We start from the raw sequence: 576,716 nt of genomic DNA on the forward strand, positions 1-576,716 counted from the left end.
TTATATCAGTTTATTTCTAATGCGTTCTTGAGCACATTTTCATGCCGATTCTGTGACCACAGATTAACAACTAGAAATTAGAAGTTTTGCGCGTGCTCAATCATTTAAATGCCTGCTAAAGAGGACAGAAGCTGGGCCACAATACTTTCACTCAGTTATTTTATAAATTCTGGGCAGTTTATTTGTGACTTGTATTCGAACTACAGTGCTCACCACATAGGTACGTGGAATCTGTTCCGATTCAACTTGAGGTATCAGAGTGTTTTCAAAGTGTATTGATGTTTTCCAAGCGCGGTGTTATAGAGCGTGATAAACGTTTTACGAGAATTCAGCTTTTACTTGTTTATTTGTAGTTGAGGTTTGGTCTTGCGTGTTACAGCAATTCGTGTGGTACATGAATGGGTACTGATTTAGGTGTTGTTTAATTTCCTGCAGTACGATAGAATGATAATTATGGCCGTCAGCCGTGTCTTACGTCCTAATTTAGTAAGTTATAGACAGTTGCTTTTGTGAATGCTAACGGACTCTATGGTTCCCACCAGTGTGTTTTTGTTACCCTCTGTCAGTCCAAGCCGTTCGTTTCAATCCCTTGGCTTGGAATAATAACTCATAAAACCTAAATACATTAATTTCCCTCAAATCCTAAACTTTGACATAGGCTTCATTTGTAGAATCAGTCCATACCTACTCGCTTTGCTAAACAATATCAGTTATAGTGACCTCTCTGATACTACATAACATAATTAGCGCAATCGTCAACTTACAGTGATAGAAAGCCCTTCAAGAATCTATGTTTTGCTCCACTTTCCGACAGTGCAAGTTGGCACAATTAGTCGGAATACCTATCAAGCTAACAATTTTACCCCTTTGCTATAGTTTTTACTCCTGTTTGAATGTGATGTTACATGCTGCTACGTAGTGCATCACTGAATTTAATCCATGCCTCTGCCCTATAGTGTACTGAAGTTCCGTTTTAACTGTTGTCATTAGTCGAAATCAATATTATATACATTGAAGCTAGTGCTTTAGACCAATAAATTCAGCTAATTACAAAGTACCACTTTTTGAGATCAGTGTAACCGCATCACTACTTCCTTTCCTTTTTAAAAGCAGATTGTGTTGAACCCCTTTGCAAAGAACGACTCTAAATATGAAAAAAAGATAGCAGGAAAGTGCGTAAGGCTTTAATGGAAGAACGTCAAATAATATTTCCACTATGGTCATGATAAAACAAACGATTACTATCCTCCGTACTGAATATGTTAGTTCGAGGTGAAGCTAGCGTTATCCTTTGCATTGTTAAATTGATTAGATTTCAGGTTCCATGGAGAACCAGTAAATATAATTAAAATTAACCTGTTATTGTTAGTTAAAATAGCTGTACCAAGAGCTCAAGCCTACTCTAAGAGTTTAATATGAGCTTAGGGATTATGAGAGGGTATATTTAGGTGTAAGTCCAAGTTACATAGTTTTGAATACAGAGTAAAATAGTACAGAATACAAGAGTATTTCCCATTCATGTACGATAGTTTCATCTTATTCCCTTCGACGATAACTGTACAAAAGGACCAATCCTGCTTGCTGACTGTGAAGTGGAAGATCGTTCACATGTGTAAGGAATATAAGTGGTCCCAAACTTTAACCCAGTGACACTCACTTTGGCATATCTCGACAGTCACTAAAATCTCATTCTTTCCCACAATTGTCTGAATTATTCAGCACAAATGTTTATATTCTGTTCAGCATGATTCAACCAGTGTAAAGACATCACTTGCATTAAAGGTGAGGTTTTCTAAAAATGTAACATGAGCTACACGTACAAATGCTTTGAGAAAATGAAAAACTGTTCCATTACGAGGGCTACCCAGAAAATAATGCACTCCTTTTTTTCCTAGACGAGACAATACTACAAATGTGAAACGTTACGTATGTATTATTTGAAGTTTTCTGAGTGAGCGTACCAAGTTTCCGTAACTACCGATAAAGAGCATAGCTGCAGGCCAGTTTCAAATTGGCGTCTGTAGGTGATGTACGTTGTAGGCAACGTGCCGTCATTGAATTTTCACTACAGAGAAAGAAACTGTAATAAATATTCGTAAACTCTTTTGGCAAAGACTGTGGAGCATCTACTCTCGACAAAAGTACAGTCAGCCGCTGGGTACGGAGGGTGAGGTCATCAGAAGATGGTTCGGCGGAGCTCCACGATTTGCAGCCGTCAAGGAGACCATCCACGGCAGTCAGACCTGAAATGTTGCAGTGAGATGATGTTGTCATTCGCGAAGACAGACTCATTACGACTTGGCATTTGGAGCTGCATCTGTCAATCAGCAAATGAAGTGTGGATGCAATTATCTGCACTCTTGGACATGCAAAAGTGTGCACAAGATGTGTCACACGGTGTCTAACGGTGGATCACAAATCTCACTGATTAAACATTTGTCCTGATTTGTTGCAACGTTCTGAAGCTGAGGGAGGTGCGTACTGGATTGTGACAGGTGATGAAACCATTCCCACTCCCTACAGAAGAAAAAATTCAAAGCAGCTGCTTCCACCGATAAGATCATGATCCCCGTGTTCTGGGACTGTGAAGGTGTGATTCTCATTGACGTGATGCCAGTGTAGGGCAGCATTAATTCAGAAACATCTTATGTCAACACATGAACAAGACGATCTTCCGGCGACTTTCGTGCAGGAGACAACCCAGGATATGTTTCCAGCAACACGATAACGCTCGGCCCCAGACTAGTCTGAGGACTGCTGAACACATCGTAAAACAGGGTCGGAGTGTCATCCATCCACCCTACAGCCCTGCCTTACCCCCTTCATCTTACCCTCGTTTGGGCCATTAAAACATGCCACTCGTGGAAGACATTTTGAGGACGATGAGGAGGTGATTCACACAGTGAAGCACTGGCTCCACCACCAGGACGAGGTTTGGTACCGACAGGGCATACACGCCCTTGTTTCGCGCTTGACGAAGCAATGGAACAGGATGGAGATTACTTGGAAATATAGACTAATTAGACAAAACACCATTCTTTCGTGTGTGTGTGTGTAATACTCATTACGTTCAATAAAGAACTGTTGAAGAAAAAAGTGCGGCGCATTACTTTCTGGCAAACCTCGTAATTTACTTCTCAATGTAACATCTCAAGCTACCCTGTTGAATAGCCCGCCTGGCTAGCTGCGCGGTCTAACGCGCTGCTTCCCAAGTGGGAAAATGTGCCGGTCCTCAGCACGAATCCGCCCGGCCGATTTGTGTCGAGGTCCAGTGTGCCGGCCAGCATGTAGATGCCTCAGCGAATGTGGGCTAGTTCCTCTTATGTAGCCTCAGTTACACTATGTCGGCAATTGCTGTTCAAACGCTGTTTCCATGTACGAGTGCACCATGATTACTCTACTACGCATATATTTGGGGTTACATTCGTCTGAGTGTGGCGTTCCCAGGGGGAAGGGGGAGCCCACTGGGGGCCTAACCGCAATGAAACTGGGTTCGGAGGGGCGGAGGAGGGGTGGGTGGACTGCTGTGGCCTGTTGTGCTGTTGTTAACAACTGAGGGCTACGGCGGGACGAAGCCTCTCCGTCATTTCTACCTCCTCAATTTCAATACACAATTCGCCCTGTTGAATTGTTGTGAATTGAATATTTATTTCCCAACGTGTTCTTCTATACTATTCGACTAATACCCGGTCAGAAAATCATCGTATGTACGACAGCACTCTGTTCCCTTCGTAATCCGGAGTGCAGAATGAGTAGAAATATACTGTTGTGTACATAGTTCCGCGCGTACACAACTTTCTCACTAGAGCGCGCCCCGTTAAGCACAACAGCGCAGGCGCAGCGCTCGTCCATCTCCACACTACGAGATGGCGCTGTCTTAGAGACGGACCAAATTCTGCTTCCGCAGATTCGCGTATTAATACACTCCTGGAAATGGAAAAAAGAACACATTGACACCGGTGTGTCAGACCCACCACACTTGCTCCGGATACTGCGAGAGGGCTGTACAAGCAATGATCACACGCACGGCACAGCGGACACACCAGGAACCGCGGTGTTGGCCGTCGAATGGCGCTAGCTGCGCAGCATTTGTGCACCGCCGCCGTCAGTGTCAGCCAGTTTGCCGTGGCATACGGAGCTCCATCGCAGTCTTTAACACTGGCAGCATGCCGCGACAGCGTTGACGTGAACCGTATGTGCAGTTGACGGACTTTGAGCAAGTCTATTAGCCCACTAATGGTATCGCGGCATTTTGAGAATTCTCTCCCTAATGATTGTTTAATCTCATGCAATTCATTCCTTACTGCTCCAGTGGATCCACTGAATTCATTAGAAGTGTGATTAAGCCCTCGCTGCGGCCTTGTAGCAGATAAGGTTGCCGTGTTATGTCCTGTTGGCTGTACGTGCTCGCTCTTCAGGTGCTGTAAAATAAGTATGTTAAACTGGCTCAATTATTTGGCTAATATTTTCAGTGCATCTCTGAAACTGAATCCACCCTCTCGTTATCTGTTCCCATAGATCAATACACGCTGTTCGATCCAAATCAATAGTTGCGTGGACTGTCTCTCAATCTGCAAAATGAGCTTTCTGCACACGTCACTCAATCGATGGAATGTCTCCATATTCAGTCCCCCAGTCTTTCCTTTTTCGACAGCCATCGTCAACTTCAGGTGATGACGAAATTTCGTTAACTCAGTTCCTATTTATTTCATGTTCAATGTGCTATGGTACGAGGAAGTATTTAAAAATTTTACTGTCGTTTTAATCGATGACGGTATTGCAGCTACATGTTTCTACATTTCCGAATCATTTACCGCCAATTTTCTACCCTCCTAAAACACAACAAAAGAAATGCATAAGAATTTTTTTTCTCCTTACGGCATGACGAAGACTTGGCTTAGGTCAACGACTGTGTGATGTAAAAATGGAGGGTACCTTTGTGTCCGATTCGTTTCCACACTCTCATCTGTATTCCAGTACTACGAACTATTTTAAAGGTTTTAACTGCCTTTAAAATCGATAAACCTGCAGAAATTGCTCGTTTTGTCTTTCGCAAATCTTCAGAGTTCATTCTGTACACATATGAAAACATGGACAACATTAGTTTTACGGGATGAGAACAGCCAACAGCCACGCGTTTTTATTGGAGATCAATGTGATTCAAAGTAGGGCTTGCCGTAGAGTCAGATTCAGTTCGACTATTTAATCTGTCTCTAAATGTGTTAACAGGTATTTTAAATTTCTCAGCGCCTTTGTTCCGCGTTGAGTGGCCGGGTGTTGTAAGGTGCCATATCACGGATTACGCGGCCGCTTCCTCCGGAGATTCGAGTCCTCCCTCGGGTGTAGGTGTGTGTGTATTGTTCTTAGCAGATGTTAGTTTAAGTCTAGGGACCGACGACCTCAGCAGTTCGGTCCCTTAGGAATTCTCGCACGTTTGAACATTTTCAGAGCCTTTGTAATCAATCGATCAGTTTTGCCTTTCACAAGTCTTTTGCAGTTCATTTGCTACCCTTCTAAAACATAAAGAAAATGAAGACAATGCCTGTTTATAATCAGTAGTATGAGTCATCTGATCTGTGCTATCAATGTTAGTCGCTTAATTTTGAAACAACTGACAAAGCTAGCTCACACCATGCCTCTTAAATACAGAACTGGGGGGGGGGGGGGGGGGGGGGAGGAGTAAGAAAGATGTTGGAGGTTTCTGCAGTTGAGGACAAGGCCTAACAAAAAATGTTGGAACAAGATTCAATTGGTGTCTGTTTCCTCACACTTGGTGTTTGTGGGAGACTAGCGTTTCACGAATGTGGTTGCGTAAGCCCTGTTTCAGCATACGACATAAGAAATCTCTGCTCACACAGCACAGAGGTTTGGCTGTCAAAGCAGGAATATTCGTTTACTTCCTGTCAGTTGCTGGTGAAGTGAATGTCATGGGACTAGCTGCGAGTTGGTAAAGCAGAGCAGGAAATTCGACAAAGAGAAAATAATTGTCAGTATTCTCCTGCTTATCCAGTCTGTCGTGCAAACATTTTATTTGTCGTATCTGTGATTCCATTTGGTTTGTCATATCCATGAACAGATTTTTTAAAGTTTCAGAATCTGCTGGTCTGCTAATAAAGCACACACTACATATGAATCTACAGCAACACCGAAGCTTCCCTTGGGGAATTACTTGTGCGGGGGAGAGACAGATGGTATAAAAACCAGAGACTCCAAATGCAGAACTCATTCTGATTTATCCATAAATTATGAACATAATCTTTTTTGAGTTCCTGTGGTACGTTGGGGAAAAAAGTAACAGTTTCGGAATTTCTGCATAAAAAATTTGTGAGTCGGAAAGTCGATAAAAAAACACAAATTCCTCTTGTTCTTATTATATGTACTACCTCTCAATTATCTACCATATCTATGAATTCATATTATTTTGCTGATTTAATGTTAAAGAATCTACGGACTAGTACTGATTCCGAGGAGTTTCTTCAGTAAGCACACGCTTGGAGTTGGTAACGAAATTTCCACGTAAATCCCCGTTCACAATTTTTGCAGGGTATAAAAAGCCCAAATTCATCACGCAGAACTAATTCTTGCAGAAGCTTCAGAACAGTAAGTATCTGCTTCGAACTCCTGGAGCAAACGGAAAATAAATCTGTAAAAAGAAGCAGTATTTTTTCTGGACTAAAAAAACAGTTGAGTCAGATATTCAAGAACAATATATATTATTCTTATTCTATGCACAATATCATTCAGATAATCTGTTACATCTATGTTTCTTCTCATTTGATGTCTTCTTGATCAAGACGCGAAGAGAATCTGAGATTCTGATCGAGCGGCAGTGTGAAAGAGCAGCTGGGGGGAAAAGTAATCTGCATGAAGCAGTGGCGGCAGAGAACCTACAGAAAAGTAGCCGGTTGGTGAGCTGGAACTTTCGTACAATAAGCTAATAATAAATGATGGATGATGATCTGTATTAAGACAACTATATGCTTTTGTTATACACTCCTGGAAATGGAAAAAAGAACACATTGACACCGGTGTGTCAGACCCACCATACTTGCTCCGGACACAGCGAGAGGGCTGTACAAGCAATGATCACACGCATGGCACAGCGGACACACCAGGAACCGCGGTGTTGGCCGTCGAATGGCGCTAGCTGCGCAGCATTTGTGCACCGCCGCCGTCAGTGTCAACCAGTTTGCCGTGGCATACGGAGCTCCATCGCAGTCTTTAACACTGGTAGCATGCCGCGACAGCGTGGACGTGAACCGTATGTGCAGTTGACGGACTTTGAGCGAGGGCGTATAGTGGGCATGCGGGAGGCCGGGTGGACGTACCGCCGAATTGCTCAACTCGTGGGGCGTGAGGTCTCCACAGTACATCGATGTTGTCGCCAGTGGTCGGCGGAAGGTGCACGTGCCCGTCGACCTGGGACCGGACCGCAGCGAAGCACGGATGCACGCCAAGACCGTAGGATCCTATGCAGTGCCGTAGGGGACCGCACCGCCACTTCCCAGCAAATTAGGGACACTGTTGCTCCTGGGGTATCGGCGAGGACCATTCGCAACCGTCCCCATGAAGCTGAGCTACGGTTCCGCACACCGTTAGGCCGGCTTCCGCTCACGCCCCAACATCGTGCAGCCCGCCTCCAGTGGTGTCGCGACAGGAGTGAATGGAGGGACGAATGGAGACGTGTCGTCTTCAGCGATGAGAGTCGCTTCTGCCTTGGTGCCAATGATGGTCGCATGCGTGATTGGCACCGTGCAGGTGAGCGCCACAATCAGGACTGCATACGACCGAGACACACAGGCCCAACACCCGGCATCATGGAGTGGGGAGCGATATCCTACACTGGCCGTATATCTCTGGTGATCGTCGAGGGGACACTGAATAGTGCACGGTACATCCAAACCGTCATCAAACCCATCGTTCTACCATTCCTAGACCGGCAAGGGAACTTGCTGTTCCAACAGGACAATGCACGTCTGCATGTATCCCGTGCCACCCAACGTACTCTAGAAGGTGTAAGTCAACTACCCTGGCCAGCAAGATCTCCGGATCTGTCCCCCATTGAGCATGTTTGGGACTGGATGAAGCGTCGACTCACGCGGTCTGCACGTCCAGCACGAACGCTGGTCCAACTGAGTCGCCAGGTGGAAATGGCATGGCAAGCCGTTCCACAGGACTACATCCAGCATCTCTACGATCGTCTCCATGGGAGAATAGCAGCCTGCATTGCTGCGAAATGTGGATATACACTGTACTAGTGCCGACATTGTGCATGCTCTGTTGCCTGTGTCTATGTGCCTGTGGTTCTGTCAGTGTGATCATGTGATGTATCTGACCCCAGGAATGTGTCAATAAAGTTTCCCCTTCCAGGGACAATGAATTCAGGGTGTTCTTATTTCAATTTCCAGGAGTGTAGATAACTGGCTTGGATTTAAAGACTCCAGATATTCCTTCGATGCCTGTTTCTCCATTTTCAGCACAAAAATTTGTCAAATTAATCAGCCAAATAAGATTAATTGTCCTCTGGTCTGGAAATTTCTTCTGCTGAAGAAAGATCAGGAAGGATCATTACAAACAGTGAGCCACTATCGCTCTTTGCTGCGGACATCAGTGAATAATACTCAACCAGTATCATAGAGAGACTTTTGAGAAAATTGGGAGCTTTCCATGCTCGCGATTCTGGCTGGGTATTGAAACAAATTACTCAATTGCGCGTTAACATTAACGAAAATAAGAATTTTTAATCAGCATTACACATAAAATTTCCTTTGGTAACATTGGATAAATATGCAGTAACAAACGTGGAGTCAAACTAAATGCGTGTTTTAAATGGCCAATTGTAGTAGGATGTATTTTCTAAACGAGTATACACAATGTGAGTGTGATTATTAGCTGCATGAAATGAAATTAAACTTGGCCAGCAGATCGACCCCTGTAGAGCACAGACATTTTCTCAAGATGAAGTTGCTTATGTCCATAAATGAGCATGGTTTCAGAAAGCATGAGTAGTGCGGATCACAGCTTGGCCTTTTCTCACATGGTATACCGCCAACTGTGCATGAAGGCAACAGTCCGATTCAAAAATTATAGGTTTCGGAAAGCATAAGACACAGTGCCCCTTTGGAGGTTGTTAACGAAAGTACGAGCATATGGAATAGGTTACCAGATATGCGAGTGGCTCGAAGACTTCGTAGTAATAGAACCCAGTACGGTTTCCTCGATGGCAAGAGTTTGTCAGAGATAAGCTTGTCCTCAGGAATGTCCCAGGGATGTGTGATATTTCCGCTCTTATCCTCTACATATATAAATGATCTGGCGGACAGCAGTTTTCGGTGTATTACTGACAATACTGTGTGGTGTGCCAACGTGAGAGATCGTGGAAGGATAGAAAACGACTTAGGAAAAATTTTTAGTTAGTGTAATGAGCGGCAACTGTATGTAAATGCAGAAAAATACAAGTTAATGCAGGTGAGTAAGAAAAATACTCTCGTAATGTTCGGATACAATATAAGTAGCGTACTGTTTGACACACATCGTTTAAATATCTGGGGGTCACACTGCAAAGCGCTATGAACCGGAACGAGAATGTTAGAACTGTGGTGGGGAAAGTGAATGGGCGACATCGGTTTATTTGGAGAATTTTGGTAAAGTGTGGTTCGTCTATAAAGGATATCGCATATAGGACGCTAGTGTGACCTGATCTTGATTCTGCTCGAGTATTTGGGATCCATGGAAGACATCGAAGCAATGCAGAGGCGGGCTACTAGATTTGTTACTGGTAGGTTCGAAAAGAACGTAAGTTTTAAAGACGTTCTTTGGGAGAGCAAGTGGGAATCCCTGGAGAGATGGAGAAATTCTTTTCCGGGAAAACTGTTGAGAAACTTTAAAGAATTGGCCTTTGAAGCTGACTGCAGAGCGACTGCACTGCCTCCACCACACGTTTTGTGTAAGAACCTCAAGTACGTGAGAAATTAGAGCTCATAAGGAGGCACACACAGTCGCTTTCTCCTCGCTCTATTTGCCACTGGATGAGGAAAGAAAATAACTGATATTTGTTCAGTGTACCCTTCACCACGAACCACACGGTATGCATGTAAATGTAGGAGACGTATCTGTAAAGTTCTATGAAACTCAGATTGTGAACGGATTACAGTAGAAGAAAGACGAAGATGTTAGTGTTGTGACATTGCATATTGCAAAACATAATCGCAACAGATGTGCGAAACTATTAATGTTGTAATATGCTGATAATCACTCAAAAAAATACCATTTCTAGTATGTAAAAAAGGTCGTTGGAGTTAGCACGTTTACTCCTTCTCATTGATATATCGTAATATTAGAATGATGTCAATGTTGTTTTTGCGCTAAAACTGGGTTAGATGCACACCCAGCTAACAGCAGCCAGCTTAAAACATCACCAATATAATGCCTACTATCGTAAACAAGTTCGTGAAATGTACAAAAATTAATAGTAAACTGAAATCACCCTTCGTTATTTATGCTGACACGGAATTAATATTGGAATCAGTTACTGGTTGCAATCGTACTACAGACTCTGATTCGTATTGTGATCTGGTGCATTAGCATAGACCATTCAGTATGGTATACAATATACACAGTATCTCTAATGAGAAATATTCCCAGTGTAAATAGCATAAAGGGAGTGCTTGTATGGAATAGTTTACTTAACAGCTGTATGTAATTGCTTAGACTGTGAATGGCATTTTACTACAAAATACGAGCAGATGATGTTAAGTTTTGCTGATTAGAATTCTGTCATACTTGCGGGAAACCCTTTACGGAAGAGGATCTATGACATCAGGTTCACTGTCAATTCACAGGTGCGTACCAAGGTGCAGCACAGTACGGTTGCTAAGTGAATTTTAGACTTCACCATACTGTGCCCATCATATCCCACAATGTGAGTAACTGCGATACGAATTTCTCGTTCACGAACCTTTGTGAACAGGAGAAACAGATGGCTGTGAATAAATTACATTTAATCCAGTTTGTGTTCCTATTATACCATCAAATATGGAAAAAATAAATCTTTCACAAAGAGCGTTCTATTAATGCGCCATGAGGGCCATGCAGTAAAACTTTCAATTATCTTATCTGTTCTTCCGAAAAGCGTACACCTTACGTTCCACCATAAGAACGCAAGATAATGACAGCCCATTTTCCCGACGATTATGAGTTCAGTCCAATTAACCAAAAGGGTTTTTTCCCATACGAGTATGTTACCGGTGAAATGATTCTTCTGGATGATTGACTGCCTCAGTCGAAAAGTTTAGAACTCTCTTAACAGGCGATACGGTGACAGACTTTTAGTACCAGAGAGTGTGTGGTCTACGGCTCACATTCAACTGGAAGACGCTCTGAGAATACTATGATTTGTATTTAAAAATTGATGTGCTGCTCCATGCGACGTTTTCGAAAATTTTCGCCTTCTCCGCCTTAAGACATTGAAATGGACGCCGCACATTTTATTACTGCATCTGGTCTGAAATGGGGTCCACAGCTGAAAATTACCAGAGGAGTTGCAGCTAATTACCGATATCTAACTACTCCCGTTGTGCAACGTGACGTCAGAGGATGAATTGTTCAGTGTTCTCGATGTCATACGGTTGCCAACAATAGATTGATGTCAGATTACGACGAAAGCATCGACGATTCTTAAATCATATACCTTGCAGCGAATAGCTTGTATATCAGGGCAGTGTCGCAACATCTTGCCGTATCTAATCTTAAATGGTTTTCGTGAGACAGCATCAAAAATTTTGATGTGGAAAAGGTACGAGACGATTCAAATACAGGGTACATACTGGAAGAGGATCTTAAATTCCCCGAAAGTATTCTGCTTTACCTCCACGTCCGGAAAAAAATGGTGCCACCTTCAGGCAACAAGAAACCGTTTTTCACTTTAAATGATAAAAAAATTTTTCATTCGTTATAGAAACTAAAAATTAAGTCTCTCAGTATATTTATCATTCAAACACTGACCTACAGAATTTTCCCTGACAAAGACAACTCAAACTTAACTTACTCATTTAATACCCACAATATGCAAGCCCAACACAACTGACTGCTATACAGTGACAACATGACTTCCAATAATTAACATATAAGAATGGCCCTGGATTTCAAGATATCCTAACAATAACATAAGTCCATAAAATATGAAATTAAAGAACTACGAAACTACCTCCAACTCTGTAAATTGCCTAAACTCATTTCAGTCACAAACCCATTCTGTTGATAAGTCACCTCATAGAAAATCTTCACAACACGAACTGCAGCAATTACAGCAAGCAGCAACTACAGACAGATAAATAAAAAGATTGTAACTCCTAGGAGGCATATGTTTAGGAAAAAAAGATTTTGTTGAAGAGCAAAGAATGTACACTCCTGGAAATTGAAATAAGAACACCGTGAATTCATTGTCCCAGGAAGGGACTGACAGAACCACAGGCACATAGACACAGGCAACAGAGCATGCACAATGTCGGCACTAGTACAGTGTATATCCACATTTCGCAGCAATGCAGGCTGCTATTCTCCCATGGAGACGATCGTAGAGATGCTGGATGTAGTCCTGTGGAACGGCTTGCCATGCCATTTCCACCTGGCGCCTCAGTTGGACCAGCGTTCGTGCTGGACGTGCAGACCGCGTGAGACGACGCTTCATCCAGTCCCAAACATGCTCAATGGGGGACAGATCCGGAGATCTTGCTGGCCAGGGTAGTTGACTTACACCTTCTAGAGCACGTTGGGTGGCACGCGATACATGCGGACGTGCATTGTCCTGTTGGAACAGCAAGTTCCCTTGCCGGTCTAGGAATGGTAGAACGATGGGTTCGACGACGGTTTGGATGTACCGTGCACTATTCAGTGTCCCCTCGACGATCACCAGAGGTGTACGGCCAGTGTAGGATATCGCTCCCCACTCCATGATGCCGGGTGTTGGCCCTGTGTGCCTCGGTCGTATGCAGTCCTGATTGTGGCGCTCACCTGCACGGCGCCAAACACGCATACGACCATCATTGGCACCAAGGCAGAAGCGACTCTCATCGCTGAAGACGACACGTCTCCATTCGTCCCTCCATTCACGCCTGTCGCGACACCACTGGTGGCGGGCTGCACGATGTTGGGGTGTGAGCGGAAGATGGCCTAACAGTGTGCGGGACCGTAGCCCAGCTTCATGGAGACGGTTGCGAATGGTCCTCGCCGATACCCCAGGAGCAATAGTGTCCCTAATTTGCTGGGAAGTGGCGGTGCGGTCCCCTACGGCACTGCGTAGGATCCTACGGTCTTGGCGTGCATCCGTGCGTCGCTGCGGTCCGGTCCCAGGTCGACGGGCACGTGCACCTTCCGCCGACCACTGGCGAAAACATCGATGTACTGTGGAGACCTCACGCCCCACGTGTTGAGCAATTCGGCGGTACGTCCACCTGGCCTCCCGCGTGCCCACTATACGCCCTCGCTCAAAGTCCGTCAACTGCACATACGGTTCACGTCCACGCTGTCGCGGCATGCTACCAGTGTTAAAGACTGCGATGGAGCTCCGTATGCCACGGCAAACTGACTGACACTGACGGCGGCGGTGCACAAATGTTGCGCAGCTAGCGCCATTCGACGGCGAACACCGCGGATCCTGGTGTGTCCGCTGTGCCGTGCGTGTGATCATTGCTTGTACAGCCCTCTCGCAGTGTCCGGAGCAAGTATGGTGGGTCTGACACACCGGTGTCAATGTGTTCTTTTTTCCATTTCCAGGAGTGTATATAGAAAATTTTACCTCATTCATGTGAGATTCATTTCCAAAAATTATATAGATGACAATAATTTCATAACCAAAACATTATCAACAACATCCATCCACATTTTACATTTCCTTGCATCTCACTTTACAATGCATGTTCTACCAACACAGAGTCTCCACTAAGAAAAATCATGTCCATATACTTATGCATCCACTTACTAACTGCTAGTCCGTACAACCACAGAATCTCTTGCCGAGGGTGCAGAACGCTGTCAGCGATATTAACACAGTCTATAGCGCTGCCAAAATACAAACAGACTACTTACAAAACTTCGAACAATGTTTGAAAAATATCGGTTTTAAGGAGATTCATCGAATCCTATCATTTAGGCAAGCTCCCTGGATGATGTCATACATTCAAATTAAGGCATAAAACCACATGAGTGCACGAAACGAGTTAGAGCTGCTCTCCTTCAAACGATTGAACTATGCCGTATTCGCCAAACCTATGTAAAGTAAGCGAAAAATACGAGACATTAGACTTGCAGCATCACAGGAGAGCAGGTATGGGCAACTGTATTAATTGAGAATCCTCATTTTGAAAGGAGTGTTGTATTTAACGCAAACGTTTGTGCCATAGAACTTCGTCGAACAAATGTCGTCTTCAACAAACTATTCGCTGTTGGAACGGTGATTTTAGATATTTCTAAAACGATACGTTTCCATTTTCCTAACGAAGATACATTAAATAAATTTCCGCCAAACTGTGTACAACTCTCCTACACTGATACTGATATCTTCATATACCACATCAAGACCCTCACATTCTATGAGAATACCGGGATTGGTGTGCATACGAGCTTAGATATTTCGGGATTGTCAGCGAATAACAAATACCGTATTCCGCTAATGAATAAAACATGGTTGGCTTCATGAAAGATGAATTTAATGTTGAACCTATCACAGAATTTGTAGGCCAGCGCGCAAATATGTTATCACTCGAGACGGATAATGCGCAGAGCGAAAGCTACTGGGCCTAAAACAAACGTCTGCGAATAGGCTCACCATTGACGATTGCATGCAGTGTGTCCTGTCTTCTGAATTGAAAACAAATGGCTAGTAAGTCATTTACGCGAAGCAGCATGATCTTTCGACTACTAAACTCTATCTGCTTAGGGTAACAAACGATGTATACATTTAGATAAGATAAATACACTGACTGGGCGACTATACCACATAGAAAAGATGATGATGATGATTGCTAATAAGTGACTGCTTTATTCTAACAAATAAAAATACTTCAAAAAGTTATGACAGTAGATAATGTAAAATATCTTACTGGTTTTTATTATAATAATGTCCAAAAATGGTTCAAATGGCTCTGAGTACTATGCGACTTAACTTCTGAGGTCATCAGTTGCCTAGAAATTAGAATTAATTAAACCTAACTAACCTAATGACATCACACACATCCATGGCCTAGGCAGGATTCGAACGTGTGATCGTAGCGGTCGCTCGGCTCCAGACTGTAGCGCCTAGAACCGTACGGCCACTCCGGCCGTCTGTAATAATGTAAATACTTGGAAAAAAATATGATTGTGTGTAACGTAAACATAAATTTAAATGTGTAAGTTATAAAGATGAAGAAATGAGTCACATGGAAAAACTTTTGAAAACCATTTGCTACATAGTAAATTTTGTATGTAGTATTTTGTTTGTGTTTGGGTGATATTTTCCGCACAACGCTAGCGAGTGTCTCTAAGCTGTACGGCATCTTCTCAGGATATTTGAGAAGTGTGGAAATATCTCGTGTGCACTGGGCTTTATCTGTCTCGCAGCAGCAAGAGTACGCAGCACTGACATGAATTTCCTATGAATGTCTGTGAGTGACTAATGAAAAGCTTTTTCTGAACATGAGTGATAGCGAGGGAGAGAGCTAGGGAGGGAGAGAGGGAGGTAGACAAAGGGATAGAGAAATCGTTACTACAGATTGTACTGTTTGACATATTAATTAGAGAGATATGTATGTGTGAGTATGTATATTATGCATACCTTTGACCTCGAGTAATTTCAATATTACTCGTAAATCAGAGTTGTGTATGTGCAGGAGAATAGTGAATAACCTTGGTACTGTAATCACTTAAACACTGAGTAGGAGGTATGTACGTGTTTGTAAAAGACGCAACTTGACACGATTTTATTCCCTTTTTGACATTAGAGGAAATAACGAGACTTTCAATTTGAAGTTACATAATTTTTACAGCATATCTGACGCCATTTCCTAATACTGAACTCTGATTGTTTGGAAAAAGAGGAGATTTAGATGGGGTAATGAAGCACACATTTGATCTATTTCTGAAATCTTCACTTTTAATGCTAGTTGGAAAAAAGAGGAGAGGGCTTATAAAGCACAAAATTGGTCTGTATACAAGTAATACACCAGACAACTTGGCCTCATTTTTACACTACGTTCTGACTGGTTGGAAAGAGTGGGTGAGTGACTACAAAGCACACTGCCGGTCTGTACGGAAATAATGTAACCTGACACCGCTTTTATGCGGGAAATCATGCATATCTTTGGCATATCTTTCCTCAATATACGAGTGGAGGATGTAAATTTTTCCAATAACACAATCGAACTATTTCCGCCAACTGAGATTTTCAATACTATTCAATATAGGTAGTAGTGCACTCTGATTGGTTGGAGATAGGGATAGGTGGACAAGGTATTTAATTATACACTAACGCAACTGCTATATTTCTGCCATTTTGGCTATTTTAATACTTCATTATCATTGGCTGGTAATAAGGAGAGGGATGGGATTTGGAAAGGGGGTAGTTTGCCACTAATAAGGATGATGATATCACTCATACCACTGATGACCCACAGATAAGGTCACTGCTAAGAATGATGACATCATCAGTTCAATGACCCAGGTCACAACACGTCACAGATGTAAACACATTGCGCCACACTTTAAATTGTCGTATTACTCGTAACAATTTCGTTATTTTCTTGAGGGCTAGTAGTAGCTTGCTTAACATTTTCGGTAATTTACTTTACTTTTATCTGGCCAGTTAAAGTAACGTAACACATATAGATAAGAAAAACAAGTATCTCTGACTTAGTAGTAGCTTCACTGAGGAAGTTTTCGGCTATGGAAACATTCCTCTTATTGTTTTATATTTTCTTCCTCCACACAATATTTCCCACTCGTGAATGAGAAAAGCATGCTCATGTTAAGCACAAAGAATAACTTATACAACTTACAGTAGCCATATGCTAAGGGAGCCAAGTGATATGTATCACTATTAAAAAGTATGTATTGTTTATCTCCTGTGTCTTATGTGGTCACTTCGATGTATTGATGAAAGTCCTTCCTTCCTTTATATCCAACACACTATAAAATTATTTTTGATTTATTGCTTGTGAGTTTGGCAATTTATCACGTGGACTACAATTAGGTGTACATGTTTGCTGACCTGACGGTTCGCAACTGTTTTCTATGGTTCAAACATAAATTGTTTCCACAGGCTGTGATTATTCGACCATGGTGGCTATCTTAGTAACACAGAGTTGCTTGTTACCGCTTACATAAAGCAAGCGATCTACTAAAGAAATTAGTTTTGCGCAGAACGTCAGTAGTAACAATGTAATAACTTTGTTATCCCCAGTAATTGTTATTTTCATGATTTTTCACTTGCTAGGGAAATCCATGTATTAGGGTAGTCGTCGGTATATTATCGTTGTGGTTAGAGACATGAAATTGAATGTCTGCCTAAATATTTGCCGTAGAGCCTACGTATGCGAAAAGAATTTTTTAAAAAGTGGAAACTTAGGGAACTGACTGAAAATACGTAGTTATTATGTGTTCCTTAATGTTGACGTAGTGTTTGGGACAATGAAGACTTTTTTTGATCAACATGTGATGGTCTTGCTCTCTCTGCTGTCAGAGCTACTACAAGTTCTACAGGGGAGGATTCTCTGCAGAAATCATCGCATCGTCGGCTATGCAACTTGTAGGAAATGGGAATTGTGCAAATGGAGGTGTACCAGTATTAGAGTGTTGATAAAGGTTTGTTTACAAAGTTCGAGACTTATTCTCACATATTTATCCTACCACAGTGGCTAACTCTACACGAGAGGCACTGTGCAACACGGAGACGTTTACTGTTAAAATGCGGATATAATAGTTTTCGACAAGAATCAAATAACATAGGAATGGTTTCCTTAAACGTGTAGTGTAACGGCTATAATGAGAGATTCAGATAAGATCGAGCACCGTACATAGATTAACAGAGAGTCGTTCTTCTGTCCCTTAAATGGTGTTGCCACAAAGTAGGCGGAAATAGTTTCGTTTGATGAAAATGGGGTTATGAGTGGTATGTAGCAATCTCATCGTATCTGTGGTGCAAATTTGTAATGGGGGAATTTACTGCTTGAGCCGACGAGTCTTTTAAGGATCTTTGAAACTCTTACTCATTAGATTACAACTTTCAGAAACATTTTTGAATGTTAAACGAGACATAAATTAAACTAGCAAGAAAATGGCGAAATATCACGCAACAGAGCACAGACACTGAGTACAAGAACGCCACATATTCATGCAAGTTACGGTGTTATGAAAAATGCATAGTATACCGAGTCAGATGCGAAGAAGTTAGGCCTCAGCTGTTTGTTATGCATTCTCCATACTAAGTGGAAAAGCTGGAATCATGTATCTACCTCAGCTATAGTAAAAAAACTCTGTCACGTTAGGAAGATACTGAAGAGTTTTCGTTCACAGCGATGTTCTCCTAACCATATACATTGTCGAAAAAATTGTGTTAATGTTTACTCATTTGACACATGAATAAATTAAAATCCTGTCTTTACGAGAATACCACTGTTGTTAATCTGAATTTACGCTAGTTGCTCCCAGGAATATATTCTACACATGGCCTTACAAACCTATGTATTCAGATACTAACACGAATACATACTTGAGTGTTTTTGACGCAAAGCCTTTTCGTGAATTCCATCCGTCGTCCTCCTGTAGTTAATCTAATCTGCAGTCGACGTCTCTGTTAGTGCGGTGATGGTCGACTAGGTCGGATAGGTAATCAGTAAATCGGGAGCAGTTACTGAATGGACAACACATTAAGTTGTGAGTATGAAGTTACGGAGAGAGAGATTGTGAAACAAATGTTCATATTTTCAACAGACTGAATTACACTGTGAAGAAGCGTTAGCCCATTTCGGTCTAGCTTTTTATCTGGACTGGTGGACAAAATATTTTTATGCATAAATCTATTTCGTCAATGAGATTATATTTTCCCACATTTAGCTGAATATTTTTCTGTTTCGGGCAGGGAGGAACGTGAATGCTATCTTGGGAAACAACTGACAAGCAGAAACTTTGTGTCGCTCAATGATGTATCCACGACAAGAGAAATTTGGTAGCGCACTGTTCTCGAAAAGCAAAGAACAAAGTTATAGTACCTACAAACGTAGAACTTTTACAGAGTGAGAAACGTGTATTCAGTCACTATTTGAGAGGCTAACGGTGATCAGATATGTGTTGTAACATTACAGAACATATTGGGGCATATTGAAGTATTCGATACTGTAGACTTTTAGGGGATGTCGATACAGATATGCAAAATGTAAAGGGAAACTTTGGTGATGTTTAAATATTGTACTGTGTCAATATTAGGACATTTTGCACAGAAAGAACAAAAATCGAATTAATGTAAATATATATTAGTGTTAGTAACCTATTTTCATTCAATTTTGTAATTATATTTCATTTTGTAAAAGAAAGACTCACTGTTTGCTGTAGCTCTGGTTAATTGTATAAATTATCAGCTTTGAGCTAAATTATTTCGTATAATATGGACAAGATACTTTTAAAAACTTACCAGCTAAGGAGAAAGTCTCTAATTGAACGTTTAATGCACACTTCTGGAGCTTTATATGGAGAAATTCTGTATTATGATCGCAAAAATACAAAAACTTGTGAAAACTGTTTCATAACCTAATTTCGAAAGACGATTTGTATCAAGAAATATTGCTAAAAAGATTTATTTACGTTTTGAAACACGATTTAAATCATTTTACATATAAATAGTTGTTCTAAATCACTCAAGAAATATCCAGAATCAAATGTCAAGATATTTCTGGAAACATCGGTACAAATCTGGTGAAGGTTATCCAGAAGCTGGTAGAAAAATGTTATAAAATCTATTTGGAAATTATGCTTGTAAGAATTTATATGTACTGATCCTTTTACTTACTTTAATCTGTACTAAAATTCTGTAATGTCTAATTTAGTTTTAAGTCATGAATTGCTATCGTATTGTAAATAAAACATTGTCAAAGACTCCCATTGTTTGGAAAGATATTAATACACCTAGGAGTTGTCAGTGGCCAGTTCGGATATGCAGTGCGGTTAGCTCTGAGAGTCAGTTGTTGAGTCTGTGAAGTCTGTCAGTTCTGTTTGTAAATAAACGTCTGTAATGAAGAATTACTTGTTGTCGTCAATATGAACTCAAGACCTTTTGCACGAAGCAGACACCTCCTAATGCAACGTTTGAATTTGGTGTTGAGGAGCTGAAATGTTATAATTTGGTGCAGAAAGTCCTGGGATGTTATAATTTGGTTGAGGGAGCTGGGATGTTATAATTTGGTTGAGGAAGCTGGGATCGCTATAAGTGCAAACAAATTGAAGTGGGACGTTATAATTTGGTGGAGGAAGCAAAGGATTTGACGACCACCCAGTGATTCTTCAAAATAAAATACGTCTCTTCTGGCATCACAAGAAGAAAATACGTCTGTTTTGGGACCACAAGAAGAGGATATACGACGGACCAGTCATTCTTCAGAAGTAAATACGTCGATTCTGGGGTCACAAGAAGAGGAGTGAATCAACCGAGCGAAACCATCCTGGAATTGAAGAAATTTCGCAAAACACGGACACCAACGACCGCCGACGGACACTAAGATAAGTATCTGCTTCCTAAAATAATGGAAAAAGACGCAGATTTCAGTATTGACAGCGGTGTAGCGAGTACACCTATTAGGGAAAGTGCTTCTGACAGTGTAGGAATGTTGGAAATGTTAAAACAAATGTTTTCAGAGTTAAACTCGAAGATGGACGATTCTTGTGCCGAATTACGTCAACAAATTGAACAGACACAACAACAGATGGACAGGTCGATTTCGAAGGCTGTGTGTGATTTAAAATCAGAAATAAATTCAAATACAGAACAGATTGCTCACACTAATCAGGTTCTCGAAGAATGGCGAATTACTTTTGAGTCAAACCAAAAAGAACTTAGTTGTCGTGTGGACATGGTTGAGAGCAAAATTTCTGCCCTTGAAACTGATTTAAGTAACGAAATTTCAAATAACCAGTCAAAACTTTAAAAAGTTGTTGATTTTGTAAATGAGGAAAATTCTCAATTGAGAAATGAGTTTGACCAGACAAAACGATTTTTTTGAAAGCGAAATTGAATCTTTCAAATCTGATTCTGACAAAAAGGTCACAGAAATTTGTAGTAGAGTAGGTAATGTCGAAAAAACTGTAGACAGAAAATTTGTGGAAATACAAGACACTATGTTGCAAAAAGGTTTTAGTAATAGTTGTAATGGGGTATGGGGAAATTTTCCCATTAAAACGTATCCCGGTGACAAGAATATACACCCAAAAGACTTCATGCAATTCTACAAGGAGCAGTTCACGTGCATAATGACAGATAGTGTTAAGATAAAATTTGTAAAGAAATTACTTGATGGTGAGGCGCTTTCGTGGGCCAATCAGAATTGTTCCCCGGAAATGTCCTTTGAAGATTTCGAAAAATGTTTTCTAAACAAATTTTGGTCTGAAACTAAGCAAGCTCGAATCAAAAGTGAATTCTTGAATGGTCCTAGTTACAGAGAATCTGATGGGTCAATGAAAGCCTATTGTGAGAAACAGTTGCAAAAATTAGTGCATCTGGATAAGCCATTTGATGGCTAACTCAAATTGATCCACTAAAACGGAGACTTCCGAAAAGAGTACAATGGGGTTTAGTATATGGTCCAGATGAGTCCATAGAACAATTCTTGAAATATGTGGACAAACTTGATAGAGCCTTTGAACAAAACAACGGATTTAACGACTTTGTAGGTTCATCACACAGAGGGTGGGAACCGAACCGTGGAAATAATAACAATGATAGTGAACGAAGAAACTTTAACAACAACAGGGATAATTATAATAGCAATGACAGAAGAAATTTTGATAGGAATGATCAGCACTTTAATTCAAACAGAGAATGGGAAAATCGAAACAGGTCTTGGGGTAATGACATGAGAGAAGGTAACCCGAGGCAGGGAAACGACAGACATAGGCCTTTAAACGACTAAATGCTCCACTAGGAGTCTGTCAGTTTGGGGCAAGGAATTTTCAAAATCAGGCTAATTTCACCCGGAACAGACAGCACTATAATCAGAGACCTAACCACTATAGACAGTATGCTTATGGTCGATCTGTAGATAGAGGTAATGAAAAAATTAAATTTGACAGGAAATTTTGGAATGTCATCAGAGAAAATACTAGAAACAACTGTAATAGGAAACAGGCTACCTTTGATGAAGTAGGCTTAGAAGATGATATAACTGCAAATTTATATAATCAAGAAGAAGCACCTAATGCTGAAATGAAAGGTAAAGATAACTTTGATAATTTTGGATTGTACAAACTTATGTGTGGTGATGTTTTAGATGTAAGTTGTCATAATGATGTTTGTACTGAAGTTTCTGGAAAGTCTGATATTCATGTGGATGTGGTTGGTGAAGATGGTGTTGTGAGTAATGTTGGTGATACTAGTAGTGTTTGTAGTGTAAGCTCAGGCAATGATGACGATAATGTTGATGTTAAGGCTAATGGTGATTATGTACTAGAAGATTTTGATGGTGAATTGGATGGAATAGTTTATGTTGAAGTTAAGGAGGATGTTATAAGCAATAGTGTTGAGAATAGTTGTGCCAGGAACTCTAACTACATTCCACATGAGAATCAGATTGTGCCAGTTCAGCTTAGTAATACATCAGGAGACAGGGGGGTTGACTGTGCTGATGCATCTGAGATTATTTTGAAATCTGTTTGGGACAAATTTAAAGATTACAGTGATGACAATGATGTTAAGATCAAATTAAGGGAAATTTGTGAACCAGTTTCTGCTTTTAAGCCTAATGAAATCGTCAAACGGGGTACTAGTCAGGATGTGTGTGAGGTAAATAGTAATCCAGACATTCCAGTAAATTCCAGTAGACCTAGAAGTTTGAAGAAAGTATTGCCTAATAAAGAAAACCTAAATATGGAACAGAGGTATGATGAGATAGCTGAAGATCTTTTGTATGAAGAACAGGAAGAAAGGGAAAACACCATTATTGGTAGTCCATACATAAAAATTAAAGCTGCAGGTTGGGAAGGGTATTGTTTGATTGACACAGCGAGTCCAATTAGTGCCATTTCAAGCAAATTAAGAGATATAATTAAGCATGATCCTGACTTTGTTGAATTACCAGTTGTTGGAATAAAAATTAGAGGCATTACCGGCAAACTGAGCAAAATTGTTAATAGACAGGTGTTGTTGTCCTTCAGTATAAATGATGTACAGTTTACTCAAGGATGTCTTGTAATAAGTGACCTAAATAAGCATGTACTGTTGGGTATGGACTGGATATTAAAAGCTAATGCAGCATTTGATTGGGAAAAGTGTTTGTTTACCTTTATTGATCCTAAGACGAGAGTATGTTCCAGTACTGACATGTCGGTTCAAAACTGTGCTGATAAGGGAATTGAAATTAGGGACGTTACATTTTCCAGAGACAGTGGTTATTGTGTAGAGGAAATTACTGAGGATTATAATGATGGAGAATATGGGGATATAGTTCAAGAAAAATTACGGGAATCAGATAATTTGAACCAAGAACAGAAGGTAGAGTTAGAAAGATTATTGTGGAATTACTGTGATGTTTTTGATGATAGACCTGGCAAAGTAAAGAATTATCAATGTAAACTCAGATTAAAACCACATGAGCCATTCTTTATAAAACCTTATAGTGTACCCATTGCAAAGAGAAAAGATGTAGAAAAGGAACTTTAAAAGATGGAAGAGTGGGGCATCATTGAGAGAAGTAAGAGCCAATACAATAATCCTTTGGTAGTGGTTGCAAAACGTGATGGCAGTGTCAGGCTTGTACTAGATTCAAGACACCTAAATAAGTATCTAGAAAGAGAGACCGATCATCCCGAGAATATAGACGAATTACTTCATAAATTTGAAAGAATGAAATACATGACCAGTTTAGATCTCACATCAGGATTTCACCAAGTAGAATTAGAAAATGATTTCAGAAAGTATACTCCTTTTTGTATGGGGGAAGATGTTACCAGTATTGTGTGGTACCATTTGGGCTGAATGTCTCAGTAGCCGAATTCATTAGAGCACTTGACTTTGTTTGGGAAAAGATCTTTTATCAAAATTAACTGTGTATGTAGACGACATTTTGATCACTGGAGAAACTTGGGAAGACCATGTTAATACTTTGAGGGAGGTTTGCAATAGATTAAGGAAAGGGGGAATGTCACTTAAATTATCTAAATGTAAGTTTGGTATGAAAAAATTGAAGTTTATGGGACACAGTATTTCTGAGGAAGGTATTTTGCCAGATCCTGAAAAACTCGAGGCAATTGCAAAATTCCCAATTCCAAAAACCAAGGAACAACTAAAGTCATTTTTCGGGATGTGCAGTTACTACAGAAAGTTCATTAGTACCCAAGCTCTAAATGCTCCAAGTCTTAACAGATTGCTGAAGATAAACGCAATGTGGGTTTGGGATCAGGAATGTGAAGCTGCTTTTGAAGAAATAAAAACACAGTTATGTAATAGTCAAATTTTGTACCGTCCTGATTTAAGTTTACCTTTTTGCGTTATGGCATACAGTAGTGATTATGGCCTAGGTGCTCACCTTTTCCAAGAAGTAAATATAAATGAGAAAATAGAACACAGGTCTATTGCTTTTGCATTTCGAACCTTGAAAAAACATGAGAGGCAATACACTGTTACCGAGAAAGAGCTTTTGGCCATTTACTGGGCATTTTCTAAATTCAGAAATTATTTATTGGGAAACCAGGTAGTTGTCTACACAGACCATAAGGCATTAATTTATATTCAAGAATGTAGGTTGCATCATGGAAGGATTACCAGGTGGGCACTCTTGTTACAACAATTTAATTACTCAATAAAATATCTTAGAGGACCCGATAATGTAGTTGCTGATGCTTTATCTAGACTACCTGTGGGGGGTGACTTTGGAGATGACATTGGGGAATGTGAAAAAGAATTCAAAATTATGTATTTAAGAGGGGTGGACAATGAACAAGAAATCAGAGACATTTGTAATGACATCCGACGGAATCAGAACCACGATGAGAACTGTAAACTGGTCAAAAGTTATTTAGGGAAAAAGGGACATGAAAAAGTGGGAGATTATTACAAAATCTGCAAGGGGATTCTATTCAAGAGAAACAGTGTAGATAGCGATGTATGGAAATTTGTTGGCCTGAACAGTACATCAATGTACTCATCAAGTACATTCATGAAAGTTTTGGTCATTGTGGGATTCAAAAGTGTATCCAGAAAATCCAAGAAAATGTGTACTTTAACAACATAGCCAGGAGGGTTAGAAAAATTTTACGGGTTGTGACAGGTGCCAAAGAGTAAAAGTATCTAACCAAACTTGTCGAGGATTGATGCAAAACATCTTACCAAAAGAACAACACGAGTTAGTCGCTGTCGACTTATATGGACCATTACCGAAGACCAGAGGAGGCTATTGCTACATTTTTGTTATGGTTGATGTTTTTTCAAAATTCATTAAGTTATACCCTCTTCGCAAGGCAAACAGTAAGAGCATTATTTCAAAAATCAGAAGAGACTATTTTGGCAGGGTTGGAAAACCTCAGAAAATCTTATCAGACAATGGGACTCAAATTACTTCTGGAGTATGTAAAGCTTTTGTTGAAGATGAAAATATAAGTCACATTCTTATTTCAGTTTATCATCCGTCAGGAAACCCTTCGGAGAGATACATGAGGGAAATTGGGCGATTCTTTAGAACCTACTGCAATACTGATCATGCTAGTTGGATTGACTATGTTGAGAAATTCGAAGATGTTGTGAACAGCCTACAGCAGTCCTCAACAGGGTTTTCGCCTTATGAAATACAGTATAATAGCAAACCACCACATCCAATTAGTGATTTCATTGATTTTCCAGTCTGCAAACCATTAAGTACTCAAGAGAGAGAGGAAATAGTGAGAAAGACCATGAAATCTCAAGGTGATAAGAGGAAATGTAGACATGACAAAAGATTGAAGCCTACTCAATTTAAAATTGAAGACTTGGTCCTTGTTAAAACACAAGAGAAGTCTAAAGCCATCAGTGGTGAATTAAAAAAGTTTTTTGACATATACATTGGACCTTTCAAGATTCAGGACAATCCTCATCCGAATGCTTACCGTCTAGTCTACCCAAATTCTGGCAGACTGTTTGGCCTACGAAACGTGACCGAACTGAAATTGTATAAAAAATGTAAAAAAGTATTTTAGACAATAGATGTTTATAGACTTTTATATGTAATATTACCAGGATATTTTTATATACTTTGTTTTGTTGTATTTATCTGATTCCTCAGGGGAGCATACATTCTTTGTGTGCTAAGTGTTTGGCGAGCACTAGGTCCCCTAGCTATGCAATTGTCATATTTCATTTTCGTATTCTGACATTGCATCTTACACTTATTCTGTGATCCTGTATAATCAATTTTCTCCACCTGTCAGTCTATCCTCTCTTAGCTTTAAGAAATTATTTAGAGTAAATTTTCTTGAGTAATTAGACTTTAGAGAATTCAAATTTCTGTGTCCTTAAAAACCGGTCCACCGACTATTAAATGCTTTTGCTAATGTTTAACTGGGTTTGACCATTGTATGCTGTATATTCATAGCGGACTGTGCTATTGCAGCCTGTGATAGCCTGCAGTGTATATGGAAACCATACGGACTGTGAAGATGAGACTGAAACACAGTGTGTGGCATTGAGGTATAGCGTCCTTTAAGGAAGATCACCGACCTTCAAGAAAGAAGATCACCGGTCTTCAAGAAAGAAGACACCAAAGATATGTGTAAAACTTTTCTGTTTTGTAATGTAAGGACATCAACTCTTCCGTGTTTCACGTGGAAGTGCTGATGGGGGGGTTGTGTAACATTACAGGACACGTTGGGACATATTGAAGTATTCGATACTGTAGACTTTTAGGGGATGTCGATACAGATATGCAAAATGTAAAGGGAAACTTTGGTGATGTTTAAATATTGTACTGTGTGAATATTAGGACATTTTGCACAGAAAGAACAAAAATCGAATTAATGTAAATATATATTAGTGTTAGTAACCTATTTTCATTCAATTTTGTAATTATATTTCATTTTGTAAAAGAAAGACTCACTGTTTGCTGTAGCTCTGGTTAATTGTATAAATTATCAGCTTTGAGCTAAATTATTTCGTATAATATGGACAAGATACTTTTAAAAACTCACCAGCTAAAGAGAAAGTCTCTAAATGAACGTTTAATGCACACTTCTGGAGCTTTCTATGGAGAAATTCTGTATTATGATCGCAAAAATACAAAAACTTGTGAAAACTGTTTTATAACCTAATTTCGAAAGACGATTTGTATCAAGAAATTTTGCTAAAAAGATTTATATACGTTTTGAAACACGATTTAAATCATTTTACATATAAATAGTTGTTCTAAATCACTCAAGAAATATCCAGAATCAAATGTCAAGGTATTTCTGGAAACATCGGTACAAATCTGGTGAAGGTTATCCAGAAGCTGGTAGAAAAATGTTATAAAATCTATTTGGAAATTATGCTTGTAAGAATTTATATGTACTGATCCTTTTACTTACTTTAATCTGTACTAAAATTCTGTAATGTCTAATTTAGTTTTAAGTCGTGAATTGCTATCGTATTGTAAACAAAACATTGTCAAAGACTCCCATTGTTTGGAAAGATATTAATACACCTAGGAGTTGTCAGTGGCCAGTTCGGATATGCAGTGCGGTTAGCTCTGAGAGTCAGTTGTTGAGCCTGTGAAGTCTGTCAGTTCTGTTTGTAAATAAACGTCTGTAATGAAGAATTACTTGTTGTCGTCAATATGAACTCAAGACCTTTTTCACGAAGCAGACACCTCCTAATGCAACGTTTGAATTTGGTGTTGAGGAGCTGAAATGTTATAATTTGGTGCAGAAAGTCCTGGGATGTTATAATTTGGTTGAGGGAGCTGGGATGTTATAATTTGGTTGAGGAAGCTGGGATCGCTATAAGTGCAAACAAATTGAAGTGGGACGTTATAGTGTTATGGAAATGAATTTGTTTACCAGCTACTATCCATCAGGTGGTAAGATCTAGATCAATTTATAGTACACAGCTACCCATGTTTTCTTTCGAAAACAGTAAATTCTCTAATAGTTGCAGTTCATTTACGAACATGAGACAGCCTCTGTTCCTTTTTAGCACCATGGTGCACAGTAGTGGAGTATAATACTCAGTAAAAGTTGATACTAAAAAAAAATAACTGTCATTCATAAGATGAACAGGCTAATCATGTAATTTATTGAAATACAGTCGACGTTTCTGTGCTTTCCATGAATATTATCGGTCGTATCTAGAATTTCTCATTTTAATACGTTAAACTTATCATAACAATCTGCAACATGTGTCGCCTTGTTATCAGTCATACCTAATTGTCCTTGAGCTACTTGTTATATTCAGAATCGGTAATGTGTATGTGACATTTGACGCACTGGTCAGTATTTCAGTAATGTCAGTAGTACACTTTCTAAGGTACTAACGACTTTATATTACTAATGACATGATATTTACAACTACGAAATGCACTGCGGTAAATATATGGATAATCTACTTACACTGCAGTGGAGCCAGTTTTGGTCATACGCTACTCACTTACATGTAGCACTGGAGTAGCACATGTGTTTTCATGAAACTTCTCAGTTTAAGACAATTCCGTTGGAAGTGTGGAGTGATTATTTTCATATTAATTTCCTTTGTTCATCAACCTCCTTTATTTTTCATGCTAGTATCAAATTTCCACTTTTTCTCAGCTGACGGACGGTAACAACTGACGCATTGTAGTTCATTTAAATCTCGATCAGTTGTTTAACTTGGAGCACCTTCCCTCTGTGTAACATAATAGAATGTTAGATATATATCAGCCCGTCTTCTTTGTAAAAGCGTTACATCGTCTTCCAATTCGAATGAACGCGGAGAGCAGTGGTGGTTTTACTAAAATAATTCTTGCCTGAAGGAGTTTAATTGAAAATCGGAATGCATTAAATCAATACAAAGTTATCGATTCCAAATGGCTCACACATTTTTAGCGAAGTCAAACACTATGGATCGTAAGTATTGGTAGTTGATTAAAGATATTTTAATACTGTATTCTTATAGCCAAACGGCATGTGATAGGCAACAGTATATTCTGTAAGGTCTAATTCAGGCATAGCTAACAGACATTTTCAGTGACAGTGGAGGAGCTTTACTGATGCGTTGCGAATAATTTATTTTTATCTTTGGTACTTGCACCTAGCACATAAAGAGAGTTAGTTATATTTGCTGTGTCGTACGCTAACGATACCGAGCTTGCAGCTATTACTAGAAAAGATCCGCAACAGCTGTCATCGGGCGAACAACCTCATTGAAGAAAGTGGATATCCTTCGTTAGTTCTACTTAGAAGTGAGCCGCGTGGCTGACCCGCGATTTATCGATTCGGCTTCATGGTCTCTCTCTCTCCGCAGCGTGCTTTGATGTGTCTGCAGCGCCGTATGCTGGCTTTGTCGCGCAGGGGGGAAGTAGCACGAAACCGGCAAGTTGAGTTGGAAACGGACACCGGTTAAGATGCGAGAGCTCGCCTTGCGCCGAGTGCAGCCGAGTGTTTACCTTCTCCGCCGCTCTGCGATAGGAAGGCTGTTGAGCAAAAATGGCTCAAATGGCTCTGAGCACTATGGGACTTAACATCTGAGGTCATCAGTACCCTAGAACTTAGAACTACTTAAACCTAACTAACCGAAGGACATAACACACATCCATGCCCGAGGCAGGATTCGAACCTGCGACCGTAGCGGTGGCGCGGTTTCAGACTGTAGCGCCTAAAACTCCGGCCGGCTTGTGACGCTCCTTACAGTTATTTGGTTTATACTCACCCATATCAAGATGTTCTTTCCTGTTTACAAACTTAAAAAAATAGCTTGATGCGTAATACTTACAGCGTAATTTTATGTATTTTGGATACAAGCTTTTTTTAAACTAATCTATGAAACTGGAAGCTCGCTCTGCAAAATCGCATGAAGACTGCTCAAACACACGTATACTTCTGTTTAAAAACAATATTAGATGATTTTTACGCAGCTGACAAGGTATAGGTATTGCATTTGTGTGAGAAAATCTGACTATGAAAACAAATGCCAAGTCGTACCTTAATGCCTGTAACTAATTCCTTATTGATATTTCTGACGTCATACGGTGATAACTGTGTTCTGCTGCGTGTACGACAGTACACGAGACCGTCGCATCGGATACTCTAAGTGGAACATAAAAAAAGTATTCCGCTCGGTGTAGCCTCGAAAGCATTGCACTCAACCCTAATTATGTGCATGATCCAGTCAGTTGTTAGATTAATTAAACGTGGTTAATCATTGGGACCTAGGTAAACAGGAGGGAGCAGTTCTGGAATCATTACGCTGAAACGAACACAAATTTTTCTCCATATCTAAAACATACGTGCATCAGACATTTAAATTTACTTTGGCAAATAAATTTTTTGGACTTAACTGAGAAGAAAAGAGGGCACTGGTAATGATTATCAGGTTTCGCACCTCAAGAACATTAATCCTGGAAATGTTACACACTGAATGCCTTTCGAAGTTCTGAAAAGCATTGTTGTACTGAGGTGAGCCACGGTGAGAAATGCGAGCAGTGAAGGGCAAGGGTGGAGCCTGGCGGCGTGGTACCCAGTCTGCAGATGGTCGTGAATCGTAGTGTGGGCTACTGGCAGGCTGCTCGCCGGCTGTTGTCCAGCTCGCATAAACTATGAAGGCAATTTAAGTCACATCAATATTAGAGACTGCGGTATGCGTCGTGTTACTATTAGACCTTTGAGTAAGTCATCTCTTAGTAGAAGACGACCTCCATTTGTTGGCTGTCACAGGATATAACTTTGTCTATACGCCACTTGTCGCGAAAGAAATATGTTGGCTGTTTAGAAAAATTAACATAGTGAATGTGATTGGTTCTGCTGAGCTCTATTTAAATACTCGGTCTTAGCAGGGAACCATAAGACTATCGTAGTTGGCATTTTTTTCTGTTGCTACCATAAATGAACGCTCTTATGTTGTTTTTACCAGACTAGTCTCCAAATTCCAACTAGGTACCAGAAAACCCTTTTTTGCGCTCACTAATATCTCCTTCACACAAAAGAACCCGTCTAATGGAGGCAGCAATTATGCAGTTGAATCAATACAAAATGAAAACAGTTATATCAAAACTGAGGACCACTGAAACTACTTTCGTACGTAAGGGATAATATTTTCTAATTATGGTTTCTCTGTCGTTCTAGCAACACACAGCAGACGCGGAATGGATGCACCAAGTTGTCAAGTACTTGCTAAACAAGATATTAGACGCAATTTAATTGAATGCCCCTGAATCTGGGTTACACAATTACGGTTTAACCACCACCCCTGTATGTAGCCAGCGAGTGGACGTAGCTCCGGCCGGGCACGCCGATTGCGACTGCTCGCGTCAAGGTGAGAGCGAGCTCTCAAGGTGCTTCGGACTTCCAGACAGTGCGCCGCGGTTGTAAACAGCGCTAGCACATCTTGCTTTTAAACAATAGGAAGCTACACAGTGGCTGCACTAATAACAGAAACAGGCAAAGCACAGCACGAATCCACACTCTGTGCAAATGTTACAAAGACAAAATTAATAAAAGACAGCGCTAGCACGTTTTGCTCTTAAGACAGCAGGAAGCCACAATGGCTTCACTACTAACACCAAACAGGCGAAGAACAGCACCAATCCCCACACTGTGCAAATGCCACAAAGGCGGAACTAATAAAATTTCTGTTGACGCGTTAATTAATTCATAAACACAAGCAGCTAATATTTTCTTATGCTATTTATCGTATGATAGAAAACATGCTATTTCTATTCAGACGTAGAAAATGGACAAAACTTAGAGTGATGACATGTGTACGGTGCAATAGCTCCTAATATCAAATCGAATTTCTCAAGTCAGTCAACAGCAGTGCCATGAGGCATTATTGCCTGGATGGATGGAACGCATTGGTACACTGCCGTACCATGTGTCGGATGGCCTGGGGCGTGGGGCCGCAACTGCAGAATTGTTCTGAAACTAAACTGCGCTCGAAGGAAAGAGAGTCCCAGCATACTCTGCGGTTCGCGCGGATTCCGTTCGCTGTTTTACATCGGGACAAATCGGAGTCTGCTGATTTACTGGTTCAGTGTGGTTGATTGGGTGCGTTTGTGTTGTTGGCAGTGCCTACGGGAGGCCTATTTGCTCATTTATGACATAAATATGGATCCGGCAAGTAACATCAGATATATGACTGCTAATTACACAACAGAGTGTCTTCAAGCCATTTCTTAAGAGCAAAGACAGCGCTAGCACGTTTTGCTCTTAAACAGCAGGAAGCCACAATGGCTTCACTACTAACACCAAACAGGCGAAGAACAGCACCAATCCCCACACTGTGCTAATGACACAAAGGCGGAACTGCAGAATTGTTCTGAAACTAAACTGCGCTCGAAGGAAAGAGAGTCCCAGCATACTCTGCGGTTCGCGCGGATTCCGTTCGCTGTTTTACATCGGGACAAATCGGAGTCTGCTGATGGATCCAGCAAGTAACATCAGAAATATGATTGCTAATTACACAACAGAGTGTCTTCAAGCCATTTCTTAAGAGCAACATGGGAGGAACATTATTTGTGTGTATTGTTTAAGAAGCTGTGGAGGACTGTCATATTACATGACAACATTCGAAATAATTGGATTAAAAACTACAAAGTTACAAGTATTAATTATTGGCAATAGGGAAACTAATAACAAGCGGTCGAAAATCCGTCGTTTTATTATAGTAGCTCTAGATTTCACCATTTCCTTCAGTGCATATACCAGCAGGTGACATTAGTCTAAGGTATCACGTAGTAAACAGTATTGATTTATGTATAACACACAGGAGTCCCACAGGACGTCACGTTAGACTGTTCTTTTCTGTACTATCTATTTCAACTATCGCTGTGCACAATAGGATCAAACGAATTCCAGTTTAATTATTAATTATAGTGTCCATAATCAATTCCGGAAACACTAAAACACCGACGTATGCGGAAAAAGTAAGAAAAAATACACACAACTCAAGAAACAGTTGGTGGTGGAATTAGGATTTGTTTCCGACAAAGATCTGTGTTTGTAACAGTGTAATTACGTCTATAAATGGATCGCTTAGAAATTTATGGAAAAAAGTATAAAGATGACCTGCAGATAGTATAACTGTTCGCATTCTCCGTGGTTTCATTCTACATCTACATCTACATGAATGCTCTGCAAATCACGTTTATGTGCCTGGCAGAGGGTTCATCGAACCACCTTCATAACTCTCTATTATTCCAATCTCGTCTAGCGCGCGGAAGGAATGAACGCCTACATTTTTCCGTACGAGCTCTGAGTCCCCTTATTTTATCTTGGTGATCGTTCCTCCCTATGTAAGTCGGTGTCAACAAAATATTTTCGCATTCGGAAGAGAAAGTTGGCGATTGGAATTTCGTGAGAAGATTCCGTCGCAGCGGAAAACGCCTTTCTTTTAATGATGTCCATCCCAAATCCTGATCTGTGACACTCTCTCCCATATTTCGCGATAGTACAAAACGTGCTGCCTTTCTTTCAACTTTTTCAATGTCCTATCTGGTACGAATCCCACACCGCGCAGCAGTATTCTAAAACAGGACGGACAAGCGTAGTGTAGGCAGTCCCCTTAGTAGGTCTGTTACATTTTCTAAGTGTCTTAGGTTAGCCTTCCCTACAACATTTTCTATGTGTTCCTTCCAACTGAAGTTGTTCATGACTGTAATACCTAGGTTTTTGGTTAAATTTACGGCTTTTAGATTAGGCTGATTTGTCGTGCAACCGATGTTTAACGGGTTCCTTTTAACACCCATGTGGATGACCTCACACTTTCAGTTATTTAAGTTCAACTGCCACTTTTCGCACCATTCCGATATTTCTTCAAAATTGTTTTGCACTTTGTTTTCATCTTCTTATGACTTTTATCAGTTGATAAACGACAGCATCATCTGGAAACAACCGAAGACGGCTGCTCAGATTGTCTCCCAAATCGTTTATATAGATAAGAAGCAGCAAAGGGCCTATAACACTACATTGGGGAACGCCAGAAATCACTTCTGTTTGACTGGATGACTTTCCGTCAGTTACTACGAACTGTGACCTCTCTGATAGGAAATCACCAATCCAGTCACATAACTGGGACAATACTCCATAAGCACGCAATTTCACTACGAGCTGCTCGTGTGGTACACTGTCAAAAGTCAAAAGCCTCCCGGAAATCCAGATATACGGAATTGATCTGAAATCCCTTGTTAATAGCACTCAACACTTCATGTGAATAAAGAGCTAGTTGTGTTTCACAAGAACGATGTTTTCTGAACCCATGTTTACTATGTGTCAATAGACCGTTTTTTTTCGAGGTAATTCATAATGTTCGAACACAATAAATGTTCTAAAATCCTGTTGCATATCGACGTTAACGATATGGGCCTGTAATTTAGTGGATTACTCATAATACCTTTCGTGAATATTAATGTGACATTTGCAACTTTCCAGTCTTTGGGTACAGATCTTCCGTCGAGCGAACGGTTGTATATGTTTGTTACGTATGGAGCTAATACATCAGCATACTCGGAAAGGAGCCTAGTTGGCATACAGTCTGGACCAGGAGACTCACTTTTATTAAGTAATTTAAGCTGCTTCCCAGGATATTTACTTCTGCTTTATTCATGTTGGCAGCTGTTCTCGATTCGAATTTTTTATATTTACTTCGTCTTCTTTTTTGAAGACATTTCGTAAGACTGTGTTTACTAACTCTGCTTTGGCAGCACTGTATTCGATAGTATCTCCATTGCAATCGTGCAGAGAAGGCATTGATTGTTTCTTGCCGCTAACTTATTTAGAATACGACCAGAATCTCTTTGGATCTTCTGCCAGGTTTAGAGACAATTTCGTTGTGGAAACTGTTACAGGCATCTCGCATTGAAGTCCGCACTAAATTTCGAGCTTTTGTAAAATATCGCCAATTTTGGGAATTTTGCGTCTGTTTAAATTTGGCACGTTTGTTTCGTTGTTTCTGAAACAGTGTTCTAACCCGTTTTGTGTAACAAGGAGGATCAGCTCCGTCGTCTATTAATTTATTTGGTATAAATCTCTGAATTGCTGCCGATACTATTTCTTAGAATTTAAGCCACAAATGATATACACTTGTATTATTAGTTTGGAGTGAGTGGAGATTGTCTCTCAAGAAGGCGTCAAGTGAATTTTTAGCTACTTTTTTGAATAGGTATATATTTCGCTTATTTTTCTCGGAGTTGGGGATTCCAATATTCAGTCTCGCTACGACAACCCTGTGTTCACTAATTCCTCAATCGGTTTTGATGCTCGTTATTAACTCAGGATTATTTGTTGCTAAGAGATCAAGTGTGTTTTCACAACCCTTTACTATTCGCGTGGGCTCATGAACTAACTGCTCGAAATAATTTTCGTATCATATTTTATGCCTACCTCCGGATTTAAATATGTATTTTCGCCAACATATCGAGGGTAGATTAAAGTCAGCACCAACTACTATCGTATTAGTCCGGTACGTGTTTGAAATCAAACTCAAGTTTTCTTTGAATCTTTCAGCAGCTGTACCATCTGAATTGGGAGGTCGGTAAAAGGATCCAGTTGTTGTTTTATTCCGGTTGATAACAGTGACCTCTGCCCAAACTAACTCACAGGAAATATCTACTTCAATTTCTCGACAATTTAAACTACTTCTGATAGCAACAAACACGCCACCGCCAACCATGTTTAGCCTATCCTTTCGGAACGCCGTTAGGTTCATCGCGAAAATTTCGGCTGAGCTTATATCCGGCTTTAGCAAGCTTTCAGTGCCTATAACCATTTGAGCATCAGTGCTTTCTATTAGCGCTTGCAGCTCTGGTACTTTCCCAACACAGCTACGAAAATTTACAACTGTTGTACCAATGGTTCCTGTATCTACGTTTTCCTGTGCTCGGCCTGCACCCTTTGTAACTGTTTTCCTGAGACCCTCTAACCTAAAAAACCAACCAGGCCCTTCCACACAGCCCCTTCTACCCGTGTAGCCGCCTCCTGCGTATAGTGAACACCTGACCTATTCAGCGGAGCCCGAAACCCAACCACCCGTTGTCTCAAGTCGAGGAATCTGCAGCCTAGATTGAACTAGAATCTAAACACGTCATAAACCTAATTAAACCATTTTGATAAAATAGTAATAAATTTGCCGAAGCGTATGATATCCATTTAATCACCTACAGGTCGTATATGTAGTTGCTGTTTGAACACAACCGTTGTAGCCCCAGGGGAGTCGCCACTCTTAGCGGGTTCGTGGTTGGCTACCACGGGGCCCTTGTCTTAGCAGAATTTCTTTCCTTCCGTGCTACATGTCTTTCGTCTTGCTATTCTTTCCCCCCGTCTGGGATTTTGCTGGAAATGTGTTCTGCATATTAATTCATCGGTACCACAACAATCTCACAAATGTCTTCCGTTCTTTCTTTTTTTCGCTCCCATTCTCCTTTCTCCCCTTCGGCGTTTGAGGTTCCTGTGCGCTCCTGAAGGCCGGCGTCTGACGCGTAACAGGTGACTGGGTAACGAGTAATTCGCATCCCCAGGTCTTCAGGTAGGGTTCGTACGCATGCCTTTCTACAGGCCAGGTCTACGGAGGTGTGACTCTCTTTAGCTGCTACCTTCCCAAACTTCTGATTGGTCCTTCTCTCAGGTGCCCGGCCTCCTTCTGAAAAGGGCGACAAGTTGGAAGGAGCGAACCATCGGGGACACCGGCAGTCATGGGCGATTTTCTCGCAATGAGACAATCATCTTCACAGCAAACGGCTACGAAACGTAAACGGAATGAGGCTAATGATTCAAACACCCTTCCTGCTGCACCACGGTTCCTCGTAGTTTCACGTACTGAAGGCCGCGAGTCCTTCGCTATGGTAGATCCATTTATTATTCAGAAGGATGCTGATGAAATTGGTGGCCCTTGAAATCCTACTGTCGTTTACGAAATGGCTCTTTGCTTTTGGAGACTAATTCTGATTCTCAAGCACAACAACTGCTAGAAGCTTCGCTCCTCCATGGCTATCCGTGTCGAGGCCCATTGAATCCTGAATTTTTCCCATGGTGTTATTTGCACTAGGCTGCTCGATGGTCTGACCGAGTCAGAAATCCAATTTCCGTCTCTGATCAGGACGTCATTGCAGTCCATAGGGTGATGAAAAAGGTAGATGCCTCCTTAGTGTCCACACGCACTCTCTTTCTCACTTTCGTTGGAGTGGTTCTTCCATCGAAGATCAAAGCAGGTTATGGAGTTATCACAATCAGACCATATATTCCGAAGCTGATGCGCTGCTACCAGTGTCATCGTTACAACCACACACGAGAGTCTGTCAACACCCAGCCTGCTGTAGGGATGCTCACGAGGGCGACTGTCCGCCTCCTTCCTGCTGCATCAACTGCAATGCGACCACGCCGCCTCCTCCCGCAGTTGTCCCATGTATCTCGATGAGCAGGATGTGCAGGATATCCACAGACAAAACGTGTTTTACCTGGTCACTCGCAAGTTGTTGGCGAGTCGGAAACACTGCGTTCTACCATCTGGCACCCACAGTACTGTTCTTGCCACACCTCGCTTCACAAAGGACACATGGCCACTCAGACATGGGCAGACATTTAGCACTGCGATTGTGAAATCACCTAGCGTCTTGGTAGCGTCCCTGTCTCCTCTTCCAGCTGTGCAACACGCCACCAGACTTTCGCCTCTCGGTGCGAAATCACGAGCTACACTACGGCAGGACGGAGAGGACAGAAGGAATACTCCCATGAAGACTTCCTATGTCCCTCCAGCCAAGCAATATCTTCGTCTTCCTTTGCCAACTGGAAATTCTCCAAGAAGCCAAGCAAAGGCAAATGGTCTTCTCCTTCACCAACTGAGAGATCCTCTTCGAGGTGTTGCCACGTGATACCTCGCCAGGCTGATCTCCGTGTCACCAGTGTGCACCATCAACCGTTTTTCTTCACTTCTGTAGACCTCATGGAGCTGGATCTTCCAGCCTGTGTGGCCTGGAGGAGCGAGTCTTCAAAGGCTCGCACTTGGCAGCCTCCAAGGTGACAACCCTTTATTTTCTCCTCGTCATAACTGTCTTGTAAACGATGAAGTTCCACATGGAGCCTGTCTCGGAGAGCAAAGGGGACTGGGCAGGTCTTAAAAAACGAGGAACAGCAGAAGGAAGAAGCTGAACATGTGGAGAATGAGAACAACGTTTCATATTTGCTGAACAATGGGGTGAGGAGGGTATCCGAGGGGAATCGACACCTCCTGTACCGCGTCCTTCACTAATAAACCCAGACAACGAAAAATGTCCACACCCATGGGGATAGTAGCGCTGAGGGATCCGACCACTAAAAACTGAGTGGTGACGGAGCGATCACTGTAAGAGATTTGTGTGGAAAAAACGCCTTGGAGTGATATCGAGTGAATACTGAAACTGCGCAAGGCGCGAGCGTATGGGGATAAAGCTGGCGAGCCCAAGCGTTGGTATGTGGCACCATCCACAACAGAAATGGATGATGTCGTGTCAATTTGGAAGACCACTGGAATATGTGCAACCTCCAAGGTAAGGAGAAAATTGGCAACTGACTGGGGAATGATGGAGAATACTTGGCCAGCAATGGAATGTGAGGCGTCCAGGTCCAGAGGTGATGATTCGTGTTGAGCCTGTGCATCCTCAGGAAGCATGGCATCCACTCCATGTTTCTGCGAAGCCTGACACACCACAGATGCAAGTCATGCATTTTCCTCTCCGGTGAGCGTTGGTGACTCCGGAAATAGTCCCGACAGGATGAAAGCCGTGTGAAAGACTTCATGTCATGAGATGAACCAATGGATCCCTGATACTCCCTCTAGGAGGTAGACAGTTGGATAAAAACTTGGTGGCTGTAGCTGGTGAGACTGTTCAAATGCACGAATGATTGGTAGACAGGTGTCGAGAGAAATGTCCTGTAACTTCAAAATATCAATCCGAAGACCCTTGTCTAGTACGTGAAACAACACCATATTGCGAATCGACGAAGAGGGGTAAGACTGCTTGCAAGCAACGTTGGCGCACCGTAATTTACAATCGCGGGAGAGACCGTGGAGAGTCGTAATCCATTCCCAGTAAGTCTGACCTCGTAATTTTCGCCAAGAAAAGAAAGTCTGACGGGTGGAGGTGACGTGTATTTGTGCGTAAAAGACACCCCCCTAGATATGGGTAAATAAGAGATTGTGAAGGAAAAGGAACTTCTCAGGGTTCAATTGTTGAATTAAACAATACAGCATTGGACCGACTGTTTCGTCGTCGATCCCATGTGCCAGTAAATGTTATTCCAACCGTTTAATTTGGCCAAGGTTCGACGGACCTATCGAAAGCCAGACACGTCGTGGAGCCATGTGCAAAGTGTTCAATTTACCTGCAATGGAATTAACTCTATGACCTACTTCTTGCAACGCTGCCGAGTGAGGGTGAAGTTTTAAACACGTGAGCGCTGCCTGATTCTGAAGTAGAGTTTCCACCAAAGACCGAAGAAGTTCCTCGGAGGAGGCCATTTCGTTCGAAAACAAAGTTTTATCGTCGTCGCCGTTAACTGTAGTGTCCTACGGTCGGCAGGAAAGAACTAACAGTCAGTTTGAACACATTATATTATAATTAAAAGAAAAAACGCCTTCTTGGCATACACTAAGTTAAAACGCAAGAACAACAAGAAAACCCCAAAACTCTTGTGGTGGCAAACCAGATAAGGAAACAAGACAGACAATAGAAGAAAGTACTGACCACGATCTACTTTATGAATTACAAAATATAACGTGCACCTACAACGCTGCGGCGAGTGAATACAATGCTAGGGCCAGCGTAAGAACTGGCCGGAGCTGTTCCTAGCGGTAGGTAAACACTGCTGTTCTGACTGTCCGGGCGTGCTTATAAAGCCAGGTCGGCGGACGGCTACATGAGTCATATGAATTCCCATTGGTAGAACACTGCCATATGTTGTCTGGCGAAGTAGTTCCCTGTTTATTTGGAAATTCTGTTATTGTTTATATCCGATCGCGATGTCTCTCCCTGCTGTCCTGCAAGGAGGCCGGCAACCAACCTTACGTGACGGTTGTGCAGGCCCTTTAAATAACGGACCAGTACGACAATACCCAGACAAAAGTCCGGTGAAGACAAACACCTTCCTGCTAACCACCGCCCCATTTCTCTCACCAGGTATGTTTGCAATGTGATGGAATGTATCTTTCATGCCCAGCTGGTATGATGCCTCGAGTCTCGCAATTTACTAACCACTGCACAGTGTGGAATTCGAGCGTGCCGTTCTGCGGCTGACCATCTTGTCAGTTTCTCCACCAATTTCATGAACGGTTTCCTGCGGAAATCTCAGACACTGGCCACGTTTTTGGACTTGGAGAAAGCCTACAACACTTGCTGATGGGCTGGTACACTCTGTACTCTCTCTCTACACGTGGGGCTTCTGTGCCTCATGCCCCATTTTCTTCAGGAATTTTTAAAAGATCGTGGTTTCAAGGTACGTGTGGGTTCTACCTTGTCAGACACCTTTATCCAGGAAAACGGTATGCCCCAGGGTTCTGTTCTGATTGTCGTCCTCTTTGCTATCGCCATTAACCCTATTATGGCCTGTCTCCAGCCAGCCATCTCCTGCTCTCTTTTCGTTGACGGTTTTGCCATCTATTGTAGTTCTCCACGAACTTGTCTCATTGAGCAGCGTCTTCAGCAATGTTTCGATCGCCTTTACTCATGGAGCGTCGACATTGGCTTCCGTTTTCCACTGACAAAACTGTTCGTTTGAATTTCTGTTGCCTTCCTTTGTTTAAAACACGAGATTGGTTCTGAGCACTTCTGAGGTCATCAGTTCCCTAGAACATAGAACTACTTAAACCTAAGGACATAACACACATCCATGCCCGAGGCAGGATTCGAACCTGTGACCGTAGCGGTCGCGCGTTTCCAGACTGTAGCGCTTAGAACCTCTCGGCCACTTCGGCCGGCAAACTACGAAATTGTGGGGGTTCAAGCTCGATAGGAAACTTCCTTGGTCTTCCCACATGTCTTAGCTTGCAGCCCGTGTACACGATCCCTCAATGTCCTACGAGTGCTCAAGTCGTACTTTCTGGGGAGCAGATTGAACACCGCTCCTCCGTTTGTACCAGTCCCTCGTGCGTTCGAAAGTGCAGTATGGATGTTTCATTTATGCATCTGCACGTCCGTCTCTCTTACGTCGTGTCAATATTTTCCACCATCGTGGCATCTGGTTTGCCACTAGTGCCTTTTGCACTATCCCAGATGAGAGTCTGAATGCAGAAGCTGCCGAACTACCGGTATCATACTGCCATGACTTCTCCTCAGATGATACGCGTGCCATCCGTCTGCCATATGTGGCCCCCCATCATAGACCCTCTTCTTCGACGATTCGTTTCATTGCCAGTATAGGACGTATGCCTCTTCTCTGTTACCTTCTAGAGTTCGTTATCGGCTCTTGCTTTGACAGCTTAATTTCACGCTACATGCAACATTCCCAGTGGGTATACTCTCTTCACCATTTCGTGTGGCGACCCATGTTCACCTACGCCTTCATTCGCTTTCTAAGGACACTGGTCCAACCTCGCTCTATCACTTTCAGTTTCACAATATTCGCACGGAACTTAGCGACAGTACCTTTGTATACACTGATCGCTCTCGGAGTGACCTTTGTGATGGGTATGCCTTCATCATTGTCACTGACGTCTTTCGGTATCGGCTTCCGGAACATTGCCAAGTTTTACTGCAGAGCTTTTCTCCCTATATCAGGCCGCGCATTACATCCAGCAATACAAACTTTTGAATTGTGTCATCCGCACCGACTCTTTCAGTGCCCTTCAAAGCCTCAGTGTGCTGGACACAGTCCATCCCTTAGTGCAATCGGTCCTAAAATACTGTCACTTGCTCACTGTTGATGGAGCCACTGTAATGTTTATGCGAGTTCCTGACAGGAAACGAGGCCGATGAACTGCTGCCAAGGCTGCAGCCCTCGTACCTCAGCCCGCTAGTTCTTGCATTCCCTCCGATGGTCTCTGTGTTGCCATATCTCAGCAGGTGGTGTCAATTTGGCCCTTCATGGGAACAATCTTCGAGTTATCAAGCCTTTCCCAGTGGCAAGAGGGCCGAGAGGAGACCACTTTTAGCTAGGTTGCGTATCGGATATCGCCTTTTGTTAAGTGGTTCTCCTCCATGGCTTTGCAGTCATGCCCCTCAACAATTGACGGTGCGCCATTTCTTGACGGAATGCCCTTTTTTAATTATTTACGTTCTTGTTTGTGTTTGCCGTCCGTTTCTCTATGGCGTATTTTGTAGACTTTTCTCCACGTCCCTGTTTTTAGCTGTCTTCTCTTCCGTCGATTGGGATTAACATGTTGTTCGATTGGGATTAACGTGTTGTCTTTTTTAACTTCTCTTTCTGTCTTCGTGTTCGACAGTTCTGACGTGGGCGCATATGATGCTAGTTCCTTTTGGTCCCTAAAACAACACAAACAAACAACAACCGCGGTAAAATGTAATTTAAGAGTTCAGTGTCTGAGAGCGATTGAAGGGCCAGGGAGAGGAGTAGAAGAAAATGTAACAGTACCATGAACATCTGAATGGAGAAACCATGCTGTCTGCATAGCAACAGGCTGCATAGTTTATGGACAATGACAGTGACAAATTATCCAGTCACTCAAAGTATTTTAAAAACTGCCATTTCGGAATTTTTACTAATTTTGACTTTTCATTTGTGAAACATAGAAAATTTCGAATGTTAAGACTTATTTCTGAGTTAACATTTTTGGAAATCAGCTGGAGTTATAACTGAATGCTATGGGACTTGTTATTTTGCCGCGATTAGAAATCATAAATGTTTTGAGAAACTGAGTGTGTTACCTGGATTAGTGTTCACTCAAGCTTAATGTCTCTTTTTGCCTTTCACTAATTTTGAAACATACTGAATCTGTAGTGAAATTATTTGTGAACTCATTTTATGCACATCATGAGTTACAGCAAAATATTTATAGTTCTTTCACATCTTACCGCTCTTTATGATAAATATTGTAATTTCACTTTTGTTTTAGCCTAGAGTGTTAAGTTGACGATGTGTGATCATCTCTTTTGTAACTTATACATATATCTTACAAATATTGTTAGACTGTAGTTGCAATCCTCCTACGCGACTTCATATGCCACGTAAACATCCTTTTGTCACAAAAGAATAATTTCAGGCCACACATTCAAAACTTAGTTGGTGATTAACTACCGCTCATCAATAGCATCGGATAAAATATCTATGGAATAGCGTTGGAAAATTATTTGCCTAGCCATAGTTAATAACCAAACACAGCAATAAATTCCCAAGCGATAATTATCTTCTAATTAAGCTTTGTAAATTTTAAATTAATTTCGGTAGCCATGGTCCAAACATAATGTGTCGTGAAAATGATTAATCACAACATAATCAATTCACGTTGCTGGTGCTGAGCACCTTAATTGTTTATTTATTATTAATTTGCAAAATGGCACGCTCAAGTGCAGTTATATTGTAACAGGTACATACCATCCATCGTTATATTACTGGAGTAATGGGCCTAATAAATCCATCATAATAATGTTCACATCTGACTGGTGTTAACAGAAATCATAAAATTTCTCGCAGGTGTTGCACAATTCGGTGCCATACAATATTAAATTCCTTTTTAATTCCCGTTAACGAATTTCCATCACGATTCACGAGATTGGACACAACTCAATTGTACTACTTTTCTCCATGTAGATATCTGCCAAACATTGTTTTTTTTTCTGCAGCACCGTCAATTGATTATATGGTGGTACCAGGTTGCATTGAATTAATCATCCAGATGCGTTCGAAGAATAAAAGTATGAAAACGCGCAATATATTCATCAGTTATATAAATGTCTTCCATTCCCACCCCACTAAGCGTTTCGGCATTCTGATACAGACACAGAGTTCACTATACAGAAAACGCCTCTTCATAAATACGGACAAAGAACTCACTAAAAGCTACTTGTTGACACTCAATAGAAAGCAAATATCAGAACGGCAATATCAGTGACTACAGGCGATAACAGAGTGCCGCCAACAGTAACGATTTAACAACGGAAAATCGATGTTTATGCTCATTACTGAATGCGTCGGATTACGTCGACTGTTTTCAGTGAAAGAAACGATTATATTACGGATACGTTAAACTACTACCAACTGAATTTACTCTGTTCCATCGGTTGTAGACAGATTTCGCTTAAAAGAATGAATTAATAGTTCGAGCGACCCGGAAAACTACAACTTAATGGATCGATTGTTTTCATTCTGTTGTTCCTATCACTAGCAGAAAAGGAGAAACAGATTAGCTGTTGCAGATCAAGCTTTTGCAGCCAGAAGACCACCGTATTCGATTTGATAAGAGTTACGTCCTGGCAGCCACAAACGGTTGCTGTTAAAGACTCTTGCAGAGATAAAACTTTCTGGGAGATGTGTTGGACCGAAACTCAAATTCGGGACCTTTGCCTTTCGCTGGAAAGTGCTCTATCAGCTGATCTACTCAAGCACGACCTTCCAAACTTCACAGAAGAGCTTCTGTTTCGTTACGGGGAAGCTGGTGACGCGAGAACGTCTCTACATGGCAGAATCTCCCAATTGTATGGGTTGTAATACAGTAGATTCTGACGAGCACTGCCTCAGCTGTGGAGAGGCGGAATCGGTTTGGCACCTTGTGCGGCAGCTGCTGGCTTATCTCTTGTGAGTTACGCCGGAGCGTATATCTGCACGCACGCTATGTTTCCGTATGAGACGTTTTACCGTAGGACTCGGACCAACTCCGTCATCTTGATACGTGGACATGCGGTCCATTACCTCTATTGTGACGGACACAAGAGTTTACTTAACTTCTGGCTCTATTTGTAAGAAAGACATCGTGCTAATGCCGGGCATACCAGATATCGACAATGCTTCGCAAACTACCTATTGAGTGTTTTTCACATCCCGCCGTGTAGTTGGAATGTTCCAGCCAGTGGTCGATGAGGTCAGAACGAACTGCAAACCATCATACATTGAACTATCTTTACAAGTGGGTGCAGTCGCTGGGAAGCCTAACTACGAAGTGGTAACTTTATTTTCATGTTATTTAGGTTTACTATCTTCGATGGAGTCTTCATTCTGTTTTAGTTTTCCAGGCTTGATTAACTATGACTGTTTCCACATTGCTATCTATATAAATAAAAAATTAAAAAAATTAAATCATATAAAATTAAAAATATATATTTATAACAAAAATACCTTCCGCACCCTCCTATAAATACCATTCCCCCCTTCCTTTCATCGTATTTTTGAGGGTTGGCGTAAGCACGTTACTCCTGTATAGAAAAAAAAACAAAAAACAAAAAAAGGTGATAGAGAGCTTTCCCGCGATAGGCAAAGGTCCTGAGTTCGAGTCTCGGTCCCGCACACAGTTTCAATCTGCCAGGAAATTTCATACCAGCGCACACTCCGCTGCAGAGTGAAAATTTCATTCTTGCAGTGATGTCGTAGAGATTTCTAAACATCCGCGTAATTTTAAACTGAAGGAAACTGGCTGCTTGATTTCGGTGGTTAAGAAAATGTATACTGGTCTTCCACCGCGCGGTGGTAGCGACAGCGGACGACAGAAACATGCAGCGGCCAATTGCACTCGAGTTTTAAGAACGTGCCATGTGTGCGGAAAGATGCGGGATTTTAATTCAGTCGGTAGCGGGACAGGTTGGGCATTGGACCTTCTAAAAAGAATCCTACTTAAAGGTTTCCTCCGCAGGCGGAGACGAAACAATTAATTTCAAGAAGAAATTCATAGTCTTGATCATGTTGATAAATGAACTGATGACTAGGAATCACGATAGAAGAGCAGAAGGTCATGACCTTCTTAACGAATCTATTCAATCAGTGACTGAAGGATGCAACACCGAGCGAGATGGAACAGTGGTTAGACACTGGATTCGCATTCGGGAGAACGACGATTCAATCCCGCGTTCGACCATCCTGATTTAGGTTTTCCGTGATTTCCCTAAATCACTCCAGGCAAATGCCGGGATGGTTTCTCTGAAAGGGCACGGACGACTCTCTTCCCCATCCTTCCCTAATCCGATGAGACCGATGACCACGCTGTATGGTCTCCTTCCCCAAACCAATCAACCATCCAAGGATGCAACAGGGGCTCAAATCATTGTGATTGACATGGTATTTGAATGAGTCACCTCCTGAATACGAGTCTAGTGTCTTAACCGCAGCAGCTCTCTTGTGCCGCCAGGATGAACACTCCGGCAACTATCTACAGCCCTCTTGTTAAAATATCATGTCAGTGACAATGCTATGGACATTCTTTTGTAGGGATTGACGGCTCATGGCATCAAGAAACGAAGAAACAGACATTGCAGACTAGCTTCTACATGGAAGACTTAACAAGGTACGTTCATGAAATAGATCGAAAATATCAACTTTTAATTCACTTTTTAGTTATTAGAAGATCACATGAACAATACGTTCCCAAAATTTCAATGATGAAATCGCATCCGAAGTGACTGAAAAATAATTAACTATGTGACGCGAGCTCCCTGCCACACCACTTCTTGAACCAACACTTTAAAACTAGCAAGGTGAATGAGTCAGTGGACTCCCTTCAAGTAAACTTACACGGAACACATCTAGGAAGCTGCGATTTTTACCTTTTGATTTCATAGATCATCTGTGACTCTATTCTATATTTTATAAACAGTAACAGACCAGCTACTTTGTTTATGAAGAAGAAAGTCTTATTTTACCTTGCGCTACTAACCGAGATTTGTGCACGGTTTCGATTCTTTCATCATTCGATAATAACACGGTCTTGCACTTAATGATGGGAACGTATGAAGGTATTAGAGATAATGGTTCACTTTTTTTGGGTCCTCAGTCTTCTGACTGGTTTGATGCGGTCCTCCACGAAGCCCTGTCCGGTGCCAGCCTCTTCATCTCAGAGTATCACTTGCAACTTGCGTCCTCAATTCTCTGCTAGATGTACTCCAATCTCTGTATTCCTCTAATGTTTTTGCCCTGTACAGCTCTCTCTGGTAACACGGAGGTCATTCCCTGATGTCTTAACGAATGTCCTATTATCCTGCCCCTTCTCTGTATCAGTGTTTTCCACATATTCCTCTCCTCCCCGATTCAGCACCGAATCTCCTCATTCCTTATCAGTCCACCTAATTTTCAACATTTGTCTACAGCATCACATCTCCAATGCTTCGATTCTCTTATATTCCGGTTTTCCCACAGACCATGTTTCACCACCATACAATGCTACACTTCCGATATACATTCTCAGAAATTTCTTCCTTAAACTGAGGCCTATGATTGCCGCTAGTAGAGTCCTCTTGGCCTGGAATGCCCTTTTTCTCATTGCTAGTCTACTTTTGTTATGGTTATTTTGCTGCCTAGGTAGCACAATTCCTTAACTCCGTCTACTTCGTGACGATCAATCCTGATGTTACGTTTCTCGCTGTCCTCATTTCCGCTACTTCTCATTATTTTCGTCTTTCTTCGATTTACTCTCAATCCCTATTCTTCAACGAATTAGATATTCATTCCACTCGGCATACCATATAAATCTTCTTCACTTTCTCACAGGATAGCAATGTCATCAGCGAATCGTATCATTGATACCCTTTAACATTGAATTTTAATTCCGCTCCAAAACGTTTCTTTTATTTCCACCATTGTTCCTTCGATGTACAGGATCAACAGTAGGGGCAAAAGTCTGCATCCCTGTCTCACATCCTTTTTAATCGGAGCACTTCGTCCTTGGTCGCCCGCTCTTAGTACTCCCTCTTGGGTCTTTTACATATTGTATGTTGCTCGTCTCTCCCTACAGCTTACCCACATTTTTCTCAGAATTTCGAACATCTTGCACCATTTTATACTGTCAAACTCTTTTTCCAGGACGACAGATCTTACGAATGTGTTTTTATTTTTATTTAGTCTTGTTTCCATTATCAGTCTCCTAGTGCCGAACTAATCGTCATCTAGCACGTCCTCAATTTTCTTTTCTATTCCTCTGCATATTATTATTTTCAGGAACTTGGATGCATGAGTTGTTCAGCTGATTATGCAACAATTCTCACACTTTTCAAGCTCTTGCAGTCTTCGAAATTGTGTGGATGATACTTTTCCCAAAGTCAGATGATGTGTCGCCAGGCCCATACATTCTACAGATCAACACGAATAGTCGTTTTATTGCCACTAACCCAAAGAATTTAGAACTTCTGATGGAATATTATCTACCCCTTCTACCTTATTTCTCTTTTCAGTTCTGCTTCTAATACTGGATCCCCTACATCTTTTAAATAGGTTCTTGTTTCTTCCTCTATCACATCAGACAAATCTTCCCCTCATAGAGGCTTTCAAAGTTCTCTTTCCTCCTTTTTGCTCTCTCCTCCGAATTTTGCAGTGGAATTCCCGTTGCAATCTTAACGATACCACCCTTGCTTTTAATGCCACAGAAGGTTGTTTTGACTTCCCTGTACGCTGTGTCAGTCCTTCCGACGATCACTTCTTTTTCGGTTTCTTCACATTTTTCATGCAGTTATTTCGTCTTAGCTTCTTTGTACTTTCCTTTATTCCTCGGCGACATGTATTTCTGTATTCCTTAATTTCCCTGAACATTATTGTATCTCCTCCTTTCATTTGTCAGCTGAAGTATTTCTTCTGTTACCCATGGTTTCTTCGCAGTTACCTTCTTTGTACCTATGTTTTTCATTCCAACTTCTGCGATCGACTTTTATTAGAGATGTTCATTCCTCTTCAACTGCACTGTCTATAGAGCTATTCCTTATTGCTGTATCTTTAGCCTTAGACAATTTAAAGCGTATATCTTCTTCATTCCTTAGTACTTCCGCATTCCAATTCTTTGCGTATTGTTTCTCCCTTACTGATCTCTTAAACTTCTGCCTACTTTGTGATGTTCAAATGTGTGTGAAATCTTATGGGACTTAAGTGCCAAGGTCATCAGTCCCTAAGCTTACACACTACTTAACCTAAATTATCCTAGGGGCAAACATACACATCCATGCCCGAAGAAGGACTCGAACCTCCGCCGGGACCAGCCGCACAGTCCATGACTGCAGCACCTCAGACCGCTCGGCTAATCCCGCACGGCTACTTTGTGATCTGAGTCTATATCTGCTCCTAAGTACACCTTAAACCAGTATCTAATTTCACAATCTTTGTCTGACAATGATGTAATCTAACTGAAATTTTCCCGTATCATCCCGCCTTTTCCAAGTATAATTCCTCCTATTGTGATTCTTCTATATAGTATTCCCCATTACTAGCTGAAATTTAGTGCAGAACTGAATTAGTCTTTCTCCTCTCTCATTCCTTGTCGCAAACCCATATTCTTCTACTATTTCCCCTACAACTGCATTCCAGTCCACCGTGACTATTAGATTTTCATCTCCCTGTATTACCCTTTCAGTATCCTCATTACTTTCTTTCTCTATTGACCCCCATCTTGCGACGTAAGCATGTACATCTGAACTATCGTTGTTGGTTTGTTGTCTATTCTAATAAGAACAATCCTACCACTGAACTGTCCACAGTAACACTCTCTCTGCCCTACCTTCCTATTCATAACGAACCCTATTCCCGTTATACCATTTTCTGCTGCTCTTGATATGACTCTATACTCACCTGACCAGTAATCCTTTTCTTCTTTCCATTTCTCTTTACTGTCTCGTACTATATCTACAATGAGCTTTTGAAAGTACCCTTTTAAGATTTTCTAGCTTCAGTACCACATTTAAGCTTCTGAAATTCCGCACCACGACTCGTAGATCGTTTTCCTTTCGTCGATTATTCAATCTTTCTCTCATAGTCATCTCACCCTTGGCAGTTGCCTCTCGGAAATCCGAAGGGAGAACTATTCCGGAATCTTTTTCCAATGGAGAGATCATCATGACACTTTTTCAATTACAGGCCACATGTCCTGTGGATACACGTTACGTGTTTTTAATGAAGTGGTTTCCATTGCCTTCTGCATCCTCAGGCCGTTGATCAATGCCCTTAGGCGCAGTTTCCCACCCCTAGGATCAGAGAGTGCCCCAAAACCGCTGTCCGCTCCTCGGCTCTCGTTGACAAGGCCGTTGTCAGAATGAAGGTTATTTCTTATGCCGGAAGTTTCGGCTGCCAATGCTGAATAGGCTTTGAGATGGGAAATTTCGCTCAAGAGGTCTTGAGAAAAATAGATTTACAACGCCTCCCTGTAAAGGAAAAGTCAGTTGAGGATCTGGTAAAGGAATGACGGTAGAAAACAAGAAACCAGTACAGAAGCCGTCAAGGGAATGAGGACCTTCATTATAAATATGATATCTTCTCAAGGTGTGACATTAGAGAAGACTTTAGGTTGAATTCTTTTTTCTCAGAATCTGAAAAGGCGAGAGTTATGAAATTAAGTACAGATATTTCTATAAACTCAATAAATGTTGTATCAAGAGTAAACTTTTTAATTCTGAATGTAAGCTGAGATATGATGCAGAGTGCTTAGAATTTTGCATGAATTTTGTATTATACTTACGGAGTTGTAATTAAAAAGTTGTTATAATTATGGTATTCGAAATATTCAAAAAACCTCACGAGAGAAACATACTATATTCAAAGAGATTAAACAGAGAAAATTCTGTACAAATCTCTTTCATTATTTTTAGGAAAAACTTTCATATATTAGATTTTGAAAATAAAGACTTTTAAAGTCCGGAAGAAAGGTTAAATATATGTCACCCAAGGAATTTAACACGATATTTCTTAATTTCGTATAAAGCATGGTAAAAATTGCACTGCCGTATCTTTACAATTGTGGATTCGGCGCATCTTTAAAAAGGTGTGTGTTTTCATGAACGTCTCCCGCTTAGGAAAGAGCCGTACTGCTGCAATGTGACTGTAAAATGGAGGTGCCTTGCTCGGGAATGAGACGCGGGCCCCCCGGGCAACAGGAGAGATTAAGGATGAGCAACGAGGGCCCGGGGCGTGGTCCTAAGGGAGAGCTCGCCCACCTGCCACCTACTCTCCTAGCAATGGCTGCTGGCAGGGAAAACAGGTTCGGAGAGAAGTGCAGACGGCAGCTGCACGTGGGACTCTCTCACGGATATACTGTTCGTTGTGATAAACATGGGGGATGAAAGATGCGTAATTTCATTTGGACCTCTCAAAGTTTATTTACAGCCTACAAAAGACCTGAAAATGAAGGAACAAATAAATTAGAAGAAAACTAACTCTGAAAAGAAAACACACAAATTAAAGTTATGAATTCTTCATACTAAGTAAAACTAGGCAGATCCCTAGCATATGTCTCTTACAAATTTTAACGTGTTACACATTACAGTGCACTTTTCCTCAGTGGTAACTCGTTTGCAGGTATATTCAATTTGTCTTTCTGGCTGATCATATACTGTCGCAAAAAAATCCCAACAGCAAGAAATAAGTGTCCAGCGATAAAATCACGAGAATATATTTTTGTAGGCAACATATTTAATTGATTAATATAGCAAGATCATAGGTTAACGTAAGCGCGAGAGAAACCACCATAAATATGAAATTTGGGTGCGATAATAACCGATGGAACCGCTAAAATGTTGAAAGCAAGGATACACACGCCCACGCAGTACTTGATGTCTGTCTGCGTGACGTAGTTCCAGGCTTGTCTATTTGGGCAGTCAGTAAAAGGACGGTTGATGCTGGTTATGGATGGAGTTGGAGTTGTCATAGGATGATGTCCCATACGTGCTAGATTATAGATAAATCTTACGATCGAGAAGACCAACGCAATATTGGACACTCTATTGAGCATACTGGGTTATAAAACCGGTATGTGAGCGAGCATTATCCTGTTGGAAAGCACCCACTGGAATGCTGTTAATGAACAGCAGCACGACAGATCGAATCACCAAAGGAACGTTAGGGACGTTCACATTTTCAGTCAGGGCTCATAGGATAACGACGAGGGTACTACTGCTGCGATACAAAGTAGCACGCCGGACCGAACTCCCAGGCCTGTGGCAAGAGGGTTTCAGCGGTTTCAGCCGCTTACTCAGCCTCCTCCTAGCCAAAACGCGGCCATCACTGATACCGAGGCAGAACCGACTTTCATCAGGAAACACCTCAGACCCCCATTCCACCCTCCAGTGAGCTTTCGCTTGACGACACTGAAGTCGCAAACGTTTGTGCTTTAGGGTCGTGGAACGCACGCTACAGAGCGTCCGGCTCGGAACAGTCCTCTAAATAACATTTATAACAGTCCGTCCTATCAATGTGGTGGCAATTGCTGCTCTTACTGCTGGTGCAAATGCAGTGCGATGCGCCACAGCCATACTCCTTCTTGGTTGTGCCACGTGGTCGTCGGGAGCCTGGTTTCTTGCGAGCGTACGTTCTCGTGGCAACCGCTGCCTACAACTACGTAAAGTGGCTACATCCCTGGCACGTTCTTTTTACGAAATATCGTGGGAGGCCTCTCGTAGCCCGATTACCTCGTTGAACTCAGTGAGCTATTGAAAGTGGCCGGCCGCTGTGGCCGAGTGGTTCTAAGCGCTTCAGCCCGAAACCCCGCTGCTGCTACTGTCGCAGGTTCGAATCCTGCCTCGGGCATGGATGTGTGTGATGTCCTGAGGTTAGTTAGGTTCAAGTAGTTTTAAGTTCTAGGTGACTGATGACCTCAGATGTTAAGTCCCATAGTGCTTAGAGCCATTTGAACCATTTGTTGATAGTGACGTCTTCGTTGTTTTTGACTAACATCAACTCACTACTTCGAATATGAAAGGTAACTGACGCTCACGACTCTTACAGCGAGTATTCAAAGCAAACCTAATTTGCAACCGTAAAGTGACACTACGAGGGCCACTCTAATGTGAGTTTCAGCTGTAGAAACACACCTACGAACTAAGAGAATTCGTTTACCTCTCACAACTCCTTAGTGTTGGGATTTTTTTTCATCAGTCTATTTTCGGAGAAACAATATTGCGTAACTGACAAAGGACTGCTTACTCACTGGTCAGAGATTTAAACAAGTTATTCATTTTAGAAAGGCATTTGAAATTGTTTCCTGAAATAACTATTATATAGTTTACAGTTACAATTATTAGCGCCAGAACATAAACTTTCGACAAAGATTCATGTATGTGCTTCTTAGTAAATACAAAGGCTGACAGAGGGTTTCGTCAATTGATTCTGTGACTTGATAAAAGTGAAAATCCTGTAATAGGTGAGTCGTTGTACGATTTGAACCTTAGCTTTGTCTGTTTTTGGTGTTTTCGTTTCTGAACTTCCTAAGTTCAGAAAGTAGATTGTACCATCCATGAAATTGGGAAATTTGGTTCCCTTGTTACATACCTAAACAAGTACTAGGAGAACATGAGCTCATTTTCACGCCTTGCATAACAACAGAAGACTACACGTTGATTTACTCTCAGTGATTGGTCGGACAGCAATGCTGTCACCCACAATGTTAGTGCTCTACTTGAATCACTGGTGTGGACAGTGGGCGGGAGAAGGTGCGAGGCAGCGGTCGCATGAGCCGCCGTGTGCGAAGTCTCTTCTGCTATGAGGTGTGAATGTCATATCCATCCAGCATCAGTGTTCAGCACAGTTTGACGTTATTCCACAGGCTGAAACAGAGGGCACTAAGATAACTGAAAAAAGACGACTGAAAATAAGTGCGGGATTTCTACGTCTTGAAAAGAGCTCCTCGTCCATATAAGCCTAAGAGATGTCGACCGGCCACCGTGTCATTCTCTTCCCTGCAGTCTCTTGCGGATATGGTATGGTGGAGCACGTAGACAGCACACTGTTATCGCTGCATAGGGAATTTGAAGGGATCAACTTTCTTAGAAGCTCTTTCGCTTTTATTAGGTGCACAAATCTTCTGCTCCTGTGTATTTCGCTGTGTTGTACAATTAACTACTGAATGACAAGTTTGTTAACTTAGGTGTTAGTGATGTTGATGAACTGAAGTAAGTATCTTGAAGTGAATATTAATCATAGATACACTCTAAAGAAATTTGAGATTGTTCACTTTTAAATTACACTACAAGACAAAAAAAAGAAAAGAAAAAGGAAAGAGTTCACAACAAAGGAACTTTCCGAATGAGTCGGAAACCGGTAGATGTGATGTACACGTATAGACAAGCAATGGAACAGAAAAAATGAATGAATTAAGCAAGAGAAAGTGCTTCACAAATTGAGCAAGTCAACAAAGCGTTTTTCCACATCTAGCCCTAGGCAATCAGTTTTTGGCTTTCACTGATTGATATAGTTCATGGATGTCCGCCTGAGGTACATCGTGACAAATTCTGTCCGAAAGGCACGCTACATCGTTATAATCCTGAGCTTGTTGGAGAGCCTTGCCCATAATACTCCAACCGTTCTCCAGTGGGGAAAGGTTTAGAGACCTTGCTGGCCAATGTAGAGTTTGGCAAGCTCGGAGACACACAGTAAAAACTGTCACCGTGAGCGGGCGGCTGTATCTTGCTGAATTGTAAGACCAAGACGGTTTGCCACGAAGGGCAACAAAACGTGGGGTAGGGTATCGTCGACGTACTGCTGTATTGCTCCGGTGCCTCGGATGGCAGCCAGAGTAGTCTTGCTATTTACTGGAATGGCACGCTAGAGCTTTGCTTCCAGTTGTCGGGCCGTGTGGAGGAGACAGTCAGGTTGGTATGCCTCCGCTATCCAGGACGCCTCCAGACAAGTCTTCGCTGGTCGTCGTGGTTCATTTCGAAGGCGGACTCGTTCCTGATGACAATTCTAATCTAACAACGAAATTCCAGGCAGAATGCGCCCGACACCACTGCAAACGGACTTGGTGTACAGAGTTCAATGGTAGTCGGTGTAAGCGGTGCAGTGAGCTCAGTTCTCTTTCAGTGAGAGTGCCGTTAATGGTATTTGTGGTCACTGAAGCGGCAGTTGTACGTCGGATCGATGATAATAATGGATCTCATGTCGTGAGTGCATTTCTGACGGTTGCTCGGTCTTCATGTTCTGTCATCTCTATTGGCAGACCGCGTCTTTTTGGAACCATGTTCGGCCACGATACCCATTCGTGCCAACATTCTGAAATAGTGGCATCGCTCCTATTCAAATGTCGAACGGTTAGCCGGTTGCTCCAACCGGCTTCTTTGAGCCCAACTACGGGTCCTCTTCAGATGCTGACAGGTTCTCACATTGTTCACACTGTTGTCTGCGAAGCAAAGTTACTGTCCGACTGAGTAGACGGAATTCTATTCAAAGACTTTATGCCCTGGTATCGAAATGTCTCCTGTTCACTATCTTTGCCAGCTACGCGGTGAAATTGCGCTGCAGCGGCATGCACTCATCCAACGGCCGACAACGTTTACAATTTTGCATTTTCGTCGAAACCTGTATGTATGCCAATTTTGACCACTTTGTGTAACACCTTCGTTGAGCGTCGCTTTGTTGTCTAAAACTGTAATTACAATTTTAATCAATCTAAGTGATATACAGGCATTCAACTTCGCAGGATTAATAATTAGCTTTGAATTGATAACACGCAATTACATGTGATACAGGGTGAGTCACTAACTACTGCCATGAAGAATAAGTCCTAAAGTATGGCAGGAGTTGAAAAGTTTGTGGGACAAATGTTGCATGGGACAACGGGGGCCATAATATGACTTTAGCTTTTTCTTGCTAGATGGGGTCGCGTCAGAGATGTGAAGGCCAACTTTTTTTTTAATGGGATGCTACAGTTTGATTCTTATTATCTGATAGCGGCTACCGAGACGAATCCAATGATGTGTAACAGTAAGGTCTTTGCACGTCAACGAAGGTGACGAAGGTGGCATGAACGTCCTCTTACAGAAGGTGTTCGAAGTGACGACCATTGGTATCAATGCAGTGCTGCAATGTTCTTATCATGGATTAAGTGATACTCCTTATCACATCGGCACTTATCGAAGCACATGCTCTGACAATTCTCTCTTGCAAATCTTCAGGTGTAGTTGGAACGTCTTTATAAACAATTTATTTTACGAATCCCCACAAGAAAGAATCCAGAGGCGTAAAGTCTGGTGAACGATTCTGCCACGACGCATCCCCTGCAAGTCCAATCCAACGATTAGGGAATTGTGTCTGCAAACTCATTCCTAGCCATCAGCGAAAAATCTGCCGCATACCCATCGTGTTGATACCACACTGTGTTCCTTCTTCCTAAATGTACTTCTTCCAATAACAGACCTAATGTTTTTGCAGGAATGTGGTGTACTTCCTATCATTAAGATTTGCTTCAATGAAACAGGAGCCTATAATTCTGTCCTCCAGAATCTCACACCATACATTCACCGACCACGGTTTTCGGTGTACAACTTGCTGCAGCCAACATGGGTTTTCAGTTGCCCGATTATGCATGTTATGCATATCAACATTTTCATGGTTCATGAATGTAGGTAGCATCGTACGTAAGTAAAATCAAATTAGTAAATGTGTCATCCGTCTGAATCAGAAGTTGAGCCTATTGGCAGAATTCAGTGCAACACATACAATCCGTACCAGTTAATTCTTGGTGGAGACTGATATGATTAGGATGATATTTATGGAGCTGAATAACACGAACAACACTACTTTGGAATGAGATTTTCACTCTGCAGCGGAGTGTGCGCTGATATGAAACTTCCTGGCAGATTAAAACTGTGTGCCCGACCGAGACTCTAACTCGGGACCTCCCGAGTTCGAGTCTCGGTCGGGCACACAGTTTTAATCTGCCAAGAAGTTTCAACACTACTATGACTCATGCCTGATTCCCATTCTGATTTGACGCAAACTAACACAGGGATCTCGAACCACAGTGGCAGGAGTACCAATTTCCGTTTCCTCGTTAGTAACTTTCCTTTGCCGGGTATGTTCCCGATGGGTTAAATATCTAATTGTTCTCAATGTATTATACACGTATTTAAATGTACGACGTGTATGGTGAGTACGTTGAGGAAATCTTTCACTGTGTAAGTCTCTAGCTCTCACTGAATTTAGTTGGCATTCTCCGTGAATGAGAAGCATATCGACTTATTCTTCGAAGAAATACGCCATTCACATTAGCTTGATTTGACGATACTACTCTTACCGTTCCTATTTCTGTTGTATTGCGAAACCGTCAAATGGTGTTTACATGTCAATGGCACGTTAGATGGATACACCGTATTCGGTGAATATTTACTATTTGCGTGATATACGAGAGAGAATTGTGTGTGTGTGTGTGTGTGTGTGTGAAATGTTATAGGACTTAACTGCTAAGGTCATCAGTCCCTAAGCTCACATACTACTTAACCTAAATTATGCTAAGGACAAACACACACATCCATGCCCGAGGGAGGACTCGAACCTCCGCCGGGACCAGCCGCACAGTTAACACTAATATAGAGTGTGTATAATAACAAAAAGATGAAAATAAGAAGACCAACAACCAAGTGCTGCAATGACAGAGATTATAAGACAGAGATGTCGCCTTTCGCCCCTACTGTTCAATCTATACACGAAAGAAACATTGACAAAAATAACAGTGGGGTTAAGATTCAGGGTGAGACAATACCAGCGATAACATTTATTGACGGTATTGAAACCTCGGTGAAAATGAGGAACAACTGTAGGACAATTTAAAGTGATGTATATTCTGAAGGTCACACACTATGGATTGTGAGTAAACAAAAGAAAGGCAAAAGGAATGACGTAAATGTAGCAGAAACGAGATATAAATTCAATATCACAACAAGGCCACAAATAAGGCGAAAAGAAGGAGTTCTTTTGTAAGCGCCAAAAGAAGGTTACTAGAACATCGGTCTTAATTTGACGAAGAAATTTTTGAGAGACTACTTTTGGAGCATAAAATTGCGTGGGGATGAATCTTCGGCTATGGGAAAACCGGCAATGAAGAAAATCGAAGTGTTTGAAATTTGGCGCCGTTGAAGGATAGCAAGTTATCAGCTATGAGGTGGTTATCCGCGGAATCGGCGAAACATGAGCATAGGAGGGAAAACATTAGACACAAAAAGTGATTGTGATGAGACCAATGAATTACTTCCACTGTATTTGAGAGAGCTGTAGAGCGTAAAAATGTAGAGCAAGACAGAAATGGAATAGCCCAAGAAATAATAAAGGACTTTTTGTGCAAACTGAGATGAAACATTTAGCACGGGAGAGGAATTCGTGGCGTGAAGCTCCCTCTTGTACGGCCATGAACGAGTTTTCTTTCAGGCACAATATTACGGAGCGTGTAGTGATAATTTTTCAGATGTAAGGTTCTAACAGGGAAGAGAAGTGGTACGCTGTTGGTCTGTGTTGTAGGAAAAGAGAAGAGTAAATTAAATTCTGGATGTAGCGTTATTATTTGTAGCCGGCCCCAAGGGACCAGCGTAGAAAATATGTCGCCCAAGATAACTGCAGAATGTCACCCATTGGAGCAAATTTTTATTCAGCTTGCGTGGTTGGTCGCGGTATCCACGGTCGCTTCATAATGAACGATCCCGGCCGTCGTGATGGCTAGGTGGCGGCATCGGCGCTGGTAAATTGGGGCGCGCGCCGCCCACGGCGTGTCATGGCGTCCGCTGTTTCCATTATGGCCAGCCGGTAGCCGGCAGCCGGCAGTCCGCTGACCGGACAGAGAGGTGAGCGAGCGGGGGGCAGGTGGGAGGGGACGCCGATAGCCGAGGCCACGCGGGACGGCTGATCGGCGCTAGTCTCATTTCCTGTGGAGCGCGAATTAAAGGGCTGCCAATTAACTGGCCGCCGGACAGCTCTGCCGCTTTGCTGGAGCGCGCGCAACGGAATTGAAACGCAGGAAACATAAGTGCGCGGCCACTCGCATCAAAGATGCAACCGTATGTGTACTAGATGACGGCGGATGCTCAGCTCCATCGTGTTACTACTGGCCGGCTACTGTCAAGTTTTTAATTATATTTTACAAAATATTGCACACGTACGAGGAATTCCCTTTTTCCTGTTACGTAAGAAGGGAGTTTAGTAAATAATGAAACTCATTTTTTTTCTCGGCCAGTTTCGGTTGAAAACATGCCGAGTTTGCTGTGGGACATCACAGAATATTCCCGAGTTAGGCACTACATTTTCAGTAAGTTCTGGTAGATGGCGGCGCTGCACGTAGTCTTCCAAATGGCGTCTGTAACGGAGTTACGATCAAAGCAGAAAGCTGTAGTACAGTTTCTTTTGGCTGGAACTCAGCCCACTGCAGATATTTATACAGACACTTGCAAAATGGATACGAGAACCGGACAGTGAACAAAAGCATGGTGAGTTCCGTCCTGCCGCACACGGCTACGACTCCTGCAATGTTGGAAAGTGTGGACACTCTCGTTCGAGGTGATCGACGGATCACAAACATTCCGCAGCGCAGCTGGACGTCTCTGTTGGTGGAGCTGACGCACCATAGTTCAATTCTTTTATCTTGATGGTTCGCGCATGCCCGCCCAGACGCGGTAGATTGCTGCGTTGCCAGTTGTACGCGCCAAGGGAAGGAGCGCCATAGTATAGTTCGCGAACTTACGTTTAGGGTGTAGCTCGCAGTTTATGAAGTAAAAGCCACCACGGCCGCATTAACCCTTTCGCTGCTACAGAGACGTGCTTCCCGCGTTTCGTCGCATTCTGAAGGACGACGGTTCAATCCCGCGTCCGGCAATCCTTATTTAGGCTTTCCGTGATTTCCCTAAATCACTCTAGGCAAATGCCGGGATGATTCCTCTGAAAGAGCACGGCCGACTTCCTTCCCCGTCCTTCCCTAATCCGATGAGACCGATGACCACGCTGTCTGGTCTCCTTCCCCAAACCAACCAACCAAACCAATCTCCGCATTCCACGATGTGCGAGATTTTGTCATCATTCCACTGTTCGCCTGTGCAGACACATGATGTTTCAACTGCTTTGACACACTTTATCATTCGATTTCACAAAAACTATTTGATCCAAAAATTTTATTTTTACAAGTCTTCTTGACTGATACCTTCCCCCCATAATTGATTTAATTTTGTTTCGATGTTCAACGCAATTATAGTGCTGCATTAGATGTAGTAAAGCAGGGCACGAAATTTTTAAGAGTTTGCAGCGTATACTTTCCGTGTAGTCGATTTTAGTTGCCACTAGAAATTTCAAAAAATTACATTCAAACCAATAAAATTCGTGAAGTAAGACACTTCGACATTGTTTTTAAAGTAAAGAAAATATTAAGCACCGATCAAGAGGTTTTTTTTTTTTACTCATTTTGTTCGATATAGTTCGTTGCGTTTGGTCGGAGCGGACGTCACAAGATATCCTTTCAAATTGTTCGTTGGTTCCTTGACTCAGTTTTTTTATTACAGAGAGCACACAGCCCTCTGACCGAACACGCAGAGCTACCGTGCCGGCATGGTTAGAACTCAGAACCTTTCACTCAACAGCCTCACACTATAACCATTACGCTAACGCAGCTCACCGTTCAATGGGACTCCCGGAGGACTTTAAAATATCACGCAAAATACAAACACTGCAGGTATGACTATGAATTAATCACCTTTCGTCTAAGTACAATGGGAAATAAACAATTAGCGCAATTCTTTGTTGCGAAAACGCTGTTAGTGAGAATGATACAAACACCTTTCCTTGCTATCGCATTAATTAAGAAGCTTATTGCTTGTTTGGTTTAATTGATTAATAGAATATGAAGCAACTGGTATAAAGAATGCTTTTTCCAAACTTTCTATAAAAGAAAGTCTGCTATCAAGACATTGCTTTTGTTCAAATACTTTATTTATGACTGAACGTCTCTAAAACTGGAGACACTCGTCCGTGCTCTGTACTGCAGTCGAGCTCTGGCAACGTCGTTCTCTGTTCATTGGCTGACCGTGTTTTGTGACATCAGATGCGCAGAACGAACCTAAACTCGGCCGCCATCATAAATCAGCTGGGGTCCACCAGATGGTTCCTCACCACCTAACACAAGACCGTAAAGAGAGACGAAGGACCACCTGTGCAGAATTGCCTGAGCGTTGCAAGGCTGATCGTAATAATTATTTGTCGAACATCGTCACAGGCGATAACACATTAATTCATCATTTTGAAATAGAAACAAAACGGAATTCCGCGGAGTAGGAAAAGTTCAAAGCCGCATCCTAAGTCAGGAAAGTCGCGGCAACGGTCTTCTGGGCCTCTGAAGGAATTATTCTGTTTGAAGTTCTCCCTCGATGTGCAGCTATCAAGTCTGAAGTGTTTATGCTACCCTCAGTAAACTGAAGCAACGACTTCAATGAGTTCGTAGCGAGAAAAATGCAAACGAACTTCTCCTTTCCCAAGACAACGCAAAATGTCACACAAGTCTGCGCACCCTAGAGGAGTTCACAAAACTTCATCCACCCTACAGCCGAGATGTCTCCATCTGTTTGGCGCAATGAACGATACACAGAAAACAGGAAATGGATGGAAAAATGGAAATGAGCGTTTGGCGTCATTGGTCGAAAGGCCCCTTGCGGGGTAGGTCCGGCAGCCTTTGTGCAGGTCTTATTACATTCGACGCCACACTGGGCGAGCTGCGTACCGGATTTGGATGAGTTGATGATGAAGACAACACCCAGTGCCTGAGCGGAGAAAACCTCCGACCCAGCCTGGAATGGAACCAGGGCCCGTAGGACGGCAATCCGTCACGCTAACCACTCAGCTGTCGGGGCGGACAGCGAGTGGATGATGGCGAGTTTATTGATGCAACAAGACTTCTTCTCCCACATCAACCAAAAGAGTGGTATCACTAGGGCATGCAGTCTCTCTCAGTAACTGGCGTAAGGCTATCGCATTGAACGATATCTGTGTTGCAACATAGGGTTTTGTACCCAAAAGTGTTGGAAAAATATTGGGTTTTGGAGTCCTAAATAGAATCAATCTGCTTTCAGAGAAAATATTTATTGCGTTACTCATCCAGTGCCCCTCGTACGTAGCGGAATGAAATTTGCTTTTGTTGGGAGGGAACAGGACAACCTGCGTAAAAGAAATACTTCTGTGCTCATTTTACATATGATAAAAGTGGATGCCCGCAGTTCGAACGGAATGCGCAGTTCAGATTTGCAATATTGCGACGCAGAATGTCCTTGAACTCACTAAATTTGACTACCAGTCATGTGACGAAGGCTCTCAGGATTGGATGTCTTCGCTGCTGGTAAATGTTCTGGGACCTATGACCATGGTGAATCAAACTTTTCCGCTGAAGTTTCGAGCAAACTCCGTTCAACAGCAATTGACGTACTCCTGACTCTGCTGAGACCCGGCGACAAATGGGTCTGACGTCCGAGGGCGACATAAATACTGTGAAAAAGCGACGTAGTTTAAAAGTGTTCAGCAGAGATAATACTTATCAGGGACAGAACTTTGCATCGCATTGTTGTTTGTAAAAGATAAAACCTACCTACTAATTATATAGACTTACTGTCCATATATCGTTAACTTTTGCGGCTTCTTCTTTCCAGTTAAAATTACCTCCATGTCTATATATTTCGATGGCTTCTCTATGTAGCCTTTGATAACATTTCGTTATTGTAACTATATTTCTTAATTTCTTATCTTTCTTTTATTGTGACATCTGAGCAGGACTCTTACAACCATCTAGATACATACAGGGTTTAATAGATTAGAGAGCAATGTCCACGTTAAATATAATACATTATACATCGTCAGAAAATAAAGAACAAAATCGTGTTAGGTGAACAGCTGTCCTAAGCAACTGGCGGTGACCAGACGTTGTAGTGTGCAGTTTCTAGAGTTGTATCTGTTCGTGCAGCCTGAAAACATGTCACTGACAGCTTCTTCTTCACCACAACCTCACAGTGAGGATGTACCACAAACATACGATGCGGATGGTGCGTGTAACAGCCGTGGTTGAATGTGAGTAGCGTTATAGTGTTCGTGACCCTTCTGGAGCATAGATTTTTCTCGTGCCAGATGTTAGGAGGTAGCACCGTGTTCATTTCAGCATGATATTTACCTTCTTATTTGTAGGCGCTATTCTGCGCCGAACTGATTGTTCATTTAATAACATTGAAAAGACCAGGAACTGGTAATTCCATGTGTCCCCTCTCTGCGACATAGACGGTTGCATTGGATAGCTTGTCTGCTTATATGATGTTCCGATGTTCCATTACCAGGGTTCTTTCCCACTCGGGAAACTTTACTTCACGATTTCCTGGCCGAGGAGCGTACTCTGCTACAGAAGATTATGATAAAGATTTTGGGAAGTCAACTGATATTTAAATAATTCCACCCACCACCCGCAACAAGAGAGGAGAGTCATTAAGAGTCAAACCGGTTTTTAGACAAACAAAGAATGTTCGTCAGGCCCCCATAACTGTTTGTATGCTGTTTGTATAAAATTCCTTGTACGTTTGGTGAAGTCTGTATTGGAACTACCGAAATAAGATAGAATATACGACTGAAGCTACAGAAAAGTTTTTGTAGAATACGAAAACACAAAAATTAGCTGTAGTAAATCATGCACTTCAATCATGAGTTACTACGAACAGTAGCAGGATAGTTCTTATCAGCGTCGTTGGCAATGAAACGCCAACAACAGTAGTTCAGGTATGTCTGAATTATTAAGCAGAGTGATTCAGGCATTTTAATTTCAGTAATCGCATTGAATATTTGCGTCAGCATCCGTGATACAAAATTAGATGATCGAGTTGTACATTCAACCGAAGATTACATTCACTTGATTTCACAGTAAGTCGATCCAGATGGACTCGAGGTCCCAGTTGAAATCTTTTTAAACCGTGAAAGAACAGTACTAATTTCAATCTTACTGTATGATAACAATTCCACTTCAAACTTATTGTACTTGCAGGGCTTGTCTCCACATTTCGATACTGCAGTATTTGGAATTGCCTTGCTTCATAAAACCGTAGGTACATGGTCACACGGTGGGGTAACGTAATCAATCTAAGTGAAAGGGACGTTACTGAGAGACTGAGTCTAGAGGGAAAATCTAAAACTCATAAAACTGAATGTTTTGAATGGCAACGAAGTCGAAGAGTTTGGAGCATCACCTGAAAGTAGTCCGAGAAAGTCGTTCCGCCATTTACCACTTCGGAGTTGCGTGTGAGTTGCGAGTTGCATCTGATCACCGCGTTACGCCGAAACTCAAGTTGAAGCGTTACAAAGTAATTATAATGCATCGCTGACCGATTCAGGTACCGTTGTTCGACGTGACAACTGAAACTGGCTATTGAAGTCTCTGTTTGGTGCAGAAGCTGATTACGAAATGCACTTTTTTGTGGTAAAGCATGGCTGCATTTATCGGCGTACGTGATATCACAGAACAATGAACGTCAGACTCCTGAAAATCCACACCAGTTCTTCCAGGGCTTCTGCAAGAGGTGAAAAAAGGAGCATGGTGAGCAATTGGAGCAACACGAATTGTTGGACTGTTCCTTAACTTCAGACATATAAGCGTTAAGTGACAATCCATTGCTAATACGTTTCGTTTTTCAGTTTCAAATAGTTTTGTTGATTCATTTTGTCTGAATTCGAAACATATCAGTTGATAATTATAGCAAGGAACCTCGGTGATTGTGGAGATTATGCGTGTAATTATTTCTGTAATTTTCTTGGAGCCGGTGAATCCCTGACGGGAATTCTGCATGTGAACAGCGAAGCCGAAGTCCAGTAAGGTCGGCAAGGACGAGCGCCCGTTTATGAATGAGGGGGTTGAACGATGGTTTGCCACGTACCACTTAGTCGACCGAGCCGAGACACTGTCTGATCCTCGCGTCCTTCCTGCAGCTGGGCGCCTAACGGTCCTTTAAGACACTTCGCGTCGTGTGTGATCCAATCACAGCAGATGAGCGCTGGAATCTACTCGCAGATCTAGCAAGTAGTGGCAGGCGACTGCACATGTTGACAAACAAACTTTGTTTTCACGAAGGAAAATCCTTATCAGAATACAGTGCTGGGTGACGTCAGTCACCTTACGAGACAGTGAGAACCGAGGGAACTGTGTTGGTCAAGAATTCGGTCTGCTCAGTGATCGGGGGCGAGCCCGGTCCACCTGTTCAAAATTTACGATGTAAATTCCCATTTAGCAAATGGAAGGAGCCGAAAATCTAAAAGCAGAACCCAGTGCATTGACTGGTAAGAAAACGCAAGTACAGAGACGGGGGTGTCAGACAGAATTGTTAAGAATTCCTTCCATCTACAGGCTAACACTGCAAACTTTTTGCTAAGTCGGAAATCAGTTCGTTTATTTACTGCAGTACCACTGGTCAGAATATTGCAGACCCGTCTCATTGGTGCAAAGAAAGTTGTGCAGACTCAGAAGCGAGACTTAGTCTGGAGACATGATAATAGTCACTTCTTTCTTAGTAGCTGGCAGTGAACAGTTCTCCTCTTCCTCAATAGACAAGGAGAAGGCTTCTTCCTCGGTAGTAGGTAACTGAAGGCTTCTCTCTAGTGGGAAATGCGGGAAGACTTCTTCCCGGTCAGCATCAATCTACAGCAGATTTTGGCAAACACTATTTTCTGCTCAACGACTTGCAGAATTTGGTGAGATTACGCAAGATTATACGAGATTTAGAGATGATTTGTAGTTATGGTGATATGAGTGAGTAACTGTTGCTAACCTTGCAATTTCATGGGAAAGTCGAAAGATCGATCACGATTCATCCGTAGATGATTATTTCATTCAGTGTTATCATACAATCATTGAGCAGGCACAGCGAGTTTGTACTTTCACAGCTGACTTATTAGATGACAAGCTCACACCTTCAACTTATGGTCTTTACCAGGACATACAAATTTCTTATGCTAAGCAGTGGTACATTATCCGTTGTCGGCGTTTCTCAAATGGCTCTGAGCACTATGGGACTCAACTGCTGTGGTCATAAGTCCCGTAGAACTTAGAACTACTTAAACCTACCTAACCTAAGGACATCACACACATCCATGCCCGAGGCAGGATTCGAACCTGCGACCGTAGCAGTCGCACGGTTCCGGACTGCGCACCTAGAACCGCGAGACCACCGCGGCCGGCTCGGCGTTTCTGAATTGAGAATTCACATGACATGCGTTTAAACAACAGAGCGATTGTGATGAACTAGATTGATGCGTAACCCCATTTCTTTCTGAAATCAGATGGTCTCGTTCTTATTAATTGTATATTTCTATGGGGTTGACCCGTGATTTAAACTGAGCGCTCCCCTTTGTGATTAATTTTATGTGTTGTACTTTTTCATTAAAGTACGTGAGCCCATGGAAGTATACAAATAAAAATAGCCACAAGCATATTTGGCGACGCTTGTATAGGATTCTGACTACCTTGGATCTGTGATTCACAATTATAACAGTTGGAACTGGATGGAAAGTTAAATTTAAACAGCTTGTAAAAATAATTAATGAACTTATTTCTTTCTCAGCATTTCCTGTATTGATTGGTCGTGTTGTGTACTACCTCGAACACAACTAAATGATTGTAATGGCTCTGAGCACTACACTACGGGACTTAATTTCTGAGGTCATCAGTCTCCTAGAACTTAGAACTACTTAAATCTAACTAACCTAAGGACATCACACACATCCACGCCAGAGGCAGGATTCGAACCTGCGATCGTAGCGGTCACGCGGTTCCAGACTGTAGCGCCTAGAACCACTCGGCCACTACGGCCGACCGCACACAACAGTAACGATAAGTGGGCTACAGAGTAGCACAGCAACTGTCTTTATAGGGAAGCTAAACAGGATCAGATATGAATAGCGAATACGTAAATAATGTAAAAGAAAGTTTTCCTTAGCTTGGAGCTTTCTCCAAGCGTTTCGAGAAAAATGTACTAAAGGAAAAACGGCAGTGAAGTCCAGTTATTACAAGAAGCAAACTAAAGAGCTCTCAGTACTAAAGCACGAGCGACTGAAAACTGTCTACGATTGTGACTGAGGCGAGGCCTTGTAGCTGCCGCCAGCCATCCTCCATCGTGCCGGCAGAGGACGCTTGGGGAGCCCCTGAAGGCGTGACTCAGCTGGCCAGCGTCATTGGATCTGCCAGTCCAAACGCGACAGCTATCGGAGGCTGTCGAAACAGGCATTTCCGTAGCCAACTGTGAGACGCCGGCAGGGTTAGTATCTATGTATGATAGCACAGTTTGTATCGTTTACGTGTGATTTAAAGAATACGGATAGTGAGAGAAGTAATATAGGGAATCAATCAGAGATTAATCTGCGGGCTAATTTTAGTGAAAGTCAGAAACAGCTTCAACAAAATTCAGAGATTGTACAAATCAGTACATAGCACTGAAGGAAGCCTAGGATCTGGATCCAATACGAGCGACACCTAAGGTAAGACTGTTCTGAAAATGTCGGGAACAGCAGTTATTGTACGAGGAAGCAGTGCATAGACATTGTGCATATGATCCTTCCACTATTCAGTCATTTTATTACATACCAACGAAAAGAATAACGAACATATTGTAAGTTTAAATAATAAACATGCCAAGCAGGTCAGAAAGGTTCACCGCAATTGAAGGAAAATAAGGAACAGGTCACGGAGACTGATATGAGGTTAGAGGTGCACAATAAAAAACATTAGGAACAATTATTACGTCTCAGTCTCCAGTTCCAAGATAACTTGAAATTGTAGGCGGCACCAGATATGGCCTGCTACTTCAATATAGGTTAGTCGAGTAGAAGTGCAGTGGTGAATTCCTGTGGAGCACCTGGGAGCTAATAAGATATCATTCAGTTACAAGTTATTTACTTCCGAGGGTTTTACAATCGTTCTATTTTCTTCCCAGTGCAGCCTGGGGGCGGGCTTGCTGAGCCCACTTTGCACAGGGGTCCAGTGCAGCACGCCAGCGCTCAGCGAAATACGTGCCGGCGATGGTCCCTGGCGTTGTATGAGGTCAGTGATGCTGCCTTCTCGTAGGAGGGTACAGTGGCCTACGCGTCGCTGCAGCCTAGCGTGGCTGTGAACACTTGTTGGCACTTCAGTCATTGAGTGAAGCCGCTCTTCGGCTCGGCCCCAGAAATCTGCATGCTCCAGTTGTTACTTGTCAAGGTGGCGTGCAGGCAGTAGACCCATAAAGACAGCAGGTGAGGTGGTCCCAGCATACAGCCGGTAGGTCAGTACTTTCACTTCCGAGAGGTAGTGGCACTGTACCCTGCTCCCAAGTTGAACAGCTCGTAGAAGGGCGTATCGGTTCTTCATCCCCAAGAGGCCTGCTCGGTCCTTATCTTTGGGTAGTCACAGGTCTGACCGGCTGGAATGCAGCTTGCAGATTTGCAGTTTCCACCGCAGCCAGACCGCTGCGGACTTGTACGAGTTGACTCCAAAGAGGCGGCGGCTGGTGACACGTCATCGTATTCACCGGCTTATCCTTGAACTTGCACTTCTATCACTATCAGAGATGCGTATGAATTGGCCAGACTCTGAGTGTGAGAGGAACGGAGGCGAGAGTTTTATAGCAGACATAACGTAATTCCACCCATACTGGTGACCGAATGTGGTTCCGTTTTCTGAGCCTGTCAGTGCTCTTGGCAAGCTCAATGTTTAGGGCTTCAGAACATTCCCCTTATTAAAAGTTCTCAGACGCACTCTTAAGTCATCTTTAGTCGAAGTTACTACACGTAGCCCAATTACAGAAGGGCGTGGTTCTTGCCCTGCGCTGTCGTCTCCGTGCTGAACCAGGTGTTCCTGACGTTCCTCCTCGCACACTCGGAGGCTCAGGTCCCACTACTTATTTGTACTTCTGTTCTTTTGAGAGTTCACCTTGGGAGAGCCACTGTTGCGTACTCGACGGGTGTACTCCACCCTTAGCATCGTCCTTGTCGTTCCCAACAAAATTTAATGCCTGCATTTAAATACTGTGCTGTGTCCAACATTCCTCCGTCCTCTATAATATTGGTTAAGAATTTTTGTACTGTAATATTTGTAAGTAACCTGTGGTAAGTTCGTATGGAATCAAACTGCTGAGGTCATCGGTCTCTAGCCTTACACACTACTTTAACCTAACTTAAACTAACTGACGCTAATAACAACACACACAAACACACCCATGCCCGAGGGAGGTCTCGAACCTCTGACGGGGGAAGCCGTGCGAACCGTGACAAGCCGCCCCAGACCGCTCGGCTTTTGCACTGTATTGCCTAGCAATCATCACTTATTAATTTCACCTTTATGGGGTATCCCTGTTTTAAAATGGAAGCGAATATCCTCTTCACTATAACACTAATTAATTCTTTACTCTGATTTCCTAGTGTTAGGGCCGATCGTGCGGTGCAGAACTTCATGCTGGGTGAGTATGCGGACCACGGGCGGGCCAAGGCTCCGCCAGTATCGCCTTTGCTGGTTCCGTTCCGGAAATATCAAGTACAGCGCGACATTTCCCTTATTATTGCGGTGTGACATTTTTCGGTCGCCACAACTCTACTCAGCTGGGCTATTTGTTTGCGGCTCAATGGACGTAAACAGGTACAGGGAATGTTTGCACAAAAAGAGGCAGTCTAACGATCTGTTGTCCCAAGCCCTTAAACGTAAATGATAATGACAGAAGAGGGGGATGCGAATTCTCAATAGATACGAAGCAGTCGCGTAAGAGACAAGTACTGTAAAATTTGCTAGGAAACGACATTGCAATATTATGCATAAATAATTGAAAGATTTACTTGACAATGAAAGATCAAGGACTTACAGAGATCAACAGATGGGACTCTTTGTTCTGTACATCAAAAAGCACTTTGTGCTAAATATGCAGACATGAAGCACGGGAAGATATTGGTGGTACGAACAGTAAAATTTCTGAAGTTGCATGCACTATTCTACTGTCAGTTGCAACTGTTTTGTATCGAATTGAACGAAGGCTATGGTGACTTTATATACACTCCTGGAAATGGAAAAAGCAACACATTGACACCGGTGTGTCAGACCCACCATACTTGCTCCGGACACTGTACAAGCAATGATCACACGCACGGCACAGCGGACACACCAGGAACCGCGGTGTTGGCCGTCGAATGGCGCTAGCTGCGCAGCATTTGTGGACCGCCGCCGTCAGTGTCAGCCAGTTTGCCGTGGCATACGGAGCTCCATCGCAGTCTTTAACACAGGTAGCATGCCGCGACAGCGTGGACGTGAACCGTATGTGCAGTTGACGGACTTTGAGCGAGGGCGTATAGTGGGCATGCGGGAGGCCGGGTGGACGTACCGCCGAATTGCTCAACACGTGGGGCGTGAGGTCTCCACAGTACATCGATGTTGTCGCCAGTGGTCGGCGGAAGGTGCACGTGCCCGTCGACCTGGGACCGGACCGCAGCGACGCACGGATGGACGCCAAGACCGTAGGATCCCACGCAGTGCCGTAGGGGACCACACCGCCACATCCCAGCAAATTAAGGACACTGTTGCTCCTGGGGTATCGGCGAGGACCATTCGCAACCGTCTCCATGAAGCTGGGCTACGGTCCCGTACACCGTTAGGCCGTCTTCCGCTCACGCCCCAACATCGTGCAGCCCGTCTCCAGTGGTGTCGCGACAGGCGTGAATGGAGGGACGAATGGAGACGTGTCGTCTTCAGCGATGAGAGTCGCTTCTGCCTTGGTGCCAATGATGGTCGTATGCGTGTTTGGCGCCGTGCAGGTGAGCGCCACAATCAGGACTGCATACGACCGAGGCACACAGGGCCAACGCCCGGCATCATGGTGTGGGGAGCGATCTCCTTCACTGGCCGTAGACCTCTGGTGATCGTCGAGGGGACACTGAATAGTACACGGTACATCCAAACCGTCATCGAACCCATCCTTCTACCATTCCTAGACCGGCAAGGGAACTTGCTGTTCCAAAAGTACAATGCACGTCCACATGTATCCCGTGCCACCCAATGTGCTCTAGAAGGTGTAAGTCAACTACCCTGGCCAGCAAGATCTCCGGATCTGTCCCCCATTGAGCATGTTTGGGACTGGATGAAGCGTCGTCTCACGCGGTCTGCACGTCCAGCACGAACGCTGGTCCATCTGAGGCGCCAGGTGGAAATGGCATGGCAAGCCGTTCCACAGGACTACATCCAGCATCTCTACGATCGTCTCCATGGGAGAATAGCAGCCTGCATTGCTGCGAAAGGTGGATATACACTGTACTAGTGCCGACATTGTGCATGCTCTGTTGCCTGTGTCTATGTGCCTGTGGTTCGGTCAGTGTGATCAAGTGATGTATCTGACCCCAGGAATGTGTCAATAAAGTTTCCCCTTCCTGGGACAATGAATTCACGGTGTTCTTATTTCAGTTTCCAGGAGTGTATTAACGCAAAGTAAGTTGGTTAAGTCAAGAGGTAAGAGCGTTTTTCCGATTTAACACTCGCTATTGTTGAATTTATGAAGGAAAAAGGAGGACGGGAACGAAAATTAGAATATACAAAGTACACTGCACACATCGCACTGGATTTGATTGCACACTGCTACAGTAAAACTCTACAAGGTGAGATACAACTTCTTTCTGATTTAATGGGGGCCGCATTTGAAAAGAAAATCATTTTATACAAAAGACACATTTGACGAACACAGTCCAATTTCCTAAGCTCACTGCTGCTAAAGAAAACGCCAGGTTTGAAGTCCTCAATGTGGGCTTTCATAAACGTGTTGAGGACACTGTCAGTCTTACATTTGTTTTCTAAGGAATTCCAACCTCGTCAGTTTCACGAATGATGATGAAATGATGGCAACACAAACAGCCAGGCTGAGAAAATCCCCAACCCAGCCGGGAATCGAACTCGGGACCCCGTGATCCAGAGGCACCAACGCTAGCCACTAGACCACGAGCTGCGGACTTTTTAGATTGTGAAACTATATAATTAACGATTATGTGGCAACTTGAGTGCGACAATCTGTAAAACTAACTGCGTCTCTCCACATGCCGACAGTTTCTACGAGATATAAATTACGTCTCCACCGAGCAAAAACTAAATAATAGTGAAAATTTGTTTTCTTTGTGGTCTGTGTAGTTGAGAAATGTGAAATATGAAAAGAAGTTGTTCGCAGTGCGGCCTTACTGCCATCCAATCGCGGCGCATTCGCCGTTTACTCTACTTGCTCGCCCCCCCCCCTCTTAGACAGTGTGGTATGTCGATGGGGCGAAATGTGTATGGAGGGTGAGCACACTCGTACCAGGCCACAGCCCAAGAGCCAAAAACTTGGCCGCCGCTGCGTTAAACCTAGCAATAGGTATCTGATGCGCTGGTAATTCTGGTTCTGAGCCCTATGGCACTTAACATCTGAGGTCATCAGTCCCCTAGAACTTAGAACTACTTAAATCTAACCAACCTAAGGACATCACACACATCCATGCCCGAGCAGGATTCGAACCTGCGACCGTAGCAGTTGCGCTGTTCCAGACTGAAGCGCCTAGAACCGCTCGGCCACCGTGGCCGGCGGTAATTCTGGGTTTCGTACCGTTCTTCGCTTGTAGTAGACGTGAATTAGACACGTAGCGACCAGAATCAGTACAGCACCAGTACTTGAAATTCTTATGTTTTAAACTGGTTACATTGCTTCTTGTGGTACTGTTAGATGTGCTGGAACATCCGTTCTGCAGATATTCACTCCTTCTGTGGCACTACTAGTTGGCTTAGAAGCGAAGGATATCAGAGTTCAAGGCATTGTTTAGAAATGTTAGATTTTGGGCGGGGAGTATCGCTGGCCAAAACAGGAAAGGGTGTGGCAACTCCATCATTCTTGTACCTGTAATTTTAGATGGAACGTAAAATACTATCCCAGCTAGGATTCCATTGTATTTTACAACCATCTTGGCCAAATTCTGCGGCTCTCCGTATTTGCAACGATTCAGAATTATAATTTTTCGAGCATATACCACAGTCGAACTTCGACGAGCGTTTGATAGTGTTCCCAGGTACCCATATAACTATTTCGTTGTCAGCACCTGCTGTAAAAAATGTCATCTTAATTTAGTTGTACTACGAGTTAGTTTACTCTAAGATTAGCAACGACATGCCAACGTGTCATGTGGCAGATGCTGAGGGATCTTACCACTCCCCACAGAGTGAGGTGACGCAGTGGTTAGCACACTGGACTCGTATTCGAGAGGATGACGATTCAAATCCCCGTCCGGCCATCCTCATTTATGTTTGCCGTGATTTTCCTAAATCGCTTCAGTCAAATGCCGGGAAGGTTCATCTGAAAAGGACACGGCCGACTTCCTTCTCCATCTTTCCCTAATTCAATGGAACCGATGACCTCGCTGTCTGGTCCCCTCCACCGAATCAACAAATCAACCAACCCACGGAGGCGCCCGACGGTTGCAGCGACGCGTCCACTGCGGGCGTCGCCGGCGGGAGAACAGGCGGCGGCGGCGGCGGCGGCGGCGGCGGCGGCGGTGACGGCGGCGCGTCGCCATGGGACAAAATGGAAGGCAGCGTCGGTAACACCTGGGGCTGAAACGAGCCAGTAGATGGGTCTCCGGGGCGCTGACCGGACGGCACCGTCGCTGGAAGCAGACTGCGAGCGGCAGATCCCGTGCGACGACAGAGGCGCAGCTGATTGAGATGCCGACGCAGCTCACCAGAGGCCCCCAAAACCAGATACATAGGGCGTCCGAGGCAGCGAAGAATGCGCCCTTCGAGCCAACGCCGTGAAGCTCGGTAGTGGCGATAGTAGACAACGTCGCCTGGAGCAAAAGCAGGTATCTGCCGTGGCACAGGAACCTGATGCGGCGGATGTAGCAAAGACAGCAAGGTTCGATGATGACGACCGTGGAGCAACTCAGCCGGCGAGCGACCATCTCGGGGCTGAGAGCGATATGAGGACAAAAAGAGCATTAACGCGTCCTCCCGTGAATGCGACTATTTCAACTTCAACATCTGTGATTTGAAAGTCCTGACCAATCGTTCAGCGCCACAGGTGGACTGTGGCGAAAACGGCGCGGACGTCAGACGTTGAATACCAATTGCCTTGCAGAATGACTGAAATTCTGCGGACATGAATTGTGGTCCATTGTCGGAAACAATAGTCTGAGGAAGACCTTCAATGCAAAAGATTGCAGACAACGCTTGGATGGTGGCAGACGTGTCGTGGAAGACATCCGGAAAACAAAAGGAAAATTACTGAATAAATCTACCACAACCAACCATCGAGCATTCCAGAATGGACCAGCAAAATCGATGTGTAAGCCTTGCCAAGGGGAAGTGGCTTTTGGCCATGCAAAGAATTTCCGCGGTGGTGCTGATTGTTGTTCGGCACACACCATGCAAGAAGAGAACATATTCGTAATCGCGGCATCGATTCCGAACCAAGTACAGTGCTGACGAGCAAGTTGTTTCGTTCTCACTATACGCCAATGTCCTTGGTGGATAAGCTGTAAGACAGAGGACTGTAACGAACGTGGTACCACGACCCTGGACTGATCACTATCAGAACGCAACAGCAAAACACCACGTCGTACAAAAAGTCTCTCCTTGTGTGCAAAAAATCGGCGAACCAACGGGTCCCCGATCTGTGACTTTGACAAGTGCCATTGCGTAGCAACAAACGCAGAACGGGAACAAGGACAGGGTCGGCAGCTGTGGCTGTAGCTACACGACGAAAATCAATCCGAAACGATTCGACCACGTCATCGGTTTCCGCATCAATGAACATGCAAGCAATTTCGGAGGAATCGAATGCCCTATCCTCAGCAACAGGCAAGCGGGACAACGCATCGGCGTTTCCGTGCTTAGCAGTGGACCGATACAAGATATCGTAGCAGTACTGCGAGAGGAAAATAGACCAGCGAATGAATTTCTGCGCTGTACGTGGAAGTACAGGCTTGGTCGGATGGAAAAGCGATGTCAAAGGTTTGTGGTCTGTGATTATGGTTAAGTGACGACCATACAAGAAATCATGAAACTTTGTAACACCAAATACAAGAGCCAATGCTTCTTTCTCAATCTGTGGATAATTTCTTTGCGCAGACGAGAGCAATTTGGACGCAAAGGCAATAGGGCGATCGTGCGATCCATCTTCATGCGCAAGTACAGCACCGATCCCGAAATCCGATGCATCCACCATCAACAAAAGGGGCTTCTGGGGATCGAATGGCGTAAGGCAAGTATTGGAAAGCAACGCCGATTTCAACTGGCGAAAGGTGCGTTCGCATTCCGTCGTCCAGACGAACGGAACACCCTTAAGGCGTAAGCGATGAAGCGGAGCTGAAATGGAAGAGGCATGTGGCCCATATCTGTTATAGTAATTTGTTTTTCCCAGCACACTCTGTAGGTGCTTCAAATTCTGCGACCAAGGAAAGTCTTGTATGGCACGAAGGTGCGTGGGACTGGGATGTATGCCTTGGGCATTGAGTACATGTCCCAAGTATGGTAAGTCCCGAGCAAAAACCACACATTTGTCCTTTCGCAAGCGAAGACCATTTTGTCGCAAGACCTGAAATAATTTTCGGAGATTGGCCAAATGTTCTTCTTCCGTCTTTCCGGAGATCACAATATCGTCCAGATAATGTGCTGCAGTACGGACCGACGCACAAACAGTTCGCAGACATTGCTGAAACAATGCAGGGGCGGATGCACACCCGAATGGTAGTCGTTTGAATTGATACAACCCAAGATGCGTGTTAACCATCAAAGCCCGCTGGGATTCTTCGTCCACCGGTATTTGCAAGTACGCATCTGCGAGGTCCATCTTTGAAAAATATTTACCCGGGCACAGTTTGTCAAAAAGATCTTCCGGGCGGGGTAAAGGAAAAGTTGCAATCACTAGTTGTGGATTCACTGTTGCCTTGAAGTTCACACAAAGTCTCAATTTGCCGGAAGGTTTTGCCAAAATTACTAAGGGTGATGCCCAGAGAGAAGCCTGCACACGTTCAATCACACCTTGTGATTCCAAATCGTGTAATGTTTTTGCGACCTCATCACGCAATGCGTGGGGAACATTACGCGCTCTGAAATATTTCGGTTGCATGTTTACTTTGAGTTCCAAATGTGCTTTATAGTTCTTAGCGCAACCGAGGCCCAGTGCAAAAATGTCTGCAAATTCTTCACATAGACGAGAAACACTGTCTGAAGGCACAGTCTGGTTCACTGAGAGGACCTGATTTGCTATAGACAAGTTAAACAACTGAAATAAATCGAAACCAAACAAGTTCACGGCAGAAGAAGAACGAAGGACGTAAAATGACACACGTTTTGTTTGTCCTCTGTATGTTGCAAGAAGGCTGCACTGTCCTAACACAGGGATGTGTTGACCTGTATAACTACTTAACGTAACATTTGCGGCACGCAACGGAGGTGTGCCCAGCAGTTAGTAAGTGTCTCGATTGATCAGTGAAACTGCAGCTCCGGTATCAAGCTGGAATGGTATCACTTTGCCGTTAATGTCCAAGTCTACAAAAAGTTTATTGTCCTGCTGACGACAAGAGCGACTGTCTCGTGCAACGTGAACTGACACTGGAACACAATCACTTGCGACTTGACGGGAGTTCCGGCGATGTCGACGCACACTATTTTTGGGACGAACACAGTCACTGTTAGAGAGAGGGGCACTACGCGGAGTGGAATGAACTACATGAAATTCCATGGGCGAAGTGTCGCGAGCCTGATTATCCTTGGTTCGATTCCGATTCCGGCGCGAAGCAAAGGGCCTGTAACGGTTTTGAGCTTCCGATCTGAGCTTCTTCTGGCAAACACTCTGAACATGTCCTTCTTTATTATAACAAAAAAAGCAAATAGCTTGGCGTGACGGGCAATTCTCACGCGAATGTTTAGTAGCACACCGCGGCATGATTTGATCACTGCATTTGCTTGCCTGCGCGGCGACGTGGTTGAGAGCCTGGCGGCAGCGGCGCGGCCGGGCGCGAGGGCTGTTTACTGCTCCGTGCAGCTCGCCCGGCGGGCCGGTTAACCTGACACACTGCTTGCGAAGTTTCAATTGATTCCTGAGCAAAGGCAAGTGTGTCCTGCCGATCCAATACGTCCATCACTTGTTGAAGGGAGAGATTTACTAGTTTCAAAATCTGTTCCCTTATACGAACATCAGAAACGTTCTGTGCAATTGCATCACGTACCATAGTATCTGAATAAGGGAGTCCACATTGACACTCAAAAGCACAATCCATAGTAAGGCCTTGCAAGGTTGCAACCCACTCCCGATTAGTCTGACCTGCCGTACGTTTTGTACGAAAGAAGGTATACCTTTTCGCAACGACATTGATTCTTTGAAATATGCATCCAATGCAGACAAAATTTCTTCGTAGGACAGAGTTGCGACGTCGCGTCGGGGAAATAATTTGACTGTCACACGGTACGTGGTCACTCCTACTGAAGAAAGGAGGAAAGGCTGCCGCTCGTTACCTTGAATTCTGTAGGCGGCGAGATGGAATCAAATTGGCGTGACCACTCCGTCCAGCTTTCCAGTGCAGCATCAGAAGGTTTAAAAGTGGGTGCAACAGCGTGTTGTGGCTGCGTTAGCGGTGAAGCGGCGGCTGCCGCATCGTTTTGCATCGCACGTTGACCCTGGACGAGCTGTCCAAGAGCATCCAGTCTGCTGATTCTGTAAGCGATAAAATTCGGACAGTATATCTGGAGATTGTGGCGAAGCCATTACACAAGTAAATCAGGGCAATATCGATAAGAACACTTTGACTCTCGTCTCCAATGTTGTGGTTGGCAGGAGAGCCAACCATATTGCTAAAGGAGGCCGAAATGCACGCATTTTAGCTCACACAGGCTGGCGTGAGATCTGGAACATGGCAAGGGAATTAGAATTGAGAAAAACGGACGTAGCTGGTGGAATACTTAACTTTAATCCATTAATGGAGAACGTCGATCTTTATGGTACATGATTCACAATATCAATAGTACGGATACTGGCGCCTTGCTAGGTCGTAGCAAATAACGTACCTGAAGTCTATGTTAACTATCGTCTCGGCAAGTGAGACCGTAGAAGTCAGTGAACAATCGTTAGCAAAGTCGGCTGTACAACTGGGGCGAGTGCTAGGAAGTCTCTCTAGACCTGCCGTGTGGCGGCGCTCGGTCTGCAAGCACTGATAGTGGCGACACGCGGGTCCGACGTATACTACCGGACCGCGGCCGATTTAAAGGCTACCACCTAGCAAGTGTGGTGTCTGGCGCCGACACCACAGAAGGTAAGGTAATTACATGAAGAACATATCGTCAAAGATGTACAGTGATTTACGAGCTGAGTTGCTCATACATTAAAATATAAAATGTTATGTTCTTCAAGACGACAAACTTTAAAACATAAGTAACACCGGTGTGGTGCGAGGAGATGGTGTTATCTGGAAAACAGCCGATTCTGCGCATAAAATGGTTACTGGACGCCAGATTTCAATATTCTCAAGTCTCTCGGACAAACCATCGCTGGAGGCACCATACAAGATGATCATCAATCTCACTGACATGGAGCTGTCTCATGAGGCGATTTCGGTTCTGGAGAAGCGACTCAACTTTGCTCCCACCCCTCGGTTCACACCGGTCGCGGACATCGTCAGTGCAGTGAAACAGGTGGCAGCGCGATTACCACCTGAAGCAGCAGAAGTGCGTCGGGAAACCTGCCGGGCTCTGACCAGAGCAAAACCTACGAAGACTAACATTACCAGTAGAGAGATGGCGGCCATTCGGGACCTAAGAGAGTGCTCTGAGATTGTTATCTTACCTGCTGACAAAGGCAATGCCACTGTTGTTCTTTCCCGTAAGGACTACATTGAGAAGATGCATCCCCTGCTAGATGACGACTCCTATAGGAAGATCAACTCTGACACCGCGAAGAAGGTAGAAAACAAGACCAGGGCTCTACGCAAGGACGCAGATCTACCAGAGGGGGACGCCAAGAAATTGTCACCATAAGGACCTGTACCACCAAGACTCTATGGACTCCCTAACGTCCACAAAGAGGGGGTACCTATGCGCCCGATTGTCAGCAACATTAGGGCACCTACTTACTTGCTGGCAAAATATCTGGCTGAATTACTTAGCCCCTATGTAGGGTCATCATATCCATATTTCCGTGGATTTCGTGAAACGTCTCGACAACATCAGACTGAAAGACACTGATATCCTAGTGAGCTTCGACGTGGTTTCACTATTCACCAGGGTGCTTCCACGAGAGTCAGTTGAGATTATTGGGCAGACGTTTGACGAGAAGACCACGAACTCTTTAGGCATGTCTTGACCTCAACGTATTTTCTGTTTAATGGGGAATACTGTGAGCAAACGGATGGAGTTGCAATGGGCAGCCCACTCTCGCCGGTGGTCGCGTATTTGTACATGGAGTACTTCGAGGAGAAAGCCTAGGCGTCATCCAACTGGAAACCTAATTGTCTCTTCCGTTATGTCGATGACACGTACGTCATCTGGCCCCATGGTGGGGACAAGCTTCTTGATTTCCTTACACACCTAAACTCCATACATCCAAACATCAAATTCACTATGGAGACCGAAGCGGAAGGAAGATTACCATTCTTGGACGTCATAGTCAAGAGAAGAGATGATGGTAGCCTGAACCACGGTGTTTACAGGAATAAAACGCACACTGCCCTATACCTGCAGGCAGACAGCTGTCACCACCCTTCTCAGAGGAATGGAGTACTAAAAACACTAGTACACAGGGCGCGCAGCATCTCAGAGGCAGACAATCTGCCGCAGGGATTGAAACACCACAAAACCGTGTTCCGAAGAAACGGGTACTCGAAATGGCAGATTAGACGCGTTCTCCGTCCCACCACGACAGCACAACCTGTGGAGACGGATGAAGTCACGGAAGAAGAGGTAGCCACTGCCTTTATTCCATGCAATGGCGCACTATCGGGGAAAATCGGCCGTATATTAAAGAAACACCAAGTTAAAACCGTCTTTTGCCCGCCCAATAAAACACGGGCATTACTGGGAAGTGTGAAAGATGACTTCGGTGTGAAGAGCGCCGGCATATACCAAATTCCCTGTGAGTGTGGGAAGACTTATATCGGATAAACAGTATGCACCATCGAAAATCGTTGCCGAAGACATCAAAGACGCATTCGACTGAAATATCCAAATAAGTCGGCAGTAGCAGAGCACTGTTTGTCCGAGAAACACTAGATGGATTATGAGCGTACCAAGATACTGGCTCAGATCTCTAAATATTGGGACAGCGTTATAAGGGAGGCTATCGAAATTCACAGCAGGGAAAATCTTATCAACCGAGATTGCGGCTACAATCTCAGCAAGGCTTGGGATCCGGCAATGAATGTAATTAAGAAGACTCTCAGTAAGTACGAACTGGCGACCGGGGCGGACGTAGCAAGCACATCGACGCTACGACAGCCAGCGCGCGAGTGCGGACAGCGAAGAGAGCTGCCCGCGGGGGGAGGGGATTTAAATCGGCCGCCCGCCCACAGGAGCTCAGTTCGTCAGCGCACCTGACTATGGCGACATGTCTGATCGCCTAAATATTGTGCCCGTTGGACACTATGAACCGGCAGTGTACCCGTGGACTGTTCGAGCAAGTTACTGTTTATTTATCACCACACGATTACTCTTTGTTTATCTCCGCGACGTGTTACAAAGGTTTAAACCTCCACCATCAGGTGGATTTACATTTGTTAGTATGACATCTGTCTGTGCGTTGTGTAACGATTTTTTGGAGGACCACATGGCACTGTTTAGTGAGAGAAGGAAAACATTATTTCAGAACATGGTTTTGGCTTTCTTTTGACAAAAAGCTAACCATGTATATAACGATAAAAGTAAAATAAGTAAAATAGAGTACCTCCGGTGGTCACAGGTTCGTAGCATCACATGTATACTGTCATATTTTTTAAACAAATATGGCGACGGGAAACTACTAGGTGCAAGGATCATATAGCAGAAGAGAAACATTATCACAAAGCACAATGAGTATACATCGTAACAACATTATTGCAGAATAAATTTTAAAGGATGTTGCAGAATAAATTTTAAAGAATTTTGGACATCTTTCTTTTGAGGTGCTGAATTCATGTGTTGTAATAAATATTTCAGGTGGTATGTAAATTCGATTTTGTCGAGTTAATATAGCTTTAACTTTATAATCTTTTATACAATAAGGTGACATGTTGCAACCTATAAATTCAGTAATTATGTTGGCTACAGTGATAAAATTGTACGCAAATATAAATTTTTTTTTGGGATACATAATCAAAGATGAAAGGCTGGATGCCGAGTGAGAGGAAGAGAAGAAGAAAGTGAGAGGGGGAGTGAGGATGGGCGAAACGATTGGATGAGAGCAAACTTTGAAAGCAGGGGTTCTTAGGATTGTATCTGTTACCTGTAATAACTACCTAAAGGCTTGGGTAGTACATTGGTTAATGCTTAAAATATACAGATGGATGTACAGTTTGTGCCATTAGCTGATGTACCTGTAGTTTCAAGCTGACATGGGTACAATCTATTGGCGTGACGATGTATTTGTAAATGAGGTTAACCCTTGTACATTTGGGAGATGTCATGGTAAATATTAAGGAGTGTGTGTGTCTATGTGTTATTGTGTGTGTGTGTGTGTGTGTGTGTGTGTGTGTGTGTACATTGCAAATTTAATGATGTAGGCAGTTGCTAAAAACAGAGACGATACTATTGCTATTGTAAATATTGTCATTTTTGTCATTTAAGATCGATTCAGGTTGTTTTGTTTGCTGTTTGTATACTTGGAGTGTTTTGCCTTTAGGTTTGACGTGTATGATGCTTATACGTGTGTTGTTAACATGATGTTATGTTTGATACATGTGGGTGGCTACTGCTGACGTGTGGCACTTTTTGTTTTTTAGTGATGCCATGTGTTCTTTCAATCTAACCTCAAATGATCTGCCTGACTAACCTATGTAGCAGCAGTCACAGTCAAAACATTCAATTTTGTAAGCACCTATGTCTTGAAGTGGGTTTCGTGTGCTGATGTGGGGTTCCTTATGACCAATCTTCTTTTCTGTGGTAAAGGATATGTTTCTGCCGTTTGTTTGATGACATTGGCAATCTAATATGAAATCCTACCTTGAAATGGTATTGTATGGAAGATATTGCTCTCTTTTTTTTGTGATGTGAATGCTTTGTCACTATTGAGTGTTGTAGGGTATCTTCTATGGAGCTGTTATAACCATTTTCAATAGCTGTTTGTTTTATTATTTTAATTTCTTGTTTAGATTTTCCTTCACAGAGTGGTAATTGAATAGCTCTATTGATCATGTACCGGAATGCTGACATTTTGTGGGCTGTGGGGTGAAAGGTGAGCTGTGGATTGTAGTATGTGTTGTCGTAGGCTTCCGATAGATTTGAAACTGATGTTTGTTATTCGTTATTCCAATGGTAAAGTCTAAAATATTTACAACATCATCTGCTTGGTGTTCAACTGTGAATTTCATGCTTTTATAGCAACTGGTTCAACTCATTGATGCATCTTTCGTGCCATTGATTAAAATGATGGTATCATCTAAATATCTGTAGTAGTTGATGATATTTTGGAGGAGGTGGTCATTGGAATTCAGAATGTTGTCTTGTAAATTACTTATAAAAAGTCAGCTAACAATCCAAAAAGGTTTCAGCCCGTTTCCACGCCATCAGTTTGTTTGTAGATTTTAATGTTAGATTTAAATTAGTTCTATGAATGTGTGATTTCTTGAAGGGATTTTTTGTGCTTTTGTAGGTTGGCATTAATTATCTGTAGTGTGGCATTTAGTGGCACAGAGGAATAAATATTTGTTTGTCAAATGAGGCTAGTGTAGCTCTATCAAAAACTTCTATGTTCTTTAAATGTTATGTAAATTCTTCTGTGTTTTTAAGTGTTGTCTCATTATTGAGCGTGTATGCTTCGTTGAGAATTTTGAAAAGCATTTAGGTGAGTTTGAAAATTGGGCTGTTCCTGCAGTTCACTATAGGCCTAGTGGGCGTCCAGTTTTTGTGTATCTTCGGCTAGCTTTTTCTTCCATGTGGCCTTAGATCACAAACAATCTCATAAAACCACAGTTACCTCCAAAACTGAAAGAAAACAGCCGAAGGAACACACAAGTGAGAATAAAATTGGATGTTGGGACTGTGACTGCTCCCACATAGGCCAGATAGGCAGACCATTTTAGATCAGAACACATGGCAGCACTAGAAAACAAAAAGCATTGCATGTCAGGACTAGCCACCCACCTGCATGAAACAAAACACTATGTTAACAACACAAGTATCAGCATCTTACACATCCAACCTAAAAGCAAAAAACCTAGACATTCTTCAAACATGCCAAATGTACAAACACCAAACAAAACAGCTTTAACCCATTTTAAATAACAAAAATGGCAATATTTATAATCTTATCATCTCTGTTTTTAGCAACTGACTACGTTATTAAATTTGAAATGTACACACACACACACACACACACACACACACACACACACACACACACACATACATACATACATACACACACAGCTCAATGCGATACCCCACACGTCTAGAAATGCTACAGAGTGAATCCAGAAACCCTCTTCGCCACCAAACCCGCCAGACATGAACATTATTGAGCATATATGGGATGCCTTGCAATATGCCGTTCAGAAGAGATCCTCACCACCTCGTACTCTTATGGATTTATGGACAGCCCTGCAGGATTCATGGCGTCATTTCCCTCATTTCCCATCAGTGCCACTTCAGACATTAGTGGAGTCCATGCACGTGATGTTGCGGCACTTCTATTTGCTCTTGGAGGCCCTACCCGATATTAGGCAGGTGAACCATTATCTTTGGCCTCTCTGTGTGTTTGTCCAAATCAAATGGAGTAATAAAGAACCGTTGCTTAACACTTACGTCTAGCCACCTTCGTGCGCCTCTACAGCCTGCTAAAATGTCCTCTCATCCTCCCTTGCCATCATGCGAAACCACAGTCGAGTAGCTCCTGACAAAAATCAAAACTACTCCCACCATTCAGTAGTTCGGTTCGAGCCACCGACCCCGTACAAAGCTACTAATGAAACTGAGTTTGCCTTCTGTGTAACCTGTGGATGTAATAGAAACTCATATGTTAGCTGTGGAGTACGTAAACGTCATTGTCGGTGACCTACATACGTCCATGCTTGATTTATTCCCCAAAGGCGATGGTTCTTCCAATAGATAATTGTCCGTGTCACGAGACCATAATCGTGCCACAGTGGTTTCAGGAATATGACAGTGAACTCACTTTCAAGTCTGGACCTGACGTTTGCCTGGTCTGAACCCGATGTAACACATCCGAGACTCTCTGAGGCACCAGCTCCGTGCTCGCAAACCACTGGGTCATACTCTACTGGACTTGCGTGACGATTGGATACATACTTGGTGCTACATAACGGGTGGTTATAGTTAAAAGTGTAGCTGATTGCATAAGTTAAATATTGGATCTCATTATCGTATTGGAGCGAAACTTGGTACATATTCCAATGCGTTAATGCGGAAATAATTTACGCTTGGTAAAATAGTAGTTGTTATTTTGACCAACAGGTGAAAATGCATAATACTAATTCCATATCTGATGGATTAGGAGAGGTACGTGGACATGAAAGGTCAAACAAACGAGAATTAACCGCCTCTTACAATTTCTTTCAGCACGAGAACGATGTTATTAACATTTTCTCGCAGCTGTTCACCAGCTGAATGTGAGTAACGTCTTCCTGTATAGTGGCCTTCGAATGAGGTCAGATGTGTTCCTGACAAATAACGTTCTTTTTCATAGGCCCAGAGCCCAAAGTTTCATGGATTCAGGTCAGGTCATGACGCAGACCATACATCTGGAAAACATTTAGAGATAACACTTTCGTCAAAGGTGGCATTACGCAGATCTTTGACTGGAAGCAGAATATCCAATACAAGGATGTCTCGGTAACGTGCAGACGTCACGGTACACCTGACAGCCTCTATAGATGTAGCCTACTGCTTCAAAGAAGAACGGACCAAGAATAAAGGTGCTTGTGAGTCCACACTGCACAGTCACATACGGTGAGTGAAGTGGCTCTTCGTGCACAATATGCAATTTAACAGTGCCAAAAATTCGGCAGTTCTGCGTATTCATGACACCCTGAAGTATAGGATATACTTCGTCGCTCCAGGGAATATTGCCTTGCCACATGTTATCGACTTTGACTCGTGCAAGGAATCGAAGAGCAAATTCAGATTGTTTTTGAGGATTACGACGTTTCAGTTGCAACGCCTCCTGGTTGTAACAGTGTAAAATAGATCGCAAAACTTCCCGTACTAATGATCATGGGATGGACAATCCTTGTGACACTGGACTAGCAGTAGCACTACCCGGAACACGTGCTGCTTCGTCAGGTACAGCAATATTAATTGTTCAATGACTTCCACCGGGATAGGACGCCTCCCTCTTCCAGGTGCAACATGAAGTTCACACGCGTATTTGAATTTCATTATCCTCTTCTTCAAATCATTTAATGACATCGAGCCTCTCTTGAGAACTTTCAGTCCACGATACTCTCTCAATACAGCATTGCGATTCCTGCCGTTCACATAAAACAGTTTCACTAACAAAGTACGGTCTCTCTTCTTCGTAACCATAAAATTCAGAAAGTTATGGCTTGTCAAATGACAGCGTGTATGTCATACCGTTATAAAAACACTGTACAGTTCTGGATTTGCGCTTGGTCACCGCAACTGAAACTTTATTTCCCAGATACAATCGGTTCTGCATTAGTGCGTCAGTAAATCTACCAAGTTGCGAGGCCATAACGATAATTATGGCCCACAGCGGATCTACGAGAGTAGCAGCACTTTAATTATAACCACCACAGGGTGGTCCATTGATCGTGACCGGGCCAAATATCTCACGAAATAAGCGCTAAACGAAAAAAACTACCAAGAACGAAACTTGTCTAGCCTGAAGGGGGAAACCAGATGGCTCTGCCATAGGGCAAACGGATATCAACAGAGTTTTTTTTTTCATAGGAACCCCCATTTTTATTACATATTCGCATAGTACGTAAGGAAATTTGAATGTTTTAGTTGGACCACTTTTTTCCTTGTGTGATAGATGGCGCTGTAATAGTCACAGGCATATGGCTCACAGCTTTAGACGAACATTTGGTAACATGTTGTAACGTCCCCTTAGAAAAATCATACATGACTGTGCTTAAACTGACACACAATATTTTTAGTGCAACGCAATCTGACTTTCAATAATCCCTACAAAAGAATGGCCCTGACTAACATTAACCTATACGTTTCACAAATCACTTACCTCACAAAAATCTTCGTTACTCGAACTACTGCAATACAGCGAGCGCCACTACTGCCAGCTGAATAAAAGATTCTAACTACTGAAGGCACTAACTACTGATAGGTACAGTTAGAAAATGAAAGATTTTGATAGAGAATAAACAATGTATTTACCTTAATAGTGTTCAAAAGTCATAATATATATAGCAGTTCATGACATTCATTCTTACAAATGTACTGTTTCCGATGGACACACGTCCAGATCACCCGCTCTCAAAAATCCGCCATCTCACTTCCCCATATCCACCACTGCTGGCGGCTCACCTCCAACTGCGCAACGCTACGCGCTGTTAACAGCCAACTGCCCAACACTACAATGGCCAACAACAATGCAAACCAGTCACAGTCTGTACACAACACAGCCAGTGATTTCCATACAGAGCGCTATGTGGCATTGGCGTTTCCACTATAAGAACCTACTTACATAGACCCCATGCTCCCCACAAAAAATTTTACAAATTGTTTTGGGCACTGGCCAATACTTTTTTGTTAAAACATTTTCACAATTACAATAACAAAGAAATCAAATGCACACACTTATTGATACAATGTTGGTCAAAAGCTAAAATTTTCTCACATTCCATAAAGCCAGTCCTGATCGATCATCACAGTAAAATTGCAATGTTTTTCTCAAAGTCTGAGCAGTAAAAGAAAATGCACATGGAAGTAGTGGATTTCCATGCAGTCTTGAAGAAGAAGTGTTGTCCTTCCAATGGAAAGACAATGCTGACTCTTGACATGTAGACAGGTAATGGGCCACAACAGAGCAAACGCACCACAGAGTCAGTAGAAGTTTTGAAGAATATTGGTAGGTAGGTCATCACAGAGCAGACCCACTGTAGTCCTGATAGAGTGTATGGTATTGGTGGGCCACCAGAGGTGCAGACCCATTGTAGTCCTTGTAGAAATTATCGTATTGGTGAGTCATCGAACGTGTAGACCCACTGTAGTCCTTGCAGAGATTATGGTATTGGTGGGCGATCAAAGGTGCAGACCCACTGTAGTCCTTGTAGAGATGGCCAGTAGCCATTTTTTGCGAATGTGCAGGTGCACTACCACCATCAAAGAGTCTTGCGGATAATATAGCAAGTCCGTAAACCAGCACTTCAGCACTCACAAACTTTTTGGTGTGTTCTTAGAACCAGCAATGCTGTTAACCAGTCCCTTGCTGAATTATCAACACATTTGCAAGCACTAACAGTCCTTTTTTCACAAATTGTGCATATACTATGACCAACAGAAATGTGTGCATTGAAATGAATGCTTACAAGTTACTTAATTTGAAGAAATGGTGTCTATACAATTATAAATTTACAACATAAGAATGCAATTACAATGGTACAAAATACATCATTAAAGAACATAGTAGTGCAGATAACATTTGTAGTAGTACAAGCTTTACAAAACAATCGAACTAACATATACATCAGTGTTACAGGAATTATGACCTAAGTAAATACATAAAAGATCAGAATAAATTTTGAAAGATCAATTTCACACATGAGCATTAAAACAAAACAGAATAAATAATGTCTAAACATCTTTACAAAGTAAGTAACATAGTATTAATGCAAATTATATTTGAGGATAATAGTATTCCTTGTGACACGTAGCTTAGTATTAGAAAAGAAAAAATTTCTATGAAACAGTACACTGAGACAGGAAGAACACAAATACACAAGGGTACACAAACACTTAGCAGGATAACACAAAAGGATTGCACAGGGTTTGTTTTACTGCAGTAGTTGTAATATTTGATTTGTAAATAAAATTTTCAGGGGGGTTCTTCCTTAGTTCTTCATTATTCCCAAAAGGTCCTATCTATACCTGTTGTCCCTAAACCCTACTGTTTTGTTCATATTCTCTTTCTAAATACATTGTACAATACTCGTTTTTGCCCAAATATTTTTCATATAACTTCTCAATGCATTCCTTCCCTATTCTTCAAAGTTAGTTTCTTATATAGTCTACCTCCTCTTAAGCTAACTTAAATCTACTGAACACAGATGCATATACTAAGGGACGAGGCAATGCAGCAGCACATAACAAATTAACACAAACAGTAATGACAAAAACTGGAAATTGGCAAAGCAAGCACCAGTATATCTAAATTAGCGAAGCAACCGCAATATTACAACTAATATAAGGCAACGTGGAGCAAAGAATAAAAATAAATCAGTAGTAAATCTGGCTTAACAGAGCAATACAAGGTCAAATTTAGAAACACTATTCCTGGCAAACAGCAGCAGCAAATGCAATAACTTATACCTAATCATGAATCACTTACCTCACAAAAATCTTCGTTACTCGAACTACTGCAATACAGCGAGCGCCACTACTGCCAGCTAAATAAAAGATTCCAACTACTGAAGGCACTAACTACTGATAGGTACAGTTAGCAAATGAAAGATTTTGATAGAGAATAAACAATGTATTTACCTTAATAGTGTTCAAAAGTCATAATACATACAGCAGTTAATGACATCCATTCTTAAATGCACTGTTTCTTATGGACACACGTCCAGATCACCCGCTCTGAAAAATCCGCTATCTCACTTCCGCACATCCACCACTGCTGGCGGCTCACCTCCAACTGCGCAACGCTACCTGCTGTTAACAGCCAACTGCCCAACACTACAATGGACAACAACAATGCAAACCAGCCACAGACTGCACACAGCACAGCCAGTGATTTTCATACAGAGCGCTACGTGGCGTTTGCATTACCAATATAAGAACCTAAACAGTCTACTTACAATGTAGGTTTTTTTCCTAAATTAAAATACAGAACGTAGGTACGTTTGAACATTTAATTTCGGTTGCTCCAGTGTGATACATGTGCCTTTGTGAAATTATCATTTCTGAGAACGCATGCTGTTACAGCGTGATTACCTGTAAATACCACATTAATGCAATAAATGCTCGAAATAATTTCCGTCAACCTTAATGCATTTGGCAATACGTGTAACGACATTCCTCTCAACAGTGAGTAGTCGCCTTTTAATGCATTTGGCAATACGTGTAACGACATTCCTCTCAACAGTGAGTAGTCGCCTTCCGTAATGTTCGCACATGCATTGACAATGCGCTGGCGCATGTTGTCAGGCGCTGTCGGTGGATCACGATAGCAAATATCCCTCACTTTCCCCACAGAAGGAAATCCGGGGACGTCAGATCCGGTGAAATTGCGGGCCATCTACTTGTCATGAAATATGCTATTCAATACCGCTTCAATCGCACTCGAGCTATGTGACGGACGTCCATCGCGTTGGAAGTACATCGCCATTCTGTCACGCAGTAAAACGTCTTGTAGTAACATCGGTAGAACATTACGTAGGAAATAAGCATACATTGCCCCATTTAGATTGCCATCTATAAAATGGGGGCAATTATCCTTCCTCTCATAATGACGCACTATACATTAACCTGCCAAGGTCGCTGATGCTCCACTTGTCGCAGCCATCGTGGATTGTCCGTTGCCCAGTAGTGCATATTATGCAGGTTTACGTTACCGCGGTTGGCGAATGAAGCTTTGTAGGTAAATAGAACGCGTGCAAAAAATCTGTTATCGTCTCGCCACTTCTCTTGTCCCCAGTGGCAGAACTGTACATGATTTTCAAAGCCGTCGTCATGCAATTCCTAGTGCATAGAAATATGGTACGGGTGCAATCGATGTGGATATAGCATTCTCAACACCGAAGTTTTTGAGATTCACGATCCTCGCGCAATTTGTCTGCTACTAATGTGCGGATTAGCTGCGACAGCAGCTAAAACAACTACTTGGGCATCATCAATTGTTGCAGGTCGTGGTTGACGTTTCACATGTGGCTGAACACTTCCTGTTTCCTCAAATAACGTAAATATCCGGCGAACGGTCCAGAAACTTTGATGATGTCGTCCAGTATACCGAGCAGCATACATAGCACACGCCCGTTGGTCATTTTGATCACAATAGCCGTATATCAACACGATATCGACCTTTTCCGCTATTGGTAAACTATCCATTTTAGCACGGGTAATGTATCTCGAAGCTAATACCGTCCGCACTGGCGAAATGTTACGTGATACCACGTACTGGTACGTTTGTGACTATTACAGTGCCATCTATCACAAACCGAAAAATGTGGTCCAACTATAACCTTCTTATTTTTTACGTACTACAAGACTATGTATTAAAAAAGTCGGTTCCTGTTTAAAAAAAAAAACGCAGTTGATCCGTTTGACCTATGGCAGTGGTATCTAGCGGGCCAACAATAGCGCCATCTGGTTTCCCTCTTCAAGCTAGACGAGTTTCGATCTCTGTAGTTTTTTCGTGTGATGCTTCTTTCGTGTGATATTTGGCCCGTTCACTATCAATTTACCACCCTGTATATGGCCAAAGACATCCGAATCCATACCTCGCCCAATCACTTCTATATTGCGTTCCTCTGTTGGATTAACACGTTATTAAACAGATGGTCATAATGATTCGGTGCATCACTGTACCTTTGCATCCTGTACCGCATTAGTGGCAACTGACCCTTAACGTAGACAGATGTAATGTATTGCGAATACATAGAAAGAAGGCTCCTTTTTATTGTATGATTATATGATAGCGGAACAAAGATTGGTAGCAGTTACTTCTGTAAAATATCTGGGAGTATGCGTGCGGAACGATTTGAAGTGGAATTATCATATAAAATTAATTGTTGGTAAGGCGGGTACCAGGTTGAGATTCATTGTGAGAGTCCTTAGAAAATGTATATCCATCAACAAAGGAGGTGGCTTACAAAACACTCGTTGGACCTATACGTGAGTATTGCTCATCAGTGTGGGATCCGTAGCAGATCGGGTTGACGGAGGAGGTAGAGAAGACCCAAAGAAAAGCGGCGCGTTTCGTCACAGGGTTATTTGGTAACCGCGACAGCGTTACGGAGATGTTTAGCAAACTCAAGTGGCGGACTCTGCAAGAGAGGCACTCTGCATCGCGGTGTAGCTTGCTGGCTAGGTTTCGAGAGGGTGTGTTTCTGGATGACATATCGAATATATTGCTTCCCCCTACTTATACCTCACGAAGAGATCACGAATGTAAAATCAGAGAGATTCGAGCGCGCACGGAGGCTTTCAGACAGTCGTTCTTCCCGCGAACCATACGCAACTGGAACAGAAAATAGAGTTAATGACAGTGGCACGTAAAGAGCCCTCCGCCACACACCGTTGGGTGGCTTGCGGAGTAGAAATGTAGATGTAGATGTAGTGAGCTGCCGTCAATCTTCTGCGATCTATACCCACGCCAGCAATACTCAACCCCCTCTCGCATCGCAGCAGCTGTGGTTGCTATCAGCCGTTTGGTCATCTCTGTCGCTGCACAAGAAGTTTGTCACCTCTGATGGACGAAATGGATCCCCGCAACACCGAAGACAGGAATCGCGTCGTATCTGACACAAGGGCTGGCTGTAGGCCGCGAGGAGGAGGCGAGGGGTATGTAATTGTAATTGTGTATGGTGGTGGGGGGAGGGGGGGGGAGGGGGGGGGGAGGATGAGGAAGGGCATCGTGTTACCGACCAGAACGGCAGGTTTTTTGGGCACGGCAAAATTAAAAAAAATTAATCTGACAAGTAAACGAAGAACTGAACGAAATGAAAATTTGCATAAATGAAGTGTGTGAATAGGTGGGATCTAACAAACATTCTTAAAATCTAGTGCCTTGCTGGTAATTACCTACTGAGAGTGTGCGCCGCGGACCACATAAGGCCCGCTAAGCTAATGTTTCCTTTGTGGACCGCCAAATTACGCTGAATCTTTCCTTAACAATTTATACCTTTTCAGAAATGCAAAATAAACTAATGCATACAATCATTTTATACGGTGCAGCCCTCCTCTAATCTCTGCTTCCACAAAGTGGCCCCTGAGCCAAAACTATTGCCCACCCTCATCTGTAGTATTGTGGAACAGATGACAAGTGAAGCGCTAGAGTTGGCCTTTCAAAATAGCGTCTGTTAAAAAAAGAAAATAACAGGTAAAAAATAGGTAGTACTGGCGCCTCAATTTTCACTATACGCCTACACAACACTTCAAATTGACCAGCGGCTGCTTGAAAGCCGCTACAGAAGAGAAAAATTTTATAATACAGAAATAAATATGAATGTCTGCGTACGATGGTCTAACGGTTATATAGCAACCTTAAGCACCCATAGCACTGATACAAACACTGTAGAATATAAACTTCAGCCACATGTCATAGTCTTTTGAACCCACACATTGTGATTAAGCAGCGTTTATACCACTCCCTCTCCTTTAGACCGTCCTTTTATACCATTTTACTTCGTCCTGAGACGTCGCTCTAAATTAATTTTCCTCCTTTACTTTTATTTCTCAGTGGTGAGGCCATAATCTGTACATATGAATGTTGAGATGATACTGAAAAATCCTATCAAACCTTATTTTTGTACCTGAAAAAATTAAACTACTCAGCAAAAACATAGAGTTTCGGCGTATTTAAAACTGTTCGCGTAAGAACAACTTTAAGTAGTATTTAACTATTACTTTTCGCTTCAGTACATGAAAATGTTTTGAGAACTGCTTGTTTTGAGCTACAAAGCGTGATCATGATATGTCGTAAGCGCACCCCTCCATCTGACCTAAGCCGTTCTTTCTTTATGTACTACGTACTCACTGAATCGGCACTTTTTCCAAAAACTAAAGCATTTACAGAGTGAGATTTGCACTCTGCAGCAGATTAAAACGGTGTGCCACCCCGAGACTCGAACTCGGGACCTTTGCCTTCCGCAAGCAAGTGCTCTACAAACATATCTTTTTTTAGTAGCATATCTGTATCTATTACAGTTAAGGTGAATTTCAGTAATAAATTTCAATTTGATTAAGCATGAACTAACTTCTTGGGTTTAATAACGTAGACTGAGGTTACATATAGGTTTGCAGTGACTAGGTAACAACACATCGGAACTAATAGAAATGCTACTTTATACCTCTGTACAATTTTGTGGCCTTTCGATCTCTGTTTGGCCTAATGTATATAGTCGACATATATGTTTTTAGTCTGAAGCGGAACTCCTCTAACAGTTAATATTTAAATGAACCTTTCCTGGCAGATGAAGACTGTGCGCCAGAGTGCGACTCGAACTCGAGACCTCTCCTTCCGCGGGCGAGTTCTCTACGAACTTTTTTTTTGTTTTTTCATGTTTTTTACTTTAGGAAAAAAGTAAGTGAAGGCTGGGTTATTAGATCCCATTTTTATTTATTTTTTTTATTTTTAAGCCTACTTCATCACTAAAACGTTTTAGATAATGACAAAGCAAACTAAAATCTCTGGTGCTCTAAAATAAATGACGGTGTTCTTCATAAAATAAAAAAATAGTTCTTGAAAAAATAAATAAGTGTACTTTCTCAACATCAATATTTTTCATATCATGCACCATACTAAACATTTTTATTTCTTTAGATCACATAGGACACGCTCCAGGCGAAAAATAATGACGTGTAATTCGCATCAATAACAAACATAAAGGGGATTAAAGAATACGCCCTGCAGGCAGAACAAACAAAATTGCATCCGCGCTCCGTCAACTTGTGGGTAGACGCACTCTGAATCCCAAGGCAGTCAGTCAGGCCTGTTCCAGGCGCGTCTTCGTGATGAATATTCCATTTTGCCGGTACAATGGCCTGGGTCTTGGTACTACACTATCACAGTGAAATCATTTTCTCACACCTGGGACACCCCAGCTGCAGGCGGGATCGAAAAAGACACTAACAGATTATTGGCATAGTAATGACGGTATCGTGGATGGTGCACGACAAAAGTAAAGCGATCTTGTAGAAACGTCCAAAAATCAAGAACACTCTTATCGCCCTCATGGAACAAATAAGAGACCAAGAGGCCTTTTATCCAGATCACAGCGTTGGTCTACGTACGTGGGAAGTAAGTCTCATCTGGAAATAAAAGTGATTTCGGTGTAATGGCATGGGGAGCCGTAAGTAGAAGAAAGGCAAGCAACTTCTGAATCAGCTGCCACACCTCTGCAGAAGATCCACACACCAGTCGATGTTCGTCGGTTCAAATAGCTCTGAGCACTATGGAACTTAACAACTGTGGTCATCAGTCCCCTGGAACTTAGAACTACTTAAACCTAACTAAGGACATCACACACATCCGTGCCCGAGGCAGGATTCAAACCTGCGACCGTAGCGGTCACGCGGCTCCAGACTGAAGCGCCTAGAATCGCACGGCCACACCGCCCGCCGATGTTCGTCCGTGTCAGGCGTGTGACAACGAGGGCGAATTTGTCATTTTTATGGCATGTAGACGAAGTTGTGTCCTACAGTTTTCATTAAAGACCAATACCAGGTCGCAAGAGCGCTCGTGTCGAGGTGGACATGGTGCACAGAACGCCAAACCACGGGCCATGCGATAGTAGGATTTCGGCTTTCCACAACGTTCCGAGTATGATTTCTCATCATTAGGCGGTAAACATCACGCACCGTAGGATTCCTGGTACTAGGCAAGTCGGCATGGACATAACTGTGTTCGATTAATAAGGTCCTGACATATGAGGTAGAGGGAGAAATGTGGGCTACTGCAACGGGTGTCATTCGAGAGGGAGGGGCCAGATCGTCAATCACGCTTCTCGATAATCCGGTTCAGCGGAGGGTTCACAATTTAACCGCCGTACTTACTTACACAGAGGGCAGCTGCTCTCGCTTGGACGTTGACAAGCCCGAGGCCGCCATCTTGTCGCAGCGGACTTTGAATATAAGACCCGTGCTTACAAAATAGCCGAACGCAGCCTGCAGTCCGCATGCCATTGCCTTTGGCATCGGTTAAATCTGTGCTAAATTGGGTAGTCGCGACACTAGATGAGTGTTGACAAAATCCACCCGTTGTAACATGTCCAATGCTCTCAGGAGGTTGCCACGAACCTTCGAGCTGATAGTTTGAAGTAGGCGTTAATAGTTAAATGAGATTGGGCGCAGTATATCACTCGTGAAGGTGATTCCCAAACATCTGAACTTGTCCACTAATGGCAGTGGAGCCACACTCTCTTATGGAAGACCTTTACTGACGACCGTAGCACTAGATTTCGTCAGGTTCACACGGCTTCCCGCAACAGTCCCGTACTGGTGGGTTCATGCCAGTGCCTCTCGCACTTCATCCTCCGATAGAATTAAGAACACCAAGTCATCGCCCGCATCTCGTGGTCGTGCGGTAGCGTTCTCGCTTCCGACGCCCGGGTTCCCGGGTTCGATTCCCGGCGGGGTCAGGGATTTTCTCTGCCTCGTGATGGCTGGGTGTTGTGTGATGTCTTTAGGTTAGTTAGGTTTAAGTAGTTCTAAGTTCTAGGGGACTGATGACCATAGATGTTAAGTCCCATAGTGCTCAGAGCCATTTGAACCAAGTCATCTGCACAGGCGCGGCAGATGAAAGCATTCCCCCCCCCCCCCCCCCCCATTGTTACCCCTGTGAGCCGGCTCCTCAAAGCGTGTAACAGTGGCTCAAGGGCGATGGCGAAAAGGAGCAACGACAGCGGACATCCTTCACGGGCAGACCGCATGGTATTAATAGGGTCCGCCACACGGCCACTGCGCAGCACCTCTGAGGAGCCGCAAAACGATGTGCTTAAATCTGTGGGGGAAGGCCATCCGTAGGAGTACGTTTTCTAGAAAGTCGTGACTCACTCTGCCAAAGGAGTGATCGAAGTCCACTATCGCCAAGACACCGCGACTGCCTTAGGTAGGGGTCAGGACTATGACGTCACAGAAATCGCTAAGTGCCGTCTGAATGTTACTGATAGCACCAAAACACGTTTGATCCAGATAAATGTTGAGAAAAAGAGCGAGCGGAAAGAATCAAGGTAAAAATCTTGAAGTCACAATTTAACGTGGTCAACGGCTGATAATGTCCAACTCCCCGAACTCTCGACGGCTTTGGGACCAGGGCAAGGAATCTTTCTACGAATAGGAAAGTCAAGGTTCATCAGTTCTTCATACATCGCAGTCCAGCGTGAGCCAGAGATGTCGCGGAATGTGCGTAAACCCGTCGAGACCTAGGACTTTGTTCTCCGCATCCTTATGAAGAGCATCAGCTACGTCATCGGCAGTAATTGTGGCTGTGATACTCTCCGCAGCAGCCCGTCAAGGGTACCTGTCAAGGAACGGAGGACATCAGTAGTTACTGCCATGTTATGGTCCTCTGCTGCACAGAACTGTATCTAGAGATCGACAAAGGCGTTTACGATATCATTCTGGGACGTCAATCGGCTACCATCTGGCATGTCAATGGCGTTGACCAGGTGTATCCGACAATGCTGCTTTTCTCGAATGGCTCTGAGCACTATGAGACACAACATCTGAGGTCATCAGTCCCCTAGAACCAAACTAGCCCAAAGACATCACACACATCCATGCCAGAGGTAGGATTCGAACCTGTGACCGTAGCAGTCGCGCGGTTCCGGACTGAAGCGCCTAGAACCGCTAAGCCACCGCGGCCGGCTGCTTCTCTCGGATAATAGGATCCATGGACGAGGGTTCTCCTAGTACACAGTCTTCGCATCTTGCTCATACTGCAGTGCCGTCAAGGCGGTGACGCATAAGAGAAATTATCTTCACGTTAATGTCTTGAATTTCAACCTATCTTTGAACAGAGGAGCCATGGCTGAGAGTTCGCCAAGATATGTGAACTTGTATTCCATGGCGTGTCATTACCACAGCATTTTGTCGCGACCGTAATTCATTATCGATCGACGTACAGTAGGCTTGGTACAGTCGAGCCAGCACTGGAGTGCTGAAGGATACGCTGGAAGGTGTCTCACACACTTGTTCCGTGTCGTCTCTACGATGTGCCTGCATTTCGGATCGTTGAGATGGGTGACATTCAGCTTCCACAGGCCTCGACCGAGCCACATCTTCTGCCTCTGGGGCGAAGCTGCTAATTCCGAAGGAAATATAGAGCGCCAAGAAGGCAGAATCACGTAAATAACTCCGCTAGCAAGCTGTGAGGCAAGACGTCTGTGCCCCTAGCGTGCCGAAAGGCGGCTCGCCTACTGAGCTACCCCAGCACGACTCACGACACGCCCTCACAGCTTCAATTCCACCAGTAGCTCTGCCAGGAAGTTTCATATCTGCGCACTCTCCGCTGCAGAGTGAAAATCTCATTCTGGAAACGTAACCAGGCTCTCGCTAAGCCATGTCTCTGTAATATCCTTTCTTCCAGGAGTGCTATTTCTGCGAAGTTCGCAGAAGAGCTTCAGTGAAGTTTGGGAGGCAGGAGACGAGCTACTGGCAGAACTGAAGCTGTGAGGGCGGCTCGTGAGACGTGCTAGGATAGCTCAGTCGGCAGAGCACTTGTCAGTGAAACTCAAAGGTCCCGAATTCGAGGCTTGGTCTGGAACACAGTTTTAATCTGCCAGTAAATGTCAACTAAACTATTACTTTCTAAATCCCTCGTTGTTCTATGAGATTCCTCTTAGTACAGCACAAGCGCTGAAGACACCGCTGACAAGGCATTACTCAGCTGTGCTGGTTGCTCTCGGTTTCGCACCGTTGTTATCTCCGTACTGCCACTCCGTCTCCACGGCGGTGTTGCGAACTCTCCTCTCCCGATTGCCAGCAGCCGACGGTTGGCTGTTTTCATTATAGAAAAACAATAGTCGCTTGTTCGTTTCGTAGTGGTCTGCAGCAAATAGTTAATAGAGAGTAAACTGTGATACAGTGGTCGAACTGTGGTTTGTGTCGCTGATGTTGGTTTGTACGTGCTGTGTTTGTCAGAAACATATTTCATTTGACACACACAATTTATTTTTCTCTGTTAACTTCGAAAAATAATCATGTATTTGAAGAAGATTCTGTAATCGGTCTTATCATTCTTGTCGTAGGCTGCCTATTAAAGACATTTAGCTGAGAGTGTTGTGGTTGTCAGGAGAGCCAACCGTGTAGTAACGGAGGCCGAAATGCACGCGTTTTAGCTCACGTAGGCTGGCGTGAGGTCTGGAACATGACAAGGGAATTAGAATTGAGAAAAACGGACGTAGCTGGTGGAATACTTAAGTTTAATCCATTAATGATGCACGTCGCTCTTGACATTACATGATTCACAGTAACAATAGTACGGATACAGGCGCCTTGTTAGGTCGTAGCAAATAACGTACCTGAAGGCTATGCTATCGCCGCGGCAAATGAAAGCGTAGAAGACAGTGAACCATTGCTAGCAAAGTCGGCTGTACAACTGGGGCGAGTGCTAGGAAGTCTCTCTAGACCTGCCGTGTGGCGGCGCTCGGTCTGCAATCATTGATAGTGGCGACACGCGGGTCCGACGTATACTAACGGACCGCGGCCGATTTAAAGGCTACCACCTAGCAAGTGTGGTGTCTGGCGGTGACACCACAGAGAGTATCGAGGGATTAGTGACTGAATGTGCATAGGCCTTCTCACTGTGACGTGAAGTGTTTCCATTAGGCTATATTGCAAGTGTTATAAACTCTTGCAGCTTCTGACAGCAGGAAGCACCTCTCAAATGTAGATAAAAATTTGAAATTTTCGTTACAGTATTTTTTTTTCATCCAAAAGACGAGTTTGATTAAGAAGTTCCATGCACAAGTGCAGATGCAGACATAAATTGGAAATAAAATGGTGAAATTGTTGAGAGAAAGTGGTTAATTTATTCAAAAATTGCAGGTGTAGGTTTTCGTTTTTGCTGCAAACTCTTTCCTAACATTAAAATATTTTACATTTTAGTTGGTTACAGGAGGGCCCAAGTGCATTTAGAACCACACAAAAATTGGGCGAAGTTCGGCAGAAGGTTAAAAACTGACGGTAGTATAGGATCTTTGCAGTTATTAAATGCGAAACCTGGCATTGGAAAGGTGTAATCGAGCATCATACAGCAATTATTACTTTTTCGGCTAGACACTATCTTCGTACAGGAGGAACATCAGACAAACTGTTTACTTATAACGGTGGAAATTTCTTAAATTTGGTTTGTTATCCGGAAAATTTGATTAACTTCTAGAACATAAAAGGAGAACTACTCATTCTAGAAACGAGTCTCACTATTATCCGGGGAGAAATGCACCAAATGAAGTAATTCACATTCTTCATCAAATGACTGAAAACATAATATTGTTTTTACTGAAACCTACTAAATATTATAACACAATTTTGGACTTTACTCCAGGTATTTCTTGTGTTGCACAAATGACAGTGATAGTTCGTTTAATTAATGTGAAATATACTGTTGTTGACACTTTTAATTAGAATATTAGTGAACATTTTCATGGCTTTGTATATGTAATATGTACATGTGGTTTGGGGCTTGCAGAGATAGTCGTAAAACAGTTAGAGTAAATGAAAATACGTTTGACAACATCAGGGGACAAGGCTATGATAACGGTTGTAATATGAAAGGCTACAGCATAGGAAGGTAAAAGCGGATTTTACATATAGAGCCTAGGGCATTTTATGTTGGCTACAGTAGTCATTCTCTAAATTTATTAATGAATGACGCTGAAAAGGCACCAGAATGTGCAGTTTAGTCTTTTGTTTGGTGAGAAAAGTGCATGATTTCTTTTCTCCGTCCACGCGACGCTGAGCAGTCTTGAATGATAATGTATCTGCCCTAACGTGAAAGACGTTAAGTAAAACAAAATGGGAAAGTAGGTAGTAAGTATAAAGGTGGAGAAGTCTGTGATGCAGTGGTTGAAATAAGCGAAGGCCAAAAATACGGGCAGAAGAACTGCACGTGAGACTGACAGTTTGGCGGACTTTATCCATGATTTTACGTTCTTTTGTTAAGTGGTGACCAGGTATCACACATTTCTCCCTATTAATATTGCCAGCAAAACCTATAAATAGATATATTGAATACCTCTGACTTACTCTAAAAGACAACATAGTATTTCACAAACTAAAGGGAGGTCCTTAAATTCCAAGACAAACTACTACAAGATAAGGAACTGGCAACCCAACTAGATACTAGAAACCTGACGGTAGGTTGCTCAACCTAGATACTAAAGAGATGGAAGAAGAGACAGTTCCAATATGAGAGAAAGAATGAAAAAATTGACGATGCATAAATACGTACAGTACAAAACAGATTTTCTTTTAAGGTACTGGATGTTACAGTATGAGCTCTCAGTTAAACATTTCTAAAGTTTAAAAGAAAGGCGAGTTTTTTATTTTTTATGTCATAAAAAAGTAAAGACATTTCACCTGAAGTCCTAAATGGCAAGTGTTCTAAACTGTGCGATAGGTGTAGTCATGAACAGGATAAGAGTCAATATTATAGACTTAGAAGACGAAGTTAAATTGCTGTCAACGCTGGTAAAGCCTGGGAGAACAGTAACTGAAACTCTGAAACTAACACAAATCTATGCATTTATGCCTAACGAAAATGTAGCCTTACGAATTCTGGTAACGCAATCAGTGACAGTGGCAAGTGGAGAAAAACAGTTTTTCGAAACTTAATCTGATTAAAACGTACCTGACATCAACAATGGGAGAGGCACGACTTTGCACGCTGGAAACGGTATTGATCAAACGCGAGCTAGACAAATGTTTGGATTCTGACGAAGTGATATGGGAGATCGCTGATGAAAATAAATATATATGTAAAATAAATTTAGTGTGGAAACGTATGTTTATCGTAAATTTTAGTTTTGATTTATTTATTTATGTCGAGGTTTTTCATTCATTTACTTAATAAATATTTATTATAGTGTAGGACTACATTTGTTTTGTCTAACGACCAAATAGGCAGCCGATAGTCACCCGTCTATACAAACCCGTTACTGTTGACTTTTTACTTTTCCTTGTTCCCTTAGAGCCATAGTTGAGCTCGGAATTCGTTGACTTCACTCAGGAATCAGCATCGCACTGCACACTCGTTCACTACGCAGTGAACAGGTATATATTTGTTTCTTTTGCCTTTGCGGTGTGCAACGCATGAGGTAGGGCATATGAAGATAAACATCTATGTAAATACGCGCTTTCACGGAACCCATCTCTCACGTGCATCGTATACACCAGAGCAAGCAACCGATACGAAATGCAAACTGTGAGCGTTGTAAGTACTAAAGGGGAACTCCGCTCTCTTCTGCTCCCCTCGTGCTACTACCCTCGCAGCGGCCATGGTGCTCCTCCGTCCGCACCGCACTTTTCCCGCTGCATCGCGAACGAGAAAAATGGAACGATTTTAGTTATAATGTTGGACTAATAACTAGAAACGTATTACTCGGTAAGCCTTTCACTTCTGTTTAACTGGCTGGTGCACCGTACCTGCCTCTAGTCTGACAGACGTAGTCACATAAAAAAGGGGCGTGAGTAAGTGATACATATGAAAATACGACGTCATGTATGAATAAGCGAATGACAGTGTGAAAATGGTGAGTGTCTGAAAATGCATGGCGTGTATGTGAAGGAGGGGGAGGGGCGCTTGAAAGTTTCGCACGGGGTGGCAAAATATCTATGGAGTCGGCCCTGTACTGCACATCGACAATCGACATAGCTGTACTGTTGGACTTAGTAGACCCAGACCGCAAAATAAACTGAACTGTACTAGACTTCGCTGATTTTCTGTTATACAGTTATTGCTCTATAATAGGATAACCCTTGTATAAAGTTATGTGAACAATTTTCTGAAATTGCGTCGTCATCTACCTTTACCTGGCCTTAATTTTAAGTTTTCTTCTTCACTCCACTACCGATAACGAAAAGCTGCAGAAATTGCTACTGCTTGACACATGGTCCGTCAGGCACCCTATCTGTTAACATTTTGGAGCCAAACGCTGCTGAGAGACTAGTGTTCTTCAAGCTAATCAACATTTCACCTAAAAACAGCTGTTGTGGGAAATGTAACTCACGCTCTTCGCGCCTGATATTCTAAGAGTTAATTGGTGTTCATAGAAAATGGTTCAAATGGCTCTGAGAACTATGGGACTTAACCTCTAAGATCATCAGTCCCCTAGAACTTAGAACTACTTAAACCTAACTAACCTAAGGACATTACACACATCCATGCCCGAGGCAGGATTCGAACCTGGGAGACCATAGCGGTCGCGCGGTTCCAGACTAGCGCCTCGGCCGGCGTTCATAAAAAAAAAAAAAAAAAATGTTCAAATGTGTGTGAAACCATATGGGACTGAACTTCTAAGGTCATCAGTCCCTAAGATTACAAACTACTTAACCTAAATTATCCTAAGAACACACACACACACACCCAAGCCCGAGGGAGGACTCGAACCTCCGCCGGGACCAGCCGCACAGTCCATGACTGCAGCGCCCCAGACCGCTCGGCTAATCCCACGCGGCTGTTCATAGACATTCGGAACTCTTTCAGTGTAGAATTACCCTCACGAGTACAGATCATATTATGTGTTAGTGTCTTAGTGTAAAAAGCGGGGTGGCGCACACACTCATTGCGAGAAGCTTTCACTCTGTGAAGAGATAGCCGCAATTACTTATACACAGTTCTGACTCTTACCTCACGCAACTCGTAACTTCTTGACGTATAACGCAAGTTGCAACAGCTCATCTGTAGTGAAAGCCCTAAGCGGTGGTCATGTGACAATATTACGAGAATTTACATTTAAATTTATTTCACAACGTAAACAAACAGTTACACTTTTTTGCAAGTTTCTCCCCACTTTTATTATTGTTAGTGTAATATTGAAAGGGCTGTGGACACGGAATCTACGTGAACGTGGACGAAGTTAAAATGTTGGACATACCAAACTCAAACTACCTGCTGCACAACCATGCACTGACTTGTCGCCTGTTCTCATCTGTGACTTCAACTGTCAAGCCTTCCTACGAATCTAGGTAAGTTTCGTTTCAGTATTAGCCGCTCCGACGGTTGGGCAAAAGGTGTCTTTACTCCCCTACAGAGACGTTACACAACACGAGAAAGATTTCGGCCACCAAATGTGGAGCTTAATGGCTGCGAGGTGTGCCACCATTCGTCATCGTAACACTAAAACATATTTAATGGTCTCGCCATAAAGCAGGTGACGTTCGCAGGTGCGCGGCAGTTAAGCTAACAGAGGACAATTTATAGCGCACCCGCTGCAGTAATGACCTCGAAACTTGCCCAGCCGCCCGCTGTCCTACACGTAAATGTACAGTCGGCACCCACTGAAAACTGACGTAATTATTGTCGCTAAAGGGTGCCGTGGGCACTTTAAAAACTTAATATACTAGTTTCTCACTTCTCACAATAATTATCTTCTTCTTTCCATTTTAAGAGGGTCGTTCAAACCTTATGCGACATCATTTTTCTCGGCCAATTTAGGTTGAAATAATACGGAATTTGTTCTGGGACATTGTGAACCATTGCCGCTTCAGTCCCTATGCTTGATGAATTTCCGGTAGATGCCGACGCTATATGTAGCCTTCAAAGTGGCGTCTGTAACGGAGGTACGTTTTAAGCAGAGAGCTGTCATTGAGTTTCTTCTGGCGGAAAATCAGAGCATCGCATGTACTCATAGCACCCGGCAGCGAGAAAGTGAGTCTCGGCGATCCTTCGGTCATCATCGCAACAACGTCGCGCTAATCTGTCCGATCTCCTGTACGTCGGCCGGCCGCACGCAGCTGTGACCCCCTGCAATGCTGAAACGTGCCGACACTCTCATTCGAGGTGATAAACGGACCTCATCCAAACACCTAGCTGCACAACTGAAAGTCTCTATTGGTAGTACTGGCACAATCATCCACCATTTGGGGTACACAAACATGTGTCTTCGCTGTAGTCTGTAAGAACAACGAAGGACTATCTGTGTGGAACTGCTTGCATATTACTAGACTTGTCATGGCAATTTTTCGTCGAACATTATCACAGAAGATTAATCACGAGTTTCGAACGTGTAACAAAACGGAAATCCATGAAGTGGTGCCACTCCACCTCTCCAACAGCCTCTTCGAGACTGAGGGGACTATCCTGTTTGATGTCCTCCCTCATGGTGCAACCATCAACTCTGAAGTGTTACACTCAGCAACCTGAAGAATCGACATCAGCGGTTTCGTCACCACAACAATGGAAACAAACTTCTCCTTCTCTACAAGACACAAGTCTGCCCACCCGAGAGGAGCTCACAAAACTTCATTTGCGTTCTTCCTAATACACCCAACAGTCCCGATATGACTCTTTCCAACTTGCATCTGTTCGGCCCAATGAAGGACACACCCCACGGGAATCAGTACATGGATGATGTGGAGCTAACTGTTGCAGCGAGACGCTAGCTCTGACGTCGACGACAAGAGTATTACATTGCAGGTATGTAGGCTCTTTCAGTGAGGTGGCGTAGGGACGTTGAATTGAAAGGAGATTATATTGAACATTAGGATTTGTAGGCAGCACAAGATCATATGTTTTCAGTGGGTGAAATATCTTGTAAATATGCTGGTGAGGTCACCAGTGGAACATTTCATTGTATGAAGTCGATGAGGAAGTAGATGAAGATGAGATGGGGAAATGTGACATCAAGACAATAATTTGAGAGAGGGCTGAAACATAGAGATTAGAGCAGGGCACTTAGGGAGGTGACGTTTTCTCAGAGCTCAGATCCTTGGGGCAACATACTATGAGAGATCTATTCCATCTGGTATGCAACATCTATCAGCGAAATAACCTCATACTCCTAGAACATTAACAGTTCCAATATCAAGGAAGACAGGTGCTGACAGATCCATCAGATTAACAAGTCATAGTTGTAAAATATTGACATAAAATATTTAAGCATTGGGAAGACAGGTAGTGACAGGTAGTGACAGGTAGTAGCTGACTTCAAGTATTTCGTGAAGCGATACTTACCCTACGACCTACCTTAGAAGATAGATTGAGATAAGGAAAAGTTACATTTATAGCATATGTAAATTTACAGTAAGCCTTTGACAATTTTGTGTGAAATACATTCTTTGACACGCTGAATGTAGCATGGTAGCGGAAGGTTATCCACAAATTGTACAGAAATGAATCTGCTGTTGTAAGAGTCGAAAGACATGCAAGGAAATGAGTAGCTGAGAAGGGTAGAGACTTGTTTTTAGATTACCTCGATATTATTCAATACGAACATTGTGCAAACAGTAAGGGAAAAAGGCGAAATTTGGAGAAAAACTTAGACTTCAGGATGAACAAAATAAAAGCTTTAAAATTCGCCGATGACGGTGTAATGCTGTTGTAGACGGCAAAGACCTTCGAAGATTACTTGAACGGAATGAATAATGACTTGAAAAGACGTTACAAGATTTACATCAAGAAATGAAAAACAATAGTAATGCAATGAAGCCGAATGAAAAAAGGCGATGCCAAGGTAATTACTTAAGGGGATGAGATATTAAAAGTAGCAAATGTGTTTTACCGTGTTGCATAGTAGAACTGTTCGTCAAGTATGTACAAATATAAAGGAATAACATAAACAGAAGATGCAAACGAAAGAACATTATTTTCCTTAAATTTGTTCTCTGTGGTTACTTCGGAAAATAAAAATCCCTCAAACAAGAAAGTGTTTTACTGAGAAGCGTAGGCACTAGTCTCGCAGACCTGTGTATCCTTTTGCCATTGTGAAAAGATGTGCATCAGGCGGCGTTCTATAAGAAGACAAGTGTGTACAATTTCATCTCGTCTCAGTAATTAGAAAGAGCTACCCCACTGTCATAAATACTTTAATAACTACAGGTCGTTCCTTTTACTTCAAACGAGTTTCCAGCTATTTTACATATGATCTCCTGCTTCGATGTCGTATATTACAGTAACATTGCACACGGCTCAAGTGTGTGTAACTGGCAGGCCTCTTTGGCTTTCACATCACTTTTCCTAGCCTACAGCCCCTCAGGCATTTTTTTCTTTTTTTACGCAGATAATAAGGTCCACCGATGACCTTGAGACATTAACACACTTTCACGAATGTTTTTATTGGATGCAGAGGTGGCAAGTGGAGACACCTTTATATTGTCTGTACGGTGATGAGGAGCTGTAGATCGTCTTTCGGCGTTAATAGTACTTGATTAACGTGTTACTATACATCAGTTCAGATTGAACGTTCTGTGTATTCTCGCCAGCTCCGGCTGACGTCGTTTTGTAGTAGAATCATGGAACATATTTTGTACTGGGACATAATGCCCTTCTGGACTGAGAAGCTCATCTGCAGAAACCAGCAAGGTTTACGAAACAGCGGTCATGCATGCAGTGCATGATATACAACAGGCTCTAGATACCGGCTCCCAGGTTGACGCCGTATTTCTCGACTTTTGAAAGGCGTTCGACTCAGTTCCGCACTGTCGCTTGCTCCAAAAAGTGCTCGCTTACGGTCTATCCGATGACATATGCGGTTGGACAGGATGTTTTCTAACAGACAGAGAGCAGTATGTCGTCCTGAATGGAGTGACTTCAACAGAATCAAGCGTAGCTTCAGTTGTGCCCCAGGGCAGCGTAATAAGTCCGCTGCTTTTTACAATTTACTCGTACATAAACGATCTTGTTGAGGGTATTGACAGCGGCATTAGACTGTTTGCGGATGATGCTGTGGTCTACTGGAAAGTAGTATTACACGAATGTTGTGAACAAATCAAACAGGATTTGCAGAAAATAAATGCAAGGTGTAAAGACTGGCAGTTATCTCTCAATATTAGTAAGTGTAACCTACTTCTTATAACAAAGCGATAATTCCCATTGATGTACGAGTAAAAAATAAATGCCTAGTCTTTGGAAGCGGTAACATCCGTCAAGTATCTGGGTGTGATTATTCTAAATGATCTCAAATGGAATGATCAGATTACACAAGCAACGGTCAAGGCGAACTCTAGATTATGGTTTATTGGTAGAACCCTGAATCGATGCAGTCCTTCACCAAAAGACAGTCCGCAGCTCGTGGTCGTGCGGTAGCTTTCTCATTACCCACGCCCGGGTTCCCGGGTTCGATTTCCGGCGGAGTCGGGGATTTTCTCTGCCTCGTGATGACTGGGTGTTGTGTGATGTCCTTAGGTTAGTTAGGTTTAACTAGTTCTAAGTTCTAGGGGACTTACGACCACAGATGTTACGTCCCATACTGCTCAGAGCCATTTGAACCATTTGAACAAAAGAAATTGCTTACAATACCTTAGTTCGTCCAGTCTTAGAGTATTATTCGTCTGTATGGGAGCCTTACCAGTTGGGTCTGTTCAATAGATTGCGAAGGTCCAAACAAGAGCGGAGAGATTCGTGACTGGTACATTTAGCCATCGGAGAGCGTTACAAATCTCATAGAAAGTTTGAAGTGGGACACTCTTGTAGATAGACGACGCCGTAAACGGAAGCGGCTGCTCACTAAATTCCGATTTTTGCCGAGGATGTAGAGCATATATTATTACCACCAACTTTCGAATCGCGCAATGATCACCAATCAAAGATAAGGCACGAGTGGAACAGAGAGGGGGGGGGGGGGGGGAGGCAAATATGACTTTGGCGCGAATTGTGCCCTCCGCCACACACTACTCGGTAGATGTAGATGTAACACCTTGTACCAGTGACACGATGTAACGTCACTGGTTCCTGTTGCCGGCTTGACTGAGGCTGCTACTCCAGCAGTTTGGCTGAAGGCTTGCGGCCAGCCAGCTGGCTGTACTGTGCGAGTGCGCCCCCACACTGCTTAGAGCATTCTCGATCCCACTCTGGAAGGTGCCCGTGATGACATACCGGGATGAACTACGCCGTCGAAAGTCGTGTAGTGTCGTCGGACGGGTAGACCTTCGCACCCGAAAGTGCCTGCAGTGATGATCAGGATCAGAGACACTAGACCAGGGTCGGCCAAACGCTGTACAGTGTGCGACAGCGACATATGTTATTAGACATGAGTCCCAAATGAACGGCGGCGGCTCCACTTCCCTGTTTATGTGGTACAAGCAAGAGCGCAACATACCCAGTCTCGTTTACCCCTGGTGACCGTAACCGTGACAGAAGTACTGAGAAATGGCAGGTACTGCGAAAATGCCAAGGACGGGAGATCTATGTTCTCAGTTACTTAAAAATGACTGGGATCTGCAATTATATTTTGTAGCCGTAGGCGAAAACTCACAGTGTTTGCTGTGCCAGCGTAAGTTTTCAATTGAAAGACACTACAATACATATCACGAAAACGATTGTAGTGTACTCAACAGTGAAGAACGACAAGCAAAATTAAATGTCCTTAAGAAAATGGATGACACATTGCCGGCCGAGGTGGTCTCGCGGTTCTAGGCGCGCAGTCCGGAACCGTGCGGCGACTGCTACGGTCGCAGGTTCGAATCCTGCCTCGGGCATGGATGTGTGTGATGTCCTTAGGTTACTTAGGTTTAAGTAGTTCTAAGTTCTAGGGGACTGATGACCACAGCAGTTGAGTCCCTTAGTGTTCAGAGCCATTTTTTCTGGATGACACATCAACTCGATTTTATTGTACATCAAAGTTCAAATGGTTCAAATGGCTGTGAGCACTATGCGACTTCACTTCTGAGGTCATCAGTCGCCTAGAACGTAGAACTAATTAAACCTAACTAACCTAAGGATATCACACACATCCATGCCCGAGGCACGATTCAAACCTGCGACCGTAGCGGTCACGCCGTTCAGGACTGAAGTGCCTTGAACCACACGGCCACCGCGGCCGGCGTACGTCAAAGTAACTGATACTTCTTTAACTCTTAGTTTCTTGTGTTACATTTATGTCTATTTTACTGTACGCTGTACAATCAACTGTTTTCAATTTTTCAGATTGACAACCACACTAAAACTTCACTGAGAGAAAGTTTTAAAAACGCATTAAGAGTTGCACAGTCTGGGAAACCCTTTTCCGAAGGGGAGTTTGTGAAAGGGTGTCTGATTGATGCTGCAAAACTTGTGTGTCCCACGAACGGTAGCAGGTTTCAAGAAATATGTCTATCCAAACAAACTGTAACAAGACGTATCAGTGCTATGGCCGGTGATGTGCCCAGGCATCTAACAAATAATGCTAAAGACTATGTTTCTTTCTCTATTGCGCTCGATGAAGCAACAGATCTCACAGATACAGCCCAGGTTGTGATATACATACGAGCTGTCGATAACGCGCTTTGTGTAACAGAGGACTTTTGGACTTAGTACCTTTGAAAGGGACTACTACAGGTGCGGATTTACTCCAAGCTGTCGAGCAAGCGATTGATGGTGTCGGTATGGACTGGAATCGGTTAGTCTCAGTGACCACAGATGGAGTACCGTCAATGCAAAGCCATCAGAGAGCACTCATAGCACGGATGCGCAAAAGCCTAGGACGCACAGACGAGACGTTGTATGGAATTCATTGCATTCTGCATCGAGAGGCGCTTTGTGCAAAATCAGTAACGTTAGCAACGTCATACACATTGTTTTGCGTTCTGTAAACTATCTGAGGACACACGGGCTTACGCATCGCCAGTTTCGGCGGTTCTTGGAGGAATTACGAGCGGATTACGGCTACATACCTTACTATACCGAAGTACGCTGGCTCAGTCGAGGTACAATGCTGAAAATATTTTTTGCTTTACGTTTGGTCATAGTAACATTCTTACATAAGAAGGGAAAAGGTGAACCTGTTTTGTAAGACCCTTGTTGGATATCAGACCTTGCATTTCTCGTGGACATTTACGTCTCACATTAACAGCCTGAACGTCAGTTTGAGAAGTGAAAATAATTTAATTTCTGATATGTTGGAAAAAGTAAATGCCTTTGAAAGAAAGCTTGCGCTTTGGGAGAGCCAGCTATTGACAGAGAACACTGCACATTTCCCGACTCTTAGACTGTTCCATGGAAGTGCTTCATTTCAAGAATACGTGTCAATAATTGTAAAAATTGAGGAACAATTTCGAGCACGATTTACAGATGTTACGAATTTGTCTCCTGTCATTCGCCTCTTTGCACGACCGTTCTCGTCGTCAGTGGATGATGCTCCGAATGATTTACAGATGGAACTGATCGACTTACAGTGCAATACAAGACTGAAGGACAAGTTCTTTGCAGTGCGAAGTACAAAAGAATTCTACGAAAATTTTTCACAACAAGAATTTCCACGCCTGCACCGAGAAGCCGCGAGAGTTATGTCCATGTTGGGGTCAACATATGTTTGTGAAAGATTTTTCTCGGTAATGAAAATGAATAAATCAAGGTTTCGATCAAGCATAAGTGATGAAAATCTTCGAAACTGCTTGCGTTTGTCAATGAGCCGTGCTTTTGTGCCCGATATTAACTATATAATTTGTCATGACCAGTGATAAACATGTTTGGATATATTTCTTTCATAATTAAAACTTATTGTTTACTAACTGTACATTATTGCCTCATTCTGCTCCATGTTACATATTATCAGGAAAATTGGTCATTAAACCAATTGTTCCAATGTATGTTTATATTTAGAGTTTTTTTTAATGTGTGAAAGGCTACGCTCAGCTGAAGTCGATAAAACATAACATTCATTTAATTGTCGGTTATTATGCAGATTTCCGACGGAACTGATGAAGGATATAGCAATAATGGTATTGAAATAACAGGTGATCATCGAGGGGTCTGCGGTTATCATTCTGTTCAGAGCTCAGTGACACGGAAATTATGTGAGTGTAACTGAGAGCACGGAGAATTAGTTATAGGAAACGTTGCATTAGTTGAATTTTATTTGAAATCATGAATAATGTTCGTTGAAGGTGGCAAAGCGCTCTCTTTCTTAAATACTAGATCAAAAAGATTACGCGTATTTACGTGCCGTCAGTCAAGCTCCCTTAATAAAAACCCAAGGTTTTTAACTGTATTACTTGTCTTACTGGGTTAAACTGTTAACATAAAAATATACGTCTGAATAAGTAGACTGTGACAGTGTTTTAAATGTTTAATATGTGAAATACCTTCCCATGGTTGGCTTGCAAGCTGTGGAACGAGCACTAGAACGCGCCGGTACAGAGTATGCCAGCAAGTGGATAAAGCGACATCTGTGCGTAGAAACTTGCACTACATGAACGCTGACGGCTGCGGCGTGCACGCTGTGACCCGGAAATTGCAGATGTGAAGGAGCACCGCACGCGTGCACAATTTCTGGCCGGCCCTGCACTAGACAGTCCTTTCACTAAGCAATGAACATGTCTGATCGACGAGCACCGTGAGATGTACTGGTGTTGCAAACCCTCAGTCTCGTCTGTGGCGACGTGGTAGGCAGCGACCAACGCGAAGACACATGACTGGCAGGTCGTGGTTACGTGGATGTTGCCGTCTTGGAAATAGCAAGCAGCGTGTTCACGAATACCGCTGGAACAGCTAGCACATGGATGTCACTATACCAGTGCCATCAATACGAACACCACTGATCCTAATGACCAACAGATCTGTACCACTATGAACCTGTCTGAAGGACACTGGAAAGTACAACAGAACAACACAGACACTGCAGTGTAGTGTTTCACGTCTAATAACTGGGACTCGCAGTATCTGTGCGAGTATAGGATGCAGAGGAAAGCGGTGATGCATGGAAATTCGGGCAGACCCAGTAACGGTGGCCGAGGCGCCTAGGCGGCCGCTCACACCAAGCGGCAGATCTGGGTTCGAGTCACGGCCCATGTACGAGCTTTCATTGCCACCAGTGCACAGTGAAGCCAAAGTTCAGCAATACTCGCAAATTTGAGAATTATTCTCGTACTTCACACGGCTGTCGATCGCTGCAGTAGCTGTTGCTTTAGACATGCTGAAGGACGTTGGAAATTTCATTAGCAGAACACAGGCACTGCAATATTCTACAGCACTTTTCTATTAGTTTATTAGAAGTATGTTCTACGATATTCTGTGCAGTGTAAATATAAGTGCCCTCTTTCTGAGGAACGAGTTATGCGATCGGCTTACCTACAAGACAATTTGCACTACTTGCAGTAAGATATTTTAGGCGTTACTGTTTTGAGTCTTGTGTTTCATATGTTGTATGGACTCTGGTACTGAAACAATGAAGAACGACCTTGGGGTTCTACTAAATTTTTATCGCACTTCTTGTCATGGGACTTTTATAAGTCGATGTCCTTATTGATTGGACATGATACTTTCATTTTTGCCTTATAACATATTCACGGTAACTGAAGTTTTCATTAATGTATACTACAGACAGAGCAGGACGACTAGCTTATGGACAAGGGAGTAATTGTGCATTCTAATATCTCTGACATAGGAATTTTACGCCCTTCCATTTCGTAAACAGTTGCCTTGGGAACCAGGTACGGGCGACAACTGCCGCTGGAGAGCACTTCGATCGTGGATACTACCTTTCAGGCATACTACCGTAAGCGTAAGTCGCATCGTTACTGAGCGTTCAGCATCACATTGAGCTGGGCACGCCGAATGTTCACGTTCAAAAGCACGGCCCGCGTGCCGCGGAACATGAGAGGCAGATATTAATAAGAATATTCTGCGAATACATTATGCACGGACAGTCGAAACGCATTTGTAAATCTAGAGTGCATGAGAAAATTAACAACTTCTTGCTGTTGTCAATGGCCGATAATCGGTAAATAATAATTTCATCTCGAGGAATATTTCAAGGAATATTGATGAACGTATACAGTGTAGACAACTTTCCAGCTGTTTCTCGCACGTAGTAGAGTTACGTTATCGAACTAAGTCTGCCTGCGGTACTTAAAATAAAATCAAGAAGTTAACGGTATCTATGGCCCATTAAGGGTTGCTTCACGAAGTAAAGAAACGCAGATGAAGTTTCTTAAAGTTCCTGCCGCGCCTCGGGTACTATATGGGGGCTGGAAGTGGCTGCTGAGATGAAACACGTGAGCAGAATATCAGGCATAAAACGACATCTTTGCGACGCGGAGTAAATAGGTATATGAGAATATCACAATGAAAACGAGAACGTGGGCTATTATATCTGAACGTGGGCTATTATATCTTCAAATTATATTATTAATGTAATATAGGAAAGTTTTATCATATTTAGAAATAGCTCGCTACCGGTAATCCAGAGACTGTTTAAACATGTGTAACACCAAACAGTAACGTATATTAAGTGGTTATGAATTGCAGTAACGTCTTGATATATACAATACGTCTTGTTACAACAAAGTTAGAAGTCTGTAAATAAAGACTATTTACAGCCATGCCTACTGATGTGGAACTAACGTTACACTTACACCGAGTATTCACAAACCTTATGTGTGCTGTCGTATAGATTACAGTAGAAAATTAACACCTCTGTTGTAGAATCATGGGTTCAGTTGCTCAGTTTTATATTTAAATCTTCCCCAAAACACAGTTAAAATTACGTTAGTAGAAATTTTAACAGGGGATATATACACTTCTACGCACTTCAGTGTTTCAAAGCTATTCACAGTTACCTAAAGTAACTTTGAATACTGCACATGACACGCTGAATACACAACAGATGAGTTTGCTAATACTAATCTGCCAATCCTCTAATTGTAAATATGAAAATGAATCTTAAAGCATATAAGCTAGTTTTACTGATGCTAAATCATTAGCATAGTTAGTATGAACATGATAGTTTGAGCTAAAATATGAATCTTCATGATACATATGAGCGCCAGGAAGCAAAAATAGAAAAAAGAATGTGTATATCTTAATTTTAGTTAATGACTGAGTAATCTCATCGGAATTAGTGGATTACATGTTGAATATCCGCTAGATAAACGCCGTGATTCAAAAAGTCTCTTAATTTGGGCAAAGGAAATCTCGCGAATTAAAATCAGATGTCGATACCTTACTGAGAAATGTGGCAACTTGATAATGTGCACAAATCTTAGTGTGAAGCCGTGCAATGACATTAGCCGCGTACACATGGTTTAAACGCCTCTGCAACTAGAATGAACATTACTGTGCTTCAATACTTATTCAGACTGATTTTTAAGCGATAAGTGCAACTCTTTTCAACATTGTCCTTACTGTGAAAAAATCTGCCATCATTATCTATTAAAGGGACCGAAGCATTTGTATATCTGCTTATTCTATTTGTTAAATGGTTTCAACTTCCTACTAACAGTTCTGTTGCTTTAGCTATTACAATACTTTTGATATACTGTCACAACTAACTCATATTTCTCTTCCTTTTTTCAAACGCATATTTTCTTGTTCGGTGTGAACTGAGCGTCATTGTCTAGACATGTTGTGCTCCATGAGTACAAAGCGTTTCTCCTAAGTACAAGATGATTCGTTTTTCATATAGAGACACAACTGTGGCGTCACGCACAATGATCTCTTACCACATGTTATACGATTTTCCACAGTTTTCAGCGTGTATTCAAAGCATCTTAACCGTTTGTACATTGCAGAGCCATTGGGGTATACTTAAATACTAAAATCATGCATTGTGACAGTTTTAAAACTGACTTTAATAAAGAAAAAGTAGTGGCAAGAATAAAACAGTAAAAAATGATTGCTGATCGCTGGAATAAATGAGACGAGCCGGACACCGATAAACAAAAATCATCAGACTAAAACGTTATACAAGTTTCCAGACATTTAGGGTAGGAGGTACGTAATGGTCAAATTTTCCGCTTTGCTGACGGACGCCTGCAGTTACCCTCGGCCACGGCGAAGCTTCAGACAACAACGTGTCGACATATGCGGAGAAAGACCAGAACTATGAAGTTCATGCGACGTGAAACGTGTGTTAATGATGTCACATTGGCACCAAATTTCACGACAATTCTGCGTCATGACTCACAGTGGGAAAGTTGCCCACCTTTGAAATCACGCGGCTTTTTTATGGGTGCAGCCATTCATGAACTTCATATTCACAAACAACTACGGAGGGTTTATGGATGCCAATGCGCCATGTCAATGCCACACTTGTTTCCGATTGATCTGAAAAATTTTCTCGACAATTCGAGTGATTGATTTGGCTACTCAGGACGCCCGACGTGACTCCCATCGGACATTTATGGACGTGATTGAGAGGTCAGTTCGTGCAAAAACTCCTGCATCGGCTACACTATCGCAGTTAAGGACGGTTATAGAGACAGCATGGCTCAATATTTCTTCAGGGGACTTCAAACGACTTGGTGGGTCCATGTCACGTTGAGTTGATGGACAACGCCGAGTGAAAGGAGGTCCGACATCACAATATGCCGTATCCTATGACTTGTCACTTCGGTGTATACCATAAATTATTTGCGATTACGTCCTCAGAACAAGCGGCAGCCTGCAGAGCAACGGAATACTGTACAGTGGAACTTAAGAAGCCCCTAGAAACAAATACACAGTTGTATGCGTCTTTGGTTCAATAGCGGAATTACAGCCTGCAGAGATGGGACTCATTGCATCAGATCATATTCCCTACAGTTCACCTTCGCTGTTTGACCTGCTTGCTCGTTTCCCAAGGTACCCAGGTAGCCTGGTTCTTAGCAGAATGATCAACATCTTCCACCCTGTTGAAGGAGGAAATGTGTGTCAGTTTCATTTTGCGTATCTTACCTACTGGTTACCTTTGCTTCAGTGCCAACAGGACACTAAGGAAACAGGAGCAGATGAGTGACTATTGCATCTGAAGTCGGTCCTTAAGTTCCACTGAGTTCAGGGTTTCCTCGATCTTGCAGTAAATGTTGCGAATTCTTCAGGAAGGCTTCAAAACCATGCGTGCAAGAGCGAATTTAACTGAATCAGAGCTAATCCTGATGCAGACACATTATTAAGAGCTAATGCTGGAACAAATATATGTAACGATTTAATTAAGTGGTTCTAGCAGTCAATTTTAGACTGGGGATATGCATTTTTATCATTGAAATATTTTTAACATGAGAAGGGAGGCGACATTTATTCGAATAAAAAATGATTCAAACGAACTCTAGTTTATTACAATAAGCACTATGATGGACAAGCATCTAAATAAATAACGAAATCACGATAATTCGAAACCTAGAATATTAGCTATGAGAATCAGTCAAGTGAGCTATCTGTTGCCAAAGTTACCAGGTAGTGTTCATAATTTGTTAATAATTATGTAACTGACTTGTGAAGTTTATCTCGAGCTGCCTACACATAAAGCGCAGTGACAGTTTGTCCTTGGAAATGAGGATTCGCTGACGAACGTGAGATGGATATCCGATCGCGAATCTTAACTTCCGGTTCTTAATGGTTCTTACATGATGGAGCTGCTAGCCCTGGTCACCATTATCGTCAGACCGAGAACACCAGGACGATGACACCGCAGGTGGCCGCCATCCAGTACAACACCAGAACCGCTCTGCCGAGGACCTGAACACTGGATCCCATGCTGCTGGTGCAAGGTGCTGTTGCGGCTGAGAACACTGCCTGCGAAGTACTGATGTATCCAGCGCCAAGTCCAGCGACAAAGTCCTTTTCTTTCATGTCAGTAAAGAACGTCTGCGTCCTCATTCCCACCAAACATCTCGGCAGCCAATCCTCTTCAAAGCCATACCAGCCCGACAGAGGCGTAATTATTTCCTGAACAGAATATACCGATAAGAAGAGGCGAAACGTTAAAAAAACTCTCTCAAACAGCAGCCAGTGTTGCATCATAAGCCTTGAGAAAAGCCAACAAACAGTTCTCGAGGCCAGCAACAACTCAGCAGTGTCTTCTGAATTCCTAGCGTATCAGAGATGTCTCGCGATGTTTTTTGGAAAGCCAGGAGATATTTATCAGATAAATGTACTGTTCTAGGATTTCGGCTCGGTTTTCCAAGTTATATACATGCAAAAATTGCACAAGAGGCTTGGCGCCAGTATGATGCTAGCCGAGGCGACTTTCTAAAGACAACACAGGAGCAGTTACATTCATCGCTCATACACGAGCAATCTCTGGAGGCCCTGTTCTCTCACACCAAAGGTGCCGCTTTTTCTATGGCTCTTTCGGCTCTTTTCCGTACCAAGTGTTCTCCTCAAGTTTAATGTTCACCCATAAAAACAAGTTAAATTAAAAAATGCTTAAAATGAGGAAATGAAATCAGCGCACACAGTCAATGTACTCTTATTAATGCATCTCAACTTTTATATTGTCTCAGCCAGTCTGACCCAACACCCATTCCCTCGAATTATTTATCATAAGTACATTGGTGTCGAAAATTAAAGCAACATACAATTAGTTCCCAGTCCTGTGTCTAATTCATGATACTTTCATACAAATTGCCACAGATGTCCGTACAGTCGTGTTCTGCACGGAAGATGGCATTTCGGTCAACGTAGAAACAGACCAACGATGACGTCAGGGTACCTATCAATTGGATCATTGCTTGCGGGATAGTTCAAAATGCCTCTGAGCACTATGGGACTTAACTGCTGAGGTCATCAGTCCCCTAGAACTTAGAACTATTTAAACCTAACTAACCTAAGGACATCACACACATCCATGCCCGAGGTAGGATTCGAACCTGCGACCGTAGCGGTTGCGCGGGTCCAGACTGTAGCGGCTAGAACCGCTCGGCCACACCGGCCAGCTGCGGGGTAGTCCCACATCCAGTACTGCTGTGCACATAATCACAGACAGTGCACTATGGCAAAGAGAAGAGTGGAGGACCATAGCAAGAACGGAAGCAGGACAGTCGCAGACCCTTGTGGTCCGATGGCCTAACTTAATCGTTCTGTTGTTTCTCGGATGTGTCGACAGTTTATAGAGACAGAAACCCCATCATGAAGACCAAGGCAGGGCCGACCACGTGTGAGGTCAGAAAGACAGGGCAGTTATTTGAATGTAAGGACCTAAAGGTACCTCCTTAGTCCTGCGCAGCACTTGGCGTGTGCCCTCGCAGCATCCACTGGACGAGTTGTGTCGAGGCAAACGGTGTAGAGAAGGCTTCGGCAGAATTTCCTTTATTGTCAGAGATCTACTGTATCTGTTCCTCTGACGCGTCCTCACAGAAGGGAACGTCTATAGTGGAGTCGTCAACCTACCACCTGGACAGTCGCATAGTGGGCCAATGTTCTGTTCACAAATGAGTGGTTCTCGAAGCATTCCCATCCGAAGCGAACGTGGAACACGATTTTGGGACGCAAACATTGTGAAAGAGAGTCGCTAATGATCTTTGTAGGGATTATTTCAACACTCGAATATCTCTTCAGGAAGTTGTAAGGGTGAATCGTAAAGGCTTAACTGTTGTCAGATATGGTAACTAGGTCACAGGGCCTCATCTACAGTTGTTGCGAGATGCTGTGCGCCCAGAGTTTGCACTGATGGATGATAATGCTCCAGCTCATAGAGCACGAATGGTTGACTTTTTCTTGGAAACCGAAGATACTGCATGCAGGGCGTGGCCTGCTCGCTCGCCCCTTTGAATCCCATAGAAATTATCTGGGATGCACTAGGGAGCAGGGTTGCTTTATGTCAACATTCACCAACCGCTCTCCAAGACTTGCGAGTAGGTCCGTATGAAGAACGGGCGTTATTGTATCAAGATGACGGCTTGTAATTCACATCATGCTCTGCCGCTGTCAGGCCTGGATTGCTACCAGAGTTGATCGCACCCCGTAGGAATGTGTGTGCAAAGCTCGTAAGTTCGAAAAATGAAAACCATTTTCGTCTACTGTTATGCATGTTCCAGTTGTTTACGTTCCGTGTTATTTGCATTGTTTCTACTTTGCTATCACCTGTTCATACTGTTTTGTGGAGAAAAAAACGCAGAATTGAAAAATTTCCGTTCTCTGCTTTAATTTAGGACACCGCTGTAAATAAAAAAAGACAAGACAAATGGCTTTACAATTCTGAAGGTGAATCCTGATGACACTCTTAAAAAACACTACTAAACAGACAAGAAATCCCCTTGCGTTGCGGTGTACATTATTTTAAAAATGCCTGGGCTAGCAGGACAGAGCGGATTAGGTTGTGAAAAGGGGCAAAAATGAGTTCCTGTCAGTTGCACTCAACATACAAACGTTATTTATCAACACACAATATTACACAAGGATGGAAAACACTCAAAGTTTTAATCCATCTCCTTTGATTAACTTTAGATCGGCTGAAGGCCACTTTCATTATCCAAGGCCTAAGCAAGAAATTAAAATACAAGGTTCTTCTAGAGGTTTCACCTTTTAAAGCCAAACAGGTTTTTTTTTAATCTTCAATCAAAACAGGCTTTAAAAATTTAATTTTAATGGAACTTGGCTTAGGCCGGCTATTAATCAATAATTTAACGTCCTAGGCCTAGAAATAAGAGTTTCAATCAAAAGGCAGAAGGCCTTATCTTAAAACATTTCATGTTCAAGACAGGAACATTAATTTAAAAGATATTAAAACTCGGCTGGTGGAAACACATCAAACCAATAATTTAACGGCTTAAGGCCTTAAAGAATTTCCTATAAAATTCAGCTGAAAGCCCCATATACTGCATAACAATCTAATGCCTAAAGAGCAAGACAGGAACATTAATTCAGGATATATTAAAACTCGGCTGAAGGCCAAACATCAACCAAATAACTAAAACTCTGACAGAGATGTTACTATGTAACAGACACAGAACGGCGCTTAGAAGCTTCCAAGGGTCGGCCTGGAATTGTAGCCTTAACACGCGTTTCGGCGAGACAGGCAGACTGACCAACAATCTCTTAATCGGAAGGCAACCCAACCGACAGACAGCCGACGAACCAACCAATTACCTGATTTCGGTCACCAGACCAACGGCACTACAAGCAAAATACTAGCGAGGCGAAAAGACCAGTAACACTCGTCTTCAGAAATTGGTGTGTTGGTAAGCCAAGGCACAATAACCACTGACGTTCGTAAAAATCGGAACAGCTGTGGAACTACACGCCGTGGCGGACAGCACCAACACAGTAAGAAAACACGCACTTGCTGCGCTGTCACTACCGACCAGCCGGGTATTGCAGTAAGCAGACAGCATTACAGCACGTAACATTGCTCAGTTAAACTGACACAGGGTACACAGTGTTGCACGAAACACTTCCACAAGAAATTCAAACACTCGTAAAACTAATCACTGCTGAACAGCTAGAACAAATCGCAGGGAGACACACACACACAAAACCGAAAGACGGTTGAAACGTCCCCTTAGAAAAATTATGCATAACTGTGCTTAAACTGACACACAATATTTTTAGCGCAACGCAATCTGACTTTCAAAAATCCCTTCAAAAGAATGGCCCTGACTAACATTAACCTATACGTTTCACAAATCACTTACCTCACAAAAATCTTCGTTACTCGAACTACTGCAATACAGCGAGCGCCACTACTGCCAGCTAGCTAAAAGATCCAGACTACGGAAGGCACTAACTACTGATAGACATAGATAGCAAATGAAAGAATTTGACAGAGAACAATCAATGTATTTACCTCAATAGTGATCAAAAGTCATAATGTATATATCAGTTCATGACATCCAGTCTTACAGATTTCCAAACTCCGCCATCTCTTTCCCCACATTCACCACTGCTGGCGGCTCACCTCCAACTGCGCAACGCTACGCGCTGTTCACATCCAGCTGCCGCTGCCCAACACTACAATGGCAGACAACAATGCAAACCAGCCACGGACTGCACACAGCACAGCCAGTGATTTTTCATACAGAGCGCTATGGGGCGTTACCTATAAAAAACCTAAACAGCCTACTTACACGGTCTGTGACGAAACGCATGTCGTCTGACCAGACGACCGACCAACAACCAACCAAGATCGTTGCCACTCAAACCATGTGTGTCAGCAACGGTCGGGCGAGTCTTGACTCTCCGGAGCTCACTGCATTTCCAACCCGACTCAACCCGACGTCCGTCAGGAACTGGGAGACACGGCGATCCGTGCAAACGGGTTCGGACCCAATCATGCAGAGGTAACTCTTGCCTAATGGCCACGACGTCTCAGCACAAGAAGGAACCGAGCCACGCCCAGCAAGATGACGCAGTGACGAGGCCTAGAAACGGTAAAAATATCAAACACACGTCGCCCAAAGAGGCGACCAACTGAACGACTGACCCACGGTCGACCCCGCTGCCATTTCCGTCCGTCGTATAATTCATCCAGTGTCGCGAGTACTGGCTGTCCGCGCCTCTCTAGCGCTCAGTCCCCGACTGCACTTCTGCCGCGTCCCAACTCCAACTACTCCAAGTCTGAACTCTCCTCACGATACATCACAACTGGGAAGTAATAGCTGTCCATCAAATATAATAAGGAAAGGCAAATATCGATACGCGCTGCTGCTGCCACTCACGGACATGCAAGACAGTAATTCAGTGACACTAGTAATTGAAATTTTAAAATGACGGGGCGGCCGTACGGTAAAACAAGATGTTATATAATAGACGGCACGAACACGAGCCATGTACGGCTCAGTGATGGCATATATAAAAATTACAAAACAAAGATGTAATTGTGAAATTTGGAGAGCATTCTTTTTTTAATTTTGTTGAATCTAAAATAATTCTGGTTCTCAATGCGTAAAATTTTAAAATCAGCCACATCCATCTCTAAAGGGTAATCCTTCCTTATTAAAGGATATTTCATTGTATGGCGAACATCTGTTTGGCACGCAGGTTTCAGCACCTCAGATATTCTTTGACGGGTCGGTCGGATGCAACTTGCGTCTCCTGTTCCATATTCATAGTGCTCCTCAGTTCTAAACCTCACCCAGGAAAGCAATGAATGTAGCCAGATCCAGGTTTAATTAAAGAATGTCAAAAGTGAGGAAGTAAAGACTGCTTTGTTTGTTGGCCTGACGGCTGTTTAATGGATGTCTCAGTGGTGTGGTGAAAATATACTGTAACATAATTCACCCGTTACTGGACGCTGTCATAATGTTCGAATACTGCAAGGTTGCTATGCATTGAGTGGTTAGCCTTACTGAGTACCAATTATGGCAGTTTCATTTCGGGTATCGCTCGTCCTGGAGGATGAATCCAGATCGGAATGTGATCGATAGCAATGAATGATCCTGTTGTGATGCTGAAGTGCGTGCTCTGCCCCGTTGTTCGATTTGCTTGCGTGTTGTGGTATTAATGATTGATTTATAAACTAGCTAATCTTAGATTAGCACAGAAACGAACTCAGATCACATCAGATTTGGAAATCCGTGTTACATAACAGTTCATCTCAGACTGTTTTCCTGTAGACTAGGATTAACACTTACAAGCCAAAGCCCTCGGATCATGTCATATTTAATTGCAGCAGTTTATTGACAATTAAACTAGACTAAAAAAACGGAGTTTGTTTTGTGGAAATAAAACTCAGAAGATGTAAATAATAATAAAGAAACTGTTGTTAGTACTCCTACACTGCTGAATTCGAAATTATGTTGGGCTGGGTTACGGAAAATATTGGTGATGTAAGTAAAAAGCGCAGATAAAAATGATTCCCATAGGAATCGTGCGAGACAATTGGGTTGAAAAAATGTAAAGGCATTTCATAGACAGCGGAAGAGTAAGAAAGGACAAATTCGAACCATTCGCAGTGAATAGCTAGTATATGGAGTTCAGTATTAGCAACTGATGATTTAATATGTCTTACAAAAGTGCTATCTAGGTTTGAATAGCAGTAACCCAAAATCCAGGTAATTCCAAGGTCTTTCATTTGTCTTAACGCTACCATTCTCTCTGTAAATGTTTGTTTATGTGCAAAATGCCAAACTGAGTTGTAATTCAGAGACGAAATTAAACTGTAGATCTCCGTATTTGTGAATGGGTAAGTCTCTTCAAAGGTTTGAGGAAGGCGATGGTATACCACTATAAGTCACGATCGGCCTCATCTTAATACAGCCGTCACGTAAATAACATGAGACTTGGGAGTGCGCTGATGACAGAAAGCATGAGTTACATTTCAGTGGTGTCGGTGGACTCTGTCAGCAGGACGGGTTTTACTAGACATGGCGTGCACCTCAACAGGTATGAAAAGGGGAGTTTGACGAAGCTTATAGGTGACAGCTTAGTTGGGGGTGGTGCGATCACTCATGGGAAAATTCCTGTACTAGTGGGTGTTAGAGCTGCACCTTTTTTTAGATTGAAGTCAGATGATAAGTATTCCTGCTTAAGGGAAGTCTCTCTAACAAAACAAAAAAAAACCACTTTCGCCAAAGCTTAGGTATCCGAGTAATGATGGAATTAGTATTTTTCATCAAAATATACAAGGCATTAGAGATAAAGTTAGTGAACTGCTTATAGATGTTGACTCTGAAATTATTGGTATATCTGAACACTTCTTAAATAAGGAGATAATTCAGAGGCTTCCTTTACCAGGATACTGGTTGGCTAGCAGCTTTTCTAGGAGCTCTTTGCGGTCGGGGGGAGTAGCCATGTATGTGAAAAACGGTATCCCATTTGAGTCAGCTGATGCTTCAAAGTACTGCGCTGAAAAGGTGTTTGAATGTTGTGCAGGTGTGGTTAAATTTAGTGGAGTTAAGCTTCTAACTGTTGTTATTTATAGATCCCCAGACTCCGATTTCACAACATTTTTGCTAAAGCTAGAGGAGGTTCTTGGTTCACTTTACAGGAAATACAAAAAGATAGTTATATGTGGTGACTTAAATATTAATTGTATAAGTGATTGTGCAAGGGGAAGGATGCTGGTAGACCTCCTTAATTCATATAATCTGATGCAAACCGTATTCTTTCCACGAGAGTGCAAGGGAACAGTAGAACCACCATAGACAACATTTTTGTTCATTCCTCATTACTAGAAGGGCATTCTGTTAGTAAAAAAGTGAATTTCCTTTCAGATCATGAGGCACAAATTTTAACTCTAAAAGATTTTTGTGCTACAACTCATGTTAAATATGGTTATCAGCTTTTTAGGAAATCTGATCCAGTTGCTGTAGAGACCTTTGTAAACCTTATCAAGGAACAAGAGTGGCAAGATGTTTATAGTGCTGATACAGTACACGATAAATATAATGCTTTCCTCAAGAATTTTCTCGTGATCTTTGAAAACAGGGTACTAGCACAAACAGGCAGCCTGGATTTCTGACTAGTGGGATAAGAATATCCTGTAGAAAAAAGTGGCAATTATATCAAAACGTTAGAAACAGTCAAAATCTAAATGAAGCAGCCCATTACAAACAGTATTTTAAGGTGCTTAAAAAGTTATTAGGAAGGCAAAAAGTATGTGGTATGCAGATGGAATAGCTAAGTCTCAGGATAAAATTAAAAGCATATGGTCAGTCGTAAAGGAAGTGGCTGGTCTGCAGAGACAGGTCGAGGATACAGAATCAGTGCATAGTGGGAATGTCCGAGTTGCTGATAAGTCGCATGTATGTACAGTGTTTAATAATCACTTTCCGAATATAGCAGGTGAACTAAATAGAATCATATAGCGCTCGTAGAAGAAAGTGACTGTTACCTGAAATTCTTCTCCATTATACTGACAAGAGGGAGATTTAGTTCATAATTAAATCACTAAAGACCAAGAACTCTCATGGATATGACGGGGTATCTAGCAGAATACTGAAGTATTGTTCTATGTATGTTAGCCCAGTTCTTAGCCATATCTGTAACTTTTTCTTTAGGAGTGGTCGGTTTCCTGACTGATTAAAGTATTCAGTAGTGAAGCCACTTTATGAAAAGGGAGACAGGGATAATGTTGACAATTATAGACCTATTTCTATGCCATCGGTGTTTGCTAAAGTTATCGAGTAGGTTGTATATACAAGGTTACTGGAGCATTTAAATTCACATAATTTGTTGTCAAATGTACAGTTTGGTTTTAGAATTGGTTTAACAATTGAAAATGCTATATTGTCTTTTCTCTGTGCAGTTTTGGACAGATTAAATAAAAGGTTGCGAACGTTAGGTGTTTCATTTAACGAATGCTTTTAACGGTGTTGACCACAAAATATTACTGCAGAAGTTGGACAATTATGGAGTAAGGAGAGTAGCTTACAATTGGTTCGCCTCTTACTTTAAGAATAGAAAGCAGAAGGTAATTCTCCGCAATATTAAGAGTGGTAGTGATGTTCAGTCCCAATGGGGCCCTGTGAAGTGGGACGTTCCTCAAGGGTCGGTGCTGGGACCACTGCTGTTTCTTATTTATATAAATGATATGCCTTCTAGTATTACAGGTGATTCAAAAATATATCTGTTTGCTGATTACACCAGCTTGGTAGTGAAGGATATTGTGTGTAATACTGAAACATTATCAAGTAATGTAGTTCATAAAATAAGTTCATGGCTTGTGGAAAATAATTTGTTGCTAAATCACAGTAAGACTTAGTTTTTACAGTTTCTAACTCACAATTCAACAAGAACTGATATTTTGATGAGACAGAATGGGCATATTATAAGCGAGACGGAACACCTTAAGTTCAAAAATTGCTCTGAGCACTATGGGACTCAACTGCTGTGGTCATTAGTCCCCTAGAACTTAGAACTACTTAAACCTAACTAACCTAAGGACATCACACACATCCATTCCCGAGGCAGGGTTCGAAACTGCGACCGTAGCAGTCGCACGGTTCTGGACTGCGCGCTTAGAACCGAGAGACCACCGCGGCCGGCCCTTAAGTTCCTAGGTGTTCGGATAGATAATAAGCTGTTGTGGAAAGCCCATGTTCAGGATCTTGTTCAGAAACTAAATGCTGCTTTATTTACCATTACAACAGTATCTGAAATAAGTGACAGTTCAACATGAAAAGTAGTCTACTTCGCATATTTTCATACGCTTATGTTATATGGTATTATTTTTTGGGGTAGTTCTTCTTATTGGAAAAGGGTGTTTTTGTATCAAAAACGGGCTGTTCGAGCTATATGTGGTGTACGTTCGAGAACCTCTTGTCGACTCCTATTCAATAGTCCGGGAATTCTGTCATTGCCCTCACAGTATATATTTTCATTAATGTCGTTTGTTGTTAGCAATATTCGCTTATTCCCAAGAGTCAGCAGCTTTCACTCAGTTAATACTAGGCAGAAATCAAATCTGCATGTGGAATGCACTTCCTTGACTCTTGTCCAGAAAAGAGTGCACTATACAGCTACATCCATTTTCAAGAAGCTGCCACAAGCACTCAAAAATCTTAGCAGTAGCCCAAACGCTTTTAAGTCTAAACTGAAGATTTTCCTCATGGCTCACTCCTTCTATTCGGCCGAGAAGTTCCTGGAAGACTAAAAAATTAAGCAAATTCCAGTATTACATTGTTGATTTTCTTTATTTAAGCTTACGACTTATCACCTGAATATGTTTTTTTGTATTTCGTTTTATCTGTTTCTACTATAGTGTTATAATTTCATGTATTGACTCGTTCCATAACCATGGAAATTTCTCCTTAATTTTGTCTCACGGAACAATAAATAAATAAATTAAATAAAATAAATAAGAAGAATAACACGAAGAGAAAGTAATTAGGAGTCAAGGAAAGAGCGAAACTAGACATCAGGCAATGGACCACTTTTGCCGATACCAGCATCAGCATTCCAGGAACTGTTGGTACCACCAGCCGGTGCTCAGGCATTTTGGCTTTTGACTTCAGCATCATTGCAAGAGCATTTTTGACATTATCGCATTTGGACACATAAACCAAGATCGTCTCAGAAACCTGGCATCGCGTCATTGCCCTGTGAAGGCCAACTACAAACCCCCCGCTCACTCACTCGCCACGCCAACATCACGTCGACACTTCCGCTCGCCGCTTAATGCAATTTTGATTCGATTGCCATATTGTCGTCATTTGATAGTGTACTTCAAAGCTGAAGGGACTCTCACTTCTCCTCTCCTTTATAGCTTAGTGGTCGGGTATTAGTTACAAAAAATTAATCTTTGTCTAAAATTATCTCAACAATCAGACGACGTTACACAAGTGCGGCACACATGCGTCACGCATTCATGACGTCAGTGTAATGTAGGCGTCTCATATACGATACACACACTGGCGTAATTTCACGTCAATGTCTGTAATTAACTTAGAGCTCGTTCCTACCTATATTATTTATCAGTCATGCGCTGTTGTTCCCTATCAGATATGTCTGCTCTGTAGTAAAGGGAATTAGGTGATATAGTGAGAAGCAGGGTAAAAATAGTGACAGAGGAAACATACTTTGATAATATAGAATAATGACTTCATGTTATTGTCAGCAAACTGTTAGTCGAATGGCACCAAACCACAAACCAGAATGTGGTAGTCCTGGCTGTACAATAGGAACATTGAAAGAAAGGTAACTGGAAATTGGACAGGATGCCAACTCAGGAACTTAGTAAATTGGTTGCTTAATTGGTAAATTGGTGTTGTAACACTGAAAATATACCCAATTACGCTATAATTACGTCTGCGTATTTACTTCTAGGATGAACGGACTCTCACTGCTTTCGAGCAATTTCTCTCCATTATAACTCAGTGCTACGGTACTTGTTATAATAAAGCAATTTTTTGCCCTAATGTATCCGAACCGTATGTCAACGTCTGACATGCGGCACACACACCGATGTATTATCAAGTCAACAACCATAGATAATTTAGTGCTCGAAAGAACCTGTGTCATTTAACATGGGCTGTAGCTCGCCAGACGAGGTCTTTGCCATGTAGTACAGTAATTAGCAACAGAATAAAACAAATGACGGAGATAAGATACTGTATAAATTAATTTCATCGTAGAGTAGACTGCTAAATGTCAGTCGAGTGGAACCAAATCTGGATAAATGGTGGTATTAGTTACGCAATAGGCAAATTGATAAAAAAGGAGGCAATTTGGTAGCACAACAAATCCGGAGATTGATAAACTGGCTGTATAATTGCTAAATTGGCACTGTGACACTGCAGTTAAACCACAATTACTCAACAATTACGCCACAAGTACACTACGTATACAGCATGCATTGGCAGTGCATGCACCACGCGTATATTTTACATATCCTGACATATGCTGCGGTAAGTTACTTCGACACTAGTATGAAAGTTAGAGATGTCATTGCACAAGCTGTGAAGAAAAGTTAATTTACTATGCATTTACTATGCATTATCAATTGTAAAGGATAGATCGTTCTATTGGCATCCGTATGTAAGAGGGAAATACAAGGAAACTGTTTAGCATTTCCACAACAGCGTAAATATAGGCAATAATGCCTTTATTCCCACAGTAGCAAACCGTGTCAAAACTAACGAGACCGTGGAGGCTGATTTTACGACCGATATTCCAATGCAGGTGTTCATACCTATTGGACCCAATCCAATACAGGGTCAGTTTAAAAATTTACAGAATACAGCTGTTGCTAAAAACTGTAACTTACAAAGTAATAAGAGATGAGAAAGTTGATTGCTGTATGTCAACATAAGAAATGTTACACTTTCTGCAGAGCTATGAATGCAGTTTATTGTGAGATTTTCGAAAGATTTACATAAAGGGATACCATTTTTAAATGGGACAATAGATGTCTCTATCATGTACTGGAATCATTTAAACCAGCTGTGTACAAATAAATTTAAATAACGTTCTTATCACGTATAGTCTGGGAGCTACAACCTTTCTAAGCTTCCGGCCCAGAGATAACATGCTGTGCATTATACGTGACTTTCTGGTGATGGATGTTTTGGCGGGGGAATGTTGATTTAAATGAGGTGCTGAAATGTTTGTCCATGTTTCTGAATTCAGAATGCAATGCGCGTTCTAAAGGATCTGCAGACAAGATGTAACGTCGCCGGTGTCACGAAGCGATATGCTACCTTGATGCGCCATTTTAGGTAATCTGTGGGTCTTGGGCTCAGTGACATAAACACGAGGCTTTAGATATCCCCACTAAAAGAAATCTACTTATGTGAAATCGGGCGACCGTGCGGACCATTCATAAGGGCCATGAGGCGCCAACCATCAGCTAAGGAATCTATTTTACAGTTCTTCCACAAGAATATGCGCAGATTGGGCTGGGTAACCATAGTACTTTATCCATTTATTGACTTTGACGTCTGGACACGCATGTTCGAGGAGATCACTCAAACTGTCGGCTATAAAAGCCCGATACATTTCACGTGACAATGTACCTGTGAAATAGTGTGGGCCGATGATTTCATTCTCAAGGATTTCACACCATACGTTAATAAACTCCCGACATTGATGTTCGACAGGTCGTACCCACCGAGGATTGCTTGCGGCCCAGTAGTGCATGTTATGATGGTTCACTGCCCCATTATTTGTAAACGTGGGCTCATCCGAGAATGTAACATTTTTTAAGGAGTCCAATGTGAAATTACGCAGGGCCCATTCATAGAAAGTGATTGAAATTGTTTCCCTGCAGCTCCTGAGTCAGTGACAGGCGATCCGCTTGAAACCTGTGACCCTGTACCACACACCATGCACATGTAAGACTGATAGCAGCGACTGTAGCAACGTCTTATAAGCTAACATCGGAATCTTGGTGTTAGTTGTTGTTGTTGTTGTTGTGGTCTTCAGTCCAGCCACTGGTTTGATGCAGCTCTCCATGCTACCCTATCCTGTGTAAGATTCTTAATCTCCCAGTACCTATCACAGCCTACATCCTTCTGAATCTACTTAGTGTATTCATCTCGTGGTCTCCCTCGGCAATTTTTGCCCTTCATGCTGTCCTCCATTACTAAATTGGTGATCCCTTGATGCATAGAACATGTCCTACCAACCGATCCCTTCTTCTAGTCAAGTCGTGCCACAAATTTCTCTTCTCCCTATAATATAATAAAATAATGGAATAGATGATAATAAAATGTTGAAATGCGTGGCTTTTAAAATGTATTGAATTAATGAGATTAATTTCTTGGCATGAATGACAAGCGCATAAGCTGAGCTATGCCTGGAAATAAGTTCGTGGTAGTTCATATTACACTCCTGGAAATGGAAAAAAGAACACATTGACACCGGTGTGTCAGACCCACCATACTTGCTCCGGACACTGCGAGAGGGCTGTACAAGCAATGATCACACGCACGGCACAGCGGACACACCATGAACCGCGGTGTTGGCCGTCGAATGGCGCTAGCTGCGCAGCATTTGTGCACCGCCGCCGTCAGTGTCAGCCAGTTTGCCGTGGCATACGGAGCTCCATCGCAGTCTTTAACACTGGTAGCATGCCGCGACAGCGTGGACGTGAACCGTATGTGCAGTTGACGGACTTTGAGCGAGGGCGTATAGTGGGCATGCGGGAGGCCGGGTGGACGTACCGCCGAATTGCTCAACACGTGGGGCGTGAGGTCTCCACAGTACATCGATGTTGTCGCCAGTGGTCGGCGGAAGGTGCACGTGCCCGTCGACCTGGGACCGGACCGCAGCGACGCACGGATGCACGCCAAGACTGTAGGATCCTACGCAGTGCCGTAGGGGACCGCACTGCCACCTCCCAGCAAATTAGGGACACTGTTGCTCCTGGGGTATCGGCGAGGACCATTCGCAACCGTGTCCATGAAGCTGGGCTACGGTCCCGCACACCGTTAGGCCGTCTTCCGCTCACGCCCCAACATCGTGCAGCCCACCTCCAGTGGTGTCGCGACAGGCGTGAATGGAGGGACGAATGGAGACGTGTCGTCTTCAGCGATGAGAGTCGCTTCTGCCTTGGTGCCAATGATGGTCGTATGCGTGTTTGGCGCCGTGCAGGTGAGCGCCACAATCAGGACTGCATACGACTGAGGCACACAGGGCCAATACCCGGCATCATGGTGTGGGGAGCGATCTCCTACACTGGCCGTACACCTCTGGTGATCGTCGAGGGGACACTGAATAGTGTACGGTACATCCAAACCGTCATCGAACCCATCGTTCTACCATTCCTAGACCGGCAAGGGAACTTGCTGTTCCAACAGGACAATGCACGTCCGCATGTATCCCGTGCCACCCAACGTGCTCTAGAAGGTGTAAGTCAACTACCCTGGCCAGCAAGATCTCCGGATCTGTCCCCCATTGAGCATGTTTGGGACTGGATGAAGCGTCGTCTCACGCGGCCTGCACATCCAGCACCAACACTGGTCCAACTGAGGCGCCAGGTGGAAATGGCATGGCAAGCCGTTCCACAGGACTACATCCAGCATCTCTACGATCGTCTCCATGGGAGAATAGCAGCGTGCATTGCTGCGAAAGGTGGATATACCCTGTACTAGTGCCGACATTGTGCATGCTCTGTTGCCTGTGTCTATGTGCCTGTGGTTCTGTCAGTGTGATCATGTGATGTATCTGACCCCAGGAATGTGTCAATAAAGTTTCCCCTTCCTGGGACAATGAATTCACGGTGTTCTTATTCCAATTTCCAGGAGTGTATTTTGCAGGAGGAAGTAGTTTCTTTCTCCGCTGTAGATTTGTGCTTACCCTTCTTTATAAATCTACGTGGTGTCGCCATGTTCACTTTCGAAGTGTTCACCGCATTGCCAATGAGCTTATCGGATCTTCGTAATATTCCAAAGAACACAGGTGGGCTTCCGTTCTTGTAATTATCGTACTATTTGAAATAACAACTCACACGACCTTTCTGTTAATAAAACAATGCTGTATTTTCTAAACTGTGCACATATGAAATACATACTCCTCACTTATTCATAGCGACCCCAAAATGGCGGCTACAATTACTCGCTTAAAATGGCGTGCTTCTCACTCGTTCACTAGCTGAGCGCGAACCCTTCCTTCCTCCTACTGGTACAGGAAAATCTCCCCTATTTTTTAACAACTGAAAATCAAATATACATGACGGTAGGCATAGGCTCTATGATGGGCTACCGCTTCATCTTTTCTCTCTGACTTTAAAGAAGACGAAAACGTAAAGGAAATGCAGAAGTTTTATCACATCCCCAATTCTATTCAATAGCTCCTCATTAGTTATGTGATCTACACATCTAATCTTCAGCAATCTTCTGTAGCACCACATTTCGAAAGTCTCTATTCTGTTCTTGTCTACACTGTTTATCGTCCATGTTTCACTTAAATACATGGTTACACTCCATACAAATACTTTCAGGAACGATTTCCTGACACTTAAATCTATTCTGGATGTTAACAAACTTCTATTCTTCAGAAACGCTTTCCTTGCTATTGCCAGTCCACATTTTATATCCTATTACTTCGACCTTCATTAGTTATTTTGCTTCCCAAATATCAAAACTCATTTGCTACTTTAATTGTCTCATTCCCTAATCTAATACCCTCAACATCAAGCGACTTAATTCGACTACATTCCATTATCCTCGTTTTGCTTTTGTTGATGTTCATCTTATATCCTCCTTTCAAGACACTGTCCATTCCATTCAACTGCTCTTCCAGGCCCCTTGCTGTCCCCCATAGAATTAAAATGTCATCGGCGAACCTAAAAGTTTCTTTTCTTCTCCATGGATTTTGATTCCTACGCCGAATTTTTCTTTTGTTTCCTTTACTGCTTACTCAATGTACAGATTGAATAACATCGGGGATAGGCCACAACCCTGTCTCACTCCCTTACCAACCACTGCATCTCTTTCATGCCATCTGGTTTCTGTACAAATTGTAAATAGCCTTTCGCTCCCTGTATTTTGCCCCTGCCACCTTCAGAACTTGAAATAGAGTATCCCAGTCAACATTATCAAAAGCTTTCTCTAACTCTAGGAATGCTAGAAACGTAGGTTTCAATTTCCTTTAACTATCTTCTAAAATAAGTCGTAGGGTCAGTGTTGCCTCACGTGTTCCAACATTTCTACGAAATCCAAACTCATATTCCCTTAGGTCGACTTCTACCGGTTTCTGCAAACGTTTGTATAGAATTCGTGTTAGTGTTTTGCAGCCGTAACTTATTAAACTGATTTAACTGATACCATTCTTTAGTAGTTTAGATGACAGAGCTATCAGTTCATTCTTCTGAGTGAAACCAGCCTGCAATAATTTAGTTAGCTAAGCTAAAGCAGTGCAACATTATACAGACAGAGGGTGGTCTTCAGGGAAGGCATATCTCAGTGTTATGCCAAAGTTAAAATGAGCAGTGCATAAGTTCATTACATTATGTACTGAATGGAGTAATTTACCTTTTCATCATTTACAACTGATTCATGTATTGTTATGGATTAAATTGTTCCATGTGCCATTAACACGTGACTAATTAACCTGACGTATCTCTGGGGTAGGCCTGCCATCACCTGCCGATCTCAAACAAAAACTTGGAAAACCCTGGACATCAGGGTCAAAACCGGTTTATTTTCCCATACACAAAGAGTTTGTAGGTGATGTGTTGGTCGATGGCCACATTGTTGCACGGGGAGCGGGAGCATGAGAGGTAAAATGTTTTCTCGCGTGCGTTTCAGTGCCGACAATGCCAGCGGGCGCACGCCTCATCCCGACCAGCAGATATAAACCGCACATGAGAGTTATAAGGACTTGTGAAAGCGCATTATAGAAGCGTTCTTCTTCAGACGTAGCACAGATTTGCAACAAGAAAGATGAAAGTAAATTAAATCAGTTTAATACAGCTCTGTGAGTAGAAGGACAATCACATTTCAGATATTCAGTTGTCTGGCGGATGGGACGACGTCGAGATTTATGCCGTAGCCCATTGTAGGCGGTTTCTCATTGTCGGGGACTTCTCATTGACTCAACAAAAAAGTATGGAAACAAAGGGTGCTCCAAATTGTCTTTACAACTTTTCAAAATGATTCAAATGGCTCCGAGTTTGTCTTTACAGCATTTAAAAGTAATTCATATGGCTCTGAGCTCTATGCGGCTTACCTTGTAAGGTCATCAGTCCCCTAGAACATAGAATCCTCTAGAACTTAGAACTACTTAAACCTAACTAACCTAAGGACATCACACTCATCCATGCCCGAGGCAGGATTCGAACCTGCGACCGTAGATGTCGCGCGGATCCAGACTGTAGCGCCTAGGACCGCTCGGCCGCCCAGACCGGTTTTACTACTTTTATCACATATATTTCAGAAATAGGGATAGGTAGTAAAGTGTGGTTTACGGTACAACGTTCACATATAACTAAGGTTTTAGTAGCCGCGTAACACATTTCGGTGAGCTAAGATGAAGATTAACGACAGGCAAACCTACGTGTCTAGCATTTGTAGACTTAGAGAAAGCTTTTGACAATGATGATTGGAATACTCTCTTTCAAATTCTAAAGGTGGCAGGGGTAAAATACAGAGAGCGAAAGGCTATTTACAATTTGTACAGAAAGCATAAGGCAGTTATCAGATTCGAGGGATATGAAAGGGAAGCAGTGGTTGGGAAGGGAGTGAGACAGGGTTGTAGGCTATCCCCGATGTTATTCAATATGTATATTGAGCAAGCAACAAAGGAAACAAAATAAAAGTTCGGAGTAGGTATTAAAATCCATGGAGAAGAAGTAAAAACTTTGAGGTTCGCCGATGACATTGTAATTCTGTCAGAGACAGCAAAGGACTTGGAAGAGCAGTTGAACGGAATGGACAGTGTCTTGAAAGGGTGGTATAAGATGAACCTCAACAAAAGCAAAACGACGATAATTGAATGTAGTCGAATTAAGTCAGGTGATGCTGAGGATTAGATTAGGAAATGAGACACTTAAAGTAGTAAAGGAGTTTTGCTATTTGTGGAGCAAAATAACTGATGATGGTCGAAGTAGAGAGGATATAAAATGTAGACTAGCAATGGCAAGGAAATCGTTTCTGAAGAAGAAAAAATAGATAACATCGAGTATAGATTTAAATGTCAGGAAGTCGTTTCTGAAAGTATTCGTATGGAGTGAGGCCATGTATGGAAGTGAAACGTGGACGACAAATAGCTTAGACAAAAAGAGAATAGAAGCTTTCGAAATATGGTGCTACAGAAGAATGTTGAAAAGGTATTGAATGGAATTGGGGAGAAGAGGGGCATAATTTGACTAGAAGAAGGGATCGGTTGGTAGGACATGTCCTGTTACATCGAGGGATCACGAATTTAGAGCTGGAGGGCAGCGTGGAGGGTAAAAATCGTAGAGGAAGACCAAGAGATGAATACACTAAGCAGATACAGAAGGATGTAGGTTGCAGTAAGTACTGGGAGATGAAGAAGCTAGCACAGGATAGGGTAGCATGGAGAGCTGCATCAAACCAGTCTCAGGACTGAATACCACACAACAACAAGCTGACCACATTTGCCAGAACAAATTCGGAACACATCACAAAACTTTTATAGTGCAAGAAAAGTGTTAATTGAATGTAATAAATGCAAACCATCACTTTAATTTTTTGCTAAAAGTACATTAATTTCTATTTTATTAGTACCTTCTAAGATGAAGGAGTGCATGCAGACATACTGTATTCATCAGTGCTGTAAATTTTCTTCAGCATTTGTGTATTCTTCAACACCATTATGAAATCATTCAGCTCGAGCCACTAACATTGCTTTCTAAATTTCTACAAAAAGTTGTGTTTTGTCACTGCTCCATACATTATTCAGTTGGAAGAGTACCCTTTCAGTACCAGCATACCGATACAGGTGAAATGAACATCTAATTCTGAACATATCATTTCATAACTGGTAAGTCCAGAACAAATACGAGTCCCGAATTACTTTCAAAAAAATTCTGGAGAGAGTTAGGAAAGTAATGACTGTTACGAAAAAAAGGGGATGGAGGAACGGATGATCACTTCAAATTAGTGTGCTATCTGTATCTCATAGGTTATCTAAGTGATATTACATTTCTAATTCGGCCTAGGATGTCCTCATTAAAGTGTGCTATTGCTGCTCTGATGCGAGCTCACAGTTCGTGCAAGTCCCGCCTAAAGAAAAAAACCTAATGTGGCCCCTCAGGACCTGGGTGACAAATCTGATCTGTACCAACCATCTCACACTACGTGCTAGCTTCTGGATGTTTCCAATTTTACAGGTAGTGTCGTAGCTATTAAAACTTCACAAGCACAAACTTTCTGGACTATCTATATGACGTTAGGAATCTGTATGGGGCTAGAACAGATTTTTTAATATTTATTAGGCCGTTTTGAAAGAGTTTTATATTGAAAAGTTTCTGTACTTTGAGCCATAGTAAAAACTGCTGTTTGGAAGAGCGCACCGCACCGCAGCGTGTAGTGTGAAGCAGTCGCCCTCCGTTTCTGGCAGTGGCACCGCTGTGGCAATTGTAGCTTTGGTGTCTCCCTCTGGTGGGAAAGGGGGAAAGGTTACCTGTTTACGAGCATTTAAGGGGCGCTCTGAGCTGGCCAGTCAGACCCAGGCGACCATCATAGGCCACACCACCCGCTCCTTCCGCCTCACCATTTATGGGCGTCCTATCCACCTCACTCCTAACCTCAAATTCCTTGGCCTCAATCTCGACAGCCACCTCACCTGGACTCCCCATCTCCTTACCATTCAAAACAAAGCTCACAACCGAATCCACCTCCTGAAACTCCTGTCTGCCAAAACGTGTGGTCTGCAACCTCCCCCATCCTCCACACCTACAAAACCTTGATCTGCCCCATCCTCTATTATGTCAGCGTAGCTTGAACTTCCGCCCCTCCCGAGTTCTATAAAGCCCTCCGAATCCTCGAACGCCATGCACTCCACCTCGCCTTCTGCATACTCCTTCTGTCCCCCACGCGCATCCTCTATGACTTCATCCCCTTCCCCGACCTCCTCCTTTTCCTTGAGCACATTCGCACACTATATATTTTCCGGCGCATTGATCCCCCTCACCCCCTAGTGTCTACCTTTCTCTCCACCCCCAACCCGTTGCCGCGACTTTACCGTTGTGTCAAACCTTCTCTCCATCTCCACACCCTCCACCTCCTTTCCCAACGCAACATCCACCATCTACCCCTCCCGAATGATGAACTTCGCTCTGACATATACCCTTCATACTAACTGTAACCCCATCTTGCTGCCTCCTCCTCCTCTGGGCTCCCTCTCCTCCCCCTCCCATCTCCTGAGCGGCTTCTACCGCCTACTCCCCCTCCTTCTGTTGTGCTCCCTTTCAGTGTCTCCACACTTCCTCCTGCCTTGTCTTCCCTCTTCATCTCCTGCCCCAAGTGTCTCCTGTCTCTTAGTGTACCCACTGACGCCCCTACTCTCTTCATCCCGCTACCTCCCCTGTTGCCCCATGCTATCCCATCCTTTTCCATCCCCTCTGACCTCTCCCTTGGCAGGTCCCACTTAGCAGTTTTATTCTTCATCATATGTGCTCCAAGTGGGTTTTAAGTGTGTTGTTCTGGAGTTTTTTAATACTGTGGGCAACTTTTAACCTGTGCATGTGCATTCAGTGTCCTCTTTGTATTTTAAGAATCGCCAACTGTGTTTTTTAACTTTCTGGTGACTTTTTTAATCGTCCCCCCATAAATGTCTCCATGTCAGTGTATTTTTACTCCATTTTCTCCCCTTACCCTGTTTTCCATTCCCCTTTTTTATCGCCTTATATATGTAACATTTCATTCTTATTGGCTGAAGAGAAGCAGATTGTGCCACTGACAGCCCTCCCCTGCCCATATTGTGAAATCACAATAAATAAAAAACAATACCTCGCCAGTCGGTCAGTCTGGGTCAGTCTCTCGTCCCCAGCTTCCTAGTCTGTCTCTCGACCGCATTTGTTAGGCAGTTAGTGTCTCTCTGTCATTCGGAGTGCTAGTATGTCTGTCGTTCAGATCAACCTTTAAAGCCAGCAAAATGAGAGTTTTTCCACTCCGTTAGTAAGAAAACTAAGCGTGTTGTCCCCCGGTCGGGGCTTAGCTCCTGATCTGAGCCTGCGCTTTAGGTCGCTCGAGTTTGCTCAGGCAATGGTCATTGGTGGTTGGATCGATCGGTTGGTCAGTCGTACACTGAGACTCAGTATGACTTGTCCGTCTTGAGCGGCGGCGCATGTGAGGTCGCCACATGAGTCCAGAGGGCCGCGGCTTATAGCAGGGAGTAGTGACTTCGCAGTCGACAAGAGAGCAGCAAGAGTCCACCCACGACTTCAGTCCGGCCGGTGCGAGCTGCAACACCGTGAGACGGGAGATCGGCGCGCCTTCCTGCGTCCACTGAAGCTGGCAGCAGACGGTTCAGGAGAGCGATTTGCGGGTGCTGCGACAGGTCTTCTCGAGGAATCGCAGTTTAATAGAGGTTAAGTGATTGGTCATATGTTGTTTGATTTACTCTTATTAAATTCTACTTGTTTTCTTGGTGAGGTCACCAGCCGTTTTGGTTTGGGTTCGTCCCACCATTCTTCTCCGTTTGCCCACCCACGGGAAGGTGGTTGTTTATAAATTGGGTGGTCCGTTTTTCCCTTGTGGAGTAGGGGCAGCTTAGAGCAACCTGTGGTTCAGGTTGTTCGGTAATTTTCCTATCAATCTACCGTACGGTAGTAGCTGCCTCTGTCATGTTTGTTGGATTTGGCGTGTTAAAGAATTTATTGCTTGGAGTGTAACGGCATAGTGCCCGAAATATTTTTTGATCTTTGGAAACTTTGATATTATTGCCTATGATCATGAGAGGCGCTATCTGTGTACTGTAGAGCATCTTAACTACTGTTTGGCCAACCTTGTAGAATTTTACGTAAGATTGCATTTCATGGGCTTTTATTTAAATGATCATTTTGGTATATAAAGTTGCCACACTTTCACTGTAAGACTTTTCTTAGAACTTAAAATCAAGTTGTACCTACGCTGGCAAGGTTAATATTTTAAATGTTAGTTTTTTTAACCATTTCCATCCCCCCTATAGGTGTTGCATAGTTTGTGTGCTTGTGTAAATTGTTAAAACTCTTAGTTTAAAGTTATCTGGTGTGTTGCAGATTTGCACCACTGTAGTCTTTCAGAGACTGTTGTTAGTGGTTGTAGCTACGACCATGTCAAAAGGGAGCGGCAAGGTTTTCTGCATGAAAACTCATACAGTCAAAACTTGTTTCTTTCTGCCTCTGAATAAATTGTCACTTTGATACTTAAAAGGTGCTTTCTGATTATAATTTTAAATCTGTTTCTTTTAAAAAATGCTTTTAGGCACTATTAAAATGAATAAAATTCCCATTTGTTAAAAGGAATTTGTTTATGATTTCATCAGTTACTCCCTGGCAACTACTTACATGTTTACATAGTGTGATTAAATGTTCTTGATGAATAGCTGGTAAATAAAATTAATTCTTAAGAATTCTTTGAAAATAAATCACGATTTTGTATTGAAGTTTCTGTACGTAAGCAGTTATTGTCTGCGTTTTAGACCTGCGAGTAAGGCATTTTTCAACTGATTTAAAACATTTCGATGAGACTACAACAAAGACATGTGACAAATTTCAGGTTTATTTCAGTTTCTGGCCGGCCGCTGTGGCCGAGCGGTTCTTCGCGCTTAAGTCTGGAATGGCACGACCCCTACGGTCGCAGGTTCGAATCCTGCCTCGGGCATGGATGATTGTGATGTCCTTAGATTAGTTGGGTTGAAGCAGTTCTAAGTTCTATGGAACTGATGACTTCAGATTATAAGTCCCATAGTGCTCAGAGCCATTTGAACCATTTGAGTTTCTCTTCTATTCAGTCAAACCAATATACTGCTTCCTGACAGGCATACCTCGCGAGAACACCGCCAATGTAAAAATGAGAGACAATAGAGCTCACAGGGAAGCTTAGCAGTAGCCGTTCTTAACAGCGAAACATTCGCGAATGCAACAAGAAAAAAGGGAAATATCAGTGGTACACCAATTACGTACTTTCCGCCATACACACAGAAAAGAAAGTGAGTTAATACTGCATTGTCATCCAATACTGGTTAAGTAGAAAATTTCAAGTCTTTAGCTTATAGTGAAGTTAATGTAAAATCAATTGCAAAATTTGTATCTGTAAGTAGGCTGTTTAGGTTCTTATATTGGTAACGCCACCGCCACGTAGCGCTCTGTATGAAAATCACTGGCTGTGCTGGGCACAGTCTATGGCTGGGTGGCATTGTTGGAATTTGCTATTGTAGTATTGGGCAGTTGGATGTGAACAGCGCGTAACGTTGCGCAGTTGGAGGTGAGCCGCCAGCAGTGGTGGATGTGGGGAGAGAGATGGCGGAGTTTTGAGAGCGGATGATCTGGATGTGTGTCCATCAGAGAGAGTAAATTTGTAAGACTTGACATCATGGACTGATATATAGATATTATGACTTTCGAATACATTGCTTGTTCTCTATCAAAATATTTCATTTGCTAACTATGCCTATCAGTAGTTAGAGCCTTCAGTAGTTTGAATCTTTTATTTAGCTGGCAGTAGTGGCACTCGCTGTATTGCAGTAGCTAGAGTAACGAAGATTTTTGTGAGGTAAGTGATTCATGAAAGATATAGGTTATTGTTAGTCAGGGCCATTATTAATGTGAGATTGCGTTGCGCTAAAAATATTGTGTGTCAGTTTAGTGATGATCAGAATAGGTAAAGAGTGAAATGTCTGAGTACGTTCAGTTCTGCTCAGCTGTTTGAAAAGCAAATAATGTAAGGAGTTTACCAGCACACTAATTCAATAACTTTTCTAAGGGGACGTTTCATATCGAATAGACAGAAAAAAATTGTTCAAATGGTTCTGAGCACTATGTGACTTAACATCTGAGGTCATCAGTTCCTTAGAACTTAGAGCTACTTAGACCTAACTAACCTAAGGACATCACACACATCCTTGCCGAGGCAGGATTCGAACCTGCGACCGCAGCGGTCACGCCGTTCCAGACTGAAGCGCGTAGATCCATTCGCCCACACTGCCAGTCCGAACAGACAGACAGCCAGACCAGAAAAAAGTGCCTTTCGCTACACATGAGACTCGAAAGCGAGTTAATATTACAGTGTCATCCAATTCTGAGCTATGTTGAAAGTTTAAAGCCTCTAACTTAACGTGAAGCTACTTTAAAATCAGTCTTTGTACCGAAAAAAGAACAGACAAGAAACTTATCTAATAAAAACGTGTTATAAAGGGAATGTTCATTCATATATACAAATCTGCAGTGCAGCACCAGATGTTAAACTTTTGAAATGAGCAGAAAATAGACATTAAAACATTCATGTGAAGGCCGTGAACGACACAGACTTATTTCAGTCTCTTGTCTCGCATTGAGTGAAACCATTGAAACCTGGTGAGTGAGTGAGAACATTAGTTTAGTGGGCGCATCAAACGGAGACTTTTTCTCTCTCTCGTCTCGCACTGAGTAAAACCACTCATACGTGGTTGGTGAGCGAAAATATTCATATAGCAGACATAGTCGCAGTGACTAGTTTCATTCGATTCTTTCATTATCTTGAAAAAAAAAAAAAAAACGACTGAACGAATAAACAATCGACTGACAAATCGATTGCTACAAACAGTCGACTGTCAAATCCCTAGTCGGTGCTCTTCTTCTAGGATATCTCAAGGTATAAGCCACGGATACTTATGCAGTATCGTGTCCGCATTCGCCAAGCATCAGTAACACGTCAAAGTACTCGTTATACGTGCATGCCATCTACTCGTACAGCACAGTCAACCCCATTTGTCTGTTTGGTTCGACCTGTCGAGTATATGGTCGTGTACGGAGACAGACGGGAGTCCAAACAGCGCATCGAGGTAGCTTATTGCTTAGTGACACCGGTAACGTCCGCAGCGTCTTTAGATAGCTATCGCGTTATGTACAGCTTGTAGTCTGTGCCCAGCATCTTTAGAAAACTCATCGCGTTATGTACAGTTTGTAGTCTGGGCACCTGAAACTTTGAAGAGTTGTAGTCCCAAACGAAACATGATAGAGATGTGATTTAAACTGATTCATACACAACTGGTTTAAGTAATTCAAGTGCATGCTAAAAAAACGATGATCCCAAATAAAAAAAATGTCTCTCTGGAAAAAAGCACAATAAACTATGTTCATAGCTCTGCAAAATGTGTACGGAGGCACTACTATTGGAACATGATAAATATATTGCTATTTCCCCCATGTGCTATCCGCACGGCTTGTGCGCCCTGCGTATTGTATACATACACTGCACATGTATTTATTTATTTTCCTTTCTGAGTCATCAGTCGTCTCACAGATATGATACGACCCGCCATAAATTGCTCTCCTGTGTCACTTGCAACCTGCTTCCTCAGTTATTTGTTGTTGTTGTTGTTGTTGTTGTGGGTTTCAGTCATGAGAATGGTTTGATACAGCTCTCCATGCTAATCTATCCTGTGCAAGCTCCTTCATCTCCCAGTACCTACTGCAACCTACATCCTTCTGAATCTGCTTAGTGTATTCATCTCTTGGTCTCCCTCTACGATTTTTACCCTCCACGCTGCCCTCCAATGCTAAATTTTTGATCCCTTGATGCCTCAAAGCATGTCCTACCAACCGATCCCTTCTTCTAGTCAAGTTGTGCCACAAACTTCTCTTCTCCCCAATCCTATTCAATACCTCCTCATTAGTTACGTGATCTACCCACCTAATCTGCAACATTCTTCTGTAGCACCACATTTCGAAAGCCTCTATTCTCTTCTTGTCCAAACTATTTATTGTCCATGTTTCACTTCCATACATGGCTACACTCCATACAAATACTTTCAAAAACGACTTCCTTACACTTAAATCAGTAATCGATGTTAACAAATTTCTCTTCTTCAGAAACGCTTTCCTTGCCATTGCCAGTCTACATTTTATATCCTCTCTACTTCGAACATCATCAGTTATTTTGCTCCCCAAATAGCAAAACTCCTTTACTACTTTAAGTGTCTCATTTCCTAATCTAATTCCCTCAGCATAACCCGACTGAATTTAACTACAATCCGTTATCTGGTTTTGCTTTTGTTGATGTTCATCTTATATCCTCCTTTCAAGACACTGTCCATTCCGTTCAACTGCTCTTCCAAGTCCTTTGCTGTCTCTGACAGAATTACAATGCCATCGGTGAACCTCAAAGTTTTTATTTCTTCTCCATGGATTTTAATACTAACTCAGAACTTTTCTTCTGTTTCCCTTACTGCTTGCTCAATATACAGATTGAATAGCATCGTGGACATGCTACATTGCTATCTAGTTTCTGTACAAAATCTAAATAGCCTTTTGCTCCCTGCATTTTACCCCTGCCACCTTTAGAATTTGAAAGAGAGTATTCCAGTCAACATTGTCAAAAGCAAGAAACGCAAGAAACGTAGGTTTGCCTTTCCTTAATCTTTCTTCTAAGATAAGTCGTAAGGTCAGTATTGCTTCACGTGTTCCAACATTTCTAAGGAATCCAAACTGATCTTCCCCGAGGTCAGCTTCTACCAGTTTTTCCATTCGTCTGTAAATAATTCGCGTTAGTATTTTTCAGCTGTGGCTTATTAAACTGATAGTTCGGTAATTTTCACACCTGTCAACACGTGCTTTCTTTGGGATTGGAATTATTATATTCTTCTTCAAGTCTGAGGGTATTTCGCCTGTCTCGTACACCTTGCTCACCAGATGGTTGAGTTTTGTCAGGACTGGCTCTCCTAAGGCCGTCAGTAGTTCTAATGGCATATTGTCTACTCCCGGGGCCTTGTTTCGACTCACGTCTTTCAGTGATCTGTCAAACTCTTCACGCAGTATCGTATCTCCCATTTCATCTTCATCTACATCCTCTTCCATTTCCATAATATTGTCCTCAAGTACATCGCCCTTGTATAAACCCTCTATATGCTCCTTCCATCTTTCTGCTTTCCCCTCTTTGGTTAGAACTGGGTTTCCATCTGGGCTCTTGATATTCATACAAGTGGCTCTATCTTTAATTTTCCTGTAGGCTGTATCTATCTTACCCCTAGTGAGATAAGCCTATACATCATTACATCTGTTCTCTAGCCATGCCTGCTTAGCCATTTTGCACTTCCTGTCGATCTCATTTTTGAGGCGTTTGTATTTCTTTTAGCCTGCTTCATTTACAACATTTTTATATTTTCTCCTTTCATCAATTAAATTCAATATTTCTTCTGTTACCCAAGGATTTCTACTAGCCCTCTTCTTTTTACCTACTTGATCCTCTGCTGCCTTCACTACTTCATCGCTCAGAGCTACCCATTCGTCTTCTACTGTATTCCTTTCCCCCATTCATGTCCATTGTTCCCTTTATGCTGTCCTTGAAACTCTGTACAATCTCTGGTTTAGTCAATTTATCCTGGTCCCATCTCCTTAAATTCCCACCTTTTTGCAATTTCTTCGGTTTTAATCTACAGTTCATAACCAATAGATTGTGGTCAGAGTCCATATCTGCCCCTGGAAATGTCCTACAATTTAAAACCTGGTTCCTAAATCTCTGTCTTACCATTACAAACTCTATCTGATACCTTTTAGTAGCTCCACGATACTTCGATGTATACAACCTTCTTTTATGATTCTTGAACCTGGTGTTAGCTATGATTAAGTTATGCTCTGTGCAAAATTCTACCAGACGGCTTCTTCTTTCATTTGTTCGCCCCAATCCATATTCACCTACTATGTTTCCTTCTCTCCCTTTTCCTACTGCCGAATTCCAGTCACCCATAACTATTAAATTTTCGTCTCCCTTTTTAAATTTTTTAACCTACCTGCCCGATTAAGGGATCTGACATTCCACGCTCCGATACGTAGAACGCCAGTTTTCTTTCTCCTGATAACGACATCCTCTTGAGTAGTCCCCGCCCAGAGATCCGAATGGGGGACTATTTTACCTCCGGAATATTTTACCCAAGAGGACGCCATCATCATTTAATCATACAGTAAAGCTGCATGCCCTCGGGAATAATTACGGCCGTAGTTTCCCCTTGCTTTCAGCCGTTCGCAGTACCACAACAACAAGGCCATTTTGGTTAATGTTACAAGGCCAGATCAGTCAATCATCCAGACTGTTGCCCCTGCAACTATTGAAAAGGCTGCTGCCCCTCTTCAAGAACCACACGTTTGTCTGGCCTCTCAACAGATACCCCTCCGTTGTGGTTGCACCTATGTTACGGCTATGTGTATCGTTGAGGCACGCAAGCCTCCTCACCAACGGCAAGGTCATGGTTCATGGGGGGGCTCACTTATTTACTGGATTTATTTCAGTCTCTGTACTTCTCTATAGTTTTTACTCTCTACCGTTCCCTCTAGTACTATAGTAGCTGTTCCATGATGTGTTAACTAACTCCCTTCTTCTCGTCAGTGTTTTCCATCTGTTCCTTTCCTCACCGATTCTCTGGAACACTTCCTTATTCTGCGCCTTATCAATTCACCTAATTTTCGACATTCTTCTGTAGCATCACATTTGAAATGCTCAGATTTTCTTCAGTTCCGGTTTTCCCACAGTCCATGTTTCACTACCATACAAATATCTTCTTGCAGTTAACACCCATATGAGATGCTCGCACACTTTTTCTGCCCAAGAAAGTCCTTTTTGTCAGTGCCAATTTGTTTTTATGCCATCCTTGCTCCATACGTGACAAGATATTTTGCTGCCTAGATAGCAGAATTCCTTAATTTCATCTACTTCATGATCACCAACCGTGACGTTAAGTTTCTTGCTGTTCTCATTTCTGCTGCTTCTCATTAATTTCGTCTTTTTTCGATTTACTCTCAATCCATGTCCTGTACTCATTATTCTGTTTCTTTCATTCAACACATTCTCTAAATACTCTTCACTTTCGGTGAGGATACGAACATCGCTATCGAATCTTATCATTGATTTCTTTTCACTGCTTTATCGATGTATAGATTGAACAGTAGGGGAAAAAGACTACATCTCTGTCTTACACCCTTTTCAATTCAAACAGTTCGTCCTTGGTTTTCCACTCTCACTGTACCCTCTTGGCTTTTGTACATAATATATATCAGCCATCTTGCTCTATGGCTTACCCCTATATTTCTCTCAATATCAAACATAATTCTAAAATAACCGGATTTTTATTGCTGTTACTTCCAGCTTGAAGAATCCTAACGAAGGTGAAGGAGTAGCAGGTCTAGATAGATACGAGGTCTCAGTGAAGACGGCGAAGTTGAAGGAGATCGGCGTGGAGATGGCAGAAGCAAAATGTCAGAAGTCGATAACTTCCCTGCATCGTCACTAGTCTTTACATCAGTTTTTAAACCTGAAACTAAACTAAACTCCTCTCGAACACGCTATGAAAACCCAACGGTACCGATCGACTGCCGTGTCATCCTCAGAACATAGGCGTCACTCGATGCGGATATGGAGGGGCAGGTGTTCAGCACACCGCTCTCCCGGCCGTATGTCAGATACCGGTGCCGCTACTTCTTAATCAAGTAGCTCCTCACAAGGGCTGAGTACACCCCGCTTGCCAACAGTGGTCGGCAGACCTGATGGTCACCCATCCAAGTGTTAGTCCAGCCCGAAAGCTCTTAACTTCGGTGATCTGAAGTGAACCGGTGTTACCACTGCCACAAGGCCGTTGGCTTTTCAACCTGAAGCAAACACCAAATTAAGAGTGCCGTTATTGTTCCAAGTTAACGACATGTCAGTGAAATTATAGGTATAGCAATCAATTGGCCTTATCTTCCAAGGGAAGTTGTGGATGTTCTTTTTTTTCTCCATTCTATTGCGCCACAAGCTTGGTTTGCCCCTTGCCGTTTTTAATCTTTTAAATAACAGGGGGCATTTGTCTTCACTGCTACCGCACATTGTAAAATACTTCCAGACTAGGGAATGATGCCGTTTCGCAAAGCAACCTATAGCCGAGGACTACAAAGAGAAACTGCCGTGTAGAGTAGGGGCAAGTCTTCCACACTGCACCTACACACTATCGTGTAGTGGGGCACACCACACGGCAACAGGCAAATTATTGTCTCAGTAATTTTGTATCGATTCTAACGATTTGAACTGTTGCTAAAATAGCAATAGTCGCTTTTCTTGTTTTCTGTAATAGCCCAATATTTCAAAGCCATCAAATTGTACAAATAAGCATTACTCCTTCGTAAAAAAAAGTCGTAATAAAAACATAAAATTCCAGCTTTCGTGCTATGGTAAACTGACATGTCAGTTTTTTTTACCTGGTTTTTAGAAAAAAAAGCACTTGTTGTAACTGAGACCAAATAAATACTAAAAATACCGGTTATTCAGAACTAAAATATCGCTATCTGTTTTAACCAGTCTGCCTCTATTCGCACGGATTCAAATACGGTGCTCCACCAGCAATGGAGAATGACAATGACAGCCACATGTGGCGGTGTGACATCAGCGAAATAATTAAACATATATCGGCCAAAGGTTCCAGGACGAAAGCTGCAACGAACAAATTGCCACAAAAGCCTCAATAATTTTGCAGCGGTATTACTCTTTTTTGTATCCCCGTCCAGTCCAGTTGCGATACGTTTCACACACCGTGGCGGCACGTGTGTTATTTCTCAGAATCACCAGTGTATCTGTGCATCAGTGTGTGACCAGTCATCAAGCTAATGGTGGACAGAGCGCAGGGATGTGCATTCACCCGTGGGATGGAGACGGTGATGGATAGACGGCATTGATTACTTGTGGCTCCCGTGAGTAATCCGTCTAACACAAGGCTGCTGAGACGGTACTCTGGATGATAAATCAGCCGCAGGGTGGGCTTTCTCGACTATCTTTTGCATCACTGAAGTGCAGATTCGTCTGTACTCTTCAACAGCGGAATATCTGTCATTCCTGATTCAATACTCAAAGTTTGGTTGCTAAGATTTTTCAGTAGAATGGACACTATAATTATTAACATTCCCAGATAAAGAATTTCAGAACAAAGCTTTATGGCTTTGCGTTGTATATAATTAACTGTATGAGGTCCTCATACACAGGGTGATCCATTGACTGTGACCGGGCCAAATATCTCAGGAAATAAGCGTCAAACGAAAAAACTACAAAGAACGAAACTCGTCTACCTTGAAGGGGGAAACCAGATGGCGCTATGGTTGGCCCGCTAGATGGCGCTGCCATAGGTAAAACGGATATCAACTGCGTTTTTTTTAAAATAGGAACCCCTATTTTTTCTTACATATTCGTGTAGAAAATAAATATGAATGTTTTAGATGGACCACATTTTTTCGCTTTGTGATAGATGGCGCTGTAATAGTCACAAACATATGGCTCACGATTTTACACGAACAGTTGGTAACAAGTAAGTTATTTAAATTAAAATACAGAACGTAGGTACGTTTGAACATTTTATTTCTGTTGTTGCATTGTGATACATGTACCTTTGTGAAATTACCATTTCTGAGAACGCATGCTTGTTACAGCGTGATTACCTGTAAATACCACATTAATGCAATATTTGCTCAAAATGATGACCGTCAATGTTAATGCATTTGTCAGTACGTGTAACGACATTCCTCTCAACAGCGAGTAGTTCGCCTTCCTTAATGTTCGCACATGCATTGACAATAATGCGCTGACGCATGATGTCAGGCAGCAAATTTGCTTCAACTTTCCCCACAGAAAGAAATCCAAAGACATCAGATCCGGTGAACGTGTGGGCCATGGTATGGTGCTTCGACGACCAATCCACTTATCATGAAATATGCTATTCAATACCGCTTCAACCGCACGTGAGCTATGTGCCGGACATCCATCATGTTGGAAGTACATCGCCATTCTGTCATGCAGTGAAACAACTTGTAGTAACATCGGTAGAACACTACGCAGGAAATCAGCATACATTGCACCATTTAGATTGCCATCGATGAAATGGGGCCCAATTATCTTTCCTCCCATAATGCCGTATCAAACATTAACCCACCAAGGTCGCTGATCGATGATGTTCCACTTGTTTCAGCCATCGTGGATTTTCCGTTGCCCAATAGTGCATATTATTCTGGTTTACGTTACCGCTGTTGGCGAATGATGCTTCGTCGCTAAATAGAATGCGTGCAAAAAATCTGTCATCGTCCCGTAATTTCTCTTGTGCCCAGTGGCAGAACTGTACACGACGTTCAAATTCGTCGCCATGCAATTCCTGGTGCATAGAAATATGGTATTGGTGCAATCGATGCTGATGTAGCATTCTCAGCACCGAGGTTTTTGAGATTCCCGATCCTCGCGCAATTTGGCTGCTACTAATGTGCTGATTACCCGCGACAGTAGCTAAAACAGCTTCTTGGTCATCATCAATTGTTGCAGGTCGTGGTTGACGTTTCAGATGTGTCGGAACACTTCCTTTTTCCTTAAATAACGTAACTATCCGGCGAACGGCCCGGACACTTGCATGATGTCGTCCAGGATACCGAGCAGCATACATAGCACACGCCCGTTGGGCATTTTGATCACAATAGCCGTACATCAACACAATATCGACCTTTTCCGCAATTGGCAAACGGTCCTTTTTAACACGGGTAATCTATCACGAAGCAAATACCGTCCACACTGGCTGAATGTTACGTGACACCACGTACACATACGTTTGTGACTATTGCAGCGCCATCTATCACACAGCGAAAATAGTGGTCCAAATAAAACATTCATATTTCTTTACGTACTACACGAATATGTAATAAAAATGGGGGTTCCTGTTTAAAAAAACGCAGCTTATATCCGTTTGACCTATGGCAGCGCCATGTAGCGGGCCAGCCATAGTGCCATCTGGTTTTCCCCTTCAAGCAAAACGAGTTTCGTTCTTTGTAGTTTTTTCGTGTGATGCTGATTTCGTGAGATATTTGGCCCTCTCACTATCAATGGACTACCCTGTATAGCCTAATAATACTTTTTTGAGCTAAACATGCGCTGGTTTGTTTAGTTTTGTTTAAGCAGTGCGAAACAATATTCGAGATTTGGTGGTATCACTGGCTATGCGAAATGGAAAACGCTGATATAGATGCAAAACTAAGATCAAATTGAGCCACAATGTTTTTAATTTCACCTAATTATAGGCGTGTACTTGACATGTCTATTTTACAAGAAAAACATGAAAATGTTCTTTCTTCAGTCTGCCAAACAATTCATCAGATCAAGCACTGGACGATGAGTAGACCACTACCAGCTCACTAATGATCTCCATAGATGCACCGTGAAAGCCCTGGGTCCCTTTGGTTTCCCTAATAACCACGGATGGAGTAGCCTGTGCACTAATCTAACACCGAGAAAGATCAAGCTAGCCAGTTCTGCTTTCACTTGGTATTTCATTGTTCTAGTGAGAGGACAATGAGAGTACTATCAACAACTAAACTCATTGTGTTTCAAATGATGTAGCCCAGCTTACTAAGGGATGAAAAAGGAAACTGGGATTTCAAATTCTCCAAGGCATGAAATGAAAGTGGGACTTGCATTTGATAAATTCGGATAAATGTTTCACGGAGTTCTAATCGAGTCTTATTTCTGTGTGATCTCAAGCATGACTTTTTATACAGTTCTGACGCAGGAAGAACATTATGATTCAACTGTCAAAATATATCACAGCGGCTCATTACGTACTCATTAAAGCAGTACTTTTCGAGTTCTAAAAATTCAAAATGTTAATACGCATTTCGTCCAAGCTTCTTTGCAGAACCTGTAAGTGTGATTAGCAATAAGTGTAATATAGGCCTACCCTTTGACCATTTACAAAGCAATGCTTCTCCGAGTTGAAGTGATTGACGCAAACGAAGAGTTCGTGACGGACCGCATCAAGCCACTCAGAGAACTGGTAACTCAATAATATTAACGAGAAAAGAAGCAACTGATAATAGATGCAGAAGTGACATATCAAGCTAAAACTAAACAATCGTCGCTACACTGATTACCAAAAAGCTTTTGATAGTGTACCCCACTCATGGTTACTACAAATATTGGAAATATACAAAGTAGATCCTAAATTGATACAGTTCCTAAACATACTAACGAAAAATTGGAAAGCCACACTTAGTATCCAAACAAATTCAAATAATATCACATCACAGCCAATGCAGATTAAGCGTGGAATATACCAAGGAGACTCATTAAGTCCTTTCTGGTTCTGCCTTGCTCTGAACCCAATATCCAACATGCTAAATAATACAAATTATGGATATAATATTACTGGAACATACCAACACAAAATCACACATTTGCTATACATGGATGACCTAAAACTACTGGCAGCAACAAATCAACAACTCAACCAATTACTAAAGGTATGGCTTTTGGAACAGACAAATGTAAGAAAAATAGCACAGTCAAGGGAAAACACACTAAACAAGAAGATTACATACTGGATAACCACAGCGACTGCATAGAAGCAGTGGAAAAAACAAATGCTTATAAATATCTAGGATACAGACAAAAAATAGGAATAGGTAATACAAATATTAAAGAAGAACTAAGAGAAAAATATAGACAAAGACTAACAAAAATACTGAAAACAGAATTGAGAGCAAGAAGCAAGACAAAACCTACAAATACTTATGCTATACCATTATTGACCTACTTATTTGGAGTAGCGAAATGGAGTAACACAGACCTAGAAGCACTCAATACACTTACACGATCACAATGCCACAAATATAGAATACATCACATACATTCAGCAGCAGAAAGATTCACATTAAGCGGAAAGGAAGGAGGAAGGGGTTTATCGACATAGAAAACCTACATTATGGATAGGTAGACAATTTAAGAAAATTCTTTATAGAACGAGCAGAAACTAGCAAAATACACCACTGCACTCACTCATATAAATACATCGGCTACACCATTGCAATTTTATAACCACTTCTACAACCCTTTAGATCACATAACATCAACAGATACAAGGAAAGTAAATTAGAAAAAGAAAACACTACATGGCAAGCACCTATATCATCTAACACAGCCACACATCGATCAAGACGCACCCAACACATGGCTAAGAAAAGGCAATATATACAGTGAGACGGAATGATTCATGATTGCAATACAGGATCAAACAATAAACAACAGATATTACAGAAAGCCTGTTATTAAAGATCCCAATACCACAACAGATAAATGCAGACTTTGCAAACAACAAATAGAAACAGTATATCACATCACAAGCGGATGTACAACACTAGCAAATACAGAATACCAGAAGACATGACAATCGAGCAAAAATAATACATTAACAACTTGCCATACGACATATACTAATAAAACAACACGTTTCCACATTCAAGTATGCACCACAAAATATACTGGAGAATAATGAATACAAACTATACTGGAACAGAACCATTACAACATATAAAATAACACCACATAACAAACCTGACATCACACTCACCAATGAAAAGAAGGAATTAACACAACTAATGGAGATATCCATACCTAATACAACAAATATACAGAAGTAAACAGGAGAAAATATTGAAAAATACATCCAACTAGCTGAGGAACTAAAGGACATGTGGCATCAGCAGAAAGTTGACATTATGCCTATTACACTATCAATTACAGGAGTCATACCACACAACGTCCACCAGTACATCAACGCAATACAGCTACATCCAAACGTATATATACAACCTACAGAAACCTGCAATTATTGATACATGTTCAATTACCCGAAAGTTCCTAAATGCAATGTAACGTATACCGTTCAGTTAAAAGGAAGTCACGCTTGATCAATGTCCGCGTCACTTTCCATTTTTAACCAGACATAACGTCTGAGAAAGGAATAAAATAATAATAATAATAAATTAATGAAATAAAAAGAGAGAGACTCTCTCGTGTCTGCTTGAAAGCGGGCAAACCAGTGTTTAATTTGCTGATGAACCATCAGCCGTTTTTGCTTACCTATCACCGGGCTCAAAGTATACATGTCGTCGTTTGCAGATGGCCTGCATCATCGAGCAGACTCTGCAACGACGAGCTATCCAGTCGGTGAAAACGTGCATCCTCCTTGCTCCTGGTATCCACTTTCATCAGTCCAATACGAAACTTGATGTGAAATTAATTACCGAACAGCCTAGATTACAAAGAACTTTTATTAAAAGGTGATTGGTTTCTATCGTTACTTGACTATTTGCTGCCTTACAGAACAGTCTAGATTACAAGGAACTTTTATTGAAAGGTGATTGATTGCTATCCATACATGACTATTTGCACCCCTTCTACTATACTAATTGACAATGGCTGCACATAGAGCAGCTGACTATAGTCATTCTACCGTTCCTACTCCATGCAAAGCTATCATCCAACAGTATGGCTGTAAGTTTGAAGATGATCACGTAATGATCGAAATCAGTCACCTTTTAATAAACTTACCGTCTGGTCTAGACTTTTATAATTAATTTCAAATATTAAATTGTGGTCCCTGATTTCTATCAAAAATATTTTCAAAAATCGGCAGCAATAATTGCAAATCACACTGTTGGCGGAGCATCCATAAAAAAAAGATCATCAGCGTTAGTACCTTTTGAGCAACATTTGCAGATAAAAATGCAGTGCGAAGACTGATGCCTGGCCAATCATATCACAAACAAAATGCTTATATACGAGTAATGGCGCACATACAATCTAGCGCAGATGACAAAAAGTTTAATGAAGTTGAGGTTCTTTAAGAAAGGCGACCACAACAGCTTGTTGTCGTATAAGAAATCGAGAAGCCCCTTGGAATATTTTATACTACAAAATAACGTCTCATGTTGTTGGATCCGATAAACTAAAATTTTGAAGAGAAGTCGCACACATACAACTCCAAGAAAAATTAAAACTAGCATCTTCAGTACATGTTCTAAACTTATAATTTCAACTGGCACTCTAAAACAATCACTGCAGAAACGATTATGGAAACAGGTAAAAAAATTCAAATCCTTTTTGGTGCAACCATTCCAGAGTGTTTTGAAACCTGATACTATCGTATGTCATTTCGATATTAAAAATATGCTTATTAATCTTCACTGTGAAGTCCGTTGTGTAGCCGTAACCTACGTGTCCAGATTACCGGCGAATACCTTCTCTACTTGTGTTGAGAAGAGACTAAGTTTCTCAGTAGCGCTACGTGTTAAGCAGTAAACAGTTGTTAGTCAGTCAAATGAGGTAATCAGCGGGTTCAAATTTTACTTTACTATGATCAAGAGCATAAAGCTTTCAGCAAAAAGCCACTATCTCCTTCCCCGGCGAATGTAAGATGGTGATGGGAATAACTAATGAGTACAGTTCGGTTAAATTTTACTCATCGGTTGAATTATACATTCGTTCTTTCCCGTGAAACCAGTCAGTTGGAGCAATCGACTGGAAAACATCGGTTCCGTCGGTTGTATGTTTATGCATTGGCTGGCGTATTATTTATCAATTTCTTTCGACCGACGTCATTTAGTAGGCCCAACCAAATGAAAGTAGTCGACATATGGACCTGATCTCCGGGACATTCAGTTCTGCGCGGAATCGTTTGGCTTTGACGCAAAAAAAAAAAAAAAATCACCAAGGAGGAGTTGTGCTACACAGACTAAAATTGGTAGGCAGGTTTCTACATCTCAGAGATGATGTCTATTCAAATCTCGCGGTAGTCGCAGAAAAGTGCCACTAATAATATAAGGATGTAAATGAGGTTTGCTTTAAATACACGCTGTAACGATCGTAAGAGTTAGTTGACTTTGAGGTTGGACGAGCTGAACTGATGTCAGACAAGAGCGCCTTTAATGTGACAAACGCGTCATTATAGACACCTCATTGAATTTGAACAGGATCGAGTAATAGGGCTACGAGAAGCTGAAAGTTCCTTCTGCGATACTGCAGAAAGCCGTGCCAAGAATTTGATTAGCAGCTTGCATCGTAGTGACACAATCAATTGTTACAAATCGGTTACAGTTCCGAGCCAGACGCCCTGCAGCATGCATTCCGCTTACCACAAACGACCGCCATTTGCGACTTCAGTAGTGTCAAATGGGAGCTCACTGGAGGGCAAGGTGAATGAAAGCTGGTCGTGCCTCGGTGCCAGTGATGGCTGAGTGTTGGCTAAGAGGAGGCCAGCTGAGGGCGTGCAACCAACCTGTCTGCCTGCTAGACACACTGGACCTACACCTAGAGTTATGGTCTGGGGTGCGACTTCGTATGATAGCAGGAGCACTTCCGTGGTTACCCCACGCATTTTACCTACAAAATAGTACGTCAGTCTGGTGATTCAACTTGTTGTGCTACCATTCATGAACAGCATTCCAAGAGGTGTTTACCGATTGGATAATGTTCACCCACAAATCGCTGTTGTAGCTCAACATGCTTCACAGAGTGTCAACATGTTGCCTTTGGCAGCACGATTACCAGATATGTCTCCAGTCGAACACATTTGGGGATCATCGGACTACATCTCCAGCGTCATCCACAAAGAACATTAACCGTCCCTGTATTGATGGACCAAGTGCAACAGGCGTGGAACTCCATCCCACAAACTGACATCCGGTAACTGTACAACACAATGCATGCACGTCTAAATCCTTGTTTTCATCGCTCTCGCCGTTATATCGGGTATTAACGTGCCACAGTTTCACATGTTCAATGGCTCATCTCGCGCATACAACCTGTGATCTAACAATGTTAATCACTTAATTATCAAGAGAAAATCTTGCAGAAATTTCATTACTCTACATTCAATATTTCTTGGTGCTATGATTTCTTTCCGTTTGCGTTGCTGAAGTTCACTGCACTCCGTTATCACCTGTCGTCACTGTTCTTGTCGTTTCGATACCTCCTTCTTATTTGGTGCTAAAAGTTACTTTTAGTTCGGTTTTTCATCCATGTTTATTTATAGGCATTTTACTTGAACTTTGTGTCTGATCAAAATGCCTAAATTCAAAGGCGTAACAATGCAACAAGTGATATGACTGGAAAAATGTTATGCTTATGATAAATTCACTGCGATATACCTTCTCATTATCTGCAGGAATGAATCACATTATGCAACTAAATTAATTACAGAAAATTAAAAAAACTAACTAATCATGAGAAATATTTCTCGAGAAAAAATATACTTCAGAATAAGCTTAAAAATAAGTAATTAAATTACGAAACAAATAAATAGTTGTATCTTACGTTCTTTCTGTTCAAGTCTCTCAACATTTACCGACAAATAAATAAGGACGATGAGTACAAATGAGCGGTAAGCTGGAGACAACGCTTCAATAAATTTTGATGAAAAAGTAATTGTTCACTTATTTGAATATAAATTTATAATGTATCGTCAGTCATTAAAACTAAGAAAAATCTGTATTTAGTGCTACAGTTATGAAAGGTTTGTAGTTATTTAAGTAAATATAGTTTTGAAAATACATCGTTTTTAGAAATATACTAATTATTTTCCTCTCCTTGAAGTAACACACACTGTTTGCTCCCGAAATATTTGTAAACCTACTCATGCTTCATGCATAGTCTTTAATGTTAAAAAAAATTGTATGTTGTATCACTCTGACAAGGAGACGAGTGGAAACTTCCAAACTACTCACGTAACTGTAAGAGACTTGTGTCAGTCGGTTGTCTCACATTGAGTGAAACCACTCAGACCCGGGGAATCAACGAAAAATATTCATATAATTGCATTATCCACAGAGACTAGTTTCATTCGGTTGTTTCATTCGGCTGAAAAATCGACTGAACTAAAAACCAATAGACTGGTTAGTCAGTTGTTAAGGCCAGTCCATTGTCCCATCACTAGTGTCAAGTATTACAAAGTTAGGCAATTAAGTCGCATAATGTGTTATATACATTATGATTCCCATACAGAATTAATGGACGGGAGAGCAGCTTTTAGAGTTCTGAGTGTCTCTCTGTTCACAGAGATACAGCTAACATTAAGTTTACCAAAAAAATGGCTCTGAGCACTATGGGACTCAACAGCTGTGGTCATTAGTCCCCTAGAACTTAGAACTACTTAAACCTAACTAACCTAAGGACATCACACACATCCATGCCCGAGGCAGGATTCGAACCTGCGACCGTAGCAGTCCCACGGTTCCGGACTGCGCGCCTAGAACCGCGAGACCACCGCGGCCGGCCTTAAGTTTACCAAAATGCCATTATATCGTTCCAGCGGTTGCTTTCTACTTGCTTCTTATGAGAAGTGAGGTATTGCATAAAGATTGATTGAGGTTTTCCTTATCCGTCTTGTGTGACAAACTAACAGTCTCAGGGATGGGTTGGGTTGTTTGGAGGCAGAGACCAAACTGCGAAGTCATCGGTCTCATGGGATTAGGGAAAGACGAGGAAGGAAGTCGGCCGTGCCCTTTCAAAGGAACCATCTGTGCATGGGCCTGGAGCGACTTAGGGAAATCACGGTAAACTCAAATCAGGATGGCCGGACGCGGGATTGAACCGTCGTCCTCCCGAATGCGAGTCCAGTGCGCTAACCACTGCGCTACCCCTCTCGGTAGACAGTCTCAATGGAGGCTTCTATCGAGCAGTCCAGTTATTTCAGTAGACTGATTCTAGAAAGTGTCATACACCGAATGGTGCATTGCTTTTTTGTACGGAACATGTTTCACATGAAACCTATTACCTGACCATGAATAAGACGCTGTTGCGGCTGACAACTGTCAGTAGAGTGAAGCGTAATTTGCAAGAGGGAAACCGTTAACGAAAAGTTAAATGATGGCAGCTGATGGAGTTAATGTATACTGAATGATTGATATGACAAGTAACAGAACTTTCATCTAATCTGAAGATGTGTTACTAAATGTAATAGGTAAAAACTCTGAGTGACTAGAAGAAGAGTTTAGAGGCAATTGATCAGGTATCAGTCGATTGCTATCTAAAAATCTTTGAATGGTGAGAGTGGTACATTTATGTTAATCATATCATAAGCGTTTGGGAACCTGTTTTACAATTCACATTTTCCGGCTACCATTTTCTTGTTCGTTCCATACAACGCTTGCATGAACTGTTCTCTTGTCCCCCAAGAGCACAAAACAGGCAGTTCAGCATATAAACTGCACCTTCACGTAACGTAACCCCTAACAGTGTCCGCAGGTAATATTTCTTTAGCGATTTGGAGTTGGCACACGCTCAGATAATTTAAACGTAAATGTAAGAACCGCGCAGCTGGTAGTCGCTGGTTTACAGCCCAGCCTAGTTACGTGCGCCGTTTAAAGATAGAAGACGTAGCCCTGGTCGATTCCGTGCTGGCGCAAGAGGCAGCCAGCCATCCACTCAGGAGCTAACTGACGCCGGCTGCCGGCGCACGGAGCCACTCTAAGCCACACCGCTTGGTCCGGTTTGCGTCTGAAGGTACCTTTATGCCCACATACCGAAAATTCTCTTTCTCACTGTGATTCCAATTTTGCAGGCGTTTAAATTAGTCTCTCAAAATTTATAGATATGCTTCTTTGACGTATACAGTTTTGTTCTATTACTTCTATTTCTCGACTGGAGTGTCGTTGGAGTCGTTACCCAGGATCCTAGGAAAACAGTGCCGGTACGCAATGTGTCAAGGCATTTGATCTCGGCCAGACTCTTGATGCAAAACAGTAGGACATTCTAAGATTGACCAGGTGCTGGACCTTCCACGTGCCGTCATGACAAGGTTTTATAGTAAAATGATTCGAATGAAATCAACACCGCCAGAATTAACTGTTGTGTCACCATCGACCATAGTGGACTGTACGATAGAAGGCCGACAGTGCAACAAATGACTCGTTTCTGTTTCCGGTGGTCTGCTTTTTGCTTAGCAAGAGTAGTACAATACAAAGTGCAGAGTATCTGAGTAGTCAACAACAAATATTCAGTGCTGACGAAGACGTGCACCAAAAATTGAAAACAATGAAAAGCATCATTCAATATGCCTTAGACATGTATGTTCCGAGTAGGGTCTTACGGGGTGTGAAAGACCGACCTTGTTTTAATAGCCGTGTTAGAAAACTGCTACCTAAGGAAAGAAAACGTCGTCACAGCCTTAAGCGAAGTCAAAACACGTATACAAATAAAAACTAAACGAAGCTGAAATGAGCGTAAGGTCTGTGAGGCAGACGTTAAATGTTTTTAGAAGTGGAATTTTTTCAGCCGATGTGAGTAAGAATCCTACTTATTCACTTAGTGACCATACTGGCACCGAAAAGGAAGATAACGCAGAGATCGCCTAAACACTGAATTCCGTCGTCCGAGTTTGTTTCATAGTGGGAAATCTCTACACGGTCCCTTTCAGTCATCGTACGAGCGTTGAAATGGCAGATATTGAGATAACATATGACGGTACAGGAAAGCAACTATAATCGATTAGTAGTGGAAACGCATAGGACCTGTAAGATTCTTCAAAGATTCTGAGAGAGAGCTGCTTCCCTTCTAGCAGCAGTTTATCGTTCTTCGCTTGAGCAACTGGAAGAAAGCGCAGGCCATTTTTCTTTTTTAGAAGGGTCTCAGGACGGATGCATATAATTACATGCCTATGTCGTTGACGTCAGTCCCTTGTGGAATTATGGAACATGTTTTATGTTCATGAATTAAGACTTTTTGGAGATGGAAAATCTCCTCTATAAAAATCAACAGGAATTCATCAAACAGAGACCATGGGTAATGCAGCCCATTTTGTTCCTCCATAGTGCTGTAGAGAACGGCGCTCAGGTTGATAGAGTGTTAGTTGGCTTCAGGAAGGCAATTAATACCGCCCCTCTCGGCCGTTTAGTGAAAAAAGTACGAGTATCAAAGCAGATTTGCAACTGCATTCAAGACTTCCTTGCAGACAGAACTCTACACGCCGATCTTGACTGAACAAAATCTACAGATGTAATTTACAGAGCGTCCATGATAGAACCGTTACGGTTTACGATGCAAAGTCTTAAACTTGGCTAAGAAACACTAACTGTGTAGATCTGAAAAGGTAGAAAAAGTCTGCCAAACAGTTGCGAAACAGAGGTTTATTAGCCCTTGACCTAGGCTTAGATATTTTTAAAAATATCTTCTTCACAAGGACACGTGGCTAAAATGACTTGCAAGTTCGTGGCGCCCTTCATCGACAATGCTGGAATTCAGTATGGTGTTGGCCCATTCTTAGCCTTGACAACAGTTTCCACTCTTACGGGCATACGTTCAGTTAGGTGCTCGGAGGTTTTCTAGGAAATGGATGCGCATTCTTCACAGTGTGTGACACTAAGGGGAGATATCGATGTCGGTCGGTGAGGTCTGGCACGAAGTCTGCGTTTCAAACCACCCCAAAGGTGTTCTGTAGAATTAAGGTCAGGCCGTGCATTATGAAGAGGTGCTCGATCGTGTTGAAAGAAGCAATCGCCATCCCCGAATTGCTCTTCAACGGTGGAAAGCAAGAAGGTGCTTAAAACATCAATGTAGGTCTGTGCTGCAATATTACCACGCAAAACAACAAGCGGTGCACGCCCCTCCATCAAAAACAGGAGCACACCGTAACACAGTCGCCTCCGAATTTTTCTGTTGGCATTACACACGCTGGCAGATGACGTTCGCCATACCCACACTCTGCCTTAGAATCGCCACGTTGTGTACCGTGATCCCACTGTTCAATAGTCCAATGCTTAAGCTCCTTACACGAAGCGAGGCGTCGTATGGCATTTACCGGCGTAATGTGTGGCTTATGAGCAGCCGCTCGACCATGGAATCCAAGTATCATCACCTCCCTCCTAACTGTCACAGTACTTGCAGAGAGTCCTTATGCAGTTTGGAATTTCTGTGTGATGGTCTGCATAGATGTCTGTCTATTGCACATCACGACCCTCTTTTACTGAAGGCGGTCACTGTCAGCAAATAGACGAGGTCGGCCAGTACGGTTTTGTGCTGTACGTGTCCCTTCACGTTTCCGCTTCACCAACGCATCGTTAACGGTGGACCTAGGGATGACACTCAATCAAATGACCGCGTTCAAAGTCCGTGAGTTCCACGGAGCCCCTCATTGTGCTCTCTCACGACGTGTAATGACAACTGTGGTCGCTGTTAGTACCTGGCAGTAGGTGGCAGCACAATGCGCCTAATATGAAAAACGTATGTTTTCGGGAGTTTCCGGATACTTTTGATCACATAGTATATATAAATAATCTAGTAATGGAAAACGTCGGAATTTCTTTAAGACTACTCGCAGATGATGCTGTTGTCTATAAAGAAAGTTGCAATGCCAGAAGACAGTATCGATTTGCATCGATTTGCAAAAGGACCTACGCAAGTTTGATGAAGTTTCAGTCTCTGGCAGTTGAGCCTGAACGTAAATAAATGTAATACATTGCGGATATATAGGAGAAGATGTCCACTACTGTACAGTTACAGTACTGATGTAAAATTGCTGGACAAAGTATTCATGTGGATGATGTAGACACTAACGTAACCGAAGGTGAATCTCCAAGTCCTGAAATTCCTGGCATGATAGAGCCGTTACTGTTTACAATGTAAAATCTGAAACATGGTTGCGAAGCAGCAACTGTGTAAATCTGAAGAGCTAGAAAAAATCGGCGAACCAGTTGCAAAACCCAAGTTTATTAGCCCTTGACCTAGGTTTCGATATTTCGAAAATTATCTTCTTCAGAAGGAGTGTGCCTTGTTACATCACATGATGGTACATTAGATTAGGTGAAGCCAATCGGCTCTTGTCAGTTGGGCTTTGTCTCTCGTATTATGTACAGGTAAGTTATGCAAATACAGAGGCACTGACACGTAGCAGTGAATAAAGGCACAGTGAGTGAGTGGGCGAGGTATCTGTCATCGTTTTTTTTTATTTATTTGCACGTGAAGTTCCGTAGGACCAAATTGAGGAGCAAATCTCCAAGGTCATCGAAAATCTCAGTACATGAAATTACAACGTAAAAGTAATAACAGATAAAAATAAAATATCTATGAACTCTAAAAATGTCAATCCATAAGTAAACGCAGTCAACAATACAACAAGAATCAGATTTATTTTCCAAGGCACTCGTCGACAGAATAGAAGGGGTGACCCGTGAGGAAACTCTTCAGTTTCCATTTGAAATCGTGTAGATTACTGCTTAGGCTTTTGAATTCGAGTGGCAGCTTATTGAAAATGGATGCAATAGTATACTGCACACCTTTCCGCACAAGAGTTAAGGAAGTCCGATCCAGACGCAGGTTTGATTTCTGCCGAATATTAACTGAGTGAAAGCTGCTTATTCTTGGGAATAAGCTAATATTGTTAACAAGAAATGACAATAAGAAATATATATATTGAGGAGCCAATGTCAAAATACGCAGACTCGTGAACAGGGATTGACAAGAGGTTCGTGAACTTACACCACTTATTGCCCGAACCACCCGTTTCTGAGGCAAAAAGATCCTTTTAGAATGGGAACAGTTACCCCAAAATATGATACCATACGACATAAGCGAATGAAAATAAGAAAAGAAACTAATTTTCGTGTCGACCGATCACTTACTTCAACAAGGTTGCGTAAACCTCTTCGTCCTCCCGCGTTCCGGCCAGATGACAACAGGACTGATTTTGTAGCTGTTGAGGCTAAATGCTCGCCAGTATGTGGCAACAATGGCAAATCCTGTTGTTCTACATTTCGTATCAGTTTACCAAATGGCGTATTCCAGCAGGATAATGTAAACCCCAACAGTGGATTTCACAACTCAAATGCCTTGAACGATCCTTGACTCGCCCCAGTTTCCTTAGGTTTCACCTATACAACATGTCTGTGGCACAATGTAGAGCGTATCCTTCCATACTACCCTCCAAGGAACAAGTCATGAACACACCTACGAGGTATTTCGGGAATGTCAAGAAATTCCGCAAGACGACATTCAGAGGCAGCTTACTTCCATGCCACAACTGATACTAGAGTTTCTTCGTGCCCGCCATTCTCATGTTGATGACGTACATCAGTCCCGAATGGAATGAAAGATTAAAGATTTAATACCCTATTACACGATGAGTATACCTACAACGTCTGATAAATATCAGACAAGTACTTGGTTGAAAAACGCATTACATTTACGCCAGTATATATTACCAAAGACTGTTTACTCTTTACATGTCTTTAACGATGTGGGGACACTGAAATAAATAAATAAATAAATGATGTTAAAGGAAAACGAGATGTTAAAGATTTTAATGCTTCTATGAGGGGCCTTCAATAAGTAACGCGACAATGTTTTTCTCTCGTCTAATTTCTGTTGAAAAATATGGAATTGTTGTGAGATATCGCGGAATATTCCCGCTTCATCCCCTGTAGTTTCACGAATTTATGACTGATGCTGTAACTAAACGTCCGAGACACGTCTTTAGCCGAGGGACGCTCCCGGGAGAGAGCTATCATTGAGTTTCATTTAGCGGAAAACAGGAACTTCCCAGTAATTCGCCAGCGCTTGCAGAATTTCAGTGGAGACCTGGCAGTAAACAGTAACACAGTGAGTCATTGGGCGAAGCGTCTGTCATCATCGCAAGAAGGTCGCGCAACCTATTCGACCTCCTGCGTTGCTGCCAGCCGCACACAGCTGTTATCTACCACAACACACTCATTCAGAGTGATCGACGGATCACATCAGGCACCTCGCTGCTCAACTGGACTTCTCTCTCGGAGGTGCTGACACGCTCGACTACCATTTGGGATACTTAAAAGTGGGAGCCGGCTGGGTTCTTCGCCGCCTAACAGAGGACTACAAAGAGAAACGAAGCACATCAGTGCGGAACCCAGATGATGTGGGGTGTTGAATTGCTTACACGTTACGAGGCTGATCGTGACAATTTTTTGTCGACACCGACGATCAATTATGGTTTCATAACGCCGAACCAGAAATAAAATGGCAGCCCGTGGAGTTGATCCACGCCGAAGAAAAAGTTCAGAACTGCACCTTTAGGCGGAAAAATGATCTTCTTGGACTCTAAAAGGGGTCAGTACGTTTGATGTACATCCTCATCGTGCAGCGATCACCTCTGACATGTATTCTGCTACCCACAGGAAACTGAAGAAATGACTTCAGCCTTTCGTCGCCACAAAAGTGCAAATAAATTTCTCATTCTCCATGACAGCGCCAGGTGTTACACAAGTTGGCGCACCGGAAAGAAGTTCAAAAAACTTCCTACTACTGTTCTTCCTCATTAACCCAACAACCCGGAGCTCGCTCCTTGTGACATCCATCTGCTTGCCTCAACGAACGCTGTACTCCACGGGAAGCGGTAAGTGGATGATGGGAAGCTTATTGGTACAGGAAGACGTTGGGTCTGACGTCAGCTACTAGAGTCGTACCATGTAGACATATAGACCCTACCAGAAAGGTTGAGGATGAGTGTCGCAGTGAACGGAGAAGGTGTTAAAAAATAGGATTTGTAACGAAAAAAGTGGGGAATAATATTATGTGTTGGAATTCTGAATAGAACTAACATGCTTTCAAAAAAAGTCTCATAACTTATTGAAAGCCCCTCGTAGCTATTTTAATGTCACTTCATCCTTAAACTGATAACTTATGAAATGATATGGTAATAAACTCTGTAGAAATAAGTAAGACACATATAGACTCAGAAGAAGCAAAATGTCTTCTTAGACACTCTGTCATGTCGATGAATTTAACTCGAGTGGATTTTTCCGAAGGAGGGAAACAAAGAAGTTAGAATGACTTCAACAAACACAACCAAATTCAATGAAAGGAACTTTTAAGCGAAGGAAGAAGTTCAGCTGATGACATGCCCAATGTGAACAGCTTTGTCATAATCGCACGTACCAGCATGAAACTTTCTGTCCTGCATTTCTGTATCCCTAAATTAGTCAGATATTCCACCATAGCTGATTACTAAAACTGTAGCATTGTGAGTGGTGCTCTTCAATTCTGTCTTCGGTAAAAGAACTATAAAGAGTCGAACGTGTAACTAAATGTATTGACCTGCCGTAGGAACTAACTCACGGAACAGAAACCGGTCGTTTGCTGATGTTATCATGTTGTCGGATCGAAAGCGGCTATTTTTGCACGTAATTGATATAGACTCCGTGGCCTAATTTCCATGCTATTATCCACGCCGTGAAATATGCTCACGACAGTGCACGCAAAGCTTGTGAGATCTGTTTCTGCTTGCATTTTCTGACAAGAGCTCACCTTCCTTTACAGAATAAGACTTGGCTCTTCGGAAGGCAAAACCTTGGTACCTATATGTTGACTGAAACAAGAATCAATTTCCATTATTTAGTTAATATTCTTACCACATTAAAGAAAGTCCTTCACTTCAGCCTTTGGCCTACGAAACGCTGTTGCAGCTGACGTTTTGTTCTGCCGTAATGTGTAACTTATTCTGATGAGTCGAAACTTTGTGACCACCGCCTGCTTTGAAATGGCTGCGGTAGTAGTCAAAGGCAAGATGGCAAGAGCGAACATTGTTGTTATTCAGATGTATCCCGTCATGTCTGACGTCTTTCCCAACAGCGATGCCATCTTCCAGCAGGATAACAGTGCCACAAGGCCAGAATCGTGCCACAGTACTCTGAGGAGCATGGTACTGTACTCAATGTCTTTGCCAACAAATTCCCCTCATTTAAGTCCCATGGAACACATCTGGGATGCTATTCGGCGCCATATCAGCACTCACAAGCCACCAGCCTTTAATTTACGGGAACTGGATGACCTGTGCGTAGACATCTGGTTTCGCATATCTCTGGGAACCTTCCATGACCTTGTTTAATCGACATCACGCAGGATCACTGCCTTATTGCATTCGGAAGTTGGACCAAAAGCACACTAGACAGGTGTTATACTGTTCTGACACATCAGTGAAATTTGAAACGTGAATGGATGGTTTTAGATAGTCGAAGTGTCTTCTGTTATCTCTTAACTACAGATTTAAGATTATCTTCATAGGTTTCTCTGACAGGAAATGTTACGCTTATGAAGGGTGACCAGAAAGTTTCTGCTTGAGGGCCTTGCTGCAGTGTATAGATAAAGCAGCGCGGCTCCGATGAGGTTCTGTAAGCACCGACCAGCAAGAAATTGGTGTAGCATTTGTGTCTTGCACGCAGTAAATATGGAAACGTGAACTATGGCTACTTTATTATCAAATTCTTCTGATCGGGAATAACGTTATGTTACTATTTTCTTGGCTGCCTAATGACAAACCCTGGCAGACATCCAACGGAGAATTAATTATGTGAATGGAGCAACATGACTGTCTGTGGAATACTGAGCGACAAAGGGTGCTGCTGCTTCATGATGACGTATGACCCGATACCGCAAGTGCCCTAAGGTGGCACTTACCCCAACTCAATTTGGAGACAGCCGAATACCAGCCCTACAGTCCTGATCTCACCCTCACGCTGTTATCATGTCTCGATCCTCTAAAAAAGCCTTGAAGCACCGGCTAATATGTCGGACGAGGTTGTGCAGCAGGCAGTTGCGAACTACACGATGTCTTACCAAACACGTACATTCAACCTGGAGCATCCGTGGGATGATTGCTTCAGTGCTCACGGCAATTTTTCCTGCTTGACACCGATTCTGGACTGTACATTTTTCGAAAAGAAGCTTTTTGATCGCCCCTTGCTTGATTAAACTCGTAGGATACTTGCTGTTAAGTAGTGTGATGCTTTCATTTTCCTTGCATTGTATATGCTATTTGAAGGGGTCTTATTTTTGATACAATACCGAAGTCTTACAGTTGTGAAATGTTTATGAGTTTGGTATGATGCGGATGGCCCCACATTCCGCTCTTGTGCCAACCTCTTCATCTCAGAGAAACACTTAAACCCCACACACTCAATTATTTGTTGGATGTATACCACTTTCCTACAGCTTTTACACTCAGTAACTCTCTCTAGTACCATGGACGTAATTCCCTTTTGTCTTAAAGAAAGCGGTATTATCTGTATTACCATGGATGTTGTTCCCTTATGCATTAACGAATGTCATATCATCCTGTATCTTGGTCGTGTCAGGGGCTTCAATAGCATAGATGTGTATTAACTAGCTCACCCCTCAACCCTGGGTTTGATTCTAGACATCTTGGCTTCAGAACCCAGTGATGTCATTTTTACCAATACCTGCGTGTTACCTTTCTGCAGGGCAATGACATGACAATCCAAGATGACGGTAGGTAACTCCACCTTACCTTCACGTGACAAGCCAAGCACCTTTCCGCACATCACGCCCTCCCTTCTCACTGTCTCATTGTCTGTCACTTTCTCAGCCTACAAGGAAACTAATCGCTCCACCAATTCATTTTGGTTATTCCAGCGGCAAAAAATCGACATTTGCTTGTGATTCATTAGAAACGTCAAAGGAAGTTACCCCAGTTTGGCCTACGGTATGGCTCCGTGTTTGTATGATAGAACTCAACAGCTAGGACTACTACGTGAACGAGGGGGTATGTCAATTTTGTTCTTAACTATTACTGATAAAAGCGTAAGCCTAAGTAGGTGTCGCTGCATGCAATGGAATCTATCCTAATTGTATCGTATTCTTTCGTTGATTGGTCAATCGAACGTTGTCATGAAAACAGGAGAAAGGTATTATTTAACCCAGCACGTAGGGCAACATTAGACTACGTCAATGAAAAACAAAACGCAAGAAACAGGAAAAGAAACAATGACCGCAAAGGAGAAGGTGGGAAAATATCGATCATATGGAAACAACGGCTCGAACTACAGAGGGAATAACCAGCCACCGTGGGAGACAGACGTAGAAGAACAGCAGAATGGAAACTGGAGAGAACCACAAAATCCAAATCCGTAGGAGACTGCAGAACCACAGAAACCAAAGAAATAACTGTGAGAACAACAGTCAGTGCCAGCAAAATAGCCAACAAGATCCAAATATCCAGATCATGCCACCTAATCTGTCTCACGAGAAGCGTTGCCATTTGTAGAATAGGTGTATACAGTAGTTCATTTAGCTTTCAAATGATAGAGCACAGCAATCACTTGTTCATTTCTTGTAGGTTTCATTAGGCAAATCTATATTTCGGTTACTGTATAGCCGTTATCAATATACCATTTCATAGTATCAATGCATGTTCTAGAATGTCAGTCCCCTGTTGTTCTGGCTTCTGTTACAGATCTTTCAAGACTTCATTGAAACTAAACAGAAATGGTGCAATGACAAAGGTTAGGCACTTGCCTAAATCTAGATTTGCCGAAAAAAACTTGCAAGAAAAGGACGACAGATTGCTGTGCCCTATCGTTTCAAAGTCATATTACAGTCGTTGAGTGCAGTTCATTTAGGTTACAATAAATAATTATTTTGTACAAATATCTTCAATGAATCAGCAATTTATAGGTGATATCATGTATCGTAGTCTAGATAATCCATTTATTCAATCTCAGTATTTGGTGTATTTGTGATTGTCATTTGTTAGCTTACGGTATGACTCTCTGTGAAACGTGGTCGAATGAGTTGCCTGGTTATTACATCACAGTAGCAACGTCTTCACTGCCTGTTTGAAAATCAAAGTAAAAAAAAAAAAAATAGTTCAAATGGCTCTGAGCACTATGGGCCTTAATATCTGAGGTCATTAGTCCCCTGGAACTTAGAACTACTTAAACCTAACTAACCTAAGGACATCACGCACATCCATGCCCGGGTCAGGATTCGAACCTGCGACCGTAGCGGTCGCGCGGTTCCAGAATGAAGCGCCTAGAACCACTCGGCCACACCGGTCGGCAAAATAAGTGATAACTCCCTGATAAAATGACACTTTCTTGTTGCATGACTGCCCATGAAAGTTGATAAACTAAGCTCTTTGTCCAACCATCATTTTACCTATGTTTCAAATGGCCATTAAGTCTGTGGACCACACTGTCGTTGTCCATTATCACGTTCCAATGAGAGCAAGAATAGTAGTCAAGAAACGATGGCATTATAAACATCTAATAGAGGTGTATAATTCTCGTAGCAGTGTCTTCTATAATATTTCTGTGGTCTGTGGGATTATTTCTTTCCTTTTCCGGGGTATATTGTACACTACCCAATAGGCGAGTGTACGTTGCTTTCTACTGTTTTGCAGTAACGAGATTGTGGCCATGCCACTGTGAATGTTTGTCTCGATATTCGGTTGTGTTATGGGTGATATGAGCTGCCCACGCATTAGTTGCAGTGGGGACACTAAGTCATCTGGAGTTCTGGGCCATCACCACTCGGACGATGAAACCTTTCTAGAGGAGATACGGATGGTAGCTGAACAGCTTGTTGAAAGTATAGAGGAGGTCAAGAAAGAAGTAGCGGGTGTTAAGGAAGGGAGAGAAAACATCTATAGAGGCGTTTGCCTATGTTTTTGCCACCTTGGATTTGAACCAAGTATATCATCAAATTCCATTCTAGAGATCTTTCTATTTTGTCGGTACCATAAGAGCGCTGTGGGCAAAATGTTTATTATGAAGTGCGAAGGTGTACAGTGCCGTTCATTGTGGTGTGGCGTACCTCAAGCCCAGGAAAGGGAAGGCCCTAGGAAGAAAAGGACCATTGGTGAGGATGAAGGTCATCCTACACTAGAGAACTACTTTTTAGTACTTTACAGCAGCGCCGATTCAACAAGAGGAAGACTGGTGGCAGTTTTGTAACATGTTAAGCAATCCGTACGAAACCATGACACACTAAGTTTCAGATGTATGAATCTAGGAGGAGTTGCCACGAGACAGAGTATGTACGCAGACGAACGAGAACTCGGTTGCAGACCACTCTGAAATGTGGTGACATCGCCACTGGAAGGACATGGAACCGGAGAAGTTTATGTAGCATAATCTAAGGGTACAAAGGGTTTAGAAGTAAATTTGACAGGTGTTCGAAAAGAAAAAATTTAATACTAACATCTAAACCTCCAGCAGGTGTCAGACACTCAGATCGGTACGAAACGTTGTACGTCGGTAGAATATCAACCAAAATTCCGATGTAGTTCGTGCTACGTGACGTCGTCCAGTAGAACATGCGCAAACGCTAATTTAAAGTTACACCACAACAATGAAGTACAGGAAAAACGTATCTCTGAGGGATTCTTCAACAGATCTCACGTAGATGCGTTGGTAGGGCTTGAGATCGACGCATCAAAAGTCTCGCGGTCTCGGGTTCAGACATCAATGATGATTTTTTTTAACGGTTTCTGCTTTTTGCGAGAAACTGTTACATGGGAGGACATGTAAAAGGACTTTAGAAATTTGCAGTAATGTTCTCTTAGCAGTCTGCTTTCGCTTCGTTAGTGGAAAGTAGCAAACCTGTAGAGTACATTTGAATAGATATATGTGATTATCCTTCACAGATGCGTGCTCTATAGTTTTGCTGCTTTCAATTAACGAAGTGAAAGCGGACTGCCAAGAGAACATTACTGCAAACTCCGAAAAGTCCTTTTACATGTCAGGAACATGTTCTCCCAAATAACAGATTTATGCAGAAACAGTAAAAACAATCATCAGTGGGGCTTGAACGCAGGACCTTTGTTACGCCGACTTCACGCTCTGCCAACTCACATACGCGAGATCTACAGAAGAATCACTCACAGATGCACTCTTACTGTGACCCGTAGTTCTGGAGTTACTTTTAATTACTGCTTTCGCATATTCTACAGGGTGACAATACATAGCACGGCCCAGATTGTGTTTTGGTTGATGCTCTATCAACATACAGCGTTGGGTACCGATGGAGTGTCTGACATCTGGAGGTTTGGGTGTAAGAGTTGTGTGGAGTGATGCTGTTTGCGTGATGAATGGATGCAGTGCCAGCCTAACATAGGGGTATGCATGATGGTAAATGGTACTAACACGACTCACAGACCAGAGACACTTCACACCATATTGACAGTGAAGGATGCTATGTTTAACTAAACATGATAACACCAATGTCTCCTTTTCATTTTATTACAGTCACTGAGATAATCTTATATGGGTTCATACTGCATTTATTCAAAGGATTTATTCTTCTGGTGTTGTTCTGTTCTTCACAAAGTATTTGTGAAAATGGGTGTAAAGATATAGCATTGAAGCATGTTATGAGGATTCTGCAGATCTTGGTAGCTGTCAGTTCCAGTATTGATGTGCTTGTGGCGTGTCGCAAGACAGCACACTGCAGCCAGCAGTGACAGTGACAACCATGATGCACCTTGAAGGAGAACACTTGCGCCCTGGGCTACCGTGAACGCTGCCAAGTGGAGGGCCAGTCCACACGCTGAATGAATGCCACGACAGCTGGAGGCCAGTCAGCCACCTTCACAAGCAAACGAAAGTCAGATTATAGGGGGACCTGTGCCACATGACGCAGCTGCCATGAACCAACACACCCAGGGTAGCTGTGAACGGAGGTGTCCTGCCAGACAATAGTGGCGCGCAATGACACCACACCACTCCATTGAGAGGCTTGCAGACGGCCTGTTACCGAGTAACTCACAGCGACAGCAACCGCCCACTGAGGGGTTGTGAATGGGACTCAGCTGACAGAAAGCTCAACTGTGATGTCATGCCACACTCTCGAGGGACCTGCAGAAATGTCACTGCTACAATAAGTCCTGAAGGATTCCCCCAGGCGGACACACTCCTCTACAAAAAAAATGGCTCTGAGCACTATGGGACTTAACATCTGAGGTCATCAGTCACCAAGAACTTAGAACTATTTAAACCTAACTAACCTAAGGACATCACACATATCCATGCCCGAGGCAGGATTCGAACCTGCAACCGTAGTGGTCACGCGGTTCCAGCCTGCAGCGCCTAGAACCGTTCGGGCACTCTGGCCGGCCACTCCTCTACAGATGGCGTGCAGAGTCTGATGGCTGTGATCTGGGCGAGTTTCTCCAGTAGTCACGTACTGTAATGCAGACTACTGCTGGCAATTGTGGAAACATGACACACTACTACTGGCATACTGAGAGACCAGAACTCATCACTAGAGTACAAGTTGTGCACCAAATGCAACACTGTCTCACAACATAGTATGAGGGAAGGCTGCACTCCTTCAGCTACATGGTCGAGAGACAAGATGGCGGCAGAGACGTCTTTTCTGAACTGGACATGTTGGGGGCCCTCCATCAGCACTCGTGTCCCATTGCCTCATACCAGTTATCATGTCTATCATACCTGACAGCTCGCCTGACTATCGATTGCTGCCAGGTCGAGATAATGCCAACAGCCCAGCTGCCGTCCTGATTCTGCCAAGGACAACATAGGGGATCAGAACCAACTGCTGCTGCTTCTACATCAGGGATTGAGTGAAGGGCAACACTCACTCTGGCACAACCTCGGTGCATCTTGACGCTACAGCCAGTCTAGAGACAATTTGTGCTTCTGTCTAGTGTCATGTTTTATCAGTGTGAATTTGTAAATATAAATTGGCATCCCAGAAATTCTTGCAGAAGAAGCGATAGGATGTTTTGTGTAACACGTGATTTCATGTAATTCTGTATATTTTCTTGTGCGACTTATTTAATTTTTGATACAGCCATACTTGTAAAAATAAGTTGTCATGCATATACCCTATATGTCAATATTCAATTGTCTTGTAGGTATTAGAAACAATATTACATTGCCCTCTGGTATAAGCACACCAGATAACACAAGTTACTTGCTTGTTTACATTTTGGGAATGAGTGTATTACTTATATTATAATTGTTATCTGTTTATGTATTATGGACGATTGAAGCCATATAGATGACTAAGCAGTGTCAACTCACTGGGACAGAGGACGATTCAAACTCCATGGAATTTCAATCTGATTATGGATACTATGCATCTCTGACCTCAGAAACTATGTTAGTGACCAAAAATGTTACTGTAAGAACCTTTTAGCCGCTTAGTAATTGTTCTCTGAAGTCTGTGGTGTAGCAACGATCTTAGGGTCCACATGAATCATACTAAACACTGCAACTATCGTATGTTTTTCTTGCAGGCATGCAGCTTTGTGTGAGTGAGTGACCACTGTGCTGAATAAGAATGCTTTTTACGTGTGTGGTCTTGGTCGGCCAAGTCATCCCTATCCCTTATGTTAACATTACAAGGTCTCAACACTATTCAATGATATCGTCTGTCCTGTACCACACTACACAATTTTGAATTGAGACACTACTCATGTGGAAATCAATCATACGTTAGGGGCCGAGAGAGAGGACAGGTCACTCTCTCACTCATTTTCATATTCAAAGCTATTCTTTAAAGTTGTTATTACATGCGAGAAATCATTTCCTGTGAGACAACAGGAAATTATCGATATATCCGGGTGTTGCTGGGAGCATGTACATTGATAACTCATGCTGGATCTTTATGGCAGCTCTCCATCGAATAGTATATTCTGGAGTTGAGAACAAGCAGGTGGTTTGCTTATTTAACAAGAAACCTTGCAGTGGATATTTGGGGTTTGGAAGGAAAGATACATCTCAATCATTTCCTGGGGAAAGAAAGCTGCTCCCAAGAATTTCATGCACTGGTGTGCGGACAATGTTTTAGGCCAAGGAGGCGAGAAACGGCATACCTGCACCTCCCTTTTAAGTGTTTCTGCTCACAGGTATGGCCGCGGTGCAGGAGAGAAAGTTGGTTGCCCAGCTGAGGCTTTCGACGGTGTCGCAAGTGCCCATTGCGTATGTACCTGGCGTCCATAAATATCTGTAAGTTGCCATACTCACCTTTGACCGGACGCTGTAGATTGAACCCTCAGGTGGTGTCGTCCCTCAGCCTGCGGAGTTTTTTTTTTTTTTGGGAAGCATCAGGCCTCGTAGGAATTTTAGTATGGGTCACTACACAGTCTGGTCTATGGCCTATGGTCTATGATCTATGTTGGAACTCAAAGGACGTCTCTTAGTTTAGTCGAAGCCCCTGGTCAGAATGCTGTAACGTCTGGCCCGTCAAGATCACAATCTCCTTGATAAATATGATGTTCACTTTAGGCCAAAACGAAAACACTCAAATCATGCTGTCTAAAGTGGCCACGGGAAACACAGTTTGGGAGTATAACGTCTTTTCCCCCCTGCACGCAATTTACGACTGAGGGATTTGCTGCTTCTCTAGCAGGGAAAAATGTTATTAACTTTGGTTACAATTGATCCAGAGGTTGAGCAGACGAGCGAGGGAGGTGATGTTGTGCTTTTGGAGCCTTGTTGTTGGCACAAAACCCTGTGGGGAGGGTTGTATTGGTGCACTTTTCGAGTTTACCGAAATTTGATGGAAAGGTGACGAGCGGAGAAAAACACTTCTGATTTACGAGTCCGGTCTCGAGGGGAAATTCTGGACCTGACTCTTGTTATGAGGGTTGCACTCCGGACTTTGACTTTTCACTGGCACAGGTCTTGACTGGGGCACTTGTGATGAAGTCTTAGCCGTACCGATAGTTTGGACCTCAATTATCTCGGACGAATCCCAATGCCTAGGACAATTTTATGCGTATCAGGTCTGCTGCCTTTACGTTTGATATCATTGTGCGCACTGCCAAATACGGGAGTCAAACTAGTCCATGATATGGCAGCGAAAATGAGTGTCACATGCTGGAATCTGTCAAGATTTCAAGATGTAACCGGTCATACGAATGAAAGGAAATTAACTTTCGTAAAATGACTGAATTTCTAGTGAAACACTCAATTTCTGCATTACTTTGAAGGAGAGAGTATATATAAGGAGTGAGATTTATGCAACGTATGTATGCTGTCTGCGAAGTCAGATAAGTCAAGACTTTAAGTTGTTGACAAAGCATTATACTACTCTCGTTCTCTCATTCTGCTGTAGCTCAGTTTCGTCAGTCTGTGCAAGCCGAACAGTGCCAATTTACACAGTTCAGGTGAGGAAGCTTAATTACTTTTTTGAAAAAATTCACTGTGTTCATATATCTTTGAGCACTGTCAAGAAGGCTACATTGTGCTTGGATTTTACATTTTAATACCCTTAAAATACTAAGTAGTAATTGGGTGCCTCATTAAAATAGCATGTTGATGACCCAAAAAGGAGAGGGGCAAGGGGATGGTAGATTGATTGGAAGCAGGGGATTGGGCTTCGATTGGGGAAGACCTGCTGGATTGTGATGTCATCGACCCTAGATCAAGGCGATCCACAGACACTGGCAAAAATGCCGTCTCTGCGTCCTGAAGCCCGGATCTCTACACATTTTTTTAGGATAAATTTCAGTTATCAGTTACAAATAAATTTTATTACACTTTACTGGTTTCGAGAAATTAATGTGCATATTAGTTTAACAGACGTCAATATCTTCTTCATAGAAGGTTAATGATGTACTATGTTTAGAAATTTACATACGGTGTATGATTGTTTTAAACACAGATTGACAATTTACAATAACTGAATCACATCCATGAAGCGGTTATTGACGTCTGCTAAACTAATAATAAGGTTAAAAGATGACATATTAATTTTTCAAAACCAGTGAAGCGTAATATAATTTATTTGCCGCTTGAGCCGTGGTAAAAATTGCTGTTTTGAAGAGTGCACCGCAGCGCGTAGTGTGAAGCAGTCGCCCTCAGTTTCTGGCGGTGGCGCCGCTGTGGCAATCGCAGCTTTGGTGTCTCCCTCTGCTGGGAAAGGGGAAAGGTTGCCTGTTCACGTGCATTTAAGGGACCCTATGAGCCCGGCAGTTGGTCAGTCAGAGTGAGGTGAGTCTGTCAGTCTCGGCGAGTCTGCCCAGTTGGTCAGCCGGGTCAGTGTGGGGCAGTCTATGTCTGTCGCCCGGAGTGCTAGTATGTGTTAGGCCACCAGTCTGCTCGAGTTTGTTCAGGCAATGGTCATTGGCGGTTGGATCGATCGGTTGATCGATCGCGCACTTGGACACGAGATGACTTGTCCGCCTTGAGCGTCGGTGCATGTGAGGTCGCCACGTTGAGTCCAGTGACTGCGCCACAGAGCGAGGGGCAGTGGCTTCGCGGCCGACACGAGAGCAACAGGAGTCAACCCACGACATCGGTTTGGCCGGAGCAAGCTGCGACGCCGTGAGACGGGAGATCGGCGCGCCTTCCTGTGTCCGTTGAAGCGGCTGGCTGCGGACGGTTCGGAAGAGCGTTTTGGGGGTGCTGCGCCAGGTCTTCGCCAGACATCGCAGTTTTTTTAGAAGTTAAGTGATTCTTGATATGTTGTTTCATTTACTTGTTAAATTCTACGTGTTTCTTGGTTAGCCTCTCGTCCCCAGCTTGTTCGTCTGTCTCTCGTCCGCATTTGTTAGGCAGATAGCGTTTCTCTGTCTGTCTGTCGGTCTCCCACACGTTAATAGCTGCAACTGTCATGTTTGTCGGATTCGGTGTTAACGAATTTATAGAATTAAGGTGTAAAGGCTGAATTCCTGATATATGTATTTATCTTGCCTATCATCTTGCAGTAGGCAGTATATGTGTAATGTAGAGCATGTTGTACATTTTATGTAAGTCTGAATTTCATGGATTTTATTTAAATAGTCATTTTTATAAAGTTGCCACCCTTACACCGTAAGAGTCCTTTTAAAAACAAATTGCACTTTCGGTAAATAATTTCGAGGGTGCTTTTCTGCTTATAATTTTCAAATCTGTTTTTGAAAAGTCTTTTATGAATAAAATTACCATTTGTTAAAGGTAATTTCATTTTCATCAATTACCCCCTGGCATCTACATCAACACTCACCTAGTGTGACTAAATTTGTTAATGTTCTTGATGAGTCGCTAGTAAATAAAGTAAATTCTTTAAGAAAAGATTTTGAAAGTAATTTCACGGTTCACCACTGATGACTGAAAGTTATCCTGAGAAATAAAAGTACAGTTCCTGAAAAAAAGAGCCACGAATGAATTAATATATCTAGATAAGTACTCAGGTCTGAGGTGTCAGGTCGATAGCACATGGCTATACTACTGTTTTACATACGCTTCATTTCTCTACAATTCGGTGGACACCTCTTCATCAATTATCTTATTAGCCCACCCATGTTTCAACATCGTTCTACAACACCAGTTGTCAAGCCCTTTGATCCTCTTCTTTTTCTGTTTTCCCGGAATCTATTTTTTATTACCATGCGATACTATGCTTCAAACGTCGATCCTGATAAATTTATTCCTCTAATTAAGGAAGTTCAAATGGTTCAAATGGCTCTGAGCACATCTGTAATCCATAACTTAGAACTACTTAAACCTAAGTAACCTAAGGACATCACACACATCCATGCCCGAGGTAGGATTCGAACCTGCGACCGTAGCAGTCGCTCGGTTCCGGACTAAAACGCCTAGAATCGCTAGGCCACCGCGGCCGGCACTTAAGGATGAAGTACTAGTGTATAAGTAATTCCTGTATGTAAAGTTTCTCTCTCTAGTTTCTTACGACTTTTCTTTTCGCCAGCACAGAATGTAAGGGGTTTAAATTTTATCGTAATAGCCGTGAAGGTAATATTCCCCTTCAGTCCTGAGGTATCACGCAAGACACCTCCACGTTTTACTTTTTTCTCAGGTGCGTATGCAGCTGACCGTTTTATTGCCTGTGGTATCATACACGATAAACATGACACAACTTGATTGTTCAACCAGTCGACCGGAGGTGGTACCACTGATGGGCAACTTCGCGTTCTTCAACTGTACATCACGTCTCGGTGCAACAAAAGTGAATGTTTGATATCAAGTTTGCATTTTTAACTATCTTGGATTACAGTAAATATGGGAAAGTTGTTTAACGATTATGGCCAGTTTATTGTAATAAAACAACCTGCTGCATGCTGGGTCGATAACTCTCCTATCTGAGACCCAAAATATCACGTATAATAACCATCCATGAAAGTTAATTATTTATTTGTGTGGCCATAGTGCTCATAATTGCTTTATAATTCTTGAGGTATTTTTGTTCTGTCGTTGAAACTACAAAAATGCGTCATTTTTTCATCAGCCGATTTTCGCTTTGTTAATGTAAACCATCATGACTGGTCTGTAATTAAGTTATCTACATTTTGATTTGCTTTTAGAGCGGATACAGTTCGTTGAGATTAGATTTATATTTACTTACGGTAATTTTTGGCCGGTTTCTCGCTTACATCAGGAACTGCCGTCTGCTTGCACAGTGTTGTTTTTCTGTGTTGTACACTGATAATTTTGCTCTAATGTTTAGATGTTCGGCAGCAACATGTATTTCTTATGTTTTCCACAATACAGTTCTATGCACACCAATGTATTTACATCTATTAATTTTTCTATGTGATTCATGCAAATGTTGGATTGTGATCCTGAAATAGGTGAGCCCATGTATTAATCTTATTCTTCTATGTAGTAATCTTTATTGAATTCGAAATAATTTTGTTGTGTTATAGATTGAAATTATTCGATTTTGATGAATCATATACAAAAAATAATATTTGAAGACATAATAACATAGAAAAGCAACAATGTCATCTACTGGCACACATACATGGATGGCATAATATGCATGGTAGATAAGCCAAAAACGGAATACAGCAACCAAACAAAGACATAAATACTGAACACACAAAAAGTTGACAATAGAAGAAGCACAAGAAAACACACTCAACTTTTTACACGTAACCATAAGAATAGACAATAACAAACACACATTTCATATATACAGAAAGCCCACAACAAGTGACATTATCTTAAATGCAACCTCAAACCACGGACAGAACCACAATCAAGCAGAAATCAGATACATATTAAACAGGCTGAACAGTATCCTCCTAAACACTTTTAAATACGAGAAAGAGTTAGTCATTATAAAACAAGTAGCATTAAAAAGTTGACACAAAGAAACAATGGTAGACACTCTGAACAAAAAAATAAATAAGAATAAAGAGACAAATAATGAAAAAAACTAACCAAACCACACTAAGTCATACAACCTGCACTATAACAAAAAAGGGTATACAATGACCTACCACAACAAATTCACTCATAAAAGAGCTAACATATTCAAGTAACAAGGCATAAACATTGCTTACAAAACAAACAATTCCATACAAAAGCACAGCCCTAAACTGAAATCAAAACCAGACAGATACCAACAATGTGGTATCTATCACCTCAATTAAATAGATTGCGAGAAGATATACATTGGAATGAGTGACAGGATATTCAACTTAAGGTATGTAGAACACATGAGAGCATTTAAATATGGTACAAATCATTCAACATTTGCAGATCATCTAAAAGAACAACACCGTAGACCAAGCAATATTGAAAACTACACTCCTGGAAATTGAAATAAGAACACCGTGAATTCATTGTCCCAGGAAGGGGAATCTTTATTGACACATTCCTGGGGTCAGATACATCACATGATCACACTGACAGAACCACAGGCACATAGACACAGGCAACAGAGCATGCACAATGTCGGCACTAGTACAGTGTATATCCACCTTTCGCAAGCAATGCAGGCTGATATTCTCCCATGGAGACGATCGTAGAGGTGCTGGATGTAGTCCTGTGGAACGGCTTGCCATGCCATTTCCACCTGGTGCCTCAGTTAGACCAGCGTTCGTGCTGGACGTGCAGACCGCGTGAGACGACGCTTCATCCAGTCCCAAACATGCTCAATGGGGAACAGATCCGGAGATCTTGCTGGCCAGGGTAGTTGACTTACACCATCTAGAGCACGTTGGGTGGCACGGGATACATGCGGACGTGCATTGTCCTGTTGGAACAGCAAGTTCCCTTGCCGGTCTAGGAATGGTAGAACGATGGGTTCGATGACGGTTTGGATGTACCGTGCACTATTCAGTGTCCCCTCGACGATCACCAGAGGTGTACGGCCAGTGTAGGAGATCGCTCCCCACACCGTGATGCCGGGTGTTGGCCCTGTGTGCCTCGGTCGTATGCAGTCCTGATTGTGGCGCTCACCTGCACGGCACCAAACACGCATACGACCATCATTGGCACCAAGGCAGAAGCGACTCTCATCGCTGAAGACGATACGTCTCCATTCGTCCCTCCATTCAAGCCTGTCGCGACACCACTGGAGGCGGGCTGCACGATGTTGGGGCGTGAGCGGAAGACGGCCTAACGGTGTGCGGGACCGTAGCCCAGCTTCATGGAGACGGTTGTGAATGGTCCTCGCCGATACCCCAGGAGCAACAGTGTCCCTAATTTGCTGGAAAGTGGCGGTGCGGTCCCCTACGGCACTGCGTAGGATCCTACGGTCTTGGCGTGCATCCGTGCGTCGCTGCGGTCCGGTCCCAGGTCGACAGGCACATGCACCTTCCGCCGACCACTGGCGACAACATCGATGTACTGTGGAGACCTCACGCCCCACGTGTTGAGCAATTCGGCGGTACGTCCACCCGGCCTCCAGCATGCCCACTATACGCCCTCGCTCAAAGTCCGTCAACTGCACTTACGGTTCACGTCCACGCTGTCGCGGCATGCTACCGGTGTTAAAGACTGCGATCGAGCTCCGTATGCCACGGCAAACTGGCTGACACTGACGGCGGCGGTGCACAAATGCTGCGCAGCTAGCGCCATTCGACGGCCAACACCGCGGTTCCTGGTGTGTCCGCTGTGCCGTGCGTGTGATCATTGCTTGTACAGCCCTCTCGCAGTGTCCGGAGCAAGTATGGTGGGTCTGACACACCGGTGTCAATGTGTTCTTTTTTCCATTTCCAGGAGTGTATATGAATGTCATAAAAATCAGTAAAGACAGTTGCCTCCTCCCATTCCAAGAAGCATTAACACAAAGTAAGCAGTTGCTCGATGACCAAATATATTTTGGAAACCAGATTCTATATAGAATTTGCGAAGAAATACATAAAAAAGTGCCTTTTCCATCCTTCATCCCCGCCCACTCACCCTCCCGCCTCCTCTCACGGTTTCTTTTCACTTTTCTCTCCTCACCTTGTCCTCTAACCTAACTCACACTCCATCACACTGATACGTACTTATGTCCACTCATCATGGTTTCCCCTCCCCTAAAAAAGAAAAACTAAGAAAAATAAAAAAATCGCTATTCCTTCTCTACTCTTACACAGTACTAAATACACAGAAAAAATAATTAAATAGAATTACACACATACAATAACCTAATTTAAAAAACGTGTTGTAGGTCGAAGACAAAGTAATGGAAAGGTGATGTTGACAACACTGCAAAATACAAACTTCAACACATTCTTGAAGTGAAAAAAGAAACAAAAAAAAAACAGAATACAGCGTCGTCCAATAAGGGTGTTTTGCGAAAACGTAAGAAATACATAGTGCTGCAGAACATCTAAACATTAGACCAAAATTTAAATAACTTAATTACAGACCACTGATGATGCTTTACCTCAATAAAGCGAAACGCGTCTGGTGAAAAAATTCTCCATTTTAGTAGTTGTAACGACAGAAGAAAAATACCACAAAAATTAACTATGGTTTCAAAAATGTTTTCGGATCATTCATTGGTAATATCATTAACATAAAAGTAGCTCTCTTCTAGCTTTAATATGAGCTCGTGATTAGCGAGGTTACGGGCGTGTAGTATGGGTTCAACTGAAGACTGTTGAGGAAGCGATCAAGATATTCGTACTCTCCATCCTAGCTTTCCCATGATACAGGACAACTGTGGAAGGCCTTACTCATGATAATTGGACGAAGTTGAACTCTGATCCTTTATTAAGCTCATTTCTTGAAAACTCCGTGATACCCTACGTGGGTACAATGGGAGCAAATAATTCCTCGTCCTTCTATTGTGACATGTTTGTTCTTAAATGACAAAAAGATCAATTTTATATAAAGGCTGTGGTGACTTATCATTTACGATATTTGTTTTCAAACAAGTGTCCTATATATGCTGTACTATTTTGTTTAATAGATTCAGGAAGACCAATTAAGTTCTATTGTATATTTATGAAGAAGACAAGTAACACCTGTCTGGTACATGTGAAGTATAGCGGATTTCCCAAATGTTTTGAATTTGTGGCTATTAGAGAACAAACTCAAGACGTATTCTAGCTGAAAAACCAGACGTGGTACACGCATTTTCCAATAAATGCGTTCTATAATGCCATGAATTAGCGAAAGGAATATAAGATTGGATGCAGATTATATTGAGTGGAGTTGTAGAACAGCAATAATTCATTCGATCTATTCAGTGTGTGGGGAACGGCGACGTTCACCAGGAAATCTGAGTCATGGGGCTGATGTGGGGGATCGTGGATAATTTCAACATAACTGCTATCCATTTGCGTCTCCATTAGCTATGGTATTTTTCTGAACGCCATTTTCCGCACTGGGAAGCTACGGATGTACTGCGATGATTTTAGGAGCCTATTACTAAATTCGTGGTTCCATATTCGTCGAATATCACCCCTATAAAAGAAGACCACAGACCATAAAAGTCCTGTGATGTTCGGGTATATCCTAACATCGACCACAAATCAGGGGCCTGTACTCTGTGTCACGTATAAATGTGTATGAAAATGGTAGCAAGGCTTTATATGGTAGATAGTCTTAATGATTTCACTGAACGATGATATCCTATTTGCCTTTGCTCTTTAGTACTCTTACGGAAACATTAGTTTGTACACAAGTTATTCATACATTTTCTTGTTTCTTCCTTTTCATAGCGAATTTCTCTTACACGTCAATTAAATACCCTATGTCGTTTACGCCACGCAAAAAGAAATAGATAGTCGGCAGCTGATTTCTAAGATGAGACTTCGTCTTCAGAACTAAAGATGGGTTTATGAATTGACGCAGAAAAAAATATTAAGAGTTCACTTCTCACTCCTTGTTTAGTTTAATATTTAAGGGTGTTATTTAGGTCTACATACTCATTGTTGTCATTTCTACACAATATAAAAACTTATTTAAGGCTCTGAGCGTTATTGTTGTCCGCGTCATCAAATTCTTCCAAGCAGTTACAATATGTTCGCTTTCTTATGAAGATAAGGGGAAAGGGACAAAGAAATCACGGACTGCTGTGTACTCGCTTTCTTAATAAGATAAGAGGAAAGGGACAAAGACATCACAGATCGCTGTTGAACGTATTGCTATTTGTTTATCAATCACATTATTGCTTCCTTATATTTAACGCCATGGTAAAGATCAAATGTACACATTTTCACTTGCTTGCTTAGATCCAGCGAAACAGGTTGCTGTATACAAAGATATCGTCTGGGGAAAATTAGACACACGGTGTAATGTTCAAAACATGGATTCAAATGACATCCGGTTTATGTTTCCTGCTCGCCTGGTCTTCATTTGTCGATTACGTTACGTTCAATTATCCGAAAGGAAACGGAAACTCGTGAACACGTGGACGTAAATGTGATGTATAACGTATTGACCAGTGAGACGAATGACCAATTTGCATAATCTGCACGGAATAATTGGATTATCTGAAATACGACTTGTACCTATTGTGTTAACTTGCCTATGAATTCAGCAGTTGTATCGGCTCTGCCAAACATATCGTGGTGTCACCGTTGTTCAGCTGCTTAATTCTTTGAATATCTATAACGTTCTGTAGAATAGTTTCTGCACAATTAAAGAGCAACGGATTCTTAAGAAACTGTATCTCTGTTCTGTCTGTTTTCTACTTCTTAATGCCTTCCTTTGGCAAAGATAAAAGTAGTGGGCTTTCCAGCAAATTTCACTGCTTCCCACAGATACGTTAACTGATGACTGTTAGTGGGCAAGAGTAACTTTGATAATGATGATATTATTTCTAAGAGGCATTCGTACATATCTGATAATGATGTGCTCAGGGTTTTAGATGATTAACAGCGCTATTATTAAATCATCACTAGAAACTTCTATGATACTATGCTATGTTTATATAAAAGTAATCGCTCATTCCTGTTAGTAATGGATATCTGCGAAGATGAGAGGATTGCTCTGCCGCAAATGTATGAACCGATTTAGCAGACACACACTTCATGAACTCCCTTCGCCTGAGAACCGTTACGTTAAGTTCAAACTGTGTTCAGGCCAGAGATATAAACCCTACTCGCAGTCTTCGGGGCCACTCACCTTCCAGATACAAAATTCATGCACGCTTCATGAAGCTAATTAATGCTTCACAGTATTACTCTTCCCTCTATATATATTATTAATGATGATGCGACACTAGCACTGTTGTTAGAAACAAAACAGTGATGTCGTTAAGAGAAATGGTAACATGTGGCCGGTTCTAATCGGCCACACAGTTTTCTCATTCTCCCTCAAGAGGAAACATATCTCTATTCCTGAATGCGGCATTCACTTCCTTCGTTTTTTTCGTAAATCCATGCTTATTACAGGTACCTAGTCTGTAGGAGTACCTCACCGAATAACAGAAATGACAAGTGAGATACATTACATTTCAGTTTCACATTCGGATTTTCTGCATTACCTGAAATCTGTTCGAGTCGTACGTAATTAAGTGGTGTAGAATCCAAACATTCTTAAAAAAAGCCAAGTACATCGCCTCAAGATATATTGCTACTCAAAAACTGATGGCAAAATGTGCACAAATCTAGAGAGTTTCGCATGTCAAGTATTTAGGCGAAATACTTTGACCTACAGGGGGAGATAATAAGGCACAGAGAATTCGCATGTAAAAACTTAGGAGAGTTTAAGGGACTACTTGTCAAATCAGTAGTATAACTATAGTGACTCTGGTGCAATATGACCTACCGTGAACCCTGGTGATGTCATGTGCCGTCAATGACCACCACTGCATTTCGTCATGAATGGGTCTGACCTTCAACAAGATGTCAAAATCCAAAATGGCAGAACCAAAGATAATAGTGTTGTGAAATTTTAAAAACTCCAAGATGACGGAAAAGCGCAGTTGAAAATGGCAGGAAATTTTAAAAAATTAAGGACGGCGGATCTGACTCAGTTACCTTTTGTAACCTCTTCGTTCGTACAACCCAACATGAAGCCATGTTCAAAAATATCGAAACGATATGAATCTTGTGTAAATCGGTGCGATGTTCAAAAGTACCCAAAAGATCAGACATATTTACAAAAATACGTACATATATTGACAATACTGACGAAACTTACAGTATGTGAATGCCTGCATTATGTATAAGCTTTATGACACAATATTACACTGCTGGAAAAACATTAGTACACCTGGAAAAACGATGTCGATTTTTATCTAATCACGGTATATGGAATCTAGGGGATGCTCCATGTACTGATAATGGTTTGAAAATCTTGCGCCAACAAATAGCGTAGTGGTATAGCTATCAGAACGCCATCTGTGTCCCAATTTTCTAGGGAATGCCAGAAGACTGTGTTCGGTGTAAACGTCTAAAGCAAGTTGACAAACATGCCATGGAGATGCACTCATTCTTCCCACAGTCAACTGAGCCAATTTGAAAGGGATCCAATTTTGGCCTTCCAAGTGGTCGGATGGTCCTTTCGGCGAATAGGCACACAAGTTGGACGTGCTACGTCATGAATATTCTCACACCTATGGACTAGGTTCTAGTCGCACACGCAGCAGAGATGCCAACCAGGATAGTCGTATTGTAAGAGCAGAAACGGCAGATCGTACAGCTATCACAGCACAGGTCTGAGGGCTTCTGAGCCCAGATGTGTCAACACGGACTTTTGCGAACCGGATATTAACAATGGGACCACGAACCCACACACCTCTAGCCATATTCCACTCACGCAACGGCATCAGCGTGCACGGCTCCACTGGTGCCTACAGAAGATCACTTGGAAGCTGGAATGGCGTCCCATGCTCTTCGCCGATGAAAGCGGATTCTACCTGCACCCAAATCATGGTAGTTTGTGCGTACGATGTAGACCTAGTGAATCATGTCTCGTAGAGTGCATTCGTCCGTGGCAATAAGCTACAGCTCTTGTTCACCTTTTGTGTTTCTGGAGGAGACGCTAATCAGCGCTCGGTACGTGCAGAATGTTGTTAGACCCGTTCTTTTGCCGTTCTTGCCACAGGAAGGGGAAGTGTTGTTCCAACAACATAGCGCTCGCCCACACACTGACAGTGAAACTCAACGTGCTCAGAAAGACGTGCAGCAGCTTCCCTGGCCAGCACGATATCTGGACTTGTCGCCAACCGAGCACATGTGGGATGTGATAGGGAGAGAAGTGATTCGTGCGACTCGTTAACCAACAACTACTCTTGCAGAACTAACTATATAGGTAGAGCAGGCGTGGCATAATGTATCCCAGGACAATATTCGCGTTCTTTACGATCGTCGGGGTGCCACAGTCAGCGCCTGCATTGCCGCTCATGCAGGCTACACCACGAACTAATACAGGTGCTTCATCATGGGTCAATACCTGGTACCTCAGAACCATTTGTTCTACTGACCTGTATATGGAACCCTTCCATTTACTCTAAATACACTGTTGCAGCAGTAACTCTTGAGTGAACAGGAATCTCTAAAAGGGTGTACTACTTTTTTCTGGCAGTGTATTTCCATATCTAAAATGTTTTAAAAATATTTTAAGGAAATGATAATAATTTATAGTATTTCCACATCAATATTAGTTACCAAACATAAAATGTCATAAATCTATTCCCATGTCTAAAATATCTGACAAAAAATTGTAAAAATGCTGAGAATACTGGTCTAACACACGCTATTTATCAAAAATACGTAAGCTTAATCAACAAAACATGTATACACACACACACACACACACACACACACACACACACACACACACACACACACACACAAATGGTTCAAATGGCTCTGAGCACTATGGGACTTAACTGCTGTGGTCATCAGTCCCCTAGAACTTAGAACTACTTACACCTAATTAACCTAATCACATCACACACATCCATTCCCGAGGCAGGATTCGAACCTAGGAACGTAGCAGTCGCGCGGTTCCAGACTGTAGCGCCTAGAACCGCTCGGCCACTCCGGCCGGACACAAACACACACACACACACACACACACACACACACACACACACACGCACACAAACACACACACACACACACACGCACACACACACACACACACACATAAACACACAAACAGAGAGAGAGAGAGAGAGAGAGAGAGAGAGAGAGAGAGAGAGAGAGAGGCAGAGAGACGGACATACAGTTATTCATGATAGTTATACACTTGACTAAAAGCATTTCTGTCAGTGTCTCAATAAATTTCATTACCTTATTATTTTTAATCCATTTATTACTTTAAATACTATAAGACATAGTGTAGAGCAATAGAGGAGTTACTATATTCACTTAATCTTTAAGTGCATGTAGTATCATTTCACAGTGATCGGAAGACGCAATTTTGCCAACATTAAGCATTACAATGGTCCTAATGCTGTTAAATCGAACTGTAGAAAGGAATTTTTGCTTGAAATATATCAATTACAAGTCGATTGATGTTTTTTTTTTTTTATTTTCCCACAACAAACGAGTAATATTTAACGTTCATCAGATACAAATCACTTTTAATGTTCCTTACATTTCCATACACAGCAAAACCAGTAAATGTCCTCCAGATGATAGCGACTCAAAGGCAACATATCCACTTTGTCTTTAAGTAATAAAAGTTTATCATCTTCTGCTGATGAACCTAGTTTATATTGTTCAACAGTAATACCAACATGGTGCTTGCAATTAATTAGAGGCTGTAAAGTTATTTTAACATCAAAATTCAACATATTTTGTCAGTAATCATTAATTGGTAGCATTTTTACTGGAGACTGGTTCCCTATCATTGTTCTGCGCATTATACATCCCGATTCAGAGTTGAGAACATATACGTTCTACCTCACAGATTGATGAGTTTTGCAATAGGTTCAACATCTAACTCGTCATTCAATAATTTGACCTCCTTTTTGTTTAAAAATGGATTGTTGACTCTGTAACTTACAGGTAAATGTGAAGTTGGAAACCAAATACGTATGTGGCTCTGATATCCCCGTAAATAACTAAAGCTGTAATATTATAAATAACGTCATCAGTTGCACTCATACGTTTCTGTGTACTAATCAGATTAGTTTGTTCATTCAGGGACCTTGGCCTCATGATATATTTCCATCACTCGTTTTTTGTGCTAATTTATGATGGAAATATTGTTTTAGATTTATTTAGTGAATAACATAGTTTTTGTTATCCTATGAAGTAGATCTTTGATCTGTTACTATCAGGTGGTGGTGGTAATTTTTCAGGATATAGGGGTAAATCGGACTGAAAATCATGAATACTCTCAGAATAATCGAGGTCTGCATCGAAAACGAATTCTATGTCAGAATGATGTGGTATATTTTCAAATCGGAAGTTTCATCACTTTGTGGGGAAAGCCATACAAATCTGGACAATTGTAATGGTTATTAACATCAAGATATACAGCGTGAGATTCGCCAGTGTTCACGCGACAACTAGCCAAGAACCTATTGTCTGCAACAGCAAATGTATATGAACAATAAGTAACAACGTCTCTGAAGCTTCCTTCAATAAACTGAAGTTGTTCAGTGTCAGCACTAAGCCACATTACAGTGGTCTAAGGTTACTGTCTTTGATTAGTAATCAAAACTTCCTGGCTGCTGGTATATGGGTCTTGATTTCGACCCAGTCACTGCTTAAATTTTGAATGAAAATCGTCATCAATGGCGCCCGAAGCACATCGTACAAAAATCCACCCTTGTTCTCCCAACGCCCTTGTTAAAGAGGGTGGAAGGGTCGACAGAGGTTCTAGGCACTCTCATGCCTCTGGCATCGTAAGCTGCCCCTAAAAAACAGATAATCAGCGTCGATAAACGGCATATGGATGCAAATACAATGGAAAGTACTACATTAAAGACACATAATATGCGTCCAAAGACATATGGCCTGTGCCTCAAAAAAAAAAAAAAAAAAAAAATGTGACGATCCCTCCATTGGTAAAAGATTCAGGATCAATCCTCGATTCGCATCGCCAGGAGGCAGCTGCATAGGCGGAGATGACCATGTGAAAAAGGTGGAATAACCAAACATTCTACGATGGGAACATAGAAGGTTAGAAGTTTGAAACTAAAAAATCTGAAAAGGGGGATGCAAAGGCTCAACTAGATACAGTGAGGGTCACAAAGTGTAGTGGTAAGAGGATAAGAATTTCCGGTCAGATGAATGTAGCGTAATATCAACATGTGTAGAAAATAGTATGATAGGAGCAGTATTTGATGACGAGAGACTGAAGTTCAAGAGAGTCGTCTGCAAACATCTGTGTTTAAGGGAGTGGAATACTGAAGTGGTGAGGGGCGATGAGACGCGTCTGAAGTTCGCTAAGGATGTGGATAATGCGAAAAGGATACTACAGAAGGCAGTTGAGGCAGAGGGATGGACATCTCTAAAAAGAGAAATCAGAGATGATGGACAGACAAGTGCAGGTATAAGGACGGTGATTTCGAAGAAACCTACGACAAGAGAAAAAATATTTCAACTGTTTGACAAAACAAGGAAGTACAAAAATTTCAGGAAAGAGAGCAATACAAGAACATAAATCCGTTAGGAATCAAATAAGCAGGATGTGGTGAAACACAGTAGAGAGAGCGGATAAGCGGAAAGAAGGCGTGTAAGAGGGGGAGTAAGACGCGATGGAAAAAAGAAATTTGGAGTCGATATGGAAGACACAGGGGATCCAGTACAAGAGGCAGATTTTAAAAGAGCTCTGAAAAACATAAATTGAGATGAAGCAGAAATAAATTACATACGATCGGAATTTCGATAGACATTGAAGGAAAGTAACAAACAAACGTATGTTATATTTGATCTGCGGTTCTATGAGACTGACAAAATACCATATAATTACGAATATAGCAAGGGCAGATAAGTGCCAGAGCCATCGCATCATCATCTTATCCATAACTCACCCAAGCTTCTGACGGGAATAATATAAAAGAGAATGGAAAGAAAATTGATGATCTGCTAGATAACGATCAGCCTGGCTTTAGGAAAGGTAAACGCGCCAGAGAACCAGTTCTTACGTAACGTTTGGTAATGGAAGATTGACTGAAGAATAGTGAAGACATGCTCGCAGGATTTACCGACCTAGCATCAGTAATCTGATTTGCGTCATTAACCATCCGTAATGTAAGTAGTACGATTTTGGACAGATTTTAATAATGATAGATACTGTGGCATTGTCAAAACATCCAAGACCAACAACTTTTAGGGTCTGAAATGTCATGCAGTTTTTATAACGTGGGATATATATGAAAATGTTTCTCTTAAATATGCTGATCGAACTGTTTTAATATATGGCCTTGATGTAATTGTAGAAAATTCGAAGTGAAAGTTTATTAGCCTAGAATTACTGATTGTCTTTGCAGTGCATTTTTTGTGACCAGCTTTACTGACAACTGTGAGTAACTAAAAAACTATGTAGTATAACATTAAGCATATGAATATAATGTATAATCATTTCATGATACCAAATTTGGTATTCGTGGCTTAAATTATCTCAACCTCAATTACATCGATAAAATGCTAATAACTCCTAAACTATTGCTCGCAAGAGCAAAAAACATTGGCTCTTGGAGGTTTTATGTATTTTGAACGCAAGTCCATAATGATAATGGTATGTCTCCATAGAACACAAACGCAACAGTAGGCTGCAGGCTTGGCTGCATGTGGGGGTTGAAGAGTTAACAGTCTCGGGATGCCTCATCTTGTCCGGCACGTCACTTAATCTGTGCATCGTCTATTTGTCTATTTGAAGCAATGCGGTATGTGCATTTTACACTATTTCGCACACAACGCGCATGCTGTTGATTCATGTAGATGCAAAATTTTCTCGAGTCCACCTTATAAAATCGATTGATATGCTGGAGGGAAGTGGGGGATGGGGGGAGTAAAAAAGGACAGAGATCAAAAGTTATTTGCAGATGAAGACACTTGCACAAGATAGAGCTTCAAACATGCTGTTGCCTCCTTGAGCCCCCCGGTTATAGATGTACCCTTGTCCGGTTTGTGGCTGACGCTACAGATCAGTTTGCAAAAAAAACTTTATTTATCAAAATATACAGTACAGTCACCAACAAACTTTACATATTCACATACACCTTGAGACTGAAGATTACAATGCTAAAAACCAACCTTTGTAGGAACTCATTCATGTTCAGCAGTACGTTTTTAAAAACAAAACAGTCATGTACACCATTAGCCATTACAATTGCTTCACCACGAAGATGACGTGCTACAGACCAGAAATTTAACCGACAGTAACAAGATGCTGTGATATGCAAATGATTAGCTTTTCAGAGCATTAACACTAGGTTGGCGCCGATGGCGACACCTACAACGTGCTGACATGAGGAAAGTTTCCAACCTATTTCTCATGCACAAACAGCAGTTGACCGGCGTTGCCTGGCGAAACGTTGTTGTGATGCCTTGTGTAAGGAGGAGAAATGTGTACCATCACGTTCCCGACTTTGATAAACGCCGGACTGTAGTCTATCGCGATTGGGGTTTATCGTATCGCGACATTGCTGCTCGCGTTGGTCGTGATGGCTTCTGTTACACAGATTGAGGCTGCAGTGGAAGGGCACCACTGTTATGGGCTGGCCGTGGGGACCCAACGGACGTCCAGCGCGTCAGAGTCCTCCGATCGCTCCTCACCGGTGGCCAGCCCAGTTACTGCTCGCACTGAGGCTGACCCCACACCTGTGGTCGAGTGGGAGGTCGTCCCAGGGCGAAGCAGACGACGAAAGACTTCCCAGGCAGCCGCACATAAGGCCTCCCAGGTTTGTCTGACAAACAGGTTCTAGGTGCTGTCTGTGACTGATACTGTCTCTGAGCCAGATCCTGTCGCCTGTCCTGCTTCAGAGGAAACCACTCAGCTTGCAAAATCCGTGCAGTCGCAGAGGGTGGGATTATTGGTACTTGGGAGCTCCAAAGATAGGTGCGTTATGAAGCCCCTTAGCGACTTGGCTGACAAGAAGGGAAAGAAAACCAATGTGCACTCCGTGTGCATACCGGGTGGAATCATTCCAGATGTGGAAAGGGTCCACCCGGATGCCGTGAAGAGCACAGGGTGCAGCAAACTGCAGGTGGTTGCTAAAGTCGGCACCAATGATGTGTGTCACTTTGGATCAGAAGAGATTCTCTCTGATTTAGAGCAGCTAACAGAAGTGGTAAAGGCTGCCAGTCTTGCTTGCAACATGAAAGCAGAGCAGAGCAGACCATTAGCAGCATGGTCGACAGGACCGATTGCGGACCTCTGGAATAGAGCCGAGCTGAGGGTCTGAATCGAAGGCTCAGACGGTTCTGCGACCGTGTAGGCTGCAGATTCCTCGACTTGCCCCAAAGGGTGGTTGGGTTTCGGGTTCCGCTGAATAGGACAGGTGTCCACTATACGCAGGAGGCGGCTACACGGATAGCAGGGACCGTGTGACGTGGACTGGGTGGTTTTTTAGGTTAGAGGGTCTCGGGAGAACACAAGAAGGGCTTCAGTCACAAAGTGAGCAGGCTGAACACAGGAAGAACGTAGATAAAGGAACCATTGGTATAACAGTTGTAAATTGTCGTAGCTGTGTTGGGAAAGTACCAGAGCTCCAAGCGCAAATAAAAAGAACTGATGCTCAAATCGTTATAGGCACCGAAAGCTGGCTACAGCCGGACATAAGCTCAGCCGAAATTTTTGCGAAGAACCTACCGCTGTTCCGAAAGGATAGGCAAAAACGGTTGGCGGTGGCGTGTTTGTTGCTGTCAGAATTATTCTAACTTGTCGCGAAATTGAAGAAGATACTTCCTGTGAGTTAGTGTGGGTAGAGGTCATTTTTGTCAACCGGAATAAAATAATAGTTCGTCTCTTTTACCGACCTCCCAGTTCAGATGATACAGTTGCTGAAAGGTTCAAAGAAAACTTGAGTTTGATTTCAAACACGCACCTGGCTCATACGATAATATTTGGTGCTGACTTTAATTTACCCTCAATATGTTGGCGGAAATACATGTTTAATTGCGGAGGTACGCATAAAATATCATCCGAAATTGTGCTAAGGCATTCTCTGAAAATTATTTCGAGCAGTTAGTCCATGAGCCCACGCGAATAGTAAACGGTTGTCAAAACACACTTGACCTCTTAGCAACAAATAGTCCTGAGTTAAGAACGAGCATCAAAACCGATTAATGGATTAGTGAACACAGGGTTGTCGTAGCGATATTGAATATTGTATTCCCCAAATCCCCGAAAAATAAGCGAAAGATATACCTATTCAAAAAGCAGATAAAAATTCACTTGACGCCTTCCTGAGAGAAAATCTCCATACGTTCCAAATTAATAATATAAGTGTAGACCAGATGTGGCTTGAATTTAAAAAAAAATAGTATCGTCAGCAATTGAGAGATTTATAGCAAATAAATTAACAAACGACGGAGTTGTTCCTCCTTCTCACACCAAACGGGTTAGAACGCTGTTGCAGAAACAACGAAACAAACATGCCAAATTTAAACAGACGAAAGTCCCCGAGGTTGGCGGTATTTCACAGAAGCTCGAAATTTAGCGCGGATTTCAATACGAGATGCCTATAACAGTTTCCACAACGAAACGTTGTCTCGAAACCTGGCAGAAAATCCAAAGATATTCTGGTCATATGTGAAGTATGTTAGCGGAAAGAAACAATCAATGCCTTCTCTGCGTAATAGCAATGGAGATACTATTGAAGACAGTGCTGCCACAGCAGAGTTACTAACACAGCCTTCCGAAATGCCTTCATAAAAGAAGACGAAGTAAATATTCCAGATTTCGAATCGAGAACAGCTGCCAACATTAGTAACGTAGAAGCAAATATCCTCGGACAATTGAAGCAACTTAAATTACTTAATAAAACCAAGTCTTCTGGTTCATACTGTATAACAGTTTGGTTCCTTTCGGAGTATGCTGATGCATTAGCTCCATACGTAACAATCATATGCAACCGTTCGCTCGACGAAGGATCCGTACCCAAAGACTGGAAAGCTGCACAGGTCACACCAATATTCAAGAAAGGTAGTATGAGTAATCCACTAACTTACAGGCCCATATCGTTAACTTCAATATTTAGCAGTATTTTAGAACATATATTGTGTTCAACATCATGAATTACCTCGAAGAAACTGTCTATTAACACAACAACATGGGTTTAGAAAACATCGTTCTTGTGAAACACAACTAACTCTTTATTCACATGAAGTGTTGAGTGCTATTGACAAGGGATTTCAGATCGATTCCGTATTTCTGGATTTTTGGTAGGCTTTTGACACTGTACCACACAAGCGGCTCGTATTGAAATTGCGTGCTTATGGAATATCGACTCAGATATGTGATTGGATTTATGATTTCCTGTCAGAGAGGTCATAGTTCGTAGTAACTGACGGAAAGTCGTAGAGTAAAACAAAAGTGATTTCCGGCGTTCCGCAAGGTAGTGTAATAGGACCTTTGCTGTTACTTATCTATATAAACGATTTGGTAGACAATCTGAGCAGCCATCTTCGGTTGTTTGCAGACGATGCTGTCGTTTATTGACTAATAAATTCATCAGAAGATCAAAACAACCTGCAAAACGATTTAGAAAAAAAACCTGAATGGTGCGAAAAGTGGCAGTTGACCCTGAATAACGAAACGTGTGAGGTCATCCACATGAGTGCTAAAAGGAACTCGTTAAACTTTGGTTACATGATAAATCACTCTAATCTAAAAGCCGTAAATTCAACTAAATACCTAGGCATTATAATTGTTGTTGTTGTTGTGGTCTTCAGTCCTGAGACTGGTTTGATGCAGCTCTCCATGCTACTCTATCCTGTGCAAGCTTCTTCATCTCCCAGTACCTACTGCAACCTACATCCTTCTGAATCTGCTTAGTGTACTCATCTCTCGGTCTCCCTCTACGATTTTTACCCTCCACACTGCCCTCCAATGCTAAATTTGTGATCCCTTGATGCCTCAAAACATGTCCTACCAACCGATCCCTTCTTCTAGTCAAGTTGTGCCACAAACTTCTCTTCTCCCCAATCCTATTCAATACCTCCTCATTAGTTACGTGATCTATCCACCTTATCTTCAGTATTCTTCTGTAGCACCACATTTCGAAAGCTTCTATTCTCTTCTTGTCCAAACTAGTTATCGTCCATGTTTCACTTCCATACATGGCTACACTCCAAACAAATACTTTCAGAAATGACTTCCTGACACTTAAATCTATATTCGATGTTAACAAATTTCTCTTCTTCAGAAACGCTTTCCTTGCCATTGCCAGTCTACATTTTATATCCTCTCTACTTCGACCATCATCAGTTATTTTACTTCCTAAATAGCAAAACTCCTTTACTACTTTAAGTGTCTCATTTCCTAATCTAATTCCCTCAGCATCACCCGATTTAATTGGACTACATTCCATTATCCTCGTTTTGCTTTTGTTGATGTTCATCTTATATCCTCCTTTCAAGACACTGTCCATTCCGTTCAACTGCTCTTCCAAGTCCTTTGCCGTCTCTGACAGAATTACAATGTCATCGGCGAACCTCAAAGTTTTTACTTCGTCTCCATGAATTTTAATACCTACTCCAAATTTTTCTTTTGTTTCCTTTACTGCTTGCTCAATATACAGATTGAATAACATCGGGGAGAGGCTACAACCCTGTCTCACTCCTTTCCCAACCACTGCTTCCCTTTCATGCCCCTCGACTCTTATGACTGCCATCTGGTTTCTGTACAAATTGTAAATAGCCTTTCGCTCCCTGTATTTTACCCCTGCCACCTTTAGAATTTGAAAAAGAGTATTCCAGTCAACATTGTCAAAAGCTTTCTCTAAGTCTACAAATGCTAGAAACGTAGGTTTACCTTTTCTTAATCTTTCTTCTAAGATAAGTCGTAAGGTCAGTATTGCCTCACGTGTTCCAACATTTCGACGGAATCCAAACTGATCCTCCCCGAGGTCCGCATCTACCAGTTTTTCCATTCGTCTGTAAAGAATTCGCGTTAGTATTTTGCAGCTGTGACTTATTAAACTGATAGTTCGGTAATTTTCACATCTGTCAGCACCTGCTTTCTTTGGGATTGGAATTATTATATTCTTCTTGAAGTCTGAGGGTATTTGGCCTGTCTCATACATCTTGCTCACCAGCTGGTAGAGTTTTGTCATGACTGGCTCTCCCAAGGCCGTCAGTAGTTCTAATGGAATGTTGTCTACTCCGGGGGCCTTGTTCCGACTCAGGTCTTTCAGTGCTCTGTCAAACTCTTCACGCAATATCGTATCACCCATTTCGTCTTCATCTACATCCTCTTCCATTTCCATAATATTGACCTCAAGTACATCACCCTTGTATAAACCTTCTATATACTCCTTCCACCTTTCTGCCTTCCCTTCTTTGCTTAGAACTGGGTTGCCATCTGAGCTCTTGATATTCATACACGTGATTCTCTTCTCTCCAAAGGTCTCTTTAATTTTCCAGTAGGCAGTATCTATCTTACCCCTAGTGAGGTAAGCCTCTGCATCCTTACATTTATCCTCTAGCCATCCCTGTTTAGCCATTTTGCACTTCCTCTCGATCTCATTTTTGAGACGTTTGTATTCCTTTTTGCCTGCTTCATTTACTGCATTTTTATATTTTCTCCTTTCATCAATTAAATTCAATATTTCTTCTGTTACCCAAGGATTTCTAGCAGCCCTCGTCTTTTTACCTACTTTATCCTCTGCTGCCTTCACTACTGCATCCCTCAGAGCTACCCATTCTTCTTCTACTGTATTTCTTTCCCCTATTCCTGTCAATTGTTCCCTTATGCTCTCCCTGAAACTCTGTACAACCTCTGGTTCTTTCAGTTTATCCAGGTCCCATCTCCTTAATTTCCCACATTTTTGCAGTTTCTTCAGTTTTAATCTACAGGTCATAACCAATAGATTGTGGTCAGAGTCCACATTTGCCCCTGGAAATGTCTTACAACTTAAAACCTGGTTCCTAAATCTCTGTCTTACCATTATATAATCTATCTGATACCTTTCAGTATCTCCAGGGTTCTTCCACGTATACAACCTTCTTTCATGATTCTTAAACCAAGTGTTACCTATGACTAAGTTGTGCTCTGTACAAAATTCTACTAGGCGGCTTCCTCTTTCATTTCTTAGCCCCAATCCATATTCACCTACTATGTTTCCTTCTCTCCCTTTTCCTACACTCGAATTCCAGTCACCCATTACTATTAAATTTTCGTCTCCCTTCACTATCTGAATAATTTCTTTTATTTCATCGTACATTTCTTCAATTTCTTCGTCATCTGCAGAGCTAGTTGGCATATAAACTTGTACTACTGTAGTAGGTGTGGGCTTCGTATCTATCTTGGCCACAATAATGCGTTCACTATGCTGTTTGTAGTAGCTTACCCGCATTCCTATTTTCCTATTCATTATTAAACCTACTCCTGCATTACCCCTATTTGATTTTGTGTTTATAACCCTGTAATCACCTGACCAGAAGTCTTGTTCCTCCTGCCACCGAACTTCACTAATTCCCACTATATCTAACTTTAACCTATCCATTTCCCTTTTTAAATTTTCTAACCTACCTGCCCGATTAAGGGATCTGACATTCCACGCTCCGATCCGTAGAACGACAGTTTTCTTTCTCCTGATAACGACATCCTCCTGAGTAGTCCCCGCCCGGAGATCCGAATGGGGGACTATTTTACCTCCGGAATATTTTACCCAAGAGGATGCCATCATCATTTAATCATACAGTAAAGCTGCATGTCCTCGGGAAGAATTACGGCTGTAGTTTCCCCTTGCTTTCAGCCGTTCGCAGTACCAGCACAGCAAGGCCGTTTTGGTTAATGTTGCAAGGCCAGATCAGTCAATCATCCAGACTGTTGCCCCTGCAACTACTGAAAAGGCTGCTGCCCCTCTTCAGGAACTACACGTTTGTCTGGCCTCTCAACAGATACCCCTCCGTTGTGGTTGCACCTACGGTACGGCCATCTGTATCGCTGAGGCACGCAAGCCTCCCCACCAACGGCAAGGTCCATGGTTCATGGGGGAGGGCATTATAATTACGAACAACTTAAATTGGAAGGAACACATGGAAAATTTTGTGGGGAAGGCTAACCAAAGACTGCGTTTTATTGGCAGGACACTTAGAAAAATGTAACAGACCTACTAAGGAGACTGCCTACAATAAGCTTGTCCGTCCTTTTTTAGAATACTGCTGCGCGCTGTGTGATCCTTACCAGATAGGACTGACGGAGTACATCGAAAAAGTTCAAAGAAAGGCAGCACGTTTTGTATTATGGCGAAATATAGGAAAGAGTGTCACCGAAATGATACAGGATTTGGGCTGGAGATAGTTAAAAGGAAGGCGTTTTTCGTAGCGACGGAATCTTCTCACGAAATTCCAATCACCAACTTTCTCCTCCGAACGCGAAAATATTTTGTTGACACCGACGTACATAGGGACGAATGATCATCACGCTAAAATAAGGGAAATCAGAGCTATTTCCGCGCGCTATACGATATTGGCGTAATAGAGAATTGTGAAGGCAGTTCGATGAACCCTCTGCCAGGCACTTAAGTGTGACTTGCAGAGCATCCATGTAGATGTAGATGTAGCTGACATTGAAGGTAATGAAAGAGTAACACATAACAGATAATAATGCATCTTTAGCGAAATATAAAACACACACACACACACATATATATATATATATATATATATATATATATATATATATATATATGTGTGTGTGTGTGTGTGTGTGTGTGTGTGTGTGTGTGTGTGTGTGTGTGTGTGCTATCTTTCTGTAGCTCGGACAAATAATTGAGATCAAGGCGCCAATTTAGGTAAAACTGATATCATTCAGTTGCTTGTGAATATGGAGCCATCTTGGATTATAACGTCAAGGGCGATATTTTTCAAAAATGTTCGGATTGTGTGGATACTTTTAAACACGACACTAATCTACCCAAAATTCATATGGTTCAGATAATTACAGAAAAAAGCATTACCTTAGATTGTAACCTCAGGGGGGCTACAAAACGTAACTGGGCTAGAATGAAAGTTTCACTCCACAGCGGAGTGTGCGCTGATATAAAACTTCCTGACAGATTAAAACTGTGTGTCTGACCGGGACTCGAACTCGGGACCTTTGCCTTTTGCGAGCAAGTGCTCGAAAAACTGAGCTACCCAAGCACCACTCACGCCCCGTCCCCACAGCTTCAATTACTTGCCACAGAATGAAGTAATACCACACAGAGTACAGATAGGAGTTTCTATTTTTTTTATTCAAAGCAATAAACATGCATGTGGACAGATTTTACGTGAATCTGTTCTCCCAGCTAGAGGAAAAATTAAATCTTAGCCATTCTGTACGACCCCATAGAGTTCTTCGGGGGCAGGAAACGTCTCTCACCTCGAGCGCAATTCGCTTTTCAGTTTACAGACGTTTCTTGTCCATTTTTCTGATGTAAGTAGACAAATTAAATTCACCGAGCACATATTTATAGTATATTGTGGTTTATTTTCATTTCATTGTTTATTACTTATTTGCTGTATTTATGTGAGGTTTTATGTAAGAAGCTCAATAGTTGTAACTGTCTTCAACACGGAAGAATTGCTCAAAGTGTAACACACTGTCAGTAACCTATGTACGCTTCCACTACTAATATGGTATATAATAAACAATTTATACATCAAACTGATATGTTAATGTCGGGTACAGAAGCAGTACTACACAAGAAAGTGTATGATATGGAAAGGAATTATTTGGTTATGTAGTTCAAGAATTGGCGGTGCTACTTGGCCCCTAAAATTCTACCTTAATAATTTCATTTCCATGTACAAACGGATTATGAGGCTCTGAGTTGCCTGTTGGGGAGATTTTGGAAAATAGGACGTATTGCGAGATGGGTGGTAGTAATGCTGGTGTTTAGTTGAGGTCTGTAACATTTGAGGGGCTCATGACGTCGTGGCGAGTACTCTTACGTGGATTTGGAGCAAGAAGGGGCAAAGGAAGAGCAGCACCCACAGTCAGATACTCACTGGTTTGACCCATTTATTTCGAGGGATTAGAGAATACCAAGGTAATGACTCAGAACATTGAAGAAAATCAAGGTGGTGAATGCCTATTCGCTGAAGCATGACTAATGCTCAGTGTCATAAAAAGCCTAAAATTGTGGAACCTCAAGAATTAGTACCATACAGTTTCACTACTTTCAAGAGTCGCTAGTGGGGATAGGATGGATAAGGGGATGGGATTTAAGTGTCTTTAGAAACAGGGGCAAAATAATGGGACAGTTTATATGCCGAAATATGACTGCAGATATTAAGAACGGAAACGCGGTTTGCAAAACCTGCTCTTGAAGCAAACCTGTGCACCATTCCAAGGTGGGGTTTACCCAGTTTATTCCGAACAAAACAGGAAAACACGGATTAGAAATTTGGACACTTCCAAATGTAGTACATTATCACTCCCTTCCTGTAACTTGGTAAGGACCAATTCCAACATGGTGGCAGCCACTTGGAGAGTATGTCGTTCCTCGCCTCATGGAACCATTTCTGAATCGAGGAAGGAACGTGACCAACAATCCCTTCACATCCCATCAGGTTGCCAAGGGATTTCAACAGAAGATAACGTCGTTAGTGGAAAATGAAAAAGATTCCCCGAAAACTCCCCATCTGCAATAAGAACAACAATTCTGTCTGATATCTCACCATCATGTTCAATAAGATCTATTAGACAGAATGCACACTAACGGTATACCAAGAGAAGAAGACTAAAAATGTAATAATTCTCGGCGCACTACATCCCGAAGTAGAAACGATCAAAGAACGACAGAAGGAACCGGAAACTGTTAGTTTTTATGCCACTACAAAGTTTGGTGTGGATGTTTTAGGTCAAATGATTCGTAAATATTCAACCAACATTGCTTGCAGGAAATGGACAATGCAAATCTTTTGCAATATCCTGTAACTGACAGAAAAAATGATTGGATCATCTCAGTCTAATAACAAAAAATAATATGAAGGGAAGGCGTTCATTTTTAAGCTGAAAAATGAACTCACAAATGGCGAGACAGGTGCAACAAAGCTAATCGAAAGAAGTTGCTGTAGGATTGGACAGATCAAAACTGCGAAAGAAGTGTCAAATCGTATGAGCAAATGAAACAAGACCTGCGACGTGTGAGAGAAATGCAAATAAAATCACACGCAGGAACATTGTATGAAAAGTATCAGTTCTTAAAACGTAATTTAAATGTTTTGAAACGAAAAAAATTAAATAACAGAAGAACTGTTGGGGACTTAAGAAATAAATTTCCGTATTGGTGAATGGAAAATTTATGGGTCTAGCTAATCACGCTGTGGATTTTTAAATCGCATTTCTTTAGGAACCATATTACTGTTCTATGTGTGCCACGTTTTCCGCTGTACTAGTGTTAATTTATGATCTGTGGAGAATTCTGCCAGGTAGCTTCATCTTTCAAGCCTTTCCCTCACTCTACGTTATCACACAATTTTTCTTCGTTTCGTTTTCCTACTGCCGAATTGCAATCAACCATCACAATAAAATTTCCCTCTCCTTTACCTATCTGAATAATTTTCCATCCTCTCATCATACATTCTTTCACTGTTTCCATCATCTGTGGAGGTAGTTGGCTAATGAACTTTTACTATTGTAGTGGATTTTGCCTGCTACAGAGCGTTCAATATACTGTCCACAGGAATTTACCCATATTCCTATTGTCTTATTCATTATTGGACCTATTAGTGCATTAGCCCTATTTGATTCTGTGTTGATAACCCTTTACTGACGCGAGCAGCAGTTCTGTTTTTCGGGGCATCGGCCTTCATTACATTCCACTATTTATAACCTCAACCTAACCAACTTAGTTTCTAAATTCTCGAACTCATCGATCCCATTAGGGCCTCTAACAATCCGCGCTCAGACCAGTACAATGTCAGTTTCTGTTTTTCTGATGACTAAAACCTCCTGAGCAGTCCCTACTGGGAGGTCGGAATGGTGACTCTTTTCCCTCTTATTTTACCGAAGCCGATGCCATCCTCATTACGCCGTACAGCATAGCTGCATGAAACCGAGGAAAATTACTGCTGTAGTTTTCCCTTTCTTTCAGTCTTTCACATTAACAGTGTAGCAAGGCCAAGTTCGTCGATGTGCAAGGCAGAGGAGCCACTCGTCCAGACGTTTGCTCAGCAACTACTAGTATGATAAAGGCAGCTGGCCATCTTCAGGAAGCACAAATTGGCCTCGCCTGTCTGCAGGTAGCCTTCTGTTGTGGCTGCACCTACAGTACGGCTGTCTGCAGCGTTAGAACGCAATAAGACACAAATCGACAAGGTCCATGATTCATACACACATAAATCAGGCATTGTGACACAATTATTGAACTATATGGTATAAAATCAATATACCTACTGAGCGGTTTGCGTTAGGACGTTCAGACTTCAGGCTGGCAGCGGAGAATGGTAGGAATTAGTATGTGCATGCGACAAAGCCCATTTCATTTGGATGGATTCGTCAGTAAGCAAAATTGGCGCATTTGGGGGATAGAGACTCTGCATTTCACGAGCCGCAGAGTCTCTTCACTCTCTCCTTCAATTGTGTGGTGGGTAATGTCCAGTCACGGAGTAATATTTGATTCTTGATGACACGGTGACTACCGAACGGTGCGTGATGGTTTTGGAAGATAATTTCATCCCCATTATCAAAATTGTCCCTGATTCGACAAAATATGTATCATCGAAGCAGAAGAGTGACGTCCTGGAGGAGCAAGGGGGACCCCGTTCTGGCTCTGAGGTACTCAGAGGCCAAAGGCATAGGCCTCGACTGGCCGCCATATTCACCTGATCCGAACACATGCGACTCCTTTTTGTTCGGCTATATTGAAGACAATATGTACAGCAATAACTCCATGACGTAGATTTAGATGTGGATGAAACCACTGCTGCGCTGAAACCACCCACTTAGGAGGACATCGACAGCATCCATGTCCCGGCACTTCTGTGGGTCATGCAGAATTTCGCTATTCGTCTGCGATACATCTTCGCTAATGATGGCAGGCATATTAAGCTGTGGTTTGTAACTAATTTACGTTTATTTCATATAGTTCAATTGAAGCTGCATAGATTGTTTTTTTTTGGGGGGGGGGGGGGTCTTTCATGTTTTGTATGAGGGGCGACAGGTACAATCAATAGGACAAGTGTGGACTGTATATAGAAAAGGGAGAAAAGGGATAAATGTTTATGTTGTATGTGTAGAAAACTATGGTGTATGATTTTATGTTTTTTAGAACAAAGAGTCTTTTATAACCAATGTATCTAATAGATCATACATGTAATCAATGAGTATTAAAATAAATACTGTAAGAATATCCTTTTGTCTGTAATGTTGCGCGATGCACGGAAGGGTCTGACTGATTGGATGTCGTACCGCTGAGGTGCCCACGCAAAACGCACCCCTACCTACACAAAAACAAAGCGGGAGGCCAAGCTGACATCGCCATGGGAGAGGCGACAGAGTCGCGGCGCTCCCCACTCCACTACCGGTCGAGGTACACTCCGCGCGCCCACTACAGCAGGTCAACAGCCTGGGGTGACAGGCACGTATCACTGGCCATTCATAAGTTCCGCCATCCTCACGACTGGAGACAGTATACCGCGGAGGCAACAGCAAGTGGTTTTTTTCTGCTAAACGGCTCGCAGGACGGAGGCGCGACGGCAGAATGAACGACGCGCGGCAGAGTCCGGCGGGCATTTTTTAACAGCAACTGTTAACCAGTACTGGACTCTGGAGCCGTGAAACAAGATGACTGCTCGTATGTCTCTATAAGGTGGAAAGTGAAGGACTGGTGTATCCACGTTGTGAGTGGTGGAAAAGATTTTGTCTTTAGCAGACAGGACGATTGTTTTGTTTTGTCTTGACCACTGAACGGTGGGATCTATAAACTTTTGGCAATGACTTGTTAAGTGTGCTTTGTAAATTGCATGTGGGACGCTTGTTATACTTAAAGAGGACAGTTGTCGTATGGTGACTAATTACTGTCTGAACGCAAGAAACTAAAGTGGGACATTGAGATTTGCATTTGTAGTAGGAGACATTTCTTTAATTGGTGCGGGAATAAGTGCTGATTGTTGGTAATTACGACTTTTAATTACACCATGAACTGAAAGGATAGAATCGTGGGTAATAGTAGTTGTAGAGCCATTTCTGGACGACCAGATTCGTGTGGATGGTACTCTGTGAGTGACTATGACATTTGTGTTTAATGTGTTCAAAATGCCGATCCCAGTGACTTAAAGACTTTCGTCCGGGTAACCATGGGAGAGCTTTGACACCGATACAGTGTTTCTAGGAAAACTATCAGCAACTTTTTGACCCCAAGAAAATCACAGAATGAAATGATTGCGTGTGACTCGCAAGATAGGGAATAATGTATTTGTACCTGTAATTGTGAAATTTTTTTCATATCTGAAGGGACAGCAAGTGTAATTGTATTTCATTGACATTTGTGTTTAGAATAGTTAGTTTTTTTGTTTGTTCTGGGTTATCAAGTTCACATAGCATGTTTGTTAGAATATTTGGTACAAGGATGCTTTAATTATTAGCCAGTGTTGTAATACTAACGTAGCGGCTCTTGTTGCATTGGTCAGTAAGGTTGTCACAGGGGGCAAGAGTTTGAACTGCACAACAAATATCGAAATTAACTGATGCATTTTGATGTCATGGACAGAAATGATCTTGTTGGTGTGTTGACTGAAGCCACTTATTTGCAATATCATAGTGCTGATATTTCACATTAAAGTGTAACGAAGGCTAGTCGAAATGAAACTTCTTGTCGTCTAAATGTATAACAACAGACAAATGAGAAGTAGAGTAAGATACGAGAGCTACTGGTGGATTCAAGCACTTATTGCTAACTATTTACTGCGTGTATTGATCAAAGTTGATGGACTGACTAGCTCAGGAGCAGGTATTTGTACTGGTGGACAAGGATAAGGTTAAACTGACAATCGAGTTGTGGTGGCAATTGCTTAAGTGATGATAGTTAATGAGGTATGACATGATGTCTTAGATGAACTATATTACGTAACCAGTGTGTAACTTGTGGTATATTTCATTGTTTTTCTTCTCAGTTTTATTTCTCTGTAGGTTTGATGTATATTTTAGAGTAATGGTATGCAGCCTGACATTCTACATGTACTAGTGTACACAATGTTTTTCTTTTGTTGATTTTGTTTTGTATTTAGACTTTTTTGTGTAAAGGTTTTTACCCCAAAATTTAGAATGTCAGATTACTTGCTTTGTGTTCGGACGGTGAGCTATTTAAAATTTCATGAGTACAATTAGTATTTGTTTATTTGTTATAGAATTAGAGAAGTTTGGATTACTCATAAAAATAACGAAGATCCCAGTAACTAAACAAATTTTTATCTCAACATTATTTTTTATTTTTATGATGTAATGTTTTATTTGTCATGTGGATTGTTGTACATTTGTATGTGTACGTTACTCCAGATTGTGGAGAGTACAATCATGCAATAATTGGGTCAATAATTTGGTAAAGGAACAGCGTTTGGTCGTCTATTTGAGGTCCCCAGTGGCTAAGGTCTCCTCCTAGTTATTATGATGACTTGCTACGTTTGTTCTAATACAGCTTTCTTAAAAAAAATTCCGAACTACCCTCGCATTGCAAGGATAGTATCAGGCCATTTTTTCTGCATGAGTAGCCGGTGGTGAAAGGGTACAGTACCGCCCAACATTGAAAATAGGTACAACATTCTTCGTTATTCTTGTCAGTACAACATATTTTTTCTAATAATAACTCAATTTCAATTAATACTGTGAAGGCTGATACCAGTGTGGGAAGGAATGACAATTTATTTATTTAATTGATCACATGTGCACTCCCACAAAATAAATTCCTACATCCTGTTTGGTGAGATCTGTGAAATGAATGAATGTATGGTCATCTGCCAACCGCAGATAGTGAATGTGAATATATGATCATCTTTGAGACGATCCTTTGGACACCTTCGGTGGAACCAAAGAGATGAAATTTACCGGAGCTTTGAGCGCCTGAAATCTGGCTGACCAATAGGTAGCATGGTCTTCCCCCACCTCGACAGAGGTGCGAGAAGACCTGAATAACGGCTATGTTTCAGCACTCTGCCGTTGGATCTAGTGTTGGTAAGACTTGTCTTAGGTGTGCTCCGTAAAGACAAAAGAGTGGAGACATGGTATGTGTGTGAAGTACTTAAGAGTAGCTTGGAATAATAGTTTCTCTATTTCAGGAACTTTTGTGGGGAGAATTGAATGTCAGGCAGGTAATATTAATGGGGTCGTAGTAATCTTTGGAAGTGACCAACGGTCACAATGAAACCACGTGTAGCAATAAGTTGAAATACTTCTGAGTGCTTAAGTTAAGCTGAATGACTAGCGTGTGTACTATAAGTTGGAAATATTTAAGAAATGGCGTGTGCAGGACTCGTAATTAGAGACGAGTACTTCCACGTGGTGAGTACTGTGTGAGTCTCAATCTGTGTATGAGTCAAAGGATAAAGAGAAGTACTCGTCCATAGTATCAGTTGAGGACTCGCGTGTGTGATGAATATGTTCTTAATATTACTTTACGTGTTATGTTTCCGTGTGACGCTTGATTCAAACTATAATACTGTGAGAGAGAAGCAAAGTGATTCAGCCGTCTATCCAGCAACGTCACTTGGCTAACATTGCACAGGAAGACGTGCATATATCCTCCAGAGTTCATAGTAGGAAATTTCGAAGTGGGGCAGTGTCGTGTGAAACTGGGATAAATACTAATTGAAGTGGGAAAGCTGAAAGTGATGTGATCATAATGTTGTAACTATTCCTTGTGTTGTATTCCATGTTGCAGTGTGGTGTATGTCATGTAATTTAAGTATGTGTGGTTTTCATGGGAGAGTAGGAAGATAGTTTCAGAGGTAGTGGATTATGCATGTTCCTTTTGTACCGCTCGGTCTGGAGGAAAGTTTCGTGATGATAGTTGTGAGAGTCGAAGTGTGAGATATAGCAAAAGATCCACCATTCTATCCAGAAAGTGCACTATAGCATTAAATAATTACGAGACCATAAGATAGAGAATCACCAATGTAAAGCCATGCCCAATGTGCGGAATTTCTCATTGGTATTGCCAGTGCGTAGTGAACAGAGTTCTGTAAATTACTAATAGTCAGATGGGCGTTTCCGTTGCGTATTATTCATACAGGAGGATAATTTGGAACTTAATTGTGAGTACGAGAGTTCATGATACTCGATAAATAAGAATGAATCCACTCGCTTGGCAGATCACTCATCTTGCAGGCCTGACTGCTTGATGCCACAGTATGAGCAAGGCATGTGGGTGCCTCTCACTATAATTGTCACCCTGTACAAAGTGACCTAGAAAATGTTTTTTTTTTTTGTTTGAAAAACTGATATCTTGAGCCCGTGGATGCGGAAAAATATAGGTTGACTCTTACACTGGAGATTACAGAAACCAGCCACTTTTTACAGTGCTACATATTTATTTAAAGAGCGCTGTTACCGGTTTCGAACCGGCAGGGTCATCTTCAGACGGCTAGTTCATGTTTTACATTACATTTTGCCTTTTGTTTCCCCAACTGCCGAAATTTCCTTGGGGTGGTGATGCCGATGATGAATCCGCACCATTATGTTCCAGTGCAGATTGCTCATCATCTTGCAACAGCGAAAACTGTATAATTCACTTTTTTGTGTATATATGTGCGCGTAATGTAAAGCACCACTCACGAACTAACAAGTTTCATCACATGGAGGCATGTATACAAAGAAGGTGATACAGTGTTCGATGCTGCAAGATGATGAGCAACCTGTACTGAAATATAATGGTGCGGATTCTTCATCGGCACCACAACCTCAAGGAAATTTCGTCGAGAGGGGAAACAAAACGACGAAATATAAAGTATAACGTAAATTGGCGGTCTGAAGATGAACCTGTCGCTTCGAAACCGGTAGCAGAGCTGTTTAAATAAATAAATAGCAATCTAAAAAGTGGCTGGTTGCAGTAATTTTCTGTGTAAGAGTCAACCTATATGATCTAGAAAATATGCCAAAAGAAGAACACAAAATTCTAAGATGGATAATCAAGGAGTACATGAGGTGGCTACAGACTACAGTCCAAAAAACAAGCGAAAAAGTATCAAATATCATGAAAGACATCAGAAAAAGACAAATTTTATGGGGAGATCCATAGACACCCAGCAACAAGACGATTTGACAAAACGATGACGGAAACAGAAAAGCTCAGAACCGTGCTATCGATACACGAGGTCAAGAAGGGTTAGAGAATGCTCATGAAAGCACATCAGACAGTTTCAATTGCAATTCATACGAGAAAAAAAAATTAGCAAATGGGAAATAGTCCCAGAAAATAACGTCATCATCATACCAGGGACAAACAGGACAAAAGAAGGGAAAAGAATCTGCAGAGAAAATGAGGACTGTTTAAAAACTCCACAAACTGAAACCTAATAATTTTGCGTGATTGGGCGAGACAAAGACCGATACGCGGACAAAAATGAAGAGTGTTTAGACAAGATAAAATGAAACACTCTTCTCAAGTGACAAAAATGTTACAGGTGCACCTACTCCCCCCTGTGGGTGCCAAAGGGCCCATAAATGTTTTGATAGTAGTGATGTGTTCAGAGATGGTATTTTCAAATTGACCCATGATGAATACAGTTTCAGAAATACTGCTCACGCCTACTGATTTATTTGTGTGGAGGGAGGGGCGTGGTGGAATGAATCGTACAGAGAGCGTCCAGAAAAGGTTGTTGCCAGTTTCGCTTAAGCTACAACTATAATTCGTCAAGCACCTCCTTCTTTAAAAAAGACCATATCGTTTACTGTTTAGCTCCAGTAGTACTTGTTTTTTTAGTGTATAGCTATTTTCAGTCTCTGTGGGTCATCTTCAAGTCTATGTAGCTGTGACGGCAAACCGTAATGTCTATTAGAATAGTGAAAAGTAAACGAAACTTTAATTGTTTTAGCAGCGCAGTTGCTGTTCTCTGGCAACGAATGTGTCAGCCTCCTGACGCCTACTTGTTTTCAGCAGTTAGGCAATCATATGGAACGCCGTTGCCGGTAGTGCATGTATGTAAACAGACGATATTTTCAGCGACATCTCTTCAACAGTATTCATCTCGCTGCAGTCTGAAATCGCATTTTAACATCAAATCACGTGACATCATTTCAAACAGGCCAGCTTAAATGTTGATGGTTCTGATTAGGAAACCTTCCTTTAATGGTGAATGATCGACAAAGTGGACAAGCGGCAACTATTGTTTCCCACTGGAGATCTCTCCGCGAAAGGCTGCGGACAGGTGGAACGATTTTACGACACAAGAGGGGCTCTGGCCATACAGTAGTAATTGAGCTAGGCAGATTCTAGTTCAGATTACATCGTTGTCAAAGATGACGGATCCAATATGGCGGCCATAGATGTGACAACTTTGGACCGACATCGTGGTTCGAAATATAAACTTTGGAAGTAAATAGGGCTACTGATGTACAGTCGTGCTCAAAGTATCCGAATGACCTGAATTGCATTTCGCCTGATTCTCATGCAACCCACATAACGCAGCTGTCTAGCAGATCCCCTAATCGCTCCTTGGTACAATCGTTTGATTATTGAAAATGGTTCCAACAAGTCACCACTACAATACACTGCTCTGTATTGTAATAACTCATGATGTAAAGATATACCACGATACTGCAAATATCAAGGAACACCTTATCACAGATAAGACTGTCCTTAAGGCTTGTAAGCTCACATTTACTACAATAAATGATATACCTGAAATGTTACCACTCTCATTATTACGTCAGATAGGTAATGCACGTAGTAAGTTTATGTATTCATGATTTCCTCTTCAAAGTAACATACCGTACTTATTATTTAACACAAAATGAGATTAAAAATTTAAGTTGTTCATGAGCAGCTAGTTCAGAATGAGTATGAACTTCAAATGACACGACAAACCGTCTCTTTCTGCATATGGATTCAAACCCAGGTCATGTGGACTAAGCAAAGATTTAGTGACTGACAGAAACTAAGTCATTTCTGATTAGGCATAAAGAGAGTGATTTAACTTGGATTTAGACAATATAAGTTAGCAAATATTAACTTTAAATCGCATAACGCAAACATTTTTAACGGAAGCAAATTGCTACCCAGCATCTGTTGTCACTGTTAACGAACTACGAGAGGCCTTAAATACTGCTTCTTCACAAGTAACTTACTTGAATTGCAGTGAGGTAAAGCTTTGTGTTGGACAGAGATTCGAACTCAGAACCTAATCGGATAAATATCAACGCACAATCAACTGCGACATTTCGAATTTTCTCGGCAGTAGCTCCATGTTTTAACTGAAATGACGAGATGACACATTAATTTTTTTCCTTCCAAGGACTCCAAACCGGCACCTATCGCTGTTATATTCTAGAGAAAACGGACGTTAAATATGGGTTTGTTGCACCAGCAGCGACATGTGAGCATGTCTGAACTAGAAATAATATAAAGAAGAGTTCAGTTCTGACTGGGAATAGAGCCCCACACATATCGTTGTTGAGTACACACAAAGAGACGTCAGCTACCGAATTTTTCTCCACCTCGGAATAACATCTTGAACTTACAGTGATCTCGCAAAATGTTCTGTGTCTCACTGGGAGTCAAAAACTTCACATATCGTTAGTGTTGACAACGAATGAAAGTACATTAAAAATCAAAATTATTATCCAGCAGCAGAGCTTGATAACCCATAATGAAACCTCTAGTGCCGGGCCAGTATTCGAACCCGTTCACGCGCAATATGCGGAGATCTTGAGGAATATGCAGTTTTGAACAAACAACAAATTGTAGCTGAGCTGTGTTGTCACGAAGGGATCAAACTCCGCGTTAATGACGGTCTGAGTTGCAATCCCAGTTTAGCACCAAATTTATCGACATACATACGTTCAGATAAAATATGGAATAAGTGTCCTGTGAGCCTACATAGCGTTTGTTTCGTCACTAGAAGTAAATAACTAGTATAAGAAAGGTTACTGGTGATCGAGTTTCTACATGTCGCCCCTCCAGACTTTATTGTGGTTCAACCTAACGTCTACTTGGTAGAGAAAGAATATCATTTTTAATGTTAATTTTAGACCACAAACCCATTATATCTTCTTCACTTGGTGTAGCCAGAAGAGAATGGAATCTGTCTCTCCCTATCCTAAAATCATTGACAGAAGCTGGAATCGAACCCAGAGCGTAGATATACAAACTTGTGATCAGTCCAACAGACCACCAAACCATCTGCTCTGTGGCTCATTTTTCTATCGTAACGCCATTGCGCCACACTGGTTGAGAATTCCTGGCTCCCTGTAGTAATTTGCAGCATGTTCAGTAAATGCATTTACTTGGTTGACCGAATCACCATGATCTAGCTGCCTCACCTACCCAGTGCATACAATCGACTTCATATTGTAGTGACCGAAATAAAATCACGTAACTGCCACCTACACAGAACTGCCGACAGTGTAGGATGCTTAAATTTAAATACGAAGTGTTTCTTTCCACGTGAGCTACTCTATTACGCTATCGATTTGTGGAAAACATCGTGCAGTGCGAATGTGGCATTTCAAAAATAAATTTTCTATTCCTAGAAACCAAAAATTTGCTTGTCAGCGGCGGGAAGATTAGTAACCTTTTGTGCAGCATTATAAGTTTTTGACCATTGCACTATTAGCCGAAAGTACACTCCAGGAAATGGAAAAAAGAACACATTGACACCGGTGTGTCAGACCCACCATACTTGCTCCGGACACTGCGAGAGGGCTGTACAAGCAATGATCACACGCACGGCACAGCGGACACACCAGGAACCGCGGTGTTGGCCGTCGAATGGCGCTAGCTATGCAGCATTTGTGCACCGCCGCCGTCAGTGTCAGCCAGTTTGCCGTGACATACGGAGCTCCATCGCAGTCTTTAACACTGGTAGCATGCCGCGACAGCGTGGACGTGAACCGTATGTGCAGTTGACGGACTTCGAGCGAGGCCGTATAGTGGGCATGCGGGAGGCCGGGTGGACGTTCCACCGAATTGCTCAACACGTGGGGCGTGAGGTCTCCACAGTACATCGGTACATCGATGTTGTCGCCAGTGGTCGGCGGAAGGTGCACGTGCCCGTCGACCTGGGACCGGACCGCAGCGACGCACGGATGCACGCCAAGACCGTAGGATCCTACGCAGTGCCGTAGGGGACCGCACCGCCACTTCCCAGCAAATTAGGGACACTGTTGCTCCTGGGGTATCGGCGAGGACCATTCGCAACCGTCTCCATGAAGCTGGGCTACGGTCCCGCACACCGTTAGGCCGTCTTCCGCTCACGCCCCAACATCGTGCAGCCCGCCTCCAGTGGTGTCGCGACAGGCGTGAATGGAGGGACGAATGGAGACGTGTCGTCTTCAGCGATGAGAGTCGCTTCTGCCTTGGTGCCATTGATGGTCGTATGCGTGTTTTGCGCCGTGCAGGTGAGCGCCACAATCAGGACTGCATACGACCTAGGCACACAGGGCCAACACCCGGCATCATGGTGTGGGGAGCGATCTCCTACACTGGCCGTACACCTCTGGTGATCGTCGAGGGGACACTGAATAGTGCACGGTACATCCAAACCGTCATCGAACCCATCGTTCTACCATTCCTAGACCGGCAAGGGTACTTTCTGTTCCAACAGGACAATGAACGTCCGCATGTATCCCGTGCCACCCAACGTGCTCTAGAAGGTGTAAGTCAACTACCCTGGCCAGCAAGATCTCCGGATCTGTCCCCCATTGAGAATGTTTGGGACTGGATGAAGCGTCGTCTCACGCGGTCTGCACGTCCAGCACGAACGCTGGTCCAACTGAGGCGCCAGGTGGAAATGGCATGGCAAGCCGTTCCACAGGACTACATCCAGCATCTCTACGATCGTCTCCATGGAAGAATAGCAGCCTGCATTGCTGCGGAAGGTGGATATACACTGTACTAGTGCCGACATTGTGCATGCTCTGTTGCCTGTGTCTATGTGCCTGTGGTTCTGTCAATGTGATCATGTGATGTATCTGACCCCAGGAATGTGTCAATAAAGTTTCCCCTTCCTGGGACAATGAATTCACGATGTTCTTATTTCAATTTCCAGGAGTGTATTTTCTCGCGATCTCCTAATCGATGTTTGATCCGACTGCTTGGAGCTCTTTCACAGAAGGGATCAAAACGGTACAGCCAGTGAGGCTGGAACTGGGGACCATGACAGACGCTTTTTCACAGGTCAGTACCTTACCACATCCCTGCCGAAGAAGTACGTGTCTTAGCTTCCTCTTACGAGATCAATAGTGCCTATAACTCGTAAACCGCTATTTAAAGGACGAGAGTAGTTGAGATTTCCACGTGCAACTACTTTTCTGGGCTGAAAACCGTAAATTTACAACCTTTTGTTACACCTCAAGCGATAATAACTCAGTTTATTAAATGGAAATGACAGGTAAAATCAAGTTAACTTCGAGGCTTAATTCCGTGCACACCAGGAAGTAACTCGTTAATCACAGAGTTGCCAAACATCCGTTGCCTTGTTGCCAAATCTCAGTTGCAGTACCAGCAGAAAGAAGACGAACCGATGTGATCGTAGAGCGGGCTGGGAAGTGACTATAGCTTGTGTCTCCAAGTCGCGGCTTCCACGGCCTGGAATACGTAATGCGTCTGATTCGCATGTCTGTAACTACGTTTAGGGACTGGAGCGTAGTTACTAACCATACTCAGAACTGACTGCAAACTAAGGATCATAAATCAGTATCTCTTATAGTTGTTCTTATATTTCTATCGTAAGTGTACTCTAAACTAAGAAACTCATTCACAGACGTTTTCGTGCTTCGCCGACATTCGAGCACACCAAACAAATAAAAATAAAAAAAGAATATATGTGTGTGTGATAGAGAAAGAGATAAAAATCAAAATGAATGAGAGAGAGAGAGAGAGAGAGAGAGTAAAAAATTGTTGTAAAGAAATTGAATCATGGTACATAAAGAAATCTTTCATTAAAATGACACGTTCCACATCATTACGAAATATCATATTGATGACCAGTCATGAAGAGACACTAATTACCGAATTTTTTTGCCAATACCGGTAACCAAACCTAAACTAGAAAATAAAAGACAATTTTTGTAACATACCGGGACTTCTATCAAGACCTTTTCGTCCCTGTTAACTAACCACAAAAGATGTCTGATATACCTCCATTCTGAGGTGACAAAGTGTGCATGCATTTAAAGATGAAGTGCATGATGTGAAGCTCTGTGACGGGGATACGAACCCAACACGTAATCAGATTGTTAACTAAGTAAAATCAAATGTTACGTATCTGTTTTCTAACCAGTTGCAAGGTGTTTGAATCTAAAACAATGGTACACACTTTTGTGCCTAAGCGACAATCGAACTGCACACCTACCGTGCATCCACCAATATAGCTTACATATCACTTGCTTACTCACTAACGGTAGGATGTGTGCGTGTCTGACCAGAAATAACGACACCTATTGCGATTGTTAGCAACACATGCACAGACATTAAAAATGCACGTCAATTTTCACTAGCAGGCCGGTGTGCACGTGATAGGGCTTGGATTGAAGTTATGAATATTTTTGTATTGAATCAGGATTCGGACCCACGTACTTACCTTTGGAGGAGATCTAGAGAAGACTGCAGTCTTGGAACGAAATGATTGAACTATACTGTTCCGAGAGATTCACATCCTCGAAAGAGGAGATACGATTTCGAATCACAGTCCAGCACCAAATTTTTCAACGCCTCTAGTTCAATCAAGTACAAGTAAAATAAGAGCCCTCTTCCTTTAAATGTCCATCGGTTCATCAAATAAAATAAAATTTTCTAATATAAGTAAGTTTACTGGCGACTGTATTTCTGTTTACCATGACTTCCGCTATGTCAGTTCCCAACGTGAACCGGCTGTGCCCAGTTTGGAATGAAGGAACGTAATGTTTGATGCGGATTCTGGATTATAAATTCTTGAGGTTACCAGAGGTAAAGTAAATCTGTTTGTTCCACTTAAAAGCAAATACCTGAACCCATGCATTTCACCTGTGATAGTTCGTTCCACCAGACCATTGTGGCCACATTTCCTAGCCCCAGGAGTGTTCTGTAACGGATGATGTGCTTAGCTTACAAAATTAGTCACGGTGGAAGAAAACGAGAGTCTATTAAATGGTTAAGTAGAAGCAAGCTTCTAACGCGAAGATTATGCTATTCCCATGTTAGCAGGATGTAAAGACTTTTCTAGGCATCATAGGCTCGATGTGAAGCCATTCTTAAATTTTCACAAATTCAGCAAATTTCTTAGTTCGAGAATATCCACTGGCAAGTGTGAAGTTATCAGATAATTCGATTATTACCGTTATTATTTCTATTATTTTCTTCATACCGCTGCTGGAACACTGTACTTGAAGATCAGTTGATGCGTTTTGGTCACTATAGAAGTAGTTTCGCAAGAACAGGTACTTTCCCTGTCTACGGAATCATTTTCATTTTAATATCAAACATCAGCAATTAATTGTAGATTACATTAAAACTAAAGTAGTTGATGAAGACGTTATTTCATAACAAAAACGCTCTGCTTTCTTCATTTCCTTGCGCCTAGAAATGGCTATCGAGTACTGCCAAGCCAAAAGGCAAGAGATCTTACTGCCTGCCGATATACGTCGCTGTCGGTTCTTCCATATGATTTGGTCGAAGTGACCTGTTTCATGTTGCGTATGACAGAGAATGTTTTAAAAATACAATTGTTTTCCTTTTAAATAAACAGAAAGATTTTCATTCTAAGCTATCCAAGTTCAAAATTTTCGCAATATTAGTTCAAATTTAATATTCGCGTCTATAATGTAGGAAAGTATTTCACAGCTGCAAAACTCGCATCCGACTCATTGACCTTATAGTTAGTCGCTGATCATAAATTCTAGCTCAGAGTGACACCAGATTAAGTAACCTAATGTAGCGAAGACTGTTTACAAGTGCTCTTTCTCACCGGAAAATACGCAGTTCATTCATTTGCTTCCTTACGTACACTGTAACAGTAATTTCTGTGTGTATGCTATGCATACACATTGTAGAATTTAGTGGTGCTCTCTCTTCCACTTCTGTATACAATTTGACTGACCTAAACGAGCCCTTTATCGTTACAGGCCCTGGGCAGTGATACATCATATCGACAACAGTAATGTGCTTATACTGACAACCAGACTGTTCGTTTTACCTGATTTTGTAATAAATAAAACAACATGACTTCCCCTTTTTCCTTCTGTGAATTTTGTCAGTAAGATATTTGCTTTCCAGCCAGCGAAACGCGGCAGAGTACGGCCGGTAGACGATTCACAACCCACGATTTAGTGCCGTTAAGACGATTTATTTAAACATCACAAGACTGCACATAGATGCAATCGACTTCGAAGTACAAAGTTTTTGTTATCTTACTTTTGTGACAGATGGGCATAAGTGACTTCCAAAGACTTTTTGTCGTACAGAAATTATCTTTTGTCACACAGTAACAAGGTAAGTGTTTTATTAGTATATGATTTGTAGGTAACTGTAATCCTGATGGAAGATTGTACATCTGAATGTTTTACACAACTGGTAGGAGAAAACGCTGCATATTAACCAAACACCGCACCTCCTCTCTTTATACTCCATTTGAAACGAGCACGGGATTCTCCTAGCATACCGCTACACCTGAGAATTGGCAACATCGTTACAAACATTAGGCAACACTGTGACAGTGCAATCGCTTCCGCCTATGGTAGTGAATTGACTCGATAAATTCATTTGATATTCCCTTTTCATTTGAATGACCTGTGCTATATAATCCTCATGTAAACTAAGACAGTGAGACAGAAAATTAAATTTTTTGGCTAGAGAAATGCTTTTCCTCGCATAAGTGACAACTTTTATTATTTTTTACGATGCGTCATGAGGCCCTGTGGTACCGCCCGTGTTTCGGGTCATAACGGCTCAATCAGTCGTCAGTTCTAACTGTGGCAGGGGCCATCGTGTGCGAGCATCTTTTTCTGATATATTTTATGGAGCTGCGAATTTCCAGCAAAAATTTTGTACCGAAATCGGAAGAAAACCTTTACACATCAGATCCTCTTGGTAGTCCTCTAGGTAGCTCCACTCAGTAGAGTTGTGTTAATGGTCACAGATCTTGGTTTTCTGACTGCCAAGCTGCTTCGCAACACCAGCGTCTCTGAAGAAATTCGAATCGACCATCAGCGATACGAATTTCAATATTGTTCTTCACTTAAGACTCACATGCCAGCGTGATAAGTATGAAGAAAATGAACCTCCTGATTACTATAGGGCCTCTGTGCTAAGTTTCCACAGTAGCAACTAGGAACTCGCTGCAGACATGTGCTAACAGCGGCTCTAGCAACTTACTTTTTATCTGGGTCGGTAGCTTCAAATACGGGCAATTTTGTCGCCTTAAATCCAATTTAACGAAGATAACCCTGACGTCCTTCTGGCTACACCAAGTGAAGAAGATATAATGGGTTTGTGGTCTGAAATTAACATTGAAAATGATATTCCTTCTCTACCAAGTAGACGTTAGGTTGAACTACAATAAAGTCTGGAGTGGCAACATGTAGAAACTCGATCACCAGTAACCTTTCTTATACTAGTTATTTATTTCTAGTGACGAAACAAACGCTATGTAGGCTCACAGGACACTTATTCCATATTTTATCTGAACGTCTGTATGCCGATAAATTTGGTGCTAAACTGGGAATGCAACTCAGACCGTCCTTAAGGCGAAGTTTGATCCCTTCGTGACAATACAGTTCGTCTACAATTTGTTGTTTGTTCAAAACTACACATTCCTCCACATCCTCGCATTTGCCCGTGAACGGGTTCGAATACTGGCCCGGCACTAGAGGTTTCATTATGGGTTATCAAGCTCTAGCATGAGAACACCAATCTGCTGCTGGATAATAATTTAGATTTTTAATGTATTTTCATTCGTTGTCAACACTAACGATATGTGAAGTTTTTTACTCCCAGTGAGACACAGAACTTTTTGCGAGATCACTGTAAGTTCAAGATGTTATTCCGAGCTGGAGAAAAAATCGGTAGCTGACACCTCTTTGTGGGTACTCAACAACGATTTGTGTGGGGCTCTATTCCCAGTCAGCACTGAACTCTTCGTCATATTATTTCTACTTCAAACATGTCCACATGTCGCTACTGGTGCAACAAACCCATATTTAACGTTCGTTTTCTCTAGAGTAAAACAGCGATAGGTGCTGGATTCGAGTCCTGGGAAGGAAACAATTAATGTTTCGCCTTGTCATTTCAGTTAAAACGTCTAGCTGCTGCCGAAAAAATGCGATATGTCACAGTTGATTGTCCTTCGATAACAATCCGATTAGGTTCTGCGTTCGAATCCCTGTCCAACACAAAACTTTACCTCACGGAATTTCAAATAAGTTACTTGTTAAGAAGCAATATCTAACATCTCTCGTAGTTCGTTAACAGGAACAATAGGTGCTGGGGAGGTATTTGCGTCCGTTAAAAATGCTTGTGTTATGCGATTTAAAGGTGATATCTGCTAACTTATACTGTCTAAAATCGAGTTAAATCACTCTCTGTATGCCCAATCAGGAATGACTGTTAGTTTCCCTCAGCCACTGAATCTTTGCTGAGTCCACATGACCTGGGTTTGAATCCATATGCAGAACGAGATGGGTTGTCGTGTCATTTGAAGTTCATACTCATTCTGAACTAGCTGCTCATGAATAACTTAAATTTTTAACCTCATTTTGTGTTAAATAATAAGTACGATATGTTACTTTGAAGAGGAAATCATGAATACAATAAACTTACTACATGCATTACCTATCTGACGTAATAATGAGATAATTTCAGGTATGTCATTTATTGTAATAAATGTGAGCTTACAAGCCTTACGGACAGTCATATCTGTGATAAGGAGTTCCTTGATATTTGTAGTATCGTGGTATTTCTTTACATCTTGAGTTATTACTATACAGAGCAGTGTTTTCTAGTGGTGACTTGTTGGAACCATTTTCAATAGTCCAAGGAATGTAGCAAGGAGCGATTAGAGGACCTGCTAGACAGCTGCGTTATGTGGGTTTCATGAGAATCAGGCGAAATGCAATTCAGGTCGTTCGGATACTTTTGAGCATGACTGTACCTCCTCCAACCCTCCTCCAGTTTTATGATGTAGACCACACTATATGCTCATCTAAATCCTGAAAACGGTGGGAAATAGGCAGTCTGTGCTGAGCCACACGTGAGGAAGGATGTAAGGTATTTATTTACTTATTTTGGCACAAACTGAGTTCTTGGAGGTGTTATCCTGCTGGTGTACCGTCCACCCCACGCCGGTGCCCTGTCCCTTTCTCTCACCCTTCATCCCCACTTTTTCCGATTGCGCATGTGTACGGTCACCTCTATGCTTGACAAAGAAGTGATGTAGTCCACAATACCGACATCAAAGGGATCTAAAGTATGCCACAGCCATCCCTCAACTTTCTGCCAATCATCCGGTCACCCCCCCCCCCCTCTTACCCCATTTTCCATTATTCGAAATGACCGCCACTTTCTACAGATGAACAAATTACGAGAATTTGCGAAGTTTACGGGAAAACTATTTCTCTACGCATAAAAAAGGCACAGCAGTCACATTGTATTAACAGTAAATCTCTGCAAAAGTGGTCTACAGATCATGACATATGGAACCCACTGCCAAAGACACTTAGTCGATTACACAACTCTGCTACTGTCGAGGAAAGCTCGAATGTTTCGGCGTGAAAACGATCTCCAACCAGGCTATATCACTACAGATGATTGTACCACCATGCAATATAGCTACATCGCTACAACAAACACACTTCATATCCTGCATCATACAAAATCTTCATATCCACATTCTGCATATAACTATCGACTACCAGATACTCCTACAGTCATCGCGAAGACACACATATCCCAAAAACAGATGCACTAGCAGTGTGCATAGTATAGAGATGTAGAGCTAGGTATTCCTCACGAGGTCAGTCAGTCATCCACTTCGGGCAGTGGTAACGAGGCAACTGCCTCCCACATGCGCTGGCCTTATGTATGATAGGGGTGCCCTCTGGAGACAGCAGCCATTCTCAGAACTAGTGTACAAAGGCTGGGCCGGTTCCTCTAGCATAAAGGTGTCTGGTAACAGTGCTGTTTCCAGCTGGGTCTACTAGCTGCCATGGTTTCTACAATGTGTTGCGACTATCTCCAGGCTCTAGGATTACAATAATGCTTACTTTCTGAGCTCTGTCGTTGACATACGATTTGTCAATCGAAAATTAATTTTCCGATCTCGAAACCGATATCGCTTGCGATATCTGATATTACATTCCCAAAAACAACACTATTTGTGACACTTTTATGCTGAAGTCATCGAGTATCACATGAAAATTTCCAGAATTTCGTGTATTTTTACATAGTTTGCTGGAATATCATACTATTTACGCGATTATACTCGATATCAACCGTATGACAAGATGTTACCGATCGCTGCACAGTATAATTCTGAAAATAAAGAGAGCCGAAAAATTAACATAGTCATAACATGGAACGTGCTACAAACCATTGAGCAACTGGAAACTTATCTCGACTGCGAGGATTTTCACGTGAAAACAAGAAAAGAGGGGAAACTTATAGGTACACTCATATTTTTAATGAATACTTACGTCAATGATATAACAGATTCCGTATCACCCTTGTACTTCAGAATGTCACAAAGGTTTTAATGCTCATTATGTCCAGAGAACCAGGAAATGTCTCTTCAACCGGTGTTTCGCCACTTGGATGCCGATAACACAACATATTCGATATTCTCTCTACCAAATAAAGATGAGAAACATGTAGAATGCTGCTGGTCCCGGCGGAGGTTCGAATCCTCCCTCGGGCATAGGTGTGTGTGTTTGTCCTTAGGATAATTTAGGTTAAGTAGTGTGTAAGCTTAGGGACTGATGACCTTAGCAGTTAAGTTCCAAAAGATTTCACACACATTTGACCATTTTTGTGTAGAATGGCATTATACCATACCACACAGTCAAGCCAGAGGCTAATGGAATTTTCGGACCTGCCGGACCGACAGCATACGAAGAGAGATAAGATTTGACTCACTACAGCCTGATGTCACCGATCAAACCACCTCACAGAAGAATAAGAAGTTTCTGCTTCCGGTCTGCAGAAATCAGTCACAGATTGACTTCAGACTCAAGAATAGGACGCTTTCTGCAAGCTGCTAAACGTATTTCTCAAAACGTCTGACCCACCTGTAACAATAGCAAAGTACCTGACTATTCGACAGATGAAGAACTGAACGGTCAACAGCGGTGTTCTGGTGTGCTTTCAAACGTTCTGGATGTGCCAGAACTGTCTGAAAGTGTTCCTCGGCTAAGTACAATCAGGCTCGTGTAAGAATGACATTAGGCCGGGCAAAACTACTCATTTATGCTCCTCACTGCTAATACCTCCATTCCTGGCCCGGACCTATACCTGCCGGAAACTTTTAGCACTGAAACATGGTCTCATGTTCGTATTCCCGTTCGTTAGATTTAGTATTGTATGTTAAACGAGTGTTATTTCGTGTTAAGCTATCACGTGAGAGGTGTTCACGACACCACTTTCGAAAAAATTGATGGGAACTCTGCATTACTGTATAACATAGGGCTAGTCCACATTAATTTGACTATGAATGTCACTTAAAAACCGTTCCTAAACGCACTTAGAGATCGTGAGCGAAGATTGCACAGTGAACACGTGTGGAGCCACCTGGCACAAGTCTGCGGCAGTGACTGATGTGCCTGGCCCGAACTGCCAGGAAAGTGGCGCCCGCAGCTGGCTAACTGACAGGGATGTACGGTGTGTGAGGTCGCAGTTAAACGGTCCCCAATACGAGGTATGAAAAACCTCGTCACATATCGCAATTCTCATGTTAAAAATCTAGGAGAACGCCGTTCATATATTCCACGAAACATTCTGCAGCCCTAATTTTCTAAATAATGCTCTGATGACTTCGTCCTATTCTACCGCCCAGGCGGTTCCAGAGAGTTAGTTCACAAAACATACTTCGAAAACCTCACCCATTATGGAAAGCTCTAAATTTACGGATCTTGTAACTGGATTGGCAAAGAATCTTGGTGCTTGAAACACACAGATCACAGTGCCACGTAAAATGCATCACGAATATCTGAAACAACCACCTCTCTAAATTCAGATCATTATACGCTCTGCTAATACCTGAAAAAAAAAAACTGACAAAAAATCAGAAAAAAATAATCACGAAAAGTCACTTCAATAATTTCTTTTGCCATAACTAAGTAAGTTCCAAATGCAATCCCTTCCCAGAAGTACATCCCCACCTCGTATACGTAGCGACTGAGTAAACACATGGTTTCACATCATTATGCCATAATCTACATATTTCCCTTAAGTATTGTCTCATTGCCTAAAAGAAAAAAAATCTGTTTTTACCAGTTTAAAATCTTGCACAACATGCATCACAGAAATAGAATATTAAACCTATTTTTCACTCGTGATGGTCACGTATGAAGTCTCTTAAGGTACAAATAGCAGCCCATAGCAGTTGCAAAAATCAGGCTAATACTATGCATTACTTTATCAGTTCAGTATATAGGTGGTTTTATTGCCATGGCTATCTCTTCCTGCGTAGGTTGGAGGTCAGAACCACTTGTTTATGTCCCGAAACTTTTAACATTACTGGATCTTAACAAGCAATTCTTACTCCTTAATTCTTACATCCCTTCATGCACTCTGAAATACGTATCGGTATTTAGCTCAAATGTCAACACATAGTGAAAAGACGATCTTTGCCGAACATTACGACGCCTATCTCCATCGCTTATAACAGCGCACAACAGTAAATGATAATGTGGTTGAGAAATGTGTGTTATTTCGTAACATCCACTAAGGTGAAAGGTTGGGAATGCACCAGAATGTAAACATTCTCGATGGAAAAGGGGATATGTTCGTCAAGTTTTGTCAAATAGTAATAGTGTTCGTGCATACGAAATTTCTGTTAGATTTGCCGAAAACACGCACGCACCCACGCACACACACACACACACACACACACACACACACAAGGATATTTTTGTGTTGGGGACAGGTGTTGTAGAAAATGCTAGGTATGTAAGAGAGAAAGAGACAGATGGTGACAGACAAACAGCTTTCTTCAAAAACACAAAAATATTCATTTAATATATTTTGATGATTTCGCGCATAATATCAGCACTCTGCTAAATACCTCTTCGGTAGCTCGTCCATCTGTGCTGTGGCGAGGGCGATTCTGGACTATAGAGTATGTAGGATCTGTAAAGTAATGAAATTAGCATATGTGTGCGTGTGTGTGTGTGTGTTTGTGTGCGTATCTGTTCGTATGTGTGATATACTCAACATGTTTTGTAATGAATTCCTTCACGAATTCGAATTTTTTGGTCTGAGTATTTGTAAACACCACAGATACCAGTTCATAACTAGTCAGACAGTATTACATTTACCGAAGATCAAACATGCATTGATCGGTTATCGTAACTGCCATTAACTAACCAATACTACAAGTGCAGTATAAGAGACGGGTACAAAGACTCAGAATACATCGTCTGAGTGAAACAGCAAAAATTCTAACGAGAAAAGAGATACAAGGAATTTGAAACAAGGCGTCCAATGTTTAACGTAGATGAGAGTACCTTGGATATTTCTCTAGTAAGCACAACACAATGGGTAAGGTTCTCGATATACATAAGAGACTTATAAAATTCATCCAACAGCGATGAATCTTTTTTTCCTTGACATTGTTCTTTTCAACTGTAAAGGTGTATCTCCGGGCGCAAGTGAACTAATGTAAATCCTGCATTCCTTTGGGAATCAAGCATTGTCGACGGAAATGGAAATGGCTATGACATATAACATAATTTAAATTTCTGGGCAGAAAGCTATGTAGGGAATCGATAAAAGTCCTTTTCTTTAGGAAAAAAATCATTGTTCTAATTTAAGTAACCAAACTTATTTAGACACATCCAGCAAACCTTAACGAACCATAGCTGTAAATAAGCTCAGCAGAGGAGTGACAGCAGCGAAGATAACTATAAACATGTTGCTGTATGTATGGTGGCAATGCCATTGGAGAGAGCAAGGTAAGAAAATAGTTTCCCCGTTTTTGACAATAATGAATCGCCGGATTTTGATGAAGATCATTTGATACATTAACATACATCATATACGTCAGGATACTCGAGTACTAACACATATAACGAACTGTGATCACCCATTATTGTGCAACATTTGAATGCATTGGGGGCTTCAGCATTGGATGTATGATTGAAGTGAGGACAAAGTCAAAATCACAGAGTGAGCACTTAGTTTATTTGTACCTTACTTCCCGCTGGCCAACAATAGGCTCGTGAAATAAGCAACCACATCCATCCTGTATCGTTACTGGCGACAAGAAACGGTGTCTTTTTGCTAACATAGGGGAATAAGAATATAGTCAGTGAGTCCAAATGAAGCAGCAGCTCCCAGTAAAAAGACCTGCCCACATCCGTAATGTTATGTATCTCACTCAACAGCGATAGTGTGGTGTACTATGAATTTCTTCCATGAGATGTAATCGTCACAGCTGATATTTATTGTCAAAGCTGAGGCAAGCCAAGGACGCAGTTCAAGAACAACGACTAGAAAGACAGTGTAAAGCGGTGTTACTCCACTATAACACCCACCCACTAACTTTACCTAGCATATATGTTCATAACGACACAGACATGAAAACGACATCACAGGCGTTTTATGCATGAATAATACAGCGAGACATTATTGTTGAGTGAGCTGCGGGTTAATCAAGCAAAAACATCCACCATCAGGAACCTAACTTTGTAGACTTAAACTTGTAGAGATTCAGCACAAGCCCGCAATATCGTGACGGTGAATTAAAACTATAGAGGTGTACGGTTCAACACAATGAAGAGTGACAGAGTTCAGCCCAGGGCACCACACATATCCCACTCATAGAGATGTTAAAATAATAGTAGTTCTTACAAGACAGAAGCAGATACAGCTTGATGCATGAACCTTACTTTGATCGGTATGGCGAGCGGAGGTACCATGCCCCACAACCCAGGAACAACCAGAAACTGTCAAATGTATAAAAACCTTTGATGGCTTTGCATGAGTTCTTTTAATCCTGTGAATGCCTCATATTAGAGACAGGAAAGGAGATGTGAAATTAGGAACAATCCAGAGTGCATTTCATCTGAACCCGAATACGTGCTTTGGCGATATGTACATCCCTTTAAAGGCTAATTATCCGTCATACAGAAGTAGACTGAGACACCCGTGTCAGGTGGTTGTTGATTGAATGTTCGAACTCAAGCGATGTGTTAAAGGAGAAGCTCTTTTTAATGTATACAGATAGCTGTACTTCATCTGCCTATGGTAGAAGAAATTGTTGAAAGTTATGCCGTAGAACGGTAGAAGGTGCTTTGATGAGAGCATCCACCCAAGTTTAAAGAATGATAGTTGCTTATTCATGCTGCGTCTGAGACCACCTTACATACTACATACTGAAGTATTTAATTCTTGGTCATGAGGCGATATCGAGGTACATATTTGTTTCTGTATGCTGTAATTTAGTAAAGTCCTTTTTTTAAAAAAAAAAATGCTCCTTTGATTACTTTGAATGAATGTGTGAACTGTGGAATGGTTACTCAACTCGAATTATCGTGTGGCGTGTTGTAACTGCAAGTGGTGTGTTTACTCCGTGTTATTCTTAGCAAAACTTTTATATGAACGGTTTGTGCAATGCAACTCAATAAAGAAGTACAATTACTGCAAAATACTTCCAGCACCTTAGGCACTGAATCCTCTGGCCGTGTTCAAAAGTGATAACTTTGGTCCTTGTGCACAAAACAATAAATTAAATTGTCTTGCCTGTAAAGTAGCAATGGTGGAACGCGATATATTCTGGTCTCTCATAAAAAGAGTAAAATATGCTAGCTACAGACTCAGCAGTATGCAGTGCTGGTCATAATACTTTGGAATGCACTTGAAATTCTTTTGGCTGATAAATGAAAACATTTTCTTTGAAAAACATATGACCTGGACAGGGAGGCCGTACAGATTGTTGTGAATTACCAACAATGAGTTTCTTTTAGCAAAATTGTATTGCAAGTTACGTCTGTCTTTCCAAAAACAATTGAAGTTATATTGATCAGAAAAATACATCATATTTACAAACTGATCTGTAAAATGATATTTAAACAGCAAATAATATCTAACCTCACTAAACCAGCATAAAAGAAAATCATCAAAACTAAACCAGCATAAAAGTAAATCATCAAAGTACATATAGCTCTATTAACAAACCTCAGTAACGTTACAAAAGTAAAATATCTAACTAGGCTTCTTATCAGTCAATTTACGTACGTTCTAGGTTTACTGAAAAATTAAATTATCAGCCAACACATCTATACTAACGCGCTGGCAAAACTAAAGTCATAATTATTTAACACCTTTACCTTGCTTGTGAGGGGACTTTTGCTTCCATGTTATCGCAATTACTGAATTAATCTAACACTTAGCGGCTTCACAGGGCACACCACAAAAACTGCATACTCCATCGTCGTTCACTCACAGGCAGCTACCTAGAACTATGCACTCAGCGCTCTCTTACTCCAACAATAAGTCTCAGACCAGAAGCAGTATCTTTGGCTCTTCGCTTGTGTAACGTTAGCGACCTGCATTATAAAACTTATGTGAGATTTAAGTCGTTTATAGTACACAAGTTTCATTTTAGTTTACATTAATATTATTGTATTCGAGTGCCACGTACAGTGTGCCCCAATAAACTCTTTTCAATTCATAGAAATTAAGTTGCTGGGGTGGTGTTATTTACAATACACTGATATTGTGTCGGAGATATTCGACTTCAACCTGTTCGACAGATCATTGTCTTTCAATGTATGCAAGAGAAAACTATCTGCATACAGCGAACAATGAGTAAACAACAATTCAGTAGCTAAGTTACACTCCCTCAATACACAAAGAATTCAGATCACACTTATAGGCTACTCCATGTTAACCCTTACACATAAGATCGACTTCCTAACCTACCAACTAGCTTACAGACAGTTAATATTTATCCCATCTGAAATGCTGAAAAGGAATGAGCTCACTTGTAAAAAAAACCTTCATTAAATCATCACACCTTAAAAAATCTGTCAACCATCAGTGAATGAACAAATCTCTAAGACCATAGGAGGTGCTCTTGAAATATGATCCCGCTCCATCGATTGCTTGTAAATAGGGAAGTCAGACAACCAACTGCATCATACTCCCACGCTACCCTTTTCAGGGAGGTGACGTATCAACGAATGTAGGTTGATTCTTACAAAGAAGAAGACAGCAACCAGCCACTATTATTACTGCTATTTATTTAAGCAAATAGCGCCGAACCGGTTTCCAACTGACAAGTTCATCATCAGACGGCTGTTCACAAGATTTGCGAGACACACTTTACCTTAATCGTCAATTTTCGAATTTTATTCTTCCACTGTGGCAAAATATTCTTGGTGTGTTAGTACCCTACGGTAGAAAACAGTGTTTGAAGCGCCCTATGTGAACATAAGTAACATCCAAACAATGAAATACAAACAAGTATGTGAGGTTAAGTGGTTATGGTACTTACATCGAAAATTTTGATGCGAAGTTTCAGGATTTTATATTTCAAATATTCCAAAATATATGCAGCACTTATATGATTTGAGCATCAGCATATTGCTAAAAGCACCACACACACACACATACACACACACACCATGAAGTATTTTCCACATGCGAAGTTCAACTGAGGGGTGGGAGGCGGTGGAAAGTGGGGAAGGGGGTGGTTTCGAGCTCAATCTAGTGGTGGTATTGTGGACTGGGGCAGTCCATCTTCAAACTTTGAGGTGAACAACCACACATACGATCGTAAAAATTCGGATTGTGGGCAGAAGAGTGTCCAGGACAACCAACGAGCAGTATCCCACCAAAATAAATAAACCATTTAAATCTTTCCTCTCCTGCAGATCAGCACAGACTGATCGTTTCCCGCCATTTCCCGAGGTTTATCTGGTGGTTGGGGGTGGGTGACACCATAGGAATGGGGCCAGAGGCTAGGAGAAGATACCCCAAGTGCTCTATTCCCTTCAAAATTTAACTTCATGCCATGATGTCAGTGTAGTATTGCCACATCCATGGCCACAAACTTGTTTAAATTTGGCAACAATGCCAACTGCACCAGAAACTGAATAGTCCCAATACTTTTGAAACCTTCCCGTCTCCTCTATACCTCTTTTGTTATTACGCAATAACCGCCTCCTCTATACATCTTTTGTTAATGATAACCTTCCCTTTTACAATAACCTATGTAACCTTTCCTTAGGATTTTTATCTCTTGCTTAATAATAAGAAATATAATCTTCCCTTTGAAATTTATTCTCTTTTCCAATCTTCGCATACAAATTTAAAAGCTGCTTATTAAAAGTGATTTTATGATTATTTTGACGAAACATAGAAGGTGTTGTCCTAGTGGCCCTCAATCGTTATCTGCAATAACCAAAAACTGTTCCTTACCTTTTTTTTTGGCTGTTACTGGATCGCCATCTGACTGCTACATCGAACTGAGACATGAATATACTTACTCTGTTTTACTATACTCTGTTAGCTGCTGGTGGGCTTTCATAATAAGTGGCTGTATTTATTACCAAAGCTGACGTTATTATTTAATAGCAAAGCTGACGTTATTCTTTAATTAATTTGACTAGAGTTACGTAATTCATGGTTAAACTTTTTCTTGACAACAATAAAATTTTGCAAAGTTTTACGTTGATGGTTTTTGGGATGGATCATAATCAGAAATGCAATATTGCTGGCAAAAGTTAATTATATTCTGAAAGAAATGATTTTACAAACGTTCAGATGGAACTTACTTTTAACAATAATCTTACAACTAGCAATGCGCAAACCTACCTTCAGTAGTCTTGAGTTTCTCAAAGAAAATTAATTCAATAATATTAGTTCCTCTTATTATAATAGTTAGTTGATGTCTCTGTACATCCGTTTATAATCGTTTGTAAATCATAGGTAGTGGCTGGCAGGCACACCGTTCCTCTCAGCCTCTCGCTTCAGACCTGCTACCGACTCGCTTCACTTTTCGCTTACAACTGACTTCCTACGAACGCTAAAGTGCGGTCTCTCCTGCCAACAATGATTTCTGGTGCAGACAGTCCCTGCTACCATTACAAAATGTATCAACGCGCGGTGTTTCCCGCTCTTTCGTTAAAATGTATCCATACGCGCTCTCTCCCGCCCTTTTTAAAATTATATCCGTTTGCGGTCTCTCTTGTCAACAATACTTTGGTGCAGACATTCCCTGCTACCACAGTTGTTTCCAACATGACAAGTATTGATTATTCCTACTTAATCCTATTAATAAAATATAAACATCTTTCATTAATTGTGATTTGACAATAAACAATAGAAATATACACGTCTTACACTTTCACCTTCATGACAAGTGGACCTTGGGACAGCTGAAGGCTTTCTGCTGTAGGAAAACATGCCTTTTCACAAAGGCAGCGCCTTCAGGAGAAAAATTAGAAGTGTGCTATTTTCCTGCATGTGCTCAACCACCCCACAGCCATTCAAGATCTCTGAAGTGTTTGAGCTTGTTAGAGACACGCCGAAAATCGTTGGACTGGCGCCGAAGGAAAGCTCTTCACTGAATGCGACACACTAAACATATTTAAACGACACGAGGAAGCGAGAGTCCACAACAGCTGGCGGTAAACAAAAGATCTTATGTTTCTGAGACAGTCAAGAGGAAAGTTTCGACCCTGAAACGAGGACTGAAGAGGAAGAGAACTGCTTGGGAGGACACGACTACTGGCTAGCACTGACAACGGGATGGGCAAAATGCAACTGGCCCGCGAAATATTTACAATACGACTGGCGTAAAATTCATCCTCATTGATTTATCAAACTGTAAGATACACATAGCAGCTCTGCCTGAGGGATAACTGGGTAGTAGATGTAACGCTTTCACTGTTGTGCTGTTGCTCTTCCATTGTAGGAAGATTATCATAGTACAACTGATTCTGCAGTTTGCTCCACAGGTCAAATTCAGGGAGATGAGACGATCGAGGTGGCCAGGAAATTTTACTTCATCTGCTGACAGTCCTTGCCTCACTGGACAATGTGCATTTGTCACAAAGTAGTCAGGTTACTGTGTGCTGCTGCACTTTCCTGCTGAAAACATCGACACAATCCTACATCTTCAGTTAGTTGATCCACACATACTGTATTTTCGATTGCATATAAAGGCACATGCTCTGTGAGTCAAACACCTTGAGCTAGCCATCAACAAATGAAGTGAGAAGTTTAGGATTCAAAAGTCTGAGTCCATATCACTCAGAAACCCCCAGTAGAAATCAACAAGCCAAAGTTAATTTAGTTGCCTTAACAAATGCGCAACGGTAAAGTCGTAAGCATGCAGATGAAGGTTTCAACACGGCGACCTCTTAATTCTCATTTACGTAGACAGCCGACGTTGAGGTCTTGTCTATCTTTGTCGGACTTCACTCGAAAAATCTTTTGCGATGTTGGAACTCTTCTCGGATAGTTATTTGGTGTTGCATTCAGCTGGTCACAAACTTCAGCCGCTCCTCTCATTCTCTCAAACGTAATGACACAGTGAAATAATCGGGATAGAGCTTGCGGGGAATGATCACGCATATACGTGTGAGAGCAAGCGACTGGTGCAAATAAATCACGATTTAATGCATTTTCTGTTGAAAAGATCTCCCCTTCATTAACGAGGGTTAATTTTGCGACAGTTATATAAATAATTTTTGGGTCAGTTTTAGTTTGCTCGCCCTGTGTGTCGACCCCCAGTGATAGAGCGAGACGACAAAAGCTCAGTGCCTTCAAAGCACGAGAGGGGGAAGACGGACTTTGTCTCGTATCACATCGTATTAGACACTACGTGCTGTTCGAAATCCAAGCTTATTTCAGTCTATTCCATACTTTAATACTCCCCTTTCCCATCTATGGTGGATTTCATTCCTGCCTGACGCCCATTTTCACAAACATTCTATATTTTCTCCGTGACCGATGCCTTTCTTACTACTATGACAATGATGCTGTTTTTGCACTCTGATTCTAGTACTGATTCGAGTTTTTACTCGGCTGCCAATGATTCATTCCCATGAGTATTCTCGTTCTGTCCAGCTTCGATGACTCTGGTGCTGATCTGATATTTCACTCTATGCGTAATTACACTCCATACACTCTATGCTACTTTCAGGTCCTGTCTTGTCTCATTTCTGCTTCGAGTACCACATTAAATATCTCAGATAAAGTTCTATTTTGATGTGATATGACATTAAACAGCCAAACCCTTTCATTTTGCCGCATCAGTATAGTCAAAGCGCCTGAGATTCAACACGCCTTGCGTATTTTCACTCACTTTAATAAAATGGTCGCATCTGGTTCAGTCCAGTCAAAGCGTCTTGAGGTCCAACAGTGCTTACGTATTTTCATCTATTTTAACATAGATGGCGCTCAAGCCAAGTCTGCAGCAAAATGAGTATTCGAGAGGAACGAATGTTGCCTAACACTGTTACCATAAAAAATGTGTTCCGAGAAAATTACTTCTAGTGAGTATAATTCCGTAACTAAAGTCAAAATATCAGTTTCTGAACCTGCCTGCGTGAGCGGCATGTTTGACAAAGGAAATCTACACAGCGTTTCCCAGGAACATTTTTGGAGAATTATTGCTTTCTTATTTATATAAAATCGCCATTCTTTTCTAGATTTGTTTTGCAGTAAACCTGAGTACCAGATGAAATTATTCTGGGAAAATATTTCGATCAACAAATGTAGCTAAATTTTGAGAGTAAAAAGTACTTGACTTTTGTGTTTGAGGTTTAATATTTGGTTTTGAGTATCAAAATGTGCAGTTTTTTATTTCAAATCGGGATTTAATTCCAGTCTCATGCTAATAATATCTTTCGACACAACTCACTTCTTACATAATTTTGCCACTAAAATACGAGTAAAGGGAAACTTTTTTTCTACCTATTTAAGCATGTGATCTTGGTGCGAAATAACTACAGTCAGTTATTTCAAAATCAATAACGGCGATTTCCATGGAGCTTCCAAACACAGTGGTAAGTGTTTCCAGTTATACGTACAGAACTCTCTCTCTGTACTGAATCGGAAGAAAAGACGTGAAAAAACTGAACTGAAAGTTACATTGTGAGATACTGTGATTTCAGTACTAACTTTGTAATGAACACCATTTTAATGCCGAGTTAAGACGTTATTTCTACTATAGTATAAAAAAAGTTGTAATCTCGAATGAAACTGTAAAATTTATCTACACATTTGAGTTCAAGGGCATTTTTCCCACACCATCCAGAGATATATGACTACGAATTACTACACGGTAGCTACTATATACAAATTCTGTACCGTGTAAAGGATATCTAAATACTTGTTTCCTTTGGAACAGGTTTTCTACTACATTAATTGAGTTACACAGAACACAAGTGCTCAAGGCATTGGATAAGCCACATATCAGAACAGTTTTTCTGGATAAAGAAGCAGATACCGAGGGTAAACACTACGAACACACAAAAACAAACACACACAAATGCGCGTGGGCGCTCGCCAGAATCAGTAGGATAGTGCGTTTAAGTGACGAACATTAGGAATTATTAATACTTCGCAGTGTCATTTACTTGGACCAATACTTTTCAAATGTTTTTTCGTTCAAACGCTTTCCACTCCTTTTGTAGCCTTCACTTCCTTTTGAAATTCTCTAAATACTAAACTGCTACACTGAAAATGGAGTTGCTCTTCGCCGTGTACATTATAGGTTAGAATAAAATTCTGTTCGAGAATATTCGACAGGACTTGCGATTTTAACATTTCACAACTTAGTCCAATGGAACAACGTGAAAACGTTTCCAACCTATAATATCAATAATTCTGTCTACTTTTGTTGAAATATGCCGATTCACGCAAATGGTGGTACTGTTAGGTTCGCCGCAACAGCTCTGTCACGCAGCGTATGTATAATTTCACAGGTCGTACGGCGCCACTGCTCGTCTTAGTGTGCAACATGTATGGTCGTGCGTACGCAGTGGGATAAATCAATAGGAACGCAATTCGTGCTGATGGACTGCATTACCGCTCTATACTGATGGACATGCACACTGACATACATGCGGCTAGTGGCAGAATAATGCGACATTAGCTTCAGCCCGTATGATTACACCATCAACACTGTGTAAATGTACCTAAACATGTTAAGGGCATCAATGTAAATTAAAACTTAGAGAGAAAAAACAGTGTAATTTAGAGGGAGAGGAAAAACAATTTGACCAAAAGTAAAGGGCAGAAAAAAAGGATCAAACAAAGATATTTGAATATAGGAACTAGGGGCCGCAGTTTCATATTTTCGGCGCTACAGGAACTTAACTGGTATCTGAGCTACGGACGACTTTACTGAAAATGAAATGTTATTCACAGAAAATGTATAACAAAGCGAAATGTTTGGACTCATCAGTCGTCACGTTGAGAATGATAGTAACTTAAAGCATCACATACACGTGTATCGTATTTAGTTGGCGTACCACACGGCATCTCATTTGAAATGAAAACAATCACACATCCATGAATCATGTTTCAGTATGTCCTAATAAGTTCAAAGTAACTGCGAAATGCGTAAGCTCTTATCCACAGTCTTGCCTCCTCGTAATTATCTAAGTATGTCGTGGCAAATGTTCAAACTGGCCACCGTTTTCATGCTGCCATAGCGCCTAAATATTCAACTGCGACTCCTGTTCCCTATAATCACATTCCTTCGTTTGATGCCGACTTTCTGCCCTGCAGTTTTGATCAAGCTGTTTTTCCGCACCCTGCATAAACACCAAATATTTAAAAAAGATGCCTAGTGTGTGCATTAATGAATGAATCTCTCTGACTCCATTATTTGGAGTAATCCAGTCAGCCTATCATCACTATACGAGTGCTACAATGCTGCAGGGTTCGGTCTCACAGCAATAACAATCACATTATTCTCGCACAGCATGCGAAAAACAGCCATATCAGTGAATTTTAATTTTTTCGCAGCTGATAAAACGTTGAGACAACTTCAGGGATTGAAGCCGGGTGACGTCTTCGACAGCTGCCGATATTTCGATAGCTACACACTCAGGGCAGATGGGCCCAAGCTGCGTAAGCCCATGATTATAGTGCCAAGTGCAGAGGGTCGAGATAGGCGCCACAACTGTAAGATTTCTATTCAGAATTTGTCACGTTTAGTAGCGACCGCTTGGGCAACTAAGCTGAGAATCTCGCCAGGGACACTATTACTATACAGTGCGTATAACAATAGCAAAATCTGATGCTAGGTGGGAGTGTTCGAAAGAAAGGGGGTAGAGGGTGCACCAAATTATAAGTCACTTCTGTGGAAAAGCGTTCTCGAATCGGTTCGGTACACGTCCTGTCCAGGCACATACGCAACAAGAGAGGAAATTTAAACCGTCGGCACCAAAGATGACCAATTTCAGAATTTATCGATAATGAATGTTAAGTACCAACCAGTGGGGAAGTTACATTAACCCGGTCGCTCTGTTATCTGACAAGGGAGAGAGAGAAGGATTTCAAACAGAACTTAAACAAAAACTTTCGTCTGCATTTATAAGGTCACTTGCTAGTTTAATCTAGCTGCTTCCTTAATGGCCTCAACCAGTAGGTAGAAACAGAATCCAGAATCTCTATGATGTTATATTCCATAGGATGACTGGCAGGAAGACAATGTTGTGCAATACCAGAAGTGCTCGGATTTTGTAAGAGCGTGTGACAGCTATTCTCAATACACCGGTTCTCCACTGGCCTGCAAGGAATAGAGTAGCCATCCGTCTTACGAAAACCAAGATCATTCTTTTAAACCATAAAGGATCGTAATTTTGGATAGTGGTAAAAACTCCTACTTCACTCCGTGTTTCCGTTAGAAATACTACCAGTGTAAGGCAGAGAGTCTGCAGAATTAACTGCCGTTTCGTCGTTTTCGCTGCATACGCAGTTCAGGATTGGTCGATAGCGCATGGTGTTTGATATGTTTTCACGGTTACAATTCTGGAGACAGTTGATTCGCAGTTGAAAAACTTTCAGGGACTCGTGCTATCAGTTTTTTGTAGCTATGTGCCATGTAAATACTGATAAATCAAAGCCTGACTTATATTGTCAAGAATTCACAGAAGACACTCCCAGAACGACCGACACCTTACATGTTTGTCACTCTTGTCTACCTAATTCGGGTAACATTTAACAATATTAAAAGTATAACAACTCAACATAACGCACCACATCACCAGTTCACTCTGAAGTGACGTTTGGAATCTCTCTAAAATCCCCATAAGCCTCCCGCCATTTTCACGAATGCATGATCACAAAACTAAGTGTGAATGAGTGTTCAATAAATAATATTAAACTGCTACAAGGCTAGCGCTATTTAAATTTAATTTAGTATTAATTTAAAGTCGTTTTCCCGTTCACACCATATTTGTCTGAATGTTTGTCAATGTGGCAACAGCCAGAGTTGAGTTTACATTATTCCCACAAACCTTTCTGTCATATTATCAAAGTAAAATAAATGTGGCCGAGTTAGAAGCGGTTGAATGTCTTAAGTAGTATAAAAATACGTTTTTATTTGCAGTAATACGGTTTCAATGCGAGCCTCCAGAAAGAATGGAGTTACAACTCGCCATTGTCACTGGCAACTGGCACAGTGACAAAAGGTGAAAGATATTTGAAACGAACAGAGAGATTACAAGGCGAATAAGGATCAATAGAGGCAAAGAGGGACTCAAATTACAAAGAGACGTAAGCAGATAGCGTAAGTCATCCAGCCAAAGCACATGAGAAACAAAGGCAGGTGCCCTAAAGCAGATGCTAATTACAGGAGTGCATAATTCACGAACGTCTCTGCCGGCAGATATGAATGAGGTGGGGCTGACGAAGCTTGGGACCACCGGCCCTGAGTGTTTAGCTATCGAAATATCGGCAGTTGTCGAAGACGTCACCCGGCTTCAATCCCTGAAGTTGTCTAAACGTTTGATAAGCTACGAAAAAATTAAAATTCACTGATATGGCTGTTTTTCGCATGCTGTGGGACAAAAATGTGATTGTTATTGCTGTGAGACCGAACACTGCAGCATTGTAGTACTCGTATAGTGATGACAGGCTGACTGGATTACTCCAAATAATGGAGTCAGAGAGATTCATTCATTAATGCACACGCTAGGCATCTTTTTTAAATATTTGGTGCTTATACAGGGTGCGGAAAAACAGCTTGACCGAAACTGTAGGGCAAAAAGTTGGCATCAAACGAAGGAATGTGATTATAGAAGAATTCCCCTTCACCTCAGCGATAAAAAGAGATATTCTGCACCCGGGGAAAGAGACTTTCACAAGTACCGGCAAATTGAAGATAAGGCTGGGCTTAGTGGGACATCGAGGTGACTGGAATGAAACAGCAATGACCCCACACATGTTAAACCTGGTTCAAGCAGCAGCGTTCTACTGAGTTTGATTTATTGCTTAAGTTTTCGGTGTGCGTTCACTATAGCAGCAAGTGAAACAAACCCATTGTAAATGTAGTTGCAACGTACAAATCCCAATTTCCAATCGAAATACAGAGCCCATGTAAATTAAAATACTTTGTTATCCTTTCGTGTCTCGTTAAGATGTGACTTTCCGTACCGTATCGCCCTAGCCAAATACACGTGCCGCTACATGGGTGCCGAATAGATGGAATAGCTCCTTGGTTAGTACAGAGCTTGGCCTAAATTTACCTTAGTACAAGCTCTGTATTACCCAAGGACCTATTCCATCTATTCGGCACCCATGCAGTGGCACGTGTATTTGGCTAGGGCGATACGGTACAGAAAGTCACATCTTAACGAGACACGAAAGGATAACAAAGTATTTTAATTTACATGGGCTCTGTATTTCGATTTCAAATTGGGATTTGTACGTTGCAACTACATTTACAATGGTGTGTTTCATTTGCTGCTATAGTGAACGCAAACAGAAAACTTAGGCAATGAATTAAACTGAGTAGCACGCTGCTGCGTGAACCAGGTTTAACATGTGTGGGGTCATTGCTGTTTCATTCCAGTCACTTCGATGTCCCACTAAGCCCAGCCTTATCTTCAATTTGCCGGTACCTGTGAAAGTCTCATTCCCCGTGTGTAGGATATCTCTTTTTATCGCTGAGGTGAAGGGGAATCCTTCTGTCGTAAAAAAGTTTTCTAGGTTCCACACGAACTTCTAGACCTTCGAAAGGTTATCTGATACTCTCTCCTGGAGTGTATGTGGAGCGTGATAGCTGACGTAGGTCACCAGCGGTTGCCAACTGATGCTGAACTGAAACTTTTGTTAGAAGCTGTTTGTAAAAACACACACTCGCATGCGGAGCGGGAGGGGAGAGAGAGAGAGGGGGGGGGGGGGGCGGGGGTGAGGAAGGGAGACAATACGTTGGCATTATTTCAGATATGTGCGACAGAGTGTTGGAAGGTGGAACACGATAATAATTTTAAGGGCCCTTTAAAGAATGGTGTCTTCAACAGAGGTTATAAGATGAAGATCAGTGAAAGTAAAATCAGTGTAATGGAAGTGAAATGTAATCAAATTAAATCAGGTGGTAAGGGAATTTGATTGGGAAATAAGACACTACAAGCAGGAGATAAGTTTTCTTATTTGGGCAGCAAAAGACTGATAATGGCCAAAGTAGATAGGATATGAAATCCAGTCTGAAATAACAAGCAAATCATTTCTGTAAAAAAGCAGTTTGTTAACATCAAATTTAAATTTGAATATAAAGTAGTTTATGTAGAAATTCTTGTGGAGTTTAGCTTCGTACGTAACAGTAATGTGGCCGATAAACAGTTGAGGATAGAGGTTGTTGTATTGTGCTTACGATATAATGAAATGTAGTATAATTAACGTGACTGAGGTAGATTAGGAAATGAGGCATTAAAAGTAATGTTGGCAGCAAACTAACCCAGAAGAAAATAGTAAAGAGAAATTAAAATAGAGATTTGCAATAGCACAACGACACATCTGGAGGACTAAAACTTGAAGTGTTAGGAAGTATTTGCAGGGTTTATCCTCTGAAGTATAGTCTTATAAGGGAGATAAACGTGAATGATGAACAGTACATACAAGGAAGAGAATGCTACATTATATACAACACAAAAAATTTTAAAACCATTATCAAATCGTTACGCCGTGAAGTAAAGGAGAACAATGAAAGTTCCCTTAAAGCCACTACTTTTCTCAACATGGTTCAAATGGCTCTGAGCACTATGGGACTTAACATCTGAGGTCATCGGTCCCCTAGAACTTAGAACTACTTAAACCTAACTAACCTAAGGACATCACACACATCCTTGCCAGATGCAGGATTCGAACCTGCGACCGTAGCAGTCGCGCGGTTCCAGAGTGAAGCGCCTAGAACCACTCTGCCACCACGGCCGGCTACTAGTCTCATTTAGAAAAACAAAACCTTCTGTTTTAAAATAATATACTTGGAAATACGCACGTGTGGTTTTCCGTTGATAGTCCAAGGGTCGAAGGACAGTATCCAATATGGGGCGACATCGAGCAAAACGGTGACGTCCTATACAACACCAGATTCGTATTTGATCATCCAGATCCAGATTTTTGTCCGATTTTCCTAAAACGCTTATCTGGTGCTCCATCTCTAGTGAGCATTTAATTTTAACCTTTGATCCGCTGTAGCATTCCATCTTTTTTGATCGAAACTGTTCGACAGTAAAATTCCGTGACTGAATCTTGTAGCGCATAATTTCCACGCATTTATACTCGCACAGCGGTATAATCTAATACAAAAGCAACAAACGTTAGCAGAAAAGTGACTTCCTAGGACTATAATTAGGTATTTAAACCATCTACATCTTTAATTGCACAACCCACGCTTATCACCTTTCTTTTTAATTATGCTTATTCATATTTTAGAAGAAACATGCTTATTTCACCCACTGGCAACACTTTATAAATCTTACTGCATTTCCTTAGAGTGATCTAAGAAATATACGTTACCATAGGCAACACACTGGTGAAAATGTACATTGGTGGGTATTGACTGTCTGCCTAATTATCCGAACACCACTTCCAATGGTTAGCCAACACTTGCTAACCAGTCAGCAAACACTCTTTGTCTTCTAACCCTAATAGAACTGAGTTATAATCTAATTTCCATACTTAAAGTCTGTAACAAGTGTATTTGCTGTTAGGCTGTGCAACGTATAGCACTGGCACACAAACATGAATAGAAACGTGCCCTTATAGACAGAAGCACATACCTTAAGCTATGGGCTTTCTTTCCATTCCTATTTTTTGCTCATATTTTTTATGTCCTTCTCTAAAATGGGTGGAATTAATAAGACAGCATCAATCACTGGGACTAGGATTAGACTTTCTGTGACATACTGATTTACAGAAATTTTGATGAATTTCAACATCTTCTTTATTAAGACAGTTATACAAATGGTTAAATGAAACGCGACATACAGCAGGATAACAGTACAAGGATCGTGTTTCCTGAAAGGTCAGCTGTATTTATGACCTAATATCCGACAAACCAGGAGGTCTTTACTCGTGAAAATCATCAACATACGTAGTCACTGACACAAGAAATAAGACACTGATGAAGCTGTACGCCTATTACTTGGAACACCATAACGTAGCGCAGGAGAGAGAGGAGCATGTATGAGACAACGAAGGAGCAAAGTCGTAAACATACATCCAAACAAAAGTAAAAGTAACCGTCTTAACATCTGCAACCAACCGACCGGAGAGAATGTGCACCATTCTATGGGTGGCTACGAGTCTACAAAAGACGAGTCTCTTAGATCACATTCTGGACAAATGAAAGGAAACATACAGTATAAATGTATTCCAACAGACGTGGAATGTCATGTATTATTCACCGAAAGGACAAATCTGTGGGCATATTGACAAAATATAAAGACGTGATCCTCCCTCCGTGGAGATTTCACGTTTTAAAGGTGAATTACGGCACTAAAATTCATTGCAGAGGTGATCTAGCGCAAGGGCACGAGAAACATTTAGCGACAAGCCTAAGAACAAAAGCGAGTGTGTTGGACTCGTGATCACAAATAGTAGCCATGAAGAAGAAAAATTATCTGCTATAATGTTTCACAAAAATCGGTTAAAATTGTTAATGAGCGAAGGTACAACTGAAAATTACTAGAAAGGCAGGTTCCTAATAAGTTATTCAAACGACGTGGTAAGTCGTTAAACAAAGCAACAAGTCTTTAACAATGCACAATCCGAACCAAATCAGACGTAGGTAAAAGGAACTAACAGTCTGAACGATTGCAGCAGGAGTTAACATTGTCACTCGCATATGACTCAAATATCTGAAGGCAACAGAGAGATGTCGGCCATGTTTGACTTCCTAACACAGAAATTTTTTATCTGATGATTGTTACTTCAAATTAACAGTGAAAGGAACGCTATACGATACAGTAAAAGCACAACGAATCTAGCCTGGGCGTAATTTTAGACAAACATGGCCACACTGGCCGCTTTGTGCTTGCGGTGGCAGTTTGGACCAGACCTATGCACCAATGCGGAGAACTCATTTTATTCAGTTGGTGATTATCGAAAAAGGCATAATGAATTCTCCCTAATATTATATACCTGAAAGCAATACATTTAACATAATGATTGTTCAGAATCAGACATTCTGATGCCTGCATCTGGAAACTACTCTTATACGGAGTATTTGAAAAACACAACGGCCAATACCGCTGCCGATAATGCGAGACTAGACTTGACCGTGCTAGAGTGCAAACGTCATCGGTTAACAAAGAAATACGTAGCATCCTTAATAGGCAGACTCAGTGTAAGAACTCTCCTTAGCGAACACTATGGACGGAGATAAACCTCTTCTCTTTCTTCCAGCATCATCTAACCATAGGTTGGAGCTACTCGCAAAATATTCCAACTAAATCCAGTCACAGAACAAAACACCCTTACTCTCAAGCACAGTGTATGATACAGGCACAGGAATGTAATCATTTTACAAAGGCAAAAAGCACCTGTCTCTTCTGAAGTTACGTCACATACAGGTGACTTACGGCGTCAGCTGATGATGTTCCCCACAGACAGGAACGTTCCTGATGGATCAGCTTCATTGTTGCTGAACAATCAGTGTAGCTTACCCTTTCATTACATAAATGACTGTCATATTATGTTTTCTTTAGGCACAGCAGATGTTACTTTTGCTTCAGTCTAACTTTTTTCATTCAATATAACGTATTCCCCAATCAGATAAATATTTTTATAGCTATATTCATATCTGAGATAATTCTTCAAATGCCCCTATTACTATCACTAAGTTATTGAGTTTCATAATTAGTTTGGTCGCAAATACTGCTAACGAGTATATTTAACCCTCAAACGGAGTTGTGACTTTTTCTATGAGAAATGGCGTTATGGTGTCTAACAGGATGGCACTTTGTTTTAACAATGAGTAGTAATTTTTTTGCTTTCATTTCGGTACAGCTACATTGATACCGAGGTGATCGGCAACAGAATCCCAAGCCACCGAAAAGTCCACATTTCCTCCTCCTCTTTTATGACGTGGTGTTCTGCATTTCGTAATCATTCGGCAGTGACGTGTCAGAGCTTCATGCGTTAGTTCAGCAAGTTTGGCAGCTTAAACGTCTTGCTATACCTCGCGACAAATCCCTTAACTTGGCTCCAGATCAATTCTGTAGAGTTCAGATAGAAGTTGTACGGTGACAAATGTAAAAATGATGCAGCATTTGTACATTGTGCTCGACGCCGAGAAAACTGTATTCCGTGTTTCTACTACGCTTATCACTCTGGCTCTCGTGAAACCACATTTGTCCTATAAAACAGTGGGCATATTCGAACAAAGAGTATTTGATTTTCCTCCAAAAAAATGTATTGTGTAACTTTTTCTTAACTTCAAATCTGTAAGAATCTTTTATAATAAATCGATAATTGAGAATGTGTATTTGCAATGAAAACCAGAATTCTGTGAGTGATATTGTAACCTCCCTCGTACTAATCGGCCTATCCTGGTTGCGATGTAAAATATGACCGTGGATCGCTTGTATGCCTAATGGATTTTTTCTAATTGTATAAGTATGTCTTTCCCGAAGAAGTGATACCGATAAGTAGGAGGAAAGTGTACAACCGACCCTTTTGATGGAAAGTCTATTAAAAATAAAAGTAACTGAAAGGAACGGGGCTATAATTTGGAAAATGAAAGTTATTTTGTCCCTTCACTCACGAACAAGACTGGACAGTAAGGGGTACCAATAATGAACGAAAAGGAAGTAATTAACAGTCACCAGCCCACTACGGCAATTTACATCCGAAATCCTGTACAAGATGATGGGAAAGAAAAACATGTATTATTCAACACTGACTAATTTTAAGTATGTAATGATAACAAAAACTGGGAAGTCACTCTTACGTTATGTTTGGCATACAATTTTGAAGGCAATCGAGTGCTTTGAAAATATCCAATTAAACTGTGTGTTAGTATCGAACTTCGTTACGTGTACAATGACTTTCAGTGATCTCAGCATAACATCATCAAAGAAATTTAGAGAAGAAGCAAGCACTTTTTACTATGCCGTGACTTATTTTGCAAATTGGATTTCATATTACTGTCTGAAAAACTGAGCCTTTTTTTACTGACTTCAACAGAATTTAGTACCAGAATACGTACCAAACCAACCATCCATGTGCTCCAAACTATATGTGAAATAAATAAAACTTCTGTACTCTTAATTCGTGAATTTCTTTAGATTTGGATTTTTCCAGTGATTGATTCTCAAACTTGAAAAATGAAATTGCTTTACTTTAGTCATATTCTGAAGTATCAGTTGTTCAACAGTTAATTGAAAGTAGACTGAGGCTAAAATTCTTAAAAGTGAAATTATTCATTAATAAACTGGCTGTAACTATTCAGTTTGTTTCTTATGACAATCAGTTAGTATATTAGGGGAAAAAAAGGAACAAGGATCCTGCTTGGTAACAATGTCTTGGTGCAATGAGGACACAATCGCCCTGAGTTTAAATGATTATTTTTAAATAAATCTTATCAATCAAATCACATTCAGTTGTGCTCCTGGGTTAGCCGTTATTCCTTTCTACCAATGATCAGCCTTAGTTCAGTCCTGTACATAGGACGAAACTCGGAGCCGACGACGAAACTGTGTTCTTGGAACTGCTGCTGTTATTGAAGACGGTAGCATATTGTGGAGTCACTGCTAATTAATACAGTAATTAATACAGCCTCTTCCACCTGTCCACTGTCCGTACTCCTGCTCTAGACATCTGGCCGGCGCGCGTAAATAATGCCGCCGAAGTTGGTACTCTCTACTGCGAGAGCTTTAACACCGCACTCCCGCGCACTACAAGCGCTGGAACCCGCCTCCCTCTCTCAGCGCGCTCTGCCCAACAACTCCTTACCAAAATATTTTACAACGCACAAGCACTGCTAATATCGTTGCTAGTCGATGCAAATAACAATTCCTTTGGCTTTTTCCCAGAGTTTATACGTTTCACCGTAAAACACAGACAAATACAATGAAACGTCAACAGACTTCTACCTAAATGTACACATACTACAAGTAAAACTGCATATCTTATATTTATTACATCATATTTTTCAACAGACGTCAAATCTCATTTTCTCTGTAACGGTGTGAAAAATATCAAGAACAATTTGTTTCTAGCCATTAGCGGTGTTCCGCGCGCATGTTTCACAACGAAGTAAGAAGAAATGTCCTCCATTTCCGCGGCACATATGAACAATGGGACAATCAGAACACAGTTACCGCTTACTGAGACTGTGAATGTACACGATTTTTGAAATAAAAATTACGTAGCTAATGTATGATTAAGAAAAACCTTGATGGCTGTTAATACACCAGAAAGTCTATAAGTTTCATTTACAGTGACTTAGTAATAAAATGTTTAATACGTAAGTTGGACCTACTCCCAAGAGTGGAACAACACTAACGTACGAGTGCTACACCTGCTGACCAATCATCGCGTTTGTGTTTGTTTACGTCAGGTTTATTCTTACGACGAAAGGAGTATATATACTGCGCTACGGCGCTCAGTGCGTGCCAAGGGAAGGAGCGTGTTGCGTACCTTAGCGACCGACCGGCCCTGTAGGCGGGCGGTTGACGATCGCTGTGTTGAATTTGTGTGTCGGCTCCACGCTGTCCTTCCTGGTTCGTTGTACGGGTTTGTCTCTGAGCTCCTGATCTGGTTTATCGGACGCGACTGATCCGAGCATCGGCAGTAACCATATCTGTGACTGCCATTTCCTGTACCAGTACTGTGACTGTTCAGTTCGGTAGTTTCTCGGTTGTTTGTTCAAAGTTCACGTCCGGTTCCGTAGAGACTTCTGACTATCAAGTCCGCTTCTGTCTCTAGGCAGGAAAGCTGCGTGTGCACTCATATAAAATTATTTAATGCTCGTATCGGAGTGGCCGTGCGGTTCTAGGAGCTGCAGTCTGGAACCGAGCGACAGCTACGGTCGCAGGTTCGAATCCTGCCTCGGACATGGATGTGTTGATGTCCTTAGGTTAGTTAGGTTTAATTAGTTCTAACTTCTAGGCGACGTCCTCAGAAGTTGAGTCGCATAGTGCTCAGAGCCATTTGAGCCAATGCTCGTATCTGAAAGTTTAGTCTCAACTTCCTAGTTGGCTGCTGAAAGGCGTCGGATTTGTGACGACGCGCATTTATATTGTAAGTGAATTCATTTCATGTGGCAGTTCGTGGTACTGGTGTAGAATTTTATGCACAAATTGGCTTCTTGAGTATGTCCCATAAATGTTGTCGTTAGGATTCATGTTCCGCCCTCTGGATTTTCAAACCGTTCGGGCCGTCTGGATGGCCGAATATATCCAGAATCTTCATCAAACCACGCGAGAACTATTTTTGCTTGGCGACATGTTGCATACACATTTTATCTGCAACATGAAGCCCATGAATGGCGACAAATTGTCTCCAAGTAGCCAAACATAGCCATTTCCAGTCAATGATCGGTTCTGCTGGATCAGAGGACCCAATCCATTCCGTGTAAACACACCACAGACCATTACCGAGATCCCACCAACATGCACGGTGATTTGTTGTGAACTTGGAGCCATGGCTTCGTGGAGTAAGTGCCACACTCGGCTACCACTAGCTCTTAGCAACTGAAATTGGAATTTACCTGACAAAGTCACGTTTTTACAGTAGTCTACACTCCTGGAAATGGAAAAAAGAACACATTGACACCGGTGTGTCAGATCCACCATACTTGCTCCGGACACTGCGAGAGGGCTGTACAAGCAATGATCACACGCACGGCACAGCGGACACACCAGGAACCGCGGTGTAGGCCGTCGACTGGCGCTAGCTGCGCAGCATTTGTGCACCGCCGCTGTCAGTGTCAGCCAGTTTGCCGTGGCATACGGAGCTCCATCGCAGTCTTTAACACTGGTAGCATGTCGCGACAGCGTGGACGTGAACCGTATGTGCAGTTGACGGACTTTGAGCGAGGGCGTATAGTGGGCATGCTGGAGGCCGGGTGGACGTACCGCCGAATTGCTCAACACGTGGGGCGTGAGGTCTCCACAGTACATCGATGTTGTCGCCAGTGGTCGGCGGAAGGTGCACGTGCCCGTCGACCTGGGACCGGACCGCAGCGACGCACGGATGCACGCCAAGACCGTAGGATCGTACGCAGTGCCGTAGGGGACCGCACCGCCACTTCCCAGCAAATTAGGGACACGGTTGTTCCTGGGGTATCGGCGAAGACCATTCGCAACCGTCTCCATGAAGCTGGGCTACGGTCCCGCACACCGTTAGGCCGTCTTCCGCTCACGCCCCAACATCGTGCAGCCCGCCTCCAATGGTGCCGCGAAAGGCGTGAATGGAGGGACGAATGGAGACGTGTTGTCTTCAGCGATGAGAGTCGCTTCTGCCTTGGTGCCAATGATGGTCGTATGCGTGTTTGGCGCAGTGCAGGTGAGCGCCACTATCAGGACTGCATACGACCGACGCACACAGGGCCAACACCCGGCATCATGGTGTGGGGAGCGATCTCCTACACTGGCCGTAAACCTCTGGTGATCGTCGAGGGGACACTGAATAATGCACGGTACATCCAAACCGTCATCGAACCCATCGTTCTACCATTCCTAGACCGGCAAGGGAACTTGCTGTTCCAACAGGACAATGCACGTCCGCATGTATCCCGTGCTACCCAACGTGCTATAGAAGGTATAAGTCAACTACCCTGGCCAGCAAGATCTCCGGATCTGTCCCCCATTGAGCATGTTTGGGACTGGATGAAGCGTCGTCTCACGCGCTCTGCACGTCCAGCACGAACGCTGGTCCAACTGAGGCGCCAGGTGGAAATGGCATGGCAAGCCGTTCCTCAGGACTACATCCAGCACCTCTACGATCGTCTCCATGGGAGAATAGCAGCCTGCATTGCTGCGAAAGATGGATATACACTGTACTAGTGCCGACATTGTGCATGCTCTGTTGCCTGTGTCTATGTGCCTGTGGTTCTGTCAGTGTGATCATGTGATGTATCTGACCCCAGGAATGTGTCAATAAAGTTTCCCCTTCCTGGGACAATGAATTCACGGAGTTCTTATTTCAATTTCCAGGAGTGTATAATCCAACCAATACGGTCACGAGCGTTGCTGAAGAATGGCTGCAGGCAATGTCGTGCTGTTAGCCAAGACACTCGTGTCAGTCATCTGCTGTCTTAGCTCACTAGCGTCATATTTCTCCACACTGTTCTAACGGATACGTTCGTCGTACGTTCCACACTGAATTCCCAACCCAAAATGGATTACGTAAAGTTTTAGTGAAACATCTAAAGGCATGCCCTCCACAGACGACAGTATTTGAATATATGTAGTTAGCTATCGCTCCTGAAAAACAGGGAAGCTCACATAATACCAGGTACATAACGCTGGTTAAAACCTGAAGTTAAAGGCTGTGAGATTTTTGGAGGAAATTTAAGTGTGTATCGAAAAGAAAGGCAAATGGGAAACGGAGGTGGTGCATTTGCCACAGTAGACAAGAAACTGAAATCCACCGAGACAGAAATTCAAGCTACATGCGGGATTGTTAGGTCAAGACTCAATGTTAGTGGTGGACAAAATATTGTAATGTGATTCCTCTCTCGGCCACCAGACTCACCTGATGTAACCCAAAACGCAATATCAACCAATAACCAAACTACAGTTTTGTTAGCGGTCGGCGTGGCAAGATACGAAATATGACTAAATTCCTTCTCTTAAAACTGTGTAGATAGTTGGGAACCTCATTCACGACTGAAATACATTAAATCTAATGACAACAGACAAGCTGATTTCTTTAAGGATGAACACTTCGACGCTGGTATCGGTGGCCATTAACCGATTGTGCCAAAAATGATTCCCAAATTGCAAAGGGTTTCTAAAACTAGTAGAAATATATGTATGTTCGACAATCAAGATAAAAGAGTAGTAGTGTCATATATCAGTGAGGTAATTAAAACTTTTATCACAGAACAGGGTATGGAGAATCATGGATCAAAGTTTAAAGGAGTAATTCAACATGTACTGGATAGATAGGTCCTATTAGAACAGTCAATAATGAGTGAAATTCTCCACGGCATACAGTCACTGTAAAGAAACTTCTAAAGAAACAGGGACCACTATCTAACACGTGTAAAACAAAGCACATGCTATAGATACAGAGTTACTAAATGAAATGAGATTGGTTGCATGAGAGCAAAGTGTGAAGCCATCAATGACTACCGTAGCGAACTGTTGTCAAATGATCTTCCACTAAACCCAAAGAAATTATGGTGATATATGAAGACTGTTAGTGGCACCAAAGTTAGCGTCTACTCAGTTTGCGAATGCAGAAGGAAGTGAAAGGGAGAGTAGCAAAGCAAAAGCTGAAATGCTTAAGTCCTTTTTCAAATGCTCCTTTACAAACGAAAGCTCAGGAGGATTGCCCCATATTAATCATCGTACCAAGGAAAAGGTTAGTTTCAGTCCGATGAGAAATAGCTAAAATCATTAGATATGAACATAGTGCCAAGCCACGACGGAATACCTATGAGATTCTATACTGAATTTGCAGCTTAGTTGGTTCCACTTTTAACCTTAATCCATCGTAGATTCTTCGAACACAAAACCGTGCCCAGTATTTGGTAGATAGCACAGGTCGCACCAATTTACACGTAAGGCAGGAGAAATGCTCCACAGAGCTACCGTCCGATATCCTTGACATCGATTTCTTGTAGAATCTTAAAAGATATTTTCAGGTGAACCGTAACTAGGCGGCGCACGGGATAGCCGCGCTGGATGAGGCCTCTTGTCACAGGCCGCGCGGCTCTCTCCCTCGGGCATGGATGGTATGTCGTTCTGAGCGGTAAGTTAGTTTAAGTTAGACTAAGTAGTGAGTAAGCTTAGGGACCGATCATCTCAGCAGTTTGGTCCCATAAGACCTTACCATAAATTTCCATATTTTTCGTAACGAGGGTCAAATCGTTCAAATGGCTCTAAGCACTATGGAACTTATTATCTGAGGTCATCAGTCCCCTAGACTTAGAACTTCTTAAGCCTAACTAACTTAAGAACATTACACACATCCATGCCCAAGGCAGGATTCGAACCTGCGGCCGTAGTAGCAGCGCGGTTACGTACTGAAGCGCCTAGAACCGCTCGGCCACAGTGGCCGGCTCGTAACGAGGTATCTGGAACACAGAGACGTCCCCTATGACCACCGACATGGATTTCGAAAATATCGATCATGTGGAACCCAACTCGTACTTTTCTGACATGGCCTACTGAAAGCCTTGATTCAAAAGCAGTACATGCAATATTTGTTGATTTCCGAAAAGCACTTGACTTGCTACCGCGTCTACACTTAATAGCAGAAGTATGGACTTAGGGAGTCTGGTGGTATTTTTATAGTGAGGACGCAACAGGTTATCTTGGATAGAGAATCATCACGAAATGAGGAAGAAACATCGTTTGTGCCCAAGGTAAGTGTATTAGAGGCCTTGTTGTTCGTGTTGCACTGTATAGTAGTGATCTTGTAGACAGTATTAACAGCGACTTCACACATTTTGCAGATGATGCACACACAGCAAAAAAGCTTTCCATCATCCTGTTTCCCAGAACTCCTGAAGATAGATGTTGACTAGTGATATTGTATCACCATTTCACTGTTCAGAGATGTCACTGTTGTTGTTTTGGTCTTCAGTGCTGAGACTGGTTTGATGCCACTGTCCATGCTACTCTATCCTGTGTAAGCTGCTTCATCTCCCAGTACGAATTTAGGCCTACATCTTTCCGAATCTACTTAGTGTATTCATCTCTTGGTCTTCCTCTACGATTTTTACCCTCCATGCTGCCCTCCAATACTAAATTGCAATCCCTTAACGCCTCAGAACATGCCCTACAAACTGATCCCTTCTTCTAGTGAAGTTGTGCCATAAACTCCTCTTCTCCCCAATTGTATTCAATACCTTTTCATTAGTTAGGTGATCTACCCACCTAATCTTCAGCATTCTTCTTTAGCACCACATTTCGAAAGCTTCTATTCTCTTCTTGTCCAAACTATTTATCGCCCATGTTTCACATCCATACATGGCTACACTCCATACAAATACTTTCAGAAACGACTTCCTGACACTTAAATCTTTACTCGATGTTAGGAAATTTCTCTTCTTCAGAAACGATTTCCTAGCCATTGTCAGTCTACATTTTATATCCTCCCTACTTCGGGCATCATCAGTTATTTTGCTCCCCAAATAGCAAAACTCCTTTACAACTTTAAGTATCTCATTTCCTAATCTAATTCCCTCAGCATCACCCAACTTAATTCGACTACAGTCCGTTGTTCTCGCTTTGCTTTTCCTGATGTTCATCTTATATCCTCCTATCAAGACACTGTCCATTCCGTTCAGCTGCTCTTCCAGGGCCTTTGCTGTCTCTGACAGAATTACAGTGTCATCGGCGAACCTCAAAGTTATTATTTCTTCTCCATGGATTTTAATTCCTACTCCGAATTATTCTTTTGTTTCATTTAGTGTTTGCTCAATATACATATTGAATAACATCGGGGAGAGGCTAAAACCCCGCCTCACTCCCTTCCCAACCAATGCTTCCCATGTCCCTCGGCCCTTATAACTGCCATCTGGTTTCTGTACAAATTGTAAATAGCCTTTCGCTCCCTGTATTTAACCCCTGCCACCTTCAGAATTTGAAAGAGAGTATTCCAGTCAACATTGTCGAAAGCTTTCTCTAAGTCTACAAATGCTAGAAACGTTGGTTTGCCTTTTCTTAATTTAGGTTCTAAGATAAGTCGTAGGGTCAGTATTGCCTCACGCGTTCCAATATTTATACAGAATCCAAACTGATCTTCCCCGAGGTCGACTTCTACCAGTTTTTCCATTCGTCTGTAAAGAATTACTGTTAGTATTTTACAACCGTGACTTACTAAACCGACAGTTCGGTAATTCAGAGATGTCACTAAGCCCACCCGAAGATGTAAACAACCATACATGAGCAGCGCCTATTACATGTAGGGTCCGACAGCCTATCATTTCCAGTCATTCCACCAGGAGGAGGTACAAGAGTCGTGTTGTCGGTAGTTCAACCATGCCTAGACGGTCAATACCGAGGTTCGATCGCGTCCGCATTGTTACTTTGTTCAGGGAAGGGCTCTCAACAAAGGAAGTGTCCATGCGTCTTTGAGTGAACCAAAGCGACATGGAGAAAGAAACTGTCGATGACATGCCTCGCTTAGGCCGTCGAAGGGATACTAATGCAGTGGAATACCGCTACCCATGGATTATAGCTCGGAAGAACCTTGACAGCAACGCCAGCATGTTGAATAATGCTTTAAGTACAGCCACAATATGCCCTGTTAGTCACAGGATGATACGTGAATGCCATCCTCTGACCGATAATGCAACTAGTGCAAAGATATCGGCAGCATATTGGCGATGCATTCATCTTCATGGACTGCAAAGATATCGGCAGCATATTGGCGATGCATTCATCTTCATGGACGACAGTTTGAGCCCCCATCGTGCACATCTTTGTTTTCCTTTAGGATAACGGTTTCGCTTTACTAGAGTGGCCAGCATGTTCTCCAGACATTAACCCTATCGTACATGCCTGGGATAGATTGGGAAGGGCTGTTTATCGACGACGTGACCCACCATCCACTCTGAGGGATCTACGCCGAATCGCCGCTGAAGAGTGGGACAATCTGGTCCAGCAGTGCCTTGATGAACTTGTAGATAGTATGCCACAACGAATACAGGAATGCTTGAATGCAACTGTCGATGACATGCCTCGCTTAGGCCGTCGAAGGGATACTAATGCAGTGGAATACCGCTACCCATGGATTATAGCTCGGAAGAACCTTGACAGCAACGCCAGCATGTTGAATAATGCTTTAAGTACAGCCACAATATGCCCTGTTAGTCACAGGATGATACGTGAATGCCATCCTCTGACCGATAATGCAACTAGTGCAAAGATATCGGCAGCATATTGGCGATGCATTCATCTTCATGGACTGCAAAGATATCGGCAGCATATTGGCGATGCATTCATCTTCATGGACGACAGTTTGAGCCCCCATCGTGCACATCTTTGTTTTCCTTTAGGATAACGGTTTCGCTTTACTAGAGTGGCCAGCATGTTCTCCAGACATTAACCCTATCGTACATGCCTGGGATAGATTGGGAAGGGCTGTTTATCGACGACGTGACCCACCATCCACTCTGAGGGATCTACGCCGAATCGCCGCTGAAGAGTGGGACAATCTGGTCCAGCAGTGCCTTGATGAACTTGTAGATAGTATGCCACAACGAATACAGGAATGCTTGAATGCAACTGTCGATGACATGCCTCGCTTAGGCCGTCGAAGGGATACTAATGCAGTGGAATACCGCTACCCATGGATTATAGCTCGGAAGAACCTTGACAGCAACGCCAGCATGTTGAATAATGCTTTAAGTACAGCCACAATATGCCCTGTTAGTCACAGGATGATACGTGAATGCCATCCTCTGACCGATAATGCAACTAGTGCAAAGATATCGGCAGCATATTGGCGATGCATTCATCTTCATGGACTGCAAAGATATCGGCAGCATATTGGCGATGCATTCATCTTCATGGACGACAGTTTGAGCCCCCATCGTGCACATCTTTGTTTTCCTTTAGGATAACGGTTTCGCTTTACTAGAGTGGCCAGCATGTTCTCCAGACATTAACCCTATCGTACATGCCTGGGATAGATTGGGAAGGGCTGTTTATCGACGACGTGACCCACCATCCACTCTGAGGGATCTACGCCGAATCGCCGCTGAAGAGTGGGACAATCTGGTCCAGCAGTGCCTTGATGAACTTGTAGATAGTATGCCACAACGAATACAGGAATGCTTGAATGCAACTGTCGATGACATGCCTCGCTTAGGCCGTCGAAGGGATACTAATGCAGTGGAATACCGCTACCCATGGATTATAGCTCGGAAGAACCTTGACAGCAACGCCAGCATGTTGAATAATGCTTTAAGTACAGCCACAATATGCCCTGTTAGTCACAGGATGATACGTGAATGCCATCCTCTGACCGATAATGCAACTAGTGCAAAGATATCGGCAGCATATTGGCGATGCATTCATCTTCATGGACTGCAAAGATATCGGCAGCATATTGGCGATGCATTCATCTTCATGGACGACAGTTTGAGCCCCCATCGTGCACATCTTTGTTTTCCTTTAGGATAACGGTTTCGCTTTACTAGAGTGGCCAGCATGTTCTCCAGACATTAACCCTATCGTACATGCCTGGGATAGATTGGGAAGGGCTGTTTATCGACGACGTGACCCACCATCCACTCTGAGGGATCTACGCCGAATCGCCGCTGAAGAGTGGGACAATCTGGTCCAGCAGTGCCTTGATGAACTTGTAGATAGTATGCCACAACGAATACAGGAATGCTTGAATGCAAGAGGACATGCTACTGGGTATTAGAGGTACCGTGGGTACACCAATTGCGACAACCACCTCTGAAGGTTTCGCTGTATGGTGATACAATATGCAATATTTGGTTTTCATGAGCAAGAAAAGGGGCGGAAATGATATTTGTGTTGATCTCTACTCCAATTTTCTGCAACGGTTCCGGAACTCTCGGAACCGAGGTGATGCAAAACTTTTTTTCATGTGTGTATAATAAATTACAGTCTGAAACAACCTGTAAAATACTCAGACAGACCTTGGTAAGAATTCAAAGTTGCTCAATGACGGGCAATTTCCTTTAAATGCTCAGAAATGTAAAATTGTGCACGTCGCAGAATGAGGGAACATAATACCCGATGACTATAATTTCAGTGAGTCACAGTTGGAAGCGGTTAAATCATACAAATGCCTGGGTGTATCGCTCTGTAGGGGAATGAAATGGAATGAGGACATTGATTGCAAATTACTCGTGTGACACGTGGTAGAATATTGTTCAGGTTAGTGGCACCACACAAGATAGGACTAACATATACAGATAAGGGTAGCACGAATGGTCGCAGGTTTGTTTGATCTGTGGGAGAGTGTCATGGACATACTGAAAAAACTGAACTCGAAGACTCTTGAGGATACATGTTAACTATCCCGAGCAAGCCTACATACAAAGTTTCAAGAAGCGGATTCAAAGGACGATTCTTGAAGTAAACTACAACCTTCAACATAACGCTCCTGAAGTGATCGTAAAGACCAGATTCGATTAATTACTGCAACACATAGTCATTTAAACCATCACTCTTCCCGCATTTCATACGTAAATGGGAAGGAAAATTATTTATTCTTATAATGTTGGAAAGAATAAACAATGCACGTTGTCTCTGGAAACGGCAACCTTGTTGAACATAATTTTATGTGTGAGCCAGGTACTGTAATCGTATTACAAATATCGACAGTTTGTATCAATACTGTACCTAAGGTAATGTCCATTTTCGAGATACAGATTTTCGTGTGTCGGTATTTTGGATTCGATTCTGAAACTAAAGTAAACTATCAAAATGCACGCTCACTTGTTACAGTAAATCTTGAAAGATTTTGTGACCACAATCATGTGTTGTCCAAAAGATGTTTTAACGATTATCATGTTGAAGAAGTAACAACAGATCAACGAAACTCTTATAGGGTTCTGGAAGTTGCTACAAGACAACGTTTTACAGATCACGCAGTGCCTAACAAATTTATGGGTGGTGCTGGCACCCAATAGCGTCTCAGACGTGTTCACTCTGGTTCAGGTCAAACGAATCTGGTGATCAAGATATCAACGGGAGTTCACTATCATGTTCCTCCAGTCGCTGTAACACAGCCATTATCCTGCTGGAAAATACCGCTGGGGAAGCGAGCTTGAAGAGATGCAATTAGTCCGCAATAACATTTCACAGCTGACATGGTGTCATCATTTAATGCCATGGATCCAATAGAAGTGCACGTGAATGTTCACCATAACATAGAACTGTCATCATAGGCCTGCATCCTTTACGCGGTGCTGATTTCGAGCAACAGTTCGTGTGGATAGTGACGTATACAAACATCACCATTGGACAAGGCAACACTTTTACATTGGTCCACATTCCACTCTCGGTGATCAGCAATCGTAACTGACACTCATCGTACGACACCGTTTTACCGGAATCAGTGTACCAACATCGGGACTGACGCTGTCAGTCCACCCACTGCCATGAAAAGTGCCTTTCATGTTGTTATGGTGATATCATTTACAATGAGGTAATTAAAGTCATAGGATAGCATGTGTACCTATACATGTGGCGGTAGTATCGCCTACACAAGGTATAAAAAACTCTCCATAGTTGAAGCTGACATTTGTACTCAGGTGATTCATGTGAAAATGTTTCCGTCGTGTTTATGGTGGCACAACAAGAATTAACAGATTTCCAACACGAAATGATAGATAGAGCTAGACGCATGGATATTCCATTTCGGAAATCGGTAGGGAATTCAGTATTCCGAGATCCACAGTGTCAAGAGTATGCCAAGTAAAGTCAGTTTCAGGTATTACCTCACGGACAAAGCAGCGGCAGACGGCCTGCATTTAACGACCGAGAGCAGATACGTCTGCATTGAGTTGTCAGTGCTAACAGACAAGCAGCACTGCGAGAAATAACCGCAGAAATCAATGTGGGAAGTACCACGAACGTATCCGTTAGGACAGTGTGCAGAAATTTGGCTTTTACGAACTACGTCAGCAGACAACCATCACGAGTGTCTTGGTTAGCAGCTCGACAACGCCTCCAACGTCTCTCCTGCGCTCTTGACCATACCGTTTGGATCACAGACGACTTGAAAAACGTGACGTGGCCAGATGAATCCCGATTTCAGTTAGTGATAGCTGATGGTAGGTGAGCCGTGCTGTTGATTGCGTTGGCACTGTTTGTAGGTTTCCGCCCTCTCTTGGAGGCCAGATGGTATTGTTTTGCTCGCAGTGTTTCGGTTGTTTGTCTTCTTCTCGTGTTGACTGGCGCAATTCGGTTTCGCAAGCGTGTCCTGTGCGCTAGTGGCAGCAGCGGCGGTTATCTTTGGGGCGACGTCATTGTTTTTCCGGGTCGTGTGAGTGGGCCAGTTCGGTTGGGGAGCTAGGTCCGCACCGTGCCAGAACACGGCGGGACCAATGGCGGCATGCATGGACTGACGGATAGAAGGGCTGTGGTCACCAGGGTGCACGACCTCGCCGTAAGCCGGATCCAACAAGCTTTCAGATGAGTGCATTTCAATCCAAGTAGAGAAACCTCCTCCATTGTGATATCTCGCTATTCTCCAGTGACTTGGGTTCGTGTTGATGCTCGTAGTGTCGCCGAGGCAAGTTAAGCTCAACGAGCGGCAATTTTTCTTGCCTGGTGGCCGTTAACGCCCCAGTTACCTGTTCTGGGGGCCGGTTGGCGATCCTTATACTCTGGTGGTAGTGATTCCTTTCTTGTTCCGGGCGCTCCAAGCACAATATTCTGGGGACATTGTGCAGACTGCCGGTTCCGGTATTGGCGTATTGTTCCATCGTTGCATTTGGTTTATCAGAAGTCAGGTAGCTTCAGAAAGATTATCATTAGTTATTCGCTAGACTGCCACTAGTCTGAGTTACCATCTTGTGAAGTGAATACAACTCTTGGCTGCCTATCTCATTGCTCGCGAAAGCATTTGTTACCGCAACTTCTCAGAGGTCGATTCCTGGAGCACCGTCTGTGGCCCCTTGGTTCTTGTAAGACATGTTTGTTCTAAAAGGAGGTCTGATGGCCAGTAGTTCAGCGTAAAGCTCCTTCAGTCCATGCCTTCTGCGGGTATAATATGCCTCAGTACACTTTAAGCAACTTATGTACTGGTACTTGTTTTATTACTGTATTATTCATTACAATACCTTGCAATGCCTACATTAAAGGTTACATAAATCTAGTTAATAGTTCTGGCGGTCTTTTGGGATCAATCTAGCAGTATGGTGTTCAGTGGATGTTACGGGTTGTGTTGCAAAGTTTACCATCATCTTGTTTCACCCGTTTGGTGATCAGTTGCTTGTTTTTTAATTAACCTTTGCTATTGTATTTGCTGTTTTACAGCAGGTTTTTAAATTTTTTATATTATTGCCGTTCCTGGCGTGTAAGGCCTTCAGCTGTGATTGTGGTCACTTGCCTTAAAATTCTAATTTGGTGTTTGTATTTAGGAGTAAGCTGTTAAAACGTTATTTACTGCCATTCCTGGCGTCTGATACTTTCTGCTGTGTTTGTGGTGACTTGCCTTTAATATTTCAATACCTAATTTGTAAGTTGCAGCGAGTTTTAAACCATTCTTTATTTATTGCCATCCCTAGCGTATCGGGCCTTCTGCCCAGATCACAGAGGCTTGCTTTTAAAATATTATCTGCTGTATCTGTATTTAATGGTGGTTTGATAAATTGTAACTCACTGAAAACACTATTATTTACACATTTGTTTATTCCTTCATTAATAACATGTGGTATTTTTATTTATTGTTGAGTCTGGAAATACTGGTTGTAAATAAATTTTGTGTAACTGTAAAAGGCAACCAATAGTAACTGATTACGGCCCAGTCCACAATCATAAACGAATCCTGCCTTCCTTTGTCTACCAAGTCCCAGTACGTTTCGAGTGTGGCACACACTCTACGAAACCTTGGATCGAAGTTGCTTCCAACGCGCAGTGCAGGACAGTGGTGGCTACATAATGGCGGGGGCTGTGTTTACATGAAGTAGACTTCGCCCTCTGAGCCAACTGAACCGATCACTGAGTATTCGGATACTCGAAGGCCATTCGCGGACTTCAGGCCCCAAAACAACGATGGAACGTTTATCGACGACAATGCTCCGTGATACCGGGCCACAGTTCTTCGCGAATGGTTTGAAGAACACTCTGGACAATTCAAGCGAATGTCCGGCCACTGAGGTCAGCCAACATGGACACCATCGAACATTTATGGGATATAATCGAGAGTTGAGTTCGTGCACTAGCAACACTTTCGCAATTATGTACGGCTATAGAGGCAACATGGCTCAGCATTTCTGCAGGGGACTTCCGACGACTTGCTGAGTCCATGCCACGTCGGGTTGCCGCACTGCGCCGGGCAAAAGGAGTTCCGGCACGATACTGGAAGGTATCTCGGAATTTTTGTCACGTCAGTGCGTGTTACGTTCACCACTGGTGAATGAAGGTACACGTCATTCAGTCGTAAAGGGGGAACTCGTAGGGGTCGTGCGCCACGGAACTCCTTTTTGAACAATTTGTGTGTTCTGAAACATGAGTGGCTGTATTAGTGATTTGTCCATCCTACTTTATAGAGCGGTCCAGGGTCTGACATAGACGTTCTGTGATGAGTCGTGGGACGTTCAGCACCATGTCGCGTGCTCGTAGTTCCATTCTCCTCCAAACACACTCCATAAATGCTCGCGGTAGCTGCACACGAACTGCCGACCAACTTTTCCGTTATCGAGATGTTAGTTCGCAGTGGCCGCGCCAGATAAATTTGCCATTAGTCAAAGCTTCTTAGGTCAGTGGATTTCCTCATCTGCAGCCCGTATAATCGCTAGAATGATTTGAAATTCGTCTCTCCTCCACTTACATACTTTTTGTACCACGTCATGTGTCCACAGAGCCAGTGGACAACATTCAATCTCGCGATGGGCAGTTGTCTTAAGATTTTGATCTTTGCTTTGTCGGGGACCACAGTCATGTAGAATTTTTTGACAGAAATTTCCGCCATTTGACTGCTAACTGTTCATTTATTTTACATAATCATGAGTTCGGCTTTATATGCATTCTGGACTGCATGATGAAATGTTAAAATATGTCTGACCTTTCTGCGACACGTCATCGTCGAAAAACCATATTTATTGTAACACAGACCTCTTGTCGTGTTACAGGATATGTGTGCTTATCGAAGATACATGATCTGTCTCACACCGTGCACAGCGACAAACCATTAACACGATGTCTGCTATATTACATATCTTCGATATGTACTCATATCCTGTACCTTGACGACTGGTATATAAGACCAGTAATCCTTTTTTTAAAGATGACATATCACAGACAGGTCAGATATATTTTAACATTGCAAGAAGTACTTCACAATGACTACAATTCCAGTCTCCTATTTTCCATCTCCTCTTATGCCATTTCTCTGTCCACCTCCTCCTCCACCCACCCCCCTCTATATCCAACCTCTCCTACCCCCTCTCTGTAACCACCCCCTCTCTCCTTACCCACCACTCTTACTTCTCTCTCTATCGAACCCCTCTGTCCTTGTCCATCCGCTTCACCAACTTCGAAATAAGGATTGTTTAAAATAAATGAACAATTAAAAATTAAATGAAGGAAATTTCTTTCAACAAGTAATATTCTGGCTTCTGGAATGTGTACGAAAGGTTACCTCTTAAGGTTCTTCTACTTCAACAGTCATCGCCGCTAAGAATATCCGAAGTGAGAAGCAGTTAATTGCGCTGGGAAGAGTGCCTATTCGATCTAGCTAGGAATTTCTGTAGTATGATGCTAAATGAAACGTTCTGAGAGAGGTAAATCTCTTTCTGTACCGTCTCTCTCTTTCTGGTTTTTTACTGAAATCCACATGCTACGCTGTATTGATGAGGTGTAACAGAGTCATTGTAACCGAACGCGACTTGCACCTGCCATCAACGCTAGGTCATAAAGAGAAATACGTTCTTGCAGAACATGGGCGTCAGAGGCTGGCGAACTGTAGTTCATAGTACAAGGCAGACTCTGGCATACTGGTATCAGTGTACCATTACCAGGGGAGGACACGCCTGTCCCATCACTGCCATGAAGTGTGCCTTCCATGTTGCTCCGACGCTACCATTTATGCGACGTGCACCACTGTTAAACGAGGGTACGCACATTGTACTGATCCTCCGCAGCTGTTTATACGGGAAGGTTTGAATGAAGGATTTCTTTCTTATTTCAGAATACAGTATACCTCACCTGGTTCTACTTCTTAATTAACCTTCATTTGTTCGCTACTATGCCTGACACATAAAATCAAGTGGGGAAAGGGGCTATTCAGCACCGGAATCCCCATTTCAGATACCGTACGACAATCATTATTCTGTTCTTGAGTTCATCTGCAGTAAAACTCAACGTATTACATGTGCTGATTGACTATTATTGACTTTGCATTGTCGTGGAACACAATAATCCCGCGGGTGAGATTTCCGGTCGTTTTGATTTGATCGCTTGGCGAAGGGTGATCAAGGTTTGCAAGTAAAGCTGGACATTCACTGTTGTCCCGCGTTGCCGGAAGTGAATCGGAAAGGGGCCAATCTTGGTCAAAGAAGAACGTTAGCATAACCTTTCCGATTCACCTCGGACGACGACGTCCAGCTGTACGTGCTCCGGGAATTTTATGAGACAGCCATTCACCGCCTTGTCACTGTGGGACAAGTGTTAAACAGCCAGGGTCAATACTTCCAATACTGGTTTTTGTAATTATGCCTATGCGAAAACACATTTGACCTCTTAGTCACAAACAATCCAGAGCTGATAGAGAGCATCATGACTGATACAGGGATTATTGATCACAAGGTCGTTGTAGCTAGGCTCAATACCATTTCTTCCAAATCCATCAGAAACAAACGCAAAATAATTTTATTTAAAAAAGCTGATAAAGTGTCACTAGAAGCCTTCCTAAAAGACAATTTCCATTCCTTCCGAACTGACTATGTGAATGTAGACGAGATGTGGCTCAAATTCAAAGATATAGCAGCAACAGCAATTGAGATATTCATACCTCATAAATTGGTAAGAGATGGAACGGATCCCCCGTGGTACACAAAAAAGGTCCGAACGCTGTTGCAGAGGCAACGGAAAAAGCATGCGAAGTTCCATATTGAACGCGAAATCTCGAAGATGGGCTAAAATTTACAGACGCGCGAAATTTGGCAGGTACTTCGATGCGAGATGCCTTTAATAGGTTCCACAACGAAACATTGTCTCGAAATTTGGTAGAAAATCCGAAGAAATTCTGGTCGTATGTAAAGTACACAAGCGGCAAGACGCAGTCAATACCTTCCCTGCGCAGTGCGGATGGTACTGTTACCGACGACTGTGCGCTAAAGCGGAGTTATTGAACGCAGTTTTCCGAAATTCCTTCATCAGGGAAGACCAATGGAATATTCCAGAATTTGAAACACGAGCATCTGCTAGCATGAGTTTCTTAGAAGTAGATGCCTTAGGGGTTGCGAAGCAACTCAAATCACTTGATACGGGCAAGTCTTCAGGTCCAGATTGTATACCGATTTGGTTCCTTACAGATTACGCTGATACTCTAGCTCCCTACCTAGCACTCATATACAACCGCTCGCTCACCGATAGATCTGTACCTACAGATTGGAAAATTGCACAGGTCGCACCAGTGTTCAAGAAGGGTAATAGGAGTAATCCAGTTAACTACAGACCTATATCATTGACGTCGGTTTGCAGTAGGGTTTTGGAGCATATACTGTATTCAAACATTATGAATCACCTCGAAGGGAACGATCTATTGACACGTAATCAGCATGGCTTCAGAAAACTTCGCTTTTGTGCAACGCAGCTAGCTCTTTATTCGCACGAAGTAATGGCCGCTATCGACAGGGAATCTCAAGTTGATTCCGTATTTCTAGATTTCCGGAAAGCTTTTGACACCGTTCCTCACAAGCGACTTCGAATCAATCTGCGGAGCTATGGGGTATCGTCTCAGTTGTGCGACTGGATTCGTGATTTCCTGTCAGGAAGGTCGCAGTTCGTAGTAATAGACGGCAAATCATCGAGTAAAACTGAAGTGATATCAGGTGTTCCCCAGGGAAGCTTCCTGGGACCTCTGCTGTTCCTGATGTATATAAATGACCTGGGTGACAATCTGAGCAGTTCTCTCAGATTGTTCGCAGATGATGCTGTAATTTACCGTCTAGTAAGGTCATCCGAAGACCAGTATCAGTTGCAAAGCGATTTAGAAAAGATTGCTGTATGGTGTGTCAGGTGGCAGTTGACGCTAAATAACGAAAAGTGTGAGATGATCCACATGAGTTCCAAAAGAAATCCGTTGGAATTCGATTACTCGATAAATAGTACAATTCTCAAGGCTGTCAATTCAACTAAGTACCTGGGTGTTAAAATTACGAACAACTTCAGTTGCAAGGACCACATAGATAATAATGTCTGGAAGGCGAGCCAAAGGTTGCGTTTCATTGGCAGGACACTTAGAAGATGCAACAAGTCCACTAAAGAGACAGCTTACACTACACTCGTTCGTCCTCTGTTAGAATATTGCTGCGCGGTGTGGGATCCTTACCAGGTGGGATTGACGGAGGACATCGAAAGGGTGCAAAAAAGGACAGTTCGTTTTCTATTATCACGTTATAGGTGAGAGAGTGTGGCAGATATGATACACGAGTTGGGATGGAAGTCATTACAGCATAGACGTTTTTCGTCGCAGCGAGACCTTTTTTCGAAATTTCAGTCACCAACTTTCTCTTCCGAATGCGAAAATATTTTGTTGAGCCCAACCTACATAGGTAGGAATGATCATCAAAATAAAATAAGAGAAATCAGAGCTCGAACAGAAAGGTTTAGGTGTTAGTTTTTCCCGCTCGCTGTTCGGGAGTGGAATAGTAGAGAGATAGTATGATTGTGGTTCGATGAACCCTCTGCCAAGCACTTAAATGTGAATTGCAGAGTAGTCATGTAGATGTAGATGTAGATGTAGATGTAGATGTAGATGTAGATGTAGATGTAGCTCGTTTCTTTTTGAACGCTCCTTATACTTGACTGTAAATTATTATAGATTCTCAAAGAGTTGTAAGAAGCCATATTTCACCTTGCTGACTGTCATCTTTGGTGCATGTCTTGTTCAAGGCAATGCGAGCCACAGATGTCCAAATTCCCAGTTTTGGGATTTACCCATTTCCTGCGACGCTGCTCATCTTCGTACCTGGACTTGTATGTAGTGGTAGCCTAGCCCAACCTGCAGTGGCGCGTCCTGAGCCCGCTACCGTTCAGCCGCACAATAGTTTCATCTTACCTCATATCACCTCCAGGATACCAAATTGTTAGCCAGCATACGTGTAACTTTCCACTGGGAAGTACGGCCTGCTGATCAATGACGTCACGTTGTGTTCACCGAAGAATAGTAGCATTGCACTACCCCGAATGATCATCACCAGCGAGTATGGCAGTATTCTGAAGTGTCCCATTCTTGCATTATAGAGGGGTATTCCTTTAGTATATACTGGCAGTGACTGAGGGAACTGTGACAGCACAGTGTTATGTTATGGACGTTCTGTGTACTCACTTGTTAACCTTTTGCGACAATATCATGGTTTTAGTTTTCAATAATCTTCTACACTTGGCCTAACGAAATGATGGAGTACTCCTATGGCCAGTAAGATCCCCATATTTCCCCCTAACGACATTTGTGGGATCTGCTCAGACATCATCAGGACATGATGGACCCGCTCTACAGCTGTATGTCATTGTGACTCATGAGAGAATACAACAGATTTTTTGTTCCCCTCCCAACCGATTCAGTGCATGCATTCAAGTGTTCAACGTCATACTATTAAGGGGGCTTATAATACCAATATTATTCTAAATATGACTTGATTTTGTAGTCAGTTACTTAACAACACATACCATCCCAACTCAGTAAGTTTTCTCTTCCTGTTCTCGGGCATCACCATTGTTATGAAGCAGTAATATTTCAGGTAGGGTTACACAGCGCCATTTGAATATTGGTGTGCCATGATTTAGTGACGCAGTACAGTTGAAGTCGTGCAATATCAGTCGATATATAGGTGAACACGACACGCCAAAAACCTGTACTGGTCCATGACGTAATGCCTGCCACAAATGACGCCATGCATCGTAACTCGGAAATAAAGCAACTTCAGACAATATTTTAACATTTTACTCTTATTCCAACCATACATTAGGCCCACGAAGTGGTACAGCTACTTTTAAATTACCTTGTGTGTGTGAAAATTTAGGGCTTTGATTGCCCTAAAACGCAAGCAAAAACATACCTACTCTGTTTCAAAGAGTCAGTCGGGAAGGGATGGCGAAGGTGAGTCACTCCGTGTCGGGCTTAGATCCCACAGATCGCGTTGGAATACGCTTTATCAGTTACATTGTGGCACTGTTTAAAGTTTGTTAAATGTGTCATTGTTCTGGCGCAGTATGTGAGTGTAACATCGCTGTAATCTGCATACGTCGCAGGTGGATGATACGTGATGGTGAAAATGTGTTTTGTAAACCACCACAAAGAAATTACTAGATTGAAAGATGTTATCCCTACTTTTAAAAAAAAGTGCGCGCTATTATTCGACCACTATTTCCTCTCAAACTTCACATAATTCTACACCGTTACAGTTATTCATCCACGACTAGTCCTTCTACTGTGTAGAGGGGACACCATCATCTGAAAGAAAAGGGTCAGTCTATTTCAAGTACCCACCGTGAGACACGACGGACCTGCTTGTCGCCACCAGCAACCTCGCCGAGTTCAGACGATCTGTCACCAGTAGGATCTGTTACCGGTCTTGCTGACGTAAAGGGAGTGCCGAAGCTGGTCGATATTGACTGGCGGTCAGTCAGCCGGTGGTGGCACCACCGGCTGCTAGCGAGCCCCTGGGCAGACAATTGGCAGTCGGCTACCTGTACGTATATGGATGACACGGCGGCAGGTGTTATCTTGAGGAATGGAAAGTGTCTGTGAAGAGTCAACGAGGAAGCGCTCAACTAGGGTAAAACAGAAACAGCAATGTAGGCACTACGGGTGGAGCTGCAAGTTCGCACGACCAGCAGAGGATCGACACGGTACGGAGTCCAGGCGCGAGCTAGCAGTTAACAGCCTCTCGTTGTATGGGTTGGTGCAAAACTTCGTTATTTTTTTCCATAAATTAAACAAACACAACGGATATACATACAGACTTTACGCGTCAATAATACATTCTCCTGCACTAGTTACAACTGTCCACCAACGCTGGGGTAACTTTTCGATTCCGCGGCTTTACGATGTGCATTCAAGGTCTAAGGAAGCGATTTTTTTTCTCCGGGACAGGAAAGAGGTAGAAACATGGGCATTGTTTTAAAATGAGGCAGCGTTCATTGTCAATACGTCCCGGAGATGGCAGCACCGTACGGCAGATGGAATTTTACCGCCATCGGCGGGAATGAGAACTGTTTTAAATACTTAAAATAACGACGTTTTCCTTACTTGAACAGCGTGCAATAATTCGTTTTCTGAATTTGCGTGGTGTGAAACCAACTGAAATTCATCGACAGTTGAAGGAGACATGTGGTGATGGAGTTATGGATGTGTCGAAAGTGCGTTCGTGGGTGCGACAAATTATTGAAGGCAGAAGAACATCGCGTGACAACAAACCGAAAGAACCTCGGGCTCGCCCAAGCTGCTCTGATGACATGATCGAGAAAGTGGAGAGAATTGTTTTGGGGGATCGCCGAATGACTGTTGAACAGATCGCCTCCAGAGTTGGCATTTCTGTGGGTTCTGTGCACACAATCCTGCATGACGACCTGAAAGTGCGGAAAGTGTCATCCAGGTAGGTGCCACGAATGCTAACGGACGACCATATGGCTGCCCGTGTGGCATGTCGCGATGCAATGTTGACGCGCAACGACAGCATGAATGGGACTTTCTTTTCGTCGGTTGTGACAATGGATGAGACGTGGATGCCAGTTTTCAATCCAGAAACAAAGCGCCAGTCAGCTCAATGGAAGGACACAGATTCACCGCCACCAAAAAAAATTCGGGTCACCGCCAGTGCTGAAAAAATAATAGTGTCCATGTTGTGCCACAGCGAGGGCGTAATCCTTACCCATTGCGTTCCAAAGAGCACAACGGTAACAGGTGCATCCTACGAAAATGTTTTGAAGAACAAATTCCTTCCTGCACTGCCACAAAAACGTCCGGGAAGGGCTGTGCGTGTGCTGTTTCACCAAGACAACGCACCCGCACATAGAGCTAACGTTACGCAACACTTTCTTCGTGATAACAACTTTGAAGTGATTCCTCATGCTCCCTACTCACCTGACCTAGTGACTTTTGGCTTTTTCCAACAATAAGACACTCTCCGTGGCCGCACATTCACCAGCCGTGCTGCTATTGCCTCAACGATTTTCCAGTGGTCAAAACAGACTCCTAAAGAATCCTTCGCCGTTGCCTTGGAATCATGACGTCAGCGTTGTGAAAAATGTGTACGTCTGCAGGGAGATTACGTCGAGAATTAACGCCAGTTTCATCGATTTCGGATGAGTAGTTAATTAACAAAAAACATCGGCGGCCTTAGAACTTGAATGCACCTTGTAGAAATGACATGATTTTCAGTAGGAGAAATCGCCGTCCCATGTTCGTAGCACATTTTCATTCCGAAAGAAAGTCCCTAAAAGGCTGTTCGATAGATAACACAAAAGGTGAAAATCTGAAGGCACAAGATCAGATAAATAAAGTGGGTGCGGAATGATATGCAAATCCAAATCTGGTACAACGTTGGTTGTCCGCCTAGCAGAATTCACGCCTGCGTTATCGTGCAGTAGCATCACTCCACGTGGTCTTCCTGGTCATTGCTTCTGGCTTCCCTCTGCAAAACATGTTAGTTGTTGACAATAAGTATCAGCGGTCATCGTTACACCTCGGTGAAGCAATTAGTAGTACACTTCACTATCGCTGTTCCACCACATGCATAACATCACCTTTTGAGGATGCACACAGGTCTTCGCACAGGGACTCGCTGCTCTGTTTGGGTTGAACCATTCCTTTCTTTTCCTTATCTACATCAACACGCACTTCTACATTTACATGGCCTCTGGAAATCACCGTAAGTGGCTGCCAGAGGGTTCATAGAACCACCTCCACAATAATTCTCTATTATTCCAATCTAGCACAGTGCGGGAGAAAAACGAACCCTATATCTGTCCGTGCGAGCTCTAATTTTATTTATTAAATTATGATGATCGTTTCTCCCTATGTAGGTGGAAGGGTCAGCTGCGGTGGTCTCGCGGTTCTAGGCGCGCAGTCCGGATCCGTGCGACTGCTACGGCCGCAGGTTCGAATCCTGCCTCGGGTATGGATGTGTGTGATGTCATTAGGTTACTTAGGTTTAAGTAGTTCTAAGTTCTAGGGGACTGATGACCACAGCAGTTGAGTCCCATAGTGCTCAGAGCCATTTGAACCATTTTTTTATAGGTCGAAGGCAACAAAAAATTTTCGCATTCCGGGTAGAAAATAGGCGACTGAAATTGCGTGAGAAGATTCCACCACAACGTAAAACGCTTTTGTTTTAATAATGTCCCCTCCAAATCCTCTACCATGTCCTTGACACTCTCTCTCCCCTGCTTCCGGGTAATATAAAAAGTGCTGCTCTTCTTTGAACTTTGTCGATGTGCTCCGCTAGTTCTATCTAGTAAGGATCCCAGACCGCGCAGCAATGCTCCAAAAGAGGAAAGACTAGCACAATATAGGCAGTCTTTTTAGTAGAACTGTTACATTTTCTAAGCGTTCTGCGAATAAAACAGTCTTTGGTTTGCATTCCCCACACCATTTTGTATGTGTTCACTCCAATTTAAGTTGCTTGTAATGTAATTCCTAGGTGTTTAGTTGAATTTACGACCTTTAGATGTGAATGGTTCATCTTGTAGCCGATGTTTAAAGATTCCCTTTAGCACTCATGTGGATGACCTCACACTTTTCATTATTTAGGGTCAATTACCAATTTCCGCACCATACAGGTATCTTTTCTAAATAGTTTTGTAAGTTCTTTTGATCGTCTGATGAATTTATTAGACTATAAACGACAGCATCATCTACAAACAACTCAAGACGGCTGCTAAGATTGTCTCCTAAATCTTTTACATAGATAAGGAATAGCAGAGGGCGTTTGACACTATCTTGGGGAACGCCGGATATCATTTCCGTCTTACTCCATGACTTTCCGTCAGTTACTACAAACTGTGACCTCTCTGACAGGATATCACGAATTCAGTCACATAACTCAGACGATATTCCATAAGCAAGCAACTTAACTACAACCTGCTTGTGTCGTACAGCGTCAAAAATCTTCTGGAAATCTAGAAATATGAAACCAGTTTGAAATACCTTGTCAATAGCACTCAAACGTTCGTGTGAGTGAAGAGGTAGCTGTGTTTCACAAGAGTGATGTCTCGTAAATCCGTGTTGACTGATAGCATGATGACACCATTTGTCATTCTCAGTAAAGATACAGGATAAGAATGCTCAATGCTGTTCAGGAGCCAGTTGATGACGAGCAAGCCGATATGCACATACGTCCACCCGCTGATTTTTGTAATTTTGGCGTAAAGCAAGGGGTACCAATACACGCGATTTTTGAACATTTCCCATTGTATGCAAATGGCGCCCGATGGTGAAATAATCAAATTTCATCAAATTTGCCAGTTCTGGAGTACAATGACGTGGATCTTTATGAATTAATGTTTTAAAAGATCTTCGTCAAACCCCGAAGGTCTTCCTCTATGTAGAGAGTCACTAATGTCGGAACCACTCTCCTTAAAGCGAGAAAACCATTTTCCTGCAGTACTCTATCCATTGGCATTATCCTCACACACGACCCTAATGTTTCTGGCTGCTTCCGCTGTGCTGTCATCCCTCTATTGACCTCAAATACTTGGCAAACTATTTTCTACGATCCACAGCTCTACTCACTATCTCCAGATGAAAAAAACTGCGATGTATAAACTGAAGTAGGAACAGTGAAATACATATAAAAATGACAGTCGATAAGTAAACACATAGCAATTGGAATGCCAATATGAATTTCATTTTGCACCAACCTATTACATACAGACATTGATTCCTGGTCCGAGTGGGTGTGCAGTGCGTCTTGATACCTCGCTATGCACAAGTGCCTTTTTACTATCGGCGTGCTCGTTTGAACGGTGGTGTACAAGAGTAGATGCCTGCCAGTGGTGTTCGATGAGAACATCGGTTATTCAGGGGCTTGTGATAAGACTCTGATTGATCTGTAAGCCGTGTTTCCAATAGCATGGTTCAGTCCTTTCCTGTGTACTATAGCTCCGACGGCTGTGCTCTGCTGGCCAGGTTTTGCTAGGCTCAGACACGTTTCAGTTGCGAAAACTCCTACGTTAGATTACTCTTATGTTATTATTATGGTCTACTGGTTAACTTTTCTTCTGTTTAGTCTGTTGGTCTATCGTTTTTTCAATTAGTGAACTGGCCTGTCTTTCCACATATTCCAACACCACGTATGATTTTTTTGTGTGCTGTTTGAACTGACTATTTCTTACTATTTGTAGTTTTGTCTTGCGGAAGTAATCTTACTTTTTCGATGTTTTCTCTAACCTCTGATGTATATTCGATTTAGTAAATAGTGTTTTATCAAGATTTATGTCACGTCGGCGTTCAATGTATGAACTATTGTTCATGTTTTGTTTGTTGTAATTGAACTCAAACAATATTTCCTTATTTTGCTATTTGAGCTGATGCATTCTGATTAGCTTGCTTGTATTGCTAATAAATAATATCGAAGTCGACATGTATTTACGCTTCCACAATTTCCAGACAGTTACCACTCTAAACGTTTCTTACACCACATAGGTTATCTATTCTTACAAGCCTTGTATTGATGACGGTATTTCTTTTGTGGGGCGTTAAACTGCGCTGTCATCAGCGCCCGTACAGTTCCCAATTTTTACAGAATGCAACGGAGCCACTGCTACGAATGATGATGATGGTGACGAAATGATGAGGACAACACAAACACCCAGTCTCGGGACAGAGAAAATCCTCAACCCGGCCGGAAATAGAAACCGGGACTCCGTGATCGACAGGCAACAACGCTAGTCGCTAAGCCACGAACTGCGGAATAAGCCTCGTGTTACTTAGTGACATGTTACAGTTGTTAATACACTGAACATCCAATTACCTAGGATTAGACTATCCGTTCAAATGGTTCAAATGGCTCTGAGCACTATGGGACTTAACATCTGTGGTCATCAGTCCCCTAGAACTTAGAACTACTTAAACCTAACTAACCTAAGGACATCACACACACCCAAGCCCAAGGTAGGATTCGAACCTGCGACCGTAGCAGTCCCACGGCTTCGGACTGAGAGCCTAGAACCGCGAGACCACCGCGGCCGGCAGAGACTATCCGTTATTTCCCTAACTCTTTCGAGCCAAAGGACCGCCGGATTGTCCGATTTTACTCTCGATTGTTCATGAGCGCCTGTGTTTCATCTCTAAAGAATTCGTGGTCGAAAAGGCTTTAAAATATCTTGTAGTGTCACGAACAATGGTATCGTAAATTAATTGATTAGGCACTTCTTCTTTCTATACAGAAAGAACAAGCGCCTAATCAGGCTGTCATCTTCACTCATTATACTGTGTATGAATAAATTCTCGTTGGTACGAGACACTCACGTGTTAGTTATCATCTGCCACAAAAAACGACATACTTCACAGAGCGGAGCTTCCAACTGTACGTTCTTCTACTACGTGATGTCGCTGGAGATGTGTTTTCCATAGTGTCTGATATTCTTCGATCTATTTCTTTTAGTGTGGCTGTGTGTGAACGTACAACTCAAATAACTTTTCTTTATAGTAGTAACAAATACACTACGCAACACAATTAAATGGTCACTTTTTTGAAACTCTTAACTGTCTCCCTTTACGACAGAGAAGTTTGAAATTTTGCTAAAGGATGCCTCCAACCTTTCTTTGTAATGGTGCAAAAGCGTTGGGCCCTTTGACGCCACCCATGGGCTCGACGGAGCTTAAGACAGCATCGAAGTGCTGACACCTTGTGAGAAAAATGGCCAGTGCTCGGGAGTTTATATCAGCTGCAAGCTGCGTTAATGATGTCCCATTGGCACCAAATTTCATCACAACTCTAACCAATGCCACTGTCGACGTCTCACACGATGGGAGGGTGTCACGTCCCTTCTTGCTCACATTTGACACGTCTGCGATGGACGGCAGAATCGCGATGCCTGGCGTTAAAATTGTATGGGTTTCTTATGGGTGGCCAAGGAGGCCATTTCAGACATACCGCCGCTCAGAATCTGCACGAAAAGGCATCATAAGGTAGCATAAAGAGCGTTAAAGAAACTACTCCTTCGCTAGGCGCTTTCATTTTTGCATATTTCACTCTCGAAAACGACCGTTTGCTGAGCGATGTAACACAGTAAGACGTTGTTGACAAACTTTGCCACAGCCCTTCCCATCCAACGATTCAAAGCTTTTCTCAGGTCACCATGTGACTGCAACCCCATAGAACGTGATCTGACCAGTTTGTAGCGCGACAGTTTTGCGAGTGAATACAGGGTGGAACCACCAGGGACCGTTCAAAAACATTAGACGATATTTGAAAGTAATCCGAAGCAGAAAAGGGTGTTAAAGCTTTTTCACACCTCCTTTTCCACACTCTCAAGAGAGACGCCGAAACGCTCTGTGAGAGCAATTAAGAGAAAATGTTGTGTACGCTGCTACCTTACAATTTGCTGGGGATTATAGTGATAAAAACTAGTATTGGGAAAAATGGAACCCAGAATAGCCGAAATCACTCCAGAATCGGATGACATGTGAAAGAGCTTATCATTAATACATAATCAATAAAGCAGAAAGATAGCGTAGGAATTGGCCTATGAGCGAATGCTGTTGTGTAAATAGGACAGCCAGTTGTTATAGTCTCAGTGGAAATGGTATTAAAAGGTGTCATACTAGCATACGAGTGATCTCCGGGTAAGAGGTCATTCTTACCATTATTTCTCACAGGGGGACAGGAGCGCACACAAGATACCAACTGTCAGAAGAGGGTTGTTCGCAGCGAAAAGTGGATATCGGACTACATTTCATCACCACACATAACGACTGCCACTTTATTCGCCTAATCGTAGCTGATTTCAGAACTTCGTCTGCTGTATTGAGTCGAAACTGTAGCGCTGCAACAGGTGTGTGCGATGTGTGTTGGCGGTCTGATACCGTCTGCTGCTAGCTAGAGGTATGCACGCTACTGCATCGGCTTCCCTTTTTCAACAACCACAAAGGTCTGAGAACGCTAAGAATATCTTAACATTGTCCTTGGACCGACTGAGAAATATAGGGTTTTCAGAATAGTTCCATATTAATCTGTCCAACTACAAGGGGGTCATACAAGTTGGACCCTACAGTAGCGACAATATTGTCGGACGGTGTAGCAGAGAAATGTCAGATGTAATCATCTGGGACTCCACTGGGTACAAAATGCGGTCTCAGTTATTTCATACTTTGGGCTACGTGAACAGCAGCGACCGAAATATTGAAGCAAAAGTACGATCCTATCTTCCGTTAACTCCATATGAATATTTCAGTAGGACAATACACGAGCACAAGTCGTGACGAATGTTAAAGACTTCTTTGCGAACGACGGACACCGCAGCTTTTCTGAAGTGCTCTTCTGTATGGGATGTAGCCGGATGGACATGGCTCATCAGGTCCTCCATGAGCCACTGTTGACGCTTAGTATCCTCGCATACTAGCTCCGGGGTGGATGTTTTTATCATACATAATTTTCAAGTCTCATAGTCAGTCCAGAGTAACCCCTAAGATTTTTTAATTTATTGTCCTAAGCTGTCATCGTTTGTGCCAAATTATATTCTTGTTAATGTTACAATTTTCACAATCTTTTTCTACTAAAATTGCTAAAAAGAAACGTGAAGATTGATAGTGTAACGGGTACAAGTGCAGATATTTTTATACTTGATACCTTATTATGTGCACACATTAGTATGTTCGTTGTTTTTTTTTCTCTGCATCAAACAGTGTTCCCATAAGTCATTCACAAATGTTACGACCTCATGTTCTCTCCATGGCCGTAACCACACTACTAGGTGAACTATGCGTCTCAATATAGACTACCTGTTTTTTGTTCACGTGTCCACATTTCGACACCTGACCAGACGCCCAAGGGAAGATAAGGATTAATGGCTTGCTCTTGCCACATGCACTTGAGGGGTACTAAACAACTAAAAACATTCTAATTTTAATAACTATAGATATTAGTCTGCAAAGACGTAAATACCCATGTAATGTTGTTCAGGACACCTTCCTCAGTTACAGCAGAAATATCTACACTTATACCTGTGACCTCTCGTATTTGTCACGTAATCTCACTGGACTGAGAATATCAGACTTAAGCAGCAGCCGGCCGAGACAGATGCAGCAACAGGGAAGTAACAGACTTTGTGACTTCTGCGAGTTCCTAACCAGGAGTGAATTTTATAATATCATCTTTGTGCTTTAGTAGTTCAGTTTCTTGAGTTTATGTTTGTTAGTTTTATATCTAAGAGCCACAGTTCTCGCATTTTCGTTTGCGTCGGAAAGTAAACCGATTTTGTGACATATTACAAGTTCCTAAACAAGTGTGAATTATTTGGTTTCACCTGTGTGCTTCGGCAGTTAGGTTTGTGAATCTCTGCGTATTAATCACATGTATTAGACACAGATCCTGCGTTTTCGTCAGGGTCTATGGTAGAGTTCCTCAGCACGTGCCGATAGTACGTTTATCTGGATAGTTTAGTTTTCGATAGTCTTTAGTATGGATGAGGGCTGTGATTTTGTGTGTGGATGCGAACCGAGTTCGTGCCACTTCACTCTCTCCTTCAGGCTCTGATGGCTTCGGTTACACAGCTTGAGGCTGGATGGGCGTTACTGTTGTGGTCAGACCAGTTACTGTTCACACTGAGATTGACTCCTCACCTGTAGCCGAGTGGGAGGTCGCCCCAGGGCGTAGCAGGCGGCAAAAGACTTCCCAGGCGGCCGCACGTAAGGCCTCCCCGGTTTGTCTGACAAACAGGTTCCAGATGCTCTCTGTGGCTGACACTGTCGCTGAGCGAGATGTCTTCGCCTGTCCTGTTTCAGAGGAAAGCTCTCAGACTGCAAGATCCGGACAGAGGGTAGGGTTATTGATAGTTAGGAGCTCCAACGTTATACGCGTTATGGGGCTCCTTAGGGGCGTGGCAACCAAGAATTCCAAGAAAGCCAATGTGCATTCCGTGCGCGTACTGGATAGAGTCATTCCAGACGTGGAACGGGTCTTCCCGGATGCCGTGAAGAGCACAGGGTGCAGCCAACTGCAGGTGGCTCACGGCGGCACTATTGATGTGGATCAGAAGAGATTCTCACTGATTTCAAGCGGCTAACAGAAATGGTAAAGGCTGCCAGTCTTGCTTGTGAGATGAAAGCAGAGTTGACAATTTGCAGCATATTCGATAGGACCGATTGCGGACCTCTGGTACAGAGCCGAGTGGAGAGTCTGAATCTGAGGCTCAGACGGTTCTGTGACGGCGTGGGCAACAGATTCCCCGAATTGCGCCAAAGGGTGGCTGGGTTTCCGGTTCCACTGAATAGGTCAGGAATCCGCTATACCCAGGAGCCGGCTACTCGGGTAGCAGGGGCTGTGTGGCGTGAACTGGGCGGTTTTTTAGGTTAGAGGTCTCGGGAAAACACCAAAAGGGTTTCAGTCACAAAGTGTGCTGGGCGAACACAGGAAGAACGTAGATACAGGAACAATCAATATAACAGTTATAAATTGTCGTAGCTGTGTTGGGAAAATACCAGAGATTCTGGTGGTGATAGGAAGCACTGATGCTCAAATCGCTATAGGCACTCACAACTGGCTAAGGCCGGAGATAAGCTCAGCCGAAATTTGTGCGAAGAACCTAACGGTGTTACGAAAGGATGGGCTAAACACGGTTGGCGTTGCCGTATATGCTGCTGTTAAAAATAGTTTATCTTGTCACGAAATTGAAGTAGATCGTTCCTGTAAGTTAATATGGGCAGAGGTCTTTGTTGGTGACCGGAAAAAAATCATAATTGGCTTCTTTTACCGACCTCCCAATTCAAATGACAGAATTTCTGAAAGGTTCTAAGAAAACTTGAGTTTTATTTGAAACACATACCCGACTCATACGATTATAGTTGGTGGTAACTTTAATTTACCTTCGATATGTTGGTGAAAATACATGTTTAATTCCAGAGGCACGTATCGAACATCATCCGAAATTATGCTAAACCCATTAATAAAAATTGTTTCGAGCAGTTAGTTCATGAACCTACGCGAATACTAAACGGTTTTGAAAACACACTTGATCTCTTTCCAACAAATAATCCTGAGTTAATAACAAGCATCAAAACGGATACAGGGGTTAGTGAACACAGGTTTGTCGTTGCGTGACTGAATATTGTAAGCCCCAAATTCTCCAAAAATAAACGTAAAATATACCTATTCAAAAAAAAAGATGCCACCCCTTCCTGAGAGACAACTTCCACTCCTTTCCAATTAACAATATAAGTGTAGACCAAATGTGACTTGAATTCAGAGAAATAGTATTGGCAGCAATTGAGAATTAATACCAGATAAATTAACAAAGCACGAAGCTGATCCTCCTTGATACACAAAACGGTTCAGAACACTGTTGCAGAAACAACGAAACAAACATGCCAAATTTAAACAGACACACAATCTCCAAAATTGGCGATCTTCTACTGAAGCTCGAAACATAGCGCGGACTTCAGTGTGAGATGCTTATAACAGTTTCCACAAAGAAACTTTGTCTCGCAACCTGGCAGAAAATCCAAGTAGATAGTGGTCGTATGTGAAATATGCTAGCGGTAAGACACAATCAATGCATCCTCTGCGCGATAGCAATGGAGATACTATCGGAGAGAGTGCTGCCAAAGCAGAGTTACTAAACACAACCTTGCGAGATGCTTTCACAAAAGAAGACGAAGTATATATTCCAGAATTCTAATCAAGAACAGCTGCCAACATGAGTAACGTAGAACTAAATATCCTCGGAGCAGCGATGCAACTAAAATTACTCAATAGACGCAAGTCTTCTGGTCCACACTGTATAGCAATTAGGTTCCTTTCAGAGTAACCTGATGAAATAGCTCCATACTCAACAATCATATACAACCGTTCGATCTCCGAAATATCTGTACCCAAAGATGGGAAAGTTGCACAGGCCACATCTAGTAGTATGAATAATCCACTAAATTATAGGCCCATAACATTAACGTCGATATGCAGTACGATTTTGGGACATATATTGTGTTCGAACATTAAAAGTTACCTAAAAGAAAACGGTATATTGACACATAGCAAACATGGATTTAGAACACATCGTTCTTGTGAAACACAACTAGCTTTTTATTCACATGAAGTGTTGAGTGCTGTTGACAAGGGATTTCAGAACGATACTGTATTTCTGGATTTCCATAAGGCTTTTGACACCATGCCACACAAGCGGCTCGTATTGAAATTGCATGCTTATGGAATATCGTCTCAGCTATGTGACTGGATCTGTAATTTTCTGTCAGAGAGGTCACAGTTCGTATAATTGACGGAAAGTCATCGAGTAAAACAGAGTGATTTCTGGCGTTCCCCAAGGTAGCGTTATAGGCCCTTTGCCGTTCTTTATCTGTATAAGCGATTTGGAAGACAATCTGAGCAGTCGTCCTAGGTTTTTTGCAGATGACGCTGTCCTTTACCGACTAATAAAGTCATCAGAAGATCAAAACAAATTGCAAAACGATTTAGATGAGATATCTCAATGGTGCGAAAATTGGCGGCTAACGCTAAATAACGAAATGTGTGGGTTACACGATAAATCTGTCAAATCTAAAGACTGTAATTTCAACTTCATACCTAGGAATCACAGTTACGACAACTTAAATTGGGGAGAACAAATAGAAAATGCTAAGCTAAGAGTGCGTTTTATTGGCAGGACACTTAGAAAATGTAACACATTTACTAAGGAGAACTGCCTAAACTACGCTTGTCCGTCCTCTTTTAGAATACTGTTGCGAGGTGGGATCCTTACCAGGTAGGACTGACTGAGTACATCGAAAAAGTTCAAAGAAAGACAGCATGTTTTGTATTAGCGCGAAATATAGGAGAGAGTGTCACAGAAATGATACAGGATTTGGGATGGACATCATTAAAAGAAAGGCGTCTTTCGTTGCTACGGAATCTTCTCACGAAATTCCAATCACCAACTTTCTCCTCCGAATGCGAAAATATTTTGTTCATACCGACTTACATAGAGGGAAACGATCACAATGACAAATTAAGGGAAATCAGAGCTCGTACGGAAAGATATATATGTTCGTTCTTTTCGCGTGCTATACGAGATTGGAATTATAGAGAATTGTGAAGGTGGTTAGATGAACCCTCTGGCAGGCACATAAATGTGATGTGCAGAGTATTCCGTTTAGATGTAGATGTAGATTCTGGTAAGAAACATCGATGGTGGAAACAGAGTTGTTAAAAGGTAACCAATGTGGGTAAAATACAGAATGTTAAATAAATAATTATACAAATGTCCCTTGGACAAGAAAATCTATGTAGACATAAGCCACTAAAATTATATTTCAAATTAAAATCTACTCTAACACCTGCGATATTCCGCTTACCCAACGAAAATTCCGCAAATAACGCGTACAAGGCAAGTTGTTAGTTTTGACCATTATTTCGTTGGTAACATGACGCAGAATAAACTAAATAGCAAACAGCCATCTTGAACACAGCTAGTACAATCGATAGTCGTCGTTTGTGTGAACTAATTTCATAAATGGTCGTATTCACAGCTCTTGATACTGCGGATTTCGTATATTATACTGTTTGCTCAATTGCAGTGCAATAAAAGCGCGCTCGATCCCGAAGTACCTATTTGCTCTGCGCATTATTCCAGATAATCTGCGTTTTAAAAGCTCTATCCGTGCATAATGTAAGGAAAATCCTTGTAATAATACACGATGTCAGATACAGCGCCGGTCTCGAATAATGTAAACAAGAGGATATAAGTTTTATCCGTAGCATGTACGAATATGACCACCGATCAGACTGAATGTGTTTTGTTGTATGAGTGTCTACACAGTCCCAAGCTGACGAGGCGTGGCTGAGCCGTGGGTGCGTACACAGACGGATTTGATGTAGCGCAGTGCTGTTCAAGCAGTTCATTAACTAAATTTCTAGCTAACATGTGGGTAGTATTCGAAGAACGTAAGGGGTGGCGAGGGAGGGGGGTGGTGGAGTGAGGTTTTTGTTAGGAGCAGTCAGAATAGATAAGGGAAGAGAGAAGCTGAGCTACCTATCCAGTTTCGTCTCAGAGATTCTGCGGAATGTTCTGCGCACCAGAAATTTTACATGATTCTAGCAAGATACAGCAACAGGGAATTTTTTGGGTTTTGTGCAACGACACGTTTATTTTGTTTCCCTTGATCATAGAACTGGTCGTGGTGAGCTCGCCATCTGCTCGTCTTCCTCGACATATCGAACACTCTTACTCTTCCTCTCTGTTGGGTCTGGTGATCTTGCCTTAGAAAGAGCGTCCGTCTAAGCATGAGTTTAGACTCGGATCTCCGTTTTCGCTTGAACATAGCATTCACCTCCCAACGATATGAGGAGAAATAACACATGGTTCAGATTCCACATTAAACTTTGAATTCCTTCTCTACGGTTGGACAACTGGGATAGATTACGTACACACAAATCGCCAAAAGCTCTTCCTGTTGAGAAACTTGCACCAGATCGGTCAGTCACATGAAATTACTATAATGATAGATTTTGTCTTCTGAAGATAGCTGGAGCACGATTTGTGTTACACCATGAACTTTCTGAAGTAGATGAAGAACGTGCTATTCATGAGTTCATCTCGGTAACTTTTGCGTGTATAATGCTACATATATACGTACATAATGTACATTAACATAATCCTATAGTGTACGAATACTGCAGTACGAATGACACAACGTAAGCCTTGCTTACACGTAGACAATGAGTTGCGGAACTCGTTTATTGAAAAAAAAAAAAAAAAGTAGCGAAACTAGATTCTCGCACGTCTGTCTCAAAGAAAGTTATTGCACACTTGTTTCAACAATTTACAGGTAATGAAGCACGATTTTCGTCACTGAAGTGAAAGCTGTGGCAACTACATTGATAGCGGTGGAGTTCACTCTAGCATACTTGAAATCGGTGAAAATAAGGAGATGGCTTTGAATTCGTGACTGGATAAAAAGAAGCTAGCTCGTGTCGGCGACGACATTTTTGTAAATTATTTTACTTTTTGTTATTTTTTTAAATGAAGATTTCTTTTACATTGTCCCGATAGAATCACTATGGCGGTCAAAATTTGTCAGTTGATCATTTGTTCGAGATATTTATGATGTCACCCATTTGAAACATTTGATGTTTTCTACTTTTGGTAATTAAGCTTTTCATGTCGTTCACATCAAACTTGCTAAAATGGCTCTGAGCACCATGAGACTTGACATCTGAGGTCACTAGTCCCCTAGAACTTAGAACTACTTAAACATAACTAACCTAAGGACATCACTCACATTCATGAACGAGGCAGGATTCGAACCTGCGGCCGTAGCGGTCGCGCGGTTCTAGACTGAAGCACCTAGAACCACTCGGCCACACTGGCCGGCTCAATTTTGCTATTTCCGCTGTCATCTTCAGATCACATTCTTTGGGCAACTTCCTCACGTAGCTATTGTTTTGATGAAACCAGTCTCTTCAGGAAGGTTTCTTAATGACCTAAGAACATTTACAGAAGTTCCAAATTCATTAATATTAGATGTCTTATTATTCCATACAGACTTTATTTTGGTCAGTAATTGTAACCTCGTGAATCCTTCGATGTCCATATTACGAAGAAAGTATGTGACGATATTGATCAGGTAATTCTGGATCTAGAGGGAGATGAAAATCCAATAGTCACGGCGGACTGGAATGCGGTTGTAGGGGAATGAGTAGAAGATACGGTTACGGGTGGATATGCCCTTACTAACAGGAAAGAGAGAACAGGAAGACTAATCAGCTAATAACTGCGAATACTCTGTTCGAAACTCACAAGAGGAGGAGGTATACTTGGAAAAGGCCGGCAGATATTGAAAGACTTCCATTAGATCACATCGTGCGCAGAAAATTAAATGATTGTCGGAAGGACTGAGTCAGCATATAGAAAAGTCAAAAAACATTCAGTGACATCAAAAACAAGGATGGTAACATTAAGAATGCAATGTGAATTCTACTATTAAATACCGACGAGGAAGCTGATAGGTGGAGAGAGTACACAGAAGGCCTCTATGAGGGGGACGATTTGTCTGATGTAATAGAAGAAGAAACAGTAGTGGATATAGAAAAGTTCGGGGATCCAGCATTACAATCAGAATTTAAGAGAGCTTAGGAGGCTCATAAAACAGAAGGGATAGATAACATTCCATCAGAATTTCTAAAATCACTGAGACAAGTGACAACAAAACGACTATTCACATTGGGGTGTAGAATGTATGAATCTGGCTGTATACCATCTAACTTTCGGAAAAATATCTTCCACACAATTCTGAAGAGAGCAAGAGCTGACAAGTGCGGAAATTATCGCACAATGAGCTTAGCAACTCATGCATCCAGGATGCTGAAACGAGTAATATACAGAAGAGTGAAAAAGAAAATTGACGGTCAGTTTTTCCTTCAGAAAGTTAAAGTACCTTGAGGCAGTCCTGACGTTATTGTTCATAATGATAGCAAGACTAAAGAAAAATCTGAAACGACAGTGTAAAATGGGGCAAGATGTTCGAATTCTGAGGAAAGCAGAGGGATGACCCACAGGGAAAGATGGGTAGAATACAGTATGTGCAAGAATCAAGAGTGAATAATAAGAGTGGAAGGCCAAAAACAAAGTGCTCGGATGTAGTCTTTCGCCCCTACTGTTCAATCTGTATATCGAAGAAGCAATGATGGAAATAAAAGAAAGGTTATAGAGTGTAATTAAAATTCAAGGTGAAAGGTTATCAATGAGGAGATTCGATGATGACTTCACTGTCCTCAGTGAAAGTGAAGAAGAATTGCAGGATCTGCTAAATAGAACCACCAGTGCACTGAATTCGCGAATCGGTTTGAGAGTAAATCTTAGAAGGACGAAAGCAATGAGAAGTAGCAGAGATGAGAACAACGAGAAACTTAACATCATGTCTGATGGTCGCTAAGTAGATGAAGTTAAGGAATTCTGCTGCCTATCCAGAAAAATAACCAATGATAAACGGAGCAAGGAGGACATTAAAAGCCGACTAGCACAGGCAAAAAAAAAAAAAAAATAAATAAATAAAAATAAAAAAATAAAAATAAAAAAAAAAGAAAAGAAAAGAAATAAAAAATTAAAAAATACGTAGACCTTAACTTGAGGAAGACGTTTCTGAGAATGTACGTCGTAAGCACAGAATTGTATGTTAGTGAAATAGAAGAGAATGCAGCATTCTCGACGTGGTGCTACACAAGAATATTGAAAGGCAGATGGACTGGTAAGGTAAGGAACGAGATGGTTCTGCGCCGAATCGGAGAGGAATATAAGGGAAACACTGATAAGGAAGAGGGACAGGATGATAGGCCATCTGTTAAGAGATCAGAAAATTACTAGGGGGAGCTATAGAGGGTAATAACTGTAGGGGAAGACAGAGATTGGAACCCAGCAGATAACTGAGGACGTGGGTTCTCAGTGTTACTCTGAGATTAATAGAGGCTGGTACGAGTGAGGGATTTGGTTTGTTGGATCACTTATCATGAACTTCCCACAAGCAACTATGCATGGCACAACTGTTACAAATTCAACAATTTTCTCATTTCCCCATTCCATGTCGCATTTACTGGAACGTTACCTAATCTAAAAACACGCGCACCTACTAGTTTCGTGTCGTAAAAGTTGTAATGCACCAAACTGAAAAATTTCGCCTACTTTCGCTGGCCGCGCTGGCCGCGCGTGCGCAGTGGCTAACTGCTCAGTTTCTCAACTTAGTGCCTCCATGCAAAACTTCTGACAGCTTAGACAGGCAAAGGACCATGACGGAGTCGTCTAGGTAATGCAAGTCCACCTCACGCTCCACCAACGGGTCGGCGGATATATTGCACCCTGCCGTCTCGCCGTTAATAAACAGTGGCATGTGGTGACGAGCATCAACAGCTCTCATTGCGAAGTGGTTTCCGCACGTTGGAGTAATCTGCGTTCATCAACTGTTGCGAACCAGCGAATCTGTGTTAGTTTTGCCATGATATCAGTGTGATACTGTATGTCTCAATACGAGGCTGGCTGTAAGTGAGGTAGTTTGAAAGCACGATCGTCGACATGAGAGATATCGGCCGTTGGGTGGTGTAACAAAGGTGGATTGATTCCAGCAGTCTGCCACAGGCAGATACGGATATGGTTATTATATGCCAACGGAATACTTCACATTAAACAAACTTCTCTCTAGCCTCAATCAGAGTAAGTCGTTTCTGCGGAACTGTCTTAATAAACTTTGTTTCTGGCACGAAACATTTTCGCTTCGGATATTTACCACCAAGAGAAATTACAGACTGTCCTGGAAATGCTGAGCCGTGAGTAACATTTAGATCAAAGTCTTTGTGTGACTTGACGAGACGTGGGTTAACGAGCGTCTCTTTTTGACAGAAGGTTAGACGGACCGCACAACCAATAAAAGCAAAGATACCCCCTCTCGTTGGCTTCATCCTAGTAAGATAACTGAGGTTTCGTTTCACATAGCCAGGTGACTATCGTGAGGAAATTAACCGCACAGTTTGAGCAGAGTATTCGTATATTGTTCTGCTCAAAAATATTCCCCATATTTCAATAATAGACGTGGACAGTAACCCTTACCATTCCGTTGTAAGAGGTAACTCTGGAAATGCAGTAGTGGAAATCTGAATTTTTTGTTCTGGGCACTTAAAGTAGTCGACAAGCGAAAATTGAAGCTCGTGTGAAGAAGATTAATTTAATTTAATGTGTAAACCTTCCAAGTAAAATTCCCCACGCTACTATGGCGACGGACTGGTTGCGGCGAAAGGCGTAGTATAATCATGTCTGCACACTTCGCTCACTTCAGGTCGTTCCATGTAAATGGGTTCATGTGCAAAAATGTTGTGTAATAATTTTCTCCGACAAAGAAGGAATTTCTAACGAAAGAAGCTACTGAGAACGTTACCCCAAATGACTGGATTGGAAATGGGCCTATACGAAGGAGGTAGTTCAGGATCCGTGGATCTGTGAAACAGTAATGCAAGAAAAGATCAAACAGATGGTCATTTCTGACGGTTCTAGTATAAAATCCGGGTTCGAGGAAGAAAGGAGAGATGATTCTTTCCCCGGAGTCACAATTATACACAAATATTCAGTGCCCTGTTCAGTGCTGACGTTTGTTCAAAACATCTTAATGCTTCTCTTACGGCCAATTAAAGCTCTGGAACCTTGTTCGGCGTAATCGGTGCGTCATCCAAACAACTATATTCCAACCCCCCTTCCCACCTTCCATGCATAAAGGTTTGCAAGTAATTTTCCTTCCTCGCTGTGGGGGTTCTACAGCAGTCACCTCAACTCGGATCTCTCTCGCCACACGTCTACATATCGCCATTCTTCCTCATCCTCTTCCATTCTTCTCCTCTTCATCACTTCTTGAATGCTACTTAATCACACTTTCCGTGGACTTCCCTTTCTTCTTCTTCTAGGAGGATGCCATGAAAGTGTTCTCTTGGAATATTTGTCTTCAGACATTCTTTTGACATGCCCAAACCATCCTAAAATTCTGTCCGTTACACTACAAGGAGTCTGCGTCATTTCTCTTATTTCTTTATTTCTTACATAGTAAAGTCGGGTGATTCTACAGGCTCCTCGCAAGTGTTCAATTTTCAACGATCGAAGTCTCCTTTTATTTATTTCTGTGAGTTCCCAGCGCCCTCTACCATAGGTTGTATTGGTTGCACGATGGATTTGTATAAATGAATTTTATCATCTAACCTAATTTTTGAGGAACCAACTAGAGGTTTTAATGTTTGGATAGCCACCCTTCCGTGCCTGGTCCCTTGCTGGATATCTCTGTCACATATTCCATCACGTGATAGGATACTACCCAGGTACGTCAACTCATGACACATTTTAATAAGATGTCCGTCATTTTAATCGCACCATAGTAAGGATAAGGCTGACAGTACAACACAAACGCGAAAGTGAAACCGAAATGCACTCCGACCACATTCCTTAATAAAGGTAAAGGCCCGCATCTCGTGGTCGTGCGGTAGCGTTCTCGCTTCCCACGCCCGGGTTCCCGGGTTCGATTCCCGGCGGGGTCAGGGATTTTCTCTGCCTCGTGATCGCTGGGTGTTGTGTGATGTCCTTAGGTTAGTTAGGTTTAAGTAATTCTAAGTTCTAGGGGACCGATGACCATAGATGTTAAGTCTCATAGTGCTCAGAGCCATTTGAACCATTTGAACCAATAAAGGTAACGTGTTACAAACATGTAAATGGTGTGCTTTAAATATAACAAAACGATAGTGCAAGGGAAGGAAGTATTTATGACAAGGAATTGTTACATACTCTTATTATCTTTTTGATGCAGGAACATCCGACAGCTACTTACATAACATGTTCTACAAAACGATTTAATCAAACTTTGTCTTTCTTTTTAAATTTGGAAAACTTCCTAGGAATGATTATCGCCGTTATTGGAACACCCTTGGATATTTTTGTCATACGGGCCTTTTGACGCTGTATAATGCACGTTTCTGTTGCAGGCGTTTAGTTTGCTAAGGCTGGAGACGTCGTTAAAGGATATAGAGACTAAGATATTAGTTTCATATTCATTACAATCCTAGGATGTACAGAGATTCCATAGACATTCAAGAAGCACAAGACTATTCTGACAGAAAATGTGGCTTGAAATTAGACAATTTGTGGGCCTTAGTGCTAAATGAAGCCGACAATGCCAACTGTACCCCACTACAAGCTCCGTAACACAATTAAGTTCAAAAATGGCTCTGAGCACTATGGGACTCAACATCTTAGGTCATAAGTCCCCCAGAACTTAGAACTACTTAAACCTCACTAACCTAAGGACATCACACACATCCATGCCCGAGGCAGGATTCGAACCTGCGAACGTAGCAGTCCCGCGGTTCCGGACTGCAGCGCCAGAACCGCACAGCCACGGCGGCCGGCCACAATTAGGTGAGACACGTCGACCTTTGTAAGGTTCTGATGACCAGGCTTGCTGAACTTCTGTCTATGTCTTTGTAACCTCTGATGACGCCTCTAGACTTAAGAGAAGAAATGTTTGGCGCGGAAACATGACTTCGATCGTGGATTAATGGCCACAAAACAAATATCTCCAAGAATTCCTCTGAATGTCTAACAAGAACTAATTCCGATGGAAAACGACAGCCAGAGCTGCGAATAAATAGATGTTCATTATGAAAATGTACGTCCAAAATAACATTAATTAATGTCGATACATGAATGTCCTTTCACTTGGGACATGAACATGTATTGGCATTGTTTAACGTTATCTCGGACGTACATTTAACGTTGCAAACCTTGTTTGGTTCGAAAATGAGTATTCAACCGTAAATGGTCACATATTGAATAAACATCTATTTATTCGTAACTCTGGCTTTCTCTTTGCTTCGTAGTTCAATAAGAGTTGCTGTCCCTTAACATCCAGTCTGCTGGAAGTGTGAAAGAACTGCTTCATTCCTAATTGGACACATTATGTGAAAACCAAGTACTCACCTCCATCTATCACGAAAAAAGGGCAAAACTCAGCGTCGCAAAGACAGACAGCTGTTTCCCTGTAACCATTTATTTTACTAAGGGACATTACAGAACCAACTGCTTACTTCCTCGCCTGCCATTTTGTGATAGTTGGTAACACTAAAACAGCCACGTTTAGAATCCTTACCAAGTTTCAAATGACTTAATCGTAGTTGCGACCCATAATTCAATTTCACGACATACCTGCAAAAATTTCTTAGAGCGTTCGCGCCGGAATTTCTTTACTTGATACTAGCAGCCGTTATGAGGACCGTAAAAGGGTTTCTCTTACAGAAAGCATCTCCATAAAAAGAAACTGTACTGTAAGAGAGAAGGTAATGTAAATGTTAGTAAACGTGACTGCCACCGCCTATACTTGCGCTGTAAAGTAAGCATTTGGACGGAAGATTTACAACTTTAATACGTTTTACGATATATGGTAATATTCTATCATATGTTTATCATTTTCCACAGAGCGGTCATTATAATTCAGCCGTTCCAAATTGGAATTGCATATACTTGCTTCAACAATGTAGATTTTCCCGTCATTTTAATGATTGTTTATGATGTACCCAGTGTGTTACTGGCTCATTTGTATTCCATCTCTCAACAGAGTGACAACTCGTTCTAAGCCACAACAACTTAAGGATCTCAATGCTTGCATGATGCCTGAATCTATATAAATCAAAACGTATGTGTTTGTTTGTCGAAAACCATTAATCTCCGAAAGTTCTTGAGTGACTGCTTTGAACTTTTGACACGACTTTCCGTTCAAATAAAGGCGTGTTATTAGATAACTGTTTTATAATGTACCAAACATTTTACGAAGGTATACGTAACTTTTTGAAATTTTTTGTAATAGTTTTCCCGTATTATTAAATATATAAAAATATGTATATTATAGAGATTTAAAAAAATAGGTATGTAATAATACACGGGTATTTCAATGCAACGTTGTGTCAAAGTTTCAACGAATTCGGTCAAAAATTTTCGGAGATTTACGATTAGAAACATTTACCGTTTCTATATGAAGTACAAACATAGGTGTTCGTTTCTTAAAAATCTCGAATTTCCGAAAATTCTTCGTGGATAATACAACTTTGCTTTCGAATAAATGGCTCTAAGCACTATCGGACTTAACATCTGAGGTCATCAGTCCCCTAGACGTATAACTACTTAAACCTAACTAACCTAAGTACATCACACACACCCATACCCGAGGCAGGATTCGAACCTGCGACCATAGCAGGAGGTGCGGTTCCGGACTGAAGCGCCTATAACCGCTCGGCTACAGCGGCCGGCTTGCGTTCGAGCATTCACGTGTTTCTGTATACCTACTGGAAACCTATGTAGTATATGTAATATATATGTAATAAACTGGGAAACGTTTTAACAAGGTAAATGCTGGTTTGTTCAAAATCGTAAATGTACGAAAGTTCTGGACCCAATACTTTAGAATTTTGACACAAAGTTGAATTTTGGTACGGGCGGGTTTTTAGGTACTGAAAGAGAGGGAAGTAGGAGGAGATGGGAAAACAAATGCAAAGGTGCAGGTGGACAGAGACAGAAGAAAGGAGGAGATAAGAACGTATATCCAATCCCCGTACTTTCCATTTAAGCATACTGAGCCAAAGGAAAGCGTGACCGGTTACAGCCAGTTAACATTATAAAATTTTGTATCTCGCTCTGTAGCAAAAACATGGAAAAAAACTCATCTCAAAGTATGTGGATTATCATAATTCAGATATATTTAGAATCTTTGAAGTGTTATTTTACAGAGGTATATATTATCTTTTTTGTGACAGAGAGATGTAAATTTCAGCTTTCTAATGTACCTGCCAGTGCTTAAGTATCACAGGCATTGTAGGGACAGAAATTTGGAATCTCCCATTTTTAAAAGCTTCCATATCTGAAGAGTTCTACCAGCCGCCATTATGATAATTTATGGATAAAGGGGCTACAGCTTTCGACCAAAAATTATAGATAAACCGTCGCTCTAAAAAAAAACTAGAGAATGATGCAATTTACTGCCTTTTAAAAGTATGCGGAGGGGTCTTCTGTGCTAAACTCTGTCTAGCTGTATGACAGGCTGTCAGGTGAATTGAGTGAAAAGCCAATTTGTCTCTAGGTCTCGTTATCGAGGCTATACAGTGCTTAGAACTTTGGTATCCCTCCTTTTCCCCTCCTACCTCCTTCGACGGAGCTAATTCCGTATCCCAGGGAAACTCGCAGAGGCTTGGCAGAACTTCCCTAACTATGGGGTCTTCGCTTGTTACGGAACTTGTTCACAGCTTAGCATTTATGTCATGCCTCAAGCGGCTCGTTTCCATAACGTTAATTCATGGAAAATGAGTTCAGTGATCTCTGAATTACAGATGATTGGCTTAAGAATCAGATTATCGGATGAATTATCACACCTCCCCTTGTTAACTATTTTATTACGTCAGTTTCAAAAACGGATTAATAAAAAGAGAGAGAAAAACTATAATGATGGTTTTAATGATCCGACCGTTCCAGATAGTCGCACCCACTTGAGTATAACATGCACATTGTTCACAACCCTGTGAAACGGTCAGATAACTTCTTTTGGCTGTTGTTGAACTCTTGCATCACAATGGTTAGAATGTCGGTTATGTTGTCAAAGTGTGAACCCTACATATGAATTTCCTCACTTTGTCGTGTTTCGTACTGATTACACCAAGTCGTAATGATTACACCCGTGATTATTTTTACAGAAAACAATTTTTTATGTTCTGTATTTCAGTCAAGTCATTGCGTTAAAATTGGGAGAAAAGGTATGTGGGACAAATTCTGGTCACACTTCACTCCTCTTCAACACATTCTGCAGCCGGTGTTGAACGCTTGATTCAGAGATGTTGCACCACAGCGATTTGTGACAACAACGTTGACACACTACGGGCTCTCGGCAACTACTTAAGACTGGTCGCTGACAACTGACTGTTCGAATGCACGTCTGTTGTGTAAAGCTGTTAGTTCGAGCTGTCGCAGAAGTTACTGCGCTGATGTTAATTACACGTCAGGAATAAAATTTGTTGACTCCTGTCTAGTCGTCGAATATGGATTGTCTAGGAACCTACTTTCTCGGATCCAAGCAAATCGTATTAATGAGTTTTATTACGAAAAGTAAATGATAACATTTCAGAATTACATCGGTGTGTCGCAAGCAAAAGGCGACATGCCAAATAATCTACCATTCTACCGTCTACCATTGTTCACCCACTGATAAGAACAACAGTGAAACCCTTACGCTGCCTGTAGGTCATTTTCCCAGGATACTAATTCAGCTGAAATCTATAAGCTGTAGTGGTGTATTCGTACATACAGTGAATAATCATTGTGGGGTGTGTCTAAAAGGTGTCTTTTGGATGATAACCGTGTAATAGCAACTAATGATACAGCGTCAACGTGACAGCAGAGACGGAAGTGGCAAAATACTGCGATCCCACGATATGCAAAATCTGGTGTACGTAAAACAAAAAACTCAGCTACTTTTAAGAGATACTTTAGTTTCTGCCGTAGGTCACTTTCAGGGATTATCTTCAAGCAATAGGTGTCTAGGAGCTCGCCGAGTGCTTTGTTATATATGAAAACAGTTTCAGTGGCACGTTGTTTTTTGACTAGCCTCATGGTAGAGTAATAACAAAGGCCTTACAGTGGAATGAGCCAGTTATACATCGCACCTGTCTATAGGCAAGTGAAAACCAACAATTGTAATAGAGAATAATCGTACATGTACATCATGTCGGCAGTAGAAGGTGTAACTGTAACACAGAGAGAGGAGGACAGTACAAAGACCGGACGACAAGAGCGTAAAGTTCCGTTGCTCTGTTAGCGTTTCTTCAGATTTTACTAGTGCTTCTGGGATGCAAACCCTGCAGAACTAGGTCATCACCGACTATGAGCGCTGTGGTATATTCTCAGAGTCTCCTAGACGCAACAATATTTTTATTTATTACGCCAATATTCGTTCACAAGCATGAATTTTGCCTGCAACCATAAGAACAGGAAGTAATTTCCTCCATCCTGCAAGACATCTAAAACTATATATGTGCTAGTCATCAAGATTTAGCGGATGGACTGAATGATCGGCAACCAGAGAAAATTAGAGGTAAATTGATGATGTCAGTGTAACTAAATAGTGAATTCTATTAAATATATGTATATGTAATAATGGAAGAATCGACTTTTTGTTAAGCACCAGGTTTGCTGCAAAATACGGTTTGTGTGAGTTCAGTAAAGGTTTGATGCATTGTATTTTTCTTATGCTTCGAGGAAGACTGTTCACAGCACCAATTTAGTTACAACAAGAATTCATGCTTTATTTCCAGTACCGCAAGTAGTAATCATCTCTCATTACGTAAAAATTTCATACCGATTCATACTCTTTGTGTTAGCTGTAGGGCTGCCTCTCGGCACGGTTATTCCAACATCGACCAAAGGTCCTAACTCTGCGTACTGGTAACACTGTTCCTCACACAGCGTGACTTATGTAGCTGTCCCGTTTCCTCACCATCACCCTATAGTTTTGAAGTAGATACAGTGCTCTGATCTCACACCCACATGCCGCTTATCTCCTAATAACTGTACTTGAACATATGTGAAGGAAGCGTCCATTGCTGCTGTTTTCTTTAACATCTCAGGTGTCGCATTAGTTGTTAGACACTGTGATGAACAAAGCCCATTTACGACTGGCTTAGTGTCACTTGTCCTAATTCTTGTCCACATAGAAATGTATTAAAATTCATGTTTAAATGTCACAGATTTGAACTGCCATGAAACTTATCCCAGTTGATCTGACGACAAAGTCTGTTAGAGTTCACAGAGAAGCTTCACATGCACACAGCCGACTGAATATCAATGTTGCTAATTGTTCATTCATACTGGGCACAATAAGCCTCGATTATTAGCAGTACTGTGTGTGTGTGTGTGTGTGTGTGAGAGAGAGAGAGAGAGAGAGAGAGCACTAGACTAGAAAGAATGTCCGTAGGCTGTACTCACTAATGAACCAAATAAAGGAGTGGTGTGCATTGACCGCTGGTATCTTTCAAATAGTTCACTAACACACCGGGAACGTCAACTATGCAATGTTAATCGAGTCTCTGCTGGTAAGTTAATGAATAGTTTTATAGGTTTCTCCTTTCACCACCGCCTCACTAGAAACAATGGTCAGCAGTTGCTACCATTGGCAACATTATGTAGAATGGCTTCTTGGACCTGGTTCTGGACCACTGCCAACCAAGTCCTTTGAGGGATACTCGCCTTTTAGGGTAATATCCAGGTAGGAGTCGTCTGGTTCTTCAGAAGAAAGTCTGCTGCTAATATATCGGTGGAGGAGGTTGTGTGGTGGTGGCACTCGAATGGTGTGTCTAAGCAGCATGGAAGACGAGATGAGGCTCAAGGCGGGATGGGCTGCTCCTCTGTGTGACAACTCTGCCTATGACAGCTGCGTGCAGGGACTGGGGAGGACCGAGTGCGCCCTCCTCAAGGTCCAACTGACCAATGTAGTCCGTTCGCACCTCTCTTCTTAGAAAGCCAACATGTCCCTCTGCCTATTATGTCTTTAACTGTGCAGCACGGAGTCTTCCTTCCGTTTCTCGGCGTGTTGTTATGATATGAAATATTGTTAACAAATCCTATAGCACTCATTTAGCCAAAGGTAACCGTTCACAATAATATTAAGAAGACCTAACTTGCTATATATCTTTACAAAGAAATTATCTATTAATTTTACAAAACGAATAAGAAAAATGAGCATACACATTGATGAAAAGAAACAGCACCAAGATATAATTAACGTAGGGTAATGAAAATTTGGGAATCTATTTGTCTAGGTAACATATTTTAGTTACTAACACTGCAAGTTCAGCGGTTAATTTAAGCGCGAGAAAAGCCTTTGCAAATGAGAAATTCCGGTACATTAACAACCGATTTAAGCGCCAGAATGTTGAAAGCAAGCATGCAAAGGTGCACGCATTGCGCCAGAAGTCAGTTCGTGTGATGGAGTTTCATGCTTGTTTCACTTGGTCGGTCCATACAGGAACACTTTATGCTGGTCGTGAATAACGTTGGAATTGTCGCCTCATGACGTCCCACATGTGCTCGATTGGAGACATATCAGACGATCGAGCAGGCAAAGGAAACATGTTAACATCATGTAGGTCATGTTGGATTACAACAGCAGGATGTGAGACAACGATTAGCCGAGCTGGGTAGCCGCGCGGTCTATGGCGCCTAGCAATGGTGAACGTGGCTCCCTCCGTCGGAGGTCAGAGTCCTCCCTGGGGCAAGATTGTGTGTGTTGTCCTTGGAGTAAGTTAGATTAAGTAGTGTTTAAGCCTAGGGACTGATGAACTCAGCAGTTTTGTCCCACAGAACTTACCACTAATTTTGTACACAACGTTATGATGTTGAAAACATCCTCTAGAATGCTGTTCATGTATGGCAGCACAACAATTGGATCACCACACTGACATACAATTTAGCAGACGGGGTATGTCGGGTAACCACGACAGTGCTACAGCTCTCATACAAAATCGCATACCAGACCACAGTTCGAGGTGTACGTGTGGAGTGTTTAGGCCACAGACAGACTGGTTGCAGGCCCTCAACTGGGATCCTTCAAACCAACGCATGTCAATCACTGTACCGAGGTAGAACCATCTTTCATCAGAAGACACAACAACCCTCCACTCTACTCCACCCTCCAATGAGCTCTCGCTTGACACCACTGAAGTCGTAAAGGGCGAGATTTGCCGTTGGTGAAATGCACGTTACAGGACGACTGGTTCGGAGCTGTCCTTGAAGTAACCGATTTTGTAACAGTTTGTTGTGTCACTGTGGTGCTAACTGCTGCTAGAATTTCAGGTGGAGATGCAGTACAATGGGACAGCGCCGCAAGCCTAACACAATTGTCTTCCCTCTCGATAGTTCCACGTGGCCATCCAGAGCTCGTTCTTCTTGCTCCTATATCTTGCCGTGACCACTGGTGCCAGCAGTCATGTACAGTGGCTACATTCCTACCAAGTGTTTCTGCAGTATTACAGAAGGCACACCCAGCTTCTCCAGCCATATTACACGAGCTCGTCCGAGCTCTGTGAGGTTTTGATAGTGGCTTCTTCACCTACTTAGAGGCGTTCTTGACTAAGACCATCTCACTACGTCCAAACGCAAAGATAACTAACGCCCATGTCTGTTTCAGCACGTATTTAAACCAAAAGTTGCATTGCATCCTCATAGTGGCATTATATGCACCACTCTTATGCGACTGGCGCCAAATTTGAATAGATGTCATCATGCAGATGTAGAAACACGTCCAACAACTTTCGTTTATCTCGCGTAACTTCTTCCTGGCGTTGACTTTTGTTCCATCAATATATTACCTTCGTAATTTATCAAAAGAAGTGAAATTATTCCAAAGAGCACTCTGTGGACATTATAATCTTAACGAGCCAACGGTCTTGCCGCAGTGGTTCCCGTCAGATCACCGAAGTTAAGCGCTGTCGGACTCGGCTAGCACTTGGATGGGTGACCATCCGGTCTGCCAAACGCAGTTAGCAAGCAGGATACACTCAGACCTTGTCAACCAAACTGAGGAACTATTTGGTTGAGAAGTAGCGTCTCCGGTCTCGTAAACTAACATACGGCCGGGAGAGCAGTGTGCCGAGCACATGCCCCTCCATATCTGCATCCAGTGACGCCTGCGGTTTGAGGATGACACGGCAGCCGGTCGTTGCCGTTGGGCCTTCATGGCCTGTTCGGGATGTGTTTGTTTTGGTTCATTTATTCATTTTTTAAGGAATTTAAACATACGTTGATTGGCACAGTTAACTTTACAAGATGTACTGGCCTTGTACTTACAAAATTACACAAGGTCTACTTCAGATTCATCTTATATCATGACCAAACTCATCTGACAGAGCTGCAGCCCAGAAGTAAAAAATGTAAAATTGAGAGATAGTCTATCGTTACAACAAAGCACAAAAGTAAAATATTAAGTGATTGTATTTCTTCTGTTAGCTATTATGTGTTATATGACTAGGTCGTTAGTGTTGTTTGTGAATAGGAATGTCACTCCATTTATCGTACACTGTAGCATACTATCAACGTTCCACAATCTTATATCTAATATCTGTGGTATAGTGCAATATGGCATAAGACCTATAGTCTTGCCAGAAGATCACTTGAAGATTGCAGCACGACATTTTACTGAGGTGGCACTCGATCACTCATTTGGGAACGACATCGTCAACTGTTGGCCTTTCAAGGGATAATTACATGTAGTAGCATGAAATTCATTTCTGCGATTAGCTAAAACACTTGGCAGAAAATTACTTGCATCAGCAGAAGAGAGATGGCGGGAGCAGCCAGAGCATATGGACATGCATAGTCAGCTATGGATTAATAATGATAAAACGTTATTAAAAAGAGTTAATCTTGAGGTGGTGTGCTGGTGAGTAATACTGTTGCATAAAAACCAATTAATGACTTAATTTGTAGGTGATTTCTGAATTATAAGAGCAAACAGTATCTTGTGCAACATATCATGTGTAATGTTGACTGTTCTGTGATAAAAGAACCACAGCAATAAACAATGGCCTACTTCGTACAAGAACAACTGTATGCTCATTACTGCTAAGTAAGCAAGGATGTACTCCAATGACCACAATTAGAGCTCCACCTGTATACATGGCCGTGGCCAAGCGTTTCCACCGCTGCGAAGGGACATGTCCAGAAGAAGCTAGGTGAGTGGTTTACTTAACACAACGGCTAGTTGTGAGGGACGTACGAGTACTTTGTTACTACCAGAAACTGGGGCAGATGGAGTGTTGTCAAAGCCTTGAGTCAGTCTCCCCTCTCCTCTATCACTGCCTCCAACATTTACAATCCCTCAGAATTCTATCATTCTCTCCACATTATCAAACCTTGTATAGTCTTCTTCACTACTACAATGGTGTAAAGGACGGTGGACTTCGTACCACCAGCAGACGAGCTCGGTTAGCAATAACGTTACTTATTCAGTAAGACGCTTACACAAATGTTGATGGTGACGACTCGGTGGCGTGCGTTGATCCCCAGGCAGCATGATACAATGCAATGTGTTTGGTTGTGGCAGCATCAGGGCAATGGGAAGGAGCGCTACTTCAGCTGGTTAGTGGCGACTGTTGCGAACTTGAGACGGAATACTGACGTCAGGTGCCCGGCAAGTGGTAGCCGCTCCTGCTGGACAGCTGGCCATTCTGTTGGTCCATCAGGAAAACCGCACGCTGGTGCACAGATACCAAACGTTGGAGCCCTTGGAGACGCTCAAGAACTGGATGAAGCCCCCACTGGACGTGATCCCCTTCTTGGTACCCCAGCAGCAGTCCCAAACGCATGATGTTCAGTAGTAGCTCATAGATTTGCAGCTAGCAGAAAACGCGGATATGAAAAGGCGAAGGTAATTGGCCATCATGGGACCAACAGCCGCAGTGCAATAGATCTCGACGTCGACAATATTTAAAGAGAAGGTGATGCTAAGATCTGAGTGGCAAATACATTCCTGGAAATTGAAATAAGAACTCCGTGAATTCATTGTCCCAGGAAGGGGAAACTTTATTGACACATTCCTGGGGTCAGATACATCACATGATCACAATAACAGAACCACAGGCACATAGACACAGGCAACAGAGCATGCACAATGTCGGCACTAGTACAGTGTATATCCACCTTTCGCAGCAATGCACGCTGCTATTCTCCCATGGAGACGATCGTAGAGATGCTGGATGTAGTCCTGTGGAACGGCTTGCCATGCCATTTCCACCTGGTGCCTCAGTTGGACCAGCGTTCGTGCTGGACGTGCAGACCGCGTGAGACGACGCTTCATCCAGTCCCAAACATGCTCAATGGGGGACAGATCCGGAGATCTTGCTGGCCAGGGTAGTTGACTTACACCTTCTAGAGCACGTTGGTTGGCACGGGATACATGCGGACGTGCATTGTCCTGTTGGAACAGCAAGTTCCCTTGCCGGTCAAGGAATGGTAGAACGATGGGTTCGATGACGGTTTGGATGTACCGTGCACTATTCAGTGTCCTCTCGACGATCACCAGAGGTGTACGGCCAGTGTAGGAGATCGCTCCCCACACCATGATGCCGGGTGTTGGCCCTGTGTGACTCGGTCGTATGCACTCCTGATTGTGGCGCTCACCTGCACGGCGCCAAACTCGCATACGACCATCATTGGCACCAAGGCAGAAGCGACTCTCATCGCTGAGGACGACACGTCTCCATTCGTCCCTCCATTCACGCCTGTCGCGACACCACTGGAGGCGGGCTGCACGATGTTGGGGCGTGAGCGGAAGACGGCCTAACGGTGTGCGGGACCGTAGCCCAGCTTCATGGAGACGGTTGCGAATGGTCCTCGCCGATACCCAAGAGGCAACAGTGTCCCTAATTTGCTGGGAAGTGGCGGTGCGGTCCCCTACGGCACTCCGTAGGATCCTACGGTCTTGGCGTGCACCTGTGCCTCGCTGCGGTCCAGTCCCAGATCGACGGGCACGTGCACCTTCCGCCGACCATTGGCGACAACATCGATGTACTGTGGAGACCTCACGCCCCACGTGTTGAGCAATTCGGCGGTACGTCCATCCGGCCTCCCGCATGCCCACTATACGCACTCGCTCAAAGTCCGTCAACTGCACATATGGTTCATGTCCACGCTGTCGCGGCATGCTACCAGTGTTAAAGACTGCGATGGAGCTCCGTATGCCACGGCAAACTGGCTGACACTGACGGCGGCGGTGCACAAATGCTGTGCAGCTAGCGCCATTCGACGGCCAACACCGCGGTTCCTGGTGTGTCCGCTGTGCCGTGCGTGTGATCATTGCTTGTACAGCCCTCTCGCAGTGTCCGGAGCAAGTATGGTGGGTCTGACACACCGGTGTCAATGTGTTCTTTTTTCCATTTCTAGGAGTGTATTTATAGTGGTTCTGCCCAACGTTGTGGTCACTGGGCCCCATCTTAGACTATGTAGGTGACCATGACAGTGCAGCATTGCTCCACAGTATGACGAACTTTATCTCATTATTGCGGCAGACCAGGGTCTTGCACCATGCTGCGTCAGCAGTATTTCAGCCCCGGCAGCAAAATTTCATAGGCAGCTATGTTGCTCCACTTGCCACAGCCTGTTAAGTCTGGATGGAGGTGTGTTGCCACAACACTTTCGTTGCGTTACCCTTATCTGTTTGAATCTTGTATTGACTTTCTCTCTTCTCCCCCCACAGAGACACTCGGATATTCCTCAATTCCCATAAACTTTACTTTTTATATATCTTTCCTAGAACCACTATAGTCTCTGACATCTCCCCGACTTTGTCATAACCAGCTTTCTAGATCTTACGGAATACAGTTTCGTCTACATATCAGGGCTTTTCCTCTGTACTTTCCTCTCGAACAGCTTACTTATGGTTCCTCTCTTCTTTGTCATTCCTTAAATATTCGAGGGAAAATTAAATCAGTTATCTCTAGCTTCGTTCTTAACATCAATCGGTTCATCATAATCCATGACAAACCTCAAAACCTAGATCCACCAGCATCTTAGACAATGGACAACAGTGGAGGACAATGATCTTTTCTCAAGTAATCACAATAAAAAAAAATCAACATTTCCTCTTTGTAAAAGTACGCTTTTAAATTTCATTGTTATATTAATTCACAGAAATAACTAATGAGATACTGCTTTAGTTTTGTTAAACCATTTTCATACGCTTTAATTCTCTTTGGTTGAACCTTACACTTAGATAATATCTCTGGCAGCCCATCCTTCATCTGTGTGGGCCTGGGACTGCGAAATAACAGCAGACGACAAAAAAGTATTGTCATTCATTTGTTAGTATTCTCTGTAGGTCCACCTACAAACATCTCTATTAATTAATTAGCTAAATTGTTCTACATAATTACTCAATTTGTGCAGATACATTTGTAATTTAAAGGGAAAATTTAGTGTATTAAATACAATCTTCCAAGAGAATATATTGTAGTAACGGTGATTAACTTTAAAAAAGAACAGTTAAGCAATATTTAGTCTGCTTTTTAAAAGTGACTAAATATAGGGTCCTTAATGTTCCGTTGACGAATAAAGATAAGGAGATTTCCAAGTTGTTTTATTAATATATTAAGATATTTTAATTTCCACGTACAAATTAATATTTTGGCTTTGTGAAAGAAGTAAGCTGGGTCTGTGAGTAGCAACAGTAACTCCAAATTGATAACGAAATATTTCTTTCCTTTTCCTTTTTAAGGCGTCACTCTTCCAAGTGATCTGATGATGTCCATTTTTACCTATCTTGTGCTGATACTATCATTTCTACATAACTACTGCAACCATCATCCTCTTGCTTCTGCTCTTTATGTTCCAGTTTTCTGAGAAACACTGTTATTTTCCCATTTACCGCTCCTTGGTGTAAGCTAACTATTTTCAGTTGCCGTAACATATGTCACTAAACTCTTGCTTCTTTTGAAAAGAATCTTCCATAGTTCTTTTCCTTGTCTTGTATCGTAAGTAACACTTCATTTCGTACCTTCCGAGTCCAGTTAATTTGTAGCTTTCTTCGATCACACCGCATTTAAAAACTCTGAACTTCAGATCTCTTCTCCAGATTTACAATAGTCTTTACTCCAGACATACACTTTCAGGAATTTTTTTGTCAGTTCCATATCAACATTATACGCGAATAGAGTAAATGATATGATTTTCCTTAAAAATGTGATCATTTCGTTAAAGAAAATTTGTTACCAGTTGATTGCAGCGTACAACTTATACCATATACCTATATTATAGCTGTTTTCTAGTCAAAATTTGAAATTACGAAGAAAAATGGTTTGAAATTACATTTTTATGATACAGTGGTCGTATTGCAGTGAGGCAGTAGAGGTGGTTTCGCAATTAGTAATTGAACTATTTAACTTTCATAGTCTATTTGAGCGTGTCCAAATTCTAATTATCTAATTCGATATTGATAGGTTAGTTGTTGCTCTAATACAAAACATCTAAGAACTGTCATTTCAAGTGGATAATTATCTCCATTGTTTCTTTCATAGCTGTTGTATTTAAAATACAAATTATGGTTACCAGTAGTTGCCACATTAGGTGCTGAATGTGTTTATTTTGCGATGAAACTATTAATCCCAAGATCGTTATTCACTGCCATTCTGTTGGATGTCTGCATGATTGACATGCAGAGAATGTGTATCAGTGGCTCTGGCATGGTAGGATAATGTGACTCAGCATATACACGTTATCTGGCCTGGAACCAAAGGCGTATGTTTCGGCTTTCACTTGCACGAAATTCGCATTCTGTATTTAATGACAACTAAGGAAAAGTCTGAATAGGGTATATTACTTTTGTAACGGAGTGATAATATCAAGTAATATCGCACTGGCACAATATTCAGTAGGCATTTATAACAGTATAGCTGTCAGTCTACAAGGTAACTAAATCTGTACCTATTTTTAAATAAATATTCATCGCAAAAAATTCTGACAATGGTGCCAGTAAGCAACCGTCGAGGACCCTACAGCCACCCACCCGTATACACATACACACACACACACACACACACACACACACACACACACACACACACACATAGGCAGGACTGCACGTGAGAGTTTTAAGTTTAGGAAGAGCTTATTTTTCCGATGTCACCAGTACGTACACTACATCTTTTTAGTTTTCCTTGACATTTTGAGTAAAAATGGAACTTCCGTCTTTTTCATGGTATTCTGTCGCGTGCCGAAGTGGAGTTAGTTAATTTCATGTTCCACAGATCATTTTGACGACTCTTTCCCGAAACGATATGAAAAGATTCAGATTAAATGTATACATGATAAGAGCTTTCCATGCACTGTTAACTGCAGTTTCTGATACGATCTCTGAGTCCGGACCGTAGAGGGACGTTACAAAGCATAATTATTTTTCATCATTAGTTTGGTGTCGATATGTTACACCATGAAATGACGTGACGAAATTTTGGTGCTGGACCAATTAGTAGTCTAGTACTATTGTTGTAATCATCCCCAGTTCAAATACGATGGTCGCAGGTTCGAATCCTGCCTCGGACATGGATGTGTGCGATGTCCTCAGGTTAGTTACGTTTAAGTAGTTCTAAGTCTAGGGGACTGATGACCTCAGATGTTAAGTCCCATAGTTCTTAGAGCCATCTGAACCATTTGAAATACGATGGTAAACAAGTAACTTGTTACCGCACATGACGATTGGTTAATTTATAAAATATAATTTCTGTTGTATCGCAACTTACTGGTGATAAACTTTCTACTTGTTGCTTCTTCCGCCTCTGTGTTGGCCCAACCTGCAGCAACTCTCCTTCAGTCAGCAACGAGGGGACATGATATTTAATGCGGACTGTAAACCACGGTGCAGTCCCACATTCTTCAGTTGACGCCTGAGATGAAGATCGTGTATTTCAGCTCAAAAACGGTTGCCTTAAGTGTGAGACGAATCCAGACCTTAATCATACGAAGTTAGAATCATTGGAACGGACAACTCAACTGCGTATAAGGCTGGCTTATCATTCTATCGTAACGGGTGATGCACCACAGTTGATGATGATAATTCGAACTCCCTGAAAGTGGTCAATAACCTGTTCAGTACGTTCATTTCCTTTTCCGCCCGCATAGCCATTCGCCAGCCGCCTCCACTGCTCAGTGGCTATTTTGGAAATGCTTTTGTAATCGCATAATAAAATTACATAATTACAACCAGCACAAACTGGGAACAGTGAAGGAAATGGAATCTTCTACTGGAAGTGTTGTCTGCTGCTGTACCTTTAGGTGGTCTAATGGAATCAATCTTACAGAAGCTAAAATGCAATTTACTTCACTGTCTAACCAACCACTTATAGCAAAACTACCTCCTACTCTCAGTAAAACTTCCTAAAACTGTTCGCAAAAGAGCTTGTGGTTGTCTGTCCAAATCAGAACAATGTCTGTGCGAGAGTTTCCTCAGGCTGCAGCAGATGGGTGCGAGCAGCCACCGGCCGCCGACGCTGGGTGGATAGTTTCCACCCAGGCGATCGCGACACTTCGTGCTTGTAAATGTATTGGAGGCAGCTTGGAACCTTACAAAAGTATTTTCTCGTTTCAAGTAGTATAATTTCGACGTTAATTTATTCTCTACAAAGGAGTACGAAGGATATAAAGCAGAACGTCAAAAACGGACACCACTTGAGAACCACGCCATTGTTTCGAATAACCGCTAAATGTGCTGACTGCGACCATTTGAGGCGCAATTATCATTCAGTGTGAAGCCTACGAAATTTGGATGTAATATTACTAGATGCTCTAGTGAAAAGCAACAGAAATGAATGTTGTGGCCAGATATTCACAGTCCCCTGAACGTCATCAATCAGTCACCGATTATTCTCATCTAATACAGTTACAGCTGATGAACTATTGTGCCTATATGTCATATGTCAATTGCGCAAAAAAGGTATTAATGGGTGAGACCTAAGCAAAACAGCTGAGGTAAAGAGTAGAGCCCAAACACCAGAGATATTACAGTACTCTGTAACAGTGACACAAAAAGACTGATGTATGGTGCCAACATCTTCGCAGAATATGTCCATCGCTACTGCCATTTGCAGCTGGAATCTTCCTGAGAAGAAAGACGATCAGCAAGAAAGCATGCAGTGCTGATTTGAAAAACAATAGCTTGGTTTTTCGCCGTACCTCTTCTGATGATCTTATTCCCAGAAAAACATTATTTTTGTTCTCCCTAGAATTATCTTCAGGAAAATTCATCTTGAGAAAGAAACACACTTCATCTTGTATTACTGACATAAATAAAAATGTATCCATTATACGAACCTGTCAAAACTTCACAAATTAATAAGCTACTATGCACGCTTGACGGGCTTGTTATGGTCTGTCTTCAAGAAATCATGTCATCGTCCACTGAGAGTGACCAAAAAACATTATTGACAAAAAAAGGAAAGTTATAGGTTAATACAGAACAAATTTCGCAGATATTCACAACTGAAGGACCTTTATTTAAATCACCGCCATTTTCAGGTTTGCCCCCATATTCTGATGGTTTACATCCAGTTCCATGTTTCCATATTTAATATTCGAGATCCGTATTCATTTTAAAAAGCACGCCAAAAGCGCCAAGTCTCAACAGCAATTAATCTCGTGCCCAGAACACAATGAAATAGTGTATTGATACAGAGATTAAAATAGTGGGCAAACGAATATATCCATTAACACGCAGGCTAGCTCTCTCGGATTCACACCACTTATGCAATTAAACATCAACCCCGAGGCAGTGGTTTACCGCACTGCATTTAAGGCCGGCCCCTGTAACCGAGAGGTTCTAGGCGCTTCAGTCCGGAACCGCGGATCTGCTGCGGTCCCAGGTTCGAATCCAGCCTCGGGCATGGATGTGTGTGATATCCTTAGGTTAGTTAGGTTTAAGTAGTTTCTAAATATAGGGGATTGATGATCTCCGATATTAAGTCCCATAGTGCTAAGAGCCATTTGAACCATTTTACTTCATTTAAAACAACTTGGCCATAACTGAAACATACAACACCGCAATTACGGAACCGTCTAAAATACGACGGTAAAAATTGTAAAATCAAAAGGAACAACTTGATATCAAATTGCTAGACAGATAAGACTTTGTTTCAAGTACAGGCACTTAACAACTCTGTAGTCTACTACCTTTTTCATCATGATCTGCACCAAAACCTCTGACTAACTGTCATAGTACAGGCACTCAGATTCAATCGAGTGACCCACACGCGGTTATGCAGTTAATACAGAAACCATAACCAGTATACAGGCTGTCTACAACAGAAATAGAACACTGAATTTCAATAGCGCGATACACACAACCGAATGCATACGATAAAACAATTCTGTGCGAACTGCCACTGACATAAATCAGCCACACGGCTTCGAAGTAACGTCTCCACAAGACAGCAAGACAGTTTTAAGCGTCAACTACTTCCCCAGTTAAGAGAAAATCTATTTATCACAATAATTACGAAATACACATCCGAATGCTCACAGAAAAAAGAATTACGTGTGCACTGACTATGACATAAATCAGCGCACACGGTAAAGATAATCTTTAACCGTTAACTGCTCTCTCAAGTTAACAGGAAATTTATGTGCTACAATAATTGCAAAATACAAATTCGAATGCTGACCTGATCGGATTACAACACGTGCGACTTTTCGACACAGTAACTCGTATCACACTGAACAAAAGTAAAGTAGGCTTGTACTAATTTAACAGGTACGGCCAAATGGCCTAAACGTACTCACAGTAAAACAAACACAACTGAACCCAAGCGCCTCGGTGACAGAAATATCAGAGTCTGCTTAATGACCAGGTGCTGGGATGCTCACCGCAACGTCCAAGCCTGTAACATGGTAGACAAAATGAAGACTCAGCTGCCGTCTGCGGAATTTCAAACGGTTGTCCGACGAAACTGCCATGCCACAACCTTGCTCGGCCGATGTCACCAGCGTCGTGCCCGACCCAACACACTACAAAGGACCTCCAAATTGCCTTCAGCCATAAACACAACTCTATTCCAATCACGCTGCACGAGCCTCTACAACCCCGTTTTGGCAGCTCACAGCCTTTTCAACTTGGTAAATCGCCAAGTGAAAATCAGGAAGCTGAACTCGATCAGCCGGTCTCCAGTGTCTTGCCAGAAAACTAGTTTCTCCACAAACTGTTATCCCCCAAATGTAGGCTACTGTCTTTTCCTCAACAACATTACTGACCGTTTTTTGGCTATGCTTGCGAACACAGCACAGAACTACAGTGCACTTAATGGCGGGATACTGCAGTTCACTGACGATTCTGGGAAGTTCTCGTTCCAAGATGGGCAGGCACGTGTTACAGAAAGTGATATCATCTCAGTAGCCCACATTAAAATTGTCTATGTGACCCTGCGAGATCCAATTATGAAATTCACCAGCAACCACAGAGTAGTCCAATTCTGGCATGTGCTTTACGCTAGGTCACGGCTGCAGTGGCGCAGACTGCATCAAATATGGCACTGTTGTCAGTCCGCACCTGCATGACAATGGGCTAGGCGATGCTACCACGAGGAGGGGCCCGCACATCGTGACCGTGGAGGTCGCATCGTTGACTTGTCTACCTCGAGGTGGTTGTTGTTAGTACCAGACCGCACCCAAATCGTACCATTACTCGTGCAAACCGGAACAGGCGACATTTGTAAGTACAACGTCTATAAGATATATATGCATGGTCAATAAGAACAATTTATAGCACTTACGTGAAAAACCATTAGTGTTGGCATATCACTTAGGGATTTCAGCATTCATACCATTAGTGTAGGGATTTCAGCATTCATACCATTAGTGTTGACATATCACTTGGGGATTTCAGCACTCATAATCATCATCATTAATCGGAATATTGGTTTGTAATATTTTATACCGCCCAGCAAAAAGATGCATCTCAAAGTAAGTGGCTGAGTCAATGGCCCATTCAATAATCAAAAATCATGATCGACAACACCTAGAAAAGAAAAGAAAGACTTCGGAAAAGTGTTGTTTGCAAGCATAAATTATTAGCACATTGTTCAACTAATGAGTGAGAGACGTTTCACTTATTTGTCTGCTCCTCGGAAGTTAACAGCAATCACCCTGAGCTCAAGCTGGAGAGAGACATCACAGGTAGTGTGCCCACGGCTGCAGCATTGATCCACTTCCGCCTTCACACAGCTGTTTCATCATCTACAACGGTAACAACAGAAACAGGAATGTCGCAAGTGTGAATTATTATTGAGAAACATCAATTAAAATTGAATACATATGCAGCAAATGGTGATAGGAAGCCTGTGTTATGTTTTGTGCATGTAACTTAAGGTACATCTCTATTTTATCCACATCTCCTATAAGGAAACAACAATAACGTTTCATATCCATCATATGACTCCAACATTGTCATCCGAATTAGTAACACTACTTACACTTTTGAGGGTCTATCAAGTCCTTGAATCTCACACTAGGAACTTGATCAAGTCTAAGTATCGCTATACAAAACAGGCAATCTATGTTCTAAGAAACATTCACACACACACACACACACACATACACCACACACACACACACACACACACACACACACACACACACACACACACACACTGAGAGATTGAGAGAGGGAGAGAGAGAGAGAGAGAGATATTATATATTTATTATTGTACTCACCCTGATATTCTGCTACAGGTGGAATGGTGAGTGCTGCTTTAATCATAGGCTGCATTCCTTCCAGTCCCGTGACTGTGAGCTCGTTGAATAATTCTACTACAAAGAGAAAAATATCATTACGTTAGATAATCACACTATTATTCACACATAAAAAGAGAGAGAGAGAGAGGGGTGGAGAGAGAGAGAGAGAGAGAGAGAGAGAGAGAGAGACAGAGAGAGAGACAGAGATGCGTACTTAAGTTCACAAAATTCGACTGCAAATGGTTCTGGAACCAACCGTCCCACTCTGATGCCAGTCAACTCCTTAACGTCTTCGAACTTCCTGTCTTGATTACAGTATAGCAGCATATACTCATCTCCTTTATATAGGGGGTGCTTGCCAGCGCCTAATGCAGCAGCATCATCAATGGCACGATTTCATCTTTGCTGAAGTTATCTCAGCTCAGACTGGTACTCAAGTGGTATCTCATAGCAAAATGTGTCTTTATTGTAGCCGGCTCGATCCCACATCTGCAACAGCAAGTCAGAACTTGCAGGGCGTGGAATATCACAAGACAGAAATTTTAAACGTCGTAGGGAAGCTAGAAAATCTGAAAAGGGAAATGCTATGATTCAATCTAGATAAAGAGGGGGTCAGTGAAATAAAATGGAAAGTGGACAAGGACTTTTGGGCAGATGTGTTTAGGAATATACCAACAGCAACAGAAAACGGAATAACGGGAGTTGGGTTCGACACGAAAAGAAAGGTAGGACAGAGAGTGAGTTAACGTGAGCATTTCAGTCATGGCGTTATTTTCATCAGAATCGACAGCTAACCAACACCGAATAACTATAGTTGCGGTATACATGCTGATGTCGCAAGCGGTACATGAAGAGACAGAAGACGTATATAAGGATGTAGGCTGGGTAATTTAGTACGCAAATGGAGATAAAAAGCCATGGGGCATTGGAATGCCGTTGTAGGGGAAGGATTAGCAGGAAGAGTTACGGGAGAGCATGGGCTTGGTAGTAATAGCTCTGTTCAAGAATCACAGATGGTGGAGTTGTACTTGGAAAAGGCTGTGAGTTACGGGCAGATTCCGGTTAGATTATATCGTAGTCAGACAGAGATTCCGGAATCAGATACTGGATCATAAGGCGTACCTGGTACCAGATATAGACTCAGATCACAATTCATTAGTGATGGGGAATTGGTTGAAGTTCAAGGGACTAGTCAGGAAGAATCGTTGTGCAGTGAAGTAGGATACGGAATTACTGCCCGCATCTCGTGGTCGTGCGGTAGCGTTCTCGCTTCCCACGCCCGGGTTCCCGGGTTCGATTCCCGGCGGGGTCAGGGATTTTCTCTGCCTCGTGATGGCTGGGTGTTGTGTGATGTCCTTAGGTTAGTTAGGTTTAAGTAGTTCTAAGTTCTAGGGGACTGATGACCATAGATGTTAAGTCTCATAGTGCTCAGAGCCATTTGAACCATTTGAGCCAACGGAATTACTAAGGAATGAAGATGTACGCTTGGAGTTCTCTGAAGCTATAGATACTGCGATAATTAATAACTCAGTAAGCAGTTCAGTTGAAGAGGAATGAACATCTCAAAAAAGGGAAATCTCAAAAATGGGAAGAAAAACATAAATCCTAACAAGGCAACTGCTAAGAAACCATGGGTAACAAGATATACCTCAGTTAGCCGATGAAAGAAGGACGTACAAAAAATGTTCATGAAAATTCAGGAATACAGAAATATGTGTCTCTTAGGAATTAAATAAACAGGAAGCGCAGGGAAGCTAAAGCGAAATAGTTGCATGAAAAATGTGAAGAAATCGAAAAGGAAATGATGGTCGGAAGGACTGACTCGGCATTTGGAAAGTAAAAATAAACTTCGGTGAAATTAAAAGCCAAAGTGGTAACATTAAGATTGCAAGGAGAACTCCACTGTGAAATGTAGAGGAGGGAGCAGCTTGTGGAAAGACTACATCGAATTTCTCTATGAGGGAAAGACTGAAGACGTCATGAAAGAAGAAACAGGAGTCGATACAGAAGAGATAGGTAATACAATATTAGAAGAAAGATTTGAAAGAGCTTTGGAAGACTTAATACAGGGTACGGATAGAGAACAAATGGCAACAAAACGATTATTCACGTAGGTTATAGAATATATGAGTCTCGCCATATACCATCTGACTCTCGGAAGAATGTCATCCCCACAATTACGAAGACTGCAAGAGCCGACAAGGGTGAGAATTAACGCACAATCTGCCTAACAACTCATACATCCAGCCTATGAAAGAATGGTGCTATTACATGTAGGGCTGTACGGACGTAGATCGTACCGTAGTGAACATAGTGTTTTAAAGGACGCCAGGTTAAGCAAGTATGCACAGTGTGCTTAACTGATCAAAAATTAAGTGTAATTTAGTATCTTATCACAACTGCAGATCTGTTCCATACTCTATGATTTTAATGTTCATTCAGTACGGATCTTGTTATAGAGTCTCTGGTTCACTGATATGTACTGCGAATTGCTATATTCTCTTATATGAATGAATTCTTCAAACAAGTTGCATTTGGGAAGTTCGCTGAATGGTTTTAGAAAATAAAGAAAATAAGAGTTGCAAATAAAATACGTCCACAACCCTTTAGAGTAATGACCATTATTTCAGTTCACTTCAGACATCAGTTATAAGGCTTCTGGGAGCCATCAGCAAACGATTTTTATGGAATCTCCCAAAACACAGTGTTCACGCATTGTTCGATATCCTCTATATTACAGGAGATGAGACCTGGTGCAACCAAAACTATTCTGAGACCAAGTGATAGTCACTGGCATTGTGTTTATCGCCTTCGCCGCGGAACAAAAATTGTCGGTTGATAAAATACACAATTAAGACGACGCGGGTCGCCTTTTTCGACGGTAAGTGGTCTGACATCACCATGAATTTCTACCCGACAGAGGCGGGGAAGGTGATGGACACCATGCCCGTCAATGCCGCTTGACCCCCGGATCGTATCGCTCACAAGAAGCGTTTGCACACAGTTTCGAAAAGTTTTACAACCGCTGTCAAGGTGTGTTGCAGCTATTGGTGATTAATTTGAAGGCCAGTAAAGGTATTTTGTTTGTAACTGTTTTTTCCTTTACTTTCGAAGACCATTCACATAGCTTCTCTGATACAACCTGTATTTGTAATTGATGTACTGACCACTTACTAGTAATCATTAGTACTTGAGTAGTGTATTGGTAGTTGATATGTAAGTGACTGCGGTGAGTTAATAGCAGTCAGGCAAACAGGAGGTAGTACCTATTTTATTCAGTCTTCTTTTATAGTTAGAAGAACATTTGCTGGTGCCGTAAGCTGAGGTTACTTGAGCCTTGGGGTGTATGTAACGTGGAGCCAAAAACCAAAAAATGTTTTAAATCAGTCTACGATCTGCTATAATGCAGGCATACATCTAATTAACCATTTCCTCGAGAGGTAGCAACGCTAGGTAGCGCCCAACCCGCTCCACAGTGTTTCTGGTTTTCGCGCCTTCTCCTAGCTAACGTTATATTGTTGTGTAGGCAGATCGAGGGTTGTCGCTATTGGAAAACTTACACTTCCGCTGCTCTCCGCCATTCAGCTGCATCCAAGGTAAAGTGAAACTTACAGCTTATATACATTCCCTAACAAAATAAAAATTGTTTGAGTTGTATAGATAACGAACACCCAGTAACAATGAAATATTTCGTGAACAGTGTGCTTAAAACCTGAAAATGGAGTTACTTCGACGAGCCGAGAAGTGGGTTCAAGTAGCCCCTAGCGCTAACAAAGGGGAGGGGACCATGAAAAAAGCTTGAGTAACTAATGAAAGGATTGCGTTATATGAGGAGGGGGAGGGGACTGGGACCTCAGAAGTCTGAACGTGTTAGGGAAGCTAGAAAATTTGAAAAGGGATATGCTAAGGCCCTGTCTAGATCCATTGGGTGTCAGTGAAGTTAAATCGAAAGACGACAAGGATTTCTGGTCAGATGAGTAAAGGGTAAGAACAACAGCGGAAGAAGGTGGTATAACAAGAGTAAGATTCCTTATGATTAGACAGCTATGGCAGACAGCGAGTTACTATGAACATTTCTCATGGGGTTATTCTCATCAGCATTGGAAGAAAACCAACATCGACAACTATAGTTGAGGTATACATGCCGACGTCGCAAGCAGAACATGAAGAGATAGTGGAAGTACATAAGGATGTCGAAAGGGTAATTCAGTACGTAAAAGGAGATGAAAATCTAATAGTCACGGGGGACTGGAACGCGGTTGTGGGGGAAGGATTCGAAGGAAGAATTACGGGAAGATATGGGCTTGGTACTAGGGATAAGAGAGGAGAAAGATTAATAGAGTTCTGTAGTAAGTATCAGATAGTAATAGCGCTAATGTGTTCAAGAATCACAAGATTATCAGCTGTAGTTGTAAAAGACCAGGAGAGACGGGGAGAATTCACTTAGATTACGTCATGGTCAGACAGAGATTCCGAAATCAAATACTCGATCGAAAGACATAGCCATGAGCAGATTGAGATCGCAATTCAGTAGTGATGAACACTAGGCTAAACTTCAAGATCCTAGTCAGGAGCAGTCAGCCCGCAAAAAAGTGGGATAGGAACGAAGAGATACGCTAAGAATTATCTGGGGCTATAGATACTGCGGTAAGGAATAGTTCAGCAGGCGCTTCAGATGAAGTCCAATGGGAATCTCTAAAAAGGGCACGTGTAGAAGTTGGAAAGAAAACCTTCGGAACAAAGAAGCTAACTAAGAACAAACTATGGGTAACAGAAGAAATACTTCAACTCCTTGACGAAAGAAAGAAGTAGTAAATTGTGCATGGAAATTCAAGTACACAGAAATACAAGTCACTAAGGAACGAAATAAATAGATAGTACAGGAAAGCTAAGGCGAAATGTATTAATGAAACACATGAAGAGTCCGAAATAGAAATGATGGTCGGCAGGACTGACTCAGCATACAGAACAGTGTAACATTAAAGAGTGCAATGGGAATTCCACTGTTATAGGCAGAGGAGAGAGTGAGTAGGTGGAAAAAGTAAATCGAAGTTCACTATGAGGGGGGAAGACTGATGACTTCATAGAAGGAGAAACCGGAGTCGATACAGAAGAGATAGACGATAGAATATTAGAATTACAATTTAAAAGAGCGTTTAGAAGATTTAAGATGAAATAAGCAAAAGAAATAAGCAACATTACATCAGACTTTCTAGAACATTTGGGGGGAAGTGGCGACAAATTCGACTATTCACTTTGGTGTGTAGACGGGTATAAGGTATGAGTCTGGTGACATATTACCCGACTTTCGGAATTACAGCATCCACACAATTCTAAAAATTGCAAGAGCCGACAAGTACAACAATTATCGCACAATCAGCTTATCAGCTACTCGATTCAAGTTGCTGAAAAGAATGGCAACAGAAGAATGGAAAAGAAAATTGTGGGTGTTTTTGATGACGATGAGTTCAGGAAAGGTAAATAGACCAGAGAGGCAGTTCTGGTGTTGCGGTTGTCAACGGAAGCAAGAATAAAGAAAAACCAAAACACGTTCATAGGATTTGTCGATCGAGAAAAAGCGTTCGACAATGTCAACTTGTTCAAAAAAATGGTTCAAATGGCTCTGAGCACTATGAGACTTAACATCTGTGGTCATCAGTCCCCTAGAACTTAGAACTACTTAAACTTAACTAACCTAAGGACATCACACACATCCATGCCGAAGGCAGGATTCGAACCTGCGACCGTAGCAGTCGCGCGGTTCCGAACTGAGCGCCTAGAACCACTAGACCACAATGTCAACTTATGTAAGATGTTAAAAGTTCTGAGAAAAATAGATTTAAACTATGGGGAAAGATGGGTAACATACAATGTGCACAAGAGCCAAGGCGGAATAGTAAGAGTGAAAGACCAAGAACAAAGCGCTCAGATTAAAAAGGACGTGAGACAGGGATGTAGTCCCTCGCCCTTTCTCTTCGGTCTATACGTAGAAGACGGAAATAAAAGACTGGTTAAATAGTGAAATTGAAATTCAAGGTCAAAGGATGTCAATGATAAGATTCGCTGAGGACATTGCTATCGTCAGAGAAATAGAAGAAGAATTACAGGATGTGCTGAGTGGAATGAGCAGTTAAATGAGTAGATAATGTGGGATGAGTGTAAATCGAAGAAAGACGATGCAATGAGAAGTAATAGGAAAAAGAACGGTGGGAAATTGTCATCAGGATTCATAGTCACGAAGTAGATGAAGTTAAGGAATTGTACTACCTGGGTAGCAAAATAACCACTGACGGACAGAGCAAGGAGGACATCAAAAGCAGAGTAGCACTGGCAAAAAGGCCATTCCTGACCAAGAGAAGTCCACTGGTATCAAACATAGGCCTTCATTTCAGGAAGAAATTTCTGATGATATACGTTTTGGAGCACAGCATGATATGGTAGTTAAATGTAGACTGTAAGAAAACAGAAAAAGAAGAAGGTACAAGGATTTGAGATGTGGTGCAACAGACGAATGTTGCGAATTAAATGGACTGAAATGATAAGGAATGAGAAGGTTCTTCCCTGAATCGGAGAAGAAATGATATATGAAAAACTTTGACAAAAATGTAGAGAATAAAAACTGTAGAGAAAGACAGACTGGAATATTTGAGGACGTAGGCGGCAATTGTTACTCTGAAATGAAGAGGTTGGCACAGAAGAGAAATTCGGGCAGGCAGCATCAGACCAGTGAGAAGACAGATGCCTCGAAAAAAAAGTTTATATTTGTTTTCAGACCTGGGGCAAAAGAAAAGACTCGAAATTACAAAAGATTCAATGGGAGCAAAAAGTATGCGGATTCACAACAAGAAAATTGTAATAATATTCAAATGATGTGAGGTCCGCAGAAATGTCTCAAATAGCAACCTCTGCAAACTTCAAAATAAGTGGGTCTACGATTAAAAAAAAAAAAACTGGAAATTGACAGTAAGAATAAACCTGGATATCCGACGATGCTCACTGCGGAAGAAGTAATGGGCTTAGCCAGCCACATAGATCAAATTTGTGATTTCGGATTTCCCTTGGATAAAGCGGTGTCAACTCGTACGTCGCAATGCATGGAAGAACAGTGAAATGTTTTCGAAACAGCATCCCTGGAACTGAGTGGGTAAAACTCTATTTAAAGAGGTTTCCCAGTTGTCTATCAAATTTGTAGTCAACATAAAAAGAGCTCGTGCTGCCGTCGATAAATCAGTAGCCTGAGTGCTTTGACTAAAGGCGTTCCACCAGACAACATTTACAATTACGATGAAAGCAGCATGTCTGATGATCCTGGTAGTAATAAAGCAACAAGCGCCGGGCTTGCTAAGATCCAGAGAGGATAATAAATTTGACTAAGACTAATGTCACTGTCATGTTGTGTGACAATGCTGCAGGGTCATCTCTCCCGCCATACATAATATATAAAGCGAAACTCCTTTGGATAACGTGGACAGAAAGCGAACCAGTGGGTGCTAGATACAACTGAAGTAAGCATGCTTTCATTGACTATGCAATATGAGAGGACTGTTTTATCGCCCACCTTCTGCATTTGGTCAAGAAACAAGAAGGTGCTAAGCTTGTAACTGGAGATAATTTGTCATTCCATCTCAGGTTCAATTTTGTTACGCTGTGTGAAGAGTGAAAGATACAACTTATGTGTCTGCCATCGAACTTCTCACATTCGACACAGCCCGTCAATGAAACCTACTCTGAAAGCTGAATGGAGAGACATTTCAACCAAATGGAAAGAGTCTCTGGCTGGAAAGGAATCAGCATCTCCGCCTAAAGATCAGTTTCCCATGTTAGGAACAACTGTGTTAGACGAGATGGAGCCTAAGTTGCCATATATTCTGAAAGCAGAATTCAAGAAAACTGGCATTTTCCCCACAAACAAGGGTGAAATTTTGTCTCGTTTGACAAAACAAAATAGATCAGTAAACTTTGATCTTGCTGAAAACGCATTCTTAATTCACATTCATGAAAAGAGTTATGAGTTAGTAAAGCCCCAAGCTGATACACAGGCTAAAGAAGCGCGAACATCATCTTCCGAAAGGCGAAAAACCTATTATAAAAACAGCAGTAGAGAGAAAAGTTACTAAAAAAAACACAGAAAAAACGAAACTCCACGAAAAAAATGGGGAGTCAGCATCTGAGGACGAGGATACTTACAGTATTAGCGATTCCGGAGAAAGCGACCTACTTTTTTTCTGAAGATGAAATCTGTACGCCAACAAATAAACGTTGTGCACTATAATTTGTTATTGCGAATACATATAAAAGTGTAAACGAGTGCTGATATGTTTCTTTTAGTCAAACGCAGTTTATTATGTATGTTTAGAATATTTTGGAATTTAATATCAAATTAATCGAACATTTTTCAAACGAAAATATCTGTAAATATCTTTATTTCCCGAGCCCAGGTCTTTCTTGCATCTAAAACGCTTTAAACAGCGTTTTACATGGAAAACAGCGCTGGGGTCCAAGCTACACAAACCCAGGAGTTACTTGAACCCAGTTTTCAATAATTTATTATACAGATACAGAAACCTAACGTATTACTTGGATCCAAAATTGACGGTTTTGTACTTTTGGTACGAAATAATAATCTAAAAACAGCAATTTTCCTGATATCATAAATTCTTTTATATCTGTGATACTAGAAAAATATCACAGATAAAAAAGAATTATGATATTAGCGCAATTACTGTTCTTTGACCATCATTTCGTACTAAATGGACAAAAATATTTACATTTTGGGTCCAAGTAACCTCGGATTATGGTATACTAAGTGGTCAGTGTCAAAATTAATGAATACCAATGAGTCGTATTTGGTAGATAAAATTTTGTGCGGGACCAGATTGAATTGTCTGTACAGGCTGGGCCAAATTAAAATGGTCCGGACGATTGAACACGATTGGACTTGAATCTGTGGCAGCGTTAATGGAAGAGAAAAACACCTATATGTGCTTCCTTTTGTCCATACATCTGGCCAGTCCTTGGAGCACATTCACACTCTTCTCGCCAGACAGAGTTGTTAGCAGAGGTCAGTCCAGTCGCTGCCCTGGCTGTCCATCTACGTCATCTGATCTGTCGGTGTGCGATTACTTTGTGTGGGTAGCTCTCAAATCTAAGGTGTGTCGCAACAACTCTCGTAGTTATCAAGAACTACAGCAGAACATTTCGGGAAAGAGTGAAGCAATGCCAGCAGTCCAGCTTCGATCAACCTTCAGGAGCCTGCTGACCAAAGAACAAATCTGCCAAGAGATGAATAGTGGTCACTTTCAACATCTGCTATAGTTAGGTTAGTACTGTGTTTCCTTTCCTCTGCTGTGTTTCTTTGCATCCTACAACTCTGTTCTAAGGGCTATTTTTATATGCCGCACCTTGTCTTAATTAATGCTTTTATTTTAAGAAGAGACATTGTGTTATTCAAGTTCTGTGCAAGTTTATTCGGACCAAGAAGAATCTTTCGTATTACACTAGTGTTTTCCATCTTGTTGAATGGATCTCTTGCATTATAAATAAAGCGTTACCAATAACACTGAGCTGCACGTCTGCGCAGCCCCAGCCGAAACCCCATTCCACCCAAATCCCACGCTACATCCATAAGGGCTGGGCTCGTTTCAGATTTCATCAAATCATTTTAACAAGCGCCGGCATATTCCCATCACCTCTGGTAACCACAATTAAACAACGGAGGTTTTGCACCTTGGCTCAGAACCCACATTAAACATTATGTCCGTCTCCTAGTACCGACTCGATCAGTGTGTGTAGTTCGGACCATGGGACAGGTGCATGTCGCGGCAGGTAGAAACCAGGAAATTGTCTTACACCAGAAGCTACATTTTATCAAAGAACAAATCGCCACGTAAAGTTACAGGACACTTATTTCCTGTGTTTTAACACGAAATGTTGAAAACTTCGGTATTGGACTGGGAGTCCAACTCAGATTTCTCATTAGCTGATTCTTTCTGGAAGACACAGTTTACCTTGAAACATGATTCTCTAGATTCAAATTTTGGTTTGGAACGAGTATTTTCATCAGTTCACTTCAAGCTGTGGTGTGCACACGTCTACTACTGGTGAAAATTAGTTACGATTTTTAACGTCTCTCTATGCCTTGTCGCCGGCCGCGGTGGTCTCGCGGTTAAGGCGCTCAGTCCGGAACCGCGCGACTGCTACGGTCGCAGGTTCAAATCCTGCCTCGGGCATGGATGTGTGTGATGTCCTTAGGTTAGTTAGGTTTAAGTAGTTCTAAGTTCTAGGGGACTGATGACCACAGATGTTACGTCCCATAGTGCTCAGAGCCATTTGAACCATTTTTTTATGCCTTGTCAACAACAGAGATTAGTGCTGGTTTCGACTCCCAATAAGATACAGAACTTTTCAGTGTATCATTTGAAATCTAAACATGACACTCCTAGCAAGTGGTGAAAGAGAATTCATTAATAAATGTCTCTTCGTGTGTAGTCCAGAACGACGATACGTGCAAATTCGACTACGAGACAGCGCAGAACGTTTTGTGACGTAGTAGGATCAGAAGCACGCTGATATCGTTACAGGTTAAATAAACCGATATTTAATGTCTGTTCGCATCAATAAAACATTGGTGATTGATGACGAGTTCATATGCCTGTAAGGCCCAACTTTTTTGTTTCATCATTTGATTTTCAATCATCTCGCTACTGGTGAAAACTTCCATTACCCAACAATTGGTTGCACTTGGTTAAGAGTCCCCGCCCAACACAAAAATTTACGCCACGTGATTTAAAGTTGTTTCTTGTGAATGGAAGAACATTTAAGATGTTTCTGGTTAGTTAACAGGGACAATATTTGCTGAATAGAGTCCCAAATTCCTGTGCTGTGTAAAAATTTTCATCATTTGCTTTAAATCTCAAACGTGCTTTAGGAAATATAGTTTATTATATTACATTCAATTTCACAAACTTTGTGGTCGCGTCTATTAAACATTTAGCTGTTTCGGATAGTTTTGAGCATTATAGTTCAATCCTAAAGAAAGTGATGTGTTGTTGTCATAGAAAAGTATGGTTAAGGCTACAGGTGACGATTCTACCGTCGTTGTGTTGTAAATTTTAAAGAAGTCTCTTAAGGAGATATCTTTAAAGCGAATTTTTTTTTGTAAGATGGAATTTACGAATGATTACGTATTGCTTTATCCTTCGGGCATCTGTCTCTAACTCGTGAGAAATGTAGCTTCTTCCTGCTGAACATTATCGTCATTTCAATAAACTTGAAAAGTGAGACGTTTAAAATATGCTAGAGTAAATGGAAGTTAAAGATTTTAGGCCAAAGTCGACATTCAAGACTAGCTTGTTCAGTGCTTGAACTGAGAAAATCTTTCGTTAATGGTTGGGTAATCTTCTATTTTTAATAATCTAAGTCGTGGTAAATCAATTACTTATAGCCTGTAAACGATAAAAGGTAGTGGTATAGCCAAAGCAATTGTTACTTTCTAGCGACAGTCCCGGACCACACTCTCAACAATTAAAGATATCGCGATACGTCACGAGCTGTTGCCTGGCAGCACTGCGATACTTACTCGCTACGAGTGAACTCGTTCTGAGTGACTTCTTGTGCTGTTTTAAGTGTTGCGTGCTATTTAAGTAACATCTTACAGAGGTATTTACTTTTGAACGGAGTCAGAACTTTCTCGACTTCTAACAAGAAGACAGAAAGTCAGTATCAGACGGGATTCTGTTGAGGAACAGGTAAGTGAGCAGTCAGCATCTTTTCTCAGACATTTCGACACAATGGTGTTCTCATGTAGGTGTGCTTTCGTATACAGTAATACTGCTCAACGCTGTCATGTGAGTTCTTCAAAAGAATATACTTTTTTATTTTTGAGAGTTTTAGGTCTTCCAGATCTATGTTACCACCGATACAAATTAAAGTACAGACTAGGGGAGCAGTTTTACAGAACAGTCAGACTATATTTAGCGGACCTCCCGCTGTTATAAAACTCTATCAGGTTACGTTCCATGTATTATACAGACACTCATTCACGTCATGGAAATGTAAGTTGTTTTTGTTGTGAACTTCCTGGTTTATCAATTGCAGTGAAACGGGGATAATTTGCATAAGTAGGAAACGCCTGTGTAACAGCAGTTTAACTCCTCATGGTATGTGCTATGTGATTATAGTAAGACGATATTCGAAATTCTTATGCGACAGATAGTCAACATTAGGTCAACATCCGACTCCCTTTCAAGAATGAATGTGTCACTCTGCAGCTGTGTGTGTGACCCTTGACAAGCTGAAGCCAAGTGCAAACCATTGACTTCAAACCAGAGTTGTGTCTTCCATCGGCGACGCTGTTACCAACATCTTGTCACAGAGAGGAAATTTTATTTTCACTCCGGTATTTCTTCCGAAGCATACATCTGTTAACCGCTGTCGGCAAAAGGCAAATATCTGCGGTCGATGATGGCATACAACGTATTAATATGCCTGAAAGTAACACAAGGTGTCGCTTGTTTTCGTTGACATGCGTCACTTATCGAAAGCGTGACTGTTCGCTTGCGCTGAATTTAATGCTGTTGGGTCATTTCGCCATAGACAGTACTAATCTCTTCTCCGTTGACGATGACCCCACTTCACAATTTTCAATTTTCACAGGAATTTAGCCCAAGTGTTTCCTTTTACGTGTGCAGCAGAAGTGAAGTCTTCATCTGTTGTCCTGCTAGTAGCATTGTGTAGGTTGCGAAACAGCAGATAATACTGGTTTAGTGCAACGTTTTTTCACCCCTTTGTCTATCATACTGGAAGTACTTTTTTCAGTGAAGACACATTTATTTCTGTGATAAATTAAGAATAATCACTTACTGTGCCTCTTGACTTCCTCTCTTCCTATTCTCATATGAAGGGCTTATTTCAACAGTGGTACAAGTCCATTTTCTGTCTATAATGCTTCTGAAATTAATGAGCCAAACAAACAGAAAGAAAGGTTCATCTCTAACAAGAAGCCATATGTTTGGATATTTCTGGTATCTCAACTACAAATTTTTCAGCGCTCATTTAACTTTAGGACTCTGTTTCTCAATATGAACAAAAATGGACTTGTACCACTATTGAAATAAGCCTTTAATATGTTCCTAGTTGCACTTGTTATGTAGACATTAGCGGATTAAGGGGAACGTTAACTACAGATGCCAGTGTTTGAAAGTTCCAGCACATCTAGGAAATGACATTACTTCTACTGTTTCATAAATATTTCGTAGTTTCGACTGTGAATGGCGTATCATTTAACAGGAGTTGCGGCGAACAGACTCATTATTAACGGTTTTCCTATGGCTTTTCACCCGAGCTATTACCATCTAACGGTTAAAACGGAAACAACGACTCAGATGAACACCCAGAACTATATGATTAATCAATCACGCCCTGAAAATCTCAAAAATTCTCATTGATACTCGAAAGACATGTTAATGCAGTCGCTAAAAGAGCACTTCAATTCCACTTCAGTACCGACATGAGCCAAACAACGTCGAATTAATTTGCCGAGGACACAGTGTAGTCAGGGTATCAAATCAGAAACGCTGCTACTTTTCAACTCTTCATAATAAGTATATAAGTATAGAAATTCTACAACAAGCTTTAATTGACGGCAAAGAAAATTTTGTTTTGTTTATTTATTCGGCCGAAATCCTCTATACAATCACAATTCTAGACTTGTAGTTATCCGTATAAGTTAAACGGACGGATGACGCTTTCCGCAGTTGTAACAATATTAAAATTCCCAATAAGCATTTCAGACAGATTCTAAACCAAAATTTCTCGGTACAAGCCAAAAGTAACGGCAGAACTACGTAAGTAAAAGTAGCTTCCTATATAAATAACGATTTTTGTCTCGAAGTATCAACGAATCTCTCTGTTTGCTATGAGTCATTTGTGCGTGTCTCATAGGGAAGTAGAACTGTATGTAGAGGTAGTTTTCAAATTTACGTTACCACAATAGTAACATATAAATGAAAATGGGATTAATCTCTAACAATTTTTCTTGCACACACATAATACCAGCAACTCGATTCCCCACACTTTAATAGGAATATATATGACAGATAACTGAAATTGTTACACTGATATTATATTTTTCCACCAGCTGCAGGGTGTGTGAGGTTTGTCGTATTTCGAGAAATTATATATGAGTGATTCCATGTGAAATAGGCTGAGATTGTTAAAATCGCATTGCCAATTAAATTTGTCATATTTTCCTTTATCTATAAATGTTAATTAACACTATTCTGAAAAATTATCAAAATTTAAAAATAATTTGAGGAAATATAATTGAAGAACGACGGAACTTCTCTAGATGAGGAAGGAGGACAAAAATTTTGGCAGCTATTTAAACTTTATTTGCAGTAATTGTTGTTTCAGTTGTTAAATTGCAATTGCTGAACGTTATCTTTCAGACAAACTTCAGTTCTTAAAGAAGGATGAGGCGAAGTGTACAGCTAATTAAAAAAAAAAAAAAAAAAAATGGCTCAAATGTCTCTGAGCACTGTGGGACTCAACTGCTGCGGTCATTAGTCCCCTAGAACTTAGAACTACTTAAACCTAACTAACCTAAGGACATCACACACATCCATGCTCGAGGCAGGATTCGAACCTGCGACCGTAGCAGTCGCACGGTTCCGGACTGCGCGCCTAGAACCGCGAGACCACCGCGGCCGGCAGCTAATTTACAGAAACAGATTAGCATTTAGTGTCCCACCAGTGGTAAAAAATTAAATTTAAAAAAATACATGGAAAATTTTACCCCCCTAGCTCAGCAGTTATTGCAATTTTGTAGATTATAGGTTAAGAGGTACAAAACCCAACAAAAACAACTAGTGACACACGAAACAGTGTTTAATGTGTAAAGGACCATCCACAAATTCTGAAAGTAGGTGTTTCCAACCTGTGTCAGTTTATTCCATTGTTACTTTGGTCTAAACCATTTAACACATCTTGTCATTTTTAAGTTATGTTGATTGGTATAACTAGTGGCTTAATGATTTACAGTAATATTTACTTATTATTTATTCAAGAAAGTTTAAAATCAGTGTCAGCAAAGCATTTGAAGAATGTTTGAGAAAAGTTGCAGAAGATACTGATGTGAAGGTCGATGACATGTCATGACCTCAGACAAATACAGGAAGCTTTCGATAGGTACCCCTGGTATTTGGAGTGGGATGATAGAGGCTACCACGAGTGGGGTGGTAGTAGGAATCTGGAATATTCTATAGTAATTAGTACTGGAATGCTTCAGTGAATAACTTTTACTTTTACTCCAGGAAAATAACAAATAACAACTATCTTTCTTGAATACAAATGACTCATCAACAAACATTAACATGATTATACAACAAGCAACATAATACAAATCTGCTATTACGTGCATAATACATGCGTGAACTAGAGGCTGCGAACCTACCGAGCTGAAGGCTATTCTAATCTGCCTTCGCCCACGACCTGTCCCTGACTCGGTCGGTGCGATCTACAAGTCTCTGTACGTGCCAAACGGCGGCGCTGCAAGCGCCAGCAGTTCCGGAGAGGTTGCAAGTGCTGGACCGCTATCGATTATCACAACCCACCGTTGACACCACAGATATCAACTAATACAACACACATAAAGAAAAGAAAAAGAACAGTATAAAAAAGGGACAACATGAAGATACAGATTTTCTCCATTAAAAGCCTCTTATTGAACATCATAAAAAGGAAGCCGAAACAAAAAGAACGTACAGACTTCAACTAAAATCTGTAGTGCCTGAAGATGAGTTGGAGACCTGTGCTTTCCAGACTGGATCATATAAATGTGTCCAGCCCCTCAGCGAAATTGTTTATTGGGTAAAGAAGGTGCTTCCTTCCAGACCCTCAAAAAATTAGCAGTCATAAAAGATGGTTGTATGGTAAAAATTTCCGAAAAAGTTAGCAAGACAAGAAAGCCTCCTGTAAACGTACAGGCGTTCATCTGTTCAAGGTGCGCAACTTTTTTACAAGTGATAAAATCAGCATGCAGTTACCTAATATGAAGGATGTCAAGACTACTGTAAACCCATAAACTGGGAAAAGAGCTAACTTGCAGAATAGTTACATGAATGTAACAGCAAAGGAAGATTTGGTCTTTTTCTTTTAAGTAAGAGTATCCATACACTAAAATCAAGTTTTTCAAGTTACTCCAAGTGTACATTCTCTCATCTACTCAGATAACTGAGATAAGTGTTGAACAATTATATTTCTATGCCCTGCAGATTTATAATCTCAAAGAAGTTACAGGGTCATAACCAGCTAGCGAAAAGATTGTGCCAAGTTTGTTTATTTCGTTGGAGTTTCTAACCGCATGAAAGAAATCAATTAAATACAGGTATTCTGCAGTTGTACAAAGACTCTTGAGGAAAACTTATAAATACAGATTTCTTGTATGAGATCTGTAGAGCGCTTCTCGAATAAGTTTAAAGTTGACGACAAGTCTCTACCCGACAACGGTTATTCTCCCAAGTTCAGGCATCAAATATGTCAATAAAACCGTAAATTATAATTTTTCAGGAAATTTAGACTTTTTGAAAGTGTATTAGTACTAATTCGAATAGTTCAATTATTGGTGCAGTTTTTAAATCAAAATAAGTACGTACTTGGAACTTTAATATTGTACTGGAATTTATCTTATTTACAGGTAACAAAATTTTCCCGTATGATTATTTAAATAGGAGGTAAGGTCTAAAATTTTAACTACTGATTCATCCTTAAATTAATATCATAAAATTAATTTTAACTTGTGAAAACAGGTTCTACATCACACGAGTCCATGTCGCACCCATGAAGGTCTTAAATTGCAATTTATGTAAGCAAATATTATAATGTTACATTTACTGATATTTCATCACGTACAGAATTGCTTTAACAAAGTGTAATTTGAATTCAAAGTTTTGGACAGAAAATAAGTGCATAATTCACAGAGTTCTTGTAAAATGGTTGGAGAGCATTCAGTGCTATGTCCATTTGCTGTTCCACCCGTGACAATGTTTTCAAGATCACTAACAGGTCACTTTGGAGACTTCTGGTATTCGGATTTAAGGAGAGGGTTAAGCAAGTATTCATATGACGATCAGTCAATTGTTAATTTATATCTGTCTATACGTACAGTTCTACTAAGTTTCATTCTCGAAATGATAGTGTAAATGTCCCATCAGTAACAACGGAATTAGCTTCAGAGCCGTATCCAATACCTTAACAGTCACTGTAATAGTTCAGTCAGATTCTCAAGTCTTTTCTGGGAGCTGAAAAGACGTCACGACTCCTTCCTCGTCCAATCAGAGATCTTATTAGCTGTTTAATCACTTAATCTCAAACAGGGCCACCAATGCTCCTTTCAACCTTTCTTACGTCGCACTTTCAGCAAAAGTGTCAGAAATGAGAACACAATGAACATTATAGAAAGTTTATCTTCTTGTTACTGTTCCAACAGAATTTAATAGCTTAACCTAGCAAAAAAAAAAAAAAAGCTTGCGCATATTATGTTGCAGAGATGCCAGACGTCATCATTGTACTACCTCATTTCCGGGTGCTCTGGTTTAACAGCGATAAGGACTATAGCTAGCAGTCTGTTATTTTTCGAAATGTGATTGTTTATTCGTGACCATGCTGTCATAGGCATATGTACTGACACGTTATTACTTGTGCAGTGATACTGCTGTCACTTTGAGTTCACTAATTTAGGGAGAGAACCGAAATCCAACACAGGCGGGCGGATATCATCCCAAAAGAAATTATCGGTGCAATTTGGGAGATTTTCCCACAACCGACTAGGTGAATATCGGACTGCTACTCTCCTCCCCATACTTTCATATGGGACAGACATATGGGGTACACAAATGCCGTTCCACGGGGAAGGACGGTGAGATGGCCGCGGTGGCGGGAAGGAGGGGGACGCGAGAGGTGGCTTTATGAGGAGCACCCAACCACCGTCTCCATTAACACTACCATATTCAGATTGATGCGCCAACTTCGTAAAGATACGGGATAAGGACAAGAAGAAGTAGTGTAAGTAATTGAGATACTTCACGAAGGAAAAGACTGAAGTTTAAGACATCCTGACTACGAGTTTAGAAATTGCCTTTTGCGATAAAGACATTCTAGAGCTTTTTTCAACCTTTAACGAAATCGTCAAAGCACTTGACAGTAGTAGGGAAAACTGAGTTGTACATCACAACCATGGTAGGACTCGACAACGAAGTCTCAATAAATCGGCCATATCTCTCTTTAACTCAGTGCCAACTTACAACAACCTACCACTTTACCGAGCTACTCGCAGTGCTTTCTCGTTAAAAGCACAAGACATCCGCCACAATGTGGTCTTAATTCATTAAGAAGACATGGCTGGATAACCAGAAATTAACTAAAATCGCAAAACGTATCTCAGTTTTTTTTTTTTGGGGGGGGGGGGGGGGCGTTTATGAGCAAACTGACGGTAATATATTTACAGGTCGAAGTAGCTTGGTACTGCCGAGTCGTACTGTAATGAAAGTCTCCATTTTCGTAATGAACGACAGCCACTGGCATCACCTGTCCGTGGTCCTTGTATCATTTAGCGTGAAGAATACCTACTTTGTGAAGAAATAGCATAGGAGTAGTTTTTCAGGCCCCTTGTTTCATGTTGCATAATAGCTCGTATAGTTTTGCTAAACGAACATCGGAAAGAAACTGTCTTTATGTGGTGCATTAAAATACTTACCTGGATATCGCTTGCTTTCTCATTCTACCGCCATTATAAATGTACAAGAACGCCCTCGACTTGAAGTATTGGTTTCTATTTTAAATTGGCCGGCCGGAGTGGCCGAGCGGTTCTAGGCGCTACAGTCTGGAACCGCGCGACCGCTACGGTTGCAGGTTCGAATCCTGCCTCGGTCATGGGTGTGTGTGATGTCCTTAGGTTAGTTAAGTTTAAGTAGTTCTAAGTTCTAGGGGACTGATGACCTCAAAAGTTAAGTCCCATAGTGCTCAGAGCCAACCATCTTAAATTGTTTTCAATAAACACGTTTAATTTTTATAATAAATGTAATCGCTTTGCTGGGAGATCAAAATATGGTGTACTTGAGCTTTTACTTGAATGATGGAATCAGACGATAAACCGCTTCAGTTGTCAAATATTTAATTGTTCAGTCACCACCGGTTTTGCGCTGCTTGTAAGTCCGTGTTCGGGTGAAACAAGTCTGTAATAGGAAATGGAGAAACTATAATAAAAGATCGTAAACACTTAACATTTGTCTAGTTATAATAACAAGAATTTACTGCCCAACTGTAAATAAGGTTACAGGCTCGGCTTAGTCAGAATTGAACACGGATAACGCATCAATAACGAACAAAATTACTTAAAGAAATTGGCGGTCAGAGGCAGAAAGAATGGAGAAAACTACGGGAATATCAATGGACAATGTAAGAGAACCTACACGACGGGGCCCAAGGCCCCTGCACAGTGGACGCGTGGCTGCTGGCAGGTGAGAGCCGCACGCGAAGCCGAGGAGCGGTGTGACGCGGCGGTAGAAGGCGGCCGCGCGCGAAAACTAGCGGCCGTCGTATTTCATGCGAAAGTACAGCCATCTAGCAGCTAACTCCGTCACGTCCGAGCTCACTAGACCGTTCATTAACAAAGCGGATATATGATACGTAACTGATTAAAAATGGTTAGTTATACATAATCGAAATACAAAAAAAAAGTGTAAAATGTATGTACTCGACCATAAATATTGAGAACTTTTCATCATCTGTTAAAATGATTTAAAGATAAAATTTAAATTAATCAAAAAGCCGTAAACAAGCCAATAGTGACACGATGAATAAAAGTAAGCTTAATGTAGTGGTTCCTAGCGAATGGCTTGTCACTAAACTTTGATAAAACACACTACTTGCATTTCAGAACTTGTAAGGGGTGTCTCACGAGTATATGGCTACCATATGGTGACAAACAGATAGAAGAAGTGGACAGTGTTAAATTCTTGGTATTACAGCTTGTTAATAAATTCAACTGGGGAAAGCACACCACAGAACTGCTGAAGCGTCTTAACAAATCTCTATTTGCAAAGCTAATTGTGTCTGACATAGGGGATATAAAATTGAAAAAGCTGGCATACTATGCTTACTTTAATTCCATAATGTGATATGGGATTATTTTTTTGGTTGATTCATTAAGCCAAGCTAAAGTTTCCGGAGCACAGAAACGTGCAGGAAGAGTTATATGTGGTGTGAACTCAAGAACAGCCTGCAGAAGCCTGTTTAGGGAACGAGGGATACTAACTACTGCTTCCAAATATATTTATTCTTTAATGAAATTTGTTATTAAAAATATATCACTGTTTCAAACCAACAGCTCAATTCATGGAATCAATACTAGAAACAAGAATTATCTTCACAATGATTTAAAGTCACTTAGTCTTGTACAAATAGGTGTACATTATTCAGGATCACACATTTTCAATAACTTGCCAGCAGCCATAAAAAGCTTAATAACCAATAAAATTCAGTTTAAGAGAAGCCTAAAAGATTTATTGGTGGCCAATTCCTTCTACTCCATTGATGAATTTCTCAGTAGAACCAATTGATTTGTTTGTGTATATATGTATAAGTACAATATAACTTTTGCACAACTTCAGTGCAATAATGTGTTCATTGTAAATATTTTAGTAGTTGTATTACACGTTTATTACCTTATAAATAAATTTAAAAGACTGTTATTTTAAATTCAGTGCGTTAGTATTTGTAAAATGATTCTTCCGTAAAGCGTTCATTAAAAAATGACGATCATTCCACTTGGGACCTGTGGAACGGTACATTAGCTTATTTGTTTGAGTTGTAAATATTTGTCATGTATTGTTGTTTTTCTGACATGTTCTACATCCTGGAGGACCTCCTCACTACGGATCAGTTGGAATGAAAGTAAATCTAATCTAATCTAATCTAGTGACAATTGAGTACCCACAGGGAGAAATAGAACCAGTTGATGAATAAAACAAAGGGGATAAAAGAACCATTACAGTTATTTTGAGAGGAAATTTTGAAAGGAATATTGGTGAGTTTTGAGTGATATTTCAGAAAAGAATAATTTGCTCGTTTCTGACTGTTGAATGGCTGTCCGTAATTTCCATTCCCTCTGATAAATTACGGACGCGATTTTTCTGGTGACTATGAAGGATACGCAAATTGGTATTTATGTCACCAAAAGAGTGCCCATTGACTTTCAAACGTCTGGAAAAAAGTGTGTACAGAATTATTAGAGTTCTGATTTTCCTTAAATAGGATATTAAAAGTGCCCCCCGTCTTTCCAATTTAGAGGCTTGACAGTCTTTGCTCTCGATTCTATAAATGCGTGAGCCCATGTGGTGGTTGTGGGTCCTAGCCTCATGGTGCTGATACTGAACACTAACTCTGTTTGCTACATAAAATATCGCTGCAACTTCAGCTTTTTTAGCTATCGACCGACCTGCCTGGAATACTAAATGAAAAGGGTATTTTTCTGTATGATTACACGAGATGACCTCATCACTGGGTGTCAGTGTAATCCCAAGGTGCATTTGCTGGATAATGTTGTCCACAGCCTGAATTAGGTGGCCATTAGAGCTCGCGATGTATCTGATAATTTCAACTTCACTATTATAGTGCATTTCGCTAAGGGGCACTTTGACAGCACTGTGCACCATTGCACGCAATGCAGCCATTCTACTGCGCCACCCTTTAGACTCAGACCACTCGCAGAAATAACACAGTATTATCAGAAGCTAGCACCACTGCGACACTTAGGAGAGAACGCAGCGTCTAACACTGCAGGCGCTACCTTGGAATATGTCACTTATCTGTGCAGACAAAACAGTGCCTAGGATCGATAACGTAATGTGTCTGTTTAGAAATGATCGTCTATCGGGACACGACGATGGCACGAAAGCTTGGACATTAATTTTCTCTTGCTATAGATCACGCTACGTATCACCACAGCGACGTTATTTACTTAAGGATAGACACATTTACTATTTTCGTGGTATAATGGGGCTATTGGTAATTACCGGGATACGTCTGCCCTTGGTAGCTGAGTGGTCAGTGCGACGGAATGTCATGCCTAGCGGACGGGTTCGATTCCCGGCAGGGTCGGAGATTTTCTCCGCTCAGAGACTGCTTGTTGTGTGGTCCTTATCATCATCATTTCATCTCTATCGACACCCTGGTCGCCGAAGTGGCGTCAACTCGAAAGACTGGCACCAAGCGAAATGTCTACCCGACGGCAGGCCCTAGCCACACGGCATTTTATTTTACCGGGATATGTTTGTTTTTTTTATATTTCTTTATTTTGGCTTTGGGTTACAAGGACCAAACAGTCAAAGAAACACAATTGCAAAAAAGGCAGAATAGCACAAAATGTCGAAGTTAGCATACGAACACACTCTTAAAGTAAAATAAAAGCGCAGTTAGACAAACACCAGAGGAGCGAGGGCCATGATGACAATGGCATTGGAGCAGAATTACAAATAGCATTACACACCAACATTATAATAATCATACGTATAACTGTATAGAAAAGAAAACACATTAAAGGGCATCAGTCTGGAACCGCGCGACCGCTAAGGTCGCAGGTTCGAATCCTGCCTCGGGCATGGATATGTGTGATGTCCTTAGGTAAGTTAGGTTTAAGTAGCTCTAAGTTCTAGGGGACTGATGACCTCAGAAGTTAAGTCATACTGCTCAGAGCCATTTGAACCATTAAAGGGCAAACACCGTACATCATACAGTAAGTACAAAAATACCTGAAGAACAGAACTGCTAGTAGCATCATATAAGAATGTGAGAACTATAACATGCAGACATTCGTACTTAAAATAAAAGAAAAACCCAAAATGACAAACAAAATGCAACCAACGGGATGTACAACAGCGCCAGTAGAACAGTGACATAAAATGCACAAGAAAGCAACAACGAAAATACAATGTACAAATAGAATTCAGTACGGAAATTAAAACACAAAATTATACACCTGATTACGAACCGGGCTGATGCCATTTGATGGAGACGCTGTCAACTCATTAATTAAATTTGGATGCCAGAGGTTTTCAAACTGTCTGTGAACAAGTTTTTATATTTATCAAAATGGTTGAGTAAAACAAGAACACTGGTAGGGAGGGGCAGCCTCTAGCAACCATTTTCTTATACAACTCTGATTATGTAGTAATGTACTTGTAACATGCCTATAAGATGTGGTTAAGATCTTCTACTGCTGTTGGATCCTCATTGCAGTGTCCAAACGTGATGATCTTCAACCGATATAGGTGCACAGGGTAACATTCGTGTCCCAGCCTCATGCAAATGACAGAAGTCCCATGACTTCTATAAAGCTGCACCGAGGCGAGCAATGGTTGAGAAGAGATGTTAGATTTTACGGCTGAGAGAGCCGGTATTCGCAGTTCCAACTGTGATAAGCAGCCTTCCACATCAGCGATGTGAAATCTGTACAAGGGATCGGCGGTAGGCGTAACAAGCCTTCTGTAATACTCCTCTTGGCAAGGTGGTCAACAGCCCAGAGTAATTGAACGGCAATGGCCAGTAACTGCGCGTCTCTTATGGCCGCGAAGATTTCCAGAATATAGCTGTGTGTCTGTTTATCAAACGTGGGATGTTGCAATTTCTGCTGCACACTTTGAGGGTATCAGGATGAGCTTGAACGTCCGGATACCATTATGAATAGCTTCCCTGATGGCCAGTCGCTCTGCCATGTAAACAGAAGATTCATGACGAAGAACAAACATTTGGTAGACGCCACTAAAAGGACAAAAGAAGTCGTATCCCACATTCGCCTCAGATTTAGAACCGTCCGTATAGACGTGCCAATACTGCGGCCATTGTATGCTGAGAAAATGCGCCAGGTCATGAGTGATGTTGGCCTCCGTTCAGAAATTGGACGGCAGGTATGCTACTGGGGCTGGAGTGAAAACGAAAACAGGGGAGTTTTGTGTCCTGTAGAAGGTACGGTAAGAGATGGTGCCATTTCTTGCAGCTGCGAACTTCACTACTGCCCATTAAAACTGCTACACCAAGAAGAAATGCAGTGATAAACTGGTATTCACTGGACAAATATAGTATACTAGAACTGACATGTGATTACATTTTCACGCAATTTGAGTGCATAGATCCTGAGAAATCAGTACCCAGAACAACAATCTTTGGCAGTAATAACGTCCTTGATATACCTGGGCATGGAGTCAAGCAGAGCTTGGATGGCGTGTACAGGTACAGCTGCCCATGCAGCTTCAACACGATACCACAGTTCATCAAGAATAGTGACTGGCGTCTTGTGACGTCTGTTGCTCGGCCCCCATTGGCGTCAGTTGGTGAGAGATCTGGAGAATGTTCTGGCCAGGGCAGCAGACCAACATTTTCTGTATCCAGAAAGGCCCGTACAGGACCTGCAACATGCGGTCGTGCATTATTTCGCTGAAATGTAGGGTTTCGCAGGGATCGAAGAAGGGGTAGAGCCACGCTTCGTAAAACATCTGAAATGTAACGTCCACTGTTCAAAGTGCCGTCAATGCGAACAAGAGGTGACCGAGACGTTTAACCAATGGCACCCCATAACATCACGCCGGGTGATACGCCCGAATGGCGATGACGAATACACAATTCCAACGTGCGTTCGCCACAATGCCGCGAAACACGGATGCGACCATGATGACGCTGTAAAAAGAAATTGATTCATCCGAAAAATGACGTTCTGCCATTCGTGCACCCAGATTCATCGTTGAGTACACCATCGCAGGCGCTCCTGACTGTGATGCAGCGTCAAGGGTAACCGCAACCATGGTATCCGAGCTGATAGCCCATGCTTCTGCAAACGTCTTCGAACTGTTGGTGCAGATGGTTGTTGTCTTGCAAACGTTCCCATCTGTTGACTCAGGGATCGAGATGTGGCTGCACAATACGTTACAGCCAAGCGGATAATATGCCTGACATCTCGACTGCTAGTGGTACAAGGCCGTTGGGATCCAGCACGGGGTTCCGTATTACCCTCCTGAACCCACTAATTCCATATTCTGCTAACAGTACTTGGATCTCGACCAACGCGAGCAGCAATGTCGCTATACGATAAACCGCAATCGCTATAGGCTACAATCCGATCTCTCTCAAAGTCGGAAATGTGATGGTAAGCATTTCTCCTCCTTACACGAGGCATCACAACGTTTCACCAGGCAACGCCGGTCAGCTTCTGTTTGTATGTGAGAAATGGGTTGGAAACTTTCCTCATGTCAGCACGTTGTAGTTGTCACCACCGGCGCCAACCTTGTATCAATCCTCTGAAAAGCTAATCATTTGCATATCGGAGCATCTTCCTGTCGGTTAAATCTCGCGTCTGTAGCACGTCATCTTCGTGGTGTAGCAATTTTAATGGACAGTAGTGTAGTAAAGGAGTTCTGGTTGCGAGAGGACAAGTTACTCTCTCACCTGTTTTTCATAAAGATTTTGTTACAACGTTACGCAACTTGAGCGAGACTTTAGAAAGTTAATAATGGTCTGAGCAGGCATTGATGGAGCCTGGTACGGCACTAAAAGCATGGGGTACGTTTATGGTTCTTAGTTCGTAGACACGGCATGCTGGAAGTAGAAAGCCAGTGACAGCGACCCCATCCCTCAGTAACTCTTGCCACACAGGCACACTGCCGCACAGGGCAAACAGAGCACCCCCTAGTCAAGACCGGTCTCCAGCAGGACAATGCCACTATACCTACATTGGCTCCAGCCGAAGGCTGGGCTGGGGGCGACCAACTGAAAGGACACATCTACACAGTGGAGACGTAAACCAGGCACTGTGAGCAGCACCACGCGTAGTAGAAATTCACAAGTATTAGTATTCACGATACTGCAAATAAGCCTGTGGCCCACTTCCATCGGTGGCCTCAGTCGTATAAGATACTCTGGCGTTTGGGAAACGTTTAGAGATGGAATATTTATGACACCTCTGAGCTAGGACTAACATGCTTCAAGGCGCAGACAATTTAGATAAAATTATATCTGTTCGCTTGTTGCTGTGGGAAGCGACGCGTCTTTGGAGAAAAACATCTTCTCCCACTGCGAAAATTTTAAAAGGCCAACAACTGGCGGTTTCTTTCTTTTTTTCAGAGACGCAGGTTTCTTAAATCTTACGCTGTTTCGACATGAGTTTGTGCTGTCTTGTAAGAGGGGAGATTTGGCGCCTCTAAAGCCCTGTGACTGGCTGAAGACGGACAGAAGGTGGTATCGTTTGTTCACTTTATGGAAAAAAACTGAATTTTTGAATTTTTTTATCCGAGGAGGTGCGAGGCATTCGGGTTCTGGACTTCGGTCTGGAAGCAGGTTCTGGTCGAAACTTTGGCATGTGTAGTTGGTACTTGGAATCGGTCCTAAGTGTCCTAAGAGTGACTCAACTTGCGAGAAGTTGGGGAGCCGGTGGTGAAGTTTTCACTGTGCCGACGGTGTGACTTCAGTCGTCTAGGAGTACTCGTTTTCCGCGGGCACACTTATTCGATCTGGTTCACCAGTCTCGACGTTCGGCATCCTTGGGCGCTCTGCCGTATACGTGAGCCGACTTGGCCCTTAGTACGACCAGCGAACGGGTGTATAACACACTGAAATCTTCCGTGATTTCAGGGCTCTAGTAAGGAGTAAATTTCGGTCCGTCTGCCTGATCGCTAGATCGTGGGATTTTTCATTTCGTGGCGCGATCGACTCATAGGTGCCGCCTTACGACTCGCCACCGCCGCACACGACTCTCCAGATGGGAGCTAAATCGCTGCACTAAGCAAACAGGTAACGTACTGCTGCTCAGGCCTTGTCAGCGTGTACAGATCACAATCGACGGCTGAAAGTCTCTGCCCAGGTAACGGAAGTAACGTAGGGGAGCCCTTATTGAGGAGGATAAAACTGAACTCATCGATAATCTCAAGGATCCCGTCATCAAACCTATCATTATCGGCGCAGCCCCATAGACTGTTGTGGCATTAAAGTCTCCACAAAAAAGGAATGGAGTTCCAACTGCCGAAACAGTGCATATCACTATTCAAGGGTGTAAGACGTCCATGATTAAGGAATTTGTTGCTAGCGCACCCGAGCAGATGTAATTTCGATGGATTGCTCGCGCGCTGCCTGCGATATGCAAGCTGTAAGAGAATCTCAGACCAGAGAGCAGTGTTGTCAGCAGTAGGAACTGTGTAGCAGTGGGAGTAAGTAGTTGCTAGCAGTCTGGTGCATCGTGTTGCCTGGGCCGGTCGTGGTGGAGTGATGGCGGAGTCTGAGCGTTGTAGTATAAGGTAAAAGCAGCCTCGCACATATGTAGTATTGTTATATCAAGTCCCATGTAAATGTTTTGAAAAATCTCTTAATAATAATCTTTCTCATAAAAAGTAACTTTCGACAATAATTCATTTCAATTTAAACAATTTATTAATTTCTCCAATCCTTGGTCATACCGATTATTGCAAAGAAAAATCAGTTGCTGATTTATATATGACAAATCTATCGGCCAGCGTTGCACTCTGCTGTGCCAGAATAATTTCTTATGGGAGGAGATATATATGCGTTATCCAGCGACCCTATTGAGGTAAGAATTTTTAATTTTTTCATAATGATCTTTCAGGGCCTTGATGCAGCACTGCTGACGTCCAAGATTTACCAGTTTAAATTCACAGTCAATTATTTAAAGGTTATTTAAGTGAGTCGCAATTTAATTGAGATGTTAGTCACATTGTATTATTGGTAGGTTACGGAATTGATCTGTTGGGCAATTACACTGAATGAAATAAATAATTATATTGTTTTTACTGTTGGGAGGTTACGGAAACTATTTTGTGGGGAGGTTACACTAAATGTGAATATTATTTATATTGTTTTATTGTGGAGAGGTTACAAGGGGAGTATAAGACCATGGCCGGCTGTAAAGAGCGACGATGGTTAGGCGACTGACGGGAGTAGAGCGCCCGGCTGCTATCGCTTGAAAGCTATCGATAGCAACGTGGGATATCCGTACCAGGGTGTGATACAGTCCATTATTAATGACGACGGCGATACCTCCTCGATTATCTTCTCTGTCTTGGTGATACACCTGGTATCCTCGAAAGCAGACAACAGAACGTGGTTGAAACCACGTCTCTGACATGGCAGCCACTGCTATCTCACAAGTCCCAAGTTCGTATTCAAGGAATCCTTTATTGCCAATCGCAGATAGTGCATTCCACTGGAGAATCGTGAAGTCCGCCACAGCTACTAGGCGTAAACAGTTTCGTTAATAGTTGTCGTTGAGGATTTATCTGTAAATGTGCAAATGGCTGTGTCTTCACGTCTTTCAAGAGGTATATGATAAACAAGATAAGCTTTTCGATGACAAATGCGTTATTATTACAAAGTGACTGCGGTTGTTGACTGTACTGTGGAGGATATGTGTTGGGTGATAGCGAGGATTGGGGGAGATGTCGAGAGACAGAATATTCGGGACGAATGTCTGAGAATCCCGTCGCCAGACTAGAGATGGCACCCGATCTGTCTGCCGACTGGAAGTCATGTTGACGAAGCGAAAACCCTGAGGGAGAGAGCTTAACTGGGGCTACACTGGCGGTGGCGTTAGTAACGCAGAAGAATGTCGTGAAACAATCATCGGTTCCGGAGAATGCCCCTGGAAGTAGAGGCAGGGAATCCAGGGGATTTTGGGGACTAGGAGATTGGTGGAGAGGAGCGGAGAATGAGAGCAGCGGGCTACCAATTAACCTTCCCGAAGAGACGTAGACTTTCACACATTGCAGCTCTTGTTGACGGAAAAGGCTCCGCGTAAATGGTCGGTCACTGGGTGCGCACCAGAACACTTTAAACACGTCGGAAACGGCGCCGTACATGAATCCACTGGGTGAGGACCACCACACTTGCTGCAACGAGTATGACTTCTTATTGGCTTGCCCGTTGATGAAAACGCCAGCAATTTACACATTGGATGACTGCAGCGACGCTCGGTTCCACTGAGCAATTCGTCACCACAGTACACACATGTGAGGGCAGAGGCAAAATAGGGATTACTTACTATCAAAGCGTTGGCAGTCGCAGCAGTTTTCAGTTCTATCCTGACTCTGTTTCTGCCTGACGGTTTAATATCAACAATGTCGCACTTGGGATGAGATTTGTAGGAAAACAAAACCTTCCCTACCGACATAGGGCGGAGTTTACCAACGTTCTTATCTAATTCTCCACAAAGATAATAGAGGGGCCTGCATCTGATCGACTGTACCGATTGTTGACACTTGGCCGTAAGACCGCAGCATTGGTAGTCAAAGGTTGACTCTGGGAGCATTCTGAGTTTGGCTACACTGTACCATTACTGAAAGGGGGATCCCAACCCGGCGAATCACACATAGCACAGTCTCGGACAGGTGAGTCGACACACAGCCGTTTACTAAGGGAACCGTTTTCCCACTGCTGACTTGGAGGTGCATTCGCTTCAAATGTGAAACTCGAAGGGTCGGAGGGATGGATAATTTGCTGACTAACCTGGTGCAGCTGTTGCTGTTGGTGGTGATATTGCTGGAGTTGCTCTTGTAGAAACTCCAACAGCTGGAACTGCTGCTGCTGGGTCATTTGTTGCTACCGAAACTGCATTGGTGATGATGGTAATTTAGAAGCTGCTGTTCTGGTTGATGTTGTAGTTCCTTTTTTTGTTGTTGATGTTGGAGGAGCTGTGTATCCGGGAGTGGTAATTCACCCTGCTGTATGTCATCATGGTTGTCGGGCATTGACAGCAACGAAACGTGTGTCGGTGCGTGCTAATGGCCGATTTCGAGTGCCGACTGTATGACCTGACCCGTATCAGGCGGATCGGCCATTTTACGGTGAACTAAATAGCACTACCACCGCGAACGTGTGACGAAGGAAACGTACAGTCTGTCGCACGCCTCACTATACGCGAACGATTCTCCTCGGAAACCAACGTTATAAGGAGGAGAGCTAAGAGTACGGAGCAACACACTCATGCGCGAAACGTAAACAAAACACAGCAGCGCGGAGCGCAGTAGCAAGAACGTTCGAACGCCGCGAAAGGCGGAAGCGAGCTCCGGAATATGTTACTATTGATCATAATAACGCCTCTGACTCACAGGATATAATTAGTTTCGTAAGATTAACTACTACGAAAGCTAATCCCCGTCACAATCAAATATACTATGAGCAAGAGAATAAGATGGATAGAAATCAACTTGAAGCGACAAACTGAAAACTTCCACTGTATGAACTGACATAACACGGTTCTCTAAGCAACTTAAAAAAGAAAAAGCTCCGCTCGAACAGGTTGTTGTTGTTGTGGTCTTCAGTCCTGAGATTGATTTGATGCAGCTCTCCATGCTACACTATCCTGTGCAAGCTTCTTCATCTCCCAGAACCCGCTGCAACCCACATCCGTCTGAATCTGCTTAGTGTAGTCATCTCTTGGTCTCCCTCTACGATTTTTACCCTCTACGCTGCCCTCCAATACTAAATTGGTGATCCCTTGATGCCTCAGAACATGTCCTACCAACCGATCCCTTCTTCTGGTCAAGTCGTGCCACAAACTTCTCTCCTCCCCAATCCTATTCAATACTTCCTCATTAGTTATGTGATCTACCCATCTAATCTTCAGCATTCTTCTGTAGCACCACGTTTCGAAAGCTTCTTGTCCAAACTATTTATCGCCCATGTTTCACTTCCATACATGGCTCCACCCCATACAAATACTTTCAGAAATGACTTCCTGACACTAAATCTATACTCGATGTTAACAAATTTCTCTTCTTCAGAATTGCTTTCCTTGCGCCATTCTACATTTTATATTCTCTCTACTTCGACCATCATCAGTTATTTTGCTCCCCAAATAGCAAAACTCCTTTACTACTTTAAGTGTCTCATTTCCTAATCTAATTCCCTGAGCATCACCCGACTTAATTCGACTACATTCCATTATTCTCGTTTTGCTTTTGTTGATGTTCATCTTATATCTTCCTTTCAAGACACTATCCATTCCGTTCAACTGCTCCTCCAAGTCCTTTGCTGTCTCTGACAGAATTACGATGTCATCGGCGAAACGCAAAGTTTTTATTTCTTCTCCATGGATTTTAATACCTACTTCGAATTTTTCTTTTGTTTCCTTTACTGCTTGGTCAATATACATATTGAATAACATCGGGGATAGACTACAACCCTGTCTCACTCCCTTCCCAACCACTGCTTCCCTTTCATGTCCCTCGACTCTTATAACTGCCATCTGCTTTCTGTACAAATTGTAAATAGCCTTTCGATCCCTATATTTTACCCCTGCCACCTTCAGAATTTGAAAGAGAGTATTCCAGTCAACATTGTCAAAAGCTTTCTCTAAGTCTACAAATGGTAGAAACGTAGGTTTGCCCTTCCTTAATCTAGCTTCTAAGATAAGTCGTGGGGTCAGTATTGCCTGACATGTTCCAACATTTCTACGGAATCCAAACTGATCTTCCCGGAGGTCGGCTTCTACTAGTTTTTCCATTCGTCTATAAAGAATTCGTGTTAGTATTTTGCGTCTGTGACTTATGAAACTGATAGTTCGGTAGTTTTCACATCTGTCAACACCTGCTTTCTTTGGGATTGGAATTATTATATTCTTCTTGAAGTCTGAGGGTATTTCGCCTGTCTCATACATCTTGCTCACCAGATGGTAGAGTTTTGTCAGGACTGGCTCTCCCAAGGCCGTCAGTAGTTCCAGTGGAATGTTGTCTACTTCCGTGGCCTTGTTTCGACTCAGGTCTTTCAGTGCTCTGTCCAACTCTTCACGTAGTATCGTATCTCCCATTTCGTCTTCATCTACACTCCTGGAAATGGAAAAAAGAACACATTGACACCGGTGTGTCAGACCCACCATACTTGCTCCGGACACTGCGAGAGGGCTGAACAAGCAATAATCACACGCACGGCACAGCGGACACACCAGGAACCGCGGTGTTGGCCGTCGAATGGCGCTAGCTGCGCAGCATTTGTGCACCGCCGCCGTCAGCAGCCTGCATTGCTGCGAAAGATGGATATACACTGTACTAGTGCCGTCATTGTGCATGCTCTGTTGCCTGTGGTTCTGTCAGTGTGATCATGTGATGTATCTGACCCCAGGAATGTGTCAATAAAGTTTCCCCTTCCTGGGACAATGAATTCACGGTGTTCTTATTTCAATTTCCAGGAGTGTACATCCTCTTCCATTTCCATAATATTGTCCTCAAGTACATCGCCCTTGTATAGACGCTCTATATACTCCTTCTACCTTTCTGTTTTCCCTTCTTTGCTTAGAACTGGGTTTCCATCTGAGCTCTTGATGTTCATACAAGTGGTTCTCTTATCTCCAAAGGTCTCTTTAATTTTCCTGTAGGCAGTATCTATCTTACCCGTAGTGAGATAAGCCTCTACATCCTTACATTTGTCCTCTAGCCGTCCCTACTTAGCCATTTTGCACTTCCTGTCGATCTCATTTTTGAGACGTCTGTATTCCTTTTTGCCTGCTTGATTTACTGCGTTTTTATATTTTCTTCTTTCATCAATTAAATTCAATTTTTCTTCAGTTACCCAAGGATTTCTACTAGTCCTCATCTTTTTACCTACTTGATCCTCTGCTGCCTTCGCTAGTTCATCCCTAAAAGCTACCCATTCTTCTTCTACTGTATTTCTTTCCCCCATTCCTGTCAATTGCTCCCTTATGCTCTCCCTGAAACTCTGTACAACGTCTGGTTCTTTTAGTTTATCCATGTCCCATCTCCTTAAATTCCCACCTTTTTGCAGTTTTTTCAGTTTTAATCTACAGGTCATAACCAATAGATTGTGGTCAGAGTCCACATGCCACAAGCTATAAAGGCCCAAAGGTAGTGACCGGCCGCCGTATCATCCTGAGTATCCAAGCGTCACTGGAGTGTCAAGAATATGCTACTAACGTATAAGATTAATAAATACGGGCTGTCTGACGCGCTGATTCCACTTAAATGCTTTTAACCTCAGAGTGTCATGTAAACTCATTCACTTAACGTGGAGTTTAAGCAGTTTTACGTAAGATCAAGTATACGTTGAACTTGCAAAGACTTAATTTAATCTTTACCTATCGGTCGTTGCTAGTCAACGATAACGTCTATACGTGGCGTCTTGCTACAACAAAATCATTGGTCAAATCGAATCACGGGTCGTAACTCTTTCTCAAAAACCTTAACGTACCTGAACTAAATGAAATGTCTTTCTTTTAAAAGTAATTATCTTTCATAAAGCTTAAACTATCTTTCCGTTTCCTTAAATCGTTAATATCTTTTCTCTTGTCGCTGATTTATAAATGGAAATTATTATTTCATTTTCTTTGGGGCTTAAGATTTCTGCTCTTTACTTCGACGCATTGCCAACTTTTTTCTTTACCTTTTTGTGTGTTCTCTTTAATACCATTCTATATAGGTAAATTAATCGTCTGCTTTGGTACTGAACTTTATTTTCAAATGTCTTTCCTGTTATAATTCAGGTATAAATGATTCTCGGGGACTCGTTTTCAAAGATTAAAACACAAAATCTCTGTCTTTATTGCCTGTTATTTCGTGTACAGTTGCAAGTCAGCATATTTTGTTACCAGTGCTGGTTAACTACAGAAAACCCCACTAAGCGAAAACGTAATAATAAGAAACACCGAACAAAAACCTGAATTTTACTACCACTTTTAAAGTATGTGAACTTTCAATGGAACACTTAACCACTTCAGGAATTTATTTTCCGTGATTCCACTGATATTTAAATACTTAATGACACATTATTCGTTACAATTTTTCTTATTTTGTCGTTTAGGGAGCTTGGGGAAAGCAACTAAATCGAAATCGAGTATGCAGATCTCCTACTACTTCCGACTAATTCTCAATATAAAATTGTCAACTTAGACACCCATTCCTCTCGCAACAAAAATCACACTTTTAGCTTACTAAAGAGATTTCCAATTCAAGTCACAAAATATACCCCTAACACAAAGTTGCGAACGCGCTATTTGTAAGTGCTTACTTTGTTTCGAAACCGCAATACATTAACGGAACGCAACTGCTCCCTTAGTGCGTGCTGTAATCGACCTCGGAAAATCAGATAACGACTTCACGTGATAACGTCTCTCCGCTTCCACAAACCAACGGAATATCTCCAACTAAATGAGACACGGTACACCTACCAAGGCTTGAGGTTCAAGAAACCCAACGTTCAGCCACAACGTCAGAACGAAGTTAACAGACAGAAGAACAATCTCAGACTTCAATTAATCGTATCCTCAACTGCTACTACCCTCGAAGTCCTAAGTTTCATCACAGATTTATCTCTCGATTTTCCCTCCACACAGTGAGCTAAAACACCACCCTCTAATGACCCTTCGCTGGCCACTAAAAATTATTTATTCCTGATAAGAGCAAAAATAACAGACAGGCAGCGTCGAAACTTTCGGCTAGAAAATTAATTGTAACTACTGTTACCTACTCTTACCAGGTTCCATTTCCTTTCTAGTATTAAATGATTTAAATAAATCTGTCCTTTGGTGTTACCTTTTGATCTGAAAATTGAATTTCATCTTTTCATCAAAAATAAAATATTTTGTCTTGTGGATCTTAATTACTGTCTTTTTGCTCAAAAAGAGTAAACTATTAATTTTCCAGTAATGCGTGACGTCTACGAAGTGCAATTGGGGGCCCTCAAGGTTTAAGTTGTTCTTAGCAGCCAGAGTAAGAAAGAGCTTTTCAAGATCTGCGTCGTAATGTAGCTCTGAAAAATTCTTGACGTTGATATTGAGGAACAAGTCAAGCGGATACGATTCTGAACAACTACGATAGTCTGTGTCGGTATGGCTGGCTCCACAAATTTTCGATTTTCACAAAAGAGAATCTGTTCATTCCAAAAGACCGTGATATTAAACAGGAATCGCGCAGGACGACCTAGTATTCAAAATCCAAAGTCTTCTACTTACTTGCACTTTGTATCGTGCATAATATTCATTTCAAAAATGGGAAAATTTTAACCTTTTAAGATTACAATTGTTATTTCATAAAAACGTTCTTCTCAGTGCTCAACCATTTGAATAGTATATATTCATCTTCTTACAAGAGCGTATACTGACAAAAATTAATGTTTTATTATACCTCGCAGCAATAGTGGCTGTCGTTTCCATTTTAACAATAGTAGTACCGTTCCTTTGAAAATACGTCCTTCCATAGTCAAGTCTACTATCACGAAAAACATCATTAGTAAAGTCACGGAATACACAAGTATGTTAAAAATCACGGCATGCTAACAACCCAACGATGTAATTTACAATGCTGCGCTCTCGCAGGCGAAAGCGATAATTCAGTTTATTAAGTGATACTAAAACGAAATACACGAGGGATTGTTTTGAAATAAGACAAGAACTTCAGCAAGGAAGTATCTATCTTCTGCACTCTTTAATGTTGTGATGGAGAGAAAGAATAGGAGAGTTAAAGACATAGTAAAAGGAAAAGACAAAAAGATGATTTTTGCAAATGATATGGTGATAAAACTTAAATGCACAGTTACAGCTTGATGCGTGGAAGGAAATAAAGAAAAGGCATTGATTAAAAATAAATAAAGATAAGAGTGAAGTAATGGTATTTGGAAGAGAGAAAGGGATCAACGGAAATATTACCTTAAATGGAGAACCCCTCAAAGTGGTAGAAAGTTTCACGTATTTAGGGAGTGAAATATCTAAGGATGGAAGAATAACTAACGAAATTAATAGGAGGTTACAGAAGGGATGCAATTTCTACCAAACAATAAAACACCTGATTTGGATTAATGAAGTTTCAGAAAGAGCAAAAATCTTTATGTATAAGAATTATTACATCCCTATTGTCACCTATGGTGAAGAAACATGGACAATGACAGAAAGGGACTGGAGCAGACTGCAAGCAGGGGAAATGAAATTTCTCAGAGCGGTTAAGGGAAAAACAAGAATGGACAGAGTAAGGAATGTAGATATTAGGAAGGTCCTTAAACAAGAAAGTATGAGAGAAGAAATTGAAAGAAATAGATTAAGATGGTATGGGCATTTAAGAGGATGCATGGGCAGAGACTCACCAAAGACTAAAGATGGATGGGAAAAGACCTAGAGGGCGCCCAAAGAACACGGTGGAAAATGGGAGTTAGAATATCTGTAGAAAGGACAGGTGTGACATGGCAGCAAGTGGAGGAAGAAAAGTGGTGGGAGTACCGAGCCAGATAGAGAGGACTCGTCAGCTCCCAAACCCGGCAGTAGCCGGAGCTGGATTCGGAAATAGATAGATAAGTTGTTAACCACTGGTGTTATGCTGTAGAGGCGAATCCATTACTAGCTGACTTGATTTTACGTTGCTATTTACGTACATCGGGTGACAAATATCTGCGACATTTTAAACACACATGAGTGGCTTCAGCTGCCAGAGACTGCAACCATCTGAGTGTAAGTTGCGTTTGCATAAGAATGTGTGGGTGTCGTCTATTTTGAACGAAGGCCTTGGCCGAAAGCTTATTTGTGACAGTCTTTTTCTTGTTCCTATCTGCGACTCAGTATCTCCGCTATATGGTGAGTGGCAAACTTTTCTTTTTCATAATTTTGTTACACATATAAGAAAGCTTCACAAAACTATAAACAAACTCTCGATTCTTCCAAAAAATAGTCAACTTCGATAATGAGATGAGGTGATAACACCCGGTAATGCGCTTTAAATTTGGCGCATTACACCATCTTCTATTTCTGCGGGTGATTCGATAAGCTGTGACTAATGCTGTTAAGTCCTCGTCGTCGATTTCCTAAAAATGTGATACTTAATCTTATCTTTGTAAAAATATTTTTAAATCTAAAAACGCTTATATAAAATTAGTGCGGGTCTGTAACGTATATAGGGTATTTGGGTGGGTTGTGTTAAGATTTTGGTGGCACTGCTCGACTTGATCTTTAATAGCACTGTAGAGAAGTATGAAGTCGTCAACGTAACGTTTGTAGCAAACAATATTCTGAAGTGTATGGGAAAAAGATCGGAAGAACTGTTATTCAATGTGGCTGACTTGTTTCACCTGAAGATGAGCTTATAAATTCCCGATAACGGTCATGATCGAACAAACAAATCTTTTACAGATGAAATGGTTTATCGTCAACTTCCGCGATGCTCAGTTGCGGATGTCCTGTTAATCAAATTTTATGTAATACTTAAAGCTGGCGAAAATCCTACGTTACCAGAAATTTTGTAGTCTCCTTAGCTTTCGTTAGCATGTTTATGGGGCGTGGAAGTTCTCGTAAAAGGCAGTCTCCGTGTCCATATCGAACTTCCCGATTGCCTAACAACCGCGGTCACTGTGCTAGACGAATGTCTGAGATGAAGACATCGCTTTATGTTTTTTATTTATTTTTTTTTTTCTCAGATTTTCCGCAGAGCCCTCTCCAAGATCTTCGTGTCATAGCTGTCTGCGACGAGGACGCTGACCCTACAATATTGGACCCACAGGTGACCAACGCAGAGGAGTATGAAGAGCGTGACATTCAGGCTTAGAGGCATCAGATCCTACAGGTGTCAAAACCCAGGTCACTTCGAGAACTTTCGCCTTTTCAAATGTTGTCGCAGGTACACTTTTTCCCTTTCAAACAGTCATTTCCCACCTTTGGCAATCAAAATTACTGTGCTAGCGGCGATTTTACCGTTTATAAGTTCTATCACACTTTATTTTCATTTGTCTTATGGGATTAGCTCCAGATATGGTCTGCCATGAACAATGGAATGGCGACATTGCTACTTAAGCCCATAATGGCCAACTAACCAACCATCGTTTACTTCAAGCCCACTGTTCATTGTCAGCGATAGTTCCTTCTCATTTCCGATGGTACTGAGGTAGTAATTGTATCCTTAGTTGCTGAAACACGGTCAGAATGTGTTGCCGGATATATGGGAAAACCGTCCAGGCACGCAACTGACGACCTTAATCGTACCATCAATGTCGTGCTGGAGTGGGGGCTTTGAACGCGATAGACTAGCTACCGCAGATTACAAATCTTTTGATCATTTCGCTTTTTGGATACGATACATATCAATCGTGAGATGGTAAAGACAACAGCGGTTTTGGTTGGTTCATGGAAAAATCAGTGCGTCGGCCTTTGCGTGTTTAGTGGCTTCTACGCAGCAGCACATCCTGTCGCGTGACATCCCACGTCGTCGTACCGTTGATCTCCGTGTCTGACCCACATGAGAACCGTCGAATAGATAATTCGTGTTTCTGTTTCCCCGCTTAGTAACGACATACAAATGCAGATAATTGAATCCAATAGGAGGATGGCGTCGATGTTGAGTCCTCATTTAGTACTAGCCGACCAACGCAGCCAGCATTTTCAATCTAAAGCTGTCTCCTCGGCGTATTAACCTGATGTATAACTCACGCAGGAGGTCGCCTGAAACACTTCGTCATTTAAACAATTTTAAGTGTAACTTAATTCTAGGCACAATTTAAAATACTGCCTGTACTACACTTCTCCATAGTCATGAAAATCTTCCGACATAGCTCAAGTAAATAGTAGGACGTTTATGGGAGTGACTGTGATAGCTGTAGGGCTCTAGTTAGTTAGTTAGTTAGTAGTTAGATAATGATAAACTCAAGAGTACCTTTTATAGCAGAAGTTGAATATCTTACATTATGGGTAAATGTAGAGAAATAGATAAATATAAGAAACGAAAACATGACAATGAAACGAAACAGGATTACAGCTTGGTGCGACTGAATTTCCGTTTGGGCCCAAGCCGAAAGGGAGGAGTTCCTCCGAGGACACACTATCCGCAGAAGACGCTGACGTCAACTGATGCTGTTGGAGCCAGCCTTGAAGAGCGTCCTGGGCTACAGGACTCGCAGCAGGGGGAGCGCACCACTGGAAAGGTAAGACAGCGCTGTGATTACCAGAGACGATAAGGAAGGATGAAACTGCGCGAACAGTTAGGACAGCTAAATTCCAGAACTAAGATTGTGCACATTGAAAGGCCAGCCGTTCTTCTGAATCATAGTTACTGGGAGTGCCTCTCGCTTGGAACACGACCACGTTATTCTAGAAGAGCGTTGTTAGCTGCCATTAACATAAAAGGTTTAAAATGGGATTCACGGAATAATAATTTTATGTCACTGCCACAACAATCTTCTTGTCGCAACATTTTAGTGTAACAAAGCGATCAGACGGTTAGGAAACTTGGATTTTTCTTAGGATTCAATACAATTATAAAAAAAAGTAGTTTTACACCAGTTCTTTATTTGTGAATGTGCGTAATGTTGTACTGAGTATAACATCCACGATATATATATTTTTTTATTACGAGTGGAATATGAACGTATGGAAAATCACGTAACTCAATAATATTCATTTAATTATGTAATTATTTCTTAAAAATATGATAATTATGCAAAACGGAGACAATATTTGTCTCACATTCTTTGTTAAACTAAGTCATTCCTTTCTTTTATTTTGTATCCTTTTGTCGTCTTCTTCTGATGTACGTCGCTGACGCAAGACGCAAATCGATTTGAGGTCTGTTGAATGAAAAACATTTAATGTAAAATTATTGTACTTTTATGTTCATTTGCTGGTAAAAAACAAATTGAGCCAAATGCCTAAAAACTATTTATAATTAATTATTGGAAAATCACCTCCTCTTTTAATTATAATTTTGTATTAATTGTTTTATCATAGCTGCAAGAAACGCAGCCATTGTTAATTGCGATTATATAGCAACTTCGTCTGCACTGCTAGTTGAAAATAGCATGGGTTTGTGTTAAACTAATTTGCAAAACAATTTAATAATTTGTTTTATTGGTGGCATCAATTTAAATGATTAGTTATTTTTTGAGCATAGGAAAATCTTCATTAAAAAAGAAATCCTCTATTTTTTGTTGGCCGCCATCTTAACTTTTATCACAGCTGCAAATTTAAATTACTTGAAACTGCAAACAATAATCCGATGTGTAATACATAAATGTGCACCTGTGGTACTGAACTCTATTTACAAAAGAAAAAAATTAATCGAATCAGACTGCATTTTCTAAGAACAGTGCTGATGGTATTTATTGCTGAACAAGATTTTATTGCAGATGTATGAGGCCAAAATTAAACTACGCACTGTAACGTACCCTCTCTGTTATTGTTTTTGTTTTTTGTTATTGTTGAGATATGAAATTATTGTAGCGGTTTGCTTAGTCAGCCGTACTTCGTAATTTTTCGACATTAAATGGAGCCTGAAACTTGCGTATTAAGTACTTCGCGTGAAGTACGATTTGCGTAATAAACAAAAATTAATTGCGGAGATGCAATCCACAGAATATTAACAGAAAAGCTTTAGAGCAATGCGCACGACTGACTAGACACATTCAGAGGGTCCGTACATTTGCGTACGAGTGGTTACGATCTGATGAGAAACATCTTTCTTAATTTTTTTTGTGTAAAATAATTACGTCGTAACACACTCGGAGACTGCGAACGTACAATCAGGGTAGAGGCACTTACTTTCTATCATTCCCCGTGGCCTGGTAAAAGAATTGCAAATATTTAAATTTAGGAATATTTCTTTTTCAATCTAACTCCTATTTTTACACGAAAAGGAAGATTGCAGGTTCTGAATGTCTCGGCAAAAACACATCGAAATTAATCTTAGCGGCCACCAAATGAAAGTAGTGAGCACAATCACGTACCTCTATTGTTGAGCAGCGCCGTCGTAAAGATCGTCGCCTCCATCTAAAATTCGCCTTCTCGAATTAACAGAATAATTTGTACTCCATTGGTATGGGATTTAGACTTGATCTTGACAGAAATTATGAAATACATGTTTCATCATTTAACATCTTGATTTAACACACACATATACATGAAACTATACTGTACGTCTTTTCGCCAGCACATCACAATAAAAAAGGTAGTTAATACTAGAAGTAATAAAAGAATCTCGAAATTATTCCTTTGTCTCTCAATGATAAAAAAGTTTTAGCGTATTTCTCGGGTATGACAGTCGAACAAATTTTCTTCTTGTATCTTTGAGATTAAATTACAACATTTTTTTTAGTTCCTTTTCATCGCCCCCTTGGGTGAATTGTCCGAAGAAATGTCAATTTTCCGGACAATGAGCCCAAACACTTAACACTTGACTGTTATATACACGTAATGGGACTGCACTGTCAGTGTCTTTCTTCCCATATCTTCATTCTACAAACATGGTTTTGATGCCAGTTCTGACACAAGGCAATGAGGACAAAAACATATACCTTAGGATATACAGAACACACGTAAAACACACAAACGTACATACTATACACACAAAACATTTTACATTGTCTTTACATCGTATTTCACATAAAATCATCACATCTGGACAATTATACACAGAATTGTTACATACTACTTTTTACCTCCTTTCTCTTCTTTCCTTTCTTTTGCATGTCGTACAGTATAAACAAAATTATTTTATTATCTCTTTGTACATTGTATTATACATTTAAAGGTAACGTGGGACGTGAATCATGAGCTGTGGTAGTCAGACTTTATTTAGTGTGTCAGGGAACTGTTTTTCTACATGTCTTGGTACTTTGTTGGGTGTCCATTTAAACGTAGATTTTGCTTTGCATTTAAATTGTCCTCCTATGTTACGCCGTTAGCCAATAATGCGTCAGATGCGCATAACTTCAGACGCAACAATCTGTTTGATAGCGGGCGCTGCGCACCGTTTGGAGCTCAGCAGTTGCGTGGGCCCACCACCGTAAAGCGATGCCGCGCGTCTCGGTCCGTACTTTTCAGTGTCTCGTGCAGTGTTTGCGAAAAACCAACCGCACTTGTTTCAACTTGCCGTACACCTTGGCTGTGGGAAGGGACCACTGGGTGCCTTCTAAGTTTACTGCACAAAAGGTAAGCACTGCACTTCACTATTTGGCTTGCAAGGGCACACTGGCCTATATAGTGCCACTCGTACCGTAGCAGGCTTCCTCGATTCACTATATCTCTTTTACCTCGAAGAAAAGGGATTGTGATATGAAACGTATTTTCACTTGTCTATTTGCGTATAGCTCACAAGCCACTGACACTGAGTAACTCATTGTCACTGGGTAAATATACACTGTCCTGTTCATTATCCAGTTCGTTCAGAAACAAAACTGTAGCTCATGATACCACTAGCTCGTCTCTTATGATTAATGCCCACGTTCGTTATTTTTTCCTGAGTTTCTATACGGAACTATGTCGGCGTACTTTTTGCTCACAACATTTTATTACATAAATTGGTAGGTGATTGTGTTCTCAGAGAGTACGTGCCTCTAATACTACATTTCGCGGTCGCGACAATGCCTGACATCTCATAGAGCATAGGAGAACATGCTTGAGAACAACAGCACTTTCTAAGTTTGTGTCGTACTACTGATGCACTTATGTATTGAAGTGACAACACTAGGACATGAACGCACTATAAGTGATTTTTTAGAAGTTGCCTTCAAATGAGGCAAAATCTGTTCATTTTCTACCCGCGAGGTACTATGTTTGGGGGGGGGGGGGGGTTCCATTTTTTCGTCACCCAAGTTTGTAACAACACATGGTACACACATCATAAACAAACAAATAATAAAAAATAAGAAAATACATACATACATAAATAAATCACTATACTTAAATTGCTAGGTAGTACAAACAACAGATTAATAATGAAGATTGGCTGCTGAGCGCTACTGCCTCTAAAGTCTATGCTTGCGTATATGGTGTTTCTTTGTGTTCTTGTTTGTGTTACGTTTTCCTTCCATCAAATATCTTCTGCACAGATTGGACAAAATGTTATAAACATAGCAAAAAAATAACTGTACTGCATCCCTCTAAAGTCAGCATACATTTTTAATGTTTTCATACTGAAAAAATAGGTTACTAAAATCCTCTGGCGTTACTTAGTGTCACGTAGTGATCAAGGTAATGTTTTATTACGTCATTCGTCAGTCATAGTGACATTAATGGAACTTAGTGACTTTTTTCCGCCGATTGAAGTCTCGCAGTATCTCGCCGAGCGCCACAGGTAAATAATTGTTTGTTTCAACGTTACCTCATCTTTTTTTCGGCTAGTTGGTTTACTGTAACTTACCTTGTACATACTCCTTTATTTTGTTATAAGAGAGGATGTTATGTTTGCCTCACTTAACGTTCACTAATCGTATCTCAACATCGTACTTGCATTCAAACATGTATATAAAGTTGAAAAAAAATTTTCAGTATGACAGTAAGATCACACTAGTTGTTATTCATGAATCCTATCTTTAGGTGCACTTTCCTTAGATTAGGTTACTGTGCGTATGATATATAGTACGCTAAACTTTCATTAACAGCTAGAAACCATTTTTATAATTGCAGCATTAAAAAAAAATAACATCATTTTCCATGCTATACATTTATAGATAAAACCTCGTGATGTGGATACGTCAAAAACACACAATACTTTCTCAGTAACCTTTAGTGTACTTGGGTTACACATTTATCATTTGTACCTTAGGGAGTCCAATATTTTTCTGTAACTTACCCTGTACCTTACTGCTTTGATACACAAATGGCATTTAATAAAAACTTACTTCTATACTGTTCCGAGGTCTGTGCTAATTGTTCGCTCCAGATACCTCCGTATATAAACTTAAATCTAAAATACCATTGTGACCAAACAAAAACATTCCGTCAAAACTTCCAAATACACTTCGTGTTAAACATCGCTAGTCACCAACTGACGCATTTGTCCTAGCTTACCTGTGTCTTGCGTCCACGTTCACTGACAAATGTAAATAATAAAAGTGAAAAGTTCTTATTCACTTAGCTCCATAAGATGTACTTTCTTTATCCTAATCGTGTTCGTTCTCGTTTTTACAGTAACTTATTTTATACGTGTGCATTAATAGGTGTGGCGTGTGATACTTAATTATAGTAGAATTTTCTTAAGTCTCTATGTGCATACACTCCTTTGATCTTGCGATTCTGAGGTTATGCAAGTAAATAACATCCGTCTTGCGGAATATGTACAATTACGTACGGTCCACTATATTTTATTTGCCACTTAGCGTTTTCTTAGCTAACAAGGAAGATTTCACATGAGTTTTGAGTAACACCTTTTCTCTGATTGTAAATCTGGTAACACCATGTAGCTGTTTGTCATAATGCTTGTTTCGGCGTTGGGCGTGTTGTGTGATAGAGATTAATACTTGCCTTATTTTTTCATTAGCTCTACAATCTGTCTAGGAACAGACGGGATAGGATTTTCCCATTCGTTATTCTCTTTCTTATTGCATATCACATCAGACGGTGTAACTGCAGTATCGTATATTGGGAGATTGTTTACCACCTGTTCAATAACGTATAAATATTCAATCCACTTAGATCGCTTGTTGGCTACATACGTCTTCATAAACCTAATCAATTCACGGAATATTCTTTCAATTGTTCATCTTGGTACCTGAGCAATTTACTATCATGACAGTATGGATCGCCCCCACGACTATCTATGGCCAACATTGGGGAGCTTAATGAAGCCATGCTTAGTTTAACGCTTCGCGGTTGACATCTGTTTGTGTTTCGTTTGCGACTTCAATTATATTTACCCCTGACGTGTTGTTCCTTAGCTGAGTATTCCCGTCGTGGTTTTGCGCTGTGTTTAGCGGCATATTGCCACCTAGTGTTTGAGACTGATAGGCTTGCCTGTTAACTGGATATCGCCACTTCCTACTTTGATGATCCCCCGTGTGGTTGCGGCTAAATTCAGGTTGGAAATTATTGTAACTGTTTCCCCACTGGTTCCTATTGCCATTTCTGTTCCAGTTACGTTCTCGGTCATCGGAATAACCAGAAAAATTCCTATCACCGTTTTTTCTTTTTCTATTGTACTGTGGATGGTAGGTCTGGTTGTAGCTGTTGCCGTAATTTCGTCCCTAACTCGGGCCTGGCGTCTGTGCTGTCGGGGCGCGATCGACAAAAGCCGGTCGCGACTCAGCCGCGCACGCTACATTGTTGACGCCGAAATGCGGCTACCGCTGCCACTAGAATTGTTTTGGTGGGCTTCATTTTGCCTGGCATCCTCATTAATTAAATCGATAGAATCAAATACAGATAGGAAGTATTCGAGACTGCTCTCTGGCACTTGTACTAATTTTTCTCGGATACTTAACGGTAATTTTGCCTTCAGGATGCGCAGTACGTCTGTGTGTGTGTGACGGGCTCTTCCCAGAACCGGGTTTTATTTAAGTACTTTTCAAAATACTTCCGGAGTGATCCAAATTTTGGATTTTATTGCTCCGGGTTGAACAAAGCTTTTCTTAATCTCTGTTGTACACCTTGTGACCGATACATAGATAAAAATGCACCTTCAAATTGTTCTAAAGTCTACAAGTTTTCCGACATTTCCATTGCCCATAGGGCACCATCGCCTTGTATATATCAAGTTACATACTGTATTTTTTGCTTTTCAGACCAGGTCTTAGGCAACACATTCTTAAATGATTTTATAAAAATTACCGGGTGGACGGATTTTTTTTTTCTGGGATAAACACTTGGAACTGCCTGTGTCCTATAAGGCTTTCCTCTAACAGAACAGACGACAAAGTTGGTTCGGTTGTCTGGTGTCTCTCTCGTTCGTCGCGGTAATGTCGGTTACCGTTACGACCTTGATTAGGTGAAAACAGGGGTACATCGAGATAAAGATAATTGTTTGCCGCATCGTCACTCTTACCTGTGCGTCTGCCATCAAATTCCTCTTCTGGCTGTTGGTCTTTCTAGTTCTGTGAAGGGTGTTTACTCGTTAGCTGCTCGTGTTTTTTTTCCAGTCAGGTAAGTCCTGTGTCAGAGTCTTTTGTAACTGAGCTACGTCAGTTTGTAGTTTAGTTGCGGACGTGTTCTGGCTGGTGTACACCTGTTCTACAGAATGAGTTATTGCTTTTTTAGTTCTATCTCTATAAAGTATGGTTGATATGTTTGTCTTTTTCCTCTAAAAATTAGTCAAACTGCTATTTTTGTTGTTTAGTCATGTCATCAACTTCGTCTACAGCATCCTGCATTTTGACACTAAGCTCGGTCTGCTGTAAACTCATAGCTTCAAAATATTCGATTAAGGTACGGATCTGTTCTGGCATATCCTTGACTGTGGACTTGTCAATGTCTTGGCTCATGTAATTTAAATCTTCGCGTACTACCTCTATGACTCCATCCGCTACCTCTCTCCTTAACTGGGTCAGTGGAGTCGTCAGGTTGCTTTGCATGTCGGTCAGGTTCTTCACGTCATTTTCTATTTTTTTTCCATTTGTCTCGTAATATTTTCTACACGCGTATTTACAGTACCTATTTGTGCTGCAACATTATCTATCTGTTTGGTAACATTTTCTGTGTGAGCGTGCATTTGTGCTGTAGCATTTGTGTTAACAGTGCCTATCTCAGCTGTGACCTGAGCTGCAAACTGTGACATTAAATTCGTCTGCATCTCTCTAAACATGCGCATGAGGTCTGGTTCTACTGGGTCTTGTTTATTGTCAGTATTCGTGTCTGTGTCTGTAGTCGACATGTTGTTGCCCGTCGCTTGCGACTGTGCAGTGCCGGTCGCTGCGACTGTGTTTTCAGTATTCACAGTACTTTCTGCCTCAAGGTTAGGTACAGGTTGGACTATGGTTTCCTCATCTGACGAACTATCCTTCGTTTTGGTTTGAGATCTGAGTTTCACCATGCCGATTCAACTCAGAACAGCGTGCAGCCGAACTTCACTATCACTGCAGCTCGTATTACACGTAAATAAATCACAGATGGTTTAGCGATCGTCCGTGGAAATTCACGTAGTAAAATATGTCTGGCAAAACAGAAGACTGATAAATAACTCTTTTCTTTTTCGCGCGCAAGTAATAAATTTTTTCCGCCATCTTGTGATGCATTTACATATAATAGCAAATGAACTATTGCAATTTTTACGTACAAAAATGGACAAGAATTTGGAAAAAAGGAACTGATGCGTTCTACGCAGTGGGTGTCGAAAAAATGAAAAAAAAATCCCATATTTACTTTTAACTAAAGCGTAGTAGTGCTGATGCTCTTACCTTACGTGTTCTTTTCGGAGGGTTGTGTGGTCAGAAGAATTAACATTAAATGGTCCAACACTTTTCTCTCAAAAATTGGTAATTTCTATGGGTTTTTTCGCTTTTTTGGTACGCAGCTCGCATAACATGCAACAGAAACAATGAGTTGTAATAGCAATTATGCATGGCAAAAATGGCTTAAATATTTCAACTAAAATTTCTACTGATTTTTACCGAAATAATCGCCATGGCACTCGGTCGCCACTGTAACGTACCCTCTCTCTGTTATTGTTTTGGTTTTTTTGTTATTGTTGCGATATGAAATTATTGTAGCGGTTTTCTTAGTTAGCCGTACTTTGGAATTTTTTGAGATTAAATGGAGCATGAAACTTGCGTAATAAATACTGCGCGTGAAGTACGATTTGCGGCATAAACAAAAATTAATTGCGGACATGCAATCCACAGAATATTAACAGAAAAGCTTTAGAACAATGCGCAAGACTGACTAAACATATTCAGAGGGTACGTACCGTCATGCTAAAAAGTATCCGAACGACCTGAATTCCATTTCGCCTGATTCGCATTCAACCCACATAACGCAGCTGTCTAGCAAGTCCTCTATCCGCTCCTTGGTACAGTCGTTTGACTATATAAAATGGTTCCAACAAGTTACCACTAGAAAACACTACTCTGTATCGCAGTAACTCAAGATGTAAAGTAATACTACGGTATTACAAATATCAGGGAACACCTTATCACAGGTAAGACTGTCCTTAAGGCTTGTAAGCTCACATTTATTACAATAAATGACATACCTGAAATGTTACCACTCTCATTATTACGTCAGATAGGTAATGCACGTAGTTAAGTTCGTCGTATTCATGATTTCGTCTTCAAATTAAAATACAGTACTTATGACATAACACAAAATAACATTAAAAATTTTTATTATTCGCGAGCAGCTAGTTGAGAATATGTATGAACTTCAAATGACACGACGAACCGTCTCGCTCTGCATATGGATTCAAACCCAGGTCATGCAGACTAAGCAAATGTTTCGTGAGTGACGGAAACTAACAGTCATTCCCGATTTGACATACACACAGTGATATACCTCGATTTTAGACAGTATCAGTTAGCAAATATCAACTTTAAATTACATAACGGAAACATATTTAACGGACGCGAATTCCTCCCCAGCACCTATTGTCCCTGTCAACGAACTACGAGAGATGTTAAATATTGCTTCTTAAGTAGTAACTTATTTGAAATTCCGTGAGGTAAGGCTTTGTGTTGGACAGCGATTCGAACCCAGAACCTAATCGGATTGTTATCGAAGGACAATCAACTGTGATATATCGCATTTTCTCGGCAGTAGCTAGACGTTTTAACTGAAATGACGAGACGAAACATTAATTTTTTCCTTCCCAGGACTCCAATCCAGCGCCTATCGCTGTTTTACTCTAGAGAAAACGAACGTTAAATATGGGTTTGTGGCACCAGCAGCGACATGTGGGCATGTTTGAACTTTAAACAATATGACGAAGAGTTCAGTTCTGACTGGGAATAGAGCCCCACACATATCGTTGATGACTAAACACAAAGAGACGTCAGCTACGGAATATTACTCCACCAGCAGCTCGGAATAACATCTTGAACTCACAGTGGTCTCGCAAATAGTTCTGTGTCTCGTTGGGAGTAAAAAACGTCAAATATCGTTAGTGTTGAAAACGAATGAACATACATTAAAAATTAAAAATTATTAGCCACCAGCAAATAGGTGTTCTGATGGGTGAGCTTGATAATACATAATGAAATCCTTAGTGCCGGGCCAGGGTTCGAACCCGTTCACGCGCAATATGTGGAGATGTTGAGGAATCTGCATTTTTAACAAACAACAAATTGTAGCTGAGCTGTATTGTCATGAGGGAAACAAATTCCGCGTTAAGGGCGGTCTGAGTTGCATTCCCAGTTCAGAACCAGTTTTATCGACATACAGAAGCTCAGATAAAAGATGGAATAAGTGTCCTGTGAGCCTACATAGCGTTTTTTTTTTCTGCCATTATATCTTCTTCACTTGGTGTAGCCAGAAGAGAATGGAGTCTGTCTCTCCCTATCTAAAATCACCGACAGAAGTTGTAACCGAACCCATACCATAGATATATGAACCTATCATCAGCCCAACAGACCACCAAATCCTCTCCTGAGTGACTAATTTTTCTGTCATAACGCCGTTGTGCCACATTGGCTGAGAATTCTGACACACAGGCTCGTCTCGAGTTCGAGTACATTCACTGCTATGTTCCTTTAAACCCAATTGTGCTGGCTGCTTAAGTTATCAACCTAATGGAACTTGTAACATAATTCCCTTCACTTCTCAACCCAAAATAGTCGTATGTGGAAAAAGGGCTAACTTCTGCGACATTTTGTTCATTTCAAGTTTAACAGACAGCCAGACAGTAGATGCATTTCGAAACCATTGTATTATGTATGAGGAGAGCGCATCGTGCCAAAATACGTCGGAAAAGTATTTTATACATTAGCTGTCGTCTGGTAGTGGCATTTCATACTTCTTCAAACCTTTTTTGACAGCTTTAACTCAGAACAAGTTTTCTACATGCATGTAATCAATAAACCACATGCGCATTTTCAGATTGTTACAGATAACATCAGAGAATTCGCATATATCGTTGATAATTAATTTCTCTCTCATGTTTACTATTGTTTTAACAACATTAAAGGAAACCTTACAAAAATTGTGAACTGTATTATAAAAAATGAAATAAAACTACCTACGACAACCTTTCGACGAAAGTCTGTTTTAATAAAACTGAGTATCTGTACACAAGCGTGCCTCTATCGTCACGAATTGGTAAAATACTACTTACTTAGATTTTGATTGGGTCTGTGTTTAATTGACTCGTTAAATGCACTTGATATTTCCTATCCATTTGAATGACTCGTGCTATATAATCTTCATGTAAACTAAGACACTGAGACAGATAATTCAATTTTTTGTCTAAAGAAATGCTATTCTTCACATAAGTGACAACTTTTATTCTCTTTCACGACGTTATGAGGCTGAGCGACAAATACCACGATGGGAGTGGCGGACAGGCAGCAGTGCGTCCGTAGCCCCGTGGTACCGCCCGTGTCTCGGGTCAGAACAGCTCAATCAGTCGTCCTTTCTAACCATGGTAGTGGCCGGCGTATGCGTATGCGAGCTTTTTTTCTCATATACACTCCTGGAAATAGAAAAAAGAACACATTGACACCGGTGTGTCAGACCCAACATACTTGCTCCGGACACTGTGAGAGGGATGTACAAGCAATGATCACACGCACGGTACAGCGGACACACCAGGAACCGCGGTGTTGGCCGTCGAATGGCGCTAGCTGCGCAGCATTTGTGCACCGCCGCCGTCAGTGTCAGCCAGTTTGCCGTGGCATACGGAGCTCCATCGCAGTCTTTAACACTGGTAGCATGCCGCGACAGCGTGGGCGTGAACCTTATGTGCAGTTGACGGACTTTGAGCGAGGGCGTATAGTGGGCATGCGGGAGGCCGGGTGGACGTACCGCCGAATTGCTCAACACGTGGCGCGTGAGGTCTCCACAGTACATCGATGTTGTCGCCAATGGTCGGCGGAAGGTGCATGTGCCCGTCGACCTGGGACCGAACCGCAGCGACGCACGGATGCACGCCAAGACCGTAGGATCCTACGCAGTGCCGTAGGGGACCGCACCGCCACTTCCCACCAAATTAGGGACACTGTTGCTCCTGGGGTATCGGCGAGGACCATTCGCAACCGTCTCCAAGAAGCTGGGCTACGGTCCCGCACACCGTTAGGCCGTCTTCCGCTCACGCCCCAACATCGTGCAGCCCGCCTCCAGTGGTGTCGCGACAGGCGTGAATGGAGGGACGAATGGAGACTTGTCGTCTTCAGCGATGAGAGTCGCTTCTGCCTTGGTGCCAATGATGGTCGTATGCATGTTTGGCGCCGTGCAGGTGAGCGCCACAATCAGGACTGCATACTACCGAGGCACACAGGGCCAACACCCGGCATCATGGTGTGGGGAGCAATCTCCTACACTGGCCGTACACCTCTGGTGATCGTCGAGGGAACACTGAATAGTGCACGGTACATCCAAACCGTCATCGAACCCATCGTTCTAACATTCCTAGACCGGCAAGGGAACATGCTGTTCCAACAGGACAATGCATGTCCGCATGTATCCTGTGCCAACCAACGTGCTCTAGAAGGTGTAAGTCAACTACCCTGGCCAGCAAGATCTCCGGATCTGTCCCCCATTGAGCATGTTTGGAACTGGATGAAGCGTCGTCTCACGCGGTCTGCACGTCCAGCACGAACGCTGGTCCAACTGAGGCGCCAGGTGGAAATGGCATGGCAAGCCGTTCCACAGGACTACATCCAGCATCTCTACGATCGTCCCCATGGGAGAATAGCAGCCTGCATTGCTGCGAAAGGTGGATATACACTGTACTAGTGCCGACATTGTGCATGCTCTGTTGCCTGTGTCTATGTGCCTGTGGTTCTGTCAGTGTGATCATGTGATGTATCTGACCCCAGGAATGTGTCAATAAAGTTTCCCCTTCCTGGGGCAATGAATTCGCGGTGTTCTTATTTCAATTTCCAGGAGTGTATTTTATGGAACTGCGAATTTCCAGAAAAAATTCTGTATCGAAATCGCAAGAAAACCTTTTCACATCAGATCCTCTTGGTAGCTCGACTCAGTAAGTTGTGTTTATGGTCAAAGATCTTGGCTTTCTGACTGCCAAGCTGCTTCGCAATACCAGCGCCTCTGAAGAAATTCGAATCGATCATCAGCATGATGGCATTTACTCTCTGTGCCTTGAATAACACATACGAAACCATGACAATAATAAATTATTTGACGAACCTCGCGTGAAATGAAAAAGAACAGAATGTGACGCTTTGATTGTAGTGCACTGAATCAGAAACAAGGAAATTAATTCTGTGCCACATTGATGTATTGCATTCTAGTGCAATAAAATAATCATCAAATAAAAACGGTTTTGTGCCTCCTTTGCTATCAAAAGTGAAACACAAATCGTAGACAGATTTTTTGGGTCACCACTCAACAACATTACAGCATTTTACATGGTCGAGAGTGCGGAGTGGAGAAGACGTAGTCGGCAGAAGGTGAGACAATGCAGTCCCTCAGTCCCCGCCAATAGGCAGCAAATAGATCCCAGAGAACTCAGACGCATGCGGTGTTCAGAGGCAGATGGTCGGCAAAGAAATCCTTCGCTAAAACATTGTTGGACCAAACTGTTATTACCAGTGTGACAGAAAGCGAAATCTGTTGTAGATTAGCTTGAATTACACTTATAGCTTCAACGCCGAGAGGAAAGGGGCCATAAAAACATTGTCGACGTGTGATTTTAGTTACTAGATGTCGTATTAGCTAGTCTCGCGTTTTACCTCAAGACTACAGTCATAGTCGAGAATAAAGTACTAAGACTGAAGTCAAGACTTCCTCTGGGAAGTGCCACAGTCTACAATTTTGCCAGATCGAGCATATTGCCGGACATAGGATTCTGAGAGGAGCACGACTATATTTCCCACTTTATGTGAACGACTCGGCGGTCAATTTTTTGCTCTAAGACGGTATCTACAACACATTTTGCACGCTGAATACCCAGAAGAATTAAAAAACAAATGTAGGTTATGAGAGCAACGTTAACTATAGAGTTCGAAGTATTCATAGTATTGTATACGTGTGTGTAAACGTCTTCCAATGCCAACTCAAGGAAGACAAGGATACACAGTCTAACTTAAAAAAAAAAAAAAAAAAAAAAAAAAAAAGTCAAATGTCTGTGATATGTTATGGGACTTAACTGCTAAGGTCATCAGTCCCTAAGCTTACTCACTACTTAACCTAAATTATCCTAAGGACAAACACACACACACACATGACCGAGGGAGGACTCGAACCTCTGCCGGGGCAGCCGCACAGTCCACGACTGCAGAGCCCTGGACCGCTCGGCTAATCCCGCGCGGCTAGTCTAGCTTCAATTTCATAAATTCGCCTCAGTTTTCGGATGAACTCAGACTTAGGTTGGTAATCACTTTGAATATTTAGCAGTACTGTACCCATTGGTGTTAAACTCGTTTTCAACCAATGATTCCCACAGGTACAGGAACACTAAATGTGAAACCTCATAGACAAAATACTTACGCAGTGCTATCAGACGAAAAGATCAACCTGACACACACTGTGGGAAGTTTGTTTTACAACTTTCGTACCTGGGTAATGAGCTTTTTCCTATTTGAGATGTCTGTGAACATTGCTGCTTGAGACGATTTAAGACGAAACTAAATTCCTTCAGCAACAACAATGTTTAAATAAATCGTCTTAACGGCACCAAATCGTGGTTTGTGAATCGTTTACCGGCCGTACTCTGCCGCATTTCGCTGGCTGGAAGGCAAAAGGCTTACTGACAAATTTCACAGAAGGAAAAGAGGGACGAAATGTCTCCTACTGGAAGGTCGTGTTGCTTTATTTAAATGATTACAAAATCAAGTAAAACGAACAGTCAAGTTGTCAGTATAAGCACATTACTGTTGTAAGTATGATGTTGCACTGCCCAGGGCCTGTTAAGATTAAGGGCCCGTTTAGGACAGGCCTATTGTATACAGGAGTGGAACAGATAGCACCACCAAAAAAAAAAAAAAAAAAAAATAAAATAAAAAAAACGTATGCATTGCATACACACAGAAATTACTATTACAGTGTACTTATGGAGCCCAATGAGTGAATTGCGTATTTTCCTGTGCGAAAGAGCACTGGCAAATAGTCTTCGCTACATTAGATTACTTAATCTAGTGTTACTCTGAACTAGTTTGACCTAGTATTGCGAAAATTTTGTACTTTGATAGCTTAGAATGAAAATCTTTTTGTTTATTGCAAAGGAAAACAATTGATTTTCTAAAATATTGTGTCATACACAACTTGAAACAGGTCATGTCGACCAAATCATATGGAAGAACTGACAGCGACTTATATCGGAAGGCAGCAATATCTATTGCCCATTGGTTTGGCAACACTCGATAGCCATTTCTAGGCGGAAGTAAATGAAGAAAGGCTGCGCGTTTTTGTTATCAAGTAACGTCTTCATCAATTACTTTAGATTTAATGTAATCTGCGAGTAACTGCTGATGTTTGATATTAACACGAAAAGGATTCCGAAGACAGGGAGTGGACCGTATTGGGTTCGTATCTCTGTCACAGAACTTCACATCATGCACTTCATCTTTAAATGCATGCACATTTTGTTACTTCAGAATAGACGTATATCAGATATCTTCCACGGTTAATTAACAGGGACGAAAGGGTCTTGACAGAAATCCCGGTATATTACAAAAATTGTTGTCTTTTATTTTCAAGTTTAGATTTGGTTACTGGTATTGGCAACAACTTCGGTAATTCATGACTCTTCATGGCTAGTCAGTCATCAATATGATATGATTAGAGTAGATTACATTAGATTAATTCTTGTTTCATTGATCATGAATACGATATTTCGTAATTATGTGGAACGTGTTATTTTAATGAAAGATTACTTTACATACCATGATTCAATTTCTTTACAATTTCTTACTCTCTCTCATTCTTATTGATTTTTATCTCTCTCTCTCTCTCTCTCTCTCTCTCTCTCTCTCTCTCTCTCACACACACACACACACACACACACACACACACACACACATACACAAACACACACATTCTATTTCCATTTTTATTTTCATTTGTCTGTTGTGCTCGACTATCTGCGAAGCACGAAAACGTCTGTGAATAAGTTTCTTAGTTTTGAGTACACTTACGAAAGGAATATAAAAACAACTATGAGAGTTAGTGATTTATGATGCTTAGTTTGCAGTCAGTTCTGAGTATTATTAGTAAATACGCACAAGTCCCTAAACCTATTTACAGAATTGCGAATCAGACGCATTACGTATTCCAGGCCGTAGCAATCGCGACTTGTAGACACCAGCTATGGTCATTTCCCAGCCCGCTGTAAGATCACATCGGTTCGTCTTCTTCCTGCTGGTATTGTAACTGAGATTTGGCAACAAGGTAATGTATGTTTGGCAACTCTGTGATCGACCAGTTACTTCCTGGTGTGCACGGAATTAAGGCTCAAGGTTCACTTGATTTTACCTGTCATTTCCATTGAATAGTCTGAGTTATTATCGCATGAAATGTAACAAAAGATTGTAAATTTACGGTTTTCAGCCCAGGAAAGTCGTTGCACGTGGAAATCGCTACTAATCTCGTCCTTCAAATAGCGGTTTACGAGTTCTAGCCACTATTAGTCTCGTAAGAGAAAACTAAGACACATACTTCTCCGCCAGCTCTGTGGTAAAGTGCTAACATGTGAAAAAGCGTCTGTTATAGTCCGCAGTTCCAGTCACACTGAGTGTAGCGATTTTATCCCTTCTGTGAAAGAGCTACTAACAATCAGATCAAACATAGATAAGGAAATCGCAAGAAAATACTTTCGGCTCATAGTGCAATGGTGAAATACTTACAATGCTGCACAACAGGTAACGCCTCTTTCCGTTGCTAACAAGTAAATTTTGGGCTTCTAGGAATACATAACTTTATTTACGAAATGCCACATTTGCATACCTCTTGAGGATGACAAAGCATACCAATTAAACACAGACCCAATCAAAATCTAACTGAATAGTATTTTACCAATTCATGTCGATAGAGGCACGCTCGTTTAGAGATACTCAATTTTATTAAAACAGACTTTCGTCGTAAGGTTATTGTGGGTAGCTTTATTACATTTCTTATAATACAGCTCAGAATTTTCCTAAGGTTTCCTTTATTGTTATTAAAACAATAGTAAACATGAGAGAGAAATTAATCATCAACGATATATGCGAATTCTCTGATGTTATCTGTAACAATCTGAAAATGCGCATGTGGTTTATTGATTACATGCATGTAGAAAACTTGTTCTGAGTTAAAGCTGTCAAAAAAGGTTTGAAGAAGAATAAAATGCCACTACCAGACGACAGCTAATGTATAAAATACTTTTCCGACGTATTTTGGCACGATGCGCTCTCCCCATACATAATACAAAGGTTTCGAGATGCGTTTGCTGCCTGGTTGTCTATTAAACCTGAAAAAGAATAAAATGTCGCAGAAGTTAGCACTTTTCCCACATGCGACTTTTTTGGGTTGCGAAGTGAAGGGAATTATGTTAAATTTCCATTAGATTGATAACTTTAGCAGCCAGCAGAATTGCGTTTTAAAAAATATAGTAGTGAATGTACTCGAACTCGGTTCTGAACTGGGAATGCAAATCAGACCGCCCTTAACGCGGAATTAGTTTCCCTCATGACAATACAGCTCGGCTACAATTTGTTGTTTGTTAAAACTGCAGATTCCTCAACATCTCCACATATTGCGCGTAAACGGATTCGAATCCTGGCCCGGCACTTAAGATTTCATTATGTATTATCAAGCTCTACCATGAGAATACCTATCTGCTGGTGGCTAATAACTTTGATTTTTAATGTATGTTCATTCGTTTTCAGCACTAACGATATTTGACGTTTTTTACTCCCAACGAGACACAGAACTATTTGCGAGACCACTGTAAGTTCAAGATGTTATTCCGAGCTGCTGGTGGAGTAATATTCGGTAGCTGACGTCTCTTTGTGTTTAGTCAACAACGATATGTGTGGGGCTCTATTCCCAGTCAGCACTGAACTCTTTGTCATATTATTTCTAGTTCAAACATGCCCACATGTCGCTGCTGGTGCAACAAACCCATATTTAACGTTTGTTTTCTCTAGAATGAAACAGCGATAGGTGCTGGATTGGAGTCCTGGGAAGGAAAAAATTAATGTTTCGCCTCGTCATTTCAGTTAAAACATCTAGCTACTGCCGAGAAAACGCGGTATGTCACAGTTGATTGTCCTTCGATAACAATTCGATTAGGTTCTGGGTTCGAATCGCTGTCCAACACAAAGCTTTACCTCACGGAATTTCAAATACGTTATTTCTAAAGAAGTAATATTTAACATCTCTCGTAGTTCGTTGACAGGGACAATAGGTGCTGGGGAGGAATTCGCGTCCGTTAAAAATGTTTGCGTTTTGTACTTTAGAGTTGGTTTTTGCTAATTGATACTGTCTAAAATCGAGGTATATCTCTCTCTGTATGTCTAATCAGGAATGACTGTTAGTTTCTGTCAATCACGAAATCTTTGCTTAGTCTGCATGACCTGGGTTTGAATCCATATGCAGAGCGAGACGGTTCGTCGTGTCATTTGAAGTTCATACATATTCTCAACTAGTTGCTCGTGATTAACTTCAATTTTTAATGTTATTTTGTGTTACGTAATAAGTACTATATGTTACTTTGAAGAGGAAATCATGAACACGACGAACTTCCTACGTGCATTACCTATCTGACGTAATAATGAGAGTGGTAACATTTCAGGTATGTCATTTATTGTAATAAATGTGAGCTTACAAGCCTTAAGGACAGTCTTACCTGTGATAAGGTATTCCCTGATATTTGTAATACCGTAGTATTACTTTAAATCTTGAGTTAGTGCGATACAGAGTTGTGTTTTCTAGTTGTGACTTGTTGGAACCATTTTCAATAGTCAAACGAATGTACCGCAAAAAATGGTTCAAATGGCTCTGAGCACTATGGAACTTAACATCTGTGGTCATCTGTCCCCTAGAACTTACAAGTACTTAAACCTAACTAACTTAAGGACATCACACACATCCATGCCCGAGGGAGGATTCGAACCTACGACCGTAGCAGTCGCGCGGTTCCGGACTGACGCGCCTAGGACCGCTAGACCACCGCGGCCGGCAAGAGACTGTACCAAGGAGCGGATATAGGACCTGCTAGACAGCTGCCTTATGTGGGATGCATGCGAATCAGGCGAAATGCAATTCAGGTCGTTCGGATACTTTTGAGCGCGACTGTAGATTCGCCTACGAGTGGTTGCGATTTGATGAGAAAGATCTATCTTAATTTTTGTTGTGTAAAATAATTACGTCGTAACACACTCGGAGATTGCGAACGTACAATCGGGGTAGAGGCACGCACTTTCTATCATTCCCCGTGGCCTGGGTAAAAGAATTGCAATTATTTAAATTTAAGAATATTTCTTTTTCAATTGGGCTCCTATTTTTATACGAAAAGGAAGATTGCAGGTTCTGAATGTCTCGGCAAAAACACATGGAAATTAATCTTAGCGGCCACCAAAGGAAAGTAGTGATTACAATCATATACCTCTATTGCTGAGAAGCGCCGTCGTAAAGATCGTTGCGTCCACCTAAAATTCGCCTTCTCGAATTAACAGAATAATTTGTACCCCATTGGTATTGGATTTAGGATTGATCTTGACAGAAATTATAAAATACAATTTTCATCATTTAACATCTTCATTTAACACACACATAGACATGAAACTACACAGTACGTCTTTTCGCCAGCACATCAGAACACGAAAGATAGTTAATACTAGAAGTAATAAAAGAACCTCGAAATTGTTCCTTTGTCTCTCAATGATAAAAAAGTTTTTTAGAGTATTTCTCTGGTATGACAGTCGAACAAATTTTCTTCTTGTATCTTTCAGATTAAATAACATCATTTTTTTAGTTCCTTTTCAGCACGAATCACGGCGAAAAATATTTCTGGTAGCATACGTCAGTGTTGTGTGCGGGTGGTTTACTGTGGTTCCTTTTCATGATCAATTTGCTAAGAATAATTAAATCCATCGAAGACAAAAATTATAACAGCTCTGATATACGATCTGTAATTTTAGTGATACGAACACAACTTAGAGTTAACATTATTACACTACGTCAGGAGGAATTCTTGTGCAATTTGAACAAAATAATTATCCGGGAGAAGTTGTAGTATGAATAATGCATTATACAAGTGTATAATGTTGTCAGTAGCATTTACAAAATCAAATCAATGTAACTGCTAAAAAAAAAAAAAAAAAAAAAAAAAAAAAAAAAAAAAAAAAAAAAAAAGACTGAATTCAAACCGCAGAATACTATAGCGTATCGTATCATCCATATTCATTGCATTTGTTCTTGTTGATGATACGCAAAAACCGCCACACGCTAAAACTTCTTTTATATCTCAAATGTAGTTATTCATTGTAATAATTTATCGTGTATGGGTCCTCTTATCGATGATATCAAAAGAATATGAATTATTCAGAATTATATTCTGAACAACATAAATCCAAAAACAGATATCTCTCGTACATACTTTTTGGTCCGAGGAGGTGAATAATACGCTAACTGTATAAGTTTTGCAACACTGGGGATTTGTGCGCCACAAACGAAAGTTAATAGGCATGTTTCTACATCTGAAAGATGATGTCCATTCAAATTCCGCCTCAGTCAGGTAAGAGTGGAGCTGAGGACGTAAATCAGGTTTGATTTAAATACACGCTGTAACGGTTGCGAGCGTTAGTTACCTTCGAGATTGGACGTGGTGAGTTGATGTTAGTCAAGAATGCCTTTAAGGTGACGAAAACGCCGCTATCAATACCTTACAGTGTTCGAACGAGGTCGTGTAACAGGGCTACGACAAGCTGGATGTGCCTTCTCCGAAACTACAGAAATACTTGGCAGGAATGTAGCAACTGTACATGATTGCTGGTTGCGGTGGTCACGAGAATATACGGTCGCAAGAAGACCGGCTCCGGCCTTCCACGTAGACTACCGAAAGGAAAGACCATCGTATTCGTCGTACGGCTCTGGCGCATCGTACAGCATCAGTAGCAGCAATCTGAGCAGCAGTTGGCACTACAGTGACACAAAGAACTGTTACAAATCGGTTACTTCAATGACAGATCCGCGTCAAACGGCCTGTGGCCTGTATTCCACCGGCTCTAAACCACCGCCATATCCAACTTGAGTGGTGTCAAGCGAGAGCTCATTTGATGAAAGCAGGTTCTACCTCGGCCACAGTGATGGCCGTGTATTGGTTAGAAGGAGGTCAGTTGAGGGCCTGCATCCAACCTGTCTGCGTGCTAGACGCACTGGACACCTGGAGTCATGGTGGTATTTTATATGACAGCAGGAGTAGCTGACTGCAAATTTGTACATCAGTCTGGTTATTCGACCCGTTGTGCTGCCATTCATGAAGAGCATTCCATGGGGTGTTTTCCAATAGTATATCGCTCGCCTACACCCCGCTGTTGAAACCCAGCATTCTCTACAGATTGTCGACATGATGCCTTGGTCTGCTCGATCATAAGATCTGTCATCGATTGACCACATACAAGATTTCATCGGACGACAGCTTCGGCTCTATCCACAGACAGCATTATCATTCTTGTATTCGCCAACCGAGTGCAACAGTATGGAACTCCATCTCACGAACTGCACCCAGCACCTGTACAGCTCAAAGCACACACGTTTGGACACTTACACTCAATATACTGGCGTTACTTTGCTTATTACTGTACCAACATTTTACATTTGAAATGGTTCATCTCGAACTTGCATTAACCTGTGGTCTTGCAGTTTTAACCACTCAAATATTACCTAAACAAATCTATTCTCAAAATTGTTTTATTGTACAAGATTTCTTTTTTGATGCTGTTACTTTTTCTCGTCAATGTATTCAAGAAATGTTTTTTTACCTTTAACTCGAATCAATATTCGCTACCCAATTTTTTTTTTCCAAATACAGCCGTTTCATCTTAAACACACAGAAGTTTAACATTAATAGTAGAATGGAATTATTTTAAGTACAAACAAGAACTCCACAAAAAAATAGTTTTCAAATTTTCATATACTTTCCTCTATTGGTGTGATAGTATAATATTATAATATTAAAGTATCTGTGACTCTGTCCTAACATCTTCCACGTAATATTAAATAGTCATCATATAATGGCGAAAATCGTGCTCTATGCACCGATGCCTTAAAACAAACTCACTTCAGAGAAAGACAGAAGAGAGCAGCGATGATCGCTTCTCAGAAACGTCTGATATCTGATAAACGACAAACAATATTCGATAAGAGATAACACATATTAATTGTCTGTTTCCGAGACAATGAAAAGTATGTCTTTTTGTTTAACTTACTATAAAATCTGTTAGGTTTAGGGTTGGCACCATAATGCCTCTAAGAGCGACAAGAATTACTTTAGCCATTCCCGCCGACCTTCAGTAACAACCAAATACCTATGTTTCGACTTCAGTTGAATGAGTATCGTTAAAGGCTAATCACATTCATACTATTGTGACGGTACATCACATAAATGGACATTTGGAGAGAGCGAAAGGAAGTTTTCGTTGTGCAACTTGTGAATTACAAATTATTTCAAGACGGTGTACTTGTGCGCGATGTATAATAAAGATTAAAAAAAAGTCAAATAATACCAAAAAATATCACAAAGAGCGACATATAAAAAAGGAACATTTTTTATCTGTGCAATGAAAATGAACATGAGCAGAGACTATTGCTTTATTGAACACGCCGCCATTGTAGTTGTAAGTTTGGTTGTAATTTAACAAAATAGACTTATAATTGTTATTAGAAAGGGTATATTATTGACTTAGTTGTCACCTCTCATGATCGCCACCATTAATTATAATTAACAAAATTTTTACAGAACTTCGTAGTGTAGGGAGCTCATCTCCCCTAGGAGGACTTAGTCGGCCATTACGCTGACTGTATTATTTAATTAAAATTTCATATGATAATATTAATTTCAAATCTAAAGACAGAAGTGATAAATTTCATTTACTAAAATCCACAGCACTCAATGAGTTAAATATGTTTCATTTTGGCCGCCTAACGGCACATGAGATTCTCTCCAGTTTTGCCTTACAAATAATGAACAAGAAATATTGAAAATCAGTATATTCAAAAAGCTCTCAGTTAATCTTTGTGACGTTTGGTACATAAATAACCAGTAGCCCCTGAGACCCATGTTAATAATTACAGTTTACGTAAGAGTACGCGTATTTTCTTTTCTAAATAGCAGCGCTCACGCAAATTATTTATTAGAAGGCAGTGACTCACGTGTTGTGTTTAAAAAATATGACATCATACGCAGTCCGTACTAGTGTTATCGCGGCATAAGTTAATTAAAAGTCTCATGCTAGTCCATGATATTTAAAGCCACCCCAACCAAAATCATAAAATACATAATTATAAAAATATATAATTATCCTGTGATAAGGGACCCACACACATACATATAGAGTTAGACCGTGATATGTTGTCATACATTTATTAGTCCCACGGGCAAATCAAATCTTTAAAGATAATATATTAGCAATGTGGCAACTGCTGTAATTATGTAGAGTATCTAACTGAATAGTTAAGCACACACGTACAGCTTAAACGTAGTAAGTAGCTAAAGATATTTACGGAAAACTTTTAGTCATAAAATATAATAATAGCTGTAAGTAGTGTCTGCACATGTGGATTACGAAGATATTCCCTTGCTACTTCAATACTGCTGTATTTGAGGTGGCATGTGTCAGCAAACTGTTTTCATATAATAAAGCAAGAAGCAAAGGGAAAAAATATACAATAACTTAATCGGGGCGACATGGACAGTGCAATTTTCGATTGTTCCTCGGCCGCGAAATGGTGCGAATGCCTGATGATTACTAGGTTGACTACGCTCTGGCATTTGCCATTGTCCATACAGGAAAGTAGTCAAAACTGAAGAATATGGGTCTATCCAAAAAAAAAAAAAATTTTCATTCAGATGTATGGGTTTGAAGATGTAACTTGATTGTAAAAATCGTTATGGTGTGCTTGGTGAAGGAAACGGGTAGTAGCTCACTTGCAGTCAGTAGGTGTGGTAATGATGAATATGAAACTCAAGAAACAGATCGTACTTTATGGATAACAGGGTTAAAATACCTGGCTTTTCCTGAAAGATAAATTGTTAGTTGTACATAATCGAAGGTTCAGGCAGTTCTATGTTTAAGGAGACCTAAGTTCTATCATAGTGCATAACTAAAGTTAGAATAGATGTTGTACAGTCTACAAGCGTTATTCATTGATTAACGTCCAGTCGGTCGCGAATTGGAAATCAAAGAGAAAAACAATAAAGTTTTATTTGCAGCAGTTACCTACATCGTCCAGCTATTTCTCTACGTAGTCGCTGCTCCGACTTAGACATTTGTCGTAGCGTTGTACCAGCTTTCCTACATTCAAGCCGCAGAAGGCAGCTAGCTGCCTGTGATTTCTGCTAATTTTTACGGCAGTCTGCAGCTCTCTGTCTGCGCCAAAACGTTGTCTTCGCAGCCAGCAGTTCGCGTGAGCAGAGATGAAAGTCAGTGAGAGCCAAGTATGGGCTGTGTGGTAGGTAATCAAACACTTCCCATGTCCGCAGCTCGTGATATAGTGGCTAGCGTTGCTACCTGTGTATCACGGGTCACGCGTTCGATTCCCGCCCGTGTTGGGGATTTTGTCTGCCCGGGAATTGGGTGTTTGTGTTGTCCTTATCGTTCCATCATCATTCGTGAAAATGTCTAGATTGGACTGTGTACAGATTGGAAATTTGTACGGGCGCTGATGACCGCGCAGTTGAGCGCCCAACAAACCAGTCATCATCATTAAACACTTCCCATATGCAGCGCTGCAGGAACGTTTTCATTGCCCCACAGATATGCTTTTTTTGAGGCGCATGAAATCAGTCCTCATCACGGTAGACTACTGGGTTGAGAATAAATCCGCTACAAAATCGACAACTATGTGTTCCACATCGTAGAACCTTTAACGCCTATGCGTCGCTTCTGGTCACGCACTCAGCAACACTACATAAACTCCAATAATTAAGAAATCCTTTTGCCTGAGCCGTACATTATTGCTACACCTTCCCATAGATTTCTCCTTTAAAATGGTTGTGGCGCTACACTACTTCCGTCTAAGAAAAGACCTTGCCTCTCTGGTCTTCATTAAGACTGGTCTGCACAGTTTATCACATGTACCACTCATGTTTATATTACAGAAATAACTGGCGACTCACTATACGCAGCTCAGAGATCGCATTTAACTTAGAAACATTAGCTGCTACATTTTTTTCTGCCACTACTCATTTCCTCATGCCCACTCAGTTAATCGTTCATTAGTTCCAGAAACACTGATTACTTCATCCTTTAACACTTCTCACGCAGTATCAGATGTGTGCCCTTGGTAATTCTCTTTGCAAATATTCAAGGTTTATTCCATGGACTGTCCGCATCTCGTGGTCGTGCGGTAGCGTTCTCGCTTCCCACGACCGGGTTCCCGGGTTCGATTCCCGGCGGGGTCAGGGATTTTCTCTGCCTCGTGATGACTGGGTGTTCTGTGCTGTCCTTAGGTTAGTTAGGTTGAAATAGTTCTAAGTTCTAGGGGACTGATGACCATAGCTGTTAAGGCCCATAGTGCTCAGAACCATTTGAACCATTTATTCCATGGACTCATACCCTCATAAAACATCGAGAGATACCTTTCTCTCTGACATTTGTGCTACAGTATTTCTCAGTCGTTCACGTTTATGCTCTAGAGATCCAGTCAACTGGTGTACCTATTCCTGGTGGGTCGGTTTGTTGGGTGGCCATCCACCTGAAACAGATGAAGGACGACCACAGAAGAATAACAGCCACTAAGACACTAGGTATCATGACTCTCGAGGTCGCCACAACCTGTCATTGCCCTTCTTGATATTATTCAATACGCTGCATCAACTTTTCTGTAGAAATTCGCTCCTCTTGTGTGACTATGTACTGCTTAATGGAATGGATCAAGCCTGGTTTCAATGTATGATTCAGGAAGGTTAGATTATGCTTTGGGGTGTATGCCTCGCGCTTCATCTGCCTGTATAGCCGTGAATGCCTTCTGTTCAAGTGTGGCTGGAAGATCAGAGGTTGGCCCTGTTGTGTTACATACTGTCCCGGCATTTTCCGTAACATGCACTACCAAGGGGTGGGGGGATACTTGGTGCCCACCTGATTAAAAAAATTTTAAATTCGTTTATTGTTGCTGAATTATATTAAAAACATCCTTTTTAAAGGAATGATTCAGTACCTAACAATACCTTTTGACACACCCTTAACGATATTACCACACTTTCACTAAGGTGTACTACCGACTTCATAACCACCACTAAAAAATTAAAAAATTCAATTCATTTTCTGACCTTTACATTCAACATACTTTTTAAAGTGATACTGACGTGTAAGTAAAGTCTTAAACTCCAAAATATTGAATACGACATTCAACGGGGAAGTGAAATCTGATTTAGAGACTTACATTTTAGGTTAATTTTACGGAGAACTTTAATATATGTGGAGTCTGATAGAACACTTCATTAGAAACAATGAATATCTTTTTAATTTTAAAATACATAGGAACTGACTAGATTGCGATTTCTTCGAACCGGGGCCTATAATACACACTGCCTCTTGGTATTGCGAGGCCACTCAGTTCCAGTCGTCTCCCTCGCATCAGCCTCGTAGCAACTCTACCACTACCATGTTGAACACAGCACAAATGCAGTGCAGTTCTACGTTCTAGAAATCAGGTAGTGGTGGTAAGTTCCTATGGGAGCAAACTGCTGACGCCATTGGTGCTTAGGCTTACACGCTACCCAATCTATCCTAAAAACTAACTTACGCCAGGACAACACACACATCGATGCCCGAGGGAGGACTCGAACCTCCGCCGGGGGTAGCCTCGCGAACCGTTGTTAAAACAAGGTCTAGGTTGCACAATAACCCTCAGACAATCCTGTCCTCTTGTAATGCCAATGAATGGCTGCATCGTGCATGTATTTGCAACAGTTTGATCCACTCACGGTGGACAGACTTGAGTCTTTTCCCCCCACATATCTGTCATCAGCTCTTCTGTCACAGCCACATGTCTGCTACTGCCCTCTTCACAAATCAGTAGCACACCTTCTCTCCTCACCTGCAATCATTGCCCCATTGTTCCCAGTGGCTCCCCACTTCATTGGATTGTGGGTGAATGGTGCAACACCCATGGGCATGCCTGCCTGTTACCAGAATCCTAACCCGTGCGTACTGCCATGCCACTACCAACGCCCTATTATAATAGAAATCAAACCCTGCCGACTCGGCTCTGCTACCAATCTCAGTTAGAGGGTATTACCCCTTGCACTAGCCTTAACTCCAGCATATCTTTTTCTGGCTAAAATATGGTACTCAATTTCCCCGTGCAGTGCATGATAAATAGCTTCACCGTTTATTCTCTCGTGTCCTAAATACTGTCTGCTAGCGATTTCAGTAGTCTTGTCACTGTAAATCATGCATCCAGCAAAGCTATTCGTGCCTGCGTGATCCCCAGACCATGGTTCACGAAGTTCTCTAATGCGTCTGCATACTCTATTATTTCACTTGTCAGCATTCGAAGCACTCATGTATTGTTTAACACTCTGCTCTGCAAGCTTGAAATTTGTGTGATATGCTGCCTCACCAATGACTTATTATCTCAGCCAATTCCTTTACTTCCTCCTTCCTTCATCCGGAAGTCCCAAGCGGTAAAAACTAGACTCAACTTCCATTGATAACTAGTAATCACACCTTCCTTTCTAGCAAGCAGAACTCCTCCCTCCTGACGTTGGTTTCACAGCGCTCCAATTCTGTCCCACGTAAAGAGGTACAGCACCTCCACAATTAGAATCCTTTCCATCCTCGGCCTCGGTGTACAGCAGCTTGAGGATAAGAACTACCATCATCTTCCCTCCCCCCCCCCCCCCCCCCCCTCTCAGAAAACTGCTGTCGTTGGTCATCACTTCACATGAAAACAAAAATAAATAAAGAAACTCTTACCCTAACGCAAAACTTATTCGTTCACCTTTAATATATTAAAACCTGATACCTCACACATAATACTCTGCACAGTTACCAAAAATAATCATAAATATGGTACTTACCGAACAGGTTCATCCATTCATCTATATTATCATGCATACTCTTTCGCTTTTTCCTTTTTTCCTCTTTCTTTTGCTCCTCTATGGCTAGTACTGATTTTGACTCTGGAGCGCCTCTGAACGGTCTCAGTCATCCAATATGCACTACTGTCGACTTCAACAGCAACTGTAGCATAATCGTGACTATTGACAGCCTCAATCACTTGGTAGGGTACAGGGTAATAGTGTCAGGGTACCTCATGTCCGATTTATTTCTTCTATTCTTTGGTGTGTAAGTGCTGGATAACATTACCCATTGATTTACTTAATAATGCAATAAACTAGACGTTAGTGCCTTTGTGTTTGCCTACAGCACCCCCTTCCAAACCTGTGTCACCGTTTTCGCGAATTCACGGACTTAATTTCCATCCTTGCCTCTTCTTACACCAATCATATCTAACGTATCCGTCATTTTTCTTCCATAGAGCACCTCATATTGAGACAACCCTGTATCGGTATGGACTTTTGAACTGTACACAGCCACGACAAATAATAGTTATGTATCCCAAACATCATAATGTAATTTTACATACAAATGTAACTTCCGTCCGATCGCCGGTGCACCTTTTCTATTCTACCATTCAACTCTCAGCGGAGCAGGTTCGTTTATAATTTCGTCACACATAACAAGCGAGGTAAGTTCTTCATCATATCCGACACAAAACTTGCCCTTGACACATAATCATTGTACCCCTTGCATAAGTATCTACTTGTGACCACCGCTTGTGTAACTGCAAATTCTTGTTAGTTTTGCACAGCAATAAGCTAATCATGCCAAGAGAAGTGATCTATTATCATCATTCCTGTTGAAGTGCGGTTAAACTTTCCAAGCGGATAGATCAAGAACATTCCAAACATTTTGACGCTTCTGATAGCCTCTGTGATGGTACCTGCTAGTGACTCATGTTCACATCTGCATGCACCGTACACAGCTCGTTAAATACTGATCCACATCTACATTTCTTCCCTTCCACCAGTATCTTTCAGTCACATTTCCATTCACCGCTATGCACCCATCACGGCTCAACACAACATGATGAAGCACCTGTCTCAGACCATTTTCCGCCAACCACAGCCCTAACATAGTTACATTCGCAACATATCGACAAACATGCTGAATCATGGTTGCGTTTTGTATAGCTTGCAATGCTTTCAGCATTCTGTGCTGTATGCCATTCGCAGAGGCCCTGGCCCAGTGATTTCAATAGTACTACCTTCCTGTTGAAACATCTGTATTTCCATGCCTCCTTCCTGATTTGTGAACCACTTCGTAGTCAAACTCACTAAGGTACAACGCCCAACTTGTTAGTCAATTGGAGACGTGTTTCAAAGCTAATCACGATTTTAGAGCAGCATGATCTGTCAGTCCTTTGAATTTCTTCTCATAAAAGTATCATTGAAAATACTTTACACCATATACGTGGGTAAGCTATTCCTTCTCTTTGGTCGAATAAGTTTTCTCAGCTCTATTTATTTGTCTCGATACAAGATCCACAGGGTATTCCTCAAAGTTAACCTCTTGACCTAGGACGCACCCTAAAGCGTGGTTAGATGAATCAAAAGATAGTATAAACTCAGGAAAAATAAATCTAGGCTCGATGTCAAAACTCTCTTTAGCCCCATAAAACGAACCCTCGAACCGTTCCGTCCACAAACATTTTGCTCCTTTCCTCAACACTTGTGTGAGTGGTCGTGCTACACCAGCAGACACCTCACGAATCTTCTCTATTATAGCTTGAGAGACGCGAGAATGCTTGCAGTTCTTCAGCACAGGAAGATCCCGTAATGCATGCACCAGTCCTAGATCTATTCTCATCCCTCCTTTGCTAATGGGAATGGAAATGAGCGTTTGGCGTCATTGGGAGTGAGGGCCCTTGCGGGCAGGTCCGGCTGCCTTGGTGCAGGTCTTATTCCATTCGACGCCACATTTGGCGACCTGCCCGCCGGATGAGGATGAAATGATGATGAAGACAACACCCACTCCCCGAGCGGTGAAAATCCCCGACCTAGCCGGGAATTGAATCCGGGCCCGCAGGACGGCAATCCGTCACGCTGACCTCTCAGCTATCTGGGCGGACACCTTTGCTAATCAAATGGCATAAGTAACGCAATTCCTCCACCACAAACTCCTCCATACTCAGTGTCAGATGTAAAGCCCACAACTTCTCAAATACCTCTCGATCATTGTCTATGTTCCTCCATATCTCTTGAAAACACAGTTATATCGTCCAGTCAAACTGAAAACTGGCGAGCTGGGAATAGTTTCTCTGCCTGCTTCGCTATTTCCTTAGCAGCTGTGTTTTGAACTCTCATACCAGGTGGCACTGTCGACGGTGGGAGTGCTCATGAGGCGAGGACTATCTAGCCAGCTTTGACCAGAAGCTAAATTATCACCAGGGTCATCTACATCCGCATCCAGGTCTACATAGATACTCCGCAAGCTACCGAACGGTGCATGGCGGAGGGTACCCTGTACCACTACTGGTCATTTCCTTTCCTGTTCCACTCGCAAATGTACCGGGGGAAAAACGACTGTCTGTATGCTTCCGTATCAGACCTAATTCCCCGTATGTTATCTTTGTGGTCCTTACGCGCAATGTATGTTGGCGGCACTAGAATCGGTTGGCAGTCAGCTTTAAAAGCCAGTTCTCTAAATTTTCTCAATAGTGTTTCTCTAAAAGAACGTCACCTTCCGTCCAAGGATTTCCATTTGAGTTCCCGAAGCATTTCCGCAAAAAGTGTTGTTCGAACTCACCGGTAACTAATCTAGCAGCCGACCCCTGAGTTGCTTCGGTGTCTTCCTTCAGCCCGACCTGGTACAGGTCTCAAACACTCTAGCACTATTCAAGAACAGGTCGCACCAGCGTTCTATATGCAGTCTCCTCACAGGTGAACCTGATATTTGAACGACTTTAGTGTGTCAAGCAAGACATTAGTGGTTTGATCATCCTACTCATCCCCATCACCTTACATTTTCCGACATTTTGGTCTAGCCGCGATTTATCAAACCCACTGGAAATTTTCTCTATGTCGTTTTGAATCTTCCTACAGTCAGTCAACTTCGAAACCTTACCGTCAGTTCAGTTAAAGTTCATTTCAGATCTCATTTCTTTGGACGAACATTCCTGCTCTTATAGCATGTTTGCATGAATGTCCTTAAATGTTCGGAATATACCAGCTCACTTCTGGTACGTAAATCTGCAGGGCATTTTAACAGAAGCATTTTTGGACATCCTTTCTATCAAAGTTCAATTTGTAATTTTAAGCAGACTTTTTACCCTGTTCCTTCTGTGTGTGAGTATTGTAAGACACATAATGTGGCATCACACATTGTAACACTTCTTTAGTATACAGCTTTAAATTTTCTGATTATGTTTAGTAAAGGTTAACTGGAATACAAACAATGGAATGTAACAATAATATGAAAAGGATAGTTGCTGGATGATTGACTGACCTGGCCTTGTAACAATAACCAAAACGGCCTTGATGTGCTGGTACTGCGAACGGCTGAAAGCAAGGGGAAACTAGGGCCGTAATTTTTCCCGAGGGCATGCAGCTCTAGTGTATAATTAAATGATGATGGCGTCCTCTTGGGTAAAATATTCCGGAGGTAAAATAGTCCGCCATTCGAATCTCCGGGCGGGGACTACTCCAGAGGATGTCGTTATCAGGAGAAAGAAAACGGACGTTCTACGGATCGAAGCGTGGAATGTCAGATCCCTTAATCGGGCAGGTAGGTTAGAAAATTTAAAAAGGGAAATGGACAGCTTAAAGTTAGATATAGTGGGAATTAGTGAAGTTCGGTGGCAGGCGGAACAAGACCTCTGGTCAGGTGACTACAGGGTTATAAACACAAAATCAAATAGGGGTTATGCAGGAGTATGTTTAATAATGAATAGTAAAACAGGAATGCGGGTAAGCTACTACAAACAGCATAGTGAACGCATTATTTGTGGCCAAGATAGATACGAAGCCCACACCTACTACAGTAGTACAAGTTTATATGCCAACTAGCTCGGCAGGTGACGAAGAAATTGAAGAAATGTATGATGAAATAAAAGAAATTACTCAGATAGTGAAGGGAGATGAAAATTTAATAGTCATGGGCGACTGGAATTCGAGTGTAGGAAAAGCGAAAGAAGGAAACGTAGTAGGTGAATATTGATTGGGGCTAAGAAATGAAAGAGGAAGCCGCCTGGTAGAATTTTGCACAGAGCACAACTTAGTCATAGCTAACACTTGGTTTAAGAATCATGAAAGAAGGCTGTATACATCGAAGAACCCTGGAGATACTAAAAGGTGTCAGATAGATTATATAATGGTAAGACAGAAATTTAGGAGCCAGGTTTTAAATTGTAAGACATTTCCAGGGACAGATGTAGATTCTGACCACAATCTATTGGTTATGACCTGTAGATTAAAACTGAAGAAACTGCAAAAAGGTGGGAATTTAAGGAGATGTGGCCTGGATAAACTGAAAGAACCAGAGGTTGTACAGAGTTTCAAGGAGTCATAATCGAACAATTGTCAGGAATGGGGGACAGATGTGAAAATTACCGAACTATCAGTTTAATAAGCCATAGCTGCAAAATACTAACACGAATTCTCTACAGACGAATGGAAAAACTAGTAGAATCCGACCTCGGGGAAGATCAGTTTGGATTCCGTAGAAATACTGGAACACGTGAGGCAATACTGACCTTACGCCTTATCTTAGAAGAAAGATTAAGGAAAGGCAAACCAACGTTTCCCGCATCTGTAGACTTCGAGAAAGCTTTTGACAATGTTGACTGGAATACTCTCTTTCAAATTCTAAAGGTGGCAGGGGTAAAACACAGGGAGCGAAAGGCTATTTACAATTTGTACAGAAACCAGATGGCAGTTATAAGAGTCGAGGGGCATGAAAGGGAAGCAGTGATTGGGAAGGGAGTGAGACAGGGTTGTAGCCTCTTCCCTATGTTATTCAGTCTGTATATTTCTGTATATTGAGCAAGCAGTGAAGGAAACAAAAGAAAAATTCGGAGTAGGTATTAAAATCCATGGAGAAGAAATAAAAACTTTGAGGTTCGCCGATGACATTGTAATTCTGTCAGAGACAGCAGGGGACTTGGAAAAGCAGTTGAATGGAATGGACAGTGTCTTGAGAGGAGTGTATAAGATGAACATCAACAAAAGCTAAACGAGGATAATGGAATGTAGTCGATTTAAGTCGGGTGATGCTGAGGGAATTAGATTAGGAAATGAAACACTTAAAGTAGTAAAAGAGTTTTGCTATTTCGGGAGCAAACTAACTGATGATGGTCGAAGTAGAGAGGATATAAAATGTAGACTGGCAATGGCAAGGAAAGCGTTTCTGAAGAAGAGAAATTTGTTAACATCGAGTATAGATTTAAGTGTCAGGAAGTCTTTTCTGAAAGTATTTGTATGGAGTGTAGCCATGTATGGAAGTGAAACATGGGCGATAAATAGTTTAGACAAGAAGAGAATAGAAGCTTTCGAAATGTGGTGCTACAGAAGAATGCTGAAGATTAGATGAGTAGATCACATAACTAATGAGGAAGTACTGAACAGGATTGGGGAGAAGAGAAGTTTGTGGCACAACTTGACCAGATGAATGGATCGGTTGGTAGGACATGTTCTGAGGCATCAAGGGATCACCAATTTAGTATTGGAGGGCAGCGTGGAGGGTAAAAATCGAAGAGGGAGACCAAGAGATGAATACGCTAAGCAGATTCAGAAGGATGTAGGTTGCAGTAGGTATTGGGAGATGTAACTTGCTCAGGATAGAGTAGCATGGAGAGCTGCATCAAACCAGTCTCAAGACTGAAGACCACAACAACAACAACAGTTGCTACTCACCACATAGTGGGGACGCTGAGTCACAGATAGGCACTTCAAAAAGACTGTCAGAAATTGAGCTTCGGCCGACAAGGCCTTGTTGGCCAAAAGCACACATTCTGACAGTCTTTTTAGTGTGCCTATCTGCGACTCAGCATCTCCGCTATATGTCGAGTTTCAACTACTATTTCCATAATTTTTTTTAACTGGAATACAGTTACAGAATGTCATAGGTGTTTGGCGAATGTTTTCGTCAGACAGCGTTTACGTAAGCACAACACATGAAGACCTGTAAAAAAAAAGTAACAACACTGTTACAACATGTCCACTTAGTAGACTGCGTAAACCACTCTTGTCCGTATTCTTCTAGAGTACTGCAACACTATGTGGGATTCGCATTAGATAGGATGGACTGACGGAGGACATAGGAAAAGTCCAAGAAGGGCAGCTCGTTCTGTACCGAACCAACTGTATTTCATTAGAAGCTTTACTAGTTTTCACAGATTGTATGGTTTTAGTATATCTGACTTTATACTGGTGTCTCTTTTTCAACGTGGGCCTCCTAAATGACTTAGACGACGGTGCGCTACGTCGAGTGGTTGTAATGTATGATGTATGAAGATGGTTGTTTATATATCTATTTATTGCGGTCTGACAAATAAATTTTCTCTTGTAATGAGATCACATTTTTCAAAATCAGAGATCGCTCTCTTGCTGACAATGTCAGGTAACCATACGAACAGATTTTGTTGGCGTTCACCTACATTGTCATAAAATAAGAGAAATCAGAGCTCACACGGAGACATTTAAGTATTTGCTCTTTCCGCGAACTGTTCGAGCGTGGAACCTTAGAGATTTGGTTCAAGGTGGTTTTATAAGTCCTCTGTCAGGCATTTTATTGTGAACTATAGAATTATCATGTGGATATAGATGTTACTTATATTGTAACTGTCACACTTAGATGTTATTAAGTCCCACATAAGGGTTGGCTTTCCTTAAAAACTGGATAATGCCCAATAAAAAAGATAAGTTGCAAACTCACTATTCTTCAGACACCCATACTTAGTGCAACGGAACATTTTGTTTGTATTGCCTATTGGTAAACTCTCCGTGTCGTGAAACCAGTTGGAATCCTCCTATAACATTTCGTTTTTGCTTGATTAACAAACTCGTAAGCTCATACTGAAGCGACTATATTTCGTTATGGTTATCTTGAAACTGGTATCACAAAATAAGTAAGCAGAATGTCGAGCAGCTGCCCTCTCTAAGATGTCGACGCTTTTTGTGATCTGAAAATAATTTACTTATGCAAACAGTGGGTCTTTTGTGAACGTCTACTACGAGCAGAAGTGGTTTTGATTGAAAAAGCCAATAGTTACCTCCACGTGAGGCAATTGTGCTTGGTCACGGGGCTGTGCATATGTATCGCTTTACAAAAACCGATGCAATTTAATGAAATTAATGAACTGCGCAAATCTGAAATAATGATCTGAGATCTGCATTGACTTTGTAAATATTATTCTATCTGAACATAACAGATGTTTTACATAGGCCAATGGGATTAATTTTGAAACTAGGGCATTCGCAGCTAAAAAGTTATACATAACTGATTGATCATTTATACAATATAACAACACATAAGTGTTAAAACATTCAAAATATAAAACTGAATGAAAAGTCTATTGGACTTGTCATTCAGTTTTATAAAATGTTCAAATGTGTGTGAAATATAATGGGACTTAACTGCTAAGGTCATCAGTCCCTAAGCTTACACACTACTTAACCTAAATTATCCTAGGGACAAACACACACACCCACGCTCGAGGGAGGACTCGAACCTCCGCCGGGACCAGCCGCACAGTCCACTGCAGCGCCCTAGACAGCTCGGCTAATCCTGCGCCGCTCAGTTTTATATTTTGAAAATTTTAGCACGTGTATGTTGTTATACTGTATTAATAGCCATTCAATTATGTAAAATCAGAGTAAGGTCTCTTAAAACAGGTGGTGCCCTCAGCGCATTCATAGAAAGATCTGTTCTAGAACGTACTTTTGAGAAGCATAAAAAATGAAAAATCCTATTTGGTGGATGAAATACCGACTTGCTAAACCCGAATCCCAATTAAATGCGCTTTATAAACAGAATGGAATCTGCTCCACTGAATCGTAATACGGAAGCCGCTCTGCCTCGGAATTCAATGCAGGTCGTTGATAAATCTGGACAAACCAACATGGCTCGCCACTCAGTTATTAATGGAATAACGTTACCCTTCGATCCAGAATAGTCTTATGAGAGGAGTTTTATATTTCACTCAAGCACTTTGCACATACAGACCCCTTGCTGCTTTCATATTTATAATGTTTGCTCTCCCTCTTTCACTTCCTATGTATACGCAGCCACATCCGGTAGCACGCTGCTCACACTACAAGGAGGTTCACATTTTCTCTAACACAGCCACAAACAGAAAAGGGAAAAGACAAACCATCTGTTCTCCTTGGTAGCCTGTAACAGCACGCCTAATGTCTGCACACTTTGATCCTCATTGGCTTAGCCAGCTCATGTCCCAAAGAACTTCCAGAGAGAAAATTCTGTAGCAGATGCTGTAGCAAAATTCGATCACTCGGTTCAGAATTAACAGCCAACGTTGCTCGTGAGTAATCGACTAAACTGAGTCTGTAGTGGTTGGAAACTGTACAAATACAAGTGATAACTTTCACATGTTTCACACGTTGTTTACACTTTGAGCTTTAATCAACTTAGTTACTAATATAATACGATGGCTACTTCTTAAGACAGATATGAATCCGAGGAATTTCCTGCAAATGCTTCGTCGTTTAACAATTGATATTTTTATATTCTTATTCTCCATACTTAATATCCGATAGGTCGTAATAAATGATTTCTCACAATTCTGGTTTCAACAGAGATTATCAGAGTGTTCGCCTAAGATATTGAGCCCTCAAGCATGTTACACATGTACTGTCCATTACCGCTAAAAGCGTAAACCTGCACATCCATGAGACTACTCTGAATAACCAAGAGCCAAGCTTGTCTCGAAACTAGCGAATCCTCTCGTTCGGATCATCTTCGCGGTACCAGATCAAAGGAGTGCTATCTTGCAATTACGCAGATTATCAACATCTTTACTAATACGCTAAGAGTGATCCCAGCTGTCGTCACTGTTCGTCCTAGTGTCTGGAAGTGTGATAATGGTCTTGATCCCAGATCCTAAGTAGCAGAGGAGCCGACATGGATGACGTTCCACCTGGCGGCCAATTCGCCTTGCAACTCTTTCACACTGACGTCATTCCTCCACCTTGTTACGATGTCCTTATGTGGGACTACTGCGCAGATAAAATATCAGCCCCTTACATTGAGTAGCCTCTTCTTTACCATCAGTGACATCATGGACCTCGTCAACAACACACAGAGGCCGCTGGTTGAGGAGGAGAATAAAAGTCTCTCGCGATACTCCAATCTATTGACTCCTCCTTATTTATGGCGTGGTTACTCGGACGAGGAAGTACCAGCGTTCTAGATTTCTCGTCATTCATTTCAAGGATTTGGCATTTATTTCGACATTTATTGTGATATTTGGTTTAATTGACAAATGGCTCAGGTTAATACAAATAAACGAAATGAAATGGTACACAACAGGAAAGCCATCTTAAGATGGCTCTGTCTATTTGAAACCGAAAATAGAATTATTATAATAAACAGAATAATTATCACTCAAGTTATCTTTTTGTTTTTTGAAGTCTATTTTTCGAAGTCGCAGTTTTGCAAGTAATGTCGTAGTTACGCCGTCTTTTACGACATTATAGAGACTTACTTGGATCAAATACGTTCCTCTTTAGTTACGCCGTCATCAGTGGTCACAGAAAAACTATATCTTTCTTTAAAAATCGGTTGCTTTTGTTACTTTGTTACGTATTTTGGCTTCCACATCCCTTCCATACGTTCTTCTATACACAGTTGTTCGATTTTCAACACAGTCCGTGGTTTCCGTCTTCGTAAGAATTTAAACGCCTTTTTATAGATCGATAGTTTTATATATTACCTTTACAAAATCCATGAATATGGAATCTACAAGCTAGCCAAAAGCGATGATCTAGCAAGAGGAATGATTGTCCCAAAACCGCGTTTCATTTCGAGAAAAGCCATTCTCTCTCTAGGAACATAATATACTGCAACAGAAATAATGATCTATAACACATACATTAATGGGTCTAATTCTGAGAGCAGTCTATGTTTAACAAATTACTTCCGTCAGGTTTTGGCACATTATTTATTTTGAATTGTTTCACTTATTTTTAGCGTAGAGGGTTCTGTTTCTAAATCTACACGTCAGACTGTGTTACAGTCAAACATTGCTGATGTTGTGCAATAATTCTGAGTGAATATTTAGGATGCTCCAGTGTGAATTCTTCATCTTCAGATTCGCTGTATAATGTGGAATGTCCTGAAGCACTTTCTGAAACTCAGAAAGCATTTTTCGTAAAGTGCACATACTGCGAGACGCATAAGCAGACATCTGATAGCATTTATCTGCTGCCACATCATGCCTCCTCCCCCCCCCCCCCCAAACACACTGAAACAAACAAAATAACTTGTACAATACCTGCCATATGTGCTGCAACTGACTATCGTTCTAGAGCTGGACAGTCGGTTTTATTATGTCTGATCATAGAACAAATTACCAATACTTTTTACAATTTATTGCTCGGTTATTATGTTTCTAAAATGAACCAAAAATAATTACAGTGCTAGTTTCATAACTTCTGCAGTTTATTTACCAAACTTGATATTTATCTTCATTCTACCACATTCTCCACTCTTTTTGTAAATTAGGGCCACAGTCGTACGAGTGTTTCGTAGTCTTGTTGAATCACCACTACATTGTTCCATAACCATTAGAGTGATGCCCACATTAGTTAAAACGCAGGTATTTCGCCTGGTCATATCTTCCTCTTTCTAGGCCCACAGGATGGCAACGCAACAGTTACCAACTGCACACTTGAGAGTCGCATGGTTATCCATATTTATAGTGGATGGACGAATTGCTTTAGACATATTAGGACCGATTACTTATTGCAGGATACAGCCGATTCTACTGTCACTAGTTTTACTTTCCCTTTCACCATAAAACTTACAAATAATCTAAGTGGGTGACGAACAATTCTTTCAAAACGCATAGGAAAAATGTTGAACAGGGAGGAGGTAAGTTCATCCGTGCCCCATCGCTGTTGTTTTCAGTCCGAACACTCGTTTCCTGCCCCTCTCCACGCTACATTACACTGTACTACCTCTTTATCTCCGAATCATAGCTGCAACCTACATCAATTTTACCGTGCTTCCTGTATTCAACTCTCGATCTTCCTCTACGATTTTTATCACTTACGCTTCGTCCAATACTAAACTGATGAGTATTTGATGTTTCAGAATGTGTCCTGTCACTCGATCTCTTCTCTTAATCACTTTATGAGACAAATTTGTTTTCTCCCGAATTCTATTCAGCACCTCCTTACTAATTACGCCGATTATCTATATAATCTTCAGTATTCTTCTGAAGGACCTCATTTCAAAAGCATCTATTCTCTTCTTGTCTGAACCGCTCATCATGCATGTTTCACTTACATACATGGCTACATGCCCGATCTTCAGAAAGGACTTTCTAACATTTAAATCTATATCCGATGCTAACAAATTTCCCTTCCTCAGAAACACTTTTTTGACATTGTCAGTCAACATTTTGTATCCTCTCTCTAGTTCGGCCATTATCAGGTACTGTAGTATCTAAACAGCGAAACTCACCTACTATTTTTAATGTGTCATTTCCTAATCTAATTTCCCCAGCACCGCTTGATTTAATTCAACTGCATTCCATTACCTTTGTTTTGCTTTTTTTGATGTTCAGCTTATATTCTTTCAGGACAGTGAGCATTCCGTTCAACTGTTCTTCTTATCCTGCCTTCTAAGAGACGTCGTACGATCAGTATTGCCTTGCGTGCTCCTATATTTCTCCGGATCCATACTGATCTTCTTCAGGTCGACTTCTATCAACTTTTATATTCTTCTGTAAATAATTCGTGCATTTGTAATCTTATTAAACTTCGGTTTTATGCCCAGCTGTCAGCGCTTGGCTTCTTTGGAATTGGAATTATTACATTCTGCTTTACCTCCGAGGGTATTTCGCCTGTCTCATACATCTTCCACATCAGGTGAAATAGTTTAGTTATGGCTGGCTCTCTCAGGGATATCAGTAGATCTCATGCAATGGCGTCTATCTAGCGGCCGTGTTTCAACGTAGGTCTCTGTCATATTCTTCTCACAGTATCACCTCTCCTATCTCGTCTTTATTTATACCATCTTCCCTTACTACCGCTGAACGGTAAAATGAGTGCGTGTTAATACAGAATCTAAGTTCCCTTTCAAATATCACCTACGACGCATTAGGCAGCACCAGAAGACTAAAAAATACACGTAGGTTTCATGTCCCAGTGACCTGCATACATCAGTCCTTTCTATGTCCTTCTCAACCACAAAGCATGCTGCAACTCTGCAAGGTATCTGCAAAATTCCGTAGTTACCAAGTGAGTGTAGGTCTGAGTGACTTTGGATGGAATGTGATGTTTTGAGTAGACTCAGCTGCCGTCACTCAACTGCTGTCTTTCCGTATGTCAGAGAAACAGGAGCAGAATAATTCGAAAAAAAATATATAGACCTATGACAATCAGTGGTTTGACGTCATACCCATCGAAATTGACTTTAACAGGAAACCTTCCAACTTACGACGGCAAGAGTTCTATCTTCGGAGTCACCTGAGACTCATTGTATCGAGTTTTGTAAAGAATAAAGCTTATGGTACTCTAATAAGATGAAGAGGCAACAGTAGCTAGTAAATAACAGTCACACGTAGGTCACACAACAGAATGAGAATTTCTGCATCACCTTGTAATACCTACAGGGAAGCAATGGATTTGCACTCAAAAAGCTTATTTAACAAATAAATACCACAAAAATCATGAAATTATTTGATAATATTGTATCTAAGGACCAGTATTTAAATACTGGCAATATTGTGAATGTTTTGGACAACCTGAATGATGGACTGTTAAAATGTGTTAAATAAGTATTCTAATAGCATAACAAGAAAGTGAATATTATTGGAAATGACTTTAATATTCCTAGGGAACGTAATTTATAAAAGTCAAAATTCAAACAATCAACCACGCAAGTTGGAAATTCACAACAGGTTTTTATTTATCCCGCTTGTTTGGTTGCCCTTGTAGTACCGGGTGGTGGACAAAACGAAAAAAGCTGCAGACAGAGTAGTATTCATTGCGGACGTGGACGTCGTTCCCATGTCTGCAGAGGACGTAAATGTGTAAAGCGCTGAAATGTGAGTCGAATCACATACATTTTGGTTTTGTTACTGAGGATACATAGAGAAGTGGTTACTGTATGGTTCGAGTATTGTAAGATTTTCCGCTCATTATGTTTGTTGAAGTATTTGAGCCATAGCTGCAATAAAACAATGGCTTTTACAGGTATCATGGTCAGAGACGCGAAGAGCTTGTATAAATTTATTTGCTACACCATTTTTTGGCGACACAGCTACATCAGAGGAAGGAACTTTATCGTAACCAATTTTCTTAGAAGTATGCTAGCAAATAACATTTAGCTACAAGCACGTGTATGATATTAGCGAAAGTTTAAGAATACAGCGTTTTATATTCTTAGTAGATTCTTCGGTTCATTTTCTTTAAGACATTTCTTTGTCATACTTTACTGTCCATTAAATATTGAATGATTTATATTGAACGTACGATTTCAAATATCGTATCTGATTATTACGACATTGTCACACAACAGTTAAAAGTTCGTAAGGTATTCACTGGCTCAGGAAATAAGTATCAATGTCTTTCGTTGTCTTTCACTGATAACTGAATAATTAGTTCTATAATTATTAATTCTCAAATTTTCAAATATAGTGGTCACGGAGTTTTGTAATAGCTTTACAGTTTCCAACCACTTTTTTTTCCCAAATAAACTAAATAGAGAAACTAATTGGCTTCATAATTTCAAAGTAAATTACAGAAGAATTAAATAAATTCTTGCTCCTTCCGAACATTTATTTCAGAGGGATTTTCATGCAGTTTAGTAATGCGAGATCTGAATCAGTCTTCCAACAACACTACAATTGTTCGGTGAACGGATCCAAGTTGACTAGGCGCTAACAAATGTAAGCGGTGCACTGAAATACTTGTGTGTGTGTTACAGAGTACGATCTAACCCCACATCCTTTGTCTTAAAAATAATAATTTTAATTTGGGTACTATGCAGTCAAAGCTAATAATGATTGTGAATGATAATGTGCTTTTACGGTACAAAATAAATATCTCTAATGAACTGAGTGAAATAGAGCAGATACAATTTCGAAAACGGCTTGTGGTGAGGCCATAATTTTGCCCTACGCTATGCAGCTGAAATCACTTACCAAAACCGCGTGAACGGTGGCCGAAGCGGCTGTTTCTAAAATGAAATTTTCACTCTACAGCGGAGTGTGCGCTGATATGAAACTTCCTGGCAGATTGAAATTGTGCCGGACCGAGACTCGAAGTCGGGACCTTTGCCTTTCGCGGGCAAGTGCTCTGCCAACTGAGCTACCCAAGCACGACTCACGCCCCGTCCTCACAGCTTTAATTCCGCCAGTACCTCGTCTCTCACCTTCCAAACTTCACAAAAGCTCTCCTGCGAACCTTGCAGAACTAGCACTACTGGAAGAAAGGATATTGCGAGGACATGGCTTAGGCACATCCTGGGGGTTGATTCTAGAATGAAATTTTCACTCTACAGCGGAGTGGGCGCTGATGTGAAACTTCCTGACAGATTGAAACTGTGTGCCGCACCGAGACTCGAACTCGGGACCTTTGCCTTTCGCGGGCAAGTGCTCTACCAACTGAGCTACCCAAACATGACCACGCCCCGTCTTCACAGCTTTAATTCCGGCTATTGTTAGAGCACTTGCCTGCGAAAGGAAAATGTCCCGAGTTCTAGTCTCGGTCCGGCACACAGTTTTAATCTGCCAGGAAGTCCCAAGCGGCTGTGTTTGAATGAAACGGACGGAAGCTAGAACTGTGCACCATATCTAGTAACAGTTGTTTAGAAGTGATAGTTAAGCACGGTATTTAGTCAGAGGAAGTAAAGGACACCAGATTACAGGAGTTATTACGTAATGGTGAAGCAAACAGTGTTTGAAAACATTAGATTCGATTACCTGTGATTTGTTATTCAAAAAACTGTCAAATTGTGAAAACGTGTGACCGGAGGATTTAGTTATAGATGCTTGCATCTGATCGTGTCGAATTACAGCATCTCTAATACCGATAAGAAATTACTGGCTGTAAGATATGAACTATCTACTGAAATCTAATTCCTGAAATTACACTTAAAAAAAAAGGAACATCCTCAAGGACTGTATTAAATTATACCTCGGTATAATGTAAGCATTCTTAGGGGCTGTACTGTTAGTGATTCATTTGCCCCAGTCATCGGCGATCAGATGGCGCTAAGGAGGCCTGCCTGTGCACCCTTTACTTTGACTCTGCAGCCAGTAATTGCATTTCGAGGTGGAGAGTGTTAGCCACGTTCATTCGAGGGTACAACCATGCCCCATCGACCCGTAAGCAATCTCGTAAATTGAGTTTTCTCACTCGTAGAGTGCAGAAGGTCGGCCTGTTTTAATAGTTAAAGCCAAGATTGCAAAAAAAATCTTTCATTCAAGACACCCGGTTTGAACAGTCTTAGCTCTCACTTTCAGATCTTAAACGTTTCTCATCGTTAAATTATTTAAAAACACGCATCACCTTGTACATATTAATATTGCTCACACACGTTTGTTGCATGACTCAAATACGGTACACAATAGCACATCTGGTTTCATTTTCTGGACGCATATGGCTATGTTCAGCATAAAATGAACATGTTTTACAACAAAAAAAATTTAATTTGAAGATGACAGCTAAGACTGTTGAAAACGGTTGTCTCGAATAAAAAATACTCTGTGCGACCTTGGGTTTTGAATGGTTTCTAATAATCTTATTGACCTGGTTCAGCCACTATAACTGAGTGACATAGTGGGCCTGCAGGAAGCTTGATGGACGTATCGACCGATTGCTGCACACGTTGGGCGCAGTGTATGAGTTGTGCGTCGCAGCTTTCAGCAGTGGTCCTTGGAACATATCCACACCCGTAGACCAGGTTCTCCACGTTCGCGTAGCACTGGCATACGTCAAGACCAACGCAACACGCAAGCAGCCGTGACGGAGCGAACATCATCGAGGGGCGAAATCTGGGCACGTGTTGCACGGCCACTGACCATTGGGAACAGTCTGCTTGCAACAGGACTAAGATCACGTGTACCACTGGACAGAATACCACTGACATCACGACACCACCGAGCATGGCTACTGTGGTGTTGGTGAAGGAGTCGACTGGAGAGTGGAATGGCGCAGTGGTGACAGCACGTCCTGTTTGTATGCGAGTGATGAACGCACAAGCGTATGGCGTAGCCCAGATGAGCTGTCTATTCTGGAGTGCATTCGTCTATGACGCACGGGTTCCATCCCAAGCGACATGGTGTGGACGGCCACCTGTTAATATTCGCAGTCACATTTAGCTTTTCTGCAAGGTAAAGTAAGCAGTGCCTGTTGCATTACACACGCTGTTACCCATATGCTACAGCTCTTCGACAGGAATGTGACGTGCTTTTTCAGTAGGACAATGGACGTCCACATAGGCCGCTGCGACTAACGCACTGTCCGTGGTGTAAGACTTCTGCCCTGTCCAGCAAGATCACCAGATCTCTGGCCAATTGAAATAGTTGTGGGGCATGGTGAAGCGGGGATCTACTCGTTTCCAGAGCGTGCACGAACTATTGCCGAATTGCAACAGTAGGCGTGAGCCCTGGTGCGGCTCGCGTTGATGCTGTTTGTAGGTTTCCGCCGTCTGTTGGAGGCCAGACGATATCGTTTAGTTGGCATGGTTGCGGTTGTTTGTCTTCTCGTGCTGACTGGCACCAGTCCGCTAGTGGCAGCAGTGGCGGCTATCGATATGTAGTAACTGTTACCCTATCTTTGGGGCGACGTCGTTGTTTTTCCTGGTCGTTTGAGTGGGCCAGTTCGGTTGGGGACTCAGGAGGAGCCAGGTCCGCGCAGTGCCAGAACTCGCCGGGACCGCTGGTAGCACGCAAAGATTACCGGATGGAAGGATAGTGGTCACGAGGGTGCACGACCTCGTCGTAAACCAGAGCCATCAAGTATCAGAGGAGTGCATTTCAATCCAAGTAGAGGAACCTCCAACATTGTGATATCTCGCGATTCTCCAGTGACTTTGGTTCGTGTTGCGGCTCGTAGTGTCGCCGAGGTGAAGAGCACCGAGTGCAGTCCTTGGGGAACGAGGATCTCATTAGCTTTCCTCGACTTCTTATTACTATTTACTGCGTTCAACTTGTTACAAATTGTTAAGTTCAACCAGCGGTAATTTTCCTTGCCTGGTGGCCGCTAACGCCCCTGTTTTAGTGATTCATTAGATTGCCACAAGTCTGAGTTACCATCTTGTGAAGTGAATGCAACTCTTGATTGCCTATCTCATCGTTCGCGAAAGTGTTTGTTGCCGGACCTTGTCAGAGGTCGATTCCTGGAGCATCGTCTGTGGCCCCTTGGTTCCTGTAAGACGTCTGCGTTCTAAAAGGAGGTGTGATGGCCAGTAGTTGAGTGTAACCAACCTTCAGCCCACGCATTAAAATGTGAGTATAATCTGCCTGAGTACACTTTAAGGAACTTGTGTGCTGGTGCTTGTATTTTATTATTGTATTATTTGTTGCAATTCCTTGTAATGCCTACATTAAAGTTTATATATGTCTAGTTAATAGTTCCGGTCGCCTTCTGGAATAAATCTAGCAGTTTAGTGTTCGGTGGACGTTAAGGGTTGTGTTACAGAGTTTATCATCATCACATTTCACCCGTTTGGTGATCAGTTCTTTGTTTTTTAATTAACGTTTACTATTGTATTTGCTGTTTTACAGCATATTTCTAATTTTTTTTTATATTATTGCCGTTCCTGGTGTGTAAGGCCTCCACTCGTGATTGTTGTTATTTGCCTTTAAATTCTAATTTGGTATTTGTATTTAAGCAGTAAGCCTTAAAACCATATTTACTGCCATTCCTGGCGTCTCATGCCTTCTTCTGTGATTGTGGTGACTTACCTCTGATATTTCACTACCTTTAAGTTATAAATTGCAGCGAGTTCCTAAACAATTCTTAATTTATTGGTATTTTTGGCGTGTAAGGTCTATAGCTCGGATCACTGTAGCTTGCATTTAAAACATTATCTGCTGTATGTGTATTTAATGGTGATTTGCTAAATTGTAACTCACTGAAAACACTATTATATACACAGTTGTTTATTCCTTCATTAATATCGTGTGGTATCTTTATTTATTGTTGAGTCTGTAATTACTGGCTTAAAATAAATTGTGTGTAACTGTAAAAGGCAACCAATAGTAACTGATTACGGCCCTGTCCAGAATCGTAAACGAATCCTGCCTTTTCTTGACTACCAGGTTTCAAGGCGCAAGATGCTTGCGAGAATCTATCGTGGAATGCCATTCTACACGTTTCTGATCGATTACATGTGAGATAACACGGCTTCTCTGCCACCAGAGAGCCGGCCGGGGTGGGCGAGCGGTTCTAGGCGCTACAGTCTGGAACCGTGCGACCGCTACGGTCGCATGTTCGAATCCTGCCTCGGGCATGGATGTGTGGCATGTCCTTAGGTTAGCTAGGTTTACGTAGTTCTAAAGTTCTAAGGGACTGATGACCTCAGAAGTTAAGTCCCATAGTGCTCAGAGCCATTTGAACCATTTTTTTGCCGCCAGGGAAGGGTACATTCTATAATTACGCGACAGGCTGGACATTCCTTACAGCGACGTGTTCCGTTTGGCCCGAGTTTGTTTTCGTTTTCTCCTACAATAATGAATTACCTGTCACATCATTGCCAGTAAAATTACCTTGTTCTTGAGGGTGTCGCATTTTTTTTTTTCTTTCCAGCAGTGTAGTTGGTGTGACGTGCTCCTTGAGACTCCAGATTCCGGTCACTGTGTGCAGTGTGAGATGGGAACGCACTGCTTTGTGACTTTAAGGACCTGAGGAAGCCCCGCTCGCGCACGACGGCTTGTTTAGGGCGCGCTGCCCCGCTGCTTCCCGCCGGTAGCAGATAGCCGGCGGCACACTAGCTAGTTAACAGCTGCCGGGCCTATCTGAATGCGCCGTGCTCGCTGACGAGGCGCCCCGGGCGCTGAGCCAGCGCTGCCCCCGCTGCCTCTGCCGCTGCTCCTGCTGCCGGTGACGGCATCGCGATAACCAGTGACGTGTGCCACGCCACACATCACGCCGCGCTGCACCTGAGCCGGGCAAGGTGTGCGCACGCACGCAGGCGCCCGCCGACACGCCGCGCCGCTCTCGCTTTCCGATTATTATGCACTCACATGCCATGCGACCACCGGCCCAGATGGCAAACTGAGATATGCGCAAAATTTTCAATACACACGAAACGTGCGAGCCAGCATTATTGTGACAGTTACGCCCGATATGTGCTTGCAGTTTCACAGTCTTTAATCATAACACTTCACCGCCACGTTTGTCGTGCAGCAGTCGATTGTTCGCTGGTGTGGTGCACATACACGATTTTTTAATTTTTTTTTAATGGTCACATGTTCCTGTATGAGGTTGCACTAGTCAACACTAGGAGAGAAGTACCTGCTGGGGTAGGAGAAAAGAGCGAAATGCATGCTTCGACATAAATGCAGATGTTTACCAAGCCTGCAGGTTGTGGCGTTACATTCCATCATGAATGACACTAGTGCAATGTGCTCAATACATAGCAAGTGTCATTCGTAGTTAGAGGTGTAAAATTATGGTAGGCTGCAGCAGACAACCATAAGTGAGTGCAGGCTATGATAGTTTTCCCAGTAGCCTTGGTCTGTTTAGATCGTAGCCGCGTTACACCTACGTTAAGTGCGTTGCACAAATATCGGCCGTTACCTCATTTCAAACCCTTTGTTGGCCCAAGCGATCAGTGTCTTACTAGATTCGTCTTGGATATTAATAACCGCTTCAGCCGTATTTTGGTTGTTTATTACTGAACCACTATCGGTTTTGTGGCGTTTAAGTCACATCTTCCGGTGACATATGATTAAAATATTAGAGCAGTCATACTCGGAATCTTTTTTCCCAACATTCGTTGTTAACGCAGCGTAACCGGTAGTGGTACACTAATAAAGGACCAAATTACAACTGAAGTGGTTATTAATACCCAAGAACTACTGATAGCTGTGGTTGCCCCACCTAAAAGGTTGTCGACAGCTTACTAGATTCCCCTAGAATCCGAAAGCAGTGAAAGATCTAGAAACTGAGAAAAGATACAGAAAAGGCCACGTAATCTACGGATCAATTTTGCTCTACGTAGTTTCTCTGCTCTCTGTTACTTACAGATATACAGTATTTATATACAACTTGAAATTTATTTTAAAATCGTAACACGAAACAGAGGCATGTTTCTGTAGACGGCCGGAGTGGCAGAGCGGTTCTAGGCGCTACAGTCTGGAACCGCGCGACCGCTACGATCGCAAGTTCGAATGTCCTTAGGTTAGTTAGGTTTAAGTAGTTCTAAGTCTAGGGGCTGATGTCCTCAGAAGTTAAGTCCCATAGTGCTCAGAGCCATGTTTCAGTAAAAATAAAAAAATAAAAATACAGATTCCTTATATACCGTTAGACAACGGGAGTCCCTCAAAAAACAAGGTAAAATTAAAAGAAGACTACAAAACAGAAACATATCAAACTTACTTCGTCGAGCTTACGTGAAACCTGTTCCTGTTTTTCATAAACAGCTTTCGCATTGATTAACATTCTATTGAGTAGACGGAAATAGCAATGATTATGTAGATATTTATGTTTGTGCATATAAACTTTACTTGCATCAAAAGTAATACCTTTGCTCACCTATAAGCATAGATGTTACGCAATCACTTAATCTGGACTACTTATGAAATGCAATTTATATTTTGTAAGGCTGTGAAATACACTGAACACCGTGTGATTCTAATTACGTGCGAAACAAACAAACAAACAAACAAAAAAGAATTCGTCGGCTCAAAGTTTCTCTCTTATGCATTCAATTGCCTTTCTTCCCCTACCAATGCTAGAAATACTACCGATAATCCTACCATTCACTACGTCAGTCATATACTGTATCAAAACTACAGAACCGTGGCTTTGTTAGAGACTGCAACTCTACTCGTGGTGAAAACAGTGTATCGGTGGATGGTCACTGAAGAGGAATGTGATGAAAATTACGAGGGCGATAAATGGGAAGTCACTGCACAACGAAATGTTCCACGTGGTCAAAAAAGTACTGTGCTTGGATGCTCACTGAAGAGGAATGTGACGAAAATTAAGAGGGCGATAAATGGTAAGTCACTGCACAACGAAATGTTATACTCGCGAGGCCAGTCAGCACCAAAAGAAGACGATATATGGATATGGTTTCTGTTCCTTCGGATATGTCAGAAAGAAAAAACACCATTGATGACCTGCAGCCGTCTAGATGAAAGTAGAACTATATGTTAATAGCTTCAGCTGTTGGCGGGCGTTTATATATATCAACGGGGATGCCCTTCAGCAGCTGAAGGTACTAATACATAATTCTGATTTGTTCTAGACGGATGCAGGTCATCAATGGTGTCATATCCATATGTGTACATCGCTCTGGCAATACCGGCTATGACCTTATTCTTCTGTGCGGATGAACACATACACTCCTGGAAATGGAAAAATGAACACATTGACACCGGTGTGTCAGACCCACCATACTTGCTCCGGACACTGTGAGAGGGCTGTACAAGCAATGATCACACGCACGGTACAGCGGACACACCAGGAACCGCGGTGTTGGCCGTCGAATGGCGCTAGCTGCGCAGCATTTGTGCACCGCCGCCGTCAGTGTCAGCCAGTTTGCCGTGGCATACGGAGCTCCATCGCAGTCTTTAACACTGGTAGCATGCCGCGACAGCGTGGGCGTGAACCTTATGTGCAGTTGACGGACTTTGAGCGAGGGCGTATAGTGGGCATGCGGGAGGCCGGGTGGACGTACCGCCGAATTGCTCAACACGTGGCGCGTGAGGTCTCCACAGTACATCGATGTTGTCGCCAATGGTCGGCGGAAGGTGCATGTGCCCGTCGACCTGGGACCGAACCGCAGCGACGCACGGATGCACGCCAAGACCGTAGGATCCTACGCAGTGCCGTAGGGGACCGCACCGCCACTTCCCAGCAAATTAGGGACACTGTTGCTCCTGGGGTATCGGCGAGGACCATTCGCAACCGTCTCCATGAAGCTGGGCTACGGTCCCGCACACCGTTAGGCCGTCTCCCGCTCACGCCCCAACATCGTGCAGACCGCCTCCAGTGGTGTCGCGACAGGCGTGAATGGAGGGACGAATGGAGACGTGTCGTCTTCAGTGATGAGAGTCGCTTCTGCCTTGGTGCCAATGATGGTCGTATGCGTGTTATGCGCCGTGCAGGTGAGCGCCACAATGAGGACTGCATACGACCGAGGCACACAGGGCCAACACCCGGAATCATGGTGTGGGGAGCGATCTCCTACACTGGCCGTACACCTCTGGTGATCATCGAGGGGACACTGAATAGTGCACGGTACATCAAAACCCTCATCGAACCCATCGTTCTACCATTCCTAGACCGGCAAGGGAACTTGCTGTTCCAACAGGACAATGCACGTCCGCATGTATCCCGTGCCACCCAACGTGCTCTAGAAGGTGTAAGTCAAATACCCTGGCCAGCAAGATCTCCGGATCTGTCCCCATTGAGCATGTTTGGGACTGGATGAAGTGTCGTCTCACGCGGTCTGCTTGTCCAGCACGAACGCTGGTCCAAATGAGGCGCCAGGTGGAAATGGCATGGCAAGCCGTTGCACAGGACTACAGCCAGCATCTCTACGATCGTCTCCATGGGAGAATAGCAGCCTGCATTGCTGCGAAAGGTGGATATACACTGTAGTAGTGCCGACATTGTGCATGCTCTGTTGCCTGTGTCTATGTGCCTGTGGTTCTGTCAGTGTGATCATGTGATGTATCTGACCCCAGGAATGTGTCAATAAAGTTTCCCCTTCCTGGGACAATGAATTCACGGTGTTATTATTTCAATTTCCAGGAGTGTATTACCCGGAGTCTCACGGGACAAGTCTGGTGAACGAGCCGGCCACGCCACGTAGCCGGCACGGTAACTCAGCGTGTTCGGCCACAGGTTAGTTGGCCTGTGTAACAAGAAAACTGAGTTAATGGATCAACGACGAACTGAAACGGGTGTCTTGAGACGTCCACCCCGGGCAGATAAAACGAACGGAGGCTAACAGAATGAGATTAAAAAAAATAGGTCGACAGAGCGTCTGCCATGTAAGCAGGAAATCTCCGTTTCGAGTCCCGGTTGGGGCACACATTTTAACTTGTCCCCGTTGATATATATCAACGCTCGTCAGCAGCGGAAGGTATTAATATATAATTCTAAAAAGCAAAACGAAATCCATAAGCAGCGAACCGTAGAGTTAGCCGGAATTCCAAAGCAACGCGTCGGTGATGCAAATACCCAAAATAGGAAAACGTGTTGCGAATCCTTAATACGTGGACTTTGAACCAATGGAACAATGTTATTCGGACGGGTGAGCCTCGTTTCACACTGTTTCTGGCTTCTGTCTGAATTTAGGTTCAAGTGTGAAAGTTGTTGGTCCATGAATTTTGGACAGTCATATTGTGGTATTCGATCACTCCAAAGGTTGCTTTGGAAGGTCACGTTACCGCCAAGCATTAAGTGACCATTTTGGCTGAGTAGGACCATCCCATGGTTCAATGTTTGTTTCCAATGGTCATGCAGATTTCAAATACTACAAATCTCTCGTTCACGCAGTTTGCACCGTCCAGAACTGGATTTGTGAACACGAGAACGAACTGTCGCATTCTCCAAGGCCATTACAGTCATATGACTGCAGTATTATTGAGTCTGTGGTCTACTAGTGAAAGAAGGGTACATGGCCGCTATCCACCGGCTATTATTTTGCAGTAAGAATAGTATGAGGTTTCCTTGAAAGCCAAACAAGGCCCGTATTTATCCATTCCGAAAACACTGGAGGCTGTTTTGATTGCCAACGCATGGTAATTCTGTGTATTTGCCGTTGCCATACAATAATATGACTGGAAACGAATATGTCTAGAGATATGAGCCAATCTGTCCTCACATTTCCACCTATTTTAATAGTACCAGCCATTATAGATAATAAATACTCCATGTCATTTCCGACTGTTTCACATGCACTGGTTACACGTTCCTAATACGTCTGCACATAGCCCAAAATCCAAAGGATTGACGTCCGGTGAAAGGAGAGGCCTTCCTCGACAAGTCCATCGCACATGAAACGTTGTAATGAGATACTGCCACGCGATCAGTTCACAACGGGCTGGAGCCCTGTCGTGCATAGGCCTGGTCGTTGTCTTTCAGCAAGAGTAACGACTTCCCATAGCTCCGGTAATTAATCGCGGAGAAATCGATGATACACAGCACCTGTTCACCTGGTGAAGTGTATGGCCCTATGAGTCTGCCATCGACGATTCCTGGCCTTACACTCATACTGGGTTGATCCTGAAGCCTTATTTCTATGACTGCTAGAGGAATTGCATCAACCCACAGGTGCGCATTATGCCACGCTAGTATTCCATTTCCCGTGAATCCATATGAATGAAATGCAGGATGTGAACTGCGAACATTTAATGGCCGTTATCTCAACAAGTGTTGTTTTTCGGAGGTTTAACTGAAACTTTTTTCTATTTTCGACCAATGTTATCTCCATAGTGTCACGCTATTTTTTAAACGACCTAGATACAGATTGAGCGAAACAGAACTGCCTAAAAATTATTTGTGAGACTGACGCGAAAATGTCCCTTGTTAATGAACGGGAGAACTGTCCTTCGGAGAAAATGCTGGAAACCGTGCTTTATATGCCCAAACCGGTTGCTGTCACACGTATGCAAATTCGCGCCTCTCGCATGTTCTGCCCCGGGTACTTCGCTATGTCATTAAGTATGAATGAGTGGGAGGAGAGGACGTGTTTAGCGACGAGTTGAATGCAGCACAAAATGATACTCGCAATAAAACAGCGTTGGTTCACAGTCAAGCTAAATTCGCCGAAAACTTTTGTGGAACTCGAGGCACAAAGTAATTAAAGACAATAGCTGCTAGTGAACACTGATTTAAAGCAATGGCGAAAATTTAAAATTTCTGCTAGGCTCGGATTCAAACCTATGTCTGCTGCTTACTAAGCAGATGCGTTTACCATTACACTATTCGAACACAGTAATCAACACATTTGCACAGACTGCTCTAACACATCACCCGTCTGACAAAATATCTCAGCTTGTCTACACACTACTGACGTAGTCACCCTTATCCATTATTGTCTTACTCGCTGCATTTCGCCGACTCCTGTAAGAGTTCGAGCTTGTCGTGCATCTGCACTGAAGGGGTCATTGGACGTCCTCAACTTAATTATATATCTGGTGTTTGTTCTTTCAGTCATGTCTAATCGGCGATGTGCCATAAGTAATGAGGATAATAGACAAGGGCACTACATCAGTAATGGGTGGATAAATTGAGAATTTAGGTCTGACAGAAGGCCTGCTATGATAGTCAGTGCAGTTCCAATGGCCACTTTGCTGGACAGCTTAGTGGTCAGCGCATTTGCATAGTAATGTGGAGACCCAGGTTCGAGACCCAGTCCAGCACAAATTTCCAACTTTCATCATATACTTAAGCCAATGCCCACTGGCATCGTCAGTGTTTTGTGTCTTGATTTATAGTGGCTGCAGGGTCGAAAATGGTGTTTATTCTTTCGGGCATGCCCGAAAGAACAGACACAATATTTATATTGTGTGGAACTCTTTGCGCAAGAGACTGTCTGGAGGTGTTTTGGTGAAATCTCCAGCGAAGTCTGCTATGTAAAACTTAGTGGCAAAATGGCATGAAACGGGCTCGCCATCGAAGAAAAACTGAAACTACTCGAAAAGTGTTCGAACACTAGAAAACGTTGCTCGAGCGAAGAAAAACTTGGAACAGAGTTCGACGAAGTCTCAACCCCGGTGATTAATTAGTTTTATACCATCGTGGCTAAACATCCTCGAAAAGAACCTGCATCAGTATCATTACAAATTTACTGTTGTGCGTGAGTTACAGCGTCCAGTCGAACCTCTGTGGGTTACATTCTGCCCCTGGTTTCAGAGTTATTTGGAATCAAACCATTTCGATTCTCCGTATTTTACTTCTACAGATTAGGCCTAGCTCAGTGCTTTGAGGAGCCATTGCATAATCTCAAGACCGGTGCTTGGTATGCAGTGCCTTGTGTCTGCGTCATAATACGACTCTTTCACAGACAGTTATTGATAACTGGTGTCTTTAGAAACTGTTTAATCCATATGTGGATCAACACACGGAGAATGAACGACTCTACGGAAATCTTCAGCAAGACGGGGTAACGGCACACACAAGATTGACAATGTTCTCATGAGTGTAGATTTGTGACCAGAAGAATATCAGCAGTTGCACTACAATCTCCTGGCCACCACTATCACCTGATCTCTCCCTCTGTGATTTTTACCAGTGAGGGAAATTGAAGTATCAGGTGTACTCAAATACTCCTGTACTTCTCACAGACTGGAACAGCTAGGTACACGAGTGCGTTGAGAATCCTACTGGTCCGTTGAAAATCGTACTGCTGCTGTCCCTCAGGTGCAGCTGCTACGCGTGTCACACAGTCTGATAGAGCGGAGCGCTGAATCCACGTCAAAGGTAGTCTTTCCCAGCATCTTCTGTAATCTTTGCTAACAAGAGTCAACAATCTTGTTTCAAATATATTCTAGAACAGTTCTGCTTTGCCCAGCCCCTGTTTGTCCTCCTACCTTTTTAAAATCGATCGTCGTGTAGGTACACAGCTCATGTTATCTGTGGAACTTGGCAAATACCGTGGCGTGGAAGTGATTTGGTCGGAGGAAGGTGACGTCTGAGAACTTCAGTCCTCGGAGCTGAGGGAAAGGTGAATAGTACACGCTAAATGTTATCAACTGGACGACAGAACTTTTCATAAAGCGTGGTTTCAGCACCATTTAATTGCCATGTTATAGTACACGCTAAATGTTATCATCTGGACGACAGAACTTTTCAAAAAGCGTGGTTTCTTCACCATTTGATTGCCATGTTTTCGTTTTTGGATGTTTGCCTCGTATTTTACGCATTACTTCCTGTTCTAGGTGCGGAGCTTTGATTTTACCATCGCGTTATTAATGGTTAAGTACAACAAACGGACACTTCGCACGTGCCCTAGTCAACCTATAAACTTGTTCATCACCACTATTGCTTGAGTCACCAGGAACCCACAGCAGGTTTACCCTGCTGCTTTTTCCTAGCCTCAAAAGAGTTTTAGAATTCTGCAACTATCATTGGTGCTGACTGAGATTTCGAAGCTGCTTAGCTGCCTGAATGAAAGTAGATGCTATGATCCTCGTAACACATACGCCAATTCTCCTCTGATAGTAAATATGTCAGGCCAGAATACCATAGCCAGCTTTCCTAGAGAGACTCAACTATCTATTGAGGATTCACTCTGTATACCCCAAGTCTGTTTTAGTCGCGTCATTAAACCAGACTAGGTCACTTGTACGATATCCTGATTCTGGACAGCAAAATCAGATTTCACAACTATACCACGCCTATCCAAACCACGTGTTCTCCAAATCTAATACCTAGTGTTTCTCCTGTCTGCCCCACACTGAGAGTGGACGTAATACTCTGTCGTTGCAGTAACATCAGAAATTACTCCATAGAGTGGGAAAGGCAGGTGATGAAACTGAGATTTTTGCGATCCGACGTCTTCTAGTGTACGCCTGCTCAGCGAGCAACTAGTTGTAACGGTAACACCGGTCATCTTGAGCGGCAATCGGTACTGACGTTATACCTCTACGAGGAATTTTTGAGAAAGCTGAACATGAGATGACCTAACAAGCAACTAGTTTTGGGGGCTTTCAGATGGCCACCTACTTGGGGCTGAAGACGACATGACCTAGAAGGAACGGGAAATCAAAAACACTTCTCCTCTTTACATGGCAATACACCATGTGAGGAGCACTGTCCTCGTATGGAAGGTCCACTTACCTTTCTTCCCCTTTATACAAGTAGGGCTCCCTGTTCTTTCGTCCCTCTACGTCGCCCGCTTCCTTCTTGACGTTGAGTTTACTATCCTTTCTAGCTGTGCTGTTAAATTACGCTGCAGCGCCATATACCCATCTATTGGCCGCCAATGTTTACAATATTGTATTTTCCGTCGATGCCTGAGTAATATCACTTTGTGACCAATTTGCGTGACACCTTCGTAGTTCGTCGTGTGTTTGATCTTAAAGTGTCGTATTCACAGAAATGCTCTGCATCAAAGGGCACTGGTTCGATCCTACTCGCAAAGTGAAAGTCAATACTGTCATCGCGGACTTATTACTGCACTACAAGGTGGGAGCTGATATCAGCACGCAATCTATAAGGGGCTACTAATACATACAGATTTGAGGACACAGGAAATCTAGTAAAGCTGCATATAGTTACTACAGTTCAATGCACTTTATGTGGCGCTAAAAACGTATAGAATTCTAAAGAAAACTTTTATCCATTCAGGATCTGGAACACTGCGACTGTCTTGTTAAAGGTTTCAGGAATTACTGCAACCAATCGCCGTTTTTTCTTCAATTTTTATTTATTCAAGACAGGTAGAATTCTGTTAAACGTGGGTGAAATCACAGGGACAATTATACCAACACCTTGCTACACACATTGATATCTTACCTGCATACTGCAACGTGGTTTGCTGCGGGGACCTGCGTGGTGCATGGAATCTGTGTCGGAAGAAGGGGCTGGTGATTTATGGAGACGGTAACACGACGCTTTCAACACTGCCCATCTAAACACGTCTACTTCAACCACCAAAACCGTTGTCAGTACTCCAGCTGTTACCTTCAGAGAGTCACCTCCCACATTGCCCTTCCACATGACAGAAGAATTTGTCTCTGTAAATTTTCGTTGTTAACTCGATTTTTCACGAGGACTATGACTAACCGTACCTTCGTCTTCCTCAACGAGTTTGAATTTAACGCCCTCGCTCTCCCTTCCCAACACAGAAATGGTGATTCTCTAAAATTGTCCGATGCGTATATGTCGCCAAATGTGCGGTGTTGGCTGTTTTAAAAACTATAGCTACATTTCCATACTAGCCAACTAGGACATGTCCGGCTGTGTGAAGACGATTCGAAATGTTCACGTCACAACAGGATTATACAGAAACTACGTAGCGATCTAAAATCTCGATCAAAAGTATAGCCTAGAATATTTCTACTCACAAACTTTTGAAATGCATACCATATTTATCGTTTTCTCGCCTGAAATTATGGACATCTCCCTAATTAACAGCAATTTTCATGAAAATATGACATAGAATTCCATAAAATGAGGCGTTTTGTAGTAGTAGTAATTGTTGTTTATTTCATTTCCAGGAGTGGTCTGGTGCAAATCTCCACGCTAGACTGCCCTGTGCAAGTCTACTTATATCTTTATAACGACTAAAACATAAATCCACTTGCACTTTCATTACCAAATTGTCCCTGAAGCCTTAGAAGTTTCATATCAACCAATCCTATTTTCAGTAACATTGTGCCTAAATTTCTTCGCTCCCCAATTCTACTCAACAACTCTTCATTCGTTGTCCTATCTACCCATCAAATCTTCAACAGCCTCATGAACATTACACTTTCAAGTCTCTTCTTGTCTCTACTTCTTATCGTCCACATTTAACTTTCATTTAAGGTTGTACTCCAGACAAATACGTTTAGATTATGCTTTATTACACTGAAATTTATGAGACGCTTCGATTCGCAAATGGTTCAAATGGCTCTGAGCACTATGGGACTTAACTTTTGAGGTCATCAGTCCCCTAGAACTTGGAACTACTTACACCTAACTAACCTAAGGACATCACACACATCCATGCCCGAGGCAGGATTCAAACCTGCGACCGTAGCGGTTCCAGACTGTAGCGCCTAGAAGCGCTCGGCCACTCTGGCCGGCGCTTCGATTCTCATCTTTTCTAGTTCTACCACTATTCAAAATTTACTTCTGTGCTACTGACGTAAATTTGTAGAACTTTTTTCTCACAATCAGTCTAATATTTGACGACATACACTTGTTTTCGCAAAGAATGGCATCTTTACCGGTGATAGTCTGCTTCTTATGTCCTCTTTTGTTGTGTCCGACTTCTTGGATACTGAGGTGGCTAGTAATGATACAGTAAATTAGAGCACTCTGAATAAGTAATATCTTTTTAATTACAACAAACCTTGTCGTTGTTCGCCAGGCTCGGCTGTAGCTATGAAAATGCACACGTAGACTTGCAGACAGGACACAGTAAATGAGCCACAATTACTGAGTGTCGAAATGATACAATTTCACTGCAGTCGATAGAAAACACAAGTTCGTATACACTTGTTGACAAAGTACTGATAGCGTTGGCGCGTAGGCACATTTCACAGCAGGCGGAAGTCGCTTCACTCCCCGACTGTTGCCACAGTCTGTGTCTCGACGAGTAGGCAGCACAATGATATTACTGCGGCAGGAACTTTCTGGAAGTGGGCAGGATCCGACCTCGAACAGAACTGCCCTCCTCGCCTCTGGCGATGCTATTTTACGGCAGGGGTGCCTTGAAACTACGGGAGGCACTGCTCCTTCCCAACATCTCATTGGCGCCTCGTGATACCACCACTTTGCAGTACAGTATCGCTCCGGTGGTCGATACGTCTTGCGCCGCTCTCGAAACTCGAAGATACCACACATGCCTCCCCTCACAAACATCCGCCCCGACGTTGGATACGGAGATGGAATACGATAGCATGTGGCAGGACGGAACGCCGAAGCAACTGCAGACGTAGGTGCCGAAACTTCAGTCGGCGCTGAGCACACAACTACGACCCGTCATCCGCCCTGTCACATGGCTGGAAACGAGGACTGGGAAACCAACCACAGGGTGTCGTCGGTGGCCCTAAGAGCAGAAGTAGCCGTTGGGACAGGCGGCCCGGCGGAGACGACGTCTGGGCCCTCTGAAGCGTCCGGCCGGGTGACCGGGCGCTACTGTGTTGCTGGTAGTGGCGTCGGGTCGACGTCCATGGGCGTCTCCTACTACGGAAAAGACCGTACTGCCGGAGGCGTCGTCTGCTTTTGTGACGGTGGCTGCTGCATGTCCTGCCTGTATACTGAATCCGTGAACAAAACTAGGGCAAGAGAGTCTACCAAGTGGACTGGCTGATGCAGATTCCGATGCTTCCTGAACTGACGAGACAACATGTAATTCCACATTTTACGCAACGACACAAACTCAGCACAATAGGATGTGGGGCGGAAGGTCTGGAACAAAGTAACACATCAGGCAATCGCCAGCTACAGTGGCACAGGATGTTTTATTTGGTACCTTTAAACAACCGAATTTTACAAATAAAACAATCACATGATTAAAACTACCACACACCTTTAAAAGTTATCATTCAGGTGAAAATAAATTACTTCGATTTTAAACATTCATAAAAACGAGGCACTTATGGCCTATTATACATTTACTGAAACGACTTATATTTTATATAATTGAAATTGAAATCAAGGTGAAGATCAATTTTCTAAAATTTAATTAATGTACTCTTTCTTTACGACAGTGATTGTTATTACCAAAATAATTCAGCATACTGCAACCTACATCCTTCTGAAACTGCTTAGTGTATTAATATCTTGGTCTCCCTCTACGATTTTTACCCTCCACTCTGCCCTCCAATACTAAATTGGCGATCCTTTGATGCCTCAGAACATGTCCTACCAACAGAACCCTTCTTCTGGTCAAGTTGTGCCACAAACTTCTCTTCTCCCCAATCTTGTTCAATACTTCCTCATTAGTTATGTGATCTACCCATCTAATCTTCAGCATTCTTCTGTAGCACCAGGTTTCGAAAGCTACTATTCTCTTCTTGTCCAAACTATTTATCGTCATGTTTCACTTCCGTACATGGCTACACTCCATACAAATACTTTCAGAAATGACTTCCTGACACTTAAATCAATACTCGATGTTAACAAATTTCTCTTCTTCAGAAACGCTTTCCTTGCCATTGCCAGTCTACATTTTATATCCTCTCTACTTCGACCATCATCAGTTATTTTGCTCCCCAAATAGCAAACCTCCTTTACTACTTTAAGTGTCTCATTTTCTAATCTAATTCCCTCAGCATCACCCGACTTAATTCGACTATATTCCAATATCCTCGTTTTGCTTTTGTTGATGTTCATCAAATATCCTCCTTTCAAGACACTGTCCATTCCATTGAACTGCTCTTCCAAGTCCTTTGCTGTCTCTGACAGTATTACAATGTCATCGGTAAACCTCAAAGTTTTTATTTCTTCTCCATGGACTTTAATACCTACTCCGAAATTTTCGTTTGTTTCCTTTACTGCTTGCTCAATATACAGATTGAATAACATCGGGGGTAGGCTACAACCCTGTCTCACTCCCTTACCAACCACTGCCTCCCTTTCATGCCCATCGACTCTTATAACTGTCATCTGGTTTCCGTACAAATTGTAAATAGCCTTCCGCTCCCTGTATTTTACCCCTGCCGCCTTTAGAATTTGAAAGAGAGTTTTCCAGTCAATATTGTCAAAAGCTTTCTCTAAGTCTACAAATGCTAGAAACGTAGGTTTGCCTTTCCTTAATCTTTCTTCTAAGATAAGTTGTAAGGTTAGTATTGCCTCACGTGTTCCAGTATTTCTACGGAATCCAAACTGATCTTCCCCGAGGTCGGCTTCTACTAGTTTTTCCATTCGTCTGTAAAGAATTCTTGTTAGTATTTTGCAGCTGTCGCTTATTAAACTGATTGTTCGGAAATTTTCATATCTGTCAACACCTGCTTTCTTTGGGATTGGAATTATTATATTCTTCTTTAAGTCTGAGGGTATTTCGCCTGTTTCATACATCTTGCTCACCAGATGGTAGAGTTTTGTCAGGACTGGCGCTCCCAAGACCGTCAGTAGTTCCAATGGAATGGTGTCTACTCCGGGGGCTTTGTTTCGACTTAGGTCTTTCAGTGCTCTGTCAAATTCTTCACGCAGTATCGTATCTCCCATTTCATCTTCATCTACATCCTGTTCTATTTCCATAATATTGTCCTCAAGTACATCGCCCTTGTATAGACCCTCTATATACTTCTTCCACCTTTCTGCTTTCCCTTCTTTGCTTAGAACTGGGTTTCCATCTGAGCTCTTGATGTTCATACAAGTGGTTCTCTTTTCTCCAAAGGTCTCTTTAATTTTCCTGTAGGTAGTATCTATCTTCCCCTTAGTGAGATTAGCCTCTACGTCCTTACATTTGTCCTCTAGCCATCCCTGCTTAGATATTTTGCACTTCCTGTCGATCTCACTTTTATGGACATTTGTATTCCTTTTTGCCTGCTTCATTTAATGCATTTTTTGCATTTTTATATTTTCTGCTTTCATCAATTAAATTCAATATTTCTTCTGTTACCCAAGGATTTCTACTAGCCCTCGTCTTTTTACCTACTTGATCCTCTGCTGCCTTCACTACTTCATCCCTCAAAGCTATCCATTCTTCTTCTACTGTATTTCTTTCCCCCATTCCTGTCAGTTTTTCCCCTATGCTCTCCCCGAAACTCTGTACAACCTCTGGTTCATTCAGTTTATCCAGGTCCCATCTCCTTAAATTTCCACCTTTTTTCAGTTTCTTCAGTTTTAATCTACAGGTCATAACCAACATATTGTGGTCAGAGTCCACGTCTGCCCATGGAAATGTCTTACAATTTAAAACCTGGTTCCTAAATCTCTGTCTTATCAGTATATAATCTATCTGATACCTTTAGTATCTCCAGGGTTCTTCCATGAATACGACCTTCTTTCATGAATCTTAAACCAAGTGTTAGCTATGATTAAGTTGTGCTCTGTGCAAAATTCTACGAGGCGGCTTCCTCTTTCATTTCTTAGCCCCAATCCATATTCTCCTGCTATGTTTCCTTCTCTTCTTTTCCCTACACTCGAATTCCAGTCACCAATGACTATTAAATATTCGTCTCCCTTCACTATCTGAATAATTTCTTTTATTTCATCATACAGTTCTTCAATTTCTTCATCACCTGCAGAGCTAGTTGGCATATAAACTTGTACTACTGTAGTAGGTGCGGGCTTCGTATCAATCTTGGCCACAATAATGCGTTCACTATGCTGTTTGTAGTAGCTTACCCGCATTCCTATTTTCCTATTCATTATTAAACCTACTCCCGCATTACCCCTATTTGATTTTTTATTTATAACCCTGTATTTGCCTGACGAAAAGTCTTGTTCATCCTGCCACCGCACTTCACTAATTCCCACTATATCTAACTTTAACCTACCTATTTCCCTTTTCAAATTTTCTAACCTACCTACCCGATTAAGGGATCTGACATTCCACGCTACGATCCGTAGAACGCCAGTTTTCTTTCTCCAGATAACGACATCCTCTTGAGTAGTCCCCGCCCGGAGATTCGAATGGCGGACTATTTTACCTCCGGAATATTTTACCCAAGAGGACGCCATCATCATTTAATCATACAGTAGAGCTGCATGCCCTCCGGAAAAATTACGGCCGTAGTTTCCCCTTGCTTTCAGCCGTTCGCAGTACCAGCACAGCAAGGCCGTTTTGGTTATTGTTACAAGGCCAGATCAATCACCCAGACTGTTGTCCTTGCAACTACTGAAAAGGCTGCTGCTGCTCTACAGGAACAACACGTTTGTCTGGACTCTCAACAGATACCCCTCCGTTGTGGTTGTACCTACGGTACGGCTATCTGTATCGCTGAGGCACACAAGCCTCCCCACCAACGGCCAGGTCCATGGTTCATTTAGCACATAAAATACAAAATTTCATGTGAGCAAACAAGCTCGTGCGATTCAACAACTACGCTCAGAAGACGGACTCCCGCCCACTCAGCTGTTTCCAATACAGGTTCGACATGGACCCCAAGACGGAAGCAGCAACGGCCACGAACGGGCACGAGAAAATCGCAGAACTAGTGGGTATCTACAACAGAGTGACATCTGTCTTAAATAACTGGAAAGACAATAACTCATTACAACACATCAGTAAAATTTATAGATTAAATTAACTGTAATATCGATCCACTATCACTGAAGGAATTCTAGTACCACTATCAATAGACTCCCTTTCAGGCTACGAAACACACAATAACATCTTGCCTCACAATAACTGGTAAGCATTTAGGAGACTACTGTCTTCAAAATTATACGTTCCACTCATACCAATAGCGACTCGTCATCTTAACTCCGTGATGTGTTATAAATACAATAAGCAGGTGGTACTTAAACAAAGGCCAGCAAACTACTTTCAATGGCGGTTAAACTTTGACAGTAGTGATCTACAACGGAATGTCTCAGCATTGAAAGCTCTCGTAAATATTAATGATCAGACCACATACGCCTTAAAACATTACGTATTGAACCAATTATAATCAACACATTGAAGTCCAGATTCAGTAGGAGTAGCGACGGCCGCCCAAGGAAGTACAGTCAACCGCACAGAACCCAGAAGTGGATTCCGACCACAATTTACGGGACAAGCAAGGCCCTTACCCACTTGCTTGTTCGACGAAGCCAGCCGCCGCAGATCCCGATGCCAGGAGACATGAAACAAGCGGGAAAAACACCAACGGCTTCCCAATAACGTCTCTTTCCACGCCGGCGATATTTGCCACGGCGCCTTCACCTGGGTAAGAGCCCCTTTTAGACGTTCCCTGCTTGCTGGCTGACACCGGACCTTACCAGTCAGCCATAGATCCCAAAACGCCGTTACTGCTCGGCGTCCAAAGCAAAAATTACTCCCTCTTCCTCAGCTTTTCCTCTCCCTCCCGATCGGCCCGGAAGGTGGCGCCAGTGCGCGCTCAGCGCACACAGCCGGTAAGATGACCCACACCGGCGGTGGGAATATCGCTCATCAAGTCACACGGCTCACTGCCCACATCGGACTGTGGATGATGTAGACACAGTGGGATAACTCCTCAAGTAACATACTCAATTCTCATTTGCGACCAATGCCAAACCCATGAGACTGTGACTTCGAAGGTGGTACATAAGGTCTTTGCGGCGGACGTAGTAAATCGAGTCCTATGCTGTCGACCATGAACGAGCGGAGCTGCTGGTTTTCCAGTGATATGATGACAGTAGAACATTCAAATCCTAGTCCCGTTTGTAGGTAGCTCGCAACTTGTCAGTCTATGATTTGAAGCTCCTTTGAAGTGTTCGGCTTTACCACACGACTGCGGATGAAAGGGTGCTGTAAGGGCATGGTGAATACCGCTCTCTGCACGAAACTGTTCAAACACTCGAGACATGAACTGCGTTCTGTTATCCGACACTGACACATGAGGTAAGACTTGAATACAGAAGATCGACGTACGGGCCGATAGTGGTGATTGATGTGGTAAACTTCATTCGAACGACGAAGTGAAACTTGCTGTATGCTTTGACAATCACTATCTAGTGCATGTTCCAGTACGGCCTAGCAAAATCTGTGTACAGGCGTTGCCAGGGTCCGTGAGGATTGGAACACTGGGGAGCGGAGGGGCAGGGGGGGGGGGAGGGGGAGCAGTTTGATGCTCTGCACACATTGCGCACTATGAAGTCATGGCCTCTATTCATGCATCCATTCCGGACCATTTACAATGGCTCCTTGCAAACTGTGTAGTGCGGACAATACCCCAATTCCTGGGTGCAACAATCGAAGAATTTCCCACTGGAGTGACTGAGGGACAGTGACTCTTGCATCGCCACTTTCAATGTGCATCAGGAGGACGCCCATCTGTACAGAGATGGCAAGCCAATAAGTAAACTAGAGACGAACCATCAGGTGGCGGATCTCATTACTCCACGGTCACCCACGATGAACAAACTCAAGCAACATACGCAACGCTAGGTCCGTTACCGTCTCCTGTGCCACACAGCAGAAAGTGGCCAGAAAATCTTCCAAAAGCCGAATTTCTTATGAAACAATGTGATGACAGGAGGTCAGTGTTGGAGTGTTTGGTAATGGGCCGATACACCACGTCGTACTGGTAACTGGAGAAGAAAAAAATGGCTCTGAGCACTATGGGACTTAACGTCTATGGTCATTAGTCCCCTAGAACTTAGAAGTACTTAAACCTAACTAACCTAAGGAGAGCACACAACACCCAGTCATCACAAGGCAGAGAAAATCCCTGACCCCGCCGTGAATCGAACCCGGGAACCCGGGCGTGGAAATCGAGAACGCTACCGGACGACCACGAGCTGTGGACCACTGGGAGAAGAGAGCGGCCCACCATTGTAACTTTTGTGCTGCATGTGATGGGACAGGCTGGGTGGATTCAAACAGAGTCGCCAATGGTCTGTGGTCTGTAACTAGAGAACAATGGCAACCGTACTGGTATTGATAGAAGTGTGTGACCACATAAATGATAGCGAATGCCCGCTTTTCAAGTCGGCTGCAACTGCGTTGGTTCTAGGTCAATGTCTTTGACACAAAAGCAATTGGCCTGTCATTGGAGCCCATTTGGTGTGACGATATTGCGTCAGTGTCATATGATGTAACATCTGCTGCAAGAATGACAGTCAGGGTTCGAAGTATACTAAACACTGACCCCTTTGCCGTGCTTCTTACAGCTGCTGGAAAGCAGTCTGACATGCGGCCGACTAAACGAACGGAACGCCCTCTCGGAGCAACAGATTTCAATCTGAACGACATTCGGGATAAAACGGATGTAATAGGTTAGCTTCCCCATTGCAGCTTACATCTCTGCTACATTGGTTGGCACAGGTAATTCGCGAATGGCCACAACGTGCGATTGTAATGAATGAATGTCATGCTAGTTAGAACAAGAAGGTACTTGCGAGGTCAGTTGCTCAAAGTATCTTAGGAAAATAGCTGGGGCAAAAGCGCTACCAAATGGTAACCGCTGAAACTGGAATAATCCCTTGTGTGTGTTGATCACAAAAATCTTATTTGATTCTTCATCTAATGGCAGTTGTAGGTAGACCTCCTGGAGACCAATTTTTGAAAAGAAATGACCCTGGCATAATTTGTCTGTCACATTCCCAGGGAGGGGCAACGTAAGAGAATCAACAACAGTTTGTGGGTTGACGATTGATTTAAAGGCTGCACAAAGTCTCAAACCGCCCGATGATATAGTAAGTGCCATGATATCGTAAGTATCACTAGGGGTAACACCCAAATTTGTAACACCTTCCCGTGAACTGAGAATCCAGTCACGCCAATGCGATGGTGGAAGGGAAAGGGGGGGGGGTGTTGGAGAAAGGCGGTGTTGGCTCCTGAACTGTCTTACTCTCGACAACACACATTGCAGGTGCTTGCAAATCGTTTTCACTTACATCGACAATGTCCTGTGACAAGTATTGACAGTACGATGCGGAAGACAGGGTTTGGATGCTGTAGTATCTCAGCTAGAATACAGGAATCAGACACGTGCTGAGTAATCGCACCCCTTATCACAATGTCACTGTAACTTAACTCATGTGAATGCTAAATGTGAAATTATCTAGTAAGTCCACGAAGTTCTGTGGCCTATTGTTTGTAGTACTGTCCTAGCTGCTGTTTTAATCTGAACAAGTTCTAATGAGCAAATCGCTACATGCACTTGTGATTTAAAATTATTTGACAGTTTGTCAACTAACTCGTCGTAGGGTACCTCATGATTTTGACGGTCTGGAAACAATTTTACTGCCAACTACGATACATTTGGGCCTACGGTGAAGAGAAAATCGTAAATACGCTGGTTACCTGTTGTGCCGTAGGCGTTGAAATGCGTCTTCAACTGTGCAACACGATCAGCCCAGTCTTCGCTTAGCTCCAAAACTCCCTAAGTTTAGACGCTTGAATCGTTGCTGAGTTGTTTCCAACTGAACAGGGCTGGGATTGTCCCTGCAATTGTTTAGCTTGCATTAAAGACACGTCCAGAAGAGGCAACGTTAACACACAATGTAACAACACAACGAACAGAAAAATAGCACAGCAGCAAGTGAGGGTTAGCTACACAACATGCCACAGTGAGCTAATTTCGAGCTGAATCCTTGGCGTCAATTTACTTGCTGTGTCCTTCGTCTTGAACACAGAGGTGATTAGTAATAATACAGTTATTTAGAAAACTTATCGTTGCTCGCCAGGCTCGGTTGTAGCTATGAAACTGCACATGTGGACTTGCTGTTCAGGACACACTAAATGAGCCACTGTTACTGAGTGGCCAGTTGATACAGGTTTGAATAGCTGTACTGTGGCTTCACTACAGTCACTAGGGTAGGCCGGGATACGATTCTCAGGCTTCGCCAAAATGCGATGACTTCTCCACGAGGAACCCCAGAGCCACGAAAACTAGCATAGTCAGGACAGGAGTAGCCCCGCCAAACCCGCCACTTCAACAACCGCATCGTTTTGTATGATGAATGGCGCTCACGCCAGAAAATCTTGGCACCAGCAATGCTGGCCAATTGCTCTCCAAGAAGCACATATGGTCCGACGGATACCGCTACCAACCACCGTCAAACTCGACCACTTCTATCTCACTCCTCCCCTTCATCCTCCAACGACAGAGCCCAAAGACACTCTACTCACTGAGCGCCAGCTATCGACATCGCAGGACGGCTCGTCCTCCTTCTCCCCCTCCCCCCCAGAAATCTGAACTCCCAGGGAGGGAGGTCAGTAAGAGAAAACAAAACCCATCAAGTAGTATTAGCAGGTTAATCTTGACTCACGTGTAACCGTTGCACATGGTCGGATACCTCGTCCTTCACGTACAGTGTGAATGGAGTAGGGACCTCAAGGATGCACCAAGGACCCACAAATCGTGGCACAAACTTACTCTTTACGCTACTTCCTTTGTGAAGAGGAATGCAGCGTTCCGCTCTTTCTGGCCCGATCTTGGTTTTGCCAACTTATATTCTCTGCCCAACCATCCTTCTACGATTTTTACAGAGCGAGGGTCAGGTCACATGTTGATTGATACTATGTATGGTTTCATAAATGCATTCGTTTCCACCTAACAGCGACTGATGGCAATTTTTAAAGACGGAGGAAATGACATCATGAGGTAAAGAAATTGTCCACTGACAATCGCCGTTGGTTTGTAAACGCACAATTCCCTTTTTAAGCTGGTATCCGCAGACTTTCCCCCCAGATTGAAGGCGCTGTGTAATATGTGACAACTCTAGGGAGGAACCTTATTTCTGACCAAGATCACCAAACAACTCAGGCACCTCAGCCAAAACTTACTAATAGTGTGTTCCTGGGCGGACACTGGCGGAAGTGACATTTCCTCATCGCCTGACTTAAACATACCGCTTTGCGCGTTTGCGACGACGTTTCCGCTGTGCCTTATATGCTTCACTGAGGACTTGAATACAGAAATGAGCACCGCCTATCTCGCAATAAGCCCTGTCTTACAGTGGCACACTAGAACCTATGAGAGAGCCTGGTTGTTAGTTCACAAATTAAACTGACGGTGATCTAGCTAGAACTCGAATTTTTCACTTGGCCTCTGCAGCCTATAAGGTGTGTGACGCGGAAGCAATATGGCGACGTTCTCTGTCGTGCTCCTGCAGCAGCACTGCTGCTAGTTTAGAATTTGAAATATAAATTTGTAAAATAGAGGGTGTCAAAATTGGAGACAGGCAGTACCGTAGAGTTCCTGAGAGAGCTCTTCAGGGAGTGAAAGGCAGCTAGCTAACTTTCGATTAGTCTGAATTCTCCCCCTTTCCTATACAGTAGATTCAATGGAGCCGCCAACCCGGCGAAATTATGTACGAACTTGTGAAAACGTTTTATTACACTTAAAAATCGAGCTATTCTTTGCTTCGTTCAGGGAAGACAAAAATTGTGAATAATCTGAGTCAGCCGTAATTAAGTGATCCAGAAAGGAGATCTCGAATCGCACTAATTTAAGTTTCGAGGGTTTCACAGTTAATCCCACCTCGCCGAACCTTGCCACTACATGGAGGAGGTGCTCCAGATGTCCGGGAAAAGTCTTTCTGCAAATGACGACGACATCCAGATAATTATAAACGAAATGGAACTTGATATCACCTAAAACAGACTCGAGCGAAAGGGTAAGGACTGCCTCTCTAGCGGACACTCAGAAAGGTACACAGTTAAATTCATACAGTTCCAGTCTGTAAGAAACACCGTCACGGCTTTCAGTTTCTCCGTCAGGGGAATTTTATAAAAGGCTTGGTTGAGGTCCAGGACGGTAAGATATCTTGCCCTGACAAACCATGTGAAACAATGGAGCAGATCAGGCAAGGGAGTAACACCTCATTCAAAATGCAATAATCATCTAAACCCTTCTCCACTGGGCTTTTTCTCAACGAAAATGGAGGAAGCTTAGGGTGAAATGGACGGTACGCCGACACATTCGGCCATCATTTCTCTACTTCCGGCGCCAATCTGTAAGGAGATTGCGTAGTGGCAATCTGATCCGTCAGTTTTATCGGATATGCGATCCTATTCGTTATAATTTATTTGCCAATAAGTTCATGAGAGTATTGCCACACCACCGCCCACACTTGCTGTCCTCCTCATCCGAGAAAGGCCCAAATCTAACTTCCCATACTCGGCCGCCACCTTATAGACCCGTGAATTAGGGCACCGACAAAACGTAGATCTTATGGAGGGCGAGAACTTTAAATGAAAGTGCCCTTGACTATGATCCTAGAATAGGCCCGTCTTACTAATAAAATCACAGCCTAGCAGGAAATCGTCAAGAAACGCTCATTGGGCCAAGAACGGCACTCTGCCGCCCGGTAACCGTGTGACAACTGGTCAACACGGGTTGTAATTGGCCAAACTTACATACAGCATGATGTCTGACGACTATTTGCAGCTCAATAAGGACTCCAAACTACCAAAATCAAGACGACCATACACAGGCTCTTGATATTACTCGTGCCAGCATAACAGAGGGGATGAAAGTAGCGGCACCTAGGTGCTTACAAACGCTGGGCCTCAGCGCATGTTTTTCCTCTGGCGTCAGCTGTTTTCCGCCGATTTAGAACTTCGTTGACATGAGAGGGCGCCCACAATAGAAACATTTCCCTTACTGCGAGTGATATTATTAGCAACTATAATCCCGTCATCCGGAGGACGTCTGGCTTCCCTACCATGCCCGTGTCTAGCACCCGCTTGAGCAATCACAATGACGTCAGAAAGCAGTCGCTCTAAGTCTTGATTCATGGTGGGCGTTTCAGAAAACAAAATCCGGGAGTGATCCTCTTGAATGATACTCTGAACAGTGGCAGCCATCACCTCTGCCTCTGAAAGTAGCACACGGAACGCAAGGGCGACAGTACGCTCTTCCCACATGGAATCGGTAATGGGTTTCCCAACCTTTTGTACGCGAAACCAATACTGGTCAATTAACTCGTTCCTGATCGATCAGACAGTCTTTGCTGAAGGATAATAGAGTATAGCTCACGCAAATCACCCTTATTGGCCAGGACACTGCTCACCATTTCAGTTAAAGAACCGCCCCCCCCCCCCCCTTATACACTACTGGCCATTAAAATTGCTACACCAAGAAGAAATGCAGATGATAAACGGGTATTCGTTGTACAAATATATTATATTAGAACCGACATGTGATTACATTTTCAAGCACTTTGGGAGCATAGATCCTGAGATATCAGTACCTAGAACGACCACCTATGGCCGTAACAACGGCCTTGATACACCTGGACATTGAGCTTTGATGGCGTGTACAGGTACAGCTGCCCATGCTGCTTCAACACGGTGCCACAGTTCATGAACAGTAGTGACTGGCGTGTTGTGACGAGCCAGTTGCTGGGCCACCAATGACCAGACGTTTTCAATTGGTGAGAGATCTGGAGGATGTGCTGGCCAGGGCAGCGGTCGAACACTTTCTGCATCCAGAAAGGCCCGCACAGGACCTGCAACATGCGGTCGTGCGTTTCCTGCCGAAATGTAGGGTTTCGCAGGGGTAGGAGAAGTCTACTAATATCAGATACCGACCTTAATTTGAGGAAGAAATTTCTGAGGATGTACGTCTGAAGTACAGCATTGTATGGTAGTGAAACATGGACTGTGGGAAAACCGGAACAGAAGAGAATCGAAGCATTTGAGATGTGGTGCTATAGACGAATTTTGAAAATTAAGTGGACTGATAAGGTAAGGAATGAGGAGGTTCTACGCAGAATCGGAGAGGAAAGGAATCTGTGGAAAACACTGATAAGGAGAAGGGACAGGATGATAGGGCATCTGCTAAGACATGACGGAATGACTTTCATGGTACTAGAGGGAACTGAGAGGGTAAACACTGTAGAGGAAAACAGAGATTGGAATACGTCAAGCAAATAATTGAGGACGTAGGTTGCAAGTGCTACTCTGAGATGATGAGGTTAGCACAGGAAAGGAATTCGTGGCTGGCCGCATCGAACCAGTCAGTAGACTGATGACAAAAAAAAAAATGAGGGCAAAGGCACGGGTCGTAACACATCTTAAATGTAACGTCCACTGTTCAAAGTGCCGTCAATGCGAACAAGAGGTGACCGAGACGTGTAACCAATGCCACACCATACCATCACGCCGGGTGATACGCCAGTGTGGCGATGACGAATACACGATTCCAATGTGCGTACATCGCGTGTCGCCAAACAGAGATGCGACCATCATGATGCTGTAACAGAACCTGGATTCATCAGAAAAAATTTATGTTTTTCCATTCGTGCACCCAGGTTCGTCGTTGAGTACACCATCGCAGGCGCTCCTGTCACTGCAGCAATGGTCTCCGAGCTGATAATAGTCCATGCTGCTGCAAACGTCGTCGAACTGTTCGTGCAGATGGTTGTTGTCTTGCAAACGTCCCCATCTGTTGACTGAGGGATCGAGACGTGACTGCACGAACCGTTACAGCCATGCGGATAAGATGCCTGTCATGTCCACTGCTAGTGATACGAGGCCGTTGGGATCCAGCGCGGCGTTCCGTATTACCCTACTGAATCCAATTCCATATTCTAACAGTCATTGGATCCCGACCAACGCTAGTAGCAATGTCGCGATACGATCAACCACAATCGCGGTAGGGTACAATCCGACCTTTATCAAAGTCGGAAACGTGATGGTACGCATTTGCCCTCATTACACGAGACATCACAACGTTTCACCAGGCAACGCCGGTCAACTGCTGTTTGTGTCTGAGAAATTGGTTGGAAACTTCCCTTATGTCAGCACATTGTATGTGTCGCCACCGGCGCCAACCTTGCTCTGTAAAGTTAATCATTTGCATACCACAACATCTTCTTCCTGTCGGTTAAATTTCGCGTCAGTAGCACGTCATCTCGCGGTGTAGCAATTTTAATGGTCAGTAGTGTGCAAGGGATAAATGGTCTGAAATACCAAATCCTAAGTAAATACGGTGACCTGCTTCTATAGGTTCATGGAGAACAACAATAAGTTGGCCAGCTGATTAACGGCATCCGTAGGAATATAATCTGTGCCGTTAACCACGCTAAGGAACGGATTTGGAAGTCTGGCAAAACAGGCTACCTCACTAAGCACATTGCGTTCTACGGAAATGTGAGATTGCCCCGGACATTCCTGTATCACACCGCTCCCCTCACTCTTTCTGAATCCTCGGCCCATTCTAAGGCGCTTAGCTTTCTTTGAACCGCGGCTAGTAATTCATTAACTTCAGCTGTAGAGGGAACATCAGATCCCAAGTCTTACACTCGGTTGGAAGAGTGTGGGATTTGAGGTTTTAGGCGATAAGTTTGTGAACTAGAGGGACTAGTGTCTGCCAAGAACTCCACATACTTGTCTAAGTTTACCAGGGAAGCGGAGCAACTCCCAGACGCGGCGCCGTCGTGGCCCACGCGCTCCGCCATGACCTCCACGGTGCTACTTAAGCTCATCATTATTCGAGGTCTCCACTCCAACAACTATGGCACGAGCTTTCATTCTTGCGTAAGGTATCTAAAACAATAATCAAGAGCGAACAGTTTCCAAAGAATACAAAATGTTACATAGAAAAGAAAAAGTACAGGAACACAAACGATTTTCAATAAAAGGAGGGTTAGACTAGAAAATACCAGAACGGTACAGGAAGCAAGGGCGCGTATGTAGGTAGAGGACACTAACATTCAGGTTCTGGAGGAAAGGCTGGGAAAAACCTCGAACATCATTTCTTGTTAAGTATCTCCTTCAATATTTCACCAACCAACAAGAAATTAATTAATACTTGTGCTTTTAAACTGATTAATCATCATAACTTTCAGAGAAAATGGTTCTTTTCTATTTAAAAGTAAAAAAAAAAATAAATATATTAAAGATTAGCGCCCCCCCCCCCCCCCCCCCCCGGCGACAACAAGGCGAGGGAGACTAACTTCACCGTTACAAGATATATAGCAAACACTCTATCAAACAATGAAAGAATGAAACAAAATTAACGTTTTTGGCCCAACCCTGAAAGATATCACAGAGTAGGTATAAACACGGGAATAACCAGGAATAAAAGATTACTTACATTCTAAATTTAAAATAAGTATTTGGATATCATTTAAAATATTCCACTAATTTTGTTAAAGAGTAAGGTGGGAGACACATTGTTGGCTGCAAGAACCACGTCACTGCCACAGGTTAAAGTGGATACTGTTTCTTAACTTCAACACAGTGGCAAGACGAAATCTGAACGTAAAACTGAGCACAGGCAATTCGATATGTCTCTCTCCACACATACTATTTATTTGCGTTCAAATAGTTCCGATATGCAAAAACATATCCCATGACTATGAGATCACTGCTTCATGGCACTGGCCCGTGGGTTCATCAGAATTCTATGTTCTCGTTTTCCACTGGAAAATTATTTATCTTTGTTTTGGCTCCGCCGTTCAGTCAATAGTTACTATAGTTACCATTCGGTAAAAGAGACCTATGAAAACACTCTTTTTTAGTGTGGAGTATTCAATAGTATCCCTCACGGTAATGGAAGAACGTAACAAGAGAGCAGCTTGTGTTGATGACAGCGTCATCCCGACCTAAGGGCTGTACACTGCCGCGAACTTCGACAATCGTGCCTCTCTGTCCGTTCCTGAAGAACTTGACGTCTAGTGGATGGGATACTTCATACCTCTACATTCTTAAAGATGACAATGATTCCACCAACTACATTCCTCCAAAGATAAGTTGTCACGGACAAATTAGGACTACTGAGTCCTTCTGATTACAGCAGTTTTCCCCGTCCGTAGTGCAATTTGCGCTGATTGTCACCAAATCCTGTTGATTTCCGAAAGAATAGGCTGTTGTTGCATCTGCTCACTGTCCTTACAAACAACGATTCGATTTGCGATTTGTGTTCAATAAGTAATGGAACACTTTTTTTTCTGAAAGCAGGTTGGTTTTGTTCGCGATTCCAATACAGCATATTATTCCCCACTGTTTGGCTACAAATTTTATTTTTTAAAATAATCTCTGTTCAGTTCTACGGCCTCGGACTACCTTATTGCGAGGGCCTGTATGCCCGCGTTCTACCACTCTACTGGTCGACGTCGGAACCAGTGTCCTGCTGCATCAGTAACCACACCGTCATCCACGTACTGCTTCCCGCAGAGTGCGTCCTTCATTGGGCCAACACATGGAAGTCAGAAGGTGCGAGATCCGAGCTCTAGGGTGGAAGAGGAAGAACAGTGAAATGAAATTTTGTGAGCTCTTCTTGGGTCCACTGATTTGTGTGAGGCCTCGCGTTGTCATGGAGATGGATATGTTCGTTTTTGTGGCAACAAATTTGATGATGTCATTTCCTCAGTTTCCTGAGGATAGCACAATGTACTACACAGTTGATCGTTGCACCAGGAATGAGGATATCAAACAGAACCATCCCTTCAGAGTCGTCTTGAACTTTTTCTTCGAAGGAGAGACGGTGTTGCGACACTCCATGGATTGCTGTTTTGTTTCCTAATAGAAGTGATGAACCAATGGCTGATCATGTGTGAGGATGTTAGACAGAAAATTGTTACGGTCAGCCTCCTAACGAGAGCAGTTCCGCAGAGATGGTCCTCCGTTATTCGTTTCCTGCTAGACGGTGAATAACCCAGCGGCCACGCAGCTATGAGTATATCGAATGGTAGACGATTGTTTCAGCAGTACCAACAGAGACGCACAGTTGAACAGCGAGGTGTTTGATAGTGATCCGTCGATCAGATCGGATGAGAGTATAAGCACGTTCCGACACTGCAGGAGTTACATGTGTGTGCGGCCGGCCGGTACGCCGGAGACCGGACATGTTCGCCCGACCTCCTTACAATGATGACAGTCGCCTCGCCCACCGACTTACCGTGCTTTTGTTGGATGCCCGGTCTTCGTTGACATTCTGCAAGCGCCTATGAGTACCTGCGATGCTCTGTTTTACTGCCAAAATTAATTCACAGACAGCTCCCTGCTTGGAACGCACCTAAATTACACAAGTCATTTTGAAAGCTACGTACAGCGCCGCCACTTACCGAACTTCATGAAACTACACGGACTGATATCGGAACTTCATGAAACTACGGGGGCTGAAGCCGGAATATTCCACAATTTCCCGCAGAAAATTCTGCTTTTTTTTTCAACCGAAATTGGCCTTAAAAATAATGTGTTGAATTATTTATTGGACACTCCTCGTAACTTTCACGAAATACTTCCTACCCTTAATGAGTGAGCTGTGGCATTTTCAGCGTCACGGAAGCGGACCGCCGGCAGCGACCATCTTTTGAACAAGAAACAGTCACTTTGGCCAGTTGACGCTAGATGTCCTTCAGCCACCATCTTACAGCCTCAGTCTCCTTGTGACTAACGAGCTGTTACCATCTACCACAGGCTGTATCAGTCCTTTGAATATATTTTACACGGGCAAATCGATTCAACATCTGATTTACTTAATTTGATCAGTGGTGCTTCTGTGACTGTATTACTTTGGTAAAATAAAAAAATTAAGTTTGTTTTCCTTCATGTGATAAATTTTAGGTTAGTGTTCATACAGACCACAGCAAAAACACTGACTAAGTAAAGTAATGATTACATCACGTATTGCCTAGTCAACTTTGAGCAAATAATTTTGATGCCTATCAGCAGTTAGTGCCTTCAGTAGTTAGAATCTATTATTTAGCTGGCAGTATTGGCGCTCGCTGTATTGCAGTAGTGAGGTAAGTGATTCATGAAAGATATAGCTTATTGTTAGTCGGGGCCACTCTTTTGTAGGGATTTTTGTAAGTCAGATTGCGTTGCGGTAAAAAATATTGTCTGTCAGTTTAGTGTTGATCAGAACAAGTAAAGAGAGAAATTTCTGAGTACGTTCAGTTTTGCTCAGCTGTTTGAAAATCAAATAACGTAAGGGGTTTATCAGCTCAATCATTCATAAATTTTGCTAAGGGGAGGTTTCAATGTGTCCTTCGCTCTGGGAGAACGATCTCCTAGGCGAGCTATAGTGGTCAGTTCTGGAACCACTACTATTATCGTTGCTTGTCAATGACATCTCGTCTGTTGTCTCCTCCTGTAAATATCACTTATATGTTACCTTTATTCAAGATCAAGACCTGAAGAAACGAATACCGCCATCCTCCAGACGCCCAAAATGACAGGATTTCAAGTAAATGCGAAGAAGACACTGTTAAGTTTAGTATCTCATCGACAGAAAAAATACCTCCTATTTGCCTCGGTGGAATCAAATCTCCAAATCAGGAAACACTGGAGAACTTGGTTGTGTGGGTGAGCACCTCAACCAGTCAGACAATGCCCTGTCCACGTACACGAAGGATTTCACATGCTTCTATGCACCTCGTAAATTCTAGTATGCATTCCCACCATTTTTGACTGTACATTTTCCCCGCCGCCTCGCCATGCTGTCTGAACCAGAGGAGAGATAACAGGAGGAACCTGCAAAACTGTTGAATTTACATGCGGACGAAGTCAGTCTGCATGCCATTTGATTTCATGCTGCTCAACGACATGCGTCACGAACAAAACAAATTCTCAGTATTATTTAATTATTTTAACCGTGCTGCAGACATAATATAATTTTTAACTGCTTCAAACTATCGGCATAGGAACGTACGCAGAAATTTCACAGATTTTCATACTCAAATCGCCACGTAATTGCGAGTGATTTGAGTTTCATAATCGAGAAAGTTCGTCCACATACGTATTATATTTTATCACGTTTGCAACCTCGTTATGAAGACATGGAAGCTCCCAAAGGAAAACAAGATAGAGCTCCTGGACAGTTTTAACGCCAAAGCGTTGCCTTTTAAACGGGAACTGCATTAGAGATCAGTTAGTCTCATCTGCACGAGCATGGGTGCGTTTTCAATTGGAACGCCAAACGGTCTCGGAAAGAGGTCGAACACTATTGAAAGATTGCCAATGTCCACAAAACGTTTAGGAAACTAGCCCTGTAATCCTTCGAGGCCACCAAGAATTCTTGAAACGCCACATTTTCTTTCATGCCAGTGAGATTATGAAAATTGACGGTATTTTTTCTGCGGATTTGTGTCTTTCACAGTGCATTTTTCTTTTTAAATGTTTGTCCGTCAGATCAGAAATACGTTGTTTCTAAGTATTCAGTCTCTTAGTGTGGGCAGTGTTCTGTCAAGGCCACTTAAAATGCGAAGTCTGCGGTCCATTCCGGACGTTCTAATTTTCGATCCTGCTCTTCTTCTGTCATCATAATTTCAAAAATAGCGCATTGTAAACAGAAAAATCTTTCCACCCATACCTTTTCAGTTATCCGGCTTCCTTTGCAGTAATATATAAATTCTCCATACTCTTCACTAAATTGCATCGAAAACTGTTGTAATGGACAGTAGAGCAATACGTGCGACTAACGAATCCTACCACCAATTTCATCACGTGCTTCGAACCTGCAGGTCTACCATAAATACCTTCTTGATGTACAGAACAATGTATCAGATATGTCGCTCGTTGTAATTTTTTGTTCTTTCATCGTCATCTAAGCCATTAAATTCCTTTTACATCGTGTTATGTCGTTCCATAGCAAATGGCAAATTTGCACTACCAATCGATTATTTGACTGCATTATCGCATAATAGATACTGAGAACTCGCGGCCTTTTCTTCTGTCATACGCATTCATTTTCAAAATATTGCGACTATAGACGCTAGACTGCCCCGTCCTGTGCAAACAGCCACTGGACCTATGAGCTTCCTTCGTATCACGAACAAATAGAGGAAGGTAAACAGGTCTGACACCACCAAACAGTCGAACTGAAGAAAGACGTGGCAACAAAAAGATGCCACTCCACCATGCGAACCGTCGCGCTGCACAGCATACTTCCGAGAAAGACCGAGAGAAGCCGAGACAGACCGAGCCTCGCCACGCAAGCGGCCTGCACATCGCACTCTTGGAGCAGTTCGGCAAGCCGCGGCCGATCCTATTCTACACGACTCGAGCGCTCCTTGTATTCTAGGTTGCGTTAAATAAGCGACATCCGACCATTCCTCCGTGTCAATGTCTCACAGCCATACTTAGCGTATGGGAGTTATTTATCTGGTCGAAACCACCCAATGTCTGCTTCCTCTGATCATTACCTCACATCAGAGATCAAGTACATACCATCTCATCATAATCGCAGCGCAGTGTCTCTCTTACATAGTATCCCAACTGTGTTTATCCACAAAACAGTATTCAAAAACTCCTTTCTTGCTAAAAAAACAACTCATTCCTTTGTTGTTATGTACTTCTGAAACAAGCTACTCTGTGCACGCTCTACTCAGTGCTGTGTTGTACCTCAGAAACAGCCGATGCACTTCCATTTGTCAGTCTCATGTCTTCTCCGAAAAAAAAAATTATGCACATGGTCAATTTTCTTTGTGCCATTTACATTTATTACATGCCACTTTATTTCCTCTTCTCTTTAAAAATTGTTTTTCTACACATCAATTTTTCTCTACTTCTCCCATTACATCTTCCATGTCCTTTGCCCTCAATTTAAATTTACTTGAGTGTAATCTGCTTCTTTGTTGTACTTTTTATGAACTGACGTACATGATGTCCCAGGAGAAATAGTCAATATTCAGTGCTATAACAGGAAAAATCATTTCAAGCAAAAAGCCTCTTGTGCACGTATGCCCTATTCCGAATGCTTTCCGAGACTGAACATATTTAATGTACATTGTTATTTATTTTCCGTATTATTCATTCATTTTCAGTTTCACACATGTACACAAACAATTAGTAAACATTACAACATGCGTTTTACAAAGCATTAGTTGAAAAATATGTACTTTTAACCCATTCACCCGCAACCATTACCGCACACGTCACATTTCAGCCGTTGCACAGTTCACGATAAATGTTCGAATATCCCACCGTGCATTTGTGCTTCCATGGGAGAACATGTTGTGTTGCTTGTCGAGTGCCTAATGAAGGCAGCAACGTCCATGATGGGACCAAACTGTTCTTCTCGCGTATTCACTTTCAGTTTGTATAGGTCTGATTTCATTCAAACTCATTAACAAAAATCTACTGGTGGAAGATTTGGTGATCTTGGTGACCAGTTAGTTGTACTACAACACGATCAATTCAGCGATCAGGGCAGGTGCGGCTGAGATTTTACTCACACGTCTGGTTAAATGTGGAGAGACCCCGTCATGCTGAAAGTACATTGCAGTCCGTGTGACCAAAGGAATGTACTCTAGTTGTACAACAAAAGAGATTTTCAAAAAACGCAAGTAATTCTTCTTCGTAACGAGGTGAGTAAGACGCATATGTGCGCCACTAGCCCAAAACAAATGTATATCTAACGTGATCTATTTCGGAACAGAGCATAGGTCCCTATGAGGCTTTTTTTCTTCAAATCATATTGTGAGTATTGGACATTCCTCCTAAGACTCCCTGCGCACTATAATTTTTCCTACAATAACTACTACTTGATTTCCACTATTTATTTTACAGTTACTTCTCTTACGTTCCATGTTAAATGTAAGTCTTTTTGCACCATGTGTGACGGGGACCATATTGTGAAATGTGTTGAACACCTCGTTAGACGAAAGACAGGTCTAATGACCCAAATGTTATGCAATAGATAAATTTATACTTGAAGTAAAAGAACTATTTGATAAGGGAAACGAGGTCATCGACTTGCTTTTATGTGGTAGCTAAACTAAGAATTTGCGTCTCGGGTGGGTAAGAGGTTTAAGTATGTTGTAAGTTTACATATCAGTTATTGGTAACTTAAATGTAAGGAATTCTTTTTTTTTAACTATTTTTTGAAGTATCAACGGTTGTAGTTGTCAATAATTCTTTAATATAGAGCAACGGCAATAATGTGATCTATATATGGTTGATGAAGTAACTGTAACAGATTAAACTGAAAATAACATAATGTGTTCATTGTGATTTTTAACTGTGGTGCAAAAAAACTATGTATATCAACAGGAACTACCCCGCCATCACAGCAGCTTGCCTTCATGCCACTATCCAAATAAGATAGTCTCGTTGTGTTTGCTCTCTGGACAAAAAATACACATTCAGAAAGTGTCACGGTAGCCCCAACGAATGTATCATGTATTCTTTCATTGTTGTTTGTCAGTGTGCACACCTCGTTAACTATGTTCGTTAAAGAAGAATGAAGTATTGAACTTGCCGAGAAGGTTGCTTTATGAGGATACATTGTTTGCCGCTCTCTATTCTTTCTTTACACGAGGTATTGTAAAATTGTACGCATTCCTGGATGTCTAGGGACTTGAGTGCTCCCTCTTTGAAATGTAAATCATTCCCTTTTGCGTAAACGCTAAAAATTCAGACGCCTCAAAAATAACATCAGCGCAATTTGCATACACGAGTTCATTATGCCGGCTGGCCCCAGTTCCGCCTGCTGAGCTCTTACATTTCTAACACACATTCATCCTGGAAATTCAGGGACTTTTGTAATACATCCATGCGCCTGCTCGGAAAGCTCTGGCGATATAGATGGCAAGAGCTAAAAATTCACATTTTCTTGATTTCACATGGCAGAGCGTTGTCACTTACTTCATTGGAAGCGTAGATTCTGAATATTCCATAGTTCAGGGTATTAAGCCACGATACGAAAATATGAAGGCCATGAAAACAAAACTAACCGACTTTTAAGACATCCCTAACAATTTCCTTGGAATTTTATGAACGACACCTTAAAATCGACCCTAGTGTTATGAATAGTACGAGAAATTTATTTACTTCACTACAACAAATATACACGTATGCTGTCGGTATACACCAACTTCGTCATCAACAGCAGCTTGACCTTCACTTCAAAATATGGTCGCCTTGACTTAGTATCCATTTTTCAGCCACAGGGATTCATGTTGTCCCAGGTGTTTCTCATGTTATCCGCAGCCTTTTTCATTCCAGTATTTTCTCATCCCTTCGAAATACTAAGGACCTTCATTAGTGTTCTCATCTTCCACCCCTTTGTCTACACTTTCGTCAGCCTCTGTTTCATTTTTAGTAATCAGCACTGCGTATTCCAGTCCAAAACGGTCACTGATCAGTTTATTCCAAATCCTGTTTCTCTTCGGAATTCCCAGCAAGGACCTCTCCGTTGATCGATGAGATATCCCCCACTTATAAATTGTTTTCGCTTTTGAAAACATAAGTGACGTACTCGGAATACAAGTAGACCTAAGTTTCAGTCAAATTGACGTATTAGGTTTGAAATTAAAGCATGGGTCGCATAAAGTTAACAGTAGATCTTCTCACATGATTTCCTGAAATCTATAGAACATGCACTACTTTTGGTGTCCAAAAGTGCATTTAGCTCGGTAGTACTGCAGTGCTTATTAACGAAAGTATGATAATATGAGGAACCTCATGTCTTGATTGGTTATTTCTGGTAGAGATGATGCAGAATGTAACTGTGGGTGGAAAGTCACCGACAGGTGTAGAACTAACTTGCGGAGTATTCCGGGAAAGTGCGCTGTAACCGATGGTGTCCACGTTGTATACTAACGACCCGCCAGAAAATATTAACAGCAATTGCAGCATTTACGTAAATGTGACTTCTCTTCAGTTCACTTTTAGGTGCCTGGCAGAGGGTCATCGAACCACTTTCACAATATTTCTCTCCTGTTCTACTCTCGTACAGCGCGCGGGAACAACCATCACTTGAATTTTCCGTGCAAGATCTGTGTTACAATCATTATTTCTCCGTACGTAGATGACGTCAAAATATTTTCGCACTCTGAGCATAACGTTGAAAATTGAAATGTGGTGAAAACATTTTGCCGCAACTAAAAGCGCCTTTGTTTCAATGTTTGCCACCCCAGCTCGCCTATCATATACTCGAAACTCTCCCACCTATTTCGCAATAATACAAAAGTGCGTCTCACAGATCTCACAGTAACGACAAGCGTAGTGTAGGCAGTCTAGTTAATAGCCTTATTGCATCTTCTGATCTGCCTTCCTCACAACGTTGTTTACATGATCGATCTCATTTAAGTTGTTAGTAATTGTAATTCCTTGGTATTTAACTGAATTGACAGGTTTTTGATCTGCGTCATTTATCGCATGGATTCGTTTTAAAACCCATGTGGATGACTTCACACTTTTCATTATTTATGGACACTTGCCACACTTCGCATCATACAGATATCTGTCTAAATCATTTTGCAATTGGTTGTGATCTTCTGACGACTTTACTAGACGATAACTGACAGCATCATCTGCAAACAGTCCAAGAAGATTGCTCAGATTGTCTCCTAAATAGTTTACATAGATGAGAACCAACAGAAGTGTCTACAAAATTTCATTGGGGAATGCCAGATATCACTTCTGTTTCACCCGATGACTCTCCGTCAGTTACTAGAAACTGTGATCCAGCCGACAGGAAATCACGAATGCAGTCGCACAACTGATACGATACTCCACTGGCACGCAATTTAATTAGAAGTCTCGTTTGAGTAAAGGTGTCGAAAGCCATCTGGAAATCTAGAAATATGGAATCAATTTCAGATTCCCTGCGACAGCATTCATAACTTCATGGGAATAAAGAGCTAGTGTGTTTCACAAGACTATATTTTCTGAATCCGTGCTCACTGTGTGTCAACATCGTTTCCCTCGAGGTAACTCACATGTTCGAAAACAGTACATGTCCCAAAATCCTAGTGCAAATCGAAGTCACCGATATTGTTCTGTAACTCATCGTGTGACTACTACTTCTTTTCTTGAGTGTTACTGTGACATCTGTAAGTTTCTCGAACAGATCTTCTATCGAGCGAGAAGATCTATATGATTTTTAAGTACCAACGTATTGTGTCAGTATATTCTGAAAAGAATCTGATTTGTGTACAACCTGGACCGGAGAACTTGCGTTTATTGTTTTAATTTGCTTCGGTAGGCAGACGATATCTACACGTAAGTGATTCGTGTTGGTAGAAGTTCTACATTCCAATCCTGGACTATTTATTCGTCTTGTTTGGCGAAGGAATTTCACCAAACTCTGTTTAGCAAGTCCTCTCTACTGGCATTGTCGCCGGGAACACTGCCTTCATTACTGCACAATGAAGGTATTCAAAAAATGGCTCTGAGCACTATGGGACTTAACTTGTGAGGTCATCAGTCCCCTAGAACTTAGAACTATTTAAACCTAACTAACCTAAGAACATCACACACATCCATGCCCGAGGCAGGCTTCGAACCCGTGACCGTAGCGGTCTCGCGGTTCCAGACTGTAGCGCCTAGAACCGCTCGGCCACTCTGGCCAGCAAAGAAGGTATTGACTGTGTATTTCTGCTAGTGTACTTCATATACGACCAGGATTTCTTTGGATTTTCTGCTTTTGGAAATGGTTCAGGTACCTTTAATGATACACTACTGGCCATTAAAATTGCTACACCACGAAGATGACGTGCTACAGACGCGGAATTTAACCGACAGGAAGAAGATGCTGTGATACGCAAATGAGCATTCACACAAGATTGGCGCCGGTGGCGACATCTACAACGTGCTGACATGAGGAAAGTTTCCAACCGATTCCTCATACACAAGCAGCAGTTGACCACCGATGAATGGTGAAACGTTGTTGTGATGCCTCGTATAAGAAGGAGAAATGCGTACCATCACGTTTCCGACTTTGATAAAGGTCGGACTGTAGCTTTTCGCTATTGCTGTTTATCGTGTCGCTACATTGCTGCTCGCGTTGGTCGAGATCCAATGACTGTTAGCAGAATATGGAATCGGTGGGTTCAGGAGGGTAATACGGAACGCCTTGCTCGATCCAAACGGCCTCGCATCACTGGCAGTCGATATGACCGGCATCTTATCCGCATGGCTGTAACGGATCGTGCAGCCACGTCTCGATCGCCGAGTCAACAGATGGGGACGTTTGCAAGACAACAACCACGTGCACGAACAGTTCGACGATGTTTGCAGCAGCATGGACTATCAGCTCGGAGACAATGGCTGCGGTTCCCCTTGACGCTGCATCACAGACAGGAGCGCCTGCGATGGTGTACTCAACGATGAATCTGGGTGCACGAATGGCAAAACGTCATTTTTCGGATGAATCCAGGTTCTCTTTAAGGCCTCATGATGGTCGTATCCGTGTTTGGTGACATCGCGGTGAACGCACATTGGAAGCGTGTATTCGTCATCGTCTTACTGGCGTATCACCCGGTGCGATGGTATGGGGTGCCATTGGTTACACGTCTCGGTCACCTCTTGTTGGCACTGACGGCACTTTGAACAGTGGACGTTACATTTCAGATGTGTTAGAACCCGTGGCTCTATCCTTCATTCGATCCCTGCGAAACCCTACATTTCAACAGAATAATGCACGACCGCATATTGCAGGTCCTGTACGGGCCTTTCTGGATACAGAAAATGTTCGACTGCTGCCCTGGCCACCACATTTTCCAGGTCTCTAACCAATTGAAAACGTCTGGTCAATGGTGGCCCAGCAACTGCCTCGTCACAATACGACAGTCACTAGCCTTGATGAATTGTGGTATCGTGTTGAAGCTACACGGGCGGCTGTACCTGTACACAACTTCCACGCTCTGTTTGACTAAATGCCCTGGCGTATGAATGCCGTTATTACGGCCAGAGGTGGTGGTTCTGGGGACTGATTTCTCAGGATGAAAATGTAATCACATGTCAGTTCTAGTATAATATATTGGTCCAATGAATTCCAATTTATCATCTGCATTTCTTCTTGGTGTAGGAATGTCTATGGCCAGTAGTGTGCATTACTTAAATAAAAACCTGGTAAAATATTCAGTCCGATCTTGATTGGATTTCGAAGTTGTGGAAAAACTGAGAACTAAGCTTAAACGTCCATAAATTTGAAATTGTACACATAACACAAAACAGAAAGAGGCCGACGTCTAAAATAGCAAAGAGTAACAACTGACGTGAGTCACCAAATACAAATACCTGGATCTGTCGGTTTGGGTGTACAATAGAATTTAACATAGGCCGAGTCGCTGGTAAACGGTACTCCAGGATGCAGCAAATGAGATGGCTTACAAAACTTTCGTGCTTATCGTCCTCGAATGTTGTTCAAGTGGTCGGTAACCCATATCAGACAGGACTGGTACTGACGGAAATAAAATTACAACACCTTCAGTGACAAAGTCGTTTTGTTGCCAAGAGAGATGACGAAGATTACATAGTTGTAGGAGTTGAAACGTCCCCTTAGAAAAATTGATGAATTACTGTGCTGATAAACATCTTACATTATTTAATATTCAAACAGCTGAGCAGAACTGAAAGTACTCAGACATTTCGCTCTTTATCTATTCTGATCAACACTAAACTCACATACAATATTTTTAGCGCAACTCAAGATGAATTTGAAAAATCCCTACAAAAGAATGGCCCTGACTGACGATAATCTATACATTTCATGAATCACTTACCTGACAAAAATCTTCGTTACTCGAACTACTGCACTACAGCAAGCGCCACTACTGCCAGCTAAATAACGGATTCTAACTACTTTGCAAAAACAGACATAATGTCTTATGGGACAACAGCAATCAGTGATTTTATAATGTTACTTAAAAACCGTCTTGATTGCAATTTTTTTTATTCATATGACCGGTTTCGGTTCATTCAGAACCATCTTCAGATCTGTAAAAATAATGATACTAATTTACTATTTCACGGAAGCAAATCTTTTTCATCCTATCTAATCAACATCAAATGTACCAGACCGTACCTGATATTTCAGTTACAGGAGTAACCCGTCCAAATCCAGCAGTTTTCACATTCTACGTCACATAAAATTGGTTGGCAGAGTGCACGTCATTTATATTAATTATAACACTATTACCGACAGGTGGCGTCTGGTACATTTGTTACATTCCATTTGCACATATTATATTCAGTAGATCTTTTTTTATTAATTAAAAATAGTTAATTAAAATATGTAGATGTCAAGGTTAAAATCTGTACTTGTCAGCATTAATAAAAAACAGTAAAATTATCATTTTTATACGATCTAAAAAACATAGGGCGATTTATATACCTGTATCTATGGTGATGGTGTGAACTTTTTTTCCTCTACGGTCTGCTTCCGTATTTCCCGCCATTTCGGTGTTGTGCCGCGGTCCGCTCAGTCGTCTGATGTCCATCGCCGCGGGCAAGAGGGCCGCACAGGAGGGCCCCGTCATCGACGCCAGGCACTGCACGCGTCTTCCGGCTTCTCCACCGCGCACCATCTCTCATCCCTCGGCCTGGATCTCCACACGCAACAGTTGTCATCTTAGTAGGTCGTCATAAATGCTAAAATAGGCGTTATGATTGAATTTGCTTTGCTCGTTGAGGATTAAATCCGGATCTTTATTTTTGTGGGTATATATTTCAATTTGTTCCAAAATGTTAAGAAACCGTCCCTTATGGGCTCTATGCAGGATGTCTAAATTGTGTTCAATGTTCGTGACTGAGTGCTTTGTCGCAGCCATATGCGCCCCAAAAGCTGATAGGCGTAGTTAGCAAAAGATTTTGATAAAGAACAAACAATGTATTTACCTTAATATGTAACCTCCTCCTCACTTATCGACCTTAATGACAGTGAAAAATTAAACCGCGTGCACCTAATGGAAATTTGGGAAAAGAAATCGTCACCGAAGTTAATCTGTCGGTAAAGCGGGAGGAAAGGGTTACATCTCTATGAAAAGAAAAATGCAAATGAAACTGGTGGAAATTAATTTTGAAAAGGGGTAAAGTTAATAAAGAAAGTAAATGTGCGGTCGTTACGTTAACAATTAACTAGCGGTAATTAGATATTTGAGATTTGGGGGAAATTACGGTCGCCAGTCCTATGGACAATTACTATAGTAACTGAAAGAGAAAGGTTATTACACATATAATTTGCACTAGAAGCGTGACAACTGAAGGTTGACACGTGTAGTTTGAAAACTGAAAGTTTGTCAGAAGTAATAAATTTCGATACACTCTGACTTAATTTAGCAAAAGAATTAATAAATCCGGAAAACTGAAAGTTAATTTAGTGACTGAAATTAATAGTGAGCTTTGTTTCTGAAGCACATCGAAATTCAGTAAAATACGGTTAGTCTTGGGCTACCTCAGCAATCATTTCAAAAGCTACTTGAATCTGCGCAATTCATAAATAAGAGATTTAACTTTGAACTTGAATTAAATGATTCTGTACAACTGACAACAGTAAAATTTAGTACGTACCAAGCTGAGCTGCAGTCACAGGTAAGCTAAAATACGGTAACAAAACTCGCACTCTTAATTTGTGCTTGTGTAATCTAAATTTTGTAGCCAGCTATGAATACCTTAACTGAACTTTGAAATTAAAGCAGTGAAATCGAATGATATTACTTTAATGCTGGCGTTTGAATTCCAACGACACTCGGGTTCATTCCGGAAAAGGAAGGGACCCTGCTTGGTAATGCAATTGGGACAATGAGCAACAAAGGTTCATGCTACGTTGCTGTAATTTAGTGAGAACAATTTAAGAGTTTGAAAAGATGAGGTCTGCCATACAGTTCTAAAACTTTACGTGCTACTAGTCTTCCTTGTTGGTTACTTGAAGGTTTGAAGTCGTCGATCGAGGAGATGGCGACAGTCACTCATTGTCGGCCGTGGCTGTTGCAGAAGCTGGATGTTGGTGCGCCTTTTTCTCGACACGGTCGCCAGCCGAAACGGGGTCTTGATGTGCGCCAGCTAACGCTTCCCCTTCCGCGACACCGTGTCAGAAACTATCATAGCAAGTCGAGCGCAATTACATGCTGCCAAACCCTGAAAGCGCGGAAACTCACGGGAGCGTCACGCAACACACCTGCTCAACCGCACTACTCCAGCCAGACTCCCCCCTTCTGCTCGCGCTCCGCGCGACAGAGTTCAATCTCTCATAGACCGTAAACACTTTGGTTCTCCACACGACCTATCGATGTAATGATTCGATAGCATAGTTTTCCTTAGGCAAGACCCAGCGTAAAAATACAAACAATATTTACAAAACAAACCACTTATACATCGACATAAATGCATAAATATACATATAGGACTATTTTAAATTCATTGTGAAAAGTGTTTACTGACTGCGAGAACACGCTGCACATTGTGATTGTAGCAGTTGTCCTTGGAGAGGGAATTTAGTAACCAGATCATGAAACGATTGTAACTTTCTTTGCTTGGACAGTCATGTACTTCGGATGCATATTGTAATTAACAAAAATTTTGTTAAAAACGTGTGCTATTGTTGACCGGCATTACAGCTTGTATTTAAAGTTATTTATAAGACACAAATGGAATATTATTTCGATTTCTTCTGAGTGTTCGATTTTCAAGAGAGTATGTATCTGAATTTCAAGGGGCATAACATTTTTATTCATCCACAGGTAACTGATCTGAGTTTGTGCATGTTGAGTATAGCCGTAGGATTTTCGGACATTGATTTTTGCTATCACGGTCATTTCATCGGAAGAATTATTAGCATATTGTTAAATTTGTGCGAATCTACGTATCCTGCATGAGTCAGTTGAGTACTGTAATAGCAATTGTATAGGATCCGAGGATTCTACGTCTGAAAGTAAACTCAAGATCAGCATGTTATTTATTGGAGTTGCAACTTACCGATTGATGAGATCTTGGGAGACCAGCGTTACGACTTTCAGCAATTCTCTGAAATTCTGTGAGATAACTTGTGTAAGAGGGAGGTAATGCGCGTTTTAAAGATAGCAAATTTTACACGCATCCATTTTGTACACAGTGTTATTTACGTGCCGGATACACCTTGTAACTGCCGCCGACGCCCGGTGTGATAGCGTCTGCTACGTTGAGGCGTATATGCAGATCGCAATGTTTTGCAGTGTTAGTGATCTGTTTGTCGCTGTCATCGGCGATCAGATGGCCCTCAGGAGATCTGCCTTTGCACCCTCTGCCTTGACTCTGCAGGCAGTAATTGTGCTGAGTCTAGAGGTGGAGAGTGTCTGCAATTTTCATTCTAGGGCATAAAGTGAGTATAGAGTGGCCAGCATTTCTCTTTATAGTAATTAAATAATTATTAAAAAGTTTTATTTAAATGTTTGTATTATTAATTAATTAATTAGATGTTCTTTTTACTTAGTGTATAATCATTTAATTATTCAATGATACAGAGAGTTCAGAGTATTATGAAGAGCTCACAGAATTTCAGTGAATTACTGCAAGTCGTAGCACTGGTCTCCGAAGATCTCATCAGTCGCTCAGTTGCAACTCCGATAAATAAGATGCTGTCTGTAGTATACACAAATAAAACCTTCAGTATCCACAAATATGTTATAAGGCCAAAAGGAAAGTAGCATGTCCAGTCAATAAGAACATCAGCTTATAAAAATTGTGTTACAAAAGTGTGATAAAAATTTACAATAGGTATCCACAGAAGATAAAAATTATTTCGTGTCTCACTTTTCAGTAAAACCTTAAAGTTATTCTTACCTGATCACTATTCTTATTAAATAGCAGAATCTTTACAACACGTGAGATTCAAAACTAAAACAAAAAAGTGAAAAATATCTTCTTCAAGTAGTGGAAGCTGTTTTTGTAGATTAAGTCAATCGAAATCTCACTGATCGGAAAGTGTGCACTTCTATTTATGAGGTGCAACAATAAAGTAATGAGACTTATTTTCTTTGCAAGATGTGGCAACACTGTAGGCTTGTAGAGGCACAATATCTTTGACCTTGGTCTATAAGCTGCTTCTAGTCCAAGCAGCACATCGATGCAACTGCTCAGTCGTGAGTTGTGCTGTAATAAGTTACCAAGTGTTTGTGTCTCTCGTCACGGAAATGGAACTGCATAATATTGCACAATGGTATGCCATTTCTTTTTGTGTTAAAATGGGTGAAAACGGGACGACAATTTACGGTAAGCTTCAAAAGGCTTTTGGAGAGGAAGTTAGGTCAAGAGCTCAAGTTCTTCGTTGGCATAAAATGTTCAGTGAAGGCAGAACGAACGTTGAAGATGAAGACAGCAGTGGACGACCATCAACCTCATGGACGGTTGCCAACTTGGCCAGGGTGCGTGAACTCGTAGATTTGATAAAAGATTATCTTGAAAATGATTCCAGAAGAACTGAATGACAGTCGCGAAACGGTTTGTCTAATAATAACTGAAGATCTTGAAATGAGAAAGATTTGTGCAACAATGTTCCTCAAAAATCTCACACCACAACAACGAGAAACACGAAAAAATGTGGCAGCCGATCTGTTATAGCAAACTGAAATCAATCCAGAATTGTTGAGCCCTGTTGTCATTGGTGATGAAAGTTTTTTTTTTTTTTTCAATCCAGAGATAAAACGTCAAAGTTCACAATGGTGCTCAAAGGGATCACCCAGACCAAATAAAGTTCGCATGTCGAAGTCAAAAGTGAAATACATGGTTATGTGCTTTTTTGATTCCAAAGGAATTGTTCATAAAGAGTGGGTGCCTCCTGGATAAACAGTTACCAATATTACTACAAAGAAATTTTAGAAAGACTTCGTAAAAAAGTTCTTCGTGTCCATGCCAACGTTCTGATAATTGAATTCTGCATCACGATAATGCGCCATCCCATAATGCTTTGTCAGTACAGCAATTTTTTACCTCAAAACAAATTTCAGTACCACCACAGCCACGTTATTCACCATATATCGCTGCATATGACTTTTTTCTATTTCCAAAAGTCAAAACGGTGGTCAAGGGACACGATTTTCAAACAACACAATATGTACAAAAATCTATGACGAGGATCTTGAAGGATATTACAGAAGATGAGTTCCAGAAATGTTACAATCAGTGGCAGAAGCACTGAAAAAAAGTGTGTGTAATCAGAGGGGAACTACTTTGAAGGAGAAAACACTAAACTTGACTAAAACGGTAAGCAACATTTCTTCCACATTGGCCTCATTACTTTATTGTCGCACCTCGTACATAACATCGAATGTTGTAGAAGATACTTATATTGAACTAATAAGAAAGTATCGCACCCTACTAGAAAACGTGAAAGTTGGTAAAAAATAATGGAGGTTCACGAGGACACGAACCAGCAACACAGAACCTAATATCTCAACTTTTTAAAGGCACATTTGCATGGTGAGCCTTTATTATGATATCTAATACTCATTACTGTAATTCATTGTACTGTCTCGATCCAGGTACGACCAAGCTAAAATTAAAACTTTTGTAACGCTGTAATTATAAGTATCGAAATGAAGAAACAATTTGAGCCATAGATATAGTCCACGGCTGTATAAATATTGTATGCAGCCGCTGGAAACATTTGAAGATTTTTGATCGTCAGATTATTGGTGGAATAAGAGACACCTGTTGTTTTCCAGGTCTTGTCCAGGTCGTACGTATTTTGGCACACCGCCATTAATACTAAGTTATTTTATTAATACATTCACGAGCTGCAACCAAACAGTACTCGTAATTGCGTAATGCAAGTCTCAATATAAGTGTCGTAATTTAATTGTGTTTTATTTCAGAATATACTGTTATTACTAACTTATTTATGTTTTATTTTGTATCTTTAGTCATTATAAGATTGTTGGGTGACTTGGCATTGCAAAAGGTTCCGTACTTCTAAGCAAAAAGTCGTCTAGCTCGATAAACTGTCGTCTTCGGGTGATGTCTTATAACGAAGTCCGATTTTAGTGAAAACACAGAATAAACACAGTTAAAAATACATGAACGGGCCTTTATAAAAAAACCATGGTCAAGTGCCGAGAGTTTATGTGACATTTAATATTCATTACTGTAATTCATTGTATTGTCTCGATCCAGGTACGACAAAGCTAATATTAAACCTTTTGTAACGCTGCTCATTACGCAGCATAGACCGTCCATAAGGCCTTAAAATATTTTGATTTTTATTTAATCATAGACATGTTATTAACTGACATTCAGTTATAACAAATTATACCAAGAACAATGTGTTTTTGATGGATCCTCAACGTGCCGTTGCCACGAAACTGTTCACTTTCATGATACACAGGCTATAATAATTACTTAACCACCAATAAGACGTTTCCTGTCATTTTGTTACAAAAAATCATAAAATTAGCGACGGGTTTTCCAGAGATCCTCAATTTCCTGGTACTTGAAAACAACTTATACACACATGGGCTGTAACTAAAAGCCAATATGCCATCCCGCGACTCTTAAATTAAAGAGAGATGGCGTACAACTTATGCGTCCTAAGAAAAATACGAGCTTCGCAAGAAACCTATGACGTCACACTAATCGCCTTGTCTGCCACACTTCGCGTACGCTCGGTTCCGTGTAATTTAAAAGGTAACCCACTAAAGGTCTTAACTTAGTCGTGTGCTATAGAGAGCTTGCATGCATTTGGACGCACAGTCAAGAATTACTAAACTCGTCTGGAATAGTTACTCTCTGTTCGCCGCAGGCGCTACTGGCACTCGTAACGCGTAAAGTGTCACGTACTGTGACGTACGCATCACAGCCTGTATTCCGAATGGAGTGCATGTGACGTCGGTGACGTTCTTCCATCTCCTTGGGCTACGTTCAAACGCACGTTCAGAATATCTGACGTGTTAGCTATTACTCTGCACATTTGGGAAGACTCTCCAACGTTTCTTTTCCACGCTATGACGTAAAAGCACAACACGCTCAACTTTTGAGTACTCAGTCCGAGTGCCCATGGCTTAAGCTGTCTGACTCAATGGAGGTGGCTTGCTTGCGACTCAGCTTCCTTTGCACTGCACCACTACGATGCGCACGCTGCACTGCAGAGGCATGGCCTGAGAGTCGTTGTGTTTAAAATACTTCGACGGATTCCTCAAAAAAAATTTTAAGATAGCTAACAACCATGCTCTCGAGTGCCCTAAACCGGTAAACATCGTTGCCACCACCACCACCACCACCACCACCACCACCACCACCACCCCCAACATCACGCTGATGAGCACAGTACTGATCATATTATGTAGGTAATTTCTGAAGTCCTATGACAGCAGTTACTGTGGCGGACAAGGTATCAACAGCATCTCACTTCCGGAAATGACGTATCGCCTCCGTGCTACCGTACTGCCATGCTATTTCTTCACTTCTTCCAGTCTACAGTGTTTAGCATCGAGAGGCATAATAATTGCGTATGTCACAGGAGGCTATAAGTCTTACTTTCAACAAACGGAACAGAACTTAATTTGTCCCTGTAGCACAGAAATGAAGATTTAAAAAAAAATAGTTCAAATGGCTCTAGGCACTATGTGACATAACATCTGAGGTCATCAGACTTAGAACTACTTAAAACTAAATAATCTAAGGACATCACACACATCCATGCCCGAGGCAGGATTCGAACCTGCGACCGTAGCAGCATCGCGGTTCAAACCAGAAGCGTCTTGAACCACTCGGCCACTGCAGGAGGCCAAATTAGTACTCCGCAGTGCAGTTGCCTGCCTCATAACCACTATAAACTCTTAAAGTGTATAATGTGGAATTAGAAAAGGTACAATAAATGCTTAAAATTCTTATTTACCAAGTCTGTAAATGCCACTAAACAAAACTGTCCATATTAGCTTCTTAGACCTACATCATTTTAGTAACGCTCTGAATAGTCTTCATATTTTCCTTTTGAAAGTGTAATAAAATCGCATTTACTGTTTCGTTTGAAATTAATATCCTTTTGTGGCAATTCACTGTACGTGTTGTGGCGATGTACGCCAAAAATGAGACCCGTAGAGTAGATACAGTGTCCTGTCACCCATATCAATCTCTCAATTTGAAAAGCAAATACGGAAAAAAGGAATGACAAAGGGTATAAATCATGACATTTGGTTACAATTCTCATTACGCTAGCAACTGTGATTAATGCAGCGCGGAAGTCGTAAATTACTCCTAGTTCTTTCATATTGCTGCGTGGAAATAAATCAAGAAGACAGAGTTAATTCAATCAGCACCACCGCTCTCCCGCTGAAACATTCGTTGCGAACAGATAGCGCACACAGAGTACTCAAGTAATACTTTGCAGCTTGTTTCTTGCGTATTGTATAGCTTAATCACCTTGAAAGCGTAATTCTTCTTCATTTACGTTCGTGTATTTAGGAATTGATTTAAGCTTTAAAAGAGCAACCCGGTATATGAAGTGAGGAGCTGCAGCCTAAAACAAAGTAACGCTGAGCTTTGCGAGCGACGCATCTACTTTGAAAGGTAATTCGGATTGATTGTTACGTATCTACGGGGACGAAATATACTTTCCTTGGGCTCCTATTTTATTAATCGCTCACACTTCTTGTATTTACTTGGCTCTGTCTCCGCTACGTTCACCGAGTGAGATAAAGGACTGAGGTGGTGCAATGGCATTCGAGAAGAGAGAGATGTAAATGTTCGTTCGGTCGTCCAGCCTTACATTTGTTCTAAATCACTGGATTCAAATAACAGAATGGTTCTTTTGAAGACGAAACAGTCAGTTTCCTTTCACATCTTTCCCCTATCGGACGTAGTGCTTCATCCGTAATGACCATGTGCTTATTGTCATTTACTTTAGGAAAAATGATCTAGAGAGAATTTCTGTATGGTGCGAAAAGTGGCAATTAGCACTGAACAAGACAAGTGTGAGGTCATCCACATGGGTACTAAAAGAAATCCGATAAATTTTGAGTATACGATAAATTTACAAATCTAAGAGCTGTCAATTCGACTAAATACCTAGGAATTACAATTACGTGCAACTTAAATTAGAAAGACCAGATAGATAATATTGTGGGGAAGGCGAAACAAAGACTGCGCTTTTTTGGCAGAACACTTAGAAGATGCAGCAAACCCATTGAAGAGCTAGCCTACATTACACTTGCCCTTCTTCTGCTTGAATACTGCTGCGCGGTATGGGATCCTTACCAGGTAGGATTGACGGAGGACATCGAAAAAGCGCAAAGAAGGGCAGCTCGTTTCGTGTTATCGCGCAATAGGGGTGAGAGTGTCGCTGATATGATACGCTAGTTGGGGTGGCAGTCACTGAAACAAAGGCGGTTTTCTTTGCGGCGAGATCTATTTACGAAATTTCAATCACCAACATTCTCTTCCGAATGCGTAAATATTTTGTTGACACCCACCCACGTAGGGAGAAATGATCATCATAACAAAATAAGATAATTCAGAGCTCGAACGGAAAGATTTAAGTGTTCCTTTACCCACGTGCCATTCGAGATTGGAATGGCAGAGAAGTAGTGTGAAAAGAGTTCGATGAATCCTCTGCCAGGCACTTAAGTGTGAAGTGCAGAGTAACCATGTAGATGTAAATGTAGAACCGGATCAGTTTACTTCACTTTAATGGTAGAACAGTTCCAAATGTGATAACTACATTATAATTGCTCAAAACTCTATAGTCCATCAGTAGACATGTAGTTGTTTCCTTATTACAGCTTTGGACGTTCACTATCTTTCTGTACCAGTGCAACATACGTACGGTGTCTACAGCACATTATTTCATTGAATGCTTTATAAACAACCGATTTCGGATCTCTATTGATTTTCACGTTTCTATGGTTGGCCTTGGGTAAACTGATTTTTTTTACTGAGTAGTAAATCTGTTTCTTTTTTTGGCATCATGTTAAATAGAGCTTATTACACAAGACATATTGGATAGAATTTCGTGAAACATTCAGTATAATGACCAGATGAAATAAAATCTACTCTTACAAGTCAATGACTCTACACTTCGATTACATCATCCCACAAAAGTATCTTTCATGACCGTTTGACGCTAGCTGTGGTATCTCCGTGAACCCTAAGAACTTTGGTACTTAGGTATCGAATGTAAACAAATAAACTCACAAGACAAAATATTAGTCATCCCCCCCTAACGAAGCATACTAGTCTCTTGGCCGGCCGCTGTGACAGGGCTGTTCTAGGAGCTTCGGTCCGGAATCGCGTTGCCGCTACGGTCGCAGGTTCGCATCCTGCCTCTGGCATGGATGTGTGTGATGTCCTTAGGTTAGTTAGGTTTAAGTAGTTCAAGTCTAGGGGACTGATGACCTCAGATGTTAAGTCCCATAGTGATTAGAGCCATTTGAACCATTTGATCTCATGGCAGTACTGTAAATGGTTTACAACTGGCACTAGGTAGTCATGTGGGCCTCCAAGTCCAATGTAAGTAAGTTCAGTCAAGTAGTGTGCACGGGCCAGTTCGTTGTATGCAAGCAGCATAGTAATTTAGTTGCCGTGGAGACGTGACGAAACTGAGAGAAAGATGGTATCGTCTTCGGTTGCACCCATGACGATGTCTTCAAATGAAGTTTCCCAATTTGTTGCTGTGTCAAGTTATAGTGACCAACGTGTCTACAAAGAATGATGTACCACTTGCAGTCATGTAACACACCGTAAGAACACTGTTCGAGAAAGATCCCAACCGACAGGGTCGGAGGTGTGCGTCACGCTTTGTCAATGATAATTGATTTGAAACGGAACGGGAATTGCTACTGTCTGTGAGTACAGGTCCGCCTCAATAAATTACGAATAAAAACTGCAAAGAGAAATGCTTGTAATGTACTTAATAAAGGCCATTGCTCATAGCGGTTATCAGTAATTTGATTCGTTGATGACACTGTTGTCCTGATCGAAGGTGAAGAAGAAATACAAGCTTTGTTAAATGGAATGAAAAGTTAATGAACCCTCAAGACGGACTGAAAGCAAATATGAAAAAGACGAAAGTAACGATGAGAAGCAAAAATAACATGAGTAATAAACTGTTATGCTATCATGGAAGCAAAATAACACTTAGCTGACGAAGTGGGAAGAACATATAAAACAGACCAGTGCAAGGTGTTCCTGGCCGCAAAGCAGTTTATCAAACATCGGTCCTAATTTGTGGAAGAAATTTCTGAGGATGTTTTGGTTGAAGCACAGCATGGTATCATCGTATGAAGAGAATAATGGGTTTTGATAAAGCCAGAAAAGAAGAGAGCAGAAGGGTCTGTGATGTGCTACTATAGAAGGATGTTGAAAACTACTGGAATGATAAAACATGATGTTTGCGTAGATGTTTCAATAGCCCTATTCCTGTAATAAATCCAAAGAAGACTAGCTGAAAAGATTTCAAGTATCTGTCTATGACTGACCGGGTATTAAGATGAATATAAGGTGAATGTATCATTATACGTCCACAGTCACTAAAATTACAGAAGAACAACGAAAAATTGCACAGTAAACACAGAAATTGTTGATAACGAACGCAATAGCTCATAACGTAACCAGCTTCGCATATGATCTCATTTCCTTTCAGAAGGTTGAATCATCAGATGCTTTCTTTCAGGAGTGCTAGTTCTGCTAGGTTCGCAGGAGAGCTTCTGTAAAGTTTGGAAGGTAGGAGACGAGATACTGACAGAAGTAAAGCTGTGAGTACCGGGCTTGAGTCGTGCTTCGGCAGCTCAGATGGTAGAGCACTTGCCCGCGAAAGGCAAAGGTCCCGAGTTCGAGTCTCGGTCGGGCACACACTTTAAATCTGCCAGGAAGTTTCATATCAGCGCACTCTCCGCTGCAGAGTGAAAATCTCATTCTGGAAACCTCTCCCAGTCTGTGGCTAAGCCATTTCTCTGCAGTAGCCTTTCTTTCAGGAGTGTTAGTTCTGCAAGGTTTGCAGGAGAGCTTGTGTGAAGTTTGGAAGGTAGGAGATGAGTTACTGGCAGAAGTAAAGCTGTGAGTACCGCGCGTGAGTCGTGCGTGCTTGGGTGGCTCAAATGGTAGAGCACTTGCCCGCGAAAGGCAAAGGTCCCGATTTCGAGTCTCGGTCGGGCACACAGTTTTAATCTGCCAGGAAGTTTCATACTAGCGCACACTCTACTGCAGAGTGAAAATCTCATTCTGTAATCTACCTGTTGTTAGAAAGTAATTTGAGATCACTGTCGGATTGAGGGCCAAGAGAATACTTCGGTGTGAGTACAATTTGATGGAACTTATCACAAGGAATCGACTTTGCTTCGCTGCTGACTGATATGGTAACCAACAAGTAAATAGAAGTCTGAAGATGCACAGAATCGCGAAATTGTCTCGATATAGCGTCATCTTCAGAGAATGCAATGGAATTGTGACCTCCAGAGACATGTACTTTCAACTCCAACACTTAGCAGTCAAAGAGACACGCTACCTCAGTAATATCGTTCCTGGTACCCCAAGATGAAGACGACAGGCTGTTTGGCACTCAGCGTCAGGCTTCAGAGAAAAGTACTAGTTTGTAGACGTTTGTTGACATAACAGTGTAGACAGTTAATGACTCGTTCATCAAGAGAATGATTCGTTGTTAAAATAGTTTACCTACGAGAGTTAGTCACACATCACACTTACGACCAACGCAATAGTAATTTATTTCAGATCTGCTTTCAGGATGTAGTTTGTAAGTGTTACACATGAGATATTCTGTCTTTCTTGTACAGAATGCTGTATGATAATTAACCTTCGTAGTACCAATGGCCTTGTCAAAGAGAGTGGATGAGCGTGCAGAGATTCGGGGTATGCTCTTGTGCTTGGAGTAGAACCGGCGCATAAAAAGGGAAACTATGTGTCTATAAAGTGACTTAATGCAACTAGCTTAATTTTTTAACAAAAATTACAGTTGTACTGACAACACAATAAACTGATGATAATTCATACTTACTTCAAAGTTTGCACACAGAGTTTGTACTAGATCCTTACATATCATAAGCATTCTGATTCCAGTCAGGTTATCCAAATTCTCTCAACGTCTCAGGGAACGCCCCAGCAAGTCCACTCCAAACCACCTACACACCGCGAAGGCTGGCTCATGAAGCTCTGGCGCTGTGTCTTTTCAGAAGAAGGTACTGCACTATCGAACTTCAATTTACCGAAGCCTCGCATGCCATTAAGACAATTATTTTTCCATGCACTCAGTCTCAGTCTCAGTTGAACACATTCCTAAACGATCTGGCCTTATAAAGCTGGAGTACTCCAACTTCCGTGTATCTGTGAGGCGACGCTTGCAGAAAAAGGTAAGCATTAGTCTCTAGCAAGTTCTGTGTATTTTGAAGAATTGTTTCCCTCTTGGTTTAGCCTGCAAGTGCTTCTGTATGTTTTATGGTCCGCAGGGGTGTCTTGAGTGTAGTCTGCCTGGCAGGGGCCGTCTGTGGCAGACGTAACAGTGTTGTACAGTACTAAAATCAAAAATATATGATGGCTGCACGTCTAGCTGAGGAATAGGTATTTAGAGTCGGAGCACGTTTCCGGATTACGAAGGATAGCGAAGGACGTCGTCTGCACTCATTCGAAGGAATCATCGTACCATTCACTTATGGAAATAACGGGAAACCTACATCTGGATAACCGGACGGGATTCGAGCTATCGTCTTTCCGAATGCGAGGGCAGTGCCTTTTATCACTGCCCTAGACTCTTGGTTTGTGTGCTTCTCGAATTCCGTCTACAACCGCCTCAGTGTGCCCGACGAGGGGCATGAGCGCAGCAAGAAAGAGTGGTGCGTGCAGCGCTTCTGGCGGTGTCACGTATTCAGTACATTTTCAAACAGAAAAAAAAACTTCGTAAATCGGGATACTTATCCAGCAGAAAAGCGTTAATTCACAGTCACGGCACTCCACTTAGACAAACACAACAGGAGTTTTTCATTCAGTTATCAACCCATTTGAAATACCAAAAAGGCGAAATTACATTTTCCTGAGAAACAAAATTATTTTATCCAGCTTTCATTTGGTAAATATTTCAGTTGTGAAAGCTGCCACAATAACAAAGCTTTCGAGAGGAGGAAAGCCGTCATGATTTCTAGCTTTCTTTGATGCTATCGATATTTTGAAAACTTAGGACACGCTGCCTTTTGACAAGCCATGACGAAGCCTTGAGTCCGAATAGAGATAAAGATTAAAATGTATATGTGGACAATTACAAGTCACTGTTCCAGTAAAACTCGTATGTATACCAGACATTCCGATACCTCCAACCTGTGGAAGTAATAACATTTAAAAGTGAACTGGGAGTATTCCGCAGTAGCATGCCTGAATAAAATCTTTTCGGTTTTCCAGCCACGTCACACAGGGCTTTCCTTTCGGCAGCTCCCTGCGCATTCATTCTGACGTGGCTCGAATACCGATAAGGTTTTATTCAGCAACATTATACTTTTTCAGGAACTACTGTATAAATTAGGAGACATAGCAATATAGTTTTAATGACCACCTCGGTAAAATACAGTTGCTCGTTTTACAGCTAAAAGTTACTTTAAACTTTCATTTAAATCCTATTTAGCAATATTAGGATAATTAATAAGTGAAGACTGCCTATTATTTTGCTTGAGTAGCTACGCTCACTGCCGCATAGCTATGGACTTTGATACTTGCTGTAGAGTAATGAAGGTAGGAAGCAACTAATTTACGTGAATTTTGCCTCACTCTTGTCCATTGTGTGTGCTATGTCAACCGTTCGGAACAAGTTACGAGCTTCATCAACGCCCTGTGTTCTGCAGAAAAGCGGTGAGGTCCCTGTAAGTGGTTCTACTAGAAGTAGACATAGTGCACGTCACATGAATACCCTTTAGACAAGAGACCTGATTAAATGCTACTCTGAATCTATAACGACTTTATTTCTTCTTCTTTTGTCGGAAGAAGTATAGGATGTGGGAGGGCAAGACAAGGGTTAATATATGATACGCAGCTCTCATTAAAAATGGTGATTTGTTATGGTAATCAATGAGGCACATGAAACACATGAACTGATATTAAACCAACGGCAATATAATGCAGATTGGCAGGATCTGTCTCTCAGGAGGACATCCAGCATCTCTATCAACCAATGCCAAGCCGAAAAACTGCTTGCTTAATGGCCAGAGTTGGACAAATGCGTTAGTCGCTTGCTCAATTTCTGAAGCTCCTTTTATCTAATAAATCGCCAATATATCTGCAATTATTGCAGTCATTTGTTTGTCTGCGTCTATATGCACATCTAATGACTTCCGACGTCCCATTGGAATAGTTCCTTCGTTTGAGAGTATGCAAAATATGTCAGGACGTTGATTCGTTTGTTTCCAAGACTACCAATTATACGAAGAGCAAAAATAGCTGTTTGAGCAGTTGAGTAATATGGTTCGTATATCTTATAGTGCTAATAACTCTTGTGCGTGTGGAACTCGTACCGTTCGGCGGATGTGGTAAAACTTGTTTGTACCACGGCATATGAAATGAAATTGTTGTTGTGGCCTTCAGTCTAAAGACTAGTTTGATGCAGCTCTCTTTGTTACTCTACTCTGTGTAAGCCTCTTCATCTAAGAGTAAGTATTGCAACCCATTTCCCCTTCAGTCTGCTTTCATCTCTTGGTTTCCCTCTGTGATTGCTCCCCCCCCCCCCCCCCCCCCCTCCTCCCGCCCCCCGCTTCACAGCACCATTAAACTTTTGATCTCTTGATGCCTCAGAATGTGTCCTACCAACCTATATCTTTTTTTTAGTCAGGTTCTACCACAAATTTCTCTTCTCTCGAATTCTACACAGTGCCTCCACATTACTCACGTGATCCATCCATCTAAACTTCAGCATTCTTCTGCAGCACCAAATTTAGAAAGCTATTATCTTCTTGTCTAAGCCGTTTATCGTCCATGTTTTACTTCTATACATGGCTACACTCCATACAAATAGTTTCAGAAACGACTTCCTGACACTTAAATCTGTACTCGACGTTAACAAATTCCCCTCCCTCAGAAACGCTTTCTTCCCATTGCTAGTCTACGTTTTACATCCTCCTTACTTTGACTACCATTAGTTATTTTGCTTCCCAAATAGCAAAACTCATTTACTACTTTAAGTCTCACATTTCCTAATCTGATTCTCTCAACATCATCTGATTTAATTCCGCTACATTCCATTATCTTCGGTTTGCTTTTGTTGATGTTCATCTTATATCCTCCTTTCAAGATAGCGGCCATTCCGTTCTACTGCTCTGGCACGTCCTTTGCTGTCTCTGACAGAATTATAATGTCATCGGCAAACCTCAAGGTTTTTATTTTTTCTCCCTGGAATTTAATTCCTACTCCACATTTTTCTTTGGTTTCCTTCACTGCTTGTTTAATGTAAAGATTGAATAACATCGGGAATAGGCTACAACCCTGTCTCACTCTCTTCTCATCCACTGCTTCCCTTTCGTGCCTTCGACTCTTATAACTGTCATCTGGTGTCTGCACAAATTGTAAATGGCTTTTCGCTCCCTGTATTTTACCCTTTCTACCTTTAGAGTTTGAAAGAGAGTATTGCAGTCCATTTTGTCATACGCTTTCTCTAAGTCCACAAACGCTATAAAAATTGGTTTGCCTTTCCTTAACCTATCTTCTGTGAGAACTCGTGTGGTCAGTATTGCCTAGCGTGTTCCCACATAGCTCTGGAATCCAAACTGATCGTCCCCGAGGTCGGGTTCTACCAGTTTTTCTATACTAATGTAGAGGATTGATGTAAGTATTTTGCAGCCGTAACTTATTGAACTTATAGTTGGGTAAGTTTCACACCTGTCAGCACCTGCTTTCTTTGGAATTGAGATTATTATATTATTCTGGAAGTTTGAGAGTTTTGTCATGGCTGTCTGTCTCATGGCTTTTAATAGCCCTAACGGAATGTTATGTACTCCCAGGGTCTTGGTTCGACTTAAGTCTTTCAGTGCTTTGGCAAATCCTTCACAGATTATCATATCTCTCTTCCCATGTTCTTTTACATCATGTTCCATTTCCAAAATATTGCCCGCAAATCCATCTCCACTGTATAGACCCTCAGCTTTCCCTTCTTTACTTAGGACTCGTTTCTCCATCTCTTGATATTCATACAGATGATTCTCTTTACTCCTAAGGTCTCTTATTTTCCTGTAGTTAGTATCCATCTTAACCCTAGTGATATACGCTTCTACATCATTACATTTGTCCTCTAGCCATTCCTGCTTAGCGATTTTGCACTTCCTGTCGGTCTCACATTTTAGACATGTGTATTCCCTGTCACCTGCTGCATTTTTTGCCTTTATATTTTCTCCTTTCGTAGATTAAATTCAATAGCTCTTGTGTTATCCAAGGTTTTCTGCTAGCCCTCATCTTTTTACCAAATTGGTCCTCAGCTGCCTCCACTTTTTCATCCCTCAAAGCTTCTCATTCTTCTTCTACTGTATTTCTTTCTCCTGTTCTTTTCAATTCTAAAACTCTCTACAACCTATGGTACTTTCATTCTATCCAAGTCCCATGTCCTTAAATTCCTGATTTTTGAAGTTTCTTCTGTTTTAATCTGCAGTTCACAACCAATAAATTGTGGTCAGAGTCCTCACCTGCCCCTGGAAATGTCTTACAATTTAAAATCCCATTCCTAATTTCACTATGTAGTATAAAATCCCATGCTAAACGGTAAATGGGCAAATTAATGGAACGCTTTGTTACAACATAAGCATAGTTCGTATTTTCAATAAGATATTTAAAATAATGATATGTGTTAATAGAGGTTTCACTTGTCAGCTAGAATTGGTTTGTATTTTCTTTCTTTTTTTGTTTGAAGCTTCTTTTGTAGCTTTTCCTACGATGAGACATTTACTGAACTTCGCGACTAAAAGTAGTCCCCCATCATGCTGGTGTTCCAGTGGCCGTGGTAGCATTTTTACATCACTTTAATGTCCTTGTGTAAACGCTCTCCTTGCTCCTCACTAAGATCTTCCATATATTCCTGGAAGTAATCAAGGTGACTGTTCAAAAAGTAAACCTTCAGGCTCATTAAACAAACTCAAGTTTTAAACTTCTTTTACATTGTAGTTACAATAGAAACATATTCTGGGTCTTTTTCATGTCCTAAGAACTTTGTAACGACTTGCTTGAATGATACCCATGCTTCTTTCTCCTTTAAGGTCAATTTGGATCCAAAGTTAACATCAAATATCCTTTTTCTAATTTCATGTCCGACGAAAACGCCTTCTTTTATAGTTAAAATAATTTAAGAAGGAGGTGTAGTGAGTGTAGATGAAGTTAGTGGCACTGCTGAAGAACAAATGCTTGCAAAAAAGGTCGATTCTGTTTTTGTGTTAACAGATGGTGTTTTGTTTACTGTGAACCTAACGTCACTTTCACGTATCCTGTACATGTGCTCTCAGTACAATGTCTAATCGTGGTTGTAATAACTCTGCTGACTGTTTTTGTTATATATGTGGTGAATTTGCAATCAAAAAACACCAAATAAACATTACAGAGTTTGTGAGAAAGGTTTATATACCATACTTTGGATCTAAACTTGGTAAGTAAGATAAATCTTCGGCACCGCATAAGGTATGTTATGTGTATGTTGAAGAGCAGAGAAAATGACCCAAAAAGGAGAAAAAAAAGCCTTTAGATTTGCTGTTCCTATGGTATTCAGGGAGTCAATAAATCATTCTGATGATTGCTACATTTGCAGTGCTCATATTACTGATCATCATTCGAAAAACAAGATGGTAATAAGCTAACCTAACCTTCCGCCATCCGACCAGTAGGGCATGGTGTAGATTTGCTGGTTCCTGAACTGCCAGATTATATAAATTCTATTCCAATAAAAGTATTTTCTGATGCACAGTCTGATTTACTTGAACCAGATGGTGATGAATTCCATTGTAATACAGAAAGTCTAGATCCCAAATTGTTTACTGAGACCGAGCTTAACGATCTGGTTACGGATCAGGGCTTAATGCAAGAAAAGGCTGAATTTCTTGGCTCTAGATTAAAAGAAAAGAACTTATTGGCAGTTTGAACTTGCATATACATGCATACAAAGAGAGAGCAGCAATTCTCCAAGTTTTTTTAACAAGAATGATTTAGTGTACTGCTCAGACATTCCCAGTCTCATGAATGAGTTTGGTACTGAATACGAAAAGGGAAATTATTTTAAAGGCTGTTTTATAACACAATGGTATCATGGATGCATATATAACTGTTAGACATCAGCTTATGGTTGCATGATATGTTGCGTTCTAAAAGTAACATGCATGCTCCTTGGTCAGCAAGGTGGCTTTATCAAATTTCCATGTTTCTTGTGTGTATGGGACAGTAGGGCTATGGATCAACACTAGTGCTGAAAGAACTGGCCTGTGAGGGAGTCTTTAAAACCTGGTGAGAAGAATATTCTCCGCAAAAACTTTGTAGATCCACATATTACTGTTATTAATCAATTAATCATCCTCTAACACAGAGGCCACTCCACAACGTAAGTATCGGTTCTCGAGCCAAAAGTTTGAGGACCATTGCTTTAGAGCATGAAAAATATATTAAAATATCATGGTAGAAGTCACTGTCACCAGGGACTCTTTTCAAAATGTGAGACCCCATCCTTACCTCCAAATGTAAAAGCCCTTTTTCGCCACAAGTTCAACTTACGCCATGACTGAAATCAGATCTGACAGTTGAAATAATTTGTGTGTAACTGATATAAACACCTTGATTGTGCCTGCTACTGTAATTGAAATATTCTCGGATCTCTTGAGTTCTGACAATGTTGTTTACAAAAATAATTGTTGTACTGTTTCAGATTGAGGCACAATAGGTCTAATTTTCAGGAAAAGTTTTAATCCAAAGCGTTTGCTACGAGTTTCTTAATGAAATACTTGTGTACCAAAGCAATGAAATTTTACGTATTACCTTCTTCGTTTTGAATTCGAGAAAGTTGTGGCAGTGACCGTTTGTGGAGTATAATGCAAAATTCCTGCTTATGAGTGCCCTATAGCGTCATACTCTTTGGTATTAGGTTCTGAGTATAGGACTTACGCGAAAATTGCATATTCCGAACGGCTTGCATTTTAAATGTTTCCATTGATATTTTTGTTTGGAAACATTAGTACAATGTGTCAGCAGCCTTACAGTTTAGTAACTAAGCCTTATGACTGTCAGTTCACAAAAGAATGCATAACAGTAATACGAAGTGCCAAGGGGACCAGGCATGTGGGACAAACTGACCCATACGATTTCATTGAATTAGTTTCGACTTTGATCATTTACGAGTAATCATTACTTTGAATTTTTAAATTGAAAAATCTATCTCCCACAATATCTAAACTTTATTTTAATACAATTACCACAGCTTTACTGCAAAAATGCGAACATAAATTGTGTTAACATTGCTATTACAGTTTTACAGACAATGTACTCAAAATTTTTATCAGTCTTCGTCTGGATGCCCCATACGATCTTCACAATTCAAACATTCACAGAAAAGTTCCTTCAGGTCATTTTTAAAGAATGACAGATGTGCCTATCACTTACAACCTGTTACTGTGTCATCACCTTGATTGCTCTGAAGAAACCGCCAGTTTCAATCTCGTCAAAACACCATTTATCTTGTCAAAAAACAAGTCTGTCTTTTGTTTGTTGTAGCTAATACATCGTACCAAACAAGATGCGTGAGCAGTTCGAATGAAGAGCGTCGGATATCGTTTCGGAAATTCTTAAAACCAGTCAAGTTCAACCGTTAAAAAGCCAGTTTAAAATTGAAACATTTTACATTGATGGACAACTGCAGAGGTGCAGGCAAATTGCCTGAGGTCCATTGGAATATGTTACTAGCTCCAGTAGGATAATTTTCAAACATATTTTGTTGTTCAGGTTCAACAAGAGCAAAAAAAATTTTCCTATCTGTGTATTTAAAGACTGTGAATAATAAAAGCTTTCGGAAAATTACTAGCGAACTTATTTTAATGTTTGGCCTACTTCCATTATATTTGGTTTTAAAAACGGTGGGTCGTCAAATAGTGCTTGGATAGCTCTTCTACAAATAAATATGTAATAAACGAAAAAGAAAAGAGAAAGAAAAGTTGGTGGCGCACTTGCCCATGAAAGGCAAAGGTCCCGGTTTCGGGTCCCGATCGGGCACACAATTGTAATATGCGAGGAGGTTCCATATCAGCGCACACTCCATTGCAGAGCGAAACATTCATTTCGGCTGTTTGGTATTATTATTAAAACAGCGAAAAAATGAAGGAAAATACTACCAAACAAAGAAATATTTACCTGTAATCTTTCTGCGAAGCCAAATGTATCTCATAAGTTGGTGGCAGTTTTAGGAGATTCTAGATATTTGGAGTTGTAGCAGTACCTCCCTACACGTTTTCTGGGAAAATATAACTTATTGTTCACTTCCTTAATTTTCTTCCATGCCATTTTCCTTCTCTCACTGATAGTCCCTTAGTTGCTTAAGAAACGTTGTCTCTTTCACTCTTCATTTCATACTTGCTAACTATCCTAAAAACAAAACGACAGAACGACGATGAGTAGAAACATGACTTTGTCGAAGATGCATAAAAATACGAAGGGCGTCCGATAAATAATGCAACACCTGTACTGTCTGAAAGAAAATAACAATTTTTCATTTTTATGTTTGTGCAATATTTATGTATTTATATTTCACAAATAACGTCTGTAGTCGGCGAATGTATGTATCGAAGCAGGCAATGATATTTAGAAATAATTACTAAGATGCATATTAAATTGACTATAAATAGTGGAGTTCAAAACATTACTGCCTCACTCTTCTTGTAGCTGTTAAAGTTGTAAGAGCCTGTGACGCTCACTTGAATGCTTAGGTAGCCTTCGTTTGTCATTTGATCGAGAAAGGCGCCATTGGAGTCCAGTATTTGTGAGAGGTGTGTACTTTCAATTTATGTTGATTTTTTGAATATAGAAATTGTTAAAATTATTACTTGTAGTAATTTATTTGTAGCTTGTCCAATATTTCATTCCACGTTCTTAAGCCTTTTCAGAATATTAGGAATTTTTGATGACGCAGAGCCGTGCAGCGATCGCGGGAACCGCTGCCACTATAAATTCAAATTAAACTGAATGAAAGCAATTTTCCCGCAAAATAGTGGGCAGGTAACCGTACATTGAAATTATCTCTTTCAGTTTCCTGGACACTTCAGAGCGAAATTGTGCATTTTATTATGTCATTTTCAGGTGGACATGGGCAGCTGCTATTATGTTATCAGTTACGTAAATAATTCAAAACTGATAAAATTTTACTTGTGTGTGGTCAAACAGTGCTGTGAAAAACCCGTTCTGGCTAATAACATAAAAATCAAATTTAATTTTTTTTTGTTTCATGGTCACATGTTAGTCGTGGCAGTTAATAGTTTTCATATATTTTTAAAAAATCCATTGCAGCTTTTATATTTAGCAAACATCACATACTGTACGTCCGTACAGGCAATAAGAGTAATTTTCAGTGCATTCAAGAGACGAAAGTAGTGGAGGTCACTTTACAATACCTATACCATGTTCCATATATAACAAGCCAGATCAGTGTTATATAAAAGAAAAAGTCGCTTAGGACACATCGAAAAATCGACCGTAGCTGAGCATGTTTTTAGAGATGGGAATCATGAAATTAAATTTAATGAGACAAGCGTTCTAGCACGAACATCCCATTATCATGCGCGCATGTATAGAGAAGCAATAGAAATTCACAAACACCATAACAATGTTAATAGAAAAGAGGAAGTTTTAATGTTGTCAAAATATGGATGTGACGTTGCGCCAGCAGAATGACACTCGATTACTCTTAACGGAGAATGATGACGCTTTCCAAAGATAGGCATACCGTTGGCATCACGTGACGAATGTTGGTGCCCTCGATGCACTCTATAAATGCGAGACTACCTGGAGCCTCAGTGGCAATAGCCGGACGACCTCAGGAGATGTCTCCCGCAGATGGAGACGAAAGGTCAGGTGGAAATTTTATACATCGACCACCGCCTCTCAGCCCGGAAGTTTCAACTGAAGACAACGCCGGCCGTGAAAGCCTACATTGTATATATAAAAATAGTTTGCAAACTAAGGATCGTACGTCGACAGCAGGAAATCTTTCACTGTTGTGCGTATCCCCACATAGTAGGTCAAAATGCATAAAGTTGAAATATTTTCAACTTCAGAAACTAATAGTGAGAATGCTATTTTATCTGTCGTGATCGCAACAATAAGCAGTATACAATTAATTAAAATATTATGCCATATAAATTGCATATAAAGTAAAAGGAGTGTCTGGTGGGGATTACGCGACACCACCAAAACGACGACAGTGATCCTGGGTGCATTATAAGATCCTCTCGCCATATGAAGACTAGCCGAGCGTTGTCCAATAAGACCGCTTCAGTGGTCCGGATGTTATGGTGTTTGGAAGCATAATGTTGCGTTAGTCGACTGACTTCCAAACCTTTGACCACGGTAGACTCACCAGTCACCGTCATAGTGACACTGTACGCCTCTCCTTTGTGTGTATTTTCAGAGGTGCATTCGGCCCTGACTTGATTCTTGTGGCTGTCAATGTGTGAACTCGTCGAACAGCGAAGGTAGAGGAGTTCTTGTAAAGACAGGATATTCGGCGAATGGACTGGTCCGGCAGTTCCCTCGACTTAAATTCCATCGAGCAAGTGTTTGATGCTTCGGGGAGTGGTGTTGCAGGACGTCAACGTGCATCAAGACCAGCCAGCAATTGTCAACCGCGCTGATGGAGGAATGGAAGTCCTTACCACAAGAACGCTTTGTGGTCATGCACGGGAGTCAGTTGCAGAGCATCACGTACCGTATTATGAACCATGTGCCGCCTTCTTTCATGTCCAGGGCATCTTCAAAAATGTCATGAAATTAGTGTATTCTTTGTCTTTGAAAAAAGTGTCATTTATGTTCCTCGTATTTAACACACACTAATGCACCATGTAGATCTATCACGTAACCTAGACCAAGCATGTTGTCGTCGGGTTTTGAAGCTCAGCGGGAAAGGAAGACGAACGCTCGCATCTGCTCAGCGGTCACGCTTAAGGAAACCACATTATTCCGCCTTCTACGACCAATGTGATATCATTAACAGTTCTCCCTCGATTTACATGGAACTTGACATAGTACTTTGTGGTTAGTCTTTGAATACCTGCTCTTCTACAGGTCGTGGAGAAAGGACACAGAGAAAGGAAAACCAAACACCGCTAATTTCCTCGCAGGAACTTCACATCACATGCACTAGTTGAGAAACATAACGATGTATGTGGATGTAACTAGTTTTTCATCTCTAATGATGTTACTGTCGCATGAAAGAGAAAACGCAAAAGACATCTCCAGATGTGCCACAATCTGATTTAAAGATTCGGTCCTATTTTGTTACATTTAGACAGAGCGCTCCGTATTTTTTTTTCTTTTATCCTTTCTTTTTTTTGGAAAGAAAGACAAAAAGAAAGAAAAAGAAGAATGAAACGAATTTATTGCCGGTCTTAAAGGAAAGTAAATTACCTGTTTTACAGTACAGTATTTAGGCTACATAGTTACTTCAAACGGAAAATTATATATTTTTTATATATTTCGATTCACCCCGAAGGGGGCGGGCTGACAGCAGTTTAGTACGCCGCTCTTCAGCCTACAGACTTTGTTTTAAAAAGATGAAGGTAATAAATCATAAATAATAAAAAAGCAGGCGATAAACTCGGAGACTTAAATGGTAACATGGTGAAAAAATCGTGGAACTTAAAACATAGAACAAAGGGATGATGATGCTAATAAAATACATATGAAGCAAAAAGGTAAAATAGTAGACAGACAATTAAAAAACACGGCCACAAACTGGTGTCTGTTCGGAAAAGTCATAAAATTCACACTCTGCGACATGGTTTCTGTTTGCAACACTTTGCAAAGACGAAACAACACTGAACATTCACTTGAACACTGCACTAAAAAATTTTCACAAATATGATATACCACAGCCGACGGCAGATAGGAAGGGGGAGAACCTGCACAGATGACGGGAAAGAAAAGGAAGGAGAGGAAAAAGCGAAGTGGCAGGGGGGAACGGAGCCGATGAAGGACTAGTGACAGACGCGACAGGGAGTGGGGAAGGCAAAGGAGGGGGAATAAGAAAGGACTCGGGGTGGGGGGGGGGAGGGAGGTAAGGAGAGGTTAGGTGGGGAGAAAACAGAATGGAAGGAGGGGTGGAAGAGGGAGCTCAGGGAAAAGCACAGAGGAAAGAAGGAGGGGTGAGGATCACAGTTGATAGGAGGGATAAATGGAGGGGGAGAGGGCATCAACTGGGAGAGGGAGTTGATGTGAGCCACCTTGGGAAAGGAGGTGAAGGGTATAGAGATGTTGTGTAGGGGCGACACAACAGTGAAGGTCTGGCAGGGGGTGGGGAGGAAAGTTACAATGTCAAAACTGATATCCTTACGTATACTAGCATTCTAAATCGACCCAGTTACTTTTTATGTCGAAGATAAATAATGAACAGCTGCAAATGTCATCTACTGCATTATGTTTTTACAGAGTCATGTGATATGGTATCGATTTCAGGTACGAGGGACGTTCAATAATTAATGTAACACATATTTTCTTGGCTAATTTCAGTTAAAAGAATTCAGAATTGCAGAATTTCTTGTGGGACATCGTGGATTACTGACGCTTCAGCCCCCATAGTTTCATGGAATTCCGATAGATGGCGGCGCTATACGTAGCCTTCAAATGGCGAAACGGAGATGTGTTCCAAGCAGAGCATCTCAGATATTCATAGGCGCTTACAGAATACCTACGGAAACCCGATAGTGAAGAAAAGCACTGTAAATCCTTGGCCGAAGCGTCTTCCTCATCGCAATTATGTCTCGCGAACGTGTCCGATCTCCCTCGTCCCAGCCGGCCGAACACAGCTGTGACCTCTGTTATGTAGGAACTTTCAGATACTCTCATTCGAGGTGACTGACAGATCGCAGTCATACACCTCGCTGCTCAGCTGGACGTCTCCGTTGGTGGTGCTGACGCACTCGCCCATCAGTCGGGGTGCTGAAAGTAGTGGCCTGTTCTCCCTCCCTCATCCACCGCACAGTCCCAATGTCGCACCTGCTGACTTCCATCTGTTTGGCCCAACGAATGCCTCGTGAAGCAGAATCCCTGGATGGTGAGGAGGTTGTTGATACAGCAAGACGTTGGCACCGATGTCGACCTTTACAGTGGGTGAACATGGAGGTTCTCTCAGTAAAGTGGCGCGTCTCGCTGAAAGGAGATTATGTTGAAAAATAGGGTTTTGCACCCAATAATATGGTTTATTGGAATCTGAGTAAAACCTCCCCTTGAGAAGAAGAAAAAGCAGCACGTGGACAGTAATGAAATAATAATAATAATGCAGATAAAGGTTTATTATTTTTTATATTTTAATGATTTTGTAAATGTCTTGCCAGGAGACGTCACAGTGGTCTAGGGGTTATAGTGTAGAGAGGCAAAATTCCATGTTCGTACTGAGCACCAAATCTTTGAACACGGTACACGCAGCGATCAACGTTGTTGTGACATTGTACTCCTTCCATATGCGCTGTCTTTTCAGGGGGGCATTCGACCCTCACTTCATTTTACGGACGACAATATGCGTCGCATAGAACTGCACAGGTGGAGTGAGACGAATTGACTGGCTTGTCCTTTCCGCCGACTAAAGTCCTATCAAGAACGTGGGGGATGCGTTATGGAGGCGTATTGCACGGCGTCCACTTGCACCAATGACCATCCAACAGTTATCAGCCTCGCTGCTGGAAGAGTGGAACGTCCTACCCCAAGGATTCAGTCTTCTGACCAGAATCGAATCACTTTGCAGAGCATACATTGCCGTCCATGGTGATCACACATCCCGTTAAGAACCATGTCCCAACCTTTGTAACGTCCAGGGGACCATCATAAATCGTGGTGACTGCTACGTGATTATTCTCTTTGAATAAAAGTGTCATTTCTGCTTGCCGTACTGCGTACTTGTTTCACTTTTTGTAGGTCCAAGTTTCATTGAGATACGTTACTTGTCAGTGGCACATATTGTGAAATGTATATTCGTCTGTACGTATACCTTAACAGTACTATCTGCCAAGCCTAAAGTGTGTGCCAACACAGGTCTGACAGATTTGTGTTTCTTGACTGGAAAATAGTGGTCACAGTAGTCAATGAATTTAAGACTTTTTATATCGTCCCCTCCCCGTGTCAAGAAAAAGCAGCACGTGGACAGCAGTCACTCACAAGGTTCGCAAACAAACACATCACGAATTCTAAATTCTGCCTCTTGGTTATAGCGAAGCGACAGAATCTTACGGGAGATTTTAATTTCAGTACTTTTTTATGCGTGAATCAATAGATGCGAACCAGGTCCACCGATTTGCTCCGTGGCACATCGTATTTCATCTCCATCTGCATAAAAATTTCGAATCGCTTTCTGGATGCAGATAAAAAAAATTTAGATCACAGTGTGTCACTGGAACGTATAGTGTCAGTTGTGTAACGCAAGTGTTCCACGAGCGTGGGGGCTGCTTTCCTTGTGTCTGTATGTCTGTGTGTGTGCTGAGCGCGCTGTTCTTTATATGCACGTGTGAAGGCAAAAACAGAGATAGACCTAGCCGAGAGAGATGGAGAGGGTGGAGGGACGGGAGGTAGAGACCGAGACACACAAAAAAAGAGGAATGGCGAGGAGGCAGATGCTCCTGTCTTTTGTTAGAGCTATGAAACTGCGCTTCTTGCCTCCCATAAATCCCATGAGAATGAGATTCCGCACCCGGTTCTAAAGCGAACCAGTAACAGCAGGAGTGTAAAGCGATATAGGGTTGTAGAATTTTTCTAACGACTCAGCGATGTTTGATGAATATAAGCTGAAATTTTATCTTTCCACAGAATTATCATATTTCAGCACAGGAATGTATTCCGAAATTAGAATAAAAATTTTGAGAGCTCGTGGCCTGATATCTAGAGGGCTACTTACCAGCACAAACTCGGGAAATCTCCCCTTTAAAAGAGAACGCGACGCTGGTTTCTGACAGTGTTCTAGCTATAGTGGGCACCGAAACGTTCTGAAGAAGATCACAGGAGAGGGGTCGAAACGTTGATTATTTCAGAAGGAAATAACAACCCAGAAGGTTTTAACTTTAGTCAGCTAAGAAGCTGCCCGATCAATTTCTTCGTGAAGTTTCAAAGTGCTTCTGAAACCCTACGACGAAAAGTTTCGTTTTCTGATCTGTTGGCGTTAAGGCCTGACGGTGATCACTGAAATAGCTGAACGGGATAGTACATTCCGCGACGCAACCTGGCTTACCTCCTAGCTTACCAGTTGGTAAGCCATGTCGAGTACCGATGTCTGGAGGAAGTTATTTGGCAACGGCAGTAAAATTCTACTACAGATGTAAGCGACACGGTACAATCAACCCGAGAGCATTAACTGGCAACAGTAATAACATTTAACGATTCGTTATCTACTACTTCGAATTAAATAATATTCTATTGTAATTCGGTATGGAATCATAAAGTACCTAATCCTAGATATTGAGCTTCGTTTGTTATTTTAACATTAAAATGGCTCTGGGCACTATGGGATTTAACTTCTAAGGTGCATCAGTCCCCTAGAACTTAGAACTACTTAAACCTAACTAACCTAAGGACATCACACACATCCACGCCCGAGGCAGGATTCGAATCTGCGACCGTAGCGGTCGCGTGGTTCCAGACTGTAGCACCTTAACGTTAAAACGGGTTATTTCAACACCATTAGTTCCACGTGATTTTATACCATTCGGTGTAATTTCAGAAAAAGCAGTTTTCGTCCTGAAGTATCTAACTCTGTAACAGACAAATTAATGTGTAGTATCGTGTTTGTTTCTGTTAATGTCAGTCAAGGCTTTCAGTGTAGTTACTGGTAGATGTCCATTGCTATCATTTAGCCTCGAAAGCGGTTAGAGAGTGGCAAGTAACATCCTCCCCTGGCAAAAAAGATGGGAAATTAGGGCTTTATTCAAAGTCCTCTTATCCGACCTGCTTGTAGAGTGTATAACACGCAGTGCATCTGCTAGTGAGACAGGGAGATGAGACACAGCTGGACTGGATCCGCACAGCGAATTAACGATTGTGGGCTGCTACACAGGCCAGCTTCAGTGTGAATTTTCTGTGGTTTCCCACACTACTTTAAGCAAATATTGGTCTGGTTCCCAAACTCCGCCTCAGAGAACACGACACACAAACAATTAAAATACAGTACCACACAGCACAAATCTTACGATATCCACAGTCGTGGCGTCAGAAAGTACATCCGGGCAAAGAAGTAAATAATGAATTAAAACTTGCCAAATCCTAAAAAAGCGTGTCACGTACTACACGCACTAAACTCTGAGGGGGAGAAGACGAAGACGAAGAAGAATCGGCATTGTTCTGTCCACTCTATTGATCGGAACCTTCACCCCCCATCATTTCACTATCAGTTAAGTAAAGGCGATCTATTTGATACCTGAATATTCCTCAGTGTGTCGTCGAAAAGTTTAACAAAGCGACGTATTAAGAATGAAAGGGAGTTCATAATTAAATGGTCGTCAAAGGAATTTGTATAATTTCTCTATTGCGTTGTGTAGTTCACTAGCCGGATGGAGTAAATATGTTTATGTACTGAATATATTTATGACATACTCCCAATAGGAATAGGTACCGACAGTGAAAATGGACGAATATGAGAATAACAAGTATGAGTTCCAGACAAACGACAGAGTGTTATGCAATAGCTAGTAAAATGAATAAGGAACATGCAAATTCAATAGTATTTATAGAAGGCTGTTTACAGATTGTCCTCTATAGATGACGTTCAGTATTTCGAACAATTAGCAGTTACAAACTTCAAATAAAGGAAGAGATAATTTTTAAAACAGTCTTGGTCTGTCCATCATTTATCGTTGGTCGAAGAATTTCATCACAATTCACGGGAACACGAATTCATAGAAGACACTGGTGTCAGAAATGAGCAGCGTGTTAGGCCTTTTTAAAGTCGTGAAAAACACTATCTAAAAAGAAAGTACTGTAAGTTACAGCTCTAAATCATTTCATTGAACCGATATCGTTTTGACACCGTTTTGATCAAATCTCTAATGGGCCTACACGAGCAGCAAGGGTAGTTCCCGGGCAAGTTAGGCATACTGAATTTTATTTGACCAGTCAGCTTTGTTGTCACTTACCTTGAAGCTCAGTGGCGATTTCATCGACCATACCAGCTTAGTTCCTAATCATCGGGCTCGCGCCATTGTTTTAGATTTCATCCTACTGAGAGGATATTCTTGTATTCCTGTCGCCGTTCTCAGCCGACTAGTAGTATTCACTCATGGTCCTCTGAGTTTGACATATATCAATTGGAACCTGGTCAGGCTAAACAACAGTTTAGCGTGTTATCTCAGTTTGCCGACGTCTTCACTAACAAATTAGAGGTCACCAATAAACTTCAGTATAAGATTCGCTTCGTTGACGATATTCCTCTTCGTCAGGCACCTTATAGATTATCTTGATCTAAGATGAATATTTTGACGGGACTGATTAACAACATACTCTGGGATGATGTTATTAGAACTTCATCTTCTCACTACGCTTCACCCATTTTTCTTGTTCCTAAGCAACAGAGTGGTGATTGTAGACCAGTTGTTGATTATAGGGCACCAAACCAGAAGGTAGTCTAGGAATCAGTTCCGTTGCCTGACCTTCAAAATGGCTCTGAGCAGTATGCGACTTAACTTCTGAGGTCATCAGTCGCCTAGTACTTAGAACTAATTAAACGTAACTAACATAAGAACATCACACACATCCATGCCCGAGGCAGGATTCGAACCTGCGACCGTAGCGGTCGCTCGGCTCCAGACTGTAGCGCCTAGAACCGCACGGCCACTCCGGCCGGCCAGGACCTTCACAGTTGTTTCACCTGGTTTGTGGATGTGCGATGGTTCTCGGTGTTGGATCTTAGTCAAGCTTACCATAGGATACCTTCGACGGAAGATTCCAAACACATAATTGCCTTCTATACGGATTGGAACCTTTGTGAGTTTCATCGGGTTCCTTTCGTATGCGCACGGCCGTCTTGTCTCGTGTCTTGGACCATATTTTGGGAGATCTCAAGTTCAAGTCAGTTTAAAAATATCTTGATGATATGGTTCTTTGCTGCGCCTCGTTTGCGGAGCACCTGAATTACCTCGAAGAAGCCTTGCTACGTTTTAAGGAGGCCAGGTTTACGTTAAAGCGTCCTAAGATCACTTTCGCTCAACTGTGCGCATCTTTTTTGGGTCACCTCGTCGAGGCTCAAGTAGTCAGTATTTAACACGAGCAAACACTTTCCTTGTTATGCTTTCCCGTCCCAAGAGCAAGAAGGGAGTGGCTAGTTTTATTGGAATGGCGAATTCCTTTCGAAAATTCGTTCTTAACTTCGCCCAATTGGCTGCGCCTTCGAATAACTTGTGAATGAAGGAGGAGCCATTCCTTGGGGGGCGAGAGTTATCAAGGCCCCTTTGAGGCAATCCAACTGACCGTTTGTGTTAGCCATCCCAGATTTCGGCAAGCCCTTCATTGTCCATACTAAGGCCTCTAATTATGGGATAGCCACGGTGTCCCTCCAAGAGTACCAGGGGCAGCTCCGTCCTATTGCTTCTCTTTGGATGAATTAGAATACCCTGTATATGATTGGAAATCTTTCACATCGTTTTCGCCTTGACGAAGTTCAAGTTCTATCAAGGACATATAGAATTCGTCCTTGAGACTGATAATCAGGCTTTCAGTTGGGTTTTGGTCCAGCCCAGGAAACTTGGTAGGATGGCTCATCATATCAGGGGTCCTGACAATGGTGTGGCCGATGCTTTGAATTTCTTGATTGTACAACTTCCTCCGATGTAGAGGTTGAAAATATAGCTTCAGTTGTAAATTACTTTATTTTCACACGACCAGTTTCGTTACAAGCCCATCCTCAGGTGTCGTATCTGTGCTGTTGTCCACAAGAACCGCATATACCAGGCGCGGTGTGCTTCCTACGAACGCAGAACTCCCTGTTCTCAACCTCTGCTATAATGCTCAGTTGCGGATGTTCTTCCAACATAATTGTTCCTTCCACGTGGTGAGACCGATGAACAACTTGCCTCGAGCTGCGCTGTCTTGGATGAGGTTCCCGAACCCATTTGTGATATCAAGAGGAGACAGGAGGACTACCTTATTTTCCAAATAAAGAAAAGGCTTTCAGAAGGCGAGTACATACAAGAATTTGTCATTAATGAAGGTACTATGTGTAAAAAGGGTAGAGGCGACCGTACTTTCAAGATTTGCTTGCCTTTGGTTTTGGTTCCCGCTGTTTTTACGTATTTACATAGTTCTGTGGCAGGAAGTCAACTAGAGTTTCGTGATACCTCGGCAAAAATTACACAGAGTTTGGTTTGGTCGGCTATGTGTAAAAATATAAGTTGCTTAGTGGGGGAGTGTCAGCTGTGCAAACGAGGGGAACCTAATTTTAACTCACTCAAAGATCTCCTGGAGTCTACTTGTGACAGCAGGCCCATGGATCGTCTCTTCTTGGGCTATGTAGGATCCCTGCTATGTACCCAGAGGTGTCAGGACGGGGCGGGACCGTTGCATCTTGGTGATGGTGAACAAGTTTTTCCCATTTTAGCTGGTTAATTCCCAGCCGTGGGGTCACTTGTGGACAATCTCTACAAAATCGTGCCAAAAACTATTCGGTCTTGGGTCACAGAGTACACTAGTGAGTGATAATACTTCGGCATTTACCTCTGCGGAATTCTGGAGGGTTTGTTTGGCCATGGTGTTAGACTTATAAGCAACAAACAACCGTCTTTCTCTCTGTTATTTCCCATTTAGTGGTAAATGTTCTTGTCTAGAAATCCTGGTCATTGCTGCTTAGGAAGGTTATTTGTTGAAACAGTTTGCTGAGGAATCTGAAGACCACCTTGATAATATTTCGAGCCAAGTCACAAACGCGTTTTGATCTTTCTATCGTGTGGTTAAACTTGGCCATTAACAGTACTCAACATGAAGCCACTAAGGACCCTCCATTGATTACTGTTACAGACCGTCCTAACGTTGTTTGAAGCTGACGGCTACTAGGAGTTGTTTCGACCAGTTTGACGCTAGCAGAGGCGTCCCAGTCTCTTGTGGTTTTAAAGAGTGGAAGAACGGCCCCGTCCTGCCCAAGGTAAGTGGACTGCCTATGCACCTTCTCGTCTTTGACCCTCTGATGGGTTTTGTCACACATGATCACTTCCTCCCCAATAAGGTTATTTGCTGTTACTGTTTACTGCTGCCTTGATTGTACCCACACCCCATCTTTGAAATTAGTTTTTGTTCCTTACAAGAAACGTGTACTTGGTTTCAATGTATGAAAAGAGGTTTTATAATTAATGGGAACTGTGTATGAGATAATATCCTAAATTTATTTTATGAAATTATCTGTTATTTCCCATTTACTTGTAACTGATATTGTCTAGAAATCCTAGACATTGCTGCTTAATAAGATTATTTGTTAAAAAAGTTTACTGACGGCTGTTATCTTGCTGCCCACCTTTTCAAAACAGTTATTTGTTGCTTATGAAATCTTCTAATTGGTTTCAGTTATGAACGGGTAGTGTTAACAGGCACGGGACTCCACTGTCTATCGTCGTGTTCCAGCGTGTGTTCTCTGTTGGGCGTGAGGTACAGGATAATGGGGTGTGTCCACGGATGGCTCCTGACGATAGAGTAACAACATCTGTTGGTCGACTGGAGTACATGGGTAGGGGGGCCTCTGAGCGAATTTTTCTTCCATTCATAACATTCTCGGCGGCGACGGAGGTGACCAGCGGACTTTCAAACGCGCGGCGACTGCCGCTGTCCTGGCGTTAACTGGAGTCTGCTGCCTCGGTGGCGGCACTGCGGCCTTGCTGGGATGTACTGCGCCCGCTGGCACCACGCGCCGCGGGCCTCTGGGGATCTTGGCAGAGGGAGAGGTCAGTGCCCTGTCTCAGCGATCATCCGCGGCTGCGGCTGTCTGGCGTCGGTCCCCGGTTCCTGCCCCGGCTACGGCGCTTGTACAGACAGCGTCCCAGGACGATGAAGACATTACATTACCACAGCGCTTCCCAGGCGATAACTCCCATGAGAGGCGGCTGCCTCTTGACGGCGTATGACTACAGTTACGGCGGCGGCGTCACTCTGGAGCCTCCTTGCCACGACCTGCATTAGGTCAGTGACTACTACTATGACTGCAATGGCAGTGACGACGCTGAACTGGTGGCGACGCTAAGTGATACATGCTCAGGGTCACTCCAACGCCTCACGACAGACAAAGTTGACTCGATACCTGCCGGTCTTTAAATAAAGTTTTCTGCTGCTAATGTCTGCGGTTCTTGGGTATAGGACTAATACAGAATTGTGAAGCTGGTTCGATGAACCCTCTGCCAGGCACTTAAATGTGATTTGCAGAGTGTCAATGTAGATATAGAGGTATATGTTCTTCCTCCCCAGTAGGTCAGTGGAGTATTCCGGTATTTCTCGGCAGGCGTAACTGGACGGTGACACAGTCTTCCCCCTAGAGTTGCTTAACTTGGCGCTCAACCGACCCTCTTATGCCACAGTATCATAATATTTAACTGCGCTACAGAAAGTGACATACATACGGCATCTGGCTCTCATTATTGCTTCATATTTTAACTAACTTCATGACTTAAGCTCCTACCTTTAACTAACTTAATCACTCCATGTATTCAGTTCTCCCTCAGTGTATGAAAAGATGTTTTATAATTAGTGGCAGTTGTGTGTGAGAGCTGATCGAGAATTTATTTAGCGATGTTAACTGTCTGTCCATTTAGTGATCACTCAGCCTGTCTAGAAATCCTAGATCTTGTTGCCTAATAAGGTTATTTGTTAAATCTGTTTATTGGAGACCGCTGCCTTCCGGTTAAGCTTGCTCACTTCATTAAGTGATTACTGACCCCCCCCCCCCCCCTTTGCCGACAAAGAAAACTGTTTATGTTTGTTTACTAAGGTAATTTCTTAAGGCTGCTTACTGAAAGCTGCTGCCGTGCCGTCCAAAGCTTTTGCTTATAAAAATCTCTACTTCAGATTCAGTACAATGACAGTTGTTTATATAATTAATGGTAGCAGTAAATGAAACATTCTCCTAAATTTCGGTGCATTTAGCTGACAGCAACTTTGCATTAAGTGATTACCGATTTAGTTCGAGAAGACTTTTTATTGGAGGCTGTTTTTCACATGTCTCTCTTTAATTATTATCGGCTAATGTCTGTCGGCTACTGTTAGTCGGCTACTGTTTGTAAAAACTGTGTTTGGTTTCAGTGTAATGTCAGATGTTTTGGTAATAGCAGCGGTATCTGAGACATTCAGCTAACTTCTGTCACCTTTCCTCTACAGCTGACTATTCAGTCTTTGAGGGTCTGTACCTTGACATCTATTTGATGGCAATTAATTAAAATCGTGGTAACTTTTTCAATAGTATTTGTTTGGTATTTTTATTAACAAAATTGTTTTTTTATTATTATTATTATGATTTTTACTCTAAACCTGCCTAATGATGTAGCAAACATGTGGGGACTTCAGTTCTTCCATTTGGGGACACCTCCTGAACTTTCTCACTTCAGTTTCACCTATGAAAAGCCGGTAACAATGTCAGTTGAACATTATAGTGGCCCAGCGTTAGACCTTAACTTGCAGTGCAAAATGTTTTTCATTTTCTGCTTACAATGCTAACATTTGCCGCCATATAGTGAAGTCTTGATGACACTTCGATGAAATGGCATACTGAAAAATAACAATACACATTCATATAGGTATAAAATGAATGTTTCAAATTCACCCAAACTGTATAGCGGCTCAAAGAAAGGATGTTAATTCTATCTTGCAGTATAAAATGTTCGTCATCTTATCAAGTTACAGTAAGTGGGTGTTAGCTACTGGATCTCACAACTGTATTGTAACGCCAATAGCTGATAATGTGTGAGTGCAAAAGGCATCAGGTACTGAGGGTGTTACGTAATGGGGTCTTAGCTACTATGGGTGTCAGCTACTGAGATGACAGCTACGCCCTGAAACTGTAACAACTTCCCTGAAACTATAAAAGCTCATGCTGAGATTGCAACGACTTGGCGTGAAAGTGCAATAACTTGCCCCATAGCTGTACCAAGTTGCCACAAAACAATAACAACTTACCCTGAAACCGTAACTACTTTTTCTGAAACAAACAGGTTATCCCAAAATTACCACAACTTTAACAGCTTGCCTTAAAACTGTATCAGTTTGCTCAGGAACTTCAACAAATTTTTCCAAACCTGTAATATCTTGCTTCGGACTTGTAACAAGTTGATCTAAGACTTTAACAAACTACCGCAATTATTCCCTAGGCAATACTGGGTGGGATAATAATGGTGGTCATCCGGGGTGGCCGAGCGGTTCTAGATGCTACAGTCTGGAACCGCGCGAACGCTACGGACGCAGGTTCGAATCCTGCCCCGGGCATGGATGTGTGTGATGTCCTTAGATTAGTTAGGTTTAAGTAGTTCTAAGTTCTAGGGACTGATGACCTCAGAAGTTAAGTCCCATACTGCTCAGAGCCATTTGAACCATTTGACGATAATGGTTAGTTTTGGTGTACCTTTTATAGCTCTGGGGCAAGTAAGTAGTTTGCTTTGTTCCAGCGGGAAAAAATATATTTCTGAGATTCAGACCATTCATTTCTCTCTTTTTCTCCCACTATATTTGTTTCAGCTGTGTAGTTTCTAAAAATTCTGTGTTTTGTAATTCCTCTTGTACACTAAAAATAAAGCAATAAAAATCTCGTCGAAACAACTTTTGCCTTGAAATTTCCCGCTGTATTACAACTGGGTAGCGGCTCGACACTTGAATTTGTGAGCTATGCCTTTCACAGGTAAGTGCTTAGCGACTTAGTTACCAAAGCATAACTCACAACTCGTCTTCATAGCTTTACTTCCGCCAGTTTTCCGCATGGCTTTTTATGTCGTGATGATGACATCACCGATAGGAGAGGTGTTGCTAACCATCACTTTCGATTGTGATGTCATTGCCCCTGCATGTAGGCTACCCACACTACCTCTTGCAATTGGTGTCTCTGGTGTCACAAGGCTCAATACTCCATTAAGCGCAAAGTGGATAAGAGCTGGCATAAATATACGAGTAATTGGTTAATGAATCATGACTGTATAGAGGTGACACAAATTCCTTTACAGAAGACGGAACTGATAGAAACCGACCTTAGGGCAGATCAGTTTGGGTTCAGTAGAAATGTGTGAACACGTGAGGCAATGCTGACACCGTGATTTAGAAGATAGGTTAAGAAAAGGCAAAGCTACGTTTACAGTATATGCAGATATATAACATCTGTGGATTTTGATGGTAGCAATTATGAAATACAGAAGAGAAAGTTTATTCAAAACCTGCACAGAAACCAGACTTCTGTGATAACAGTTGAAGGACTTTAAAGAGAAGCAATAGTTGATAAGGAGAGTGACACGGTTGTAGCGTTTCCCAAATATTATTCAGTCTGTGCTTTGAGTAAACAGTACAGGAAACCAAGGATAATTTTTTTGAAGAAGTGGAAGTTCTGGGAGAAGACTTAAAATTTCCGGTTTGGTGGTGACTTAATTCTGTAAAGTCTTAGATGAGCAGCTCAATAGAGTGGACAGTCTCTTGGAAAGTGGTTTAAATATGGATGCTAACAAATATTAAACCACAGTAATGGACTATAGTTGAGTTACATAGGACTGTAGTTGAGTTACGGATTAGAAGAGGTAATCTATCACCCTGTTCAGATGTGTGTATGTTGTGAGGGGAACGTAAATGCCCTATCGGGTTTACCTGACCTGATTTTGGTCCCTCAGTCTAGACACCGGTTGGACACTGCAGCAAAACTGTTCGTATTTAAAAATGTTACAGGTTTATAGTTATTTGTAAGCTTGTTTACAGCAATATAAATGAAAGTAGCTGTGACGTTGGCTATATCAAGTGAGTTAGGCCACATAAAGGTTACCTTTGAAATTCAGTTGTTATTCAGTAGATCGCAGCTGCTGTAATGACACTACTTATCTCAGTCAACTGCAGCTGACAACCAAATTTACAAAGACCAAAGTGTTCCTCGCAGACCACGAATAAATGATCAGTTACGTCTTGTGGAACTATTATTACACTTCCCCCCTGTACAACCACACGCGATGGACTCATCAAGTAATCAGTATCCTAATACCTGCTGTATACGGCTACTGTCGCTTGAAAGTCTATCACACATATGCTACCGGAATAGCGTCCCAGTATAGAGGTCATCATCCTTTTGAGGCTAAACAGAAAGTCCCCTCCTGCGTGGTAACCCAAGGCAAGCTTACAACACCTTGCATCAACTATTTCTTTTAAGTTGCTTCTAATTGTCTGCCGCTGTCGTCTCTTCCACACCATGCATCTACGTCCAACTGTTGTGCATTATACTAGAGTTTTACACAATTTTTGAATCGATTGGCTGACATCAATTAAAAGAGTTTTGGTAATAAATATCTCTCAAACGCTGATCAAAATGACATCAGACACTATAGGTTTAAAATTAATATCTACTCACGGAATATTAGGTTAACATGAATATTTTCTTTCTAATGTAAGACATAAAGAAACTGTACTTATTAATGTCAAGAACTGGCATTGAAGTTCGGAAGTAATTATGATCTAGTTTTGCGTACTATAGTGTGTGCATTAAACGTATGTAAGTACAATTTTAGTGGAAACACGATGTCGATCACACTTGACGAGAGTTCTACGTTGAGATGCACCGGAGCCTGCTGGCTAATTCCAGATAATCGCGGTCTGTGGACATTCCGAACGTGGCGTTTCTGGTCCAAATGAAACTATATGGTTCCAGAGACATTTGCACATCTCGAAACATCTATCACGTATACAGGGTGTTACAGAAAGGTATGGCCAAACTCTCAGGAAACGTCCCTCACACACAAATAGAGGAAAGATGTTATGTGGACATGTGTCCGGAAACGCTTAACTTCCATGTTAGAGCTCATTTTAGTTTCGTCAGTATGTACTGTACTTCTTCGATTCACCGCCAGGTGGCCCAATGACCTCAACCCTCTTGACTTTCATTTATGGGGGCATTAGAAAGCTCTTGTCTACACAATCCCGTTACCAAATGTAGAGACTCTTCGTGCTCGTATTGTGGACGGCTGTGATACAATACGCCATTCCCTAGGGCTGCATCTGCGCACCAGGAATTCCGTGCGACGGAGGGTGGATGCATGTATCCTCCCTAACGGAGAACATTTTGAACACTTCGTGTAACAAAGTGTTTGAAGTCACGCTGGTACGTTCTGTTGCTGTGTGTTTCCATTCCATGATTAATGTGACTTGAAGAGAAGACGTAAAATGAGCTGTAACATGGAAAGTAAGCGTTTCCGGACACATGTCCACATAAAATATTTTCGTTCTTTTTGTGTCAGGAATGTTTCCTGAAAGTTTGGCCGTACCTTTTTGTAACACCCTGTATATGCAGGCCGAAAAGACGATCCTATCCTTAGTACAAATTTTCATTCCTTTCTTCAGTATACAAACATAATAAACAATACAAACAATACAAACATAATAAACTTTTATTAGTGCCATATCCACTGTGACACTTCTCACCAGCAAGTTCTGCCCCGTGGTAATCCGATCGGAGCCTTCCCCAATGGTGTGGCTTTCTTTGAGGTTAGAAAAGTCACGGCTAAAGTATCTGTGGTTGTAAATACCTCGTTGAAGACACTGGTCGCCAAGTCCACGATCTGAAAGTCCACGACACCTATCAGCTATATACCTGTACTTAAGCTCCTGGCACACTCGTAACGGCCTACCAGAGTGCATCCGGTACAATGGCATCAGTTACAGGTATCTAAACTGGAGCCACCGAGGTCTCATTAACAAATAAAGATGTCAACTCTTGCAAAATTTGTGAAGTGCCTGCCACAACAGTTTTCTAAGCTGCGGCTTAACATTCTTTTTTTAATAAGTGCTTTATGTTCAATATTCCTTCAGGAAATACTGCGACAAGCTGAAACCCACTCTCACTGTAACCCAACTATCACTTGCGTGGCTTATTACCTCTGTGCAAGCTACACGTAATCTTATTCTCCATAATGAAATTATCTGTCGTCTCAAACCAGGTTGTAGTACCAATTTGGAGATGAAGGGGCTAGAGCAGCGTGGAAAACGGCAGCAAACCAACTCTTCTGACAGACCTCAACAATAATGGTTACGTGAATGTATGTGGGAGAAAGTACTATGGTGCTTGGTTCCTCTTGGATTTTACGAGTAAACTGGGCTGATATTACCTCAGGTCCATACAAGGAGCTACTTATCTCATTTCCGCCATTCTGTGTTTCGTGGAATCCCTGAACCTTTTCCTTCCAAGGCCCGGATCGTTGTGAGAGTGGGGTGGTACAGTGGTTCAAGCAGTGTATTCACACAGAGGACGATCGTGATACGAATCCCCACACTCCCGTCCTGATTGAGATCTTTCCGTTTCCTTAAACCACTTGCTTGGATAGTTCGTGTGGAAAAATAAAACTGATTTCATTCCCCTTTCTCCCTTAATCCGAGTTCTTCTCTAAATATAATTTCGTCGTGGATGACGAGAAGTTAATTTCTTCCCGGAGAGTTTCTCGAATAAGCCCTGGGCCGTGTTTATCCATTCTCGTCAACGCGGTTCCCCGTCCCCTGTTATCATTGTGAAGTCAAACCAAAATACTTTACCTCCTCATTACCGATTCACCATAGACACTAAAAATCGAGCTGCAACGCTCCTTACATACCACGAGTAACTGTACATCTACATCTACATCCATACTCCGCAAGCCACCTGACGGTGTGTGGCGGAGGTTACTTTGAATACCTCTATCGGTTCTCCCTTCTATTCCAGTCTCGTAATGTTCGCGGAAAGAAGGACTGTCGGTATGCATCTGTGTGGGCTCTAATCTCTCTGATTTTATACTCATGGTCTCTTCGCGAGATATACGTAGGAGATAGCAATATACTCTGAGCAGTATTCAAGCAGTGGGCGAACAAGTGTCCTGTAACCTACTTCCTTTGTTTTTGGATTGCATTCGCGTTTCCTCTCTGCTTCCATATGTTCCCCATGAAATTTAACTCATCACAGAACTTAAGTGGAAGCACGCATAGACTCTGTTCATGTCGATACTTCCTAAGTAACAACATTCTAGGCCTATTATATAGAGCCTAATCGTATTTTTAAACGCCCTTGATACGCAGTGCCTCATTTACGCATGGAGCATGTTTGTTGTTCTTGGAATGTGGTAATGTTGTGTTTCAGGGGGTGTGATTGCTTCTCTATTGCTAAGCTATATGATAACACAGTGTAGTGCTGTTATTTGCACCTCATATTAATGTATTAAGGAAACTAAAAATTACTGGTTGGTAGAGCGACATTCGCTACATTCCTGTCGTTGAGAGCCACGGCCGCGTACGTGTAGCGTCATTAAAATGGCGTGCTGCCTCTTAAGTTCTGTGATGCGTTAAATTTCAAGGGGAACATGTGGAAGCAGGGAGGAGACGGGAATGCTAGCAAACGCCAGGGGCGCGGCGGGCTGCAGGCCGCACCCCCTTCTTTAGCAACATGACCTCGTTAGCGAGAAATTTTTTTCTTGTCCCTGAAATGCAGACAGTTCGTCACAGTAAAAAATTTGTCAGTATTACAACGTGGCGATGTTCTCAAAAATTTTATGTGGTTACACGAGCCTTGTAAAGCAAAAATGCATTTTTTCTTCCGCGACAGTGCAAAAAGTGTACCTGTCGTATTATTACTCCGCGTGTATAAACAGTGAACTGTCTCTCCCTCCCTCTCTCTCTCTCTCTCTCTGTCCGTAACTATCTACAGAGTGACAGTTACTGAACTAGACGAAAAAGTAGTAAATTAGTTACAAACTACACACTTTATTCGATATGTAAATGCCACTACTGATTTTAGGATTTAGGTTATCACGTGTTCGGTGCGCCTCCCATCATTGGCGATGATGTAGCGCCGACAAATAGCAAAATTCCGCATGAGCCTCTAAAGTGCTGGGACATTGATGCTGTCGATGACCTCCTAAATGGCTGTTTTCACCTCAGCAAAGGTTTTGGAATTCTTGCTGTACACCTTTTCTGTAATACAGCCCCACAAAAAGGAGAGGCATGTGTTCATATTCGGAGTGCATGGTGGCCAATCAAGGCCCATGCCAGTGGCCTCTGGATACCCCAGGTCCAGAATGCGGTCGCCAACGTGCTCCTCCAGGACATCAAACACTCTCCTTCTATGTGATCGAGCTTCGTCTTGCATGATCCACATCTTGTCGAAATCTGGGTCACTTTGAATAATGGGGATGAAATCATCTTCGAAAACCTTCACGTACCGTTCAGTAGTCACCGTGCCATCAAGGAATATCGAACCGATTATTCCGCGACTGGACGTTGCACACCACACAGTCACCCTGATGAGAGTCAACAGTCTTCTAGATCGCGAAATGCGGATTCTCAGTCCCCGAAATGCTGCAATTTTGCTAATTGAAAGAACCCATCCAAATCAAAGTGGGCTTCGTCGATAAACTAAACCATGCAAGCGCATACTAATTCCCATCATTACGCGTAGCCAACCGTGCTGATTGAACGTGCTAACGCGAACCGTTCAGAATTTATGACGATTTTATTCCACAGAGCTCAATAATTGTCACCCTGTATCAACATATGCCTCTATCTTGCTCTTGTTCTCTTTCGTTCATATGCCGTTACAAACATTTTTTCGTGCGCTAATTGTATGGACTTCCCTTCCAAAAAAGGTCCGAGTAGACTGCAGCTGCCTTCCTGTCTTCGGAAAGACATAGCTCAAATATAAAGATTAAGATGATATTTATTGCCAGTTGGAGAGGGGATTCGGTGGTAGGCAGCGAATATATTCATGAGAAATAATTCACTAAATGTGGATTGTATTACCCACCTCTAATCATCCTATTTGACACAATAATTGAATCGCATATTACTAAAAGAGAAAAGCTGCTTAAGAATGGAAAATGCTAATCTTGTTGGCATCGGTTTCATGAGACATAGAGGCATCGATTTGGACTGAAACAGGGCGCCGCCATTGTCTTGCCGCTTGTAGAGAGCGAATTTAATTCGACAAACGTTTCTAATAGGTGAAACTCCAGCAGTTGTCATGTCTTAGAGATAAATGTGGGGCAGGCCTCAAATCATGCTTAGCTAATCGGTTAACTCTGAAGAACTATTCAGCAGAGAATGCTAATATGAGCAACTCAGAGATTGAAATTTCAAATAACGATTAAAAACAAAAGAATTAAAGAAAGCTAGGTTTTTTAGTGTGTTATGAGTTGTTAATTATTTAATACACGAAATGAAAACACATGAAGCTCTGTTTTACTGTTATCATGAGGGCCAAGGTAAGAAATGTCCTAATGAAGTGTGCAACTTTCTATGTCATTATGATGAGAACTTTGTCCTCAACAATATACTCGTAAGATAACTCCACGTGTTCAGGAACGCATTCAGTGGCTAAAATCATAATGATACCGCTATGATAACGGAATTGTTCGTAAGAGACTGTGACAGATTTGACAAATATCTACCACTTTTTCCCCACTAGTGGCCTAGGTGCCCAGAAAAGAAACGGATGTCCGACGAAGTGTCTAATCCAGATCAGTATATGTCACATATGACCGAATTCAGCCCCCGTGGTTGCTCTCAGGTTTATGCTGCAAAAACAAACGAAATAGTGGTTTTTAAAATAAAGTTAATCCTTTTACACAAAAAGGTCGTAATTTCAATTGCAACAGTGGGCACAGGCACTATAAAACCGGACAGAGTATCATTTGGTCCCCAGAAATTTCTGTAACATGAGTACTGTTCGGAAGAGAAGGGTCGAGTAGTCACTAAGCCCTCTATCGGAGGACTCGAAGTCCATAAGTTCATATTGTCGAAAGCCAGGACATATTTTCCCAACACGAACATGGTGCTTCCTCAGACACAAGCACATGATGGTGTAGTTTCCATTGCTAAAAAGAAGAAACATGATATTGTGAAATTATTGAATTACATTGTAGATACACGATATCAAGTTTTTTATGATCAGCTGAAGAGGTGACTTACCACAGAAGTAGATAAAAATGACTGAAAAGAACCACTCGTATTTTGTGTCATGTTTCGTATTCATCCTTGTATGAATTTAGGTCAGTTTTGTGAACCCTTACTATAAAGTCAATAATAAACGTATTCAGCAGTTTAGGTTCAAAAGCATTTACAAACAGTAACGTATTAGTTATCATTTAAATGTACTTATAACATGGCAATTTTCAATGATAGTGTATGACAGGTACGTGCCAAATAAAACTGTGAGGGACAGGAAAAACCCACCTTGCTTCAACAACAAAGTTAGGAAACTACTGCGAAAGCTTGACTTCCGGAAGTCGTTTGATACAGTTCCGCATTGTCGCCTGATAAACGAAGTAAGAGCCTACGGAACATCAGACCAGCTGTGTGGCTGAATTCAAGGGTTTTTAGCAAACAGAGCACAGTATGTTGTTCTCAATGGAGAGACGTCTACAGACGATAAAGTAACCTCTGGCGTGCCACAGGTGAGAGTTATGGGACCATTGATTTTCACAATATATATAAATGACCTTTTAGATAGTGCCGGAAGTTCCATACGGCTTTTCGCGGATGATGCTGCAGTATACAGAGAAGTGGCAGCATTAGAAAATTAAAGCGAAATGCAGAAAGATCTGCAGCGGATAGGTACTTGGTGCACGGAGTGTCAACTGACCCTTAACATAGACAAATGTTCTATATTGAGAAAACATTGAAAGAAGAATACTTTATTGTATGATTATATGATAGCGGAACAAACACTGGTAGCAGTTACTTCTGTAAAATATCTGCGAGTATGCGTACGGAACGATTTGAAGTGGAATGATCATATAAAATTAATTGTTAGTAAGGCGGGTGGCAGGTTGAGATTCATTGGCAGAGTCCTTAGAAAATGTAGTCCACCAACAAAGGAGGTGGCTTACAAAACACTCGTTCGACCTATACTTGAGTATTGCTCATCAGTGTGGGATCCGTACCAGGTCAGGTTGACAGAGGAGATAGAGAAGATCCAAAGACTTGCGGCGCGTTTTGACAGAGGGTTATTTGGTAAGCGTGATACCGTTACGGAGATGTTTAGAATACTCAAAGGCACAAAAGCGCAATTCAAATACGCATAAAGCCTTGCGAAGCATGTCCACCTGTACTTGGAGTTGATTTTTCCTCGGCACGATTGCATCTACCAGCAGGACAGTACAGCGTTGTCATGCAGCTGGCATTGTGTGTTTATGGATGAGGTATCGAATATATTGCTTCCCCCTACTTACACCTCCATAGTAGATCACGAATGTAAAATTGGAGAGATTCGAGGCCGATGGAGGTAGTTCCACACACTATCGATCAGATTGAAATCCAGGGAGTTAGGTGGCCGGGGTAGTACGGTGCCACGTTCTGTAACTCTTCTAACCACGAACGCACCCTCTCGAAACCTGGACAGCAAACTACATGCGATGCAGAGCCCCTCTCTTGCAGAGTCTGCCACTTGAGTTTTCCAGAATTCCGAAGTGCCATGAAAATATTCCCTAGACCATAACGCACTTTCCTCCAAGATGCACCACGCCGTACATTCCAACGGCCATTTGTCCGATAGACAAAACGTGATTCATCTGAGAAGACCACCTGTCACCAGTCAGTGAACGTCTAGTTGCGGTACTGGCCTTCAAATTCCAGCCTACGTCGCCAACGAACAGCAGTTAGCATGATTGCTTGAACCAGGCGCCTACTACGCGGTGCTTACGCGGCAAAGTTCGTAGAAAGATGCTCAAGAAGGTGCTCAGGTATAGCCTGTGGTGGACCACAGTTGCCACTGAGCTCGTTTTGGATAGGGCCATTTTGTCATGCACGATATACTTTCTCGGCGACATGCGAACAGTTTACGGACTTGGTCGTTTCGGAAATGCCTCTACCATTGGGCCGAAATCGAATGACCATTCGATTTTAGACGTCAGGTAAATGGTTCAGGTTTGGCGTCACGACGACTGCACTGCTTCCCCGCGTCCCCCAGACTCTCTTCACGTACACTCCACTGCTAGTGCTGCCACCTACCGTCTATGAACCATTACTTTACGCGGACGTCGAATATAACGGTGGTCACCTTAATGTCACTGAATCATGTGTTAAAACAAGTGGCTATCTTTCGTGTAACATTTAAGAAACAGCAGAGACATAGAATTCCTGTTACCACATATACAGTAGCAGAAGTTAACGTTTCCTATTACATGCTTTGAGATAGAGTCGTTGGCGCAGAAGAAGTCATTGCGAGCATAATTTGTCGGAAGACTGACGATTGTCCATACCTCTCCCTCCATTTCCCACTTTCAGTCCCTCCCCCCCCCCCCCTCCCAACACACACACACACACACACACACACACACACACACACACACACACACACACACACACCAAAAAACACTCATTACTGTTGTCTCTCAGTTCTACTCTAAACTCCCAAAGCAATACTATTGCTCTTTTATGTCACTTAATCACTGTTAACAAGGAAACAAGGGGAAGGGAGAGTATGGCAGTTACTACCAGTAACATTAGTTTGCTGATACTAGTGGCAGAAATCTTGTCAGTACAAATAAATCCGTCCCTTTATAACACTACCGTCTGCTACTGCTGTACCATAACCTTAAAGTTGTAGGCAGGTCGTGAAATAAAACTATCTTGTTAAAGCAATTATGGTATAAAGCAACCGAGCAGTGTTACTCTCTGAGAGGAATTTTGTTATGTTGACCGTGTTGTACCTAACAGAGGTGGCTTATCGGAAATGAAAGTCAGAATTACGTAAGTATTTGAACAGTAACAAACAAATTTTGTCTATCTGCATTGTTTAATGGATAAAGAAAACGGTCGCCAGCCTAACTAGGCAAGAGAATGATTAACATTCTCGTACAATAAAATAGTTATTAGTAACTTTAATGGATAAACACAACCAATACTTTGTCATACGCGAGTGCAGTAAACTCTTGACACATACATATGTTTAAGGTAAGATTGAAACTAACAGTTAGAACAGCACAAACTATTTGCAAAATTATACCAGATACCGAAACACGATATTACTTTCAGGGCTTGCACAAACTGAATGGCTTTTATAACGTTATTATTACTATTCACTGCAGAATCATTAATTGGATGTAGGTTAAGTCTCTCTCAGTTAAATACTTTACTATTTAAAACGAAAGTTAATTGGAATCCACTAACAGTTTGCTTCTCACTATCATTTGAATAAAGGGATTACGGTTATCCTAATTAGTGGTTTTTCCGTTACTTGTTATCGAGCATTAACATTATAGACAAACTGTGGATCCTGTTATACTATTAATGTGCGCTTTTAATACTCAAGAGAGACAAACACTTAGCAAACATGAGTATATAACGTTTCACAACTGCAGTTTTCCACTTTTACTACAGCGAGATACAAAATTAACATATATGTAAGATACTGACTCACCTTCTGCGATTCACAACAGGCAGTAATGTGATCATTTACTAAGCAAAACTTTATAGGCCTCAGTCTTAAGAACTTTTAATCTGAAGTTGGCAACAACACATTAATAAGCAGTTTTACTATGAAAATTATTTTCTGCAAGCATCGTTAACTTTAACTCACTCTCCTGCCACTTTAACTTTCTTTTTACTATGTTCAAGAAGCATCAATTAGCAAAACATTGGGCTTTAATGTTCTTTGAGTAAGGACACTCGGAAATCACTTTAATTCAAACGGAGAGGAACCTGAGAGGTGTTATGATAAGGAGAAAAATCAAGGTAGGTACATAAATTCAGTTATAAATTACCTTATATTTGTGCACACTAAAACACCCGATTAGCTGATCCTTCACTGTAAATTATTATAGCATTCCGATAGAGTGATGTGGTGGCAACTGCATGTTGGTAGGTGGATTTGCAGGTAGAATTGCTGGACTCTGTCATTTCTTGGTGGCAATGACACATACAAATTCCAGAATAGTTCCAGCTATTTATCCATCCATCCATCCGAGTCATTTGAAAGTAGCAGAAAAAGCCTCTCTCGGGACCAACACAATATGCAACATTTACATGGCAGTGCACAGTTTGTTAGCTCGTCCCCGACTCGTAACTCTCCCCGACTGACGCTCAGTTCCACCTTTTCTGCTTAGGCCAACCACAATTTGCGCGCGCTACACAGTTCCGTTCGCGAGGGGAATCACAACAACTTTTACATACAGAATAACTAAGAACCCTAAGTGAGGATCAGCAGTTTACATAACAGTAACCAAATACATTAAATAAAACAGAACATTTGCACATATTGACATTTCTACAAACAAATATTCACACAGAAATTACACTTATATATAGTAAGTTTTGTTCCCTCCAAATGGGAAAAAAGAATTTAAATGACAGATATACTACTACATTGCATAGAATCAAGCCACGGCATCAAAGTTTTAAAAAAAGAAAGGAGTATACAATTGTGTGTTATCGATTCAATCAAACACATTTACAGAACCTCAATGATGTAACATTAAATGAAACAAAAGCAAAATAAATCCGTACAGCATTAGAGCTATGGTGTTACACCTTGTTTGTAGCTGAAAACAGAGAAAAATCTTACTTTAAGGAACGACTAAAAGAACTACGACCACAACTACTGATTGTATTGACATTGCTTCTGCTTCAATAAGTCTCTGGTTTCTCCTTGTTTGTCGTCCAGTAACGGTCACTGAAATCTATAGTAATATAACGTATTCTATTAACCTATGCAATACAAATTTTTCGCCTCTGTGACTAGCAATCACTGCAGGGCGCTCTGTTCGGTATTCACTGTTAAATAATGCGCTAGAACCATATTAGTGTAACGTGGTGTTGAGAACAGTTGGAGTGTGCTGGATGCAACCGAATGCAAAACAGTCTGTTGTGGAGCTTATCGTGAAACTGGTTAGCCTTTAAGGTGCAGTTGTAGATAGTGCGATAATATGTTTTACAGACACGGAAGAAATAAACAGCAAAGGATGAATTTGTCCAGTGATTCCAAGTGGTATGAACTGCAGTGTCACAGAGTTTCCAGGAGGGATAATCGTCGACAGGCTAAGCGCTACAATCGTTGTAGGCGTCTCATTCAGGGAAAAATAGAGGACAAATTCTTTGTTTACGCCGTGTGAGCTCAGGATGGCCCTAGACTTGGCAAGTTCACCCCCACGTTTATCGGTCCAAGTTCCACTGTTAAGAGTCTGGGGCCAATTAATTTTCTGGCCAAGGATTTAACCATGGGCAAGATCCTCAGAGTCCACCTTAATCAAGTTAAGCCGGTCAGTTGACCTTCCCCCTTTTCTCGGATGGGGGAGGAGATAATTGGTTTAATGAGAGCCTTATGGCACTCCGCTGGAGCCACTAATTACTTGGGTTGTTAATATCGATATGATCATGTTTCACGAGCTAGGGCATTTGGTTGAGGCGGGTGTTGTTGGTTTGGTGCGGCCTGGTACTGTCAGTTGACTGGAGGGCACGTGACCGGCACGTTGTTGCTTTTCGGGGCCTCCGCCTGTTCGGTAAGGGCATCTAGAATCCGCCAGTGGTTGAACTGGTCGCAGGCAAACGTTGCCGGCTCGATGAACGATTGGTAGCGTCGAGTTGCGGGAAGAGTAGCCGACGTCGGCTGCAACCTGGATGCCAAGTCCACGGCCTACTCTGCAAGCTTATGTTTTACGGCTCCTCGAAGACCACCCTTGGGGATTGGAGGCAGTAACACCCCGACTTGGAATCTAGCAAGTCACGGCTCCTTCATATCTGAGTGGAGTTAAGCCTTTTTTCTTAATTTTTGAGCACTTGATATTTCGAGGCGACGTCTGTGCTGATTTGACATTGAACTTGTTCTACACACATCAACACAACAACGTTTTCCTTCACCTCGGTTCCGAGAGTTCCGGAACCTGTACAGAAAATTGGAATAGAAATGAACATAAACATCATTTCCGCCCTTTCTATAGCTCATGAGAACCACACATTGTATGTTGTACCACCATATAGCGACACCTTCAGAGCTGACGGTCGAGATTGCTATACACATCGGTACCTCTAATGCCCAGTAGGACGTCTTCTTGCATTGATGCATGCCTGTATTAGTCGTGGCATACTATCCACAAGTTAATCGGGGCAGTGTTGGTCCACATTGTTCCATTCCTCAATGGCGATTCGACGCAGATCCCTCAGAGTAATTCGTGGGTAACGTCGTCCATAAAAAGCCCTTTTCAATCTCCCCCAGGCATGTTCGATAGGGTTCATGTCTGGAGAACATTCTGGCCACTAGTCGAGCGATGTCGTTATCCTGAAAGAAGTCATTCACAAGATGTACACGATGGCGCGCGGATTGTCGTCCACGATGACGAATGCCAAGACAATATGCTGCCGATATGACTGCACTATCGGTCGGAGGATCGCCTTCAGTGCAGCCGTGGGTCAATCAAGCTACCGAGCAACACCAGAATATTCTGCTGACCTACTAGCGAAGAAGAAAGTCGTATTTAAGGATCGACAGTCAGCTCATCATCATCGATCATCTGGAGGCATTCAAGTGACGCAGAGCCTCTGTTACTTAGTGCTGCCACCAGTGCAGAGCCGTCACTGTCATCGGAGTCATCGTAATAAACAGGTCGCCATCTGGCAGACACCAGAGTGACGCCGCCGCCATAGTCCCCATCGTCACTGTCGTCAGTCTCCATCATCATGCAGTGGTCTGTAATAGGAGTCATCGCCTCTGACGCACTGTGGTAACACACTGCCGCCATCGTCCTAGGACGCTGTCTCTACAACCACTGTGACCGCGGCCACAGTCGGGGACCCTGGCCCGCCGACTTAAGACAGTTACCATCGGAGATGGTCGCCGAGAAAGATCAATGACCTGACCCACCTCCGCCGCCCCCACGTCCCCCAGCCGCGAACGCAAAAGATCTCCGCGGCTCGTGGTTTCAGCCGGCGACCTAACAAGGCCTTAGTGTCGTTCCCAAGCCAGTGGAGTCCAGTTACGACAGCACAGCTACAGTAGCAGCAGCTGGCGCACACGTGAGCGTCCGCCGTCCACCTTCGTCGTCGCCTAGAATATTTTGGGCGGAAGCAAACCCCGCCGAGGAGATCAACAACCAGCGTATTGCAGCTGATCACTAAATGTTGATATTCCGTCAGCAGGAGCCATCCGTGGAGATACCCCTACCATCCTCTTCCTCACGCCCAACAGAGAACCCACGGTTGAATCCGGCATTGGACGGCGGAGTCCCGTGCTTGTTTGCAGAATGTCCATGGCCATTAATTGCCCACCTCCATAAAAGCAAGAAAATCCAGAGCGACAATTTGTACTGCTGACTGCTCAGCAGGAAGCAGCTCCTTACCATGGGTGATTTTGTATGGGTACGAATGCAGGAAGTCTTATAGAATTTTATGCACCGTGCTCGCAGTTATGTCCAACGTTTGGGAACTTCAACGCCCATTGCATGTTTGCACAGCACAGCTCGTCCCACTCTTCAGTGCTGTGCCTACATATACAGACATCGGATCGACCGTCTGTCTCCCTCTTCCACACTGCACTTCGAAAGTTATTGTCTTCTCAAATATTGTAATAATTTTCTCCAGACCCTTAGCAGACATCAGACAAAAGTCTTTTCTCACATTCTTGCATGTAAAGAACTTCTGCAGGGCTACTGGCCCAGTCACCCTTCTCGTAAGAAAGCTTCACCAACAGCGTGCGATTTTTCATGGAGACAAAACCATGTTGGGCGTGTCAGACGCGAAGTGATGAACAGCTATGTGCCAGCTCGTCTTTTAGTGTGTATATTGTAACGCTTGCAACGGCATCTATTGGTCAGATTTTCCTAAATGTTTCCATGACTTTCCCCCTGCATCAATAATATGCTGTTCAAATTTGACGCGATTCTGAGTAGTGGTTCACTTCCTAAAGCGTTCTGAAACTGGACCTTTAATTTTTGACACTCTGTGCATAGGGAATGAGACTTATTAAGAGCCGTAAGGACACGGCCTCCCTCATTTCAAATGTTGTCCTTTCTCTGACGTGTTTTGGTATTAGTTCCTGGCCAATACTCGTAGTAAATAAAATGTAGAATTATTTTCTGTTTTTCGATCACTATGTTTATTTCAAAACGACCGGTTTCGGGCAATGTCGCTCACCTTCAGATCGTCTTTTGTTGCTGAAGAGTAACCGCTCTCAAATGATCTACGTTCACATTCGTATAATAAAAACAGATGATCCGGGCGGAGTGGCCTAGCGGTTCTAGGCGCTACAGTCTGGAACCGCGTGACCGAAACGGTCGCAGGTTCGAATCCTGCCTCGGGCATGGATGTGTGTGATGTCCTTCGGTTAGTTAGGTTTAGGTAGTTGTAAGTTCTAGGGGACTGATGACCTCAGATGTTAAGTCCCATAGTTCTCAGTGTCATTTGAACCAAAAAGAGATGACAGTGATCTGGTAGATCCATAATACAGGATACTCTGTAACTACGACATCTGATGTGAAGATTGGTGACGTTGCCTGAAATCGGGTATTTCTAAATATGAATTTCTATAGAGAGATATAAAATATGCTTAATTTGTACAAATAAAAATAACTCCGTCTGAGAAACAGTTCCAGTTTCGTTTAACTCTTCTGAGATTTCGATATGGTCATCCCTGATATTGTTGAAAAGAAATGCCAGTGCCCGTGCAGTCATGTCTGCCACAGTAACCACTTAAAGCTCCCTAAGTTCTACGACGAGAAGCAGCATGCTGATGACAGAAGTCACCCATCACCAAGGGCTAAAATATTTTTCTAGAGCTGAGATGTCTTACTTTAACAACATATCTGGCCAGTCCGAAATGATGTGTTTTATTACCTTCCTCAGTCGCTGTTCAACGGCGTTAGACAATATATAATAGGTAGACGCTATCGAAAAGTCCGAAAGTGAATCAGTGTGAAACTGCTGACCTCATGATCATCGAAGTATGGATACTGTCCCAATTACGGACAACAAAGAGCATCTGTACTTGCACCTTAGTGTCCGTTCGAAATGAATCTTGAAACTATTTGGTAGGAACAAAATTACCACGAAACCCTTTGATCTGTTTTCTGCAGCTGGGGGACAGTACGCGCGAAAAGGGTCAACAACGATTTAGAACATGTTGTGATGAGAGTCGGCAAGCATTATTTTCTGAGGAGCCAAATATCATGTCCTCGTTGCTAATGATAAATTGGTTGCAGGTGACAAAACGATCTATCGTCGTAGAAATCTGGACAGTCAAGCAAAAGATTATTTGACGTAAGTGTTTATTAAATAAATATATTGTATTCAACTTTTTTTTCTGAAGAACTGCTACACCGTTACAATTTGTGGCAACCGTCGCTAGCTACACTTAAGCACCAAAGAAACTAATACGGGCACGCGTATACAAGTACAGAGATACGTAAACAGGCAGAATAAGGCGCTGCGGCCTGCAAGATCTGTATAAGACAACAAGTGTCTGTCGCAGTTGTTAGACCGGTTACCGCTGCTACAGTGGCAAGTTGTCAAGTTTTAACTGAGTTTGACCGTGGTGTTATGGCAGACGTACGAGTGGTGGGACACAGCATCTCCGTTGCAGCGATGAAGTGGGGATTTTCCCGCACGACCATTTCACGAGTGTGCCGTGAACATCAAATCTCTGACAACGCTGCGACGGGAAAAGGCTCCTGCAAGGATGGGACAAACGACAACTGAAGAGAATCGTTCAACGTGACAGAAGTGCAACTCTTCGGGAGACTGCTGCAGATTTAATTGCTGGGTCATTAACAAGTGCCAAAGTGCGAGCCATTCAACGAGGCATTATCGATATGGACTTTCGGAGTCGAAAGCCTACTCACGTACTCTTGACTGCACGACACGAAGCTTTACGCATCGCGCTTCAGTCTGTAACCGCGCGACCGCTACGGTCGCAGGTTCGAATACTGCCTCGGGTATGGATGTTTATGATGTCCTCAGGTTAGTTAGGTTTAAGTAGTTCTAAGTTCTAGGGGACTGATGACCTGAGAAATTAAGTCCCACAGTGCTCAGAGACATTTGAAACCTTTTTTACGCCTCGCCTGGGCCATTCAACACCGATACTGGACTGCTGATGACTGGAATCACGTTGCTTGGTAGGACGAGTCTCATTTCAAATTGTATCGAGTGTATGGACGTGTAGGAATATGGAAACTACGTCATGAATACATGGACCCTGCATGTCAGCAGGGAACTGTTCAAAATGGTGCAGACCCTGTAAAGGTGTGGGGCGTATATAGTTCGAGTGATATGGGACCCCTGACACATGTAGGTACGATTCTGACAGATGACACGTACGGAAGCATCCTGTCTGATCACCTGTATCCATTCATGCCCATTGTGCATTCCGACGGACTTGGGCAGTTGAAGCAGGACAGTGCGACACGCGACACGTCCAAAGTAGCTACAGGGTAGTTCCAGGAACACTTTTCTTAGTTTAAACACTTCCGCTGGACACCGGACTCCACAGATATGAACATTGTTGAGCATCTTGGATGCCTTGGCACATGCTACTCCGAAGAGATCTCCATCTCCTCGTACTCTTACGGATCTATGGACAGTCCTGCAGGATTCTTCGTGTCAATATGCCCCAGGACTACTTCAGACATTAGTCGAATCCATGCCACGTCATGTTGCGCACTTCTGCGTGCTCGCAGGGGCCCTACACAATATTAGGCAGGTGAACCAGTTTCTCTGGCTCTTCTGTTTATAAGCCCAACACGGGCATGAGTCTGTTTACACTGAATGTTTGCCAGTAGAGCCAGTTATCAATAACCTGGCGTAACAGCCGGCCGAAGTTGCCGAGCGGTTCTAGGCGCTACAGTCTGGAACCGCGCGACCGCTACGATCGCAGGTTCCAGTCCTGCCTCGGGCATGGATGTATGTGACGTCCTTAGGTTAGTTAGGTTTAAGTAGTTCTAAGTTATAGAGGACTGATGACCTCAGAAGTTGTCCCATAGTGCTCAGAGCCATTTTGAACCTGGCGTAACTTTCGCCACCAGCCAGCGACACGGACTAATCTCAAACCAAAAAGACTGGTGTCCAGGTGATCGCTGCTTGTAACACCGTCCTGGCGGTCTTAATTGGTCGGCGGCCCGGAGGTTCTTCATTGGTCAGGTCATCCTATTGGCGTCGATATTCAAAGCGCCCCTCGTGACCCCCCCCCCCCCCCCCTCAGGGAACGTCATCGAGGCCCCTACTCAGTATCGATAAGCTACGGCCTTGCGGAGCGGCCGTGTGGTTTGAGGCGCCTTGTCACGGATTGCGCGTCCTCTCCCGCAAGAGGTTCGAGTCCTCCCTCGGGCATGGGTATGTGTGTTGTTCTTAGCATACGTTAGTTTGAATTAGTTAAAGTTATGTCTAAGTCTAGGGACCGATGACCTCAGCTGTTTGGTCTCTTAGGTAGTCACACGCATTTCAACATTTCGATGAGCTACGATACTACAGAAGCAAGGTGGAATTTGTAGCCAGGAAACGAACAATGAAATTATCCGAAACTTGTCATTGTCGATTAGCGTGTAACTCACCATTTCCGGTCTCTGTCGGGAATATTTACACAGGATGCTCCGAAACACTTCTGAATACGAGACCACGGTGTCAGCTCACTGCTGACAATGGACTACTTCTAAGACAACCTCTTTGCCCAGTGAGTCTGACTTCCTCGTTTAGTAACGCGGAAGCGTGGTTACAGTCCGACCTTCTTTTGAACATTGATCTGTTTCACCACTACGCACTGAATGGAGAAGGATTGAAAAGCACATAATAATTTATTTTGGTTTAGAATTAAGATAATTATTTCAAAGTAGGCAGGCGGCTGATTGAAGAAAAATTCTGCTGGAGAGCCATTATGCTCGTTGCTTTTAATAACCCAAAGCATTCGACGGAAGAATGAAAACACTTCCATTGCGATTTATTAAATTCAGTCGGTTTGTAGCACATTCAAAAAGACAACAAGTAAGTTTCGCACATATTCTTAACCTGAGGCACCATTTACGATAATATTTGTCATTTAATCCCGAAAAGTAGTTGCGGTATGGCGAAAGATGTAGCCACACCAATATTGCGAACTCCAATCCCGTTACAAACAGAAATGTGCTTTAGTTACTAAGTGCGTTAGAAACAATGTACTTTTCCCATTCCTCGTCTATAGACTACTGGAGCTTTAGCTGCGACATAGACCCACTACACAGTGAAAATACTGGAGAGTCATTGTAATTCATAACGAGTAAAAGGTCCCTCATGATGGCGTCACAGATGTTCTCAATAGGATGGACATCAGGCGTCACAAACCAACGCCGAACGTTTCTTAAAACATTTTAACACGCGTGGAAATTGTGGAGTAATGGCTGGTCTCTGGGGTGTTGTAGGAAAACAGTCGGACGCTATACGAGACTTCGAGGGTTCGAACTACAGCTCTGGCAGTTATTTATTTACAATGTTTTTTTTCACCAGTCTTCTGACTGGTTTGATGCGGCCCGCCACGAGTTCCTCTCCTGTTGTAACAGACGTCCTGTCATTCTGAACATTCTCCTTATCAGCGTTTTCCACATATTCACTTCCTCTCCAATTCTCCACAGAACCTCCTCATTCCTTACCTTATCAGTCCATCTAATTTTCAACATTCGTCTGCAGCACCACATCTCAAATGATTCGATTCTCTTCTGTTCCGGTTTTCCCACAGTCCATGTTTCACTACTATACAATGCTGTACTCCAGACGTACATTCTCAGTAGTTCCTTCCTCAAATTAAGGCCGCTATTTGATATTAGTAGACTTTTCTTGGGCAGGAATGCTCTTTTTGCCATTGTTAGTCTGCTTTTGATGTCCTCCTTACTCCGACCGTCATAGGTTATTTTACTGCCTAGGAAGCAAAATTCGTTAACTTCGTCTCCTTCGTGACCATCAACCCTGATGTTAAGAGTCTCTGCATCTACAACTACATCTACATAATTACTCTTCTATTCACATTTAAGTTCTTGGCAGAGGGTTCATCGAACCACAATCATACTATCTCCCTACCATTCCACTCCCGAACAGCGCGCGGGGAAAACGAACATCTAAACCTTTCTGTTCGAGCTCTGATTTCTCTTATTTTATTTTGATGATCATTCCTACCTATGTAGGTTGGGCTCAACAAAATATTTCCGCATTCGGAAGAGAAACTTGGTGACTGAAATTTCCTAAATTGATCTCGCCGCGACGAAAAACGTCTTTGCTTTAATGACTTCCACCCCAACTCGCGTATCATATCTGTCACACTCTCTCCCCTATTACGAGCTGCCCTTTTTTGCATCCTTTCGATGTCTTCCGTCAATCCCACCTGGTAAGGATCCCACATCGCACAGCAATATTCTAAAAAAGGATGAACGAGTGTAGTGTAAGCCGTCTCTTTAGTGGACTTGTTGCATCTTCCTGCCAATGAAACGCAAACTTTGGCTCGCCTTCCCCACAATATTATCTATGTGGTCTTTCCAACTGAAGTTGTTCGTAATTTTAACACCCAGGTACTTAGTTGAATTGACAGCCTTGAGTATTGTACTATTTATCGAGTAATCGAATTCCAACGGATTTCTTTTGGAACTCATGTGGATCACCACACACTTCTCGTTATATAGCGTCAACTGCCACCTGCCACACCATACAGCAATCTTTTCTAAATCGCTTTGCAACTGATACTGGTCTTCGGATGACCTTACTAGACGGGAAATTACAGCATCATCTGCGAACAACCTAGGAGAACTGCTCAGATTGTCACCCAGGTCATTTATATAGTTCAGGAACAGCAGAGGTCCCAGGATGCTTCCCTGGGAAACACGTGTTATCACTTCAGTTTTACTCGATGCTTTGCTGTGTGTTGCTACGAACTGCAACCTTCCTGACAGGAAATCACGAATCCAGTCGCACAACTGAGACGATACCCCATAGGCCCGCAGCTTGATTAGAAGTCGCTTGTGAGGACCGGTGTCAAAAGCTTTCCGGAAATCCAGAAATTCGGAATCAACTTGACATCCCCTGTCGATAGCGGCAATTACTTCGTGCGAATAAAGAGCTAGCTGTTCTCATTTCTCATACTTTTCATTACCTTCGTCTTTCTTCGATTTACTCTCAATCCATACTCTGTACTCATTAGACTGTTCATTCCGTTCAGCAGATCACGTAATTCTTATTCACTTTACTCAGGTTTGCAATGTCTTCATATCATTGGTATCCTTTCAGCTTGAATTTTAATTTCGCTCCTGAACCTTTCTTTTATTTCCTCTATTGTTTCCTCGATGTACAGATTGAACAGTAGGGGGCGAAAGGCTACATCCTTGTCTTACACCTTTTTAATATGAGTACTCCGTTCTTGGTCGTCCGCTCATATTATTCCTTGTACATATTGTATATGTCCGTCTCTACCTATAGGTTATCCCCATTTGTTGCATAATTTCGAATAACGTGTACCATTTTACAATGCCTAACGCTTTTTTCAGGTCGACAAATTTTCTTGTTTTTCCTTTAGTCTTGCTTCCATTATTAATCGCAACGTCAGAATTCTCTTTCTCGTATCTTTACCTTTTCTAAAGCCAAATCGATCGCCATTTAGCTGATCCTGAATTTTCTTTTCATTCTTCTGTATATTATTCTTGTAAGCATCCTGGATTGTGCGATAATCCTCTCATTTGTCAGTTCTTGACGTCTTCGGAATTGTGTGGATGATGCTTTTCTGAAAGTCAGGTAGTTCATCGCTAGACTCATACTTTCTACACATCAACAGTCGTTTTGTTGCCACTTCCCCCAATGATTTTAGAAATTATGATGTAATGTAATCTATCCGTCATCCATGACTTATTTGATCCTGATCCTTTTAAATTCTGATTCTAATACAGGATCCCCTATCTCTTCTAAGTCGACTCCTGATTCTTCTTCTATCAAATCCGACAAATCTTCCCCTATAGAGGCTTTCAATGAATTCTTTCACCTATCCGCTGTCTCCTCTGCATTTAACAGTGGATTTCCCGTTGCACTCTTAATGCTACCACCCTTGCTTTTAATGTCAATCATTTCCTTTTCGACGCTTTCACATTTTTTCTGCAGCCATTTCATCTTAACTTTCGTGCATTTTCTATTTATTTTACTTCTCAGATCCTTGTGTTTCCCTGTTGGTGAGTTTCCTGGAACATTTTTGTACTTTCTTCTTTCATTGGTCAATTGACGTACTTCTGGTACCCATAGTTTATTCGCAGTTACCTTCTTTGTACCTATGTTTTCCTTCCCAACTTCTGTGATGGCCCTTTTTAGATATGTCCATTCCTCTTCAACTTTACTGCCTATTGAGCTATTCTTTATTGCTGTATCTATAGCCTTAGAGAACTTCAAACGTATCTCGTCATTCCTTAGTACTTCCGTATCCTACTTCTTAGCGTATTTATTCTTCCAGACCAATGTCTTAAGCTTCAGCGTACTCTTCATCACTACTGTATTGTGATCTGAGTCTATTTCTGCTCCACGGTACTCCTTGCATTCCGGTATCTGATTTCGAAATCTCTGTCTGACCATGACGAAATCTAACTGAAATCTCCCCGTATCACCTGGCCTTTTCCAAGTATACCTCCTCCTCTTGTGATTCTTGAACAGAATAATAGCTGAAACTTGTTACAGAACTCAATTAGTCTTTCTCCTCTCTCATTCCTTGTCCAAAGCCCACATTCTCTTGTAACCTTTTATTCTACTACTTCTCCTACCACTGCATCGAGTCTCCCATGACTACTGGATTTTCATCCCCCCTTTACATACCATATTACATACATTATTACTAGCTGAAACTTGCTACAGAACTCAATTAGTGTTTCTCCTCTCTCACTCCTTGTCCCAAGTCCAAATTCTCCTGTAACCTTTCCTTCTACTATTTCCCCTATAACTGCATCCAGTCGCCCATGACTATTCGATTTTCATCCGCCTTTACATACTGTAATTCCCTTTCAATATCCTCATACACTTTCTCTCTCTCTCTCTTGATCTTCAGCTTGCGACGTCGGCATGTACACCTGAACTATCGTTGCAGTGGTTGGTTTGCTGTCGGTTCTGATAAAAACAACCCTGTCACTGAACTGTTCACGGTAACACACTCTCTTCCCTACCTTCCTATTCATAACGAATCCTACTCCCGTAATATCACTTCCCGCTCCTGTTCATATTACCCCATACTCATCTGACCAGAAATCATGGTCCTTTTTTAACTTCACTTCACTGACCCCACAGTATATCGAGATTGAGCCTTTGCATTTTCCTTTTCAGATTTTCTAGTTTCCCTACAACGTTCAAGCTTCTAACATTCCACCACGCCCCGACTCGTAGAACGTCTTCCTTTCGTTTATTCAATATTTTTCTCGTAGTAGCCTTCCCCTTGACAGTCCTCTCCTGTAGATCCGAATGGGGGTCTATTCCGGAATCTTTTGCCAGTGGACAGATCATCATGACACTTCTTCAAATATAGGCCACATGTCCTGTGGATACACGTTACGTGTCTTTAATGCAGTGGTTTCCATTGTCTTCTGCAGCCTCATACCGTTTATCATTGCTGATTGGTCCCCCTTTAGGGGCAGTTTCCTACCTCTAGAACAAGGGAATGCCCTGAACCTCTGTCCGCTCCTCCGCCCTCTGTGACAAGGCCGTTGGCAGAATGAAGGTGACTGTGCGGCTGGTCCCGGCGGAGGTTCGAGTCCTTCGGGCATGGGTGTGTGTGTTTGTCCTTAGGATAATGTAGGTTAAGTAGTGTGTAAGCGTAGGGACTGATGACCTTAGCAGTTAAGTCCCATAAGAATTCACACACATTTCAGCATTTGAAGATTGAGGGTGACTTCTTATGCCGGAAATCTTCCACCGCCCATGCTTATTAATAATCAATATTTAAGGAGAGGCAGGGGACCGAAGACGTTTCTAATTATGAATTAAATATGCTACCCCTAGACCACGGGTATTACAAATCATGCAAAGTTTTATTGCCCAACAGAGTAGTAACCTCCACTGTGTATAGCCCGTTGTTGTCGATGTGAATGTCGTGGGGTACCCTTAGCCGCGCGTGGTTTGTTCATAGTACGAATGGAACACTCTATTGCCCTGCGAATCTCTGTAACACTTCTGAAGCGAAGGAGGCACCCTTCAGGTTAGGAATCCAAACGAACTCACAAGGACTTACGTCCGGGGATTGCGGTGGGTGCTGCAGCAGTTCCCTACCGCATCGATGGAACAAATCAGCCACAGCTTGTGGCACATAGTCCAATCATTACACTGCAAAATCGTCGCTTCTTCTCTGAGTTGCTCGCAGGCTGTGTCCCAAATATCATTATGGCTGAGAATCGATATTATTCAAATTAGTCCGACAACACACACATTTTATCTTGCTCTCTACAAGTTAAGTTTGATTAGGATTTTTTTTTTACCAATGGCGTAGAACTAGTCTCATTTTTATGGTGCTTGTATTACGAAAAACATTGTTCACTTAACTTCGCTCCAATACAACTGCAAGTTATTGCATGATATGGTTGTTACTGATATACCCAGCGTTTTTCAACCTGCGTGTAATACGAACATGATCTAAAGATGGTCACATTGATAAACTAATGTAGCCATCATTTTTCAACTTTCGTATATGTACGTGGTTTTTGAAAGCAAAAATCATGTAATATCGTTCCCTCCTTCTCTGACAATTCAGGCATTACTAATACTAATAACATTATAAATGTAACTGCTTACTGCCGTTAGATATTTGAAGTAAAGCATATTGAGCCCTCAGCTGTACATGTGAAACTTAATTCTCAGACAGGTTAGCTGCTTAGAGGCGTCATCACTGGAGGACTAGAAGAAAAATAAAACAAAAATATATGTAGTGTACCCAGTTCAATAAAAATATAAATATTGTACATAAGAAGAACGAATCGCCTGCATTACTTACGAAGCCGTACAGCGGAAGACCAAAGTAGGGTGTGACCCTACGTTCTTTGTAAACATGGGTCGTGATTAAGAGTATAAAAACAATAACACTGATTTCAGTGCAATTCACACAGGCAGTATCATGAATAGAAGATAAGAAAAAGGTATATTTTGTCAATGTGCTATCAGAGACGGTACAATAAAATAATCTCAAAAGCAAAAGGACATTCATCATCACAGATCTACGACTCTTATCAGGCCAAAGATTGGTAGCAGTCACAGGTAAAAAGAAAAATTGCGTCAAAGACAATGATATATATCGGCATCTTTAGCACAATGATACTTGTATACAATAACAAGTCCTTATTATCCAAAAATACAGTAATAACCCGTAATTCAAATGAAATTTTTGTTTTTCACTTCTGCTGTGCATTATTCTTTAAGCTTTGGTATTTTTTTAATTGATATGTATCTATACATGCACGAATGTTATGGTATTGCCTTACATTTATAGTCAGGGTACCATCCGTGTATAATCCTGTACTTCATCTCATCATACTGTTGGCCCATTTTGCAATATTTCACGTGTGGTTATAGATGTTCTGTGAGCAAGGTCTAAATTACCCTTATTTCAACTATGTCGTATTAGACACACATGACTTCATAACCTATTTACCACTAATTGATACACTGGTTGGTGTTTAGCACAGACTCATTTTACGAACGTTTGAAACTCCTCTTGATGTTTTTCCGTATTTTCGATTTGAAAATTAAGTTGTTTTCAGAATCAGCCTTATACAAACGCAATTTATTTTTATATTTACCCAGCCATGTTTCGACACCTATGTATCATCTTCTGTTGGTCAATTTTATGTCTGTAAAATAAAATAACAAATTTATAATAGTTTATCTATTGTAGGCTTATGAATTACAAAATATGCATTTTCTTTATTTTGTTTGACGCTTACATTACAATTACATTTAAGGTGAGCGCCTAAACAGAACAAAGCAAAATACATATATTGTAATCTTTAGGCCTACAGTAGATAATTTATTATAAATTTGATATTGTATTTTACAGAAACAAAAGAATTTGACCCATGGAAGATGACACATAGGAATTAAAACATGTCTGGATAAACATAAAAATAAATTAGGTTTGCATAAGGCTGGTTTTCAAAACAACCCAATTTGATATTTAGCAAATGAAAACATTTAACCATTAATTATGAAAATTGTTGCACTTCTGGGTGTTTGTGGTAATTACCTGATGCCCATGTCAGAGATAATGACTGTAATTACCACTGACTGTATGTACTACTCTTACCTCTTACAATGAAAACACGGTTTGTTCTATGTACTCCTGTCTTAATATATGGTTGCTCGAGACATAGGTTTCGATTCTTCCTTAATACCCATTATTAAAGTATACATTTCTATAACTAGGATACATATTGTTGTATGCTATTTCACATTCCATAGATGTTCTAGGTGTTCACCCGTTATGGTAATGTAATATAGGTTTTGTCGGATTGTTGTATATTTCTTAAAACTTCACCTTTGTTAACTTCTGATTAGTGTTAGAGAAACACTTTTTAGGGTACTGAAGTACATAATGCTTATAAAATTGCTGCATTCCTAAAATATGAATGTAATGCTGCTCATGAAAAATGACATAGGAATTTATTACTTACTTATAATGTTCATTTCCTTTTCAATACAGATTACTGCTGTATATGTTGATGATATGGACTTGTTGTGGGATTCCACTATGATTAGGCCAAGGGTAGTCCGGATACCGATACACATTAATGTTTTGGACGCCATTTTTGTTGTTATCTATAACTGCTGTCAAGCTTTGATCTCAAAGTAGGGTCGTTTGTGTGTGTTACTAGATGTTCCTTCGCTTTTGATATTCTTTCTGGCAATATACACGTGTTTGTAATCCGATATGCATGATACTGCCTGCGTGAATAGCACTGAAATCAGTTTTAATGCTTCTATGCACTTCATCATGCTTTTTGTCTATAGATAATGTCATCACATCCTGATTGATGTTAACGTTATTTTGATTTTTCACTGTACAGCTTTGTAAGTACTGTTGGTGATTCTCTGTTCATACAAAAGTATTTTTATTTTTATTTGACTGTGTCTATTTCATGTATATTTTACTTTATTCTGCTTCCAGTCTTTTAGTAATGATAATTGTAGTTAGTGAAACCGTTTGAGAAATAAAGTTGCAAATGTACAGCAGAGGGCTGCTTTACTCCTAAAATTACTAACACTCTCTGGCCTGTGCAGTAACCGGATTGTCGTACGTCACAGTTTTTGCAGCATTATACTATGCTTGTGTAAAGTGTGTGGACAGACAGTACGCGACGCTCCTCAGTAATTATCTGCAACGCCGGCAGAGCTGCGCCACTAATCTTGTGCGCCGCCCACCACCACCGCGCCTGCTGCCACTGTGGAGCCGCCGCCGCCGCCGCCGCCGCCACGGTCCCCATTGCCGCAGCCGCCGGCACGCAGAGCCGGAGCCCAGGGCCCCAGTCTAAGGGAATTGCATTCCGCCCCCATCCCTCGCTGGGGGTGTAGCGGGGGCGGCGCGACGTACGTCACGGCAGCTGCCGGCGACAGGGCGTCACTGCTGAGTCGTGACCTGGCCAGGCTCACTGACTGACTGGGAAGCCAGGCCCAATTACGGAGATAAACCGTCCCGCCGTGATACATTATCTCGCGCTATACGTTACATTAATGCTAATAGATCACTCTACAACTCAAAATTGTAAACTCGTTATCGGGTCACGAGATGCAGCGAGCTTTATCCAGTTTTTTTGTCCCTTTTTTCCAATTTTGTTTCAGTCAGATTAGAAACTCACTTAATTCCACCAAATCATACAGTGACGTGATCAGATATAGTCAGTGATTATAAAGTTCAAATTTTCTAAAACAAAAAGAAAGAATCAGAAAATGTTACAATGGATTATACATTTTACGCTCTGGGAATGTAATGCAAGCATCCTTCAGAGCTGCCACCCATTAATAACATACAGTTCATTGCGTTTAATACCTAAAAATTATGTAATTCTGTTATCGAATATATTTTCCTCGCTTCCGCTTTCTCATACTATAATATTCCTACTGCAGTGTTCACGAACTGTTACCCATTAAACTTGTCAGCTAATTACGCAAAAATATAGAAAGAGACCAGTTGCGAGTAGGACTCACGCACTGAGACATTTCCCACATTCCGGGAATCGAGAATCTCTACGGTCTTGACCTGTTAGCGATTCTGATGTTTTCAAGGATTTCCAAGACTTTCAAGAATGTTTTAATTTTAAGTTTGAAGTCGGACATCAAATGACAAAAGAAATATTTGCTTTCCGTGTGACATACTTCCAGTTAACAATACTCAGATTTTAGTTTCACAGTGAAATCTTGATCCCTGCCTGAATTCATGAGTATAGAGCCACGGGTCGTAGCCCATAGAGAGATCGCAAGTATCAAAATATGTGACATAATTTGCCCTATTGAATGGATTAATTTAGAAGTATATTTTTATTATACCGTCAAGGGACCCTAGACCTTAGTATTGACAAAAATTTCAACTTGATACGTCTACAGGTTCCTGAGAAAAAGGGATCTCAGCAGACGGAAGCATAGTGAGACAGTCTGATAACAAATGACAAAAACAATATTTTTCGTGTGATAATTACGAATTCGGATTTCTTTCTTGTTTCGCTGTACTGTGACACACTGCTTCTTGCCAAATTTCACCATTCTGGGACAACGAGAAGTACCATTTAGGTTTTGATGACTGAATGGCCGTATCGCTTGACTGCTTTGACTTAGAGGCTTTGATGCATTATATTGCTAAGGTACCGTAGACCCTAGTAACATAAATTTCAACTGGTATATCTACCCGTACTCGAAAAAAGGGGTTTTTAACTGTTGGACTGACAGACAAACGGGCAGACAGATAACAAAACGACCCTATAAAGGTTCCGTTTCTACCGACTGAGTTACAGAACCAGAAAAACTAATACGAGTACACCGCAGTGTCAGTATCTTTCATTTACGAAGATACTTTGCTAGAAAATACACATGTTTTTCAAAAGGAATCATCGTCGTTTCTGGCTGTAAGAATCATTTTTGAAAGGCACAGTGAATTCCAGCCAACAAATGTTTTTAAAAGGGTCATTCAGAATAAGCACCGTCCGAATAGGCCTTGGAGGCCCAACGATAACGACTGGCCCCCGTGTTGTCTTCAGTCCCTAGGAGTCACCGGATGCGGATAAGGAGACCAATGTGGTCAGCACACCGCTCTCCCGGCCGTTGTCAGTTTTGGTGACCGGTGCCGCTACTTCTCAGTCAAGTAGCTCCTCAATTGGCCTCAAAACGGCTAAGTGCGGCCCGCTTGTCAACAGCATTCGGAGGATTCCGACGGTGACCCACCCAAGTGCTAGCCAAACCCGACAGCGCTTAACTTCGGTGACCTAACGGGAACCGGTGCTACCACTGCGTCAAGGTCGTTGACAAAAATGTTATTCAGTGGAATACATCAGAAATCCATGGAGTCGACTTAAAATAACTGTAATTCAAATCGCAACTTTGAACCGTGAATTTACTTTCAAAAATTTTTCTTAAAGAATTTACTTCATTTACTAGCGATTCATCAAGAATCACATTTAATCACACTATGTGAGCGTGGAAGTAGTTGCCGTTGGGTAACTGATGAAAACGAATTAATTTTTTTCAATAAATGGAAATTTTATTCCTAAAAGCCCCCCTTTTTTTAACAGATTTAAAATTATAATCAGAAAGCTATCTGTAAATATCAAATTATAATTTATTCAGAGGCAGAAGTAACAAATTTTTTTTTTGGCAGTATGAGCTTTCGAGCTGACAACCTTGCTGCTCCCTTTTAACACGACCGTAGTCACGACCGCTCACAACAACCTCTGAAAGACTACACTGGTGCAAATCTGCAACACACCAGATTACTTTAAATTAAAATTTTTAACCCTCACAAACACATAACTATGCACCCCGTAAGAGGGATGGAAATGGTACAAAACATTAACATTAAAAATTATATACCACAGAAAGTGTAACTTGTTTATAAAAGAACTCTTACGGTGGAAAGGTGGCAATCTTATGTACTAAAATTACCATTAAAAAAAAAAAAACATGAAATGCAGTCTTACATACAATGTACAAAAACGCTCTACATTACTCATATACCGCCTCTCAAGATGATAGGCAAGATAAAAACATATTTCAGGAATTCAGCCTTTACACCTTAAGCAAGAAATTCGTTAACACCGAATCCGACAAACATGACAGAGGCAGCTATTAACGTACGGTAGACCGACAGACAGACAGACAATATCTGCCTAACAAATGCGGACGAGAGACAGACGAGCAAGCTGGGCACAAGAAAACAAGTAGAAATTTAATAAATAAATGAACAGCGTATCTCCAGTCACTTAACTTCTAATAAACTGCGATTTCTGACGAAGACCTGGCGCAGCACCCCCAAAACGCTCTCCCGAACAGCCCACTGCCAGCCGCTTCAACGGACACACGAAGGCGCGCCGAACTCCCGTCTCACGGCGTCGCAGCTCGCGCCGGCCAGACCGATGTCGTGGTTTGACTGCTGTTGCTCTCGTGTTGGCCCTGAAGCCACTACCCCTCGTTATACGGCGCGGCCCACTGTACTCACGTGGCGACCTCACATGCGCCGACGCTCAAGACGGACCAGTCATCTTATGTCCCAGTGCGCGACCGACCAACCGATCGACCCAACCGCCAATGAAGGTTGCCTGAACAAACTCGAGCAGGCTGGCGACCAAACACATACTAGAACTCGGGCGACAGGCAGACACTGACTGTCCCACACTGACCCGGCTGAGCAACTCATCTCACTAGCCGGCCGAGACTCACTCCTACTGACTGACCACCTTAATTGCACGTGGACAAGCAACCTTGCCCCTTTGCCACCAGAGGGAGACACCAATGCTGCGATTGCCACAGCGGCCCCGGCGCCAGAAACGGACGGCGACTGCTTCACAGTACGCGCTGCGGCGCCTTCTTCAAAGGAGCAATTTCTACCACGGCTCACTTATTATAAGCAATGTAAACCATCTCAAGTTTAAATGATTCATTTTGAAGACATATGTGACGAATGTTAACTATGTTCGTATATTCGATAGGAAAGATTAAATATTGTGCAACTTCGGTCTCTCCTACAGCGCCTCATAGAGAAGACAATGCCGGAGGAATCTGCATTGTGTAAATTGTCAGGGAAAAAGATTTCAGTATGTTATTCGTGTCAGTTTGCGTGCTCTGAGGCTGAAAATATATTCATATTTTATGACAAAACTATAGCCTTGGAAGGAAAACACATGTGTAGTCTTTTACCCAGCGCTAAGACTCAGCGCCATTGACCACATTTTCATCTAGATCACATTTACATCTACATCTATATACATATTCCACAAGCCACCACATGGTGCGTAGTGGAGAGTATCTTGTTCCACCAGCAGTCATTTCCTATCCTTTTCCATTCGCACAAAGAACAAGGGTAAAACGACAGCTACCAGCCTCCCTACGAACTCATTTTCCACATCTTATCTTGGTGGTCCTTATGCGAAAAGTACGTCAGCATCATATCGCGTAACTTTTGGAAAAAGTGAATGAAATAAAATTTCCTGTTCAATTTGGAATGAAATCGCCAGAAACATCATACTCACGATGAATAAAAAAATCTTTCTTTAATATTACGCGACAAGCAAATTAAATGTAATACTCAATTAATTATTTATTTTTCTCTGCGCGGCTTCATTCTCCAGTATAGCTGCCTATGTGAATGGCAGCGTATACGATTGAAATAATTGTTTTTAATAAAACTGTACCTCTGGCCTATAATAAGAAATGAAAAATATTTCAAGACGCCATTCTGCATTTATTTAGACTGTCATTAATACTTTTTTCAATTAAACGTTTATTAGAATGGTTGTATCATTTTTAACACCAATGGCGTCGCTGCAACAATGGACTTACACAAAATGCCCAGGGCAACATATAATTATGGGTCAGAGAAGGTACTTTTTGCTACTATCAAAAACATATACTACCGAAATATTTGCATATATATTTAACAAAAATTATCATGACACTACATATAACTGAAATAATTGTTTACAGACCGTGATCTATATGCAACCGTCAGATAGGACATCGGATCCAACCTGACGTAAAAGACAAAGAAGAAGACAAGAGCGTGAAACAAAGAAATATTTTTCTAATATACTGCGATGCCGAGGTAATACTAATTACAATTTCGTGAGCACATATAGCGTGTCCATTGTAGTTAGATATCGATATGTTGATTTACATTACTTTTTTCAAGAAGCGATGCTATAAAAGCCCTCTGGAATGCCATTTGCATAATTTCATACAGTTATGTAAATGGTATTCCATGATAGCATATTTCTCTTTAGGAGGTCTACGTCCAAGTAGGTAGCGGTAGACGTACTTGATTTAATCGGGATGTTAATAGATTTTAAGTTTCTCTGCGTCCAAACGGACGACAACAGATTGATCATTATATTAATAAGTTTGAAATATGCCTGCGTCCAAACAGGTGACGACAGGTTTCTAAGATTTATAGTTGTCATAGCATAGGTACTTTCTTGCAGTCGCAGTTCTTGGATGTGGTGTTATTACGAAGTGGAGTGCAGTATTTTTACTATGTTTCCTCGGAATAATTTGCTTTAAGCTCTCCCATTTGGGGTTAAAGCCACTGGGAAAACGAGAGAAAGCCAGGGCACTGCTATAAGACTCTACTCTTATCAAACATTTAAAGACGTGATTGTATACAGAGTCAGTTTCTGTTTATTGATGTTTTTTACAGAAACTCAGAATGTTCGTTGGTGTTTCTTACAAAGATCTGAATGTTCATTAGTGGTTTTACAAAAATCAGAATATTCATCGTTAATCTTCTTTCGCGGTGAGCTGGTGAGGGAGTTGGCGTCGAAGTGCGCCCTCGACAACACGTACTACAGGCTGTGACGTCACCGAAATCGGCGCTCGGCTGATGCGCGACAGCGAGGGCTGCACACAACCGTGTATCGGAATTGCTCCGTCTTCTGTCCTCTGTGCAGGTGTTCTCCGTCACCGCTTCACAGCAGAATTTCATGAAATTCAAAAACAACAGCGGCACCATTTCATCATAAGCAAATCTATGTATATTTCTGTGGATGGGGAAAACACATCATTATTTTTCCTATTTTATTGCTTCATCCAGTACCGTACCAGGTTCTGTCGGTTGCTCATGAATTAATCATTTACTTGTTAATGCATACGAAGTCCTTTTGTATGATACTGAGTAAGTAAAGTTCGTCAGATATTTGTTGAAGTTAGCATTTCAGTTTCGTATAGCTGTATGACACTGGTCAAATGTATTGTTTGTCACGCGTTAACTTCAGCTTTACACAGTTGTGTCCCAGAGTAGGCTGTTTATACAGTCTGACTACTTCGGTCACTCACCACACTGTTTCTACTGTTACAAACAGGTATTTCCGGACACGCTGTGCTTTGACTGCGTTAAATAACGTCCTTTTCCGGAACACACTTTTTAGTTCGCCACGGTCTGCAGACTATTTCTTACTTTTAACCTTTATGTACTACAACAAAACCAACGTATCTTGCGTTGTACCGTTTCTACTGTTTCGTGACCACTGTTGATTGCCCTACAGTTCCCGTGAATGATGCTATTTATGGTCACACTGAATACAGTTTATTGACACAACGTTGATTCGGGACTATGCACACACAGCCACTGTACATTACAGTCCTATGTGGTACATTAAACTGTTCCTGAAAACTTTAACATTTTGTTTACATGACGAAATACACACAGTGTATGTGGATGCACATTATAACTTATTACAATGTGCATTAGTCATTGGTAGCATAATTACCTTCCTGTTACATTTATTTGGCCAATTACACCATTTTTTTGGACTTTGCGACACTGGTCTGGTTTTCACAATAACTCAGTTTGTCATATATATATAGAATAAAGGACTCTCGAATATGTCTCTGCTTCCGTGGAATTTTTTAGAATCACGGTGCTTGGCAGTCCGGTTCGCTGAACACGTGACGGCTCAATTATTCCCCATTCTAGCATCTTACGTATTTCGAACTCTACTGTCTCCTTTTTCAAACATGGAACGGAGTAAGTAGCATTACAAACGTTTTGTGTGGTATCACATCAACATTGTACGTATAACCTCTGATGACCCCTGGTCTCTCAGAGAATCTTCTGTATGTTCCGTTAATAGCTGATATTACTGTAGTTGTTGCTCTGGTGTGAGATATGTGGATTCCTCTACTTCATCTTTTATTGATTGGCAAGGATCTGTGGTACCAACATTCTCTCCACTGTGATGGTTATAATCTCGCCCCTCTCAACCAGAAACACTTCTACATGTGCAGTATCTTTGGCATGTTACACTTTAACGTTGTGACAATATTTGCCATGTATACCTTTAGTGCCCAACAATTCCAGTCTCACTCTTACTTCTCCATGCTCTAAACTGCAAATCCCTTGAGTGAGGTCCACATAGGCATTCCTTTGTCTCATAATCTCCCAACCCAGCATACAGGCGACTCTCAATCCTTTTACAACTAGGAACCTGCAATTAAATGCTCCGTTGCCCATAAATACGTCCACCTGTACCTGTCTCTTAAGTACTTGTACTTGGGCACCAATAGTACCAGATAATTTGAAATTCTGAACTGGCAACACTAGCACTTCATGCAGTTGGCACAAGCAAGTTCTTATAGAAATCGTAACTCATCACATTGACAGTGGCTCCTGTATCTGTTACGATATTGACAGGTATACTAGGAACTTAAGCTTTCAACACAGTCTGTACCAACTCGCTGTCTACTTGGTTACATCTCTTATTCTCTGTTAAAAGTTCCTCCTTCATTCCAACACCATAGTTGTATCTTAACACATTGACTATATCCTCTTTCTTCTTACTCTCTTGTGAGCTCTCCCACCGTACCACAGCCAAAAACGAAGAGCTAATTGTAGTCGTCTTTAGCTTGTCGAGTCAGTTGATGTAGGACGATTGTCATTCGTCAGATCACCGATTCTCACACAATGACTCTAGTTCTGCAAAGCCGTGTTGTTTGAAGTACGTGCTTGACCATGATAGTTCCTATTATTACTATCGTTTGAAAATCTTTCGTTGTTATTATGATTATCCTGTCTCGGATACCATGTCATTGCAAACCTATTCTTTCCCTGTGGCGCAGAATCTCGCAATGGCTGTTGATTGCCACCTCTGGGGGCAAACCTTTCCTCATATCTTTGTTTTCGTCTATATTGAGGTCAACTTTGTCCCCAAGCCTGATTATTGTTATTAGCTTTCTCATCATTCGGATGACTGTTAAATGTCTGATTTTCATTCATAGGTTTACCATTGTGGTTTCACCCATTAGAACAATTGCCACAATTTTTAAAACTATTTTGCCTATTCTTCTTCTTTTATTTATACTCGTAACCATTTCCATTGCTACTTTGGTACTTTATGTCTTCCTGGATCAATTCTATTGAATCCAAGACAGACAAGAAGTTCTCCAAATCATAGTCTGGTACATGGATTAGTTTTACTCTAATATTGGGAGGATGTCTGGATTTTCATAGTCTGATCACATCACGATTTGAGATCGGTACGTCCCAATATCACGTTTTGTTAATATATTTTTCGAAATACTGCCTTAAGCTTCATTGTTTAGGACTATATGCCTCTGGACTGTGTACTTCTCCCTTGAATACAGTGTAACCAGCATTTATTTAGAAATGATTTTTCAAACTGTCCACAGGTATAGCTAGTTTCAACTGCATCTGTTGTGTATCGAGCAGCATCTCCTTCTAGGTATGAAACAATAAACTCTACCTTTTTTTTCTTGGTCCATTCTCTGGGCTGCATATTTTGGAAACTTTTTATGAATACTACTGGGTGAATGTTTTTGTTATCGGTGAAGAAGGTTTGAAACTGGCGGTGTTTGACTAAACTCACCTCCATCATTATTTTATTGAAGCTAAAGTTGGCACATCCCATGTACCATTCAATACTTCAGTGTTCGGACTCTACATTCCTGCCGGTACCCCATAAACTGTGTTTTAGGACCGAGCGAGCAGTGAATTATCATGTGAAACATGAGAAGCAAGTATATAATTGTCCTCCATTGTCCGCCTCCGTAGCGCAGCGATAGCGTTACTGCTTACCACGCAAGGAGGCCGGGATTCGATTCCCGGCAGGGGCTGGGTGTTGTGTGTCCTTCATCATCACTGACATACAAGTCACCGAAGTGGCGTCAATTAAATAGACTTGTAATACAGCGGCCGAACCCCGAAGGGAAGATTCCGGCCAATAAATGCCAGACGATCATTTCATTTTTTTGCCATCCATTCTCATGCTGTCTACCCTTTTCTGTTGTGCCTGATTAATCGGACCAGTTGAGTGAACTGCGTGAATAACGCGTGTCACTTCTGTCTGTATTTCTTGGTCTATTTGTTCCTCTTGGTCATCTATCCATTTTTCTACTTTTCGTACATCCTTTTTAGTGTTCCGCTAAGCAATTTTGGATTTTCACTTACTTTCCTGTTTCTATGTTTTCTACCCTCTCTGCTATGCTTTGGATATCTTCCTTAATACTATTGTGTCCTACATGCACATTTTGTACATCTGTCTTTAGACTGGCAACCAAATTTGGTAATTCCTAGTACGCTTGTTTTAAGCTCGCTGTGCCACCATTCGTGACTTCGAAACTTTTCAGTTGTTCACTTATTCTGCTTTCCCTTACTTTTCCCCTTTCTTCTTTCTTTCTCTCTCCTCCAGCTGTCTCCACATTTCTAACAGTATTCTGTCCCTCTCTTTATGTCACTCCTCCTGTTGCTTTTGGAACTGATCTAATTTCATCAAACCCATCATGTGATGAACTAACATAGAAAGGACCTAAATTTTTCATCTCTTGACTAGCCTTATATTTATTTGCTATTGTACTGGTTTCTTATTATTCTTATGTTTCCATTAGCAATAATATTTTCGAATGTTCTTCATACAGTATTTGTTCTAAATAATTATTATAATAATATGTAGAAATATTTTTGCCACATGGACAAGGAATTCGATTATTGTGATATTCATTTACACTTTGTCTACACGGTTCTATATATATTTTGTATACTTCTGTGAAGTAAAATTATCAATTAATTTCTCAGTATTACAATATTTAGTAAATTTGGATTTCACCTGCACCATTCATATAGAAAAAAATACAATATTTTTGAAAAAATAAAATATTGTAAGATTAATCTGTTCCCAAGCACTGTCATCACTATTGGCATAAGCATCATCATAAATTAATAAATGATTGTCAGTTTGATATGCAAGAAAGTTTTTGTTATATATTTTAATATGCTTTCTGCACATTGGTTGTTTAACTTGTTGTTTTAAACATTCATCAATGCACTCTTTATGAAAAAATGATTACAGCTTGTTTCTAGAAATTGATGATTTCATAAGGTTTAATTATTTTTTGATAAAGATTCTTATAATTCTTGATATTATTAACTATTCGCCAATTGAATTAATCTTGAAACTTTCTTCCTAAATCTTCAAACAATTTTTTATCATTTCATATGAATTCCCAGTTTAATTTATACTCACATTTTCTAATAAAAAATGTGAAAAAATAAAATATTGTTAGATTAATCTGTTCCCAAGCACTGTCATCACTATTGGCATAAGCATCATCATAAATTAATAAATGATTGTCAGTTTGATATGCAAGAAAGTTTTTGTTATATATTTTAATATACTTTCTGCACATTGGTTGTTTAACTTGTTGTTTTAAACATTTATCAATGCACTCTTTATGAAAAAATGATTACAGCTTGTTTCTAGAAATTGATGATTTCATAAGGTTTAATTATTTTTTGATAAAGATTCTTATAATTCTTGATATTATTAACTATTCGCCAATTGAATTAATCTTGAAACTTTCTTCCTAAATTTTCAAACAATTTTTTATCATTTCATATGAATTCCCAGTTTAATTTATACTCACATTTTCTAATAAAATATTTAGACAATTCCTGTTCACCTGATATACCTTGTGTGTTGTACACATTTAGACAATTCCTATTCACCTGATATACCTTCCCAATCTAATTTACCAAGAAATTCTGTCCTAAATTATTCAGAAAATTTTTGATCATGAGCTATTTCTCTGCAATTGAATTTATCGTGAAATTTTCTAGTAAAATCTTCAGACAACTCATGTCTATATGTCATATCACCCAATTCAATTTGCCTTGAAATTCTCCTATCAAACCTTCAGATATTTAATGGCTCCTTAGTATACATCCTCAATCTAATTTCTCAAAAAATTCTCTCATACAGTTTTTAGATATATAATAAAATCATGAAATTAATTGTTTACATTCAAATTCATTAAATGGATTTTCGTTTTTAATATAATCAACAACTATTTCACAATATGTTTCATTTGTTAGATACACGCCGTATAAATGTTTAAAATTAAGTTTTTATCACATAAGATGAATCATACAAATAAGTTGTTCTTCTCTAGCTTTTAGTTCATTCTACTCATTCCGCTGTGAAGTCCTCACCCTTGGCTTGTTGATATTACTATTAATACCTTTAGTAAGTTGTGGTTTCCTGAGTCTTGCATTATCTTTAAGTCCTAATTGTTTTGCTCTTTCTTTCAATTCGTTTACTTTCAGGCTATTTAGGCTCACTATATATAAGAAATAATTTTATTAGCTTTGTAAAAAATAAAAATTCAAAAAAGCATCATTTTCCTTTTAAAAAATTACTCCATTTTTTGAACAAAGAAAGGCATTCATTTTAACTTTTCAGTTTGAAATTCCAGGTTCCGAATATTTAGATTCTGAAAACATTAAACAAATTAAAAAAGATTATATTAAATATAAATGATATTTTCTATTTTCTGTATGGAATTCCAGAATGGAAAAGTTTCCTCGCTGGAATAATGTAGATTTTCAGGGTGTCAAAGTTTGTAAACTTCAAAAAAAAAAAACACCAAATAATTTACAAAAAAGTCAGTGACCTAGTATTATTAAACTATTGAAACTATTTCTTTTAATGAAGCCCTATACTTCATTCACTATATACAGGGTCACCTACGACTTTTGTATATGGAACAATGACAAATGCTAGCTTCTAGTCCATCAGATGGGACTTAAGAAGGCTATTTCAAACTCTCAACGTGGAAACAACTGCAGTTTCGTCAGGTAGTTTTCCATTAGCGTTTCTACAGCATTCGCCGTATAAAAGTAGCTTGTGTAACTTTTCTTCATTGTTCTACAGGTCTGCACACACAAAAATTAAAGCAGATACGACCTACCAAAAGACAGCACATTTCCCGCTTGTTCTGCGGTGCAGACAACTAAACAGTCGAAAAGCTTGACGCAACGGCATAGCCTGACATGACCACGTTTACAACGCAATAGACGATTTCGGCCGACTTGCTTCTGAATTCTAGAATATTTCTCGGATTTATTTACGAAAAGTTTCAGACCCATACTTAACAAGTATTAAATCAATGTATGCGTCTCTTCAAGCACTTTCGGTCGCCGGTAAAAAAGTACATCATTCTGTTTAAAAAAAATATCATACTAGCCTCAGAATCTCGATCGTTACGACAGTTAACATTCTGTATGACACACCAATGCACGTGTTCTTTAGCGTACTGCCATTTGCCGAAAACCTCATTCGGTATCTGCAACAGTTCACTAAATAAAAGTGGGGTCATACCTGACTCACTATGTATGATGACATAAATATCTAGGCTGTCCTCATGAGGCTCTCGGGAATGTAAAAACATTTCTGACACTAGGATTCCGCGGCATACAATGATTTTCGTAGTAAACTCGCCAATCTGGCAAGGACCGCAGCATCATAGGCAAATGGCACTTGGCGATTCAGCAAAAAATCCTCGCAACTCGGCGCTCTCTAGAAGAGTCTGTCACATGAATACTAACAAATAAAGGCAACTGCTAAAATTAAATCCCTCTCCCAGCTGTAATTGCTGCTACATATCCAACAATTTTGTACACATACTAATAAAATGCAATAAATACAATCATCCATGAACAATTACACTTTGCGATATTTCAAAAATTAACCACTGTTCCTCTCTTAGATTAGCTTTTACTCCCATGATTAGATCAGTACTAAATGTATTTCCCATTTAATCCGTCTTTGTAAAAGTGAACTTTAAAATGTGAGGATCTTTTCTGCTTATTCATTATGTAGACGTGTAATACCATTCTGGCTTAAAATTTAGTGGCTTTTTATAACAGTTCAGTCAGAGTAACGTACCTTGTTGACTACTTATCTCGTTCAATTGTGTTTTATATTTTGTAATGAAGTCAGACCACTGTCCTTTTTTATAATTATGAGAAATAATTGTACCTGATGAAACGAGCGCTGCTTGAATATAGACTCATTTTCAGAAATAACAGTGCACCTTGAACGACTAGAGAGAGGGAGTACATACTCATAGGACATGTACGTTAGTTTGTTCTGGAGAAGTTAGCGTTCCACTCACCTCTGTTGAGCATGCCTCCTGTTGCCTAGTAGGTACAGGATACGCCATGGTCTCTGATAACTTGTTCCAAGTGTGATAGCATGGAACCTTATAAGGAGTGAATGTTGTCCTGTGGTACAGCCATGCATTTTGCATTCTCCTGATTCCTAAGTTCATTTTTGGTGGTTGCCATTGGGTCACAACGCTGCACCCATCGTTTCATCATATACTATACATTTTCGATTGGGGGCAACTGTGCTGATCTGGCGGATCAAGGCAGAAAGCTGACATCCTGTGACACCAATAAGGGACATGCTGGTGCAGCGACGTTTGGTTGTGCATTGTCATGCTGATGTCTGGGGCGTTGAGCAGGAAGGGCATGGCTAAGGGTCACAGGATGTCATTCATGTAGGTAACATTGGTCACAAAGCTCTGGCCACGTGCAAACTGTGATTTGTGATTGTACGCAATAGCACCCCACACCATAAGGCCTCGAGTTTTCGCTGTATGCCTTGCACGAATGCAGTCAGTGTGATGGAGCTCCCCCTGTCTGCACGAACCAAAATGCGGACATCATTTTCAAAAAAACAGAACCTGGATTCGTCCAAAAACACTACCTGATGCCATTCCTGCCCCCAGTGACGGCATCCATACACCATTAACGTATAGCATGTTTCTGCACATTTGTCAAAGGTAGGCGGAGAGGTGGAAGGAGCGCAGTTTTCTCGTTCCGTAATAAACGGTGATGGACTGTCACCCCTGACAGTGTACGTGTTCCACCCTTCCACTGTTGTGTAAGAGTCGGAAAGGACGGAGATCTCTCTTGCATCTACATCTACATACATACTGCGCAATCCACCATACAGTGAGTGACGGAGGGTACCTCATAACACTACTATCATCTTCTCTCGCTGTTCCACTCCCAAACAGAACGAGGGAAAAATGACTACCTATATGCCTCTGTACGAGCCCTAAACTCTCTTATCTTATCTTTGTGGTATTTCCGCGAAATATAAGTTGGCGGCAGCAAAACTGTACAGCAGTCAGCCTCAAATGCTGGTTCTCTAAATTTCCTCAGTATCGCGATTCACGAAAAGAACGCCTCCTTTCCTACAGAGACTCCCACCCGAGTTCCTGAAGTACTTCCATAACACTCGCGTGATGATCAAACCTACCAGTAACAAATCTAGCAGCCCCCTTCTGAATTGCTTCTATGTCCTCCCTCAATACGACCTGATAGGGATCCCAAATGCTCGAGCAGTATTCAAGAATAGGTCGTATTAGTGTTTTAAAAGCGGTCGCCTTTACGGATGAACCACATCTTCCCAAAATTCTACCAATGAGCCGAAGACGACTATCCGCCTTCCCCACAACTGTCATTACATGCTTGTCCCACTTCTTACGGCTCTGCTATGTTACGCCCAAATATTTAATCGACGTTACTGTCAATATCTACACTACTAATGGAGTATTCAAATATTACGGGATTCTTTTTCCTATTCATCTGCATTAATTTACATTTATCTATATTTAGAGTTAGCTGCTATTCTTTACACCAATCACAAATTCTGTCCAAGTTATCTTGTATCCTCCTACAGTCACTCAACGGCGACACCTTCCCGTACACCACAGCACATTGATATCCACCCTATCCAAAAGATAATTTATGTAGATAGAAAACAACAGCGGACCTACCACACTTTCCTGGGCACTCCAGATGATACCCTCACCTCCGATGAACCATCGAGGACAACGTACTGGGTTTTATTTCTTAAGAAGTCTTCGAGCCACTAACATACACTCCTGAAAATTGAAATAAGAACACCGTGAATTCATTGTCCCAGGAAGGGGAAACTTTATTGACACATTCCTGGGGTCAGATACATCACATGATCACACTGACAGAACCACAGGCACATAGACACAGGCAACAGAGCATGCACAATGTCGGCACTAGTACAGTGTATATCCACCTTTCGCAGCAATGCAGGTTGCTATTCTCCGATGGAGACGATCGTAGAGATGCTGGATGTAGTCCTGTGGAACGGCTTGCCATGCCATTTCCACGTAGCGCCTCAGTTGGACCAGCGTTCTTGCTGGACGTGCAGACCGCGTGAGACGGCGCTTCATCCAGTCCCAAACATGCTCAATGGGGGACAGATCCGGAGATCTTGCTGGCCAGGGTAGTTGACTTACACCTTCTAGAGCACGTTGGGTGGCACGGGATACATGCGGACGTGCATTGTCCTGTTTTTAACAGCAAGTTCCCTTGCCGGTCTAGGAATGGTAGAACGATGGGTTCCATGACGGTTTGGATGTACCGTGCACTATTCAGTATCCCCTCGACGATCACCAGAGGTGTACGGCCAGTGTAGGAGATCGCTCCCCACACCATGATGCCGGGTGTTGGCCCTGTGTGCCTCGGTCGTATGCAGTCTTGATTGTGGCGCTCACCTGCACGGCGCCAAACACGCATACGACCATCATTGGCACCAAGGCAGAAGCGACTCTCATCGCTGAAGACGACACGTCTCCATTCGTCCCTCCATTCACGCCTGTCGCGACACCACTGGAGGTGGGCTGCACGATGTTGGGGCGTGAGCGGAAGACGGCCTAACGGTGTGCGGGACCGTAGCCCAGCTTCATGGAGACGGTTGCGAATGGTCCTCGCCGATACCCCAGGAGCAACAGTGTCCCTAATTTGCTGGGAAGTGGCGGTGCAGTCCCCTACGGCACAGCGTAGGATCTTACGGTCTTGGCGTGCATCCGTGCGTCGCTGCGGTCCGGTCCCAGGTCGACGGGCACGTGCACCTTCCGCCGACCACTGGCGACAACATCGATGTACTGTGGAGACCTCACGCCCCACGTGTTGAGCAATTAGGCGGTACGTCCACCCGGCCTCCCGCATGCCCACTATACGGCCTCGCTCAAAGTCCGTGAACTACACATACGGTTCACGTCCACTTTGTCGCGGCATGCTACCAGTGTTAAAGACTGCGATGGAGCTCCGTATGCCACGGGAAACTGGCTGACACTGACGGCGGCGGTGCACAAATGCTACGCAGCTAGCGCCATTCGACGGCCAACACCGCGGTTCCTTGTGTGTGCGCTGTGCCGTGCGTGTGATCATTGCTTGTACAGCCCTCTCGCAGTGTCCGGAGCAAGTATGGTGGGTCTGACACACCGGTGTCAATGTGTTTTTTTTTTTCCATTTCCAGGAGTGTATTTGGGAACCAATCCCATATGCTCGTACCTTAGTTACGGGTCTGCAATGGGGCACCGAGTCAAACTCTTTCCGCAAGTCAAGGAATATGGCATCCGTCTTATACCCTTCATCCATGGTTCGTCAGATATCATGTGAAAAAGGGCAAGTTGCGTTTCGCAGGAGCGATGCTTTCTATAGTCGTGCTGATGCATGGACAGCAACTTCTCTGTATCATGGAAATTCATTACATTCGAACTGAGAATATGTTCAAGAATTCTGCAACAAACCGATGTTAAGGATATTGGTCTGTAATTTTGAGGATCCGTCCTTCTACCCTTCTTATATACAGGCGTCACCTGCGCTTTTTTCCAGTCGCTCGGGACTATACGTTGGGCAAGAGATTCGCGATAAATGCAAGCTAAGTAAGGAGCCATTGCAGTAGAGTACTCTCTGTAAAACCGAATTGGAATCCCATCAGGACCTGGAGATTTATTTGTTGACAACCCATTCAGCTGCTTCACAACCCCAGGCATGTCTATCACTATGTCCTCGATACGGGAATCTGTATGAGACTCAAAGGGTGGTATGTTTGTACGATCCTCCTGCTTGAAAGAGTTTTCAAATGCTAAATTAAAAATTTCGGCTTTCGTTTTGCTGTCTTCCGTTGCCAGGCCAGACTGATCAGTGAGTGACTGGATGGGAGCCTTCGACCCGCTTACCGATTTTACGTAAGGCCAGAATTTCCTTGGGTTTTCAGCAATACCTTTTGCTAAGGTATGACGGTTGTAGTGGTTGTATGCTTCGCGCGCCGCTCTTTTTACGGCAGCACGAATCTCTACTAACTTTTTCCTGTCCTCATTCTCCCGATCGTTCTTGTATGTCTTCAGTGTCATTCGGATGAGCTGTCGATCTTCTCGTCTGGGTGGCGTGACCTAACCCATCTCGTCGTGTTCTTCGGCCCTCCATGGACCATTCTGCACACACCTGTTGCACTGTCGAAACTCTTCGTCTCACACGAGCGGCAGTTTCCCGGATGGGTGCATCACATTCTCTCATGTCAATAGTGCGTCCTCTTCCAGACCCACTGTTTTGACGGTACGGTTGGCGCACATGTCTGCGACGCACCCTGTAAGTCTGCTGAAGTCACACTGATCTCTACAACGAGAGCCACAGACACATTTTACCGATGTTGACCTTGAACCCGCGAGCCGACGTGGTTTAAATGATAATCATTTCTGCACAACATACTAACTTACATGCCGTGTGAATATGCAACTCCTGACGCTAGTCGTTCATAGTGTTCTGTTTGTTCTCAACTTGAGTGTAAATATTTCCCTGTGGATTCCGGAAGTCGATGACAACCACTTCTCGCGGAATGGGCCACCAGGCCGAGTTTGAAACGGAGATGTGCCCTTGTTTTCAGAGCAAGTATTATTGCACTTGGGAGTAAGAGCACTTCGGTCGGCTTATCGTGAATTTTTATCGTTATACTTCGCGACACACTGAACCACTTTATAGTAAACGCACAACTGTGTTGAAATAATTCACAATGTGATGCGTTTTCCTCAGTCACCACTGTTAACAAGTACAGTACTGTACTTGTTTAACGTAACGCCAGCACGTATTTCCTTTAAAGGTCATGAGCGGCCAAGCCCAGTTAAATCGTGGTCGAGTAGCAGCATACGTGCTCCTGTTAGTCCTGCAAAGTCAAGGAGTACACGAGGAAAATTCGGTCATTTTGTTTTGGCTTGGGTGAATAGCGAAGACCTATATTAAATGCATAATTATAGTAGATACTGATGACAACAAAGGCATGTATGACCCATTAATTAGTGTACAATTTCGTATCTCTTTCATGTACGTCAACTTTCGAAGTTTAAATGGCAACGACTCGCCATTTCAAGAACCACAAACTATCTCAGAGCCTGAGGCAACTAGCAGCTCTTCTCCAACGTTATTAGTGCTAGTACGATTAATAAGGACAGTAAATTAACCATTTTGTATGATCAATGTTTTTTTTTAAATCCATTATGGAAGGAATCTTTAGATTCTGTCACTATAAGTACTGTATAAGTTCGTTTTCTTTACGGTAACTGGGAAAGTAAGTGTGTTTATAGAGCGGTAGCAATATGATTATTTATCCTACGAAGGTCAAAATCCAAATAAAAAATGTAACTGCACAGGCAGGAAAAATCGATTCACAAATTTCTTTTCCATAGATAGAATTTATAACAAAAACTGTACACAGAAATTACTCATATGGTTCAAATGGCTCTGAGCACTATGGGACTCAACTTCTGATGTCATTAGTCTCCTAGAACTTAGAACTAGTTAAACCTAACTAACCTAAGGACATCACCCACATCCATACCCAAGGCAGGATGCGAACCTGCGACCGTAGCGGTCTCGCGGTTCCAGACTGCAGCGCCTAGAATCGCACGGCCACTTCAGCCGGCGCAATTACTCATAAATCACTATAAAATCAAGAACGATCAGCTCATTCAGATATTTGGCTCAGCATGAACAACAGTGAGAAGGAAAGAAGTAAGGTAAGCATAGGTCCTAATCTCAGTTTTTTTTTTTTTTTTTTTTTTTTTTTTTTTTTTTTTTTTTTTTTTTTTTTAATACGAGGATCAGATACAGAAACAGCACATTGATTCAACGCCATATCACAGTTGTACACAGTTACGATTTCTCAACTGCATGTCGTTATAAGTAGTCATGTAGGTTGACTTATTTATAATTACACACATTCTTGTCTAGTTCAGGTATGTACAAGCATTAGTCCGACTGTGGCTGTCGTTTACAGTTAACCACAGATTATGTCACACTGGATGGCTCTATTTGTTGCCCATATGTAAAACATTGGATTACGATACAAAAGTATAAATGAAAATACGAGGAATTCAAATAGTAATTGCAATAATTACTATTTTGTCTTAATGTACACAAATTCAAAAAGTCATTATGAGAAGTGTTGCATTACATCGTATTGGATAGCCAACGACCTCTATCTTGATTTGTTGAATTTGTGTACCTCAGGACATTATTGTGTATAATGATAATTAGTTTTTGAGCTCCCCATATTTTATGTAATTTTTTTATGTAAATCCCGTCTTTTACATATGACGTAACCAGCATTCGTTATGAGGCCAACCGAGGCTACCAGATTGGATCTGCAAACAGGAGACTTAGTTGGAGTAATACTTGTACATCCCCGGGTTAGACTGGAATAGGTGTCGTTATTATTGCGTTGCGTTTACGTGACTACTTATAACAGTATGTAATTGATGAATTGTGACTGTGTACAACCGTGACATGGCCTTTGATCAATGTTCTATTTTTATGTTTGATGCACTGTCAGTTGAAACCTGTATCTATAATGCACTGTTAAAGACTGGTGATATTACCACCGATGCTAACCTTTCTGTCCTAGATTACATCACAGTCATGGGACACAAGCGTCACAGTGAAATAGAACATAATGAGCAACGGCAGGAAGGTCCAGAGCCGAGGGAAAATCATACCTGAGGTTCAATGTGTTGCCGGAACACTAAAACTAGTGAGAAAAACATAAAGACGGAGGGGGGGGGGGGGGGGGGTGGTTCGAGTTTACTTGGCACAAGAGGAATAGAAACTGTGTACGATGGGATAGGACCTTACAAAGATATATACTTGTATGTACATGTACAGAATGTAATACACACCAGCATACAAGAACAATGTTGTTCTTCGGACATTTGGCTAGAATGAATGATAGAGTGTCGGTGCGAATATTTGGTAAAATTACTAAGCTGAAAGAATAACATATAAGGTTTCCTCAGACACCACAAGACGTCAAAGAATATAACACAGCATTGTGGACACATATAACTGCAATTTATTTAGGAATAAAATTCAAGAAACGAACTTAGGGGGCCAACTAGAAGTGAAAACAGCCTCATAATACCAAGCAGCTCCTTTCGCGGAAATATAAACGTAGTAATATTGTTGTAGCAATTTTCTAGCTTGTATCTGAATGAATACCTTACAGAGAATTCTGAATTGGCATTTTCCGGAAGTCAAAAAACAATGACGTCCAAAGATTGTAATCAACTTCATCGTTTTTTTTTTTTTTTTTTTTTTTTTTTTTTTTTTTTTTTTTTTTTTTTTTTTTTTTTTTTTTTGCCAGACTGGGAGAGATATTGAGATTCAACAAAATTTAGGAAATCCGTCAAAGCTTCAAAGAAGTTTATCTTCTTCAATTGATGACTAGTTTCGGACCTTTTCAGCCCATTTTAAAATCATCCACATAAATCGTACAACATCTATTACATGTGAGCGCTGGCCGTATTGTGGGTGTGCATGGCTGAGCGCAACATAATATTTACAAAATGACCGTGCTATGCTGCAGGCAGGTCTTTCTTTGGCTTACTCTTAGTCCAGCTTCTGTACTCAAGATTGTCTTTTCCATTCATGGGGACTTTTTGTCGCTTTAACATTCACTGAGGATAGCGATGTTATCAGAAAACCCGGTCATTGTTACGTGCTCACCTTGAATTTTAAACCAACTTCTCAATCTATCATTTGCTTCTGACAATGCTTCATCAGTGTAGGGGAAAGTGGAACTACAAAACAGTGTACCTAACACGTTCTGGTCCGTACTTCAGCCTAGTAACTGATTTTAGAATCACACGAAGGAATGCGCTGTAGAGATCACCAAAAGCAGTTTCCGACACTTTCTACTGTTTTCTTATCGTTAAACACGAGGTTGTGTTTTGTGCAGCAATTGTAAACTTTTCACGCTCTACACGTTTAAGTGCTGTATTATATATCAAAGCTATTTCGGCTGTTACATCTGTGATCGAAACGCCAGACGGGTTTTAACAGACCACCCAATGTGGCGTCAGAAGTCTTTCGTAGGCGACCACTTTGCTAACAGACGGCGTTAATGTTTGCAGCCACTATCAACACGTAGAGAGATGTTGACCATGTAGCCGCTTGTTTCAATTCAGACACCACGTGGTTTTTTTTATCTCCTTGGTGCGTTGCCTCTGCCTTTAGATCCGCCGTTCTCAGTACCATCCTCCCAGTCTTTACGAATCCTTCCTTATTTACTCTCAACCCAAACTGAAAAATACTCCAGGTGGTAAACAATTGTTCGTGCAACTAAATCCTGGGATTCTGGGGAAGGATGAAATGTATTCTGAATTGCGAATACGACTGCTGCTTCGTTACTGACAAATGAAAATTTGTACCTGACTGGGAGTCGGACGCGTATTTGCCGCTGTACGTGAGCGGTAGCCTTAACAACTTCAGCTATTCGAGCACGCCTCCTGGGTCAGCCCAAATCTTCATATGTCGCTGAGCGTCTGTGTCTTGCACTCGCAAAACTGCTGTGATCCCTGCACAGGCAGAGACTATATTATCATTGTCGCAGCCTATCTAGGCATGTAATAGTAATTACAGTGCCTTTGTTTAATAACATACCATTTAATTTCCATCAGACAGGCCAGCATGTCTAAAGGACATTGAATAGTACACCGTACTAACTCTTCAGGAAACAAAACACGGAGATGAGAATACATTTCAACAGGATTCATTAAGGGAAATCTGCCATAAGGAATGAAACGTACGTCACTATGCTTGGCACAGCTTTCATGGCCATATGGAAGCTAAAAGAATCCACAATAAATTTTCAGTCCCAATCGGTTATGAGTATCACTTTGCTCGTTTACATTAGTAGACAATGTCTTTACCATCATTAATTCACATACACTTACGAACAATGAGGACAGAGAAACATCCAGAAAAAAGTCGAACAGTTTTGAGAAACACTAGAAATTAGAGATCAAAAAGAGCAAAGCACCACATAAAACTACTCTTAGGAGACTAAAAAGTACAGATCGGGAGAGAAGAGAAACACAAGACAGTACGAGGAAAATCTGCTGCACAAAAACGCACCAGTGAGGACGGAGGAATGCACATTAACTTCTGTAGACAGTTCGATTTAATAGTAATGTCAATTATTTTCAGAAAATTATCGAGGAGAAAGAAGACCTGGTTTTCTCCAAGTACATGTTAGGCACAAATCAACTGGGTCATGTGACAGTATGGATAAAAACGATGAACAAATCATGAATGTTCGGGTTGTAAAGGAGTAGGCATAGATTCGGACCATTTTTAACAGAAATGAAACTGACTTTCAGCCCAAAAAACTAATTAAATAAGTCCATAGAATTGACACAAAATTTCTGTCAGACGACAGGAACGAATTTGTTAAAATGTTACCGAGCAAGGTGGCGCAGTGGTTAGCACATTGGACTCGCATTCGGGAGGACGACTGTTCAATCCCGTCTCCGGCCATCCTGATTTAGGTTTTCCGTGATCTCCCTAAATCGTTTCAGGCAAATGCCGGGATGGTTCCTTTGAAAGGGCACGGCCGATTTCCTTCCCTAACCAGAGCTTGTGCTTCGTCTCTAATGACCTCATTATCGACGGGACGTTAAAAACACTAACCTAACCTAACCTTAAAATGTTGCAGACTGACAAGATAGGAAATGGGAACAAGACCACAGAAGAGGAAAAAAACTAAAACGACCACCAAGACCAAGAAGAAAACATAGATGGTGGAACAATATTTACGGCGAAGCGACAGTGTGTCTTCTGACAACTTTGAAAAGCATGGAACTCCTGTAAAAAGGAAAGCAACTGAGATCAGAAAAAAGACAACAAAATTCATTCGAACAGAGAACGAAAATATGATAAAAACGATTAGGGGAAACCAAGATAAATTTCAGACACAACAACATCAGGGACATCTACAAACTTTTCAAAGTAGAAATAAAAGTCTGTCAGCCTTCAGTTCAAAGATTTAACAGGAAAAACGGATTGCCAACAACAACGACACCTGTGATATACTAGCAAAATACATCAAGAATCTTCTAAATTGCGATAAACCAACACAATGACTAATTTTCAGCCATTGTTAAAGAAATAGCCGCCTTCAAAATCACCGCACTACATCAAATTGAACAATACCTTGGCTGTACAACACCACAACTCTGTGGATAATCATACAATTTCTACGTGTTTGCGAAATTTGCTTTAGTTGTGCTTTGCTTTAGTTGTGCACCACCGTTTAAGCTAGGAAAGTTAGATTCGGCGCACTATTTCTGAGTACACAAATTACAACCAGGGGCAGGCCTGTTGACAGTAAGTTATGCTTACCAGCGGTTGCAAGGTAGGATGGAAGCCACAGCGCCATAGAACCGCTGAAAAGAGTAAACGCAGCAGTTTGCATGGGGCAAGTTATAGGTAGAAGGGGCCCACTGCCACTACCTAGATGTTATGAATACATGACTCGGAGCGGTGCCTTAGCAAAAGAGAGGCGCACAGCCGCATATAAATAGGTGCTGGTTTTCTAACACCGGACACTCTCTCCGGAGGTATTCCGCAAGGTTACCGCCCTTCCGTTGTGCCATTCCAGCACTAATCTAAGCGCTAGTTTTCCAGGTGCCAGCCAGCCAGCCAGCGGTACAGCCGAGCAGCAGCAGCAGCAACAGCAGCAGTAGCAGCGGTCCCGACCGGCAGCAGCAGTACCGGCCAGCATCAGCGGTCCAGCCTGTAACAGCCAGCTACCCCTCCAGCAGCAGCGGTCCAGCCAAGCCAGCCCGCCCTCCAGCAGCAGCAGCAGCCCCGGCCCCGTCCGCGGCAGCGCCATCTGCGGCATTCCTGCCAGTCGGCGTCAGCTTCAGCTTCCGCGCCAGCAGCGTGGGACTCTGGTCGTCGTCTGTCTTCGTCTTCGTCCGTCTTCGTCTTCGTCTGTCCCCAGTTTTCTTCTTCTTCTTCGCCTTTCCTTTTTGTCCTATGCCCTTTTGTATATCCTTATCGTCATGTCAGCCCCCACCTCCACTAAGACCATTACCACCACAGCCATAGTCTACACGTCCCCCTCTGCCGCCACCACCACCATTACATGGTGTGCCCAGTCACACCCCCCTCTTTCCATCCCTCCTCTTCTCACTCTCCCTTCGCCTTCGCTCTTTGTCGACCCCTCTCCAGCTTCTGCCTCCCGCTCCTTTCCCTCTGATCCTTTCCCCCCACTCCCCCAGCCTGTTACTGCAGCTCCAGCTAGGGTGAGGGCCCATCGGGCCACTGCCCACGCCCAACTCTCCCCATCGCCTTCGCCATCACCGCCACCGCCGTCGCCATCGCCTTCACCGTCACCATCTCCGGCGCCTTCTGCTACGTCCACGCCGGAACCAGCCCGTTCCCGCCACCTCCCTATAGCTCCCATCCTTCATGTCACCATCCACCCTTCTGCCGCCGTTAAACGCGCTCCTCTTCCGTCAACACATTCCTGGTACCCCCGTCTCTCTCCTCACTCCCAGAAGGGATTCCGTTCTCATCTCCTTCCCCAGCCATACCCTCCATACTGACATCCTCTCCCGCCTCCCCATCACCCGTTTTGGCCCCAACGCTTCCCTCACCCCTGCTCCTTCTCCATCTCCAACCCACCAACCCCAACCCCCGCGTTGCCCGCCGACCCTCACCACTGTGATCACTCGGCTCAATCCGACGATCACAGTGGAGGAGGTGATGGCGGAGCTCAAGGCGCATCTCACACTGGAGGTGGGGGAGGTCCGCCGCATTTTCAACTCGTCCAGCCCCACCCGCCTTATGCGGGTTTTCTCCAAGGACGCCCCCTCCATTGATTGTCTATTGAAGGAGGGTGCCTTCCTCTTCCACCAGCGCTATAAGGTCGACCCCTCCCGTTCCCCTCCTCAATCCCTGCGCTGCCAGAGTTGTCTGCGCACACCCAACAGCTGAGTGCCGCGAGGCCCCCACCTGCCCGCATTGTAGACAAATGCACTTCTTCTGGCAGTGCCCTAACCTACAATCCCCTCCCTCCTGCAATACCTGCAATCTCCCCCATCCCACCTACTACCAAAAGTGTAAAGCCCGACCCCCTCCGATCACTCCTGAACTCACTGTACCTGTCCATCCTCTGGACGCTCCCACCCCTCCTGGCAATTCCCTTCGTTCCCTCCCCCCCACCGCTGAGGACATCATCAGGTTCCTCACCATTGTCTTACAAAACGTCCACACTTTCCAGCTCCCTCACACCCCTCAACAGGTCTCCCTCGCCACCCGTTGCATTTTCCACTTGAAAATGTATGCCACCTACTCCAACAACCAGGCCCATTTCACCTTCTCCCGTCTTGACACCCTTGTCTAAATCCCTGTCATGGTGTGACAGCACCGTATCCTTTTCAACAACATCCGCTCCCTTCCCGCCAACAAGAACCTCTTCCTGCACACCCCTACCACCCACCGCCTGGATGCCTTCCTCCTCAATGAAACTTTCCTCCAAGCCCTCCACACCATCCACACGTCGCCCTACCTCCTTCACCGCTCCGATAATCCCCTCCCGATTGCGCGTGGCTGAGTTGCCATTGGTCACCACCGTCAGATCCCAGTACGGCTCCAACCTCTCCTTCCCGACTCCACCGAACACCTGATCCTTAATCTCTTCTTCCCTGGCCTTACCATCACCTGCGCCACCATCTATGTCTGCCCTAACGTCCCTATTCCCTTCGACTTCCTCTCCCACATTGACCATACCTTCTCCTCCTACGTGATCGCCGCCGATCTCAACATCCATAGTCGTTCCGCCGCCCAGTTACAGCCGTGGCATCGGTTCCTCACCTCCCTTCAAGGGGACCCCATCCCCATCCCCCAGCACACCCGTCCCGAATCAAACTCCACTCCCGATGTTATCCTTTCCTCCCCTAACCTCCTTGACTGCATAACGGTGGATGTCCTGGAGCCTATTGGTAGCGACCATCTCCCTGTCCTCCTCACCATTTACGACGGTCGTCGCCCCTGCCCTGACCCTCCACCAAAGTATATCCATGACTATTCCCGTGCCAACTGGAATGCCTACCGGGATACCCTCTCCACGCAGGTCGATAGCCACCCGTTCACCTTCCGCTACCCTGACGATGTAACCCATGCCTCATCCTTTCTCCTGAGTCCGTGGAGGCCCACATACCTACTGTCGCCATCGACCCCCACCGTCCTACCTTACACCCACAGACCGTCCTCCTCCTCCGTGAATCCCGTCATCTCTACCGTGCCTTCCTCCACACGCGTGACCCGGACACACTACGACGCCACCGGCAACTCCAGCGACATATTCGTAATTTGCTTGCGGCAAAGAAACGCCGAGACTGGCGACAGACATGCACCCGTTTGAATGCTACCCTACCTATCAACTTGTCCAAGTTCTGGTCAGCCTTCCATCGCCTTACCGGAACTAAAACCTCCCCCTACTATCCTCTCCTCCATAATGATCACCCATTCCCTGACACCCTTAGTAAGGCCAATCACTTTGCCTCCTACCTCTCCGATGTGTTTTCCATCCCCGATGATCCCCAGTTCGATTACTCCCTCTTCCCGGATGTCCGCGATCGAACTGACAGCTCTGTCCCTCCTCTGGCGCCTGGTTTCCAGTACTTGGACAACATTGCACACACAGAACTCAATGCCCCTATCACTACACAGGATCTCATTGCTACACTCCGCACCAAACGCAACACCACTCCTGGTCACGATCGTGTCACCTACCGTCACCTTCGTGAAGCTCCTGTCTCTTTCCTCTCCACCCTGGCCAGGCTCTACAATGTAGTCCTGTCCACCGGTTACTACCCCGACCTGTGGGAAACCTCACGTATCCTGATGTTGCTTAAACCTGTTAAACCGCCATCCGTCATCTCCTCCTACCGTCCCATCAGCCTTACCTCAGTCTTCAGCAAGGTCCTGGAATCTATCCTCACCTGCCGCATCCATCAGCATCTCCGCCAGCACCGCCTCCTTCCCATCACCCAGTGTGGCTTTTGGCCATCCTTCTCTTCCAACGGCCTTCTCCTTCACCTCACTCATCTCCTTTTTGAACAGCTTAATTCACGTCGCTCAGCAATCTTCCTCTCCCTCGACCCCGAAAGTGCTTATGACTGCATATGTCATTCTGGTTTCCTCTTCAAGCTCCAAACCTTCGCCCTTCCCATTAATTACTTCCGTCTGATCGGCTCCTTTCTCTCCCGCCGTCCTTCCTACGTCACCATCCATAACACAGATTCCTACACCTTTTTTCCCTCTGCCGGTGTGCCCCAAGGCTCCATCCTCTCCCCCCTTCTGTACCTTTTGTATACGGCGGACATATCGCCGCCGTCACCGCCCGTCCACCTTCTCCAGTTTGCCAATGACACCGCCTTCCTTGCCCTTGCCCCCACCCTGCAGCGCTCCCAACACCTTCTCCAATTCCATCTTGACCTGTTCACCACTTGGTGCAACCAGTGGTCGCTCAACGTCAATCCCTCCAAAACCCAGGCGATCATTGAGGGCAAAACCACCCCTTCCTTCCACCTCCTTGATTTCTATCTCACCGTCTATGGCCATCCTATCACCCTCACCCCCACCCTCAAGTACCTTGGTGTCACCCTCTATCGTCGACTCTTCCGGACCCCACACCTCCGAACAATCCAAGCCAAGGCATGCTCCCGTCTCCATCTCCTCAAGCTCCTTTCCGGTCGTACGTGGGGTCTGGACCCCTCCACCATACTCCACACCTATAAATCCCTCATCCGCCCTATCCTTTGTTACACCCATCCGGCCTGGATCTCCGCTCCTCCTACCTTTTACAAATCTCTCCAAATCCTTGAACGCCATGCTCTCCGCCTCGCCTATCACATCCGTCTCCCCTCCCCCACGCGGATCCTGTACGATCTCATTCCATTCCCCCACCTCCTCCTTTGAGAGGATACGGATCCTGTACACCTCCTGCAAACTCGATCTTCATCTTCTTGTCTCGCCCATCCTCTCCCGCTCCCGCCCACTGCCAGGCCTGTATTCCCACGTCCCACCCGGTCTCCATCTCTCCACCCTTCTTACCCTCTACCAAGGTGGCTTCCGCCAGCTCCCCCTCCCTGATGATGTCCTCCTCCCCTCCATATACCTCTCCTACCAACTTTGATCCTCCTTCCCTCTTCCTGTGACTGTTCCTTTGGGTACCCTGGCACCCTCCCTCCCCTGTCCCTTTCTCACCACTCCTCCCCTGCGCTTCCCCTCCCCTGCCCCTCTACTACTCCCCCCATCTCCTCAGCCATTGGCGTCTTTGGTCTTCCCTCTCCACCACCACCCCCCCGTGCCCTTCTTCCCCTCTTGGCAGGTCCCCGGCCTCGCACACGCTACGTGGACTTTCGCGCGCCGGAGATCATTGCCATTAGTGTCTCGTGTGTGCCGTCGTGTTTAGTGTTCAGTGTTCACCGTCGAACTCCATCGTTCACCTGTACCATCTCCGTCTTCCGTGTTTGTGCGTCGTGTCAACAGTTTCAAGTGTGGACTATCGTCGAGTGTGAACGACTCCGTGTTTGTCTTTCTGTGTCAACTGTTTTCTTGCCCACCGTTCTGTAACCTATGTGTCATCTTTCTGTTTTTTCTCATTTTGTATAATATGGCTGAAGAGCAGCATAGAACGCTGCTGACAGCCTGCCTGTTGTACAGGTTTTAAAATTACAACAAAGAAAAAAAATCTAACACCGGATCTGTACATGGCCAGCTCGCCACAGTACGTTGCACAGGTCGCTAAGTCAGCCCTTCTGAGCTAAGATGTTTTGTAGACAGTGAAGTGGCGACTTCGGCATCATGGCGCCCTGTGACGTAGACAGAAAGGAACACGGCACTGTAGCTGGGAATAATTAAACACTTGAAGATCACGGCTGACTTTTAATACATCATGACAGTTTCCATCCACATCCAACTTTCCTCTACCGCACACCAACATTTCAATCTGGCAGTGAAGGCTACATGGTGTAAAATGTGCAAGCTGCTCGAAATTCGCAGGAAAAAGTTGTAAGCTATAGAGGGATTCAAATAATATACACTCTGAGACGTGTCACCAAAGTGATGCAACTTGGTCACAAACTGACATTCACGCAGGTATCGACGAAAATGGAAAATTTGAAAATGGCTCTGAGCACTGTAGGACTTAACTTCTGAGGTCATCAGTCCCCTAGAACTTAGAACTACTTAAACCTAACTAACCTAAGGACGTCACACACATCTATGCCCGAGGCAGGATTCGAACCAGTGGCCGCGCGGTTCCAGACTGAAGCGCCTAGAACCGCTCGGCCACCCCGGCCGGCATTTAATTTTAATATTTTTTGTTTTTAGAGCGTACTTTTATAACACATACAAGGACCGAAAGGGAAAAATAAAAATCGATGACCAAGAACATAGTGCTCGAATTAGTAAAGTTTACTGTGGCAATCTTTCACCCCCACTGTTAAAAGCAAACAAGAGTGTTTTACGTTGCTACATTTTCACACTTTCTCCTCTAGCCATCTCTGTAACAAAAGTTTGATATATTTTATTACTCCATTCTTAAATGATGGCATTCACGTTTTATGTGGTGCTGTCTTGTTCTTAAATTAAAAAAAAAAGTACTCCGTAGAATTATTTTCCATATGTGAAAACATATTCCGGGGTACAACATGGTCATATACCTAGAAACAAACATTCGACTGTAATTTAAACCCGCTGAAAATCTTGTGAGTATCGTATTCAATATCCTGTGTGATACGTAATTGTTTTACTACGCACAAATAATCAGTAAGTGAAATCAAATTAAGTAGGAGTATTATAAGAAACCAATTACAAGTTGAAGACATTTTAAAGTGGAAGCCATTGGAAATATACATAAATTTCCAGATAGAATCGTTGGGTCATTAAAGGATTTTTGTTCATTTGCAAGTAAAAGATTTCCTTCTGTTTCGAGGTACAACATTGTGTACAACCGAAATATGTCTTAAATGTCAACATGTGATACATCTCAGACGGTGGGATACATGTACTGCTACATGTTGCTACTGTAGTTGGCTGGGTAACTATCAGAGATGGGAGTATGAACCAAAACAAGGAAAAATAAAGATGTCTAGTAAATATGTACTCTATAATGCACTCCTTAACCGCTATGAGCACTTGTTAATCTTGGATCCTGCGAAACACGTCTACGCTAATGCAACTTCTTTGGTTTCGGTATTTTTGTAGGGGGTAGTACGGACCAAAATAAGAAAAAAATGTTCATTAAATCTGTGCTCAAAAATGCACAACTCTTCTACTGAACGGTACTTACAGCTCTTAAGGTACGCGTTTGATACTTTTTTCTCGATTTGCTCCAAATTACGTCCTCTGAAAGTTCCCCACACTTCAAACTTACACCGGTAAACGTATCCCACTGTCAGCAGTATCAGAATGATTTTTTGCTTTCGACTTTCCACTCGATCGTTTCCAGACTCAGACTGATGTGACAACACCGGTACATATATTCCGCTGGCAGTGGTATCAGAACGATATTCGCTGGTAACTTCCGTAGCTTATGTTGTCAAGTTACAAATGCTGTTTGTTATTAAAGAAAGAGAATGCGAATGGAATGTTAACATTCTGTAAGAAGGCACTCTGGCCTAGTCAGGGAAAAGCTATTGTCAAATAGGGTAATAGATTGTAAATGGATTATAGATGGGCGTGCGAGCGCTCCAGATGTAGTAGCAGTTGGGAGTCACGAGGAGACGACTGATGTCTTTGTTTGTGTGTATTCGTCGGTGTGGCTATGCCAAAGGGCGGAGACAAGAAGTCTGTTTCCGAAGAGTGGAGCAGTGAAAACTGAATTGGTTGTGTTGGCGGGTGTTTAGTATAGCCATGCTATAGTATTTATTGGGCACAGTACAAATTCAGCAAGAGTAATTCACATAACTTCAAGTGTACTGTGGGCCATTGTTATTGGCAATGCTGTGTGCCCTATTTTCCGCTAAATGAAGCCACTCGACAAACCAACGGGATCATGAAGTGAAGTAGGATCTAGACTTTTTATAACTAGAAGTGTAATAAACTAAGCAGCGTAGCTGGAGTTTTATCGCTTGAATACCATTGTTTTAGTGCATATTGTCACGTAAATAATATTCCTAAATCATTATCAAAGTAGTATCTATCATATCCCTTTGTATGAACCGAGATAATCAGATAATAACTGAAAATGAAGTAAGCATTAATATTTTAGATTATCAAAACCTAAGTTTTCCAGCTTTTGGGTAGTTATGAATTTTTTCGTTGTAGTATGAATGATGTCAGAAATAGAATGATGCAAAAGCAAGTATTAATTCATTTGCTGAAAGTGGAGTAACTTTCATAATAAAAAAACTGCTAGTAAAACTTTACGTAACTTGGTCACTGAATTTCATTGTCAGAGCACACTTCTAATTTATAGCTTGTGGCATAATTTGTAACTTTTATTACAAATAAATATCAAAGTAACTGCAAAATTCCAACAATCTTTCTTCTTCCTGCAGTTACGAGTCAGCATTACGGTGAGCAACGCAACGAACAGTTTCTGTCCGCAGCCAGTAAAAAATCTTACTTTAATTGTTCTTTGAATCTGAATATGATATGTTGTATGTGTTTGCTATTTATCTGACTACTGTGACATGTGTAGTGTGAAGTACTTGAAAGAATGCGTTAGGTACTACTCCTACGTCATGACGCCAATAACTATTCTAACGTAAAATTGCTTAGGAATATAAAGTTCAGTTCAATTTAATTATTGTTCAGGTAAGGAACTGGAGACCGTTGGCTATTTCATGAATGACATACTCTGAAAATCTTTCTTCCAATTTTTCCACCAACTACTATTAATTAAAAAACTAGTTTACGTAATTAAAAATATATAAAGTTAATCGAACTTTGTTTCTAAACGTCACTGCCAAAGTACTGAGCAGTGGGGATTCGGTTATAACTTAATCTGCTTCTCGCGGTTTTGCGTTATTCTTCGGAGTAGATGCTTTTTCACTCACAGATTAGGGATTATAATCATACAGTCTTGGAGAAATTCCTAATTAGCCGGAGAGGTAGGAGAGTTATAAAGTGAATACGTGGATATTATTTGAGATGTGGAAACTTGGATGAAAGAATGCAGCTGAAACGATTTACGAAGTTATTGAAGATTACTGCAACAAAGGACAAATACCGGACGACTGGAAACAAGCCATAATATTGAAGATTACTGCAACAAAGGACAAATACCGGACGACTGGAAACAAGCCATAATCCACCCATTACATAAGAAGGGAGGTAGGACAGACACCAACAATTACTGAGGCATATCTTTCTTTCCACTGAGCTACCAAGTTTTATTTAAAGTTCTACTGAATAAAATAGAAGACCAAGTGGAACACACAACTGGCAAATACTAAACGGGATTCGCAAAAAGTCTTCTAAAGTTAAATTCCAGGAGAAGTTTCTGAATCCTTCAGCACTGACCACGGAGTTCGGCAGAGCGATCGACTCTCGCCGAATCTCTTGAGTCTGGTCATAGACAAGGTAGGGAGGGACAGGGATAACGAACTGCAAGAAAAAAACAGCAAGGAAAAAACAAGCAAAATGTGGTGTCACCGCCAGACACCACACTTGCTAGGTGGTAGCCTTTAAATCGGCCGCGGTCCTGTAGTATACGTCGGACCTGCGTGTCGCAACTATCAATGATTGCAGACCGAGCGCCGCCACACGGCAGGTCTACAGAGACTTCCTAGAATTCGCCCCAGTTGTACAGCCGACTTTGCTAGCGATGGTTCACTGACTTCTACGCTCTCATTTGCCGAGACGATAGTTACCATAGCCTTCAGCTACTTTATTTGCTACGACCTAGCAAGGCGCCATTATCAGTTAACATTGATATTGTAAATCATGTACCGTCAAGAGCGACGTTCGTCATTAATGAATTAAAGTTAAGTATTCCACCAGCTACGTCCGTTTTTCTAAATAGTAATTTCCTTGTCCTGTTCCAGACCTCACGCCAGTCTGCTTGAGCTAAAAGGCGTACCTTTCGGCCTCCTTTAGTAACACGGTGTTGGCTCTCCAGCCAACCACAACATTGGCGACGAGGCAAAACCGCGTTCTTATCGATATTGCCCTGATTTACTTGTGTAAAGGCTTCGCCACAATATCCAGATGTACTGTCCGAGTTTTATCGCTTACAGAATCAGCAAACGCAGGCCTTACTGGATGCCCTTGGACAGCTCGTCCAGGGTCAACGTGCGCTGCAAAACGATGCGGCAGCAGCCGCTTCACCGCTAACGCAGCCACAACACGCTGTTGCACCTACTTTTCGACCTTTTGATGCTGCACTGGAAAGCTGGACGGAGTGGTCACTCCAATTTAGATTCCATCTCGCCGCCTACAGAATTCAAGGTAACGAGCAGCAGCCTTTTCTTCTTTCTTCAGTAGGGGTGACCGCCTACCGTGTGATAGTCAAATTATTTTCCCGACGCGATGTAGCAACTCTGTCCTACGAAGAAATTTTGTCTGCATTAGATGCGTATTTCAAAGAATCAGCCGATGTAGTTCTTTCGTACAAAACGTACGGCAGGTCAGACTAATCGGGAGGCTTTACTAGGGATTGTACTTTTGAGTGTCAATGTGGACTCTCTTATTCAGATACTATGATACGTGATGCAATTGCACAGAACGTTTGTGATGTTCGTATAAGGAAACAAATTTTGAAACTAGTAAATCCCCCCCTCCCCCCCCCCCCCCTTAAACAAGTGATGGACATATTGGATCGACAGGACACACTTGACTTTGCTCAGGAATCATTTGAAACATCGCCAGCAGTGTGTCAGGTTAACCGGCCCGCCGGGCGAGCTGCACGGAGCAGTAAACAGCCCTCGCGCCCGGCCGCGCCGCTGCCGCCAGGCTCTCAGCCACGTGTGCCGCGCCGGCACGCAAATGCAGTGATTAAATCATGCCTGCGGTGTGCTACTAAACATTCGCGTGAGAATTGCCGGTTACGCCAAGCTATTTGCTTTTATTGTAGTAAAAAAGGACATGTTCAGAGGGTTTGCCATAAAAAGCTCAGATCGGAAGCTCAAAACCGTTCCAGATCCTTTGCTTCGCGCCGGGATCGGAACCGAACCAAGGATACTCAGACTCGTGAAACTTCGACCATGGTAATTCATGTACTTCATTCCACTCTGCCCAGTGCCACTCTCTCTAAGAGTGACTGTGTTCGTCCCAAAAATAGTGTGCGTCGACATCGCCGGGACTCCCGTCAAGTCGCAAGTGATTATGTACCAATGTCAGTTCACGTTGCACGAGACGGTCGCTCTTGTCGCCAGCAGGACAATAAACTTTTTATAGACTTGGACATTAACGGCAAAGTGATACCATTCCAGCTCGATACTGAAACTGCAGTTTCACTGATCAATCAAGACACTTCCAAATTGCTGGGCACACCTCCGTTGCGTGCCGCTAGCTATTCCGGACAAGGTATCACTGTGTTAGAACAGTGCAGCCTTCTTGCAACATACAAACAAAACTTGTGTCATTTTACGTCCTTCGTTCTTCTTCTACATCTACATCTACATCTACATCCTTACTCCGCAAGCCACCTGACGGTGTGTGGCGGAGGGTACCCTGATTACCTCTATCGGTTCTCCCTTCTATTCCAGTCTCGTATTGTACGTGGAAAGAAGGATTGTCGGTATGCTTCTGTGTGGGCTCTAATCTCTCTGATTTTATCCTCATGGTCTCTTCGCGAGATATACGTAGGAGGGAGCAATATACTGCTTGACTCTTCGGTGAAGGTATGTTCTCGAATCTTTAACAAAAGCCCGTACCGAGCTACTGAGCGTCTCTCCTGCAGAGTCTTCCACTGGAGTTTATCTATCATCTCCGTAACGCTCTCGCAATTACTAAATGATCCTGTAACGAAGCGCGCTGCTCTCCGTTGGATCTTCTCTATCTCTTCTATCAACCCTATCTGGTGCGGATCCCACACTGCTGAGCAGTATTCAAGCATTGGGCGAACAAGCGTACTGTAACCTACTTCCTTTGTTGTCGGATTGCATTTCCTTAGGATTCTTCCAATGAATCTCAGTCTGGCATCTGCTTTACCGACGATCAACTTTATATGATCATTCCATTTTAAATTACTCCTAATGAGTACTCCCAGATAATTTATGGAATTAACTGCTTCCAGTTGCTGACCTGCTATTTTGTAGCTAAATGATAAGGGACCTATCTTTCTTTGTATTCGCATCACATTACACTTGTCTACATTGAGATTCAATTGCCATTCCGTGCACCATGCGTCAATTCGCTGCAGATCCTCCTGCATTTCAGTACAATTTTCCATTGTTGCAACCTCTCGATACACCACAGCATCATCTGCAAAAAGCCTCAGTGAGCTTCCGATGTCATCCACCAGGTCATTTATGTATATTGTGAATAGCAACGGTCCTATGACACTACCCTGCGGCACACCTGAAATCACTCTTACTTCGGAAGACTTCTCTCCATTGAGAATGACATGCTGCGTTCTGTTATCTAGGAACTCCTCAATCCAATCACACAATTGATCTGATAGTCCGTATGCTCTTACTTTGTTCATTAAACGACTGTGGGGAACTGTGTCAAACGCCTTGCGGAAGTCAAGAAACACGGCATCTACCTGTGAACCCGTGTCTAAGGCCCTCTGAGTCTCGTGGACGAATAGCGCGAGCTGGGTTTCACACGACCGTCTTTTTCGAAACCCATGCTGATTCCTACAGAGTAGATTTCTAGTCTCCAGAAAAGACATTATACTCCAACATAATACGTGTTCCAAAATTCTACAACTGATCGACGTTAGAGATATAGGTCTATAGTTCTGGACATCTGTTCGATGTCCCTTCTTGAAAACGGGGATGACCTGTGCCCTTTTCCAATCCTTTGGAACGCTTCGCTCTTCTAGAGACCTACGGTACACCGCTGCAAGAAGGGGGGTAAGTTCCTTCGCGTACTCTGTGTAAAATCGAACTTGTATTCCATCAGGACCAGCGGCCTTTCCTCTTTTGAGCGATTTTAATTGTTTCTCTATCCCTCTGTCGTCTACTTCGATATCTACCATTTTGTCAACTGTGCGACAATCTAGAGAAGGAAGCTCAGTGCAGTCTTCCTCTGTGAAACAGCTTTGGAAGAAGACATTTAGTAATTCGGCCTTTAGTCTGTCATCCTCTGTTTCAGTACCATTTTGGTCACAGAGTGTCTGGACATTTTGTTTTGATCCACCTACCGCTTTGACATAGGACCAAAATTTCTTAGGATTTTCTGCCAAGTCAGTACATAGAACTTTACTTTCGAATTCATTGAAAGCCTCTCGCATAGCCCTCCTCACACTACATTTCGCTTCGCGTAATTTTTGTTTGTCTGCAAGGCTTTGGCTATGTTTATGTTTGCTGTGAAGTTCCCTTTGCTTCTGCAGCAGTTTTCTAACTCGGTTGTTGTACCACGGTGGCTCTATTCCATCTCTTTCGATCTTGCTTGGCATATTGTACCATGGTTTTGAACTTTGTCCACTGATCCTCAACACTATCTGCACTTGAGACAAAACTTTTGTGTTGAGCCGTCAGGTACTCTGTAATCTGCTTTTTGTCACTTTTGCTAAACAGAAAAATCTTCCTACCTTTTTTAATATTTCTATTTACGGCTGAAATCATCGATGTAGTAACCGCTTTATGATCGCTGATTCTCTGTTCTGCATTAACTGACTCAAATAGTTCGGGCCTGTTTGTCACCAGAAGGTCTAATATGTTATCGCCACGAGTCGGTTCTCTGTTTAACTGCTCCAGGTAGTTTTCAGATAAAGCACTTAAAAATATTTCACTGGATTCTTTGTCCCTGCCACCCGTTATGAACGTTTGAGTATCCCAGTCTATATTCGGCAAATTAAAATCTCCACCCAGAACTATAACATGGTGGGGAAATCTACTCGAAATATTTTCCAAATTATTCTTCAGGTGCTGAGCCACAACAGCTGCTGAGCCCGGGGGCCTATAGAGACATCCAATTACCATGTCTGAGCCTGCTTTAACCGTGACCTTCACCCAAATCATTTCACAATTCGAATCTCCGTCAATTTCCTTCGATACTATTGGACTTCTTATCGCTATAAACACGCCTCCCCCTTCACTGTCCAGCCTATCTCTGCGGTATACATTCCAATCCGAGTTTAGGATTTCATTACTGTTTATGTCTGGTTTCAGCCAACTTTCTGTTCCTAGTACTATATGGGCGTTGTGACCGTTTATTAAGGAGAGCAGTTCTGGGACCTTTCTATAGACGCTCCTGCAGTTTACTATTAGCACATTAATATTGTTATTCCTTGTTGCATTTTGCCTACTCTTGCCTTTCCGCGTCTCAGGAGGCGTCTTGTCGGGCCTAGGGAGGGAATTCTCTAACCTAAAAAAAACCCATGTGCACTCCACACGTACTCCGCTACCCTCGTAGCCGCTTCCAGCGTGTAGTGCACGCCTGACCTATTCATGGGGACCCTACATTTCTCCACCCGATAGCGGAGGTCGAGAAATTTGCACCCCAGCTCTCCGCAGTATCGTCTGAGCCTCTGGTTTAAGCCTTCCACTCGGCTCCAAACCAGAGGACCGCGATCGTTTCTGGGAACGATACTACAAATAGTTAGCTCTGATTCCACCCCGCGAGCGAGGCTTTCCGCCTTCACCAACTCCGCCAACCGCCTGTACGAACTGAGGATGACCTCTGAACCCAGACGGCAGGAGTCATTGGTGCCGACATGAGCAACAATTTGCAGTCGGGTGCACCCAGTGCTCTCTATCGCTGCCGGTAGGGCCTCCTCCACATCTCTGATGAGACCCCCCGGCAAGCAGACAGAGTGAACACTGGCCTTCTTCTCCTATTTCCCTAAGGGGCTCCATCACCCGCCTAACGTTGGAGCTCCCAATAACTAATAAACCCCTCCCCCCGTGTGCCTGCTCGGACCTTGCTGAAGGAGCAGCCACATGTCCACTCACAGGCAGAGCGGACGATGCCACACGGTCAGACTCCACATTTACCCTCCGCCTCGTGGGCCGCGAACGCCGCTGAACCCGCCACTCCCCTTGGGGATAGGGTGGCCCAACCGCGCTCGGTACCCGCGAAGATGTCTCGACAGCAGGGACAGTGGGTGAAGCATGTAACACCTGGGGTGTACCTTGCGACGCACGAGACTCCCCACTGCCGCTACACTCCGAGGCAGCAGCCTGAAGACGGCTGACCGCGGCCATCAACACGTTCAGCTGTTCGCGAAGAGTGGCCAGCTCCTCCTGCGTCCGTACACAGCAGCCACACATCCTATCCATCCTAAGAAATCAATTTACTATAGAGTTTTAATCAACTTTTAACTAGACTGCTAATTCACTAAAGGCGGTTGATTATTGACTAAACTGTGATTGCTAACCACTTCTTGTAGAAAACAAGGAAAATAGCACTACCTGTCTCTGCACTGTATTCAAAACAAACACTACCACTACTAGCACTATGGCTGACTAAAGGGACTCTCTGACTGTATTCAAAACAAACACGAGATCTATGAAACACTTAATAGCACTCGACTATTAAAGCTTCCTAAAAGCAAAAACACGCAGAAGAAGGAGTGATAAGTAAGAAAAATACAGTTAATACTTAAATTAAGGTAGCTCGCTGTACAGCAGACGTGAAGCAGACGGCGGTTAGGGCGACACTGCAGCGAACGTGTTTGGTTTAGATTTATTTCAGTTGTTTAACTTGTCTATAGTAAATCAGGTCCTATCTGTGAACCAGACGGTGCATTCAGACAGTGTTTCTCGTCTATGTGAAGAATTTGCAGACATTTTTGCACCGGGCCTCGCTTGCGCTAAGAACTATAAAGCACACTTGGAACTGAAAGTAAACGGGCAACCGAATTTTTTGAGAGCGCGCAATGTTCCCCACGCATAGCGTGATGAGGTCGCAAAAACATTAAACGATTTGGAATCACAAGGTGTGATTGAACGTGTGCAGGCTACTCTCTGGGCATCACCCTTAGAAATTTTGCCAAAACCTTCCGGAAAGTTGAGACTTTGTGTGGACTTCAAGGCAACAGTGAATCCACTTTTCCTTTACCGCTCCCGGAAGATCTTTTTGACAAACTGTGCCCGGGTAAATATTTTTCGAAGTTGGACCTAGCAGATGCGTACTTGCTAATACCGGTGGACGAAGCATCCCAGCGCGTTTTGGTGGTTTACCCGCATCTTGGTTTGTATCGATTCAAACGACTGCCATTCGGGAGTGCATCCGCCCCTGCATTTTTTCAGCCATACCTACAAACTGTTTGTGCGTCGGTCCCTACTGCAGCAAATTATCTGGACGATATTGTGATCTCTGGAAAGATGGAAGAAGAAAATATGGCTAATCTCAGAACATTGTTTCAGGTCTTGCGACAAAATGGTCTTCGCTTGCGGAAGGACAAATGTGTGTTTTTTGCTCGTAACTTGCCATACTTGGGACATGTACTCAATGTCCAAGGCATACATCCCAGTCCAACGCACCTCCGTGCTATACAACACTTGACGTCACCGCAAAATTTGAAGCAACTGGGAAAAATCAACTATTATCGCCGTTATATACCACACGCCTCTTCCATTTCAGCACCGCTTCATCGCTTACGCCGAAAAGGTGTTCCATTCGTCTAGAAGACGGAATGCGACCGCGGCTTTCGTCAGTTGAAATCGGCGTTGCTTTCCAATACTTGCCTTACGCCATTCGATCCCCACAAGCCCCTATTGATGATGATGGATGCATCGGATTTCGGGATCGGTGCTGTACTTGCGCATGAAGATGGATCGCACTATCGCCCTATTGCCTTTGCGTCCAAATTGTTCTCGATTGCGCAAAGAAATTATTCACAGATCGAGAAAGAAGCATTGGCCCTCGTATTTGGTGTTACAAAATTTCATGATTTCTTGTATGGTAGTCACTTTACCATAATCACAGACCACAAACTTTTGACATCGCTTTTTCATCCGACCAAGTCTGTACCTCCACGTACAGCGCAGAAATTCATTCGCTGGTCTGTTTTCCTCTCGCAGTACCGCTACGATATCTTGTATCGGTCCACTGCTAAGCACGGAAACGCCGATGCGTTGTCCCGCTTGCCTGTTGCTGAGGATAGGGCATTCGATTCCTCGGAACTTGCTTGCATGTTCATTGATGCGGAAACCGATGACGTGGTCGAATCGTTTCCGATTGATTTTAGTCGTGTAGCTACAGCCACAGCTGCCGACCCTGTCCTTGCTCCCGTTCTGCGTTTTGTTGCTACGCAATGGCCCTTGTCAAAGTCACGGATCGGGGACCCGTTGGTTCGCCGATTTTTTGCTCACAAGAAGAGACTTTTTGTACGACGTGGTGTTTTGCTGTTGCGTTCTGATAATGATCAGTCCATGGTCGTGGTCCCACGTTCGTTACAGTCCTCTGTATTACAGCTTCTCCACCAAGGACATTGGGGTATAGTGAGAACGAAACAACTTGCTAGTCAGCATTGTACTTGGTTCGGAATCAATGCCGCGATTACGAATACGTGCTCTTCTTGCATGGTGTGTGCCGAACAACAATCAGCACCACCGCGGAAATTCTTTGCATGGCCGAAAGCCACTTTCCCTTGGCAACGCTTACGCATCAATTTTGCTGGTCCATTCTGGAATGCTCGATGGATGGTTGTGGTAGATTCATTCAATAATTTTCCTAGAATCGTACGGATGTCTTCCACGACGTCATCTGCCACCATCCAAGCGTTATCCGCTATCTTTTGCATTGAAGGTCTTCCACAGACTATTGTTTCCGACAATGCCCCACAATTCATGTCCGCAGAATTTCGGTCATTCTGCAAGGCCAATGGTATTCTACATTTGACGTCCGCGCCGTTTTCGCCACAGTCCAACGGTGCCGCTGAACGATTGATCAGGACTTTCAAATCACAGATGTTGACGTTGAAAGAGTCGCATTCACGGGAGGACGCGTTAATGCTCTTTTTGTGCTCGTATCGCTCTCAGCCCCGAGATGGTCGCTCGCCGGCTGAGTTGCTCAACGTTCGCCCTCATCGAACCTTGATGTCTTTGCTACATCCAACGCATCAGATTTCTGTGCAGCGGCAGACACTTGCTTTTGCTCCAGGCGACGTTTTCTACTATCGCCACTATCGAGGTTCACTGCGTTGGCTCGAAGTTCGCAGTCTTCGCTGCCTCGGCCACGCTATGTATCTGGTTTTGGGGGCCTCTGGTGAGGTGCGTCGGCATCTCAACCAGCTGCGCCTCTGTCGTAGCACGGGATATGCCGCTCGCCGTCTGATTTCAGCGACGGTGCCGACCGGTCAGCGCCCTGGGGACCCAGCTACTGGCTCGCCTCATCCCCAGGTGTTACCGACGCTGCCTTCCATTTTGCCCCTTGGCGACGCGCCGCCGCCTGTTCTCTCGCCGGCGACACCCGCAGTGAACGCGTCGCTGCAGTCATCGGGCGCCTCCCTGGGTCATCCGCCGCCGATCGCTTCCCGTGACCAGATGTCCTCCGACATGGAACTCTTGCCCGCTCCGGACCATATGTCGTCTTCGCCCGTCGGGTGCCCCGGCCCGATGGAGGTCGACCCTTCGGCCCCTCCTGTCTCTCTACGGGCGCATACACCGCATGTTGGCTTGCACCCTGTTGCAGGTTTTCTGGCGTTTCCTAGCTCCCAGCGGTCCGAATGGCAGGGTGCGGGTGGCACAGCCTCGCCTGTAGTTAGACTTCCCACCTCGTCGCATACGTCAACATCGGGTCCTCCCCACGGCGGGCGGAAGCCTTATGCCACAACCGTACGCCGATTTGCGGTTGAGGAATGTGGTGCCACCGCCAGACACCACACTTGCTAGGTGGTAGCCTTTAAATCGGCCGCGGTCCGGTAGTATACGTCGGACCCGCGTGTCGTCACTACCAATGATTGCAGACCGTGCGCCGCCACATGGCAGGCCTAGAGAGACTTCCTTGCACTCGCACCAGTTGTACAGCCGACTTTGCTAGCGGTGGTTCACTGACTTCTACGACCTTATTTGCCGAGACGATAGTTAGCATAGCCTTCAGCTACGTTATTTGCTACGACCTAGCAAGGCGCCATTATCAGTTAATATTGATATTGTAAATCACGTACCGTCAAGAGCGACGTTCGTCATTAATGGATTAAAGTTAAGTATTTCACCAGCTACGTCCGTTTTGCTAAATTCTAATTTCCTTGTCCTGTTCCAGACCTCACGTCAGCCTGCGTGACCTAAAACGCGTGCCTTTCGGCCTCCTTTAGTAACACGGTGTTGGCTCTCCTGTCAACCCCAACACAAACCATTTACGACAAGGAAGAGGAAGTTTCGAGGTTTTCGAGGTGAAATGTCTCCCTTTTACCGACGACATTGCAATAATTTCTACGAACAAATCCGATGCAAAGATAATGAATGAAACATTTCAAAAAAATTACAGGTAAAGCCATATTACACGTATCATAGGAGGAAACTATGTGCATTGAACACAACAGAGAAAAATATATACAAACACAATATTAAAACAGCAAAAGAGTTGATGAGATTAAGTATTTTGGAGAATTGGTACAATAAAATAGATTTAGAAAACACTACAAATAAAGAGAAATCAAAGAAAATGGAATTAGTACACAAACACACCCAAAACCGATAAACGGAAAGATAACTATCGTTCCAGGCAAAATTTAAACAAAGATAATAACCGGACAAAGGGGTGAAATGAATATTTATACAGAAACAATCACGGATAGAATCAGAAGGAGGAGATTAAAGTTTTAGGTCATGCGTACCGAATGAATGACAATAATGTAGCGAAGAAAATAATCAGTTTCATTTCCAGATTTAAAATTATCAAGTTCGAATGGCGCTAGCTGCGCAGCATTTGTGCACCGCCTCCGTCAGTGTCAGCCAGTTTGCCGTGGCATACGGAGCTCCATCGCAGTCTTTAACACTGGTAGCATGCCGCGACAGCGTGGACGTGAACCGTATGTGCAGTTGACGGACTTTGAGCGAGGGCGCTTAGTGGGCATGCGGGAGGACGGGTGGACGTACCGCCGAATTGCTCAACACGTGGGGCGTGAGGTCTCCACAGTATATCGATGTTGTCTCCAGTGGTCGCCGGAAGGTGCACGTGCCCGTCGACCTGGGACCGGACCGCAGCGACGCACAGATGCACACCAAGACCGTAGGATCCTACGCAGTGCCGTACGGGACCGCACCGCCACTTCCCAGCAAATTAGGGACACTGTTGCTCCTGGGGTATCGGCGAGGACCATTCGCAACCGTCTCCATGAAGCTGGGCTACGGTCCCGCACACCGTTAGGCCGTCTTCCGCTCACGCCCCAAAATCGTGCAGCCCGCCTCCAGTGGTGTCGCGACAGGCGTGAATGGAGGGACGAATGGAGACGTGTCGTCTTCAGCGATGAGATTCGCTTCTGCCTTGGTGCCAATGATGGTCGTATGCGTGTTTGGCGCCGTGCAGGTGAGCGCCACAATCAGGACTGCATACGACCGAGGCACACAGGGCCAACATCCGGCATCATGGTGTGGGGAGCGATCTCCTACACTGGCCGTACACCTCTGGAGATCGTCGAGGGGACACTGAATAGTGCACGGTACATCCAAACCGTCATCGAACCCATCGTTCTACCATTCCTAGACCGGCAAGGGAACTTGCTGTTAAAAACAGGACAATGCACGTCCGCATGTATCCCGTGCCACCCAACGTGCTCTAGAAGGTGTAAGTCAACTACCCAGGCCAGCAAGATCTCCGGATCTGTCCCCCATTGAGCATGTTTGGGACTGGATGAAGCGTCGTCTCACGCGGTCTGCACGTCCAGCACGAACGCTGGTCCAACTGAGGCGCCAGGTGGAAATGGCATGACAAGCCGTTCCACAGGACTACATCCAGCATCTCTACGATCGTGTCCATGGGAGAATAGCAGCCTGCATTGCTGCGAAAGGTGCATATACACTGTACTAGTGCCGACATTGTGCATGCTCTGTTGCCTGTGTCTATGTGTCTGTGGTTCTGTCAGTGTGGTCATGTGATGTATCTGACCCCAGGAATGTGTCAATAAAGTTTCCCCTTCCTGGGACAATAAATTCACGGTGTTCTTATTTCGATTTCCAGGAGTGTATACCAAACTTTTGTTACAGAGATGGCTAGAGGCGAATGTGTGAAAAGTGTAGCAACGTAAAACACTCTTCTTTGCTTTAAACAGTGGGGGTGAAAGACTGCCACCGTAAACTTTACTAATTCGAGCACTATGTTCTTGGTCATCGATTTTTATTTTTCCCTTTCGGTCCTTGTATGTGTTATAAAAGTACGCTCTAAAAATATTAAAATTAAATGTCGGCCGGGATGGCCGCGTGGTTCTAGGCGCTTCAGTCTGGAACCACGCGGCCACTGGTTCGAATCCTGCCTCGGGCATTTATGTGTGTGACGTCCTTAGGTTAGTTAGGTTTAAGTAGTTCTAAATTCTAGGGGACTGATGACCTCAGAAGTTAAGTCCCATAGTGCTCAGAGCCATTTTCAAATTTTCCATTTACGTCGATACCTGCATGAATATTAGTTTGTGACAAAGTTGCAAAACACTTTTGTGACACGTCATTTTTTTGTCTCAGAGTGTATATTATTTGAATCCCTCTATAGCTTACAACTTTTTCCTGCGAATTTCGAGCAGCTTGCACATTTTACACCATGTAGCCTTCACTGCCAAATTTAAATGTTGGTGTGCGGTAGAGGAAAGTTGGTTGTGGATGGAAACTGTCATGATGTGTCGTATTAAAAGTCAGCCGTGATCTTCAAGTGTTTAATTATTACCAGCTACAGTGCCGTGTTCCTTTCTGTCTACGTCACAGGGCGCCATGATGCCGAGGACGCCACTTCACTGTCTGCAAAACATCTTAGCTCAGAAGGGCTAACTTAGCGACCTGTGCAACGTACTGTGGCGTGCTGGCCATGTACAGCTCCGGTGTTAGAAAACCAGCACCTATTTATATGCGGCTGTGCGCCTCTCTTTTGCTAAGGCGCCGCTCTGAGTCATGTATTCATAACATCTAGGTAGTGGCAGTGGGCCCCTTCTACCTGTAACTTGTGCAATGCAAACTGCTGCGTTTACTCTTTTCAGCGGTTCTATGGCGCTGTGGCTTCCATTCTACCTTGCAACCGCTGGTAAGCCTAACTTACTGTCAACAGGCCTGCACCTGGCTGTAATTTGTGCACTCAGAAATAGTGCGCCGAATCTAACTTTCCTAGCCTAAACGGTGGTGCCGCTACAACCGAGTAACGCTTTTTTTAAGACGTCAAATGCTATGGACATGCTTTTCGTGTTCTTTCGATAACCGTCACTGAGTCAGAACTTTCTCTCTGCTGCTTTCACCATTCCTAAAGTCTAACTGATCATCGTCGAACAGATAATAAAATTTATTTCTCGTTCTTATACAAGTATAGTTCTTCTTAGTGACTTGTATGCAGGAAATTATTGTACGGTTGTTTTCGAACTTACCTACCATTCCCATTTTCATGGTTGTCTCTATGCTATGTTTCCGAAAATTTGGTGACAAGTCTACAGTCACATAGATTCGACTCACCATCATGAGCAAATGTTTGGTTCCCATTTCCCCTAATGATTTCAGAATCCCGGAAGTAATGTTACCTAAACCATCCAATTTGTTTGATCTTATGTCTTCGAAAACCGAGATGAATTCTGACTCTGAAACTGGATCAGCTACATTTTCCATACTGACTCTCATGTCTTTATCTGACACGTCATCAGACACTTCCTCCCCCTAGTAAAGGCCTTAAATACGCTCTCCCCACCTGTCAGCTCTACCCCTTGCGTTTAACTGGGAATTTCTCTTGCACTTGACGACCTTGGTTTTAATTTCACCGAATGCTCATTTGGCCTTTCAATTAGCTGAATCTGTCGTTCCAATGACTGTTTATTTTCCGATTCCTACACATTCTAACTGCACTGCGCTGTAGTTCCCCTGCATTAAGTATTTACTTTATTTCTAAGTTATTTATTATGCTAAATTTCGGTCTTTCCCTGAGCATTTTCCTACTTCATTCTTTAGTCGATCGGTTAAGATCGCAGTTATCTTCCTTGGAGCTAGGTTTCCAGTGACTTTAGTAACTGCTCTGTTTAAAGGTTTTTCACTCCTCTCCAGCTGAACTGTCGACTGTGGTATCCTTCATCGCAGTTTTTACAGCCTTAGCGAATTTCAAAGATATATTATTCACCATCAGATCAGTATATAATCCTTTCCATATTGATTCTTCCAGACAAGTATCCTGAGCTTGAGTCTACGTTGCTCCGGGGTAAGACACAATTCATCTGATTTGGGAGCCTTCATATTACGATGCTAATCCAGCTCTAACATTTCCATGTCTCTAGGCCTTTTCTAAGTATACTTTCTCCTTTTATGACTTTCGGACGGTATATTCACCATTACTAACTGAAGTATACTGCAGAATTATCTCTCATTCATAATATCAAGCCCATATTCTCTCTTACTTCCTTCTTCTACTCCTTTCCAAACTGAGGGTTTCCAGTCCCTCATGATAATTAGATATTCGTTTCTCTTTACATTCTCAGTTATTCGCTGAGTGTCATATGTTCTCTGTCTCTTCATTTTCTGGTCTGAAGTTGTGAGCTACTGTATTTGGTTCCCGTTTACTGCCGATTGTGATGAGAACAACACGATCACTGAACTGTTCACTCACTCTCTGCCGTATCTTCGTAGGTATGACAAATCGTATTCCTGTTACATTATTTTCTGCCGCTATTGATATTAATCTATATTCATCTGACCAGAAATCTTCATCCTCGTTCCACTTTACTTCACTCATCTTCACCGTATGGTACTAAGCTTTTCCACTTCCCCTTTTCACAATTTCTAGTCCCCCTACCATATTCGTACTTTTAACATTCCACGCTCGGATTCGTGGAATATTACCCTTACATTTCCTATTCAAATTTTCTTTAGATGAACACCTCGCGTTGACAGTCATATCTCAAACATCCGAACAGGGATGTAATCCGGAATCTTTTACCAACAGAGAGATCTTAAACTTTTTCAGTTACCGGTCGCATCTCCTGTATACGTATATAAATCACTTGACTTTCGTGGTTGTTCCCTTTCCCTCTGCATTCTCGATCCGTTAGCGACTGCCAATTCTTCCGTCTTCTACTGGCGTTTTCCCACCTTAGAGCAAGAGGCTTTCCCAAATATCTTTCGAAAGTTTTCGGCTGCGATTGTTAATGATTTTATTCAAAGTTTAAGCAGCGACTGTGAAAGAAAGAGGAATCCTGATAGGTTCGATTACTAGCCACAGGCGCTACATCTTACAGAAGCTATAACCCCGTTAGCCTCCCCCCATGAACCATGGACCTTGCCGTTGGTGGGGAGGCTTGCGTTCCTCAGCGATACGTACTGTAGGTGCAACCACAATGGAGAGGTATCTGTTGAGAGGCCAGACAAACGTGTGGTTCCTGAAGAGGGGCAGCAGTGACGTTCAGTGGCAGGAGGAAGAAGACTTCTGGTCAGGTGACTACAAGGTTATAAACACAAAATCAAATAGGGGTAATGCAGGAGTAGGTTTAATAATGAATAGGAAAATAGGAATGCGGATAAGCTACTACAAACAGCATAGTGAACTCATTATTATTGCCAGTATAGATACGAAACCCACATCTACCACAGTAGTACATGTTTATATGCCAACTAGCTTTGCAGATGACGAAGATATTGAAGAAATGTATGATGAAATAAAAGAAATTATTCAGATAGTGAAGGGTGACGAAAATTTAATAGTCATGAGTGACTGGAATTCGGTAGTAGGAAAAGGGAGAGAAGGAAACGTAGTAGGTGAACATGGACTGGGGTAAAGAAATGAAAGAGGAGGCCGCCTGGTAGAATTTTGGACAGAGCACAACTTAATCATAGCTAACACTTGATTCAAGAATTTTAAAAGAAGGCTAAGAAGGCTGTATACATGGAAGAAGCCTGGAGATACTGACAGGTTTCAGATAGATTATATAATGGTACGACAGAGATTTAGGAACCAGGTTTTAAGTTGTAAGACAATTCCAGGGGCAGGTGTGGACTCTGACCACAATCTATTGGTTATGATCTGTAGATTAAAACCGAAGAAACTGCAAAAAGGTGGGAATTTAAGAATATAGGACCAGGATAAACTAAAAGAACCAGAGGTTGTACAGAGTTTCAGGGAGAGCATAAGGGAAAAATTGACAGGAATGGGATAAATAAATACAGTAGAAGAAGAATGGGTAGCTTTGAGGGATGAAGTAGTGAAGGCAGCAGAGGATCAAGTAGGTAAAAAGACGAAGGCTAGTAGAAATCTTTGTGTAACAGAAGAAATATTGAATTTAATTGATGAAAGGAGAAAATATAAAAATGCAGTAAATGAACAGGCAAACAGGAATACAAACGTCTCAAAAAATGAGATCGACAGGAATTGCAAAATGGCTAAGCAGGGATGGCTAGAGGACAAATGTAAGGATGTAGAGCCTTATCTCGCTCGGGGTAAGATAGATACTGCCTACAGGAAAATTAAAGAGACCTTTGGAGAAAAGAGGAACACTTGTATGAATATTAAAAGCTCAGATGGAAACCCAGTTCTAAGCAAAGAAGGGAAAGCAGAAATGTTGAAGGAGTATATAGAGGGTCTATACAACGGCGATATACAACAGTATTATAGAAATGGAAGAGGATGTAGATGAAGATGAAATGGGAGATACGATACTGCGCGAAGAGTTTGACAGAGCACTGAAAGACCTGAGTCGAAACAAGGCCCCTGGAGTAGACAATATTACATTGGAACTACTGACAGCCTTGGGAGAGCCAGTCCTGACTAAACTCTACCATCTGGTGAGCAAGATGTATTAGACAGGCGAAATACCCTCAGACTTCAAGAAGAATATAATAATTCCAATCCCAAAGAAAGCAGGGGTTGCCAGATGTGAGAATTACCGAACTATCAGTTTAATAAGTCACAGCTGCAAAATACTAACGCGAATTCTTTACAGACGAATGGAAAAACTAGTAGAAGCCGACCTCGGGGAAGATCAGTTTGGATTCCGTAGAAATGTTGGAACACGTGAGGCAATACTGACCCTACGACTTATCTTAGAAGCCAGATTAAGGAAGGGCAAACCTACATTTCTAGCATTTGTAGACTTAGAGAAAGCTATTGACAAATTCTGAAGGTGGCAGGGGTAAAATACAGGGAGCGAAAGGCTATTTACAATTTGTACAGAAACCAGATGGCAGTTATAAGAGTCGAGGGACATGAAAGGGAAGCAGTGGTTGGGAACAGAGTGAGACAGGGTTGTAGTCTCTCCCCGATGTTATTCAATCTCTGTATTGAGCAAGCAGTGAAGGAAACAAAAGAAAAATTCGGAGTAGGTATTAAAATCCATGGAGAGGAAATAAAAACTTTGAGGTTCGCCGATGACATTGTAATTCAGTCAGAGACAGCAAAGGACTTGGAAGAGCAGTTGAACGGAATGGATAGTGTCTTGAAAGGGGGATATAAGATGAACATCAAAAAAAGCAAAATGAGGATAATGGAATGTAGTTGAATTAAGTCGGGTGATGCTGAGGGACTTAGATTAGGAAATGAGACACTTAAACTAGCAAAGGAGTTTTGCTATTTGTGGAGCAAAATAACTGATGATGGTCGAAGAAGAGAGGATATAAAGTGTAGACTGGCAATGGGAAGGAAAGCGTTTCTGAAGAAGAAAAAATTTGTTATCATCGAATATAGATTTAAGTGCCAGGAAGTTATTTCTGAAAGTATTTGTATGGAGTGTATTCATGTATGGAAGTGAATCATGGACGATAAATAATTTGGACAAGAAGAGAATAGAGCTTTCGAAATGTGGTGCTACAGAAGAATGTTGAAGATTAGGTGGGTAGATGACATAACTAATGAGGAAGTATTGAATCAGATTGGGGAGAAGAGAAGTTTGTGGCACAACTTGACCAGAAGAAAGGATCGGTTGGTAAGGCATGTTGTGAGGCATCAAGGGATCACCAATTTCTCATTGGAGGGCAGTGTGGAGGGAGACCAAGAGATGACTACGCTAAGCACATTCAGAAGGATGTAGGTTGTAGTAGGTACTGGGAGATGAAGAAGCTTGCACAGGATAGAGTAGCATGGAGAGCTGCATCAACCCAGTCTCAGGACTGAAGACCACAACAATATCAACAACCCTGTTAGCTGGCCAAAGTGGCCCAGCTGTTCTAGGCGCTACAGTCTGGAACCGCGCAACTGTAACGGTCGCAGGTTCGAATCCTGCCTCCGGTATGGATGTGTGTGATGTCCTTTGGTTAGTTAGGTTTATGTAGTGTAAGTAGGCTGTTTAGGTTTTTGATATTGGTAACGCCACGAAACGCTCTGCATGAAAATCACTGGCTGTGCTGGCTGTGTGCAGTCAGTGACTGTTTGGCTTTGTTGTAATACTCGCCATTATAGTGTTGGGCAACTGGATATTAACAGCGCATAGCATTGTGCAGTTGGAGGTGAGCCGCCAGCAGTGGTGGATGTGGGGAGAGAGATGGCGGAGTTTTGAAATTTGCAAGACGGGATGTCATGAACTACTATATACATTATGACTTTTGAATACTATTGAGGTAAATACATTGTTTGTTCTCTATCAAAATCTTTCATTGCTAACTATGCCTCTCTATCAAAATCTTTCATTGCTAACTATGCCTCTCAGTAGTTAGTGCCTTCAGTAGTTTGAATCTTTTATTTAGCTGGCAGTAGTGGCGCTCGCTGTATTGCAGTAGCTTGAGTAACGAAGATTTTGTGAGGTAAGTGATTTGTGAAAGGTGCTTTTCTGTGTTATTGTGTGAAATATTGTGACAATAATGGCGTGTGAAAAACGTAATACTAGGCTCCAAAGTAAACTGAGAAATGACAGCGGACACGAAAGCAGTGTGTTAGCGCCACCGAGTAATGAATTAACTAATGTTCAAAGTAGTAGTTTGGTAATTGTACATAGGTAAATGGAGCGGGATGCAAATAATGGTGTAGGCAGTGAAACAATTAGTGAATAGGGAAGCATTATCGATCGTTCGGTCGGCAACAGCTCGCCTCAGGATTCCGAAATTACAGGACACAATCTTGCTAACACTGTAGATTCAGGTTTTGCGTCCTCACCGTTTTCTCAAACAAATCAAATTCTGCTTTTCAAAATGCGAAAATTGCCGCTTCAAATGCACTGCGGAATAGCACTGAGGAACATGTTTCAGACACCAGTGCACTGTTATTACAGTTAATGCAACAAATGGGACAAAGGCTACAAAAGTTAGACACAACATTTGAACGAAATCAGAAACAAATGGGACAAAATCTTCAAAAGTTACACACAATGGAACAAAATCTTCAAAAGTTAGACACAATGGAACAAAATCTTCAAAAGTTAGACACACTGAAACAAAATCAGAGACAAACACAGCAAAAGCTTCAAAAATTAGACATAATGGAACAAAAGCTTCAAACGTTAGACTCAGTGGAACATACGCTTGAACAAACACGTGAAGATTTAACTCCTGAGTTACATAAAATCGAATCGAAATGTCAAAAAGTCTCTAATGACGTGAAAACACAAATTTGGGAGCATTTACAACCTATTTTTTCGCGGCATGAAAATATATTACAGAATCACGAATTAGCCATAAAAGAACTGCAAATTATTGTTCATGAGAATCATGAGACCTTGCAAGCTAAGATTGACTCAGTTGCATTTACCGATTCGGCAACGCAACTTGCAAAAACTCAGGAAAACTTAAAGGACACAGTAGATACTCTGAAAATTTGTTCAGGAAGACACATGCAGGAAATTAGTTCATTAACAGAGAAAGTAGTTGAACTTCCGAATCAGCTAACTAATTTATCTACGAAGGTAGATGATAACCTGAATGACACAAGACCGGTAGTCTTTAATGACACAGAAGAGTGCGAACAAATAAGGCAATTGAAACAAAATCAGAATCAAAATAATACGCAACACCAAAGACAAATCCGGGAAGTACGAGATCAGCTGACACAGGTAATACAAGAATTACGTATTTCAGAGGACACTGGCGCTCCAACACGGGAAGACTGACTTAGAAATACGGAACAGCCACAAAATAATAACACAGGTCACGTTGGAAATTATGAAAGAAATTGGCAAGGTGCACCGAATTTTGAGATGGAACCGCCGAAACGACGTAACAATGACCGACATGCGACTCGCCGACATGATGATTTTGACTATAAGCTGTTCATTACGACACGTAAATTCAAAACATTTAAGAGTTCTGGCAACGACATTCATCCACAAGCGTGGCTTCATCAATTCTCTCATTGATTTCCTCCCAACTGGTCATTAGAACACAGATTAGAATTTATGTGTGGCTACTTAGAGAATGAACCAGCTGTAAGGATGCGATCGGTCATTCACGATTGCCGCACTGAAGGAGAATTTTACCATGCCTTTCTCTCAGCATATTGGTCTCAAGCCACACAAGACCGAGTAAAACATAGCATCATAATGATGAAACATTTCGAACAATCTGAATTTTCCAGTCTTGTGAAATATTTTGAAGACATGTTGCTCAAGAATCAGTACCTGTCAAACCCATATAGCCCTTCATAACTCATCCGCATTTTCTTAATCAAATTGCCTGAACATTTACGACATATCACTTTGGCAGGACGTTGCAAAGACGACATTGGAGTTTTTCAGGGACTCTTACAAGAATTAGAAATTGACACTGACAATCGCGGAGCGCGAAAACAGGAACACAACAATTACAGGTCACATCCGTCGCAATTCCTCGATGAAAGAAATAATAATTGTACACGACAAGGCTATTCTCACAAAACAAATCGTGACCAAAACAGGCACCACCCGTATGACAACCGTTGGCAGAGTAGTAATAATTACAGGGAAAGATCACCTCTCCGCGGTAATGACTATCACAGAGAAAATCAGAAAAACAGACAATATAGGAACCAAAATAATTATTATCAAGGGAGACAGAATAACATCAGGAGCAACTGTCCGCCACGCAGTTACGTTTCCGGGAGAAATTCTCCACCACATGACCGTCAAACAAGTAACTATTTAAACTACCGACAAAGCGACAGACCTGAATTCCATCAGAACTGGCGAGCTTCAAACAGGGCAGGGTCTTCTCATCAAGGTGAATTTGTAGCAGTTAGGTCTCCTAATCCCAATAACGACGCGCGACAACAAAGAAACAGACAATGACTCGCATCGCAGGCAGCCACGTGCGCCTGCTGTCTCAGAGAAAAATAATGTAGACGCCTTGAGAACAATTTTAGCATTCTTTAGCGACGTATACCACATGATAATTGCTTTGAAGTTGAAAGTCTGCGCACTATAAAGGATAAAAGGTTGCACCAAATTTCACATGCAAAACCGTTTATTGATAGATAATCTGCTTTTAAACTTTGTCTTTGCCATAAAACGTTTCACTTCACATTTCTAGTATGCTTTGTCAGACTTAAAAAATTGTTAACATGCAACAATGTTTGAAGTTAAATATCCATTCTAGAACCTAGGGAACATTTATAAACAGGAATTACGAATGCATTGTTATAGTGAACAGACGACACAGTGTTGTATTTGTACATTCTTGTTTGTTAGTTGCACGATTACATAACGACTATCAGGCTTACATACTTAGGACATATTCTGGTACTGCTAATGACATTTTAATGCAACATTTTAGTTTACTTGAAGATACATTCTGGATTTAAACTACTTTCTGTGAGATACTAGATGACACAGTGGTTAGTTTATGTGACAACTACACGATTTTATCACGACGCTACTAACGAGTGACAATTTACATTGTTGCTTTTGCGGTGTATCTGTTTTATATCTACACAGTTTTTCTGTATTATTCTGGAAAGTAAAACATGTTTTAGTAGTAATTTTTGTGGTATAGCTACAATGAGACAGCCTTTATCGTAGCACAACAATACGTTACGCAAAGCATTTCACTTTCGTTTATGATGAGGTAAGTACATTGACTTCAGCAGAATTTTGCTTACAGAGGACGATAACTACGACAGTTCCACAGAATTATCTTACAGCAATACGGACATTTAGCGCTACAGGACACGTATTTGAGTGATTAATTTTGTACTTAAGCCATTTATTTTTGAAGATTTTTGAATTACAAACGTTTTCCGTGATACGTTTCATTCCATTGCTGTAATCTGTAACACCTGAGGGTATAATTACATTAATCCTCAGGGGAGTACACGCCTACTTTGTGTACCATGTGTTTGGCAAACACAAGGAGCCCCAGCTAATATGGTATTTGCTTATACAACTTTACATATCGGTACCATATTTCTCTAACACATAAATTAAACAGCTATCTGATGATTTAACTGAGAGAGACAAATATTTATTTTACTACGTCAGTGACAGATGTTTATGTAATTACACACTTGGATAACTTCAGACTTATGAAATTGTATTTTGTCTGTACTTTTTGAAATGTTCATATTTTTTCGGAACCGTTGTGATACTATGAGACCTTCGAATGATGTATTTGGTATGGGATCATGATTTTTAAAGTACGTTTGAGGTAGATGACACTTTTGACATGAGCAGATAATTTTTTTTAAGTTTTGAAATTATTGGAGGAAGATACGACGATTTTGAGATTTGACTCAGGTGTTATGATGTTATTTTTACGACGATGATGTGTATTAAGCTGTTGAGGTATGTTTATGATCAATAAGCTGATGCTATACGAAGAATTTGACTATACTAAGTATTTATTACGATGAAATAATGAAGAAGTGTCGACGAATATGTATATGTGTAATAAGATAAGGAATAATGACTAGTGGTTAGGGACTGTGAGTTGTGAAAAAGGATGTTGGAAACCGAGAATGGTACTTTAAGAGTTATGAAATGTGTGTAAATGCGTGAATGTGCCACAATGCCGACGAAAATTTTTTGGACACTGTTATATCAATAGGATTTTGTTTCTACAGATATGTAACGCAAATTTTCGACCTGTGAAATTTTTATGTGAGACTGTCACTGTAGCGGAAACTGATGTCGTAAATATTTCGGTAAGACAGTTAACTGACCACATGCACGTAATGCGTCGTGGGCACCCAGCTGCCACAGCCACCTGACAAAAGAAAGCCATTACTTGAAAAAAAAGAGGCCATTACCCTCGCTATTGACATTCCTTTGTAGAAAGCATCGCAAAAACGGCACGCTCATTACTTGGAAAGATACTTACTTACATCTGCACACCTGATAGTGACAAGCGTCTTTCTACAAGAGTTGAGAGAATTTATACTAATGTATGAAATGTCACATGACTGTTGATTGATATTTTTATGCTTTGCTTTTCATAGTTGCTTATTTCATTTGATATCTGGTTTCCTGATGTGTTGCAGCATTGGTTTTATAAAATAAAATTAAATGCATTTGCTAATGTTAACACTTTCTGTCAACAGATCTATTAAATAATAATTTTATGATCCACATTCTTCGAAAAAGGAGCACTTGGAAAGGAAAGAACAATAAGAAGGGATTAATAACAGTTACTGCACACATAATTTTCTTTTCAACTACTTGGAAATATCTTTTGTAGAATTAGTTTTGTGGTGCACCACTTTAATGACATAGAGATTAATATGTGAATAGACATTTCCCTTTTCTTCATTGTTGTCTTTACTGTAATATTTTTTCTGCTTGAGCTTTGTCAAGTTTAGATATAAGTTATTGCATTTGCTGCTGCTGTTTGCCAGGCATAGTGTTACTGAATTTCACTTTGTATTACTCTATTAAGCCAGTTTTACTACTGATTTATTTTTCTTGTTGCTGTTCATTGCTTCATATTAGTTGTAATGTTGCATTTGCTTTGCTAAGTCCTATATTACTGCTTTTTTGCCAATTTGCATTTTTTGTCATTGCTGTTTGTGTTAATTGTTTTGTGCTGCTGCATTGCCTTGTCCCTTAGTTTATGCATCTGAGCTCAGTAGATTTAAGTTACCTTAAGAGGATGTAGACTATATGAGAAAACGAGTTGTGATGAATTGGAAGAAATGCATTGAGAAGTTATACAAAAATTTACAGAAAGCAGGTATAGGTAGGATTTTCTTGGAAATAAATGATGAGGTAAGATACTGGAAAATAAATAATGAGGTAAGAAATATGTGAACATATAAATACAGAAAGCATGCTTGAATAGGATTTTTTTGGTGGAAACAAATGTTGAAATAAGACGAAAGATCTATGGAATCAAGTTTTGGGTTGGACTGCAGTACCAAATGTCACACTGAAAACAAACCCTGCCCTTTCCTCTTGTGTTATCCCACTATGTGTTTGTGTACCCTTGGGTATTTGTGTTCTTCCTGTCTTTATGTGTTTATCAGATGAGAGTTACCTTGTAGAATTTTTATGATAATATGTTATTTACTTTGTAAAGATGTTTAGACATTATTTATCTGTTCTGTTTTGTTGCTCATATGTGAAGGTGATGTTTCAAAAGTTATACTGACCTTTATGTACGTACTTATGTCATAATTTTAGTAACACTGATGTGCATGTTTATTTCTATTCTTTTGTAAAGCCTGTTTTACTACAAATGTTATCTGTATTATTATGTTTTTAATGATGTATTTTGTACCTTTGTAATTGTATTCTTATGTTATAAAATTGTAATTGACACCAGTTCATCAAATTAAGTAACTTGTAAGCTACATTTCACTGCACACGTTTCTGTTGGTAATAGTATATAGACAATATGTGAGAAGTAGGGACTGTTAGTGTTTGCACGTGTGTTGATAATTCAGCAAGGGACTGGTTAACAGCATTGCTGGTTCTATGGACAATTCCAAAAACCTTTGTGCGTGCACAAGTGGTGGTTGATGGACTTGCTATATTCTCCGCAAGACTCTTCGATGGTGATAACAGATACCATTATTTCTACAAGGACTGCAGTGGGCCTGCACCTCTGGTGGCCCACCAATACCATAATCTCTACCAGGACTATTGTGGGTCTACTCTGTGATGACCTACGTACCAATAGTCTTCAACTTCGACTGTCTCTGCTGTGGGTTTGCTCTGTTGTGGCCCATTACCTGTCAGCATGTCAAGAGTCAGCACTGTCTTTCCATTGGAAGGACAACACTACTTCTTCAAGACTGCTTAGAAATCCACTACTTCCGAGTGCATTTTCTTTCATTGCTCAGTCTTTGAGAAAAATACTACTATTTTACTGTGATTAATGATCAGGACTGTCTTTATGGACTGTGAGAATATTTTAGCTTTTGACCAACTTTGTATCAATAAGTGTGTGCATTTGATTTCTTTGTTATTGTAATCATAAATATGGAAAATTTTATCAATTCATTATTGGCCAGTGCCCAAAACAATTTTTTAAATTTTTTGTGGGGAGCATGGGGGCTAAGTATGTAGGCTGTTTAGGTTTTTTATATTGGTAACGCCACGAAGCGCTTTGTATGAAAATCACTGGCTGTGCTGTGTGCAGTTCGCCATTATAGTGTCGGGCAGCTGGATGTTAACAGCGTGTAGCGTTGCGCAGATGGAGGTGAGCCGCCAGCAGTGGTGGATGTGGGGAGAGAGAGGGCGGAGTTTTGAAATTTGTAAGACGGGATGTCATGAACTGCTATATACATTATGACTTTTGAACACTATTGAGGTAAATACATTGTTTGTTCTCTATCAAAATCTTTTATTTGCTAACTATGCCTATCAGTAGTTAGTGCCTTCAGTAGTTTGAATCTTTTATTTAGCTGGCAGTAGTGGTGCTCGCTGTATTGCAGTAGCTTGAGTAACGAAGATTTTTGTGAGGTAAGAGATTTGTGAAAGGTATAGTTTAATGTTAGTCAGCGCCATTTTTTGTAGGGATTTTTGAAAGTCAGATTGCGTTGGGCTAAAATTATTGTGTGTCAGTTGAAGCACAGTCTTGTTTAACTGTTCAAAGGAGACGTTTCAGTAGTTCTAAGTTCTAGGGGACTGATGACCTCAGAAGTTAAGTCCCATAATGCTCAGAGCCATTTTTTATAACACCGTTATTCGTATGGCTGCTTTTGGTAAATACAGTATTGTGGATAGGACAATGCGATTGTTTTAAAGACGTTTATGAAATGCCTGTTTCCAGTAAAATTTTTACAATTAGAAAAAGTGACGTGCAAAATTACGTATTTCAGATTGTGCGTCGCCCTCATGAAATGCTCCGGCAATTGGAGTTTTTATTCTTTCCACTTTTCGACTATCCGGCGTATAATTATTTCAATTTTAGATGAGTTGCACAATGAATCATAATACTTTCTACTGAGAAATGTATCATCTGATGCTTCCTTATATAGTAGAAGAGCTTGATTTCGATGTGGGTGTTCAAAGATTCAATATACTTGAGTTTCACCAGATCGAGCTCTATTTTATTTCTCTTAAAGCATACTTAACTACCAATTAACTAACCAATTACCTTACTGCAGGCATTCAATTTCAGCCTATATAACTAAAATATAAACAAGTGGACTGAAGATTACAGTCAATTCTTTTTGATAATTTTTACGTTATTTATTCGAATGATCTGCAGGTGCTTTCTGATCGAGTGGTATATAATTAGACAAATAAACACTTCAGACGTAGATAGGAGAGATCAGTGAACCTGTCGCATGAAGCAAAGATGTCGTAGTTAGTTGTGCTCTACTGAACAGTGTTTCACTTTACATTTCCCAAAACGATTAGCTCATCGAAGAACCCCCCCCCCCCCACCCATTCGTTAAATAATGACTTCCTTATTTTTCTGCCTCTGAATTCGCGTACACGAAGTGTAGTATGTAATCGGACAATGCCTCCTTCCTCCACGCAATCCCTATATTCATCTTCCCTCACCTTTCCCTCATTTATGAATAAAAATTAGACTTCTTTATTCTTCCTTCTCCTTTACTCGACTTACACATATACAACGTCACATAGATGAATATCTATATAGCGACTGAGTAAATCCACTGAGATACATGATAATGTGCATAGGTATGTAATGAATTCATGTAAATTAAATAAGTTCATGCTGGTCATCTATGAAGAATGAGGGATAGTTGCGACTGATCACAATGAAACTACTGAGTGATGTAAAGAGAAGTGGCCCAGAAGAGTAGATACGTTGGACGTGACTATGTGCATATAAGCACATGCCTTGAAGTGCAGACCACAACTACGGCAGCCACGTGATTCACACCGGTTCTTTAGTGCACGCTTACACAGTCATCACTCCTGACAAAGTTGTTAGCAGTGGTAATTCTGGTCTGGCCCTTACTGGCCTTACTGGCCACCCAGGTCACCTCATCTGTCTGTGCGTGTTTACTTTGTGTGGGGAGACCACAAGCCTAAAGTGCATCACAAAAACCCTCATATTCTTCGAGAACTGCAGCAGAACATTATGGATGAGACTGAAATAATTCCAGCCGTCCAGCTTCGATCCGCTTTCAGCAACTTTCTGACCAGGGCCCAAAAGTGAGAAGAGATGACTGGTGGTCACTTTCAGCATCTGCAATAGTCATGTTTGTACTGTATTCCCTTTGATCTGCTGTGTTTCTTTATACCCTGGAACTTTGTTCTCCGAGCCACTTTTATTTGCCCCGCCCTATTGATTCTATATACACTCTAAGACCAGAAAAGAAGAAATTATCCAATCAGGTCTAAAATCGGTAGATATGATGGGCAAATTATTACAACTTCAGACAAATTGGATTTGGCCCTTACACAGTTATTCGGCTTCACACTGACTGATAGAATTATTATTCTTCTGAGGGGTATCATGCCTAATACTGTCCAGATGGCGCATTATATCGTCAGTATCCTGAGATGTTTGGAAGACCCTGCCCATAATGCTCTAAACGTTCTCAGTTGAAGAGAGATCTGGCAGTCTTGGTGGCTAAGCCAGTGTTTGGAAAGCACCAAGACAAGTAGTAGAAACCGTGCCGTATGGTGGCGGGAATTGTATTGTTGGAATGTAAGCCAAGACCGTTTCCCATGGAGGCATCAAAACGAAGCGAGACGTATTGTCGCCTTACTGGTCTGCTGCAAGGAAGCCGCCGATGATAAGTAATGGTCTCTACTATTAAAAGAAACGGCACCAGAGATCTCATTCGGCCATATGGCAGGCAGCTGTGATGTCGGTACCCCACTGCTTTCTGGGGCACTGCCACGTCTTCGGCCTGGAATCCCATTGACTCGATCTGAATTGTTGCCATTTATGAGTCCCGCTTTGAACTGATGACCAACGAAGACATTTCTAGAGACGCCCCAGACCGCGGTGGGGTATCAACCTGGCTGCCACCAAACATATGGCTAAACAACCAGGGTTGACTGTCTGGGATGCCGTTTACTTTCACAGCAGGACCCCTTTGGTTGTGATACGTGGCACCCTTACAGCACAAAAGTACGGTGACGATATTCTGGACCCCGTTTTATTGTCCTTTATGGCAAGCCATCCCAGTCTTTTATTTCAGCAAGGTAAAATGCCTTGTGGCTAGGGCCTCCCGTCGGGTGGACTGTTCACCTGGTGCAAGTCTTTCGAGTTGACGTCACTTCGGTGACTTGCGTGTCGTTGGGGATGAAATGGTGATAATAAGAGCAACACAACACCTAGTCCCTGAGTCGAGAAAATCTCCGACCCAGCCGGGAATCAAACCCGGGCCGTTACGTATGACATTCCAGGGGCGGATATTTCAGCAGGGTAATGCCCTCCTGCACACGGTGAGAGTTTTTACTGCTTTGTCTTTGTGCTTGCCAAGCCCTGGGACAGCGAGGTCCCGGATTTCTTCCAACCAGCTCGGGATTTTGACGATCTAACCCACCACTTGGATATAATTTGGCACCGTATTCTTCAGGAGAACATCGAGCAAGTCCGTCATTGCCAGGCCGAACAACTTTTTCTATGACGGCCAGAGGTGGACTAACGCATTATTGACTTGCTCACTTTGTAATATCTTTCTCTTGAATAAATCATCCAATTTTTCTGAAACTGTAATCATTTGTTTATCTGTGAATGTACATCACACATTCAGATTTCCGTTTCATTCCGATAATTCCTTCGTGGTGCCTCATTATCTTCCCTTCCTTCTTAGAGTATGTTTTAGACTAACATAACCAATTTTTTATGTACAATATGAGAATTTATTCAGGTAAATCATAAGAACTCTAAAATTATATATGACTAAAGTAAGATGGTTCCACTGTTATTAGTACTGCTTAGCTTAATTATTTGCATCATGTTACGTGTGCTTGTAAACTCCCGTTAGAATTTGGTGTCCATAATCAGTGCTGTCTACTTATGTATAACAGTGTTCCACCTGTGGAAATAGTGCAATTAATTGTTTGACAAATGTAACTGACAGTGTACTAGTCCATGGATACTATGTTACCTTTTGAAAACCGCTGTAACTCACTCCTTTCTTCCCAAACGCCCACGTCCCTGTTAGCTCTCACCCTCCCCTCTTTCATTCTTCTTCCCTATTTCTATCCAGCGCTACCACACCCATCCCGCGAGGTGTCAGGCGCCTTGTCCCCCCCCCCTCCCCACACCCCTCTAGTGGAGGTTTGACTACTCCCTCGGGCATGGGTGTGTGTATTTTCCTTACCGTAAGTTAGTTTAATTTAGATTGTGTGTAAGTCTAGGGACCGATTACCTCAGCAGTTTGGTCCTGTTGTGGTTGGCAAGAGAGCCAATACTGTATTACTAAAGGAGGCCAAAATCCACGCGTTGAACCTCACGCAGGCTGGCGTGAGGTGTGGAACATGGCAATGGAATTAGAATTTATAAAAACGGCTGTAGCTGGTGGAATACTTAACTTTAATCCGTTGATAGAGAACGTCGCTCTTTATGGTACATGATTCACAATATCAATAGTACGAATACTGGCGCCTTGCTAGGTCGTAGCAAATAACGTAGCTCAAGACTATGCTAACTATCGTCTCGACAAATGAGAGCGTAATTTGTCAGTGAACCATCGCTAGCAAAGTCGGCTGTGCAACTGGGCGAGTGCTAGGAAGTCTCTCTAGACCTGCCGTGTGGCGGCGCTTAGTCTGCGATCACTGATAGTGGCGACACGCGGGTCCGACGTATACTACCGGACCGCGGCCGATTTAAAGGCTACCACCTAGCAAGTGTGGTGTCTGGCGGTGACACCACAGGTCCCACAGAAACTTGCCACCGCCAATTGCTACCTGTGTTTACATCAACCTCTTGCACCCTCCTCACACATCCCCACATTAACCCACCTCACTTCACCCCTGTTGTCCCCACCTTATTGTTTCCCTATCCTTAGGTGTTATATCGATTTACTCTTTTTTCCTCCCCTTTACTCCATTCACACATGAAAAATATAATACATGAAAATGTACACAGTGGTTAATACAAGCCTTACTAATCAAGGAATTTATTTCATTGAATTAAATTCATAAGATTGTTCATGACGAACTGCCTATGGCTGTCATTACTGACAGTGAGGCTGGCTGTACACATTTAATAAGTAAAATCACCAGCTTTGTATCTCTCCTGCGATATCATACTGATGTACGTCATATGAAGAACTACGGTATGAAAGCGATCTGTTAATGAAAAATGTAAAGTGATTTTCTTTTTGCATCTGCGGCCTGTACCATGCTTTCGTCAAATAATATGTTTAACTGAGAGATTTACTGTGAGCTTTGTATTTACTATGTAAATATATGCTGAATGTTTTCGCCATAGGGAATGCAATCTAGCTTCTTTGTGATGTAACTCTGCGTAGTATTTTCTTCCACAAGCAGCGCCACTTAGTTCTTTAACATTGCAATTACTTGTAAAACAAATGTAACAGACGACTTTTTTAGGCTTACGGTTACTGTGTCACTGTGTTATCTATTATATTTTTTAAATTTCCACACATGTGTGTATAGGCAAGTGGCAGACATGTTCATACACTAGCACCCTTTTGTGACAGGCTTGATTTAAAATCACGTAGCATTACCATAAGTTTGCGCTAAGCTGTGGTTCACAGCTGATGACTAGGAGGAATTTACCTACATGTCAGTAGTGTAAACAGCATTTTGTATGAAGACATTTTTATACATATATTTTTAAAATTCTGGAATTTTAGCAGATTTATTGTGACATTACTATAATTATTACTTGTTTATGATGCTTTGAATATATCTCTTTAGCCTTTGAAAATGATGTAATATCGAAATAGGTAAGGCAATCAAATTTTCATTATCTCCATTCCATTAAACAGCCTATGGTTGTCAAAACGCGAATACATTTCATGTGACGAAGTTTCAAGTTCTAATGATTACTGCTTGGGATCGTGGTGAGGGAATGATTCACTGTGTTCACAAGAATGTGCGCTGCACATTGTAGATGCTGTAGTATTTATACTCAAGAGCCAAAACATAATGAGCGCCTGCTTAATAGCGTTTTGGTCCACCTTTGGAACTCAATACAAAAGCTATTCTGCGTGCTTCCGGAAGCATGTGGCACCAGATCAGCACAGGTCAAGCAATAAGCGAAAATTATGGGCTGTTGGTTTGTGAGCGCGGTGCTGGCAGCAGAAAGCGTGCCACATGCGTTCCATGGGGTCCAGATCAGGCGGATTTGGTAGCCATGAATACGAGTTCGTTATCATGATCCTCATACCACTGTAGTATGGTTCTGCCACTGTGACATGTTTAGTTACGCTGCTGTGAGATGCCATAGCTATCGAGGAAGACATCAAGCATGAATTAGTTTTTTTTAAAAAAAACCTTCCTTATCCGCAACTCATTTTTTTTTACAAAAACATATATCGACACCAAAGTGTTATCTTCTGTGGGTCAAAGTTATTTCTGTAAGGTGTACGACAAAGTTTATGGTCATTTGTACATTATAAACCTAAAATTTAAATGTCTGCAGTTTTGTTTCGTTTGTTTCCATTTGTCACATGAAAATGAAATTGCTAATATGCTTTCTTCGTACCCCCCCCCCCCCCCCTTGTTTTAAGTGGGCAAGACAAACTACGTGCATTTTTAAATAGTTTTTTCGAAATTGTGGTTGTGTGCCACTGTACTTGCACTTTTCGACCTGTTGCGATCTGTGGTGGATCTTTTTTCTGTTGATATAGTGTTCACTACAATCACATCGTTTCTTTTTTATTTAAGCGTGAAGAATAGCAGGCTGAACCGCAATAATGTTCACAGCTGTCATGATGCCTTCGATGACTACCAAAGGTCCTGTGGAAGCCCAGGTGAATGCCCACCATGTGGTGTCACCACCAGACACCACACTTGCTAGGTGGTAGCCTTTAAATCGGCCGTGGTCCAGTAGTATACGTCGGACCCACGTGTCGCCACTATCAGTGATTACAGACAGAGCGCCGCCACACGGCAGGTCTCGAGAAACTTCCTAGCACTCGCCCCAGTTGTACAATCGGCTTTGCTAGCGATGGTTCACTGACTTCTACGCTTTCATTTGCCGAGACGATCGTTAGCATAGCCTTCAGTACGTCATTTGCTACGACCTAACAAGGCGCCATTATCTGTTACTATTGATACTGTAAATCATGTAATGCCAAGAGCGACGTTCGTCATTAATAGATTAAAGTTAAGTATTCCACCAGCTACGTCCGTTTTTCTCAATTCTAATTCCCTTGCCATGTTCCAGACCTCATGCCAGACTGCGTGAGCTAAAACGCGTGCATTTCGGGCTCCTTTAGTACCAAGGTGTTGGCTCTCCTGACAACCACAACACACCATAATATAATACAGCCACCATCGCCCTGCGTCTGTAACGCGGTACGCGCTCCGACCAACCGTTTACCTGAGTTATAGCGTATCCCGGCACGACCGCAGGCCTAGTGAAAGAGGAAACGTGATTAATCCGTCAAGGCAACACGTTTCCTTAGATTCACAGTCCAATGTAGACAATCCTGCGTGCATTGCAGTTGCAGTAGCGATATCGTTTGGTCGTCATGGGAACACGTAGTTCTACTCTGCTGCGGAGCCCGATACTCAACGAAGTGCACTGAACCGTGTACTACGAAATACTTGTGCCCGCACCAGCATTGTATTCTCTCGTCACATCTTCCTCCGATCGCCACCTATCCATATTTTACAGAGTGGATTAATCCCATACCTCCATATTCTGTGATGAGGCGATGGCGTCCAACATACCTGTATATTCTCGGGCACAGGGCTACAACAGGTTGTGTCAGTGAATTTCTCCATTTGCTATCCGTATCATCGCTAGGATGATTCCCCATTTAGCCGGCCGCTGTGGGTGTGCGGTTGTAGGCGCTTCAGTCCGGAACCTGCTACGGTCGCAGGTTCGAAACCTGTCTCGGGCATGGATGTGTGTGATGTCCTTAGGTTGTTAGATTTAATTAGTTCGAAGTCTAGGGGATTGATGACCTCAAATGTTAAGTCACATAGTGCTTGGTGCCATTTGAACTATTTGATCACCCATTTATCTCTGAAAGTTATAATTCTAGCATTGCCGTGACAGTTGCATAATGAGCAACGATAAAATCATGAACATATAACTTTAATGTTAATCTTTGCAAACACGAGACATCTACAGCAAATTAAAACGACTGAAGTAATAAAATTGCGGCTGTATTTTGACAGACTGTTCACTTTTTTACATCACAATCCTTGCGTTTCGCATTTTCAACAGTCAAGAACTTACGCTTAATTGTTCATTATCTCAGTAGGTTTCCGTAGATTGCTAGATTTACAATATTTTAGTAGATTCTAAAAAGTTTTTCTTCTTGTTCCTGCTTGTTCATAGCAGTCAACTGAAAGTTTCAAACTGCGATAAAAAACCGTAAGGTACACCGGAAAACGCATAAATTATCACTGACTACATGCAAAAATGGGCAAACAGGCTACTCTCCGATGGGTTTGATGACTATTAGTGACGAGGAAACTACTTCATATACACATATGTCCAAAACACACACACACATATGCTGTCGAAAAAAAGAAAATCTTTTAATGCCACTAGTGACATAAAAAAGGTAATGACATGGAGAAGACATTTCAGCTATTAGAACAACGTTAACAATTTGTAGTAATCTGTTTTTTTCTAGACATCAGACCACAACTAATATAGGATAAAAGCGACTACGGTAGCAAATGCATACTATTTTAAAATGGTGTACCCGCTTGTACAGTAAGCAGAATCAGAATATATGTGATACTTTATTTCTTTCTGCATACAGAACTTTCCATGTGATTTTTGTACCCGCAACTAATATAATAAAGACCGATTGTGCAGTCGTTCTTGTGGGTGTTACAGACAGAAGAACAGGATCCTATGGAAGGATGCTTTGCTCAGTTGATGGCTTGATATAGTGTGTTGTAGCTCGAGCCTGCTAAGCTGGCGTAATGATTACTGACTGCCCCCTTGACAGCAGTTACTTTCTAGCACTTGTTGACAATAAGCTTGAAAAAATTCCGGCAGGTGGCACTCTTTCCGGAGGAGTACTAATGGTGAGAGAAGGAATTGACCAACGAGTGCGCAAAAGTTCTGCTCCTGACGATGGTTAACTGGAAGTAAGGAATGTTTGAAATTTTTTTGGGAATAGTTGGTAGCTCACGGAGTCGAGGGAATGTAGGAGGAGAGTCCTGGCCCAGTGGAGCTTATGCGTTGTTTAAAAGATTTTAACATTTCTGAAGCCGATTTTTGGTGACATTTTCCTATCAACAAAGCCATTTCTCAAACATGAAAATGATGCTAGTATTCGCATTCCTATGCACTGTCAAAAAATTCTGATTAGCCATTTACTAGTCTTCAATACCAGTGTTGAGTGGCAGTAAATGATTCTTCTTGTTCGTTCAAGTTACTTTACTAATACAGAATGCCCCAAGCATTCACAAATGAATTCCCTTCTGTTGTCATCAAATTCTCATTGGTTTTATATGAAACGTTGAAGGTTAGTGACAGTGTACGAGTCCATCTCAGGATGTGGACCAATGACTTTCTGGAGATGCGGTTTAACAAATGAAGAAGGTTTAAGGGAGTCTAAGTGAAGCCATTAATTTATATTTGAGCCTGCAGAGGCTACACATGTGGTGTTTTTGTGTGATGTTTGACTAATAGGCTTTCCTGTCGTCACCTGTGTTTTCTTAGTGCCGATTATCGGCGTAAACTACTAGGAAAGACCTACCATCCGTGTACTGATTGGTATCAGTTCGGGTTTTGTTGTCCACTGGTCGAATGTCAGATTCTCTCTGAATTCTTTTAGATAACTGCACGATACTAAACGTTGCTTAAGGCTCGAAACCAGCTGAAATCAAATGAAATGAAATAACGTGTTTTATTCAACTAAAATGAGCAAAGTAGTGCAAGCCTTGGCAGCCAGAGACAGTGGCCATGTCTGTGTGCGAATTGGTTTGCATGGGTGTGAATGTATCTTGTCTAATTCCGATTAAGGCCCATTTGGACGAAAGTTTCGTTTGACAGTCTTTTTATTGTGCCTATCTGCGAGTCAGCATATCTGCTACATTTTGAGTAGCAGTTATTCTATTCATAACATTGTCATTCTTCCAGGCTGCGTTTTCCATTGTTTGTCTCGATTTTTGTCTAGTATTGGTTCCATTATCAACCGCAATGTCAGAATTGCCTCTCTGGTGCTATTGCCTCTACTAAAACCGAACTGATCCTCATCTAACTTATCATAAATTTTTTCTCATTCTTCTGTATGAGTATGTTGTTCTTGTCAGAACTTAAATGAATGAGCTGTGAAGCCGACTCTGCGGTAAGTCACACACTTCTCAGCTCTTGTAGTCTTCCAAATTGTGTGGACGATATTTTTCCACACACCAACGTGAATAGTCTTTTCGTTGCGACTTTCGACAGTGATTTTAGAAATTCCGATGGAATGTTATCCATCCCCTCTGCCTTATTTGATCGTAAGCCTTCCAAACCTCTTAAATTCCGTTACTAATACTGGATGCCCTAACTCTTCTATATCGACTCATGTTTCTTCTTCTATCACGTTATCAGACAAGTGTTCCCTCTCATAGAGGCCTCCAATTTCTCTTTCCACGTATACGCTATCTCATCCGCATTTAACAGTGGAATTCCCACTGCACTCTTAATGTTACCACCACTGATTTTAATTTCACCGAAGGCTGCTTTTACGCTCCTATATACTAAGGAATCGGAGAGAAAAGGAGTATGTGGAACACACTAACAAGGAGAAGGCATCTGTTAAGACATCGGGGAATAACTTCCATGATACTAGAGGGAGCTCTAGAGGACAAATATTGTATTCTTGAATTCCGCTGAACGTTTTTGTACTTCCTTCTTTCATTCTGTTGCCCTTGATTTCTTCGCAGTAATCTTCCTAGTAACTATGCCTTCTTTCCGTTCTAGAGACGACTGAAGTTCCGGGTGAGCTATTCCTTATCGCAATATCTGTATCCTTAGAGAACTACAAGCATTTCTCTTCATTTGTTAGTACTTCCGTATCCCACGTTTTTGTCAATTGATACTTCCTGACTAGTCTCTTCAAGTCCAGCGTTCCCTTCATCACTACTAAATTGTGATCAGAGTCAATATTTGCTTGTGGATATGCCTTACAAGCCAGTATCCGATTTCGAAATCTCTGGCTGACCACGGTATAATCTAACTGGAATCTGTGCGTGTCTCCCGACATATGCCAAGTATATCTCCTCCCCTTGTGATTCTTGAACAGGCTATTCGCTAATATTAGTTGAAATTTATTGAAGAACTGAAGTGGTCTTTCTGTTTCTCATTCCTAGTAAAAAGCCCATATTCTTCCGTAATACTTTCTTCTGCTACTCCCCTACAGCCGCATTCCAATCCTCCCATGACTATTACATTTTCATCTCCCTTTAGTACTGAATTAGCAATTCAATATACTCATAAACTTTCATCTCTTCGTCTTCTGCTTGCGACGTCGGCATGTGTACCTGGAATATCGTTGTCCTTGTTGGTTTGCTGTCGATTTAGATGACAACAACCCTAGCACTAAACTGTTCAGAGTAACTCACTCTCTGTCCTACCATCTTACCCCTGTTACAGTTTCTGCTGCTGGTGATATTACCCAGCACTCATCTCACCACAAGTCCTTATCTTCTTCCAACTGCACTTCACTGACCCTCAATATATATAAACTGAGCCTTAGCATTTTCCTTTTAAGATTTTTTAGCTTCCCTACCACGTTCAAGGTGACATACCATGCCCCGTTTCGTTTGGTATTCGGTTCTCTTCTCGTCGTCACCTCCTGGTGATCCGAAAGGGTTACTAATAGGGAATCTTTTGCCAATTGGGAGATCATTATGATACTTTATCAATTACAGGCCACATTTCCTATAGGTACACACCAAGTCTTTAATTCAGTAGTTTCCATTGCCTTCTGCATTCTAAAATCGTTGATCATTGCTGATCCTCCACCTCCTAAGGGCAATTTCCACCCCTAGGGCGAGGGAGTGTTCTGAACCTTTGTCCGGTTCTTCGCCCACTTTGGCCGTCGGAAGAATGAGAAATGGTGATGATATTTTTTCAGTTTATTGAAAATTGAAGCAGTGGCGTGTTCGCACCCGGGACCGGAGCCGTTTTGATTACTAATCAAATACTCTGTCTGATTTTTTTATTGATCTGATTTTTTTCGTTGCAGTTTTTTGGAATGTGCGTCCCACAGAAAGTTCATCGATGATTTTCGGTTTTTTTGTGTACACAGGACAGCTAACCTTCTGAACGAACACCCTGAGCTACCATGCCGGCTGCCCCTACAAACCTCCAAACAAATCTTTTAAAGGCGTGTTGAATGGAATGGTTCAAACTGAAATAGCCACGGCAGTTACAATTGCAGCGGCGGTTCTGTGGGGTACTACTTGGGGTGGGCAATGCATGACGTAGTTTGCTGGTCTGATTTGCTATTAGCACTGGTCGTACACTGTCGTACACTGTCTCTTGGAAACCCATAAGTTTAGTACAATGCTAATCGTTAAGCTTTTTAGACCAATAGACAAATCGTCACACACACACACACACAGACAGACACACACACACACACACACACACACACACACACACACACACACACAAACAATAGTGCTCGTGGGAACGCACACGGACAAAGACAGTATATATATATATATATATATATATATATATATATATATATATATATATATATATATATTAAAACTCATTGGATAAATGCAGTAGTATTATTCATAATGAGATCTTCACCGTGCGCCGGCCGCGGTGGTCTAGCGGTTCTAGGAGCTCAGTCCGGAACCGCGCGACTGCTACGGTCGCAGGTTCGAATCCTGCCTCCGGCATGGATGTGGGTGATGTCCTTAGATTAGTTAGGTTTAAGTAGTTCTAAGTACTAGAGGACTGATGACGTAAGATGTTAAGTCCCATAGTGCTCAGAGCCATTTGAACCATCTTCACTATGCAGCGGAGTGTGCGCTGATATGAAACGTCCTGACAGATTAAAACTGTGTGCCTGAGACTCGAACTCGGGACCTCATTCTGGAAACATCCCCCAGGCTATGGCTAAGCCATGTCTCCGCAATATTCTTTCTTTCAGGAGTGCTAGTTCTGCAAGTTTCGCAGGAGAGCTTCTGTAAAGTCTGGAAGGTAGAAGACGAGGTGCTGGCAGAAGTAAAACTGTTAGGATGGGGCGTGGGTCGTGCTTGGGTAGCTCAGATGGTAGAGCACTTGCCCGCGACAGGCAAAGGTCCCGAATTCGAGTGTCGATCCGGCACACAGTTTTAATCTGCCAGCAAGTTTCAGTACTATTCATGTTGACGATATCAGAGTGTCATGTTTCAAACAAATAAAATAATTATTGAAAAAGTCTAATATTCATACATGTCTGAGTGAAGGCTAACCTTGAATTGCAGATTCAAAATGAAAAAGAAACAGTTGAACAATATTCAATTCCAGTAGTGTAAGCAGAGAGTCAAATACAGAAATACGTCTGAGCCTGATTTAACTAAACAATATTTGCACGAAAGTCGACCGCAAGGCATGAAAGAATGAGAGTGCAGTTTGTCATCATCATTCGTGGTGAAAAATTGAAGTTCGTTATCCTAAATGCACACTAATACACTGAAGAGCCAAACAAACTGGTACACCTGCATAATATCGTGTAGGGCCCCCTTGAGAACGCAGAAGTGCCGCAACACGACGTGGCATGAACTCGACTAATGTCTGAACGGCACAGTCTAATGTAGTTCCTAAACTTAGTTCGCCCTCACGCAGCTTCGTAGATGATTCAGTTTTGAAAGAATCTGTTGCAGGGGAAGAAGGCAACGTCGGAAAACTCTACTGTCACATCCAACGTTCCTGCAACCGACTCTTTGAATAAACGTAGCTGCACTAACGTTAACGAACAAGTGGCACCACAGCTTACAGACAACGTCATAGATCACAATGAGGCGTGTAGCGAATATGCGGGTGCCACTGAACAAGCAGTTCCTACTTTTAAAAAATCTAAAAAGACCGTATCCAACACCCAGAAAGATTTACAAGGCCGATCCCCGCCTGGCTAAAAGAAACTTCGCATTGCTGGCGAAGGAGTTACTGAGGCAGCACAACAGTTAAGGCCGGTAGCCCAACAAGTGATTGCTAAACTCAAAAATAGCCAACCCGAAACAACGGTAACATCCGCAACTACCACCTCAGTACCCATGGATTCCGAAGATAATCGAAACATACCACCGGGTGATCACTGGTAGATGGACGGTGAAATGGGCCGAAATGAGGGTCAACTGTAGTTTTATATTGAAACGTGTGCGTGAATGTGCATGCACTGACAGAGCTGCATTTTGTGGTTCGGGTATACCTCCTTCGCAATGACCGAAATAACGATTGACATTAACAGAATTCAAAGTGACGTAAAATTCAGAGCGCTCATAGATTTCCCATACACCACTAATGTAGACGTCCCGCTCTTAATTAAGTTTGCGTAGAACCAAACATAGCGGAATTTGTAGCCGTAACGAATATCAGCAAAGAAGACCACACAGTAACTGCAATCCTACTCAGAGATGGTATCCGTCACTCGAACATTATACGGCTGACAAGTGCACGGGGCATGTACTGTCGAATTAGTGGCATTCAGATTATCAAGTTATACGCACCATCCGGCAGTAACTACCGAAAGGAACGATCTAACGTTTATAAAACTGATGTGTCTTTTTAATTAATATGCCGCGAATTGTATCATAGGGGGAGATTTTAATTATGTTATAGCAGCAAAAGACCAAACAGCGAACATAAATAAATGCACAGAACTCGACCACCTCGTCTCTAGACTGAAAATACTTGACACCTGGAAAAAATACGCGGGAACCGCATCGCGTTCACACACATAACCTATAATTCCCCCAACGGATAGACCGCATATACGTCTGTGCCGCTGTCGGCCAGAACGTAGTGTACAGCGATACTGCTCCAGTCGGCTTTTCTGACCAAGGTGCCCATCAATGCTACATAAACCTCCAACGCCCACCAGAAGTCTTATTGGATCAAAAAACAATAGAATTTTATTTCTCATTTTTCCGCGAGCGATACCACGCTACCGACATCACAGCTGATGACGCTTATCACCGCATAAAGAAGTACAATGCGAATATTACGAACATCTATCGCAAACAAATGGAAGGCACTATAACACGATCCCAACCAAAGGGCATCTTATCAAAAGAAACAGCCTCACTGTACCACACTTTACGAACATTGCGGCGGCAGAAAGGGAAGCTAATTGAAGAGGTTATTGATGGGACGGGGACTGTAGATACTAGACAAAATGACATCTCATTACAAGTGTACAACAAGTACAGAGGACTTTACGACAGGCAGGAAATCACAGACGCGCTTAGCACCTAAGTACTCAATGAAATAGTTTCCATATGGTCCCGTGATGACAATGATACGCTTCAAGCCCCATTCAGTAAAGGTTATGTAAAGCAATCCTTGTTCAGCGCCACGAAACGAAAATCTCCTGGGCCCAACGGTCTCGGCGCGGATTTTTATTCAACACTAATGGAATATCTTGGCCCCAAGAGTAACTCAACTTGCTAACGACTGTGGCAACTTTGCATCTGTACCAGAGAAACTCAAAGAAGGCTTCATTGTGCCTTTACCCAAAACAGGAAACAGCAATACATTAAATACGACCTATCACCATACTTGCGTCAGACTTTAAAATCAGAACGCTGCTGATCCCGGCGGAGGTTAGAGTCCTCCCTCGGACATGGGTGTGTGTGTGTTTGTCCTTAGGATAATTTGGGTTAAGAAGTGTGTAAGCTTAGGGACTGATGATCGTAGCAGTTAAGTCGCATAAGATAAAAAAAATTATAATATGGAATGTGGAAAAAGCGAATGCAACCGGTGTTAGACAAAATACTAAAAAAACACCGATATGATACGGTATCTGGACGCAGTGTAGTATTAGCTGCCTGCTATCTACGGAATATCATCTGTACTCTGGCGGACAATAAAGAAGCCGTCTCACTGCTATTCTTAGCCTTTGTAAAAGCGTTTGACCACATAAACCGTGAATATCTGATTAAGGTACTGATGAACATGGGTTTCGGCTAATGTTTCTTCAAACTGACGCCGCACTTCATTTCCAATGCCACATCACGTGTTTTCATTAATGGCCACCTGTCCGACAAAATTGTAATTAGGAGATCCATCAGACAAGGCTGCCCCCTATCAGGGGCGATGTACGCCATCGCGGTAGACCCCTTACTTGTACGCATAACTCAGCGATCACTTGGAATCAACATCGGAACGGAGCAAGTGGCTTGCTTTGCTTATACTGACGACGTCCGCTTAGCGGTACGATCCATAGCAAATCTGACGGATGTGGAGAGCCCCGTAAACGACGTCAACACGGTCACCAGCGCGAAACTAAAAAACAGACAGACGACGTCGCTCCAAGTAGGATAAGGCGTTGGTGATGCTTCCCATCTCGACTGGTGTGCAACGAGGGCACAACACAAATCTGTCGCGGTCTGCTGGTGTAAAATACCAGACGTGATGCCGACAAAAATCTGGACAGACATTCTGCACAAGATCAGAATCACAACATGCATTTATTCAGACAGGGTCTTAGACCTCCTGGAAAGAGTACCCACAATCAGAATATGTATTGCGAGCAGAATGTACTGTAGTATCGAATCACCTAGCAGACGGCATACAGAAGGCGTTCTACTGGGACACATTTCCCAAGTAAGCTTTGAAACGATGACCTTGCCAACCTCACGAGGAGGGATTGGTCTGATCAGTGCCAGACATTAGTGTTGTACCTTACTAATCAACTGTATGCATAAAACTATCAATAATGACACACTGATGCTAAATTGTAAGCCATGCAGTATAGCGTCACCCATAAACGAAGCTATGAAACCAATAATCTTTCGCCATATTAGACTCTACTACGATTTCAGTTATATACGACAAGCTGCTGACAACGTCCGTCCACCTTACGCCAACGCGAAAAATCTATACTTTTCTCACAACAGATGGTTGAGAAAACAGTCATTCAAAAACACCGGCAAGCAAAGTGGAATACAATCTGGCAAAATATCCATAGCTCTGTGCTGCCATCACGCGCCCGTTTCTACATGGTGTCTAATCATCACCTTCAAAGTTCCAAGCAACGAGAAATTCCACAAAATTCATATGAGCCTCACACCCACCTGTACGATATGCGGTCAAGTGGACACATTAATTCACAGGTTCACCTATGGTACAGCTGGACAGCACACATGCTAAGCAGACTGACCGAACGGTTCCGCAAGAAGTGGACATCATGGAATTAAACAGATCAGAAAAAATACGATATCCCAGCAGGAAGCATAATGCCGCCATTTGGATTGGAGGTCACACCGCTGATTATATTATCAATTGTCGTCAAAAACACTTGAAGAATACTGTGCATATATGGAATACGAACATGCAAAGATAAGAGGACAAAGAGATTATGCTGACACGTACGGTAACATGGTGAAAATTACGGCGCAGATGTGAATCAATTTATTAAAGATTCTAAAAGGCTATTTCATAAGATCCATGTGTTGCCATCTGTACGGAAGTGATTAATTTATCCTGTTTTTCAGTGATGGAAATGCAACAGTTTACTACAAGGAAAGGTGTTTTTCACTCGGATACAGTGAAAAAGAAATTGGAGAAGATGCTTTGACAACGATGATCTCCTACTTGTTGGACGATGTCGACCGTCAGATGTCATTATTCGATCAGCTTATCGGTTGGGGACTGACACATGACGACTTCGTTTTCCCTCGTCTGTCTGTCGTTTCTGCTCTGTCTGGTTACTACAGACCTTGGCGTCATTTGGCGGCTCGTAACTCTGGCGTATCTACCATCCAGTACAACAAAGATGGGCTAAAGAAGAAACTGATGGTAAAAATGGTGGACGACAGTGTGGTAGAACGTGCAAAACATGAAGAGCGTCAAAATAAGAACGATTACATATCGCGCCACAGGCAACATCGCTAATTGCTGACGAAGCACGTAGTGACTGAATGGGTGCAGACGCAACAGTCATCGGAGGGCTGCTTGACAATCACGTCACCAAAGAAAGCTCACCTTCCCGTGGAAGGCGGTGAGCGAGTAGTACAAGCTGTGCAGACGGGTGTTTCAGGTGTTATTAACTTGCAACAGCAGGTAGGAGAGAAGATGGAGAGATGACTAATCCATTGCTGGTGTACAAACTAAGTTTTGTATTGACTGATTGATTTTTTTTTTTTTTTTTTTTTTTTTTTTTTTTTTTTTTTTTTTTTTGTATTTGTGTTCTCGCTGTTCTTCTGTTCAAGAATTTTAACATTTCTCTTTTCTGCTTCTCATAAAGGAAGTTTTATGCATGTGAAAGACTGCTTTTATTGATTTTTGAATCACTTTCGATCTCGGTAAGTGTTAAACAATGTTTCATACAGAACTGTTCGAATAATGTATTTTGTGATGTGTTGTAGTGATGCATAATTCTCACGTTGTGTGACTGATATTTTTTGTATTGATGTCCAATAAACACTTTCTACGAAAAAAAGGTTGTGCTAGGTGGAACTGACACTATGAATTCAACAGGGCTGTCCATAAATCCATAAGGGTACGAGGGGCTAGGGATCTCTTCTGAACATCACATTGCAATGCATCCCAGATATGTTCAATAACGGTCATATCTGGAGAGTCTGATGGCCAGCGGAAATATTTAAACTCAGAAGAGCGTTCTTGGAGCACTCTGTAGCAATTCTGGACGTGTGGAGCGTTGCATTGTCCTGCTGCAAAAATTACTCAAGTCCGTCGGAATGTACAATGGACATAAATGGATGCAAGTGGTCGGACATGATGCTTACGTACATGTGTGTCAGAGTCGTAATTAAACGTATCAGGGGTCCCATATCGGTCCAACTGCACACGCCCCACGCCATTCAGAGCCGGCACCAGCTTTAACAGTCCCCTGGGGACATGCAGTGTCCATGGATTCACGAGGCTGTCTCCATCCGCTCGATACAATTTGAAAAGAGACTCGTCCGACTAGGGAACATGTATGGCCTTCGTCTCCTAAATCCGATACATATGATATTACACTCCTGGAAATTGAAATAAGAACACCGTAAATTCATTGTCCCAGGAAGGGGAAACTTTATTGACACTTTCCTGGGGTCAGATACATCACATGATCACACTGACAGAACCACAGGCACATAGACACAGGCAACAGAGCATGCACAATGTCGGCACTAGTACAGTGTATATCCACCTTTCGCAGCAATGCAGGCTGCTATTCTCCCATGGAGACGATCGTAGAGATGCTGGATGTAGTCCTGTGGAACGGCTTGCCAAGCCATTTCCACCTGGCGCCTCAGTTGGACCAGCGTTCGTGCTGGACGTGAAGACCGCTTGAGACGACGCTTCATCCAGTCCCAAACATGCTCAATGGGGGACAGATCCGGAGATCTTGCTGGCCAGGGTAGTTGACTTACACCTTCTAGAGCACGATGGGTGGCACGGGATACATGCGGACGTGCATTGTCCTCTTGGAACAGCAAGTTCCCTTGCCGGTCTAGGAATGGTAGAACGATGGGTTCAATGACGGTTTGGATGTACCGTGCACTATTCAGTGTCCCCTCGACGATCACCAGAGGTGTACAGCCAGTGTAGGAGATCGCTCCCCACACCATGATGCCGGGTGTTGGCCCTGTGTGCCTCGGTCGTATGCAGTCCTGATTGTGGCGCTCACCTGCACGGCGCCAAACACGCATACGACCATCATTGGCACCAAGGCAGAAGCGACTCTCATCGCTGAAGACGACACGTCTCCATTCGTCCCTCCATTCACGCCTGTCACGACACCACTGGAGGCGGGCTGCACGATGTTGGGGCGTGAGCGGAAGACGGCCTAACGGTGTGCGGGACCGTAGCCCAGCTTTATGGAGACGGTTGCGAATGGTCCTCGCCGATACCTCAGGAGCAACAGTGTCCCTAATTTGCTGGGAAGTGGCGGTGCGGTCCCCTACGGCACTGCGTAGGATCCTACGGTCTTGGCGTGCATCCGTGCGTCGCTGCGGTCCGGTCCCAGGTCGACGGGCACGTGCACCTTCCGCCGACCACTGGCGACAACATCGATGTACTGTGGAGACCTCACGCCCCACGTGTTGAGCAATTCGGCGGTACGTCCACCCGGCCTCCCGCATGCCCACTATACGCCCTCGCTCATAGTCCTTCAACTGCACATACGGTTCACGTCCACGCTGTCGCGGCATGCTACCAGCGTTAAAGACTGCGATGGAGCTCCGTACGCCACGGCAAAACTGGCTGACACTGACGGCGGCGGTGCACAAATGCTGCGCAGCTAGCGCCATTCGACGACCAACACCGCGGTTCCTGGTGTGTCCGCTGTGCCGTGCGTGTGATCATTGCTTGTACAGCCCTCTCGCAGTGTCCGGAGCAAGTATGGTGGGTCTGACACACCGGTGTCAATGTGTTCTTTTTTCCATTTCCAGGAGTGTATGTTGAATGGTTCGCATGCTGACACTTGTTGATGACCCAGCATTGAAATCTGGAACAACTCACGGTAGAGTGGCACTTCTGTCACGTTTGGCGATTCTCTTCAGTCGTAGTTGGTCCCTTCCTTGCAGGTTCTTTTTCCGGCAGCAGACATGTCTGGGATTTGATGTTTTACCGGATTCCTGATATTCACGGTACACTCGTGAAACGGTCGCACGAACAAAACCCCACTTCATCGCTTCCTCGGAGATGCTGTGTCCCTACGCTAGTGCGCCGTCTATGACACCACGTTCAGACTCACTTAAATATTGAAAACCTGCCATTGTAGCAGCAGTAACCGATCTAGCAACTGTGACCGACACTTGTTGCCTTATATAGGCGCTGCCGACCGCAGCACCGTATTCTGCCTCTTTACATATCTCTGTAATATGCATGCCTATGCCAGTGTCTTTGGCGCTTCAGTGTATAATACCGACTATTGCAATACTTGCAGTTTACAACAGCCTTAAACCCAGATAGCAAAGAGCATGTATCCGACACCGCCACTCAGCAGCAAAGCCAGTCGACAAATTCACCAACATCGACCAACCAACACATAAGGACATCGAATACACGCCACGCACACCCTGCTGCTCATCCTTAAATAACTGCTGCAACGTAACACTGAATGCAAGTTAAACACTTGAATAATGGCAGCCATGCAGACTGGAAGCTAATTTAATATACATATGAGATATGCGAGAACAGTGAAATTTATTGTGGTCATTTTGCGGTATCTCATTAAGAGAACAGCACGGAATTGAACATGGTATTAGCAAAGTGCATAAAGCATGACTACATTTGGTTTTACACCGTGATAAACCTTACATAAAATTTTATAAACATATGAAATAGCGAATTGTGTGTAGTCATCCGCTAGGAATGTTAGGTAAAGATCCAGGAATCTCATGCTGCCTTCAGACTACGTGTTACTATGGAGAACGTATGTGTAAAACTTTATGTACCTGTGTGATCCGAAAAGTGCCTTGTTGTAGAGTATGCCGATATCTTCAGCTTTCATTTTATACTTCATATGATTAGCTCGCGCCAACGGTTCATTTGTTATTAATCAGCCATTATTAAAACAATTTCATCTTTATTAATTGTGACCCTAGAATTAAGGTTGATTCAATGAGCTCGTCTCATCGCCATGACGTTTCTGGTGTACCTGGTTTTTACGTATCTTCTTCGTTAACGTATTTTTCTTTAAAATATTTGTCTTTCATTTCATCCACCTCAACTGCCATTGTGTCGTCTCCACTCTTCAGCCATGCGTGTACACTCCAGCCTCAGAAAAAACCGCATACAATTTGAGCCCACAGATTATCAGTTGCATCCACTGAGATATGAACCTTATTAACAAACTAAACATAATTCCTTTTGAAAAGAAGGAACAAAGCAGACTCTCTCCTAAGTGTACATCTTGAAAATAAAAAGAGCTAAAATCTTTATCTCACGACGACGATTATCAGTCTTCAATAACGAGTATGTCCTCCCCAATCATGCACGAGTTCTTCCACTCTGTGAAACACGCTTTGGATACGACAATAAAATTTATATTGGGGTATGAGGTCCCACTCCTCAATGGCAAACTCAGCGAGGTCCTGAAGACACTCAGGCGGATTCGGAAACTGTGAAATGGCCTTATTCAACAAGTCCCATGCATGCTCAGTTGCATTTATGTCGGGGGACTGTAGTGGCCAACAAATTAGGTTGATGCTTCATCTTGGAAGGTACTGAGTCACTACTTGAATACGGCTTGATCATGTGTTGTCATCGACTAGGACGACGTTGTCACCGACTTCTCGTCTTCAGGGCCCTACAGTCGTTTGTAGGACTTCTTGAAGGTATCGGGGAGCAGTCAGGCAGCCGTAGATAGGAATTAGAGGGGTCCGTAGTCGCATCATTACTGGCCCCCAGAACGGCACATTTCCACCTAAAAACGGATGGACTTCCTAAGCCTAGTAGCGTTCTTGGCGTCGCTAGCTCTTCTCCGAACCCTGATACGTCTAGTGTCCGGTCGGAAACCAATCCTTGGCTCGCCAGCAAACATGACATTACTCCGTTCTGCAATGGTCCGATGCTGATGTGCAAGAGCCCAGATCCTTCGAGTGTGTCGGTTTCGGTGGTTCGGTGCAAAACTTCTCATTGGTCTTCTGAAATGAAGACCACACTGATGCAATCTCCCACGAACTGTTTGGTCTGAGATACGAATCCCGCTTACCCGGGAGAAGTCGTTTCCATTACTTCTGGCAACTGATGTTGGGCGCCTGCGTGCCGACAGTTGGAAGAAACAATCCTGCAATGGCGTTGTCATACGAGGACGGTCACTGCGAGGGCTATAATTCACATTTCCCGTCTCTCTGTACTTTCTCCACACCTTAGACACACCACTTTGAGTGACAAGTAACCGATCGTTGTGTATGTCCTGCTGAAAGTGACGCCACTATCGTGACTCTGTCAAAGAGTTCTATGCCACTACATAGCGTGTTACTGCAGTGCTAAACACAAACTGAACGTACTGCTCGCTGCGGGTCACTGCGGCAGCGGTATGTTTACGTGACTGGGAAACGACAATAAAGCATGCCGGTAGCAAACACTGCCTAGTAATGCATGAAGTGACTAGGTCAAAGAGACTTCTAGTATCACGGACTACAATTTACGATAGCGTTCCAGGCTTTTGTTGAGCAGGATCCGGTACTGGTTCGGAAAAAGATTGAGGCAAATGGTAAGATTCCAAGTTTCTTTCTGAGGTCCAGTTGGACAATCCACTCTGAATACACTACTAATCATCATCTACTTACAGATACCTCCCTCTTCTCTGCCAATAATTCACCAATACCATACTTCCTTGCGAAAATCATGTGGCATGAGGGAACAGCTGCAAGTACTTATGGATATTTGATTCAGAACAAGGACAGATCTATTTTTATAGGGTGATATTTTCTACCGTATGAAAATTCCGGGGATAGATCGATGCGAGGAAACGGGACAAAAAGCATCTAATGAACTTATGTCAGAAAATTCATGATTTATGGGCTAGAGACAATTTGTTCAATCATACATTGCTACAGAGATCGCGGTCGAATACGCGCTGTACCAAGCAGCCACAGTTACAGTTTGTTTAAATATTGTTTCCATGTGCCTTAACGCATGCATGTAAGCGCTGTAGCATGTTCGTGTCACACATTCACATCGGCCAGGCTGCATCCAAACAGTGCCAAAGGGCAGCATGAATACTCTACTCCAGTGTCTCCACATCTGGAATGGTCTCTGCATACACAATACTTTTGAGATGGACCTTAACCAGAAAACGCATGGGTTGAGATCCAGTGAACGAGCAGGTCATGCAACTGGGCACCCTCGTACGACACATCGACCAGGGAAGACACGATTCAGATGCTTCTGGACGTTAACAGCGAAGTACGCTGCAGCTCCATCATGTAGCTGCCACATAGCCCTTCGAATCATCAATGAAACATCTTCCAACAGGGGAGGCAACGTCACCCGCATGAAACGCCGACAGTTCCGGCCTTTTCGGCGAAGTGAAAGGAAGACTTCTCCCAAAATACAAT

This window comes from Schistocerca gregaria, chromosome 2 (assembly GCF_023897955.1).
Source record: "Schistocerca gregaria isolate iqSchGreg1 chromosome 2, iqSchGreg1.2, whole genome shotgun sequence".
Classification (NCBI taxonomy): domain Eukaryota; kingdom Metazoa; phylum Arthropoda; class Insecta; order Orthoptera; family Acrididae; genus Schistocerca; species Schistocerca gregaria.